The sequence below is a fragment of the Leptopilina boulardi genome, unplaced genomic scaffold (assembly GCF_019393585.1).
Source record: "Leptopilina boulardi isolate dan_hultmark-lab unplaced genomic scaffold, ZJU_Lbou_2.1 LbouV2_169, whole genome shotgun sequence".
Lineage (NCBI taxonomy): Eukaryota > Metazoa > Arthropoda > Insecta > Hymenoptera > Figitidae > Leptopilina > Leptopilina boulardi.
This window is the reverse complement of record NW_026137717.1, coordinates 1,573,544-2,056,374: the sequence shown is the minus strand read 5'-3', so window position 1 is coordinate 2,056,374 and position 482,831 is coordinate 1,573,544. Positions and strand designations below refer to the sequence as shown.

The window sequence follows — 482,831 nt, the reverse complement described above, 5'->3', positions numbered from 1 at the left end:
AAAACCCTCAAAGTTTTCGTTTTCCTTCTTCAGAACTGTTGGAAAATTATTATCACCGAAACTTTCGGTTGTTAGGCCTAATTTTTCACGGAATGATTTTGAATTACATAAAATAATTGGAGAAGTAGAATTACTAGTAATTGGTGAAAGGGAATTACTAATAAATGGAGAATTACTAGAAATTGGAGAATTTTCCTGAATTACTGTCAATTTGTTCTCCACCCTCAGGATAGCGTAATAAACTGATGATTCATTGCCGCTAAAGTAGAATTTCAACAAATCGTGAGATAGTTTCACCAACTGGGTTTCGTAGACAGTTAAACCATCATAAGAATATTTAATAAATCCCCTTGAAATTGTTACCTTTTCCCCGTCTATGGATTTAATAAACTCGGATCCAAAAGCTTTCCTAATTGATTCCTTTTCATAGACAAAGTATTTATTCGAAATGTTGTTAACCTGTTCCTGATAAACACGATTCAAGTTCTCTAATCTCACACTATTACATTCATAATTGTGGTTATTTTTGTATTTCAGAATCTCTTCCTCCAAATCCACTTTCTTGTCAAAGGAACACCTACCAATGTTCTCCCTAGCCAGAGTTGTTCGATTTTTGAAATTCGACATTGCTGAATGAAACTGATACCCACTGCTTTTTTGAATCTCCTCTATTTTTTTGAATGTATCATTTAGGTGAGAAAACAAAATCTTTAGTGCTCTAGTCCCATGGGTGGAATTTTTGATTATATTCCCCGTAGTCACATTTTGGAGATTTTGTTTCTCTTTGTAAACATAATAAAAAAGTGCCGGTAGTGCAAAAATTCGCAATGAGATTTGGTTAATTTTTTCAGCAGACGCTAACTGTTGTACTGCATGACCAATTGCAATAAACTGATTAAATTTCTTATCAATTTCATCTTTATGTTCATATTCCGTTGGTTTTATCAGTGAAGGATTACGACTCGAGAGATCAAATATTGCACCAGCTTGCGCGTAAATATAATCAATTGACACTAAACTTACATCTCTTTTTGGTTTTGGGAATAGGGGAACAATAAAATCTTGAAGAATTTTAAAAATTGCCAATTTCTCTAACTTTGATAACATTCCATTTTCACTTAGAAATGTTTCTTCCGCAAGTGCAGAAAAAATTTGCTCCATTAGTGGATTTATTTTAACATCTTTTGAATTACGAACAATTTCTACAAGAAATCCGTTAATATTTGTAAATTTTTCAAAAACAAGTGTAGTGATTATATGTTTGTATAAGGCATCAACAAATGTATCGTCAAGATTTTCATTTTCTTTTCCTCCATACAAATCAGTGTCTTGGATTAATTTTCTTGCTAAATATTTTTTTTTCACATCAATTATTTCGTTTTGTTTTATATCAGAATTTTCAAAGTAAAAATAATTGTACAAAGCATTAACAATTGGAATTGGTTGATATTGTCTTGTTTCGTTTAAATAATTTTTAGCAAATAGAAAATCACTGAGAATATTTAGATAACTAAACATTGAAATTATTTGCACTGCTTGCATTGGGCTCGTAAAATTTGTTACTTCCATTTTTGTAATCTGGTTTACGGATGTTGGATCCAAATATAGAAAACGGTTTCTTAATTAATTTCTTAATTTTTTCAGTAAAAACCGGATTTTTTAAAAAAAGAAATAGGTTACCTTATAGCAATAAGTAAACTTGGTTTCTACTTTTCAATTTCTGATTTTTATATTGTTATCCAAAAGTTATAATTGTAAATTTTAATAACGAATTAATGTATACAAAATTAGGTATTTTTTTCATGAAATGTTACTATTCTATGTTGATTTATGATTTTTATTATTTTAAATTAAAATTGATTTTGCTACTTTAAATGAAGTGCAATGGAATCATTCATAATTTAATTTGAACAGTCTGTAGAATAAAATTATTTAATTACAAACTCATTTACAAAGACGCATTTAAATTCGTTCTTTTCTTCAAATTATCTAATTTTTTTGTAATTTAATTTATTCAGTAACATGTGTTTCTTTTGGCTCTCATATACATAATATTACATAAAAGATTAAAAAATTACGAAATCGTATTTAACAATAATGAAATGAAATCTGAATAATAATAATAACTTAAATTATTTTATAAAAATATTTTATTAAATTTAACAAAATTATATTTAATTTTCGTACATCGAAATTCGCAGATTTCCTTAAAACGGATCAATTTCATAACTACCAGGATTATTTTTTCGCAATTTTTCCAATTCGTCCATAATTTTTTGATACCACAAATATTTTGGAATTTCATCATGTACAAATGATAATTTAACTTCTAAAATATTTTCACCATAAATTATTGTTCTTTCCACACTATCAATGCGAAATTTACTTCCCGGTAAAAGAACACTTTCCTCTTCGACAATGCCACTAACGACATTTTCCAATTTTGCACGAAAATAAGGTTCTTGAAATTGTATATGATACAAAATTCTCACAGCATCATCATCAATTGGATATTGAAATTTAAATGCAATATTTCGATTTGCTGACGTTGATGTAAAACGATTCACCTCAATTTCACGTTTATTGGAGAAAAATAATTTTTCCACAATTTCTGGTGATCTTGTTTCACCACGATATAGAGTTTTTGTATATTCCTCAATTGGATCATCCGATTGTCTTATTGCCAAACGATAAAGTGCTTCACGCATACATTTTGCTTCAATTGTATCGCGCGCTATTCTTCTATAACCATTGCCCATATAATTTTTTATTGCAAAATAATCCTCAAATGTTACTGATTCAAATGCTTTGTCGGATTGATAAAATTTTGTCACAAATGGATCAATTAAAATTGATGTCGATGGTGCTTTTGGATAAACATTGTTCATACGATTTATTGCTTCACTTCGTGAAATTGACCATTTGTCCATTGCATCAGAATATCTTAATTTGTCAAATAGATCAGGATTCTTTATTTCATATTGTTTGGTCCAAATGGGTAAATTTGTCTTTCCGGATTTTATTAATTCCCTCCATTCGGTGACGAAATTTAGTTGTAATTCTCCATTGCCTGGAAAAACGAATCTTTTCAATTGATTACGTACAACGTCCTCTGATAGTTCCTCCGAGTGTTGAAGTGTAAAATCAATAGCTGCTTTTTCGATTATTTTTCTTCTGTCACGTAAAATGTTTCTTAGGCAGAGAAATTTTTTCAGTGATCGTTTATTTCGGGAATTTAGACAAGTTTGGGAATTATGGAAGCTTTTGATACGAAATTCTCCGGGTTTGGATTGGGGAAAATTGTCTTCAAGATGCACAGTTTTTGATTTCACTCTCCCAGTGTAGGTATTAAGAACCCTGTAAGTGATTTTATCTGTTTCTTGGTGAAGGATCACCGGTAAACTTTCACCGTATTCCTGAACTTTTCTAACTTGGACAATTTGATTTTCAAAGTGTAGGAATTTGTATCCATAACCCGATGATTTGGTCAATGAATTAACGTACACGTCCTTTTTGAAGAGTGTTTCTATTTTTCTCACCGAATTCAATAATTTAGTTTCGGTATCTAGGAGACGATTTACCACCGATTTGAAAGATTGGGAGTATTTTTCCAGGCCATTGATTACAGAAATAACGGATTTTAAACCCCCTTTGCCGATTGTGTAAATTAGTTCGAATCCAGGATCAAGATAGCGAAATACAGACAGACCGAGATTTTTGAATGTTTCCCTAGTGAATAAGGTTGAAAGTTCATTGGTTACCAAAACGCTGAATTTCTCCAATGTTTCCCGTATTGTCATTTTTAGGGTTAGGGAACCAAATGTCGTTCCTATAGAAGAGAGAACCGATCTAGTTACTGCTGTTGTCAATTTTTCGGCTAGTAATCCAATTTCCCCGACGAGAGGAAGGGAAAATAGGATATCAAGTGAACATGCTATTTCCGCTTCCTGATAGTGATGTGTTCGTATTCCATGAATACAGGTGTAAAATGGAAGGAGTGATAATCCAAAATCTTTCCACCATTCTTTTCTCGTTTGGTCGTATCCCTCGAGGGAGATGCTTTCTTTAAACTTTGTCGCTCTTTCCTCTGCTATTCGGTTTAGGAAAACGTCGAATTTTTCGTTTTTGTGTTTCTTAATGTAGTTGAATAAGTAGTTGCTAAACTTTTGGGATCTGGCTAATTCTAATTTTTCCCGAAAAGCTGCAGAGCTGCATTGGATTATGTTTCTTTTGGGGGTTTTAGAAAAACTACCAAAATCAGCAGAATTAGCAGATGATGGAGAACCAGTAAAAGCTGCAGATTTAGCAAATGATGCAAAATCTGTAGAAGCTGCAGAACCAGTAGATGATGCAAAATCCGTAGAAGCTGCAGAATTAGCAGTAGAGGAAACACCATTAGAAATTGTGGAACAATTAAAAACACTTCGATTCTCCTGAATTAGCGTAATTTCGTTGTTCTCCCTCAAAACAGCAAAATACAATGACGTTTCATTATCAATAAAATTAAATCTAAACAAATCGGCCGATGATTTGACCCACTGAAATTCACGTGCTGCTATAATGTTAACAATATACGAAAACAAACCCATGGATATTTCCACTTTTGTAGCATCTACGGATTTAATAAACTCCGAACCAAAAGCCTCCCTAATTGATTCCTTTTCATATCTAAAGTATTTATCCGTAATCTTGTCAACCTGTTCCTGATAAAGACGATTAACATCCTCCAAAGTTTTACCATTTCTACTATTACATTGATAATCATCGGGATTATTTTTGTATTTTGTGACCTCATCCTCCAAATTCTTTTCCTTGACCGAGGAACATTTACTCCTAATGATTTCCCTAGCCAGGGTTGTTCGATTTTTAAAATTTGACAAAGCTAAATGAAACTGATATCGATAATCATTTTTCTTTGCCTTCTCCACTTCTGCAAAGCTGGAATTTAGGTACATAAACAACATTTTGTAGGCTTCCATCACTAGGGTCGAATTATTAATTATATTTTTCGTACTTTGAAGTTTTAAATTCTGTTTTTCTTTGTAAACATAGTGAAAAAGTGCCGGAAGTGTAAAAATACTTAGCGCTGAATTATCAATTTTTTCTGCAACTACCAATTGTTCCACTGCCTGACCCAGAGCAATATACTGATTAAATTCCTCATTTGTTTTATTTTTAACTTCCATTGGTATCAAAATCGAAGAACTTTGAATGGAAAGATAAAATATTGCACCAGCTTGAGCGTAAACATAGTCAACCGACAATAAACTATGTCCCTTTGGTTCAGGAAACATAGGAATTATAAAATCCTGAAGAATATTTAAAATTACCATTGTTTCCAATTTCGTTTCTATTCCATTTTCACTTAAAAATGTTATTTTTGATAATTCCAAAAAAATTCGTTCCAATATTGTAGTTATTTTCAAATCATCAGAATTACGAATAATCTCAACAAGAAATCCATTAATATTTGTATACTTTTCAAAAACAAGAGTACTAATTAAATGTTTGTATAAGGCGTCAATGAATTTAGGATCAAGAATTTCATTTTCTTTCCCACCATACAGATCGGTGCCTTTTATTAATTTTCGTGCTAAATTTATTTTTCGATCCCAAATAATTTTGGTTCGATTTTCACAATAGTTGATGGTGGAATAATTGTACCATGTGTAATCATGTTTGGGAAAATTGTTTTTTAAAAATTCGAATCTTATCATTGAAATTCGATCCTCTTGATAGTCATCAATTATATAATTGTAGAGAGCATTAACAATTGGTATTGGTTGATATTGATTTGTTTCGTTTAAAAAATTCATAGCGAATAAAAAATCGCTGAGTGTATTTAAATAGGTAAATATTGAAATCGTTTGCACTGCCTGAAGAGGGCTGGTAAAATTTGATGAATCCATTATTTATTTGATTTTGTTTCTTTCATTTGAAAATCTACAGTAAATATTTAATTTTAATTATTCTATTTTCATTAATCACCAATTTTTAATTTTTATAATTTTTTTTTTACCAAAATATTTCTATAAGCAGTAATTCTAAAAATGTTTGAAATTTTTTTTAACTAAAATTTTAAATTAATTGCTTTACGTTATAATTTAATAGTTCATACCTTGTTTTGTTTTGTCATCAAAAATAATAGTAATTTGACAATTATTAATTATTGTTTTAGCCTTTTAATTTAATTAATTTTCACCATTTAATTAATTGCTTTCCGTCGCCTTATATAGCAATCAAATTTGTAGTATAATTAGAAATTCTTCAAAAGAAGCTTGAATAACAATAGTCTTTTGTATTCTTTAAAATTTACTTTTTAAAATCATTTTTGAAATGAGAAATTTAATTTATTCAAATGTATTATGAAAAGATATTTAATACACTATTTAATGAATTATAAAAAAAATTAGTTACGTACAATTTGTCAATGACAAATATTTTACGAATATGAATAAGAATTTTTTTTGTGTTATCCAAAAAAAAAATGTTAATATTGAAAAATTTAGTATTTTTCCAAAATGTTGATTAGAAATTATTACAGAATGAGTGTAAAACAGAAGGATCGTTAATTTTTTTCTTTTTATTTCCGAATTTTTACATTTTAATATTTACAAAAACGAAACGACGAAACTCTAAAAACTACCAGTTGTTAACAATTTATATCTAATTTTTTATATACTTATCAAGTAATTTACCCAAATCCCCTGTATCCGGTCAAGGATCAGTGTCATAATTACCAGGAACGTTTTTCTTCAATTTTTCCAATTCATTCATTATATTTTTATAACATAAATATTTTGGAAATTCCTCATGTCTAAATGACAATCTAACATGTAAAATATCTTCACCATAGCGTGAAACCGATTTTAATATATTGTCAATATTAAATTTACTTCCCGGCAATAAAACACTTTCACCTTCACTATAGGCGCCAATAATATTTTCCACTTTAGCACGAAAATAACGTTCAGAAAATTGCATATGATAAAAAATTTTTACACCATCGAAATTTTGACGATATTGAAATTTCATCGCTGTATTACGATTCGTTGACGTCGATGTGAATCTTTGAAATTCTATTTCTTTCTTGCCTGAGTAAAATAATTTTTCTACAATTTCTGATGATCTTGTTTCACCGCGGAATAGATTTTGAGAAAATTCTTCAATGGGATCATCCGATTGTCTTATTGCCAAACGATAGAGGGCTTCACGCATATTTTTTGCTTCAATTGTATTTCTATTGATTCTTGTGTAACCAGTTGTCATGTAATTGTAGAGTGCATAGTAATCAGGAAATGTTACCGATTCGTACGCTTTGTTCAATTTAAAAACCTCGGCGAAAAATGGAGCTTCATCCATTGGATTGAGTTCGCGAAGTGGATTATTTTTATTTTGGATTATTTTCAATCCATCCAATACATCGTGTAATGAAACTGATGATTTGTCCATAGCATCAGAGTATCTTAATTTGTCAAAAAGATCCGGATCCTTAATTTCGTATTGTTTTGTCCAAATGGGTAAATTTGTATTTCCGGATTTTATCAGAGCACGCCATTCGGTGACGAAATTTAATTGTAATTGTCCATTGCCTGGAAAAACGAATCTTCTCAATTGTTTACATACTGTTTCCTCTGTTAGTTCTCTCAAATGTTGACCTGTAAAATCAATAGCTGCTTTTTCGATTATTTTTCTACGTTCGCGGAGAGCATTTCTTAAACAGATGCTAAGGGATCTTTTTTTTCTCGATCCAGCACAAAGCTGGGAATTATGATAACTTTTTATGCGAAATTTAGGTGAGATAAGATGAAGACGTTCGTCTAAAAGATGCAAAACTTGGGGTTTTATTTCCTTAGAGTAAATATTTACTGCTTTGTAACTTGTCTTACTGATGCGTACGAGGGGAATTTCTCCTTCGTACTCCTCAACTTTTCTAATTTGCAAAATTTGATTATCGAGCTGTAGGAATCGATAACCATACCCAGTTTTGCTGGACAACGATCTTACGTAAATATTCTTCTCAAAGAGTGTTTGTACTTTTCTCAACGAATTCAGTAATTTAGTTTCGGTCTCCAGTAGAATATTTTCCAACCGCCTAAAAGAAAGGGAATATTTTTCCAAGGCACCGATGATTGTGATAACGGATCTTAATCCCCCTTTACCAATCGTGTAAATTAATTCAAAACCAGGATCGACGTAACGAAACAGCGATAGACCTAAATTTCTAAATATTTCGCTAGTAAAAAAGCTGGAAAATTCGGCTCCTTCGGTTATCAAAATACTTCCTAGGTTTGCTAAAGTTTCCCTTATTGTCGTCCTTAGGAATAGGGACTCAAGTGTTGTTCCTGCGGAAAATAGAATTGATCTTGTGACAGCTGTTGTCAATTTTGTGGCTAGATATCCGATTTCCCCGACTAGAGGAAGAGCAAGAAGGACGTCCAGTTGACATCCGAGTTGTGTTTGTTCAAGATTTTGGGTCTTAATTCCATGAATACAGGTGTAAAACGGTAGAAATGATAATCCAAAAACCTTCCACCATTCTTTTGTCGTTTGATCGTATCCCTGAAGTGAGAGATTTTCTTTGAATTTCGCCGCTCTTTCCTCTGCAATTCGGTTTAGAAACGTGTCGAATTTTTCATCTACACTTTTCTTAATAACTGGGAAATAGTTATTTCGAAATTTTTCTGTTCTGTCTAGATGTAATTTATCACGAAAAGCATCGGGGTTGCATTGGATTACAGTAGTTAATGCAAAATCCGTAGAAACTGCAGAATTAACAGATGATGGAGAAACAGTATAAGTTGTAGAATTATCAGATGCTGCAGTACCAGTAGAAATTCCAGAATTAGCAGATGATGCAAATCCATCAGAAGCTTCAGAATTAGTAGTAGAGGAAGCACCACGAAAAATTGTAGAACAATTGAAAACACTTCGATTTTCTTCAACAACAGTAATTTCGTTATCCTTCCTCAAGATAGCGTAATAAACTGAAGTTTCATTATCACTAAAATAGAATCTAAACAAATCGTTTGCCTCTTTTACCAGCTGAGTTTCATAAACACTAAAACCATCATAGGAATTATGTACCAAACCCCTGGATATTTCCACTTTTGCAGCATCAACGGATTTAATAAAATCCGAACCAAAAGCTTCACGTATTGATTCCTTTTCGTACCTAAAGTATTTATCCGCAATCTTGTCAACCTGTTCCTGATAAAGACGATTAACATCCTCCAAAGTTTTACCATTTCTACTATTACATTGATAATCATCGGGATTATTTTTGTATTTTGTGACCTCATCCTCCAAATTATTTTCCTTGACCGAGGAACATTTGCTCCTAATGATTTCCCTAGCCAGGGTTGTTCGATTTTTAAAATTTGACAAAGCTAAATGAAACTGATACCGATAATCATTTTTCTCCGCCTCTTCTGCTTCGGTAAATTTTTTATCGAGGTACGTAAACAACATTTTGTATGCTTCGATCCCTAGAGTCGAATTATTAATTATATTTTTTTGGTTTCGTAGCTTTTGTTTCTCTTTGTAAACATAATGAAGAAGTGCTGGAAGTGCAAAAATTCCCAAAGCGGATTTATCAATTTTACCACTAATTACCAAATTTTCAATTGCATGGGCGATTGTAACATAATCATCAAAACCATCTACTGTGGTGAAATCTGATCTTTTGGTCGAATGAAGAAATATTGATCCTGCCTGAGCGTAAACATAATCAACAGCTAGTAAATTCATTTCCCCTTTTGGATACGGTAACAAAGGGGTAATAAAATCTTGAATAATATGCGAAATTACCAGGGGCTCTAATTTTGTTTCCCTTCCATTTTCGGTGAGAAATATTTCCACGGATAATTGGAAATTAATTTTTTCATACATAGTATTTATTTTCACATCTACAGAACTGCGAATAATTTCTACAAGAAATCCGTAAATATTTGTGTACTTTTCAAAAACAAGAGTGTTAATTATATGTTTGTATATGGCGTCTCCGAATGTAGGATCGAGAATTTCGTTCTCTTTCCAACCATATAAATCGGTGCCTTCGATTAATTTTCCTGCTAAATCTATTTTTCGTTCATTGATAATTTTTGTTCGATTTTCATGATAGTCGATGGTAGAATAATTGTATTCTTTGTAGTCGTCAAAAATGTAATTATACAGAGCATTAACAATTGGTATTGGTTGATATTGATTTGTTTCGTTTAAAAAATTCCTAGCGAATAAAAAATCGCTGAGTGTATTTAAATAGGTAAATATTGAAATCGTTTGCACTGCCTGAAGAGGGCTGGTAAAATTTGCAGCATCCATTATTTAAGCTCGTTGTTACTACTTTTCTCAAAAAATGGTTAATTTTTTCTTTATTTAAAAATCTGTTTCAAAAAGAAAAAATTATTATTTTTTATAGGTATGTGATATTAAAATAATTTCTATTCCTACCTTTTTATGACTTTAAATCTGATATTACAATCTAAGTATTTTACTTCTACTATTAATCTATAATTAGTCTTCTTTTATATACTTTTTACATATTTTATCTTTATAGCTTAATAAACAAATTTACTTATCTGTTTAAGATTAAATAAAATTTATTGAGACATGTGGTATACAAAATAATTTATTGAATTATTATCAAAAATTAACCGTAAATCTAATTGACCGGAATATGATAATATCGGGTAATAAATCATTGAAAACAGAATAATTTATTATTGTATTTATTTGAAGTAACTATCTTATTATACTGAAACAACAATTTGAACCTTCGCTTTCTTAAGACATACAAAACTATTAATTATGTTTATTAAACTTAGACGATTGAATGTTGTCAAAAAACAAATTTGAATTTGCATTATAGTTAACTTTATCAATTTCATAAACACCAGGTCCATGTTTTTCCAATTTTTCCAATTCGTCCATTATATTTTTAAACCATTCGGATTTTGAATATTTATCATGCATAAAAGTCATTTTAACATTTAACATACGTTTTTCATAAAATGTAATAGGTGTCACACTGTCAATACGAAATGAACTACCTGGGAGAAGTACAATCTCCTTTTCTGAATTGCTAACAGCAATTCTCTGCAAATTTGCCCTTGGATATGATTCGGAAAATTTCATTTCATATACAATTAAAACATTATGTCTTGCACCATATTGAAATCTAAATGCAATATCTTTGACTAACGTTGTTGATGTAAAACGATTTAATTGTATTTCTCCACTACCGGAATAAAATAATTTTTCGACTACTTCAGCTGGTCTGGATTCACCACGAAAGAGAGTTGTTGCAAATTCTTCAATGGGATCTTCGGATTGACGGATTGCTAATCGGTAGAGTGCTTCCCTCATTCGTTGTGCTTCAAGTGTAGTTTCACCAATTTTTTTATAACCGTTACCCATGTATTGACGAATAGCGAGATAATCCTCCAAAGTCGTGTATTCAAACGCTTTGGCTTCTTCGAAATGTTTTAATAATACTCCCGCTAGTGAAGAAAATGGCGCACCAATTCCTTCCGGTGGATGTATTGCGTCAAGACGAATTACAGCCTCACTTTCTGCAATCACTTCCTTGTCTAGGTAATCTGCATATCTTAATCTATCGAAAAGACCAGGATCATAAATCTCGAATTTTTTACTCCAATCCGGTAATTTTGATTCTCCGTTTCGAATCAATTCCCTCCAATCCCTGACAAATTTCAGCTGCATTTCACCTTCACCGGGAAACACAAATCTTCTTAATTCCTTACGTACAATCTCTTCCGTTAGTTCACTGTTTTCGTAAACAAAATCCATTGCTGCTTTTTCCACCATGAGCTTTTTTTGCCGCAAAGTATTTCTTATACAAAGTGACGTTATTGGAGATCTTTTAATACGTAAATTTCCACAAATACGAGGGTCGTGGAAACTCTCTACACGAAAATCAACTGATTTTCGATTGGGTTGGTCCCTAAGTTCCAGTACTTTGTCTTTAACTTTCCCAGTGTAAATATTGATAGCTTTGCAATCAGATCCTTCAAACACTACGGGTATTTCTTCTTCGTATTGTCGAACTTTTCTGATTTGGACGATTCTATCGGGCAACTGAATGAACTTGTAACCGTAACCCGCGTCCTTTTTAGACAAAGAATTTATGTAGACAATATCGGTTACCTTCCTTATCGAATTTTCTATTTTCTCTTCGCTTTCCATTAGATTTTTTTCCAATGACTCTAGGGAAATAGGATACCTTCGAAGTGTGGTGATCAAATTTTTAATTGACTTTATTCCACCTTTGCCAATCGTGTAAATCAGTTCGAATCCAGGATCAAGGTAGCGAAATAACGTTACACCTAGATTTCCCTTAGCTAAAAGGTGCGAAAATTCGGTTCCTTGGGTTACCAACACCCCAGTAAGTTTTGTTAATGTTTTCTTCATTGTCATCCTTAGGGCTAAAGAACCAAGAGTTATTTCTGCACCCTTTAGTAGAGATTCAGAAACTGCTGTTGTCATTCTTCCGATTAGGTTTCCGATTTCCCCGACGAGAGGGAAAATAAATATAATATCTAACGGACATGCTATTTCAGTTTCCTCAAGATTTTTCGTCACTATTCCCTGATAACAGTTGTAAAACGGTAGAAAACTTAATCCAAAATCTGTCCACCATTCTTTTCTCGTCTGATCGTATCCTTGAATTGAGAGACTTTTGTTAAAATTCACCACCCTTTCCTCTGCAATTCTGTTTATAAAACCCTCAAAGTTTTCGTTTTCCTTCTTCAGAACTGTTGGAAAATTATTATCACCGAAACTTTCGGTTGTTAGGCCTAATTTTTCACGGAATGATTTTGAATTACATAAAATAATTGGAGAAGTAGAATTACTAGTAATTGGTGAAAGGGAATTACTAATAAATGGAGAATTACTAGAAATTGGAGAATTTTCCTGAATTACTGTCAATTTGTTCTCCACCCTCAGGATAGCGTAATAAACTGATGATTCATTGCCGCTAAAGTAGAATTTCAACAAATCGTGAGATAGTTTCACCAACTGGGTTTCGTAGACAGTTAAACCATCATAAGAATATTTAATAAATCCCCTTGAAATTGTTACCTTTTCCCCGTCTATGGATTTAATAAACTCGGATCCAAAAGCTTTCCTAATTGATTCCTTTTCATAGACAAAGTATTTATTCGAAATGTTGTTAACCTGTTCCTGATAAACACGATTCAAGTTCTCTAATCTCACACTATTACATTCATAATTGTGGTTATTTTTGTATTTCAGAATCTCTTCCTCCAAATCCACTTTCTTGTCAAAGGAACACCTACCAATGTTCTCCCTAGCCAGAGTTGTTCGATTTTTGAAATTCGACATTGCTGAATGAAACTGATACCCACTGCTTTTTTGAATCTCCTCTATTTTTTTGAATGTATCATTTAGGTGAGAAAACAAAATCTTTAGTGCTCTAGTCCCATGGGTGGAATTTTTGATTATATTCCCCGTAGTCACATTTTGGAGATTTTGTTTCTCTTTGTAAACATAATAAAAAAGTGCCGGTAGTGCAAAAATTCGCAATGAGATTTGGTTAATTTTTTCAGCAGACGCTAACTGTTGTACTGCATGACCAATTGCAATAAACTGATTAAATTTCTTATCAATTTCATCTTTATGTTCATATTCCGTTGGTTTTATCAGTGAAGGATTACGACTCGAGAGATCAAATATTGCACCAGCTTGCGCGTAAATATAATCAATTGACACTAAACTCACATCTCTTTTTGGTTTTGGGAATAGGGGAACAATAAAATCTTGAAGAATTTTAAAAATTGCCAATTTCTCTAACTTTGATAACATTCCATTTTCACTTAGAAATGTTTCTTCCGCAAGTGCAGAAATAATTTGCTCCATTAGTGGATTTATTTTAACATCTTTTGAATTACGAACAATTTCTACAAGAAATCCGTTAATATTTGTGAATTTTTCAAAAACAAGTGTAGTGATTATATGTTTGTATAAAGCATCAACAAATGCATCGTCAAGATTTTCATTTTCTTTTCCTCCATACAAATCGGTGTCTTGGATTAATTTTCTTGCTAAATATTTTTTTTTCACATCAATTATTTCGTTTTGTTTTATATCAGAATTTTCAGTAAAGAAGTAATTGTACAAGGCATTGACAATTGGAATTGGTTGATATTGATATGTTTTGTTTAAAAAATGTTGAGTTAACAGAAAATCGTTCAAAGTGTTAAGATAACTGAACATTGAAATCATTTGCACTGCTTGCATTGGACTGGTAAAATTACTCATTTCCATTTTGTAGAATATTTGGTTTCAAAATCTGTTTCTTTGTAATTTTTTAGTTTCGAAATCTGATTAAATAGTTTGTAATTACATTACAAATCAAACTATAGAAAGTAATTTCTTATTTATAAATACAAATTTGATGAACACTATTCGATTAACCGAAAAATTGCCAGTAATCTATCAATTTATACAAAAATAGCTAAAGGTTGAATGAACTTTTCGTGAAATTTTTATTTCAATAATTCAAGGGTCTCTTTCTTAATGTAAATCATCTTAAATCTCTAAAGTTCATTGTCATTAGATTTAAAATCTTAATATTTAAATTTTCTTTTTCAATACAATTTAGGGAAATTAATTTATTCAGAATATGTTAGAAATGATAATTTATTGAATTGTACTTAAAATTAAACTAATCTATTAACTGTTTTACAAATTTGAATAAAAAAAATTGTCTATTATTGACACAAGTTGTGTACCTATGCTAATGCCATCGAGAATTTTTTTTAGAATTTAAATATAGAAGATTAAACAAATTATTTCGAAATTACTTTAAAAAATTCCCCTAGTTATTAAAATCTATTTATTAACTCGGATCAGTGTCATAGGGAATATCTTCATTTGTCTTCAATTTCTCCAATTCATTCATAATCTTAATGTACCATTCGTGTTTTTTAAGTGTTTGATGCTTAAAAGTCATTTGCACTTCCAATCCCTCTTTTCCGTATACAGAAACTTTTTTCACATTATCAATGTGAAATTTACTACCCGGCAAAAGAACCGTCTCATCTTCGGCTTCACTTTGCATAACACGTGTCATTTTTGCTCGCATAAATGGCTCGGAAAATTTCATTTCATAAAGAATACTTATTTTTCCCCTACGTCTGGGAATTTGAAATTGATGTGCAATTTCACGTTTTGTCGTCGTTGAAGTAAATCGATTTAATTCTATTTCATCATTGCCGGAAAAAAACAATTTTTCCACAATTTCCGGTGATCTTGTTTCACCGCGATATAATGTCATTGCATATTCTTCGATAGGATCATCCGATTGTCTTATTGCCAAACGGTAAAAAGCTCCTCGCATTTGTTTTGCCGCTTGTGAATTTAATCCAATTTCATCGTAACCATAGCCCACGTAATCACGAAGTGCATTATAGTCTTCAACAGTCACCGATTCGTATGCTTTGGATTCTGTGTATAGTATTTTAAAAAAATCAGCATCTCTCGTGAAAGAATACGATCGTTCGGGATAAATTGCCGATAATCTTTCACCAATTTCAGTGGCTGTAATTTCTTTTTTATCCACAGTATCGGAATATCTTAATTTTTCCAAAAGAGTGGGATCGGCTAATTCGTATTTTTTGCTCCAAGAGGGTAATTCTGTATTTCTGCCGGATTTTATTAAATCACCCCAGTCTTTGACGAAATTAATATGCAATTCACCACTGTCCGGGAAAATGAATTTTCGTAATTTAGAACGAATTTCCTCGTTGGAAAGAGAGTATTTTTCTTCTTGGGCGAATTCTGTAGCAACTCTCTCAATAGTTTGACGTTTACTCCGAAGAATATTTCTTAGACATTGAAAATTAATGGGAGATCTTTTGAATCTTCTATTTGTACATATTTCAGTGTCATGAAAACTGTTAATTCTAATTTTGACAGAAGAAGCTGGTTTTAGAGAATTCTCGTCTTGAAGATGGAGAATTTTTGGTTTTACCCGTCCAGTATCGATGTTTACTGCCCGGTAGTTAATTTTGCCTGTTCCAGTTTGGCGAATAACAAGGGGAATATCTGCTTCATACTCCTGTACTTTTCTAATTTGAACAATATTCTCGTTTGGTAGTTGTAAAAACCGATAACCATAGCCTGATTTTTTCTCTAGGGATAAAGTATTAACGTAGACGTTCTTATTGTTGAGACTAGATATTTTTAGCAAGGAATCGGATACTTTTGCTTTGGTTTCCAGTAGTATTTTTTTTAGCGATTCAAAAGAATGGGAATATTTTTTCAAGGCATTGGTTATTTTGACAAGGGACTTTAATCCACCTTTGCCGATTGAGTAAATAAGTTCAAATCCAGGATCAATATAGCGGAATACTGCCAGACCGAGATTTTGGAATGTTTCCCTACTGAAGAAGGTAGACAATTCTGCTGCTTCGGTCACCAAAACACTTCCTAATTTCTCCAATGTTTCCCGAATTGTCATTCTTAGGGTTAAGGAACCAAATGTCGTTCCTACAGAAGACAGAATCGATCTACTGATTGTTGTTGTCAATTTTTCGGCTAGGTATCCGATTTCACCGATTAGAGGCAGGGCAAATAGAGCATCAACCGTGCAAGCAAATTCCGCTTCCTGCAAATGATTTGTTCGTATTCCTTGAATGCAGGTGTAAAACGGAATAAGTGATAATCCAAAATCTTTCCACCATTCACTGTTTGTTTGATCGTATCCCTCATGTGCGAGGTTTTCTTTGAAATCCGACGCTCTTTCCTCTGCTATTCGTTTTAGGAATACTTCAAATTTCTCATCTTTGTGTTTCTTAACATGCGGGAAATAATTATTTCGAAACTTTTGGTATTTGGACATTTCTAATTTTTCACGAAATGCATCGGGGTTGCAATAGATTACAGTGTTTGGTACAGAACCAGTAGAAGTAGAAAAATTAGCAGATGATGCAAAATCAGCAGAAGCAAAAGAATTAACAGATGATGCTAAATCCGTAGATGCTGCATAATTAGTAGCAAACGAAGCTCTACTAGAAATTGTAGAACAATTCGATATAGCATCATTTTGAAGCATTACCAAAATTTCGTTGTTGTCCCTTAAAACAGCAAAGTACAATGATGTTCCATTGTCGATAAACTCGAACCTAAACAAATCGGCTGAATCTTTTACCCACTGAAATTGTCGAGCGTCTCTGATATCGTAAATATAGGTAAACAAACCTTTAGATATTTTCACCTTGTTAGCATCTACGGATTTAATAAAATCCGCACCAATAGCTTCCCTAATTGATTCGGTTTCATAAACAATGTATTTATTTGTTAGACTATTAACCTGTTCCTGATAAAGAAGATTAATATCCTCCAATTTTTTCCCGTTTCCAGTATTACATTGATAATCATTAGGATTATTTTTGTATTTAAGTACCTCTTGCTCCAAATCCTCGTCCTTGACCGTGGAACATTTGCTCCTAATGTTCTCCCTGGCCAGTGTTGTACGATTTTTAAAATTTGACAAAGCAGCATAAAACTGATATCGGTAATCATTTTTCTGTGCTTGTTCCACATGGGCAAAGGTCTGATTAAGGTAGCTGAACAACATTCTGTAGGCTTCGATTCTTAAAGTGGAATTATTAATTATTTGTCCTGTACTTTGGGTTCGAAGCATTTCTTTCTCTTTGTAAACGTAATAAAGTAGTGCCGGTAGTCCAAAAATCCCCAAAGCGGATTTATCAATTCCACCACTAATTACCGATTGTTCAATAGCATGTGAAATTACTGCATAATTACTAAACTGATCAGTACTATTTCTTAAACCTAAATCCCTTGATGCTAAAAATATATTTCCTTTGGTTGTGTAAAGAAATACTGATCCAGCCGCTGCGTAAATATAATCCAAAGACGTTAAACTCATTTCTTTCCTCGATTTTGGAAGCAAAGGAACTATAAATTCTCCCACAATTTTTGAAACTGACAAATCTTCTAATTTTGTTTCCCTTCCATTTTCGGTGAGAAATATTTCCTCGGACAATTTGAAATTAATTTTCTCATACATAGTATTTATTTTTACATCTACAGAACTGCGAACAATCTCTACAAGAAATCCGTAAATATTTGTATACTTTTCAAAAACAAGAGAGCTAATTAAATGTCTGTATAAAGCATCAACGAATGTAGGATCAAGAATTTCGTTTTCTTTCCCACCATACAAATCGGTGCCTTCGATTAATATTCCTGCCAAATGTATTTTTCGTTCATTGATAATTTTGGTACGATTTTCATGATAGTCAATGGTGGAATAATTGTAATTTTTATAATTCCTTGGAATTACATTTCGTTGTTTTGTTATAAAATTAAGTTCAATAAATTCACTTCTATCCTCTTCGTAGTCGTCGAATAAATAATTAAAGAAAGCATTAACCACTGGTATTGGTTGATTTTGATCTGTTTCATTTAAAAAATTACTGATAAATAAAAAATCGCTGAGAGTATTTAGATAGCTAATTATTGAAATCGTTTGCACTGCCTCAAGAGGGCTGGTAAAATTTCCAGATCTCATTTTTAATCACTGTTCCTTTACCTGTTGAAAAAAAATTTTTACCTTTCTATTACTTTTCTACTTTTAATTTTTATCTTTCTTTTATTTTATTCTATTTCTATTTATATTATGAATTTATTATATGTCTATATTATTAATTAATAAAGAAAATAAATTTTTAATTATTTACGATATAAATCTTACCTTTTAATTGTTAAGTTATGTCATTTCATAATTTTTAAAATTAAAATCGTAGTTTACCAATGCTGATTCGCTTTAATTTTTTTTTAGGTTCTGCACGTGCTTTATATACAAAATTTTAATTAATGTTCTAATTTTTTTTTAACACAAAAAGTATCAAATATTTGTTCAAGTTGTCTTAAAAAGGTATCTAATTAAAAGTAATCACATTCACTAATAATGTTCCATAATTTCTTTATTAAATGACTTCTTTCCACATCATAAATCTTAATATACAATTTCTTTTTTCTACTAGATATAATTTTATTCAAAAACGTGTTCTATAAATTTTAATGATTATATAAAGTATTAAATATATGTAATCTCGAAACAAATATGAATAATAAATTGACTATTATAGATATCAATTTATAAATATGTAAAACGAGTATTATGAAATCTTTAGTTAAACTATCATAAAAAAATATTTTTCAATTAAAAATTTTACGAATTCCACAAATGAATTGGATCAGTTTCATAGGAAGTGACACCGTTTTTTTTCAATTTTTCCAATTCATTCATAATTTTAATATACCATTCGTGCTTTTCAAATGCATCATGTTGAAAAGACATTTTCACTTCAACTGATCCTCTTCCATCAAGGGAAACAATTTTTACATCGTCAATGTGAAATTTACTACCTGGAAGAAGAACCGTTTCTCCTTCACCTGCATTACGTACAACATTCATAATTTTTGCCCTTAAAAATGGTTGTGAAAATTTTATTTCATAAAAAACATTCATACCATCTTCATTATTACCGTGAAATTGAAACATATACGCAATATATTTATTATCCGAAGTTGAAGTAAAACGATTTAATTCTATTTCCTTTTTACCTGTGAAAAATAATTTTTCAATCATTTCAGGTGTTCTAGTTTCACCACGATATAAAATTTTATCAAATTCTTCTATAGGATCGTCGGATTGACGGATTGCTAAACGATAAAATGCTCCTTGCATTTGTCTAGCTGCAACTGTATTATAGCCAATATAACGATATCCAGAACCCATGTATTCACGAATTGCGTAGTAATCCTCAATTGACACTGATTCGTATGCTCTGTCGGCGTTGTATAATTTACTGATAAAATTCGCTTCCTTTGATATTGACTCAATTTCTTCGGGATAAAGTGATGATAATCTTTTTACTACTTCAATGGTTGTAATTTCTTTTTTATCCACAGTATCTGAGTATCTTAATTTTTCAAATAGAGCAGGATCTGCTAATTCATATTTTTTGCTCCAAAGGGGTAATTCTGTTCTTCCGGATTTTTGTAAATTACTCCAGTCTTTGACGAAGTTCATTTGGAATTCGCCATTTTCGGGAAAGGCAAATTTTCGTAATGTGGAATGAACTGTGTCTGATGATAGGAGTGTATTTTGTCGGGTATAATCAACAGCTATTCTTTCAGCAACTCGACGTGTGTCCCGAAGAATATTTCGTAGACAGAAAAATTTGAAGGGAGATCGTCGAAACCTTGAAATTAAACATTTCTCAACGTTGTGAAAACTTTTTATACTAACTTTGCCTGACGAAGCTGATTTTGGCAAATTTTGGTTTTGAAGATGTAGAAATTTTGGTTTTATTCGACCAGTATCCATGTTTATTGCCCTGTAGGTAATTTCGCCTGTTTTGGGTTCGTGAACAACTACAACTGGAATTTTGTCTCCGTATTCACGAATTTGTCTAATTTGTACTTGTTTGTTTGGTAACCGAAGGAATTGGTAACCGTAACCTGATTTTTTGGCTACGGATAGAGAATTTACGTAGACTTCCTTTTCGTTGAGATTAGATACTTTTAGCAAGGAATCCGATAATTTGATTTCGGTTTCCGCTAAGGTTTTTTCTAGCGAAACAAAAGTAGGAGAATATTTTTTGAGAGTACTGATTGTGGTGATAATGGATCTCCATCCTCCTTTGCCAATCGTGTAAATAAGTTCAAAACCCGGATCGACGTAACGGAGTACTGACAGACCGACATTTTGAAATGTTTCCCTACTGAAGAAGGTAGACAATTCTGCTGCTTGGATTAGCAAAACGCTACCCAATTTTTCCAATGTTTCTCGTATTGTCATTTTTAGGGTTAGGGTACCAAATGTCGTTCCTACAGAAGACAAAATCGATCTAGTGATTGTTGTTGTTAATTTTTCGGCTAGATAGCCAATTTCCTCAACTAGAGGCAGAGCAAATAGAGCATCGAGTGAACAGCCAATTACAGCTTCCTCGACATTTTTCGTTCGTATTCCATGAATACAGGTGTAGAACGGAAGCAGTGATAATCCAAAATCTTTCCACCATTCTTTTCTTGTTTGATCGTATCCCTCTTGTTGGAGACTTTTATTAAAATTCTTTGCTCTTTCTTCTGCGATTCGGTTTAGAAAGACTTCGAACTTTTCATCCTTGCGTTTCATAACATACGGAAAATTATTGCTTTGAAACACTTCGGATTTGGACATTTCTAATTTTTCACGAAAAGCATCAGGGTTGCAATGGATTACGGTATTTGGTACAGAACCAGTAGAGGCAGGGGAATTAGTAGATGATGCAAAATCTGCAGAAGTTGCAGAATTAGTAGATGATGCAAAATCAACAGCAGTTGCAGGACCAGAAAAATCTGCAGTATTAGCAGCTAATGCAGAACCAGCAGAATCTACAGAATTACTATCAGACGAAGCACCCCTAAAAATTTTAGAACAATTCGAAGTAGCATCATTTTGTTGCATTAACAAAATTTCGTTATCCTCCCTTAAAACAGCAAAATACATTTTTGTTCCACTATGCATAAATTTGAATTGGAACAAATCGGCCGAAGCTTTCACCCATTGAAATACGTGGTAATTTATAAAATTAGCAGTAGAGGTAATAAAACCCTTAGATATTTCTACTTTATTAGCATCTACGGATCTAATAAAATCTGTACCAAAAGCTTCCCTAATTGATTCCTTTTCATAAGTCAAATATTTTCCAGCAATATTGTTAACCTGTTCCTGATAAAGAAGATTAACATCCTCTAATTTTTTCCCGTTTTCATTATTACATTGATAATCATCAGGATTATTTTTGTATTTAAGAACCTCTTGCTCGAAATCCTCGTCCTTGACCGTGGAACATTTGCTCCTAATGTTCTCCCTGGCCAGTGTTGTACGATTTTTAAAATTTGACAAAGCAGCATAAAATTGATATCTATAATCATTATTCCGTGCTTGTTCCACTTGGGCAAAGGTCTTATTAAGATAGCTGAACAACATTCTGTAGGCTTCAATTCTTAAAGTGGAATTATTAATTATTTGTCCTGTACTTTGGGTTCGAAGCATTTCTTTCTCTTTGTAAACGTAATAAAGTAGTGCCGGTAGTCCAAAAATCCCCAAAGCTGATTTATCAATTTTACCACCAATTACAGATTGTTCAATAACATGTGCTGTTGTAACATAATTAATAAACTGATCATCAGTAGTAAAATCGATTTCTACCAAATCCACAGATGTTAGCAACACTTTTTCTTTATCAGAATTCAAAAACACTGATCCAGCAGCTGCGTAAATATAATCCACTGCCGTTAAATTCATTTCTTTCTTTGGTTTCGGAAGCAAAGGCACTATAAATTCTTCCACAATTTTTGAAACCGACAAATCTTCTAATTTTGTTTCTCTTCCATTTTCGGTGAGAAATATTTCCTCCGACAATTTGAAAATAATTTTCTCATACAAATTGTTTATTTTTATATCTTTAGAATTACGAACAATCTCTACAAGAAATCCGTAAATATTTGTATAACTCTTAAAAACAAGATTGGTAATTATGTGTTTGTATAAAGAATCAATGAATGCCTCATCAAGAATTTCATTTTCTTTCGCACCATACAAATCGGTGCCTTCGATTAATTTTCTTGCTAAATCTATTTTTCGTTCATTGATAATTTTGGTACGATTTTCATGATATTCGATGGTAGAATAATTGTATTTATTGTAATCTATTGGAATCATTTTTTGCGTTGTTAATAAATTTAGTTCAATGAATTTACTTCTATCTTCTTCGTAGTCGTCGAAAATGTAATTATATAGAGCATTAACAATTGGTATTGGTTGATTTTGATTTGATTCACTTAAAAAATTTCTAATGAATAAATAATCGCTGATTGTATTTAAATAACTAAATATTGAAATCGTTTGCACTGCCTGAAGAGGACTGGTGAAATTTGCAGCTTCCATTTTTTTTCCTTGTTTCTGTTAATACCTGCTGGAAAAATGCTTTCTTTAATTTTTATTTAAACATAACTGTATTGTTTTTATTATTTTTTATTTTATTATTATTAAAATTATTATTTTTGTTATTATATCCTACCTTTCGTGTTTCTAATTCAAAAATTTTGAAATTTCTTTTTTGGTTTTGTTTCGAAAATCAAAACTGTTAATACCGCTAATTAAATTTAATTCTCATCAATTTTTGTGATTCTGCATTCCTTTATATGCCAAATTACCGAATGTAACAGTTCAATATTATTTTTTGTTTTTACAAAAAGTGACGTATATTTGTTCAAGTATTTGCAATTCAAAAGTTTCTATAATTGACAAATTGTATAAAGAAAGAATTTTGCAAAAAACGATTGATTTTTTTTTTTTTTTTTTTTTTTTTTGAATGATAATAAGAAAAAAAACTGCCAATTTTTAATAAAGAGATGTCATGTTTATTTCTTTTTATATCAAACTGTAAAGATTTGTAAACAATGAATTAATAAAAAAAAGGCATATGTTATAAATGAGATATATTATAATTTATTCTGTTTGTATTATATTTAATTTTAACAGACAAAAATTGTATGTAACTAAAAATATAGAAAGAAGTTTTCAAAAAAGAAATTTGATTTTTATATTCCCGATTTTTTTTTAAAAAAATATTACTTTCAAGTTGTATGTGGAAAAAAATTATTCTAAATAATGAAAATTACTTTTTTTGAAGATATTTTTTCACTTATTTATTCACTTGTATTAACAATGATAATTTTCTATTATAATTAAAATTAAAATGAAACTTTTGTACAAAAGATTACTTATGCTAATTTTAAATAAAGTCATGTATTTTTTTTTTTTTTTTTTTTTTGAGTATTTTTTTCTAAATTTTTATTTCAATTTTCATTCTAATTTTCAAAAATTATGACGGATCACTATCATAGGGAATGTCATCATTTTTTTTCAATTTTTCCAATTCATTCATAATTCGAATATACCATTCGTGCTTTGTCAGTGCATTATGTTTAAAAGTCATTTTCACTTTAAATACCTCTTTTCCATTCATCAAAACTTTATTCACATCATCAATGTGAAATTTACTACCTGGAAGAAGAATTGTCTCTGCTTCACCAGTATTTAATACAACATTCATAACTTTTGCTCTAAAAAATGGTTCATTGAATTTAATTTCATAAAATATATTTACATGCTTTGAATTACCGAAAAATTGAAACATACGAGCAATTTCTTCATTAGTTGACGTTGATGTAAAACGATTTAATTCTATTTCATTTTTGCCAGTGAGAAATAATTTTTCCACAATTTCAGGTGATCGTGTTTCACCACGATATAAAATTTTCGAAAATTCTTCTAGAGGATCGTCCGATTGACGAATTGCTAAACGATAAAGTGCACCGCGCATTTTTTTCGCCGTTTTTGTATTATAACCAATTTGTTTATAACCCATACCCATGTATTCACGAATTGCAAAATAATCCTGTAATGTCACTGATTCATATGCTTTATCCTCGTTGAATAATTGTCGAATAAAATCAAAATCTTGATGTGTCATTATTGACGATGATCTTTCTTGAAGGCGAAAAATTTCCGCTAATCTTTCCGAAGCTTCGTGAATTTTAAATTCTTTTTTATCGACAGTATCTGAATATCTTAATTTTTCAAAGAGAGTTGGATCAGCTAATTCGTATTTTTTACTCCATGTGGGTAATTCTGATTTTCTACCGGATTTTATTAAATCACTCCAATCGGTGATAAATTTCATGTGTAATTCACCATTATCGGGAAATATGAATTCTCTTAATTTTGAACGAATTTCGTCGAATTTTACAGATATTGTTTGTTGATTAAGGAGATTCATAGCCGCTGTTTCGATTGCGTCACGTTTGTTCCGGAGAATATTTCGTAGACATAATAATTTAGTGGGAGATCTTTTGAATCTTGGATTTGTACATGTTTGTAGGTCGTGAAAACTGTTTATTTTAATTTTTACTAATAATGCTGATTTTGGCAAATTTTGGTTTTGAAGATGTAGAACTTTTGGTTTTATTCGACCAGTATCCATGTTTATTGCCCTGTAGGTAATTTCGCCTGTTTTGGGTTCGTGAACAACTACAACTGGAATTTTGTCTCCGTATTCACGAATTTGTCTAATTTGTACTTGTTTGTTTGGTAACCGAAGGAATTGGTAACCGTAACCTGATTTTTTGGCTACGGATAGAGAATTTACGTAGACTTCCTTTTCGTTGAGATTGGATACTTTTAGCAAGGAATCCGATAATTTGATTTCGGTTTCCGCTAAGGTTTTTTCTAGTGAAACAAAAGTAGGAGAATATTTTTTGAGAGTACTGATTGTGGTGATAATGGATCTCCATCCTCCTTTGCCAATCGTGTAAATAAGTTCAAAACCCGGATCGACGTAACGGAGTACTGACAGACCGAGATTTTGGAATGTTTCCCTACTGAAGAAGGTAGACAATTCTTCTGCTGAAATTACCAAAACGCTACCTAGTTTCTCCAGTGTTTCTCGAATTGTCATTTTTAGGGTTAGGGAACCAAATGTCGTTCCTGTAGAAGACATAATCGATCTAGTGATTGTTGTTGTTAATTTTTCGGCTAGATAGCCAATTTCCTCAACTAGAGGCAGAGCAAATAGAGCATCGAGTGAACAGCCAATTACAGCTTCCTCGACATTTTTCGTTCGTATTCCATGAATACAGGTGTAAAACGGAAGCAGTGATAATCCAAAATCTTTCCACCATTCTTTTCTTGTTGGATCGTATCCCTCTTGTTGGAGACTTTTATTAAAATTCTTTGCTCTTTCTTCTGCGATTCGGTTTAGAAAGACCTCGAACTTTTCATCCTTGCGTTTCATAACATACGGAAAATTATTGCTTCGAAACACTTCGGATTTGGACATTTCTAATTTTTTACGAAAAGCATTGGGGTTGCAATGGATTACGGTATTTGGTACAGAACCAGTAGAGGCAGGGGAATTAGTAGATGATGCAAAATCTGCAGAAGCTGCAGAATTAGTAGATGATGCAAAATCAGCAGCAGTTGCAGAACAAGAAAAATCTGCAGAATTAGTAGCTAATGCAGAACCAGCAAAATCTACAGAATTAGTATCAGACGAAGCACCCCTAGAAATTTTAGAACAATTCCAAGTAGCATCATTTTGTTGCATTAGAAAAATTTCGTTATCCTCCCTTAAAACAGCAAAATACATTTTTGTTCCACTATGCATAAATTTGAATTGGAACAAATCGGCCGAAGCTTTCACCCATTGAAATACGTGGTAATTTATAAAATTAGCAGTAGAGGTAATAAAACCCTTAGATATTTCTACTTTATTAGCATCTACGGATCTAATAAAATCTGTACCAAAAGCTTCCCTAATTGATTCCTTTTCATAAGTCAAATATTTTCCAGCAATATTGTTAACCTGTTCCTGATAAAGACGATTAACATCCTCTAATTTTTTCCCGTTTTCATTATTACATTGATAATCATCAGGATTATTTTTGTATTTAAGAACCTCTTGCTTCAAATCCTCGTCCTTGACCGTGGAACATTTACTACTAATGTTCTCCCTGGCCAGTGTTGTACGATTTTTAAAATTTGACAAAGCAGCATAAAATTGATATCTATAATCATTATTCCGTGCTTGTTCCACTTGGGCAAAGGTCTTATTAAGATAGCTGAACAACATTCTGTAGGCTTCAATTCTTAAAGTGGAATTATTAATTATTTGTCCTGTACTTTGGGTTCGAAGCATTTCTTTCTCTTTGTAAACGTAATAAAGTAGTGCCGGTAGTCCAAAAATCCCCAAAGCTGATTTATCAATTTTACCACCAATTACAGATTGTTCAATAACATGTGCTGTTGTAACATAATTAATAAACTGATCATTAGTAGTAAAATCATCGATTTCTTTGTAATCCACAGCTGCTAATATTTTTTCTTTGTCAGAATTCAAAAATCCCGATCCAGCTGCTGCGTAAATATAATCGACTGCCGTTAAATTCATTTCTTTCTTCAGTTTCGGAAGCAAAGGCACTATAAATTCTCCCACAATTTTTGTAACCGACAAATCTTCTAATTTTATTTCTCTTCCATTTTCGGTGAGAAATATTTCCTCGGACAATTTGGAATTAATTTTATCATACATAGTATTAATTTTCACATCTACAGAACTACGAACAATCTCAACAAGAAATCCGTAAATATTTGTAAATTTTTCAAAAACAAGAGTACTAATTATGTGTTTGTATAAGGCGTCAACGAATATTGAATCGAGAATTTCGTTTTCTTCAGCTCCATACAAATCGGTGCCTTCGATTAATTTTTGTGCCAAATATATTTTTCGATCATTAATGATTTTCGTTCGATTTTCATGATAGTTGATGGTGGAATAATTGTATTTGTTGTAATCAATTGGAATCATTTTTTCCTTTGTTAATAAATTTAGTTCAATTATATTACTTCTGTCTTCTTCGTAGTCGTCGAAAATGTAATTATACAAAGCATTAACAATTGGTATTGGTTGATATTGATTTGTTTCATTTAGAAAATTACTGGCAAATAAAAAATCGCTGAGTGTATTTAAATAATTAATTATTGAAATCGTTTGCACTGCCTGAAGAGGGCTGATAAAATTTGCAGCTTCCATTTTTTTTCCTGTTGTTTTAAAACCTAGGAAGCAAAAAATTTAAGATTATGTTTATAATTGTATTACCACAAAATTATACGTTTTTAAATAATAACAGAAATTAATTTATTAATAAAAAATAAAAATTTGTTTTAAATTAATTAATAAAAAAAATTGTTTTATTTATTGTAATTAATAGAAATAAAAATTTGTTTTAAATAAATATATAAAAAATGATAAATTATAAATCACACCTTTTTCGAGTTACTAATTTAAAACTCTAATATTCCTTTTAAAAAAATTGTTTTCTTTTTTTAAATTTCAATAAACTTTCGAATGTTAATAAATTCCGATCGTTATTCACTGTTCATAAATTTTAGTATTTTGCACATGCTTTATATGTTGAATTTCGGAATTTAATCACAGATCAATTTTTTATTTTTTTTTTTTTTTTTTTTTTTTTATGACAAAAAGGTGACGTTTATTTATTCAACTTGTGCAAATTGAAAAGTTTCTATAATAATTGAACAAAAAAAAAAAAATGAATTTTTTGCCAAAAAAAAAGAGGATTTGTTTTATTTTCCATAATTTTTGTTTTTGAATGAGAATAGCTTAAAAAAAATTTGATAAAAAGATTTTTTTTTTTTGAAGAAAAAGGATTGGAATCAATTTTTAAAAATCATAAATTAATTTATTCCGCGAACATATGCTTTTTGATAATTTCAATGGGTTTTTTTGTAAAAATTTAATCTGTTGCTTTTCTTTCGTTAATTGTAAGTTATCACGTTTTAATTGTTGCACTAGTGGATTAAAGATTTGGTAATTATTATTAAATTTAAAAAAAGAAGAAGAAGAAGTCACGTGTCATATGAGTGATATATTTATAATTTTAATGAATTCATATTAGGCTCTTTCTTACATAATAAAAATTGTACGTCACAAAAATATACTATTTTTTTTGCGCTGATAATTTTTTTTTTTTCGTAATTAAATATCTGTCTACATTGTATAATAAAAACTAGATTCTTTTTTTTTTAATACTTAGGGAGCATTTTCCGGCAATGTCCTTAGTCGAGATTTCTTCATTACTGATATTAAGAGAAGGTTTTAATTTTCAAGTCTGTAAAACAAAAAATTATTCCACAAAAAAGAGGTGAGAAAAATTGTATTTTTGAAGAAAAATAATTTCTTTAAAAAAAAAAAATGCAAAAATACATTTTTTACGAATGCATTAATAATAATATTTTTTTTATAAGCGTAGGTCAAATTTTTTTTTCTAATTTTCGCGACGAAAAAATCAGTTATAAAATGTTTAATTATTTATACGGAAATTTTTTTTATTTTTATTTTAAGAAATTATTTTTTGAAAATACTTTCAGCAAATACTGAGCGTAAAATAATATTTCCCTTTTTTTTTGAGAGAATAATTTTGTCATAAAGCTTGAAAAAAATAATTCTTCACTTAAAAAAAGTCAATAGTACAACATTTGCATAATAATTAATAGAAAAATAAAATAATTTTTGTGCATTTCGTTGTTTTGAGCACTTATAAAATATTTAAATATCTTCCACCAGGGAAGTTTCTCATTTGAAATCATAAATGTATAAAAAAAAAAAAAAATTCTACATATTAAATTATTTCTTTGGATTATAATAAAACTATATATATATATATATATATATATATATATAATTATGAAATAAAATTTATGCACAACCATACTGCAAATTGTCGATAAATAAAAAAAAAAATAATAATTTTTTTCAATTAACTATATAGAATTTATATTAATATTAATAAAATGATTTTTCTTCTATATCGTCATCAGTTGCATTTAAAATTCTTTCTTCGTCATTTGACACATTATTAGATCTATTCAGTCGACGTCTAATTTGAATAAGCAGCGTCGGTATTAATAAATTATTGTAGAAACACATTCCCAATACGAGAACAGTAAATCCAACCAGCTGTAAATAAATGTTTGATATAATTATCTTTTTTTTTCAATTTAATAATTTGAGATAAATAATTAACTTTATGAATTTCTAATTAATTTTTTTAATTTTGTAATTTAATAATTCATAATTATTAATTAACAAATTAAATTTTTTTTATTTTAATAATTAATTTAATAATTTTAATTATAATTCACTTAATAATTAATTTAGTTTTTAATAAAGAATTCTATTATTTTATTTATTTAATTTAAATATTTTTGGTAGATTTATTATTATTATTATCATTAAAATTATTATTAAATTGTTGCATTAATTAAAAAGAAAAAAAATTCGTTTTATTGTCGAAAGGTAAAAAATAATTTACCTGCAAATAGTGGAAAGCTTGCCATTGGAAAATTAATGAAAATGCCCAAATAACAATTGTGCAAATACTGCTTAAAATCATTCGTGTCGTTGCACTTATTTCTTTTGTAACACTTAAGCCAGAAAAATTGAATAGTCCTATAGTAAGCATTATTCCTGAAAAATTAAATTTTCTATTTAAATTAAATCAATATTAATTTCCCCTATTTTTTGTTCTTTTCTCTAATTTCTGTATTTAAATAAATTATTTCTATTTTTCGAATTTTCTGTATTTAGTTAAATTTTTTGTACTTTCTATTGTATTTTACTACTTTTTGAATTTTTTTTTTTTACTTTTTGCGAATTTTCTATATTTATTTTAATTTTTTTGTACTTTTTTATATTTATTTTGTATTTTTATTATTTTCTGTTTTTTTTTTACTACTTTTTGAATTTTTTTTTCTACTTTTTAAATTTTTCTAAATTTCTACTATTTTTTTAAAATCTTTTTTCTTCAATAATCAATTATTTTTTTCATTGTCTATTTTTTAAATTGAAAAAGGGGGAAAAAAATTTCATACCAATCATTGCAATTATAAGTTGACTAGAATTTCCAATTTGTACAAAAGCGTCAATAGTTGCCTCTAAAGTTCCACGCGAATTATCAGCAAACGGTGGAACTACTTTTATATAATTCAAAGGAATCATCACAAGAAGAAGTGCTAGTAATCCAAATACTCCTGTTAAAAAAAAAAAAAATTTTTTAGTATTTTTTAAAGAAAAAATTCTTATTTTCCTAGTTTAAAAAAAAAATAAAATAATTTTCCATTTAAAAATTCAATGTCTTTAATAAATAGAAATTTTTAATTTTCTAAATGGAATTTAAAACTAATTTTCAAATTTACAAAATCAATTTCAATTTAAAAAAACAATTGAAAATGAAAATTTTTAAATGGAAAAATTAAAAAAAAATTTCAATTTTGAAAAATCAATTTCTTTAATAATGTTCATTTTTAAATGGAAAAATTATTTAATTTTCAATTTAAAAAATAATTAAAAGAGTAAATATTTAAAATTACTGAAAAAAAAATTATTTCAAGTGCGAAAAAAAAATATAAAAATAAATAAATTACCTTCCCAACCAATTGCCTGAAGCGCTGGAATGTCATTACCACCAACGAATTTTTCTTCATATACCATTTGTATTGCAGTCATTACCTAAACAAAATCATTTAATTAGAATTATTCGAAAAAAAATAATTACTAAAAAAAAATTCTCTTAGTTATTGAAAAATTATTAATGAATTTTTTATTCTGATTATTTTATTCCCTTTACTTTTTTTCATTTTTTTTTTTTTTATATTCTTTTATTTTATATATTTATTTCACATTTTTAAAAATTATATTTATTCATTAATTTAATTAAATAATTTTAATTAATTTTAAATTAAATAATTTAAGAAATATTTTTTTTTTATTGTAACAGATTTTTTTTTCAATACCTAAGAGTAGTTTTTTTTATTATTTTTTTTTGCCAATTACCTGAGCGCAAAGAATAAGTAAATCGCCGGTAATAATTGAATTAGAACCCATACTACGATCCTCAGTGAGAACATCAGTGATACCAACAATTACAAGACCAACAATAACAAAAAATATTCCACTCCATTCGCGATAACCCAATTTTCTATCGAGAAATCCCATTGATAATATTCCAGTGAATACAATAACAGCGCCACGTAACATTTGAAAGCTACTTGCATATGTCATTGTTAATCCAATGTATCTTAATGATGTTGCGATAACATCACACAATGCTGGTATCATTAAAATTATTGGATTTACATCACGATTTCCTCTTGTCAATGGATTTGTATCAATCGATCCATCCTTGATTTGATTATTAATTAATTAAATAATAATTCATTTTTTATTATTCAAATTACTGAAATTATCTTTTTATTCAATTTCAAAAAAAAAAAAATTAATTATCATTTTCCAATTATTTAATTAATAGAAAATAGTTTTTTCTTTTTCAAATTAAATTAATTAATTTTTTTATAATATGAAAATAAAATTTTTTTATATAAAATAAATTATTAATAAAATTATATTATTTCTTTCAAATTAATAATAAATTAAATTAATACATAATAAATAGTAATTAATTAAATTATTATTTTTTTTCAAATAATAATTAAATTATGTTATTTTTTTTAAATAATAATAAAATTATTTTTATTTCTTTCGAATAAATATTTCCTTTTTTTTTGATTAAAATTCTGATAATTATTAAATTATTAAATAAATAATAATAGGATTTAAAAAATTTTTAACTTCGTAATAGAATTCTTTTTTAATGCATATAAATTAAAGTAAAAATTTTGCAAATTTCTCACCGATTTTCTGTTGAGGTACCAACAAATAATTTTGTAAACTATCAAACACAAACTTTCGCCGAGAAACATAAATGTTGCCTCAACAAAAGGATGATTAAATTTTCGAATTTGTCCATCTTCTCCAGTTGCGTCTAAACGATCAGCAAATCTGAGGAAGAATTTTTTTTTTTTTTCTAAATTATTTCAGTAAATTTTACTAATAAAATATTTATTTATTTAATTATTTTTAATTATTTAATCATTTGTAATAAATTTAATTATTTTTAATTATTTAATTATTTGTAATAAATTTAATTATTTTTTATAATTTATTTTTAATTATCAACTATTTACTATTATTATTATTATTATTATTATTATTATTATTATTATTATTATTATTATTATTATTATTATTATTATTATTATTATTATTATTATTATTATTATTATTATTATTATTATTATTATTATTATTATTATTATTATTATTATTATTATTATTATTATTATTATTATTACTATTTACTAAAATAATTAATAATTATAAACTATTAGCTTTGCGGAAGATATTTTAAATTTTTTGATTTCTGAATTAAAAAATTTTATTAATATATTAATTTTTATTTATTTATTTATTTAATCATTTTTAATAAATCTAATTATTTTCACTAATTATTAGTTAACTATTTTTTATAATTATTTTTAATAATTAAAATAATTAATAATAATAATTAATAATTATAAACTATCAGAAAATTTGCAGAATTATTTTTTAAAATCTTTTTATTTCGAATATTTAAATAAATATTTATTTAAAAATTTATTTAATTACTTTTTTATTATTAGGATTATTTTTTAATTTATTTAAATTATTTTAAATAATTAATATATCTAATTATAATAATTATTATTGAAAAAAAAATCTAGTTTATAATTTTTTTTTTTTTTTTTTTTACAAATATTTACGAAAATAAAAAAAATTTCTAAATTATATTTATAGAAAAATTTATTTTTCGTTACAAATTTTAAATTTTTCGAACTATTTTAATTATTTTGCTTTAAAAATTATTTCTTATATATCAAATAATTATGAAAATTTTTAAATATATAAAAATACTCACTTTACTGATAGTGTGTGAAATGCTCCAGTAAAAACAATAATTAAGACAAGAGTCTTTTGATAAAAGGTATAAGTCATATTTTAAAAGTGCACATACATCAAAAAAAAAAAAAATTCGCTTTCAAGCTGTTTATAATTTGCCTCTATTTTCTTTTTTTTTTTTTTTTTCATCAAAACATTGCGTCGTCATAAATGAAAAAAAATTTACAACTTGTCATTTTAAATGTCTATTTAAATCTAAAAACTAAAAAAGAAAATTGATTTTCAACATTTTATTTGAAAGAAAAAAAAACATGACTCATAAAAAAAGTAACTGATATTTTAATTTTTTTTTTTTTTTTTTGATAAATTTTTTTAAATAAAAATTCAATGTTTTGTCACTAAACTAAACAAGAGGAAAAAAAAATAATTTTTTTTTTAGAAATTAAGGAAAAAATCACGAAAAAATGTCATTAACAATATTGATTAAATAATTTAACGATAAACGTGACTTGAATTATTTATTTTTCAATTAGAAATTTTAAAGAGACAGCTAGCAGAAGACAAATAAAAATTATACAAGGTTATAATATATATATATATGTTTGGTCATTGAAAAAGTAGTTTCCTACCTAGATAGCCAACTTACTAGTGAAAAAGAAACATTCAATTATAACAATTACAAAGTATAAGAAAACCAATTTTTCGTATTTAGTTATTTATTTTTTTTATCGTTTTTTATTAGAATATTATTATATTTTATAGATTTTTTTCTTCTTTTTCGAAAAAATATCCATGTCACATTTCGAACGTTTCACCTCTAAAGTCGTGTAAAAAAAAAAAAAAAAAAAAAATGTTATCAAATTTATTTCCTTATCCTCTTTTAATATTAATATTTTTAGATTATATTTATTTACATTATATAGAAAAAATTTTACAAAAAAGATTTTTTTTGCAATACAAAAATACTTTTCCTTCCCACTAAAAAAGAAATTCAAATATTCAGGACAAAGTTAATAATTTCGGTACTCTACCTTCCCAACCCTGTCTGACGCCTCCCCACGTGTTTTCCTTGTCTGTGATTAACCGCCCGTTTTTTGATTCAATTTTTTTTTTTTTTTAAATAAAACAGACAATTCAATGATTATTTCATGTGAAAGTTTATTGTATAATAATTAATTTATTAAAATAGTTTAAATGTATTTTGAGTTTGATTTGTGAAAATCATGGATTAAATGTTTCTTTGTTTGTGTGAGCGAATAACGCCATACAGTTTTTTTTTTTTTTGTTCTGTCGGTGTGAAAGTGTTTTCGTTTTCAATTTAATCGTGCGTGTATAAAAAAAAAAAAATCATGTCTAATAATCAAGATATAACAGACTCTCAAAGAACAACTCAAAATACACAAACTACACAAGTTGCGGATATTTTTTCATCACAAGATTTTCCTGATTCTCCAATGTCTTTATTACCATGGGGAAGATTGTGTCCCAATAAACCAAAATTTATTCCAGTCGGTACGATTTTATATAAAATTTATTTATATAAATTCATTAATTTTTCATTATATCATGTTTTGTTTTATTTTTGTAAAATAATTTCTTATAATTTCTATCTTTTTTGGATTTTATATAAAATTTTATTTCATTTTTTTACGATCAAATTAATTAATTACAATAATAATAATAATAATAATAATTTTATATTTAATTCTTAATAGTGGAATTTTAATTAATTTTTTCTTTTTGAATTTTTAAAAATTTTGTTTCGTGACATTATTTGTGTTTAAAAATTAATATAAATAAAAAATTAGTTGTAAAAATTAATAATAAAAACAAATGTAGAGAATTTTTGGAAATTAAATTTTCAAAAATTAGATTTTTAAATTATTTTAATTAGCAAAATTTTTCTAATATATTGAATTAAAGGAAAATATAATAAAATCAAAACAAATACAAAGTATGTTGACATTGAGAAGAAAAAGTATGTTTACGAATTATTACTTGAAGTAATGTCAATGATTTATATTTTCAATTAATATTTTTGAGATTGCAGCGAAATATAAAAATTTTTTTTTCTCGATTTTTTAAATTAATTAATTATTTAATATGTTTATTTTTGGATTTTTATTAATAATTAATTATTTATACATTTATTTTTGTATTTTTTTATGAATAATTAATTATTTATACGTTTTTCTCTTTTGAATTTTATTAATAATTAATTATTTTTATTTTTATCTTTTAATTTTTATTGTTAATTAATTATTTATACGATTATTTTAATTTTTTTAAATTTTTGTTAATTTCAATTCATTTTCTATATTTTTTTTTGTTATCAAATTAATTTTTCCCCCTTTTATTATTTAAAAAAAAGTAATTAATTATTTACAGTAATTAATTAATAATTACTAATTAATTGCTTGTTTATTTGTTATTAATTCATTAATTATTAATTAATAATAATTAATTACCTATTAGTTTTTTTCAATATTATGAATTGTCTATTATTAATTAATTAATAATTATTTATTAAATTATTTATTTATTTATTTATTAATGAATTAAAAAAATTGTAAAAAAAAATTTTTTTTTCGTCTTTTCAGAATTAACTAAAGATTCTTATACACTGGGAAGATCGGTGACTTGTGAAATTAATGTAATGGAACTTGGATTAGATAAAAAAATTGCCGATTGCATCAGTAAACAACATTTTAAAATAACTAAAGAAAAAATAAAGAGTTCAAATAATTTGGAGGACATAACTGTTGTTTATATTGAAGATTTGTCGCAAAATGGAACTTATGTTAATAAAAGAAGAATTGGTAAAGGAAATAGAGTTATACTTGAAAATCACGATGTTATTTCACTTGCGCAGGCAAAGTTTGCAGGTAAAAACCAAAAAAAAAAGAGATTTTTTTTCTTATCAAAATAAAAAAAAAAAAATTATTTTTTTTAACAAAAAATACAGAAACTAATTTTTTTTTTTACAAAAATGCAGAAAAAATGTTTTTTTTTTCTTGCAAAATACAAAAACAAAATAATTTTTTTGTACAAAATAAAAAAAACGAAAATTTTGTTTCTTACAAATAAAAAAAAAAAAAATAGAACGAAATAAATAAATAGAAAAAAAATTAAATAAATAAATTAAATTATTCTATTAATAAATAGAAATTACAAAAAATAAAATATTTTTTTTTACAAAAAAAAATACAGAAGAAAAAAAAATATTTTTTCACTTACAAAATAGATAAAAAAGAAAAATTAATACACTTGATTTAAATTTAATTGTGAAAAAAAAATTGTTTATAAATCTTTTTTTTTATTTTCGATTTTTATTTAAAATTTAATTTAAAAAAAAAAATAATATTTTAATGTTAATATTTTTTTCTCCATTTGTTTGAATCTAGTTTATATATTTATGAATATTCAGGCCTATGAAGGCAATGATTTACCGGCTGAAATTAAATTTAAATATGCAATATCAAGAAAATTGGGATCAGGCGCCTGTGGCGAAGTGAAATTAGTATTTTCAAAAATGTCATGCAAAACATTTGCAATGAAAATACTTTCAAAAAAAGGACTAACATCTTTAAATGGTGAGGCGGATAGATTTATTGATGACAAAAAAATTTTGAATGAAGTGGAAATTTTGAAGAAATTACGACACGTGAGTTTCATTTCATTTATTTTTTTTTATATTTTTGAAAATTTACTATTTAATTTATTTTTATTATCATTATTATATATAAAATTTATTTTCTTTTTTGAAAAGAAGAGAAAAAAATTCGTTTTTATTATAATTTATTTTTTGCTTTTAAGTTTGTTTTTTTTTTGTCAATTTTCTAAAAATTATAGAGAATTATTAATTTTTTTATTTAATTTTTTTGTTTTCAGCCGTGTATAATAAAAACGGAAGAAGTTTTCAATACAATAAATTCAGTCTACATTGTTCTTGAATTAATGGAAGGTGGTGAACTTTTTGATAGAATTCGCCAAACACAAACGGGTTTAACCAACAGAAATGCAAAATTAATATTTTATCAAGTTGCATTGGCCGTACAATATTTACATTCCGAAGGAATAACGCATCGTGATTTAAAGGTGAATTACAATTTTTTTCGTTTTTAATTTTCGAAATTTTCTTTTTTATTCAAAAAAAAAAAAAGTAACGGAAATTAATTTTTATTTTCTAAAGGAAAAAAAAAAAAAAATATTGAACAAAGTAAAATAGAAAAAATAGAAAAAGGAAAATGATAAAATTTATTTCTATTTATATAATTTAATAAATAAATTAATTTTTTTAAAATAATATTCGAAATAAAAGAAAACTAAAATATAGAAAGAAAATTTATTTTTATTTTTGTAATTTAATAAATAAATTGTTTAAAATTAAAAATTCCAAAGTAATGGAAAAAAAATGAAGAGGAAAATTTCTTTTTTTTTCGTTGTTTTAAATTTGTTTTTTTTTTTTTTTCATAAGCCGGAAAATATTCTATTGGCGTGCGACAAAGAAGTGACATTGGTGAAAGTAAGTGATTTTGGTTTATCAAAATTTGTCGACGCTGAAACAATGATGAAAACATTTTGCGGCACAATGATGTATGTGGCGCCTGAAATTTTATTAACACACGGACGTGGCGCTTATACATGTAAAGTTGATGTTTGGAGTTTGGGTGTAATTCTTTACACATGCCTTAGCGCACTCACGCCATTTAACAATAATAATCCAAAAATTTGTCTCTACGAACAAATCACTCAAGGAGCATATAATTTTCCCCAATCACGATTCGAGAATGTTGATGAGAAAGCAAAAGATTTGGTAAGAATTTTTTCTCTCAAATATCTTTTTTTTTTTTATAAAATTTATTCTCTTAATTTTAATTAATTATTTTCTCTTGTGATGCGCAGATAAAATGTATGATGACATTAAATCCAAATCGACGATTATCAATAGATCAAGTATTAAAACATAAATGGCTCTGTGATCCAGCAATGAAATCAACAGTATTGGAATTATTTCGTGTTTCTGGTGATAATCAAAATTATGCACCATTCTTAGAGAATCAAATGAAAAATATGAAATTATCCGAGAGAAAAGCGCCATTTTCACATGTTGCAAAAAGACCAAGACTCGATTTTATGGACCCAAGGTTGTAAATATTCTAAATATTTGTATATATTTAAGATAATAGTTATAATAGTAATGTTTAATAATTTTCGACACAGAAGAAAAAAAAAATAATTCATAATAATGACGAAACTGATTTAAGAAAAAAAATGAAAAATAAATAAACCAGTCGAAAGAAAGATCGTGATAATGAAAAAAAAAAATAATAATTGTGAGATTAAAATATAAAGTATTAGTGAAAAGTATAACTTTCTAAAATAAGAATACAACAAATTAGTTTAATTGTGACATGTAAAAATGTTTTGTTTCTTCTTTAAATCGCGTTTTTTTTTTTTTATTTATTTCAAAGTATAGAGAATATATGCGTGTTTTTTTTCTGTTACTTTTAGTACAATTCTTTTGACACAAAGTCTATCTACAAAGAAAAAACATTTTGTAAGTAAATTTCAGAAAAAAATAAAATAAAATGTCTTTCGTAAATAAAAACAAAAAAGTCAGACAAGTGCAAGTTACACTCGCACTTGTTCGATTTTATTTTGTAAAAAATATTTTACTAAAAAAATATAAGAAACATAATTTTATTTCAATTCGCAATATTTTTATTGTATTTACAATTTTGCATTTTAATTGAATTTAAATCATTTAATTCACTTAAATGAGTTAAAATTTATTGCTTTATCCGCGAGGAACCCAAATTTTTATAAAATGAACATAAAGAGAACCCCCTATTTTTTTTTAGAGTTATAACGACTGAAAAAAAAAACTTAAGCAAAAAGTCCACTATATCCACTTCTTATCATGTTTATTAAATTATTTCTATAATCTACACATAAAAATAGTAAAATTGAAGCCCTTTAGATAAAATTTTTTCCATTATTGGGTGAAAATTCATGATTTTTTCTAAAATTATTAGTTTTTTATTTTTATTTATTTTTTTTATGTAAAAGTTCTTTTTATTGTTTCAAAAAAAGAGAAAAATTTATTTTTATAAACGAAACGAAGGATAAAAAAAAATTTTTTTTTTGTTTTCTTTGAAGAAAAAGAAGAAGACTTGTTTATTTAATTTATTAATCATTTTCAAAAAACAGTTTTATTTCTTTAATTAATTAAGTAATTAAATTTATTTATTTATTAATTGAAATTGGTACACAAGGATTTGGCAATGGACTCTCAAGTTTTGGTGATGGTTTCTTTTTTAATCCCGCTAAATACATTTTTATGTGTGCCACAGCTTTGCCCGGATTTAAACCCTGTAAAAAAAAAATTAATTTAATTTTCATAATGATTTTTTTTTAATACTATTATTAATATTATTTAATAATTTTTTTGTAATTAAAAAAATTATAATTTTATTTAATTAACCAACATTTAAAAAAAAATAATTTAATATTAATTATTATAATTATTTTTATTATTATTCAATATTTAAAATATTAAAATTCTTACTTTTGGACACGTTTTCGTGCAATTAAAAATTGTGTGACATCGAAAAACGGAAAAATAGTCGCGAAGATTTTTCAACCTTTCCTCGTGACACAAATCGCGAGAATCCATTATCCATCTGTAAGCCTGTAATTTTTTTTCAACAATTATTTTATTTACTTTTTTATTAATTTTTTTATATTAATATAATATTTCGTTAATTTTAATTTAATTAATAATTTTTTTTCGTTTTTCTATTATTTTTTAATTAATCCTTAATTTTAGAATTTGAATTTCCCGCGCGAATTTATATATTTAGTTTTTGCGCGTTGGTTATATTTGAAATTTGGCGGGAAAAATACGTTTTCTTTTTTTTTTCTTTGTTTATATATTTTTTTTTATTATTTCTTTATACCTGTAATAAAACAGCAGGTCCCAAATATTTATCCTCGTGCCACCAATATGGTGGACATGCAAAAGAACAACAACCACACAAAATACATTCATAAAGACCATCGAGTTTTTTTCTCTCCTCCTGCGTTTGTAAAATTTGCCTCTCGCCCAAATATGTTTCCTCACCGGGTCTTTTTAAATATGGCTCAATACTTTTGTATTGTTGTAAAAATCTCGTCATATCCGGAACCAAATCACGTATCACATATGTATGCGGCAAAGGATAAATAATTAATGGTTTTGTAAGGTCCTCATTAATTTTTCTATATTGTAAAAAGAAGTATAAGTTTAAATTTCCCGCCATTTGCATAGTTTCGTGAACATAACCTCTCTTTTTTAAAAATCATAAAGCAAAAAAAAGTGAATTTAGTGAATTGAACCTAATTAGATAATAAATTGAGGTTTTAATTAATCATTTTTTGTTATAGAAAAGGAAAATTTTTTTCTAATAAAATATTTTAGTTTCTATTTTAGTATTTTTGTATTATCAGATTGGCAACACTTGCTAAACGGGAAGTTAATATTTGAATTTTGTAAAAATGCTACTACTGTTAATAAAAATAAAAATTTATAATAATAATAATAAATTACAAAAAATGTAAAATACAAATAAATAATTTTTTCTTTTAAATTAGAAAAATTTCAAAATTCTTACGTGATACAAGCGAGTGTATTAACGCCGTTAATATTCATTGAACAACTTCCGCATATTCCCTCGCGACATGATCTTCTAAAAGCCAAACTTGAATCTTGTTCTTTTATTAATTGTAAAATATCAAGAACCATTGTTCCACATTTATTTAAATCAATTTTATATTCATGAATATATGGCTTTTTTGTTGGATTATCGGGATTCCATCGATAAATTTTAACGATTTTTAATTTCGTTTCCCGCGCTTTTTCCTATAACGGAAAGGTATAGAACAAAAAAAAAATATTTTTTCGCGGGAATTTTAAAAAGATAAATAAATTTTTTTTTTTACATTCTTTTCGCCTCTTTCTGGAAAATTGGATTTTTCTTGAATTTTCACTGCTTCCGATAATTTTCGTTGGGAACTTTGATGAATTCGATGATTTCCATTTTTGGAAAAAATAATTCGTGTACAAAAAAATCGATACATTTTTATTTAGGAAAAAAAATACAATTGTAATTTTTCACAAAATAACCAAATTTTTTTTTGAATTTCCTTTTTTTTTGAAATGAAATAAAAAATATATTTTCGGTAAATTAAAATTTTTTTCAATGTTTCGTTTAAATTTTTTTTCTTTTGGAATATTTAACAAAATACCGGGGGGTTTTTTTTTTATTTTGTCACAAATTTTTCAAATGTCATTTCTACTGGTATTTAAAAAAAAATTGACGATCGTTTTTTTTTTAAATTGATGAAAATAATATTAATAATGAAATAAAATTTATTTTTAAATATTTTACATTTATAATTTAAATTAACTTTTTAAATTAATTCTTTAATTAATAAAAATTTTTTATTATATAATTAATTATAATTTTTATTACTTATTCAATTAATTAAATTTTTTTTAAATTAATTACATAATTAGTGTAAATAAATAATTCTTATTTAAAAACAATTTAGATTAATTGTTTAATTTAATTAGTTACAAAAATTAAATTATTTAAATAATTTAATAAATTGAAATAATAAAAATTTTTCCGAAAATTTCCTTCTTTTTTTTTAAAATAATTATTTTCATTGACGAAAAAAATATTATTGTTTTCACGAGATTATTCACGATTTCTTGCATCGTCAATATTTTGATAACCTTTTAACATTTGTTACACAAAGTTTGATATAGCTATGAAAATTAATTTAATTTAAAATAAAAAGTAAAAAAATTTAAAAATAATAAAATTATTTTTTTTTATAAAATCTAACGTTGTATATATAAAAAATATTATTTAATTTGAAAATAAAATTATAACAAATATGTTTTTATCAAATTGTTTTTTTTTTGCGATAAACAGAATTACGAAATATTTTGTTTCATTTTTTTTTTAAGTTTAGATCCCCCGCGATGATTGAGAAAATATTGAATGATTGGTTTACACTGATCACGTGATATTTGATTTATAAAATTACTCGCATTTTGATTGGTGATTTTTTGGACATGCGTAAATTAGAACTTGACCAAATGTCTAGCAGAAAGTTTTCGTAGTCTATTTTTTTATTCTCTTACCACCTGTTGAGTGTATTTTTCTCTTCTATTTTTGTGTTTTTTAAATTTCCATTTAATTTTGTTTAGGAAAACAATTTGTCATCTATTTTCCTTTTTAGGTAAGTAATAAATTTTATTTCATTTATTACAATATTTGTGTCAAGAAATTAAAAGTTTTTTGGCTTTTTGTTTTTTTTTTATCGGCGCCGTTCTTTTCTCCGGCATGCTTCAAGGTCATACAGATTTAATTTTAATTGAGTATTTATGGGAATAATTTATTCACAAATTTTTTGGTTTTAATTAATTTTATTTTTATTTCTTATAATTTTTTCTATTTTTTCTTTAATTATTTTTAATTTATAATAATTTCTTTATTTTTGTAATTTTTCTGTTTTAACTAATTTTTATTTCTATTTCTTATAATTTTTTTCTATTTTTTCTTTAATTATTTATAATTTATAATAATTTCTTTATTTTTGTAATTTTTCTGTTTTAACTAATTTTATTTCTATTTCTTATAATTTTTCTATTTTTTCTTTAATTATTTTTATTTTTTTTTTTATATTTTCGATATATTGTTATTAATTTTTTTGTTTTTTTTCTATTTTTTCTATAATTATTTATAATTTATATAAATATTTTTTTATTATTTTCGTTATTATGTATTTTTAATTTTTTATATTTTTGATATATTGTTTTTGATTTTTTTGTATTTTTTGTATTTTTTCTATAATTATTTATAATTTTAATTTATAACTTATAATTATTTTTTTTTATTATTTTCGTTATTTTGTATTTTCAATTTTTCTTAAAATTTTTAATATTGTTTTTAGTTTTTTTTTAAATTATTTTATTAATTATTATTATTATTATTGATTTTTTAATTTTGGCAAAATTCGATTGTAATTAATTATTATCTGTTATAAATTTTAATTATTAATTTTTTTTTCTCCAACAAATGGAATTATTTTTGTTTTCGATAAGAATTTTTTTTTTCTTATACATTTCTTACTATTTTAAGAAACAAAATTTATCAGTTTATTTTTAGCAATGTCGCTAAAATCGATTTTGGTGATTGGAAGCGGCGGAAGGGAACACGCAATTTGTTGGAAACTTTCTCAATCAAAGGAGGTATTTTATTTTTTAAAATTAAAAAAAAAAAATTCAATTTTATTATTAATTGAATTAGTTTATTTTATTATTTATTTTGTATTTTATTTATTATTTTTTGTATTTTATTTATTATTGAAGTTTAATATTAGGAAAAAAAATTATATTCAAATAATTATTTTATTGTTAATTATTATTTATTACTTTTCTCCTTTTAATTATTATTAATTAATTAATTTATTTTGTTATTTATTTTGAATTCTATTTATTATTTATTTTCTAATTTTTTTTTTTTATTAAAATTCAAAGTTAGAAAAAAATAATTACTAATTTTATTATTAATCGCATTAATAAAAATGATTATTAATTATTTTATTTTTATATTTCTATAATAAATTGAAATTTAATGAAAATATTACAAATTTAAGGTAAAAAATGTATTTGTCGCTCCTGGAAATTCTGGAATGGCAGCGGAGCCAAAAGTTTCGCTTATTAAACTCGACATTAATGATAATAAGGTAATTACTTAATTTTTTTTTGTTTTATTTTGTATTCTATTTATTTTTCTAAAAAAAAAAAATAATAATTTACAGGCTGTTGCAAAATGGAGCAAGGAAAATGAAATTTCTCTCGTTGTCGTTGGTCCCGAGGCTTATTTAGCGAATGGATTAGCGGATGAATTGAAAAAAAATGAAATCCCCTGCTTTGGACCGGAAAAACTTGGGGCACAACTTGAAACTGATAAAAATTGGGCAAAGGCATTTATGGATAGACACAAAATTCCCACTGCTAATTGGAAAAGTTTTACTAATTGCGAGGAGGCGAAAAAATTCATTAAAACGTAATTTTTTTTTTTTTATTATTACGATCTTTATTTAATTATTTATTAATTTTTATTCATTATTTAATTATTTATTAATTCTTATTAATTATTTATTAATTTTTGTTAATTATTTAGTTAATTATTTTGTTAGAGAATGTCTCGGATTTTATTTATTTAAAACAGTAACTTTATTTTTGAATATAAAAATTAAAAATTTTTTTTGCTGTTTTTCAGAGCAAATTTTAAAGCATTGGTTGTAAAAGCTGCGGGTTTGGCAGCGGGAAAAGGTGTCGTTGTCGCGGAAAATATTAACGAAGCTTGTCAAGCGGTTGATGAAATTTTAAAAGAGAAAAAATTCGGTTCCGCAGGAGAAACAGTTGTAATTGAAGAACTTTTAGAGGGAGAAGAAGTTTCCATGTTAGCCTTTACTGATGGTAAATATTTATTTTTCTTAAAAATTAATAAATAATAATTTACCAAATTTTTTTTCAATTTTATTTTCATTGGTTTTTTTTTCTGTATTTTTTTTTTTTTTTTTGAAAGGATCTGCTGTTGTAATTAAATTAATTTATTAATTATTATCAATTTTCTATTCCTCAGGAAGGACGATTGTAAATAAATTAATAAATAAAATAATAAATTAACTACTAAATAGATTAATAAATTAATTTATTAATTATATCATCAATTTTTCGATTAATCAGGAAAGACGGTCGTCAATATGCTTCCCGCTCAGGATCATAAGAGAATTTTTGACAATGATCTTGGACCAAATACAGGTGGAATGGGAGCATATTGTCCTTGTCCTTTTTTAAATGAAAAACAACAGGAGGAAGTGAGAGAATCTGTTTTACAAAAAGCTGTTGACGGACTACGAATGGAAAATATTTCATTTGTTGGTGAGAAATTTTCTATTTTTTTTTTTGTACAAAATTTAATTTTTAAGAGAGAAGAATTAAAAAATTTTTTTTTCTTTTTCATTGGTCAGGTATTTTGTACGCTGGTCTCATGATCACAGAAAATGGGCCAAAAGTATTGGAATTTAATTGTCGATTCGGCGATCCTGAGACGCAAATTCTTCTACCGTTGTTGAATTCTGATCTTTTTACAATAATGATGGTATTTTTTTATTTTTATTATTATTATTATTATTAACTTTTATTAACTATTTCGTTCTTTTTTTGGCACATAAATAAGTAAATAATTAAATAAATAATCGAAATTAAATATTTCGATTAATATTATTTTAATTTTTTTAATTTTTAATTTCATTAAGTCATGTTGCAATGGAACTTTGAACAAAAATCTCGTTTCTTGGAGGAGGGATATTTTTGGAGTTGGCGTAATTTTAGCATCAAAAGGATATCCAGAATCCTCGTCGAAGGGAGAAATTATTTTAGGCGCTGAAAATTCAAATTCCCATCGTGATCGTTTAATATTTCACAGTGGAACGAGTTTATCATCAACTGGAGATTTATTAACAAATGGTTTGTAAAGAAAATTATTTCCAATTCTTTTTTTCTTTTTTATTTGTAATTAAAATGTAAATATTAAAAATTTTTGTATTTAGAATATTTTTTTTTTATTTTCTTATTTTCGCACATAAATAAATAATAAATTTAATAATTAAATAAATAAATTACCTTTGGCTCTTTTTATTTTATAAAAATTTACAAAAAAGATTTTCCTGAAAAAATCCGTATGAGTTTTGAAATAAATAAATGAAGACTCAATTTTTTTTTTTTCAGGTGGACGAGTATTAATTGCCGTTTCTTTATCATCGTCATTGGCTTCCGCTGCTGCAAAAGCAACTTCAATGGCTCGCAATATTTCCTTCGAGGGAAAACAATATCGAAAGGACATTGCACACAAAGGAATCGCAAGGTATTGAAAAAAAAAAAACAAAATTTATTTTTAATAATAAATATTAAAAAAATATTTTAACTATTTTTTTTTTATTTATCATTATTATCGCTAGGTATAAAAAAATTTATTTTTAATAATATTAAAAAATATTTTAACTACTTTTTTTTCTGTTTTCAATTTTTATCGAAAATTCAAAATTTTCAGATCAATTTTAGAGCATGGACAATTGACATACAAAAGTAGTGGTGTAAATATTGAGGCGGGCGATTCATTTGTGGAGAATATCAAAAAAATGGTGAATTCAACAAAAAGATCGGGAGTATTGGGTTCAATTGGTGGATTCGGTGGTTTATTTGACGCTAAAGCTGCTGGATATCAAGAACCGCTTTTTGTTTCAGGAACCGATGGCGTTGGAACGAAATTAAAAGTATTAACAAATTTTCTAATTCCTATATAATTTTCAATAATAATAATAATAATAATAATTTTTAATTTGATTAAATGTAAAAAAAATATTGAATTTTTTTTTTTGTTTTTTAAAGATTGCAATTGAGTGTAATAAACACAATTCAGTTGGAATTGATTTGGTTGCAATGTGTGTTAATGATGTTCTTGCACATGGTGCGGAGCCTCTATTTTTTCTTGATTATTTTGCATGCGGAAAATTGAATATAGAAAAAGCCACGGACGTTGTGAGCGGAATTGTCGAAGGCTGCAAACAAGCCGGATGCGCTTTGGTAAGAAAATTTAAAACTCTTTTTTTTTCTAAATAAATAATTGATTTTTTTTCTCTTTTTTTTTTTATAAACTATTCGATACAAGTTGAAAAAAAAATCAATAATAATTGCAAACAAAAAAAGGAAAAATTTGCCAAAAAAATAAATAAAAATTTACAAAAAAATAATATATAAAAATTTGTAGAAAAAAAATAAATATTTGTTTTTTTTTTACTATAAAATATAAATTTTGCTTTTTATCGCATTTTTTTTTTTTTAAAGGTGGGTGGCGAAACGGCAGAAATGCCGGAAATGTATCCAGAGGGTGAATACGATTTAGCTGGATTTGCTGTGGGTGCAGTGGAAAAAAATCATTTAATGCCAAGAATAAATGACATGAAAATTAATGATATTGTCATTGGTCTTCCATCGAGTGGAATTCACAGTAATGGTTTTAGTCTTGTTAGAAAAATTATGAAATTAGCTGATAAATCATATGCCGATCAAGCGCCATTTTCCAATAAAACATTTGGTAAATATATATATGTGAAATTAAAAAAAAAGAAAAATAATAATTTTTTTTTGGAATTTGAAATTAAAGAGATTTAATTTTATTTTTTATATAGGCGAGGAACTTCTTACGCCAACGAAAATTTATTCAAAAGGCGTTCTTCCCGCTTTAAGGACAAATTTAGTGAAAGGATTCGCTCACATAACTGGCGGTGGATTAACGGAAAATATACCTCGTATTTTATCGGAAAAATTTGCCGTTTCATTAAATGCCAATAAATGGACAATTCCATCTGTTTTTGGATGGCTCGCCACAACTGGTTCGTATTTTATTGGTAAAAAAAAAAATTAGGTAAAAAATTACAAAAAGAAAAAATTTATTTTACTTTTTTTTGTCAGGCGGAATCAATAAAGCGGAAATGTTGAGGACTTTTAATTGTGGAATTGGCGCTGTTTTAATTTGCTCGGCGGAAGATGAAAAAACGGTGCTTGAAAAATTAAAAGGCGAAAATCCAGTTGTAATTGGACATTTGACTCATTTTAATGGTAAATTTTTTTTTAAGTTTTTATAAATTAGTTTTGAGAACTATTAATTAATAAATAATTAACTAGAAATTAGTTAAAAACTATTAATTAATATAATTAATTAATGATATAAATTTAGAAAATATGCATTTATTTTTTCCTTTTTGTCTTTTTCATTTTAATAGAGAATGTAACGAGAGTGAATGTAAATAATTTTGAGAAGGCAATGGATTATGAGATGCGAAAACATATTGTGCCACTTGTGGAAAAATTGTCGAGGCCATTGAAAAAAGTTGGCGTTTTAATATCGGGAAGTGGAACAAATCTTCAGGCATTAATTGACGCAACATTGGATCCTTTGCAGCATATTGGCGCTGAAATTGTTCTTGTTATTTCCAATAAATCGGGCGTTGAGGGTTTAAAACGCGCTGAACGCGCTGGAATTCCCACTAAAGTTTGTCGCTAATTTTGCAAAGAATCAAATTTTTTTTTTTGTAATTTTTAATTACAAAAAATAACAGAAAGAAAATTTTGATTTTGTTTTTAATGAATTTTAAGAAAGTTTTAATTTTCCTAATTTTTTTAAAAAAAATATTTTGTATCCTTTTTTTTTATACTGCAGGTTATTAAACACACAAATTATTCGAGTCGTGAAGAATTTGACGATGCAATGGACGTGGAATTGCGAAATTGTCAAGTGGATATTGTTTGTCTCGCTGGATTTATGAGAATTCTTTCATCGAAATTTGTTCAAAAATGGAAAGGAAAAATGTTAAATGTTCATCCGTCGCTTTTACCATCGTTTAAAGGTGCGAATGCCCATAAAGATGTTCTCGCTGCCGGTGTTCGTATTTCCGGTTGTACCGTTCATTTTGTCGAGGTAAATTAATTTCTCTTTTATTTAAAAAACAAATTCAATTTTTTGTTTTTTCCTCTTTTATTTATTTTTTTGGTAAAATATTAATTGGGAAATTTAATTAATTTATTTACAGTAAAAAAAATTTATAATTTATTTATTTATTTTATAATTATAAAAAAATATTTTAATTGTTTTTCTATTTTTCTTTTCGCTTTAATAAATAAGGAAAAACAAAATTTTTTTTTTTTCATTTTTTCCAGGTTGACATTGATTCGGGTGCAATAATCGAACAGGAAACGGTTCGCGTTTTACCAAATGACACAGAGGAAACTCTTCAAGAACGTGTTAAATTAATGGAACATTTGGCATTTCCAAAAGCTCTTAAACATTTAGCAACGGAGAGAATTTCTCTCAAAAATGATGGAACCTTAGAGTGGAGATTTTAGAAAAAAAAAAGTGGGTAAAAAAGTAAAATTCTACCTCAAAATTTTTATAATTATTTGTTATTTTTATTATATTAAACATTGTATTAAATAAAAAAATAAAAAAATATCAAAAAAAAAAGTTTATAAATAAATTATTTGTTTTTCAATCAAATTTTTTGAATTTTTAAATTCTTTTAACAATTTTCACAATAAATAATAAAAATAATTGAAAATAATGATTAATTGTAATTATTACAATTACTTAATTATTTAAAAATTAATAATTGAATAATTAATTATTAAAATTTTGAACATTTAAATTATTTATAACCATTTTTTATAATAAATAATAGAAAATAATAATTACAGGATTTTAATTAATTTATTTCATTAATATACGTAGTCAATAATTAAAAATAATTATTAATTTATTGTAATTATTACAATAATTAAATTATTTATACATAAATAATTGAGTAATTAATTATTTATACATAAAAAATTGAATAATTAATTAATAATAAATGAATAATTAATTATTAACAAATAAATAATTGAATTTAAGTATCATTAGCACACATTTTTTTGAATTTGTAATTCAAATTTGGCGGGGTAAGGGGAATCCAAGATGGCGTCACTGGACAAATTCAATTGCGCATGCCGCCTTTAAATTATAAACTATACCTTTCTAACCCTGAGTAACTTCGCAAAAAAAAAAAAAATCGCATCCGTATGAATTCAGCCTAATGACGCTCATCAATGACACAACATAACCTCACTATTTTCCGCCTGCGCAATTTATTTGTGTTAGTCTCTCTGCCATGTTGGCTTTTTTTTCCATGGCGTGCGCGTCTTGCGGGTTAAATAAATTTAATTTTTATCGCAATATTTTTCAATAAAAAAATAAACAGTGAACTTTTAACAAATATACGTATTTGTTGTGTTTTTGTGAAATAACGTCCCCTTTTATTGAGGGGTGCGGGTGGATCGAGTGATCCACAAATATCTCTCTTTGTAATAAAAGAGAAAAAAAGCGGTTTCAAGTTTTTTTTTCTTTTTTTTTTATTTTCCTTGTTATAATATAGAAGCTCCTTTACAGTGTATAGTGTTGTTTCTTCATTATAATTTTGAAATTCAACATTTTTGAAAAAAATGATGTACACCGTAAGTTTTTCTGTTTATTTATTACATTTATCTCACTACTTTTTTTTTAGCATTTAGTTTTGTTGTACAAATTTTTCTATCATGATCGATTGATTTTGATACATATATATATATGTATATATATATAGATATAACATTTCGTTTCATTATACCTTTTATTTTGTCTCTTTTTTTCGAAGTGGAAAATTTATTTTTAGAATTATTATACGCGCACGATTTTGAAGTCTATCGATATTTTTACGAATTTTAATTTTTTTTGAAACAATGTTGTTTTTGTATTATTTATTATATGTAATTAATAATAATTATTAAAAAAAAATTATTTAGCATTATATTAGTAAATAATTAATAAAATAATAATTATTACCAAAATTATATTAATTATTTTTTTTCAAAAAATAAAATTTTTTTTTGTAATTAAATTTTAATTATTTACATTTAATTTATTTTATTTTTAAATACTGAGGGAAAATACGGAAATAAAAAAAATGATAAATTATTTTTCATAGATTAAAAAAATCGAAAATTGTAATTTGAAATTTTTTTTGAATAATTTAATTATTAGTTTTTGAGTTTTTTTTTAAAGGACCTTAATTATTAGTTAATTATTTAATGTTAAAAAAAAACAGGAAAGTTGAGTGTAAAAAAAATTTTCCCCCCTTTACTCCAAAAAAAAAGCGACTATTGCTGTAACTGTTTTAGGGAACAACGACAATGCAGGACACAAGATTCAGCGACAAGGAGAAGAAACTTTTGAAGCAAATGAAATTCGGAGATTCATTAGCACAAAAGGTTAATTATATATTTTTTTAATTTTTATTAATTTATTTTATTGTTTGCATTTTTAAAGAAAAAAAACCCTTTGGCAATTCTAACCATTTTATTTTTAAAAATATTCAATATATATTTCAATTTATTATATTTATTTTTTTATATTTATTTATAACATTAATAATTATTTTTTATTGTGTATAGGATTTCAATTTCATTTTATATAAATAAATAATAATAATAATATAATAATGAACATTGATTTTAAATAGAAATGATATAAATTGTAAACATTATTTTTCCAAATTAAAAAAAAGAGAATTCTTTTAAAAATGTTAATTAATTTATATTTATTTTATTTATTTTATTTCACTTATTATTTGAAAAAGAATTTTTTTTTATTATTTTTTGAAAATAAAATTAGGAAAATGCCCTGTTCTCTTTTTTATTTATTTATTATTATTATTTTTATTTAACAATATATTATTATTATTATATTCAAAATTGTTTTATTACTTTATTTATTATTTTATTCGTTTTTTTCTTTTTTTGTATATTTTTATTTATTTTTATTTATTACTTTTTTTTGTTATTTTTTTATATCATTAATTTTTGTTTCACTTCTTTTTTTTTTATTTATTTATTTTCATTTAAATTTATGTAATTAAATAAATTTATTCTTTTCAATTTTATATTCAAATTTGTTAAAAAAAAAAAAAAATGTTTTGTTTATAAAACCTTAATAAATTTTGAAACGAAAAAATCAAATTTTTATTTAACAAATTTGTTTTTTTTTTGTGAATTGAAAAAAAATTGATTGTAATTTAAAAAAAATCTAATTCTTTAGGTCGATATGAGTAAAGTAAAACTGGACGTGATAAAACCCTGGATAACAACAAAAATAACTCAACTTTTGGGAATGGAAGACGATGTTGTGGTAGAATTTGTTTATAATCAATTGGAGGAGAAGGTAAGAAAAAATAATTCAATTTTGTATTATTATTATTATTATTATTATTATTTCAAACAAAATTCTATTTTTTATTTAAAAAAAAAAAAAAAAATATTTTGCACTTTTATTATTTTCATTTCATTTCACATTTATATATTGTGTGTAAAACTTTAAATATGTTTATTTCAAAGAATTAATTTTCAAAAAAAAATTCTTATAGTTTTTGTTTTTTAAATTTATTAATTTTTTTATTTTAATAAACATCGATTTTTTTTTATTTTATTTTAATAAACATTTATTTATTTATTTATTTTTTTAGTAAACTTTTTATTTTATTTCAATAAATTCATAGTAAATATATTATTTATTTTTAATATAAATATCAATTGGTATTTTTTGAAAATTCTATTGTTATTTAATCATAAAAACAAAACAAAAAAAATCGCAGAATTATACGATTGATCAATGGCTTTTTCCCCTCATGTTAATAAAGCAAAAAAAAAAAAAAAAAATACATTACAATCATTTTCAGCGCAAAATAAAAATGGATTTTCAGTTTCAATAAAAAAAAATAAAATTTTTATTCTCTGCAATAATTTTTTTATTTTCATTTTATATTTTATTTATCTAAATAATTAAAAATTTATCTACAGTAATAAACGGGATTACATAAAATCGTATTTTTGTACATTATAAACGAGCGAAAATAAATTTTTTTCAAAATCAAAATTCACTAATTTGAAAAAAAAAAAAAAACTATTTTTGATTGTTTAAGTAAAAATAAATTTCAAAAAAATTAGTTTTTAAAAACCAATTTCTATATGAAATTAATTAATAATTTCCAGTAAAATCTGTAATTTTTTTGCTAATAAAAAAATTGATGGAATAAAAAAAAAATACTATGAAACTGAAATATCCAGAAAGAGGGAAAGAAAAATTAAATATAATTTTTTTTTCATTCCCTCTCTCATTTTTATTTTCTTCTTCTTCTTCTTCTACTTCTTTTTGTTTATGGAAAAAAAATGTAACAATTTTTTTCATCACATTTACAAAAAAAAAAAAAAAAAAAAATATTATCTCTCTCTCTCTTTGTCTTTGAATTCTCCGTTAGTATTAAAGTAGATGTGGCGCAACAATTTTGTCCAAATGGTGCCAAACGAAACACTTTCACACTCGGGTTCATCATCTGGTGTTCCGAGTTTCCCGCCACACTTTTCCAAAAATTCCAAGCGCCTCGCTATCTCTCTGTCACTCAATCACGCACAATCTCATGCGGATGATCGACAACATCCAGGGGATCCAGCTTTTTTCGAAGATCTTCATCATCATCATCATTTGGAAGAAATTGTCTTCTTGGCGACGAGGACTTGGGGGAGATTTTCCAGTGCAAATCTTTCCGATTTGCTAAGATTTTCCAGCGAACTTCCTTCATCCCTCGAAGTTCTAATCTTTGGGAATTCCGATACAAATCCTGGAAGATTTTCCTGGAATCCTGGCCTACGTGGACCTTCCTCGAAAAAAAAGGGGGGCCATTCCTGAACGAGGAGATCATCTTTGGAGCCTTTGCAAGCTTCCTGGAGGCGATCCAGGGCGTTCCGAATTCCTTGGGAGGCGTTCCGAATCATCATGGAGCTTCTGCGATCATCCTGGAGCCTTTGCGGACCTCCTGGAGCCTTTGTGGTGATCCTGAAGCCTCTGCAATCATCCTGGAGCCCATTGCGGACTTCCTGAAGCTTCTGCGGACCTCCTGGAGCCTCTGCGATCATCCTGGAGCCTTTGTGGTGATCCTGAAGCCTCTGCAATCATCCTGGAGCTTCTTCTGCCTTCCTGAATCTTCTGCAAATCATCGTGGAACTTCTCCGATCATCCTGGAGTTTTCGCAGTCCTCCCGAAGCTGGATTCAATTGGCTCCGAGTCCTGGATCAGACATCGCTGGCGGAATCTTCTCGGGAGACTGCCCGAATTGTCATCAGCATCTTTTTTTTCTTCTGGTTGACTTCGCGGATCATCATCGGCTGGAATAATTTCCCCCTGGACTTCAATTCGCTGGAGAGGTACCGTTCTCAATGCCTTGCTACTTGAAGCAACGGCGTCAGATTCTGATTCAATTCGATCTGGCAGGTTGGTGTGAATTGGTCCTAATTTTTTTTTTCTCTCTAACAATTATGTGTCTATTTCAACGAATTTTGATTCTTGTATTTTTCAGCAATTTTTTTTTTTTTTTCCTTTTTTTCAGCTCAATTTTAGATCCAAGGTATATCGGAATTATACAACATTTTTTTTTTTATCTTTTTTCTTTTATTTTTTAGAAAAATTGTTTAACATTCACTTATATATTATTAATTATATAATATAAATTATAATTATTAATTATTAATTAATATTACTACAATGTTGATTCGATATTAATAATTAAATATTAATAATTATTAATATAATAATAATACAGTACTAATAATTCAAAAATAATATATTTATAATTATTTAATATACAAATAAATAATTATTTCTTTTTTTTACAAATTCCAAAAATTTAGCTAAACCAAAGGCTGAAAATCGAAGAGATAAAAATAATTGGTAAGAGATTTAAAAAAAAAATGTAAGAAAAAAAAAAAAATATCTGCTTTTTCGAGGGGGAAAAGCAGCCATGGAAAAATTGTGATTTTATTATCGTTGTTATTTGTTGTTTTCAGGTTTTATTTTGTAAATTATTATTATTTTCTATTGTATGTTTGTTTGTTTTTTTTTTTAATATTTTTTTCTCTAATTGATCGAGATAAAAGTGATTTTTTTAATGGGTATTTTTACAGTTTCCCGATCCAAGAAAAATGCAAATTAATCTCACTGGTTTTTTGAATGGAAAAAATGCCCGTTCATTTATGGGTGAACTTTGGGATTTATTGGTATCGGCACAGGAAAGTGTCACCGGAATTCCTGATGCTTTTCTACAACAAAAGAAAGATCAAATAAAGAAGCGATTGGTAAATTTTATTTTTTAATTTTTAAAATAAATTTTTCCGCTTTAATTAGGGTTTTTTTTTTTTTTTTTTTTTTTTTTTTTTTTTTTTTTTGGGGAAATTTTTAAGTTTAATTAATTTTTTTAAAAATTGTTTTGACCTTTAATTAATATTTTTAAATTCTTTCTTAATTTTTAGCTTTAATTAGTGATTTTTGAGAATTTATTAAATTAAATCTTAGCTTCAATTAATATTGGTTATTAATTATTATTTTTTAACTTCTTTTGCATTTTTTTTTTTTTTTTTTTCGAACAGGAAGAACAGGAGAAATTGCAAGCGTCAATATCGGAAAAAGAAAAGGAAAAAGAGAGGGAAAAGGAGAAGGACGAAGCTGAGGCGAAAATCAAGAAAGAAGAGAAAGATTCCACGACCAAGGAACACAAAAGAGACAGAAGTCGTGATCGTGAGAGAGACAGGTGACTATTTTTTTTTTTTTTTTTAATTTTTAACTGTTCTCCAAAAATTATTTTTACTTAATTTAGATTCTATAATTTATTTGTTATTTATTTATTTTTAATTCTACAATTTTCCTCTTTATTTCACTTTTTTCTTAAATTGAATTTAATATTAAAAATTAATTAATTAATTATTTAATATAATTTTTTTTTCCTTTTTTTTCAATTAAAAAATAATAATTTTGCCTCAAATTTTTTTTTAGAAGCAAGAGAAGTAGATCGAGAGATCGTCACAGAGATCGCGACAGATCGGGACGTAAAAAACGTTCAACATCACGTTCGCCGAGTAAATCGGGATCAAAGGACAATGGAAAGGATTCAAGCGATATTAAAAATGAACGGGAAGATTCACCAGCGACTGATATTCGTGATAATCCAATTCCCATGTTGCCAATGAAACCAAAACCGTAAGTTTTCGATTTTTTTTTCTCAATTTCATTTTATTTTAACTTTAAAAAAAAAATTGTATTAATTTAAAAAAAATACAAGTTAAAAGTAAAAAATTAAAAGAATAATTCCTCTAAATTTTTTTTTTTTTCTAATTAATAGAGAAGCTGCTGTGGCAATTTCTCGTCTACAAGCAAAATTAATGAGCATTGCCGATGGTAAAAAAAAGAATCGTTCACCAACACCTGATAATAATCAAGAGAAAATTACACCACAACAACAGCAACAACAACAACAACAACAACAACGTAAATCACGTTCAAAATCACCTACGAATCGTACATTAAAAAAATCTAAATCCAAATCACCAACACAATTAAAAACATCATCATCATCAACATCTCAGCGTCGTTCACGTTCACCAATTTCCAAATCACGTAAATCACGTTCAAAATCACCACGTTCACGTCGTTCGCGTTCAAAATCGAAAACACGTCGTTCACGTTCAAAATCACGTCGCTCTAAATCCCGTTCAATTGAACAACGTTCACGCAATAGAAAATCAAAATCACCAAAATCAAAATCATCAACGGCAAATGATGATAAATCACGTTCACGTAATAGTCGTAAATCACGTTCAAAAAGTAATGAACGTGATAAATCACGTAAATCACGTTCACCATCGAGTGATTCAAGATCGTCGAGATCAAAATCACGTTCTAAATCAATGGATAAGAGAAAAGGGACAACAACAACAACAACGACGTCGACAACAAATGCAGATGGAAGAAAAAGAAATGCAAGCAGTAGTTCAAGTAGTGATAGTGATAATGATAATAATAAAGGAAAGGATAAAAATGATTTTGAAATAAGACGAAAGAAAGATGGTGTTCAAGCGAAAAGATCATATCGAAAGACAAATAAAGATGACAGTGGAAGTGACAGTGATTCGAGTCGTGATCGTAAAACAGGAAGTAAACGTCGTAGTCAAACGCCAAGAAAGGATCGTGATCGTTCAAAGGATCGTGATCGATCGAGGGATAGATCACGTGATAGAAATCGAAGGTATTTTATTTATATTACTTTTTTTCTTCCCTTTTTTTTTAAGAATTTTTATTTTTAAAATTTTGTCACCTATTTATTTTTTTTTTAATTTTTATTTTTTATTAGCAGAAAATTTGTTACCTTTTTTTTCCCATCTTTCCTACAAATTATTCAATAATAATTGGATTTTAATTTAATAATTTTAATAATAATAATAATAATAGTAATAATTTTAATTAAATTTTGAAAATAATTTTATTTCTCTTTTTTTTATTATTTGAATTACAAAAAAAATCGTATTATTAAATATCTTATTAATTTTGTTTTCAATTTTTTAGTAATTTTTTTTTTAATTTAATTATTTTTCTTATCAATTTATTTAAATAAAAAAATTAACATAAATTTTTTCAGTTGCCTCACCTATTATCCATTCGCTGTTCCATGTACTATAAATATTCTTCCGTAAGTCCATAAAATTTTCCTTTTCATACCTTCATTCCTATAGAATATTTTCCTTATTTTACAAAAAAAAAGAGAATTTATGTTTTCTTTTACACGTGAAATTTATAATAAAAGCAAAAAATCCAAATTATTGTTTATTTTTTTTTTATTTTAATTTATCTAAATAATTTAACAGAATTTTTGCAATTCACTGACTTTATTTAATTTTCTTCTTCACTGACTTTATGATTAATATTTTTGTTTATTTATATATTTATTTGTGTATTTAGTGTATTTATTTAAAAATATTCAATTTTTTTTTTAATTTTAAAGCTAAAAATCCCCTTTTTTCTATTAATATTGATAAATATTATTTTTTAATATTAATTTTTAGAAATTTCAATTTTTAACGTTAATTTAAAATGTAATATTTAATTATAAAATTGTTTAATAAAATTAACAAAAATTAATTTTCTTTTTTCATATTTAAACTTAAAAAAAAGACAATATTTTTAAATTAAATTTAAAAAAAAAGTAATATTTTATTTTGTTTTTAAATGAAATTTCTATTTGAGTTATAATTTTTTTATTCTCTTTTGTTTTGTTTTATTCGTTATTTTTAATAACATTTTTTAATTTATTTTTGAATTTTATTTTAGACGATCATCGTTAGACAGAGATCGCGACAGGGACAGGGACAGGAGGAGAGATCGAGATCGTGATCGTGATCGTGATCGTTTGGACAGATATAGCGGAAGTCGAGGAATGCGTCCACCTTCCGTTCGAAGGGCTCCAAGTAGAAGAAGGTGAGATTTTTCTTATTATTTATTTTTCAACTGAAATTTTTTTTTCCATTTAAAAATTTTTATTTGATTTAAAATATAGGGTAACTGCACCAGTGGTGGATCAGTTAAGCCCCTTAACTTTCTTATTTTGACTTTGAAGTTCTGTATAGGTTGTTTTTAGACAAATTCGAGGTTATTCTTTATAGTATTATGGATCAGATAGTTCCAATAGACATTTCCTTCAAGGTTAGACTTAATTTTGACACCTACGTTTACTTTAATGCTCCATCAAAGATAATTTGTCAATGATCCTATTCTGGATCACTGTTTGCACCAGTCATGGTTATAGATTGCTCCAGTGGTGGATCACTTAAAAAATCATACTAAAAAACATTGCATTTTAAAATTACGAGACTGAGACGTTTTGCAACTTTTATAAGGCTTTACGGACAGATTTTCAAATTCATTTTCCTATCCATATCCCCTCCTCTTTCATTTCTATAGGTATAATGTGACTAAACATTAATTAATCATCTTTTTATTAGAATTTTTGGTAATAAATAAATAGAAACTCTTAAAGCTTCAGTTTCAATGATAAATAACATTTATTAATTCTGGGTATTTTAATTCATCAAAAATTTAACAATTTGAAATCAGGGGGTCGATTACGTAACTTTCCACTTCCCACATCCCACATTTTACATCCCACTTCTCACTTCCCACATTTTACATCCCACTTCCCACTTCCCACATTTTACATCCCACATCTCACTTCCTACATTTTACATCCCACTTCTCAATTCCCACATCCGATTTCCCACATCTCACTTCCCACATTTTACATCCCATTTCTCAATTCCCACATCCCATTTCCCACATCTCACTTCCCACTTCTCACTTCCCACATTTTACATCTCACTTTCCACATCCCACATCTCACTTCCTACATTTTACATCCCACTTCTCAATTCCCACATCCCATTTCCCACATCTCACTTCCCACATTTTACATACCACTTTCCACATCCAACATCTTGTGGGAAATGGGAGAGATGTGAGAAGTGGGATATAAAAGGTGGAAGCGTGATAAGAAAAGTGTAATGTACAATGTGAGATGTGAAGTGTGAAAAGTGAAATGTGAGAAGTGGGATGTGAAATGTGGGAAGTGAGATGTGGAATGTGAAATATGGGAAGTGGGATGTGGGATGTGGTATGTGAAATATGGGAAGTGGGAAGTGGATATGAAATATGGGAAGTAAGAAGTGAGATGTGAAATATGGGAAGTGGGATATGAAATATGGGAAGTGAGATGTGAAATATGGGATGTGGGAAGTGGGATGTAAAATGTAGGAAGTGAGATGTGGGATTTGGGAAGTGGGATGTAAAATGTGGGAAGTGAGATGTGGGAAGTGGGAAAGTTACGTAATCGACCCCCAGGTGTTAACAAATTAATAAACATTTGAATTAGTGTTAACTAAAATTTAACTCATAAGATTTTCAATAAAACAATGCGTCAACAGGCGAAAAGTAGGACTGATCCACCACTAGATTTTGTTACTTTTTTGGTTCCAGTCGTGGATCACCCGAAAACAATGGACACGCGCTACTTACAGACGTAAATATTGTTCTCAGGGCTCTATGGGGATGAAACGAAATGCCTCCTATTGTGAAAAGAATTAAAAATTGTCCTTAAATGGCTCCAAAGCTTTCTATTCCAAAATATACTCTTAACTTACATGTTAAGGAAAACTCTTGTTTTCTGTCACCACTTTAGTAATTGTTGTCCTGCTTTCTTCGCGATGAATTTAAAAATTTTTTAAAATTGTAATATTGATCTGTATAACTTTCTTAACAATTACCGACACTTGCGGTTCATTTACTTACAAACGTGTAAACACAAATGACCATTTTTCTCGCAGTTGATCCACCACTGGTGCATGATCCACCACTGGTGCAGTTACCCTACTTTGCAAAATATCAAGGATTTGCTTTAAATTAATTTAAAAAAAAAAAAACAATTTTATTTCTTTTACAAAAAAAAAAAAAAAAATAGAAGTCCACCGCGAAGAAGTCCAGTGCGATATCGTCGACGATCACCAAGTCCTAATGATCGTCGACGTGGAGGTGGTGGTCGACGTTCATCGCCCGATCGTAGACGACGTTCATCAGAAAGACGCGACAGACGTCGTTCACCTGAACGTCGCGACAATAGCCGACGACGTTCATCAGATAATCGTGATCGTTCACATAGATACGATAGATCATTGTCACGTGATCGTTCAAGTAAACGCGATCGTTCAAGAGATCGTCGCGATCGTGATAAAGATCATCGACGTTCAAAATCGAAAGATCGTAAATCATCGCCTGAAAGAATAACAAAAGAATCAACAACAACAACGACGGCGGCAACATCATCTTCATCGGCTAAACGTACTTCATCATTGGAACGTGGTAATTTAAAAGATTCTTCTTCATCATCATCTTCGGCTGCTGCTAATGCTAATATTTCTAATTCCGCTAATTCAACGAATGCAACGTCAGTGAAGGATTCAAAGAGAAATAAATCGCGTGAACGAAAAAATTCGATTGATGAAAAGAATAGTAAAAAATCAACGGATTCAACGACACGTAAAGATTTGAGAAATGGACGTTCGAAATCGAGTAGCTCGCAAAGTAGTGAGAGTAGTTCGTCAAGTGATGAAGAGCAAACGAGGTGAGTTTTTCTTCTAATTTTTATTAATTGATAATTAATAATTTCCGAGAATTTTTTAAAAATATTTTTCAAAATAATAATTAATAGTTAAATAAAATAAATAGAAAATTTTCTTTCTTATTGCAGACGATCGGTTGAGAAAAAATTGTCGCGGAGTAAAAGAGAAAAGGAACGTTTAGAGGAAATGAAGAGAAAGGAGAAGGAAAAGGAGAAGGAAATTTTGGAAAAGGAAAAAGAGAGAGAAAGAGAGAGGGAAAAGGAGAAAATTGAAAAGGAAAAAGAAAAAGAGAAGGAAAAAGAAAAGGAAAAGGAGAAAATAATTGTTGAAAAAGAAATTCCAAAACGTATTGAGAAGGATGTGAAAAAAGTTGTTGAGACAATTGTTCAAAAAAAATTGGAAACAAATGTATCGCCAAAGAAAATACCAACGGCAAATTTACCAATTTCCAGACACAGAGTATGTATTCAATTTTTCTTTGTTTTTCTTTTCTTTTAAAAATTTTTGAAAATTAAATTTTTTTTTTCCAGTTTTCCAAGAGTTTGTCGAGAACGCCTTCGCCTTTTAAGAAGACAGAGGACATCATTGCAGCTAATAAAATCAAGCAAACAATAATGAAGTGAGAAATTTGATTTTCTTTTAATTCTTTTAATTTTTTTTAAAAAAAATTAAATTTTCTTTTATTTCATTTTTTAGGGACGATAAATTGGAATCGCCGACAGTTATTGCGGAAACAATTGTCGCGGCAACAGCTGAAACTTTCCCTCTGAAAAAAGACGATCGTTTGGATAAAGTCGAGAGAAATGTGAAATCAACGAAAATTGAAGAGAAAAAAATTCCAAAAATTGCCGATGTTACTTTAACGAAAAAAATTGTTGAAGCGCCAAAGAAATCAAAGAGAGACAGACGCGATGAATCTTCCGATTCTGATGATTCTGACGATGGTGAGTTCATTTATTTCCTCTTCTTTAAAAAAAAAAAAAAATACAATTAGTTTCTAGGGTATTTTTTTAAATTATAAAAAAAAATGAATTTTCCAGGCCGTAAGAAAGCAAAGAAAGTTGAGAGACCGAGAAAATCGAGAAAAGCCTCCACTGAAGATGAAAAATCAGACAAGAGTAAAATTGCATCGAGTTCCGATTCCGAGGAGGAGAAAAAACCGGAAAAAACGAAAAAGAATCGCGACACAAGTCGTACAGGTAATAAGTAACAAAAATTTATTATTATATCATAATTATCAAAAGAAAATCTAAAATATTTTTTCTCAAAAAAAAAAAATAATTCTGCTTCCATAGAATCAAACGATCGAATTAAAGAGAAAAAGGAATTAAAACGTCGTGAAATTGAATTGGAAAAAAAACGCTCGCGAAAAGAAAATGACGAGGAAACAACAACATCAAAAAAATACAAAAGATCGCGAAGAGATTCATCATCACCTGATGAGGAGCAACGTAAAAAAAATCGTTCATGTGATGATGAAAAACAATCGAAAACAAAATCAACAAAATCATCAACAAAAAGAGATTCAAGTTCTGATGATGAGCCAAAAAAATTACGTAAACGTCGTGCTGATAGTTCAACGGATGATGAAAAAATAAAAAGTCGTAAATCGAGAAAAAATTCAACGAGTGATGATGAAATTACAACAACAACAACAACAGCAACAACAACAACGTCGAGGTCAAAATCGTCGAAAAAAAATAAACGTGATTCAAGTTCTGACGATGATGATAATGAAAAGGAGACAAAGAAAAAACGTAATAAAAATGACGATAGCAGCGATGAGGAGAAGGTGAAAAAGAAGAGGAAAAAAAAGACAAAAACAAGTACCAGTGAATCTGACGTGAGTTTCAATTTTTAATCGAAAAAAAATCGTTTTTTATTTATTAAAATATTAAATTATTTATAATTATTTTAAAAAAAAAATTTGTTAAATATAAAAGAATTATTTCTTTTTTAGGAAAGCGAAATCGAGGAGAAGAAAAAGAAGAAAGACAAAAAACACAAAAAGCACAAGAAACACAAGAAGCATAGAAAGCATAAAAAGAAAAGAGTCGCCGAATCAGAAGAATCGGATGCAAGCGAAGGAAATACCGAGGAATTGGAAAAGAAATTACGCGAAAAAGCATTGAAATCAATGAAAAAAGGTCACAGCGTGGAACAAAGTGACTAAATTTTGGAGAGAAGAAAAAAGAAAAAGAAAAAGGTGAATAATTTGAAAATTACGAATTGGAATTACAGAAAGAAAAATTCTGTTTTTTTTTTTTTAAAAAAAAAGTAAATTTATATTTTCTTTTTTTATTTTCCCTCTGTTTTTTTTTTTTTTTAGAAAAAATGGAAAAATTTTTGATTCTCTTACCAAAAAGGGAAAATTTCCAAATCATTGATTTCTTTTGTTAAATTATTATTAATAGATAATTACAATTTTGTGAAGTGTTTGAATATAAAATTTAAATACTATTTAAATTAATACAAAACAATTTTGCACAGGTGAGAAAAAAAAGTTCCCTCTTCAAATTATTATTATTATATAGTTTTTACGAAAAAAAAAAACGAGAGTATTGTCATAAATAATTCATTATATACATATAAATATATATATATTATAAATATTATATGTATATTTAATGTAATACGTTTGTACGCATTATTAACGTATCAGGAAAAAAAATGCTATTGATTTACGTACGTGAAAAATAAAAAACAAAAACCAAATTTTTTTCACTTTAATTGTATTTTAAGTTTTGATTTTTTTTCTTTGATACCAAAAAAAAAAAAAACGAATTAATTTTTGGAAAAATTAGAAAATAGCAAATTTTTTTTTTTATAATAGAAATGATTTATTAAATTTACAGCTTAACGAGACTCTCCCAATCGGGAGTACAAATTAAATTAGTATGAACAGGTCCTAGATTAATGAGCTCTCCGTTTATATTTTCATTGTCCAATTTTGTGACAACAACATCCTTTAAAAGAAAAACATTTTTTATTTATATTATAGAAACGAATTTTTTTTTTTTTTTAATGAAAGGAGAAAAAATAACTCACCTCGCGAAAAAATACTTGTGGCGCAAGATCAATTGAGAGATTATGATTTCCAAGGCACAATCTTGCGGCTCCGGATTTTAAAATTTGTAATTTTCCTAAAAAGCCTTCCTTTAGATTATCGAAAACATTTTCTGTTTTTGATTTTGTATCCACATTTTTTCGTTGTCTACTGTCTTCTTCTTCGTTTTCAACTGGTTCTCCCGGTAAACAGTCTGTAAACTATTTTCGAAAAAAAGATATTAAATTTAATACCAAATAAAAAAAAAAAAAAAAAACAAATAATTAAATTCATCTAATTAAAAAAAAAAAAAAATTATTATTTTTCATTTATTTGAATTCGAAAATAAAATTTATTCGAATTTATTTTTCATTCATTTAAATAAATACGAAAATAAAATTTATTTCTACAAATAAACTTTTTCCCCTTTCTTTTTTGTTTCGGCAAATAAAACTAATAAAAAAAAAACAAATTGAATTTTAAATTCGAAATTGATTTTCTTTTTAAATTAATGACTAATTTACAATCAAAAATTCGAAAAAAAAGAAAAAGTATTTTTCTCCTACCCGAATAAGAAAATATCCATTTGTCTTGTTTTCCAAACATTGGGTAATATTTAATGGTACTTTTTTCTCATCTTTCACATCTTTGCGGAATTTTTCCTTTCCAAGGGGTTTTTCTATAAAACGTGATAAATAACATGAAATTGATAATAAAAATTAAAAAGTTTTTAAAAGAAACAGAAAATATTTTTTAAAAAAGGAATAAAATAAAATTTTACAATTTTTTTTAATATTAATAAACAAAAGAAAAGAATAACTTTTTTTAAATATTGAAATTTAAAAAAAAGAAATGAAAAAACGTACTTTTGTCAGTTTTAACAAAACCAGTCTTCTTTTTCTCATCTCCAACATTATTTTCAATTTGTTCATTGTCTGCCTCAACTTTTATCTCTTTTTTAAATAATTTACCCTCCGACGATATTATTGGCAATACAATGGGACAATTTTGATTTTCAAATTCCCCAACATCATCATCGTCATCATTGTCAATGAAATTATCGCGTAATAATAATTTTAATTTTTCCTCCTCCTCTTTTTTATCAACAATACGATTTGCATTTAATTTTGGTCGCTGTAATAATTCTTGCGTTGAACATCGATCATTTGAATCACGATAGCCTGAAAATCTTGCTCTCGATCGTGGACTATCAGCGAAACCTTCAGCAAAAACTCCCGCTGACTGAAAAAAAAAAAAATAATTAAAATAAATTTTCATTTTTATTCATTTTTTTTTTTTTGAAATAAATTTTATATCAAATTTTTCAATAGAAATAAAATAAATTTGGTATTTTTATTAATTTAATTTTAACTAATTTTTGTCTTTTATTTTTTTTTTTGGTTTCTTTTTCTGTAAAATTAAATATAAAATTAATTTTCGTCAAAAAAATTTATTTTTTTTTTACAAATTTTTAAATACCTGAATAACATTTGAATTTTTATTCTTTTTCCAATCATGATGTCCTTTTCCTCTACCTTTTCCTTTGTGATTTTTATTATTTGGATTTTTTGTATTTTTTTGCACAACATCGGATTCGCTATTAAATTATAAATATTATTATATTATTTACTAATTTAAAAATTATTTTCTATTAAATAATTATAATTAAACAATAATATTAATAATTAATAATAATAATTAAATATTAATATTAAAATTAAAAAATTTATTATTAATTATTAATTTAATTTCTTTTTTTAAATGCAAATTTTTGTTGGATTTGTAAAATTTAGGATTATTATTATTATTATTATTATTATTATTAAAACGACTTACTCATCTTTCTTTTTTCGTTGAGCATTTAAATTTGGTGTATAAACTTTTTTTGGTTTATCAAATTTAATTGAATTACCACCAAGTGTTAAATCACGTGGCGCAAGAAAAGACGTTAATCGTGTTGTTGTTGTTGTTGTCGATGAAAATTGCGATTTTGTTGGTAAATTATTTGTTATATCCGATTGATTGGAAGAATTTTCATTTGCATTTGTATGATTTGCATTTGATTTTTTCTCTGCCATTATATTATTATTTTTTTTTTCTCTCTAAATAACAATAAAGTAAATTATTTTAATTTCCTTTTTTTCTAATTATTTATTATAAATTATTATTTATTTATTATAAATGTAAATTATTGAATTAAATTACTTTTATAAATTAATTAAAAATCAATTAATTAAAATTTAATTACTATAAATATTAAATAAAGATTAATGAATAGAAATAAAAAATAGGAAAAAAAAAATAATAATTAAATAAATTTTTTTCTTAATTATATATCAATTAATTAAATTTCTTTTTCTAAATTATGTATTAATAAAAAATTTATTCTAAATTTTGTACCAATAAAACATTATTAAAATAAATAAATTTTTTTTACGTAAAATCTAACCTATAAAATTATTATTTCGATTTATAGTAAAAAAAAAATTTGCCCGTAAATATAATAAAATTTTTTTAATTAAATATATAAAAAATTCCTCTATAAATTCAAATTAAAACAAAAATAATTAAATTTCTTCTCGTTTACATTGGAAATAGGAGAAAAATTCACTATTATTATTTAATCAGGAGTGTGCACATAAGAAATAAAAACAAAAAGAAAACGAATTATTGTAAAAAGAAAGAAATACATTTGTAATAATTAACAATTTTCTCACCTTTTTTTTTAGAGGGCAAAAATAGAAAATAATAATTGATAACAATAATTGCAGAATTTATTATCAAACAATTTACACATCTTTGTAAATATAACCTTCTTATATTCTTTTTTTCTCTCTCTCTAAAAAAAAGAGAGATAATAATGAAGTTAGCAGAAGGCAAATATCGATAATTAACTCGAAACTCAGAGTTGTGTAGTTACGGGACAAGAAAATTTTAGTAACTTTCTAGTAAGTTTCTAGTAACTAAATGGAAACCAGCCTTGAACTGAGAAAAAGGCGGTAAGAAGTCGTTTCCGGAAGGCCATATCGTTCATTCCCGCCTTTGAAGCTGATTGTGCAACAACGTTAGTGTACTTTTTATTTTAGTGTTGCGTTTTTTCATTTATTTCAGTAAAGTAGTTTCGCGAAGTTTTTATTATTTTGACTTCTATAAAGTAATAAGTAAATATAATTTACAATAAATGAATAAAAAAAAGTGTTTAATATCTAATTGTAGGAAAGAAAGAAGCCAGGAGCAAGAGACGTTTTTCTCCAAAAGTAAGTGTTTTTACTTTACATATATATGTATATATATTTAAATTTTGTATTTTCTGTTTTGACTTTTGATAATTATATATTTGAATATCTAAAATACGATGCTTTCGGTAAATAATCGAAATATAGTTCGTGTCATTTTTGTCCATTTTGTTATATATATATATATATATAGCGATTAGTATATCTGTCCTTTTCTATCACATATTATTGCATTTCCGTTAATTCGTCAGTTTTTCTCGTGTCGCCGAGACATCGAGGCGTATTTTGAGGTTAGAAAATAAATATGTCCCAAAAATTATTGACAATTACATTTATATTAAACATTCTATATATATATTTTATCATTTTATCATATTATATAAATAGCCAAGTGCAAAAATAGAGATTTTAGGTTAATTTGTCCTGGCGTCTTAAATTAAATAATAATTATAATTTAACAATTAAAACAAATTAGAATATATTAATGCATATAAAAATAAAATTATTATTATTAATAATAATTAATATTAACATTATTAATATTTATTATTAATTAATTATTTTATAACTTTCAAATTTTTTGCCAATGAAAAAAAAAACAATTTTTTTTATAAATTAATATTTTAAAAAAACTAATTACATTTTAAGTTTTCAGAGGAAAAAAAGAAGTATTTCCTAAATATTTCGAAAACGATAAAAGATACAAAAAATATTTTTTTTAGGGGGGGGGGAGAAATATCAAATTTTATATATAAAAAAAATTACAAATATTAAGGCATTTCAAAACTTTTGACATAACCTCAAACTAAAAATTGGTTCTATCACAAAATAAAAATTGTAATTAAAATTAATTTTACTAAATTTGTAAAAATCCAGTTGTACAATTTTCAAAAAAAAAAAAAAAAAAATATTTTAAGCCAAAATTTGTTGTCGAATACCGAAAAAATAAAAAAAAATGATTGTTATTTAAAAATAAATATTGGCTTAAAATAAAAATAAAATGGTAAATAATTGTTATTTAAAAACAGATATAAAAATAATTTTTTTTAAAAAAAAATTGTACAAATGGATTTTTGTAAATTTATTAAAATTAACTTTTTATAATTTTATTTAGTGATTTATAAAACCAATCATTAGGTTTTGAGGTTATGTCAAAGGGGTTTTAAAAATTATTCTTAAAAAGTTGAATTTCAACTGGCGAAAGGGGGGAGAAGAGATTTTATTTTTCAGCAAATGACAAATAATCGTAACGCGTTTTGAGGTTAATATTAATTTTATTAATTTTTTTTACTCATTTTTTTACAATACTATTGTACTCCATATTACATTTATCCAACCCTGATATTAATTATTAGTTCTTGTTATACATTTACCCAACCCTGATGTTAATTGTTAGTCCTTATTGTTACATTTACCCAACCCTGATATTAATTATTAAGGTTAGTTTCCATTGTCCCCACTCGACATTTATCATAACTCTCGTCAACTACCGCACCCTGCTCTAGTAAAATTTTAGTAACTTTTAATTTTAACAATAAAGTCACTAAATTTTTACTAAAGCAGGGTGCATTAGTTGACGAGAATTATGACAAATGACGTGTGGGGACAATGGAAACGAATTAGTCCATATTGTTACATGTTACCCAACCCTGATGTGTTGTTTTAAAATATAATCTTACGTATATAGAGAAATAGCTGCTATTTCTGTATTTTCTAGGTTATGTAAGATTATATTTTACAAAAAACAAATCAGGGATAGGTAAACTTATGGTTTTCTACGTAAGACACATAAACGACGTAACATACTGTGGCCGTAACCTAGTAAGTTTTATGGACAACCTATACAAGTTCTAATATGACAATTATTAAAAATATCCAAAATTTCTTTATGCATTTTTTCATTTCTTGTATTATTCAAAGTATTATTTAAAAATATTATATAATTATTAAGAGCATTTCCATAACCATAAATTGATGGTATAAATTTTGGATAACTTTGTTCTAAAACAATACCATTATTAACTTTACGTTTTAAATATGGCGATTCATGTCTAAAATGTTCAACATTTCTTATTTCAATTTCACCATTTTTTTTAGTATATAAATTTAAACGAATATCATATCCCAAACTTCCTGCTAAACCCCTAAAACCAGGTTGTCCATTTTTACCATTTTTTCCATATTTTCCACGATGAAATTCCATTGGATATTCAGTTGTTAAATAACATGGTGTTTCGGTTAATGATATTAAAAATACACCACCTCCTTTTCCCCCATAACCACCAGCACCAGCATTTCCACCACGACCACCTAATGTTGGCCTATCACCAAGTATCAATTCGGAAATTCCCATTCCCAAATTTTGTTCATTAAATGGTGGTTCAATAATTTTTTTTAATATTGTCTCATAATCCTTTACAGTACCATCGGATGCAATAAGTTTTTTATCAAAATTAAATGTCGTACCATCCAATCCATTTAAACCATCGCCGCCATCTTGTCCCTTACCACCTTTACCTCCATTAACGTAAAATTTTATTACAAAATTTCTACTACTATTACACAAAGTATACAATAAATATTCATTTGTATCCATTGTACAAAGGGGAAATTTATTTAAATCCTCATTTATTATTGTACCATTATCATCAGATTGCCATAGAAAATATTTTGCTGAACCATAAAAATAACCACCATCTCCACCTTGAGCGCCTTCTTTACCATCAGCACCGTGCTTAGAATTTTTCTTTTGTCTCTTTTTACTATGTGGTTTTTTACCATTTTTGCCAGTTAATATAATTTTTCTTTCATTGCCATTTACAATCCATGTTGGCGCCGCTGCCACTAATGATACACTGACACCATGTGAATTATAATCTTGATCGAATATAATTTTTTCAGTTGCAAAAAGTTCAATAGCTGCAATTTCATTTTGACAATAATTTGCCTCAGGTATATCGCTAATACGTATTGTTGTTCCCTCAATTCTTAATCTACTTAGATAATATCCTCTTTTTATTGTTTCATCTCTTTCGAAAAATGAATCGAAAATTAGAGAACAATTTTTTTTAATCACACTATCATTGGATAAGGAAATTTGTCTTAACTGAAATTAAAGAAGAAATAATTTTTTTACTTATGTATCAATTTGGACAAATATATATATATATATATATATATATATATATATATATATATATTTATGTTCTATGGACTAGTTTAGAAAAAAGAAGTATGAACATGACTTTAGTTTTTACACCCCTCTCACTTTTTTGTCCTTTTCTATCTTACATGTTGTCATAGCAATACGTGCGTTAAAAAAAGGACAAAATTGTATAGGCATATCTAGTAATTAAAGCTTTGTTCACATTTTTATTCGCATTAAGCCATTTAGTTTAGTTGTTTTCTAGTACCTAAAGATTCGTTCATAGTTCTGTTTGCTAAATGCAAACATAACTATGAACAGACCTTTAGGTAATAGAAAGTAAAGGCCTAAGCACAATATAAACGTAATCGGAATCGCAAACGGAAGAATTAGTAATGGAGCATTTACACCTTTGGTAAAAAAAATTTTTTATTTTGATTTTCGGAAATGCAAAGATCTGATTGGTTGTCCATTATCAATCAGATTGTGAACAACCAATCAGGTTTGTGTATTTCGGAAAATTCAAAAATAAAAAATTTTTTTACCAAAGGTGTAAATGCTCCGTAAGAGAAAAACAACAATATATGACTATCCTTCTATAACTCAACTCGATCAGATGAACATTATTTCTGGACCGTGAAAATGCGTGAAAAGTCATTTTCACGGCGGGTATTTTTGAATTGTTTTATACAAAAAATGTTTTTTTAAGAAATATAATATTAAATAATTGTTTTAATATGTAAGAACACTTTAAAATAGTGATAGAGTGATGATTTCATTAAAAAATTTAGCAAATTTTGCTTTAAAACGTTTTCTGCTACAAGAAAGTGTAAAATGACGATGTTTGTGAAATGGTTTGTACAGTGCTTTTTCCTTGTTAGTGTCTCTCAGAGTTTTGTTTATGTTATGTCGGTTCTTTTTAACTTGTAATAAATAATGAGTGCTGAAAATAAATCGGTAAGTTGAAATGTTTATCAAATAAATTTAAATTCAACTAATTGTTTCGAATAACTGAAAGAAACATGTACACATGTACACTGTAGAAACCATTTCACAAACATCGTCATTTTACACTTTCTTGTAGCAGAAACGTTTTAAAGCAAAATTTGCTAAATTTTTCAATCATATCATCTTTTTATCACTATTTTAAAGTGTTCTTACATATTAAAACAATTATTTAATATTATATTTCTTAAAAAAAACATTTTTTGTTTAAAACAATTCAAAAATACCCGCCGTGAAAATGACTTTTCACGCATTTTCACGGTCCAGAAATAATGTTCATCTGATCGAAATTTGAGGTATATAAGCACCTTCAGGCCTTAACTGAAAGGATGCCATTGTCTCCACTCGCCTTTTGTCAAAATTCTCGTCAACTACCGCACCCTGCTCTAGTGAAAATTTATTGACTTTATTGTTAAAAGTAAAAGTTACTACAAAGTCACTAAATTTTTACAAGAGCAGGGTGCGGTAGCTGACGAGAATTTTGACAAATGGCGAGTGGGGACAATGGCTCCCTTTCAGTTACTTTCTAGTACCTAAAGGTCTGTTCATACTTATGTTTGCATTTAGCCGTGTTTAGTTTAGTTACTTTTTGGTACCTAAAGGTCCGTTCATAGTTATGTTTGCATTAGGCATTCAGTTTAGTCATTTTCTAGTTCTTAAAGCTCTGTTCATAGTTCTATTTGCATTTAGTCATTCAGTTTAGTTACTTTCGATTGGTTTCCACTGTCCCCACTCGCCATTTGTCATAATTATCGTCAACTACTGCACCCTACTCTAGTGAAAATTTAGTAACTTTATAGTAACTTTTAATTTGAACAATAAAGTCACTAAATTTTTATTAGAGCAGGCTGCGGTAGATGACGAGAATTATGACAAATGACGATTATGGTGAGTGGGGACAATGGAAACCAATCTTTCTATTGCTTAAAGGTCTGTTCATATGTCCTGCTTGCATTAGGAATTTAGTTTAGTTTAGGGGTTTAGTTACTTCCTAGTATCTAAAGGTTTGTTTATAGGTTATTATTATTATTATTATTATTATTATTATTATTAAGTTTATATTATTTTAGGGATTCAGTTTAATTACTTTCTAGTACCTAAAGGTTTGTTCATAGTTCTATTTGCGTTTAGCCAATCAGTTTCCTTATTTTTTAGTCCCTAAAAGTTTGTTCATAGGTCTCGCTTGTATTTGGAATTCAGATTAGTTACTTTCTAGTAAAAAAATTAAAAATAAATTTGAAAAAAACTAAACTTTAAGGTTAAATCACATGAAAAATAAAAAAAAAATGGTAACAAATAAAAAAAAAGTTCAAATTTGACTTACCGAACGTTTTAAGAATAATTCTCGTTCATACGAATTACACGATGAAAATATAAATAATATTAAGAGAATAAATTTAATATTTATCAAATTCATTATTCCTCTAAGCAATTTAGTTAATTATTTAATATAATTAATTCATTAATGAATTTATATTAATTAATATAATTAAAGGAATTGTAAATAAATTTTTTTTTTTAATTACACAAAAAAGTGTACCCCCTGAATTTTTTCAATATAATACAAAAAATAATTGACTATATAGCACTTTTTATTATATAAAATTGATTGCAATGCAAATTTTTTTTTTCCTTTATTTTGTAAATGTAATTTAATTAATAGTTCAAGTGTTTTTATTATTTATATTCATATTATAAAAATTAAAAACTCTGTCGAAACTTATATCAAGGTTAGTCACTGATAATTTTAATTTATTTATAATCCCACGTGCGTTTTTGAAAAAAAAACTTATTTTTATTAATTTATAAACTTATCGTTAAATAAATAATTGTAAATTATTCAATTTCATTTCTATAAATTTAGATCAATAATTATTTATCAAAAAAAGGAAGATAAGAGTAAAATATTTATTTTATAAATGTTAGAATAAATTTTACATTTATCAGAATATATTATTTGATATTATAATTCAATTAATTACTTAAATTACTGAATTAAATTAAATATAAAAATATATTAAATAATTTATAAAATAATATAAATTTAAAAATTTTTTTATATATTTTTACATTTTTTTTTTCTTTATTTGTACCAAAGAATTTTTTTTTTAAGTAGGTATCTATTTAAAATAATTTATTAAAGGTAAATATTTTAATTTGGTGTAAAAATTTTATTAGAAAAAAAAAATATTTATTTAATTCAAATAAAAATTATTATTGGTTCAAGTAAATAAATACTATAAATTAAAATCTTATAAAATATATTTTAATTAATTAAAAAAGGCGTTGACACGATCAAAATTCTCCGTCCGTGTAATAAATACAGACCCCGGTTTAATTGTTTTTGTTTTTTATTAGAATTTTTCACGTGTATTTAAAAAAAAATGTTAATGTTTGTTAATTTTCATATTTTGTTTCTTTAAGTCTGAAAAATGCGTAATACGCTTTCTCATTGGCTGATTATTTGTCTAAATTTATTTTATTGATTTCCAGAACTATAATTATTCAATACTAGTTTTTTATTTAACCTTATCTTAAAGGCTGTGTCCACAATAGACTTTTTATATTAACATAATATTTAATAATTAATAATTATTAATTAATAAATTGAATTATAATAAATTAATTGAAATACACTCAATGTAAGGTAAAATTTAAATTTATAAAAATTTCATAAATTAAAATTTTTAAGGCTGTGTAGGTACTTTTCAAATTGAATTTAAAAAAAAAAACTTAATGAATAAGTCATTTATTCTTCTTCAAATGTTTGCATTTAATTAAACGAATATATAAAATTTAATACTAATAATAATAATAATATTAATAAACTAATTCAATATTTGTTTAAGTATATTTAAAAAAAATTTAATAACTAAATGTGCATTTTGAAATATTAAATAAATAAATGATGTATAAATTTAAAAAAAAAAAATTGAGAAACATAAATTTAAACATTTGATAATTTAAACAATGATAAATTTATCTTTAATATAAAATATATGTATATTTATTCATTATTTTCATGATGATTATTAACTTTATCTATACCAGAATTTGTTAAAATTTTGGAAATAAAATAAAAAACTTTTCGTAATTTTATTTAGTGTAGGGAATCTGCATTAATTAGTATAGCAAATTTTTTTAACTATATTATAAGAATATAATAAGAAAAAGAAAGAACCAATAAAATTTCAAAATGAAAAATTTAAATATTTTCTTGTTAATTTTTACAATTTTAATGGTGAATTATTGTAAATCGACAAATTCATTTATACGTAGACAAATTTTGGTGAGTTACTATTAATTATTTTAGTATTTAATTGTTAATATTTTATAACTTTTAATTAATTAAAATTACAATTATAATAATTATTAAGTAATAATAAAGGAAAATTTTTTCTATTAGGCAAATTACAAAAATAATAATGAAATTTTAAATGATCCTGTGGAGATAAAATGTGAATATTTAAATAATATAAAAACAAATAATAGTATAATTGAAACAAAATATAAATTAAAAATTATTGGCAAAATTGTTTATTTAAAAAATGTACCATTTAAAAATCATTGTAATGGAAGTATTGTTATTGTGGAAATTTTTGCAACTGAAAAAATTATAATTGATAGAAATTTTAATGCAAAAGGTAAAAATATGGTATTTATACTTGCCGCGCCAATATGGTATGTAAAGGGGAGAAAAGTTATAAATTTAAATGGATATAATGGAAAAAAACGTAGAAAATCAATGGCAAATAATGGTAATTATTTAAAAAATATTAATGGAAAACATGGAAAAGAGGGATTTCCAGGTGGACCTGGTGGGCAATTTCATGGTATTGCTGGTTATATTATTAATCAAAATAATCTTATTATTAATTTTAATGGTGGTAATGGTAGTAATGGACAAATTGGTGGCAATGGTGGTAAAGGAAAAAATGGCACAGAATTTCATTTTAATGTGAAAAAAATTCATAACAATGGTTATGTACCAGGATTTAAAGTTGTTGTCGATAGTATTGAAAAAGTATTTGTCAATGGTGATTTATTTTATTATATCCTAGAGGATGTTATTGGTAAAGAAGCAAGTAATGGTGGTAATGGTGGTAATGGTGGACCTGGTGGTGAAGGTGGTTTACCAGGTAAAATTTACATGTTAGACTTTAAAGGCCTGAGCAGAATAGAAATGTAACCGCAAACGCAACCGGAATAATGAGTTAGAGAAGGACAAATAATATGTCTTTCCTTCTCTAACTCATTCTTCCGGTTGCGTTTGCTGTTACGTTGCTATTCTGCTCAAGCCTTAAAGAAAGTGATTCAAGAAGCAAAGAATTATAGGTTATGTTTATGATACTTTTAGGGTCAATTAGAATGTTCAAACGCAGCCTAAGCTTCGCTATTGTAAATTGGCCCTAAAACTATCATAAACATAACCTATAATTCCTTGCTTCTTAGATCACTTTCTTTAGTCTCATAAAAACAAAAAGAAATTTTAACTAAAATAGAAATTTTCAATTACAGGTCATTATTTTTTGTATAATTTAAATAATTCTACATGTAATAGTAGAGATGTATTAAGATTTATTGACACTGAAAATGGCAAAAATGGTGTAGATGGTGTTTATGGTTTTGGTGGTTATGGTGGTGAGAGTGGTAGACCTGGAAAAAATGTTTCTCTATTGTTACGTATTAATTATAAAAAAAAAATTGAAATTCTAAGAAACATAACATTTGAACATGATCAATTTTTAACTAAAGGTCACAATGGAATTAGTGGACAAAATATTAATAGAAAATTAAAACCAAAGAAACTTCATCCATTGCAAATATTTGATACTACGGAATATTTATATAAAAATTTTCTTAGATCACACATTGAAAAATTTAACGCTAACAGTAGAATTGATCCATGGACACGGCAATTGCAACAAATATTATTGAATTGTCCTTATTATCGACGAAAACAAAATTCAACTCAAATGTTCAATATAAATTAATTTTATATTATTTATTTAATTTATATTTTTTAGGGTCAAAAATAGAAAGAAACTACTACTATTTAAAGTTTAGTTAATTAATTATAATTTTTATGTCCTATTTGCAAAATGATTAGTTTTAATAATTTTTATTATCTCATTTTATAAATAAAGAGGGAATGATAATAATTTATTTAAATTTTTATTAATTAACAATGTGAATACATATGTAAATGGTTTTTTTTGGCTTCCAATCAGTAACACAAGTTTTCTGTCTCACTCACACTCGTACGTTGTCATGGTAACCTGCAGGTAGGCAGGCAGCCAAAAAGGTGTGAAAGTGCCTTTAGCTTTTACATGAGAGAGAAAAGGATAGAATTATCTTTTGTCCTTTCCTCTCTCATGTAAAAGCTTAAGATTTACGATTAGAGATTTCATTCTGCTTAGGCCTTTTAGGAATTCGTTTTTTATTGATTAATATTCTGTTAATAAGAAATTTACTGAATTTATTTTGACAATTATGAATAAAGATCGAAAATTTTTAGGTTAGGTTGTCATATTTTACACAATAATTTAGAAATTGTCCATAATTGAGCTACTTAAATAAATATGTGAATGTGGATTCACTTCAGCTTCTAACCGATTCAAAACAAATGTTTTTATTGATCGGGTACATAACTATAATAGTCAAATATTGTAATAATATCGGTATACATTCTTCCCTTCAGTGTTGATCTTTCAGCGTATTGCATACAAAATTTTTGATATTCTACAATTGCATCAGAAAATGAATAAAAGACGGGCATCGTTTTTAATTGTTGAATAGTTCGTGGTGTAAAATTATCATTTTGAATACTATTCATTGTAAATGGATTTTCATGGGGATAATATTCAATATTTCTTAATTCAATTGTTTTATTTTTTGTATAATAAATACTTAATTGAATATCTCTACCCCAATATTCAGCAAAACTTCCTAATCCTGGTCTACCATTTTTACCCATTTGTCCTTCATTTCCATAAATAATTCTTAGATTATTAGCTGGTCGTTCATTAAAATATACTGCCTCAAGAGCAAATACTTGTATAATGAGAACACCACCTGGTTTACCACCATAACCACCGGGACCAGCATAACCACCACGACCACCATCTTTTGGCATTGTACCAAGAATAACTTCAGACACTCCCTGACCTAAATGGCTTTCATCTTTCGGTGGTTCAACTTTTTGCTCTAACATTATATCAAAACCATGTACAAATCCATTGGGTTCTATTAATTGTTTATCTAAATTAAATGTTGTACCATCTTCTCCTCTATCACCATCACCACCATCTTGTCCATTACCACCATCACCTCCATTTACATAAACTGTTAGTACATAATTATGTTCAGGTGGATTAATTGTTGGATTAACTCCACCGGTTTTAAAAAGTTTTTCACGTTCTATACTATGTGGACAATGAAAATATTGAACAAAATCATTTCCTTTATAATAACAAAGTGGATTACTTTTATCTTCAGCATTCAGTGCTTCACCTTTTTCATTCTCCCAACTAATGATCACTAATGAACCATAGAGAAAACCACCATTTCTACCGGGTTCACCCTCTTTACCATCGGCTCCATTAATTGTGTTATTTGCTTTTTTTGGCCTTCCACGTCCATATCCTTTTCGACCATTCAGAATTATTTTTCGATTTTCACCAATTACAGTCCAAAACATTGCTCCAATTACAAGTGTTTGATCTCGACCATTAGAATTATAATCCATATCGAATATCATTTCTTCTTTTGCGAACATTTCTATAATCATTATTCGTCCTACACAATAATCACTCTTTGGTATATCACTTATACGTATATTATCACCTTTCATTGTTAATTTACTCAGGTAATATCCTCTTTTTATTGATAATCTTCTCTGTTCTTTAGTATCAAAAAGAATACTACATTCCAGTTCTACATTATTTGAATTTATTTCTCGCTTTTGTCTCATCTGAAAGTGAAGAAAAAAAAATTTTGTTTTGTACTTATTTTGTTTTATATAATTTTGCTCTAAGCATAATAGGTGGGGACAATGGAAACCAACCGAAAGTAACTAAATAAATAAACTGAATGCCTAATGCAAACAAACCTATGAACAGAACTTTAGGTACTAGAAAGTATCTGGAAAGATGCCATTGTCCCCACTCGACATTTGTCAAAATTCACGTCAACTACCGCACCCTGCTCTTGTAAAAATTTAGTGACTTTGTAGTAACTTTTACTTTTAACAATAAAGTCACTAAATTTTCACTAAAGCAGGGTGCGGTAGATGACACGAATTATGACAAATTTCAAGTGGGGACAATAGAAACCAACCTTTCTAGTGTCTAAAGGTCTATTCATAGGTCATGCTGCTTGCATTAGGAAATCAGTTTAGTTACTTTCTAGTATCTTAAGGTCTGTTCATAGGTTTGTTTTCATTAAGCATTTAGTTTAGTTACTTTCTAGTACCTAAAAGTCTGTTCATAGTTCTATTTGCATTTAGTCTTTTAGTTTAGTTTTTTTCTAATGCCTACAGGTCTGTTCATAGTTCTGTTCGATAAATTCAAATATAACTATGAACAGACCTTTAGGTACTAGAAAGTAACTGAAGGGATGCCATTTTCCCCACTCTCCAATTATCATATTTCTTATTAACTACCTCACCCTGCTCTAGTGAAAATTTATTGACTTGTTAGTTAAAATTAAAAGTTACTACAAAGTCACTAAATTTTTACTAGAGCAGGGTGCGGTAGTTGATGAGAATTATGATAAATGGCGAGCGTGAACAATGGTAACCTTCAAATTAGTTACTTTATAGTTAAAAATAAAAGTTACTATAACGTCACTAAATTTTCACTAAAGTAGGGCGCTGTAGCACATCGTTCCTATTATATAGTAACATACAAGAGTAAGAGAGACAGTATATTTGAATTCCTTAGGCTTTGTTCACAATGGAAAAATAGAATATGATATAATAAAAAAAATAATAAATAAATATAATAATAATAAAGTAGAATATAATAAAAAAAGGGAAATACTGATATTACTTACCCATTTTTTTGATAATAATTCTTCATTATTCGACACACAATAAGAAAATAATGATATCAATACTAAAAGTATAAAATGTATGCAAAAGAAATTCATCTTTCTTTCTTTTTTTTTAATTATAAAATTTTCAATTTACTTTAAATTTAAAGAAACTAAAAATTTCTTTGTTTTAATAAAACACAATTAGCCGCTATTTGAATGTTTAATAAAATTATTTTTTTTAAATAATGAAAATTAAATGCAAAAATATTTACACATTTGTTAAATGGGAACAATATGACTAGTGCATTGTAGAAATTTTTTTATTAAAAAAATGTTATATAATGCCTTATAAATTTTTTTCTCCTATTAATATATGCTGAGAAACTTAATTGTTTTTCTTATGTTTGAACATATGAAAAGTTTACACAAAGATAACTATTAGACATATGCTACTATACTTCATATAGGTATAAATATTTTAATTACATTTTTTTCTAATAAAGTAAAAATTATTTTACAACTGTTTAATATTTGAATTTTTTTTTTATCTCTCTGTGGCACACAAATTTTCATGAAAAATAAGGTCACCTTTAAATACCAAATATTTATTCAAGTGTTTTACTTAAAATTCTATATTTTATATAATATTTTTTGAAATATTTTTTTTCTAATGCAAAATTTTTTAAAATAATTTACATTTTTTTTGATTAATTTGTAAATAATTTTGGGTTAAACAAAAAATGACAACAATTTAAAAAAAATTTTACATGATTTTACAATTTTCGTCTAAGAAGCATTTTTTAAAAATTATTAACAATTATAATTAATTATTTCAATTAAATTAAATGTAAATTAACAGAAAATTATTTTCATTAATTTTGTCGATTTATTGTTTATTTTTGATATTTATTTTAATTAACCACTTTTTTAATTCGTTAGATTTATATTAAATAATAAAATGAAAATTAAAAATTATTTTATGTTTATAAAAAAATAATAAATTAATACCTATATTTAAATTTTTTTTTTAACTTTTGAAATTAATAAAGAGAAGAATTATTTATTTACTATTATACAAATATTTTTATAAATATAAAAAATAAAAATATGGTTTATTTTTTTTCAGGAAAAAGATTCGACTTCTGCTTTTATTGCGAGGTAAAGATGCTTCTACAACAACTTTTTTCCGTTCTAACCTCTAAAAAAAAATGCTACACTTGATTTCGGGACTGCTTGAATTTTCTTAAAACCGCGTTCGTTCGACATTAAAAAAAAAGTTATTTTTAACGTAATTTCGTTATTTAAAATAGTTTTTTCAGGAGTGTTCGAAATCCTTAAAACCGCGAGTGAGTATTTTTTTTTGGTGCCAATTTTGGAAAACACCGTTCGAGTGCAGCTCTGGGATGGAGATCGGGTATTGGCGAATGGAGTCCACGGTAAGATTTTTATTCAAGTTTCATAATATTGATAATAATTAAAAATTAATTAGATTTTAATTTTAATTACTTAAAAATTCATTCTAACAATTATAATTATTTTCAAAATTGAAATAAGCAAAAAAAAAAAATTATAAATAATTAATGGTTGTTGTACTTAAGGTGTTTATACAAAAAAAAATTGTAAAAGCACCATAATAAATTTCACGGTAAACGATAATTGGGTATTAACTCTAATTTTTAATTATTAGGCTGTGTTTACAATGGATCTTGTTTATTAATATAATACATGTTTTGTATTAATATATGTAGCAATACAATTTATCTAGGTAAATAATTTAACTACAATTTTTTTAAAAATTAAATGTAAAATGTATTTTACATCTGTTTTATATTTGAATTGTTTATCTTTACAAAATTTCCACTGAAATGTAAGTCACCTTCAAATAGCCAATATTTGTCCACGTGTTACCTAAAATTCTACTTTTTTAATTTATTTATAATGTTTTTTTACTTTAAAATATTTTTTTCTTAAGGGGAGGTTCCACTGGTTTTGATTTTTTTTTCAAAGATTTTTTTTCTACAGTAAAGAAAATATTTGTTATTTAAAATTTTTTTATCTCAAAATACATGTCTTATAAGATAATCGAAAATTATTATTTTTTTTTTCAAAATGGCGTCTTAGAAAATGGCTGCCAAAAGTGGTCCTCTCTAAAAGTGGTTCACACTTTTTCTCTGGAACGGATAATCTAAAATGAAAAAAGTAAATAGTTTCTTAATCTGTACCATTTTGGCTATCGTGTTGACTAGAATCAAAATTTTTTATTAAAAAATAATCGAATGACAGACTTTTGAATTTTTTTACCATAATTTTGCAACTTAAATTGTTTATAACTTTTTAAAAATAATAATGAATTTTCAAAATCCTAGTCCACACGAAAACTCCACATTCAAGGAACATGCTGTCCAAAAATCAAGTTAATTGGTTAAATATTGTTAAAATGAGAGTGTGAACCAGTTGAAAATATGTGGTTTCGAGAATAATGCGTTTAAAGTTTTTATATAATTTTGGATAATATTTTTCAAGTTGACAAAAACTCAATGAATTCACTTGAATTTTGTTACTCGGGGGTTTTCGGGGTCGCTGATAACGAATTTGATGTTACTTTTTAAAAATTCAAAATGTCGAATCCAATATGGCGGACGAGTTTTACAAAAATTTTTCATTCTTGAAAACTGACTTCAGATTCGTAATCAGCGACCCCAGAAACCCCTAGATACCATGATTCAGATTAATTCGACAATTTTTAAAAACATTTGTTTGCCATATTGGATCCGCCATTTTGAATTATTTAAATCGGTCTTCAGATTCGCAATCAGCAACCCCAAAAACCCCCGAGTAACAAGTTTCAAGCCAGTTTGCCCATTTTTTGAATTTTTTGAATTTATCCGCCATATTGGAACCCCCAAATAAAAATTTTCCATCGTAATTGGGCACTTTAAACTTTTTTTAAAAACATTTTAACGCCATATTGGATCCGCCATTTTGTAATTTCATAGACGCGGTAGCTTATTTTAAAAAGAAACTCTTCATGATAGTTTTGCAAAAAGATGCATTAAAATCTGTTAACATTTGCCGCTTCGATAGAATTTCAATTTTGAGGTTTAGAATTATTTTTTTTTGTAATAAATATATATATATAAGTTAAATTAAAAATTTTTTATTATCTACATACAAAGTAAAAAATTATTTTGGACATACAATTACAAATGCAAATTTATTTAACTAATTAAAAACTTAAACTAATAATAATGATGTATTATATTATTGACACGAATTTAAAATATGTGAGGCACTCTGAATAAAGAGATCTAAGAAGCAAAAAAAAGATATAGGTTATGTTTATGATAGTTTTAGGGCCAATTGCACAGTGCTCAAACGCAGCCTAAGCTTTACGAACATTGTTCGCAATTGTAAATTGACCCTAAAACTATCATAAACATAACCTATAATTTTTTGCTTCTTAGCTATCATGTATCAAATGGGCGTGTCAAATATTTTTAATATATTAAATAAAAAATTACTGAATCAGTGACAACATGCACGTAACGTTATTTACCACTCTATTAACTTTCGGTACAACATTTTTTGCAGTTTCCTTATCTAAAAATACATTTCCATTAACCTTCAAAAAATCATGATAACGAGCTAGTGAATGTAAGAAGCTTTGCCACTGTGGATGTTCCGGTTGTTTCCTTTCGTTTTCACTTGATTTACCATTTAATCCATTGTGTCCATTTAAAAGTTCCTCTTGTTCATGATTTTCGGTGTATTTAATTATTACTTCATCTTCATTACCAAAATAAAGATCTAAAATAATATCAGTTGCAGAATAACCAGCTAGACCACCCTTTCCACCTTGTCCATCGTGGCCATTTCTTCCCGAATGAACTTCTTTGAAAATAACATTTTTTTTACAATCTGAATTTTCCAAATTGAGAAAACCATAAATACCCGGTAGTCCACCTTGTCCTCCAATACCACCATTTCCACCATTACCGCCATTAGTACCTTTTTTTCCAAGTACAACTACTTGAATTCCTTTACCCAACTCCGGTTGATATAGCGGTGGATTTATTTCTCGTCTTAGAATTGTATCAAAACCATCGATATCGCCATTGCGTTTAATTTTTTCCTTTGATAAATCAAATGTCGTTCCAGTTACACCGTCAACTCCATTGCCGCCATTTTGTCCACGACCTCCATCTCCTCCTTGAAGTCGTATTTCAAGATTTTCAAAGTTCTCTGTTCGTAGAACAATTCCATGGAAATGTCCACCAGGAAAACCTGAAAATTATTTTTAAATTTTTCATTGACTTGACATTTGTCATAATTCTTGTCAACTACCGCACCCTGTTCTTGTAAAAATTGCTAATGGGGACAAAATAGAAACCAACCTAATTGTAAACACAGCCTTAATTTCTATCAATTAAAGGTTTGTTCACACTTTCATTCGCATTAAGTTATTTAGTTTAGTTACTTCCCTAGTTCCCAAAGGTTTGTTCATAGTTCTGTTCGCTAAATGCAAATATAACTATGTACAGACCTTTAGGTACTAGAAAGTAACTAACCTGAACGGCTAAATGTAAATAGAACTATGAACAGGCCTTTAGTTACTAAAAAGTAGCTAAACTGAGTGCTAAATGCAAGCGGGACTTATGAACAGACCTTTAGGCACTAGAAAGGTTGATTTCCATTGTCCCCACTCGCCATTTGTCATAATTCTCGTCATCTACCGCACCCTGCTCTATTGAAAATTTAGTAACTTTATTGTTAAAATTAAAAGTTACTATAAAATTACTAAATTTTCCACTAGATCAGAGTGCGGTAGTTGACGATAATTATGACAAATGGCGAGTGAGGACAATGAAAACCAACCTATTTTGAATAGTCGTGACGCTTCTATAATAATTTTATTAGTTTATGGTGTATATGGAATGTGGCCATTGTCCCTATTTGTCATAATTCTCTTCAACTATCGCACCCTGCGAAAATTTAGTAACTTTATATAATTAAAATTAAAAGTTACTATAAAGTCACAAAATTTTCGCAGGGTGCGGTAGTTGACGAGAATTATGACAAATGGGAACAATGGCAACATTCCGTATACACAATAAACTAATAAAATTACTATAGAAGCGTCATTTCGGAAGGGCATGCATTTTTAGAATGTATATGAATCGAGCTTTACCTGGATTTCCAGCTTTGCCATTTTCACCTTCAAGATTACCATCACGACGACCATTATTTGCAGTATGTCTCTCATGGGCATTAGCATCGCGTCCTCTTAAATTAATTAATCGTTTGCCACTAATTTCCCAATATGGTGCAGCAACAACAAATGTTATATCCTCACCCAATGCATCATAATCTTTATCAATGATAATTTTATCAGTTGCAAAAAGTTCAATGACAACAATGTCACCTGGACAATATGATGAATCAGGTATATCGCTAAAACGAACAACTGGACCAAAAATGTGTAATTTATATAAAAATGACTTTCTTTTTATACTCTCTTGAACAAGTAATTCATGATTTTCAACTAGTGTACATGTTATTGTACCATTTCTCGTTGTTATCATCTCTTCAATATTGTCCTGAAATTTGTTATTGAAATTTCGTTATGCTATTTAAGATTTGGGAACGTAAAGCGTGAGTTAGAAAAAGAACATAGATGTATATTTGTCCTTTTTTATCCCACACGACTTTCGCGAAACTATTGTGCATTGGCCATTATATACGCCATGAATTAATAAAATTATTATAGAAGTGTAACGACTTTTCAAAATGCCGTCAAAGTACATCTTGGGTATATTAGGTTGGTTTCCATTGTCCCCACTCGCACCCTACTCTAGTGAATATTTAGTAACTTTTAATTTTAACAATAAAGTTACTAAATCTTAAATAGAGCAGGGTGACGAGAATTATGAAAAATGTCGAGTGGGGACAATGGAAACCAACCATTATTAGATTTAGGAAGTTTCGTTGTTTTCAACTATAAAGGTGAATTCACACTAAAACGTCGAGTTTTATAACTAGACTAGTTACACTGTAACATGTGAATTCGCCTTTAGAATAATATTAAGCAAATTGTTTTATCAATTAAAATAAAATTTCTCATTAAATTAAAAAAAAAATACTTACAATACTAAGAGAAGCTGTTGTTTGACTAAAAATGCACGAAAAAATTGCAATCAAACAAAAATATAACTTTAAATTTCCCGCCATTGTAGTGGGAAGGTTTGAAAATATTTTAATTTTTAAATTTTATTTTTTGAGAATTTTAATTGTCAGCAGTGTTTATGCAATGTATAAAAAAAATGTTACTACAACTACTTATGAAGAGAAACAATTTTTTTTTCTATATTTATACAGCATTGAATAAATTATAATATTAATATTTAATAGGATATTTCAAAATTATAAATATTTAATTTTGTGAATAAACCCGAATACCACATTTTTTTTATTCCTATTGGATATTTGTTTTCCCTCACCCATTATATTATTCTAAATTATTGTAGAACTAATTTAAATACTAAGAAATTGTGTCACATCTGTTTAAATAATTTATGGTTATTAATATAGTTTAAATGTTTTTGCAGACGTTTCCAAAACTATTTAATATATTTTTTTAACCTACAATTAAAAATTTTATACATTATTTTTTTTTTAAATCTATAGTTTAGAAATTAATTTTTATTTAATTAAATTTTAAATTAAAAAAAAAAAAAAATTTAATTAAAATTTAAATTGATTCTTAAATGAAAATTATTATTTAATTTAAAATTAATTCTCATAACTAAAAATTAATGTTTAATTTAAAATTGATTATGAATTAAAAAATAATTTTTAATTTAAAATTATATTTATTTGTCCCCCTTTTGGAAAATAAATTTTTTTAAAAATATTTTAAAAAGTAAAAAATTGAATTAAATATAATTAAATAATTACTTTGTTTTAAAAAAAGACAATAATTTATTTTAAAGATATAATAAAAAAAAGTATATTTTTTTTATCATTATTATAAATTGGAATCTTTAAATTATTTTTTCAAGATAATAAAATATAAGAATTAAACTATTTGAAACCTTGAGAATTTATTGTCTGAATAAATAAAGCTGCTTTTGAATGTATGTATAAATATAAAAAAAAAATTTATAAATTGTCTCTCATTAAATAATTGAATTATCATTAAAGAAAAAAAAATTAGAATTTAAAATTTAGTTTAAAATAAATTTAAAAATAAAACTAAAAAATAACTATATATAATAAAAAATGAGATAAAAAAATAACTTTAAAAAAAATTTAATGAAAAACAGTAAAATTAAAATTAATTATATTCTAAAAATAATGCGTAGGATAAAATAGATGATTAAAATTTTTTTTTACTTTTCATTTATTGTAATAAATGATAATATAATTAAACTCTCAAAACGTTGAATACATATCAATTTTTATAATTTCTTTTTTTAAACGAATAAACTTTTTTTTTTAACAACAGTATGAAAATGAGAACATAAATACTGTTTCAGTGTTTTTTTTAAATATGAATAATGTTATAACAAATAGGTACAAAAAAAAACCATAACCTTTAAATATTAAATAAAGAACGTTTTCTATGATTATTTCAATTAATTTAGAAATTGATCATTGGTTCCTGTATATTGTAAAAATTCGTAAGAATCTGAAAATTAAAAATTTTTTATTTATTTTTTTTGTATTGAAAATTTTTTAATGAAATAAATTGTAAATTATTTAATATGTAAATTTCAATTAAATATTATAATTAATTTACATTTAAGGAAAATTTGAAAGAATTTACATTTATATACAAAAATTTATATAGGTAAAATTATCAACAAATGTAAATTATTAAAAATTTTCTATAATTTTTAATTATTTACATTATTTTTAATACATATAAATTATTCAAATTTTTGAAAAATATTGTATAGAAAAAACTTTTTTTTTTTTTTAACGAATATAAAAAAAAGTAATAAAATTATTTTTTTTTTTACCTGCCACTGATGATAATTCAGTGAAATAATATTCTGAATAGATTTTTTCTTTCCAGAATTTTTTACCTGTGAAAGTAATTCCTTTGAGGTAACAATTACTTGCAGTAATCCATTTTCTTCTGTAATTTAAAATTTACTTAATAGAAACCCAAATTTTTGAGGAACGATGAATTATTTTTATTTCACAAAATTTTGCATTTTTTTAGTTAAGAATTTTGTAAATTAGAATAATTAAATAAATAAAAAAAAAAATTTCAGCTAAAGAGAAATTTTGCAAAATGAAAATTCTGTTAAATAAAAATTTATTTAAATAAATTAATAAATTTATTTATTTAAATAAATTAATAAAGTAAAAATTTTTTTTCTTTTTTTTTTGCAAAATTAACTTACCGGTGAATAATTTAATGTAACCATCGCGTACAAGAAATGCGACATGTAAAATATTTTCAATTGTTTTACCAAAATCATTTGGATCAAGAATTAATTGAAAATAATCAAGTGGCATTTGATTAACATTGAAATATTGTGCTATTAATTTTCTTATTTTTTGCACAGTAACTGATGCTTCTTCAGCATCTGTTTCTTCGGCAATTTGATTTTTCTCAGGTTTTTTCACTTGCGACAATGGTAATTTTTTTTGTCGTGTAACTGTTTTTTTTAATTGAATTTGTTTTTTTGGCAATGGCTCTAGAGCGCCTGATAAATTTGAAAAAAATACTGTTTTCCTAAATAATGGAAGTATTTCAAATTCAATTGTTGCCCAACAAATATTTACATTTTCATTCATTGTTTCACCTATTTCTTGAGTGTATTCAATCTATATTGAAAATTTATTTTTTAATTAAAAAAATAATTTTTTTTATAATTAATATTAATTATTAATTATTAATTAATAATAATAATAATAATATTTATTTATTTTTTAAAATTCGTGTTTTTTTTTATTTATTAGAAAATTATTTTTATTTTTCTTCTTTTTTATTTTAAAGTAGTTTTATTTATTTATTATTTCGAAAAGAAAAATAAAAGTAGAAGAAAAATGTATTAAAAAAATAAAAACAAAAAAAAAGGAAAAAAATTTGTAAAAAAAAAGAAACAAATACTTACAAAAAAATCGGCATATTCATTAGGATTGTATGAATTAAAATCTTTTGTCAGGGAATTTGTACATTCACGAATTACGCTTGATGATAATTTCATCACTTCTGAATCTAATACAATTTCATCCTGATTTTCAACTGAAATAATATTTGGAATAAAAAAAAATTTGAAATAAAATAAAATTTAAAATAAAAAAAAAAATGTAATTTTTCGCAAAAAAAAAACCGAAAAAAAATTATTTTATTAAACAAGTAGTTTTAAATGCCAGAGAAAATTTAAAAAAAAAAAAAAAAAAATTTAACACAATTTTTTTCAAAATTATGTTAATTACATTAATTAATAATTAATAAATTAGTTGATTAAATTTTTTTCTCGATTATTGAAAGAGTGAAAAATTCCAGATTTCTTATTTTTTTAAATGAAACGGAAAATTAAATTTACCTTTTTCATCCAATGATAATTGTTCATTAACAATTTCCGTTGTATCCATAACATTATCCAATTGAATTGGTGTGTTATTATTAATATTTTCCTCTGAAAAAAAAATTACAAACAAAAAAAAGATATCAAATGAAATATGTATATATTTATACAATTAACGTTTCGCGAATTTTTGTTTATAAAAAAAAAAAAATTAAATTTATGAAAAAAAAAATACTTACGAAGTAATTGTGTTGAACTAAGGGCCTGATATAAAATATCTTTTCGAACTCCCTTACAATCACGAATCGATGTATTATTGAGATCAACTTCCATTTTTCTTGGAGGAAAAAAAAAAAAAAATTTTTTGTTCTTTCTTTATAGAAAATAAAAAGGACAAATTATATATTATAAATATACAGATTTATTGGAGAGAAAAATCAAAGAAAATAAGCCGGCCGGTTTTTATTCTCAATGATTTGATGTTGAATCATGAAAACAAAAGTAACAAGATGGTCGTCAATTTTGTTATTTTGACAATATTATAAAGTCGTATTAATAGCAACCCAGCCCTTTTGTCACAAAAACAAGGCCAGTTTTCATTCTTTTTATTTTTTCTGAAATTAGGGCCCATCCACAATATCCTATTGCGAATGCGATGAAAGAGATAGAAAAGGACACAAATACATTTCTTTCCTTTTCTAACTTATGCTTTACCTTCACAAAACAATTTTGTTAACAAAACTTAACAAAACGTTAAAAAAAACAATGAAAGAAATGTTAACTGTTAAATTAATGGTTTTTATTTTTAGTTATATTTTCTAATCATTAATTAATTTTATTATTATTATTATTATTATTATTATTATTATTATTATTATTATTATTATTATTATCATTTTTATTACTATATTTACATATTTAAAGACAAAAAACTTTCGAATTCTATATTTACATTGAAAAAAAAGGAATAAAAAAAAAATAAATTAGCAAAATTATTCCTATTAAATATTAACATTAAACTAATTTAATAAAATTAATTTAATGTTACTATTTAGTAGAAATAATAGTACTAACTTAATTTTTTTAAAATTTATTTTCTTTTTAATGTAAATATATAATTCGAAAGTTTTTTTTTTCTTTAAATATGTAAATAGTGATAATAAAAGTAATAATAATAATAATAATAATAATAATAATAATAATAATAATAATAATAGTGATAAAAAAAATTATAAAAGTAATAAAATAATAATAATAATAATAAATTTACCAGTTAAAATAATTTTTTTTATAATTTGTTTTCTTAACATTTTCTTATTTTTAATTTCAAATTTAGAACGCTTTTTCCTTCCAATGAGAAACCTACAGTGGCGCAAGCGCAGTTTAATGTAAATTTCTAGGGTTATTTTTAAAATCTAGTAACTTGCTGAATAACCATTCGACGGCGGGAAATTTAAAATTTCTTCATATAAAGATAAAACAAATTATTCTTAAAAAAAGGTTGTTTAATATTAATGATGAATAAAAAAATTAAAAAAGGTTGTTTAATATTAATGATGAATAACAAAGTTAAAAAAAGGTTGTTTAATATTAATGATGAATAAAAAAATTAAAAAAAGTTCTTTAATATTAATAATGAATAAAAAAATTCAAAAAGGTTGTTTAATATTAATGATGAATAACAAAGTTAAAAAAAAAGGTTGTTTAATATTAATGATGAATAACAAAATTAATGTTAAAAAAATTTTAATTTAAATCCGTTTATTATTAAAAAATGAATATATAATGAAAAAATATAACACGGGAAAAAGATTTACCTAAAACAGTGAAACATTTCACTATTGTATCAAAAAATTTTACTTATTTCAGGTAAATATTTCGTTATTCTAGTGAAACATTTCGCTGTTTAAGGTAAATCTTTTTTTCCGTGAATAAATAAAATATTTAAAATAATATATATTTAAATAACTAAGTATAAAAACTAAAATATATTTAAATAAATAAATATTTCAATTCTCAAAAAATACTTACTTTTTTAAAAAAAAAAAAATATATATATATCGTGTACGTAAGCTGCTTTAAAATTACTCTTCTTTGTTAATTTTATGAAACAATAATTTCACTCTCAAAAAAAAGAAGTAAAGAAACAAAATTTGAAAAAAAAATAATTTTTTTTTTAATAATAAAAATCCTAAGGAGAAGGAAATAAAAGAGACATGAAATCTATCGAATCCCCAAAAACAGATCTTTTATTGATCAAAAATAAGGGATGATATTAATAATTAGAAGTTTGATTCTTCACTTTTTTTTTCAATATCCAAACCATTCATAATAAGTAACTCTAGGACTGATTTCGTGGTTGCTCCAATACAAAGTGTGTATGGTACAAGAGCTCTCACATTTCATTTTTTTTTCTTTCTGTAATTTTACAGTAAATAGTGTGTCTGCAGTCTGTGTTGTGTTAGTAGGCAGATTTGGTTTTTTCATTAAAAATTACGCATATGCATAAAATCATGCATACAAATCTACCTAAGAATCTAGATTTACTTCAAAAATTCATTCACAAATTCTTTTTTCATTTTATTATTTCTCACACACTTTCATTTCCCCTTATCATTTTTTTTTTAGTATTTTAATTAAAAAACATAAATTTCTACCTACTACTATTGTTTTCTTTTCCTTTTTTTCTTAATAAACTTACTCAAAGACTAGTTTTTTTTTTTATTTTTTTTATTTTTTTTTCATTCTTTTTTCTTTAAATTGTTTTTACTTCAATGTAGAAAACCAATTTTTCTTTCGTCAAAACGATTAAAAAAATAAACTAAGGGCACTTTTTTTTAGTGGCTTATAACCAGATCTTAATTGAATTTTACATAAAAAAAAGCTAAAAAAAAATTCCGATTTTTTTGTTTTGTTTTTATTACAGCACCTATTTTTTTTTTATTTCTTAATCTTCTCTATATAAACAGTCAAAAATGACACAAAAATCGATTTGAAACTTAACTTATACAAACAAAACACCACAGCTCGTCATTATTCTTATATATAACATAGTATAGCTAAATTCTAAAAAACAAATATATCTTCTCACATTCTGGCCTCTTTTTTTTTTTATCTATTCGGCAAGAATTGAAAAATTAATTTGCTTTATTATTTTTTTTTTTTTCTTAAAAATTCACAAATTTTCATTAGTCATATTTATAAAAATTATTATTTATTTTTTTTTTTGTTCAAGTTGTTATTAAAATCGCTTCAATACTAGTCGCATCAATTTATCATTAAAAAAAAAAAAAAAAATTAGATGGTGAAGGAAGAACCCAAATTCGATATCACTAGAAATAATATGAATATATATATATATTTTTTTTCTCGAAAATATCACTGAAATCAATCAGAATCTGCATTTTTTTTTGTTTCATAATGTTTATTTTTACGTCCAGTGATATTGAATTTCCAATTAAAAAAAAAAGACTGACTATTATGATATTGCTTTGGAATTAAGTTTTCAAAATCATCAAAATTTATAAAAAAGAAACTCTGCTTTTTAATCATTTAAAAAATAAATCAGTAAATATATATATATATATATATATATTTTAACCGTTAGGAACAAGTTTTGTAACAAACAAATTTTTTTTAATCTAAATATGTGCCGAACAAGTTGGAAAATATGGTTCCAAACTAGTTTCGCATTAGTTGTAACAAGTTTTAACAAGTTTCAAACCATTTTCAACATGTTTTAAACTGGTTCAAATATATTTCTAACTGATTGAAACCTGTTTTGTACTAGTTATAACAAGTTTCAAATCATTTTCAACAGGTTTTAAACTAGTTCAAATATATTTCAAACTGGTTGGAACATGTTTTGTACTAGTTATAACAAGTTATAAACCATTTGTAACATGTTTTGTATTAGTTATACAAGGTTTTTTTTGCAATAAGTTTATTTCTAACTGGTTTGAATATGTTTCGTACACGTTATAATAAATTTCAGTTGGTTCCAAACCAGTTTTAATCTATTTAGAACCAGAATTTACGTTTTTTTTTATTAGTTATAAAAAGATTTCAAGAGTTTTAAAATTATTTACGAATCGGTTGGAACATGTTCGTACTAGTTATGACATGCTTTAAACAATTTGAAACGTGTTTTGAACTAATTAGAACAGGTTTGAAACTAGTTTAAATGTATTTTAAACCAATTTGTGACTTGTTTCGAACTAGTTGAAAACAAGTTTTAAACCAGTTGTAAAATGTTTCTAAAAATTGATTATAACTATTTCAAACCAATTATAACAGGTTTTTTAAAACTATTTGTAACTTATTTTAAATTAATTGTGACTTATTTTGAACTAGTTGAAACAAGTTTTAAACCAGTTGTGACATGTTTCGAAAAAAATCTGTTATAACTAGTTTCAAATGCATTTAAACCAGTTTTAACGTATTTTCAACTATTTTAAACCAATTAGAACATGTTTCGCACTAGTTTTAACGTATTTTGAACTAGTTTCAAATAAGTTTTGAAAGCTTTTTAAACTAATTTTATAAATGTGTTATAAAATAGTTTTAATTATTTTATATTTTTATAATTATTTTTTCGATTTGATTAAAAAGCAGAGTTCTCAAATGAAAAAACCTTTTCTTTTTTTTTTTTTTTTTTTTTTTTTTTTTTTTTTTTTTTTTTTTTTTTTTTTGCTTTCGTATGCCAAAATTGTGTATGTTTGTGTGTATGTATGCGTTTGTAAATTTTTTTCGCAGACTCGATTAATAACTAAAACAAAAAAAAAATAAATAAATAAATTAACGCAAAAAAAAGGAAATCCGAAAAGAAATTTTATAATTCTTTTCGGATTCTTTGGACTCTTTGGATTCTTGAAAAGAGAGAGGACCGCCAAAATGGGAATGTCACTCAATAGCAAAAAAAAAAAAAAAAAAGTAAAAAATGAAATTAAAATTAAAATTAAAATAAAAACTAAAATTATAAAAACAAAAAAAAAAAGTAAATTAAAACAAATGAAAAAAAAAATTAGAAGAGAGGGGGATTTAAAAATAGAAATTATAACCAAGAGGAATTCCTTATTACAGTAAAATCTTCTTTTAACAATGTAAATTGTAAAACAATGACTTAAATTTTCACCAACTAAAGACTGTACAATTCAAAGTACACAATGATGTTTTTTCGTCGCGAAACATCAAGTCAAACGCAGTCTCACTCAAAAAATTATTTTCACTCGCACAGTTTTTTTTTTTTTCCTTGTTTCCTTAATTACTATTATTATTATTAATATTATTATTATTATTATTTTTAATATTATTACTATTATTAATATTATAATTATTTTCATATTATTTAAGCACTCGTTCGCATCTTTTCTATTTTCTTTTCTTTCTTTCTTTCTTTTTTTTTTTATATCTTTCTATAAACTGCTCAAAAAAAAAAAAAAAAAAAAATCTTTCATACGCATTCAACAAATTGCAAATACACACACACACACACATAGACACTCACACGCTCTTAAGCCGATAAAATCGCCTAGCGGTTTTATTTAATTTTTTTTTTCATTTTTTTTTCTTAAAAACACCCTACAATTTTTGCTTTTTTTTCCTTTTTTTAATTACTAAAATTTCTATTACCTAATACCTATTGTGAAAACCTATTTTAGTCTATAATAAAAGCTACGCTAGAGTTTCTAGAAAGCTTTATGGAAAGCATTTTTTTTTTCATTTCATTATAATTTAATTTATTATTTTAAATTTTCTCAGAACTTGTGTATCAAGTACCGGAAAATATTTTTTTTTTTTATCGCGCAAAAATTAAAAAAAAAAAAAAAAAAAACCAACCAGCCCAAAACATTAGTCCCGTGGTGCGCAGCGCAAGCAGTCCTTACTATTATATTACAGTAGATATAATATATTTATATATATGTTGTAGAATAATAATATATTTATCATTAATATGAATAGCCAGTCAGTCTTGACGGGTTCAAAATGCAAAGGGCTGATCGGTATTCCTCTCAAGGTCAATGTATTTTTTTTTTTTTTTTTTTTAAGTGGCGTCAACTATTTTTCAAAAAAAAAAAAGAAAAAAAAAGTTTTCTTTTTATAAATTACTCTTATTTTCTACGATTTTTTTTTATTCAAAAGCCCCAAAATCCCCGTAGGAAGAGATGACAAAATCATTAATTACTCCACGTTTTTTCATTCGCGATATTATTATTAATCTCGATTTACAGTTTTTCATTTTTTTTTCTTATCTGCATTTCAAAGCACTTTTAAATCGAATTGTATCGATTTCAATCGAATTTTATCGATTTATATCGAATTATATCGATTTGAATCGATTTATATCGATTTGAATCGAATTGTATCGATTTATGTCGATTTGAATCGAATATATCGATTTGAATCGAATTGTATCGATTTGAATCGAATTGTATCGATTTATATCGAATTGTATCGATTTATATCGAATTGTATCGATTTATATCGAATTGTATCGATTTGTAAAGAATTATATCGATTGCGCAAACTGTATCATTCTCTATCGATTAATCGAATTGCAACGATATGTATCGATTAATCAAATTGTAGCTATTTACATCAATTACTCGAATTGTATAAATTAATTGAATTGTATTTATATTGATCACTCGAATTTTATCGATTAATCAAATAGTATCGATTACTCGAAATGTATCGATTAATCGAATCGTATATATCGACTAATCGAATTATTTATCTAATTAAAATCGATTATTCTCGATTGATGTTTCTCTATATATATATCGCAAAAAAAAAAAAAAAAAAAAAACGATATTATTTATATCCATACATCGAATAAAGTCAATGTATCTCGATTAATATATCGAATTATATTTGTAATACTTTGCGTTTTATGTATATATTGATTTACAATTAAAAAAAAAAAAAAAAACATTCTATTTGATAGGTCGAGATGTATCGTTTTTCTCATTCTCCCAACTATACAATCAAAAATATCGATTTTTCTTATTTGATACACATCGAAATATCTTGATTTTTTTTTAAACATCTTACATGAAAAATATATTATATATCAATTTAATCGATACATCGAAATACATTGACAATATATCGATATATTACACACATATACATATATATCTAAGTTTATCGATTTTTTCAAATATATCGATATTTTTTTTTCTTTCTTTTTGCTAATATATATGATGCAAAAAATATAAATTTTTTTTTTGTTTTTTCGATTATAATGTGAAATGTTTAATTGGCTCGCGCGATAATAATTATATAATAAATTGATGTATCGATAAAAAATAAATCGATTCTATCTATCTATATATATCGATACATCGAAATATAATGAATTTCTTATCTATAGAAACATTTCAGTTGAAAATATATCCAAATTATTTTTCTATCGATACATCAAATTTTTTTTTTTTGTCCTTATATCGCAATAAATATATTTATATACACATATCGATACATGAAAATATATCGTTTTTTTATCGATATATCGAATTCTATATTTATCGATATAATAAAACATAGATATATATGTATATTTTTTTTTTCTTTCGATACGTCAAAAGTACAACGTTTTTTCTAATATCAATCATATCGTTTACTATCGACTATATATCGATTCAAATCGATAATATATCGATTTATATCGATCATATCGTTTACTATCGACTATATATCGATTATATCGTTTACTATCGACTTTATATCAATTCAAATCGATAATATAGGGATTTATATCGATCATATCGTTTACTATCGACTATATATTGATTTAATTCGATAATATATCGATTTATATCGTTTACTATCGATTATATATCGATTTATATCGATATTTTGAATAAATATCGATTTTCATTAGTTCTCAATTACTTTTTATTGATTAATCGATATAGTTCGAATATCGATACTGTTTTTTTTCGATATATCGATTTTGGCGCCTATTTTTTGAAATCGTATTGCGACATTTCATGTAAAACTACAAATTAAGATTAATATTTTCTTTTGTTTTCTTCTTCAAAAAGTAGAAGAAAACAACGACTAAAATTAAAATGAAAAGAAGAGTTGGAAGATGAGAATTGTGGGGCGCAAAAAAAAAAAAAAAAAAAATGAGAGTAATTTTTCTTTTTAATAGAAAAAAAAATAAATAAAAGCGATGACGCCCGAACATTGAAAAAAAAAATTGCAAAGAGAGGCAGAGACGTAATTCTACCTATCAAACTATATATTGTACCTAATTTTAATTCTTAATCGTTTAATCATTAATTCAAAGTAGTTACTAGCCTATTCATAGTCAACACTAGCTACACAATTTCTTTTTCACTTTTCTTTTTTTTTTTTCACGCTCAATCGCTTTCCATCTTTTATTTTCTTTTTCCTTCTTTTTCATCATCATCATCATCATCTTCTTTTTCTTCTTCGTCATTTTTTCTTCTTATTAAAATCCTATACACTATTTATCATTTTATTAAATCTCGATTTTTTTCTTTTTCTCAGTTTTTCTCTCTTTTTTTATTTTTATTTTTTTTGTTAAATTAGAGACAAAAAAAAATAATTAAATCGAGCATTGGCTTATTCGGCCGAAGCTTTTTTTTTTCTTTTCTTTCTTCAGTGTGCAGCACTAGATGCTGTTGTTTTTTTTTGTTTTCGTGTTTGGTCGTCGTAATAATATTTATATTTAGTCTATTTAGTAAAATTTTCAAAATTCACTATTTAAAAAAAAATCACATGTGATTTTTTTTTGTTTTTTTTTGTTTTTTGTTTTTTTTTGTTTGTCAGTCAAAATCGTGACAATCGTTTGTGCAAAAAAAAAAAAAAAAAAAATTGAAAAAAAAATTATTACACATTCGCAAATTGGTTTTTTTTCTTGATCATTATTTTTCATTAATTATTTATGGGGGGGAATAATTCCCTCGCAAAATAAGTTATTAAAATTATTATTTCGGTAAATGAATTTTTTTTTTTTTTCAAAACCGAGATAATAATTTTAATTGCAATAATGATTCTTTCGTTTTTTTTTTTTCATTTATATCTCTCTTTCTCACTTTTAATTATCAACATCAAAATTATCTTCCTCATCTTTTCTCATTTTTTTTTTTTTTTTTATTATTTTTTTATTTAATATTCGCACGGACTCAAAATCGAGTAATAATCGGTTTCTTAAAAAATAGTTCATGACACTACATATTTTTTTTTTCTTTCTCTCTCATTCGGATCAAAAATGCATACTTTTCATTTATTCTCGCTTTCTTTCTGTTTCTCACATTTTTTTTTATCTCTCTCACTCACTCTCATCAAATTGTGATGTACCAAAATAAACTAAATATATTTTTTACTTCAAGTTTTAACAGTGTAAAAATCTTTCATACTTCAGATGACGTTTCCAATAATAATTATAATAATACAGTACATTATATTGTAATATTATAATAATAGCTACAATCATTTTCTCTCTCTCGTTTGCTCTCTTTCTTTCTCTCTCTAAACTGTTATCTATTCTTTCGCGTAATACTAGCCACTCAATTATCGTGTCACATTTAAAAATGAACACAAAAAAAAAAAAAACGTGACTCGCATTATTTGGTAGAAAGCTTTTGTGTTTTTTCTTTTCTTTTAATTTTTCTTTTTTTTTGTTGCTTTTCTTTTTTAAAATATTATTGAGAATTTATTTCCTCGTTTCAAAACTCGTTTCGACATTATATTTCAAAAAAAAGAATAAAATTAAAATAACACGCGGTTAAAAAAAAAAAAAAAACAAAAACTCTTCCATTTTCTACGCACGGCTTTAATTTAATTATTTTTTCCCCCATTGAATTTGACTGAAAAAATTGTACACACACGCTATTGCGAATTTTCTTTTAATTTAGAAAAAAAATTTAGTTCATTTTTTTAACATTAAAATTTATTTATAGTTCCTTGGCGATGAATTCATCCGCTTTTTTTTGCCTTGAAAAAGCAAAAATATCTTAAAAATTCAAATTTTATGTATAGAAAACGAATATTAGTCGATATATCGATTTTTATTTCGATATATTGATCTATGTTTCGATATATCGATTTATGTTTCGATATATCGATTTACACTTGGATATATCGATCTATGTTTCGATATATCGATTTACACTTGGATATATCGATCTATGTTTCGACATATCGAATTGTTTATCAATATATCGATTTATACTGCGATATATTGATTGATATTTCAATCTATGTTTCGATATATCGAATTATGAGTAAATGTATCGATTTGCATTTCGATCTATCAATTTATATTTCAATATATCGACTTATACTGCGATATATTGATTTATATTTCGATTTATTGATCTATGTTTCGATATCTCGAATTAGGTATCGATTTACATTTCGATCTATCGATTTATATTTCAATATATCGATATGTCGAATTATATTTCGATGTAGCGATTTAAATTTCGATATATCGAGTTATGAGACAATCAATATATCGATTTTTGTCGATAATTTTCGATATGCGCGTAAATGCGGATGAATTCAACCATCAGGATTGCAATTTCGTCCTTTTCAAGGAATTAGAAAATTTTTTTTACTTTTGTTTTTGTAAAATTGAAAGAATTTTTTGAGTTCTATTTATTTATTTATGTTTTTTTAATGTTTATTGATATTTAGAAAAATTTTACTCGGCACTCTGAATATTATTATTATTTTTTTGTTTTAAAAAGTAACTATAACAGTTTACAGTAAATAGTATAAATTTTCCTTTTCTAAAAATCACTTTTGTCTTTTTCACACACAACCGTTTGGAAAATATTATTATTATTATTATTATTAATATAATTACATATTATTATTACTATTATTTTAAATAAATTCCTGAAAAATATTGTTAAATATCAAGACAGAGTAACACAACAGTAACGAAAAACAAAATTGAAAAAATAATTTTAATTTGTACACAATTATATATATATCATTATTTAGATTACAAAAATTTTTATTACTTTATACAATTCTCAAAAAATTGAGAACAATCTAATTCTCTAAATTTTCATTATTATTATTATTATTATAATAATAATAATTATTATTTTTTTGTTAATAATTTCTAGCCTATATGCGATTTGTATATAATAATATTAAAAAAAATTATTTTTTCTTTTTCAAATTACTTTCTAATTATAGTAAAAAAGACGAGTTTCTAAAATGTTCGAATTCTTCTATTTTTCTTTTTTTTCTAATCGCTCTGGACTCGAAGCTTCTTTTTCATTGAACGCGAATTTTTCAGATATACAAATTGCGAAAAAAATACTAAAAAAATAATTGCGCTTCAGAGTGAAGAGAGACGATGTTTTGCACATATGAAAAAAAATTTTTTTTTTATTATAAAAAAATTAATTCTAAATTACTTCTAAAATATAGCAAAAAAAAGAGAAATTTTTTTTTTAAATATGATACAAAATTTTTTATTCTAAATTAAAGAATTTTTAATTTCAAAAAAAAAATGCTTCTTTCCAAAAACCAAAATTTTTTTTTTGTAGAATAAATTATTATTTTCTATTTTTCGAAATTGGACGAATTTACAAACCTGATTGTATGAAAATTATTTTTTCTTTTTTCCGAACTTGTCACAATCAATTTTTTTTTTCATTATTTTTAACCCAGAAAAAATTTTCTATTCCTTTCGTACAAAAAAAAAAAAAAAAAAAAAAAAATTAATTAACTAAAAGGAAAAAAAATCAATGAAAAATAAGAATTTTTTAGGGTAAAAAACACGAGTTTTTTTTAACTTTATTACATTTTGAAAATTAATAAATAAAAAATAAATTAATAAAAAAAAAAGCTAGAGTAGATTATTTTTTTCCACGTCTATGCCAAGTAAAAAAAAATTCATCCAAACTGTTGTGCACATTTTTTTTTCTAAAATCCAATTGAAAACTCTTCTTTTCTTTAAAAAAAAAAAAAAAAATTCCTTTTTTCCCTTAAAAGAGAAAAAATATAAAATTTGAAAAATCAGTTAAAAATTATTTAAATTACTATTTTAAAACAACGATTTATTTAATTTCTAAATGAAAAACTGTTATTTCTAAAAAGAAATATTTTTTTTCCTAAAAAAAATTAAATAAAAATAAACGAAAATTCATAAAATAATATAAATTATAAAAATAAATAAATAAATAAAATTAAAAGTTATAAAAATAAAAAAAAAAAATAGAAATGTGAAAAAATATTAATAAAATAGAAAAAAAAATCTAAAAAAATATTTTCTCTTGAAAAAAGATTTTTTTTTTAGTTTTCAATTGGATAATCTCGAAACTAATCACTTGCGTTTTTTAAAAAATTAATTTAATTATCATCTTTACTTTTGTTTCATTATAATTATTATTATTATTTTCTTTTCTATTTTTTTGCGAGCCGGCAATCCCATTCAGTGGCAACTACACAAATACAAAATCTATATATATATATATATATATATATATTTTTATATATATATATATATGAATGAAAAATTCATTTAAAAAACAAACAACTGGTCCTACAACACAGAAACAATTTCAGTACCATTATTATTATTTTTGTTTTTTTTTTGTTTTTTTTTTAATAGTGTTTTTATGCATTAACTTTTTTTTTTCTTTTTCTTAACTAGAAGATGAAAATTTGGCTCGAGTTTCGCTTTTACACACTGACGTTAAAAATATATAATAATTTTTTTTTTTCAGTACATATCCCTCTTTCTCTCTCTCTTTTTTTTCTTTTTCTCTCTCTCTCTCTCTTTGTCTCTGTCTCTGTCTCTCTAATGGATTGAGTCTGAAAAAGGCACAATTCTAAAAAAAATATCTTGTTATTCGCTGTACAATTAAAACTGATATCGATTCGTAGTTATAACTTTTTGCGGGTACTCAATAAATACACAACGCTTCTTTTTTTTCTCTCTAAAAAATTACTAGCTTCTTTCCCTCTTCGTTTTTTTTTTTTTTTTTTATTTTTTATTTATTTATTTTTTTAAATCGCACACTATTTGTCCAAATAAAGCTTTTTTTTAAATTCTTTGCGTCGTTTATTTTTTTTTCTCTTTCACTCACACACGCATACATCTAAGTGATGATAATCCATTTTTTTTTTTTGGAAAAATTCTGTTTTTTTGTATTTTCATTGTTTCAAGAAAAATACACATTTGTCGTCCGCGAGTATTTGGAATCGAACGAAATGTTTTCGTAAAAATACAATATCGGATTTTTTTGTATTTTTCTACTTTTTTTTTCTTTTTAATTTTTTGTATTTTTGAAATGTCTGTTTTGTCCCGGCTTGGAATGTTTTAAAAAAAGACAAAAAAAAAAAAAAAAAACGCAAGGAAAATTTACTTTTTTTTCCAATTTTTATGAGCAAAAGCCGAAAAAAAATTCTTTTCTTTTTTTTAAGGCAAATTAAAATATTTTTAATTTTATATTCGTTTCGCGATTGATCGTACGGATTTTGAAAAAATCGTTTCTTTCTCTCTCTCTCTCTTTCTCTCTAGCAAATGGAAGTGCTTCTTGTTTCTCTATTAATAAAATTCCTTATCGTTATTTTTTTTTATTTTAAATATTGTATAATCCATTGGGAAGAAATTTTTCTTTGTATCATTTTTTTTTTTGTTTGTTTTGTATATTGTTTATTTTGTGTTTTCTGAGCAGAGTTTCATGTATTTTTATTTATTTTTATTAATTTTTTTTTTGTTCTAGTTTACAAGTTTTTCTTTTTTAAAATAATTATTCACACACTCTCAAAATTTTTCATTCATTTCTATTTCCTCGTTTTTTTTTCCTTAGTAAAATTAATACCTAAAAGTTATTCATGGAAGCCTAGTAGCTTTGACGCTAAGCTGCCCGTTGCCTATTTTTTTTTTTTTTTTTATTTTAATTTTTTTTCTCCCATTCTTTCTTTCTTTCATTCTTTCTATTTTTCTCTCTTACACAAACATACACAATTCTTTTTCTCTCTCTCTCTCTCTCACTCGCTCTCAAACAATTCACATTCTAAACTAAAAAAAAAAAATTTTTTTTTACTGCTCTTAACATTTTACAGCTTTGCATTTTAACCGTCAAGAGTCAAATCGATAAAAATCATTTTTTTTTCAATTTTACTCGCTATTTTTTTTAAAACCTGTTTTTTTTCAAAAAAATTTTCACGCTTTTCCAAAAAAGAAATTTTTTTCACACTCATTTTTCACTCTTTCTGTCTCTCTTTACATAAAAGAGAGACAATCTCTCTCTCATTCTCTCGCTGTAAAATTTTTTTCTCTCTTTTCTATTTTATTTGAATTTTTCTTTTTTTTCACTCGGGTCCGCGTCTTTTTTTTTTATTTTTTATTATTTTTTTTTTTGTTCACATTCGTTCCCACTACTCGTTGCAAAATATTAACTACTTTTACCTATTTATCTTGATGGATAAAACGTATAAAAGATGGCTGGCAAGTCAATTTTTTTTTACGTGAGGAAGAGTTCATTTGTTTTGTTTTTTTTTCTTTCTTTATTTCTTTCTCTCCTTTCTTTCTAATCATTCTTTCCTTCTTTTTTTTATTATTATTTTTATTCTTCTTAAATCTTGACTTTTTATTTTTCATTTTTAACGACTAAGTTTCGTCTAATCTTCGTTATTCATTTTTGTTTGTTTGTTTGTTTGTTTGTTTCTTTTTTTTCATATATTTATATTCAACTTGAATGGGCGTACCTCTTCTAACTTATGTAACCCTCGGTATAGTCGAACCTGAAATAATAAGAAAATTTAGAATAAAAAGGGAATAGAAATTGTAATGAAAATAAAATATCACACTGTTGACGAAATATAGTTAATATTTTTAAATTTGTTGTGTTCACTCGTCTCGTTGAAATTTTTCGCATTTATGCAAAATTATTCAAAATTCAAGTATTTAAAATATCGATATATCGAAGTATTGGCGTATCGATAAGTCGAATTATCGATATATCGAAGTTTTGGAGTATCGAAGTATCGATATATCGAACTATTCGCATATCGATAAGTCGAATTCTCGAACAATCGATAAATCGAATTATCGATATATCGAAATTTTGGCATATCGATTAGTCGAATTATCGATATATCGAAGTTTTGGCGTATCGATAAGTCGAATTCTCAAACTATCGATCTATTCGCGTATCGATAAGTCGAATTCTCGAACTATCGATATATCGAAACAGTGGTGTATCGAAGTATTGATGTATCGATAAGTCAATTTATCAAAGTATCGATACAAAAAAATAATTTTCTTTAAAAAATTTTTTTTTTTTTTTAATAGTTTTATTTATACTATGAAACTAGATTAATTAAAATAAGAGGAAAAAAAAATTCAATGAGACGAGAGGACAGGTGAGAAATTTTTTTTAAAAACATAATGTAAGGAAAAAAAACGTAAAATAAGAAAAGCAGTTAGCGTGTTGTGAATATTTTTTTTTATTAATTATTATTCATTCTTTTTTTTGTAAAAAAAAAAAAAAAATAAAAATATTTTTGTATGTGCTTTTTTTTGCATTTGCTGCGGAAGGAGCGGGGGGGGGGTTTAAAAAAAAAATGATACTTCGTCTAACCTATAAAGTGTGGCCTACTTGGGCTGCTGAGCCTGGTACTGTTGATAAGAATCGTCGGGTGATGCTGCATTGCTCGTTTGTTCGGAATCACCCAATGGCATAGTGTGAATGATGCTTGGTGGTGGATAAGTTGTATATGGATAGGGGTGCGGACTTGCTGCGATGTACTGCAAATTAAAAAATTACAATATTTATTATTATTATTATTCATATAAAAAATATATAAAACTAAAAATAATTACGATATAAATTGCAATTTATCGATAGTAAGTATGATATATCGATATAATTAACGATATATCGATATAAAGTTCGATTCATCGATATATGTCGATATAAAGTTCGATTCATCGATATATGTCGATATAAAGTTCGATTTATCGATATAAATAACGAGATATCGATATATATCGATATAATTAACGAGATGTCGATATATATCGATATAATTAACGAGATATCGATATCAAGTTCGATATAATTAACGAGATATCGATATAATTAACGATATATCGATACTGAATTCGATTTATCGATACATATATCGATTTAATCAACGATATATCGATGTTAAGTTTGATTTATCGATATAACGGTATTTCGATATAAGTTTGCGATTTATATCGATATAAATATTTGAAATTGCAGTCAGTAATGAAAAAAAATTGTTTTAATGAATAATTAAATTTATTAAAACTTTTTATTAAAGTAAAAATTGAGAAAGATTAAATAGTAATAAAATTAATTTTTAAAATATTTTCAATTTTAATGGTTTTTTTTTTTATTATTATTATTATCAGTTAAAAAAGATTGAAATTTACTTACCGAACCTGTGCCAAGATGTAAGGTTGACATTTGGGTTGTTAGTTGTGGAATCATGCTATATTGAGGATTGCTGGGATCAGCCGATGGCATCATCTGTAAAGAAAAAGAAAACAAACAAATGAGTTTTTTTTTTTTTTAATTTAATTATTATTTAATCAATAATTTAATGATAAATAATTTTCACTGTGCAGTGATTTAGTATTTAGTATTTTTTAACAAATCGCATGCAATTTCATAAAATTATAAAAAAAAACTAAAAAAATTTTATAAACCTTTATTTAATAGGCAAATAAATTTTACAATCAAACATGCGTTCAAAATACCATTAAAAAAAAATAATCTAATTTTCAAATAAAAAAAGCAGCAAATTAATGATAATGAAAAAAATAGAAATTCAAAACTATTTTTTATGTTTCCACACAATAAAAAATTAACGCCAGTGAAAAAATAATAATTTTTTTTTTTTGAAATTAAAGAAAAATCATTAAATTAATTTTTTTTCATTATAAGATTGTAATTACTTTTTTTTCAATTAAAAAAAAAAAAAGAGAGAGAAGGAGAGAGAAAAAGCGAACACAAAAACTCTAGATAAAAACTCACGTCGACCTGTTGCATGTGGGGAGGTCCAGTTTGCACGAGGTAAGGAGTGACCCATGGCGCTCCTGGTACATTATAACCAGGTACTGCTTGTCCATAATGACTTCTGTACTGTGCCAATGCTGTCGCAGGTACCATGTGCGCTGTGGCTACTCCATTTTGTCCAACTCCAGACGTATCATAATTTAGAGCCATATTCTGTGTAATAAAAAATTATTTTTTTCTTTAAAAAAAAGAATAAATAAAAAATCAAAATAAATAAATAAAAATTTAATATAAACAAATTTATTTTGAAAAATTATAATATTGATTAAATTCATTAAAATGTATAGAAAATTGAAATTTACCAAGTTACTCACATCTCCCGTCTCCCTCCATATCGCACTTTTGTACAAGGATTTTTTCTTGTTGCCACCATCCGCAAATTTCACTAATAACGGATCCTTTCCACCTTGCAATGCTTTTCCATTAAACATTTGAATAATTTGTTCACATTTTTCCTTCGATTCCATTCTGTAAGAAATTTTTTTTTTTTTTTTTAAATTGTTATATAAATTCAACGAAAAGTGAAATCGACAGTCAAATCGATAATTCAATAGTAGAAGCGATATATTGCAATTATAATCGATGTATCGATTTACAAATCGATAGGTCTGTAATAAAATTGATTGTGAAAATATCGATTATTATAAATTTATCGATTTTCGATATATTAAAACTTTAATCGATTATAAAATCGATATATCGATACAGAAATCGATTATAGTATCAATCAATCAAAAGTAAAATCGATACATCGATTATAGAATAAATAAATCGATATATATAGACCGTAAAATCGATATATCGATACAAATAACGATTACAGAATCAATAAATCGATACAACTAATCGATTATAGTATCAATAAATCGATAGTAAAATCGATATATCGATTACGGAATCGATATATCGATACAAAAATCGATTACAGTATCAATAAATCAAAAGTAAAATCGATACATCGATTATGGAATAAAGAAATCGATATATATAGACCGTAAAATCGATATATCGATACAAATAACGATTACAGAATCAATAAATCGATACAACTAATCGATTATAGTATCAATAAATCGATAGTAAAATCGATATATCGATTATGGTATCAATAAGTCGATATATCGATTATAGTATCAATAAATTGATAGTAAAATCGATATATCGATTACGGAATCGATAAATCGATACAAAAATCGATTTATACTATCAATAAATTAAAAAATTGACAGTAAAATCGATATATCTATAGTATATTTGATATTATAAAAAAAAATAATTTGCATAGATTACTGACCTCGCAAATCCTACACCTTTACTTTGTCCTGTCGTATCACGTAAAATCCTCGTGGAAATGACTTGGCCATATTGAGCAAGCAATCCTTCTACGTCGTTCTCTTTGAAATTGAGTGGCAGGTTGGCAATATACAAATTGGTTGGATCTTGCTCCTGTTGCTGAAGAATCAATGAAAAAAAAATCTATGCAACTCATTGAATTTCATCAACAATTTTTTTTTTTTTTTAAATTATTAATACAAAGACAACGCCCATTTTTGGTTTTTTTTTTTTCTATTTCATTTTTCTTAACTTATATTACAATTTTTTTCAACCTTTTGTAATAAACAAAATTAATATTAATATTATTTATTAACACAAAAATTATTAATAAAGGCTTTTAAATTGTTTAACAAAAAAAAAAAAAAATATATCAAATTTTGTTTAATACATTCAGAAAAGAATGTAGGAAAAATCTTTTTTTAAACAAAAAAAAAGTTTTTTTCTTTTTTTTTGACAGTGAAAAAACCATTTTGTGCCTTGTTTTTGCAATATTATTCTTAATACCAGAAAATACAACGAAAAAAAAATAGAAACAAAAAACATAACAATATAAATGCGCGTTAATCGCTCTGATGCTTCGACTCAACTCAAAAACAAAGAAAAATAATTTAAGAAAAGCATTAAAATAATAATAAAAAAAAATAAATTTTTTTTTGCGCAAATAATTATTCTATATTCATTTTTTATTCAAATATATAATTTAAATATCAAATATTAATTACTTTATTATATAATATATATTTATTTATATAATTTAAATCTCGAGAGAGAGATAGAGAGAGGACAAAAACTTTTAAAAAGGTATATATATATATATATATTTATATATATATTAATCTACAACAATTATAAAGCTACAAAAAAAAACCATAAAAGCTATATAATATTATATATATATATATAATTTTTAATTCTTACTAATCAAAATAAACAGAAAAACGACTCAATTATAATAATATATATATACATAATTATATTCATATACATATTAATATATATGTATATGGTTTTTTTTTATTTTTATTTTTTTGAAAAAACAAAAATGACGTCAAAAGTCAAAATTTCTCGACGTCAAAAAATTTATCTCATGCTTCATGGCATTACCACATTCTGGTGGCTCTCTAAATTTGCTTATTGCATTCAAAATATTTGTCAAATATATATAAATACAATATATATTTTTACAAAATTTTGAGAAAAAAACTTTTTCTTTTCACAAAAAAAAAAAAGAAATTTCAATTTTAATTAAAATAAAAAAAACTAAAATTTTATATTTCAATGGTCAAACGATATTAATTCGATATATCGATAATAAGTCGATATTAACTCGATATATCGATAATAAGTCGATATTAAGTCGACATATCGATAATAAATCGATATTCATTCGATATATCGATAATAAGTCTATACATCAATATTAACTCGATGTATCAAAAATAAATCGATATTATTTCGATACATCGATATTAATTCGATATATCGATAATAAATCGATTTATCGATAGTAAGTCGATACATCGATATTAACTCGATTTATTGATAGTAAGTCGATACATCGATATTAATTCGATAGTAAGTCGATACATCGATAGTAAGTCTATACATCGATATTAATTCGATAATAAGTCGATACATCGATATCAATTCGATATATCAATATCAATTTCATCTATCGTTTTTTTTCGATAAATCGAAATATTATTAAAAATGTGAGTTATCGATATATTTGGAGTAATAAAACAATTTTACAAAATAGCTACATTTCATGAAAAGTAAAAGCAAAAATAGATAAAAGCACAGAAAATAAAAATTAAAATTAAAAAAAATTTATTTATTTTTATTGAATGAAGTACGAAATAACAGAAAACAAGCAAGTAGAAAAAACTTTGTATAAACATGTAAAATTGAGAATAATGCAAAAATTAAATGCAAAATAATGCAATTTTTTGGTATAATTATATGAAAATAAAATTGAATTATTTCTTCCCCTTAAAGTTTTTTGTGTGCCTCAAAGCATATTTTGAGATCCACCATTTCTCTCAAGACTCAAATCTACGATTACTTGAATATACTTATACTTTACGACAATTTACTTCAATCTTGCGAATGCATAAAAAAAAGAAGAATAAATAATGAAAATATCGTGGTGTAAGCCAAAGCTCATGGCATTTTTTTTTTTTTTTTTTTTAAATATATATATAATAATTAATATATAATATAATATATATGTATATTTATAATATATTTATATATTTGGTAATAATATATGTATAAAAGTATATATATCTAACAACAATGATAAATAATTAAATATATTTCATTATTTTTCGATTAAAATCTTCCTTTTGTATATATGTCATTAATTTATTATTTTTTTGTCTCAGTCAACAACATTCCAAAAGATTTCATCAATAATTTACATGTATTTTTTTTTTTTTTTTTTTTGAAAAATATTTATTTCCATTTTTCTGATTAATTATTTATTTATTTAACATTGAAAAAGAGAAAAAAAATTTTGAATTTCGCGCCATTTAGTTACAAGTGCGCAGTAACTTTTGGTTAACTTTTAGGATGCGCAGTAAGTTTCTACAAACAAAAATAGCTGCGCAGTAACTTTTGGTTAACTTTTAGGCTGCGCAGTAAGTTTCTACAAACAAAAATAGCTGCGCAGTAACTTTTGGTTAACTTTTAGGCTGCGCAGTAAGTTTCTACAAACAAATTTAGCTGCGCAGTAACTTTTGGTTGACGTTTAGACTGCGCAGTACATTTCTACAAAAAAATTTAGCTGCGCAGTAACTTTTGGATAATTTTTCGGCTGCGCAGTAAGTTTCTATGAACTTTACAGCTGCGCAGTAACTTTTGGTTGATTTAAGCTGCGTAGAAATATTTTTTTGTTTAAATTTTGAACAATATTATATTTTTTGTCTCAATTTCAATAATAAACTCCAAAAAAAACAATCCGTGAGATAAAATCTTGTGGAATGCTGACGCTGAAATGAATTTTATTTTTTTTTTTTAATTATAAAAGGGTTAAGTTCATAAAGCCAAGTGTATATCAGAGCCAACCAACACCCCCAAGGGTAAGACAGCGCCTGATTTGTAAAAATTTGCCCAATGAGCAGAAAAAGTAGCAGCATTTCCCTGGTTTAAATGGAAAATAAAAAAATTAAAAAAAAAAATAATAATACGAACATGAGTTAATGACTCGTCATATTTAGTTAATTTTAATATTAATAATTTCGCTGCATATCACATGCGATTGAGATTGTCACATTCGCAAGTGGCTTCATCGTGCTATTTTTTTTTTTATTATTATTATTAATATTATTATTATACTATTTTGCCACACACTGGTTAGATGAACCATTCCGAGTTAGTTTTATTTTTTCTTCGGGCGTTGGATGATTCTATAATTTATCTCCCTTTTTTTAAAAGTTATTTAAATTTCAAAAATTAAATTAAATTTTTTCTGAAGTGTTGAAATTTGCCGAAAATCGGGAGATTGAAAATTTTGAAAAGTCATTTAAAAAAAAAAACCATTAAAGGTTAGAAATTATTTTTTTTTTTGAAATTTAAAAAATTTTGAAAATTGTCAAGTATTTTTTTTTTTTTTTTAAATATACTTTTTTGCTGGAGGGCCTATTAGTGCTGAAACGAATGCAAATTTTTCAGACATGACTTTTTTTTGAGATGTGTTGAACATAGCAGTATCAGCGATTCGTGGCCGAGATAATAATAGCAGCAAGCATTGACAGATTTTTGGTAAATTAATTTAAAAAAAAAAAAAAATTCAAAACAAAAAAAAAATAGGTACAGTATATAAAAAAGACAGAGTAAGTAAATAAGAGAGATAGAGCTTTGATGAATCTCCAAGAATATTACGGACAGGGTTTTTTCGCTTTTTTTGTAATTCATGGTTTTTCACCTTTTATAAAGCCACATATACAGAAAAACACATCAAAAATCAAGTAAATAGAGTTCACTAATAGTTTTTTTAAGAAACAAAATTAATAATAATAATTCACAAAATACAAAAATAAAATTGTAATAATAATAATAATAATTTTAATGATACAAAATAAAAGAAGAAAAAAAAACTAAAAAATAATAAAATCAACATTAATGGAAAATTAAATTATATATTTTTTTTTCAAAAATAATAAACAGCAAAGTTTGTTTACCGATTTATCAATAATAATAATAATAAAAAATAAAAATTTCTAAGGAATGGGGAAGTTTCAAGCCAATCACAAATTTTCCTTTAATTTTGAAAGAGTCGAATATCAGTTTTGAAATTTTGTTATTAATTTTTTAATTTCTTTTTCGTTTTTTTTTTCATTATTTTCTAAATTTTTTAAAACTATTTTTCCTTTTTTTTTAAAAAAAATAATTTATATTATTAAATCTTACGTGATTTACTGCTCTCTTTGGAGAAGAATGGAATATTATTGATTAGCTTTGATGATTGGAAATTGAGAGAGAGAGAGAGTGGGAGGGGACAGGGATGGTAAGGGAGGAGAGAGAAAAAGAGAGAAAGAAAAAAAAAGAATAGAAAATAGAGAGAGAGAGAGAGAGAGAGAGAGAGAGAGAGAGACAGAAAGTTATAGAAAAATAGAGAAAGAGAAAGAAAGTAAGGGGGGTTAGGTGTTGGAGGGAGATGGCAAAAAGGAGGACGGAGGGAGAAAATGAGAAGAACAAGAAAAAGAACGAGATAGTGAGAAAGAGAGAGGTTTACTGTTACTCTGGTATTACTGTACTTGCATGCACAACCAACGTACACTGGCCAGTCTACGGAGCAACCAGATACCCACTTTCGCCATCTGCGCTTGGATGCCCTTGGACACCAGTGCTTTCACAGCACCCTCTGCCGCCGACGGTGTCTCAAAGTCTACAAAGCCATAACCTGCAAAAAAAAGGAAAAAACCAAAAATAATTTTTGACAAAAAAAAACCATGTAAAAATATATACATAAAATACGAAAAAAAAAATTTCCAAATGTTCCAAAAAAATTTTCTAACAATACGTAAATTACCAGAGTTTACGTAATTTACCTAATTATACGTAATTTACAGTAACATAACGTTATTTACCGTTAGAAACGCAATTTACGTCGAAATACGTAATTTATCACGAAATACATACGTAAACTGTCGTAAAATACACAACTTACCGATATATACGCATTTTACCGTAAAAGACGTTATTTATTACGAAATGTTTACGTATTTCGTCCTACGATACGTAATTTACCGAGATATACACGATTTACGTTATAATACGTAATTTATCACGAAATTCATACGTAAGCTGTCGTAAGATACACAACTTACCGAGATATACGCATTTTACAGTAAAAGACGTAATTTATTACGAAATGTTTACGTATTGCGTCCTAAGATACGTAATTTACCGAGATATACACGATTTACGTCATAATACGTAATTTATCACGAAATTCATACTATTTTGGCGTATCTTACGTAATTTACGGAGATATACGCATTGTTGCGCAAACACACGTAAATTATTAAATACGATTTTTAACAAAAGATACGCCGTAGGCAAAAAATATGCCTTTTACCTCAAAGAACGTAAATTGTCATTTATTACCTCTTTTACCGGAAAATAAGTAAATTATCATGAATTACGTTTTCTTACCAAAGGATACGTGATCTACGACGAAGTACGCATTTTACATTAAAATACTTCAAATATCATATATTGCGTATTTTACCGTAAAATACGTATATTATTAATAACTTTTTTTCACCGAAGGTTAGGTTACTTACCATGAAATACGTAATTTATCATGAAATACGGTCTTTACCAGTAGATACGTAATATACTATGAAACACTCATTTAACATCATAATACGTAAATTATGATGTATTACGTTTTTGTACCAGAAGATACGTACGATACGGCATATGGCATATGCAAATTACCCCAAATTATTGTGAAATACGTATGTTACCAAAAGATAAGTATTACGTATTTTACCAAAAGATACGTATTTTATCCTTAGATACGTAACTTCGCATGAAATTTCTACCGCTAAATACGGAACTCATCGATGAAATACGTATTTTAGTGATTTTTGTATACATTTGCAAGAAAAAAATTTGGAACAATTTTGGAAAATTTTTTAATGTATTTTTCATGCTCCGGAAAATTGCCCTTCCCTTAAATAATTTTTTTTTGTAAATAAGTATTTATCTTTATAACTACCTTTACATTTATTGGTATTTTTGTCCAGAATCGCCTTTGTAGAGGTTATAGTTCCATACCTGAAAAAATGAAACATAAACAAAATGTAATTGAACTTGGAAGAAAATAAAAGTATTATTTTTTTTCCGTCTGTTTATGGGAAGAAAAATACCAAAATAGATATCTAATTTACCGACTGATGGTAAAACAGGTAAAATGAAAATATTAAAAATTACCGATATAGAAATGTACCTTACCGACTGATGGTAAAACAGTTTTTTTTTTGGAAAGATAAAAATATAAAAAAATTACCGATATAGAAATCTAACTTGCCATCAGTCGGTAATGTATTCTATACGTGGGTTTTTACTGTAATTTTTTTTTAAAAACGTTTACTTACTGAGAACACATATTGACGAGGTCTTTGTCTGTTGTATTTTGGTTGAGGCCACGAATATACAAATTTGTTTTCGACAATTGCTCCACCTGCTGTCCCTGCATTGCATTATTGCTAAGGTTAGTACTCATTGTACCACTTTGACTACCTGTGGCGCTACTGGAACTACTATTTGTATTTGCCGGTGACGAGGCTGTTGGTACTCGTTGTCCACCGTACTGTATTAAAATTATAATCAAGTAAGAACAGAAAAAAAAAATTCGGACTAGCGGACATTTTTTTTACAAAAAAGAGGTTATTTTACAAATGATGCTAGTCCGAATCAGTGGATTTTTTTTTTTTGAAAAAATTTCATACTTGATTATTTACGGTTGCATGTTGGGCATATGAAGTGGCGCTATATGGATTTGGAGCTGGTGGTATCTGTTGTGCGCCAACTGGCATTTGCGCTGCTGCTGCAGCGGCCGCGGCATTTGGATACCGAGTATATGGCGGATAACCTGCGGCGGCTGCTGCCACCGCTGCTGCTGCGTGTGATGGCGCTGCTCCCCATGCGGCACCACTTGCACGATATTGCACTGGATTACCACCCCTTGGCCCACCACCAGCTCCACCTTTTAGTCCATGGCCAACGCCACCGCTTCCTGCATTTGGACCAACTCCCACGTTACTGGCGCCACCTGTTCCACTTGCGCCACCACCAGCGCCACCGCTACCCACATTACCATTATTCGCCCCAGCGTAAGTTGGCCTTGGACCATTTGTGCCCTGAAAATGAAAAAAAAAAATTTTTTTAGGTTAAGTGACTAAAAAAAACCTCCACCTGGAAAATTTAAATGTCTGCGAAATATCGAGAAGTGGACGAAATTCGATTTTGTTTACGGAAATTGTTTCCTGACGAGTGAACTTTTCTGGTATATATGTTTAAGTAATGAAAATGTTTTGTTTTTACATAACCTAAGCGATTTGAGCAAAAACGCCTCCACCTGGAATATTCAAATGTGTACGAAATATCGAGGAATGGACGAAACTCTATTCTGTTTACCCAAATTGCTTCCGGACGAGTGAACAATTCTGTTAAGGTGGCTAATTTTCGAAAAATATTTTGATTAACATAACCTAATCGACTTGTACAAAAAATTTCTCCACCTGAAAAGTTCAAATGGCCGTAAAATATTGAAATAACGATAAAATTGAATGTTTTTTTTTTTTATAAATCGCTTCTTATTGAGTAAACCATTTTACCAAAATGTTGTAATTACGAAAAAATCCTAACCTAAATGACACATATGTAAAAATGTCTCCACCTGGAAAGTTCAAATATCGAAATACCGATAAAATTGAATCGTTTTTTATAAATCGCTTCTAAGCGAGTAAACAATTTTGCCAAAATATCTAATTAATAGAAATCCTAACCTAAACCAAAAAAAAATTACCACCTGAAAAGTTCAAATGGTCGTAAAATATCGAAATACCGATAAAATTGAATCGTATTTTTATAAATCGCTTTTTGACGAGTGAATAATTTGGCCAAAATGTCTAATTTGGAGAAATCCTAACCTAAATGCCAAAATCGTCTCCACCTGGAAAGTTCAAATCGCCATAAAATATCGAAATATCGACAAAAGTGAATTGTTTTTTTATAAATCGTTTTTTAGCGAGTGAACATTTGCATAAAGTATTTTACATTTTCGAGTTAAAAAAAAGAAAAAAAAATGGAACATGGATTATCGTCGTAGGGGATGACGAAGGGTACATCATGGCAAGCCATGTGAGAAGTATGAATGCAAGGGTAAGATTTACGCACATGCGTGTAAATCGACGAACGATAAGAGAGAAAGAGGGGGAGGAAGACAGAAAGAGACAGGGAGAACAGATCATTGACCCGCAACGTGGCTTGCGGCCATATTGCGGGTTTTGAAAACGAACGCGTCCGGGACGACCCGAACTCTGTCTACTTCGCCGGTCTGCCCTTCAATGCGGTTCTACTACTGAGAACACTTCTCTTTTCCTTGATTAAACATTTCATTTTTTTTTTTTCTCTCTTTTTCTCAATTATCATTGTTAAAAAAAAAGTAATTATTTTTTTTAATTAAATAATTCTTTTATAATTTTTCTTTCAAACATTATTTTAAAAAAATGGAGAAATTATTTGCAGTTTAAAAAATTGGTCTACATTTTTTTTTTTTTTATAATAGAAAAAAATGCTATGCTATAAATTAAATGAAAATTAAATTTGCGTGACGCTAAACGGTCTCTTTTCTCTTTTTTTTTTGCAGTCTCGACCACGTGCTCTCGACCTAGAAGAATAATGCACGTCGGGAGACTGTACGCTACATTGAAACTTGGCCGACGATCAATAAACCGCCTCGAAAGAGCCGATTCTCTTTGCACTGGCACTGCTATGACCTCGTATACTTGACAGTACGTCGCGCACGCACCTCCCTTGATTCTCTCTTTCTCTCTCACTCTCAAGGCGATGAATTTTTTTAATAAATTTTTCCCTTTTTAAAAATCAATTATTTCTAAGAAAAAATTTATTTAAATAACATTTTTTAATTTTCTAATTATTATTATAATTATTATTTTGTAATGTTGGTAAAAGAAAATCGAAACTATTCAATATTTTGATAATTTTTTTTTTTCCCCCTTTAAGGGTAAAAAAAATTCCCAACTCTTTGGAAAAAATGGCGTTAACCTCCACCTCGCGATTTAATTTCCCTCTAGATTTTAATGGAATCAATTTTTTGTACTTTTCTCTTTAAAAATAAAATCCTTTCGATGGCAAGAAACTAGTTTCTTTGGAAAATGTGAGAAAGAAAAAAAAATTGACTAAAATCCGCAAAAGAGGTTATGTTTCCATGTCGAATTTTCAATGACTGAGAAAATTAATAAATTGCAGGGGTTCTCATTTCTTGAAAAAATGAAACAAAAGTAAAAAATTAGAATTTTTTTTTTGAAATTGATTTTTGATTATTATGTTATTAGAACATACACGTTTGATTTAATACAAAAAAAAAAAAGAATACAGACACGATGTGTGTAAAACGGGTATATATCGTGTTTGATACCGACCGGATGCTACTTCCTGCTTACTACGTCTCTATATACACCATCGTGACTGTCCATACACTATATCCCTATATATATATAAGTATATCTCTTTTTTTTATCTCTATATCGTTTTGTACAAATCCGTAAATTATTTCCACCTACGTGTATTTATCAGTTGTCTGGGAAAGAAAAAAAAAATTTTTTTTTATTCAATATAATTGCTTTGAACGAAAAAAAAGAGTCAAGGACACTATTCTCTTGTCAAAAAAAAAATGTATCTCGTCACTCAAAACTTGTGCGAGAAACAATTATTTTGAAAAAATAATATTTTTATTTGGAAAATGATTTTTTTCTCCTTCTTATTTGTGCTGAAAACCCTTAATTTTAATTTGTAAAAAATAATTATTAGTTGTAAAAAAATAACTAAAAAATAATTAAAAAAATATCTAAAAAAAAACTAGTAAAATTTAACTAAGTAACTTAGTTAATAAATATTTGTTTATATATTTATATAACCTAAAAATGAATTTAATTCGGTTATTTTTAACTGTATTGAAATACTTGAATTAGTGTTGCTGACATTTCTTTTTCCTTTCTTTCTTTTTTGCTATCAAATTAGTCGTTTTTAACATACCTAACCTCAAAATATCCCACCTCGAAATTTTAATTTCTTTTAATTCCTGCGAAATTGAATCAAAAAATTCCATTTATTAAAAATTCTACTCTTCTCAATAGCAGAAATCGACTATATATAATTATTTTCTCTAACATAACCTAAAAAGTAGAAAAAAAATCAAATTTACATTCCTGGAGATGGCGCATAATAAATAAAAATTTTTTTTTTGGATAAAATATTTAACCGAATTTTTCGTTTATAGAAAGAAATATTAAATATTCTATAAAAAAAAAAAAAAAATTTTTTTTTCTAACAAAAAAGAAAAATTTCTATAAATTAGTAAAAGTGTGATCCTAATGTCAGGAGAAAAAAAAATTATCTCTAAATCTGAATCTTGTGGCCTGAAAGTCATCAGAATTCTCGTTGCTTGAGATTTCTATATGTTAATTCATCTATATACCAACTTGGATCGAAATGCTCCACATTTAAAATTTCTTCCGGATATCCTTGATGCAAATTTAATATAATAAAAATCGATTTTTATTTTTTTTTCTTTTATTCATTTTTATCGAATTTTATAAATTTTTTCAAATAAAATATTCTCTTTTTAAATTAATTATTATTACATTAAAATGAAAAAAAATATGAAAATTTTCCCTTTAAATTATTATTTTCATTAAAAAAAGAAAAAACATTTAGAAGTAACTAAGAATTTATTTTTTTTCCAATAATATGTAACAATTTTTTTTATTAAGAAAAAGGAGGATATTTTTTCTCAAATTCTTACGAGCAAACTCTTTGCAATTATATTCATGTCCTTTTGTTGCATTCCAGGACTTGAAACATTTGCCTCCTATCAAATAGCGGACGTTCCGCTCTATTAGAAAGGATTCAGTAGATATATGTAAATAATATAAAATTCCGTGTCATTCCGTGAGTGAAATTTTTATAAAGGAGTATTTTTTTTATTATTTAAAACTTATAAAAATTATTTAAAAAATTTTAATAAATATAACTGAAAAATATCGATATCGATTTTTTTTATCGATATATTAAATTTTCTATCAAAATATTAATCGATATTCAAAGTATCGATATATCGAATTATTTATCGATACTTAAGAATCGATAGTTCAGTTATTGATATATCGATTTTTATCTATATATCAAAATAATTAATCGATAGTTCAAATAGCGATATATCGAATTTGTCATCGATAGTTCAGTTATCGATATATCGATTTTTATCGGTATATAAAAATAATTAATCGTCAGTTCAAAATAGCGATATATCGAATTTGTCATCGATAGTTCAGTTATCGATATATCGATTTTTATCTATATGTAAAAATAATTAATCGATAGTTCCAATAGCGATATATCGAATTTGTCATCGGTAGTTCAAGTATCGATATATCGAATAATTAATCAATTGTCCCAATAACGATACATCGAATTTGTTATCTATAGTTCAAGTATCGATATATCGAATTATTAATCGATAGTCAAAGTATCGATATATCGAACTTGTTATCGATAGTTCAAGTATCGATATATCGAATTTTTAATTGAAAGTTTAAGTTTCGATATATCGAATTTAAATTCGATAGTTTAAATATCGATATTTTGAGAATCGATAATTCAAGTATCGATATATGGATAAATATCGAGATATATCGACATTTCGAGTTTCGATTGTATTTTTTTTTAAATTTTACACGCGTCTCGTTGAAAGATCGTTGAATCTATTACTTAATTTTTTTTTTACTTCCCTCGCCTGACTAGCTTCAATTTATAAAATGAAAAACAATCAAATAATCAGGTTTCTTGGATCGATTTCGCTATAACATGGACGTTGAAATGGGATAGCAACGTAACTCGATAAAACTTGTTGAAATTTGATTCCGGTATTCAGATTCCCTTATTTCAGGTATCGATATATATATATATATATTTATATATGTTACATTCGCTAATAAATAATATATATAAATATAACAATACTTCTTCCTCTTCTCGATTTAAGACGGAAAAATAAATTTTTCTCTCCCATTGCTTAATAGGAATAAAAAAAAAAAAAATACACCTCCACCGAGAATTGAACCCTAATCGTTCGGTTACAACAGTCGGATACCTAAACCACGGAGCTAATATTCAATTTCAAAATTTTAATTTCTATAAAGAAAATGAAAATTTAGTTTTATTGAGTAATTTTTTTCTATTTATTGATAATTAACAAAAAAAAAAAAAAAAAAAGTTTTAAATAGAAAGCTACAAAAAAAAAAAGAAACAAAAACAAATAAATGATAAAAATTTACAAAAATGGAGAAAATTAATATAATTTGTGCGTATTTTCGAGCCGTCAATTACAAGAACGGTTGGGATGGAAGAGGTCAGGATGCACACACGCAGCTTAGAACCAGTTGTCCACCTCGCTCATCTTAACGCGTCTTTCAAGTTCCCCAAGCAACGTGCATACCGAACATTCCGCCCCTTTACCTTGAGTAAAGGCGCGCATACGATTATATATATTTTCTGCCGAGTCGAATAGGAAAGAAAGTTCTTTACCTTTTTCATACGCATATATATAACGGTTTTTTTTTTTTTAAATATCATTGCCAACAAATTTATTTAATAAAAAAATTAATAATATCAATAAAAATAATAATCAAAAATTATAACAAAAATAACAATAATAATAATAATAATAATAATAAATTATAACAAAAATAACAACAATAATAATAATAATAATAAAAATAATATCAAAAATAATAATAATGAAAATAAATTTATTTATATTTTAAGAAAAGCAATGTTAGAAAATTATTTCCACTATCAAATGGAATGTATTAATATAAATTAATATAAATAAATATAATTTTCAATGTATAAGTTGCCATTGAAATAAATAATTGAGATTAAAAATTATTAAAAAAAATAAAAGATGTCGCTGTATCAACTTTCTCTCAACAACATGCGACCAGAAATGGTACATTATAATTGCTATGAAATAATAACTATATATATATATGTACTAATTTTTAACACTACATATATATATATATGTATGTATACTTTCACCCATCAAACTTTTACTACTTTTTCCATTCAATTATTAATAATAAAAAAAAATGATATTTGCACAATAAGTCAATGATTATCACTATTAAATTTTATGTAATAATTAATTTTTAAATTTTATTACATAATTAACCTAATAATTTAATTAATTTATTATTCTATTATTATTAATATATATTACACCCAGAGAAATGTTTTATTTGAATCAAATATATATATATAATATATTTGAGTTAAATAAACGTATATTTGTCTCACAGCCTACTATAGACTATTTATTTGGCGTAAATAAAATTTTTTGACTTGATTCAAATAAATTTTTATTTGATTTAAATAAATATTTTTTTGAATCAAATAAATATTTATTTGAATCAAACAAATATTTATTTGAATCAAATAAATATTTATTAGGCTGTGAGACAAATATATCATTTCCCTGGGTGTAGTGCCAATTTTTTTTTTGTTTTATTATTATTATTATTATTGTTTTTATTTTTATTATTATTTCTATTTTTCTCTTCGATTATTTATTTTACTAACCATAATTTTTGTTAATTATTATTTTAATTAACTATTTTCTTTGAAAAAAGTGTCTTAATTTTTTTTTTTTTTTAAATATTTAGTTACACAAAAATTAATGTAAGTTGAAAAATTAATTTAAAATTTTCAAAAAGCCCGCAGTTAAAATTACATATATGAGTAACAGAGAGGGCGTTATATATGCTTTCTCGCAAGCGGTAATATTTTTCCATCTTAAAATACGAGTATTTTTTGTTTCAAAAAGAAATCTATAATTAAATACATATATATTGTTAATTAATAACAAAAAAAAAAAAAATTCAATTTTTTTCCATTAAAAGAAAATTAACAAAAAACAGTTAACTCTGTTGTGTTACGTAAGCAAAAAAAGTGTATGTTTTTAAAATAAATTTTAATGCGAATGAATCGACAATTTAAAAACCAAATTCGTCTCTCTTTACTTATATATATATATATAGTTAACTTAACATGTGACTTCTGACAAAACAAGGACATATATAATTACGTAAATTGAAAAATGTTTTACAAAAAGAACAGAAAGAAAAAATTAAATACATTTTTTTCGTTTTAAATACAAAAAATTAATAATAATAACAATAGTAAAATATAAGGACTAATAATAATAATAATAATAATAATAATAATAATAATATTAATAATAATAATAATAATAATAATAATAATAATAATAATAACAATAATAATGAAGATTTATTATTAAAACAAATTTTTTTTTTTAAATTGGTATTAGAAAGAATTGTTATTTTTCTTTGTTTAGAAAATGAAAAATGTGAAAATGGAAAAAATGGTAAATTGTATAATTTGAGAAGAGGAAAAAAAATAAGAAATATATATATGTACATAAAGAGACTGGCCAACTGCCTAGTCTCGTTGTCTGACACCCTTTTCCCCAAGCCTAGGCAAAGCAACGAAGTTGTATTATTAGCAGACTTGCCGCGTGCTTTTCTCCCTACACCCCACGAAAATAATGGACCAGCATACTTCGAGTCCAATTCTACCTTTTTTTTTCCTTTCCCCGAGTTAAATAAATGAACTTCAACCTCTCTTTGTGCCATTTCGAATTTCCGTTAAAAAATGATCCCATATTTTCTTCCTTATTTATTTTAATTTACTGATATTTATTATTATAAACATTGTAATTATTATTATTATTATTATTATTATTATTATTATTATTATTAAAAATTTATTCAGTTTTACATAATTGAAAATTAATTACATCAAAATATAAGTGAAAAAAATTGTCTTTATCTGGGATCGAACCCTTTCTATAGATTTTGTGTAGGGCTGATGCTTTAAGCTTCTCGGCTATTAGTGTATATTACATAGAATGTCAACTTATTTAAAATTCAATTTTTTCCAATTTTTTCCAATTTTTTTTTTCTTTTTCCCTATAAATTTAGTTATATTTTTATAAAAATAAACAAAAAGAAAAAATTATTGTTAAATTTTTTTTATTTAAATATTTACTTAAATATGAAATGTTTTATGTTTCTTAAAAAAAAAGTATTTTTCTCATTTTATTAACGAAACATCATTGATTTTTCGTTTGCTGAAAAAAACAAATACGCGATTATTGTCTGATAAGAAATTCTTGTCAAAGATAATGTGTTTTTGTAAACACAAGAATCTTTAATTTATTATTGAACTCGCGTCAAAAAAAAAAAAAAAAAAAATTTATTATCGACGATTAGAAAGAAAAATTATATTCACAATTTATGTATTTTAAAACAATATTATTATTATTTTAGAAATATTCGCAATTTACGAATTTTAAATTAATTAAATAGAAAAAATAATTTAATTGGTAATTATTTTTAAATTCGATATTTTGGAAAAAATAAATATTATAAATGTCTTATTAAAGTTGGTTAAAAATCGATAGAATACGAAAAAAAAGAAAACCTAACCTCAAAATACCCCACCTCGAAATTTTAATTCTTTTTAATTCGTACAAAATTGAATCAAAATAATCCGTTTATTGAAAATTCTACTCTTCTCAATGGCAGAAATCGAGTACATATAAATATTTTCTCTAACATAACCTAAAAAGTGGAAAAAAGCGAAAAATCTCCAATCCTCTTCCACCTCGTGACATTTTTCAATGATAAAACATCCAAAAATGAAAATTGATGATTAATTCTTTGAAATTTACATTCATGGCGATGGCAAAAAATAAATCGTAGAAAAATTAAAAAAAAATTTTTTTAAAAAAATAATTAGGTACATATTTCGAAAAAATAACCTCAATTTAAAAGAAAGCGCCTAACAAAAAGAATACAAATAGTAAATGTGAATAAAGAAATAAAAATTGAAAAAAAACTTTTTAAGCTGAAAAAAAATTTTTTTTTGCAATTAAAAAAGCGAGGCTGCAGTATATGTTTAAAGAAACGTATAGAGAAATAAATATGTACAAGAATTTATGTTGAAATTAGTCTCGAGATTGAATCGACACGTGGTCGAGAGAGTTGTATCAGATCGTATACACAAAGAGCACGACATAGTTACTGACTGAACTTGACTTTACCTAGCGTAACCTTTAGTTGGTGCATTCACATAAGAGCACGAACGCGCGCGGATATCGTTTTGTCGTCGGTGCGTGGGCGTGTTTTGTCGAACGGTTATTCACATATTTATACATATATAAACGAAATAGAAGAGTCGAGTACAAAAAAAAAATATAATCTTGAAAAACAATAAAATACAAAAGACTGAAACGTGAGACAAAAAAAAAACGAGAAAATCGTGTTAAAATAGCAAACAATCTTTAAAATTCGCTTAGAATTGTCATAACCTCAAAATTTTTTACCAAATAAGAATTTTATTTTAATTTTAATTTTCCTAATGGTACAAATAGAAACTCATTTTTTTTCAATTTTCTAACCTAAAAATTAAACGATTTCTGGAAAATTTCCCTCTGCGATAGTACAAGAAGTATTTGTAAAGTAAGAAAAATTTTTATTCGAGAAAAAATAGCAATTTTTTTTGGTTATGATAATTTTCTAACCTAAAAATCTCCACTTCGAGACTTTTTTTTAAAATTGAGAGAAATGAAAATTAACGAACGTTTTTAGGAAATTTGTCCTCCTTGCGATGATACAAAAAGAATTTATAAAGACAGGAGAAGAAATAATTTTTTGAGAATTTTCTAGTTTCTAGTCCACTTCGCGACTTTTTTTCGGGATAAAATTGAAAGAAATAAAAATTAACGATCTCTTTATGGAAATATCTCTTCCATGCAATGGCACAAATAAAAATTCCTAAAGAAAAAAAAAAATTTATCCCTACAATAACGCAATATTTCGCGTTATGTTAATTTTTCTAACCTCTTAAAAATCGTCCACTTCGCGACTTTTTTCGTTGATAAAATTTAGAAAACTAAAAATTAACCAATAATTTTTGGAAAATTATCTTCCTTACGATGGCAAAAAAAGAAGTAATAAAAAAAATTTTATTAAAATAAAAATGGAAAAAATTTTAGGAGTTTTTTTTTTTTTTGGTAAACGATGAGAGAGACGACCTTGAGGCTAAATAGTCGACACTCGACACCGTTTGGAGGTGAAACATCATCGTGAATGGTATGGGCCGTGTGTATGTTTACTGCCTGTGAGAGGGTCTCTGCAAGAATATACAGCAGACACAGCGTAAATAGCGAAGTGTACATACCATAACGAGCAAGAGCCTTTTAAATAACGGTAATTTACCAATGAGGGACTTGGTCATTTAAAATTTTTGTCACTTGTACCACAGTAATTTACGCTCCATTTACAATATTTTTTTTTGCAATTCTATACAATAATATAAAAAAGGGAGTAAAAAAATAAAAATTAGGAAAATGCAAAAAAAAAAGTTTTAAAAAAACAGGGTGACAAATTAGAATGAGACGCTCCTTTTAGTCAGGGATGTGTAATTTCAAAAAAATCCCCCTTATAATATGGCGAATGATTTGATGGGCAAATTTATGTTTTCAAATTGAAAAAAGAGAGTTTATTAAGAAAGAAGACGAAACAAGGAACACGGAATTAAGGAATGCGAGCGATTGGTGCGTTTGCAAGTGCGAGGCAAAAGCAAAGTTCGTCGAGCTGATTCATTCAGGCTCTTGGTATGCCTCAAGGTCGACGAATGCCGTTGCCTCTCTTTTATTATTATCTATCTGTGTATAGTGTGTGATGTGTGCTCGTCATTCATTAGCTTTTATTCCTTCCGTTTTTGTTGCGATTTTCGAAACAGAAATCTTTACTACTAATTTTTAATTTCATATAAGGCTTTGTCCACAATGGACGCCATATGTTAACACAATAATAGAATTTTTAAATCCTTAAATAAACCGTACTTTTTTTTTCTATCCAAATAACCCTAAAAACGGTGTTTACGGTTTTTACAGCATTTTGAACACTTCTATAATAATTTTATGGTTACATTATATCTAATAAAAATTATTAGTTTTTAGATATAATGTAACCATAAAATTATTATAGAACTGTTTAAAATGCCGTCAAAAAGACGATATTTATGGGAAGAAATTAGGTTTATTTAAGGATTCGCCCTATTTTTCGTGTTACAGATTACAAATAAAGTTTTGAAATACTAAAGTACTTGGTTCTTATAGTATACTTTTTTTTTTATAAATTACTATATAGTTTGGTAGATTTGTAAATTATGGATTTTCTTTATAAATAAAATTTATTAATTTCCCCTATCCCTCTCTCTCTCTCTCTTGCTCTCTCGCCCACGCGACTGGAATGAGATGAATAAGTCTATATTGGTGGAGGTAGGCGGCATGCCGCAACCACGAATAATCGATATTCTTGAAACGCTTTACTATATACCCAGTACGTGTGCACGCCAGTCGTCCGAACCTAACCCAACTTTACTAGGCATGGGTCCTTGCCTTCCCTGACTCAACGCGCAGCCACCTTGCGAATCTCTGGTTTTATTTGTGTGATGATGAACAAACTTTTCCAAAGGGGGAATGAAATGAAATTGAAAACCAATTTTTTCGTAACCAAACTCCTTTTAATTTTATATAAATGACGACCTACGTATAAATAGAATAATCTTAATTATTTGGATCATTTTTTTTTTGATTCCGTTATTACTAATTGTTTCATTTAGCCTTTATCAGTTTCTAATTTCGCCTTTACTAGTTGTATCATTTCCTGATTCAGTCTTTACCAGTTGGATCAGTTTCTAATTTCGCAATGGATTTTTGGTTTTGCCTCTACTGGTAGAATCAGTTTCTGATTTTACCTTTCCTATATTGGATCATCTTTGGATTTTGCGACTTTACTGACTGAATCATTTTTTGATTTCGCCAGTACCTAGTGAACACTCCAAAACTGTTAGGATTAGTACAAATTAGTCATGAAACAGTTTTGGAGTGTTCAGAAAATGGTTCAGTCAGTAAAGGCGCAAAATCCGAAACTGATCCAACTGGTAAAGGCTGATTTTGGAGATGATACAACTAGTAAAAAGGCGAAATTAGGAAAGGACCCAACTATTAATAAACGAAATTAGGAACTGATCCAATTGTTAAAGGCCGAATCTGGAGATGGTATACAACTAGGAATCGCAAAATTAGGAAAGGACCTAACTAGTAAAGGCGAAATTAGAAAAGGACCCAACTAGTAATGGCGAAATCAGAAACAGATCCAATTAGTAACGGCGAAATCAAAAGATAATCGAACTAGAAAAGGCAGAATCATTTTCTAATTTCGCCATTATTAGTTGGATTATTTTCTTATTTCGCCTAATACTATAGATGGATCTTTTTCCAATTTCGCATTTACTAACTAATCTTTCACCACCCCCTAAAAACTATACTTTTAACACTACAATTTTCATTCATCCAAAACATTTAGGCCCAGTTTCAGCAACTCCTGTTAAAAGTTAATCAGCGATTAAAACCAATGATTGGTCGGTTAGGGATTTAATCGCTGATTTAACATTTAACTGGACTTGGTTAAAACTTAAACTCGGTTTTCAAAACTAAATTCCAATGATAAAAGTATCTGGAGAAATGTGAGTAATGAAGATAAAAGTATTTGGAGAAGAGTGAGTATAATGAAGATAAAAGTATCTAGAAAAAAGTGAGTAGATTCTTTTGACAATAATGACAATGCGGAATAGGAATATTCACCCTTGTTATCGAATCGGGTTCCAAGATTTTACGTTACGCCACTGCGTAAATGAAGCAAGAAAAGAGAAAGAGAGAGGTGGGAGGAAGGCAAAATCGAATGATGGTGGAGGGGGGGAATTGAAAATATAGGGTTTTATAGAGAGGGGTGTGGGGTAAAACCGGCAAAAGAGGAGAAGGAAGAGTTGGAGACTGGGTGGGGCAGACGCCCCGCGGCAAACTGTCAAACTACGCCGGTTCCGCGATGCCCATGGCCATCGGCCGTATGTCTCGCCGCCCCCATATCAACCAGCATGGCCTTCCGTTGGAATCTAAACCCAATCTCGCAATTCCCACTCTCTCTCTCTCCTCGATTTTATAGATATATATATAATACAATCAGCCGGCAATTGTATGTATAGTATATCCGCATGGCCGCGTGAAATCTTTCTTTTTTTCACAAAAAAAAAAAAAATCTTGCCAATAAACTTAAAATTCAGCAATAACTTAAAATTTGGCTTATCTTTAAGTTGTTCTTCTTCGTCAAAGAATAAGAATTGTAACAAAACACAAAGAGGCTGCTTTTATGTCAAATTGTACAGTTAATTCGGTATTGAAAATTGAAATAGAGAGAAATTTTTTATTAAAATTAATTATTACTTGTCATTGTGGGGTCTAATAGACCCAAAGGACTATTTTACTTTTCATTTTGGGGTCTAATAGACCCAAAGGACTATTTTACTTTTCATTATGGGGTCTAATAGACTCAAAGGTCTATTTTTCTTGCCATATAGTAATTTAGAAGACTACCTATTTTAGATTATATATTTCAAAATAGTATTCTAAATATTTAATACTTAAATTCAGTATCTAATGTTCTTAAAATTGGAATATATTCTTAGTATACTTAGTACATATTCTAAATACTAAGAATATATTCCAATTTTAAGAACATTAGATACTGAATTTAAGTATAAAATATTTAGAATACTATTTTAAAATATATAATCTAAAATAGATAGTATTCTAAATTACTATGGCAAGAAAAATAGACCTTTGGGTCTATTAGACCCCAAAATGAAAAGTAAACTGAAATTAAAAATATATACTTGGGATCTACTTTAGAATATTTTATACTTAAATTCAGTATAGTTTTATTAAGTATATATATACTTAAATTAAGTATATATATATATATATATTCCTAATTTAATAATATTACATACTGAATTTAAGTATAAAATATTCTAAAGTAGATCCCAAGTATATATATTCTTTAGAATATTTTTTAATTATAAAATTATTATTATTATTATAAACGTTTATTATCACAAAAAGAAAAAAATGTAATCACAGTAATTTGTCATATCAAAATTTAATCCTTCCCTTACCAACCACTTTTTCTAAAGTCTAAAAATAGAGTCTATTTTTCACACCTCGATGAAATAAAAAAAAAATTATCTCTCTTTATGTCAAAAAAAAAAAAAAAAAAAAAAAATTGCAAAAAAATTTGTTTGAAGAAAATAATATATATATGTACTCTGAGAAGAGGGGGGTGGGGGGGGGTTTAGAGGAAAATTTTTAGTGGGGGGTGGAAGGGGAATATTTCGAATAACAAAGCTACATATACTGAGGAATTCAATTAACAAGGCATTAAAACGACATTTGTCTCGAATGTCGATTTATGCCGTTGAGGAGTTTAACCTAACCTAACCTAACCTAACGCATGACTTGTCTGGGCAGGCCATTGCTGTTTTATATCTTTGTCAAACTGGTCTACTTGCGATATGAAATTTTTTTTCTTTTTTGCCAAGTTCAGTAAATATTTGAGGTTATAGTTTTAAATTTAGTGACTGGTTTTTTTTTTTTTTTTTTTTTTTTTGTTAATTAACAATAATGAATTAGAGAAAATAATTTTTTTGTTTCACTATTAGTGCAATTATTGATATTACTTTTTTTTAATTAGTTACAGGAAAAAAAAATTTTTTTTATCTAGAACAGCGATATGTTTTTCTAGAACAGCGAAAACTTTTGCTATTTTAGTAAAACATATCGCTGTTCCAGTGAAACTTATCGTTGTTTTAGGTGAACTTTTTTTTTCTGTGTAAAAATTTAACTAATGAACTTTCATACAACCATTAACTTTCTATAAATAGCAAAAGTCAGTCATTAATTTAAAATTATGTTAAAATTTTTTCTAAAAATTCGAAAGTTAAAATAAAAATTTTTACAGTTAAATTAAATTTTGAATAAAGAACTTTAAATATTTATATGGTTTTCTTTACTAAATTTATCAAAATATGATTTATAGAATTCAAAAGTTTAGTATAATTAAAACAGAAATTTAAAAATGCTAACATAACCTCAAAATTTATTTTATTTTAACAAAAAAATATCTATAATTATTGTAAATATAAGATTAAAATTAATATTTTTTTCTTAAAAAGAAAACTAAGAAAATTAGTATTTTATTTCTGGCAAAAAGAAAAAGTCAACATAACCTTTAAATTTTATTTCTTCCTAAAAAAAATACGAAAAAACTACAAAAATATAGTGAAAAATTAAATTTATTTGTTTCAAATAATCGGTTACTTGACTATATTTACAAATAAATATTTATTTGAATCAAATAATTTTTTTTTTATTTTGAATTAAATAAACTGTATTTGAATTAAGAATTTCTGTATTTAAAATAAATATCATTTAATTGACTCAAATAATAATATTATTCCATACAAATAAATATTAAATTAATACAAATGTTTTAATTGATGCAAAAAAATATTTATTTGATACAAATCAACATTTATTTGCTACAAATAAATATCAAATATAAAATTTTTTTTTCAAACTATAAAAAAAGATATTCCTATGTAAATTCTATAAATCTGTTTCTTTTTCTTCTTTTTATTTAAAATAAATTTTTTTTTATTTAATCAATTGTAAAATTAACCATAACCTTAAATTTCAATTATATATTATGATTCAAAAATCCAGAGTTTGAAAAAAAAAATTTTTTTAACCTTAAAAATCTTATTTTTAGTTAGAAAATTATTTTTTCATTTTTTCATTTCTTTATATTTATTCTTGTTTTATTACTATTTTTACATTTTCATCATAAATAAGAAAGTAATCAATTTGTCCGATTTTTTTTTAATATACGCTTATAAATATTCAAGGAGACATTTAATCAATCGATTTGTTCTTGCTGTTTTTCATTTTTTTTTTTTTTTTTTTTTTTTTTTTTTTTATTTTTTTTACAGATGAATGTCGATTTTTCTACTATAAAAACAATGCAATAAATAATAATAATAATAATAACAACAATAATTATTTTTAATAAAAACAATAATAATTATTATTTTCAATAATAGCAATAATAATTATTATTTTTAACAATAATAATAATTATTTTTAATGGTAACAATAATAATTTTTTTTTCTATTAATAACAATAATTATGACTATTATAATTATTACAATTTTAATAATAATAATAATTAATTATATTTATTATTATATTTGTGACTAGTAGGAATATGATTTAGGCTAAAAAAAAATTATTTCCATTATACTTTGGATTTGAATCGTGATATAATTGAAATTTGAGGTTATGGTTAATTAAATTATTAATAATAATAATAATAATTATTATTATTACTATTATAATTATTTTTATTAATAATAAAAATAAAAATAATAATATTAATATTATTAATTTTTAATAATATTATTAATAAAAATAATTATAATAATAATAGCAATAATGATAAGAATAATAATAATAATAATAATAATAAAATATTATCCGATTATAAATTTTTGCACATGAGAAAAAAATATTCAATGATTGGCTAACGAATATCGTCGCAATATCGAAACACCAGCCAATTAGAAGTCACATTTTGCCGGGGGATTTTTCGTCTCCTCAATAAAGAGAGAGAGAGAGAGAGAGAAAGAAAGAAAAAAAAAGAAAGAGAGCGAGAGAGAGAGCAAGAGAGAACTTTTTTTTTTCCTTTTTTTCTGCTCTGCTCACACACCAATGGCCGCGTACACACAATCCACATGTTTCATATTATTTATCCATTATAATATAGTTTATAAGCAGAGAAAAATTAATTCTAATAATATTCTTTTCTCTCATTTTAAATAATGATAAACGATTTTTCTATTTTATTTTTTATTTACTTTTTAAACAAAACTCACCATCATTTTGTAGTTGATCTTCCTTGCCGCGGCAACATTCTCCATTCTCACCGCCATGTTTCCCTCTTTTCACACGTCGTCTTCGTCGTCTTCTTCTTCTTCTTCTTCTTTTCCACACAGGATTTTTTCACCAAAAAAAAAAATAAAATATCGAAAAAAAAGGAAAAAAATTTTTTTTTTTCCTAAATCCCCCTTTTTTTTGAGCCGGCACTGTGCCTTTTTTTTCCTAATGGCTTGTCTCACTCTCTTGATAATAGCGATTTAATTTTTTTTTTTTTTAATCCTCTCGCACTTTTGAATTACACACACACACAGAGGGGGTGGTGGTGGGGAGAGCCGGGTTATGTTTTGCCCACCGAATTCAAGGATGAGGGGGGGTGGAAGTAAAAAAGAGGTAGTTTTGGAGAAAAAAAATAATTTTATGATTGAAGCACCTTTTGAGTATATATATATATATTTTGTATATATATATATATATGTGTGTGTATGAAAACTGCAACAACTTGCACTCGGATTTCAACGACGACGAGGAGCGAGCGAGCGAACGATAAACGGGGTGTGGAGGAACGGCCTCTCTCGATTCACGGCGGGTGGAGAGGGCGCGGAGGAGTGAAGGGGAGAGAAGAGGGATTTCTCGTTGTTGGAAAGAAGAGAAGGAGAGGGGAGGGCAAGAGGGAGAGAGGAATAGGGCGCAACGATAGGAGTATGAGAGAGAGAAAAAAAAAGAGAGACTGAGACAAGGTTTTGATTTAGAAAAATATTTTCAAAAATTAAAAACAAAAGGGTTATGTCAAGTAATTACTTTGGGAAGATAGTTTATAATTGAGAGGAAAAAAAGGAAAACGAGAGACAATTATTGGTAGTGAAAGAGAGATGATTTGAGGGGCACGAAGGGGTAAAGAAGAGATGGTCGTGTCGAGACGGATGTCGAGTGTCAAGAGGGTGTGTCGGACTCACTATTTTGCCACTAAAAAAAAAAAAATTTAATTTGCTAAAACACTTTTTATATTTCAACACTTGTCACTATAGCAAAATTTTCCTTTACAAATTCTTTTTTTTTTTTTTATCTCGAAATTTTACTATACACACCAAAAAAACACTCACGATTCTTTTTTTTTTACACAAATCACGGCGCGGATTTAGTACAGCATTTTTTTTTTTTTTTTTTGTTACAAAAATAGAGATTGAATTTTTTTTAAATAAATAATGTACAATTATATTTTTGTCGTTTAGGAAACATTTATTATAAGGTGTATGTGTGTTATCTTGTAGGTAGAGTCTAAGCTACTGCCCGGCGAGGTTCGCCCATTTTGTCGGAAACTGACGAGAGTAGTCGCTAGGAGGCACCAGCGATGAAGAGGAGAGAGAGAGGTGAATATGCGAGAAAGAGAGAAAGAGAGAGAGATAGAGAAAAGGGGGCTTCGAGTCGCGAACGACGCGACTTGTCTGCGAAAGCGGCGGTTTTAATACACATATACAAATGCAAAAATAAGAGAGAGGGAACTAGTCACATTGATGGTGCAGAGAAAGATAGAGAGAGAGAGAGAGAGAAAAAAACACATTGTGACGTGAAAGGGGCGGATATTGTGGCAACAGTGCCGTTTAGAGTTTTCAATTGTTATACGTTGGTAGCACTGACTTTTTTCATCAGTAGCGTCGCTAGTATTAACCGTTGCCCTTGCCTTTCTTTTTTCTGCTATTTTGAACAATTTTTCGTATTTTATGATTAAAATCGCAGTTTTGTGAATTGAAGTTTCATTTTTAAAATATTAATAATACCGTACAAAACTGAAAGACCGTAATTTGTTTTTTTTTTAGGTTAAATTGCTCATTGGGCCCAAAACAGAATGAAATCTCTAATTGTAAATCTTAATTTTTTACATGAGAGAGAAAAGGAAAGAAATATCTTTTGTTCTTTTCTCTCTCATGTAAAAGATTTACGATTAGAGATTTCATTCTGCTTAGAGGCATATTAAGTTTCTTACACAAAAAATACAGAAACTAAAATTATGAAAAAGTTTTCAATTCCATAAAAAATTTTTGGCATAATTTTAGTTTCTGTATTTTTTGTGTAAGAAACATAATGGGCAACTTAACCTAAAAAAAAGTTACGATCTTTCAGTTTTGAACGACAGAATAAATTATAATAATAATAATAATAATAATAAGAGTCTCGGAATCGATAAAAATTTGAGGTTAAGTATATTTCGTTCAAAGCAAATAGAGCGTAAGTAGAAAAATAAGAGTGCAAGTGAGATAGACGCATATATTGCTGTCCTTTTTACTCTCATTATTTTCCCCCGCAGTATATCTAAAATTTCAGTAAATATATTGCCAACATAACCTCAATATTGCCACTATTTTTGTAATAATATTGCGAATATTTCGGCGGTCCTGCAAAATAAGTTTCGTTTCGACATTGAAAATTTCGTTTTGTTTTCTAATCGCGACATAACCTCAAAAAAATTTCTTTTCTCGTTAAAACTAAAACTTAAAATAAAATCACAGAAATCTTTTTTTAATTATATATTAAATTATGCGGAAAAACCTAGTTAACCTTAAATAATACAGAAAAAAATTTTAGAAAATATTTTATTGTTGGCCTAAAAATTACAGTAATTGATTTTTAATCATTGTCTCTCTCTCGCTCTCTAATTGCCAATAATGACTTTTTGTTTTATGTCGCCGAGAATAATTTGCTCGCGAAATGGATAATTGATTAATTTATAATTTATGAAAAAAAAGATTATTTATGATAAAAATCAAAAAAAATTTTTTTTAGTTTATTTTTTCCCTTTTTGTTGCAAATTGAATGCTGATTGGTCATTCGCGCGAACGACACTCTGACGTAATCATATATAGCAGTAGAAGTTTTTAACAAGAAGTGCGGAGGGATTTTCTTTGAGAATGGTAAAATATAATAATTTGCGGAAACTATATATATATATATATATGTATTTATATTTATGTGTTTGTGTATACGTAAAAGTAATTTGCTTTTGTTTTGACCGATGTCTTTTCTCGCGTGTCCCTTCTATTAAGCTATATGGACGAGGTCAAGGCCGTTAGCCTCCTTAACCTCCCCCACCTCACCCCCAACCCCTTTCACACGATAACCCGCCAACGCTATACCTTTTCCCTTTTCTTTCTTGCTCTCTCTCTCTCTCTCCATACCTTTTGCACTAAATTGTTCAATTAATTATTCATAATTGGAAAATTATAATTGACAAGAAATTTTTTTTTTCAGATGGGTTTCAATGGAAAAAAAGTATTTTTCGATGGTAATGAAATAAATCAACAAAACAAAATTCGTTTTCGATGAAAAAAAGTATTTTTCGATGGTATAATTAATGACATAACCAAAAAAATTGCTTTTCGATAAAAAAAACAGTATTTTTCGATGGTAATAAAATAATCAACAAAGTTTATTATCGATGAAAAATAGTATTTTTCGATGGTAATTATTGACGCATAACCAAAAAAGTTGGTTTTCAATAAAAGAAAGTATTTTTCGATGGTATTTAATGACATAACCAACAAAATTTTGGTTTTTGATGAAATAACGTATTTTTCGATGATAATGTAATGGTCGGTTTTCAATAAAAAAAAAAAAAATGTAGTTTTCGATGGTATTGTAGTAGTCAGTATAGTTGCCTTTTTTTACTTCTTTTTTTTAAAAAAAATTCTTTTCTGACAAAATTAAAGTTTTCAACAATCCATTGGATGGGTCAATGGGAAGTCAAGGCCGCGCGGTCATTTCCCTCACAATCCTGCGTATAAATAGATTCACGCGACTATATCTACATATATACCTATATAAATGCGCGTATCATAAAATTGTGGTCACAGTTATTCACCATGGGCAATTCTTTATATTTCCAGTTAATGAATTTTTTCAATTTATTCTATTTTTCATATTTTTATCTCAGAATCATATTTGTTTTTTAATAATAAAGCTATAATAATAGTAATTTTTAATAACTGCCTTTTTGTAAATTACTTTTATTATTGTTATTTTTTTTAAAACTTATTAATATAACAATTGTTATATTAGTAATTTTTTTTGTAGTGTTATTTCTCCTTTTATTGAGATAAATGAAAACGGTTATCGTTACAAATGTACTATTTTTTTTTTTTTTTTAATTTTTTGTGTCTCGAATATGAGAGAAAGGATATTTTGTCCATTTAGTCTTGTTAGTTTCATTCTTTTAGAAAGTGTAGACCACTTCCTGCATATATGACAATATTATTCTCGAAAAAAAAAAAAAAAAAAAAAAAATTTGCCTATAAGTCCAGTGCACTCACACGTGTCCCACAATTTCTATATACCTCTCGGACAATGTATATATGTATATATATTAATTTTAACACTTTCCCCGCCAAGTGCAAATTGGCTTAATTCCACAACTCAACCCTGACCGGCTTTATAGATTTGCTAATTATAACATTCGCAGAATAAATTTCAAAAAATTATTGCTGTAAATCACTTAGTATTTTATTTATTAATTATTCTGTATTTATTATAATTATTATTAATTAACTAAAATTATAAAACAATTAAAATTTTAAAGAAATTTTTTTTTTTTAATTTACAGAAGAACAGGTTTTTTTTTCTCGAAGTCATAATCAATAATGATTCGATTTACATGGTTCCTGAAAGTGATTTGACGGTATACAATGGAGATTTTTTTTTTCCAAACACGTGCCATGTTCGCATTGTTACACGATCCCGGGAAAAAAAATCCATAAAAAGTATTATTATATATTTGTATATGGAAACAAGTGTTTAAATTTACGACATATGAAATTTCAATTGTTGAGGTGTGAAAAAATTGCTTTATAATAGAAACGATTGTTCACACATTTAATTTAGAATTTTTCAGAAAAGAATTTTTTTGGCATCAATAAAATTTCAAACAAATAATTATTTGAGAGAGAAATAAATTTTTTTACATGTGACGCAATTACAAAAAAAAAAAAAAATTTCTATATTATTTTCCAGATTCAGAGTCTTGATATTTTAATTATATATGTGCCACACGCCGTGCATTACGATGGTAATATAATAAGGAATATGAATGTATATAAAACGTGTGTCGCGGAAACGCTTTCTCGATTTCTATTAAACAAGAATTAAGAGTATCGATTCGATGGATTCCCCTGGACCAACCATGCAGAACGAAGAAAATATAGTTTTATACTATATAAATACAAAAAAGGTGGATTTAATTTTCTTTTTTCAGGAATCTGATTTTTTTTTTTTTGAAATTTTTCCAATTATAAAGAATTTAATAAATTTTTTCTTTTTTCAGATATGGGAGATATAAAAAACACACATATATATGTGAAGGCATCAGTAATTTCGATGGGGTTGCGTGAACGCAAAAGCGTCGACCTGGGAATTCTGGAGTATCCATAGAGGTCATCGTCCGAACGATCTTTGGAGTTCTACCACCCCTGCGCAGGGATGGACTACCTTTGAGAAGAACGCGGACCATCGACCCTATAATTTCGTCTCTCACGAATCTCTCATCTGTTGGATCAGACTTTAAGAGAGGTGGAATAAAAAAAAGAATCCACACCCGCGTGTGCGGGTTCATGACTCCCAATCGAATTTGTTACTTTTTAAGTAATCGAAAGGGGTCAAATGTTTTTTATGAAAACTAAATCGTAAAAATTTTTTAAATTCAGAAATCATTCTGAATAATTCATATTTTTAAATATGAAATGAACATCCCTATATATAGAAGATAATTAAAAACTTAACATAACCAATAGTAGTAAATTTAAGAATTTTTATCTAAAAGTAAATTTCTTGGTATTACTTTTTTTAAAATATTTTTTAAAGTATTTCTGATCTTTTGAAATATATTGATTTTTAAAGTTTTTATCAAAACTTAAATTTTTTTTTTTTTTTTTTTTTGAGGACAAAAACAGAAGGGGTGTGAAAATGGTTCTTTTCGTCGCGAAGTAAAATCTTGAATTGGGAAATAAGAGAGTGACGGGTGGAACGGCCGGTGGGCTTTTTCGGAACAAAAACGACCCTTTGCTGCAGCCGAAGTAGCTTCCTCCCTTTGGACGAAAGAGAGAAGGGGAGACGAGGACGAGAACCTACGCGTTATTGAGCGGGCATTTCCCACAAAGCGCAGACGAGGGCAACCACCCCGTAGCCAAGCGCCGCAACGCGAGAGAACACTCCCTCTTTCTCTCTCTCTCTTCAATATATGTATATATATACCCTTTCTCACTCCCTCTGTCTGCAGTAAACTCGACCCCTGCCTATATACTACCATATATCTTCTTATTCCTATGCCGAATTCAATACGCTGATAATGTCGACCGGCCAGAGATTTTCATATACATATATATATAAAAGAGCCAATAGATTCAAATAATTTTCTTAAATGCAAAAATCTTTATAAACAATTTTTGTGTCTATTTTTCTTATTGGGAAAACATTCTTGTATTTTTTATCAATTTCACAATTTCGTAATCTAATTTATACATAAGTATACTTAATTTACTTCCTGTTTTTTTTAAGGGTAAAAAAGTAGTTTTTAATAGTAGTTAGTTTTTAATTTCTAAGGATGATGCTGCATCCTATTTGAAGATCAAGACTCGTTTTCCGTATCGCTCGGGAGAAATGTGTAGAAAGAATAACGTTAAGAATGTTTTTGAATATCAAAATAAGGGGAAAAGAAAAGAATATACATTTTTTTTAGCCTTGAGAGTGATGGAAAAAGGAGGGGGTAATTCTTTAATACGAGTTTTCTCTCCCCCCCTTTTTTTCACCCCCGCGAATAAATTCTACTTACGGTCCTGATAAAGGAAAAGAATTCAAATAGGAAAAATGAAAGTCAAAAAAGGAGATAAAAGAAAATTATTATTACTAACTCTTCTGAGGACATTAGTTTAATATTTATTTAAAGAATAAAAATTATTTTTCATTGCAAAAAAGATTTACCTAAAGCAGCAAAATGTTTCATTAAAATAACGAAAGATTTACGCCTGAAACGAGTAAAACTTTTGATACTATTGTGAAACGTTTCGCCGTTTTAGGTAAATATTTTTTCCGTGGGTTGGCTTTCAAAAAAAAATATTTTTCGATTTTTTAATAATTAAATTCAATTTCAATTATTTTTTTTCAAATTTCTAATCTCTCATCTTATTTTTAGTCTTATTGTAAATTAATCTCATTATTGCAAGGAATGTCTTCTAAATAACAGAAAAAGCACTCGTAAAAAATGTATATTCAAAACTGAATACACATTTTTTCCCTCGTGCTTTAAATAAAATACAAAATATCGATATATTTCTTTTTCTAATATATATATATATACATCAATGGATAGTTAAATCCTTTAGAAAAGAATAAAATAAATACAAATCTTATATACGAATAAATAATCATTTTATGATATAGAAAAAAAAGGCGGGGGAAAAAAATTAGAAAAATCTTTAATCAACATGTTCATGTTGTGCATTACTTTCCCGCCATGTATTTTGTACAAGTTCAACAAATTGCCTCCACCAATGACTTTTCGATGTGAAATAAAGTGCACAAGCTGCAATAAATATCCAAGATAAAACGAGACAATAATCAGTCTCATTTGATGGTGTACTGGAAACAGGACCACTAAAATCGGCCGATGTCACATAAATTGAACCATTTGGCTGTTGATTTGTCAATTGAGTTATAAATCTTGAGAATGTGTCCAATGAATAGACAGTGTAATTGAATTTTGCCACTGGTTTGCCATTGTGAAAAATTACCAATGATGGAACGCCAACGATTCCATATTGGGTGTTAAAACTAAAATATTTAAAAAGAAAAATTTTTTTTTTTCTATTTACTCCTTTGTTTCTTAGTTTTACTATATTGGTTTTCAAACATACACTGAGAAAAATGCGGCAAAACGAATAAAGTAACTTTTACTACTTTAAAAGTAAAATCGGAACTGTCCACAGTTTCTGCGCATTTCTGCGGTAATTTTTATTTCAGAAATAGTAAAATTTACTATGTCCGGAATAATTTTTTACTATTTCAGAAGTAAATTTTACTATTTCTTGAAGTAAAAATTGCCAAAAATTGTGCAGTAACTGCGGACAGTTTCGGTTTTACTTTTCAAAATAGTAAAAGTTACTTTATTCGTTTTTCCATTTTTCTCCGTGTAATTATAATTATATTCGATGGTAATGAAATAATTCAAAAAAAAGTTGAATTTCGGTAAAAAAAAAAATATTTTTCGATGGTAATGTAATGGTCAGCATAGTTGGCATTCAAGCCTAATTATTTTCAATAGTAATTTTCTCTCCCAAAAAGGAAAAATTTTAAAAATTACTATTTTATTTGCATTGTACCTTTGATGTTTCATTGCGTCAATTGCAATAGCCTTGATGTGTGGATAAAATCGAGGCAATGCATTAAAATGCGGTGCAGCTTGACTACTAAAAACACACCAACGTGCATAGAATAAAACCACGACACAAGGTCCTGGTAATAATCTTATTTCCGTACTATTTTTCGTCCTATTCGCTGTACCTGGTTCCAACATTAATAATTCGACCAATCTCGTTGCATTTACAATCTAAAATTTAAAAAAAATCAATTTAATTTATTAAAATACGATTTAATTTTTTAGGTTATGTTCTACTTTGAAAAAAAATATCGCCTATTAGGAATTAATTTTTTAGTTCTAGCTATTCCGTTTACAAAAAAAAAATAGATTTTTGGAAATTAAAAATTTTGCCTATAAATTTATTTTCTTTTTTCTATACCTCGACGGGTCCGTAGACTTGGTCATTTATGCAATTGGCTTTGGTAATATTTTTCTTTGGTTCCGTTAATGTAACATTTGATTTTACTTTTAAAAAAAAAAATTTTTCATTTGTTGCATTTTCCTTATCCAATTGAGGAAAATCCTCTTCTCCAAGGACAAACGAAATGCTAACTGTATAAAAAAAAAATTACATTTTTATTATTAAATTATTATTATTATCTATTATTTTTATTTATAAATTTTAATAAAAAATTTTCTCAAATATTTAAGATTTTTAAAAGCAAAACATTTAAAATCGTTACATTTTTACAGTGAGGAAAAAAAATAATTATTTCTAATTCTCTGAAAAAAATTTATTAGTGGAAAACTTACCGAGAAATAGAAGAATTCTTAGAATATTATTATTTTTAAGATACATTTTACAAACATAACCTAGAAACAAAACGAAACAATTATTATATATTAAATTTAATGCACAAATTTTTTGTAATCACTTGAAAATTTTTTTGATTAATATTCTTTCTCCATTTGCGTGTATTTGTAATTTATAATTTTATAAATTAAATTACAAATTGCATTATCGAAGAAAAGAGAAACTCAAAATAAACATTCTGACGTTTCATTATCGAATCCCCAACCTTCTTAACATATAAGAAACCAACCTAACCTTCGGTGAAACATTATCCCGCCATTTTTAAATGACAACTTGCCTTCTGCTAATAACAAATATCGTTTTTTTTTCTTGGAATAAAATAATAAAAGGAAATTAATTAATAAAATAAATTAATTAAAGGAATTTAAATTTAATATTTATTATATATTATTTATAAGATATAAAATATTAATCCTAGAATATTATTATACAAAAAACTTCATAGTATAAATTTTTAGATATATTTACAAAAACTAAATTTTAAAAAAATATAATTTTTTTCTAAGTATTAGAACAAAAATTATAAAATTAATCGATTTGGCATTTCTTCTGGTTTTCCTCTCAGTGCAGCAAGAATATTATTCGCTGTCATTGTTGCCATATTATTCCTTGTTTCAAATGTGGCACTTCCCAAATGAGGAATAACAACTAAAATTTAAATTAAATTATAATTAATAGCCAAATTTTTTTTCTAAAATTAATTATATATTAATTAATATAATTAATTTTAGAAAAAAAATTGGCTACTAATTATAAATTAGTAATTGAAAATTATTTTCCTGTAAAATTTTTTTAGTTATGTAAATAAATAATTTACCACAATTGTCCAATTTAAGTAATTCATGATCAGAGCCAATTGGCTCAGGAGTTGTTACATCCAAACCAGCGCCCCAAATTTGTTTATTTTTCAATGCCTCTATTAATGAGGGTTGATGTACAACTTGTCCTCGACTAACATTTATAAAAACTGCCGTTTTTTTCATTTTATCAAAAGCCTCTTTATTAAACATTTCCTTGGTATCTGGTGTTAGTGCAATAGTGACTATGACAAAATCACTTTCCTTTAAAAGTGTATCAAAATTCACTAATTTCCCATCAAATTTAGCAGCTTCTGGTTTTTCCCTACGACTTGTGTACAATATTTTCGATACCTTGAAACCCTTGAGAATTTCTGCAATTTCGGCTCCTATTCTTCCTAAACCCACAATTCCCACTGTTGAATTTAATAAACCCGGTCCTAACATCCAAGTTGGACCCCAGGCCTTCCATTCATTTCTGTGTAGTAAAAAATATTTTTTTTTTGTATTAAAATTGAAATTTTCGAAATAATTTTTTTAATTTTTTTTTTTTTTTCTAGGACTCACTGGAAAATTGCCCTGTGACCATGGATTAAATTTCGTGATGTTGTGAGCAGTAATGCAACAGTTAATTCAGCAGTTGCTGGTGTTAATATTCCTGGAGTATATCCAACTAAAATATTTCTCTCCTTCATGGCTTTTAAATCTAAATGATCAACGCCAACGGACATGGTTGCAACGACTTTTAAATTTGGACCCGCTGCTTTTAGGACTTGTTCATCAATTTTATCCGACAACAAACAATAAAGTCCATCGACATCGCGAATTTTTGACAACAATTCAGATTGTGAAATTTCATTAGCATGGTCAGCCACGATCAAGTCACATCTGAAAAAAAAATTTTTTTTTCAATTTCACAAGACGAGAAGAAGAAAATTTTCCGAGAAAAAATTCCGTCCACACATTGAAAAATTTATATCTGTGGACGGAGAAAAAAAAAGGTTACTTTAGAAAACCAAATCGTAAAAAAATTTACTTTCTCCAAGAGAGAGAACAAAAAATCATCATCATGAAAATTGGAAAAAATAAGGAATTTAATTTCTTATAATTAAAATTATATACTTTGAATTTTTACAATTCCTGGGGAAATTAGTTAATTAGCAATTATTTTTTGGGGGGGGGGAATTTTTTATACACCCCTTCGGGAACTTAACTTTAATAACATTTAGTTTCGAATCGATTAAATTAAATTAAAAATTGTATATTTACTCTTTTCCAAGTAATTCGAATCCAATTGCAGGAATATCGGGTCGAGTGACAAGTATTTTTGGCCGTGACATAATTCTCTGAGTAGTTGAAAGTTTTGTTGTAATTACCCTCGATAAATGAAAATTCGATCTAATAACTAGAAATTCACTTAGCTTTCTTATAAACATTTATTAAAAAAAAAGAAAAAAAATAGTACTTTACTCACTTGCTGATTTTATTTTTCTAAAAAGTAATTTTTTAAAAAAATTTAAGTAATTCAAATTTAAAATATGAAGACAAATTCTTGAACTCAAAAATTGTGTTATTTTTTTTATATCTTTGACAGAGATTATTTTCTTTATATTTTACGAGATAACCTTACAAACGCGTTTGGACGATAACCTCAAAACGCGAAACTAGAAATTCGCACGCGCACGTGACTTATTAAAAAAAAATTGTGAAGGGAAAGAATGTTTTTTTTTGGAAAATAAATCAAAAATCGGTTTTTCTAGTCAACATTTTTTTTTTTTTTTTTTTTTTATTAAAACTTTCAATAGAATATTTTTTTTGTAGCATTTTACATTCTCTAAACTACAAGTTAATTATTTTGCATAGAAAAAAAATACTGTATTTCTCATGAACATGAGAAGCAAAATATTTATGAAAAAAAAATACTTTTAAGTCTTAAAAATCTCTTTTTATAAATTATTCCGAAAATTAGAAAAATAATAATAATAATAATAATGGAAATGAGAAAAAATACTAATTTTTGAATTCTTCGCGATTAGAAAAAATATTAGCTTATTTGATTTTTTTCTGCTGCTTTAAGAGTGTTTTTCATTAGCATGACAACTGTCATTGGTCCAACACCACCGGGCACTGGTGTAATGTGACCAGCGATTTTTTTCACATTTTCAAAATCAACATCGCCCAATAATTTTTGTCCCTTTTCGGTATTGACTCTCGTTATTCCAACATCAATAACACAAGCTCCCGGTTTTATCATATCTTGTGTAACAAGACCGGGAACACCAGCCGCTGAAACTATCACATCAGCCAATTTTACATGTCTCTTTAATTCCTCGGGTGGTGTGTAACGATGACAAATTGTCGTTGTCATATCCAAAGCGCCCGTCTCACCTGAGAGAATAAATTAAAAATTTTCTTTTATTTAAATTAAAATTATTTTTTTTTCAATTTAAATTAGTCACAATTTTTTGCTTTTTTTTTTTGAAAAATTTTGGTAATTTTTTGTAATTTCATTTTTTACCTTTGCCATCGGAATGAAGAAGCATGGCAATTGGAAGACCAACGTGTTTTGATCGACCAATAACAACGGCATTTTTTCCAAAAGTATCAAATCTTGATCTAACAATTAATTCCTTAACGCCAAGTGCAGTGGCTGGTACAATACTATCGCTGTCGACACAAAGTTTACCCATATTTTCCGAATGAAAACCATCGACATCTTTTGATGGCATTACGGCTTCGCAAATTTTTCTCTCATCCATTGACGGTGGTACTGGTAATTGTACCAAAATTCCATCCACATTGGTATCATTATTTAAATTATAAATTGCATTTAATAGCAATTTTTGTGAAATATTTTTGTCAAAAGTTAGAGTTTCTGCTTCAATTCCTTGTGAATTAGAAGTAAAAAAAATATGTATTAGATAAAATTAAAACATTATTCTAAATATTTTTCTTATTATTACTATTATTATTATTTTTAGGAATTAGAAAAAAATTAGGAATTAAGTACAATAAGGAATTAGAAATTAGATACAATTAGGAATTAGGTAAAATTAGGAATTAGGTACAATAAGGAATTAGAAATTAGATACAATTAGGAAATAGGTAAAATTAGAAATTAGGTACAATAAGGAATTAGATCAATTAGAAATTAGGTACAATAAGGAATTAGGTACAATAAGGAATTAGGTAAATTAGGAATTAGATACAATTAGGAATTACTATTTTTTGAAGAATTAGGCAAATTAGAATAAATTTTTCATGAAAAAAAGAGGAATTAGAATTTGGTTTTTAAAATTGAATTTTAACGCTTACCAACAGCTTTTGCCACTTTAATTTTTCTCGATACATAAACTTTACTGGCAGGATCATCGCCAACAATTATTGCCACTAATTTTGGTCGTCTTTTTCCACTTTTCACCCATGACTCAACTGATGTGCTAATTTCTTTTTCTATTTGCTTTGCAATACTGTTTCCATCAATTATCGCCGCTTCTAATCTATATGCAAACAATAATTTTCATTACTATTATTATTATTATAATTAATCGAATTAATAAATTATTAAGCCTCAAAAACAAAAATAGTATTCCTTAAATCAATTTTTTTACTACGTGTATTTTTTTGGAATAATAATAATTTTTACAATTTAATAAAAAATAGTTTTATTTTAAATTTAAACCAGAAAAAGAATTCGTTTTTTTAATTTTTCGGATTAAAAAAAAAAAAAAAACTCACAACACTTTTGTGGAATGTAATCCCCTTTCAATAACGGGTAATAATTTTTTTAAAAACATTTTTAATGAATTTAAATATTGTACATATTTAAAAAAAACATATACACAAACACAGTTTTAATAATTCTGAGTTTTATTTTATTTTATTTTTTTTTCATTTATTTTTAAATTTCACCGGTAATTATAACAACCTGACGAGTTGATAACTCGCGAATATCTAATCAAATATAGATTCACGTTGTCAACTTACTTAGTAACTCCCATTGCAAAAGTAGATTGAGATCAAACCAGAGAAAGGTGCGCAATATAATTTTTTTTTTTCTCACAAAGTTGTAACAGAAAAAAAACCAAAATAAAAAAAAGAAAGAAAAAGAAAGAAAATAAAATCAACAAGTATAAAATTCTAGTTTTCTATGTTGAGTGAACGGTTGAACCAGTTTTCTCTATGTAAACGAGAAATTAGATTCCCGCGTTTTATATATATACTCTTGTTTTTGTAATAAAAAAAAAAAAAATTCTAATGTGGCAATAATCGCTTTCACAATAATAATTTTCTATAACATATTTTGTGATATACGTTAAAAAATTTTTTTTATCGACCCCCTGCGAAGATGATAAATATTTTGCATAAAAGATAGATAAATTTATATTCTTCATTCTCATTGAGATTTATCCCACGCGAAAAAATATTATATACGCAAATAAAAGATTGACAAATATATTATGGGTATATAGATAATAAAGAATATTAATCAAAAAAAGCGAAAATATTTTTTTTTTAATATTTTAAAAATCTGCTATAATGATAAAATTAAATTTTTTCCAAAATTTTCCATTAGAAATAATAATAATAAAAAAAAAATATTCAATACTTTTATTATTAAACTTATAATTATTTACTATGACAATTTTAATTAAATATTTTTTTTTATATATAATTAATATATTTTTTTAATTAAAAACTTTAATTTAATTTTTTAAAAAATATATTTAATTAAAATTGTTATAGTTAATAATAATAATAATAAAATATTAAAATTTTAAAATAAAATTAAAACATTAAAAACCGTTTTTCTATTAAAATATTTCAAAACTAATTTTTAGGTGTCAAAAACTCCATTATAATTTATATTTATTTTGTTTAAAGAAAAAAAAGAAGTCGAATTATTATAAAACTTTAAAAAACATTTTGTTTTTTTAGGCAATAGAATAAATTTATGAATTATATTTAGAAAAATTTATTTTGCAATTTTGAAAATCATCCCCCGGTATTTTATAGGTTATGTTATAATATATATATTTTTGGTTAGGTAGAAAATAATTTATAAATATATATATATATATATATATATATATATATTACAACATAAAATAATATAATATAATATAATATAATATAATATAATATAATATTTGCTTCCTTGAAACTTGTAAATAAATTAAATATTTTAGTCGCACTCACAAGTTTATTTAAAAAAAAAAAAAAAAACATTGTTAAAGGAGCATTTTTCATTTATTATTCTCTGTTCTTTTTTGTCAATAAACTTTTGCTAACGGGAAAATTACTGTGATAATATTCAAATATCATTTGTGATTTTTTAAAGACAAATGATAATTAAATGTTTATCTTAATTGTTCCTTGATAAATTATAAATATAAATATAGATATCAATATATAATACCCGTTTATCAACTGCCAATTCTTTCTTAGAATTCTATTAATAGTTTAAATTCTTCTTACCAGAGGCAGCACATCCCAGAGAAAAACTTACGCGGGAATATTAAAACATAAAATTCATTTTAATTAAATTTTTAAATAAAAAATTAATTAAAAATAAATAATAAATTATTTATAATATAATTATATTAATAATATTATAATATATGTAATTATTATAACAATAAATAATATTTTTATTATTATTTATCTATTTATTTACTATAATATTAAAAATAAATAAAAAAAATAGGAAAATAATTTAAAAAAACAATTTATTTACATATATATTGTTTATTAAAAAGTTTTTTTGTTTTTCGATATTGTACAACTAGAAAAAATTCCAAATTAATTATTTATATATTTAAAAATCACTTTTATTTTTTTTTTTTATAATAAAATAAAACACCCTATATTATTTATTATATAGAATAATTTATAAAAAATTTGTAAGCTCAAGTTTTTTTCTTTTACCCGGTGGTTTGGCGTGTGCCCTTATTGATAATGCGGGTAGTGAAAAATTTTTTGTTTCCGGAATAATGAGACCCTTTTGATTCAGTCGTTTAATATAAGTCGTATTTGGAACAACCGATACTGGACCAATGTAACAATGTTCCTTTAATGGATTTATCGTTAATGACAATGATGTTGATGATGATGAATTATTATTATTATTATTTTCATGTCCGTGTGCATTTTCTTTTGTATCCATGTTTATTAATTTATTATTCATTGGTATTTTTGGTTCTTTAATGAGATTCATTTGCCATCTGAAAAGATGAGAAAAATTCAAAAAACATAGCAACCTTTTTCTTTGATAACTGCTACCATCGTAACCTGTTACCATTGCAACCGTTTTCATAGTAAACCATTGCTAAGGTAACGGTTACATAGCAAAGGTTTCTAAGGTAAAGGTAACGGTAACGGTAACGGTTACCATAGTAAACGTCGCAATAGTAACAGTTGCCATATGGTAACTGATACCCTAGAAACCGTTGCTATGGAACCGTTACCATGGAAACGGTTACTAGGGTGACAGTTACCATAGTAACCGTTACTATATGGCAATCAATGCTGTATAGTAACCGTTGCCTTGGTAACTGTCAAAAGTCAAATTGAAATTAATAATTTTCCAAACCTTCCAGTGCCACTGCGACAATTTCGTGGTGGTTCCTCAATAGATAAAACACTTAATCTTCGTGCCTCTTCGCGTTTCATTAAAAGATGATTCATTGCCGTTTCCTTGGCAACGTTATTTTGCAATTCAATGAGAAATTTATCACTAAATCCATCATGCTGAAATAGTGAATGTTGCAATAAATTTGAACAATTTGGTCGTGCATCAGGATCCATACGAAGACATTGTGTGATAAAATCAACAGCAATTAAATTCCAATTTGGAAATAAATTACGAAGTGAACGTGAACCATAATTACTAAATGGCGATTCATCAACACTAGCTCGTCTCAATAGACGTGTACTTGCATTTTTTCCCATTATATTCTGATGCTTCCCACATAGTCCACCTTAAAGAATTTTTATTTCCTCAATAATTATTATATTAATTTTTTTTTGCGAATCTGATAAGGATTTACTAATTTTAAAATAATTATTTTGGATTCCTATAGGATCCAAAATGAAATTATTTGTTGTATTCTAAAAATGATTGATATTGGCGTACCAAGAATTCTTGTTATTCGATGTAATTGATCAATTTCACTTTCGCCTGGAAACATTGGATCACCAGTTACCATTTCAGCGTAAAGACATCCGGTAGCCCAAACGTCAACTGGTTTTCCATAGCGATTATCGCCAACAAGTAATTCCGGTGCTCTGTACCATCTTGTGGCAACATAATCCGTACACGATTCATTAGACTGACTTACAAAGCGGGCAAATCCAAAATCACAAAGTTTCACAACACCATTTGGCGATACCAATACATTTTCTGGTTTTATGTCACGGTGTATTATCTGCGTAAAAATTATTTCCGGTAATCAGTCGCTCATATGGCAGAAAAATGGATTTCAAAATCATTATTAGAGTGTTCAAAATCAACAAAAAGTGGATTTCAGAATCAATTAAAGGAATTCAAAATCATCAAAAGGGTTTCAAAATCAATTGAAGGAGTTTAAAATTATAAAAAGGATGTTCAAAATCAATTTTTGGGGGATTTTGGATAGTAAAAATACAAAAAAAAAAAAATTGGGTTATTTAGGGATGATTTTGGAACTTACGTTGTTTGAGTGACAAAAATTGAGTCCACGAACAACTTGAAAGATGTGTCTCTTTGAAATGTCTGGTCCTAATCCACCACCGGCTGTTTCCAATTCGTCAAGAACGGTATGATCCAAATATTCAAAGACAAGATAGAAACGTTTACGACGTCGAAAAACTTCCAACAAATTCACTAGATTCTCATGCCGTAGCCTCTGCGAAAAAAAAATTGAGGAATTATTACATAAAGAATAAGAAATTCCAAATATTATTTTCTATTTAGATTTTTTTTGGATTGAATTTGGAAAACCCTTCTTTTAATAATATAATATGGTACATTCAAAATCCGAAGTTATTCCTTCAAAATTCCGTTGGCATAATGCTTTAATGGGGTTTTTATTTAATTCATTAATTTACGATTTTGATTTATTAAATTTTCTTTGAGGAATTTTAAAAGCATATCCAAATGATTAAAGAGTCAACGGACTGTATAAAATTTTTAACGGGTTTTAAGAATTCTTAATAGATTTTAAAAATTGTTAAATGTTTCTGAGAGTTCTTAACAACATTTTTAGCAGATTTTGAAAGTATCAAAATGATTCTATGAGTTCTGTATACAGAAGTACAGAATAATACACTATAAATTCTCAACGAATTTTAGAACCTAAAACGGATTTTGAACATATTCTTAAAAAAATTTTTTTCAATGTACCATATTTAAATGCTTTCTACCAAAAATTTATCATTACCCTCAACATTCTAATTTCTCGAAATGCCAATTTTCGCACATGTATGTCCTCCTCAGTCTCAAGGAATTTTTTAATAGCAACAATTTGTCCCGTTTCCTTATGTCGACACTTCATCACAACACCATAACTTCCCTCTCCAACAACTTCCAAATTCTCGTACTTATCCATATTATTATTTTAAATTTAAACCACAACTTCCGGTTTCTGATGAAAGTGCTGTCTCATTGTCATTTGAATTATTCTTTTTATTAAAATTTGGTTCATTATTTTCTTTTCTTTTTTGAAAATCTATATTTATGCAAAAATTCTAACCGTTAGAAAAAGCGGGAAAATTAAATTTTGAAAAAACAAAATCAACGGAATTATTGTATTTACAAAAAAAAGGAGGGAAATTTTTTTTTTTTCTTTTTCGAAGACAAATCGTGACTGATTGCTGAAGGTTCAGCGAACAACTGAAGGTTTCGACCGATTATATACACCCCCTGTTTCCCAACCCCCCATTTTACCTTCCTGTGTAACCAGATCGTAGTTTGAAGAGGCAATTCTTCCAAGTCACGCGCACGTCACCAAAAATACATTTATTGATTGAAAATAATGTTATATAGAGGGAGGACCATCTCTCTTTCTCTCTCATTTGAATGCGTACAAAATAAATTATTATTATTATAGATGGATATCGATCATCAAACCCTTCATAATAATAATTATAGTTTTTGTGATGTTTGTTTTTCTTTGTAGAAAAAAAAGTGTATTAGAAATTTATGAAATGTTTTCTTGTCAAATCGAAGGGCCAAGGGTTAAAAATCTTCTTTTTACCCTTTTCAACCCGTTACCCTTTTACCCCTTTAAACACTAACCAACTCATAACCATAGAGAATAAGTCACGACCTGTGACAACAATCGACAAGAATGGCCTGGTACAAGTCTCGTATTGAAAAATAAGGAAATAGTTGGTAGTTATTACTATATTTTAATTTTTTTAGTGGATTTATGATTTGCGGATAAATAGATAAAATAATACTAATAATTATAATTATTATTATTATCGTAATTCGGAATCAAACCTAAGTAAGTTAATAATAATAGCGGTAGCGGTAACAGTAACAGTAACAGTAACAGTAACAGTAACAGTAACAGTAACAGTAACAGTAACAGTAACAGTAACAGTAACAGTAACAGTAACAGTAACAGTAACATCAGTAACGATAACGGCAACAGTAACAGTAACAACTGTACCGGTAACAACTGTACCGGTAACAATAACGGTAACAGAGAAGTATCAGTTACGGTATCGGTAACGGTAATAAAAAGAAAAAAATGTGTTCCCAAAAAGAAAATTTGAATTCAATTGCGATTTACTATTACTTTTATGTAAAAAATTAAAGAAATAAAATTTCACTAATATTTTTTTATAAATAACTTTTCAAATAATAAATCTTACAATACATATTTAAATTTTTTTTGATTTAATTAAATACATGTTAATATATCTCTGTTTGAGCAATGATTTTAGTATCGTGACGACCTTGTGTGCGGAAGTCAAATGTAATTACTTCCGTCGCAATCTATTTAGGGATAATACAGGTGTATTCTTCTCACGATATTTCTAAATTATAATTTTTATTATTGACATAAAATCAATTATTTGTTTTGTGTAATATATATATATATATATATATATATAGAAAAAAATAAAAAAATTTTTATTACTTTATAATGTATATAAAATTTCTAACTTCATTTTGAAAACTATAATATAATTAAATATAAACAAAAGACAAAAATGATAAAATTTGATTATAGGAATTTTTGTCTCTTTTATAACTTTTTGCGAGGAGAAAATGAATTTATGCGGATCACAAAAGGAGTATATATATATAATGGAATCTGAAACGAAAAGTTTTGTAAAGAATAAATCGTGGGCATTTATAATGATCGCATTCTGAACTTTGCGTGCATATCCTTGACGCGCGCACATACAACCGAAGTTCAAAGGTCGAATTTTCAAGTAGTTTATAAAGTACACAAAGTTTATTTCGCTAACAGACCAATTAGTTCGTGAGCAGTTTGGCAAAATGTGAATAATGCTTTTATAAATTCCAAGGGTTCATACTTTTTTTATTCGCGCAGAAAAGAGTAGGCAAAAATTTTAGGAATTTTAAATTTTCAAAACAATCCTTTAGGATCACCACCAAAGTCTTAACACGGAAGTTGTCTTCTAAAAATGTATAGCTTCTCAAAAACATTTAGGAAAAATTTTCGAAAAATTAAATTCGCGAGATAATACTTCGGGAATACCGCCAAATTCTTTAGCAAAAAGTAGCGAACAAAAAATGTATGGCGCACTTTTTATTTGGTCCAGCGGATGCTGAGCTATATAAGAAATCAAATTCGGAAAAATTTTCGAAAAATTAAATTCACGAGATAATCCTTCGGGAATACCGCCAAATTCTTTAGCAAAAAGTAGCGAACAAAAAATGTATGGCGCACTTTCTGATTGGTCCAGCGGATGCTGAGCAATACTAGAAAACAAATTCGGAAAAATTTTCGAAAAATTAAATTGGCGAGATAATCCTTCGGGAATACCGCCATAGTGATTAGAAGAAAGTTCTGAACAAAAAATGTATGGCGCACTTTCTGATTGGTCCAGCGGATGCTGAGCTACACTAGAAAACAAATTTGGAAAAATTGTCAAAAAATTAAATTCGCGAGATAATCTTTCGGGAATACCGCCAAATTCTTTAGCAAAAAGTAGCGAACAAAAAATGTATGGCGCACTTTCTGATTGGTCCAGCGGATGCTGAGCAATACTAGAAAACAAATTCGGAAAAATTTTCGAAAAATTAAATTGGCGAGATAATCCTTCGGGAATACCGCCATAGTGATTAGAAGAAAGTTCTGAACAAAAAATGTATGGCGCACTTTCTGATTGGTCCAGCGGATGCTGAGCTATACTAGAAAACAAATTCGGAAAAATTTTCGAAAAATTAAATTCGCGAGATAATCTTTCGGGAATACCGCCAAATTCTTTAGCAAAAAGTAGCGAACAAAAAATGTATGGCGCACTTTCTGATTGGTCCAGCGGATGCTGAGCAATACTAGAAAACAAATTCGGAAAAATTTTCGAAAAATTAAATTGGCGAGATAATCCTTCGGGAATACCGCCATAGTGATTAGAAGAAAGTTCTGAACAAAAAATGTATGGCGCACTTTCTGATTGGTCCAGCGGATGCTGAGCTATACTAGAAAACAAATTCGGAAAATTTTCGAAAAATTAAATTCGCGAGATAATCGTTCAGGAATACCGCCATAGTGATTAGAAGAAAGTTCTGAACAAAAAATGTATGGCGCACTTTTTGATTGGTCCAGCGGATGCTGAGCAATACTAGAAAACAAATTCGGAAAAATTTTCGACAAAATTAAATTGGCGAGATAATCCTTCGGGAATACCGCCATAGTGATTAGAAGAAAGTTCTGAACAAAAAATGTATGGCGCACTTTCTGATTGGTCCAGCGGATGCTGAGCTATACTAGAAAACAAATTCGGAAAAATTTTCGAAAAATTAAATTCTCGAGATAATCATTCGGGAATACCGCCATAGTGATTAGAAGAAAGTTCTGAACAAAAAATGTATGGCGCACTTTTTGATTGGTCCAGCGGATGCTGAGCTACACTAGAAAACAAATTTGGAAAAATTGTCAAAAAATTAAATTCGCGAGATAATCCTTCGGGAATACCGCCAAATTCTTTAGCAAAAAGTAGCGAACAAAAAATGTACGGCGCACTTTCTGATTGGTCCAGCGGATGCTGAGCAATACTAGAAAACAAATTCGGAAAAATTTTCGAAAAATTAAATTGGCGAGATAATCCTTCGGGAATACCGCCAAATTCTTTAGCAAAAAGTAGCGAACAAAAAATGTATGGCGCACTTTCTGATTGGTTCAGCGGATGCTGAGCTATACAAGAAAACAAATTCGGAAAAATTTTCGAAAAATTAAATTCGCGAGATAATCTTTCGGGAATACCGCCATAGTGATTAGAAGAAAGTTCTGAACAAAAAATGTATAGCGCACTTTTTGATTGGTCCAGCGGATGCTGAGCTACACTAGAAAACAAATTTGGAAAAATTGTCAAAAAATTAAATTCGCGAGATAATCTTTCGGGAATACCGCCAAATTCTTTAGCAAAAAGTAGCGAACAAAAAATGTATGGCGCACTTTCTGATTGGTCCAGCGGATGCTGAGCAATACTAGAAAACAAATTCGGAAAAATTTTCGAAAAATTAAATTGGCGAGATAATCCTTCGGGAATACCGCCATAGTGATTAGAAGAAAGTTCTGAACAAAAAATGTATGGCGCACTTTCTGATTGGTCCAGCGGATGCTGAGCTATACTAGAAAACAAATTCGGAAAATTTTCGAAAAATTAAATTCGCGAGATAATCGTTCGGGAATACCGCCATAGTGATTAGAAGAAAGTTCTGAACAAAAAATGTATGGCGCACTTTTTGATTGGTCCAGCGGATGCTGAGCAATACTAGAAAACAAATTCGGAAAAATTTTCGAAAAATTAAATTGGCGAGATAATCCTTCGGGAATACCGCCATAGTGATTAGAAGAAAGTTCTGAACAAAAAATGTATGGCGCACTTTCTGATTGGTCCAGCGGATGCTGAGCTATACTAGAAAACAAATTCGGAAAAATTTTCGAAAAATTAAATTCGCGAGATAATCCTTCGGGAATACCGCCAAATTCTTTAGCAAAAAGTAGCGAACAAAAAATGTATGGCGCACTTTCTGATTGGTCCAGCGGATGCTGAGCTATACTAGAAAACAAATTCGGAAAAATTTTCGAAAAATTAAATTTGCGGGATAATCGCTCGGGAATACCACCAAAAAAATAGTCAAAAAGTTCTGAACAGAAAATGTATGGCGCACTTTTTGATTGGTCTAGCGGATGCTGAGCTAGATCATATCAAATTTTAGATTTTTCAAAAAATTTCGATAAAATGGTATAGAAGTTGATAAAATTGTATAAAACCAGATAGTAACGAATAGAACTAGATAAAATTCTATGAATACCTGATAAAAACGGATATAATCTTATAGAACTAGATAAAATCAAATAGAACTGTAGGTACAATCTTATAGAAGTAGATAAAATCGAATAGAATCGTATAAAAGTGGATAAAATCGTATGAAACTCGACAAAATCGCATGGAATCATTAAATTAACAAATAAATAAATTTTTTTTATATAAATTCTATAAAATCGATTAAAATCATAAAGTACGTATTAAAATCAGATTAAAACATATCTAAAATCATTTTTAAAAGATTCCTGTGAAATACTAATTATTCTTAAATATTAAGAAACAAAATATTGTACTGGGGATGAGAATTTATTTTTTTTTCCCTATCCATTTGCAAGAGGATGTTTTGAAAACGAAAACGTGTACCAAATATCTGTATGTATGTGTCTGTGTGTGTTAAGACGAATGTATATATATATATATATATATATATATATATACATATATATACACACGATATGTGAGGCACGCCTGCCTAAGAAGCATATAGGCAGAAATATAAATAACACATGGCGGGGGTCTTTGCCATTGCAGGCGCATATATGCCTTAAGAACACACTGTCTGCCGGGCTAAACAGACGTGCTTCCATCTACCAAAGATTTTTCTCCTTAATTTTTTTTTATTTGCGTTTTGATTTATAATATCTCAATAATAATAAAAAAAAATATTATTTTCTTCTTTTTAATTTCAAAATTCTTTTTTTTTTAACTGTGAATTCCGTTTTTGGTTCTTCGCTAATATACGACCCTTATATCATTGCGGCGCCAAAATATTTTTTGACTTAAAAATGAATTTTACAATCTTGGAATAATTTTAATTGACGATTTTACAGTTTTTTTAGTGTTGTGTTTTATTTTTACTTGACAATTTTTGTATAGAGTGATAAGAAGAAAATGTGAGTGAAAATTGTGTTTTACAAAATATTTTTTTGCGTGAGATAAAATTTTTATTATTTATATAAGGACCTTGGATTTTGCAAAATTAGAAATATCTAATTTTATCGTAGTCAAATTTAAAAAAAAAATTTTGAAAATATTTAATTTTTTGCGTCTTTTTTTTTAAATAATTATAATATATTTTAGAGAGAGAGAGAAAAAAAAATATTAATTTGCTTCAGCGAAATGATCGGTAGGCGAAACAAAGAGGCGATAAATTGGATTCATGGAAAGTAAAATGAGACGGATGATGATACTATCGTAGAGTGAGAGAGAGAGAGAGAGAAAAAAAATAGAGACCGAAGAAAATATGTAGCAGACATACTTAAAACTTGGAGAAAAAAAATGTGGTAGACACGTGTATACATTTGAAGAATTTTAACTTCAACAATAGAGGGATAAAGTAAAAAAAGAAAAAAAATGGAAGATGAGAAAAAAACCTAAAAGTGGGGAAAAAAGGAATTTTAAATTTGAAAAATACAATGATTTCCCGCTATTGACCTTGAATTTTTGTAATTCAAAAATGGCGGCTTGTCATCCTCGACAACCACTTCAACATCTGCAGCATCATCATCATCATCATAGTCATCATCATCATCATCATCAGTTGCAGCAAGAATCAAATACAACTATTGGCCTTGGTGGTATCACATTGAATGGTATCACTCCTCAAACACAACAAATTCATCAACAGACCCACTATGCTCATCCACATCGTTTGAATTGGGTCTATTTGACTATTGCTGATCAAACAACATCCACGGATCAGGTGAGATAACACTGAATTTTTTTTTTCACTACATTTTATTTACAAGATTAAATGCAAAAAAAAAATTAAGAAATATTTTTAAAAAAAACTGTTAGAAATAAAACGTGGAAGTCTATGTTAATTGGTTGATATGATTCTATGTGGTTTTATAAGATTCTACAAGATTTTGGACTATTTTATAAGAATGTATTCGATTTTAGTAAAAATACATACGATTTTATAAGATTTTATAAGATTGTATACGATTTTGTTCGATTTTATAGAATTCTATTAGATTTTATGAAACTGGATACAATTTTTTAAGGTTCTATGAGATTTTTAAAGAATTCTATAGAATTTTATAAGATTTTATACGATTTTTTTATACAATTTCAGAAGAGTCTAGTAGATTTTTTTCGATTTTATAAGATTCTATGCGATTATAAGAAAATTCAATACGATTTTGTAAAATACTATACGATTTGATGCGATTTTTTAAAGATTCTTTTAAATTTTATAAAATTGTATACGATTTTAAACAATAGTACTCGATTTTTGACGATTTTATATGAATATATACGATTTTCTAAGATACTTTATACGATTCGGTATGATTTTATATGATTTTATGAGTTTCATAAAATATTATACGCACGATTTTATACAATACTATACGATTTTAAATAGTTTCTATACGATTTTGTATACGATTTCATAATAGTCACAACGATTTTTTTTAATTTTATAAAATTCTATACGATTTTATATACTCTTATTAGATTTTGTAAAATTGCATACGAACATATAATTCTATGCGATTTTATAAGATTCTATACGATTTTTATTCGATTGTCTAAGATTCTATGCGATTTCATAAAATTGTATACGATTTTAAACGATAATACTCGATTTTAGACGATTTTATAAGATTCTATACGATTTTATGAGATACTGTATTCGATTTGGAGCAATTTTATGATTCAATGCGTTTTAAAAAATATTATACATGATTTTATAACAGTCTATAAGATTTTTTTTCGATTTTATAAAATTCTATACGATTTTGTACTATCTTATTAGATTTTATAAAATTGCATACAATTATATAAGGTTCTATGCGATTTTATAAGATTCTATATACGATTTTGTTCGATTGTATAAGATTCTATGCGATTTTATAAAATTGTATACGATTTTACAAGATACTACACAATTGTGTACACGATTCTTACAGAATTCTATAGAAGTGTATAGAAATCTATGGGTTTTTATAGAATCCTATAGACATATATATATATATATATATATATATATGTCTATAGGATTCTGTAAATCCTGTAAATATTAATCTGTAAAGTATTTTAGAATCCTATAGAAACATATAAAATATTATAGAAAAATGTAGAATCTTATAGAAATGTATATAAATTTATTTGTTCTTTTAGAATCCTATAAAAAATATATAATCCGATAGGAATGTATAGAATCCTATAGAAAAATATGGAATCCTATGGAAATTTATAGGTTTTTTTTCTAAAATTGTATAGAAATGTATAGCATTATATAGAATAAAATAGAATCCTATAAAAACATATAAAATCTTATAGAAAAATATAGAATCCTATAGAAATGTATAAAAATCTATTTGTTCTTTTAGAATCCTATAAAAAAATATATAATCCCATAGGAATGTATAGAATCCTATAGAAAAATATGGAATCCTATAGAAATTTAGTGGTTTTTTTCTAAAATTGTATAGAAATGTATAGCATTCTCTAGAATAAAATATAATCCTATAGAAATGTATAGCATTCTATAGAATAAAATAGAATCCTATAGAAACATATAGAATCTTATAGAAAAATATAGAATCCTATAGGAATGTATAAAAATCTATTTGTTCTTTTAGAATCCTATAAAAAAATATATAATCCCATAGGAATGTATAGAATCCTATAGAAAAATATGGAATCCTAGAGAAATTTATAGGTTTTTTAAATTGTATAGAAATGTATAGCATTCTATAGAATAAAATAGAATCCTATAGAAATGTATAGCATTCTATAGAATAATATAGAATCCTATAGAAATTTATAAAATTCTATATAGGTAAGGTATGCTTAAAATTGATTATTTCTAAATTAAAAATAATTTTTCCCTTTTTTTTTTGTTTTGTTTTTCAAAAGAGCAAATTACTGTCTTCAACGTGGGGAAGTTTTCCGACAGCAACGCCACAAACTTATCTTCATCAAAGTCTTTTAAATGCATCGGGAACAATTGGCTGCAATTTAGGTGACAGTATCGGCGATTTGTCCGAACATTTCACTGAACTTGGAATCGCCGATAGAAAACCAACGAAACGACCTCCCACAACTTATATGTGTCATCTTTGCTTTAAAAAAGGACACTATATTAAAGATTGCCCTCAGGTATTATTATTATTATTATTATTATTATTATTGGTATTTTTAAGTATTTTTAAATACTTAATTCAAAATGGCGGATCCAATATGGCGGATCGCAAAAATTAATATAAATCATATATACGAAAATTTTTTTTAGGAAAATCATGAATAAAATTAATTTTAATAATTAATTATTATTAATTTTTATTAATTATAATTATTAACATAATTTATTTATTCATTTATAAAAAAAAAATACTGGTTTTTGAAGATATTTATTAAAAAGATATCAATTAGAGCGAATCGCGTAATTTATTATTAGTATTATGTATACTTGTATATATATGTAACAATGACTAAATTATGACGTCACTTATATATGGGAGCGAGACCCACTTGGAATTATGTTTGTTTTCTCAATTAGCCCTCAATTGAGTAAAGTAATATATATATATATATATATATATATATATATATATATATATATATATATATATATATATTCTTATATACATTTTTTAAAATTGAAAAAAAATATAAATAAAATTATTATTATTTTAAACAAAAAAAAAGTCTTTTTAATTATAAATAATTTCATTAATAATAATAATAATTATTATTATTATTATTTTAGGCTCGACCAAAGGGCGAAGGTCTTACTCCATATCAAGGGAAAAAACGATGTTTCGGCGAATATAAATGTGCCAAATGTAAGAGAAAATGGATGTCGGGCAATAGTTGGGCAAACATGGGCCAAGAATGTATCAAGTGCCATATAAATGTCTATCCACACAAGCAGGTATAATTAAACAAAAAAATTTTGTTTCACTAAACTTATATACCAAACGTTTGGCTCAATTGGCGAAATAATTATTCAATTTTTTTGTTTTATTATTATTTACAATATTATTATTAGACTACATTTAATTATTTTGCTAATTTAGCCAAATTTTAAATTTATCAAAAAAAAAAAAAATTTGGCTAATTTGGACAAATTGTTTAAATTTAATATAAAATATTACCTATACTATAAAAAAATATAAATAAAAATTTTTCTACTTTGTTTGATATTATTGAATTAAATTTTTATTATTTCGCTGATTCAGTCAAAAATATTAAATTGGCCAAAAATATTTGGCTAAATTGGTCGAAATTATTGAAATTTAATTAAAAATTTTTTCTAAAAAAATATAAACAAAAAATTTTGCTAATTTCTTTTTTTATTATTAAATTTATTATTTCGCTGATTTACACAAAAATATTTGACTAAATTGGCCAAATTATTGAAATTTAATTATAATTTTTGCTAGAAAAATATAAAACAAAAAAAATTTCGCTAATTTCTTTTTTATTATTAAATTTATTATTTCCCTAATTTAGACAAAAATATTAAATTGACCAACAAAAATTTGGCTAAATTGACCAAATTATTGAACTTTAATATATTATATTACTATATAAAAATTGAAATAAAAATTTCGCTTTTTTATTTAATTAGGTTGTATTAAATTAATTATTTCGTTGTTTTAGCCAAATATTAATAAATAAAATAATTTAACCAAATATTATTATTTGACTAAATTGGCCAAAATTATTGAAATGTATTATAATATTATAGATTTTTCTAGAAAAATTGAAATAAAAATTTCGCTAATTTCTTTTATTATATTAAATTAAATTTATTATTTTGCTGTTTTGACCAAACAGAAAATTGGTTAAAAAATGTTTGATTAAATTGGTTAAATTATTAAAATATAATATATAGATATTACTAGAAAATAATAATAAATAATTTAATAATTTTTTTTTTGTATTTTGATTATATTAATTTTTATTATTTTGTTGGTTTAGCCAAATATAATAAAAAAAAAAATTTTTTTTATTTTAAGAATTTGATTTTTTAGAAAATTAAATTATTTATAACCAATTGTATTATTATTATTATTATTATTATTATTATTATTATTATTATTATTATTATTATAGTCGCGAAAGATATTATCGTAAAAACACAGACACGACATTATATAAGGTACGAAATATTTCGTGAACTCGTATAAGTCTGATCTAATTATAGGAAAATCGTTCTTGTTCCACGAGAGTGTAATGTTAATACATTTCTATTCACGGATTTCATTTTTAATATAAAATTAAGAGAAAAAAAAAAATTAAATTCGACGATAATTTGAAGGCAGAGTAAAAATAATTGTTAATTATACCTAATTTTTTAAAAACTAAAATTAAAAATAGTATTTATGTATTATTATTAATTAATTATTAAAATGAATATATAAATAATAAATAAATAAATAAATAATAATAATAATAATAATAATAATAAATAATAATAAATATAAATAATAATTAATTAATAACAATTAATATTAATTAATACCTAATATTAATTAATTATTATTATTGTATTGAAATTAATTAAAATTAATATTAATATTTCATTTAAATAGTAAAAAAAAAATTGTAAAAAAAAATAATTTCAATTTTAGAGACCACTGGAAAAACCGGATGGATTAGATGTTTCCGATCAAAGTAAAGTGCATCCACAACATTTATGTGAAAAATGCAAAACTCTTGGTTATTATTGTCGACGAGTTCAGTAATTAAAAAAAAAAAAAAGAGAGAATTTATTCTTTTATATATATTAAAAACAGGTATGATTTTTTTTTTTAATAATTCAAAATATTAATATAAGGTCAGAAATTAATTTTTTAAATAAAATTTTTTACATGTTAAAAAAATTAATTTTTTAATAGTTAAATAAAATAAAAAGAAGAAAATTTTTTTTTAAAGAATTCGAAATAGAAATTTTATTTTCTTTTGGCTCCAAAGAAGTGAATTTTATAATAATCTTTGAAGTTGGGAACTTTCTGTTTATGTATATATATATATAGCTAGAATATATATATATATATATATATATATATATATATATATATATATATATATATATATATATATATATATATATATATATACTTTATACATATAACAAATCAAGGGTTGTATTAACTTTGTACTAGTTTCGGTTCACTTTACTGTTTGCTTTATTTATAGTTTATCTACATTTCGAGGAACATGAATACTTTTCGATCACGAAAAAAAAAAAAATGAGGAAAAAAAAAAAATTTACAATATTTTTGGAGAAAAAAAAAATTTTTATTTTCATCTAAAATTAGAATTTTTAATTTTTAATTCAATTATTTTTTTTAAACACTTTTTTAGTATTATTTTTTTTTATTTTTTTTTTTAGTGGAAAAATTAATTAAAATAAAATTAGAATTTTTTTTTTCTTTGTAAATTGCATTTTTTTTTAACAAATTTTCGTTAAAAAAATTTTTTTTTGATGAAGAAAAGTCTTTAAGAAGCAAAAAATTAGAGGTTATGTTTATGATTGTTTAACTATAGTTAAAAAGTTAAAAAGTTAATTTTAATTATACAAAAAAATTTATTTTGGATTTAATAAAGACTAAAATATCAATATTGCATTTAGATTTTATTCTCTTTGTGTATTTTTACTCCAAATTATCATAAACATAACCTATAATTTTTTTAATTAAGCCTATAAACTGTCATAAACATAACCTACAAGTTTTCAATCGAAGTAAAACAATCATAAACATAGCCTATAATTTTTTAATTAACCTAAAAACATAACATAACATAACCTACAAGTTTTTTTGGATCATAAATGATCATAAACATAACCTACAAGTTTTCAATTGAAGTAAAACAATCATAAACATAACCTATAATTTTTTTAATTAACCTAAAACGATCAATAAACCTAACCTATAATTTTTTAATTAACCTAAAACGATCATAAACATAACCTATAATTTTTAATTAACCTAAAACAATCATAAACATTTTGTAATTTTTTTTTATCAAACTAAAACTATCACAAACATAACCTATAATTTTTTTGCTTCTTAATTCTCTTTTTTTCATAAAACAAAAAAAATTACGAAACATTTCTTTAATTTTTGACAAAAAAAAATTTGCTAAATCAATAAAAATTTTTATTATATTTTCTATATATATATATAACGAGAGTTGCCCTTGAATTTTTTTTTTTTTGTATAAAATATGCTATATTTCTTTATATTGTGCAGGCATTGTAATTTGTATAAAATCTTGATTTTTCCATTTTTTGTGTGTATATATAAGGTTATATGATATACATTATAATTGTGTTAATGAAGCGACAATTTTTTTTTTATTTTGCATTTATGTGCCTTAATTATATCACGCTCTATGTGCCTTAAAAAAAATAATTAAAAAAAACAATGTTTTTTTAAATCGTTGTAATATACTAAATATATGTATATATTAATGTGCCAAATACATGAGCCAAAGAAGCTTTAAAAAATTGTTTTTTATTTCCAAAAAAAAAGTAGTATTTTTTTAAATTTAACGTTTTTCTTGTTTTTACACATTTCAAATTTTCCCGCCGTTCGTTTATTAAATAAACGAAAAATATAACACGTAACATTTGAGACGTTCCTTTAGAAAAAAGAAAAAATTTCTACTTCCCATCTTTGAAATCGCACATTTGTGAATAAACCCTTAGGGATTTTTTTTTTTTACAAAAATTTTGCTAACCTTTATATTATCCAGTTTATGGTCTATCACTTTTTTTCTCCGCGACCACTTGACAGTTTTCCGAGAATTATAAGAAAACTATTTTTCAATTTACTCTCTAAACGAGGTAAGTTTTTATTTTATAGAAAAAATTATTATTAACATTCTTCTTGTTTACAAAAAAAATGTCTCTCGTAAAAAAAACAAAGTATAATGTATATATTTCTTTTTTGTTTTTTTCCGGAATTGTAACATAACCTCAAAAACGCCCAAACGGGGCGAAAAAAAAAATTTCTTTATGTTTTCTCCGCTTTTAAATTTATTTACACGTTTAAATTTTAATAATAATTCATTGTTAAAAATTAAAAGAATACAATTATCTCGATTAACGTCAAATTATTCCAATGATAATGATAATAATATTATTTCAAGAAGGAATCAAAATGTGTCAGGTGATTTTTTTGTTATGTGTGATTCATATAGTCATGCAATTTTTTTTTTTCTTTATCACAATTTTATCGACTGATTTATTTTTTAATTTGTATTTTTAAATTACGAGTGTATTATATTATCAATTTCTGTGTAAAAAATTAATTTTTTTTTCTCTCTTTAATTGGAATTTTTATTAAAATTATTTAATATTAAATAATAATAATTGTGGAAAATTTTTTAAGAATTTAAGAGAAATATATTTTTTTTTCATATTTTATTCGCGTAGAATATTTTTTTTGCCTTGAATATTTTTTATTATAATTATTTTTTTAAATATAAAACATTTACTTTTTTTTTTAAATATAAAAAATTTATTTTTTTTCAATATAAAATATTTATTTTTTTAAATATAAAAAATTTTATTTATTTTTTTATAATAGTTTATAGATTTACTGAAAAATCGAAAATGGTGAATCCAGTAGAATTTGTGAAAAATGCAATTGAAGAAAATGAGGTGATGATTTTTTCAAAAAATGGTTGTCCATTCTGCACAAAAGCAAAAATGGTAAATTAAAAAAAAAAAATTGTTCTACAATAATTTATAGTGATAATAATAATAATCGATAAATAATTAAAAATAATAATTATAATAATAATATAACAATAAAAATAATAAAAATAAATAATAATAATAATAATAATAATAAATAATAACAATAATAATAAAAGTAAATAATAATAATAATAAAAAAAATTATAATAAATAATAAAAATAATAATTATAATTATTATTATTTATTATAATTATTTTTATTATTATTATTATTATTATTATTATTATTATTATTATTACTATTATTTATTAATTAATTAATTTATTTATTTACTTTATTTATTAAAATTTTTAAATAAATTAATTTTGTATTTTAGAAATATTCAAAAAATTTTATTTCTAAAATACAAAATTAATTAATTAAAAAAATTTTAATAAAATAATAACAAAAAAATATATTTTTTTATTTAAAAGAAAATTAATTAAATTAATAAATTTTGTAACAAAAAAAGATTTTTTTTTCATTATTATTATTATCACTATTAATAATTATTTAGAAAAAGTATAACAAATAATTGAAAAAAAATTTAATTTTTTCTTTCAGTGTTTCGATAAATTAAATAAACCATATAAAGCCGTTGATATTGACGAAATGGAGGAATGCGATGAGATTCAAGATGTTTTAGGATCATTAACACCGGCACGCACTGTACCAAGAGTATTTGTTAATGGCAAATTTATTGGCGGTGGCAGCGATGTTGAAAAGAAATTCAAAAGCGGAGAACTCAAAAAAATATTGGGACTTTAAAAAAAAAAAAAAAATTTTTTTTGTTAATTTATTTTTTTTCTTATGTTTTCCCACAATTTTATAATTTCAAAAAAAAAAAAAATTGTATTTTAAATATTAACGAAAAAAAAAATGTTCAGTAAAAATATATATATTATGATTATAATTTAAAAAATTAATGTTTCAAAAAATAAATATATATATCAAATTTAACAAATAGTTTATTATTTTCGAATTTAAAAAAAAAAATGTTTTTTTTTATAAACCCCGTTTACAGGTAAATCAATTTTTTTTTATTCAAAATTTTTCTTAAAAGTCAGGGTTAAATACCAATGTTTCTGTTAATTTAATTAATTTTTTGGTAAGATAACTTTTGATAATTTATATTTTATTTACTTGTTTTAATATTTTGTTATTTATTATTTTATTTGTATTTGTATTTTTTTTTTTTTTGATAGACTCCCTGAAGAGAAAATCAATTAGATTTCGAAATGTTGGAGTAAATATATTTTTTTATTCTTTGTCTGTATGTTTTCGTTTTTATTCACCTAATTTTATTATATAATAAAAAAATAGTTACCAAAAAAAATTCTTGTATTAAAAAATTAATGGATAATTTTTCTAAAAAGAAACTTGTGATTTATTGATTTTTAAATTTAATAATTTTTTTTATTACATTGATTAAAATTGAAAAATTTTTTGTATTGAATATTTGCAGAATTTTTTTTTTTAATTAATTACAAAAAATTTAAATTACTAATTATTTAAATTTTTTAAAAATTTTTTACTTGTTAATTCTTTTATTTTTTTATTCAGTAACGTATATAATAAATTAATAATTATTATATATATATATATATATATATTATAGTTATAATTAAAATCATTAAAATATATTTTAATTTTTTTTTAATTATAATAAACAGAGAAGTTAATTTCTGCTTTTAAAAATATCTGGAAAAATTAATTCCTAGTTTTCAAATTTTCCCACGCAACCACGTGACGTCTAGTAACATCCGCAATAAAATTGCTCCATCAAAAAAAAAAAACGAATTAAGCACGTCAAATTATTATTATCTTCCTAATAAAATCACTTTTCCAACATTTAATTAATAAAATAATAATAAAATATTTTCATTACGAATTAATTAAAAAATTAATTTAATTAATTAGTCAGAAACAAACCGGATGCATTTGATTATTATCCCCAGGAATACCAACACGAAAAATTGTAATTTATTTGTTGTTTTTCAAAATTATCCAAATAAATTATATATACATTTAATTAATTATTTAAAATAAAAATAAAAAACAATTATTGTTTATTATTATTAATTTTTTTTATCTAATTATTTTATTATCTAATTTAATTTGAAATATTATTTATGGGGGAATATTTTTTTTTTCTTACGATATTGGCAGCAGTGTGAATGAGACGCTGTTCCCGGCGGCTCTCTCATTCTCAACGTCGCCATTTTTTCTCCTCGTGCAGCGTGTCAAAGTGTCGTCGCATCTCTCGTGTCGTGCGTGATTTAATTTTACAAAAATACTGACTTGGTGAGTTTTTATTTTTAATAAAAATCAATTACCTTCATTTATTTCATTGTTGTGCATGTAAATTTTTAATTTTTTTTCCATCTAACATTGTGTAATTACGTAAATATTGTGAAAAAAATCAATTTTGTCTCCTTGTGTGTTAGTGCCTGATAAAATACACGCCACTTATTTCCTCTCAATTTTTTTTCGTTTTTTAATTTTAATTTCTCGTTTTTAAAAATATTTTTTTTTCGAGCTTTTTGTTTGAAACAAATTGCTTATAAGAAAAATTCAATGGAATAAGCAAAATTTCATAATTTTTCGTCTTTCTCCCCTCCCTATCACTCTCTATTTCTCTCTCTCTCTCTCTCTCTTGTGACAATATTTTCCCTTATGTATTATTCGCCGCTTGTTTCGGATCGATAAAACGACATACGGGAAATGATTTCGAGGAACATTACATTTCATTCGTCGATGTATTTATATAATTGAAAATTTAATTTCAGAAAAAAATATTTGTGAAAATTATTGATTTATTTATTTTTTTGCGATAAAAATCGAGTTTTTGTCAAAATTTTTTCTTTCTGTCACGTTGGCAAAAAAAAAAAAAAAAAAAAAGAATAGATGGGGCGCGTATTTCAGGGGCGGAGACATTTTTTTCGCCCAAGGCAACAATTTATTTTTTTTTTCTTTTTAATTTCTTTTCTCTCAATTACAATTTGGAAATTTATTTCCATTTAGGTTATGTTTCCTTACGGATTTTTCTTTATAAATTTTTCTATTTACCATTTTATTTCTAATTTTCTTTTTCCCAGAAAAAAAATAGATAAATTTTTATTACATTTACGGAAAAAAGATAATAATCTTTATCTGGAACAGCGATATGTTTCTCTAGAATAGCAAAAACTTTCCCTGTTTTAATGAAATATATCGCTGTTACAGGTAAATTTTTTTTGAAATTTTATTTTTTTGAATTTAAATAAAAAAAATTTCAAAAAATAAAATCTTTACCTGGAACAGCGATATGTTTCTCTAGAATAGCGAAAACTTTCCCTTTCCCTGCTTAAAAAGAAATTTATATTTCTAAAACTAATAAAAAAAAAAATTTACAAAATTTACCTGGAACAGCGATATGTTTCTCTAGAATAGCGAAAACTTTCCCTGTTTCAGTGAAATATATCGCTGTTCCAGGTAAATTTTGTAAATTTTTTTTGAAATTTTTTTTTTGTATTTAAATAATAAATTTTCCAAAAAAAATTTTAATTAAAATAATTCAAATTTGAAAAAAGGGGTAATTTGTAAATTCTAAAAGGGTTCCAAAATTTTTTTTTAAATCTTCGTTACTGGGAGGTTAAAAAGCGCCGTCGCGTCATATCCCTCCCCTCCCCCCCTTTCATTTTTAGAGCGGATGAACTTGATTAAATTTGTATGTTCGATATGTGAATATATTTATTTCGTCATTACAAAATTATTATTTTTTTTTATTTCATTTTTAAAAAATAGAAAAAAATATTAATTATCGTGAGATTGAGAGAAGGTGAAAAATAAAGAATTGTGTAAAGAATTTATATATACATATATATATATATATACATAAAAAAATGTGTGTTAGTAATATTCGTCCTTGAACGCGAAACCGCCATTACGACATCCTTAAATATATATATATATATATATATATATATATATATATATATAATCAGCAGCGCGCGCGCCTCGTGTTTCATTCGTTTTGTCCCTTGCCATTGTTAATTTCGCCGGGTCTCCAATATTCACAGCCAACTTACATATATTGCAAAAAAAAAAAAAAGCACTACACTTTTATCACGGTAAATTTTTTTTTTTCCTTTGTATTTTGAAGAAAAAAGAAAAATTTTTTCATTGTTTTAATTAAATTTTAGAGTAAAAAAATTATTTTCATATATAAATTTTGATTTTAACTGAAAAAATATTATTCAATAAAATTATTTTAATTAAATTAAATTTTAAATATGAAATAAATTTTTTCAAATTTATTTACTTTTCATAGTTTACTCATTTTTATTTCAAAGGTTTTTTTTTTTTTTTTTTATTTTCTTAACGATTGTAATTTTTTTTTTTTTTTTTATTCACTCAAACGTTCGTAGTTTATAAATTGATATTGATTTCATTAGCTATCGATTACGTTTTATGTTTATAATGCATTTTTCTTTTTTACTTTCATATATGTATAGCCTAGAAACGTATAAAATTACTCTGCAAAAAAATTATCGTTTTTCTTTTTTATTGCCGCATATAATCTAACTTTTCACCTTGAAAGTTTCTTTTTTTGCGCATTAACTTCTTTTTTTTTTTTTTTTTTTAATTTTACTTTTTCTACTTTAAATTCAATTCCGATTCAAAATTCTCGTCATTAGTTTGAAAAAAATTGTCGATATAAAAATATTTGTAACTAAAAAAACTTCACGTTAAAAACTTTTGTTTTGATCGTCTATCTTTAATTAAAAAAAAAAATTAAAAAGCTAAAATTGAAATTAGTTTAGAAAATTAGAATATAAATTTTTTTTTAGGTTCTAGAGCGAGCCAAAATGCCGGGTTTTAGCAGTGTGGGTACATTCAAAATTTTCATTGGCAATTTAGCCGATAAAACAACCAACGCCGATATTAAACCTCTTTTTGAAAAATACGGCAAAGTCGTCGAATGTGACGTGGTGAAAAATTATGGATTTGTGGTAAGTTTCGTAAAGTAGAAAAAAATATTGTTTTTTTTTTCATTTTCTTTTTTAATAGTGTAAAAAATTAATAAGGGTCAGTTGGGGTAAATAAAAACAAGGGGTAAATCGAAACAGTAGTTATTTCAGTTAAAAAAATTTTTTTTAAATAAATACGCCTTCAAACTTTGAACCTTAAATCACACGCAACAAGATTTGAGGCCGTATTTATTTAAAAATATTTTTTTATTTAACTGAAATAACTACTGTTTCGATTTACTCCTTGTTTCTATTTACCCCAACTGACTCTAATATAATCCAAATTTTTTTTATTTTTATTATGTTATTACTCTCTTAATTTGAATCAGTGAAATTTCACTGGTGAAATAGCTAGAAGTCGGTTACTGAATCATTTAGTGAAATTTTCACTGAAAATCAGTCATATATCACTGATTTCCAGTGAAAATTTCACTAAATGAATCAGTCAATCTGTATTATCGGTAGTGGGTAAAACAGATTGACTGATTTATTTAGGAACCGACTTCTAGCTATTTCACCAGTGAAATTTAACTGATTCAAATTAAGAGAGTAAGTAAAAAAAAAGGTTTTAAAATGAAAAGGCCTGGAACTGTGTTTATTATTACTAAATTTGATTAAAATAATAGTAGGGAATATGTTATGAGTGAATATAATAACGTGGATAGTTAAAGGAATAGAAATGAGATGGAAGAGAGTTGTATTATGAAAATTATAGTGGGCGTTAATGGAGACGAAGTCAGAAATGGGTTATAAAGGAACTGGAAACGGAAGTTCTGGCACTGGCTAATTTGTAGGTTAAGTTAACTTAACCTACGACTACAAATCCGCCAATGCCAGGGCAATTAGTCTAAGATATGTAATTATGTTAAGAATTGTGATGTATGTATTGGAAGTCTCGAATTCTTCTAGCAGAAAGAGTAAAAATAAAGATAATAAGCAGACAATTTGATTTTAAGTCCTATTTTCTAGGTACATAAGTAAATATTAAAATAAGGGTTACAGTATCAAAAACAGGCCTTTTTTGAAGTACTAAAAACAAAACGAAGGCATAAAAAGCTATATTATAGGATTTAAAAGAAGGTGAATTATTTAAATTTAAGAAACCCAAAACTGATAAGTCATGTGACAATTGCTGGAAACCTGTATTTAACCCTAATTCCCAAGGGGATAATTTCAAAAAAAAATTAAAACTACAAACTTTAAAACTTACACTTTAATATTTCACAAATAATCCTTTGCATTTTACTAGTAAATAATTGATAAATACTAGAAAGTTAACAAAGTAAAGAAAAAAGGGAGATATATAGAGATTCATGGAATTTAACTGGAAGTTAACAGAGATAAATTTGGAACTTAACTTACTGGAAAAGAAGGTGGTATATGGGTTAAGTAAAGGAGAAATACTCACCAAAATTCCGGATGATGCTAGCACGTGGCTGATTTAAAAGATTAAGCTTCTTTTAAGCCCTATAAAAGCTTTTTATCCCTTCCTTTTTTTTTACAGTACTTCAATAATTGCCAAAAATGCCATTTTTTCACACTTTAACCCCCATTAAACTACTTTTTTTTCGTATTTTCTTGTTCATTGAAATAAACACATCCATTTGTTACCCAGTGTAGAAATGAATCAAGTTATGGCCTTTTCATTTTATAAACTATATAAAGTTCATTTACATCTATATAAAAAAAATGTTTCCTTATTCTCAATAACATAAACTTTAATCCTTTCAGTCCCATAATTAGGACACTTGATAAATATCTACAAGAGGTATACAGTACCTATAGTCCAGTCAAATTAGTCGAAAAACAAAGTATATCATGTTTTACCTCAACACCTCAATTTATTTTGCTTAAATCCTTTATTTTGGGGTAAAATTAAAGTACCTAAATTTTGTACTTTGAACTTTGGAATCTAAATTTTTTTTTAAAAACTAGGTGCAAAAAAATCAATTTTTTTTCAAATTGCCGCCTTCTAGGACATTTTAGTTTAAAAAAGAAAGTGTATAAAATTCTGAGTAATTTGATAAAAAGGAATCTCGAAAAAAATGTTTTTTTTTTGCGGAAGCTAAATCTGGGTCAATTTTTGAGCTACAGGGTTCATTTTTTTACCAAATTACTCAGAATTTTATACACCTTCTTTTTTATGTTATTTTTATGCTAAAATGGCATGGAAGGAGGCAATTTGAAAAAAAACTGATTTTTTGCACCTATTTCTTTAGAAAATTTTAGGTTCGGATAGGAATTTGAAGAACCCAATTTAGGTTCTTAAAAAGGGGGGTCGATACATCGACTACTGGGACTGAAAGGATTAAATATAACTTATCTATGACGCTCGGCGACAAAAGGTGCGCCTAAGCTCCGAAAAAATTTTAGATTAAACTAATCTAAATTAAGGAGGGTGGCGGGTTAACATAACCCTCAAAAACTTGTCAAAATTAAAAAATTGTTTTTAACGCAAACAAAAATATTAATTTTAAAAACAATTTTAGAAGATCTAGATTTAATCGTTTCGAAATTTGTTGGGAATTTTATAAGCTTTCAAATGAATATTATAACTTTTGCCATTAAAATAATATATATCGTCGGTTGGATGCAGAAACGTGCCACTTTAGAGCAGTCTTGAAAAATGAGTCATTTCATAAAACATTTGAGAAACCTGCCATTCCAGCTGAGATTTGGAAAACATGACAATTCAGAATTGATATTCGCTTTTTTTTCTTTAGGTTGACACTACTGAAAGGTTATAAACTTGTACGAAAATGACTTTTCATGTTGTATTTTACATGTTTGTTATTATTGTTTGAAGAAAGAGTATTTTAATGAATTTATTAAATAAATTTGTTAATTATTCATTATTTGATTAACAATTTCTAAAATCACAAAAATATACAAAGAAATTTATCTCAAGAATAATTAATTTATTAAATGCGATTAAAACTAATAAAAAATATATCTTAGTATTAATTATTATTTTACATTTATTATTCATAATAAGTGTATATTATTCAAATTAACTTTTAAAGGTTTAGTGGCATGGCATATTTATTAAACAAATTTAAAAGTATAACCAACAATCTCAATAAAATTAAAAAATGTCCTAAAAAGTGTTTACAAAATATTAAAGAATCTAATTAAATAATCCGTAATTCAAAATGTTAAAAAAAAATATTATATTTTCAAAAAAAAAGTAATAACTAATAAAATTAATAAAGAATAATTATAATAGAAAAAAAGTTAATTATAATACAATTAAAATAAATAAAACAAAGAAAACTAAATAAAATAATTATTAAAAATAGTAATGAAAAAATCTTTTGTAAAAATTTATAACCATTCAATACTGCCAACCTAAAGAAGAAAAACGATATAGTGATTAGGCTTAAAAACTACCAGAAAACGCTGTTTTTTGCTGTTTTTATTAATTATACAATTGATATTACTTCTTTTTTTTACATCTTAACTGCATTAATGTTGCTTAAGGTACACATACGTTAATTTCCAACAGAAATTTTAACTGTGGGGCGCTTTTGAATTTAGCTATAACAAATAACCTACAAAAAAATTACGAAAAATTGAGTTTTCTTTTTATTCCTTCCATAAAAGATTTTCATTTTTCTGCTGAAATTATTCAGTTTTGATACAAAGCTGAAGTACGCAACGTTTATATAAACGATTTTTAAAAAAATAATTTTTTAAAATGAAAAATTCTATAATTTTTTGCCTAAAAAATATTTTTTTATAATTTCTTGATTAATGAAAACTACAAGAAATATTTTTTAGGCAAAAAATTATAGAATTTTTCATTTTAAAAAATTATTTCTTTAAAAATCGTTTATATAAACGTTACGTACTTCAGCTTCGTGTTTAATTTACTTTTATTTTATTTCTTGACTTTTTATTGTTTTCTTTTCTGGTGTGCTGTTGATTCCGCCTGACACTGATTGTAGTTTTATTTTAAAATTAATAACGCAGGATGTCCGCAGGAATGGACGAAGTCGCTTTTGCGACAGAGTTGGAGCGCCACCCTCGAAGGCAAAAGTCTTCACGACAGTACCGAGGATGGATAAAAGGGCTCCCAAGAAGGGTTGACGGGTTTTTAGTGGGTCGGGACTGGTAGCAGTTCGCCAGCTTATTTTGTTTAGTGTTCTCTTTTTTTTTACCAACCCCACATAACCTTGGCATGCGGAAGCCAAGGTATCTGTATACAGATTTCCCAATAGTCCCTAAGCAAAAAAAAAAAAAAGCACCGTGCTAGATCTTCTAAAATTGTTTTTAAAATTAATATTTTTGTTTTCGTTAAAAACAATTTTTTTAATTTTAACAGGTTTTTGAGGTTATGTTGACCCGCCGCACACTCTTTAATTTAAATTAGTTTAATCTAAAAATTTTTTCGGAGCTTAGGCGCAACTTTTGTCGCGGAGCGTCACATAATTATTTGAAATATTTCTAAATAAATATATATATAAATAAACAGCACATGGAAAATGAAGAAAGCGGAAGAAATGCAATTCAACATGTTAATAGCTATATGATGCATGGACAGCCAATAAAATGTGAAGCGGCAAAAAGTCGTAAAGGTCCAAATACACCGACAACAAAAATATTTGTTGGCAATTTAACTGATAATACAAAAGCGCCACAGGTGCGTGAATTATTTGCAAAATTTGGTACAGTAGTTGAATGCGATATTGTACGTAATTATGGATTTGTACATCTTGAAGCGACTGGTGATGTTAATGATGCAATTAAAGAATTAAATGGACATATTGTCGATGGACAACCAATGAAAGTACAAATATCAACAAGTCGCGTACGTCAAAGGCCTGGTATGGGTGATCCTGAACAATGTTATCGTTGTGGACGCGGTGGACATTGGTCTAAAGAATGTCCAAAGGGTGGAATGGGAGGTGGACCCGATAGAAATGGATTCCGCGATCGTATGTTTGGACGTGATCCCTATCCACCACCACCACCCCCGCCATTCCTCAGGGAGCGGCTTATGGGTGGAGGACGCTTTGGTGTAAGTTTTTAAAATTTACTAAATTTTGAAACGAGGCGCAATTTGAATTAGTCAAAAAGTTATTGAAATTTTAGAGGGCTTTTTTTGGGAGTAGCGTAATAAAATAAAATTGAATTCTGCAGGATTACGACAGTTACTATGATAGACGTGGATTTGATGATACCAGAGATTTATATGAGAGGCGATTCCCAAGTATGACGGGTATGTCTGGCCGCGATATGGGAAGTTCGATGCGCGATTCTTATTTGCCACCAGTTGCACCAAGACGAGATCCAATTCCACCTATGCCACCACTAGGTATGGGATCAATGCGCGACAGTGGCTTTTCACGCAGCAATGATTATGGAATGTTTAGCAGACGATCACCACCTCCAAGTGGCAATAATGGCCGATTCAGGTGATTATTTTTGTTCATTTTTCTTTTTTTTTTACAATTCCGATCTTTTAACTTCTCTCTGTGGACAAAGTCAAAAAATTTTCCATTTATCGATTCGATTCAATATTAATCGATCGATTAAAGTCGATATTTGTTGATTAATCGATTTCATAGTTTTCGATTAATATCGAATTTTATCGATTAATCGAGAGATATCGACTTTGATCGATCGATTAATATCGAATTCAATAGATTAGTTTAGAGTTGTAGACTTTGATTAATCGATTAATATCGAATCCAATCGATTAGTTTAGAGATATCGACTTTAAATCAGTCGATTAATATCGAATTAAGCCGATAAATCGATAATTATCGACTTTTATCGATCGATTAATATCGTATTTAATCGTTTCCTCGATAAATATCGAATGCTATAGATTAATATCGAATACAATCGATTAGTTTAGAGATATCGACTTGGATCAATCGATTAAATTCAATGGTAATCATTTGATCAAAGTCGATATTTCTAAACTAATCGTTTGTATTCTATATTAATCTATATAATTCGATATTTATCGATGAAACCATTAAATACGATATCAATCGATCGATGAAAGTCAATAATTATCAATCAATCGATAAAATACGATATTAATCGATCGATAAAAGTCGATAATTATCGATTAATCGATCAATGTCGATTTTTATCGATCAATCGACTTGATTCGATATTAATCGAACTAAATCGATAATTATCAATTTTTATCGAATTTAATCGATATTAATCAAATGAAATCGATAATTATCAATATTAATCGAATGAAATCGATAATTATCAATATTAATCGAATTAAATCGATAATTATCGATAAGTCGAAATTCCTTTATTATTTTGTAAGAAAAATTCTGTGGAAAATTTTTAACAAGTGTCCAAAGAGAATTAAAAAAAATTGCTAATAAATAATTAAATTAATAATGAATTATTATTATGATTTTTATGTTCCAGTAGAGGCATGTATGAGGACTTTAGTCGAGATTCGTTTGAGGATACCCGTAGGTAAGTAAAAGTGTCATTGACTTTCAAAAAAAAATTTAATATTTTTTCTTTGTTTTAGTAATGTTTTTTTTTTTTAAATTATTTAATTGTGTTTTGTTTCTTTTAAAATAACAAGTTAATTAGTATTTTAATTTTCTCTTCTTTTCGCTCAATTTTATTGTCCTGTGAGAAGGAAAAAAAATTTTTTAAAAACATAATAATAATTAGTAATTAGAATATTAACTGTCTGTGATATTTCTGTGATATTTTTTGTGATAATTGAAAAAAAATGAAAAATAACGTTTTTTACCTTATATTAAGGAATAAAATAAAATTTTTATTATATATTACAACTAAATATAAAATTTTGGAGAAATTCAATTTCAAATTCTGACTTTTCATTATATTTGTCATTTTTTTGAATTTTTTTTTCTTTTATTTAAAATTTTAAAAATTATCTAATACTTTAATTTTTGTATTAACAATAATTACTATTTTTGTATTTTTAATTTTTTTCACTACTGTTTTTTATTTATTTATTTTTTTTTTTGTTTTTAATGTAGTTTTTAAATTCAGTTTTAATTTTCAATATTTTATCGTTTTTATCACTATTTTACTATTTTTTCACGTTTTTTATTTTAAAATTACGGTTATGTTACTTTAAACCTCTTTTATGTTTGTTTTTCAATATTTTTTTTTGCGCGTAATTTAAAAAATATTTCTATATAAGCTATTTCTAAACTTTTTATTTAGAAAATAATTTGAAATTTGTAATATTAATGAAAAGTCAAAATTTAGTTTTTTTTTTTTTTTTTGAAAGAGAAAGATGCTTAAAGAAGAGAAGAAAGTTTTTTTGATAAATTTTTTAAAGTCTTTTCCATTTGAGGTGTAGGCAACATCCCCTTCGAAAAAAATTTCTATTTTAATTTTTTTTTCATTTTTATTTTACACAAATTGTTGTTTATAAAATTTGAATTTTTTTTTTTTTAAAAAAGCGCCAAATTTTCTCGATTTCGTACCAAAATTGCAAATGACCGAAACATAACCTATAAAAACAAATGAAAAATTTTGTTACGATTTTCAAAAAATTCAACCAATCAAATTAAAATTTTGAAAAGTCATGAAAAAAATCTAGTTTTTAGGTTATGTTTCGGCCATTTGCAATTTTAGTTCGAAATCGAGAAAATTTGACGCTTTAGAAAAAAAAAAAAAAAAATTCGATTATATAAACAACAATTTGTGTAAAATAAAAATTGGAACAAATTGTCGACATTTTTTTAAAAGAGAATTTCTGTTAAATTTAACATTCGTTAATGATTTTTACAATTATTTTTTGAAATATTTTAAGTTGAGCCCTATTTTTATGATAAATTTAATCTTCCGAGAACTTAAACGCAGTAGATATATTCTGCGTCTGCGCAGAATGTTGATAGCTCCTGCGCAAACGCAGAATACATCTACTGCCTTTAATTTCTCGGAACATTAAATTTATCCACACGGTAAAAACGGGCTCATAAATAAAAATTTAATCCAAGGTCTGGAATCAAAAAACCATTAAAATGAAATTATTAATAACAAAATATGGAAATTTTTTTTTCGGGATATTCTCAATGCCTCGTCCCTAAGACAAAATGGAAAAGCAAAATATATTTTTAATATCGTATAATAAGAACTAACTCAAACGGCGTGCATCAGCAAAAAAAAAAAAAAAAAAAAAAAAAATTAAAAGCAGAAAAAAAATAATAATTGACTGCTGCCGTCTTGTCGTTTTGTTCCTCTTTTTATCATCAATCATCTTCGTCGGTGTAACTGACGTCAACAAAAACAATTTTGATTACCAGACCGGGAATACGAGGGCCATCGCCGTCGCGCCGGTTCGCACCATACTAAAACGTCGTCGCGTCCGGATATCGGATCGGTGTGTCGGTCTGTTCGTCGGTCATGTTGATTGTCGTCTTGTTGTCAAGTCTTGTCTATCCGCATGTGTGAGCAGGAAGCCTCGGGACCCGAGAAACTCTTGGCCGTCCGTCGATCTGCACGCACGCGCAAAGATCTGCCGCCGCCCGCTCGATGTGACAAAAAAAAGAAATGAAAAAAAAAATTACTGTTCACAGTATTTTTTTTTTCCAAAAAACCATTCACAAAGAAACTAAAAAGGTTTGCAAAAAAAAAAAAAAAAAACACACATTTTCTTCATTGACTCAATAGAAGACACACAAAAACACTATTCACCAATTCCCTCCTTTTGCTTATTATTATTATTATTATGATTATTATTATTATTATTATTATTATTATTAATATTATTATTATTATTATTCCCTCTTGTATACACTGGGACCCGGTTTTTTTCAAAAAAAAGAAACAATTTTTTTTTGAAAAAAATACTTAGAATCAACCTTTAAATATGTCTTCGTTTTATAATTGCGTTGCACTGAGAACAAAGAAGAAAACTTATTTAATTGGTTTCATTATTTGTGTAAAAAAAAAAAAAAGTCGAATTCCAAATGTTCTTGGGAAAATATGAAATTTGTGCATGTGAACAGGGCTTAAAGTACGAAATTTTTACATGTGAACAGAGCTTAAAGTACGAAATTTTTACATGTGAACAGGGCTTAAAGTACGAAATTTTATTGTTTCAATTTAAAAAAAAAGAAATCGGCTTTTTTTAACCGAAAAATTTTGCAGAGAAAGAAAAATGCAACTTAAGCTCCGTTCACAAGTTTATATTAAAATTTTCCCAAGAACCAAAAAAAATCCGAATACAAACCGTTTTAAAAAGAGTGAGAATATTTTTTCTCAGTGCCCTACGAAATGTATATTTATCTATATAAACAAAATATATAAATAAATATATATAACTATAATTAAATCAAGACATTCTCTTCAGAAAGCAAAAAAAAAAAAATAGTCAACGAGAGCGCATTAACATTTTACCAATATAGAACATTTTTGTGAAGAATTTGTCTTCGATACGAAAACAAATTAATAGCGGAATTTTTTGAATCAAAAAAAAAAAGCTGAATGTAAATTTTTACCAAAAGATTCCGCTTTTAATTCCGTATATCTCGTTTTTTTTTTACCAAGCGCTCAAATCACAAGGAAATCTGTTTTTTCCAAAAGAGAAATTTTTTTGTAAATTTTTATAGTTTTTTTTTGTTTTTTAAATTTTGTAAAGAGAAATTTTCATTACGTGTAATTATTTTCTTGGGATTGAAAAAAAAAAAAGAAAAGAGAATCGAAGATCTCCATTGTGATTGGAGCGCTCTTTGACTAATAATTAATTCCTTCTCTTTCACTTTTTCTCTTCTCTCTCTCGTATTAGCAATTTAGATAAATCAATTACGCTCTTTATGACTGCTGAGAAGCGTATTAGACATTATAGCAAAAAAAAAAAATAAATAATAATAAACGACATTTTATGGAGGAAACAAAAGAAAAAAAGGTAAAAAAGAAACTAGGATTAATGAATGAGTTTTCAGTAAGTAATTTTTTCGACCTAGTTTGTAATCTTTTTACACATTGATGTGTATTGAATTTTTTTTTTTTTTTAAACTAAGATTCGTGTTTTTCGATATAATTATAATAATAGCGTAATGATGATGCTGAAAATGTAACACACACATTGTAATATTTGTGGTATTCACAAAAAAAAAAAAAAAAAAAAAAAAAAAATGAAAAAAAAAATAGTATTTTTTTTGTTAATGCAACTTCGACGTTCCATTGTACAGTCCCTAATCCTTAATTCTTTCTCTTTGTCTTATCTTTATTATTATAATGCTGTCTTGATTTTTTTTAGTGGCAAAAAAAAGTCTCGGCCGCGCCTCTTCGCTGGCTTCCTGCGTCGCTCGTGGTCCGCGCTCGATCGCGATTCGCGAAAGCGCGTCCTTCTGCTTTTTTGACCTTTTTTTGTCTCCACCCCCTTCCCCTTTTTTTGTCCTCTTGTTCAATCCAATTTTTTTTGCTCCTAATCCTTTTTTTCTGCTGAGTTCCAAATTCAAAATACATTGGTCGAGTCAACTTTGCAGAAAGCGGCGCAGAAAGCAGCAAATCTTCCAATTAAATTTTTTTTTTTAGACTTGAGTTATAATTGCTTTCGTGCAAAGATCGCTCAATCATTGTCAAAAATGTAATTTTTTACGTCCTTGATACTATTTGCTATATATATATATATCGTACACTTTATTCCAGTGTCTTTAATGTGTTGTCTTATATCGATAAATAAAGGAGCTTTTAAACTTGAAAATGTAATTTCCTTCAATTCCTCTCAATTTAGATTAAGTTTACGATTAAGAAAAGAAATAAATTTCTTCAGTTGAGTTAAAGAGATTTCAAAAAGAATTTGCGTAAAAGATTCATTTTTCTCGATTTTATCGATGTGACAAGTTGCGAGGTGATGGACGATCGCCATTTTGTCTCACCTTAAAAATTGTTTATACGATAAAAACAAGAAAAGTGGATTTTTTTACGAAATTCTTTTTCTAATCTTCTATTCTCGATGGCAAGAATCATTAAAACTGATTTTTTTAGGTTATGTTTTTTTTTTATTTATAGAAATTTTTTCTCTGAAATGGTTCAGTTGAGAAAGGAGAATTTTCAAGAAGAATTAGCAAAAAAGATAAATTTTTGCCAATTTTATCCGTGTTACAAATCGTGAGATGATAGTAGCCATTTTGTTTTCTCACCTCGAGTTTTGTTTCACCTATAAAATCGACAGAAATTGATATTTTTTTCCAATTCTTTTTTTATCTTCTCTTCTCAATGGCAAGACCATTTACCATTGAAAGGGGAGAAAAAAAATTAAATTTCGACAATTTTTGTAAAGAACGACAATTGTATATATTTTTTTTTACACTTGTAAATTTAATGGACGAGCGACACAAATTTTTCTTTGATATCGATCAATTTTCACCTTATGACGAAATGGAGCGAGACCACGTTCTGTTATTTCTGTACAATTATTGACATATAATTTTTTTAATTTTGTTAAAAATTTTAATGTTAAAATTCCATTATCAGTTAATTGTTTACAATGTCGTACATCGAGTGTTTCTAGCGCTGGACAATTTTTAACAAGATTTGTCATTATTTCATCTGTTATTTTACAATGTTTCAATTTAATTGAAATAAAATTTTTACATATTGAGTCTAAAAAAAATTTCAATTCCAACTCACAGCATCCATTTATATTTAAATATTTTAATTGTTTATTTTTTTTTAGAATATATACGATGTGTGAATCACGCAGCCAACGACAATTGGAGAAATTTATCGACTTTAAATTGTGACAATTTTCTAATACAATCTACAATTGAAAACAGAAAAAACAATTTTTAAATATGTTTTTTTTTATAATTTCAGGGTAATAATTGAATGGTGAAAGAAAAATTTTTTTTTTTTCTTACTGAAAAAGTTGAAGGATGCAAGGTGGAAAAATCGAAATACTTCAATATTTCTAGGTAAGAATTGACGAGTTGTTGAAATTTTTTTGAAACCTCATGAAGATTCATTAAATCCTTAAAATTTAGAAGATTGAAAATTTCCTTGAAAATCACATCATCCCATGGCAAATCTTCGAGATTCATTATTTTGTATCCTTTTTCTAAAAGAAAATTTATGCATGAATTTTAAATTGGAATTTTTTTTTTAAAAAATTTATATTTTATTTAATTTTTAAATTAAATTTGAATATATTTGTATTATATTCGATATCTAAATTATTTGAAAAGATTAGATTGAAAGAATTTGTCATAACCAGTGGAAGTCAAAGATGTGTTAAAAAAAAACAAAATTCTACACTGAGAGAATTCTGTGGTGATTATTATACGAAACATAACCTAGATTAATCATATGGAAGAGTCGTAGCAACTTTTGCTTGAATTCAAATAAAATTTGCGAGATGAGAAGAATAAAATCTGAAAGATGCGATTTTGTCAATTTTTTTTGAATGAGATAAAATTATTAATTCTTTAACGTCCAAGTAGAATATATTTGTAATGGGTTTCTTAACAAAAACGATAACATTCGGACAAATGGATTTTAATAAAAAAAAAAAAAAAAAAAAATTAGTAAAAAAACATTAATAAATTTAGAGGTTAAAATGGCGGACCGTTTTTTTTTTTTTTTGATAAACGATTTCCGTTGGATCAAATCTAACAGAAATTTATCCACACCAATCGAAATAAACTTTAATGGCGGGAATTTTTAAATTAACTTTTTCGTTGTGTAATCAAAAACTTATTTATTTTTTAAAAAAAAAATTTTAATTCTCAAAAAATTACGTTTATTTATTTAGATTTTTTTGTCCAAAAAAGATATTTAAATTATAAAAATATTAAAAATTCCGCTTTTCGGAGGAATTTTTTTCAATTGTTACGGCACTGTAATACAATTTTTTTTTTGGAGGTTATATTCGATAAAATAATTATTATCCTTTTTTTTCAAGAAAAAAATTTTCAAATGTAGAACAATTATTATAATTTTCAAGTATAAATATTCACGAAAATTTCAAAAAAAAAAAAAAAAAATGTACAAAATTATAGAAAACACTTGTTTTAGAATAAAAATTCACTAAATTTTGTTTTGCTCACAAAGTTTTCTTTATCTACATTAATCAGCTAGGCCAGTGACGCTATTGGCTGAAAATTTCCTCGTTTGCGCATGTATCTTTATAATAATCTGTGCCTCTTCATTTTCTTCATGTTTGTTATAAATTTGTATCTTAACAGTAGTCATCTTATTATTAATTTCCTGATATATCTTTCGAGTTTTTCTTTATTTTTCTCAATTTATAAAAATCGTTTTAAAATTGTCGATAATGGGTGAAAATTTAAGGTACTTACAATTTCAATTTATTTATTTTTTTTTTAAACCCACTTGTTGATTTTTATATTTATTTAAAAAGAAAATATTTTCTCAATGTATTTTGATTATAAATTCAAAAATTTTCCATTCACTTGTCCTTCAATTATTTTCTATAAATATAAATCTATTTCCTCAAAAAAAAAAAAAAGTGTGTATAGATTTTTAGGTTATGTTGACTCATTTATTTTCTATCCATTATCATTTGTTTTTATATTAATTTCCGGCTTATTTTTTTTATAGAATGTTCTTTTAATAATTTTAAAAAATTTATGCGTCTTGAAAAAAATTTTTAATTTAAGAGTAAAAATTTAATTTTTCGGTTTTTATAAAAAAAAGACTTAAGTAAATATGTACCACGTGTGGTGATAAGAATTTAAGATAAAATTTTAAAGAAAAACAAAGTAATTAAAAAAATTATGCAACTATAAAGTTCTTTGAAATATTGTATTTTAAAAATAATAATTTTGAATTAAAAATGAAATTTTTTTTTGTGTAATAAAATCGAAATTTTAATATTTTATTATATAATATTTTAAAATATAGTCTCATCGCTAGACTAAATTGTTTCTACGGTATTAAAAGACCCTTCTCATTATACATATTCTGTCTCATGACAAAATAAATATTTAAAAATATATATATTTAGAATTCAAAAAAAATTTTTTTTTTAATTTTTTTTTTTTTTAATTCTGAACTGGATGAAATTTTTTGTACTTTTTAATAAATTTTTAAATACTTTTTACATTATTATTTTTTTTTTATTTTAATAAATTATTAAACAATTTTTTTTTAGAGAAAATCTCATTTTGGGAATAGGAAATCCACTACTCGATATATCAGCAACAGTTGATGAGGATTTTTTAAAAAAATACAAATTAAAAGCAAACGATGCAATATTGGCTGATGATTTTCATAAGCCACTTTACGATGAATTGGTTGAACAATATAAAGCAGATTTTATAGCCGGTGGTGCCGTACAAAATACAATGCGAGTTGCGCAGGTAATTTTTTTTTTTTTTTTTAATGCAAACATTTTTTCTCTTTGATATTTTTGCAATTAAAATTGAATTGAAAAAGTTACAGAGCTTCAAATATATCAAAAAAGCATAAAAAAAAATTCGAAATTTTGGTTAAAAATCAAATTATATTGAAAGAAAATAAATTTAATTGCCTCTATTTTTTTTTATTATTAAAATACTTGAAACATTTTTTTTATTTTTCCATATTTTCAAATTAGTTTTATGAAATTTTATTTAAAAAAAAAAGGATAATTTCTTCAAAGTACATTGGTCTAATTTCATCAGAAAGCTATTTACAGAAGATAAATCTTGCCGGGTCATAAATAGATAAAGAAAGTCTGAGAATATTACTTTTCCGATAATAAAAATAGTTTATTATCAATATTTAAAAAGAAAATTTTTTTTGTTTATTTAAAAAAGAATTCTAATTAGACGAATTTTAATTTATCAAAATTCTCATTCAGAAAATTTTCAAGTATTTTCGTAATTTCAGAATTTAGAAAAAAAAAATGCATGGCATTTTTAATTTGACCGAAATTACAAATTGTCCGAAATATATAAACTAAAAAAAAAAAAAATTGGCGCGATTTTCAAATATTTTTTTGTAATTAATATTTATTATTAACATTTTTATACTATTATTATTACAGGCCTCGGATTATACGACTTTTTCGACTATTTTCGACTTTATTCCAAAAATACGACTTTTTTCGACTTATTTTAATAAAATGCGACTATTCCGACTTTTTTTTTTTTACATTTTTTAAACAAATTTTTAACTAAAATTCTTCACTAAATTAATTATTTTCAAATAATTTTAATGAAATTCATCACAAATTCAATTATTTCAAATTATTTTTCAATTAAAATTTTTATGAAATTTAACAATTGTTTATACTTTTTAAAAAATATCAAATAAAATTATCAAAAAATTTTAATTCAAAATCATAAATCAATTCAAAATCAAATAAAATTCAATTATTTTCAAAATTTTCAATTCAAAATCTTTTAAAATTCAATTATTTCCTAAATTTTCAATTTAAAATCTTTTAAAATTCAATTATTTTCTAAATTTTTAATTTAATATCAAATAAAATTCAATTATTACCCAAAATTTCAATTCAAAATCAATTAAAATTCAATAATTATCCAAAATTTAAATTAAAAATTAATTATTATCAAAATTTTTAATTAAAAATCAACTTAAATTAAATTATTATCCAAAATTTCAATTTAAAATCAAAGGAAATTCTATTATTTTCAAAATTTTCAATTCAAAATCAAATAAAATTTAATTATTTTCAAAATTTTCAATTCAAAATCAACTAAAATTCAATTATTTTCCAAATTTTCAATTTCAAATCAAAGAAAATTGAATTTTTTTTCAAATTTTCAATTCAAAATCAACTAAAATTCAATTTTTCTCAAAAATTTTAATGCAAAATTAATTATTATCAAAATTTTCAATCAAAAATCAACTAAAATTGAATTATTATTCAAAATTTCAATTATAATTCAATTATTTTCAAAAATTTGAATTTAAAAACTTCTAAAATTTAATTATTTCTAAAATTTTTTAAAATTTATCAATTTCAATTATAACTCTAAGGAAATTCAATTTTTTTAAACTATTTTTATAATATTCTTTGAAAATTCAACTATCTGAAACCATTATTTCAATTAAAAATGGTTTTTAAATTATTGTATTTTTCCCCCTCAATTTCTAATAAATTTGTTAATGAAATCATCAAAAAAATTGTTAATTAAAAATCACTTGAACTTCAATTAATTTTAAAAATCTCAATTATAAATCTTTGAAAATTCAATTACATTTAAAAAAATGTTATCTGAAATTATTTGATAAATTATTTTTAGTTTTATAAAATTTAATTATTGTTTGAAAATTAACAAAATCTTTTAAAATTCAATTATTTCTAAAAATTTCAACTTTAAACCCTTCCAAAAAGTATTATTATTTAAAAAAAAATTTTATTTAAAAATCTGTAAAATATTTTTGTTTAAATAAAAAAAAAATCGACTTTTTCGACTTTTTTTGGAATATGACTAAAACGACTTTTTTTGTGCCTTCAAGTCGATCCAAGGTCTGTTATTATTTTTTTTTTATTTATTTTTTATTTAATTATTATTATTATTATTATTATTATTATTATTATTATTATTATAGATATAAAAAATAAAAAATAAATTTTTTTTGCAGTGGTTTTTAGAAAAACCGCGCGTTTGCATTTACATGGGCTGTGTTGGTAAGGATAAATATTCAAAAATTTTACAAGAACGCGCACAAGAAGATGGCTTAAATGTTCGCTATCAATATACGGATAAGGAACAAACAGGAACATGTGCCGTTTTAATAACAGGCAAAGAGCGTTCATTGTGCGCTAATTTAGCGGCAGCAAATTTATTTTCACCAACTCATATTGCCGAGCCGGAAAATAAAATACTCATTGAGAAAGCACAATTTTACTATGTTTCTGTAAGTAAAATTTTTCTCATTTCTCAATAGTTCTCTACTTTATTCATTAATTAAAAATTATTATTTTTTTTTTTTTTAATACAGAAAATATTTTTGTTAATTTTAATATTTCTGAAGTAATTAAAAAAAAAATTAAAAATTATTTTTTTCATTTTTAGGGATTTTTCTTGACAGTAAGTCCCGAATCAATTCAATCAGTTGCAAAACATGCGTGCGATGAAAATAAAATATTTACAATGAATTTAAGTGCACCATTTTTGTGTAAACTTTTTAAAAAACCAATGCGCGATGCATTGCCATATGTTGATATTTTATTTGGCAATGAATCAGAATGTGAGGCATTTTCAGAGGCAAATAATTTAAATACAAGTGATTTAATTGAAATTGGATTGAAAATATCACAAATGGAGAAAAAAAATACAAAAAGAAAACGTATTGTTATTATAACACAGGGAGCGGGTGCTGTTATTTTAATAAAAGACAATAAAATTACTGAATTTAATGTGCCAAAAATATCTGAAGAAAAAGTTGTCGATACAAATGGCGCTGGCGATGCATTCGTTGGTGGTAATAATTTTCTTTACATTCACAAAATTTAAAATTACGTTTTTTAATTTTAAAAAAAAAAAATATTATTAATTAAAAAAAAAATTTTTTTTTAGGTTTCTTGGCGCAATACGTTCAGAATGAAAATTTGGAAACATGTATAAAATGTGGCATATGGGCAGCTTCGGAAATTATACAACGTTCCGGTTGTACTTATGAGGGGAGACCAAATTTTTCCGTTAATACAAAATAATTGCAAAATGTAATTTCCAAAAAATGTGGAAATTTAGAAATTATTTTAAGATATTTTTTTTATCTATTCGTAGAAAAAAAAAAAAAAACGTCTTCTAACGCTTCAATGACGAAAAAGAAAATCACAAGAAGTGAAAAGAAAATAAAGTTACCATTATTAAAAATACTAGAATGAAGGAAAAGAAATCTTTTTTTTCGAATTTAAAATCTAAAAATGAATTTTTTTAAAATTATTTAATTTCTAAAAAATTTATTTGGAAAAAAAATTTAATTTTCAGAATTATATGGAGCGGCGCAAAATTTAGAAGAGAGAAATAATAATTGATCCAGTGACACGGCAGTTGCATTCTGACTTGAGTATATTTATTTATTTTTTTTTTTCATTCTTCTGAAAATCAATAAACTCCAGTGGCAAAAGCGCATATTGATAGCGCGTCACGACTTTATAAAACAGGAGCGGCGTTTTAATTAGCGTTACCCTTTAAAATTTTTTGCTTTTTTATTGAAATTCTATTTGGTGCAATACGACCTCAAAATTTAATTTTTTTTTGCAGAAACTTAAAAGATTTAAAAATCATTCGTTTTCATTCCAAATTAACTTGATTTTTCTCCTTTTTTCTAGATTAATTTTGCTGTTATTTATTTTCTAAAAAAATTGGATGTTTTTGTATTTTTTAGGTTCTTTGCTTCGAGGTGTTCTGAACAATTTCACGAGCGAAAAAAGGTAAAATATGCAACAAGAATTTCAATTAATATTATTTTTATGTTTATTAACTTGAATAATAAATAAATTTAAAAAGATATTACATAAATAAATAATAGTATAATAATAATAATAATAATAAATATAGTAAAATTTGATTTAATGGCTTTTTATAGGACAAGTAAAAGATATTAAGAAACATCTTTAACGTTTCGGAATCGGTACCGATTCCCTCAGCAGAATTTATTTCATCTAAAAGAGTAATGTTACAATTAGAACTAATAATAATAATAGTAAAGCAAAAATCATAAATTTATATTAATATTATAAAATATAGATATTGGACTTAACGGAGATAATTTTTAGAGAAAATTCTTGGAAATTAACAATTATTTAAAATTTTATGAACTCCTCCTCTGCACTTTTTTGGGAAATTTAATTCCGCGATAATTTTCTGGAAGTTAACAGGAAGTTACCAAGGGAAACTACCGAATCTAAGACATTATTATATAGGTTAAGGGAAGTTTCCAGAAAGTTACTTTAAGATACTGTATTACAATACGTTTTTAAAGCGTATAATATTGCATAATTTATATGTCATTGCATAATTTTATTATTTTTGCATAATGACCGCATAATTTGCTCAAAAATTGCCAAAATAATGCTTTTTTTTTTTTAACTAAACTGAGAAAAAAATTTTTTTGTTTGTTAGTCTCTTTATTAAATTAAAAAATTTTTTTCGATAAATTAATCATAAATGAATATTTTATTTCTTATTATTAAAATACAGCTATTTTTTTTAAACAAATAGCTGTATTTGCCAAATGGCTTGCTTGTTTAAAATTTTCCCACGTTGAAATTGTAGAGAATCATATTTTTCGAAGAAAATAAGCCATATTTCATTGAAATCAAATCATTTTTAAAAAAAATTCTGCAGAATCAATAAAATAAAATAAAATTAAATGTTAATTAATTATTTTTTTCTAGAAGTCTGCATTTCCGTAAATGAACGTGTCCTCAATTCATTAGTTCAAGTTACTAGTTTTTTTGCATGTTAACATGATTTTTAAAATTCGATATAAAAAAAAAAAATAGCGATTAAAAATACATTATTCAAAATTAATTTTTTTTAAACGCTGCATAATTTTGCAAAATTAAACATTTTATTTAATTGCATAATTTTGCATAATTAGGCTAATTTTACTATATAATGCCGCATAATCGTGCATATTTTAATCGCATAATCCTACATAATCGTGCATAATTAGAGGATCTCTCTAAATGCATAATCTACCTTTCTCTATTTTGTACACTTTCTTTTTTATACTAAAATGTCATGGAAGGCGGGCAATTTGAAAAAAATGATTTTTTGTACCTATTTCTTAAAAAAAAAAAATTTAGGTTACAGAAGGAGTTCAAAGTACCAAATTTAGGTATAAATAAAACGCAAAAACATTCGGACAAAGAACAAAAATATATTGTATAGGTATCAGGGTGTCTATAACAAGGATTGAGAAAAAAATTCCCTGACTCCTCTCTGACATTTTTTTATTTTTCCCTGACTTTTTAATAACTTTATTTCTGCTTTCTTTGGACAAAAATATGGTTATTGACATATTTAACAATAAATTAATTTCTAATGGTAGTAACAAATGGTATTTCTAATGGTAATAAAAACCATTCAAATTTTTTTTTAGATTAAAAAATTTTGAATTTTTGTAGAAATTTACAGAAATTTCCTTGACTTTGAATGAAATTTTTCTGAAATTCCCTGATTTCCCTGACCGTTAGACACCCTGTATATTTGAAGGGTAGAATGACAAAAGGGGTCAAGCGTCAATTTATCGAAAATGAAGTTTTTGCATAAAAAAAAAATCAAGAAAATTCATTTACACATTTCTGTAGAAGGATTTCCTTTTTTTATTGCGTATTTAAATCAGTTTTTAATAAAAATTAAATTAATAAAATAGCCTCAAAATTTACTTTATTGCAACCTGATTGAAAAACAAAAGAAAATGATGAGTCAATAATATTATGCATAATTTAACAAATTTAAAAACATTGCTTTTTACAAATTGAAAATGCCTCGCAGATGCGGAAAAAAATCTATTAATAAAAACGATATTGTTAAAAAGAAATGATATGAAGGTGAAATGTTTTTATGAATTTCATTCTTCACATTTTTATCCATCTGTTCAATTTTGATCAAAAAATATTATTTTTTTAGGTTTTATTTTAATTTTATTTTAATAATATTTTTAATTAATAAAATTAATAATAATAATAATAATAATAATATATTTTCAATTTTAAAATCATTTTGTTATTAATTTTTAAATATTTTTATAATTATACTAAGTATGAACAATTGAATTTAAAGATGATAAAGTATTGCTCAATTCCAAAGCAAGCAATTAATTCGTAATTTTCTTGAAAACAATTTTTTTTTCTATTCATTTCGTCGATTCCATAGAATGAAACTAATTTTACAGTTTTTCTTTAAACTGTATATTTTTTTTTTATAATTAATATGCTTAAAGAAAATGTGCACAGTTGATATAACCTCAAAAGGCACCACGCAGTTTTTTTTTCAATTTTATCGTTAATATCTAGGTTTATTTCAACAAATTGTTGTTTATTTATTAAAACATACTAATATATCGAAACGGTTTTCTCAGTTTTTTTTTTTTAATAACCTGCAAAATTTTTAAAAATTTTTTTTACTGCCTGTAAAAACAGTGAATTGGCGCTAGATCCCTTTTGTCATTCTACCCTTTATTTACTACAACATTTCGAAATTGAATTTAGGTACTTTATTTTTATCCGAAAAATGAAAGGTTTGAGCAAAAAAAAAAAAAAAATTGAGATCCTGAGTTAAAACATGATATGCCTTGTTTTTCGACTAATTTGACTGGACTATTTAAGTATATACACTTAACAATATTGCCAACATTGCCTAAATATTTTCATAATTCGCAAATAATCAACCAATGCGTAAGTGTGTGTGAGCGGTTAAAAAAAGTGAGGTTATGTTCGAGTCCACAATAGTCAATTTTTTCTTAAATCGATGTTTTTTGCTAAAGCAAGGCAAAAACGCATAATATATATATTTAAGAAAAATTTGTCCATTATCAGACCTAACCTAAAAATTATTTCTAAATATATTAGAGATTAGGACACATCGCGCACTAAAGTAGTGAAAAATTCTCGTATTTCTCGAGAAACTGATAGTTTCCTTCTCTCTCTCTCTCTCTCTCTATCTTTGTTCCCCCGTCACCTTTTTCCTCCTCCAATATTGAGTGGAACGATCGGGTGGTACGTCCGGCTTGTTTCCTATGTAGTTTCTATTTAATCCTGAGAGCCGATCGAGTATAGTATGTTTAATACATATATATATATATATATATATATATATGTATACTAAATATACTATATATTAGTAAATATACAGTGTATGTAATACATGTACTATATAGTAGTTATTTGTGTGTATATATTTTAAAAAAGTTTTGAGTACAATATTCTCTCAAGTTGAATCGAGTCCTGACAAGTCGCACACGCACACATAAATGCACCTGGGTACTTTCTATCTCTCTCTTTCTCACTAATACAAGATTTTTTTTTTTTTTTCCCCAAAACGAAAGAGAGAGAGAGAGAAAGAGCGCCCTCGGGTGTTTTAGTTTGCGACGACGGTCGGCGCACAACTCTCCCCACTTTGTTGCGCAGTAGCAAACTAGTCGGCCATCTTTGTCAAGTGGGTAACCTTTGTTGATTTGTGAAATGTGACGCCGTTCCGCGAAGATAATCGGGGGTATTTGTGATAAAAGTGAACCTCCCCCCCCCAAAAAATCCCCCCTTGTTGTGTGTTAAAATCATTTTTTTTTGTGATTTGTGCCATTCAAATTAAGGATTAAACAAATGGAATTATTGCTAACAGGTAAAATATATATTAACTATTTTTTTAATATGAGAAAAAAAAAAAAAAAAATTTAACGTATTGGGAGGGAAAAAAATAAAATTTCCGATTGTCGCATTTTTCCCCTGTATATGTGTGTGTGTGTATCTCGACGACGCACAATACGGACGAGAGAGAGAGATAGAGATATATAGGAGAGTGGCGCTCTCAACGTTTGTGTTTCGTTCGTCACTTGTTCTCAATTTTTTTTTTTAATTCCAAAAAAAAAAACTTTATTTCAAAAAACAAAAAAAGGAGGAAAAAATTACCACTTTTGTTTTTTTTTTTGTGCTAAATTGAAAATGAAAAATTTTGGCGGGAAAAATTTTTTTTTTTTTTTCCACCTATAATTTTGAGTGATTTTTGTTAATTTAATTTGGGGAAAAAGAATAATAATATGGAAATATAAATTTTTGTGTGTGGTATTATTGAGAGAGTGAGAGAGAGAGAGAAGAGGGAGGGGAGGGAGAGAAATTTTGCAACCAGACTGAAACTGGGATTGCCGCATATACAGCGGACCTACAAAATGGCTGCCCGTCGGGCTTCGAGAATGTTGGATGAGAAGAGTTTCGTGTGTAAACTGTTAAACAACCATATCGAAAAGTGTAATTATTATTATTATTATTATTATTATTACTTCAAGAACAGTAGTTTTTAGAAAAATTCTTCCGATCCCCCCCCCTCGGGGTAAAATGATACATACATAAATATTATAGTTTTTTTTTTTTTGCATTTTTGTAAATTTCGTAAAATTAATACCAGGTGAAATTTTTCCGACGGCCACATTTCACCGTCGGTTCCTCTCTCTCTCTCTTTACTTAACTTTTTTTTTCGTTTTGTATCTTTTTTTTTTATTTTGCTCGCACTATTCCGGAATTGAAAGTTGTTGATTCGTATCAGTGGAAAATTCCTCAATTTTTTTTTTCTTTCTTTCCTTAAAACCCAATGTATTTTTCCATATGAGTTTTTTTTTTTTTTTTGGCGGGAAATTGTGAAAGTGTTGAAGTTTTAAAAAGTGTTTTGTGTGTAAAAAATTGTTTGAAGAAATGGAAAAAAAATAGTAAAAAAATAAAGGAAAATTAGAAATTATTTAACATAATATAAAAAAAAGGTGTAAAAATTGGCACACTTGATTTATTAAGAGAGTAATATAGAGTAAAAAACGGAAACTGAATATTTATCCCAAAGGGGTCATTGCACCTATGATATATACTATAGAGAGAAAAGTTTCATTGATTAAATCAAATATATATATATATATATTTTTTTTTTTGTTTGTTTGTTTTAGCCAAATATTTGATTAAATTAGCTAAATATTTTATTAAATCAGCGAAACATCTGGGTTTATAGATTCAATTCTAACATATTTATTGAATTAAGGAAAAAGTTTCTTTAATTCTAAATTGTTTTTTTTTTTTAGTATTGAACAAAATTTTTTTTGCTTCTTTCAATTATATTTTAGAATTGAATTTCTATATAATAACCCAAATGTTCGGCTAATTTAATCAAATATTTAGATAATTTAAAGTAATTTTGAAACTTAAATTTATCTCTAAATTTGAATTAGCTAAAAGTGAGCTACTAATTCACATTAGTAAGAATTTTTACTAAATTTTAGTAAAATATTACTATATGATTTAGTCGTTTAAAATTTTTTTACTAAAATTTTAAAAAGTGACTAAAGATTAGTTAAAATTTTTACTAATTTAATTTAGTAGCTCACTTTTCACTAATTTAGATTTAGAGAAAATAATCAAAATGTTTGGCTAATTAAATCAAATACTTAGTTAATTTAAAGTAATTTTGTAACTAAATTTATAATTAACCGAAATTTTTTGACTGATTTAATATAATATTTAGTAAATTTAACCTTATTTTAAAATTTAAATCTGTTTGGTTAATTTAATTATATATTTAGTCAATTTAGTGAAAAGTTTAGTCAAAAGTTTAGTTAATTCAATTATTAGATTCAGTAAATTTAGCCAATGACTTAAAAAAAAAATTATAGGTTATGTTTATTTATACTTTGTTTTTATCATTAACCTATTAAAAAGAAATATAGGTTATGTTTACGATTAAAAATCAATGAAAAAAATTTTAATTTTACATTATAAAAAATTATAATTACAAGGTATAAAACTATAAACATAACCTATTTTTTTTTTTGCTGCTTTTTTGAATTTGTTTATTCCTATTTTTCTTTTAAAAAGGAGGGGAAGGGGGGGATTTGATCGTGACGGTTTGGCGGGCGTAGGAAACTAAAGTCGCAGCTGCAGTTTTGCCTTTTTATTTGACATACAACGAGGGGCAAACACCCGGCCGCATGTTTTACCGGACAACCGGTATTTTATTTCACCTAATATGATACGGGCACATGCACCGACTTAATTACCTGCAAGGCCTCTCGAAAGTACTTGTATATACTTAAAACAAATATATATATCAAATTTAAATGAAAAAATTAATTTACTTTATTAAGTTTAAAAAAATATTTTAAATTACATTCGCAAAAGAAAAGGGGCATAAAAAGCGAAAATTTGAGGTTATGTTTATGATTTTTTCCAAAAAGGGCCCAAAAAAACAAAAAAAACCGTAAGAATCGTTTTCGCTGCATCGAAAAAAAACATTCTTACACGGAATAAAATCTTTACCTGGAACAGCGATAAGTTTCACTAAAACAGGGAAAGTTTTCCCTAATCTAGAGAAACGCTGTTCCAGATAAAGATTTTCAGAATATATACTTGGCATCTATTTTAGAATATTTCATACTTAAATTCAATATTTAATATTCCTAAATTTTAGAATATAATATATGTACTGAATTTAAGTATAAAATATTCTAAAATAGATGCCAAGTATATATTCTGAAAATCTTTATCTGAAACAGCGATATATTTCTCTAGGTTAGCGAAAACTTTCCCTGTTTTAATGAAATATATATCCCTATTCAAGTGAAATAGATGCCAAGTGTCTATAAGAATTTCTTTTTTTCAATCTAACAAAACTGCCATAACCTATAATTTTTCGCTTTTACATTAAGAAAAAAAAAAAATTAATATATATTTTCTATTTTTTTCATTTTGGAACATTCCAAATGAAACAAAGGTCAAAAATGATTCGTCTGTCTCTATTTTTGACTACATATATATATATACATATTACCGTAACCTTGAAAATGTGTGTGAGAGATATACTTATCAATTCCGAGAATATATGTGAGCAAATCATTGCTCATCGGAAGTCTTTTGCCTCAATTTAAATACGTAAGAAAGAAATAATTTCCATATAATCGAAAATGGTTTTAAAACTTCTAGAGTCTCAAAAATAGTAAAATTTCCTTCTTTTGATTTAAAAAAACGAAAATTACTTTAAAATACGATTTAAGAGAAAATATTGTTTTCTTATTTTTAAATAGAGGCAAAAGTACCATAGAAAATTAGATTTTTGGCGGGAATGTGAGCACGTGGCCTTTACAGCACATGCGCACTAATTCCTCGACGGGTTTTAGAGAAGTGTGCGGGGAAGGGGGATTTAAATAGCCAGAAATTAGGAGTGGAATTTATACTACATTAGGGTTCGAATTTAGGAGGCGTGGCATAAAAGTATTCCTAAAATAAAATTTCTTGTACAAAAACTTCCCTTTTTTAAAGTAGAAAGTAAAATTCCCTTTTTTTTTGGGAAAAATTTGGCTAAACTTCCGCCTTTTGGAATAGTTCCGTCAGCAGCTTCCTTTTTTCTTTTTTTAATCTTAAATGTGAAACGAGTGAGAGAGAGAAAGAGCCAGGGAATATTTATTACCGACATAGGATATTTATTACCCCAAAAACCTAGGTCAACAATTTAAGCCTGAACTCGAAGTTATTTACACGCGTTTAACATTCCTTTTTTACTCCCTTCACTTTTTTTTTGTAACGATTTCCAAAATTAGAAATTTAAATTTAAAACTACAAATTTTTATCAATCGTAAATTTTTCCTCTTTTTTGAGGGTTTACTAAGCACGATTGATTTTTTTTATTTTCCAAAGAGATCAAATTAGTAAAAGATAATCTTTTAGTGATAATCGGCGTGTTAAGTATTGGCGAACCGAGACGAATGATTAATAGACGTTTCGATAGCACGATTTGTCTGCTGCTTATAGGAACACGATTTAAAACTAATTCCCGGTAATATAATGACCCCTTGCGGGGTAGAAGGAATGGGGAAGGCAGCTTTATGGGGATCGTTCCTTAACCACTATGGGGGGTCCTGGAAGGTCAGGAAGCAGGAATTCAAACCCCTCGCCTGTACGAAATAGTCACGTTCCTTTTTTTTAACACAGGAAGTAACAACCTAAAGACACGTTTAACATTCTGAAAAAAATGTTTTTAGATTTTAAACTAAAAAAAAAATTTTCTATTTCAGGTTTCAGCCAGAATGTGAATGTCTAGGTCCTCACTCACTTGGATGGTGGGGGAGGTGATAAATATGAGTTAAATCCCCATCATCATCATCATAATCATCATCATCATCATCAAGAAATGGATGAACAAGAATCCGGTGATGACACATGGTCGTCATGGTTTTTGGATGCGATTCGTAAAATTCGTAGTCAAAAACAAAGGCCAAGTGTTGAAAGAATATGTCATGCAATTCGGCAACATCATAATTTTCATGAGGAAGAAATTGCTGAACATTTGGAAGTTGCAGTGAAACGTGGTGATGTTTTGAAAATATTTAATAAAGGTCAATCGTCATATAAAGATCCAGGTGGTTTGCAGGCACGACCACTTAAAGTTCAAAGTAATACTGATTTGTCAAAAATAATTGGTAAAGCAGTGCGTGAACTTGGCGAACGTGATGGTTCAACGTTAAAAAGTATTGAAAAATATTTACGACAAAGTCATACGGTTGAAGAGGAAATTGATGGTGATTTAAGAACGGCATTGAGATTATCGGCTAAAAGATCTGTTGATCGTGGTATTGTTAATCAAGATGGTAGACTTTTTAGGCAACCCGATCGACAGGCGTGTACGACAAAGAAGAATAATGAGGCTGCTTCGGTTGAGGGTTCAATTAAGGTGAGTAGTAAAAAATTTTGTTTTTTTTTTAATTGTATAGATTTAAGGGAATTTTGGATGATTTTCCTTATTTCTTCAGTGTTGAAAAAATAGATTCTTAAGGATTTGTTTGCTTCGAAAGGGTTTTCTAGGTAACGGATTCCTATAAGGAATAGATTTCTAGGAATTCCTAGGAAACTATTCCTTAGGAATAGCAAACCTAAGGGTTTCCCTATCCTAACCCTAGGGATTCCTAGGTAACGGATTTCAAGGAATTTCTAGGAAACCTAGGGTTTCCTATCCTAATCCTAGGGATTTCAAGGAATTTCTAGGAAACCTAGGGTTTCCTATTCCTAAGAATTAGTTCCTAGGAATTCCTAGAAATCTATTCCTTAGGAATCCGTTACCTAGGAAAACGTTTTAAAGCAAACCAATCCTTAGGATTCTATTTTCAACAGTGAAGAATAAAGGAGAAATCATCCAAATTGTGTAAAAAAAAATTTCTGCACCATTACAACCAAAAAAATAGCCTATAATTTTTTAAACCGAAATTCAAAACAGTCCATCTGCAAATTCCGATCCGTTTATTAATTCTCACATATACAAATGAGGTCACATTTCACAATGTTGCGCAACTCTAAATTACTTATTTTCCGAAAATGATTACTATTTTCTTTCTCTCCGTTAAAATTGGGGGGGGGGGGTTTCGCAAAAATTCTATTTCCACAATTTAAGGTAAATACTAAATTTTGTTTAGTTTCGAAAATTTCCTAATCTTTAAAGAAAGGATTTATTCTCCCCTTGTCTGTACAATAGTATTAGTAGTAAATTCGTTAAACAAGTCTCTGGGAAACCGCAATCATCCATCAAAAATGTAGCAGTTTGTTAATCGATTTAAATGTCACTAAAGTATTAGTGTCTACCGCATCACATATGAGTTGGCACATAACCTCTATTTTCCAGACAGCAATAAAATTAGCAAAAATAAAAATCGTTATTATTATTTTTAAGCAACTTCACATAACCTTGGAATGCAAAGTCCAAGGTATCTGTATGCAGATTTCCCAAAAATCCTTACGCAAAAAAAAAAAAAATGATAATAATAATAGTAAGTCTCAACGCTAGACTAAATTGTTTCTACGGTGTTAAAAGACCCTTCTCATTATATACTCTCTTGCTCATGTGACAAAATAAATAATAATAATAATAATAATAATAATAATAATAATACTGCCGTCCAAAATAAAAAAGCCATAAACAATGTTCTTATTGTTAATTATGTACTTTTTTACTTTGTACAGCAGAATAATAATAATAATAATTATTATTATAATACTGGTAATCATCATATTATTATGTATGTTATTTTGTTATTATTATTATTATTTGACTGTAGGAATAATATCTACCCGGCAGTAGGCAAATAAGAATAATAAACCTTAACCTAACCTAAAATTTAAAGTTCCTTACGCCGCGCAGTAATTCAATTGGTCTCGCATTAATATCAGTAAAATCGTACTAAAATGCTGATATTATTGCGAAACTGAATGAATTACTGCACGCCGTAAGGAACTTTAAATTTGAGGTTAGGTTAAGTTTTATATATTTTTTTTTCTTCCTTGAGAAGTCACGCTGTATGCCCACGCCTTTTGGATATAGAATCTCGTGTCAATATATATATATATATATATATAAATACATACATACACATAATATGTTATATATATATATATATATATATAGCATATTATAGGTGTATGTATGTATGTATATATTATCGCGATCAGGATTGGTGGACGACGCCACTATCTCTCGCTCAACTTCCGCCGACTCGGAACTCGTTTGTATATCGCTCTTTTATTGATCCCCTTGACTCATTTTGCCTCCTCTTGTTATATGCGTGTCGGACCGCAGAGAGAGCGCGAAAAGACCTGGGACACGACGATGATGACGACAACGAGGACGATTTTGCGCCGACGCGTTGACAACGGTCAGGTGGTTTACACAATTCATCTCTTGTATATATATATATATATATAAGAGAGAATGAACCAATCGCTGCGTTTCTGCTACACATTCTATTACATTTTAACACACCTGTAAAGCAAGTGTATGTGTGTGTGTATCTGATGCCCACCATGCTGCTGTTGCTTTCGCATCATCTTCTTCCTCCATTATTTATCCCCCCCCACCTACTCTTTTTATAACCAATTTTTTTTTTTCACGGTATTTTGTGAGCATCGCGCCTGTTAAATGCATTCTTTATTCGTTTTTGTATGTTAATAATTTATATTTAATGAAATTTAAATTAAATTATATTTTAAAAATAAAAAGTATATATATATATATATATATATATATATATATATATATATATATATATATATATATATATATATATATATATATATATATATATATATATATATATATATTGATTATATATTTCTAAATGACCTGTAGGGATGTTGACTTACAGGATATATTTTAAAGAAACCATTTTCTTTTAACTGTGTAGGATATATGTAACGTGAGAAAAGGACAGAAAAAATTTTTTTTAGGTTATGTTTATGATTTTTAATGTGAAAATATACACGAAATAGAATCAACTGTTTGATACAAAATATTTTCTGAGTCAAATGAAAGGGACCTTACTAATAGGGTCTTGTTCACAAAATACGTAACGCTTTTTTTTTGAAATTTCCATCTCCTCCCTCTTCACACGTAACGCTCAGTTATATACATTAGCGTTATTTTTCGGCTGTCCGTAACAAATAGCTTGACCCCCTCCTTCCTCCCGAAAACGTTACGTATTTTGTGAACAACCTCTAAATTTTAGGTTTGGCTAACTAAATTTTAGGTTTAGGTAGTTTAAGTAACTAAATATTAGGCTTAGGTAATTGAATTTTAGGTTTAGGTAACTAAATTTTAGATTAAGGTAGTTTAAGTAACTAAATTTTAGGTTCAGGTAACTCAATTTTATCGTTTAGGTAACTAAATTTTTGGTTTAGGTAACTAAATTATAGATTTAGGTAGTTCAGATAACTAAATTTAAGGTTTAGGTAGTTTAAGTAACTAAAGTTTAGGTTCAGGTAACTCAATTTTACGTTTAGGTAACTAAATTTTAGGTTTAGGTAGTTTAAGTAACTAAATTTTAGGTTCAGGTAACTCAATTTTACGTTTAGGTAACTAAATTTTAGGTTTAGGTAACTAAATTATAGATTTACGTAGTTTAAGTAACTAAATTTTAGGTTTAGGTAGTTCAGATAACTAAATTTAAAGTTTAAGTAGTTTAAGTAACTAAAGTTTAGGTTCAGGTTACTCAATTTTATCGTTTAGGTAACTAAATTTTAGGTTCAGGTAACTAAATTTTAGGTTTAGGTAACTAAATTTTAGGTTTAGGTAGTTTAAGTAACTAAATTTTAGGTTCAGGTAACTCAATTTTACGTTTAGGTAACTAAATTTTAGGTTTAGGTAACTAAATTATAGATTTACGTAGTTTAAGTAACTAAATTTTAGGTTTATGTAGTTCAGATAACTAAATTTAAAGTTTAAGTAGTTTAAGTAACTAAAGTTTAGGTTCAGGTAACTCAATTTTATCGTTTAGGTAACTAAATTTTAGGTTCAGGTAACTAAATTTTAGGTTTAGGTAACTAAATTTTAGGTTTAGGTAGTTTAAGTAACTAAATTTTAGGTTCAGGTAACTCAATTTTACGTTTAGGTAACTAAATTTTAGGTTTAGGTAGTTTAAGTAACTAAATTTTAGGTTCAGGTAACTCAATTTTACGTTTAGGTAACTAAATTTTAGGTTTAGGTAACTAAATTATAGATTTAGGTAGTTCAGATAACTAAATTTAAGGTTTCGGTAGTTTAAGTAACTAAATTTTAGGTTCAGGTAACTCAACTTTACGTTTAGGTAACTTAATTTTAGGTTCAGGTAAAACCTTCTGGGCCGAAAGGCTGAAGCTTAATTAATAAATAATATAACCTACAAATTTTTTTCTAATATCTATTATTATTATTATTATTATTATTATTATTATTATTATTATTATTATTACTATTATATTATAATAATAGTAATAATGATAATAGGAATAATAATAGTAATAATAAAAGTTATTAGAAAAACATTTTTTAGGTTATGTTAAAAAAATTTGAATTCATAATTTTATTCGAGGTTAGAATACAGGTTTTTCGTTTTAAAAATCGTGAAAGATATTTGTAGGCTCTTTAATAAAGTCCAAAGAAGAGATGATAGTTGATGTTTATGGTTAGAAAGGGTGTGAGAGAGAGAGGGAGGGGGGAGGGTGTTTGAACGCTTGTGTCACGGGAAAGAACGCTATATTCAACCACACGTCGCAACCAATCAGAATGTCCATTGTGTTTGTTCGATGATTGGTTGCAAAGCAACAGGTTGTATGTTGGTCCACGCAGATGAGAGCCGTTTCGCAATAAAACGCAAAAGGCCACGTGTCATTGTGCAAAAACTATTTATCATTCTTTATTTTGTCGATAATCTCAGAAAAAGAAGTATATATATATATATATATATATATATAAATTTAATCCCACTCCACCTATTTTTAGTCATTAAAGTACAATCAAAGTAAAGAAATTAAAAAAATTGTAAATTTTGAGGTTATGTTTTATGGAAAAAGAAATTAAAAATTTTCTAATACGTTTTTTTTGCGTAATTGTAATTTTTGAGGTTATGTTTTATGGAAACGCCAACAAATTAAGATATTGCTAATCTGTTTTTTTTTGCGTATAATTGTAATTTTGGAGGTTATGTTTTATGGAAAAGAAAACAAATTAGAAATTTTGAGTCATTTTTTCGCGTAACTATAATTTTTGAGGTTATGTTTAATAAAAAATACTAAAAACAAAAATGTGGGAGAAAAATTTGAGGTTAGGTTATTAAAATTTCCCCCTTCTTTATATATGAATTATTTTACTACCTCGCTGTATTCAAATGAGGTTAAAAATAATTTTTTTCCTTTGTCGTGGTGAAATTTTAAAGATGAGTGAAAATTATATATATATATATATATTAAAGGACAAAATAGGAGGATTGTTGAATTAATAAGATGCACCCCTTATGATGTGGAAGATAGCAGCACGGGTTTCGTAACCACCGGAATGAATAATTACGTTTTACTGCGTGCACACTCGTTCAACTTTTACGCATAGTAAAACTCAAACGCGAGAAAGAGTGTGTACCCTCTTTTTCTTTCTTTAATATTATTCACCAACCATGAAGGTCGCCTTATGATTGGCACTCCCCATTTCAAGAAATAAAAAAATATATATATAATTCATAAATGTCCTAGGAACTTCCTGCTTTTTTAACTAATTTGTAATTTTCCACATTAGAATTTTTTAAAAATAATAATAACAACAACAATTATTATTATTATTATTATTTGTCATCCTAACCTAAAATTTCCTTAAGCACATATAAAGCGCGGGAAATTTAAATATCGTTTTTTAATAATATTTGCATTTGTTTATCTCTGAACTAGAAAATGTAGATAATAATAACAATAATAATAATAATAATAATAATAATAATTGTTATTATTATCATTATTATTATTATCTGCATTTTCTAGTTCAGAGATTGAAAAAAATGCAAATATTATAAAAAAACGATATTTAAATTTCCCGCGCTTTATATGTGCTTAAGGAAATTTTAGGTTAGAATTAACGAGCTTAGTAATTAATTATGGCAAAATTAATTTAATTAAGTCGATTTTTAAGCTCCTTATGTAATATAACTAAAAAAAAATAATAATAATAATAAGAATAATAATAATTATTATTATTATTATAAAAATTATAATATAATAATAGTACAAACGTAAAAAAGATGAAAATTTCATAATAAAGTCGGTAAAGTAGATTTTCAAAAATTTAACAAAAAAAAAAATATTTTTGCAATTTTTTAAAACGAAAATTAAATAATTTATTTATTTAAACAAAATAATATTTGAACTTTTTTTTTTAATTATTATAAATAATTATAAATTTATTTCGAACAAACATCAAATAATAATAATAATAAGCAGATTTCCACGTTTTACCTTGCGTAAAAAAAATAATAATAATATTAATAATAATTACAATAATAATAATAATAATAATTAATATAGAGTCAATTAATTTCAATGATTTTTTATTTTTTATGCAAAAAAATTTTTTTTAGATTTTTATAAAGAAAAAAATTATAATTTTTTTTTATAATTATTATTTTTTTTTAATTTTAAATGAATAATAATAAATATTATACTCAATTTTAATTTATAGAATTCGTTTATTTTTAATACAAAATAATAATAATAATAATTATTATTATTATTATTATATTATATTATTATTTTTACTATTTTTATATTAATTAAATAAATAAATTACTATTTTATTTATCTATGAAAAGTATACGGGTAGTAGAACTATTATTATTATTATTATTATTATTATATTGTATATTACATTTTTTATACTTATTCATAAATTTTGTTGACAAAATATATTTTGACCAGTATTTTTCTTTTTCAAAACAAATTTAATTTCATATATTTAAATTTTCCCGCCTTTGTTCTTTCTTTCTGCTAAATGATTATGAAACAATTTTGTAGATTGCAAAAAACAAAAAATATTAATAGAAATAATTTTTGTAAATTAATTTTTATATTTTATTAAAAAATTATATTAAATTTCCCCCTATGTAAATGTAAGAAAGAATAAATAAAAAAAGAGAGAAAGAGAAAATAAAAAAAAAAGGATGTATATAGATTTTAAATTTTACCGCGCTATCGAAACTAGGCTAAAGTTGGTAGCAGTGTGTCATTATAACCTTAAATGCGTCGTTCACACACACACATATATATATATATAACAGCTGATCAGAAAATTTTGTTAGGGGGACATCAAGACACGTTGAATGGTGTTCGGAAAAGAACGTTACGATTGTATAAGTTTTAATATAATAAATATATATATAATATAATAATTGGCGTCATGGTGCAGAAAAAATTAACAAGTTTTGTGATTTACTCACCAAAAAGTGCAGTAGGTGTTTTTTTATTTTCTTTTTAGTTGATAATTTCGAGTTGAAAATGAAAAAAAAATATTGAAATTTAATTCTAGAGGAGAAAAAGAATTCAAAACTTTTTTTCTCTCTCTCTCACTTAATCAATAATGTATATACCAAACAATTTTTACATCGAAAAGATTAGATTTTCGATTTCGAAAATAAATGTTTCGTATGTAATTGATTTAATATTTGAATATTAATATCCAATGAAATATAAATATTTCAGTATTTTAATAACTTTACGATGTAAAAATAATTTTCTAACTAAATAATTTTATTTTTTTTTTCTCTCTTTTTATTATTATTATTGGCGACATCAAAGTTACCAGCACCGTTGCCAATATGTAAGGAGTGTTTAGCGGCAACAGCCGGAAATAATAATAATGGAAAACGCGGTGCTAATTCAACAACAACGAATTCGTCATCATCAGCAGCAGCATCGGAAAAACTTAGCCGTTGTAATATTTGCGGTGCGGCATTACATCATTCTTGTGCACCGGCTGAACTTGCATTACTTGTCGATAGAGGTGCAACATGGTCATGCGACGATTGTTCACCACGTTGTTCCGGTTGCCAAACTGATCGTGAATCACAAAATTATCTTGTGAAATGTGCCGCGTGCATTAAATGCTATCATCCATCGTGTTTAGATCCTGGTATTGATAAAAAAAGTAAAGCACCATGGCGATGTCGACATTGTCAAACAACTCATACACCTAAAAATGATACAACGACAACGACGACGACGTCGTCGGCAAGAAAACACAAGGGACAAGATAATCATCATCAACAATCTGATATTACAACAACGCCAACGAGCGCGAGGAAAAAAATTAATAAAATACGAGAAAATCGAAAGTGAGTAATTATTATAATAATAATAATATTATTATTTTTTAATTTTTTTGTCTCGGAATTTAAAAAATTCAATAAATATTTATTAATACTAATAATAATAATAATAATTCTTATTATTAGTATTAATAAATATTTATTGAATTTTTTAAATTCCGGGACAAAAAAAAGATTTGAAAAAAATTGAAAATTTCTAAAATTATAATTTCTAAAAATACAAAAAATTGTGTGCTATTTTGAGACAAAAATTTCAGATTTTGAAAAACTCAAAATTCCGGGCAAAAAAAAAAAAATTTCCAAAATTAGAATATTGAAAAAAAAAAATTTTGTGCTAAATTGCGCTCTAATTTTGGTATTTTGTGCCAAATTTTCGTTTTTTGAAAAACTCAAAAATTCCGGGCAACAAAAAAAAAAAATTTTTTTTAAAATCAAAATTGAAATTTTCAAAAGAAAAAACAAATTTTGTGCTGCACTTTTGCTGTTTTGTGCCAAATTTTCGTTTTTTGAAAAACTCAAAACTCCGGGCAAAAAAAAAAAATTCCAAAATTAGAACTTTGAAAAAAAAAATTTTTTTTGCTAAATTGCGCTCTAATTTTGGTTTTTTGTGACAAAAATTCGTTTTTCGAAAAACTCAAAAATTCCGGGCAAAAAAAAAACAAAAAAAAAATTTTTTTAAAATCAAAAATTGAAATTTTCAAAAGAAAAAACAAATTTTGTGCTGAACTTTTGCTGTTTTGTGCCAAATTTTCGTTTTTTGAAAAACTCAAAACTCCGGGCAAAAAAAAAAATCCAAAATTAGAATTTTGAAAAAAAAAAAATTTCTGCTAAATTGTGCTCTAATTTTGGTTTTTTGTGACAAAAATTCGTTTTTTGAAAAACTCAAAAATTCCGGACAAAAAAAAAAAACAAAAAAAATTTTTTAAAAATCAAAAATAGAAATTTTCAAAAGAAAAAACAAATTATATGCTGCACTTTTGCTGTTTTGTGCCAAAAATTCGTTTTTTGAAAAATTTAAAATTCCGGGCAAAAAAAAACAAAAAATTTTTTAAAAATCATAAATTGAAATTTTCAAAAGAAAAAACAAATTTTGTGCTGCACTTTTGCTGTTTTGTGCCAAATTTTCGTTTTTTGAAAAATTCAAAATTCCGGGCAAAAAAAAAAAATTAAAAACATTTTTAAAACGTCAAAAATTAAAATTTTGAAAATATCAAAACTTTTCTGATAAATTACGCTCAACTTTTGCTGTTTTGTGCAAAAATTCATTTTTTAAAAAACCTCAAATCTCCGGGCAGAAAAAAAAACAAAAAACATTTTTCGAAATTCCAAAATTATAAATTTTCGAAAAATAAATATTGCCTTGATGAAATATTAATGAATAATAATAAAAAAAAATAATATCATAAATATTAATTTATTATTATTATTAATTTTGTGCAAAAATCTATTTTAAAAAAAAAAATTTTAAAATCCTTGACAAAAAAAAATTAAAACCTATTTTTATAACATCCAAAATTGAAATTTAAAAAAAAAACTAATTCTTTTGCTAAATTGCACACCACTTTTGCTGTTTTGTGCAAAAATTTGTTTTTTTTTTTAAAACTGAAAATTCCGGGCAAAAAAACCATAAAACATTCAAAACCTTTTTCAAAACTTAAATTTTTGATTAAAAAAAAAGCAAAAAATATTTAAAAAATTTTTTAAAAATAAACTTGTCCTATTTTGTATCAAAATCTATTTTTTAAAATACTCAAATTCTGGGCAAAAAATTTTTTAAAAAAACATTAATTAAACGTCTAAAATTAAAAAAAAAAAAACAATTTTTTTTGCTCTTGTGAACAAATGCGTTTTTTAAAATTCAAAATTCCGGGCAAAAAAAATTTAAAAAAAAAAAAAAACATTTTTAATTATAAAATAGTAAAAATTTTAAAAACTTAAATTTTTGGAGTAAAAAAAGCAAAAAATATTATTTAAACTAAAATTTTGAAAAAGAATAACAAATAAATATACTATAATGCACTATTTTACGGAATAGTTTTTACTATATTTCAAAAGTAAATTTTACTATTTTCTGAATAAAAATTATCAGAAGCTGAGGACATTTTAGATTTTACTTTTAAAATTAGTAAAATTTATTTTATTCCTTTTTTTATTTTTCTCCATTCAAAAATAATATTCTATAGATAAAAAATTATTTACTTCCAATAAATATTTATTCGATGATAGTCAAGTAATCGAGTATTTGAATCAAATAAATTTTTTTTGTTTTTAATTCTGCACGTAAAAAAAATCTTCACCTGGAACAGCGATATATTTTTCGATATATATATTTTTTTTTCTCTAGAATAGCGAAAACTTTCGCTGTTTTAGTGAAATATATCGCTGATCTAGGTAAAGATTTTTTTTACGTGTGTAATTTGAGTGAATGTTTTTTTTGCTAACGTGTATTTAAATTATGTCAACAGATCCAATGTATCGAGAAAGAGTTTGGCATCATCAACAACAACAACAACAACAATGACGACGACGACGACGACATCGTCGACGACAACAACTCCAGGAAAAAAGAGCAGTCCTCAGGTGGCTCAGGTGGACACGTGCTCGGACGGTAATGCGGGTGTTGTCTCCCCTCGTCAACCAATTTCTAATTCCTCTCCCTTAATCCAAAATCCAAATCCCATCACTACCATCAACACCACTACCACCGCAACATCAACAGCTGCAGCAATTAATAGCGCCAACGTTGGTGGTGGTGGTGGTGGTGTTAGTGGCGGTGGTTCCAATCAGGGTCGACTTTTAGAAGAGAAAAATGACAAAATCTCAAAGGAGAAACAAAAATTTTTCAGGTTATCCGCATTTAATGCCGATCACAATAAATTAAAACGTGGTACAATTCAAACAAATGAAAAACAAAAAATATTAATCAAAAATACAAGAAAAGAATCGTCAATGTGTAATAAAAAAATTAATTTACCAACAAGAAGAATTCAATTGTCAAGCAGTAGTAGCAGTAGCAGTAGTAGCAGCAGTGATAATTCAAGTTCAAGCGACAGTAGCGAAAAGGAAAATGATGGAACAAGTGATGAATCATCATCATCATCTGAAGAAGAAGAAGACGAAGAAGAAGAAGAGGAAGAAGAAGGAGAAGAGGAACAAGAACAAAAACAAGAAAAGGGTAAAATTCGTCAAAAATCAAAACAACCATTCAGTTGTGATTTAAATGAAGATAAACCCTGGGGATTTGCAGCAGCAGCAGCAAAATTAACAGTTGAATCACCATTTTTTAGTAATATTACAAGTACATTTGGTGCAACATTACCAAAACTTGATTTAAACGATAAACCAACATTTGGCCTTCACATACAACCGGCAGCAAGTCCTCCAAATTCATCAAAATTAACGCAAAAAGGAAAAAATAATAAAAAATCCCCCGAGACGGAAATTACAAAAGTAAAACCCGGCTCGGGACAATTAAAAGGTCTTTTTGATGGTCTCAGTCATTTTTTTTCAACGCCAAGTAATAGTCGAACTAAGCCAGGTGCAACGCCACCTAATTATGCTCCGGATCGAAGAAAACGTTGCCAAGACGATAATTCATCTGGCTTCAAAGAAAAAATTGCAAATGATGACAAAATTTTCAAAAATAATGGAAAAACAACAAGGGAAAAACGAGAAAAAGAAGAAAAAAATAAGGGAAAAATTTTAATGAAAGATAGAAGGAAAAACGATCGCTGGAAACGAGATGAAGACGAAGAAGATGACGAAGAGGAAGATAATGACGAAGAAGAAGAAGAAGAAGACGAGGAAGAAGATAAAGAAACGAAGAAAAAAGAAAATAAAGCGAATAATAAAGAAACAGAAGCAAAACATAAAGAAAAAGAAGCTAAAAATAAAGAAAAAGAAGCTAAACATAGAGAAAAAGCAGCTAAAAATAAAGTAGATGAAGAAGATGACGAAGATAACAATGGAGAAGAAAAAGAAGAAGAAGAAGAAGAAAACGATGAAGAAGAAGAAGAAGAAAGCAACGAAGAAGAAGATAAAGACGAAGAAAAAGGAAAAAGAAAGGAGAAAACTAGGGGAAAATTCTTCAAGGAAGCTAGAGAAAAAGTCCTAAAAGAAACTAGGGAAAAAATTACCAAGGAAACTAGGGAAAAAGTCCCAAAAGAAACTAGGGAAAAAGCTCCAAAAGAAACAAGGGAAAAAGTTCCAAAAGAAACTAAGGAAAAATTTCCAAAAGAAACTAAGGAAAAATTTTCAAAAGAAATTAAGGAAAAAATCCCTAAGGAAACAAGGGAAAAATATCAAAAAGAAATAAGGGAAAAAATTTCAATGGAAAAAAATTCCAAAGAATGTAGGGAAAAAATACCTATGGAAAAAATATCTAATAGAGAAAAAATCCCTAAAGAAACGAGGGAAAAAATTCCTATGGAAAAAATATCTAATAGAGAAAAAATACCTAAAGAAACTAGGGAAAAAATTCTTAAGGAAAGTATTGAAAAAATCCCCAAGGAAATTAGGGAAAAAGCTATCAATGAAATTAGGGAAAAAATAACTAAAGATAGTAAATTCCCTAGGGAGAAGCAGAAGAATGATGAGAAAAATGAGATTCAAAGGGAAAAATCACTAAAGGAAATACAAAAAGAATTATTGAGGGAAAAATCCCTAAGGGAAGGGGAAAAAAATCAAAAGGAAAAATTATTAATACAAAAAGAAGTTGAACGAAATTATCAAGGTAGGGAAAAATCGCTTAAGGAATTGCAAAAAGAATTATTGCGTGAAAAAGCGATAAAGGAATTGGAAGCGGAAAAAAAGAGAATCGAAAGGGAAAAGGAAAAAGAAGAAAAGGAGAAGGAAAAAGAAAAAAGGGAAAAGGAAAAGGAAAAAGAAGAAAATGAGAAAAAAGAAAAGAGGAATAAGGAGAAAATTCGGGAACATGAGAAGCCAATTAGGAACGTTAAGGAAAAGCCAATAAAGGACAAACCGCCAAAGAATAACGAACCTGGAATTTCTTCTTCTTCTTCTAATTTTTCTGCTATTTCTTCTTCCTCTTCTTCTTTTTCTTCTATTTCCCCCTCTACTTCTTTTTCATCATCGCGAAAAAAACCCACCGATGAAATAAAAGAGCCACGAGTTCCAAAACCGGGAATATTTACACCATCGGATGAGAGTTTATTTGTCATTGATAAACCCGTGGCAAAAATGACGCCATCGAGTCTAGTGAAAACTGCAGTCAACAGTAAACGACATGAGCATGAACGAAGAAAAATGTTAAAAGGCGCCGATGGATTATCAATGATTAAATGCGAACAAAATGAGCTACAATCATCGACATCTTTTCCTTTAAGAAGAAAAAATTCAATGGAAAATAATAATAGTAATATTAATCAAAATCGTCATCCTGATCCTACATTGAAATCTCCACAATTTTCCATAACCAATAAATCCAAATCCAATCCACGTAATAGCGCTACTACTACTACCACCACCACCACCACTACCACCAACACCACCACGACACCCCGCGCGACACCCTGCTCCACCAGGAAGGGTAAGAGTCTTCCCCCCCCTCATATATTCAAGGAAAAAAAAACATTCCTTTTCATTCATTTCCTTTCTTTAAGAAAAAAAAAAAATAATAATTGGAGAAAAAAACAATGCACCCATTTTTGCTAAAAAAAAAAAAAAAGATAATCCTTTCTAATCTTCAAAAATATCCTCACTCACCACGTGGATGTGTTGGCGGTGTGGTGTTGTATGGTTTTGTTGTTGATATGTGTGTGTGTGTGTGTTTGCTTGTACATTAGAGATGGACATTTTTTTTCATTTATTAATATTACTAAAACTAAAAACAAAAAAAAAATTGATTTTTTCATGAAAAATTTAGTTTTTGTAGAAAAAAAAAATTATTTTTTTAAATACTCTCTAAATCTGAATTAGTAAAAATTGTTTACTAATTTAAATTAGTGACTCACTTTTTGCTTTAGAATTAGTTAAATTTTACTAATTGTTAGTAAAAGTTACTAATAATTAGTCAAATTTTACTAATTTTTAGTAAAAGTTACTAATAATTAGTCAAATTTTACTAATTGTTAGTAAAAGTTACTAATAATTAGTTAAATTTTACTAATTGTTAGTAAAAGTTACTAATAATTAGTTAAATTTTACTAATTGTTAGTAAAAGTTACTAATAATTAGTCAAATTTTACTAATTTTTAGTAAAAGTTACTAATAATTAGTCAAATTTTACTAATTGTTAGTAAAAGTTACTAATAATTAGTTAAATTTTACTAATTGTTAGTAAAAGTTACTAATAATTAGTTAAATTTTACTAATTGTTAGTAAAAGTTACTAATAATTAGTCAAATTTTACTAATTTTTAGTAAAAGTTACTAATAATTAGTCAAATTTTACTAATTGTTAGTAAAAGTTACTAATAATTAGTCAAATTTCACTAAATGTTAGTAAAAGTTACTAATAATTAGTCAAATTTTAGAATTTCAGAAGCAAAAAGTGAGTCACTAATTCAAATTAGTAAACATTTTTACTAATTCAGATTTAGAGAGTAAGAAATTATTTTTTTGGATAAAAAAATCATTTTTTTTTCAGAGGAATAATTTCTTAGTCTAAAAAAATGATTTTTTTTTGTCTAAAAATAATTTTTCTGTCTAAGAAATTAATTTTTTTTTTTGCCTAACAAATCACTTTTTTAATCAAAAGAAAATAATTCATTTTTCTTTTTCTAAGAAATCATTTTTTAACCTAACAAAATCATTTTTTGCCTGAATAATCATTTTTTTCACAAAAAAAAAAAAAAATTTCTCTCGTAAATTTCTTTTTGTCAAAAAAAAATAATTTTTTTGCTATAAAATAATTTTTTTTTTTTTTTTTGGCTAAATAGAAAATAATTCATTTCATAGAAAAAATTATTTCCTAGCCTAATGAAATCATTTTTTGATTAGGAAAATAATTTCTTTGTAAAAAGAAAAAAAAAAAAAAAAGAGAAAATCATTTTATTTGTCTAAAAATATTTTTTCTAAGAAATCATTTTTTTTTTTTTTTTTGTCTAAAAATTATTTTTTAAGCCTAAATTAAAATTTTTCGCCTAAGAAATTTCATTTCTTTGTTGAAAAAATAATTCTCTCTTTAATTAATGATAATTTTTTTGACAAAAAAAATCCATTTTCCAACTAACAAATTATTTTCTAAATGAAAAATTATTTTATGACTGAAAAAATAATTTTCTGACTAAAATTTGTTTTTTGGCTAAAAAAAAATAATTTTCTAACTAAAAATTTGTTTTTTAACTAAAAAAAATAATTTTCTTACTAAAAAATTGTTTTTTGTCTAAAAAAAATAAAAATAATTTTCTGACTAAAAAAAATAATATTTTGATCTAAGAAATAATTTTTTATTCTAAAAAAATCATTTTTTGCCTAAGAAATCATTTCTTTGTAGAAAAAATTATTTTGTTTTATTTTTTTTTGTGCTACAAAATTCATTTTTTGACTAAAAAAAATTCTTTTTTGATTAAAAAATTATTTTCTGGCTAAAAAATTATTTTCTGACTAAAAAATTATTTTCTGACTAAAAAAAATAATATTTTTGTTTAAGAAATCATTTTCTAGTAGAACAAAATTATTTTTTTGGTTTAACAAAAAAAAAATCCTTTTTTGTTAGCTGAAAATAATTTTTTTTTGACTAAAAAATGATTTTTTTTTTTGTTGAAAAATCATTTTTTCATCCAAAAAAAATAAATCATTTACTTGTTTAAGAAAATCATTTTTACCTAAAAAAAATCATTTTTTTTTGTTTATCAAATAATTACTAAAATTATTATGAGTCATTGACGGGAACCCCAGAATATTTTGATTAATATTCCAATGATGTAATTTTCATAAAAACTCTCTGAAGAATGTTTTTTGTTTGTTGGCCACAAAACCTGGTGCACAAAAAATATTTTTCATGGATTTCCATCTCTATAATCGATCTGTGTAAAGTAGAATCGCTTTACGCAGTGGTTTTTTTTTTATTATTATTGTTTTATTCATGCTGCATAACTAAAAAAAAAATAATTTTAACATTGGCTCTGGTATATTTTCTCTTTTTTTTTTTTATTTCCATCTGCAAATATGTAACTAACACTGAATGTTTCTCGAAGAGTATTATTATTATTATTATTATTTTTATTATTATTATTGTTACTATTATTATTATTAATATAATATAATATTAATAATAAATAATGGTGATAAATAATGATTTTTTTATAATTTTTTTTTTAATGTTAGTTACCAGTGTTGTGGATGGAAATGTTCTGTTTCAGGACTGAAAAGAAAGTTATATATAATTGCACATTTTTACAATTTTTCCAGAGCCTTACCTGCTGGTTACTGACATTAAGCAGGCGTATTTTTTATTTTTTTTTTTTTATTTTTTTAGATATTTAAAATAACATCAAGCTTGCCGCTCTCATTAATTTTTTGTACCGACTGAAAACCCATCCTGACACTGCCAACACGTCCAACAAATTCCCATCATTGAATTTTTTCGCTTTCATTTATTTTTTTTATCATTAACATTCATTCATTTATTATTTACAACACAATTTGCGTTTCTCTTTATTATTATTTTTTTTCTACTCATACACTAAAAAAAAAATTTTTTTTTTCTATTTCGAAAAAAAATACAGGGTATTTATTTTCAATAAAAATCCTGAAAATACTTTTTTTTGTTTGTTTCATTTCTTTTGTAACTTTTTTGTTTTTTGTTTTTTTTAAAATTATTTTCTTCCTCTTACGAGGAGAATATTTTTGTGTATATATATATATATATATAACTATAAACACAATCCACAATAATACTTTGACAAAATAATTCAGAAAAATAAATTGAAAAAGGCATTGCTTTCTATAAATTAAAAAAAAAAAAAAAAAAAAAAAGGGAGGGGAAAAAATTTCATAAACGATCAACTTTGAAAATAATTTTTATTAAATTTTTTTTTATATTTATAAATTTTTATAATAAATTATCATAAATTTATAAATTATAAATTTATAAACTTTTATAAATTTTTTAAAAATATTTAACATACTCAAAAGTAAAAAAAGAAATATTAAACAATTGTTACAGTATAAAAAAGGGAAATTTTTGTTTATTAATGGAATAAATATATTCAAAAAAAAAAAAAAAAAATTAGAAATACCAATTTTGAATTTTTTCGTTTATTTTTAGATGAATTGGTATTACCACAAACATTACCATCGGGTGTCACGCAAAAAGATGTTGATCTTTTTAAAGAGGCACGTGATCGTGCTAATCATTTGACAACAACCACTGAAGATGTGGAAATGACAAAAACGACAATGTCGTCAGCAACGACGACAACAACAACAGCAACAACAACAGGAACAACAACAACATCGGCGACAGCAAATTCCGTAAGTCCCGGTGGTACGGGTCCCGGTATAGGAAGTCGTAATCCAGCCGCAATTGTATTTGGACGCTATGAAGTTGAAACATGGTATTCGAGTCCATTTCCTCAGGAGTACGCGAGACTACCAAAGCTCTTCTTTTGCGAATTTTGCCTCAAATATACAAAAAGTCGAGCCGTACTCGATAGGCACATGGACAAATGCCAATGGAGGCATCCGCCCGCAACCGAAATTTATCGATGCAATGGATTATCAGTATTCGAGGTGAGTTCAGTTGCATTTCAAAAAAAAAAAAAAAAAAAAAAAAATTAGTGTTGAGACCGTTGAGACTATTGAGACTATTGAGACTTAAAACTGTAAGACTTCAGACAGTTTTGACTTAAAATTTTCGAGACCGTTGAGAGTTAAGAGCATTGAGACTTGAGACTGTTGAGAGTTGAGACTACTGAGACTTTATACTGTCGTGACGTAAAATTTTTGAGACCGCTGAGAGTTGAGAGCATTGAGACTTAAAACTATTGAGAGTTGAGACTAATGAGAATTGAGATTATTGAAACAATTAAGACAAAACTTTAAGACTTTAGATTGGTGTAACTTACATTTTTTGAGACTGATGAGAATTGAGACTTTTGTGACTTAAGATGATTGAGACTTAAGATTATTGTGACTTTAAATTGTAGAGAGTTAAAATCATTGAAAATTGAGTCTTTTGTGAATTACAATTTTTAAATCATTGAGACTTGAGACTGTTGAGAGTTGAGACTATTGAGATTTGAGATTGTTGAGAGTTCAGATTATTGAGACTTAAGATTGTTAAGACTATTTTGATACTAAAAACTTTGAGACTTTAGATTGTTGTTGATTAAAATTTTTAAAATTATTGTTACCGTTGAAAGTTGAGACTCTTGAGACTTGAGAATGTTGAGAGTTGAGACTTTTGTGACTTAAGATTATTGAGACTTTAAATTGTAGAGAGTTAAAACCATTGAAAATTAAGTCTTTTGTGAATTACAATTTTTAAATCATTGAGACTTGAGACTGTTGAGAGTTGAGACTATTGAGATTTGAGATTGTTGAGATTTGAGATTGTTGAGAGTTCAGATTATTGAGACTTAAGATTGTTAAGACTATTTTGATACTAAAAACTTTGAGACTTTAGATTGTTGTTAATTAAAATTTTTAAAATTATTGTTACCGTTGAAAGTTGAGACTCTTGAGACTTGAGAATGTTGATGAGTTGAGACTTTTGTGACTTAAGATTATTGAGACTTAAGATTTTTGTGACTTAAGATTGTAGAGAGTTGAAAACCATTGAAAGTTTAGACTTTTGTGAATTACAATTTTTAGATCATTGAGACTTGAGACTGTTGAGAGTTGAAGACTATTGAGACTTAAAATTTTTGAGACTATTTAAACTTAAAACGTTAGAATATTGAGACTTGAGACTGCTTAACAAAATTGACCCGTTAGAATATTTAGACTGTTGAAATTATAAAAAAAATGTGAAACTATTGAGAATTGAGCCCATTAAAATATTAAAACTATTGAGAATTGAGACTATTGAGACTTGATACTTAAAAATCGTTTAACCAAGAAGTCCAAGTTTCGCTAATTGATTTTTTAATAATAATAATAATTTTCAAATAAATTCTTTATCAAAAAATAAAATCCTATTTGTTTATTTTTTTTGTTGCAGATTGACGGTAATGTGAACAAGATTTATTGTCAAAATCTTTGTCTATTGGCAAAATTATTTTTGGATCATAAAACATTATACTATGATGTTGAGCCATTTTTATTTTATGCAGTGACAAAAAATGATAAACACGGTTGTCATTTGGTTGGTTATTTTAGTAAAGAAAAACATTGTCCCGCTCAACGTTATAATGTCTCATGTATAATGACATTACCACAATATCAACGGCAGGGTTTTGGTAGGTTTCTCATTGAATTTAGTTATTTATTATCAAAAGTTGAAGGTATACCGGGAACACCTGAGAAACCATTATCAGATCTTGGCCGCGTATCATATCATTCATTTTGGAAAAGTGTTGTACTTGAATATTTAGATTCTCATCGTGATTCAAAGGACATTAAATTAAATGATATTACAAGTGAAACTGGTGTTTCGGGACATGATATTGCAACAGCATTTCAATTATTGGGTTTTTTGAGATCAGTCGTCACTGAGACGACGACGACGACGACGACAACAATGACAACGGCGACACAGGATAATAATAGACAAGTAAAAATTGTTATTGATTGGAATAAAGTTGATATACATATGGCAAAAGTGAAAAAAACATTGAGAATAAAATTAGAGCCCGATTGTTTAAGATGGATTCCATTATTGACACAAATTCCAAATCCATATACAAGTTTGGATGATGGTGAAACAACAAGTGATGGTTCACCACTTATTGAATTGAAACCAGTGCCAACGATTGTGGAAAAAATACAACGTGTTAAAATAAAGAAAAAACCACGTGGTCGTAAAAATTTACAAAGAAGATCATTGAAATCAAAAACGCCGCAAAAAAATACTCTGTTAAAATCATTGAAAGAAGTAAAGGAAGTGAAAGAAGTGAAAGAAGTGAAAGAAGTGCCAAAAGAATGTGATGAATTGAAGAGTACAAGAAATTCACGGAAACAAATAACGCCTAAATTGCCAAAGACACCGACAACGCCGCCATTATTTTCCGCCTCTGGTCGAAGAATGAGAAGATCAAAAGCACCGCTGGAGACAACGACACCAATTTTGGCAACAACGCCAACAAGTTCGTTAACACCGTTGAGAAAACGGAAACATTCGGAAAAAACTGATTTAGAAGAGGAGGAATTAACGAGTCGAAAACGTACCCGCGAATCATTGAGGGATGAGAAAATAAGGGAGAAAGAGGAGAAGATTAAGGAAAAGGAGGAGAAACTGAAAGAGAAGGAGAGGGAGAAGGAGAAATTGAAGGAGAAGGCCCTGAAGGAGAAAGAGGAGAAGGCCAAGGAACGTGAGGAGAAACTAAGAGAAAAAGAGAAGGAAAAGGAGAAGGAGGAAAAATTGAAGGAGAAGAAAAAAGAGGAGAAGAAAGAGAAATTAAAAATTAAGGAACAAAATCGAAAAAACGAGGAAAAGGAACCTAAGGAAAAGGAAAATGAAATTGAATCTATTCCAAAATCCATCAAAAAACAAAGTAAACTCGATGATATACTTCGTAAAGTCACGAGTCGTCAGACAAAATATCTACAGGCAAAACTCGCTAAAGAAAAGAAGGAGAATCAATTGGATAATTGTAATGGTAGTGAAAAACCCAAAGAGTCAACAACACCGAAACGTGTACGTAAAATTGAAATATCCAAAACTCCAGAACCTGTTTCTCCAATTCCCACTATTGAATCCCTTCCCGAGGAGACAACAATAGACGCAAATCCAGAATCAGTGCCAATTCCCGTTGAAACGGAGATTTCAGCAAGTCCAGGTGAATACGAAGGTGGCGATGAGGACGAGGGCGAGGAGGATGATACAATTCCAAAACCACGTGAAGAATCACCAGAGAAAAAAATCATCGAAGAAGAATTAGAAGAAGAAGAAGAGAAGGGTGAAGAACCAATGCAACTTGAACCCGAGTATGAAAAACCCGAGCCAATGGAGGAAGAGGAGGATGTCGAAGAGGAAAAAATAGAGGAAAAAATTCCTGAAGTGACCTTAAATACGGAGAAAATGATTTTGGAAACAGTTGAAGAAAAAGAATCAGAAACAACACCGCTTGTTGATAATCCAAGTTCTGTGAAACGTACCCCACCATCGCAGCCCGATCTTCCTTCAATGGGTGTTTATACACCTGATTCGACGACAAATTCAGTTCATTCGTTACACTACGGACAATGTGATTTGGATGTTAGTCAATTGGGTTTAGAATCACCTACATCAATAGCAAGTGATCTTGCTTCGCAAAATAGTGTTGAACGTCCACCAAGTGCATTGCCGGCAATGCAGAGTGTTCCCATGCAAATTTCTGTACCTGTTATATTACCGAATCAGTATGATTGTTCGGTTCAACAGCAGCAGCAGCAGCAATCATCTTCGGCTTCTTCACATGTGACAATTCATTCGATGCATCAAAATCTACAGCAACCGCATACGCCGCAAACGATACAGCAGCCAAGAACACCGCAATCGCACACTCCGCAGAGTATTTCGACTCAGAGTCCGCAGCCATTGCCTCAGAGTCATACGCCTCAACCGCAAATTCCTGCGGCTCAACCGATGCAGAGTCACACGCCTCAGCCAATGCAAAGTCACACGCCTCAGCCAATGCAGTGTCATACGCCGCAGCCAACAATTCCGCAGAGTCATACGCCTCAGCCGACGATTCCGCAGTGTCACACTCCGCAACCGACGATTACGCAGAGTCATACGCCTCAACCAACAATTCCGCAGAGTCACACTCCGCAACCGACAATTACGCAGAGTCATACGCCGCAACCGTCAATTCCACAGAGTCGTACGCCGCAGCCAACAATTCCGCAAAGTCATACACCGCAACCGACAATTCCACAGAGTCACACTCCGCAGCCAGCGATTCCGCAGAGTCATACGCCACAACCAATGCAGCAGCATTCGCAAAATATTCCAATACACAGTCCACAACCGCAAATGACGACGCAGAATCATGCAACGCAACCAATGCAATTGTCATTGCAGCAGAATCAAAGTATTTCGAGTCATAGTCAACAGCAGCAGCAGCAGCAGCAGCAGCAGCAACAACAACAACAGCAACAGCAACAACAGCAGCAGCAGCAAAGTCAACATCAACAACAGCAATCACATTCGCATAGCAGTAAACGTGCCAGTGGATCGCAAACAACTCATAGGTAATGTAGAATTTTTGTCATATTATTAGTTTGACATAGTATTTTTAATTTATTAACTTGTTTTTTCGAGAAATATTTAAAAACTGCAACTTTATAGTTGAGGAACTTATCAGAATATTCAGTAATTTTTAAAACATAATTTTTCTTTTCTACGTATTCAAAACTGATTCTTATTTGGCCAAAAACTAATTCTTATTGTACGGAAAACTAATTTTTATTGGTGCTAAAATGATCGAAACTAATATTTATTTGAAAACTAATTCTTATTTTATCGAAACCTAATATTTTTGGACGGAAAACGTTTTTTTTTTTTTTGGACTTTAACTGAATCTTATTTGACGGAAACGTGATTTTTATTTTGCCGAAATCTGATACTTATTGGACAGAAAACGGAATCTTTAACCAAAACTGATTCTTATTTGGCCGAAAACTAATTCTTATTGTACAGAAAACTAATTTTTATTAATGCTAAAATGATCGAAACTAATTTTTATTTGAAAACTGATTCTTATTTTGGCTACACTAATTCTTATTTGGCCGAAAATTTCTGCTTACTGGACGAAAAACAGATATTTATTTGTGCTAAACTGTTTTTTTTACCGAAACCTAATAGTTTTTGTGACGGAAATTTTTTTTTGGGGGGGGAGGGGCTGAACTGAATTTTGTTTGATAGAAACTGATTCTTATTTTGCCGAAATCTGATACTTATTGGACACAAAACGGAATCTTTAACCAAAACTGATTCTTATTTGGCCGAAAACTAATTGTTATGGGACGGAAAACTAATTTTTATTGATGCTAAAATGATCGAAACTAATTTTTATTTAAAAACTGATTCTTATTTTGACTACATTGATTCTTATTTGGCCGAAAATTTCTGCTTATTGGACGAAAAACATATTTATTTGTGCTAAATATTTTTTTTACCGTAACTGATACTTATTTGGCCGAAAACTGATACTTGTACAGAAAACTTAATTTTTACCGAAACTGTTAATTATTTGTCCGAAACCTAATAGTTTTTGTAACGAAAAAAAAAATTTTTTTTGGGAGGAGGTGCTGAACTGAATTTTGTTTGACAGAAACTGATTGTTATTTTGCCGAAATCTGATATTTATTGGACGGAAAACGGAATCTTTAACCAAAACTGATTCTTATTTGGCCGAAAATTTCTGATTATTGGACGAAAAACTGATATTTATTTGTGCTAAACTGTTTTTTTTACCGAAACTGATACTTATTTGGCCAAAAACTGATACCTCTTGGTACTTTTTTTTAATACTGATACTTATTTCGGCTAATGTGAATCTAATTTGACTGTAACTAATTCTTATTTAGCCGAAACCTGATTCTTATTCGATCTAAACTATTTCCTATACTTTTTTCTTAAATTTTACTGTTAGAAATTTTTATTTAGCCTAATTTTTACTTAAACTAATTTACATTTAGCTAAATTACTCATTTGTCCTAATCTATATCAAGCTTAATTTTTATTTTGACCTAATTCTTATCCACCTTAATACCTATTTGACATAATATTTTCATTAGCCTAATTCTTACATGGCTTAATTTTATAGTTTACCTAATTTTGATTCTCCTTAATTCATATTAAGCTGAATTTGTATTTAACCTAATTCTTATTTGACCTAATAGTTACTTAATCTTATTCTTACTTGGTATAATTTTTTTATTTAGCTCTTAATTATTATATGGCTTTTTTTTATTTAGCCCAATTTTTAAAAGTGGTTCTTTTAAAGCCTAGAATTTATTAAAAATCTTAATTTTTCTTATAAAAAATAAAAAAAATTAGATTTAACTAATCATTAGGCTGTATAAAAATTAAGCTAAATAAAAATTAGTTGAATTATTAATTTTGACTAAATAAAAGATAAGACCAAAATAAAAATTTAACAAAAATAAAAATTAGGCCGTATATAAGAATTAAAATAAATATTAAATAGGCCATAAAAAATTAGCCTAAGAAAAAAATTGATTGATATAAATTAGGTTAAATAAATATTAGGCCAAATTGAAATCAAATTCAATACAAATTAAGCTCAATATAAAATTAGTTAAAATAAAAATTCAGTTAAATTCAAATTAGGTTAGAATATAAATTAGAAAATTCAAAAATTAGGTTAAATATAAAATAAGGAAATGCAAAAATTAAGCTTAATAAAAATTAGCTTATGAAAGAATCAGGCTTAATATAAATTAGGACATATAATAAATAGACTAAATAAAATTTTTCTGCGATTTTCTAAAAAAAAAATTTGGTTTTAATAAATATTAGGGCAAATAAGAATTGGGTTAAATAAAAATTAAAACCTAATGAAAATTAAGCGAAATATATAATTAGGGCATATAAGAATTATGCTAAATAAAAAAATAGGCCAAATGTTAATAATTAGGCTAAATATAAATTATGCCATATAAAAATTGGGCCAAATGATAATTAGTCTAAATATTAATTGTGCCATATAAAAATCAGACTAAATAAGAATTAGATAAAATAAAAATTAAGCCAAATGAGAATTAGATAAAATAAAAATTAAGCCAACTGAGAATTAGATAAAATAAAAATTAAGCCAAATGAGAATTAGAAAATATGACGATATTTTTCTTTTATTAAGATTTTAGTTTAATTTTTGTAACTATTTTGAAATTTTACTGAATGCGAAGTGTAATATTTAAAATAACAAAGTAGAAGATTTCTTTTTTACTGGGACATGTCTTTTTTTGATTAATAATATAATTTTTACAATTTAATAGATAATGACGGTGATAATGTTGATGATAATGATAATTATGATGATGATTATGATAAAAATTATGATAATGATGCTTGTGTGAATATTTTTTTGTTAATGAGTGACATATAAAAAATTTTTTTTTTCCTAATTACATGACGACGTATGTTTTCATATATTAAAAATTTCTGTAATATGTTTATTTTTTTATTTTTTATTTATGACTATATTGTATAAATGAGGAGAGAGCACTTAGAAAATTAGTGCCACAAAAAACGTCGTATTTTATGTTTTTTATGTTAATTTTTTTTTAATGTAAGAAATAAATTTATTTTATATTTTTTTTTGTAAAATAATAATTTGTGTTTATTTATTTTTTTTCCATATGAACTTTCATTTTTTTCATCTGTAAGTTTTTGTATCTCTATTTTTATTGAACGAGCCGAGAATTGAGTTCATAGAAACAACTGTAACTTGCCTTTTTTTAGGTTATGTTGTCCATAACGTTCAAAAATTTTTCTCTCATTTTTTTTTTTAAATTGAGATTAAAATTATGGAATTTTTTATAGAAACAAATCAAATTTTCCATAATTTTTTTTTATGATTATGATCAACATAACCTTAAAAAAAAAACGGTATTTCGGCAGTTTTAGCTGAAAAAGTGAGAAAATTTTTGTTTTTTCGATAATAAAAATGAAAACTTGATTCTTTCAGATCGAGATCAAATCAACAGAGCAGATCACATCGTGCAACGCCACCAACGCCACATACTCAAAGCTCGCAACATTCATCGTCAACTATTGTCCCACCGCCTCCTTCTCACAATAGTCATTTACCACCACAATATCAACAGTCATCATCAATGACAGTCCCCACAGTACCACATCCACACAGTCACAGTCATGCTGCACATTCACACAATATGGCAGTAATAAGCCAAGGTAATTACATGACTGTTGCCTCACAACCATTTCCCACTCAAAACACTTATGTTATACAACATCGTGGCGGTAGATCAGTACCAACACCATGTACAACAGCGACAAATTTTTACATTCAAACAAGTTCAATGCCCCATTCACATACACCATCGCCTTCATCATTGACCGGAAGTGGTGGTGGTGGCGGCGGTGGTGGTACTTCCGGTGGTTCAAGTATAACAGGAACAGCCGGTGGTGGTAGTTCCGGTGTTCATCAAACAACGAATTCTTGTAGTCTCGCAAAACTACAACAATTAACAAATGGCCTCGATATGATTCCACCAACGGCGCCACCGCCCGGTATGAATCTATCGCCACCACCTTCATTGGCACACACAATGACACCACCACAATCATCAAGACAACTATCAACACCACCACAAGTTCCATTAAGCTATGCTAAAAATTATTATAATGTGAATACAGTATCGCCGGGTGCACCATCAGTTGTTGGTCCAACGAGTAGTCGTTCAACAAGTAGTCGTTCATCGGTGAATAGTAATACAATGTCATCATTGGGACAATCATATGCAAGTGAAAGTCTCTATAGACAAACACTTGATCCATCTGGTAGTTGTCCACAAATGCAAAGTGCCGCAAGTCGTGTTAGTTCTAATGTTGCATTAAATACAAATCTCATGGCAGCAGCTCAATATGGTTATCGTGTTGCACAACCAACAACTGGTTATATGAATCAAGCGGCACAATTGGGTGGTTTTATGAATCAGGCAAGTCAATTGCCTGTTGGAGTTGTTAATGTACCAGCGCCCTATTCACAGGATCCACATCAACAAAATCCAGCCGCTGTCTATACGACTTATCATAGTTATATTAATGGCAGTTTAATGCAACCATTGAATAGCACCATGAGACCGCGTTAAATTTTTTTTCCCAAGGCATAAAATTTCTTTTTTTTTTTCTTTTTTGGTATTATTCCTCAGCCAAGGGGCCAAAAATAAATCGTAAATTAGGTTTTTTTCGGGAGCGCACCAACCTGACCTTTGCCGATTTTAATAAAAGTTGGTATTTTCATTTGTAGTGGTACCACTGACACGTGGGTGGAATATAAACATCCACTTTTCAGAGGTTTTGAAAAAAAATGCGATTTAAAATTTTTAGCAGTTAATAAAGGCCGCGAAATATTTAAAATCGCATTTTGGACGATTTTAACGGTAATTTTTTTTTTTTATAGTGGTACCACTGACACGTCGGTGGAATTTAAACACCTAATTTTCAGCCGTAATGAAAAAAATGCGATTACAAATTTTTTGTCGACCGAAAAAATTCGAAATTACCGTTAACGGCGGTAAAAAATGTAAAATTGGATTTTTTTCAAAACGGCTTGAAAGTGGGTGTTTATATACCATACCCGTGTCAGTGGTACCATCATAAATTAAAATACAATGTTTCGTTAAAATCGGCAAAGGTCAGGTTGGTGCGCTCTTGTAAATTTTGTTCTTTTTAAAATTAAATCTTATGCCAAAAAAACAATTCAAATTCAATTTTTGCTCTCTCTCTCTTTTCTCAAGGAGGGATTTTATTATTTTTTATTTTTTAATGGAACGACTCCGCAAAGTCGGCACTTGTGATAGAAGGATCAGTACACATAACCTATAAGATGACTCCTCGATTTATATATATATATATATATATATATATATTTTTTTTTTTAGAATATAGACGAAGTAGATTTTAGACGTTTTTTGCCCACAGTATTTCGTCCCCTATACACACACACACACACACTCTCTCTCTCTCTCTCTCCCCTCTTCTCCATTAGTTGAGAAAAATTGAGATTTTTTTTCCCCCTTTCTTTTGTTTTAATTGTCAATTGTCAGGTTTTACTGTTTAAAAAAATTTTAATTTGTTTTTTTTTTCAATTTAGCAATTTCGATCGGTAAAGTAGATTTGCAATTTTAACCTCAAAAATGACTATTTTGCTCAATTTTTTTTTTCTGCAAAATAAATTTGAAAAGTCGATTTATTAACTTCAAAATAAAAATGATTTTATTTCTATTAAGAAGAATATAACCTCAAAAAAAAAAAATATATATATATATATATATTTTGCGTAATATTTTTCATGGGAAATAAATTTGAAAAGACGGTAAAGTAGATTTATTAACCTTTAAAATAAAAACGATTTTATTTCTATTAAGAAGAATATAACCTCAAAAAAAAAAAAAATATTTTGCGCTATATTTTTCATGGGAAATAAATTTGAAAAGACGGTAAAGTAGATTTATTAACCTCAAAATAAGAAAAAAAAATTTCTTTCTATTAAGAATAATATAACTTTAAAAATAATTTTTTTTTCGTAAACAAAAAAAAATGAATAATCGAAAAATTACACTCATCAAATTTGATTATAAATTTAATTAAATTTTTTATTAAAAAAAAAATTGTACAAAAATTATAAAAATATATATAGAAAATATATTAATAAAAACCAATTTTTTTTTACGAAATTTGGAAAAAAAAATTTCTTTTATTTATTTAAAATTTTTTTTTAATATTCTTAAATTTTTTTAAATTATTTTGATTGAAAAAAAAAATTCAATAATATTTATAAAATGACGAGAGACAATTTTGAATTTAAAAACAATTTGAATTTATAAGAATTAATGCATTTAGTAGTATTTTCCTTTTTTTTAACAATATTATCCCTCGAATTAACATTTTTAGGGCATTCTCTCTCTCTTTTTACCTCCCTCCCTCCCCCCTTCCCCTCACCCCGACAGTGTTACGTTTTGTGTATGATAATATTTATAAAAAAAAAAAATAAAAAAAAAAATATGCTTACAATATTAAAAAAAAAGCGGACTAGCGTAATGTGAAAAAATATATTAATAATAATAATAATAATAATAATAATAATAATAATAATAATAAATAATAAATAATAATTCACATCACGAGAGTCCGACTTATTCTCTGTTTTTTGATATTATCAATTGTTAAAAACATTGTTGTTTACGTTTTCGGGGCACTTTGTACTTTACTGTATTATACAAGAAGAAAACAAAAAAAATAATAATAATAATAAATAAATAAATATAAAATAAAAAATAATATTATTATAATAATTATAATATAATTGCTCCTGTAACGATAACGATTATATTTAATTATCGTCAGAAGTTAAGAAAAAAAAAAAAAAAAAAAAAAAAAAAAAAAAAAAAATTACACTTTATATTTTACCCCTCTGTACAAGAAAAAAAACACATACACTATTCTGTCGCTTACTTTTTATTATTTTTAATCTAATGCGAAAAAAAATTGTTTTAAAAAAATTTTCAAGGGCACATTTTTTTTTCTCTGTGTTTTTTAATTAAAAAAAAAAGTGTATAGAAATTAAAAAAAAGAAAAAAAAAAAAAGCCAAGAAATGTTCTGCAAATTGTCACTCTCCACCTTTCGCAAAGCGTTGAAAATTATTTTTTTGTACATTGACACGAGAGAATGGGAGACTGAGAGAAAAAAAAAATTTTTTTTTTGAAAAAAAAGAAAAGTAAAAAAAAAAATTGAATATGTGAATTTTGTGCGTTTTTTGTGTGTGTTAGAAAGAGAAAAAAAGAGAAAGAGAGAGAGAGAAATTGCCTAATATAACTTATATCTTCGAATTTTTGAGAGAGAGTGAGAAAAAAAAAAAAAATTGTATGGTGCTTCTTCCATAAGTACTTGAATCGATTTTATAGATTGATTTCATTTTTGGTGACATTTTGCGGAATACGGCTACGAGATAAGTAATATAATAAAATATTAATATTTGTATTATAAAATATATTTATAATATAATAATAATTTTATATTATAATAATTATTTATAATTTTATATCAAAATTATATAATATTATAATAATTATATAAAATTATAATAATTATTTTATAACATATATTATAAATATATTTATAATACACTCGTTGGAGTTAATTTTTTTTGTTTCATTTTTTTTTTTTTTTTTTTTTTTTTTTTTTTCCAAAACGAAAAACACGACGTGACGGCGAGTCGTTTTTTTTTTTAGCATAATTTCTAAATTGTAAGTAACTTCTTCTAAGATATAGTGTAAAAATACATCAATATTTATTGTACATAGTTATAAAAAAAAAAAAAAAATACTAACAAATAAAAAGGAAATCATAAATATCACACGACTTCTTGTTTCTTACATCATCATCTTCATTTTTTCTTATACATTGTTTTTTTCTTTGATCTCAGCATTCTATATTAAAAAAAAATTTGTTGAACAAAAATAATAAATAATAATAAAAATAAAATAATAATAAGAATATTATTCTATTTTTTTAAATTAATTTAATTAATTATTTAATTTATTAATTAATTCTCAATTAATTTTTCTAAATTTAACTAGTTTATTTAATTAATTAACTATTAAAATAATTAATTAATTAATTAGTAAGAAGCAAAAAAATTACAGGTTATGTTTATGATAGTATATGTAAAAAAAAACTTTTATAAACATAACCTACAATTTTTTTTAAATATGGAGGCAAAAAATTATAGGTTATGTTTACGATAGTTTTATAATTATTATCATAAACATAACCTATAAATTTTTGCTTCTCATGATTTATATTTATAAAATAAAAATAATAATAAAAATATATTAATAAAATTAAAATAATAATAATAATAAAAAAATTATTATTATTATTTTTTTGAAAAATTTCTTACTTTGAATTAATAACTTGATGTAAACGTTTCTTTTTAATTTTTTGCCGCCTTTTTTTCTCATCATTTGCTAAATCAATATATTTTTGCCGTTGATTTGCATTCATTTGTGACCAACGTTTACCGGCAATACGTGCAATTGTTGTCACTGGTATATGTGATTTTTTACTACGTAATCGAAGAAAAAATATAATAAATGGATTTGTTGCTCCACAATAATTTTCATATTTTTTATTATTATTACTACTAATGCTAGTTGATGGACGTGATTTTGTTTGTTGTTGTTGTTGTTGTTGTTGTACAACTGCAACTGTTGATTTTATTTTTCGATTTGTCACCAAATTTCCATCTGTGCTGTGCAGATTAAACACAAATAACTGCAATATTTTTATAATAATGGAAAACAAATTTTTTCTTTTCTATAATTTTTTTCTTTATATAATATAATTATATTATTATTATTTTTTTAAATATTTTTTATTATTATTATTAATTATTAATAATTAATTAATAATAATAATAATAATAATAATAATATTATTATTGTTATTTTATTAAATAAATTTTTTTCTCGAATAGTGAATTTTTAAAATATTTAAATATTTTCCTTCGTTAAAAAATTTTTTTATAACCAAAATATAAAAATAATAATATAATTGTAAATTGATAAAAAATTTTAGGTTTCAGTGAATTTTACCTCTCTTGTTTTCTCTGACAATTTGAAGAGGAAAATTTAATTCCCATTTTGGAAAAAATAAGAATTTTTGCAAATATTGACTACTTTTTTTTTACTATATATATAACTATAATAACTATATAACTTGATAATTTTATTTGATTTTCGGAGAAATTTTTTTTTAATGTTATGACAGTTTTATGAAAATGACAGTTTTTTAAAACTTTTTTTTGTTTTTTTTTCATTATATATATAACTAAATTTTCAAAAAAAATAGTTATTTTTGAATAAATTTTTTCGTACTTTTTTTTAGTGAAACGAATATTTAATTTTTATTATTATTATTATATTATTACTGTTATTATTTTTATTTTATTATTATTATTATAAAATTAAAATTATCAAAATTAATTATTATTAAAAATTTTTAATTAAAAAAAAAAATTAGTTCGTACGCCCCTGAAGAATAATTGGAAATAATCGATTGGGCCAGTGGAATTCCCAAAAAACTCCTCGAAAACAATATCTTACTGGAAATTTTAATTTAATAAATTTTAATATATATATATATAATGAATAATTTACGAAGTGAGAAGTTTGTAAAAACCCTGTAATGGTTATACAAAGAAATAAATTTATTTATTTAAATATATAATTAATAATTAAAAAAAAAAATAGTTCGCACGCCCCTGAAGAATAAATTGGAAATAATCGGTTGGGCCTATAGTGGAATTCCGAGAAGAATTTACAATCGCGCGGAAATATTTCCCCACCAATCAACGATTAGAAGTTTCGACATTCCCATCCCTGTTTCGATGTTTCTATAGCAGACGACAAAGTAAATTACAAAAAAAAATTATATTATAAATTTCCAAAACTTTTTTAATTTTATTTCAATAATAATAATAAATATTGTAATTAATTGTTCGAAAAATTTATAAAAAATGATATTTTACATTGAAAAAACATTGTGTCGTAATGTTTCTCGTGTTTTACGTTATTTTTCCACAAATCTTCAAACAACGTGCAATGATATTGAAAATAATAATGCTGTTAAAAAATCATTAAAAATTGCAATAATTGGTTTACCAAATGCTGGCAAAAGTACATTAATTAATCAACTAGTAAATCGAACGGTTCGTTGTTCTATTTTTTCTTTAATTTTTCGGTTTTGTTGTTTTTAGGTTATGTTTACATCGTGAAAAATTTTTTTCTGTTTCGAAAATATTGAAATTTAAAAATAATGGAAAATTTTGATTTTTTTTTGGGGGGGGGAGGGGGGTGGAAAAAAAGTGGACAAGGTGAAAAATGGATGAATGATTTAAAAAATTTTATTTTATTCGCAAATGATGGCGAAGAAAATGAAACACTTGACATGAAATACGTAAATGAAACATATCAGTACATCATTAGCAATGCTCTATTTTCTCACTATAATGGCAATATTAAAGGTCGAAAAAAAAATTTTATTTTTTATTTTTTAAATTACAATCCACTTAATGGCCTTTAATATCTAATAAATTTAGAAGTGGTACAAAATTTAATTTTCGTAGTAAATTTAAAAATTGCTTATAATTAAATAAATAAATAATATATAAAAATAATAATTTTTGATTTATATTAATTTTTATTACATTTTTTTAAAAATTTATTTGTAAATAATTAAAACAAATCTAATAACTATTAAGTTAATTATTTTTTATTTTTTTTAAAAATGTTTTTTCATAATATAAAAGTTAATAATAAAATTTAAATTTATTTTAATTAAAATTACAAAATTTTTTTTTTATTGAAATACAATTAAAAATTAAAATAAATTTTTGTTTAAAATTAAAAAAATATTTATTAGTATTTAAAAAGCAAATTTATTTTTTATTATATTTTATTTCTATTGCATTTAAATAATTGTTCATTTATTAATTTTAATACTATTTATTATTAAAATATTTATAAATAAATTATAAATTCAAAAATTATAATTATTATATATTATTAATATTATAATATTTAGAAAAAATTTAAAAGTATTTAACATAAAAATATCCGTAATTTATTTATTTTATTTAATATATTTAATGTATTCTATTGTAATAGGTCTTACAAAAAATATTTATCAAAAAAAATTTTTTCTTTTTTTTTTAGGTTTGTCCAACCTCTGGAAAAGTTCACACGACACGTGAAAAATCGGAATCAATTTTTGTCACTGAGAATACACAATTAATAATTATTGACACACCTGGTTTGGTATCGAATCGTGATTTTAAAGCCTACGATATGGAGGCAACATTCAAAAAAGATGTCAATAAATCGTTACATAAAGCTGATATTATTGGTGTTGTACAAGACATGGAAAATCCACGTTCACGTGAAAATATCAGTAAACGAATATTACCATTGCTCGCCGATTATGGCAAACAACGACCGAGTATTTTAATTTTAAATAAAGTCGATCGTATAAAAAAGAAAAATGTTCTTTTAGATATTATCAAAATTTTAACAAATGAACAAAATTGGCCTTATTTCAATGATATTTTCATGATATCAGCTTTAAAAAATGATGGCGTCGATGATCTTAGAGTAAAAATTAATTTTTTAAATTTAATTAAAAGAAAAAATTAGTTTTTTAATTCAAAGAAAAAATTAGTTTTTTAATTAAAAAAAATTAGTTTTTAATTTAAAAAAAAAAACAATTTCATTTCCCTTTCTATTTTGCAGAATTATTTTTTGGACATGGCAAAGGAAAATGAATGGGACTATAATTCGGAAATGTATACAGATCAAAAACCCGAATTAATAATAGAACGTACGGTAAAAGCAAATTTAATGGATGAATTACCACAGGAAATGCCGTATAAATTAAAAATTGAATTAGAACATTTTCTCGTTTCAAACGAAGGGACAATAAATTCAACAGTGAAAATAATTTGTCCAACGGAAAGAATTTCAAAAGTTGTCATGAGAAGAGTGAAATTAGTTGCACAATTAAGCGAGAAAAATCTTTCAAATGCATTTCGTACAATTTTTAAACTTAAACTATCAATAATTGTTAAGGCGAAGAAAAAAACTTAATTTTTTTTCTAAAATAAATTCGTTAGAAAAATAAAATTTTATAAATTTACATAAAAAAAAAAAAATAGGTAATTTTTCTACCTGTAAAAAAAATAATTTACTTTAAAAAAAAAAAATGTCGATGACACGAAAAATTAAAGAATAATTTAAATAAGAATGCGCAATTAACATATTTTGTATTTTTATAGATTGTGGAAAAAAATAATTTAATTTATTCATTATTTGAAAATTCATATTTCAAGTTTGATAAAATTTATTTCTTTTTTTAAAAAATTTGAAAATAATATTTATTATATATACATATTTTAGGTGTCAATAAATCATAATAAACAACTGAATATACAAAAAAAAAATAATAATAATAATAAAATACCTAGAATGTTTTTTTAAGAAAAATTAAAAAAAAATCAATTCACTTTTCTATTGATAACAGATTAATAATAAGTCAAATAAAAAAGAGAAGAATTTTTTTTTGGTGTAAAGTTAACATACGTGGTAAAAATTTAAATTAAATATTTAAAATTGTTTTTTGAAAAAAATATTTTCGCTTTATTTACTTTTATATATATTTATTTATTTACTTTTTGGAAAATTAAAAAACGAAAAATTTAGTTTCAGTTTTCAACGAGGAAGAAAAAAACTGGAACATAAATTAAAGGATGAATAGCAATACATCAGTTTTTATTCAACAGTCATCAAATTTTCAATTTCTTTCCGTTTGTCACTATATTAATATTTTTGGTCTCTATTTTTATAACAAAAATTTAATTACATTTGAAAAGCAAAGTGATACGATTTTTATTTTAAATACTTTGTTCGAGTATTTAAATAAATCGAAAAATGAATCCAAGGCGAAACTTCAATTACTTAGGAAAGTATTAAAAGGAAGTGATCTTTATGGTGGTGGAGAAAATGAAACACTTGACATGAAATACGTTGATGAAACATATCAGTACATCATTAGTAAGGCTCTATTTTCTCACTATGGAAATATTAATGGTTATTTGGCAAAAATAATTAACGTTGCTGATAATTTGAATTATTTAGCTCTTAGGGAAAAAGTGTTTCGACATTTTTTGAAAAATTACGAAAGTAGAGAATTTTGTTTCAATAATTATTCGACGAAAACTTATAATAATTCTTTAGGAATTGATTTCAATAATATTTCTCCGAAAAATTATAGTTCAAAATTCAGTATTTTAACAATTAAACAAATTTTTTACAATTACATTTGGTCAATATTTCCCGAACCCGAACAAGATACAAATATAATGGAAGTGAATTATATATACGCAATGGTTGGTTTAAAAATTGTTAGATCTCTATCCGACGTATCGAATCTCACATTTCAAGAATATATTTTAATAGCCCGCGAAATTGATTTACACGATTATCATAATGAAACTTATGAAATGATATTAAAATTATTCTCAACGTCGGCATTATTTTTTTACGCTCACAATAAGAAGGAAAAATTTCAAAAAATAGATTCTAATCTAACTAATGAATTTTGGATTGAAGCTTATGAAAATTTATTCACTCATATTACATTCACAATGCGTCGTATTGTACGCGAGGAATTAAAAACAAGTCTACATTATCAATTGGAGAAAAAAATTAATTTACTAAAAAGTCGTACATTCATTGCCTCTGAGATATTACATTTATATTGTAATTATGAGAATTATATGAAAGTACCGCATATTTATGTGGCTATTTATAAAACTTTATATCTTTGGATAACAAAACTTTTATTACCCAATGATTGTCATTCTGATCTTCCCGATTTGGAGAAAATTTATTACGATCAATTTTTAAATGTTGAGGAAATATATAATAAAATTGAAAGAAATGCAATTGAAAAAGTTTTAATTGACAGTAAAATAATAGAAAATTACACGGAGGTTAGTATAATGTTAGCACGTGTTCCTGATTATCGTATGCATTGCATGTATTGTGCTCCTATACCTCGGATGATAAATACAAATATTTATCTTTTATTTGCTGTGAAAAAAAATGAGGAAATTAATTTTTATGCTTTTAAACAAGAAAATAATACTCTATCTTTGTTAAGAAACAGAGGAAATGAACAGGAGTTTGCCAAAGCTGTTGCTAATGATTCATCGTTAAAAATGGAAATTGCAGTGTTTGCTAAAAATTTGAAATACTACAATGAGGATAGAGAGGTGTTTATCAAAAGGGTCGCTGACATAAAAACGGCATTATTTTTAAATAAATTAAAAATGTACTATTATGACGAAACATTAGGGGAGAAATTTTTAAATTTTGTCAAATCACTTATTCCATTTTACAGTTGTATTGAAAATATAAAAGGGGACAATTTAATAGCGGCTGGATTTAGTTGCACTATGGATATATTTACACTGATTCCAATAATTGCATTTGCTGCCAAATACACAACTACAGTTAGTAATTTAATAGTGGAAATTGGAGAAAAGTATCTAATCACTAATTCACTTCTCAGAGCGGTTAATATAAAGCTACCTTTAGTTACTACGTTTAGACAAATTTCCCAAATGATCGTTCAAAGTGTAGCTAAAGAGATTTTGACCAAACAAATGTTAAAAGATTTAACGATAGCTTCTCTTCGAACTATAGATCCGGGTTTTGAATTATCATATCAGATAACTAGATTTGGATTTCATGTATTTCGTAAAGTATTCCGAAATATGATAACAAATTTTCGTAATATTCCCTTTTTGCAAAATACCCTTGTTTTTGTGAAATCGTTAATGAGAAATTTAAAATTAAAAATGAGGCTTATTTCCGATGATAGTGGATTGGTACCAGTGATTCTAGCCAAAAGTAACGATTACGAAATTGTTAGATACCTCTATCCAGGTGGATCGCATTTTTTTGGACCCACTTGCCTAAAATCTTTAGGAAATACTGCAGAATTAAGAAGCATTGAGGGATATTCATTTACCCTACCAGTTGTGAGGGAAAAATCAGGTTTCTACAAACAATATAATCCAAAAACTGGTGGTACAATTGATAATTTAAAAATGAATTCTAATGATGTTCTCCAAAGAGTTGGGAATTTAATAAACGAAATGATTATCAATGGACGTGATGTAAATATAATTCATAATTATCATGTTTATCATAATAGAATAAATTGGAATCCACCTGCTGAGGTAAATCCAAATCGGGAAACAATTCAAAATTCCGTTAATGAATTTCAAGAAGAGGGAACATCAAATAATGAAGGTGACAATTTCGATCAATCGGAAACGTCAAAAGAAACAAAATCCAATTTTGATTTGTATTCAATGACACTGAAGGATCTTCTAAATACCGGTGAAAAGCCACCACCATCTGTTAAAACGCTCTCTGATTTTGCCGAATCACCACCGCCGGTGAATTGGAAAATTAAAAATTCAAATTCTGATGTGAAAAATAATTTGAAAACTTCGGCAAATAAACGAAAATTAGAAGAACCAACCAGTGGAGAAGGGAAAAAATTTCTCATTACCGAAGTAAAAATAATTTCTCAACCATCGACGTTTGTAACGATACTAAATCCAAAATTTTATCAAACTCTCCTAAAGGAACCAATATATTTAAAATACGTCGAAATTCTTTTTGATTGGCAAAAAAATGGATTATCCACATTAAAAATAGAGGGAAAAATAAATTTTTTACGCACTGCTATTAATAAATTAACTCTTCTTCATTTGGAACAATCATTTCCAATGGAAATACCAAAAAAATTATGGTACACCCAAACAATAAAAGGAAGGAATAATATTGATTTTATGAAAAATTTAAAAGGTAAATCATTTTTTTTCAACGATATCACATTATTGAAAAATAAACCACCGGGTCCATTGGAATTTAATAATTGGCATCAATTTCATAGTGAATTTGAAGTACGTTATCATATTAAAATTTTATCATCAAATGGATTTTTAGATTTAAGCAATTTTCATGATGAATTCAAAAATAATTATATTACATTCAATGATGTGCTATTTACTGTAAAGGATACATTTTTCACTGCTAATAATAAGGTACTAAATATTGAATTAGTAAATCAGGAAATTTCCATCGATTTATGGAAAAGACATAGAAAATTAGATATGAAGAATTTATTAATTGGAGATATTACCAAAACTGAACGAATGAAGGCAATTGACAATGCCGCTGATTTAATAACAGAAAATACGCCACTTTGTACATTTACAAGTGTAAAAAAATTTCTCTCCAATTATATTTTAGCAATAAAATTAAATAATGATAATTTTGTTCCAACTTATAAAATGTTTGCCGAGGATGTAAATTCAATGATGTATCATTATTCTTATACTAATTGGAAAATTGAAAATAATCCCCATATTCAAGATGTGTTAATAAATTATAATTTAGATGAAACCATTGAATTAAAGGAAGCAAAACGAAGAATTGATGATGTTTATGATGAAATTTATTTTGAAAATATTGAAATTACTTTTGAAAATTATCAAAAAATACCAAATGTCAATAGATATTTTCGATTTGAAGATTATTATGTTTTACATTCATTGATTAATAATAAATTTGTTATGAATAAAAATGGAATAAGACGTTTTGAAGTTGCCATAAATCGACTTGGTATTAGACAATGTGATGAGGAATTAATTAAAAAACCAATAACACTCTATCGTGGTGAATTAATAACAAAAGAAATGTCTGAAAAACTTATTGAATCATTGCGTAAAGATAATATTGTTGCATTTGATAAATTTAAAAAATTTTCACCACATCGCGATATTGTATTAGTAAATTGTTTAAATCAAATTGATTCCCCTTCGTTTGTTTCGTTAATTATTGAAGTTACATTAAATAATCGTGCTGGCGTTACGGATGTTAGTCAATTTTTAAAAGACAATCATTTAGTACATATTGTTACATCGGATTTTGAATTTGTATTTGACGATTGGAGTCATAGTAAAATTCTCAATGAGGATATTTTAATTATGCGAATGCATGATAATACGAAAATTTCAACTGAAAAACGTATGATTCAAATGTCAAAGAAATTACATGAATTATTTTCCACTGATACGAAATTTTATTCCGATGTCATTGAAATTTCAGATTAATATATATATTTTTTTTTCATTTTTGTTTCATTTATTTTGTAATTAATTTTATTTCATTAATTTGTAATTAATTTCTAATTATTTCATTTGTAATTATTTTCTAATTAATTAATTTTATTTCATTAGTTTGTAATTATAATTAAATCAGGGAAATTATAATAAAAATCTAATTTTATAAATACAGTTATAGAGTATTATTATAATTAATTATAAATTCACGCAGTTTATATGCAAAATTTATTAAAATGTCACGACATACACGAAAAAAAATTTTCCAGACTAATAAACTAATGTGACAATGTAATAAAAATAATTATACATTAAAAATGCAGAAAAAAAAATTTGACATATTTTATTTATTTTCGCTTCCTTAAAATGTTTATTTAACAATTTTCTTCATTTCATTTCATTTTAAAACGCATTAATTTTTAAGATACTAATAATTTGACTATTGTACTTTAAGATTTATTAGAATTTAATTTTAATAATATAATAGTATTAAATACACGTGTACTGATTAAAATATTTTAGGTGTCAATAAACGTTAAAATAAATATATATCAATGTACAACTGAATATACAAAAAAAAAAAAAAACAGTAAATATGGTATTTTTTATAAAATAAAAACTAAATCTTTTTTTTTTAAAACACAACAGATCAAAAATCAATTGACAATCAATAAAATCAAAAGGCAAGGGATAATTTTTGTCAAAGTAAATTTTTAATTTGAAATATTATATTTGCTGCCGAAAGGAGAAATTTATACATGGTAAAGAAAATTTTTTGCTTCTCGCAATCATTAAATTAATTAAATTAAATAATTACATATTAGCATAAATTTCTTGCAATTAATTATTTAACTAAATTATTGTAAATTAGATAATTACATATTAAATTAAACAAATTAATTAAATGATTAATTTCAGAATTAATGGGAATTAATTAATTAAATTAATTAAATGATTGCGAGGAGTTTTAATTAATATGTAATTATTTGGTTTATTTAATTTAATTAACCTAATTATATAGGTATTAATTTAAACTACTCTCAATTACTTAATAAATTTAATTAATTAAATTTATTAAACCATTGTGGGTAGTTTATGTTAATATGTAATTATCTAGTTTAATTAATTTAATTAACTTAAGTATATATTATTTTCAATTATTAAATGAATTTAATTAATTAAATTAATTTAATGATTGCGAGTAGTTGGGGTTAATATGCAATTATGTAATTTAATTAATTAAACTAATTAATTTAATTAAATGATAGCGAAAATTTTAAGTTAATGTGTAATTAAATAAAATAATTACGTGTTAACATATGTTTCTAACAATTAATTATTTAATTAAAATTAATTAAATTGAATAATTACATATAAAATTAAACTACCAGTAATTGTTAAATTAATTAAATTAGATAATATCCCATTAAAATAAACTACTAAAAATTATTTAATTTATTAAATTAAATAAACAATTGAAATTAACTTATGTTAATATATATATTTAAATTAATTAATTGAATTAAATTAGATAATTACGTATTATAACTACTCGCAATCATTAAATTATTAAAATTCAACAAATTAATATAAATAATTAATTTCAGAGTTAAACGGCGGAAAGAATATAAATGCAGCATTAGAAAATTACGATTTGACAACAAATTAATATGGATAACACATCATCAATTTTCATTCAACAATCACCAAATTTCCAGTTTCTTTCTGTTTGTCACTACATTACTATTTTTGGACTATATTTTTACAATGAGGATTTAATTACACTTGATAAACGAAATCAATCTGTACCCGTTTTAAATACTTTGTTTGAATATCTCAATAAATCGACAAATGAATCCGAGGCTAAATTTTATCTTCTAAAAAAAGTATTAAAAGGAAGTGATCTCTACGGTGGTGGAGAAAATGAAACACTTGACATGAAATATGTTGATGAAACATATCAGTACATCATTAGTAAGGCTCTATTTTCTCACTATGGTAACATTAATGGATATTTGGCTAAAATCATCAACGTGGTGGATGATATAAATTACTCGGTTTTTAAGGGGAAGGTGTTTCAGCATCTTTCGGAAAATTATACAAGTAGGGAATATTGTTTCAATGGTATTCCGTTAGGGAATTATGGTACCAATGAAATTCGATTAGGAAATTATAGTTCTATTAATATTCCGTTGGGAAATTATAGTTCCATTAATATTCCGTTAGGTAATTACAGTTCCTTTAATACTCCTTTAGGGAATTATAGTTCAATTAATATTTTGTCAAGAAATTATAGTTCCAATAACATTCCACCAGCAAATTACAATTCCAAACTTAATGGATTGACAATACAAAAAGTTTTCGATAATCACATTTGGCCAATTTTTCCCCAACCTGAACAAGACATGAGCATAATGGATCTAAATTATATATACGCAATGGTTGGTTTAAAAATTATCAAATCTGTATCATCAACATCTCCGAATCTTACCTTCCAGGAATATATTTTAATATCCCGCGAGATTGATTTACAAGATTTCAGCAACGAAACCTACGAAATGGTACTAAACTTATTCTCAACTCCAGCATTATTTTTCTACGCCTACAATCAGAAGGCTAAATTCCAAAAAATAGATGTTTTTAACCTAACTGATAAATTTTGGATCGAAGCTTATGAAAATTTATTCACCCACATTAGTTTCACTATGAAACAAATTGTAACAAAGAAAATAGAAAATAGTCTTCACTACAAACTTGAAAATGAAATGAATACTCTAAAAAGTCGAACAATTATTGCTGCAAATATACTTAGATTATATTGTGATTATGAAAATATTGGACAAGTATCTCCAGTTTATTTGGAAATTTATAAAACCTGCTATCATTGGATGACAAAATCTATCCTTCCCGAACAGTGTTATACAAATTTACTTCCCGATTTAGAAAAGGAATACGAAGATCAATTTAGTGAGATTGAGGAGATTTACAACGAAATTGAAAGAAATGGAATTGAAAAAGTATTAGTTGATAGTAAATTAGTGGAGGAAATTACATTAAATTCCACTGTTATGTTTGCACGAATTCCCGATTATCAGCAGGGTTGCAATTTATGTTCACCAATTCCACGAAAGGCAAACAATGATATATATCTTATGTTCGCTGTAGAAAAAGAAAAATCCGAATTTTACGCTTTGAGACAGGAGAATAATACTCTTTCTTTATTAACAAACAGAGGAAACGAACAAAATTTTGCTAAAGCAGTTGCTAATGATTCTTCTCTAAAGATGGAAATTGCAGTATTTTCCCGAACTCTCAAATACCGTAATGAAGATTACAGAGAATTTATTGCAAGAGTTGCGGAAATAAAAACAAAACAATTTTTAGATAATCTGAAAAAGTACTATTATGACGAAACAATTGGGGAGAAATTTCTAAATTTTGTAAAATCTCTAATTCCATTTTACAGTTGCATTGAAAGTGGAAAAGCTGGCAAAATGGCCGAATCCGCATTTAGTTGTACAATGGATGTTCTTAGTCTAATTCCATTTGCTGGTTTTGCTGCAAAATATACAGCTAGGCTCACCAATAGTTTCGCAGTGGAAATTGGTAACAAATATCTAATCACTAATACTTTGGCAAGAACAGGAATTACCAAATTACCAATAATTACAGTTTTGAATCAAATTTCCCAAACTGCTGGTAAAACAATTGCAAAGGAAATTCTAACTCGAAGTCTTTTGAAAGATTTAACTGTAGCGTTCCTTCGAACAATTGATCCTGGATTTGAATTTATTTACCATTTTAGCAGATTTGGATTTCAAACATTTCGTCAACTATTTCAAAATATAATTACAAGTTTCGAAAACATTCACTTCGTTCAAAATACCCTGGTTTTTATCAAATCATTAGTGAAAAATTTAGAAAGAAACATAAATCTGATCACCGATTCAATGGGATTGGTACCAGTGGTTCTAGCCAAACGTAACAGTTACGAAATTGTTAGATACCATTATCCAGGTGGATCGCATTTTTTTGGACCTACCTGCCTAAAATCATTTGGAAACACTGCGGAATTAAGAACCATCGAGGGATATTCATTTCCCCTACCAGTTGTGAGGGAAAAATCCGGTTTCTATCAACAATACAATCCGAAAACTGGTGATAAAATTGGTAAATTAAAAATGAATTCGGATATTCTCCAAAGGGTTGGGAATTTAATAAACGAAATGGTTATCAATGGAAGGGATGTAAATATAATTCGTAATTATCATGTTTATCATAATACGATAAAGTGGAATAAACCAAAGGAAGTAAATCAGATCGAAGGATCAAATTTAGAATCACTTCAAAATCCTCTAAATACAGATGAAAATCCAGTTCAGAATCAAATTTCCGAGATTCAAATTACTTTACGTGGTAATATTGAAGGAATTCCCTTGAATTTTCCTCAAATTGGAAACGTTGAATTTACCGGTACTTTGAGGGGAAATATAGTTGATCACAATTTACTTGTTTCACAATCCGAACTTCCGGGAACATCAAGAGGTGTTGAAACAGAATCCGTTTTACAAACATTTGATCCTCCTTTAGTTAAGGGAGAATTTAACAAGAATTTAAAAAGTCACACATCGTCTCAGTCTCAACCTGAAAATCCACTAAATCCAAAACAACAAAAATCCTTTATGCCAAATGAAATATTGGATTTAACTGTTCCGCATAGGAAACGGAAATTAGAAACAGAAGAAACTTTTTCGTATTATCATAAAAAATTCAATGCAATGAATTTCAAAAGAAATGAAAAAGTTAAAAATCAAGAAACATATTTACAAAATTCAAAAATTGATTTAAAAAAAACAAATGAAGATTTTCAGGAGAAAATACAAAATTTTGATAATATTCCTGGAATTACGGAAAAATTTAAAAATGTCAATCCTGATTTTTATAAAACTGTCATTAGGGAACCAACCTATACAATATATACAGATATTCTGATAGAATTAAAAAAAAATGGTTTATTAAATATCAAAAAGGAAAAGGAGAAATTAAATTTATTACAAACTGTTGTAAATAAATTGGCAATATTTCAATTGGATACAGGAATTCCTCTAAAGAAACAAATTAAACTTTGGTATACTTCAACAGTAATTGGACAAAGTATAATTAATTCCATAAGAAATTTAAAAGGGAGAACATTTTTTTTCAACGATATTACTTTATTGAGAAATAAACCACCAGGTCCTTTGACAACAAGAAGTATAGTGCATCATCATTTAGAAATAGAAGTACGTTATCATTTAACAACAGATTCGTCCTATGGATTTGTGGATTTAACAAATTTTCATAAATCATTAAAACATAATTATATAACATTTAGTGATACATTTTTTATCGTAACTGATACATTTTTCACTGCTAATAATAAAGTTCTTAATGTTCAATTAAAAAATTGTGATATGACAAAAAATACCTGGCGACAATTAAGAGAGAGGGATATTTATTATTTATTAAAAAGTCAAGAAATTATTGGAACAATGAGAATGAATAAAATTACAAAAGCTGCTAATTTTATCACTGAAAATGTACTATTACATACTATTAGAACATCAAAGGAATTTCTTTCGAGTTACATTTTGAATATAAATCAGCATTCGATTTCGAAATTAGTTCCCACTTACGATATGCTTGCTGAGGATTTAAAAAAATTGTCATTTCTTGGAAAGTATTCTAATTGGAAAATTGATAATCATCGTTATATACAAGATGTATTGTTTAGACAAAATTTAGATGAAATTATCGATTTATCGGAAGCACGACAAAAAATTCATGTTATTTATGATAATATTCATATTCAAAATATTGAAGAGGCATTTGAAAATTATCGTAAAATTGAAAATGTTGAATCGTATTTACGATTTGAAGATTATTATGTTTTATATTCACACATTAAAAATAGATTATTATTGAATAATGATGGAATGAGACGTTTGGAGGCTGCAATTACACGACTTGGTCTAAGACAATGTGATGATGAGAAATTTATTATGAAAACAATTAAACTCTATCGTTTTGAATTTATTACTAAGGAAACGTCGGTAAAATTTTTCGAAGTATTGAAAAAAAATGATAATATTATATTTGATAAATTTAGAAAATTTTCATTACATCGTGATATTGTTGAAGTTAATTGTTTAAATGAAGCTAGCAAATCGTTAAGTATTCCCATATTAATGGAAATTACAATTGAAAATCAAGCGGGCGTTGTTGATGTTAGTCGTATTATTAATGAAAATTCTTTTTATGCAGTTACATCAAATTTTGAATATATATTGGATGATGTTAGATATAAAAAAATTCACAATCAAAATATATTAGTTATAAAAATGCACGATAATGGAAGTCCAAAAGAAAAACGAATGGTTGATATGACAAAGAGGCTTAATGAATTATTTGCGACTGAAACTAAATTTTATTCCGATATTATTCGAATTTTGGATTAATATTTCAATTAATTAAATAGAAAAAATTAAATAATTACAAACAATTATAATTTTATTATAATGAATAGATAAAATATTTTTTTTTTAACATTTAAATCTAATTAACGACCATCTGAAAATTAATTTAAATATTGAATGTTAATTATATAATTGTAGTTATTAGAATTAAAAAAGGAGTATTATTAAAATTGTTAAAAAAAAATTTCGTCATCAAATTTTATAATTTTTAATATAATAACTAATAAATTTAATAAAATATCCATAATAAATTTTCTTTATTTTAACCTATATTTAGTTCTCAGTTCAGTGATTTTATTTCAGTTATTTAATTTCTGATTTAATAAATCAATTATTTAAAAATTATATCATGTGGAAAATGTAATGGATAATTTATTTCCATCAAACTTTCGTAACTTATTTAATCGTTTAATTAAAATAATATATCTGTACTGAATATAGAATTAGTTTAGAAATAAATCTCGATTAATTAATAAACAACTGAGTATACAGAAATTAAACGATAAATCATTATAGCGAAATTTTTAATACAGTCGAATATAAATTAAATTTTTTTTCCCTGTATTAACAAATCAATAACGGTAGTAATAAGTAGATGGCATAATATAATTTTTGTCAAATTCATTTTTTTTACTTATATGGTATTTGTTGGTAAGCGAGAAATATTTATTGTAAAATAAAAAAAAAATTTCTGGTTTTATTAATTTATGAGTTAATTATTGATATAATTAAATTAATTTAATTGATTTATTAATGTAATTAATTTAATTAATTTACAAAATTCAATTACTTTAGTTGATTAAATTAATTACATTAATTAAATTAGATAATTACACGCTTTGACATAAACTACTCGCAATCATTAAATTAATTTAATTAATTAAATTCATAACATAATTGCGAGTAGCTTATGTTAATATGTAATTATGTAATTGAATTAATTATTTAATTTAATTAAATAATTATATATTAACACAACTTCTTGCAATCATTTGATTAATTAAATTGATTTAATTAGATAAGTACATATTACTACTCACAATCGTTAAATTAATTTAGTTAGTTAATTAATTACACAAAAGGATTAAATTTATTAAATTAATTAAATGATTGCGATTAGATTAAGTAATTAAATTAATTAATTTAGTTAAATTAGTTAATGACATATTAATATAAAAAAGTACTCTTAATTAATTAATTGTTTAAATTAATTATATTAAATAATTGTACATTAATTTCAACTACTCGTTATCATTAAATTAATTTAATTACATTAACCAAATGATTGCAAGGAGTTTTAATTAACACGTAATTAAATTAATTAAATTGGATAATCACTTATTAAATTTAACTACTTGCAATTATTTCATATATTAGAATTATTGAATTAATTAAATTAATTAAATGATTGAGAGAAGTTTAAGTTATTATGTAATTATCTCGTTTAATTAATTTAATTAATCTAATTATATATTAATTTAAACTACTCTCAAGTATTTAATGAATTAAATTAATTAAATTAATTAAATCGTTTTGGATAGTTTATGATAATATGTAATTATCAAGTTGAATTAATTGAATTAACTATAGTATATATTAATGTAAATTATTTTCTATCATTAAATGAATTTAATTAATCAAATTGATTTAATGATTGTGATTAGTTGGGGTTAACATGCAAATTATGTAATTTAATTAGTTCAATTAATAAATTTCATTAAATGATTATGATAATTTTAAGTCCTTATGTAATTAAATTAATAAAATTAAATAATTACGTATTAACATAAGTTCCTCGAAATCAATTATTTTATTAAATTAATTGAATGACTGCGAGGGGTTTAAGTAAATATGCAATTAAATTAATTAAATTGGATAATTACGTATTAAAATAAATTACTAGCACTTAATTATTTAATTAAATTAATTAAATTGGATAATTACATATTAAATTAAACTACCAGTAATCGTTAAATTAATTAAATTAAATAATATCCCATTAAAAAAAAATTATTAAAAATGATTTAATTTATTGCATTAAATAAATAATTGCAATTAACTTAAGTTAATATGTATTTAAATTAATTAATTGAATTCAATTAGATAATTACGTATTAGCTCAAACTACTCGCAATTATTTGAATTAATGAATTATTTAATTAAATTAATACAAAGTTTTAATTTCAGAATTAAAGGGCGGAAAGAATATAAATGCAGCATCAGAAAATTACGATTTGACAATAAATTAATATGGATAACACATCATCAATTTTCATTCAACAATCACCAAATTTTCAGTTTCTTTCTGTTTGTCACTACATTACTATTTTTGGACTATATTTTTACAATGAGGATTTAATAACACTTGATGAACGAAATCAATCTGTACCTGTTTTAAATACTTTGTTTGAATATCTCAATAAATCGACAAATGAATCCGAGACAAAATTACAACTTTTGAGGAAAGTACTAAAGGGAAGTGATCTCTATGGTGGTGGAGAAAATGAAACACTTGACATGAAATACGTTGATGAAACATATCAGTACATCATTAGCGAGGCTTTATTTTCTCACTATGGAAACATTAATGGATATTTGGCTAAAATCATCAACACGGCGGATGATATAAATTATTTAGCAATTAAGGAGAAGGTGTTTCAGCATCTTTCGGAAAATTACACCAGTAGGGAATATTGTTCTAATAATATTCCGTTAGGAAATTACGGTTCCAATTATATTCCGTCAGAAAATTATGGTTCCAATGATATTCCATTAGGAAATAATACTTCCATTAATATTCCATCGGGAAATTACAGTTCCTTTATCATTCCTTCAGGGAATTATAGTTCCATTAATATTTCGTCAGAAAATTATAATTCTATTAATATTTCGTTGGGAAATTATAGTTTCCTTAATATTCCTTCAGGGAATAATAGTTCCATTAACATTCCGTCAGAAAATTACAGTTACAATAATATTCCATCAGGAAATTACAGTTTCAAGCTTAACCGATTGACAATTGAAAAAGTTTTCGATAATCACATTTGGGCAATTTTCCCCGAACCCGAACAAGACATGAGCATAATGGAAGTGAATTATATATACGCAATGGTTGGTTTAAAAATCGTCAGATCTATATCATCAACGTCTCCAAATCTTACCTTCCAGGAATATATTTTAATCTCTCGCGAAATTGATTTACAGGATTTTAGCAACGCAACCTACGAAATGGTATTAAAATTATTTTCAACACCAGCATTATTATTCTACGCTCACAATCAGAAGTCACAATTTCAAGAAATTGTTTCAATACCCCCTGATGAATTTTGGACCCGAGTTTATGAAAATTTATTTTCCTACATCAATTCTAAAATGACACAAATTGTACACGAGGACCTTGAAAATAGTTTATACAAAAAATTGGAAGTGGAAATCACTAATTTAAAAAGTCGTACATTTCTTGCCATTAAGATACTTGGGGATTATTGTAATTATGAAAGTTATGCTAATGTTTCTCCAGTTTATGTGGCGATTTATAAAACCTTCTATCTTTGGATAACAAAACTTTTATTACCCAATAATTGTCTAATTGATGATCTTCCCGATTTGGAAAAAATTTACAATGATCAATTTTTAATGGTAGAGGAAATATACAATAAAATTGAGATGAATGCAATTGAAAAAGTATTAATTGATGGTAATTTATTGAAAGAAATGACAATAAATTCAACTGTTATGTTAGCAGAAGTTCCTCACTATCCACAACGTTGTACTTATTGTTCACCAAAGCCGCGAAAGAAAAATAAGGAAATTTATCTTTTAATTGCTATTAAAAATGAAAATAAATCTAATTTTTATGCACTGAGACAAGAGAATAATACACTGTCTTTATTAACAAACAGAGGAAATGAATCAAAATTTGCTAAAGCAGTTGCTAATGATTCATCTCTAAGAATGGTAATTGCAATATTTTCCAAAACTCTTAAATACAGTGATGAAGATTACAGAGGATTTATTCGTAGAGTTGGGGAAATAAAAACAAAACAATTTGTTGATGGTTTGAAAATTTACAATTACGAAGAAACGGAAGGTGAGAAATTATTGAATTTTCTTAAATCTCTTATTCCATTTTACAGTTGTATTGAAAGTTTCAAAAATAACGAAGGTTCGACATTTAGTTGTAGTGTGGATATTTTGAGTTTAATTCCCCTTGGTGGTTTTGCGGTAAAATACACAACAAAACTCAGTGGTAGTTTATCACTGGAAATTGGTAAAAAGTACTTAATTACTAATTCCCTAGCAAGAGCGGGATTAGTTACCAAATTACCAATTGCTACGTTATTGAATCAAATTTCCCGAATTGCTATTCAAACCCTAGCAAGGGAAATTCTAAGCCGAAGATTATTGAAAGATTTAACGATAGCTTCACTTCGTGTAATAGATCCGGGATTTGAATTATTTTATCAAGTATCCACTGTTGGTTTCCGTGTATTTTTTAAATTGTTCCAAAAAATGATTACCAATTTAAAAAATATTTCTCCAATTAAAAATACTGTATTTAAATTGTTAGTGAAGAATTTAGAAAGAAACATAAATCTGATCTCCGATTCAATGGGATTAGTACCATCGGTTCTAGCCAAAGGTAATTACGAAATTGTTAGATACAATTATCCCGGTGGATCAAACTTTTTTGGATCTACTTGCTTAAAATCATTTGGAAACACTGCGGAATTAAGAACCATCGAGGGATATTCATTTCCCTTACCAGTTGTAAGGGAAAAATCCGGTTTCTATCATCAATACAATTCAGAAACTGGTGAAACAATTAAAGGGAAATTAAAAATGAATTCTGATGATGTTCTCCAAAGAGTTGGGAATTTAATAAACGAAATGGTTATCAATGGAAGGGATATAAATATAATTCGTAATTATCATGTTTATCATAATAGAATAAAGTGGAATAAACCAAAGGAGGAGGGGGAAGATTTGAATAATCAGAAATTAGATGATGACAATTTGTATCGTGAACGATTATTTGCAATGTCGTTAAAAGATCTTTTGAACGCTGGTGAAAAACCACCACCTGTTAAATTGCCACTAAATTCAAATCAATTGTTAATGGGAGATTTCCAAATTTCTAAAAATAAAAAATTACTTCCAGGAGATGATGAAAATTCAAATATTCCGCAAAAAATTCGAAAACTTGATGAATCAATGGAAACATATCGTCATAAGAAATTCGATATCAAAAATAGAGAAACTTTTATAAAACAAGATCATTCAATTAAATTAGATCACGAATTTTATAAAATGATGATTAAGGAGCCAACCTATACGAGATATGTTGATATTCTAACAATATGGAAAAATGAAGGTTTATCAGCAATAAAAACAGATGGTGTGAAAATTAATTTCCTTCGCACTGCTGTTAATGAAATAGCACTATTACAATTAAATTCCAATCTTCAATTAAAAAAACCCCAAGAATTGTGGTATACACAAATTTTAAAGGGTCAAAAAATTATTAATTATCTCCGCAGTTTACAGGGGAGAAAATTTTTTTTCAATGACATTACAATGTTAACGACCACATCACCGACTATTATGAAAAAATTAAATCCATTTCTATTGGAAACAGAAATACGTTATCATTTGAAAATTGATTCAATCGTTGGATTTGTCGATTTAACTAATTTTCATTCGGAATTTAAAAATATTTATCTTACATTTGATGATATATTTTTTACAATAACGGATACATTTTTTACGGCTGATAATAAAATTTTAAATATTGAACTACGAACAAATGTTGTAACAAGAGATTTTTATTTTTATTTACGAAAACGTGAAATACTATTACAAAAGGTAGAGACTGTCGAATCATCAAGAATGAAATTAATTACAAATGCTGCTAATTTTATAATGGAAAATGCACCATTGCATAATTTTAAAACAACGAGGGATTTTCTTTCGAATTACATTCTAAATACAAATCCAAATTCAAATCAAGTTCCAAGTTACGATATGTTTGCAATGGATTATTCTATTATGGAATATCATCACTCTTATAATGATTGGAAAATAGAAAATAATCCCTACATTCAAGATGTATTGTTTAATTATAATTTAGATGAAATTATAGATTTGCCCGAGGCAAGACGAAGAATTCATGAATTATACAATAATATTCATTTTCAAAATATTGAACAAGCATTTGAAAATTATGTTAAAATACGAAATGTCGAACATTTACTTCGATTTGAAGATTTTTATGTATTGCATTCATATTTAAAAAATCGTTTAATACAAAATAGCGATGGATTAAGACGTCTTGAAGTTGCCATCAATCGTCTTGGTATTAGACAATGTGAAGAGGAATCAATGTTAAAACCAATAATTAAAATTTATCGCAGTGAAATAATAACTAATGATATGTCGGTAAAATTTTTTGAATCATTTCAAAAAAAAGATATTATTGCATTTGATAAAATTAAAAAATTTGTTCAAACACGAGATGAAGAAATTGTAAAATTATTAAATACAGCGACTAAAACATCGGGTGTTCCATTTCTTCTTGAAATTACAATTGTAAATCATGCCGGTGTTGTGGAAATTGGTCGTACATTAAATGAAGAACATTATTTTCATATGGTTACATCAAATTTTGAATTTGTATTCGATGAATTGAAATTTATTGAAATTAATCAACAAAAAATATTATTTATGAGAATGCATGATAATAAAACACCAAAGGAAAAACGAATTATTCAAATGGCAAAAAAACTTCATGAGCTATTGACAAGCGATACTAAATTTTATTCCGATGTTAAAAATTGAGAAATAAAATTTTAAAAAAAATTTTTTCTAATCACAACTTTTACTATACACCTTACTTTAAGAATTAAAAAAAGAAACTTTTTTTTTATTTGCCTTCTAAATGTTTGTTTTTATTTCCCATTCCTTCTTTATGTACATTACAATAAGTAGAAGAAATTTTATTTAAAATTAATAGATATTAAAATTTTATATTACCATCGATCATTTGATAAATAGAAAAATCAATAAATTTATTTAACACATGTGTTGTGAACAAAAACCTTGACTTCAAAGTGAATAAAAAAAATAAATGTTCAACAGTTGATTATATGAAAAAAGATAACATTACAAAAGAATTTGAAAATTTTTTAATAAAACTTAGTTTTTCAATTAAGAATAAATAAATAACAAGTTAAAAAAGAAAAGGATGAAAATAATATTTTTGTCAAAGTTTATTATTTTTTGACATACAAATTTGTTATACCAAAAGAGGAAGAAAATTATTCAAGGTAATTAATCAAATAGTTGAATAAAATTCATTTCGAATAATTGAAGATCGATTTAACAGAATTATTAAATTGGGTAATTAAATAAATTAGATTAACCAAATTAATTTGTTAATTACAACTAAATTAATTAGTTAATTACATTAATGAAATTTAATAAAATAATTAGGTAATTTAAATAATTATCTTATTGAATTACTCAAATTAATTACGTAACTAAAGAAATTAAAGTAATTAGACATTTGAATTAATAACATTAATTAGTCAAGTAAATTAATTAAATTTATTAAATTAGAAAAGTAATTGAATTAATTACACTTATTAAATTATATATGTAATTAAACGAATCAAATTAAGTAGGTAACTGAATTAATTAAATTCATATAACGTATAAATACATATTATTCAAATTGATTATGTAATTAAATAAATAAAATTAATTAACTATTTGAATGAATTAAATTAATAAGGTAACTGAAATAATTAAATTAATCAGATAATTAAAATTATTGAATTAAACAGATAATTGAGTTAGTTAAATTAATATTAGGTAATTAAATCATTCAAATTCATTTCGTAATTAAATAAATAAAATTAATTAGGTAATTGAATTAATTAAATTAATTAGGTAACTAAATTAATTGAATTAAATAAGTAATTGAATTAATTAAATTAATCAGGTAATTAAATTCATTCAATTAAATAGATAATTGAGTCAATTGAATTAGTATAAGGTAATTACATTATTAAAATTTATAATGTAATTTAATAAATGAAATTAATTAGGTAATTGAATTAATTAAATTAATAAGATAATTAAATGCATTGCATTAAATAAGTAATTAAAATAATTAGATAATAACGTTGATTAAATTAATATAGGATAATTATATTATGCAAATTAATTATATAATTAAATAAATTGTGCAATCAAAGTAATTAATTTAATAACGTAACTGAATTAATTAAATTAACTACGTAATTGAATTAATTAGATTAATTCGGTAACTGAATTAATTAAATTAAACAGGTAACTAAATTAATTAAAATAATTGTGTTATTGAATTAATTAAATTAAGTAGATAATGAAATTAATTGACTTAAATAGGTAATTGAATTAATTATATTAATTAGATAATCACAAGTAATTAAATTAGTAACGTAATTGAATCAATAAAATTAATTAGGTAATCAATGTATTTAAATTAATAACGTAATTGAATTAATTATATTAATTATGTAATCAAAGTAATTAAATTAATTCATTTAATTAGATAATTGCATTATTTAAATTAATTATATTAATTAGTCAACCAAAGTAATTAAATTATTTAGATAATTGATGTAATTAAATTAAATTAATTAATTAGGTGATTAAATTAATTAAACTTAGAAATAACATTATTTTTTTAGTTAAAGACAAAAGTTACTTAATTTTAGAAACGATCATCAGTTTCAGAATCAACAGACCATCACAGTATGAACAGCAACACATCATCAATCTTCATTCAACAATCATCGGAATTTCAATTTCTTTCCGTTTGTCACTACATTACAATTTTTGGTTTGTATTTCTACAATAAGAAATTAATTACACTTGATGAGCGAAGTCATTCTGTTCCTGTTTTAAATACTTACTTTAAGTATCTAAATAAAGCGACAAATGAATCGGAGGCAAAAATTCATCTTATAAAAATAGCACTAAAAGGAAGTGATCTCTATGGTGGTGAAGAAAATGAAATACTTGACATGAAATACGTTGATGGAACCTATCAGTACATCATTAGTGAGGCTCTATTTTCTCACTATGGAAACATTAATGGATATTTAGCTAAAATCATCAACATGGCTGATAATATAAATTACTCGGTTCTTAAGAAAACGGTGTTTCAACATCTTTCGAAAAATTACACCAGTAGGGAATATTGTTCCAATAATATTCCGTTCAGGAATATCGATTCTAATAATATTCCGTTAAGGAATCATGGTTCTAAAAATAATCCGTTACGGAATCATGGTTCTAAAAATAATCCGTTACGGAATCATGGTTTTAAAAATAATTCGTTACGGAATCATGGTTTTAAAAATAATTCGTTAGGGAATTATGGTTCCAAAAATAATCCATTAGGGAATTATGGTTCAAAAAATATTCCATTAGGAAATTACAGTTTCAAACTCAACGGATTGACAATTCAAAAAGTTTTTCACAATCATATTTGGCCAATTTTCCCTCAACCCGAACAAGACATGAGAATAATTGAAGTGAATTATATATACGCAATGGTAGGTTTAAAAATCGTCAGATCTGTATCGTCAACGACTCCGAATATTACGTTCAAAGAATATATTCTAATCTCCCGTGAAATTGATTTACAACATTACAGTAATGAAAACTATGAAATGGTACTAAAATTATTTTCAACACCAGCATTATTTTTTTACGCCTACAATCAGAGGGCTAAATTTCAAAAAATTGATTTTACCCTATCTGATGAATTTTGGATTGAAGCTTATGAAAATTTATTTTCACACATTAATTTCACTGTGCAAAAAATTGTACAAGAAGATATTGACACTAATTTACATTTTAAACTTGAGAGGGAAATTAATACTCTAAGAAGTCGTACAAATTATGCTTATGAAATATTGAGATTATATTGTAATTATGAGAATATTGCAGAAATATCGCCAATTTATGTGGAAATTTTTAAAACTTTCTATTTTTGGTTAACAATGTTATTACTTCCTAAACGATGCCAAATAAATAAATTTCCCGATTTGGAAACTGCGTATGAGGGACAATTTCTAGATATCAAGAGAATTTACAATACAATTGAAAGGCATGCAATTGAAAATGTATTAATTGATAGTAAATTAGGTGAAGTAATTAATGAAAAAACTAGTGTTATGCTAGCACGAATTCCCGATTATCCACAGCGTTGTATGTATTGTTCACCAACTCCACGACATGCAAATAATAATACTTATCTTCTATTTGCAGTTGTGGAAAAAAATAAGAAAAATGATTTTTATGCATTTAAACAGGAGAAAAATGTTTTAGCTTTATTAAATTGTACGGGAAATGAACGTGAATTTGCTAAAGCAATTGCTAATGATTCTTCCCTAATGATGGAAATTGCAATATTTTCCCAAACTCTCAAATACCATAATGAAGATTACAGAGGATTTATTGCAAGAGTTGCGGAAATAAAAACAAAACAATTTTTAGATAATCTGAAAAAGTACTATTATGACGAAACAATTGGGGAGAAATTTCTAAATTTTGTAAAATCTCTAATTCCATTTTACAGTTGCATTGAAAGTGCAAAAGCAGGAAGAATGGCAGAATCTGCTTTTGGTTGTACAATGGATGTTCTTAGTTTAATTCCATTTGTTGGTTTTGTTGCAAAATATACAGCTAGACTCACCAATAGTTTGGCAATGGAAATTGGTAACAAATATCTAATTACTAATACTCTGGCAAGAGCAGGAATTATCTCCGAATTACCAATAATTACAGTATTAAATCAAATTTTCCAAACTGCTGTTAGAACAATTGCAAAAGAAATTCTAAATCGAAGTCTTTTGAAAGATTTAACTGTAGCTTCACTTCGAACACTGGATCCGGGATTTGAATTCTTTTATCATGTTAGCAGTTTTGGTTATCATGCATTTCGTAAATTATTTCGAAATTTTATTTCATGGTTCAAGAATATTCCCACTGCTCACAATACAGTTGAGTTGATAAAATCATTATTGAAGAATATCAAACAAAATATGGATTTGCAAAATGATCAAATGGGTTTGGTACCATTTGTTTTAGCTAGACGTAATGGTTACGAAATTGTTAGACACTTTTATCCAGGTGGATCAAACTTTTTTGGACCTACTTGCCTGACTTCATTTGGAAACACTGCGGAATTAAGAACCATTGAAGGGTATTCATTTCCTCTACCAGTTTTGAAAAAATCCGGTTTCTACGAACAATACAATCCCAAAACTGGTGATAAAATTGGTAAATTAAAAATGAATTCGGATATTCTCCAAAGGATTGGGAATTTAATAAACGAAATGATTATCAATGGACGTGATATAAATATAATTCGTAATTATCATGTTTATCATAATACAATGAATTGGAATAAACCAAATGAAGAACCAACGGAAAATTTGAATGCAGCACAAAATGAGGAATTACAACAAAATCCTGTGACTACAAGAGAAAGCACAGTGGAACATAATTTTCAACAGTTAACTAATCCCGAATTTTTGAATTTATTTAGAGGAAATCCATTAATATACAATTCTCCTCAATTACATAATTCTGAAATTCAAGTTACTCTAAGGGGAAATTTGGGATTTTTAGGAATTCCTCCAATGACAAATATTGAATTATCCGGAACATTTAGAGCAAATTTATTGGGTCAAAATATTCCCCCTACTAATTTCGAACAACCGGGAACTTCAAATTCATTTGCGACAAATAATAACTTATTAAAACAAAATCAAAACAATATTCCAGAAAAGAGAAAAAGAATCGAAGAAATGGAGCAAAATCCGAATAATGTAAAAAATTTAATTTCACAAAGATTAAGAAATCGGCATCAACCAAAATTGGAACCAAAATTTTATCAAAATATCCTTAAGGCAACATATTCGGATTATGTAAATATTCTAATGTTGTGGAAACAAAATGGTTTGCCCTCCCTAAGATTAGATGGGGAGAAAATAAATTTTCTACGCATTGCTGTTAATAATTTAGCAACTCTTCAGTTGACACAGGGACTTCCTTTATTAATACCGAGAAAATTGTGGTACACTCAAAAAATACAAGGACAACATAATATTGAGAAAATGCGAAATTTAAAAGGAAAAACATTTTTCTTCAATGATATTATAATTTTGAATAATAATCCACCGGGTACAATTGATTGGAGAAAAATAGATCCATTTGCAGAGGAAATTGAAATACGTTATCATTTGACAATTAATTCACCGTATGGTTTTGTGGATATAACAAAATTTCACGAGGAATTCAAAAATAATTACATTACATTCAATGATGTATTATTTACGATAAAGGATATTTTTACATCATCAAATAATTTTGTTCTAAATATTCAAATGGAAAATCAGGGAATGTCAAAAGATCTATGGCAATTGTTTAGAGAAACCGAAAGCGGGAATTTGTTACAAAAAATTGAACGAACCGAACGAATGAAATCAATTTTTAATGCCGCTAATTTAATAGCTGAAAATGCGCCACTTTGTACTTTTCAATCAGCGGAGGATTTATTTTCAATTCACATTCTAAATATAAAATCAAATATCGAAGTTCCAAGTTATGAAACATTTGCAAGGGAATTTAATAGCATGAAATATCATTATAATTATAATGATTTTAAAATCAAAAAACATCCTTATATTCAAGATGTGCTACTTAATCGAAATTTAGATAAAATTATCAATTTATCTGAAGCGAGACATAAAATTCACGATGTTTATAATTATTTACATGGGGAAAATATTGAAATAGTATTTAATAATTATCAAATGTTTCCAAATATCGAACAAAATATTCGTTTTGAGGATTATTATGTACTATTTTCAGAGTCAATGAATAAATTAGTTGCTAATAATGATGTAATTAGACGATTTGAAGCTGCAATTAATCGACTTGCTCTAAGGCAATGTGATGAGAAAATAACAATTACAAATCCAATGAAAATTTATCGTGGTGAATTAATGCATAAGGATTTGTATCAAACATTTGTTGAAGCATTTGAAAAGAAAGATAATATTGTATTTGCTAAATTTAAAAAATTTTCCTCACACGCACGTTTAGAAGCAAGAAGATTTTTGCCTTCTAATATTCCATTAAATCAAATTCCATTGTTAATGAAAATTACCATTAAAAATCGTGCGGGAATTGCTGACGTTAGTCGTATTTTTAATGATGAAAATTTAATTTATGTTGTTACAGCGGATTTTGAATTTGTAATTGATAATTTGAGTTTTCAGGAGATTAATAATGAAAAAGTATTGGTTATGGAAATGCATGATTATGAAATGCCAACGGAAAAACGAATGGTACAAATGGCAAAGAAACTCGATGAATTATTTTCCACTGAAACTAAATTTTATTCAACTTTTTGAGAATCCTAAATAGTTTTTTTTTTTTTTTTATTAATATTATGTAATATTATTAATAGAATAAAAAACGAAAACTTTATAAAACTTTTTGTAATGTGATATTTTTTGCAGTAAAATTGTAATTGGTTTCTAATTTTGTCATAAATAAATATATATAATTTTTTTAAATACTGCCATGTGGCAAATTGTTATGGAATATCGATTTTCTAATTAAAAAAAAAATTAACGAAATAAATTTTGTAATATACACGTGTCGTTAAAATTATTCATGATGTAAATATTTAAATGTCAAAAATACTAAAAAAACAGCTGAAATTACAAAATGAAACAAGATAACAGTATATATTTATATTATTCCAATATTTATTAATTAAAAATAAAAATTCCTTTTTCTATTAACGAATCAAATAATATTTGTGTGAAAAAAAAGAAATGAAAGGCGTTTTTTTGTAAAAGTGAATTAAAATTTTATTTTAATTGCTGTTGAGCAACGAAACAAAACTACATGGTAAATTTTATTTATTAAAATTATTTCAATCCTTTCTTTTTTAATTATTTTTTAAACATAATTTTTTTTTCTAATTGATAAAATGTTTTTCTTTATAAATAAAAATTGTTTAATATTTTTATAAAGATATCTAAACGTAACTGAATTAATTAAATTAATACTGTTACTGAATTAATTAATCTAATTAGATAATCAAACTAATTATTAAATAACGTAACTGTAATAATTAAATTAACTAGGTAATCAAATTAATAACGTTTCTGAATCATCTAAATTAATTGGACAATTAATGTAATTAATTTAGTAACATTATTGAATTAATTAAATTAATTAGGTAATAAATATAATTAAATTAATAACGTCACTGAATTAATTATGTAATAAACATAATTAAATTAATTACGTAACTAAATTAATTAAATTAATCAGATAATCAAAGTAATTAAATTAATAACGTAACTTAATTAATTAATTAAATTACATAATTGAATTAATTAAATTGATTAAATAATTGAAGTAATTAAATAACTGAAATTAATTAGGTAACTAAATTAATTAAATTAATTAAATTAATTAGATAATTCAAGTAATTAAATTATTAAAATTTATTAGGTAACTGAATTAATTAAATTAATTAGGTGATTAATGTAATTAAATTAATAACGTCACTGTATTAATTATGTAATAAATATAATTAAATTAATTACGTAACTAAATTAATTAAATTAATCAGATAATTGAAGTAATTAAATTAATAAATTTGATTAAATAACTGCATTAATTAAATTAATTAGGTAATCAAAGTAAATAAATAAATAACGTAACATAATTAATTAATTAAATTAGATAATTGAATTAATTAAATGGATTAAACAATTGAAGAAATTAGATTAATCAGATAATTGAAGTAATTAAATTACTGAAATTGATTAGGTAACTGAATTAATTAAATTAATAACGTAACTTTATTTATTAAATTAATTGGGTAATTAATGTAATTAACTTAATAACGTAACTGAATTAATTAGGTAATCAATGCAATTAAAAAAATAACTAAACTGAATCAATTAAATTAATTAGATAATCAAATAAATAATAAATAATAATAAAAAATTAATGAAATTAAATAGGTAACTGAATTAATAAAATTAATTAAATAATTAAATTAATTAAATTAATTGAGTAATTAAATCAATTAGCTAATTAAATTAATTAAACTTAGATATTAATTTATGTTTTAAGCTGAAGGAAAAAGATAATCAATTTCAGAATCGATAATCATTTTCAGAATTAACAGACCGTCTCAGAATGAATAGCAACACATCATCAATCTTGATGCAACAATCTTTAGATTTTCAATTTCTTTCTGTTTGTCACTATATTACTATTTTTGGTATTTATTTTTACAACAATGATTTAATTACACTTGATGAGCGAAGTCAGTCTGTTCCTGTTTTAAATACTTTGTTTGAGTATTTAAATAAATCAAAAAATGAATCCGAGGCGAAACTTCAACTTCTAAAAAAAGTACTAAAGGGAAGTGATCTCTACGGTGGCGGAGAAAATGAAACACTTGATATGAAATACGTTGATGAAACATATCAGTATATCATTAGCGAGGCTCTATTTTCTCACTATGGAAACATTAATGGATATTTGGCTAAAATCATCAACGTAGCGGATGATATAAATTATTCGGTTCTTAAGGAGAAGGTGTTTCAACATCTTTCGGAAAATTACACCAGTAGGGAATATTGTTCCAATAATATTCCATTAGGGAATTACGGTTCCAAGAATATTCCGTTTGGAAATTCTAGTTCCAAACTTAACGGATTGACAATTCAAAAAGTTTTTAACGATTACATTTGGCAAATATTTCCCCAACCCGAACAAGACATGAGCATAATGGAAGTGAATTATATGTACGCAATGGTAGGTTTAAAAATCATCAGATCTGTATCATCCACGACTCCAAATCTTACCTTCCAGGAATATATTCTAATCTCCCGCGAGCTTGATTTGCAGGATTTCAACAACGAAACCTATGAAATGGTACTAAAATTATTCTCAACACCAGCATTATTTTTCTACGCCTACAATCAAAAGGCAAAATTTCAAAAAATTGATTTTCCCCTAACTGATGAATTTTGGATCGAAGCTTATGAAAATTTATTCTCTCACATTAGTTTCACTATGAAACAAATTGTAACAAAGAAAATAGAAAATAGTCTTCACTACAAACTTGAAAATGAAATGAATACTCTAAAAAGTCGAACATTTATTGCTGCAAATATACTTAGATTATATTGTGATTATGAAAATATTGTACAAGTCCCTGAAACTGATGTCTATGTTTATAAAACCCTTTACACTTGGATGACAAAATTAATTCTATCAAAACGTTGCCGATTTGATGAACTACCGTATTTGGAAACAATTTATGAGAATCAATTTAAAGATGTTGAGAGATTATACAATGCAATTGAGAAAAATGCAATTGAAAAAGTTCTTCTGGATGGTAATTTAATTGAAAAATTAAATTTCAATGCAACTGTTCAATTTGCACGAGTTCCTGATTATCCAATGTATATATCAATAATTCCACCTGTACCAAGAAGTGTAAACAAAGATATTTATCTATTGTTTGTAATCAAACAAAACAAAAATCAAGAATTTTATGCAATTAGACAGGAAAAGAATTCTTTGAAATTGCTTATAAATAGAGGAAATGAACAAGAATTTGCTAAAGCAGTTGCTAATGATCCTACATTAAATATGGAAATAGAAATATTGGCAAATTTCCTCAAAAGAAAGAATGAAAATTACAAAATGTTTATACAAAGAATTGCTGATATAAAGACAAAACAATTTATAGCAGAGCTAATGAATCACTATAGAGAACCAACAATTGGTGAGAAAATACTCGATTTTATAAAATCACTTATTCCATTTTACAGTTGTATTGAGAGTATAAGTGAAAATAATAAAATTAACGCTGCATTTAGTTGCACTATGGATATTTTGTCTCTTATTCCATTTTTTGGTTTTGCTACAGAATTTACAACTAAACTAACCAGTGTTTTGACAATTGAAATTGGTGAAAGGTATCTACTTACAAATAGTCTTGTAGGAATTTTGGAAAAATTGACAATTACCAAAATTTTGAAACAAATATCCCAAACAGCTGTTAGGACAATTGCGGGAGAAATTCTTAGTAGACGATTTTTGAAAGATTTAGTTGTATCTATGCTTCGAACACTGGATCCTGGATTTGAATTAATTTATCAAGGTACAAGAATCTCTTGGCATGGATTACGTCATCTATTTAATAAAATTATTACCAAATTTCAAAATATTCCGTCAGCTAATAGAATTATATTGTTTTTAAAATCGATACTGAAAAATAGAAATTTAGTTTCCGATAAAATTGGATTGGTTCTAGCCAAACGTAACGGTTACGAAATTGTTAGATACTATTATCAAGGTGGATCACACTTTTTTGGACCAACTTGTTTAATTTCTTTAGGAAAAACTGCAGAATTAAGAACCATCATTGGAAATTCTTTTCCAATTCCAGTTGTGGCGGAAAATTCACCCAATGGAATTATTTACAAACAATTTATTCCAAAAACTGGTGATACAATTCCAACTAAATTAAAAATGGATAAAAATGATGTTTTACATCGTATTGGATTTTTATTGGACGTTCTTGTTTTACAAGGAGAGAAACTAAATCCCCTGCATAATTATCATGTGTATCATAATACTATAAATTGGAATAAAAAACCAGAGGAATCAGCAAAAAATCAAAATCAAGAATCAAGGGAGAATTTTTCTAATTCTCAAGAATCTATTCAGGCACTGATACCAAATGCTGAATTTCAAGTTACATTACGTGGTAATTTAGGTTCTAATTATCCCCAGGCAAATATTGAATTAACCGGAACTTTGAGGGGAAATATTGTTCCTCAAGTTCCAATATTCGATCAACCGGGAACGTCAAAGGAAATTGAACCCAGTAGTTCAAAATATATTAATTCATTGTATACCACAAGTTTAAAGGATTTATTGAATGCTAAAAGTGAAATGCCTGGAATTATTAAATTTGAACAAAAGGAATCTAAAATCATTGATGATGAAATCAAATTAAAGGAGAATTTAGAATTATCAAAAGTGGGAGATTTTTTGGAAAACAAAAGAAGAATGACGGAATTAGATTACGAATATCGTCATAAAAAATTTCGTTCTAATTCTAATAGTAAAAAAGTGGATGTAATTTTAAAACATCAGCAAAGTGGGGATAAAAATGAAAATCCAATTTTGGAAACTAAAGGAATAGATGAAATAGCAGAAAGTGAGGAACATGAGGGAATTTCTAATATTCGGGAAATAGATAGAAGAAAGGATTTAATTTCCCAAATTCCAGAAATATATTTACAAAATCAATATCAAATACAAAAATCCAATGCACCGTTAACAAAAGATTTACAAGAATATTATAATTACAGAATACAAAATCATGATTCTATTCCCGGTACATCGAAACAATTTTTAACAAATTTATCACCAATATTCTATAGAACTATTCTACCATATGAAACATATACACGATATCTTGATATTCTAATGATGTTAAAAATTAAGGGTTTATCATTGATGAAGCTCGAAAGTGATAAAATAAATTTTCTACGAACAGCTGTTAATAAATTAGCTCTTCTACAATTAGATACAGAATTACCACTTAATATTCCAAAAAAATTATGGTACACCCAAACAGTAATGGGACAATATAATTATGCAGTATTACAAAATTTAAAAGGAAATACATTTTACTTTAATGACATTACTGTATTGAATAATGAAGAACCAATGTTAAGGAAAATTGGTAAAAATAAAAAATTTCCCTCTGAAATACAAATACATTATGAATTGGAAATTAATTCACCCTATGGATTTATTGATTTAACTAATTTTCATCATTTATTAAAAAATGATTATATTACATTTAATAATGTTTATTTTAAAGTAATTGATGTTAATTTTAATTCTCATGCAAGTATTTGTTATATTAAATTAGAAAATAATTTTATAGAAAAAAAAATTTGGCGTAAATTAAGAGAAGATGATATTGAAAATTTATTGAAGAATGATGAAATAAATTCACAACGATTGAAAATTATAAAAAATGCTGCTAATTATATGTCAGACAATGCATTGTTATTTAAATTTAAAGAATCAATGGATTTTCTATCAAATTATATTTTAGATATAAAATCAATAAATTCGATTATAACACCAAGTTATAGTAAATTGGCACAGGATATTATTTATCTAAATTTTCCCTCTGCTTTTGATAAATGGAAAATAAATCATCATCCTTATATTAAAGATATAATAATAAATAATCAATTAGATGAAATTATTGATCTATCTGAAGCAAAACGTAGAATTCATGAAATTTACAATGATATTCATTTGCAAAATATTGATGAGGTTTTTGAAAATTATCAAAAAATTCCAAATGTTGAACATTATTTACGATTTGAGGATTATTATGTTATTTATTCGTTGATTAAAAATAAATTATTAACAAATGTCGATGGAATAAGACGTTTTGAAGCGGCAATTAATCGAGTGGCATTAAGACAATCTGATAATGAATGGATTAGAAAACCAATTGTACTTTATCGTGGTGATATGATTAGTTCGGAATTATGTAATAATTTAATTCATTCACTTGAAAATAATTGTGTTGTTGAATTTGATATGTTTTTAAAATTATCGTCAAATCGTGATAATGAAGTTGTTAAAGTATTAAATCAAGATCAATCATCGTTATTAATTCCATCATTAATGGAAATTACATTTGCAAATCAAGCTGGTATTATTGATATTGGTCGTTTTATAAATGCTGACAATTCATTTTTTACATTTACATCGAATTTTGAATTTGCCATAAAGGATGTTGCATTTAAATTATTAAATGGTCATGATGTATTTTGTATTAAATTACAACATTTTGGAAATTCAAAAGAAGAAACGATGGTTCAAATAGCAAATAGACTTTTTGAATTATTTTCCACTGACACTAAATTCTATGCAGATAAAATTTCAGAATTAAATTAAATATTATTGTTATTTCCCTAGCGCAGACTCGTTGCACATTAATATTATTTCGTCTCATTATAAATGTGCAACAAATTCGTCGCACATTCATTTGTTTTCAATTTGCCAGGGTTATTTTTATTTATTGTTTCTTTTTCAATTTACTCTTTTTTTTATGTTGATTTTAGTTTTTCTTTTTTCTAGATATAAAATAAAATTGTAATAATCAAAAAAAAAAAAAAAAATTGTTGTCATTAAATAAAAATTTCTGTACTTATAAAATTAATATTGTAATTTATTTCAATAAAGATTAAAATAAATTCATATTAATAAATTGTAAATTTAATTAAATTAATGTTTAGTATAATTACTATAGTAAAGTGATTAAATAATTTAGGTAATTTAATTAATTAATTAATTAATTAACATATGGTACAAATAAAATTAATTTCTTTAATTATTATTATCTTAAATATTTCATTTTCAATTTCGTTTTTTATATTTAATATAAATATTCATTATTAGTACCATCAAAGTTTGATGTCTGTCAAGATTAATAAAAAAAACTAATAATATTCAAAAACACGTGTACTTGAAAATATCCTTGAATTGATGTTTGAATATCAATATAGTTAAACAAAAAATATCAATAGAACAACTGAATATACACAAAAAAGACAAGAAATAGCAAATAGTATTGTTGACAAAATAAAGGTAAACAATTTAATCTTCTATTAACAATAGATGAATAATAATAATTATTAAAGTAATAGACAAATTTAAGCATTTTTGAAAAAATTCAACTTTTTTCTAATATAAGTAATAATTTTTGACAAGCGAATTAATGAAATTAATTAGATAATCGAAGAAGTTAAATTAATAACGTCAGTGAATTTATTAGATAATCAATGTAATTAAATTAATAATTTCACTAAATCAATTAAATTAATCAGATAATTAATGTAGATAAATTAATAATGTAACTGAATTAATTAATTTAATTAGGTAATTAAAGTAATTAAATTCATTAGATAACTGTATTAATTAAGTAATTAAATTTAATTAAATCAATGTAATTAAATTAATAACGTCACTAAATTGAAGTAATTAAATTAATGAAATTAATTAGATAATCAAAAAAGTTAAATTAATAATTTCACTAAATCAATTAAATTAATCAGATAATTAATGTAGATAAATTAATTAGGTAATCGAAGAAATTATATAAATAACTTAAATGAATTAATTCAATTAATTAGATAATCAAAGTAATTAAATGAAATAAATTAAATAATTAAATTAAATAAATCAATTAGCTAATTACATTAATTAAACTTAGATATTTACTATAGTAAAGTGATTAAATAGTTTAGGTAATTTAATTAATTAATTAATTAATTAATTAACATATGGTACAAATAAAATTAATTCCTTTAATTATTATTATTTTAAATATTTCATTTTCAATTTCGTTTTTTATATTTAATATAAATACTCATTATTAGTACCATCAAAGTTTCATATCTGTCAAGATAATAAAAAAAACTAATAATATTCAAAAACACGTGTACTTGAAAATATCCTTGAATTGATGTTTGAATATCAATATAGTTAAACAAAAAATATCAATAGAACAACTGAATATACACCAAAAAGACAAGAAATAACACATAAAAAAGATGAAGGTAAAAAATTTAATCTTCTATTGACAATAGATGAATAAAAATAATTATTAAAGTAACAGACAAATTTTAGAATGTTTGAAAAAATTCAACTTTTTTCTAATATAAGTAATAATTTTTGACAAGCGAGGAACAAAATTAAATATACATTTGGTAAGTTCCATTAAATTAATTAAATTAATTAATTAGGTAATTAAAGTACTAAAATTTAATTATATAACTGAATTAACTAAGTAATTTAATTTAAATGAATCAATGTAATTAAATTAATAACGTCACTGAATTGATAATGTAACTTTATTAATAAAATTAATTAGATAATCAATGAAGTTAAATTAATAACATCAGTGAATTAATTAAATTAATTTGTGTAATCAATACAATTAATTAATAACGTAATTATCTTAATTAAATTAATTACATAATCAAAGTAATTAAATTAAATAAATTAATTATGTAACTGAATTAATGAAATAAATTAAATAATTAAATTAAATGAATCAATTACCTAATTACATTAATTAAACTTGGATATTACTTTATGTTTTAGAAAATTAAAGTAATTAAATTAATGAAATTAATTAGATAATCAAAGAAGTTAAATTAATAACGTCAGTGAATTTATTAGATAATCAATGTAATGAAATTAATAATTTCACTAAGTCAATTAAATTAATTAGATAATTAATGTAGATAAATTAATAACGTAACTGAATTAATTAATTTGATTAGGTAATTAATGTAATTAAATTAATTAGATAACTGAATTAACTAAACAATTAAATTTAATTAAATCATTTTAATTAAATTAATAACGTCACTGAATTGATAACGTAACTTAATTAATTATATTAATTAGATAATTGAAGTAATTAAAGTAATGAAATTAATTAGATAATCAAAGAAGTTAAATTAATAACATCACTGAATTAATTAAATTAATTTGTGTAATCAATAGAATTAATTAATAACGTAATTATATTAATTAAATTAATTACATAATCAAAGTAATTAAATTAAATAAATTAATTATGTAACTGAATTAATGAAATAAATTAAATAATTAAATTAAATAAATCAATTACCTAATTACATTAATTAAACTTGGATATTAATTTATGTTTTAAACTGAAGGAAAAAGATAATCAATTTCAGAATCGATAATCATTTTCAGAATTAACAGACCATCTCAGAATGAATAGCAACACATCATCAATCTTCATGCAACAATCATTAGATTTTCAATTTCTATCTGTTTGTCACTACATTACTATTTTTGGTATTTATTTTTACAACAATGATTTAATTACACTTGATGAGAAAAGTCAGTCTGTTCCTGTTTTAAATACTCTGTTTGAGTATTTAAATAAATCGAAAAATGAATCCGAGGCAAAATTTCAACTTCTAAAAAAAGTACTAAAGGGAAGTGATCTCTATGGTGGTGGAGAAAATGAAACACTTGACATGAAATACGTTGATGAAACATATCAGTATATCATTAGCGAGGCTCTATTTTCTCATTATGGAAACATTAATGGATATTTGGCTAAAATCATTAACATGGCTAATAATGTAAATTATTCGGTTCTTAAGGAGAAAGTGTTTCAGCATCTTTCGGAAAATTACACCAGTAGGGAATATTGTTCCAATGATATTCCGTTAGGGAATAACGGTTCCAATAGTATTCCTTTAGGGAATTATGGTTCCAATAATAATTCATCAGGAAATTATAGTTCCATTAATATTTTGTCTGGAAATTATAGTTCCATTAATATTCCATCAGGAAATTATACTTCCAAAAGCATTTCGTCAGGGAATTATAGTTTCCGTCTCAACGGTTTGACAATTCAAAAAGTTTTTGATAATCACATTTGGCCAATTTTCCCTCAACCCGAACAAGACATGAGCATAATGGAAGTGAATTATATATACGCAATGGTAGGTTTAAAAATCATTAGATCTGTATCGGCTATATCTCCGAATCTTACGTTTCATGAATATATTTTGATTTCACGCGAGATTGATTTCATTTATTTTAATAGCACAGCCTATGAGATGGCATTAAATTTATTTTCAACACCAGCATTATTTTTCTACGCCTTTAATCAAAAGGAGAAATTCAAAGAAAGCAATACACTAAATAATGAATTTTGGATTAGTGCCTATAGAAATTTATTTAAATATATTCGTTACAAAATGTCAACTATTGTAAAAGATGACATTAATAGCAATTTACATTATCAATTGGAAAAACGAATGAATTCATTAAAAAGTCGTTCGTACATTGCCGCTGAAGTAATTCGACTATTTTGTGACTATAAAACTATTGCACAAGTATCTTTAGTTCATGTGGAATTATATAAAACTTTACCATTGGCAATATTTAGAACTACACTTCCTAAAGAATGCAATATTGAAGAAGATGATTATTTTCCCGATTTAAATGAAGTTTACGATCAATATTTCATTGACATTGAAATTCTATATAATACAATTGAGAGAAATGCAATAGAAAAAATATTAATCGACAGTAAATTAGCAGAGAAAATGAATTCAAATGTTACCGTTGAACTTGGAATTGTTCCTAATTATGATATGTTTATGGCAAATATTCCACCAACCCTACGAAAGGCGAATAATGATATTTATCTTTTATTTGCCTTAATAGAAAAAAATAAGGAACCAAATTTTTACGCTTTTAAACAAGATAATAATATTCTTTCTCTACTCACGTGTAAGGGAAATGAACAACAATTTGCCAAAGCTGTTGCTAATGATCCAACAATAAAAATGGAAGTTGCAATATTTTTCCGTACTCTCAAACTATCTAATGAAGATTATAGGGTATTTATTAAAAGAATTGCTGATATAAAGACAAAACAATTTATACAAAGTTTGAAGAAAAATTATTACAATGAGACGATTGGTGAGAAAATTATAAATTTGCTAAAATCTCTTGTTCCATTTTATAATTGTATTGAAAGTGTATGGGCAAATGATCATATTAACGCTGTATTTAGTTGTACACTAGATGCATTGACTTTAATTCCAGTTGGTGGTTTAGCTGTTAAATATATAAGTAAATTAACCGAAAGTTTAGCAATGCAAATTGGTAAAAAGTATTTAATTTCAAATATTATTGCAAGGACAAATATTATCGCGAAATTACCAATCGTTGAAGTAATGAAGGAATTTTCCATAATGACATATCGAACAATTGCTAGCGAAATTCTTACTAAACAATTTTTAACCGATTTCACGGTGACATCGCTTCGAACATTAGATCCGGGATTTGAATTATCATATCAAATTGGTCGATTTAGTTATCGGACTTTATGTAGAATGTTCAAAAATTTAGTTTCTAATTTTAAAAAAATTCCAGAGTTTAAAAATATCGTGTTATTTGGAAAATCTTTATTGAAGAAGAATTTCGTCTTCGAAGAATTGGTTTTAGCCAAAAGTAACGATTACGAAATTGTTAGATACTATTATCCAGGTGGATTCAACTTATTTGGACCTAAATGTTTAATTGCCGCTGGAAAAACAATGGAATTAAGAAGTATCGAGGGTTATTCATTTCCCTTACCAGTAGTGAGGGAGGGAAATTACTATAAAGAATACATTCCTGAAATTGGTGAAAGTAAAGGTAAATTAAAAATGGACAATTGGGACACTCTCCGACGGGTTAATTCTATAATTAATGAATTAATTTTCCAAGGTGGAGATATTGGGAAAATTCATAATTATCATGTCTATTATAATAGGGTAAATTGGCAGAAAATATCAACTAAAGGAAGAGTAACGGAAAATGTAAATCAGCCAGCAGAGGGAAATTATGCACCACGATCACCGGAATTACCGGAAAGTTCAGCGAATACAAGACAACAGAATTTGGAATCTAATCAATTATCAAATTCTGATTTACCTAGCACTTCAAGAAATCAAAATTCAAATCTTCCTAAAGTAACAAGTGTTGAATATTTAGAAACATTGACAGGAAGTCTAGCAGGACACAATTTTCCTACTCCAAAATTAGAACACAATTATCCCCAAGCACTCGATGCATTGCGTACAATGACTGCAAAATATTTTTCCACCGATGGAATTGTTGGAATTAAAGTCGGTTGGAATGTTCCCGAATTAAAACGAAAATTAACACCAATTGATTATTCTGAATATCGTCATAAAAAATTTCGTCCCAATAATTTAGAAATGATTACAAGTCCTCGTGATTCGGTGAAATCATCACTAAAACAGGAAATTGATTTAAGTCCATTAATTGAAACAATTAATGAAAATGTTCCAGAATCATTTTTAAATCAGATAAAGGAAACAAAATTGGATACAAATCCAGAAACATTTTTATATCATCAACAGCAAATAGAAGAACTTGACAATATTCCCGGAACATCGAAACAATTAATTAACAATGTACCAAATGATTTGCTAAATATAATAGGAACTTCAACATTTATAAAATATCGTGATATTTTAATGACATTTAAAAATTATGGTATGCCATTAATCAAAAGAAATAAAATGAAAATAAATTTACTACGTACAACGTGTAATGAATTGGCACTTTTGCAATTGAATCAAAAATTTCCACTAAAAGTACCGTCTAAATTATGGTACACTCAAATAATTCGTGGTGAATATAATATTAATTTTGTTAAAACATTAAAGGGAAAAACATTTTTTTTCAATGATATCACAATGTTGAGTGCTGAACCACCAAAAGCAATGGTGGGTAGAAAATTAAAAGAATTTCCCATTGAAATTGAAGTACGTTATCATTTGACAATTGATTCTTCCTATGGATTTGTTGATATAACACAATTTCATGAGGAATTTAAAAATAATTACATTATATTCAATGATGTTTTATTTACAGTAACTGAAATTTTCTACACACCAAGGGATAAAATTTTAATAGTACATCTTAGAAATCATGGAATTGATGAGAATTTATGGAGGGAATTAAGAAATAAAAATAATATTTTAGGAATTGAAAATCAAATCACCGAATCAACACGTATGGAGACAATTGGTAAGGCAGCGAATTTTTTGTGTGAAAACACACTTATGTGTCGATATACAACATCAAAGGATATATTCTCAACATATATACTAAATACAAATCCAAGTAGCACTAGTCTTGTGCCAACTTACAATAAATTTGCCCACGATTTAATGTATATGCAATTTCAATATCCCTACGATGATTGGCGAATTGAGAATCATCATTACATTCAAGATGTTCTTCTAAATCAAAATTTAGATCAAATCACCGAATTATCTACCGCAAAACGAAAAATTCAATTCATATACAGTTCCGTCTATTTACAAAATATTGAAGAAGCATTTCTAAATTATAAATTATTAATCAATGCCGAACAACAATTACGATTTGAAGATTACTATGTATTGTATTCACATCTTAAACATCGTTTAGTCGAAAATAAAGATGGAATAAGACGTTTAGAGGCAGCAATTAATCGTATTGGTTTAAGACAATGTAATGATGATTTTATTTATAAATCAATTAAATTATATCGTGGTGAAATAATTAATAGTGAACTGTCACCAAATATTGTTAAATCATTTATGGATAATAAAATTGTTGTATTTGATAAAATTTTAATGTTTACACGTACGCGTGATATTGAGGAATTAAATTGTTTAAAACAAACTGGAAAATCATCGGAATTCCCAGTGCTAATGGAAATAACATTAACAAATCAAGCTGGTGTTGTTGATTTAAATCGTGTTATTAAACAAAATAATAATTACAATAATTTTATACATATATTTAATTCAAAATTTCAATTTATAATTGAAGGTATGCGTTATGCTAATATACGTGGTAGAAAAGTATTGGTTATTGAAATGCGTGATTATGAAAGTCCAACGGAAACAAGAATGGTACGAATGGCAAATAAATTACATGATTTATTTTCAACAAATACTAAATTTTATTCAGATTTAAAGTAAAAAATTAAATATTCAATTGAAATTTAGAATTAATATAGAAAATTGTATGTAATACTAACATTTAGAATTAATATAGAAAATAGTATGTAATTAATTTAAGATATAATTATTTATAAAATAAATTAAATTGTATTAAAGTATTATAATCTTATTATGTATTTATAAAAAGACAATGACAATTTATAAATATTTAAATAAACAAGTTGTAAATTCAGATGTTCATTACATGATCTTCAAAACAAAAAAGGGATCCACACACACACACATACATACATCCGGACAATTGATCAGGATCTCATATAAAAGAATAAAAGTTCTTTATTTATTTGTTTAATAAAATCCATATGAATATGAAAATTTTAATTTGTTTCTATAAAGAAAAAAATTTGTTTCCGCCACTTTGAAAAGTTTTATAAACGAAAGGACTACAAAGCTTCCTCCACGAGGAAGCAAAAAATTCAATTTTTCTTAGGCAGACGAATTTATTGCATATTCTTGCACAGAATACACCGAAAAGTGTAGAAAAAAATTGACCCCCCGATCCGAGTAGAGGAAGACCTTCTTTATGACCAAAAACGCATCCAAAAGCATAAAAAACCTTTCAAGAAAATTCAATTTTACTTAGGCAGACGATTTTATTGCATATTCTTGCACAGAATACACCGAAAAGTGTAGAAAAAAATTGACTCCCAGATCCGAGTAGAGGAAGACCTTTTTTATGACCAAAAACGCATCCAAAAGCATAAAAAACCTTTCAAAAAAATTCAATTTTACTTAGGCAGACGATTTTATTGCATATTCTTGCACAGAATACACCGAAAAGTGTAGAAAAAAATTGACTCCCAGATCCGAGTAGAGGAAGACCTTTTTTATGACCAAAAACGCATCCAAAAGCATAAAAAACCTTTCAAAAAAATTCAATTTTACTTAGGCAGACGATTTTATTGCATATTCTTGCACAGAATACACCGAAAAGTGTAGAAAAAAATTGACTCCCAGATCCGAGTAGAGGAAGACCTTTTTTATGACCAAAAATGCATTCAAAAGCATAAAAAACCTTTCAAAAAAATTCAATTTTACTTAGGCAGACGATTTTATTGCATATTCTTGCACAGAATACACCGAAAAGTGTAGAAAAAAATTGACTCCCAGATCCGAGTAGAGGAAGACCTTTTTTATGACCAAAAATGCATCCATAAGCATAAAAAACCTTTCAAGAAAATTCAATTTTTCTTAGGCAGACGATTTTATTGCATATTCTTGCACAGAATACACCGAAAAGTGTAGAAAAAAATTGACTCCCAGATCCGAGTAAAGGAAGACCTTTTTTATGACCAAAAACGCATCCAAAAGCATAAAAAACCTTTCAAAAAAATTCAATTTTACTTAGGCAGACGATTTTATTGCATATTCTTGCACAGAATACACCGAAAAGTGTAGAAAAAAATTGACTCCCAGATCCGAGTAGAGGAAGACCTTTTTTATGACCAAAAATGCATTCAAAAGCATAAAAAACCTTTCAAAAAAATTCAATTTTACTTAGGCAGACGATTTTATTGCATATTCTTGCACAGAATACACCGAAAAGTGTAGAAAAAAATTGACTCCCAGATCCGAGTAGAGGAAGACCTTTTTTATGACCAAAAACGCATCCAAAAGCAAAAAAAACCTTTCAAAAAAATTCAATTTTACTTAGGCAGACGATTTTATTTTATATTCTTGCACAGAATACACCGAAAAGTGTAGAAAAAAATTGACTCCCAGATCCGAGTAGAGGAAGACCTTTTTTATGACCAAAAACGCATCCAAAAGCATAAAAAACCTTTCAAGAAAATTCAATTTTACTTAGGCAGACGATTTTAAAGCATATTCTTGCACAGAATACACCGAAAAGTGTAGAAAAAAATTGACTCCCAGATCCGAGTAGAGGAAGACCTTTTTTATGACCAAAAATGCATCCAAAAGCATAAAAAACCTTTCAAGAAAATTCAATTTTTCTTAGGCAGACGATTTTATTGCATATTCTTGCACAGAATACACCGAAAAGTGTAGAAAAAAATTGACTCCCAGATCCGAGTAGAGGAAGACCTTTTTTATGACCAAAAATGCATCCAAAAGCATAAAAAACCTTTCAAGAAAATTTAATTTTTCTTAGGCAGACGATTTTATTGCATATTCTTGCACAGAATACACCGAAAAGTGTAGAAAAAAATTGACCCCCAGATCCGAGTAGAGGAAGACCTTCTTTATGACCAAAAACGCATCCAAAAGCATAAAAAACCTTTCAAGAAAATTCAATTTTACTTAGGCAGACGATTTTATTGCATATTCTTGCACAGAATACACCGAAAAGTGTAGAAAAAAATTGACTCCCAGATCCGAGTAGAGGAGACCTTTTTTATGACCAAAAACGCATCCAAAAGCATAAAAAACCTTTCAAAAAAATTCAATTTTACTTAGGCAGACGATTTTATTGCATATTCTTGCACAGAATACACCGAAAAGTGTAGAAAAAAATTGACTCCCAGATCCGAGTAGAGGAAGACCTTTTTTATGACCAAAAATGCATCCAAAAGCATAAAAAACCTTTCAAGAAAATTTAATTTTTCTTAGGCAGACGATTTTATTGCATATTCTTGCACAGAATACACCGAAAAGTGTAGAAAAAAATTGACTCCCAGATCCGAGTAGAGGAAGACCTTTTTTATGACTAAAAACGCATCCAAAAGCATAAAAAACCTTTCAAAAAAATTCAATTTTACTTAGGCAGACGATTTTATTGCACATTCTTGCACAGAATACACCGAAAAGTGTAGAAAAAAATTGACTCCCAGATCCGAGTAGAGGAAGACCTTTTTTATGACCAAAAATGCATTCAAAAGCATAAAAAACCTTTCAAAAAAATTCAATTTTACTTAGGCAGACGATTTTATTGCATATTCTTGCACAGAATACACCGAAAAGTGTAGAAAAAAATTGACTCCCAGATCCGAGTAGAGGAAGACCTTTTTTATGACCAAAAACGCATCCAAAAGCAAAAAAAACCTTTCAAAAAAATTCAATTTTACTTAGGCAGACGATTTTATTGCATATTCTTGCACAGAATACACCGAAAAGTGTAGAAAAAAATTGACTCCCAGATCCGAGTAGAGGAAGACCTTTTTTATGACCAAAAACGCATCCAAAAGCATAAAAAACCTTTCAAAAAAATTCAATTTTACTTAGGCAGACGATTTTATTGCATATTCTTGCACAGCATACACCGAAAAGTGTAGAAAAAAATTGACTCCCAGATCCGAGTAGAGGAAGACCTTTTTTATGACCAAAAATGCATTCAAAAGCATAAAAAACCTTTCAAAAAAATTCAATTTTACTTAGGCAGACGATTTTATTGCATATTCTTGCACAGAATACACCGAAAAGTGTAGAAAAAAATTGACTCCCAGATCCGAGTAGAGGAAGACCTTTTTTATGACCAAAAATGCATCCAAAAGCATAAAAAACCTTTCAAGAAAATTCAATTTTTCTTAGGCAGACGATTTTATTGCATATTCTTGCACAGAATACACCGAAAAGTGTAGAAAAAAATTGACTCCCAGATCCGAGTAAAGGAAGACCTTTTTTATGACCAAAAACGCATCCAAAAGCATAAAAAACCTTTCAAAAAAATTCAATTTTACTTAGGCAGACGATTTTATTGCATATTCTTGCACAGAATACACCGAAAAGTGTAGAAAAAAATTGACTCCCAGATCCGAGTAGAGGAAGACCTTTTTTATGACCAAAAATGCATTCAAAAGCATAAAAAACCTTTCAAAAAAATTCAATTTTACTTAGGCAGACGATTTTATTGCATATTCTTGCACAGAATACACCGAAAAGTGTAGAAAAAAATTGACTCCCAGATCCGAGTAGAGGAAGACCTTTTTTATGACCAAAAACGCATCCAAAAGCAAAAAAAACCTTTCAAAAAAATTCAATTTTACTTAGGCAGACGATTTTATTTTATATTCTTGCACAGAATACACCGAAAAGTGTAGAAAAAAATTGACTCCCAGATCCGAGTAGAGGAAGACCTTTTTTATGACCAAAAACGCATCCAAAAGCATAAAAAACCTTTCAAGAAAATTCAATTTTACTTAGGCAGACGATTTTAAAGCATATTCTTGCACAGAATACACCGAAAAGTGTAGAAAAAAATTGACTCCCAGATCCGAGTAGAGGAAGACCTTTTTTATGACCAAAAATGCATCCAAAAGCATAAAAAACCTTTCAAGAAAATTCAATTTTTCTTAGGCAGACGATTTTATTGCATATTCTTGCACAGAATACACCGAAAAGTGTAGAAAAAAATTGACTCCCAGATCCGAGTAGAGGAAGACCTTTTTTATGACCAAAAATGCATTCAAAAGCATAAAAAACCTTTCAAGAAAATTTAATTTTTCTTAGGCAGACGATTTTATTGCATATTCTTGCACAGAATACACCGAAAAGTGTAGAAAAAAATTGACTCCCAGATCCGAGTAGAGGAAGACCTTTTTTATGACCAAAAATGCATCCAAAAGCATAAAAAACCTTTCAAGAAAATTTAATTTTTCTTAGGCAGACGATTTTATTGCATATTCTTGCACAGAATACACCGAAAAGTGTAGAAAAAAATTGACTCCCAGATCCGAGTAGAGGAAGACCTTTTTTATGACTAAAAACGCATCCAAAAGCATAAAAAACCTTTCAAAAAAATTCAATTTTACTTAGGCAGACGATTTTATTGCACATTCTTGCACAGAATACACCGAAAAGTGTAGAAAAAAATTGACTCCCAGATCCGAGTAGAGGAAGACCTTTTTTATGACCAAAAATGCATTCAAAAGCATAAAAAACCTTTCAAAAAAATTCAATTTTACTTAGGCAGACGATTTTATTGCATATTCTTGCACAGAATACACCGAAAAGTGTAGAAAAAAATTGACTCCCAGATCCGAGTAGAGGAAGACCTTTTTTATGACCAAAAACGCATCCAAAAGCATAAAAAACCTTTCAAGAAAATTCAATTTTACTTAGGCAGACGATTTTAAAGCATATTCTTGCACAGAATACACCGAAAAGTGTAGAAAAAAATTGACTCCCAGATCCGAGTAGAGGAAGACCTTTTTTATGACCAAAAACGCATCCAAAAGCATAAAAATCCTTTCATAAAAATTCAATTTTACTTAGGCAGACGATTTTATTGCATATTCTTGCACAGAATACACCGAAAAGTGTAGAAAAAAATTGACTCCCAGATCCGAGTAGAGGAAGACCTTTTTTATGACCAAAAACGCATCCAAAAGCAAAAAAAACCTTTCAAAAAAATTTAATTTTACTTAGGCAGACGATTTTATTGCATATTCTTGCACAGAATACACCAAAAAGTGTAGAAAAAAATTGACTCCCAGATCCGAGTAGAGGAAGACCTTTTTTATGACCAAAAACGCATCCAAAAGCAAAAAAAACCTTTCAAAAAAATTCAATCTTACTTAGGCAGACGATTTTATCGCATATTCTTGCACAGAATACACCGAAAAGTGTAGAAAAAAATTGACTCCCAGATCCGAGTAGAGGAAGACCTTTTTTATGACTAAAAACGCATTCAAAAGCATAAAAAACCTTTCAAAAAAATTCAATTTTACTTAGGCAGACGATTTTATTGCATATTCTTGCACAGAATACACCGAAAAGTGTAGAAAAAAATTGACTCCCAGATCCGAGTAGAGGAAGACCTTTTTTATGACCAAAAACGCATCCAAAAGCAAAAAAAACCTTTCAAAAAAATTCAATTTTACTTAGGCAGACGATTTTATTGCATATTCTTGCACAGAATACACCGAAAAGTGTAGAAAAAAATTGACTCCCAGATCCGAGTAGAGGAAGACCTTTTTTATGACCAAAAACGCATCCAAAAGCATAAAAAACCTTTCAAAAAAATTCAATTTTACTTAGGCAGACGATTTTATTGCATATTCTTGCACAGAATACACCGAAAAGTGTAGAAAAAAATTGACTCCCAGATCCGAGTAGAGGAAGACCTTTTTTATGACCAAAAATGCATTCAAAAGCATAAAAAACCTTTCAAAAAAATTCAATTTTACTTAGGCAGACGATTTTATTGCATATTCTTGCACAGAATACACCGAAAAGTGTAGAAAAAAATTGACTCCCAGATCCGAGTAGAGGAAGACCTTTTTTATGACCAAAAATGCATCCAAAAGCATAAAAAACCTTTCAAGAAAATTCAATTTTTCTTAGGCAGACGATTTTATTGCATATTCTTGCACAGAATACACCGAAAAGTGTAGAAAAAAATTGACTCCCAGATCCGAGTAAAGGAAGACCTTTTTTATGACCAAAAACGCATCCAAAAGCATAAAAAACCTTTCAAAAAACTTCAATTTTACTTAGGCAGACGATTTTATTGCATATTCTTGCACAGAATACACCGAAAAGTGTAGAAAAAAATTGACTCCCAGATCCGAGTAGAGGAAGACCTTTTTTATGACCAAAAATGCATTCAAAAGCATAAAAAACCTTTCAAAAAAATTCAATTTTACTTAGGCAGACGATTTTATTGCATATTCTTGCACAGAATACACCGAAAAGTGTAGAAAAAAATTGACTCCCAGATCAGAGTAGAGGAAGACCTTTTTTATGACCAAAAACGCATCCAAAAGCAAAAAAAACCTTTCAAAAAAATTCAATTTTACTTAGGCAGACGATTTTATTTTATATTCTTGCACAGAATACACCGAAAAGTGTAGAAAAAAATTGACTCCCAGATCCGAGTAGAGGAAGACCTTTTTTATGACCAAAAACGCATCCAAAAGCATAAAAAACCTTTCAAGAAAATTCAATTTTACTTAGGCAGACGATTTTAAAGCATATTCTTGCACAGAATACACCGAAAAGTGTAGAAAAAAATTGACTCCCAGATCCGAGTAGAGGAAGACCTTTTTTATGACCAAAAATGCATCCAAAAGCATAAAAAACCTTTCAAGAAAATTCAATTTTTCTTAGGCAGACGATTTTATTGCATATTCTTGCACAGAATACACCGAAAAGTGTAGAAAAAAATTGACTCCCAGATCCGAGTAGAGGAAGACCTTTTTTATGACCAAAAATGCATCCAAAAGCATAAAAAACCTTTCAAGAAAATTTAATTTTTCTTAGGCAGACGATTTTATTGCATATTCTTGCACAGAATACACCGAAAAGTGTAGAAAAAAATTGACCCCCAGATCCGAGTAGAGGAAGACCTTCTTTATGACCAAAAACGCATCCAAAAGCATAAAAAACCTTTCAAGAAAATTCAATTTTACTTAGGCAGACGATTTTATTGCATATTCTTGCACAGAATACACCGAAAAGTGTAGAAAAAAATTGACTCCCAGATCCGAGTAGAGGAGACCTTTTTTATGACCAAAAACGCATCCAAAAGCATAAAAAACCTTTCAAAAAAATTCAATTTTACTTAGGCAGACGATTTTATTGCATATTCTTGCACAGAATACACCGAAAAGTGTAGAAAAAAATTGACTCCCAGATCCGAGTAGAGGAAGACCTTTTTTATGACCAAAAATGCATCCAAAAGCATAAAAAACCTTTCAAGAAAATTTAATTTTTCTTAGGCAGACGATTTTATTGCATATTCTTGCACAGAATACACCGAAAAGTGTAGAAAAAAATTGACTCCCAGATCCGAGTAGAGGAAGACCTTTTTTATGACTAAAAACGCATCCAAAAGCATAAAAAACCTTTCAAAAAAATTCAATTTTACTTAGGCAGACGATTTTATTGCACATTCTTGCACAGAATACACCGAAAAGTGTAGAAAAAAATTGACTCCCAGATCCGAGTAGAGGAAGACCTTTTTTATGACCAAAAATGCATTCAAAAGCATAAAAAACCTTTCAAAAAAATTCAATTTTACTTAGGCAGACGATTTTATTGCATATTCTTGCACAGAATACACCGAAAAGTGTAGAAAAAAATTGACTCCCAGATCCGAGTAGAGGAAGACCTTTTTTATGACCAAAAATGCATTCAAAAGCATAAAAAACCTTTCAAAAAAATTCAATTTTACTTAGGCAGACGATTTTATTGCATATTCTTGCACAGAATACACCGAAAAGTGTAGAAAAAAATTGACTCCCAGATCCGAGTAGAGGAAGACCTTTTTTATGACCAAAAATGCATCCATAAGCATAAAAAACCTTTCAAGAAAATTCAATTTTTCTTAGGCAGACGATTTTATTGCATATTCTTGCACAGAATACACCGAAAAGTGTAGAAAAAAATTGACTCCCAGATCCGAGTAAAGGAAGACCTTTTTTATGACCAAAAACGCATCCAAAAGCATAAAAAACCTTTCAAAAAAATTCAATTTTACTTAGGCAGACGATTTTATTGCATATTCTTGCACAGAATACACCGAAAAGTGTAGAAAAAAATTGACTCCCAGATCCGAGTAGAGGAAGACCTTTTTTATGACCAAAAATGCATTCAAAAGCATAAAAAACCTTTCAAAAAAATTCAATTTTACTTAGGCAGACGATTTTATTGCATATTCTTGCACAGAATACACCGAAAAGTGTAGAAAAAAATTGACTCCCAGATCCGAGTAGAGGAAGACCTTTTTTATGACCAAAAACGCATCCAAAAGCAAAAAAAACCTTTCAAAAAAATTCAATTTTACTTAGGCAGACGATTTTATTTTATATTCTTGCACAGAATACACCGAAAAGTGTAGAAAAAAATTGACTCCCAGATCCGAGTAGAGGAAGACCTTTTTTATGACCAAAAACGCATCCAAAAGCATAAAAAACCTTTCAAGAAAATTCAATTTTACTTAGGCAGACGATTTTAAAGCATATTCTTGCACAGAATACACCGAAAAGTGTAGAAAAAAATTGACTCCCAGATCCGAGTAGAGGAAGACCTTTTTTATGACCAAAAATGCATCCAAAAGCATAAAAAACCTTTCAAGAAAATTCAATTTTTCTTAGGCAGACGATTTTATTGCATATTCTTGCACAGAATACACCGAAAAGTGTAGAAAAAAATTGACTCCCAGATCCGAGTAGAGGAAGACCTTTTTTATGACCAAAAATGCATCCAAAAGCATAAAAAACCTTTCAAGAAAATTTAATTTTTCTTAGGCAGACGATTTTATTGCATATTCTTGCACAGAATACACCGAAAAGTGTAGAAAAAAATTGACCCCCAGATCCGAGTAGAGGAGACCTTTTTTATGACCAAAAACGCATCCAAAAGCATAAAAAACCTTTCAAAAAAATTCAATTTTACTTAGGCAGACGATTTTATTGCATATTCTTGCACAGAATACACCGAAAAGTGTAGAAAAAAATTGACTCCCAGATCCGAGTAGAGGAAGACCTTTTTTATGACCAAAAATGCATCCAAAAGCATAAAAAACCTTTCAAGAAAATTTAATTTTTCTTAGGCAGACGATTTTATTGCATATTCTTGCACAGAATACACCGAAAAGTGTAGAAAAAAATTGACTCCCAGATCCGAGTAGAGGAAGACCTTTTTTATGACTAAAAACGCATCCAAAAGCATAAAAAACCTTTCAAAAAAATTCAATTTTACTTAGGCAGACGATTTTATTGCACATTCTTGCACAGAATACACCGAAAAGTGTAGAAAAAAATTGACTCCCAGATCCGAGTAGAGGAAGACCTTTTTTATGACCAAAAATGCATTCAAAAGCATAAAAAACCTTTCAAAAAAATTCAATTTTACTTAGGCAGACGATTTTATTGCATATTCTTGCACAGAATACACCGAAAAGTGTAGAAAAAAATTGACTCCCAGATCCGAGTAGAGGAAGACCTTTTTTATGACCAAAAACGCATCCAAAAGCAAAAAAAACCTTTCAAAAAAATTCAATTTTACTTAGGCAGACGATTTTATTGCATATTCTTGCACAGAATACACCGAAAAGTGTAGAAAAAAATTGACTCCCAGATCCGAGTAGAGGAAGACCTTTTTTATGACCAAAAACGCATCCAAAAGCATAAAAAACCTTTCAAAAAAATTCAATTTTACTTAGGCAGACGATTTTATTGCATATTCTTGCACAGCATACACCGAAAAGTGTAGAAAAAAATTGACTCCCAGATCCGAGTAGAGGAAGACCTTTTTTATGACCAAAAACGCATCCAAAAGCAAAAAAAACCTTTCAAAAAAATTCAATTTTACTTAGGCAGACGATTTTATTTTATATTCTTGCACAGAATACACCGAAAAGTGTAGAAAAAAATTGACTCCCAGATCCGAGTAGAGGAAGACCTTTTTTATGACCAAAAACGCATCCAAAAGCATAAAAAACCTTTCAAGAAAATTCAATTTTACTTAGGCAGACGATTTTAAAGCATATTCTTGCACAGAATACACCGAAAAGTGTAGAAAAAAATTGACTCCCAGATCCGAGTAGAGGAAGACCTTTTTTATGACCAAAAATGCATCCAAAAGCATAAAAAACCTTTCAAGAAAATTCAATTTTTCTTAGGCAGACGATTTTATTGCATATTCTTGCACAGAATACACCGAAAAGTGTAGAAAAAAATTGACTCCCAGATCCGAGTAGAGGAAGACCTTTTTTATGACCAAAAATGCATCCAAAAGCATAAAAAACCTTTCAAGAAAATTTAATTTTTCTTAGGCAGACGATTTTATTGCATATTCTTGCACAGAATACACCGAAAAGTGTAGAAAAAAATTGACTCCCAGATCCGAGTAGAGGAAGACCTTTTTTATGACCAAAAATGCATCCAAAAGCATAAAAAACCTTTCAAGAAAATTTAATTTTTCTTAGGCAGACGATTTTATTGCATATTCTTGCACAGAATACACCGAAAAGTGTAGAAAAAAATTGACTCCCAGATCCGAGTAGAGGAAGACCTTTTTTATGACCAAAAATGCATCCAAAAGCATAAAAAACCTTTCAAGAAAATTTAATTTTTCTTAGGCAGACGATTTTATTGCATATTCTTGCACAGAATACACCGAAAAGTGTAGAAAAAAATTGACTCCCAGATCCGAGTAGAGGAAGACCTTTTTTATGACCAAAAATGCATCCAAAAGCATAAAAAACCTTTCAAGAAAATTTAATTTTTCTTAGGCAGACGATTTTATTGCATATTCTTGCACAGAATACACCGAAAAGTGTAGAAAAAAATTGACTCCCAGATCCGAGTAGAGGAAGACCTTTTTTATGACTAAAAACGCATCCAAAAGCATAAAAAACCTTTCAAAAAAATTCAATTTTACTTAGGCAGACGATTTTATTGCACATTCTTGCACAGAATACACCGAAAAGTGTAGAAAAAAATTGACTCCCAGATCCGAGTAGAGGAAGACCTTTTTTATGACCAAAAATGCATTCAAAAGCATAAAAAACCTTTCAAAAAAATTCAATTTTACTTAGGCAGACGATTTTATTGCATATTCTTGCACAGAATACACCGAAAAGTGTAGAAAAAAATTGACTCCCAGATCCGAGTAGAGGAAGACCTTTTTTATGACCAAAAACGCATCCAAAAGCATAAAAAACCTTTCAAGAAAATTCAATTTTACTTAGGCAGACGATTTTAAAGCATATTCTTGCACAGAATACACCGAAAAGTGTAGAAAAAAATTGACTCCCAGATCCGAGTAGAGGAAGACCTTTTTTATGACCAAAAACGCATCCAAAAGCATAAAAATCCTTTCATAAAAATTCAATTTTACTTAGGCAGACGATTTTATTGCATATTCTTGCACAGAATACACCGAAAAGTGTAGAAAAAAATTGACTCCCAGATCCGAGTAGAGGAAGACCTTTTTTATGACCAAAAACGCATCCAAAAGCAAAAAAAACCTTTCAAAAAAATTTAATTTTACTTAGGCAGACGATTTTATTGCATATTCTTGCACAGAATACACCAAAAAGTGTAGAAAAAAATTGACTCCCAGATCCGAGTAGAGGAAGACCTTTTTTATGACCAAAAACGCATCCAAAAGCAAAAAAAACCTTTCAAAAAAATTCAATCTTACTTAGGCAGACGATTTTATCGCATATTCTTGCACAGAATACACCGAAAAGTGTAGAAAAAAATTGACTCCCAGATCCGAGTAGAGGAAGACCTTTTTTATGACTAAAAACGCATTCAAAAGCATAAAAAACCTTTCAAAAAAATTCAATTTTACTTAGGCAGACGATTTTATTGCATATTCTTGCACAGAATACACCGAAAAGTGTAGAAAAAAATTGACTCCCAGATCCGAGTAGAGGAAGACCTTTTTTATGACCAAAAACGCATCCAAAAGCAAAAAAAACCTTTCAAAAAAATTCAATTTTACTTAGGCAGACGATTTTATTGCATATTCTTGCACAGAATACACCGAAAAGTGTAGAAAAAAATTGACTCCCAGATCCGAGTAGAGGAAGACCTTTTTTATGACCAAAAACGCATCCAAAAGCATAAAAAACCTTTCAAAAAAATTCAATTTTACTTAGGCAGACGATTTTATTGCATATTCTTGCACAGAATACACCGAAAAGTGTAGAAAAAAATTGACTCCCAGATCCGAGTAGAGGAAGACCTTTTTTATGACCAAAAATGCATTCAAAAGCATAAAAAACCTTTCAAAAAAATTCAATTTTACTTAGGCAGACGATTTTATTGCATATTCTTGCACAGAATACACCGAAAAGTGTAGAAAAAAATTGACTCCCAGATCCGAGTAGAGGAAGACCTTTTTTATGACCAAAAATGCATCCAAAAGCATAAAAAACCTTTCAAGAAAATTCAATTTTTCTTAGGCAGACGATTTTATTGCATATTCTTGCACAGAATACACCGAAAAGTGTAGAAAAAAATTGACTCCCAGATCCGAGTAAAGGAAGACCTTTTTTATGACCAAAAACGCATCCAAAAGCATAAAAAACCTTTCAAAAAACTTCAATTTTACTTAGGCAGACGATTTTATTGCATATTCTTGCACAGAATACACCGAAAAGTGTAGAAAAAAATTGACTCCCAGATCCGAGTAGAGGAAGACCTTTTTTATGACCAAAAATGCATTCAAAAGCATAAAAAACCTTTCAAAAAAATTCAATTTTACTTAGGCAGACGATTTTATTGCATATTCTTGCACAGAATACACCGAAAAGTGTAGAAAAAAATTGACTCCCAGATCAGAGTAGAGGAAGACCTTTTTTATGACCAAAAACGCATCCAAAAGCAAAAAAAACCTTTCAAAAAAATTCAATTTTACTTAGGCAGACGATTTTATTTTATATTCTTGCACAGAATACACCGAAAAGTGTAGAAAAAAATTGACTCCCAGATCCGAGTAGAGGAAGACCTTTTTTATGACCAAAAACGCATCCAAAAGCATAAAAAACCTTTCAAGAAAATTCAATTTTACTTAGGCAGACGATTTTAAAGCATATTCTTGCACAGAATACACCGAAAAGTGTAGAAAAAAATTGACTCCCAGATCCGAGTAGAGGAAGACCTTTTTTATGACCAAAAATGCATCCAAAAGCATAAAAAACCTTTCAAGAAAATTCAATTTTTCTTAGGCAGACGATTTTATTGCATATTCTTGCACAGAATACACCGAAAAGTGTAGAAAAAAATTGACTCCCAGATCCGAGTAGAGGAAGACCTTTTTTATGACCAAAAATGCATCCAAAAGCATAAAAAACCTTTCAAGAAAATTTAATTTTTCTTAGGCAGACGATTTTATTGCATATTCTTGCACAGAATACACCGAAAAGTGTAGAAAAAAATTGACCCCCAGATCCGAGTAGAGGAAGACCTTCTTTATGACCAAAAACGCATCCAAAAGCATAAAAAACCTTTCAAGAAAATTCAATTTTACTTAGGCAGACGATTTTATTGCATATTCTTGCACAGAATACACCGAAAAGTGTAGAAAAAAATTGACTCCCAGATCCGAGTAGAGGAGACCTTTTTTATGACCAAAAACGCATCCAAAAGCATAAAAAACCTTTCAAAAAAATTCAATTTTACTTAGGCAGACGATTTTATTGCATATTCTTGCACAGAATACACCGAAAAGTGTAGAAAAAAATTGACTCCCAGATCCGAGTAGAGGAAGACCTTTTTTATGACCAAAAATGCATCCAAAAGCATAAAAAACCTTTCAAGAAAATTTAATTTTTCTTAGGCAGACGATTTTATTGCATATTCTTGCACAGAATACACCGAAAAGTGTAGAAAAAAATTGACTCCCAGATCCGAGTAGAGGAAGACCTTTTTTATGACTAAAAACGCATCCAAAAGCATAAAAAACCTTTCAAAAAAATTCAATTTTACTTAGGCAGACGATTTTATTGCACATTCTTGCACAGAATACACCGAAAAGTGTAGAAAAAAATTGACTCCCAGATCCGAGTAGAGGAAGACCTTTTTTATGACCAAAAATGCATTCAAAAGCATAAAAAACCTTTCAAAAAAATTCAATTTTACTTAGGCAGACGATTTTATTGCATATTCTTGCACAGAATACACCGAAAAGTGTAGAAAAAAATTGACTCCCAGATCCGAGTAGAGGAAGACCTTTTTTATGACCAAAAACGCATCCAAAAGCATAAAAAACCTTTCAAGAAAATTCAATTTTACTTAGGCAGACGATTTTAAAGCATATTCTTGCACAGAATACACCGAAAAGTGTAGAAAAAAATTGACTCCCAGATCCGAGTAGAGGAAGACCTTTTTTATGACCAAAAACGCATCCAAAAGCATAAAAATCCTTTCATAAAAATTCAATTTTACTTAGGCAGACGATTTTATTGCATATTCTTGCACAGAATACACCGAAAAGTGTAGAAAAAAATTGACTCCCAGATCCGAGTAGAGGAAGACCTTTTTTATGACCAAAAACGCATCCAAAAGCAAAAAAAACCTTTCAAAAAAATTTAATTTTACTTAGGCAGACGATTTTATTGCATATTCTTGCACAGAATACACCAAAAAGTGTAGAAAAAAATTGACTCCCAGATCCGAGTAGAGGAAGACCTTTTTTATGACCAAAAACGCATCCAAAAGCAAAAAAAACCTTTCAAAAAAATTCAATTTTACTTAGGCAGACGATTTTATCGCATATTCTTGCACAGAATACACCGAAAAGTGTAGAAAAAAATTGACTCCCAGATCCGAGTAGAGGAAGACCTTTTTTATGACTAAAAACGCATCCAAAAGCATAAAAAACCTTTCAAAAAAAATCAATTTTACTTAGGCAGACGATTTTATTGCATATTCTTGCACAGAATACACCGAAAAGTGTAGAAAAAAATTGACTCCCAGATCCGAGTAGAGGAAGACCTTTTTTATGACCAAAAATGCATTCAAAAGCATAAAAAACCTTTCAAAAAAATTCAATTTTACTTAGGCAGACGATTTTATTGCATATTCTTGCACAGAATACACCGAAAAGTGTAGAAAAAAATTGACTCCCAGATCCGAGTAGAGGAAGACCTTTTTTATGACCAAAAACGCATCCAAAAGCAAAAAAAACCTTTCAAAAAAATTCAATTTTACTTAGGCAGACGATTTTATTGCATATTCTTGCACAGAATACACCGAAAAGTGTAGAAAAAAATTGACTCCCAGATCCGAGTAGAGGAAGACCTTTTTTATGACCAAAAACGCATCCAAAAGCATAAAAAACCTTTCAAAAAAATTCAATTTTACTTAGGCAGACGATTTTATTGCATATTCTTGCACAGAATACACCGAAAAGTGTAGAAAAAAATTGACTCCCAGATCCGAGTAGAGGAAGACCTTTTTTATGACCAAAAATGCATTCAAAAGCATAAAAAACCTTTCAAAAAAATTCAATTTTACTTAGGCAGACGATTTTATTGCATATTCTTGCACAGAATACACCGAAAAGTGTAGAAAAAAATTGACTCCCAGATCCGAGTAGAGGAAGACCTTTTTTATGACCAAAAATGCATCCAAAAGCATAAAAAACCTTTCAAGAAAATTCAATTTTTCTTAGGCAGACGATTTTATTGCATATTCTTGCACAGAATACACCGAAAAGTGTAGAAAAAAATTGACTCCCAGATCCGAGTAAAGGAAGACCTTTTTTATGACCAAAAACGCATCCAAAAGCATAAAAAACCTTTCAAAAAAATTCAATTTTACTTAGGCAGACGATTTTATTGCATATTCTTGCACAGAATACACCGAAAAGTGTAGAAAAAAATTGACTCCCAGATCCGAGTAGAGGAAGACCTTTTTTATGACCAAAAATGCATTCAAAAGCATAAAAAACCTTTCAAAAAAATTCAATTTTACTTAGGCAGACGATTTTATTGCATATTCTTGCACAGAATACACCGAAAAGTGTAGAAAAAAATTGACTCCCAGATCCGAGTAGAGGAAGACCTTTTTTATGACCAAAAACGCATCCAAAAGCAAAAAAAACCTTTCAAAAAAATTCAATTTTACTTAGGCAGACGATTTTATTTTATATTCTTGCACAGAATACACCGAAAAGTGTAGAAAAAAATTGACTCCCAGATCCGAGTAGAGGAAGACCTTTTTTATGACCAAAAACGCATCCAAAAGCATAAAAAACCTTTCAAGAAAATTCAATTTTACTTAGGCAGACGATTTTAAAGCATATTCTTGCACAGAATACACCGAAAAGTGTAGAAAAAAATTGACTCCCAGATCCGAGTAGAGGAAGACCTTTTTTATGACCAAAAATGCATCCAAAAGCATAAAAAACCTTTCAAAAAAATTCAATTTTTCTTAGGCAGACGATTTTATTGCATATTCTTGCACAGAATACACCGAAAAGTGTAGAAAAAAATTGACTCCCAGATCCGAGTAGAGGAAGACCTTTTTTATGACTAAAAACGCATCCAAAAGCATAAAAAACCTTTCAAAAAAATTCAATTTTACTTAGGCAGACGATTTTATTGCATATTCTTGCACAGAATACACCGAAAAGTGTAGAAAAAAATTGACTCCCAGATCCGAGTAGAGGAAGACCTTTTTTATGACCAAAAACGCATCCAAAAGCATAAAAAACCTTTCAAAAAAATTCAATTTTACTTAGGCAGACGATTTTATTGCATATTCTTGCACAGAATACACCGAAAAGTGTAGAAAAAAATTGACTCCCAGATCCGAGTAGAGGAAGACCTTTTTTATGACCAAAAATGCATTCAAAAGCATAAAAAACCTTTCAAAAAAATTCAATTTTACTTAGGCAGACGATTTTATTGCATATTCTTGCACAGAATACACCGAAAAGTGTAGAAAAAAATTGACTCCCAGATCCGAGTAGAGGAAGACCTTTTTTATGACTAAAAACGCATCCAAAAGCATAAAAAACCTTTCAAAAAAATTCAATTTTACTTAGGCAGACGATTTTATTGCATATTCTTGCACAGAATACACCGAAAAGTGTAGAAAAAAATTGACTCCCAGATCCGAGTAGAGGAAGACCTTTTTTATGACCAAAAATGCATTCAAAAGCATAAAAAACCTTTCAAAAAAATTCAATTTTACTTAGGCAGACGATTTTATTGCATATTCTTGCACAGAATACACCGAAAAGTGTAGAAAAAAATTGACTCCCAGATCCGAGTAGAGGAAGACCTTTTTTATGACCAAAAACGCATCCAAAAGCATAAAAATCCTTTCATAAAAATTCAATTTTACTTAGGCAGACGATTTTATTGCATATTCTTGCACAGAATACACCGAAAAGTGTAGAAAAAAATTGACTCCCAGATCCGAGTATAGGAAGACCTTTTTTATGACCAAAAACGCATCCAAAAGCATAAAAAACCTTTCAAGAAAATTCAATTTTACTTAGGCAGACGATTTTATTGCATATTCTTGCACAGAATACACCGAAAAGTGTAGAAAAAAATTGACTCCCGGATCCGAGTAGAGGAAGACCTTTTTTATGACTAAAAACGCATCCAAAAGCATAAAAAACCTTTCAAAAAAATTCAATTTTACTTAGGCAGACGATTTTATTGCATATTCTTGCACAGAATACACCGAAAAGTGTAGAAAAAAATTGACTCCCAGATCCGAGTAGAGGAAGACCTTTTTTATGACCAAAAATGCATTCAAAAGCATAAAAAACCTTTCAAAAAAATTCAATTTTACTTAGGCAGACGATTTTATTGCATATTCTTGCACAGAATACACCGAAAAGTGTAGAAAAAAATTGACTCCCAGATCCGAGTAGAGGAAGACCTTTTTTATGACCAAAAACGCATCCAAAAGCATAAAAATCCTTTCATAAAAATTCAATTTTACTTAGGCAGACGATTTTATTGCATATTCTTGCACAGAATACACCGAAAAGTGTAGAAAAAAATTGACTCCCAGATCCGAGTATAGGAAGACCTTTTTTATGACCAAAAACGCATCCAAAAGCATAAAAAACCTTTCAAGAAAATTCAATTTTACTTAGGCAGACGATTTTATTGCATATTCTTGCACAGAATACACCGAAAGGTGTAGAAAAAAATTGACTCCCAGATCCGAGTAAAGGAAGACCTTTTTTATGACCAAAAACGCATCCAAAAGCATAAAAAACCTTTCAAAAAAATTTAATTTTACTTAGGCAGAGGATTTTATTGCATATTCTTGCACAGAATACACCGAAAAGTGTAGAAAAAAATTGACTCCCAGATCTGAGTAGAGGAAGACCTTTTTTATGACCAAAAACGCATCCAAAAACAAAAAACCCCTTTCAAAAAAATTCAATTTTACTTAGGCAGACGATTTTATTGCATATTCTTGCACAGAATACACCGAAAAGTGTAGAAAAAAATTGACTCCCAGATCCGAGTAGAGGAAGACCTTTTTTATGACCAAAAACGCATCCAAAAGCATAAAAAACCTTTCAAAAAAATTCAATTTTACTTAGGCTGACGATTTTATTGCATATTCTTGCACAGAATACACCGAAAAGTGTAGAAAAAAATTGACTCCCAAGTCCGAGTAGAGGAAGACCTTTTTTATGACCAAAAACACACCCAAAAGCATAAAAAACCTTCCAAAAAAATTCAATTTTTCTTAGGCAGACGATTTTATTGCATATTCTTGCACAGAATACACCGAAAAGTGTAGAAAAAAATTGACTCCCAGATCCGAGTAGAGGAAGACCTTTTTTATGACCAAAAACGCATCCAAAAGCATAAAAAACCTTTCAAAAAAATTCAATTTTACTTAGGCAGGCGATTTTATTGCACATTCTTGCACAGAATACACCGAAAAGTGTAGAAAAAAATTGACTCCCAGATCCGAGTAGAGGAAGACCTTTTTTATGACCAAAAACGCATCCAAAAGCATAAAAAACCTTTCAAAAAAATTTAATTTTACTTAGGCAGAGTATTTTATTGCATATTCTTGCACAGAATACACCGAAAAGTGTAGAAAAAAATTGACTCCCAGATCCGAGTAGAGGAAGACCTTTTTTATGACCAAAAACGCATCCAAAAGCATAAAAAACCTTTCAAAAAAATTCAATTTTACTTAGGCAGACGATTTTATTGCATATTCTTGCACAGAATACACCAAAAAGTGTAGAAAAAAATTGACTCCCAGATCTGAGTAGAGGAAGACCTTTTTTATGACCAAAAACGCATCCAAAAGCAAAAAAAACCTTTCAAAAAAATTTAATTTTACTTAGGCAGACGATTTTATTGCATATTCTTGCACAGAATACACCGAAAAGTGTAGAAAAAAATTGACTCCCAGATCCGAGTAGAGGAAGACCTTTTTTATGACCAAAAACATACCCAAAAGCATAAAAAACCTTTCAAAAAAATTCAATTTTTCTTAGGCAGACGATTTTATTGCATATTCTTGCACAGAATACACCGAAAAGTGTAGAAAAAATTGACTCCCAGATCCGAGTAGAGGAAGACCTTTTTTATGACCAAAAACGCATCCAAAAGCATAAAAAACCTTTCAAAAAAATTCAATTTTACTTAGGCAGAGGATTTTATTGCATATTCTTGCACAGAATACACCGAAAAGTGTAGAAAAAAATTGACTCCCAGATCCGAGTAGAGGAAGACCTTTTTTATGACCAAAAACGCATTCAATAGCATAAAAAACCTTTCAAAAAAATTTAATTTTACTTAGGCAGAGGATTTTATTGCATATTCTTGCACAGAATACACCGAAAAGTGTAGAAAAAAATTGACTCCCAGATCTGAGTAGAGGAAGACCTTTTTTATGACCAAAAACGCATCCAAAAGCAAAAAAAACCTTTCAAAAAAATTTAATTTTACTTAGGCAGACGATTTTATTGCATATTCTTGCACAGAATACACCGAAAAGTGTAGAAAAAAATTGACTCCCAGATCCGAGTAGAGGAAGACCTTTTTTATGACCAAAAACGCATCCAAAAGCAAAAAAAACCTTTCAAAAAAATTCAATTTTACTTAGGCAGACGATTTTATTGCATATTCTTGCACAGAATACACCGAAAAGTGTAGAAAAAAATTGACTCCCAGATCCGAGTAGAGGAAGACCTTTTTTATGACCAAAAACGCATCCAAAAGCATAAAAAACCTTTCAAAAAAATTCAATTTTACTTAGGCTGACGATTTTATTGCATATTCTTGCACAGAATACACCGAAAAGTGTAGAAAAAAATTGACTCCCAAGTCCGAGTAGAGGAAGACCTTTTTTATGACCAAAAACACACCCAAAAGCATAAAAAACCTTCCAAAAAAATTCAATTTTTCTTAGGCAGACGATTTTATTGCATATTCTTGCACAGAATACACCGAAAAGTGTAGAAAAAAATTGACTCCCAGATCCGAGTAGAGGAAGACCTTTTTTATGACCAAAAACGCATCCAAAAGCATAAAAAACCTTTCAAAAAAATTCAATTTTACTTAGGCAGACGATTTTATTGCACATTCTTGCACAGAATACACCGAAAAGTGTAGAAAGAAATTGACTACCAGATCCGAGTAGAGGAAGACCTTTTTTATGACCAAAAACACACCCAAAAGCATAAAAAACCTTTCAAAAAAATTCAATTTTTCTTAGGCAGACGATTTTATTGCATATTCTTGCACAGAATACACCGAAAAGTGTAGAAAAAAATTGACTCCCTGATCCGAGTAGAGGAAGACCTTTTTTATGACCAAAAACGCATCCAAAAGCATAAAAAACTTTTCAAAAAAATTCAATTTTACTTAGGCAGACGATTTTATTGCATATTCTTGCACAGAATACACCGAAAAGTGTAGAAAAAAATTGACTCCCAGATCCGAGTAGAGGAAGACCTTTTTTATGACCAAAAACGCATCCAAAAGCATAAAAAACCTTTCAAAAAAATTCAATTTTACTTAGGCAGACGATTTTATTGCATATTCTTGCACAGAATACACCGAAAAGTGTAGAAAAAAATTGATTCCCAGATCCGAGTAGAGGAAGACCTTTTTTATGACCAAAAACGCATCTAAAAGCAAAAAAAACCTTTCAAAAAAATTCAATTTTACTTAGGCAGACGATTTTATTGCATATTCTTGCACAGAATACACCGAAAAGTGTAGAAAAAAATTGACTCCCAGATCCGAGTAGAGGAAGACCTTTTTTATGACCAAAAACGCATCCAAAAGCATAAAAAACCTTTCAAAAAAATTCAATTTTACTTAGGCAGACGATTTTATTGCACATTCTTGCACAGAATACACCGAAAAGTGTAGAAAAAAATTGACTCCCAGATCCGAGTAGAGGAAGACCTTTTTTATGACCAAAAACGCATCCAAAAGCATAAAAAACCTTTCAAAAAAATTCAATTTTACTTAGGCAGACGATTTTATTGCACATTCTTGCACAGAATACACCGAAAAGTGTAGAAAAAAATTGACTCCCAGATCCGAGTAGAGGAAGACCTTTTTTATGACCAAAAACACACCCAAAAGCATAAAAAACCTTTCAAAAAAATTCAATTTTTCTTAGGCAGACGATTTTATTGCATATTCTTGCACAGAATACACCGAAAAGTGTAGAAAAAAATTGACTCCCAGATCCGAGTAGAGGAAGACCTTTTTTATGACCAAAAACGCATCCAAAAGCATAAAAAACCTTTCAAAAAAATTCAATTTTACTTAGGCAGACGATTATATTGCATATTCTTGCACAGAATACACCGAAAAGTGTAGAAAAAAATTGATTCCCAGATCCGAGTAGAGGAAGACCTTTTTTATGACCAAAAACGCATCTAAAAGCAAAAAAAACCTTTCAAAAAAATTCAATTTTACTTAGGCAGACGATTTTATTGCATATTCTTGCACAGAATACACCGAAAAGTGTAGAAAAAAATTGACTCCCAGATCCGAGTAGAGGAAGACCTTTTTTATGACCAAAAACGCATCCAAAAGCATAAAAAACCTTTCAAAAAAATTCAATTTTACTTAGGCAGACGATTTTATTGCACATTCTTGCACAGAATACACCGAAAAGTGTAGAAAAAAATTGACTCCCAGATCCGAGTAGAGGAAGACCTTTTTTATGACCAAAAACACACCCAAAAGCATAAAAAACCTTTCAAAAAAATTCAATTTTTCTTAGGCAGACGATTTTATTGCATATTCTTGCACAGAATACACCGAAAAGTGTAGAAAAAAATTGACTCCCAGATCCGAGTAGAGGAAGACCCTTTTTATGACCAAAAACGCATTTAAAAGCATAAAAATCTTACCATAAAGTTGTAAATTCAGATGTTTATTACATGAACATTTTGCTTTCTCTTTACGATCAGCAAAAAATTTTGCTTCCTTGTGGAGAAAGCAAAATTTTATTGCCAACATGTGAATTTTTGATTTTTTTAACTTTCATTAATTCTTTAAATTTACCTCAAATGAATACTTTATATATATTGATCGATTCGTCTTGACGTAAAGAATACGATTTTTTTATATATAACCTTAAATTTTTCTATTTAAAAATTTTTTCGAATAAAAAAAAATTTTTGGAAAAAAGACCATAAAATTTTTTTTTGGAGTATTTTTCAAAATCCTTTGGTCAGATTTGAGATATTAATATGATAAATGAGCCTACTAAATTTTATCTAAATCTATTAAAACCTGTTAAAGTTATCTTCTAAACAAAAAAGAGATCCACACACACACACACACATACATCCGGACAATTGATCAGGATTTCATATAACATGTTTCTATAAAGAAAAAAAATTGTTTCCGCCTCTTTGAAAAGTTTTATAAACGAAAGGACTACAAAGCTTCCTCCACGAGAAAGCAAAAAAAAGATAATATATAAATTTATTCTACTATTTTTATTTTGTTTCATCATTATAGCATTGTGTGTTTTTCGAAAAGGTAGGAATCTGTTTTACCGACTGGAGGTACTTTGCCAACAGTCGGTAAGGTAGGAATATGGCAGATATCTTAACGCAGCCAATAAGGTAGGAATCTGTTTTACCTACTGATGGTACTAAGTCGAGATCAAAAAAGTAATTAAATACCTAAAAGAAATAATTTTCCTTGAAATTTTAAAAATATTACAAATAATAAAACTTGTAACATTTAACAATGCACAGTTTTATAAAAATCTTCTTTGTCTTTTGCTTTTATTAAATATTCATTTATTTTGGTTTTTTTTATTTAAAGTCATAATTATTGTTATTTGAAAAAATATTCATATATGTTATCGATGAGTGAACAACCGTCAAGGTTACAATTATTTTACATTTTTTTTTTTCTAAAACACATGTGCCATAAATGTCCATGTAATGATATTTAAATGTTGAGACATGTTAAATACAACTGATTAAACAGAAAAAAAACTTATTTACAAAAAAAAAAAGATAAAATTTATTCTATTTCGAATAGATTAAAAACAAAAACCGGTAATTTAAAGTAACAGAAATGTAGCAAATTTTTTGTGAAAATAATTTTTGTTTCTTATTTTGATATTTGCTGTTCAGAGAGGATTAAAAATACATGGTAACATTTTTAATTAGTTCATTCAAAAATTATTCTAACTTTTTATTGTAAGGTTAGGGAAAAACGATATTAGGAGGATTATTTTTATGTTATTAAATTAATAATGTAACTGAATTAATTAAATTAATTCGTTAATCGAAGAAGTTGAATTAATAACGTCACTGAATTAATTAGATAATAATCAAAGTAATTAAATTAAATAGGTAATATCAAAGGAATTTAATTAATAACGTAACTGAATTAATTACATTAATTAGGTATTCAATATAATTAAATTAGTTATATTAATTAGATATTTAAAATAATTAAATTAATAACGTAACGTGATCAATTAAATTAATTAGATAATTAAAGAAATTTAATTAATAACGTAATTGAATGAATTAAATTAATTAGGTAATCAAAATAATTAAATCAATAACGTAATTGAATTAATTAAATAAAATCGGTAATTCAAGTAATTAAATTAATTATCTTAATTCGATAATCAAACTAATTAAATTAATAACGTAACGTAATCAATTATATTAATTGTAGAATTAAAGTAATTAAATTATTAACGTAGCGGAATCAATTAATTTAATAACGTAACTGAATAAATTAAATTAATTAGATAACTGAAATAATTAAATTAATTAAATTGATTCGATAACTGAATTAATTAAAGTAATTAGATAATTAAAGTAAGTGAATTAAATAAATTAATTATGTTACTGAATTACAGAAATAAATTAGATAATTAAAGTAAATAAATTAATTAAGTAATTTCATGAATTTGCTAATTAAATTAATTAAACTTATATATAAATTTACTATTTAAGCTGAAGGAAAAAGATAATCAATTTCAGAATCGATAATCATTTTCAGAATTAACAGACCATCTCAGAATGAATAGCAACACATCATCAATCTTCATGCAACAATCATTAGATTTTCAATTTCTATCTGTTTGTCACTACATTACTATTTTTGGTATTTATTTTTACAACAATGATTTAATTACACTTGATGAGAAAAGTCAGTCTGTTCCTGTTTTAAATACTTTGTTTGAGTATTTAAATAAATCGAAAAATGAATCCGAGGCAAAATTTCAACTTCTAAAAAAAGTACTAAAGGGAAGTGATCTCTATGGTGGTGGAGAAAATGAATCACTTGGTATGAAATACGTTGATGAAACATATCAGTACATCATTAACAAGGCTCTATTTTCTCACTATGGAAACATTAATGGATATTTGGCTAAAATCATCAATACGGTGGATGATGTAAATTATTTGGTTTTTAAGGAGAAGGTGTTTCAGCATCTTTCGGAAAATTACACAAGTAGGGAATATTGTTCCAATGATATTCCGTTAGGGAATTACGATTCCAAAAAAAAGTTAGGGAATTACGATTCCAAAAATAAGTTAGGGAATTATGATTCAAAAAATAATCCATTAGATAATTATGATTCAAATAATATTCCGTTAGGAAAAAACAGTTGCAAACTTAACGGATTGACAATTCAAAAAGTTTTTCATGATCACATTTGGCCCATTTTTCCTCAACCCGAAAAAGATATGAGCATAATTGACGTGGATTATATATACGCAATGGTAGGTTTAAAAATCATGAGATCTGTATCATCCACGACTCCAAATCTTACCTTTCAGGAATATATTTTAATCTCCCGTGAGATTTATTTGCAGGACTTTAATAACGAAACCTATGAAATGGTAATAAATTTATTTTCAACACCAGCATTATTTTTCTACGCCTACAATCAAAAGGCAAAATTTCAAGAAATTGATTTTATCCCAAATGATAAATTTTGGATTGAAGCTTATGAAAATTTATTCACCCACATCAATTTAATGATGAACAAAATTGTACAGGACGAAATTGAAAATAGTTTGCATTATAAACTTAACAAGAAAATAAGTGTTATAAAAAGTCGTACGACCATTGCTGTTGAAATACTAAAACAATATTGTGATTATAAACATATAGCAAAAATACTTGCTGTGGAATTTTATAAAACCTTTTATCTTTGGATAACAAAATTAATTCTTCATAAACAATGCAAAATTCATTATCTTTCTAATTTGGAAAAAGAATACAAGGCTCAATTCATCGAAATAGAAAAAATATACAATAAAATTGTTAGCAATGCAATTGAAAAAGTATTAATTGATAATAAATTAGTGGAAATTGATTCAAATGCAACTATTATATCTGCACAAGTTTCTAATTATGCGAATGAATATATAATTATTCCACGAAAGCAAAATGATGATATATTCTTTTTGTTTGCAGTAGAAAATGAAAATTTGAATTATAATTTTTATGCATTTAGACAAGTGAATAATGTTTTGTCTCTATTGTCAAGTAGAGAAAACGAACAAGAATTTGCTAAAGCAATTGCTAATGATTCGTCAATAAAAATGGAAATACCAAGATTTTATCAAACTCTTAAATACAGTAATGAAGATCACAAGGGATTTGTCCAAAGAGTTGCCGATATAAAGGCAAAAGAATTTGTAAATAATCTGATGATGTACAATTATGATGAAACATTTGGAGAGAAAGTTTTAAATTTTGCATCATCTCTTATACCATTTTATAGTTGTATTGAAAATGCCAATGAAGGTAAAGTTGCAGATGCTACATTAAGTTGTTCCCTGGACATTGTTAGTCTTATTCCACTAGTAGGTTTTGCTGCAAAATATTCAGCTAAACTAAGCAGTAGTTTGATAATCGAAATTAGCAAAAGTCACCTAATCAGTAAAACACTATCGGGAGTTATAACCAAAGTACCAATAACGTTAGTTTTAAATCATATTTCCAAAATAGCTGTCCGTACAATAGCTAGAGAAATTCTAACTAAAGGAGTTTTAAAAGATTTAACTGTAGCCTCCCTTCGAACACTGGATCCTGGATTTGAATTATTTCACCAATTAAATCGAAATGGTTTTAAAGTATTACGTAAATTGTTTCGAAAAATAAATTTGAAAAATACTCCTAAAGAATTTTTATTAATTATAAAATTGTTACGAAAGAAGGTAAAACGTACCATGTCTTTACTTACTGATCAGACAGGATTGGTACCTTTGATTCTAGCCAGACATAACGATTACAATATTGTTAGATACTTTTATCCAGGTGGATCAAATTTTTTTGGACCTACTTGCCTAAAATCATTTGATAACACTGCGGAATTAAGAAGCATCGAGGGTTATTCATTTCCAGTACCAGTAGTGAGGGAATCCAATGGAATTTACAAACAATATATTCCAGAAACTGGTAAAACATTTGATGGTAAGTTAAAAATTCATGACAATGATATTCTTCATCGAATTGGATTTTTGTTGGAAGAACAATTGGCACAAGTTGGTAGAAATAAAATTAATTATATCTATTATAATACAGTTGAATTTGGAAAGGAATTAGTTTTAAATTCCAATGTACAGAATACAGTTTCAGAATTAGTCAATCAAAATTTGGGAGTTACAGAACATGTTGAGGATAATTTTGAACAATATGCTAATTCACTATTGTTACCGGAGATTATTGATGAGAATACAGCGAATGTTTATCCGGAATTTCACATTAATGTTAGGGGTAACGTTGAAGGGACAATTCCTCATGTGACAAATTTAGAATTTACCGGTACTCTGCGAGGTAATATAGTGGATGATAATTTTCAAGTAGAAAAATTTGAATTTCCAAGTACATCAAAGGGAATAGCAGGAGATTTTAATTTAAAAGTTCCGGAGAATAAAAAAAGAATAGGAGTGGATTTGGAATATCGTCATAAAAAATTTCGCCACAATTCAGATGATATTAGATTAGAAATTATGGAATCAAATTTACAAAATCGAAAAATTCAAGATGGAAATAATTTTGATACTAGGGAATTTAATGAAATGGCAAAAGTTCCAAAATTAATTTTTCAGAATCAACCAAAAGATGCTATTTTAGAAAAGATATCAAATAGTGAAAGAAGAATAGATACAAAAAATTCATTACAACATCAAATTGATAATATTCCTGGTACATCGCGACAATTTGTAAATGTAAATCCAATATTCTATGAAAATATTATAAAAGATACGTATAAAAAATATGTGGATATTTTAATAGAATTTAAAAATATTGGCTTATTTACCCTAAGCAAGAAGAGGGAAAAAATTAATTTTCTACGTAATGCTGCAAATAAATTAGCACTTTTACAAATTGAAATTGGCCTACCAATGCAAAAACCAACAAAATTTTGGTACACTCAAATAATTCGTGGATTATTTAATATTAATTATATAAGAAAATTAAAAGGAAAAACATTTTATTTCAGTGATATTACTTTATTGAGTAATCAACCTTTAGGTAAACAACCATCAAATAAATTAAAAGATTTTCCATTTGAATTGGAAGTTCGTTATCATTTGACAATTGATTTTTCATATGGTTTTGTGGATTTAACTAATTTTCATTCAGAATTGAAAAATAATTATCTTACATTCAATGATGTATTATTTACAGTAACTGATACATTTTACACACCAAATGGTAAAATTTTAAATGTTCAAATGAAAAATAATATTATGACAAAAGAAAATTGGTATAATTTAAGACAACAAGATATTAAAAATTTACAGCAACAGGAAAAAATAATTGAATCACCACGTATGAAAATAATTACAGATGCCGCTTATTTTGTCAGTCAAAATACAATTATGAATAAATTTCAAAAAATAAGGGATTATATATCAAATTTCATTTTAACAATAAATACCGCTACATTAAATATTGTACCAAATTATAATGAATTTGCTCAAGATTTAATAAAAATGAAATTTGAAAGTCCTTATCGAAATTATATTATTAAAAATTATCGTTATATTAATGATGTTCTTTACCATCAAAATTTAGATGAAATTATTGAATTAAATGAAGCAAAACGACGAATTAATGATGTATATAATTTTATGAATTTTCAAAATATTGATGAAACATTTCTAAATTATAAAAAAATACAAAATATCGAACAACAATTACGTTTTGAAGATTATTTTGTTTTATATTCACAATTAAATAATAAATTATTGGAAAATAAAGATGGAATAAGACGTTTTGAAGTTGCAATTAATCGTCTTGGCTTAAGACAAAGTGGAGAGGAATTTTTAAAACAACCAATAAAACTTTATCGTAGTGAAATGATGGCCAAGGAAGTATCATCAAAATTTTATAAATCATTACGTGAAAAAAATATTATTGTATTTGATAAAATTTTAAAATTTTCCCCCAATCGAAATCAAGAGGAATTAAAATATTTAAATAAAGTAAGTACATCAACGAGAATTCCATTATTAATGGAAATAACATTGAAAAATCAAGTGGGTGTTGTTGATGTTAATCGAATAATTAATAGTGATAATTCATTTCACGTTGTAACGTCAAATTTTCAATTTCAAATTTATGAAATTATATTAAAGGAAAATCTTAATGGTAAAATGATGTTAATAAAAATGCATGATTTTGAAAGTACAACTGAAACACGAATGATTAGAATGGCAGATAGACTTTATGAATTATTTTCAACGGAGACAAAATTTTATTCCGATATTGTTGAAAATTTTGATTAATAAATTGTGTTAAGGGAAAAATTAATTTTTTTTATTAAATAAAAGTTAATTTTAATAAAAAATTTAGTTTTTATATAAAAATTATTTTTAATAACCGAAGTAATTTCGTTATTCTAATAAATAGAATAATTTTAATGTTAATTTCAAATATATTTACTTAATTATTATTAACTCAATGTTATAGGAGAAATTTGTTAAAAATTTTAAAATGTTATTTAAATATTAAAAAATGTTAATATTAGGTCAATAGCATTTTATTTATTAAACTTTAGATAAGATTTTGAAAAAGAAAAAAAATTGTAAATTATGTAAATAAAAAAATTAATTTGAATACAAAAATTTAATATGACCGATATGGGATATTTTTAATTTATTTACTAAACAATTTTAAAAAACGGAGAAACTATTTTAAGAAATATTTAAAGAAATATTTTAAGAAATAATTTTAAGAAACTATTTTTAATTAATTTAATAACAATTTTTTTTTTTTTTGAAACATTTAAAATTAATACAAAATAGTTAAATTTCAATTGAAAAAATTTTCTAATTAATTTAATTAGCTTTCGTCGGGAGAATATTTTTTTTGATGCACGTGTTTTGGTACATATTATTGACATGATGTCAAAATGTCATTAAACTCTAAACAAATATAACAATGAACAACTGAATATACAATTAAAGAAGATAACAGTGTGTATAATTATTTATAAATTAAATAAATCAGTTTTTTCTTTCTATTTATTACAAATTACATACCAAATTTTCAAACAGTCAAAGATATCAATTTTTGAGAAATTCAATTATCTCTTTTGATGCAGTACCATCTGATGAGGGAGAATTAATTCTGTATTAGGTAAAAAATAAATAATTTATTTCAATAAAAATAAGGATAATAAAATTAAATTGATATGAGTTATACAAAATTATAATTATAATTAGTTAAATATAAATCAATTATTGTAAATAATAATCAACTTTCAATAATTAAATTAAAACAATTTTTTAAATACATTCAACAAACATTAATTGTAAAATTCATTTAAATTAATCACTTAATTAATTATTTTTCATTAATAATTAATGATAAGTTAATAATAATTATTAGATAATTATAATTGATGTATATAATTAATTATAACTAATGACTTTAATTATTTATAATTATTTATATTAAATTAATTATAAATAACTTTATAGAATAAATTATAAATTATTATAAACAATTAATTGTAATTGCATTTTATTGCAATTTTTCATCTTAATTAATAAAAACTAAATGTATTTAACGTAGAGAAATAATTCCAAATAATTCAAAATTAAATCATTAATTGCAATTAAATTGACTGGTAATCTAAATTAATAATTCTAAATAATATTGGTTCTTCAATAATTAAATTAAAAAATTTGTTAAATACATTCAATTTTCATGAATTTATTGTGAAAAATTACGAAAATTCATTGAAATTATTAGAATAATTAATTATTTTTAATTAATAATTAATTATAAGTTAATAATAATTATTAGATAATTATAACTAATGAATTTAATTAATTGTAAATAATTAAATATAATTAATTATAAATAACTATATAGAATTAATTATAAATAACTATATAGAATTAATTATAAATAACTACAAGAATTAATTATAAGTAACTATATAAAATTAATTACAAATAACTGTATAGAATTAATTATAAATTATTATATACAATTAATTAAAATTACATTTCATTGCAATTTTTTATCTTAATTGATAACAGTTGAATGTATTTAACAGATTGCAATTAAATTAATTAGTGATCTAAATTTATAATTCTAAATAATAAAGGACCTTCAATAATTAAATTAAAATTATTTTTTAAATACCTTCAGCTTCCATTAATTAATATGAAAAATATTAAAATACATTCAAATTAATAGCATAATTAATTATGTCGAATTAATGAATAATTATAAGTTAACAATTTGTAACTTAATAACAATTAGAAGTTAATTACAAATTGATGAAAATAATTAATTGTTAACAATTGTTAAATACTTATATATATATATATATATTGAATTATAAATAACAACATAGAATTAATTTTGAATTATTGTAGGCAATTAATTATAATTGCATTTCTTAAATTTTTTTAACTTAATTAATAAAAGCTAATTTATATTAAATAATTATATATAATTTATTATATATAATATTATAAATTATAATTATCTTAATAATTATACGTTAATACTTCATTGTAGTTTTCTTAACATCTTTAGTCACTTTAATAAAATATGCACAATCTGTTAATGCTAAAATCGACATTGAATTATTAACTAAAGAATAATAATCATTTTCAGGATCAAGAGGAAATTGGAACTAATTAACAAAATTACAATTATGAACACATCAGTTTTCATTCAACAGTCATCAGAATTTCAATTTCTTTCTGTTTGTCACTATATTACAATTTTTGGAGTTTATTTTTACAACAATGATTTAATTACACTTGATGAGCGAAGTCAGTCTGTTCCTATTTTGAATACATTATTTGAGTATCTCAATAACTCTCAAGATGAATCCGAGGCGAAGCTTCAACTTTTAAAAAAAGTATTAAAGGGAAGTGATTTCTATGGTGGTGAAGAATATGAAACACTTGACATGAAATACGTTGATGCAACATATCAATACATCATTAGTAAAGCTCTATTTTCTCATTATGGAAACATTAATGGATATTTGGCTAAAATTATTAACTCTGCGGATGATGTAAATTACTCGGCTCTTAAGGAGAAGGTGTTTCAACATCTTTCGGAAAATTACACAACTAGGGAATATTGTTTCAATAATATTCCGTTAAGGAATTACGATTCCGATAACAATCCGTTAGGGAATTATAATTCCGATAATAATCCGTTTGGGAATTACGATTCCGATAATAATCCGATAGGGAATAATGATTTAAAAAATATTCCGATTGGAAATTATAGTTCCAATAATAATACGTTAGGGAATTATAGTTCCAATAGTACTCCTTTAGAGAATTTTGATTCCAATAGTACTTCTTTAAGAAATTACGGTTCCAATAATAATTCATCAGGAAATAATACTTCTAATAATATTCCTTCAGGAAATAGTTCCAAACTTAACGGATTAACAATTAAAAAAGTTTTCAATGATCACATTTGGCCAATTTTCCCCCAACCCGAACAGGACATGAGCATAATGGAAGTGAATTATATTTACGCAATGGTTGGTTTAAAAATCATTAAATCTGTATCAGCTACGTCTCCGAATCTTACTTTTCATGAATATATTTTAATCTCCCGTGAGATTGATTTACAGAATTTCAGCAACGAAACTTATGAAATGGTATTAAATTTATTTTCAACTCCAGCATTATTTTTCTACGCCTACAATCAAAAGGCTAAATTTCAAAAAATTGACAATTTTACCCTAACTGATGAATTATTAATTGAAGCTTACAAAAATTTATTTTCCCACATTAAATTCACAATGGAGAAATTTGTAAAAAATGATATTGAAAATAGTTTACATTACAAACTTAAAAATGAAATAAATACACTAAAAAGTCGTACTTTTTATGCCTATGAAATATTACGATTGTATTGTAATTACAAAAATGTTGCACAAATATCTCCAGTTTATGTGAATATTTATAAAACCCTCTATCTTTGGATGACAAAATCAATTCTACCCACACGTTGTCAAAAAGAAGATTTTCCTGATTTAAAAGAAATATATGAAAAGCAATTCAAGAATGTCGAGGAATTATACAATAAAATAGAAAGAATTGCAATTGAAAAAGTATTAGTCGATAGTAATTTAACGGAAAAAATGAATTCAAATTCAGTTATATTAGCACGAGTTCCCGACTATCCGCAGCGGTGTACTTATTGTTCACCAACTCCAAGAAAGACAAACAACGATATTTATCTTTTGTTTGCAATAAAAAAATTGGATTTTTACGCCTTAAGGCAAGAAGATAATGTTTTATCCCTATTAACAAATAAAGGAAATGAACAAAAGTTTGCTAAAGCAGTTGCTAATGATTCATCTCTAAGAATGGAAATTGCAGTATTTTCCCAAACTCTCAAATACAGTAATGAAGATTACAGAGGATTTATTGCAAGAGTTGCGGAAATAAAAACAAAACAATTTGTTGATAATCTGATAAGTTACTATTATGACGAAACAATTGGGGAAAAATATTTAAATTTTCTAAAATCATTGATTCCATTTTACAGTTGTATCGAAAGTGCAAAAGCAGGAAGAATGGCAGAATCTGCTTTTAGTTGTTCAATGGATGTTCTCAGTCTAATTCCATTTGCTGGTTTTTTGGCAAAATATACAGCTAGGCTCACCAATAGTTTCGCAGTGGAAATTGGTAATAAATATCTAATCACTAATACTTTGGCAAGAACAGAAATTACCAAATTACCAATAATTACAGTTTTGAATCAAATTTCCCAAACTGCTGTTAAAACAATTGCAAAGGAAATTCTAACTCGAAGTCTTTTGAAAGATTTAACTGTTGCCTCCCTTCGAACCGTTGATCCTGGATTTGAATTCGTTTATCAAGTTAGTCGTTTTGGTTTTAAAGTATTTCGCGATTTGTTTCGAAGTATCGTGGAAAATTTCAAAAACATTAGGTCTGTTAAAATCAGAGTGGGATTAATAAAATCGTTATTAACAAATGCCAATCGGATGATGCATTTAGTTTCCGATCAAACTGGATTGGTACCATTGATTCTAGCCAGACACAATCGTTACAATATTGTTAGATACTTTTATCCCGGTGGATCAAATTTTTTTGGACCTACTTGCCTAACATCATTTGGTAACACTGCGGAATTAAGAATCATCGAGGGTTATTCATTTCCACTACCAGTAGTGAGGGAAGGAAATTACTACAAAGAATACATGCCCGAAACTGGTAAAATAGGAAAAGCTAAACTAAAAATGGATAATAATAATGATATTCTTCGTAAAATTGGTTATTTGCTGGAGGAACTTGTAGCAGAGGGACAGGATTTAAATGGAATTCATAATTATCACGTGTATCATAATACAATAAACTGGAAGAAAATAGTTAAAGATGAACAAAAATCGGTGAGTTTAAATCAACCATTAACAGACATACCTCAACATCAGTTTAATACCGAAGTTGGTTTTAGAGATTTACAAAATTCACAATCTTTAAATCCCCATTCGGAGATTCCGTTAGGAAACACAATAATGTACAGTAATCCTCAATTTTCGAATTTGGAAATGCAGTATAATTTAGGTGGGAATGTTGAGGTGTCAAATTTGGCTCAAGTGACAAATATGGAATACTTTGGTAATTTTATGGAAGATCCAAAATCCGAACTCCCGGGAACTTCAAATCAAATTGTTGAAACATTTTCTCATTCTAAAACATCGGCAAAACCACTTACTGTATACGATGTGGCTTTTCATATTCCAAAGAAGAGAAGAAAATTGAATGAAAATATTCCGCCAACGATTAGAAAAGTTGATGTATTGTCAAATGAGAAAAAAACCTCTTTGTATTATCAGAGTAGTATTGTGGATCCTGATGATATTCCCGGTACTTCAAAACAATTTTCGACTAGTCTAGAATCTCTTAATAATCAGAAAATTGGGAATCCAAATGGTAATTTAAATTCTAATTTGAGAATATCGGAACAATTATCAACAAGTCCGGAGTTGTCTATTGAAAATCGAAAAATTATGAATCCGATTGCTAATTCCAGAACTTGGGAACAATTTGGCAAAGTTTCGGAAAATTTGGCTAACAATCAACAGGAATTAGTGAATCCTGATGCTATTCCCGGAACATGGGAACAATTTGGCAAAGTTTCAGAGACTTTGGCTAACAATCAACAGGAAATAGTGAATCCCAATGAAATTTTTAGAACATCGGAACAATTTGGCAAAGTTTCGGAGACTTTGGCTAATAATCAACAGGAAATAGTGAATCCCAATGAAATTTTCGGAACATCGGAACAATTTGGCAAAGTTTCGGAGACTTTGGCTAATAATCAACAGGAAATAGTGAATCCCAATGAAATTTTCGGAACATCGGAACAATTTGGCAAAGTTTCGGAGACTTTGGCTAACAATCAGCAGGAATTAGTGAATCCTGATGCTATTACCGGAACATGGGAACAATTTGGCAAAGTTTCGGAGACTTTGGCTAACAATCAACAGGAATTAGTGAATCCTGATGCTATTCCCGGAACATCGGAACAATTTGGCAAAGTTTCGGAGACTTTGGCTAACAATCAACAGGAAATAGTGAATCCCAATGAAATTTTCAGAACATCGGAACAATTTGGCAAAGTTTCAGAAACATTTGTTAATAATCATCTAGAATTAGTGAATCCTGATGATATTCCCGGAACATCAAGACAATTTGAAAAAATATTAGAAACTTTGAAACAAAATAAAGAAATCGTGAATTCCAATTCCATTCCTAAAACACCAAAACATTTATTGAGTCATTTATATCCAAATGACTATATAAAAATTCTAACAAAATCAAAATACGATGAATATACAAATATTCTCCTCTTCTGGAAGAAAAATGGTTTACCAATTGTAAAATTAGAAAGAGAAAAACTAAATACCCTTCGCAATTGTGTAAATAAATTGGCCCTCCTTCAATTGGATCACGAATTACCATTTAATTATCCGAGAAGACTTTGGTATACACAAATAATAACGGGAAAAAATAATATTAATTTTTTAAAACGTTTAAAGGGTAAATATTTTTTCTTCAATGATATAACACTATTAAAAACTGAACCACCAGGTATTATGAAAAAAATGAAAAACTATAATCTAGAAGTTGAAGTACGTTATCATTTAACAATTGATTCATCATATGGATTTGTTGATTTAACACATTTTCATTCTGATTTTAAATATAATTACATGACATTTAACGATGTTATATTTAAAGTAACTGATACATTTCTCACACCAAATGAATTTGTATTAAATATACAATTAAAATATGAAGGTTTATCAAATGAATATTGGCGTAATTTAAGAATGGAAAATCTAAATGATTTAAAGAAAGAGGAAATAATTATTGAAACAACAAGAATGAAAATGATTAATAAGGCGGCAAATTTTCTTGCTGAATATTCACCACTTTGTACATATAAATTATCAAGAAATCATCTTTTAAATTTTATTTTAAGTACAAAATCAATTGGAATGGGTTTTACACCAACTTATAGTGCATTGGCTGATGATATTAAAAATATGAGAAGTCAACGACGTTATGAACATTGGAGAATTGAAAGTAATCGTTATATTCAAGATATATTGTCAAATTTAAATTTAGATAAAATTATACAATTGTCAGAGGCAAATCGTCGAATTGCTGTGATTTATAATTCAATTCATTTTCAAAATGTTAGAGAGGTATTTGAAAATTTTCGTAAAATACCAAATATTGAACAGAAAATTCGTTTTGAAGATTATTATGCATTATATTCACTTGTTAAAGAAGAAAGTTTATTAACAAATAGTGATGGAATAAGACGTTTTGAAGCAGCAATTAATCGATTGGGTTTACGGCAATCTGATGAGGAATTTGTTAAGGAACCAATAACACTCTATCGTTGTGAAATGATTAATAAAGATTTATCATCAAAACTTCGTATGGCATTAAAGAAAAAAGATATTATTGAATTTGGTAAATATATGAAATTTTCATCAAATCGTCAATTGGAAGAGAAAAATTGGATAAAATCATCAACACAAATTCCATTATTGATGGAACTTAAATTATTAAATCAAGTTGGTGTTGTTGATTTTAGTCGGGTATTAACAAATCAAAGACCATTTCATATGGCAATTTCAAAATTTGAATTTCTATTGGACGAAATACGTACTCGTTTTATTAATCATCGAAAAGTATTGGTTATGAAATTAAGTGATTCTGAAAGAACAACGGAAATAAGAATGATACAAATGGCAAATAAACTTAATGAATTATTTTCCACGGAGACAAAATTTTATTCCGATGATTTGTAAAGGGGAATAATTATTTTTTAATATTTAAAAATATTAAATTAATTTAAAAATTAATTTGAATTAATTAAACAAATTTTAAATTAATTTAATAATTTATGAATACTAAATTCTATATTTAATTATTTTTTAAATCATTTTTTCTGTTTATATATATATTGCCAATTTATTAATAATGGAAAAATTATTGAATCGACGAATAATTATTTATATCAACTGTAATAAATTTTATTTAAAGAATAAAAATTTAAAAATTTTAATACATTTTCTAATTTAATTATATGTTTAACAATTGTTTATCGTCATTTAATACAGTGGTATATGTACTTTACCACTGTTAAGAATACAATAATGTGGCAAATTTTTACTATCTAAAATAAATATATGCTAAAAGATAATAATTTTAAAATGTAGAGAATATTTAAAACACGTGTACAGAGAATATAATTAATAATTCCTTATATGTAAATAAAAGCTATATAAATATATTTATATATATATATATATGTATCAATTGACAACTAAACCTACAAAAAATAAAATGCGTATTATATTTTGTAGATAGTGAAAAATTAATTGTTTTTTTATTCATGAGAAACTTGTTATAATTAATTAGATTAGATAAAATGACAATTTATCTATTGTAGTATTTGCTGTAAAGTGGGAAAAAAAATTACACACAAAAAATCTTGCAAGGTAAATAAAATAATTTAGTTTTTTTTTTTAATTACATTCAACTTTTATTAATTAATATGAAAAATTGATTCAAATTAATGTAATTAATGATTTTTCATTAATAATTAATTGTAAGTTAATAATAATTATTAGTTAATTGTAACTAATGAATATAATTAATTATAAAATAAATATTTATATATAACTACATAGAATTAATTATAAATAATTATATATAATTAATTATAAATAACTATATATAAAATTAATCATAAATTATTGTATAAAATTAATTGTGATTCCATTTTATTGCAATTTTTCATCTCAATTTATAAAAGATAAATGTATTTAACAAATTGTAATTAAATTAATTAGTTATCTAAATTAATAATTGTAAATAACCATGGTTCTTCAATAATTAAATAAAAAAAAATTACAATTAATTATATTCAACAAATATAATTAATTCTAATTTATGAATTATAATAATCACTTATATATATATATATATATAATTAATTATATATAATTATATATTAATTGTTAAATGTTATTTTCTTAACATCTTTGGTCAATTCATAAAATATCAACAATCTGTTAATATGAAAAACAACATTGAATTATAAACTGATAATAACTTTCAGGATCAAGAGGAAATTGGAATTAATTAAAAAAATTACAATGATGAACACATCAGTCTTCATTCAACAGTCATCAGAATTTCAATTTCTTTCTGTTTGTCACTACATTACAATTTTTGGTATTTATTTTTACAACAAAAATTTAATTACCCTTGAAAAACGAAGTGATTCTGTAGAGATTTTAAATACTTTGTTTGATTATCTCAATAAATCAGTAAATGAAAATGAGGCGAAACTACAACTTTTAAAAAAAGCACTAAAAGAAAGTGATCTCTACGGTGGTGGAAAAAATGAAACACTTGACATGAAATACGTTAATGAAACATATCAGTACATCATTAGTAAAGCTCTATTTTCTCATTATGGAAACATTAATGGATATTTGGCTAAAATTATTAACTCTGCGGATGATGTAAATTACTCGGTTCTTAAGGAAACGGTGTTTCAACATCTTTCGGAAAATTACACCAGTAAGGAATATTGTTCCAATGATATTCCGTTAGGGAATTACGATTACGATAACAATCCGTTAGGGAATTATAATTCCGATAATAATCCGTTTGGGAATTACGATTCCGATAATAATCCGATAGGGAATAATGATTTAAAAAATATTCCGATTGGAAATTATAGTTCCAATAATAATACGTTAGGGAATTATAGTTCCAATAATAATCCGTTGGGAAATTACAATTCCAACAATATTTCTTCAGGAAATTATAGTTCCGACAATATTTCATCAGAAAATTATAGTTCCAACAATATTTCGTCAGGAAATTACAGTTCAAAACTTAACGGATTAACAATTCAAAAAATTTTTGATGATCACATTTGGAGAATTTTTCCCCAACCCGAACATGACATGAGCATAATGGAAGTGAATTATATTTACGCAATGGTTGGTTTAAAAATCATTAAATCTGTATCAGCTACGTCTTCGAATTTTACGTTCAAAGAATATATTCTAATCTCCCGCGAGCTTGATTTCCAGAAATTAAATAATGAAACTTATGAAATGGTAAAAGATTTATTCTCAACTCCAGCATTATTTTTCTACGCCTACAATGAGAAAACTAAATTCCAAAAAATAGATGATTTTACAAATGTTGAATTTTGGAATAAAGCTTATGAGAATTTATTTTCATATATTAATTCAACTATGAGAAAAATTGTACAAGAAAATATTGAAAATAGTTTACATAATAAAATTCAAATGAAAATGAATAAATTAAAAACACGAACTCTTATTGCAAACGAATTACTTGCATTAATATGTAATTATAAAAATATTGCACAAGTCTCGCCAATTCAAGTGGTATATTATAAAACCTTTTATCTTTGGATTACAAAATTATTACTACCCAAACATTGTGATAAAGAGAATCTTAACGATTTGCAAATATATTATCAATATCAATTCAAAGAGGTCGAGGAATTATACAATAAAATAGAAAGAATTGCAATTGAAAAAGTATTAGTCGATAGTGAATTAGTTGAAAAAATTAATTTAAATTCTACTGTTATGTTTGCGCGAGTTCCTGATTATCAGCAAGGTTGCAATTTATGTTCACCAATTCCACGAAAGGAAAATGACGATATTTTTCTTTTATTCGCTGTTAAAGAGGAAAAAACTGTATTTTACGCTTTGCGGCAAGAGAATAATACATTGTCTTTATTAATAAACAATGGAAACGAACAAGAGTTTGCTAAAGCAATTGCTAATGATTCTTCTCTAAAAATGGAAATTGCAATATTTTCCAAAACTCTTAAATTTAGGAATGAAGATTACAGAAGTTTTATTGCCAGAGTTGCGGATATAAAAACAAAATTGTTTGTAGATAATTTGAAAATGCACTATTATGAAGAAACGGTTGGGGAGAAATTGTTAAATTTTGCAAAAACACTGATTCCATTTTACAGTTGTATCGAAAGTGCAAAAGCAGGAAGAATGGCAGAATCTGCTTTTAGTTGTTCAATGGATGTACTCAGTCTTATTCCATTTGCTGGATGGGCGACAGAATATACAATTAAAATAACCAATAGTTTGACAGTAGAAATTGGTAATAAATATCTAATCACCAATACAATTGCAAGATCAGGAATTATCAGCACATTACCAATAAGTGCGGTATTAAATGAAATTTCCACAATTGCTGTTCGAACCATAGCACAAGAAATTCTCACCAAAAGTTTTTTGACAGATTTAACTGTAGCTTCTCTTCGAACAATTGATCCTGGTTTTGAATCCGTATACCAAATACTTCGTTTTGGTTTAAAAGGATTAAGGAAATTATTCCAGAGTATAGTTTCTAATTTTAAGAAAATTCCCTCATTTCGAAATATGGTTGTGTCAATAAATTCCTTATTGAAGAATATAAATAAAAATTTACTAATCGATCATACAGTACCATTGGTTTTGTCAAATCAAAACGATTTTAACATTGTTCGATACTTTTATCCAGGTGGATCGCACTTTTTTGGACCTACTTGCCTAACATCATTTGGAAACACTGCGGAATTAAGAAGCATCGAGGGGTATTCATTTCCAATTCCCGTTGTACCGGAAAAATCACCTCAAGGAATTTTTTACAAACAATACCTACCGGAAACGAATAAATTATCTGATATTACCTTTAAAAAAGATTCGAATGATATTCTTCGTCGTGTTAGTTATTTAATAGATACTATGATTTCCGAAGGAAAAGATATAAATGTAATTCGTAATTATCATGTTTATCATAATACAATAAATTGGAATCAAGTTAAAAAAGAACCATCGGATTTAAATGAAATTGTTGATCCCCCAGAATCTGCCACAAATACAAGAGAAACTATATTGCAACAGAATTTACAATTATTACCAACTTCTGAATTTCAAGTCACTTTACGAGGAACTGTAACAGGTCCTAATCTTCCTGAAATTACAAATATCGAATTAATAGGAACTTTACGAGGTACCATTGATGGTATCACATTTCCCATTGTTCCTCATTCCGAAGTACCGAATATAATTCCAAAAACAGAAGTTGATTCCTCGGAATTTTTAAATTCTAAAACATTGAAAGATCTTTTAAACGAAGGAGAGAAGGCACCTCCTCCTCCTCCTCCTGCATCTGTTAAATTAGAACCACTTTCTGATTTTGAATTTGATGAATCTTTAGATAAAATTGTAATACCTGATAGTGATACTAATTCATTGGTAAATACAGAAATTTCCGAAGCTGTATTAAATAATAATTTTTTCTCCCCAAAGAGACCAACATCTGAATTAAATACTGTAACAAAAAAAAGAAAAACAGAAAAATCAAAAAAAAAACCGACAACAATTGAAGAACTTGATAATATTCCCAGTACATCGAGACAAGAGAAATTAAATTCAAAATTATATACAAAAATTATACCACTACCAACGTATGATAAATATGTTGAAGTTTTAACAGCATGGAAACGATATGGTTTATCATATGTAAATCATGGTAGAAGTGAATTATATTATTTACGTACTATTGTAAATAAATTGGCCCTTTTACATTTAGATCAAGGCTTTCCATTAAATATTCCAAATAAACTTTGGTACAATCAAATTGTAAAAGGTGAAAAAAATATTGAATTTTTAAAAAATTTACAAGGAAAATCATTTTTTTTCAATGACATTACTTTATTGAGAACTCATCGAAGAAGTTCAATACTTAAAAGAATGAAACCAAATGATGCTGAAATAGAAGTAAAATATTATATAACAATTGATTCACCATATGGATTTGTTAATTTAAAAGATTTTCATTATTCACTACAAAATAATATTGTTACATTTAATGATGTGATATTTAGAGTTATAAAAATTATTTCAACAAAATATGATAAAATTTTACATATTTATTTAGAAAATCAAGGTATGACGAAAGAATATTGGCGACAATTAAGAGTTAATAATCTTAATAATTTACATAAGGAGGAAAAACTTTTAGAACATCCTAGAATGTCAAGTATTATTTATGCTGCAAATTATATATCTGAAGAAGCGCCACTTTGTACATTTGAAACATCAAAAAATTATCTTACAAATTATATATTAAGTACCGATCCAGTTAGAACACATCTTGTTCCAACATACGAAATATTTGCCGACGATATTGTGAATTTAGATTTTCATCATTCATATGATAATTGGAAAATTGCCGACAATTGTTATATTAAAGATGTATTATTTAATTATAATTTAGATGAAATTAATACATTGCTCGAGGCAAGACGAAGAATTAATATGTTATATGATTTTACTTATTATCAAAATATTGAAGAGGTATATCATAGTTATACTTTATTAATAAATGCTAAACAAAAAATTCGATTTGAAGATTATTATACAATGTATTCATATGCAAAACATAATTTGGCAATGACAAAAATTGGAATAAGACGAATGGAAGTTGCAATTTATCGTCTTGCACTTAGACAATGTGGTGCAATTATGAAATTATTTAAACTTCATCGTGTTGAAATAATTACTAAGGAAATGTCAACAATTATTAGTGAAATATTTAATAATAATAAATTATTTGCATTTGATAATTGTAGAAAATTTTCCCTTCATCGTGGTGTTGAGGCAGTTAAAATTTTAAATACACCAATGAAATCGACAGAAATTCCTTTATTAATGGAAGTAACATTGAGAAATCAAGTTGGTCTCGCCGACATTAATGATATATTAACTAATGAATATTTATCATATGTAATTACTGCAAATTTGGAATTTGTTATTGATGATTTAAAAATTGAAACACTTTATGGTAATAAAGTGATGATTATGAAAATGCATGATTATGAAAGTCCAACAGAAAAAAGAATGATTCAAATGGCAAATAGACTTAATGAATTATTATCAACGGAAACAAATTTTTTTTGGGATTTAAAAGAAATATAAGGGAAAATAATATTTATTTGTTATTTGTTATAAGGAAAATATTCAATAGTAAAATATGTAATCAAAATTTAATAAAAAAAACTTTCTTTTAATCTTAATTCATAATTCATTCAATGGTAATTAATTAATTATTATATAACAAGTAACTCTTTGTTAATTCTGTGGTTATTAATTCAATGGTAATTATAGTTCTTTGAAAATACATGCAATTATAATTATTTTAATTCTATGATAATTCATTCCTTAAAAATTTATACGGTGACATTTAATTCCATGATAATTAATTCCATTATCATTAATTCTATGATAATTCACTCCTTAAAAATTTATACAGTGACATTTAATTCCATGATAATTAATTCCATCATCATTAATTCCATGATAATTAATTCCGTGATCATTAATTCTATGATAATTAATTCCGTAATATTTAATTGTATGATAATTATTTCAATGATAATTTATTCCTTAACATGACAATTAATTTCATTATAATTAATTTCATAACATTCAGTTACATTATAGTTAATTCAATGATAATTTCATCATAACTAATTCCATCATAATTTATTCGATGATAATTAATTCCTTAATAATTAATTCAGTGATATTTAATTCCATGATAATTAATTCCTTAATAATTAATTTCATCATAATTAATTTCATCATAATTAATAGCATTAAAATTAGTTCCATCATAATTTATTCGATGATAATTAATTCAATTATAATTAATTCCATGAAAAATTAATTCCCTGATAATTAATTCCATCATGATTAATTACATATGGAAATTAATTCTCAGATAATTAGTTCTTCAATAATTCATTCAATTATAATTTATTCTAAGATAATTAACTCCTTGATAATTCATTCGATAATAATTAATTCTATGATATTTAATTTCATCATAATTAATTCCTAAATAATTAATTGCATCATAATTAATTCCATCATAATTAATTCTATCATAATTAATTCTCGAATAATTAATTCTCGAATAATTAATTCTTGAATAATTAATTCTATCATAATTAATACTTGAATAATTAATTCTATCATAATTAATTCTATCATAATTAATTCTCGAATAATTAATTCTATCATAATTAATTCTCGAATAATTAATTCTATCATAATTAATTCTATGCTAATTCGTTTCATAATAATTAATTCTATAATAATTCATTCCATGATAATTAATTCTATGACAATTAATTTTATTACAATTGATTCCATGATATTTAATTTTATGCTAATTATAAACAATTAATTGAATTTCATTTAGAATTGTATTTAAATGATGATGTAAATAATTGTTTAGCAGATATATAAGTTAACAACTGAAACGACAATACGAAAAAGATAAAAATAATTTGAAAAAAAATTATATAAACTAAAATATTAATTTCATTTTTTATTAACAACAGATAAGAAAATAGAGTGAAAAAGAATAGATTGTAAAAATTTTTTGCAACACTCACCTCTAAAGTTAAGTACCTATTATGAAGAATTGCAACTCGCTATTAGAATAATTTCGATTGTATCCCGTGTGGAAAAGTGATGTGGGCCCCCAGCGGGGGCCCTTATGGATCGCCCTCATGCCATGAGGGCCGCATATGGATGATCCATAGGGGCCCCTCATGGAAACGACATGCTCATCGATGAGGGCGCCCGCATGGGCGATCCATGAGGGTGCCCCTACGGGCGCCCTTATGGGCCCTCACGTTTGCCCTCATCTTGCCCTCAAGTTTGCCATAATGTTTTTTAATCAATAATATTAATAATAAAAGTTAATTAATAATAAATAAGCTTAAGTTATGAATAAATAACATATTTATTTAATAATTATTCAATTTTAAATTAAATTCTTACTCAAATTCAATTTATTAATTAACGTTCTAATTAATTAACTGTCGGATATAATTAAAAGTAATAATAAATTAATTAATTAAAAAATAAAAAATATGTAATTTATGCATACTATTAACGGATATTTTCATTTTTCAATTAATTCATACATAGAATTAATGATTAAACGCAAACCTGAGAAATAAATAAATCTAACGCATGGGGGGAATCGAACCTACGACCTACGGACTATGAGTCTAACGCTTTACCAACTACGCTACGTACGCTACTTCAAAACGAATGCTAACTTCTTGATGCTATTTAAACTTCAAAAATACCTAACAAAGAAAAGTGCTTAACATCATTTAGTTAAAGTTAAGATATTAAATTATATTTTCCAATCAAATGCAATTTATAAAATATAATTAATTATATGCTTTATGATTATTATCATGAATCATCTCAGGCGAATTTTCAAAAAAGTGTAAATATATTTTTATTAAAAACGCGTTTTTCGTTGTTTTAAATCATTGGAAACATTCATTTTTTGTTGATAAAAAAATATTTGATTTTTGGACTTAGAAAATTTTGCTAATCGATCATGAGGGCGATCCATGCGGGCCCCTACGGTGGCCCTCATCTATTTTGCCATAAGTGTGAGTGTTATTTTCAAAAAAGTGTAAATATATTTTTATTAAAAACGCGTTTTTCGTGGTTCTGAATCATTATAAACATTAATTTTTTGGTGATAAAAAAATATTTGATTTTTGGACTTAGAAAATTTTGCTAATCGATCATGAGGGCGATCCATGCGGGGCCCCTACGGTGCCCCTCATGGATTCGCCATATGGATCAGCCCTCATGGGCCCCCGCCGGGGGCCCCGAACTCTTGAGGGCAAGATCGTGGCTTTTTCCACACGGGATAGAATTAAATTAAACTTTAGAGGTTAGTGTTGCAAAAAATTTATTTTAATAAGATCTTCTACATTTATTTTTTTTTCGATATTTTATGAAATATGTAATTGCAAAAAAACAATGAATTTATATTTTTTATATTGATTTATGGAAAATTTTTTACTATAAATTTTTTGCATTCAGCTGAAGTTGCAATTGGAGATATGCATTTTTTTTGGTTGTATATCCAAAATAGTTAGTAGTAATATTATATTAATTTTAATATTAAGATATGATAAAAATTACGAAAGGTAAGTGACTGTTTTATGACTTTTTTTTTGGAAATTTATTAAGCATTCAACGACATTTGCTTTAAAGTACCAGATAAATTTTATATTACAGATGAAAAAAAATTTAATTCAACTAAACAATCACGAAACATCATGAAATTTATGTTGAGATTTAAATTTAATTTAAACAATTTTAATTTTATAATTATAATTATAATTCTATTTTAATTAATTGTCAATTAATTCACTAATTATCAATTAATTTATTTAAATTTAGAAAATATTTTTTTTTCATTTCCACTTTTTAAATAATTCTTTTTATAATAAAATTGAATAATTTAATATATTCATTATTACGAAATTCTGTCTTTTGTGTTATCTATAGAAAAATACAATTTAACAATGTTCATAAATTTTTTAAATACTATTTAAAACACGTGTACTAAAAATTTCCTTGAAGTGATGTTAAGATGTCATTAAATATTTATTGCATATATATATATATATATATATATATATATATATATATATATATATTATTCAACAACTGAATATACAAAAAAAGTAACGGTAAATAATTATTTTTAATAAACGAAGGGTTAATACAATGTACTATTGACAACGAATATACGACGACAGTAGTTAAAACTAACAAGACAAAGTAGATATTTTTGTAGAAATTAAATTATATTTTCTGATGCAACATCTTTAATCAAGTGAGCAACACAAAAATAAGGTAAATTTTCATATAGAAATAATAATTAAAAAAAAAAAAAATTTAATATTTTTAAAGAATTTTAAAGAAAAATATAATATTTTAAAAATCGAATTTATTTTTATACAATTAAAAATGTTGAAAACAGAATTAATTTAATAAATCATAATTAATTTAGTAACCAATTTAATAATTCATAATTAATTTAGTAATCAATTTAAAAAGTCATAATCAATTAATTTAGAAATCAATTTAATAATCGATTTAATAATTCATAATTAATTAATTAATCGATTTAGTAAATCATAATTAATTTAATAATTCATAATTAATTTAATAATCAATTTAAGGAATCACAATTAATTTAATAATTCATAAATAATTTAGTAATCAGTTTAATAATTCATAATTAGTTTAATAATAAATTATTAAATTCGTTCCGGGACATTTCCTCAAATCAATTTTTAACGAACATAAATTGCACCGAATTTTATAATAATAATTAATTGAATAATTAATTTCAGAATTGGCAGAACAAAAAAAAGAAGATAAATAAAATACGAGACAATTTTGGCTACTTAAAATGAACAGCACATCAGTGTTTATACAACAGTCATCAAATTTTCAATTTCTTTCTGTTTGTCACTATATTAGTATTTTTGGAGTGTATTTTTACAACAAAGATTTAATTACACTTGAGCAACGATGTGATTCAATTTTTATTTTAAATACATTATTTGAGTATTTAAATAAATCTCCAGATGAATTGGAGGCAAAATTTCAACTTTTGAAGAAAGTACTAAAAGGAAGTGATCTTTACGGTGGTGAAAAAAATGAAACACTTGACATGAAATACGTTAATGAAACATATCATTACATCATTAGCGAGGCTCTATTTTCTCATTATGGAAACATTAATGGATATTTGGCTAAAATCATCAACAATGCTGATAATGTAAATTACTCTGTTCTTAAGGAGAAGGTGTTACAGCATCTTTCGGAAAATTACACAAGTAGGGAATATTGTTTTAATAATATTCCGCAAAGAAATAATAGTTTCAAAAATAATCCGTTAGGAAATTATTGTTCAAAAAATAATCCACAAGGAAATAATAGTTCCAAACTTAACGGATTGACAATTAAAAAAGTTTTTAACAATTATATTTGGCAAATATTTCCCCAACCCGAACATGAAATGAGCATAATGGAAGTGAATTATATTTACGCAATGGCAGGTTTAAAAATCATCAAATCCGTATCATCTACAACTCCAAATCTTACATTTCAGGAATATATTTTAATCTCCCGTGAGATTGATTTACAGAATTTCTCCAACGAAATCTATGAATTGGTACTAAATTTATTCTCAACACCAGCATTATTTTTCTACGCCTACAAACAGAAGGCAAAATTTCAAAAAATTGATTTTACCCTAACTAATGAATTTTGGATTGAAGCTTATCAAAATTTATTTACCCACATTAGTTCAACTATGCAACAAATTGTAAGAAAAAGAATTGAAAATAATCTTTATTACAAATTTGAAAAGGAAATGAATACTCTTAAAAGTCGAACAGTAATTGCCACAAATATACTTAGATTACATTGTGATTATGAAAATAATCCACTAGTCTCCGAAACTGATGTCTATGTTTATAAAACCTTTTACTCTTGGATGACAAAATTAATTCTACCCAAACATTGCCAAATTGACAGTCTACCCGATTTGGAAACAGTATTTCAAAATCAATTTAAAGTTGTTGAAAATATATACAATGCAATTGAGAAACATGCAATTGAAAAAGTTTTAATTGACAGTAATTTAATTGAAAAATTAAATTCAAATTCAATTGTTCTATTTGCACGAATCCCACCAGAACAAATGTATGAGCCAATGATTGCACCAGTGACAAAAAATTTAAACAAAGACATTTACCTAACTTTTGTAATCATAAAAAATGGAGAAAGTGAATATTACGCAATTAGACAGGAAAAAAATAATCTCAACTTGCTTATAAATCGAGGAAACGAAAAAAGATTTTCCTTTGCAGTTGCTAAGGATGCGTCAGTAAAATTGGAAATTGATATAGTTGGCGGTTATCTTAAAGAAGAGAATGAAGATTACAAGATGTTTATACAAAGAATTGCTGATATAAAGACAGAAAAATTTCTAACAGAACTAAAGAATCACTATAGAGAACCAACATCAGGGGAGAAAATTTTAGATTTTCTAAAATCATTTATTCCATTTTACAGTTGTATTGAAAGTATAATAGCAAAGGATGTAAATAACGCAATATCTAGTTGCTTCTTTGATGCTTTAACTCTTATTCCATTTGCAGGTTTAGCTGCAAAATATACAACTAAAATAACCAGTGCCTTGGCAATTGAAATTAGTGAACAATTACTAATGAAAAATAGTCTTGTAAGTTTAGGAATTTTACAAAAATTAACAATTACCACAGCTTTTCGACAAATTGGCCTTAGGGCTGTTCAAACAATTGCAAATCAAATTTTAACCCGAAATCTTTTAAAAGATTTTGGTATTGCAACTTTACGAACATTTGATCCTGGATTTGAATTCCTTTACCAATTAGGCAATTCTGGTTATCGAACATTTAAAAAACTATTTCAAAATTTAATCACAAATTTTAAAAATATTCCCACAGCTAATGAATTTTTATTGATAATTAAATCCTTCTTAGTGAATGTAAAACGAAATATAAATTTACAAACTGATAATACTGGATTGGTACCATTTGTTTTAGCAAAAAAAAATAATTTAAACATTGTTCGATACATATATCCAGGTGGATCACACTTTTTTGGACCTAAATGTTTAATTGCCGCTGGAAAAACTATGGAATTAAGAAGCATCGAATGGTATTCATTTCCAAATCCAGTTGTGGCGGAAAAATCCTCCAATGGAATTTTTTACAAACAATACAATCCAAAAACTGGTGGTACAATTGACGGGAAATTAAAAATGAACTCTGATGATATTCTCCATAGGGTTGGAAATTTAATAAATGAAATGGTTATCAATGGACGTGATTTTAATATAATTCGTAATTATCATGTTTATCATAATACAATTACATGGAACAATTATAAAGCAAAACAACATTATTCTTTAAATGAAGAAAGTCTAAATAGACCCATTGAAGGTCTTAATGAACCCATAGAAGATTTTAATGAAGCACAATATCCTACAAATGCAAGGGAAAATATAGTGCAACAAAATTTTCAACAAATTACAAATTTTCAATCTCAAGAGTCTTTAAACTTGAATTTTGATGTTCCTCATGTTATAGATGTGAAAATTATAAAACCCTTAAGTGGCAATGTAGGTGGTTTCAATTTTCCTCTAATACCACAATCAGAAGCACCAGGAACATCAAACACCAATTCTCCAAAATCATTTCTTTCAAAGACATTAATTGATATTTTAAATGAAGGAGAAAAGCCACCTCCGCCTCCAATTGTTAAATTAAAACATGATATAAATTCTGATTTTCATCTTGATAAAAGTTTAGAAGAAATTGTAACGGGTGGTCAAAATGATGGGCATCAGTTATTAAATTCAGAAATTTCCGATTCTCTATTGGATAATAATTTTTTTTCACAAAACAGAATGGAAACATCAGAAATTCTAAATACAAAATTAAATTCACCAAAATTGAATTCACCAAAATCATTTTATTCAAAAACATTGGTGGATATTTTAAATGAAGGAGAAAAAGTCCCATTGACACCACCAATTCCATTAAATCACAAAAATTATGTTGACAATAAATTTCCTAAGCCTCTTCATTTTAAATTTGATAGGAATTTGGAAAAAATTTTAACCACCGGTTATGATGCTCATCAATTGGTTAATATGGAAATTTCCGAATCGATATTGAATAATAATTTTTTTACAAACAAAATAATTGAAACACCAGAAATAGATACAAATTTATATTCTCCAATATTGGATTCACCAAAATTTTTTCATTCAAAATTTGATATTTTAAATAATGAAGAAAAAGCCCTTCCATCGATTAAAATAGATCACAATAAAATTGCTGATTATAAATTTCCAAAGCCTGTTGATTTTAAAAATTTAGAAGAAATTTTACCAAATGCCAATGATGGTGATCAATTGATAAATTCAGAAATTTCCGAAACATTATTGAATAATAATTTTTTTTCTCATCACGAAATAAAAACACCAATAATTTTAGAGAAAAAATCAAATTCTCCAAAATCTTTTCTTACAAAAACATTGATTGATATTTTAAATGAAGGAGAAAAGGCACCTCCACATTACAAATTCAATAAGAATTTAAAAGACCACGATAAATCTGCTCCAATTAATAATGAATTAGAAAATTCCAAATTTTCTTTAAAGAGAAAAGCAACTGATGATAATTTTGATGCAAATATTCCGGAAAAGAAGAAAAAACTAGCAGAGGGAAAGGAAAATCAGCTTATAGTTGAAAAAAATTCAATTATAGATTTAAATCCAAAATTATATAAAAAAATTATGAAACAATCAATTTATTCAAGTTATGTAGAAATTTTAATGTTATGGAAAAGGCACGATATGCCATTTATAAAACTTGATAGGGAAAAATATCTCACCTTACGTAATACTGTTAATAATTTGGCATTATTTCAATTGGATCAAGGATTTCCTCTAAATATACCAAAACGTCTTTGGTATAATCAAATTATTAAAGGAAGTAAAAATATTAATTTTATGGAAAATTTAAAGGGTAGTAAATTTTTTTTCAATGACATCACATTATTGGTGACAAATCAACCAAATACATTATTAAGCGAGGGAATGAGACCATTTGATTCTGAAATTGAAGTTAGATATCATTTGACAATTAATTCACCATTTGGATTTGTTGATTTAACAAATTTTCATTATTCATTGCGTAATAATTATGTAACATTCAGTGATGTTTTATTTACAGTAACAAATACATTTTATTCAAATAAAAAAGAGGTATTAAATATTTTTCTAACAAATCATGATATTGGGGAAAATATTTGGCGAAAAACAAGAGAGGAGGATATAAAAAATTTATTAACAGAGGATAAAATTATTAAACATCCAAGAATGAAGAGCATTTTAACAGCTGCTAATTTTATATCCGAAGAAGCACCATTTTGTACATTTGTATCATCAAAAAATTTACTTTCAACTTATATTTTAAAAATGGATTCCACCATTAAAAATCATGTTCCAACTTATGATAAATTTGCCACTGATATTATAAATATAAATTCAATAAATTCCTACAATGAATGGAAAATACCAAAAAATCGTTATATAGAAGATGTATTATTAAATCATAATTTAGATGAAATTATTCATCTATCAGAAGCAACAAGAAGAATTATTGCAATTTATGATTTTGTTTATATACAAAATATTGAACAGGCATTTCATAAATATCGAATGTTATTTAATATTGAACAACATATTCGTTTTGAGGATTATTATGTACTTTATTCTTATATTAATGATAATTTAGAATTAAATATAAATGGAATAAGACGATTGGAAGTTGCTATTAATCGATTGGCAATACGTCAAAGTAGTGGTAATAGAAAATTATTTAAACTTCATCGTGCTGAATTAATAGAAACTAATGTAGCAGAAAATATTAAACAATTATTTAATGAAAAACAAATATTTACATTTAATGAATTAAAAAGATTTTCCCTACATCGTGATATTGAGGAAATACAATTTATTGATTATGAAAATAATTTATCAGAAATTCCATTATTAATGGAAGTTACATTAAATAATCAAGTTGGTCTATCGGATGTTAATGGTGTTATTGTTAATGATAATTTATCATATGTTATTACTGCAAATTTTGAATTTATATTGGATGATATAAAATTTGAAACAATTTTTGGACAAAAAGTAATGGTTATTAAAATGCATGATTATGAAAGTCCAACGGAAAAAAGAATAATTCAAATGGCAAATCGACTTCATGAATTATTATCCACGGAAACTAAATTTTATTCAAATCTAGATGAAATGGAATAAATACTATATTTTTTTTTTAATATTTGTTATATGTAAATAGATATGTAAAAAAGATTTTTAATAAATACTTTTTAATTTTGTAGTAAATGTTTTTTGTTTCAATTTATTAATTCGTTAATAATAAACGAAATATATTTTATTACTTCCCTTTCATATATAACTAATTTGTCATTAAATCGAAAATAATTCCTCAAATAATAATGAACAATAATAATTTTTTATTATTTCAAATAAATATAAAGAAATAATTTATTATTAAGTTTTTACTAATTAGTAAAAATTCTACATGTCAATAATTATCAAATACAAATTTCGATTGAATCTTAATAATTTAAAAACAAATATTTAATACACGTGTATAAACATGTATTCTTGATATGATGTTTAGATGTCAATAACCGCTTGATAAATATATCAGTGAACATCTGAAACTACAAAAAAAAAAAATTGATAAAGTATAGAAAATTGTTTTTATAATCTTGAAAATCAATTCATCTTTTTTTTTTATTAACAACAGATCATTAACCGTTATAATAAGTAAACGGTATGTTTTAATTTTAATCCAGAGTCAAATCTTCTCGAAATGTTAGAGAATTAATTAGAAAATTCTATAACAATATTATTTTACATTGTAAAATTATAGCAAACAGGTAATTAAAATTATTTTATTATGTAGTTTTTCTTAATTTTTTAAAGGAAGATTTTTAAAATTATTTTAAATATTGTATATTGAATTAAATCAATAATTAATTTCGTTCTCCGAGAATTCCCAGAATCAATTTTACCAAACAGTAATTGCGCACGGAATGTAAAATTGTTAACTTTTGGTAAAATTGATTCGGGATAATGACCGAGAATTAATAAAATAAGTAATAATAATTAATTACGTTTTCGGAAATTTTCCCAAAGTAATTTATTTACCAAACTGTAATTACACCGAATGTGAAATTATTAAAATTCTGTAAAATTTATTTGGAAAAATGACCAAGAATCAATGAATTTAATAATTAATTTAATAATTCCTAACTAATTTAGTAATCAATTTAATAATTCATAATTAATTTAATAACCAATTTAATAATACATAATTAATTTAGTAATCAATTTAAGAATTCAAAATTAATTTAGAAATAAATTTAATAATTTGTAATTAATTTCATAATCAATTTAAGAAGTCATTATTAATTTAGAAATTAATTAAATAATTTAATACTCAATTTAAAGAATCATAAATAATTTAATAATCAATTTAAGAATTAATAATTAATTTAGTAATTAATTTAATAATTCATAATTAATTTAATAATCAATTTAATAATCAATTTAATCATTCATGGTTAATTAGATAATAAAATTTAACAGTTCATAATGAATTTAGAAATCAATTTAATAATTTATAATTAATTTAATTATTAATTTAGGGAATCATTATTAATTTAATAATCAATTCAAGAATTGATAATTAATTTAATGATCAGTTTAATAATTCATAAATAATTATAATAATCAATTTAATATTTCATAATTAATTTAATAATGAATTATTAAATTCGTTTCCGGACATTTCCCGAATATTAAATAATAATTAATTTCAGAATTGGCAGAACAAAAAAAAACATCAACTGAATAGGAGACAATTTTGGCTACTTAGAATGAACAACACATCAGTCTTTATACAAGTGTCATCAAATTTTCAATTTCTTTCTGTTTGTCACTACATTAATGTTTTTGGTTTGTATTTCTACAACAAAGATTTAGTTACAATTGAAAAACGAAGTGATTCTGTTTTTGTTTTAAATACTTTGTTTGAGTATCTCAATAAATCTCCAGATGAATCCGAGGCTAAACTTCAACTTCTGAAAATAGTACTAAAGGGAAGTGATCTCTACGGTGGTGGAGAAAATGAAACACTTGACATGAAATACGTCGATGAAACATATCAGTACATCATTAGCGAGGCTCTATTTTCTCACTATGGAAACATTAATGGATATTTGGCTAAAATCATCAACACGGCGGATAATGTAAATTATTCGGTACTTAAGGAGAAAGTGTTTCAACATCTTTCGGAAAATTACACCAGTAGGGAATATTGTTCCAATGATATTCCGTTAGGAAATTACGATTCTGATAATAATCCGTTAAAGAATTATGGTTCCAAAAATAATCCATTGGGAAATTATGGATCAAAAAATAATTCTTTAGGGAATTACAGTTCCAAACTTAACGGATTGACAATTATAAAAGTTTTTGATGATTACATTTGGACAATTTTCCCCCAACCTGAACAAGACATGAGCATAATGGACGTGAATTATATTTACGCAATGGTAGGTTTGAAAATCATCAAATCTGTATCATCAACATCTCCGAATCTTACCTTCCAGGAATATATTTTAATCTCCCGTGAGATTGATTTACAGGATTTCAGCAACGAAACCTACGAAATGGTACTAAAATTATTCTTAACTCCAGCATTATTTTTCTACTCCTACAATCAGAAGGCTAAATTCCAAAAAATAGATGTTTTTATCCTAACTGATGAATTTTGGATCGAAGCTTATGAAAATTTATTCACCCACATAAATTTAATTATGCACCGAATTGTACAGGGAGAAATTAAAAATAATTTACACTACAAATTGGAAAAGAAAATTAATAATCTAAAAACTCGTACTCTTATTGCTGCGGAAATTCTACGATTATATTGTGATTATAAGAATATTGCACAAATATCACCAGTTTTTGTGGAAATTTATAAAACCTGCTATCATTGGATGACAAAATCAATGCTTCCCGAACAATGTTATACAAATTATCTTCCCGATTTAGAAAAGAAATACGAGGATCAATTTAGTGAGATTGAGGAGATTTACAACGAAATTGAAAGAAATGGAATTGAAAAAATATTAGTTGATAGTAAATTAGTGGAGGAAATTACATTAAATTCCACTGTTATGTTTGCACGAATTCCTGATTATCAGCAGGGTTGTAATTTATGTTCACCAATTCCACGAAAGGCAAACAATGATATATATCTTATGTTCGCTGTAAAAAAAGAAAAATCCGAATTTTACGCCCTGAGACAGGAGAATAATACTCTTTCTTTATTAACAAACAGAGGAAACGAACAAAATTTTGCTAAAGCAGTTGCTAATGATTCTTCTCTAAAGATGGAAATTGCAGTATTTTCCCGAACTCTCAAATACCGTAATGAAGATTACAGAGGATTTATTGCAAGAGTTGCGGAAATAAAAACAAAACAATTTTTAGATAATCTGAAAAAGTACTATTATGACGAAACAATTGGGGAGAAATTTCTAAATTTTGTAAAATCTCTAATTCCATTTTACAGTTGCATTGAAAGTGGAAAAGCTGGCAAAATGGTAGAATCCGCATTTAGTTGTACAATGGATGTTCTTAGTCTAATTCCATTTGCTGGTTTTGCTGCAAAATATACAACTAGGCTCACCAATAGTTTGGCAGTGGAAATTGGTAACAAATATCTCATCACTAATACTTTGGCAAGAACAGGAATTACCAAATTACCAATAATTACAGTTTTGAATCAAATTTCCCAAACTGCTGTTAAAACAATTGCAAAAGAAATTCTAACTCGAAGTCTTTTGAAAGATTTAACTGTAGCCTCCCTTCGAACATTTGATCCTGGATTTGAATTCTTTTACCAATTAAGCAGTGTTGGTTCTAAATTATTCATAAACCTGTTTCGTAATATAATATCCAATTTTAGAAATTTTCGGATTATTCAAAGTACTCTAAAATTAATAAAAACGATCCTACGGAATTTGAGAAGAAATATAAATTTACTAACCGATCATACTGGATTGGTACCATTTGTTTTAGCAAATCAAAACGAATTTAACATTGTTCGATACTTTTATCCCGGTGGATCAAACTTGTTTGGACCTACCTGCCTAAAATCATTTGGAAACACTGCGGAATTAAGAAGCATCGAGGGGTATTCATTTCTACTGCCAGTTGTGGCGGAAAAATCTGGTTTCTACAAACAATACAATCCAGAAACTGGTGGTACAATTGACGGGAAGTTAAAAATGAATTCTGATGATATTCTCCATAGGGTTGGAAATTTAATAAATGAAATGGTTATCAATGGACGTGATTTTAATATAATTCGTAATTATCATGTTTATCATAATACAATAGAATTGAAGAAAACTGAAAAAGAAAAAGTAAAGGATACTTCTGAAAATCAATTACCGATTGAAAATACCAATTTCCAAAAGACAAATGAAGATTCTCAATTTTCTAATCCTGAATTTAAGATCACATTGAAAAACAATATAAAAGGTCATAATTTTCCTGAAGTGACAACGAATATTCAATTTTTGGGAACTTTGACTAAATCTAATAAAGGTAATATTCCTGATATGACAATTTCTAATAATCGTCCGGGAACATTAAAGGAAATTGATCAAATGCAAGATAATTCTCCACCAGCTATCGATTCATTGTTTACAATGTCTTCGAAATATTTGTCAAATTATAAAATTTATGAATCACCTTTAAGTGAATTCACTGATAGTTATTCTTTTCAGCCTGTAAAATCTGATAAAACTCCTCCTCCATTGTTTAAAGTAACAGAAATTAGTAATTCAGAGGTTGGGAATTTGGATTTACCAAAAGTTCAAGTTGATTTAAATGTTCCGGGAAAGGAAAGGGTAGATTTAACAAATGTAGCGGAAGTACCAAAAATACCGGAAGTAGAATACCATCATAAAAAATTTCGTTCCAATCTCCAGAAGAGAATTAGAAAACCAGAAATCACTCAATTAAATGAAATCCAAATTATCGAAGATGGAAATATTCCAGAGAAGCGAAGCAAACTAGATACTGTATCAAAAGATTCGGAAAGTTCCAATTCATTTTTAATGAATCAAAATAAAATCCAAAATTTTGATGATATTCCAGGAACATCAAAACAATTTCTAACAGATGTCAATCCAACGTTTTACAAAAATCTAATAAAAGATTCAACATACACAAATTATGCCCTTATTTTATCAGAATTCAAAATTAATGGTTTATTAAAATTAATGAAAAAGAAAAAAATAAATGATCTCCGAATTGCTGTTAATAAATTAGCTCTTCTTCAATTGGATACAAAAATTCCTATTGAATTATCAAAAAAATTATGGTACACCCAAAAATTAAGAGGACAATATAATATTAATTGTTTAAAAAATTTATTAGGAAAAACATTTTTCTTTAATGACATTACCTTGTTGAAAAATACACCACCAATTGAAATTAAAAATGAAAAATTACAATCACAATCTTTAGAAACAGAAGTATGGTATCATTTGGAAATTGATTCTCCTTATGGATTTGTTGATTTAACTAAATTTCATTCTGAATTTCAAAATAATTACATTACATTCAATGATATATTATTTACAGTAATCAATACTTATTACAGTAAAAGTGGAAAAATTTTTAATATTCAATTAAAACAGCAAATAATAACGAGAGATTTATGGAAAAATTTACTAATGGAAAATATTAATAATATATTGAAACATGAAATTAAAACAAAAAGAATGATTTCAATTACAGATGCAGCATATTTTATGTCGGAAAATATAATTTTACATACAATTGAAAGATCAAAAAATTTATTATCAAATTTAATATTAAATTCAGATATAACACGTGGTAGTAGTACTGTGCCAACGTATAAATATTATGTTTGCAATTATTTATTTGGAAATTCATTAAAATCTTATGATAGTTGGAAAATTAAAAATCATCCTTATATTAATGATGTATTATTAAATTATAATTTAGATAAAATTATTAATTTAGCGCAGGCAGAAAAAAGAATACAACAAATTTATGATTTTCTCTATCAACAAAATATTAAAGAAGCATTTGAAAATTTTCGTCTAATTAAAAATGTTGAACATTATTTTCGATTTGAGGATTATTACGTATTTTATTCATTATTAAATGATAAATTGATATTAAATAAAAATGGAATTAGACGATTTGAAGCGGCAATAACACGAGTTGGTTTAAGACAATCTGATAATTTAAAATTAAAACAAGAATCAATTAAACTTTATCGTGGTGAAATGATTAGTGAAGAATTATCATTGAAATTAATTAATGGTTTTCGTAAAAATGATATTTTTTCATTTGATAATTTTAAAAAATTTTCATCACTACGCGGTGTTGAACAATTAAATTGTTTAAGTCAAGCTGGTTTTTCATCACAAATTCCATTATTTATTGAAATTACAATAAAAAATCAAGCTGGCATTGTTGATGTTAGTAATTTATTAAATGATAATTCATTTTATGTTACATCAAATTTTCAATTTGTTTTAGATGATATACGTTTTAAACATAATATGGGTCAAAGAATGATGAGTATGAAAATGCATGATAATAAAATTCCAACTGAAAAAAGAATTATTCAAATGGCAAATCGACTTTCTGAATTATTTTCCACGGAAACTAAATTTTATTCCAATGATGTTGAAATTTTAGAATAATAATTTTTTTAGTCTACAAATTTATTTTTCTTATAGAAAAAATTGTATTGTACATATATATATATATATATATAGAAATTGTAAATTTTTGTTGACTATAAATTATTTTAATTATTGTGTTATATTTTTTTTTTCTTTTTTGATAAGAAATTCTGTTAAACAAATAAAATATATTTACGTTTAAAAAATAATAAATTTATTTTAAAAATAATAAATTTATTTTAAAAAATAATAAATAAATTAATAGTACAAGTGGAAAATTTTTTTTTTATTTGTTTAAAAATTTGCACAACAATGTGTCATTTAATTTATATTTATTTATCTTATTTAAAATTCAATTTACTTTTGCAAAAGATAAGAAATTTAAAAATAGTTAAAAGTAAAAGACGAATTATATTCGGAAATGTCAATTTTTCTATCTTTTATTTGTTAATTTGTAAGCGAGAATGAAAAATTATATATAAGGTAAAATTTATAAGAAAATAGGTAAGTCTTAATGTATTTTAATTTTTCTTTTTTATTTATTAATTTTAAGAGAAAAATTTTTTAAATGTTTTTGTTGGATTTACATTCGAAAAAACGGAGATAAAGTTAATTTTTTGTTTTAGAAATTAGGATTTGAAAGAGGGGAATTAAAATTTTTTTTTTAAAAGTAATTGAATTTCAAAATATTATAAATTTTTTAAATATTAATTAAATATTTAATTGAAATATATTTTCAGATAATTGAATTTTTTAAAGAATTTTTATTAAAATTATTGAAAATAATTAATTTCGTTAAGAATTTTATTAAAAATTATTAAAAATAATTAATTTTTTAAACAATTTTACTAAAATTATTGAAAATAATTATTTTAGCAAAAGAATTTTATTAAAATTATTGAAAATAATTAATTTCGCATAGAATTTTATTAAAATTATTGAAAATAATAATTTTGCAAAGAATTCTTACAAAATAATTGAAAATAATTATTTTAAAAAAGAATTTTTATAAAATTATTGTAAATAAATAATTTCGCAAAGAATTTTGCTAAAATTATTGTAAATAAATAATTTCGCAATGAATATAACTAAAATTATTAAAAATTATAATTTATTATTATTATTATTATTATTAATCAAACTAGTGATGGACGTACAAGTCAAGATCGGGATTTAGTTCAGCATCTGGATTTAATTCATAACCAGGATTTAGTTCAGCATCAGGATTTAGTTCACCATCAGGAAATACTACAGAATCAAGATTTAATTCCGAATCAGGAATTATCTCACCAACGGGAATTACTAGAGGATCAGGATTTAGTATCGAATCAGGAATTACCTTAGCATCAGGAATTACTAGAGGATCAGAAATTAATTCAGAACCATTATTTACTTCAGAACCAGTATTTAGTTCCGCATCAGGATTTAATTCAGAATCAGGAATTACCTCAGCATCAGGAATTACTAGAGGATCAGGAATTAATTCAGAACCATCATTTACTTCAGAACCAGTATTTAGTTCAGCATCAGGATTTAATTCAGAATCAGGAATTACCTCAGCATCAGGAATTAATTCAGAGCCAGCATTTACTTCAGAATCAGTATTTAGTTCCGCATCAGGATTTAATTCAGCATCAGGAATTACCTCAGTATCGGGATTTAATTCAAAACCAGAATTTAATTCAATATCAGGAATTAATTCGGGATCAGAATTTAGTTCACAATGAGGAATTACCTCAGCATCGTGAATTAATTCAGAATCAGAATTTTGTTCAAAATCAGGAATTACTTATCAATCAAAATTTTATTCAGCATCAGGAATTACCTCAGAATCATGTTGAACAAAATAATAATCCCCAATTTCCTGGCACTGAAATTGAAATTAATTTAAGAGGAAATCTCCAAGGTTTAAATTTGCCACATATGACAAATTTAGAATTCACTGGAACTTTAAGGGGAAATCTAGCAGGTTACAATATCCCTCAGGTTCCAAATGACGAATTACCTTCAACATCAAAAGGAATTGGTAAATTAAAATCCAATGTTTTAGAAGATTTTCATTCAAAAACATTGGATGGTATTTCAAATACCGGTGAGCAAGTACCATTGATTCATAATAACTATTATAAATACAATTCTTTACCCACGGAAATTACAGATGAGAATCTTTTTTTCCAAAAAGCACCAGAACTAGATCCAAAATTCTATCAAAATATCATAAAAGAAACAACTTATTCAAAATATGTAGATATTCTAAAAATATGGAAAAATTATGGTTTAGCAAATTTGAAAAGATATAGGGAAAAAATAAATTTTCTACGTTTTGCTGTTAATAAATTAGCTATTTTACAATTAGAAACAGTAATTCCTCTACAAATACCAAAGAAACTTTATTATACACAAATTTTATCTGATCCAGTAATTATTAATTATTTAAGAAATATGAAAGGTAAATTATTTTTCTTTAATGACATTACTCTATTGCAAAATAATCCACCTGGCCAATTAACAATAAGAAAATTAAAATATTCACCATTAGAAACAGAGGTACGTTATCATTTAAAAATTGATTACACTTATGGATTTAATGATTTAACAAAATTTCACAATGAATTTGAAAATAATTATCTTACATTCAACGATATTTTCTTTACAATGACAAATTCCTATTTTACCAATCATAATAGAATATTAAATATTGAATTCAAATATCATCATATGACAAAAAATGTATGGCAATATTTAAGAGAAAAAAATATTGAAATTTTTTGGGAAAATAAAAATATTATTGAATCATCAAGAATGTTGAGTATTTCTAATGCTGCTAATTTTTTATCTGATAATGTTCCACATTGTACAAGTGAATCATCGAAAGATTTTCTTTCAAATTATATATTACGAAAAAATACAAATTCTAATAGTTTTGTACCAAATTATGATAAATTTGCAATTGATATAAAAAATGAGAAATATCTATTTCATTATGATTTTTGGAAAATTGAAAATAATCATTACATTAAAGATGTATTGTTAAATTATAATTTGGATTATAAAATTAATTTAAATCAAGCACAAAAAAAAATTTATGAACTTTATCAATATTTACATTTGGAAAATATTGAAAAAACATTTGAAAATTATATAACAATTTTTAATGTTGAACGTCATATTCGTTTTGAAGATTATTATGCACTTTATTCTATTATTGAAAATAAAATATTGAGAAATAATGTTGGAATTAGAAGATTTGAAGTTGCTATTAATCGACTTGGATTAAGACAATGTGATAATGAAGAATTAATCATGACACCAATAACATTACATCGTGGTGAAATAATAACAAGAAAATTGTCGAAAAAATTTTTCAAATTATTTAAAAACAAAAATATTTTTATATTTGATAATTTTAAAAATTTCTCATCAAATCGTGGTATTGAATTAATTAATTGTTTAAATCATGGTATATCAGTACAACAAATTCCATTGTTAATGGAGATAACATTAGAAAATCAAGCTGGCGTTGTTGATGTTAATCGTATTTTAAATTTTGATAATATATTTCATGTTGTTGTTGCTGGTTTGGAATTTTTAATAGATGATGTGAAATTTGAAAAAATTCTTCATCAGGAAATAATGATTATAAAAATGCATGACTATACAACGACGGAAAGAAGAATGATTCAAATGTCAAGGAAATTGGAAAAATTATTTTCAACAAATACTAAATTTTTTTCAGATACAGTTTGACAAAAAAAAAAAATTCAACCAAAAATTTGTAACACTAAATTTATGTTAAAAATTTTTAAATAAATAAAATATTGATAAAAATATAAAAAATTTTGAAATAATTTTTGGGGTTTTTTATATGGGGTTAATTAAATATTAGTTAAATAATTATTAATTAACTATCAAAATAATTCCCTTACTTAATAATTAATTAGGTTATTAACTATTAATTAATAATTAGCTATTAATTAATAATTAACCAGTAATTAATTAGTTTATTTATTATTAACTATTAATTAATTAGTTGTTAATTAAAATTGACTTATAGCGAAAGTTCATTAATTTTTAAGGCAATGTTTAAGACACGTGTAAAGTAACAATATCCTTGAAATGATATTTAGTATTCATAAAAAACAAATTAATTTCACAAATAAATATATATTTATTCAGCTGAACATACAAAAAAAGGGTAAATAATTTTTTTTCATATAACAAAGTTTGGTATTTATTTTTTTTTTTTTATTGACAAAAAACTAACAACAAAAGCATATATTAACTCACAAATAGTGTAATTTCTAAAAGTCAAGACTTAAAAGGCAAAATTTTCTGTCTAATATAACATCTATTATGTCAAAGTGAGAAAAAAAAATTTATGGTAATTTGAAAAAAAATTTCAATAAAATCAATGAAAATTTAATTTTAATTCTAATTTTTTTTCATAAAAATATAATTTTTTTTTGATGAAAATAATTATTTTGTATTTCTATTTTTATTATTATTATTATTATTATTATTATTATTATTATTATTGATTGCATTCTATTATTATTTATAAATAAATCTTTTTATTCATACATTTATAATGCTGTTCTCCAGTATAATTGATAATTCGATTTATTTTCATTCTCCTTTTTTATTTGTAATATTATTAATTTTTAAACTTTTTAAATTATTTACATTTATTGTTTTCTTTAATTTATAAAAAATTGAATTTCCCTCACTATATTAAAATAAACGCACGATTTTTTATAATAACACTAAGAATCAAATTTTCGCGCATTAAATTTTTTTTAACAACTGTCGGTAACGAAGAAAGTGACTTACCGTCCGAAAGAGAAAAAACAGTTATCCATTGTACGTTCATTTTTATACTGTCAAATATTAACCAAAAAAAAAAAAAAAAAAAAAATTTAGAAATTTAATTGATTAAATAAAAAATGAATTTCAGAATCGTCAGAACAAAAGAAGATAAATATTGAACTGCAGGCAAACATTTTGTAAAAATTTAGAAGATATTTGGTAACAACTTAGCAGACGATGTTTGGTAACAATTTAGCTGACGAAATTTAATGAACAACTTAAAATGAACACGACTTCAATTTTTATACAACAGTCATTAAACTTTCAGTTTTTATCTGTTTGTCACTATATTACTATATTTGGAGTGTATTTTTACAACAAAGATTTAATTACACTTGAGGAGCGAAATAAGTCTATTTCTGTTTTAAATACTTTATTTGATTACCTCAATAAATCTCAAAATGAATCCGAGGCGAAGCTACAACTTTTAAAAAAAGTACTAAAGGGAAGTGATCTCTACGGTGGTGGAGAAAATGAAACACTTGACATGAAATACGTTGATGAAACATATCAGTACATCATTAGCAAGGCTCTATTTTCTCACTATGGAAACATTAATGGATATTTAGCTAAAATCATTAACATGGCTGATGATATAAATTACTCGGTACTTAAGGAAAAGGTGTTTCAACATCTTTCGGAAAATTACACCAGTAGGGAATATTGTTCTAATGATATTCCGTTAGGTAATTACGATTCCAAAAATAATCCGTTAAGGAATTATGGTTCTAAAAATAATCCGTTAGGAAATTATGGTTCCATAAATAATTTATTAGGGAATTATGGTTTTATAAATAATTCCTCATGGAATTCTGGTTTCAATAATATTCCTTTAGAAACTTATAGTTCCAATAATATTCTTTCAGAAAAATATAGTTCCAAACTTAACGGATTGACAATTCAAAAAGTTTTTGATGATCACATTTGGCAAATTTTCCCCCGACCCGAACAAGAAATGAGTATAATGGAAGTAAATTATATTTACGCAATGACAGGTTTAAAAATCATCAAATCCGTATCATCAACAACTCCGAATCTTACCTTCCAAGAATATATTCTAATCTCCCGCGAGCTTGATTTACAGGATTTAAATAACGAAACTTATGAAATGATAAAAAATTTATTCTCAACACCAGCATTATTTTTCTATGCCTATAATCAAAAGGCTAAATTCCAAAAAATAGATGATTTTACAAATAGTGAATTTTGGGCCAAAGTTTATAAAAATTTCTTCTCATATATTAATTCAGCTATGGAAAAAATTGTACAAGAAAATATTGAAAATAGTTTACACAATAAAATTCAGTTAAAAATGAATAAATTAAAAACAAGAACGCTTATTGCTTATGAATTACTTTTTCTAATATGTGATTATGAAAATATTGATCAAGTCTCTCGACTTAATGTGGAATTTTATAAAACCTTTTATCTTTGGATTACACAATTTTTCCTTCCCAAACATTGTGAAAAAGAGAAACTTCCCGATTTGCAAACAAATTATGAATATCAATTCAAGGAAATTGAGGAATTATACAATAAAATAGAAAGAATTGCAATTGAAAAAATATTAGTCGATAGTAAATTAATAGAAAAAATTAATTTAAATTCTACTGTTATGTTTGCGCGAGTTCCTGATTATCAGCAAGGTTGCAGTTTATGTCCACCAATTCCACGAAAGAAAAATTACGACATTTTTCTTTTATTCGCTGTTAAAGAGGAAAAAACTGAATTTTACGCTTTGCGACAAGAGAATAATACACTGTCTTTATTAATAAACAAAGGAAACGAACGAGAGTTTGCTAAAGCAATTGCTAATGATTCTTCTCTAAAAATGGAAATTGCAATATTTTCCAAAACTCTTAAATTTAGGAATGAAGATTACAGAAGTTTTATTGCCAGAGTTGCGGATATAAAAACAAAATTGTTTGTAGATAATTTGAAAATGCACTATTATGAAGAAACGGTTGGGGAGAAATTGTTAAATTTTGCAAAAACACTGATTCCATTTTACAGTTGTATCGAAAGTGCAAAAGCAGGAAGAATGGCAGAATCTGCTTTTAGTTGTTCAATGGATGTTCTCAATCTTATTCCATTTGCTGGATGGGCGACAGAATATACAGTTAAAATAGCCAATAGTTTGGCAGTAGAAATTGGTAATAAATATCTAATCACCAATACAATTGCAAGATCAGGAATTATCAGCACATTACCAATACGTGCAGTATTAAACGAAATTTCCACAATTGCTGTTCGAACCATAGCACAAGAAATTCTCACCAAAAGTTTTTTGACAGATTTAACTGTAGCTTCTCTTCGAACAATTGATCCTGGTTTTGAATCCGTATACCAAATACTTCGTTTTGGTTTAAAAGGATTAAGGAAATTATTCCAGAGTATAGTTTCTAATTTTAAGAAAATTCCCTCATTTCGAAATATGGTTGTGTCAATAAATTCCTTATTGAAGAATATAAATAAAAATTTACTAATCGATCATACGGTGCCATTGGTTTTGGCAAATAAAAACGGTTTTAGCATTGTTCGATACTTTTATCCAGGTGGAAGACACTTTTTTGGACCTACTTGCCTAACATCATTTGGATACACTGCGGAATTAAGAAGCATCGAGGGATATTCATTGCCAATTCCAGTTGTGCAGGTAAAATCCCCTGATGGAATTTTGTACAATCAATACATTCCAGAAACTGGTAGTATAATTAACACTAAATTTAAAATGGATAACAATGATATTCTCTCACGGGTTGGGTATTTAATAGATGAAATGGTTATTGGAGGATACGATATTAATGTAATTCGTAATTATCACGTTTATCATAATACAATAGAATTGAACAAAAAGCCTCTTGAGGAGAATCCTTCTGTTAATTTAGATCAAGCTAGTGATGAACGTGGAAGTCAAGATTGGAATTTAGTTCAGCATCAGGATTTAATTCAGCATCAGGATTTTATTCACAATCAAGATTTAATTCAGAATCAGCATTTAGTTCAGAATCAGGAATTATTTCAGCATCATGAATTACATCAGAATCAAGAAATACCTCAGCATCAGGAATTAATTCAGCATCAGGATTTTATTCAGAATCAAGATTTAATTCAAAATCAGCATTTAGTTCAGAATCAGGAATTATTTCAGCATCATCAATTACATCAGAATCAAGAAATACCTCAGCATCAGGAATTAATTCAAAACCAGAATTTAATTCATCATCAGGAATTACCTCATTATCAGGAATTACATCAGCATCAGGAATTAAGTATGAACCATGATTTAGTTCGGAATCAGGATTTAATTCAAATTCAGAATTTAGTTCATCATCAGGAATTATATCAAAATCCTGTTGAAGAAAACATTGCACAACAATTTACACTCAACAATTATCCCCAATATCCTATCACTGAATTTCAAATTAATTTACAAGGAACTGTTGAAGGTTTAAATTTGCCTCCAATGACAAATTTAGAATTCACCGGAACTTTAAGGAACAATTTCCCTCAGATTTCAAATGACGTATTACCTTCAACATCAAAAAGAATTGGTGAATTAAAATCTGATGTTTTAGAAGATTTTAATTCAAAAACATTAAATGGTATTTTAAATACCGGTGAGCAAGTACCATTGGTTCATGATAACTTTTATAAATACAATACTTATCCTTCGAAAATTATTTCCCAAAAAGTACAAGAACTAATTGTTCCTTCTCATAGTTCAAGTACATCTATGCTACTGAATCCTAATTTCTATCTTAATATCATAAAAGAACCAAATTATTCAAAATATGTAGATATTCTAAAAATGTGGAAAAATTATGGTTTAGCAACTTTGAAAAGAGATAAGGAGAAATTAAATTTTCTATATTTTACTGTTAATAAATTAGCTCTTTTACAATTAGACGCACGACTACCTCTAAAAGTACCAAATGAACTTTGGTATACAAAAATTTTAAAAGATCAAGAAGTTATTAATTATTTAAAAATGATTAAGGGAAAAGTATTTTTCTTTAATGATATTACTCTATTGCAAAATAAAGCACCTGGCAAATTACAATCAAGAAAATTAAAAAACGCACCATTAGAAACAGAAGTACGTTATCATTTAAAAATTGATCACTCTTATGGATTTGTCGATTTAACAAAATTTCACAATGATTTTGAAAATAATTATCTTACATTCAACGATATTTATTTTACAATGACAAATTTCTATTTTACCGATAATAATAGAATATTAAATATTCAACTCAATTATCAGCATGTTGAAAAAAATGAATGGAAAAATTTAAGAGAAAAAAATTTGGCAATTTTATTGGAAAATGAAAATATTATCGAAACATCACGTATGATGAGTATTTCTAATGCTGCTAATTTTATAACTGAAACTCTTCCACTTTCTAAAATGGAAACATTAAAAAATTCACTTTCAAATTATATTTTACGAAAAACTACAAAGTATATAAGTTCGGCACCAACTTATGAAACGTTTGCAATAAATTTAGGAAATCCAAAATTTCGTTATGCTTATGATTTTTGGAAAATTGAAAATAATCCTTACATTAAAGATGTGTTGTTTAATTATAATTTAGATTATAAAATTAATTTACATCAAGCACAAAAAAAAATTTATGAACTTTATCAATTTGTACATTTGGAAAATATTGAAAAAACATTTGAAAAATATAAAACAATTTTCAATGTTGAACGTCATATTCGTTTTGAGGATTATTATGCACTTTATTCTGTTATTGAAAATACATTCTTGAGAAATAATGATGGAATTAGAAGATTTGAAGTTGCAGTTAATCGTCTTGGATTAAGACAATGTGATAATGAAGAATTTATTATGACACCAATAACATTACATCGTGGTGAATTAATAACAAGAGAAATATCGGAAAAAATTTTCAAATTATTTAAAAACAAAAATATTTTTATATTTGATAATTTTAAAAATTTCTCACCAAATCGTGATATTGAATTTATTCATTGTTTACATAATGGTGATTTAGAACAACAAATTCCATTGTTAATGGAGATAAAATTAAAAAATCAAGCTGGTGTTGTTGATGTTAGTCGTATTTTAAATTTTAGTAATACATTTCATGTTGTTGTTGCTGGTTTAGAATTTTTAATAGATGATGTGAAATTTGAAACAATTTTTCATCAGAAAATAATGATTATGAAAATGCATGACTATACATCGACGGAAAGAAGAATGATTCAAATGTCAAGGAAATTGGAAAAATTATTTTCAACAAATACTAAATTTTTTTCAGATGCAGTTTGAAAAAAAAAAATTCACCCAAAAAATTTGTAACACTAAATTTATGTTAAAAATTTTTAAATAAATAAAATATTGATAAAAATATAAAAAATTTTGAAATAATTTTTGGGGTTTTTTATATGGGGTTAATTAAATATTAGTTAAATAATTATTAATTAACTATCAAAATAATTCCCTTACTTAATAATTAATTAGTTAATTAACTATTAATTAATAATTAGCTATTAATTAATAATTAACCAGTAATTAATTAGTTTATTTATTATTAACTACTAATTAATTAGTTACTTAGTTTGTAATTAGTTAGTTAATTAACTAATAATTTATAATTGACTATTGATTAATAATTAACTTAGAAAATAATTAATTAATTTAATTATTAATCAATTTTATTGTTTATCATTAAATGAAAAATGGTCATTATTTAAAAAATTCTAATTATTAAATTATTATTGTTATTTAAAATTGATTTATAGTGAAATTTAATAATTTTTATGGTAATATGTAAGACACGTGTAAATTAACAATACCCTTGAAATGATATTTAGATTTCATAAAAAATATTAATTTAACAAATACATTAATATTCAGCTGAGCATACAAAAAAAAGGGTAAATAATTTTTATTCATATAAAAAAGGTTACGTTTTCTTCTTTTTCTTATTGACAAAAAACTAACAACGAATGCTTAAATTAACTGACAAATAATGTAATTTTATTAAAAGTCAAAATTTTCCTTCAAATGTAACATCTATACTGTGAATGTGAGAAAAAAATATATGGTAAATAAATAATTATTTTTTTAAATAAAAATACAATTTTTTTTTTGGAATTAATATATAATATATATTTTTATTGAATAATATAATTTTTTGAGTAAAAAATAATTTTTTTAATATAAATAATAATTTACTGAAGAAAAAAATAATTTTCTTAATTAATTATTTTTATTATTATTATTATTATTATTATTATTATTATTATTAATTGCCTTATATTATTATTTATAAATAAATATTTTTCCTACATTTAAAATGCTTTTCTCTATTATTATAATAGATAATTGGATTTATTTTCATTTTCCATATTTATCTATAATATTATTAATTTTTTAACGTTTTAAATTATTTACGTTTACTGTTTTTTTTTTTAATTTATAAAAATTCAATTTCGCTAGTTATATTAAAACAAACGCACTCTTTTAAATACTGACACCATGTATATAAATCAAATTTTCCCGCGTTAAATTTTATAATCATTGTCGGTAAAGAAAAACGCGTCTTACCATACGAAAGAGAAAAAAAAACGGTTATCCATTATTGTACCTATAGAGTTCCTATCTAATTGTACACATTTCTTTATGTAATTAGTTTTATTAAAATAAATCAAATATTACGTTTTTATTTTTTTTTATCTTTTTACTAAAGATTTGAATGATTAAATAAATAATGAATTTCAGAATTGTCGGAACAAAGGAAGATAAATATTGAACAACAGAGGCGATATTTTGTAACAACTTAGGGAGAGACGATATTTTATTGACAACTTATAAGATGAACACGACATCAATTTTTATACAACAGTCATCAAACTTTCAGTTTTTATCTGTTTGTCACTATATTACTATATTTGGATTATATTTTTACAACAAAGATTTAATTACACTTGAGGAGCGAAATAAATCTATTTCTGTTTTAAATACTTTATTTGATTACCTCAATAAATCTCAAAATGAATCCGAGGCGAAGCTACAACTTTTAAAAAAAGTACTAAAGGGAAGTGATCTCTACGGTGGTGGAGAAAATGAATCACTTGACATAAAATACGTTGATGAAACATATCAGTACATTATTAGCGAGGCTCTATTTTCTCACTATGGAAACATTAATGGATATTTGGCTAAAATCATTAACATGGCTGATGATATAAATTACTCGGTACTTAAGGAAAAGGTGTTTCAACATCTTTCGGAAAATTACACAAATAGGGAATATTGTTCCAATGATATACCGTTAGATAATTACGATTCCGATAATAATCCGTTAGGGAATTTTGGTTCCAAAAATAATCCTCTAGGGAATTATGGTTCCAATAATATTTCGTCAGGAAATTATGGTTTCAATAATATTTCGTCAGGAAATTATAGTTCCAAACTTAACGAATTAACAATTCAAAAAGTTTTTGATGATCACATTTGGAGAATTTTTCCTCAACCCGAACAGGACATGAGCATAATGGAAGTGAATTACATATATGCAATGGTTGGTTTAAAAATCATTAGATCTGTATCATCTACGTCTCCGAATCTTACTTTCCACGAATATATTCTAATCTCCCGCGAGCTTGATTTACAGGATTTAAATAACGAAACTTATGAAATGATAAAAATTTTATTCTCAACACCAGCATTATTTTTCTATGCCTATAATCAAAAGGCTAAATTCCAAAAAATAGATGATTTTACAAATGGTGAATTTTGGGCTAAAGTTTATAAAAATTTCTTCTCATATATTAATTCAGCTATGGAAAAAATTGTACAAGAAAATATTGAAAATAGTTTACACAATAAAATTCAGTTAAAAATGAATAAATTAAAAACAAGAACGTTTATTGCTTATGAATTACTTTTTCTAATATGTGATTATGAAAATATTGCACAAGTCTCGCCAATTCATGTGGAATTTTATAAAACCTTTTATCTTTGGATTACAAAATTTTTCCTTCCCAAACGTTGTGATAAAGTGAATCTTCCCGATTTGCAAAAACGTTATGAATATCAATTCAAGGAAATTGAGGAATTATACAATAAAATAGAAAGAATTGCAATTGAAAAAGTATTAGTCGATAGTGAATTAATAGAAAAAATTAATTTAAATTCTACTGTTATGTTTGCGCGAGTTCCTGATTATCAGCAAGGTTGCAATTTATGTTCACCAATTCCACGAAAGGAAAATGACGACATTTTTCTTTTATTCGCTGTTAAAGAGGAAAAAACTGAATTTTATGCTTTGCGGCAAGAGAATAATACATTGTCTTTATTAATAAACAAAGGAAACGAACGAGAGTTTGCTAAAGCAATTGCTAATGATTCTTCTCTAAAAATGGAAATTGCAGTATTTTCCAAAACTCTTAAATCTAGGAATGAAGATTACAGAAGTTTTATTGCCAGAGTTGCGGATATAAAAACAAAATTGTTTGTAGATAATTTGAAAATGCACTATTATGAAGAAACGGAAGGGGAGAAATTATTAAATTTTGCAAAAGCACTGATTCCATTTTACAGTTGTATCGAAAGTGCAAAAGCAGGAAGAATGGCAGAATCTGCTTTTAGTTGTTCAATGGATGTTCTCAGTCTTATTCCATTTGCTGGATGGGCGACAGAATATACAGTTAAAATAACCAATAGTTTGGCAGTAGAAATTGGTAATAAATATCTAATCACCAATACAATTGCAAGATCAGGAATTATCAGCACATTACCAATAAGTGCAGTATTAAATGAAATTTCCACAATTGCTGTTCGAACCATAGCACAAGAAATTCTCACCAAAAGTTTTTTGACAGATTTAACTGTAGCTTCTCTTCGAACAATTGATCCTGGTTTTGAATCCGTATACCAAATACTTCGTTTTGGTTTAAAAGGATTAAGGAAATTATTCCAGAGTATAGTTTCTAATTTTAAGAAAATTCCCTCATTTCGAAATATGGTTGTGTCAATAAATTCCTTACTGGAGAATATAAATATAAATTTACTAATCGATCATACAGTACCATTGGTTTTGTCAAATCAAAACGATTTTAACATTGTTCGATACTTTTATCCAGGTGGTAGACACTTTTTTGGACCTACTTGCTTAACATCATTTGGAAACACTGCGGAATTAAGAAGCATCGAGGGGTATTCATTTCCAATTCCAGTTGTGCAGGAAAAATCCCCTGATGGAATTTTGTACAAACAATATATTCCGGAAACGGATAAATTTTCTGATTTTACTTTTAAAAAGGGTGCAGACGATATTCTCCGTCGTGTTGGATATTTAATAGACACTATGGTTTTAGAGGGACGTGATATAAATATAATTCGTGACTATCATGTTTATCATAATACAATACAGTTGAGCAAGACTGCTCAAAAAACAGAAGGTCTAGTTCAAAATCCCGTAACTGCTAGGGAAAGTATAGTTGAAAATAATTTAGAATTTTCAAATCCAAATAATTTTCAAGAAAACACTATTAATCCACAATTGAATACTGCAGTTAATAATCCATTTCTGAATTCTGAATTTCAAATTAATTTACGTGGAAACGTTGAAGGACACAATTTCCCTCAGGTGACAAATATTGAATTTATCGGAACGTTGAGGGGACACATAGCGGGATATAATTTCCCTCAAATTCCAAAATCCGAATTACCTAGTACTTCAAAAGGAATTATAAAAACGGAATTTGGATCTGATTTTTCAAATGTCGTTCAAGAGGCACCAAAATTTAAATTGCTTCCCGATGACATGAATTTAAAAAAAAGTACAGCAATGGATTACAGTTATCAAATAGTTAATCCAGATGCTGTAAATACAGTAAAAAATGACAATTTTGTTTCATATACTCATAAAAAATTCGATGGAATTATTTCAGGAAGAAAGAGAAAACTAAATGAAATTTCCGAAACTCCGGAAATATTACTAAAAAATCAAAAAATAGATGAAAATACTCAAAATGAAAAGATAAGAGATGAGATTAATAATAAAATTGATGTTTCTACAGAATTTAAAAAATTACCAACTGAAATAAATCCAATGTATTATAAATTTAATATTCGTGAACCAACATATTCACGATATGTTGATATTCTTTGGATGTTAAAAAATGATGGTTTATCATCAATTAAGTTGAATAAAGAAAAATTTAATTTCCTACGCATTGCTGTTAATCAATTAGCTTTATTTCAATTAAACAATGGAATAAAATTACAAAAACGAATTAAATTATGGTTAACAAAAATTGTCGTTGGCCAACAAAATATTGACTATTTAAAAAATTTAAATGGAAGAAAATTTTTCTTCAACGATATTACATTATTCAGTAATAAAGCACCAGGTCCTGTTAGAAAAAATTTAAAATTCTATTCCCTAGAAACAGAAGTAAGATATCATTTAACAGTTGAATCTTCATATGGATTTGTTGATTTAACAAAATTTCATGATAAATTCCAAAATAATTATCTAACATTTAATGATCTTTTTTTTACAGTAAGTGATACATTTTTTACAGCTAATAATAGAATTTTAAATATTGAACTAAAATGCGATGGTGTATTAAAAAATACATGGCGTTTATTGAGAGAGCAGGAGATTAGAAATATAATTAATGAACCAAATATTTTAGAATCATCACGTATGAAATCAATTTCAATTGCTGCTAATTTTATGACTGACAATGCACCATTATGTACATTTAAAGCGTCAAGAAAATTTCTCGCTAATTATATTTTAGATACAAAATCAATTGGTAATCGTGTTCCATCTTATGATAAATTAGCTGAGGATATAAAAAATATGGAATTAAGATATTTTTACAATAATTGGCGAATCAAAGAAAATCGTTACATTCAAGATGTATTATTTAATTATAATTTAGATAATATCATTGAATTATCAGAAGCAAAACGTAGAATTCATGATTTATATGATTTAGTTTATTATCAAAATATTCAAGAGGCATTTGAAAATTATCAAAAAATACCAAATTATGAACAAAAATTTCGTTTTGAAGATTATTATGTACTTTATTCACATTTTAATAATAAATTAATAACAAATAAAGATGGAATAAGAAGATTGGAAGTTGCAATTAATCGTCTTGCATTAAGACAAAGTGCTGATGAATCAATTATTATGAAAACAATAACACTCTATCATGGTGAAATGATTAATAAAGAAATGGCTGCTAAACATTTTCAAACATTTAAAAAAAATGAAAATATTGAATTTGATAAAATGAAAAAATTTTCATTACCACGTGATGTTGAATTGGTAAAATTATTAAATAAAGCACGTACATCAACGGAAATTCCTTTATTAATGGAAATTACATTAACAAATCAATTGGGTGTTGTTGATATTGGTCGTGCTATTAATGAGGATAAATCATTTTATGTTGTTAGACGACAATTTCAATTTGTATTGGATTATATACATAAGGAAAAAATTCATGGTCAAAATGTATTACTTATTAAAATGCATGATGAAACTGATCCAACGGAAACAAGAATGGTACAAATGGCAAATAGACTTCATGAACTATATTCAATGGATACTAAATTTTTCTCGGATGTTAATTAATAATTATTATTTCATTAGCAAATTACTGGAGGCTGTTGTATTAAATTAAATAATTAAATAATTAAATAATTAAATAATTAAATAATTAAATAAATAAATTATAAATAGATAAATATTTCCAAATTAATTTAGTATTACAATATTTAATTACCCCTTAATTTCCTCTAATTCGGCTATCGTCGATATTTATCCTTGAATTATATATGCGGTATTCGAACGAATTTTTTGAAATTAGAATATAAAATTAAAAAAACAAATTTTCCTAACACTCCTGGCACTACGCGATATATTGTAAACAAAATTTAAATTTAATAAAAAATTAAATTCGTATTCCCTACGTCAAGACAAATCGATCAGTATATATATATATATATATATATATATATATATATATATATATAAAGTATAGTTTTAATTTTAATTTAAAGAATTAATGAAAGTTAAAAAATCAAAAATTCACATTTTGGCTATAAAATTTTGTGATTATTTAAATTCAAGTTTAAATATAAAATAATTGTGTTCCTTGCATTGAAACGAATCAAAATAATTAAAAATAATTATTAATTATATATTATTATTATTTTTCATTAATATTTAGAAATTTCAGTTAAAATGTGTATTCTTGATTTTTTAACTTTCATTAACTCTTTAAATTTAACTCAAATGTTTATATTATTATACTATTTTTGTATATGTTTAATTCAATGTTAATTATGCTTTCTCCACGAGGAAGCAAATTTTTTTTTTGCTGATCGTAAAGAGGAAGCAAAATGTTCATATAATGAACATCTGAATTTAATAGGGGTCTCCCTCAACTTGTATTTTTTTTCTACACTTTTAGGTGTATTTTGTGCAAGAATTTGCAATAAAATCGTCTACCTAAGAAAAATTGCATTTTTTTTGGGAATTTTTTTATGATTTATTCATTTATTAAAACTAATTATTTAATTTATTTAAAATAAAATAATTCATTCATATTAATTAATTCATTCATTTAAATTAAATAATTAGTTCATTGAAATTATTTAATTTATTCATTGAAATTAATTTATTTCAAGTCAATTAATTTATTAAATTATTCAATAAATCATTTGTTTCTAATTAGTAGATTGTAATTTATTTCTTTTTATTATTAAATATCAATTTTAAAAGTAATTTTTCTTTTTTTTTTGTTTTTGTCAATTCTCTATTGTAAAATTTTTTTTTTAAAAAAAAAGGTAACTTAACAGTTTTATTCTGAAAAATTTTAAATTGTAATTTTTTTTTTAAATTTTGTAGAAAAAAAAGTAATAATAGCACTATTATAATATTGATTTTAATTATTTATTGAGAAAAAAAAAATTGCTTGCGCATTTTTTCTACATAGATAAATATCAATTTATATGCGAATATATTGAATATATAAAATTATTATTTAATACATGCTAAAATAAAATATATATATATAAAAAAAAATTTATTATATGACGCAAATAAATGTAAATAAATATTATATACCTAATTACATAATAATCAGCAACTGAATATACAAAAATGAAAAAAATATACATAAAATTTTTCTATTTAAAAGGCGAACTTTTACATTTCGTCTATGTTATAAAATTAAGGAATAGTCATATATAAGTAAATGTCTTATTCGGCAATTTTTTTCTTTCATTCTATTATTGTGTGTAAATTGAATTAATTATTTAAGGTTATTAGAGAAGGTAAAAATTATTGTTATTAATTTATTATTATTTAATAACAGTTTATTAATAATTTTCGAGAAAAAAACATTATACTTTATATATATATATATATATATATATTTATATATTTTATAATAAAAGATCCAATTGACAGTATTTTTTAATATAATAAAAGAATATTTAATTATTTAAATTTGAATTACCCGTGTGGAAAAAGCCACGATCTTGCCCTCAAGAGTTCGGGGCCCCCGGCGGGGGCCCATGAGGGCTGATCCATATGGCGAATCCATGAGGGGCACCGCAGGGGCCCCGCATGGATCGCCCTCATGATCGATTAGCAAAATTTTCTAAGTCCAAAAATCAAATATTTTTTTATCACCAAAAAATGAATGTTTCCAATGATTCAAAACAACGAAAAACGCGTTTTTAATAAAAATATATTTACACTTTTTTGAAAATAACACTCACACTTATGGCAAAATAGATGAGGGCCACCGTAGGGGCCCGCATGGATCGCCCTCATGATCGATTAGCAAAATTTTCTAAGTCCAAAATTCAAATATTTTTTCGTCAACAAAAAATGAATGTTTCCAATGATTCAGAACAACGAAAAACGCGTTTTTAATAAAAATATATTTACACTTTTTTTGAAAATTCACCTGAGATGATTCATGATAATAATCATAAAGCATATAATTAATTATATTTTATAAATTGCATTTGATTGGAAAATATAATTTAATATCTTAACTTTAACTAAATGATGTTAAGCACTTTTCTTTGTTAGGTATTTTCAAGTTTAAATAGCATCAAGAAGTTAGCATTCGTTTTGAAGTAGCGTGCGTAGCGTAGTTGGTAAAGCGTTAGGTTCATAGTCCGTAGGTCGTAGGTTCGATTCCCCACATGCGTTAGATTTATTTATTTCTCAGGTTTGCGTTTAATCATTAATTCTATGTATGAATTAATTGAAAAATGAAAATATCCGTTAATAGTATGCATAAATTAAATATTTTTTAATTTTTTAATTAATTAATTTATTATTACTTTTAATTATATCCGACAGTTAATTAATTAGAACGTTAATTAATAAATTCAATTTGAGTAAGAATTTAATTTAAAATTGAATAATTATTAAATAAATATGTTATTTATTCATAACTTAAGCTTATTTATTATTAATTAACTTTTATTATTAATATTATTGATTAAAAAACATTATGGCAAACTTGAGGGCAAGATGAGGGCAAACGTGAGGGCCCATAAGGGCGCCCGTAGGGGCACCCTCATGGATCGCCCATGCGGGCGCCCTCATCGATGAGCATGTCGTTTCCATGAGGGGCCCCTATGGATCATCCATATGCGGCCCTCATGGCATGAGGGCGATCCATAAGGGCCCCCGCTGGGGGCCCACATCACTTTTCCACACGGGATATATTTATATTTTTAAATTTTGTATTAAAAAAACTAAATTAATAATTACACAGGAGAAAAGGAAAGAATTGTTTAACAATTATTTACAAATTTTTCCACTATATTGGAGCAATCATTATAAATTTTGCAAATTTGACGTCGAATTCGTAATCAGATTCATTTATTCTATTTTTTTCAAATGCAAAAATATTTTTAAATTTACTTATATATATATATATATATATTTATATTGTAATTTACATACCTATATTATTCGATTAACGTCATTTATATATTATTATTTATATATTTAAATTTATATTTATATATCAAATTCTTAAACAAATAATAAAAATCATTTTTAGGTTAAATAAACCAAGAAGATTATACCACAATTGAAAATCAGTGATATTGTCATTAAAATTAAAATGATCAACATTCAACAGACAACAAATTTTCAATTTCTTTCTGTTTGTCACTATATTACTATTTTTGGTTTATATTTCTACAACAAAAATTTAATTACCCTTGATGAGCGAAATCATTCTGTTCCTGTTTTAAATACTTTATTTGATTATTTCAATAAATCTACAAATGAATTTGAAGCGAAACTTCAACTTTTGAAAATAGTACTAAAGGGAAGTGATTTCTACGGTGGTGGAGAAAATGAAACACTTGACATGAAATACGTTGATGAAACATATCGGTACATTATTAACGAGGCTCTATTTTCTCATTATGGAAACATTAATGGATATTTGGCTAAAATTATTAACTCGGCGGATGATGTAAATTACTCGGTACTTAAGGAGAAGGTGTTTCAGCATCTTTCGGAAAATTACACCAGTAAGGAATATTGTTCCAATGATATTCCGTTAGGAAATTACGATTCCGATAATAATCCATTAAAGAATTATGGTTCGAAAAATAATTCATTAGGGAATTATGGTTCCAAACTTAATGGATTGACAATTAAAAAAGTTTTTAACGATTATATTTGGCAAATTTTTCCCCAACCCGAATATGACATGAGCATAATGGAAGTGAATTATATTTACGCAATGGCAGGTTTAAAAATCATTAAATCCGTATCATCAACAACTCCAAATCTTACCTTCCAAGAATATATTCTAATCTCCCGTGAAATTGATTTACAGGATTTCAACAACGAAACCTACGAAATGACACTAAATTTATTCTCAACACCAGCATTATTTTTCTACTCCTACAAACAGAAGGAAAAATTTCAAAAAATTGATTTTACCCTATTTAATGAATTTTGGATTGAAGCTTATCAAAATTTATTTACCCACATTAGTTCAACTATGCAACAAATTGTAAGAAAAAGAATTGAAAATAATCTTTATTACAAATTTGAAAATGAAATGAATACTCTTAAAAGTCGAACAGTAATTGCCACAAATATACTTAGATTACATTGTGATTATGAAAATAATGCACTAGTCTCCGAAACTGATGTCTATGTTTATAAAACCTTTTACTCTTGGATGACAAAATTAATTCTACCCAAACATTGCCAAATTGACAGTCTACCCGATTTGGAAACAGTATTTCAAAATCAATTTAAAGTTGTTGAAAATATATACAATGCAATTGAGAAACATGCAATTGAAAAAGTTTTAATTGACAGTAATTTAATTGAAAAATTAAATTCAAATTCAATTGTTCTATTTGCACGAATCCCACCAGAACAAATGTATGAGCCAATGATTGCACCAGTGACAAAAAATTTAAACAAAGACATTTACCTAACTTTTGTAATCATAAAAAATGGAGAAAGTGAATATTACGCAATTAGACAGGAAAAAAATAATCTCAACTTGCTTATAAATCGAGGAAACGAAAAAAGATTTTCCTTTGCAGTTGCTAAGGATGCGTCAGTAAAATTGGAAATTGATATAGTTGGCGGTTATCTTAAAGAAGAGAATGAAGATTACAAGATGTTTATACAAAGAATTGCTGATATAAAGACAGAAAAATTTCTAACAGAACTAAAGAATCACTATAGAGAACCAACATCAGGAGAGAAAATTTTAGATTTTCTAAAATCATTTATTCCATTTTACAGTTGTATTGAAAGTATAATAGCAAAGGATGTAAATAACGCAATATCTAGTTGCTTCTTTGATGCTTTAACTCTTATTCCATTTGCAGGTTTAGCTGCAAAATATACAACTAAAATAACCAGTGCCTTGGCAATTGAAATTAGTGAACAATTACTAATGAAAAATAGTCTTGTAAGTTTAGGAATTTTACAAAAATTAACAATTACCACAGCTTTTCGACAAATTGGCCTTAGGGCTGTTCAAACAATTGCAAATCAAATTTTAACCCGAAATCTTTTAAAAGATTTTGGTATTGCAACTTTACGAACATTAGATCCTGGATTTGAATTCCTTTATCAAATTGGCAATTCTGGTTACAGAACATTTGAAAAATTATTTCAAAATTTAATCACAAATTTTAAAAATATTCCCACTGCTAATGAATTATTGGGAATAATTAAATCCCTCTTAGTGAATGTAAAACGAAATATAAATTTACCAACCGATCATACTGGATTGGTACCATTTGTTTTTGAAAAAGAAAATAATTTAAACATTGTTCGATACATATATCCAGGTGGATCACACTTTTTTGGACCTAAATGTCTAATTATCGGAGCAGGAAAAACTGCGGAATTTAGAACTATCGAAGGATCTTCATTTCCCTTACCAGTTGTGAAAAAATCCGATTTCTACGAGCAATACAATCCAAAAACTGGTGGTACAATTGACGGGAAATTAAAAATGGATTCTAATGATATTCTCCATCGAATTGCAAATTTTATAAACGAAATGGTTATCAATGGACGTGATATAAATATAATTCGTAATTATCACGTTTATCATTATACAGAAGAATGGATGACAAAATTATCTAAAACAAATCCATCTGTAAATTTGGAACACACACCTGATGGTGCAACTTTACCTCGACAAAATTCACAACAATTAATTGTTCCTTCTTTACGTGAGGGAATGGTATTACAGAAGGGAATACAAATAATTGACAATGGAAATAATCCTCAATTATTAAATTCTGATATTCGAAATTCAAGAGAAACGAATTTTCCATTAGTAACAAATGTAGAATATTTACAACAAATTAATGAAAATTTAGCTGATCGGAATTTTCTCCAATTAACAAATTATGATCTTCCAAGTACATCAAGGGGAATAATAAATGAATCTCCCGATGAAATTACAAAAAATCGGTATCCTATTTTAAGAAATAGATTACAAGGACATATTACACAAAAGAAACAAAAAATAACAAATAAAGATATTTATCATTATCGTCATAAAAAATTCGACAATATTCTAAATAGAAGAAAATTAACTAAAATTTCAGAAACTGTGTCAAATTTAAAAATATCAGAAAGAATAAAAAATGTAAATATCGTTACAGCAGGAATAGATGAAAAACAAAATTTTCTCCCCAAATCAAAAATAAAATTATTAAACTTCAATATTCAACATTCAATATTTTATAAAAATATTCTTAATGATTTAATTTATTCAAAATATGTGAATATTTTAACAATTTTCAAAAATAATGGTTTATCATTAATGAGACGAAATAAATTAGATATTAATTTTTTACAAATTGCTTGTAATAAATTAGCGCTCATTCAATTGGATAATGTTTATTCACAACAAAAATCATTAAAATTATGGTATACAAATACTGTTAATGGATTGGCAAATATTTATAATTTAAAAAATTTGAAAGAAAAATTATTTTATTTCAATGACATTACATTATTAAATAATAAACCACCGGGTGTTATTGATAAATTTAAATTATCTTATCCAACAAAAATAGAAGTACGTTATCATTTAAAAATTGATTCATCATATGGATTTGTTGATTTAACGAATTTTCATTCTCAATTTAAAAATAATTATATAACATTCAATGATGTCTATTTTACAGTTATTGATACATTTTTTTCACCAAATAAAAAAATTTTAAATATACAATTAAAAAATCAACAAATTACAAAAGAAACATGGCGTAATTTAAGAGTGATGAATATTAATAATTTATTGAATAATAATGAAATTATTGATACAACAAGAATGAAAATAATTAAAAATGCTGCAAATTTTATGAGTGATAATATACCACTTTGTACATATGAATCGTCAAAAGAATTTCTATCAACTTTTATATTAAATGCAAAATTAAATAAAGATTTATTTGTACCAAATTATCAATTATTTGCTGAGGATTTAAATCGTATGAATTATCGTCATATTTATTCTAAATGGAAAATAAATAGCAATCGTTATATACAAGATGTGTTATTAAATTATAATTTAGATAAAAATATTGAATTAGCTGAGGCAAAACAAAGAATTAATGAAATTTATAATTTTATTAATTTACAAAATGTTGAAGAGGTTTTTTTAAATTATAAAAAAATATCAAATTATGAAAAACATATTCGATTTGAGGATTATTATGCGATATTTTCTTATTTAAAAAATAAATTATTAATGAATAAAGATGGATTAAGAAGATTTGAAGTTGCATCATATCGACTTGGATTGAGACAATGTAGTTATGAAAAATTAATTATAGAACCAATAACACTCTATTGTTATGAAAAAATTAATAGTGATACATTGAGAAATCTTCAATTATATCCAAAAGATATAATATTTCAATTTGATAGATTTAAATTATTTTCACGAATACATAATTTAAATTATTTTAATTCTATAATTGAAGAAACTGCATATGATATTCCATTATTAATTGAAATTGATGTAAAAAATCAAGCAGGTATTGTTGATATTAGCAGTGGATTTAATGATAAAAATTTATATCATATAATTAATAGTAATTTTCAATTGAAAATAATAAATATAAAAAATAAAATAGTTTTAGGTAAAAATGTATGGGTTATGAAAATGCATGATTATCGTTTAAAAAATCCAACAGAAACAAGAATGGTGAAAATGGCAAAAAAATTAAACGATTTATTATCGACTGAAACTAAATTTTACTCTGATATGTAATTAAAAAATATTTTCTTAATATTAAATTCATAATTATTATTAATCAGCAAATTAATAATAAATATTTTTAATTTTATTTGATTTATATAATTTATTTCATTACAATCAAAAACCTTCGATTTGTCTTTTAATTTATTTATTTCATTATTCATTTAATACATTCATTGAATATAAATAACATTATTTAAAGTGTAATTTACATTGTCATTTTAATGTAATAAATTTATATTGAATAATTTTTAAAATGATTATTTATTTAATAAACATTATATTTATTAAAATTAATTAATTCATTAAAATTCATTAATTTAATTACTGAAATTAATTAATTAATTAATTGAAATTCATCAATTAATGAAATCAATTAATTTATTCATCGAAATTAATTAAATCATTTATTGAGATTAATAATTTAATTTATTGAAATGATTTAATTCATTCATTGAAAATAATTCATTAATTCATTGTTACTAATTCATTCATTAGTTGAAACTAATTAATTTATTTTATGAAATTAATTAATTTGATTACTGAAATTAATGCTTTATTGAAATTGATTAATTAATTTATTGAAATTAATTAATCCATTAAAATTAATAATTAATTTAATCACTGCAATTAATTAATTAATTGAAATTCATCAATTAATGAAATCAATTAATTTATTCATCGAAATTAATTAAATCATTTATTGAGATTAATAATTTAATTTATTCAAATTATTTAATTCATTCATTAAAAATAATTCATTGATTCATTGTGACTAATTCATTCATTAGTTGAAACTAATTAATTTATTTTATGAAATTAATTAATTTGATTACTGAAATTAATGCTTTATTGAAATTGATTAATTAATTTATTGAAATTAATTAATTCGTTTAAATTAATTAATTCATTTATTGAATTAGGTAAAAATTATTGAATCAACAAAACTAAACCTCAATTGCAATGTGTCAATAAGTTTTTAGTTTTTAATTAATTAATTAATTAATTATTAATTAATCTAATTTATGAAATTAATTCTTAAAAATATTAAACTTATTCAGCTGGCTTAAAATTATTATTTCGAAATTTAAATTTATTAAAGAAATAATTATTTATTTAACAGAAAAAATTAATTTTAATATATAGAAATGAATAATTATAAAAAGGCAAATGTTGACGTTACATTTATTACTTTTCTAAATGTTTAGATATGTCGATAAAGTTTTGAAGAATTTGAACAATGAACAACTGAGCAAACAAAAAAAAAAAGGGAAACCGCAGATATCATTGTTTACAATACGATAGCGCAATTAATTTTTTTTTTTATTAAAAATCAATTTAATGACAATATTTTAAAGTAAAAGACGTGTTGTTACTTTTGTAAAAATCACTTTCTTTCTGATGTACTATTTGCTACCAAAGAAGAAACAAAAATATAAATGGTAAAATTATTATTATTATTATTATTATTATTATTATTATTATTATTATTATTATTATTATTATTATTATATTTCTTATTAATATATATATATAAAAATTTGTTTGTTAATTATATTTGCTTTTCATTAGTTATTTTATAATAGAAATATTTATATAAAAAAGCACCATTTATGAACAATAATTGCTGGAATAATTACTGTAAATTCAGTATAGTTAGTTCAGTAATTATTCCAATAGATAAAAAAATAAATATACCGTTAATTATTTCCAGTAATTATTTTTCATATATAGGACTATAATAATTAATGAAATTAATAAAAATATAATTAGTTTTAGGATTACCAAACATAAAGAATAAATAACTAACAGATAAAAAAAATTAAATAGTGGACAATTAAAATTAGACAACGGATTATATAATGAATTCATCAATCTTTATTCAACAGTCCACGAATTTTCAGTTTCTATCTGTTTGTCACTATGTTACAATTTTTGGTGTTTATTTTTACAATAAGGATTTAATTACACTTGAGGAGCAAAAACAATCTGTTACTGTTTTAAATACTTTGTTTGAGTATCTCAATAAATCTCCAGATGAATCTGAGGCAAAACTTCGGATGCTGAAGATAGTACTAAAGGGAAGTGATCTCTACGGTGGTGAAGAAAATGAAATAATTGACATGAAATACGTTAATGAAACATATCAGTATATCATTAGCGAGGCTCTATTTTCACACTATGGAAACATTAATGGATATTTGGCTAAAATCATCAACATGGCTGATGATATAAATTACTCGGTACTTAAGGAAAAGGTGTTTCAACATCTTTCGGAAAATTACACAAGTAGGGAATATTGTTTCAATGATATTCCATTGGGGAATTACGATTCCAATAATAATTCCAATTACAAATCAAAAAATATTCCTTCAGAATATAATAGTTACAAACTTAACGGATTGACAATTCAAAAAGTTTTTGATAATCACATTTGGCCAATTTTCCCCCAACCCGAAAAAGACATGAGCATAATTGACGTGGATTATATATACGCAATGGTTGGTTTAAAAATCATCAGATCTGTATCATCTGATGCTCCGAATCTTACTTTCGAAGAATATATTATAATCTCCCGTGAGATTTATTTGCAGAACTTCAGCAACGAAACCTATGAAATGGTAATAAATTTATTTTCAACACCAGCTTTATTTTTCTACGCCTACAATCAAAAGGCAAAATTTCAAGAAATTGATTTTACCCTAAATGATGAATTTTGGATCAAAGCTTATGAAAATTTATTTACTCACATGAATTTAATTATGAACAAAGTTGTACAGGAAAAAATTAAAAATAGTCTAAATTATAAATTTAACAAGAAAATTAATACTCTAAAAAGTCGTACGAACATTGCTCTAGAAATATTAAAACAATATTGTGATTATGAGCATATAGTAAAAGTACCTTCTCCCAATGTGGAGTTTTATAAAACGTTCTATCTTTGGTTAACAAAACTAATTCTTCCAAAAGAATGTGAAATTTCGAATCTTCCTAATTTGGAAGTAGAATATGAGGCTCAATTCACTGAAATAGAAAAGATCTACAATACAATTGTAAGAGATGCAATTGAAAAAGTATTAACTGATAGTAAATTAGTAAAAATGCATTCAAATGCTACTATTATATCTGCACAAGTTTCTAATTATGCGAATGAGTATATAATTATTCCACGAAAGCAAAATGAGGATATATTCCTTCTGTTTGCATTAGAAAATCAAAATATGAATCATGATTTTTATGCATTTAGACAAGTGAATAATGTTTTATCCATATTGTCAAGTAGAGAAAACAAACAAGAGTTTGCTAAAGCAGTTGCTAATGATTCGTCAGTAAAAATGGAAATTCCCAGATTTTACCAGATTTTTAAATACAGTAATGAAAATAACTGGGAATTTATCAAAAGAGTTGCCGATATAAAGGCAAAAGAATTTGTAAATAATCTGATGATGCACAATTATGATGAAACATTTGGAGAGAAAGTTTTAAATTTTGCATCATCTCTTATACCATTTTACAGTTGTATTGAAAATGCCAATGAAGGTAAAGTTGCAGATGCCACATTAAGTTGTGCCCTAGATATTGTTAGTCTTATTCCACTAGCAGGTTTTGCAGCAAAATATTCTGCTAAACTAGGCAGTAGTTTGACAATTGAAATCAGCAAAAATCACCTAATTACTAAAACACTAAGAACAGGAGTTCTTACAAAAGTGCCAATAACTTCAGTGGTAAATCACATTTCCCAAATAGTTGTCCGAACCATAGCTAGAGAAATTCTAACAAAAAAAATTTTAAAAGATTTATCTGTAGCCACCCTTCGAACAGTGGATCCTGGATTTGAATTTTCCTACCAAGTAAGCCGATTTGGTTTTCGAATATTCCGACAGTTATTTCGAAAAATTATTTCCAATTTTCCCCGAATTCCTCAAGCTAAAAAAAGTCTGTCATTATTGAAGTCTTTACTTAATTCTTTAAAACCATATAAGAATTTAATATCCGATCATACAGGCTTAGTACCATTGATTCTAGCTAAACATAATGATTACAACATTGTTCGATACTTTTATCCAAGTGGATCCCAATTATTTGGACCAAAATGTATAACGTCATTTGGAAAAACTGCGGAATTAAGAAGCATCGAAGGGTATTCATTTCCAATTCCAGTTGTACGTGAAAAATCCCCCGATGGAATTTACTACAAACAATATATTCCACAAGCTGATAAATTTTTAGATTTTAAATTTAAAAAGAATTCTAACGATATTCTTACTCGTGTTGGATATTTATTAGACAAAATGGTTTCCGAAGGACGTGACATTAATATAATTCGTAACTATCACGTTTATCATAATACAATAAACCCCAGCAAAATACCAGTTAAGGACGAATCGGCAGATTTGAATCAAGGAGAACCACAATCCGCAAATGCCAGAGAAAGCATAGTGGAACAGAATTTAGACCAAATCACAAATCGTGAATTACAAGACTCTTTCGATCGAAATACAGTTTTTTCTCAAAATCCAAATTCTGAAATTCAAGTCACCTTGAGGGGAAATTTATTAGGTGACAATATTCCTCTAGTTACAAATGTCGAATTCGTAGGAACATTGAGAGGTAACATAGGGGGTCTTAATTTTCCTCTAGTTCCTAAATTTGAACAACCGGGAACATCAAAAGAAATTCTAAAAACAGATAACGATGCTCAAAATTCATTTTCTTCTATTGCTTTAAAAGATGATTTGAAACCAAAAAAAAAAATACAATTGGTATCAAATACCAATGACAGAGCAAATGAAAATCAGTTAATAAATTCACAAATTCCACTAACTGTAATAGAGGGTGATTTTATTAAAACCAAAACTGATAGAAAATTACTTTCAAAAATTCCACAAAAAATTCGTAAACTAATAGTAATGGATTATTTAGAAAATCAGCGTACTCAAGAACTTGATAATATTCCCAGTACATCAGGCCAATTTAAAAAGAATTATCCACTTTCAAAAATACATGAAACAATACTTAATCTTAAACCTCCTCGTACAGCAGAACAATATGAAATGTACAGAGATCATTTATCAAAATTTTTGAAACCAAAAACATATTCAAGATATGCAAATATTCTAATTATGTGGAAAAATTATGGTTTATCATATATAAAACATGATAGAGATGATTTATTTTTATTACGTAACACATTAAATAGATTAGCACTTATTGAATTAGATGAAAAATTACCGCTATCTCATCCCAATGAATTGTGGTACAATCAAATTGTAACTGGACAAAATAATATTGACTTTTTAGAAAATTTAGGGGGAAAATATTTTTTTTTCAATGATCTAACAATATTGAAAACAAGTCCACCAAGCGTATCAATAATAAATAAAAAATTCCGTTTCAGTAATGTAAATCGAAATGATAAAACAATAGAGGTACGATATAGTTTGAAAATTAATTCACCATATGGAATTGTAGATATTGGTAATATTCATTATCGATTAAGAAATAGTTTCGTTACATTTAGTGATGTTTTATTTAAAGTAACGAATACATTTTTTTCTGGTAATAAACAATTTTTATATATTGAATTAAGATATGATGGTATGACAGAGGATTGTTGGCGATATTTACGAGAGCGTGATATTCAAAATTTGTATAAAGAGGGATGGAATTTAGAACATCCAAGAATGAAAAGTATTGTAAATGCTGCAAATCGTATAACAGAAAATGCACCACTTTGTACATTTGAAATATCGAGAAATTTTCTTTCAAATTACATATTAAGTACAGAATCAACAAATCATGTTCCAAGTTATGATGATTTTGCTAAGGATATTATAAATATTGAATTTACTAATTCTTATGATGAATGGAAAATACCAAGCCATCATTATATTCAAGATGTATTAGTAAAGCATAATTTGGATGAATTTATTTTATTTCCTATTGCTGAAAAAAGAATTCAGGAGATATATGATTTTGTCTATTTTCAAAATATTAAAGAGGTTTTTCAAAATTATAGAATGTTATTTAATATCGAACAACATATTCGATTTGAAGATTTTTATGTACTATATTCTTATATAAAGAATAATTTACCAATGAATATAAATGATGTAAGACGATTTGAAGCTACCATAAATCGACTTGCTCTTCGTCAATCAACAGATAATATTAAAAAATTTAGAATTTATCGCGCTGAAATAATAACAAAAGAAATTTCAATAAAATTAATGGAAATATATCGTAAGAATGAAATTTTGATATTTGATGAGATTAAACAATGTTTTCCATTTCGTAGTGTTGAGGAAATTAATTTTATGAAACATAATTTTAAGCCGACAGAAATTTCTTTATTATTGGATATTACATTAAATAATCATATTGGACTGGCACAGGTTAATGGTATTTTTAATAATGATAAAATGCCTTATGTACTTACTGCAAATTTTGAATTGATAATTGATAGTATAGAATTTGAAAGAATTTACGATCAGCAAGTGATGGTTATAAAAGTGCACGATTATGAGAGTCCAAAGGAAAAGAGAATTGTTCGAATGGCAAATAGGCTTCATGAATTATTTTCCACTGAAACTAAATTTTACTCCGACATAATGAGAAATTAATCTATATTTGTAATTTTATTGTAAATTTATTTGTTTTGATAATTAAAGTAATTTATATAATTAAATGGAAAAATTGATTATGGATTTTTATTAATTAAATGCGGCATTTATTATTCAAGATTAATTATATAATTAATATAATTTATATATAATGTTATAGCAAATTATATATATACAGTAAGAAAAGCTCCATGGTAGTCACAGCCCATGAGTGCGAGTGAGACAAACTTATGCGTAACGCATGCTTTCCTATGACTGCCATGGAGCTTTTCTTACTGTATATATATATATATATATATATATATATATATATATAAATAAATAAATTAGTAAATCAAAATTAATTAATCAGAATTCATTTCTTCATCAGAATTAATTAATCAAGATTAATTACTTATTTAAAAATAATTATTGAAACAAAATTAATTATTTCATTTTCTTCACCATTTAATTCATTAAAATTAATCAATTAATTCATTCATCTCTTAAAATTAATTAATTATTTAATTTAATTAAATAATTCATTTAAATTAATTAAATTATTTATTCAAATTAATTTATTCATTCATTTTTTTTGAAATTTATTAATTTATTCTGTTAGATAATCGAGATAATCTAGAATGATATGAAAGCGAAAGCGTATAGGTTTTTGGAGCGAAATATGCGAAACGGGAGTACGAAGCGTGCGATGGTACGATACGGGCGTATGATTTTGGAAGTGCGATCTATAACGAAATCTTTATAATAATTATCTGTATTGAGTTTATTTTTTTTTTATTATTAAATATATAATCGTATTTGTTAAATGTTAATTTGTGTCTTTAATTATTTTGTGTTCCTGAATAAATTTATCCTTTGCTAAAAATGTTCTAATAATTCAATGAAATTAATTAATTAATTCATTGAAATTACTCAATTAATATGCAGAAATCAATGAATTTTTTTTATTAAAATTAAGTAATTAATTTGTTTAGATTAATCAATTGATTTATTGAAATTAATTAATTTTTTGAAATGAATTCGTTTATTTATTGTAACTTATTCATTTACTCATTCATTTATTGAAATTAATTAATTAATTCATTAAAATTAATTTACTATTTCATCAAAATACATATTCTTTTTAATTATAGTTAAAGATTAATTTAATTAATTATTAATTTATCTGATTAATTAATTTAGTTAAATTAGATAATAATAATTATATAATTATAATTCATTAAATTAAATGGGTTCTAACTGTAATTTTAAGAAAATTGATAACGTGTTCGCTTTTTTTTAAATTTCCATTTTGTATATTTCATTTATTTAACACAAAAAAATTAATTTGAATATATATAAAAATGAAAATATTCATAAAAAAGGAAATTTTGGCGTTTCATTTGTTAATCTTTCAAATGTTTGGATATATGCCGATAAGTTTTTTTAAGAATTCAAACAATAAACAACTGAACAAACAATGAAAAAAAAATTTGCAGATAACAGTGTTTACAATAGGATGTCAAAATTAATTTTGTTATTAACAATCGATTTAATGACAATATTTCAAAGTCAAAGAAGTGTTGCAACTTTAGTAAAAATAACTTTTTTTCTCATTATACAGTAAATACAGTATAGTTATTCCAGTGTAATTATCCCAATAGTTAACAAAATAAATATGCCAGTAATTATTTCCAGTAATTATTATAGAAATTATTTTTCATATAGGAATATAATTAACGAAATTAAAAAAATATAATCAGTTTCAGTATCACGAGGCATGGAAGATTAATTAACAACAGATAAAAAAAATTAAATAGTGGACAATTAAAATTAGACAACGGATTATATAATGAATTCATCAATCTTTATTCAACAGTCCACGAATTTTCAGTTTCTATCTGTTTGTCACTATGTTACAATTTTTGGTGTTTATTTTTACAATAAGGATTTAATTACACTTGAGGAGCAAAAACAATCTGTTACTGTTTTAAATACTTTGTTTGAGTATCTCAATAAATCTCCAGATGAATCTGAGGCAAAACTTCGGATGCTGAAGATAGTACTAAAGGGAAGTGATCTCTACGGTGGTGAAGAAAATGAAATAATTGACATGAAATACGTTAATGAAACATATCAGTATATCATTAGCGAGGCTCTATTTTCACACTATGGAAACATTAATGGATATTTGGCTAAAATCATCAACATGGCTGATGATATAAATTACTCGGTACTTAAGGAGAAGGTGTATCAGCATCTTTTGGAAAATTACACAAGTAGGGAATATTGTTTCGATGATATTCCATTGGGGAATTATGTTTCTAAAAATATTACGTTAGAAAATTATGGATCCAAAAATAATCCGTTAGGAAATTATAGTTCCAAACTTAACAGATTGACAATTCAAAAAGTTTTTGATAATCACATTTGGCCAATTTTCCCCCAACCCGAAAAAGACATGAGCATAATTGACGTGGATTATATATACGCAATGGTTGGTTTAAAAATCATCAGATCTGTATCATCTGATGCTCCGAATCTTACTTTCGAAGAATATATTTTAATCTCCCGTGAGATTTATTTGCAGGACTTCAGCAACGAAACCTATGAAATGGTACTAAATTTATTCTCAACACCAGCTTTATTTTTCTATGCCTACAATCAGAGGGCTAAATTTAAAGAAATTAATTTAACCCTCAATAATGAATTTTGGATCGAAGCTTATGAAAATTTATTTACCTACATGAATTTAATTATGAACAGAATTGTACGTGGAGAAATTGAGAATAGTCTGCATTACAAACTTAACAAGAAAATTACTGCTGTAAAAAGTCGTACGAACATTGCTCTAGAAATATTAAAACAATATTGTGATTATGAGCATATAGTAAAAGTACGTTCTTCCGATGTGGAATTTTATAAAACGTTCTATCTTTGGATAACAAAATTAATTCTTCCAAAAGAATGTCAAATTTCTAATCTTCCTAATTTGGAAGTAGAATATAAGGCTCAATTCACTGAAATAGAAAAGATCTACAATACAATTGTAAGAGTTGCAATTGAAAAAGTATTAACTGATAGTAAATTAGTGAAAATTGATTCAAATGCTACTATTATTTCTGCACAAGTTCCTAACTATCAAAATGAGATGATAAATAATCCACGAAAGCAAAATGAGGATATATTTTTACTGTTTACAATAGATAAGGAAAAAATGAATCGTGATTTTTATGCATTTAGACAAGTGAATAATGTTTTATCCATATTGTCAAGTAGAGAAAACAAACAAGAGTTTGCTAAAGCAGTTGCTAATGATTCGTCAGTAAAAATGGAAATTCCCAGATTTTACCAGATTCTTAAATACAGTAATGAAGATAACAGGGGATTTATCAAAAGAGTTGCCGATATAAAGGCAAAAGAATTTGTAAATAATCTGATGATGTACAATTATGATGAAACATTTGGAGAGAAAGTGTTAAATTTTGTATCATCTCTTATTCCATTTTACAGTTGTATTGAAAATGCCAATGAAGGTAAAGTTGCAGATGCCACATTAAGTTGTGCCCTAGATATTGTTAGTCTTATTCCACTAGCAGGTTTTGCGGCAAAATATTCTGCTAAACTAGGCAGTAGTTTGACAATTGAAATCAGCAAAAATCACCTAATTACTAAAACACTAAGAACAGGAGTTCTTACAAAAGTGCCAATAACCTCAGTGGTAAATCACATTTCCCAAATAGTTGTCCGAACCATAGCTAGAGAAATTCTAACAAAAAAAATTTTAAAAGATTTATCTGTAGCCACCCTTCGAACAGTGGATCCTGGATTTGAATTTTCTTATCAAGTAAGTCGATTTGGTTTTCGAATATTCCGACAGTTATTTCAAAATATTATTTCTAATTTTCCCCGAATTTCTCATGCTGATAAAAGTCTGTCATTATTGAAGTCTTTACTGAATTCTTTAAAACAATATAAGAATTCAGTATCCGATCACACAGGTTTAGTACCATTGATTCTAGCTAAACATAATGATTACAACATTGTTCGATACTTTTATCCAAGTGGATCCCAATTATTTGGACCAAAATGTATAACGTCATTTGGAAAAACTGCGGAATTAAGAAGCATCGAAGGGTATTCATTTCCAATTCCAGTTGTACGTGAAAAATCCCCCGATGGAATTTACTACAAACAATATATTCCACAAGCTGATAAATTTTTAGATTTTAAATTTAAAAAGAATTCTAACGATATTCTCACTCGTGTTGGATATTTATTAGACAAAATGGTTTCCGAAGGACGTGACATTAATATAATTCGTAACTATCACGTTTATCATAATACAATAAACCCCAGCAAAATACCAGTTAAGGACGAATCGGCCGATTTGAATCAAGGAGAACCACAATCCGCAAATGCCAGAGAAAGCATAGTGGAACAGAATTTAGACCAAATCACAAATCGTGAATTACAAGACTCTTTCGATCGAAATACAGTTTTTTCTCAAAATCCAAATTCTGAAATTCAAGTCACCTTGAGGGGAAATTTATTAGGTGACAATATTCCTCTAGTTACAAATGTCGAATTCGTAGGAACATTGAGAGGTAACATAGGGGATCTTAATTTTCCTCTAGTTCCTAAATTTGAACAACCGGGAACATCAAAAGAAATTCTAAAAACAGATAACGATGCTCAAAATTCATTTTCTTCTAATGCCTTAAAAGATGATTTGAAACCAAAAATAGAAATACAATTGGTATCAAATACCAATGACATAGTAAATGAAAATCAGTTATTAAATTCACAAATTCCAGCCACTCTAAAGAAGAGTGATTTTAATAATCTAAAGAGGCGTGATAATAATAAAGAATCAAGAATTCCTGAAAAAATTCAAAAACTAATAAAAATTGATTCTTTAGAAATTTCGGGTACTATAGATCATCGTACTATTCCCATTACATCAAGACAATTTCAAAATCATCATCCACTATCAAAATTACATAAAACAATACTTGATCTTCAACCTGCCCATAAACCAGAACAATATAAAATATATATAGATTTAGTAAAAAAATTTTTAAAACCAAGAACATATTCAAGATATGCGGATATTTTAATAATGTGGAAAAGTTTTGGTTTATCAGTTATAAAGGAGGAAACAGATGAGTTTTATTTTTTACGTAATACATTAAATAAATTAGCACTTATTGAATTAGATGAAGGATTACCGTTATCTCATCCCAATGAATTGTGGTACAATCAAATTGTAACTGGACAAAATAATATTGACTTTTTAGAAAATTTAGTGGGAAAATATTTTTATTTCAATGATCTAACATTATTGAGAAAAAAACGACCACGTTCGGCAATCAATAATAATAATTTCAATTTAAATAATATAAATTCACATGATAGAACAGTAGAGGTAAGATATCATTTGAAAATAAATTCATTATATGGAATGTTGGATATTAGTTATATTCATTATCATTTAAGAAATAATTTTGTTACATTTAGCGATGTTTTATTTAAAGTAACGAATACATATTTTTCAACTAATCAACAATTTTTATACATTGATTTAATATATGATGGTATGTCAAAAGAATATTGGCGTCATTTACGACAATGTGATATTCAAAATTTGTATAAAGAAGAAAGGGATTTACAACATCCAAGAATGAAAAGTATTGTAAATGCTGCAAATCATATAACCGAATATGCACCACTTTGTACATTTGAAATATCGAGAAATTTTCTTTTAAATTACATATTAAGTATAGAATCATTTATAACAAATAATGTTCCAACTTATGATGATTTTGCTAAGGATATTATAAATATTGAATTTACTCATTCTTATGATGAATGGAAAATACCAAATAATCGTTATATTCAAGATGTATTGGTAAATCATAAATTAGATGAAGTTATTTTTTTCTCTATTGCTGAAAAAAGAATTAATAATATTTATAATTTTGTCCATTTTCAAAATATTAAAGAAGCATTTCGAAATTATAGAAAGTTATTTAATGTCGAGCAACATATTCGATTTGAGGATTATTATGTAATATATTCTTATATGAAGAATAATTTAGCAATGAATATAAATAATGTAAGACGATTTGAAGTTGCCATAAATCGAATTGCTCTTCGTCAATCAACGGATATTTTAAAAAAATTTAAAATTCATCGCGCTGAAATAATTACAAAAGAAATGTCAATAAAATTAATGGAAATATATCGTAAGAATGAAATTTTGGTATTTGATGAGTTAAAAAAATGTTTTCCATTTCGAAGTATTGAGGAAATTAATTTTATAAATCATAATTTTAAGCCGACAGAAATTTCTTTATTATTGGATATTACATTAAATAATCATATTGGCCTAGCACAGATTGATACTATTTTTCATAATGATAAAATGCCTTATGTACTTACTGCAAATTTTGAATTGATAATTGATAGTATAGAATTTGAAAGAATTTACGATCAGCAAGTGATGGTTATGAAAGTGCACGATTATGAGAGTCCAAAGGAAAAGAGAATTGTTCGAATGGCAAACAGGCTTCATGAATTATTTTCCACTGAAACTAAATTTTACTCCGACAGAACGAGAAAATAATTTAAATTTGTATTTTTATTGTAAATATATTTGCTTGGAAAATTAAAGTAATGTATATAATTAAATGGAAAAATGGATTTTTATTAATTAAATCCGGCATTTTTTTATAAAAGATGAATTGTATGATTAATATAATTTGTATATAATTTTACATAAAATTTTATATAAATTACTAATTCAAAACTAATTAATCAGAAATTATTTCTTTATCAGAATTAATTAACAATAATTAATTTCTTCATCAGGATTAATTACTCATTCATAATTAATTATTTAATCAGAATTTATTAATCAAAAATAATATCTTTATCAGCATTAATTAATTAGAATTAATTATTTTATCAGAATTAATTAATCAGCAATAATATCTTTATCAAAATTAATTACTAATTCAGAATTAATTAATCAGAAATAATATATTTATCATAATTAATTACTAAATCAAAGTTAATTCATCAATATTAATTTCTAATACAAAATTAATTTCTTTATCAGAAATAATTACTGTATCAGAATTAATCAATCAAAATTAATTACTGAGTCAGAATTAATTAATCGGAATTAATTAGGTACTGAATCCGAATTAATTAATAAGAAAGAATTTCTGTCTCAGTATTAATTACTGAATGATAATGAATTAATCAGAAATCATTTCCTTATTGGAATTAATTAATCAAGATTAATTGCTATATCAAAATTCATTAAAAAATCAGTATTAATTAATCAGAAGTAATTTCTTTATCAGAAGTAATTACTAAATCTTATTTAATTCATCTGAAATAATTTCTTTATCAGAAATAATTACTGTATCATAATTAATTAATCAGAAATAATTTCTTTACCATAATTAATTACTAAATCAAAATTAATTATTCACAATTAATTTCATTATTAGAATTAATTACTGAACCAAAATTAATTATTCAAAAATAATTTCTTTATCAGAAGTAATTACTAAATCTTATTTAATTAATCTGAAATAATTTCTTTATCAGAAATAATTACTGTATCAGAATTAATTAATAAAAATTACTTACTGAATTAGAATGAATTATTTAATCAAAATTAATTATTGATTTAGAATTAATTATTAAATCCAAACTAATTAATCAGAAATAATTTCTTATACCATATTAATTATATAATTGATATAATTTTTATATAATTAATTTTCATTTAATGTGACAATTTTTATACGATATATATATATATATATATATATATATATATATATATATATATATATATATATATATATATATATATATATATATATATATATATATATATATATATATATATATATATATGTATATATATATATATATATATATATATATATGTATATATATATATATATATATAATTATTCTAGTTTCTATATAATTTGATATTAATTTCATTTAATTATTTAATATTAATTACAATATCTAATTACATAATTAATTACATACAATAAAATTTTTTTAATCCAGTACGGCAAATTTTTATATAAAATTAATTTACTTCATTTTCATATTTCAAGATAATAATTATTACACGTGTTGTAAAAATGTCTTTCAAGTGTTATTTAGATAATAAATAAAAATTTGAAATAAATATATAATTGAACAACTGATTATACATGAAGTTAATATATATAAAATTTTTTTTTAATGAAGTATTTATACATTTTCTATTGACAATAGATTAATACAATAAACATAGTTAGAATTAACAAACAATGTTTGTATCCATTTTTTTTATTGTTATTTTAAGAATAATTAAGAGGAAATCGATTTTATTTCGAATGATCGATATCATTTTAATTATATATTTAAATAACAATAAACAACAATAAATTATAATCATAATTATTAAATATCCGCCAAGTGTTAATTTAAAAATATATTTAAATATACATGAATGTAAATCTTGAAACATAGAAAAAAAAATGGTGAAATAAAATTTTAAACAAACAATAATTAGAATTATTTTCCAATCAATTGATAATTTGAATATAATAAATTTTGCGATCTATTCATCATTTTTTTATTAGTACAAGTGAAATTTGTAAATTTCTTTGCCACACGAGTTTATCGACCCATGATTTTAGTTATTTATTTATAAAACTTGATTTTCATTTTAGTTTGTCAGTCAATGTCAAACAATGACCATATATTTATTTTCACAAATTTTGTTTGGCATTTGTTTTTTTTTTTTTTTGCTAATTTGATATTTTGTAAAAATTCTAATTAAACTGATTTCATATAATTTTGGAAAAATTATTAGTTTCAGTATTATCAGTCAGAAGAGGATAATTAAATATCATATAAAAAGAATTAATTAATTGATTCAACAAATTCAACAATTAAAAAATTAGACAACGGATTATAATGAATTCATCAATTTTTATTCAACAGTCATTAAATTTTCAATTTCTTTCTGTTTGTCACTATATTACAATTTTTGGTGTTTATTTTTACAATAAGGATTTAATTACAATTGAGGAGCAAAAACAATCGGTGACTATTTTAAATACTTTGTTTGAGTATTTAAACAAATATCAAGATGAATCGGAGGCGAAACTTCGGATGCTGAAGATAGCACTAAAGGGAAGTGATCTCTACGGTGGTGGAGAAAATGAAACACTTGATATGAAATACGTTGATGAAACATATCAGTACATCATTAGCGAGGCTCTATTTTCTCATTATGGAAACATTAATGGATATTTGGCTAAAATTATTAACTCGGCGGATGATGTAAATTACTCGGTACTTAAGGAGAAGGTGTTTCAGCATATTTTGGAAAATTACACAAGTAGGGAATATTGTTTCAATGATATTCCATTGGGGAATTATGTTTCTAAAAATATTACGTTAGAAAATTATGAATCCAAAAATAATCCGCAAGGAAATTATGATTCAAAAAATAATCCGTTAGGAAATTATAGTTGCAGACTAAATGGATTAACAATTCAAAAAGTTTTTGATAATCACATTTGGAAAATTTTCCCCCAACCTGATCAAGACATAAGCATAATGGATGTGAATTATATTTACGCAATGGTAGGTTTAAAAATCATCAGATCTCTATCGTCAACGTCTTTGAATCTTACCTTCCAAGAATATATTCTAATTTCCCGTGAGATTGATTTACAGGATTTCAGCAACGAAACCTACGAAATGGTACTAAAATTATTCTCAACACCAGCATTATTTTTCTATGCCTACAATCAGAAAGCTAAATTTCAAGATATTAATTTTACCCTAACTGATGAATTTTGGATTGAAGCTTATGAATATTTATTTACCCACATAAATTTAACAATGAATCGAATTGTACGGGGAGAAATTGAAAATAGTTTACACTACAAATTGGAAAAGAAAATTAATAATCTTAAAACTCGTACCATCATTGCCGGGGAAATTCTACGATTATATTGTGATTATGAAAATATTGCTGAAATATCTCCAGTTTATGTAGAAATTTATAAAACCTTCTATCATTGGATGACAAAATCAATGCTTCCCAAACAGTGTTATACAAATGAACTTCCTTATTTGGAAAAGGAATACGAGGATCAATTTAGTGAGATTGAGGAGATTTACAACGAAATTGAAAGAAATGGAATTGAAAAAATATTAGTTGATAGTAAATTAGTGGAGGAAATTACATTAAATTCCACTGTTATGTTTGCACGAATTCCTGATTATCAGCAGGGTTGCAATTTATGTTCACCAATTCCACGAAAGGCAAACAATGATATATATCTTATGTTCGCTGTAGAAAAAGAAAAATCCGAATTTTACGCCCTGAGACAGGAGAATAATACTCTTTCTTTATTAACAAATAGAGGAAACGAACAAAATTTTGCTAAAGCAGTTGCTAATGATTCTTCCCTAAAGATGGAAATTGCAGTATTTTCCCGAACTCTCAAATACCGTGATGAAGATTACAGAGAATTTATTGCAAGAGTTGCGGAAATAAAAACAAAACAATTTTTAAATAATCTAAAAAAGTACTATTATGACGAAACAATTGGGGAGAAATTTCTAAATTTTGTAAAATCTCTAATTCCATTTTACAGTTGCATTGAAAGTGGAAAAGCTGGCAAAATGGTAGAATCCGCATTTAGTTGTACAATGGATGTTCTTAGTCTAATTCCATTTGCTGGTTTTGCTGCAAAATATACAACTAGGCTCACCAATAGTTTCGCAGTGGAAATTGGTAATAAATATCTAATCACTAATACTTTGGCAAGAACAGGAATTACCAAATTACCAATAATTACAGTTTTGAATCAAATTTTCCAAACTGCTGTTAAAACAATTGCAAAGGAAATTCTAACTCGAAGTCTTTTAAAAGATTTAACTATAGCCTCCCTTCGAACATTTGATCCTGGATTTGAATTCTTTTACCAAGTTGGTCGTTTTGGTTTTCAAGCATTTAAAAATCTATTTCAAAATATAATTTCCAATTTTAGAAGCATTTCGTCATTTAAAAATATCATGGTATTAATAAATTCTCTATTGGAGAAAATAAGAAGAAATATAAATTTACTAACCGATCATACTGGTTTAGTACCATTGGTTTTAGTAAATCAAAAAGATTTTAACATCGTTCGATACTTTTATCCTGGTGGATCCCACTTTTTTGGACCTAAATGTCTAACTTCTTCTGAAAAAACTGCGGAATTAAGAAGCATCGAGGGTTATACATTTCCAATTCCAGTTGTTGAGGAAAAATCCCTTTACAAACAATTTATTCCAGGTGATAAAATTTTTGATTTTAAATTTAAAAAAGATTCCAACGATATTCTCCATCGTGTTGGTTATTTAATAGATCAAATGATTTTGGATAATCGTCATGTAAATATAATTCGTAATTATCAGGTTTATTATAATACAGAAAATTTGCCGAAAACATCCATTAATGAAAATCCTGAACTACATCAGGAATTACCTTATAATTCTAGAGAAGAAAATTTAGTGCAACAATTTTCTAATTCTGAATTTCGTGTCACTTTAAGAGGAAATTTAGAGGGGTCGAATTTTCCCCTAGGGACAAATATTGAATTTGTCGGCACATTGAGAGGAAACATTGGAGGTCATAATTCTCCTCAAGGACCAAATTCCGAATTGCCGGGAACATCAAGAGGAATTATAAAAACAGAATCAAAATCCAAGGAAGAATATTCGATATTGAAGAATTTGCTAAACGCTGGGAAAAAGTCATCTAATGAAGATTTAAAACAAAATTCCGTTTTTAATTCTCCGTTTGTGAATCAGAAAGAAGATTCCAAGGAAGAATATTCGATATTGAAGAATTTACTAAACGCCCAAAAAAAATCACCTAATAAAGATTTAAAACGAAATTCAATTTCCAATTCCGATGTGAATCAAAAAGTTTCGGAGACATTAGAAAATACAATTTCCCAATCACAGGAATATCGTCATAAAAAATTTGATACTTTATCAGAAAAACGTAGAAAAATTGATCCAGAAATCTCTCTTCAACAACAAATTTCAAATCCTGATGATATTCCCACTACGTCGGGAAATTTAGTAACGACAAAATTTTACAATCGGATCATAAATAATCAAATGTATTCACATATAGATATTTTAAAATTATGGAAAAAAGATGGTTTAATTATTTTAAAGAGAAATGAGGGAAAAATTAATTACCTACGAAATGTCGTGAATAATTTAGCAATTCTTCAAATGGAAAAACAAATTTCCCTACCAAATATTCTCTGGTATACTGAAATAATAAAAGAATACAATATTGTTGATTTTCTCAGTAAATTGAAAGGTAAAACATTTTTCTTCAATGACATTACTTTATTAACAACGAAAAGACCAACGTTAATAATTAATAATAAATATTCAACAAATATACAAATACGTTATCAATTAGAAATTGATTCTTCATATGGATTTGTGGATTTAACTAATTTTGATAAGGAATTAAATAATAATTACATTACATTCAATGATATTTTATTTACAGTAACGGATACAGTTTTTTCAAACAATAATAGAATTTTAAATATTTATATGAAAAATCAAAAATTAATGAAAAATTTATATCTTTACCATCGTCAACAAAATATTGGGAATTTGATAAAAAATACAGGAATTTTAACAACAAGAATGAAAATTATTAATAAGGCTGCTAATTTTATGATTGAAAATATACCACTTTGTACTATTGATATATCAAAACATTTTCTATTAAATTTTATTTTAAGTACAACTATTGCTAATCATGTTCCAACATATGAAATGTTAGTGAATGATTTAAAAAATATGGACTATCACTATAATTACAAACATTATCAAATTGATAGCAATAAATATATTCAAGATGTATTGGCAAATTATAATTTAGATAAAATTATTCAATTAAGTGAAGCAAAACGTCGAATTCGTGAATTATATGATTATACATATTTTCAAAATATTGACGAGGCTTATGAAAATTATCGTAAAATTAAAAATGTTGAACAACGTTTTCGATTTGAAGATTATTATATACTGTATTCATATGTAAATAATAAATTAGTGACGAATAATGATGGAATACGAAGACTTGAAGTTGCTATTAATCGACTTGGTCTAAGACAATGTAATGATGAGGAATTAATTATGAAACCAATTAAACTTTATCGTGGTGAAATGATAACAAAAGAAGTGGCAGAAAAAATTACGAAATCAATTGATAAAGATGAAATTCTTATTTTTAATAAAATGAAATTTTTTTCAACAAGCAAAAATAAGGAAATTGTTAATTGTTTGAATCATGTTGGTTCGAAAACAGAAATTCCACTATTACTTGAAGTTGATTTAAAAAATCAGGCAGGTGTTGTTGATATTGGTCAAGCTCTAAATGAAAAAAATTCATATCATGTAGCAATGAGAAGTTTCCAATTTTTAATGGATAAAAAGTATTATGAAAAAGTTCTCGATCGTGATATATTGGTTGTGAAGGTGCAAGATTATGAAAGTCCAACTGAAAAAAGAATGGTTCAAATGGCAAAGAGGCTTCATCAACTACTGTCAACAGAAACTAAATTCTATTCGGATGTAGAAATTTCGGAATAATTTATTTGTTATTGTTATTTTATTTGCAATTTTAAATATTAGGAAACATAATTTATTTGAATTAATTGATATTATTTAGAATTAATTTCTTTATCAGAATTAATTATTTATTAAAAATTAATTAATCAGAAATCATTTCTTCATCAAAATTAATTAATAAATAAGAATTAATTAATTAATCAAGATTACTTACTAAATCAGAAATAATAATTAATCAGAAATAATTACTGAATCAGAATTAATTAATAGGAAATAATTTCTTCATCAGAATTAATTATACTGATTTAGAATTCATTTATCAGAATTAATTACTGAATCAGTATTAATTAATAAATATTAATTATTAAATCAAAATGAATTACTAAATCAGAATTAATTAATTGAGATTAATTACTAATTCAAAATTATTTACTGAATGAGAATTTATTACTTAAAATTCATTTCTTTATCAAAATTAATTAATCATAATTAATTACTGAATCAGAATTAATTATTCATAATTAATTACTGAATCAGAATTAATTATACAGAAATAATTTCTTTATCAGAATTAATTTATCGGAAATAATTTCTTTATCAGAATTAATTTATCGGAAATCATTTCTTTACCAGAATTAATTACTGATAAGAATTAATTTATCAGAAATCAATTTTTCATCATAATTAATTACTAAATCAAAATGAATTACTAAATCAAAATTAATTACTAAATCAGAATTAATTAATCAAGATTAATTACTGAATTAGAATTAATTAATCAGAATTAATTAAATGAATCTGAATTAAGTAATCAGAAATAATTTGATTATCAGAATTAATTATTGAACCAAAATTAATTATTCAAAAATAATTTCTTTATCATAATTAATTACTGAAACGAAATTAGTTAATTGGAAATAATTTCTTTATCAGAATTAATTAATCGGAAATAATTTTTTTTATCAAAATTAATTATTGAATTAATTTACTTAATATTGTAATAAATACTTTTATATTTGTATATGATAAAAAATGTTAAATAGTGGTAAAAATAAAAATTTTTCTTTGCCTCAATTTTATTAGACATCAATATTTCCAATCAATTCCTTTGTTTCTGTCTTTCGATCCTAAATATTTTTATTTGTTTAATAAAAAATAAAGTTTCCCTCTTCTATATTATCGTCTGCAGTTATCTAAATCGTAAGTTATAATTTAATTTTCCCTTCAATTCTAATTTGCATTTTATTAATTTTCTTTAATAATTTAAATTAAATTAAATTTAATTCTTTTTTATATTTATTAATTTAATATAATTCACATTCATCACGTGACAATAATTATTTGAAAATTCCATTATATTTTAAGAAAATATTTATAACACGTGTATTGTAAATGCCCTTCAATTGATATTTATAGATGTCAATAAAATATATTAAATAAATATATATATATAATAATTTAACAACTGATTATACATGTACAAGTAAATAGAATTTTTTTTTATATTATATAGCGTTATAGTCATTCAATATTTTATTGACAATTAAGCAATATTATTTATAGTAGTTGAAAATTTAATATTAAGTGTTTTTTCAAATGTTGTATAATTGCCTGCCAAGAGAGTAATTATATGGTAAAATTAAAAACAAAAAGTTATTGTTTTCGTTATATTAATTTAAAATTAATTAATTAAAGTAATTTACATAATAATTAATTTAAAATGAATTAATTAATTAAATTAATTTACAAATAATTAATATAAAACGAATTAATTAATTAAATTAATGTACAAAGTAATTAATTTAAAACGAAATAATTAATTAATTTAAAACTAATTGATTAAATTAATATTAATTTTAAAAAAATTATTAATTATTTAAATTCAAAGTTAGTAGATATATTGTTTTGAATTATATAATCATAATCAGTTTCAGAATCAATTGGCATAAAAGTGATAAATTAAATAGTGGACAATTGGACAATTAAAAAATTAGACAACAGATTATAATGAATTCATCAATTTTCATACAACAGTCATTAAATTTTCAATTTCTTTCTGTATGTCACTATATTACAATTTTTGGTGTTTATTTTTACAATAAGAATTTAATTACAATTGAGGAGCAAAAACAATCGGTGACTATTTTAAATACTTTGTTTGAGTATTTAAATAAATCTCAAGATGAATCCGAGGCAAAGTTTCAACTTTTAAAAAAAGTACTAAAGGGAAGTGATCTCTATGGTGGTGAAGAAAATGAAACACTTGACATGAAATACATTAATGAAACATATCATTACATCATTAGTAAGGCTCTATTCTATCACTATGGAAACATTAATGGATATTTGGCTAAAATTATTAACTCGGCGGATGATATAAATTACTCGGTACTTAAGGAGAAGGTGTTTCAACATCTTTTGAAAAATTACACAACTAGGGAATATTGTTTCGATGATGTTACGTTAGGGAATTATGGTTCTAATAATATTACGTTGGGAAATTATAGTTCCAATGATATTTCATCAAGAAATTACAGTTCTAAACTTAATGGATTGACAGTACAAAAAGTTTTCAATGATTATATTTGGCCAATTTTCCCCCAACCGAAAAAAGACATGAGCATAATCGACGTTGATTATATATACGCAATGGTAGGTTTAAAAATTATCAAATCTGTATCGTCAACGTCTCCGAATTTTACATTTCAAGATTATATTCTAATTTCCCGTGAGATTGATTTACAGGACTTTAATAACGAAACCTATCAAATGGTACTAAATCTATATTCAACACCAGCATTATTTTTCTATGCCTACATTCAAAAGGCAAAATTTCAACAAATTAATTGTACCCTAACTGATGAATTTTGGATTGAAGCTTATGAAAATTTATTTATCCACATAAATTTAACAATGAATCAAATTGTACAGGGGGAAATTGAAAATAGTTTGCTTTACAAATTTAATAGGGAAATTAGTAACTTAAAAAGTCGTACTACAATTGCTGTAGAAATACTAAAAAAATATTGTGATTATGAGCATATTGTAAAAGTACCATCACCCAATGTGGATGTTTATAAAACCTTCTATCTTTGGATAACAAAATTAATTCTTCCAAAAGAATGTAAAAAATTTAATCTTCCCGATTTGGAAAAAGAATACAAGGCACAATTCGTTGAAATAGAAAAGATTTACATTAATATTGTTAAGGATGCAATTCAAAAAGTACTAATTAATAGTAATTTGAGGGAAATATTGAATTCAAATGCAACTGTTAAATCTGCACAAGTTCCTAATTATGCGAATGAATATATAATTATTCCACGAAAAAAAAATGATGATATATTCTTTTTGTTTGCAATAGAAGAGAAAAATAGAAATTTTTATGCATTTAAACAAGTGAATAATGTTTTATCCATATTGTCAAGTAGAGAAAACGAACAAGAATTTGCCAAAGCAATTGCTAATGATTCATCAATAAAAATGGAAATACCAAGATTTTATCAAATTTTTAAATACAATAATGAAGATCAAAGGGAATTTATCCAAAGAGTTGCCGTTATAAAGGCAAAAGAATTTGTAAATAATCTAATGATGCACAATTATGATGAAACATTTGGAGAGAAAGTTTTAAATTTTGCATCATCTCTTATACCATTTTACAGTTGTATTGAAAATGCCAATGAAGGTAAAGTTGCAGATGCCACATTAAGTTGTGCCCTAGATATTGTTAGTCTTATTCCACTAGCAGGTTTTGCTGCAAAATATTCTGCTAAACTTGGCAATAGTTTGACAATTGAAATCAGTAAAAATCATCAAATTACTAAAACACTTTCAAAAACAGTTGTTACCAAAGTGCCAGTAACATCTGTAATAAATCAATTATCCCAAATAGCTGTACGTACCATAGCTAGAGAAATTTTAACAAAAAAAGTTTTGAAAGATTTAACAATCGCCTCTCTTCAAACATTAGATCCTGGATTTGAATTTATTTATCGAATTGGTTTACAATCATTTGCCCGATTATTTCAAAGTATTATTACCAATTTCTCAAATAGACGTGTATTATTATTGGTGAAATCTTTAATGAAGTCTTTGAAACAAAATAAGAAATTAAACTTGGATCATACAGGTTTGGTACTATCAATTTTGTCAAATCATAACGATTACAATATTATAAGATACTTTTATCCCGGTGGATCCCATTTTTTTGGACCTAAATGTCTAACTGCCGGAGGAAAAACAATGGAATTAAGAAGCATTGATGGGTATTCATTTCCAATTCCAGTTATTGAGGTAAAATCCGGTATCTATAAACAATTCATTCCCGAAAGTGATAGGATATTTAATAATAAATTAAAATTAGGTGACAATGATATTCTCCAACGTGTTGGTTATCTTTTGGATCAAATGATAATTGCTGGACGTGATATTAATATAATTCGTAATTATCACGTTTATCATAATACGGAAAACCAAATGAAATCATCAGCTAAAACATCGGAATCAACATTAGTTAATTCAAATTTGCCTCATGGAATTTCAGAAAGAAATTCACAAATCGAAAATTCTGGAATTAGTGGGGAAAATACAGTTGAGAATAATTATCAACGTTTCACTAATACTGAATTTCAAGTTCATTTACGTGGTAATTTAGATCGTTCCAATCATCCTCAAATTACAAACATTGAATTTATCGGAACTTTAAGGGGAAATATTGGATCAGAAAATTTTGCTCAATTACCCGAAAGAGAGGGAGTAATTATCAAAACAGAATCCAATTCACCGGAAATTAATTCACTGTATTCAATGTCATTACGAGATCTTTTAAATAACGGTGATAAACCACCGGAAAGAGGGATTTTAAATCAAAATTCACCTGAAATTTTTCAATTTGGAAATATTCAACAAATATCAAATATTGAAACACCAAAAAATGATGGTATTCCATTGAAAAAACAAAAAATTGAAACAGAAAAAAATGATGTAATTCCATATCGTCATAAAAAATTTGACAATAAAAATAGAAAAACCAAAACAGAAATAGAGGAAGAAATAAATGATAATATTCCCAGTACTTCGAGACAATCTACATTTAATGTATTACCAATGATTTATCGTTCAATTTTACGTGAACCAACATATACAAAATACATTGATATTCTAATGTTATGGAAAAATAATGGTTTATCATTTATAAAATTGGATACGACAAAAATTAATTTTCTTCGCACTGCTGTTAATAAATTAGCAATTTTACAATATGAACAAGGTTTAGGTATGCAAAAACAAATGAAATTTTGGTATAGTCATATGGTAATTGGACAAAATAATATTGATCTTTTGGCAAATTTAAAGGGAAATACATTTTTTTTCAACGATTTAACATTATTAACAAATAAACCATTAGGTCCATTAAAAAGAAGTCATAAATTTAAATTTCATTCTGAAATAGAAGTACGTTATCATATACAAATTGATGATTCAACATATGGTTTTGTTGATTTAACAAAATTTCATCAAAAATTTGAAAATAATTATTTAACATTCAATGATGTTTTATTTAAAGTAACTGATACATTTTTTACACCAGATAATAAAATTTTAAATATTAAATTAAAACCACAATATCTGGAAAAAGAATTATGGCTAAAAAATAGAGAAACAGAAATTTTGAATTTAAATTTAAATAAAAATGAAATAACAAAAAATTTACGTATGAAATTAATTACAAATGCCGCTCATATTATGTCTGAAAATGCATTACTTTGTACATTTGAATTATCACGTGATTTTTTGGCAAATATAATTTTATCTAAAACAATTAATAATAATAATCAAATACCAACATACAATATGTTAGCAGAAGATTTTAAAACATTAAATTTTCGTTATAATTATCGAAATTGGCAAATTCAAAATAATCCCTATATCAAAGATATTTTATTATCTGAAAATTTAGATAAAATCATTCAATTATCCGAAGCAAAACGTAGAATACATGAATTATATGATTTAGTATATTTTCAAAATATTGACGAGGCATTTGAAAATTATCATAAAATTCCAAATATTGAAGAAAATTTACGTTTTGAAGATTATTATGTTCTTTATTCACATGTTAAAAATAAATTAATAACAAATAAAGATGGTATAAGACGTTTTGAAGCGGCAATTAATCGTCTTGGTTTAAGACAATGTGATAATAATGATTATTCATTAATAATGAGATCAATAAAACTTTATCGTGGTGAAATGATAACCATGGAATTAGCGGAGAAATTAATGAAAACATTGAAAAAAACAGAAATTATAAAATTTGATAAATTTAAAAATTTTTCACCAAGCGAAAGTGTTGTTGTTGTTAATTGTTTAAATAATGTAGGTGAATCAACGCAAATACCATTAATAATGGAAGTTGATTTAACAAATCAAGCTGGTATTGTTAATGTTGGTCAAGCATTAAATGAAGAAATTCCATTATTTATTGCAACGGCAAATTTTCAATATGTATTGAATGATATTGGTATGAAGAAAATTTTTGATCAAGATGTATTGGTGATGAAAATGCAAGATTACGATAGTCCAATTGAAACAAGAATGGTTCAAATGGCAACGAGACTTAATGAATTATTTTCAACGGAAACGAAATTTTATTCGGAATCTTAATATGTAATAAGTGTTAAATCTCAACAGTGTCAAGGATAACAAGTCTCAACAGTCTCAATTCTCAATATTATCAAGTATAAAAAGTATCAATAGTCTCAAGTCTCAATAGTCTCAATAGTCTCAATAGTCTCAATAGTCTCAATAGTCTCAATAGTCTCAATAGTCTCAATAGTCTCAAGTCTCAATAGTCTCAATAGTCTCAATTCTCAATATTATCAAGTATAAAAAGTATCAATAGTCTCAAGTCTCAATAGTCTCAAGTCTCAATAGTCTCAAGTCTCAATAGTCTCAAGTCTCAATAGTCTCAAGTCTCAATAGTCTCAAGTCTCAATAGTCTCAAGTCTCAATAGTCTCAAGTCTCAATAGTCTCAAGTCTCAATAGTCTCAAGTCTCAATAGTCTCAAGTCTCAATAGTCTCAAGTCTCAATAGTCTCAAGTCTCAATAGTCTCAAGTCTCAATAGTCTCAAGTCTCAATAGTCTCAAGTCTCAATAGTCTCAAGTCTCAATAGTCTCAAGTCTCAATACCCTCAAGTTTCAATGGGCTCAAGTCTTAATACCCTCAAGTTTCAATAGGCTCAAGTCTCAATACCATCAAGTCTCAATAATCTCAAATATCAATAATCTAAAGTCTCAATGGGAATGGAAATGGGAATCTTAATATAATAAGTGTCAAATCTCATCAGTGTCAATGGTAACAAGTCTCAATAGGTTCAAGTCTCAATACTCTCAATAGTCTCAGCCGTGTCAATAGTGTCAAGTCTCAATTCTCAATAGTCTCAAGTGTCAGTATCCTCAAGTATCAATAGTCTCAATACTCTCAATAGTTTAAAGTTTAAGTAATCTCAAGTCTCAATAGTCTTGAGTCTCAATAGGCTCAAATCTCAAGTCTTAATAGTATCAATAGTCTCAACTCTTAATAGTCTCAAGTCTCAATAGGCTCAAGTCTCAATAGTCACATATCTCAATATTTTAAAGTCTAAACGGTCTCAACAGTCTCAATTGTCTAAAGTCTCAACGGTCTCAATAGTCTCAACTATGATCCAATTTTTTTACTGTTAAAAATAAAAAAAAATATATTTTTTTACCACACGTGTAGAAATGAAAACAATTTTGCGTAATGTTTGTATGTAATAATTATTCAACTGTGTAAATATTATATTAAATATATAAAGTATTTATTTAAATAATAATATAGCGTGTCTCTGTTTGTTCTTCAAGTTATATATTAAATATACAATGTAATTTTGCATAAAATTTTTATTGAAACAAATGTTAAAAAAAATTTTTTTTATAAAATTTCAGAAATTTTTTTAAATTTTTAGTTATGATGTAGAATATATTAATTAATAATTTTTTCTAATAAATTAATTCAGTAAATTATTCATTTTTTTTTTTTTTGGTAAAAAAAATACAAAAATTTTTTTCAACAATAAATTTTTATTTTCATATATTTATAACAAATTTTAATAATAATTTTTTAAATAAAATAAATAAATTTAGTAGTAACAAAAATATAATTTTTTTTTTTGTACAAAATTTTGAGTTTTTCTTTTTAGTAATTTTTTTTATTTTACTAATTTATTTTGTAATTTAATAAATATAATCTTTTTTTCACTAATTTTTCTTTATTTCTTTTTTGTTGTCATCCTAGTCGAGGCTGAAAAAAGAGCAAAAACGAAAAATTACAAATTAATAAAAAATTAAATTTGTAAAACATTATTTTGTTTTTTTTTTTTTAAATATATTTTTATAAGAGAAAAATATTTTTTTCTTTTCCAAAACGTAAATTATAATTAGAAATTTTAATACGCATCATTTATAAATGGATAATTTTTCAAATATTTTTAAAATAAGATTATAAGAAAAAAAGAATGTTCGATTTAACAAAATAAATTTTTTTTTCCTTTTTTTTTTGTTTTATTATTGATTTCAATGTTCTTTATATTTAAAAAAAAGAAAAATGTTTTTTGAAATTGAAAATATTTTTTTAATTAGTAAAATAATTTTTTTATTGAGAAAATTTTTTCTTTTTTAAAGAAAATTTAAAAATTTTTAGTGAAATAAATTTTTGCTTAATTTTTTATTTTAAATTTATTTAAAAAAAATTTTTTTTAAAATTATTTTTTAAAAAATGTTTCTTTTTTATATTTATTTTTCATTTTTATTTCAAAAAAAAAAAAAAAAAATTTATCAAAAATTAATTTACTCGAAACTTACTTTATAATGCACAGGTATTTTCGTTGAGTTTTCAATATCAATTTCTTGTGTTGTGATCTATAATAGAAAAAATGTGTTAAATTTTATTTTTATAAAAAATTGTAGATTATTATTCTACCTCATTTTTTTTTATAGAACGCGTCAGAATATAAAAAAAAATTATTAAAAACTTACTTCATAATTATTAGTTAATCTGTTGATTATAATTTTCATTACTTCATCAGAATTTACCTATAAAAAAAAATAACGTTAAATGACATTTTTGTATTAAAAAAAAAAATAATAATAATAATTCAAAATTTTTGCAAAAAGAAAAATACAAATTACCATTGAATTTAATTCTGGTGAAAAATTTTTCATTAATAATTTTGATAAAATATCCAATTGTTCATTGTTGGGCGATTCAGTAGAAAAATATTCCACATATGGCAATGCAATAACACAATAGATGGACATAATAAAAATTAACATAATTTTTAGATTATTGGAATTCATTTTTTTTTCTTCTTCTTCTTCTTTATAAAATTTAATTTTTAGGACTGAAAAAAAATTGAAATAACTCTTCTATCTATTTATACAACTGTTTCACTGTTTAATTATATATAAAAAAAAAATTGCGCCAATGACTGATAATAAAAAAAGTTGTTTTTTTATATATTGAATATATAAAATTAATTATAAATTTAACATTTCCTATTAAATATTATAATAATAATTCAAAAAAAATTTTTTTTTTCTTTTGTCAACTTTCTTCAATACAAATATTGTAAAGAAAAAAGAATGAAAATTTTTATACTAATTAATTCAGGGTGAAAAAAAATTTATGTATTTTTGAAGAAAATTTTTTTTATTATATTTAAAAAAAATTTTTTTTATTAAATTAAAAAAAAAATGTTTGTAAGGTGAAAAATGAAAATTCATATTTTCATAAAACAAATCGATCAATTATTATTATCATCATCATCATCATCATATTGACAGTATAAAAAAAACAAATGTACAAACGTAACAATAAAATGGCAATTACAATCTATATATATATATATCTCAGTAACGTACAATATGGCTTCACGCAATCAATTTGCGCAGGAATACTTATTGCAAAAAATTTATGCAATGGCAACCCTCGAAATTGTTTCAATTTCTTTTATTTTTTTTTTGTTTTTTCTTTACAAAAAGTACATTTAAAAGTTTACAATTTTTTTTTTCACGTCATTTTCTCGATGCAGTTACAGTTTTTTTTTCTTGATATGAAAATTTCAGGCGTCAATTTAATTACTATATTTTATTTAAAATTTACGTTTTTTTAATTTCATTAAAAAAAAACAGTTGATAATAATCAAATTAAAGATTAAAAAAAAATTAAAAATTTTTAAAAATTAAAATTTGTAAAAAAAATTTACTTTTGTATATATAAAGAAAAATTAAATTAAAAAAAAAATGTTCACCTTACCAATGTCGAATAAATTATTATTTGTAAATTAAAATAGATATTTTTAATTGTTATTATTATTATTATTATTATCAAAATAGAGTAAATAATTTTTTTGAAAAAAATTTTGTAAAAATATTTTTTTCTTTTTGAAAAAAAAATTTGTTAAAATAAAAATATCAAATTCTTAAAGTTTAAAAAAAAAGAAATTTTTTTTACTACCAAATTTTTTTTTCTGTCCTGCGACGATAAAATTAACGTTGCAGATATTTTTACAAACATCAGAAATATTCACTTTTCACAATCATTCTAAAAATAGTATTGTCAAAATATATATACACACTTACGCAGTCATCAATTTTTTTTTTTTTTTATATATATAGAAATAATGTACAATGGGTTATTTATTATTATTTTTTTTTTTGCATTTTCTCACAAAATTTCCTGGACGATTCCACAAGTTAACGCATGACTTTTTTCTCTAAATAATTTAATTAAAAAATTTTTTTTTTTTTTCGTTTTAAAAAGTAAAAATGTTTTTGTTTTTGTAAAAATAATGAAAAAGAAAAAAAAATTAAAATTAACAAAAAAAAAATAAATAAATTTTATAAAATATAACTATAATTATAATTTATAAATATATTATAATTTTATAAATATTACAATTATAATTATAATTATATTTTATAAAAATTATTATTATTATTTTCTTATTAATATTTTTACATTATAATATATTATATTATTGTTTTAATATTATTTTTATTATTATTTATACCACTAAAAATTTATAAATAAAAATAATAATAAATAAAAAAAATTAATATAAAAGAAAACGAAATAAAAAAAGAAAAATTTCGCATTTAAGTACATTAATATTAGTTTTCAAAATATAACTAAAAAAAAAAAATTTTCTATTCATTCGCCGTTTTTTTTTTCTTTCATTTTTCCATTTTTTTCTTGTTATATAAATTTTTTTTTAAATCTCTTAAAAATTTTTTTCTCCAACTTTAAATAGAAAAATTTTTGTCACGCGTTATTTTGCAGAAAAATGGCACCAGAGGACGGGAAAAACTCCAAATTAAAATAAATTTACAAATATTATTTTCGTCGAATTTTTCTTTTTTTTTTTTATTAAATTGCCCGGAAAACTCGTCGTTGGGGTGATGATAAAAAAGACGAGATAAATAGGGGGCGGGGGTGAGGGGGGGGAAGTTTGATTTGTGGCATGGGACAAAAGGTGATTTCCATAGGCAACAACATTTAGTAATTAATGTTATATTAAATAACATTAGATTGTAAATTGTTATTTTTTTTAACAATTATAAAATAGCTGCCTCTTAAGCTGCCATAATCTGGAATCTTAGCTGACTAGTGTGAATTGGGCTGGCTCGATTTTTTTACGAGTTAGGCCAATTTTTTTTATTTTTGGTCCACTGTGTGTAGATCCAAAAAAAAAAAACATTTCCATTCTTCCATTGGAAGAAATATACACACAAAAGTGTTTTTTTTTTTTTTTTTTTGAAAACACAGTGGTCACTGATTTTTTTTTAAATACGTTCAAATGTACAATATTTTCAATATTGTTAGTTTTTTTTTTTTTTTTAAATATTTAACACGATAATAATTATATAAATTGCTAATTTTTTTTTTTAATTACAAGTCTTTGATGAGAACACGTGGCACTTGATGTGAAACTGTTTCCAAGAGTTTTCAAAAAATTGACATTTGCTATGTCATCACAGTGTCGGTGAGATCGTCCTTTAGCCATTGCGGCGTTTTTTGACCCAAACGTTTCAACAGTTTCACCAAAGCCGTGTTGTGCGACAGATAATATCTCTGAAAAATTCAATTTAATATCAGTTTATGAAAAAAGAATTAGAAATTACAATAGTAAAAATTTTGGAATTAATAGGAATTATAAATTAGAAAGTAAAAATACTTAGAAAAAAAAGAAATATAAAAAAGAATAAGAAATTGTAAAGTATAAGTACAAATTAGTACGAATTATTAGGAATTAGTCAGAGTTAGTAGGAATTGGTAGGAATTAATACGAATTAGTATAAACTAGTAGGAATTGGTAAAAATTTGAAAAAATGGTACGAATTGGCAAGAATCAGTAGGAATTGATTGGAATTCATAGGAAATAGTATGAATTAGTAGGGATTTTGAAGAATTAAAAGCAATTGGTTGGTTTTACTATCAATTTAAGGAATTGGTAGGAATTTAAAGGAATTAGGAAGAATAAGTAGAAGTTAGAAGGAATTAGTAAGAATTGGATAGAATTAGTACGAATTGGTAAGAATTAGTAAAAATTATTACGAATTTGTAAGAATTAGAAGGAATTAATTAGTAAATGTAGTAAGAATTGGTTAAAATCGGTAGGAATTACAAGGAATTGGTAGAAATTAGGAGAAGTTAGAAGGAATTAATAAGAATTGGTTAGAATTACTACGAATTGGTAGGAATTAGTACGAATTGGTATAAATTATTGGGAATTTTTTTAAAGAATTAGAAGGAATTTGAAAAAATTAGTACGAATTAGATTAGTTAATGTTGTAAGAATTGGTTAGAATCGGTAGGAATTAGTAAAAATTAGAAGGAATTATAAGGAATTGGTAGGAATTAGTAGGAATTGATTGGAATTCATAGGAAATAGTATGAATTAGTAGGGATTTTGAAGAATTAAAAGCAATTGGTTGGTTTTACTATCAATTTAAGGAATTGGTAGGAATTTAAAGGAATTAGGAAGAATAAGTAGAAGTTAGAAGGAATTAGTAAGAATTGGATAGAATTAGTACGAATTGGTAAGAATTAGTAAAAATTATTACGAATTTGTAAGAATTAGAAGGAATTAATTAGTAAATGTAGTAAGAATTGGTTAAAATCGGTAGGAATTACAAGGAATTGGTAGAAATTAGGAGAAGTTAGAAGGAATTAATAAGAATTGGTTAGAATTACTACGAATTGGTAGGAATTAGTACGAATTGGTATAAATTATTGGGAATTTTTTTAAAGAATTAGAAGGAATTTGAAAAAATTAGTACGAATTAGATTAGTTAATGTTGTAAGAATTGGTTAGAATCGGTAGGAATTAGTAAAAATTAGAAGGAATTATAAGGAATTGGTAGGAATTAGTAGGAATGTAAAGGAATTGGTAGGAAATAGTAGGAATTAGGAGGAGTTAGAAGGAATTATTAATAAATGGATAGTATTGGTACGAATTAGTATAAATTATTAGAAATTTGTCAGAATTAGAAGCAATTGGTAAAAATAAGTACGAACCAGATTACTAAATGTGGTAAGAATTGGTTAGAATCGGTAGGAATTAGTAAGAATTTCAAAGAAGTGAAAGGAATTGGTAGAAATTGGTATGAATTAGGAAGAGTTAGAAGGAATTAGTAAGAATTAGTTAAAATTTGTTCGAATTGGTAGGAATTAATACGAATTAGTATAAATTATTAAGAATTAAAAAGAATTGGTAGAAATTAGTACATATTAGATTAGTTAATTTGATAAAAAATGGTTAGAATCGGTAGGAATTAGTAAAAATTTAAAGGAATTAAATGGAATTGGTAGGAATTAGCAGCAATTAAGAGAAATTGGTAAGAAATAGTAATAATTAGGAGGAATTAGAAGGAGTTCAAAGGAATTAGTAAGAATTGTATGTAATTAGTATGAATTGATAGGAATTAGTACGAATTAGTATGAATTGTTAGGAATTAGTACGAATTAGTATTAATTGTTAAAAATTATTACGAATTAGTATGAATTGGTAGGAATTTGTAAAAATTAGAAGGAATTGGTTGGAATTAGTAAGGTAAGAATTGGTTAGAATCGTTAGGAATTAGTAAGAATTTGACAAAATTAGTAAGAATTAGTAGGTATTAAAAGAAATTGGTAGGAATTAGTATGAATTTTAGTTTATGTGGTAAGAATTGGGAGGAATTAGAAAGAATTAAAAACAATTGGAAGGAATTAGTTGGAATTTGTAGAAATTGATACGATGTAAAATATATTTGTAGGAATTAAATGGATTTAGTACGAATTGGTAGGAATTAGAACTTATTAGATTAATGAGAAGTACATAGTAAGAATTGTCAGGAATTCGTAGAAATTAAAAAATTAGAATTAGAAATTAGAAAAATAAATTACAAATTAAAAAATTGATTATCGAAAGTAGAGATATTATTTTTGTTAACCTGCAACATTTTGTACGATCTATCCTCCATTGGAGGATACTGTCGGCCTTTACTTTTGCCGAGGCACTTGGTGCGATCCTCATTTGTCACTTGACAAAAGAATCCTTTTTTTGGATCGTATCGCAGATGCGTCGAATAATTAAAGGCCGGCGTTATTTTCAAAAATTTTTGCAATTCATGCAATGTATCAACTGGATTTTGTCGCAATTGTTCACCATCAATTATATGCAATTGTTGCGGTGAATAAAACGATAGCCATCTTTCCAAATGTTGCGCATATTTACCCGGATTCAAACACCTTAAAAGAAAAAAAAAAGAATCATTATAGTCATTTGGACCCAGTTTGCGGAAGTTTGGTACAAAAAAATATTTTTCCCTTCTAGTAAATCGCGGTCATTTGAACCTAGTGTACGGTAGTTTGGTACAAAAAATTATTTTTCCCTCCAACTAAATCGCGGTCATTTGGACCCAGTTTGCGGTAGTTTGGTAGAAAAATTAATTTTTTTTTTTACAAATTTTTTTTTTTTTAAAACGTACCTATTGCGAAGATCACGTAATGGTTTTGGTGCCGTATCACTAGCCATTATAACGGAGTGAAATGAATAATTTTTAGCAACAGCATCGCCATGAACTTTTGTATGTTGATACCATGAATAGGCACGTCTCGCTGGCGATAATAAAATTGTTATTAATTTTGCTTTTGGCAATAGTGCATGTGCACGTCTTGGTACAAGATCACCATCAAAATATGTCGCTGATTTTTCAAATAAATAACGTGAACTTTCATTTTTCATCGCTGGAAAAAAGCTCATATACCAATCAAGGCCTTTATAATAATTTTTTCCATTAAAAAATTGTATCTCCTCAAATGTATCGGGACTTGGTAAATTACTGCTTATTGCCGGATGAATTGAGAGGAATGTATAGAGTGCAGTTGTACCAGTTTTTTGTGGACCAATCACCAAAAATCTTGGCAATTGATCGCATGTCTTATTTCTTGACCATATTTTTTGATGTCTCAAATCATCACATGGATTCTGTAAAAAAATAAAATGAGAATTTAAAAAACAATTTTTTGAAAAATTTAAGGAAATTTTTTTTTTCATTTTAATTTAAAAAATAAAAATGGGAAAATAAATTTTTCGATATCTTATTATTCATGAAAGACTTACTCCCCAGACGGGATCCGCTTCCTCTGGATATAATTGGAAATATCTCTCGCCAAGCAAAAGAGGCGGCGCACTCGATAGTCGAAGATTCGTCCAGCATTGAATAAATTTGATGACAGATTCAAAAGTATAAAGGGCGAGTCTGTCGTTTCCATAATTCGACATGTGTGTCATGAAAATATTTATCTGTAAATGGAAAAAAAAAATTTTTTTAACAAAAATTCCAAAATTAGTCTCAATTGTCTCAACAGTCTCAAGTCTCATGACTTTTAACATTGTCAAATCTCAACTGTCTCAACTCTCAATAGTTTTAAGTCTCAACGGTCTCAAGCCTCAATAGGCTCAAGTATCAAGTCTCAATAGTCTCAAGAATCAAGTCCCAATAGTCTCAACGGTCCCAACTTTCAATAGTTTAAAGTCTCAACAGTCTTAAGTCTCAATAGACTCAAGAATCAAGTCTCAATAGCCTCAACGGTCCCAACTTTCAATAGTTTAAAGTCTCAACAGTCTTAAGTCTCAATAGGCTCAAGTATGAAACCTTAATAGTCTCAACGGTCCCAACTTTCAATAGTTTTAAGTCTCAACTCTCAATAGTTGTGTCTTAATGGTCTCAAGTCTCAATAGGCTCAAGTATCAAGCCTCAATAGTCTCAAGTCTCAATAGTCTCAATTCTCAATAGTCTCAATTCTCAATAGTCTCAAGTCTCAATAGTCTCAATTATCAATAGTCTCAATTCTTATTAAATAATTTACAAAAGAAGAACAAAATTTTTCCGATAAAAAAAAGAGTATAAAATTTCAATTAAATACTCACCGGATTATAAACAATTGTTTGAAAAAGTTCACCGCCCTGTATTGATTCATCCAATTTGTCCCTACCACCTGGATATCTTTCAATGAAAATTGTGTGCGTAAATAAACCACAAGTTTGTCGCGGTAACACCTGTAAAAAATAAAATTAAAACAAAAAATTCAAATAAATTTAAACCTGACTTTACCACTTTTTTTTTTTTAAAAAAAAGAAGGGAGAATGAGAAAAAAAAATAAATTTTTTTTTTCTAAATCCCTTGCTTTTTTTTACGATTTCCTTCTTCTTTTCTATGCGCATACCATAATGTTGCGGTGAATAAAACCACGTCTGAGACGTGCCGGCCTCAGGTGTGGATATTCCTCTGTACTGGTGGCTTTTATGTTCCAGACTTTTTTCCACGCCTCATAGAGACCCTCATGAACGGGATAGACACCCGAATGATGTGGACTAACACTGTATCCACTTCCAGTTGGTATACCGTGATCCTTTGCAAATTGTTTATTTAATGCCATATCCAATTGTAGATGTGTCACATTTTCATAGAGATGTGGCTGTTGATGATTCCACATGTGGGAAAACCATGTAAATCTATTGAAAAAAGTAAAAAAAAAAATTTTAATTTAAGATTTATTTACAAAAAAATTGGTACCAATTGTCAGGAATTCGTACGAATTAGTAATAATTGTTCGGAATTTGTGAGAATTAGAAGGAATTGGTAGAAATTAGTACGAATTAGATTAATAAATGAGGTAAGACTTGGTTAAAATCGGTAGGAATAAGAAGGAATTAAAAGGAATTTGAAGGAATTGATAGGAATTAGCAGGTATTACAAGGAATTGGTAGGAATTAGTACGAATTAGATTAATAAATGAGGTAAGAATTGGTTAAAATCAGTAGGAATAAGAAGGAATCAAAAGGAATTTGAAAGAATTGATAGGAATTAGCAGGTATTAAAAGGAATTGGTAGGAATTAGTACGAATTAGATTAATAAATGAGGTAAGAATTGGTTAAAATCGGTAGGAATAAGAAGGAATTAAAAGGAATTTAAAGGAATTGATATGAATTAGCAGGTATTAAAAGGAATTGGTAGGTATTATTAAGGATTTGAAGGAATTGATAGGAATTAGCAGGTATTAAAATGAACTAGTAGGAATTGAAAGAAAATTAGTAGAAATTTGAAGGAGTTAGAAGGAATTAGTAAAAAGTAGTAAGAACTGTTGGGAATTGGTAAGAATTAAAAGTAATTTCAAGGAATTAGTAAGAATTAGTAGGAATTAAAAGAAATTGGTAGGAATTAGTACGAATTGGTAGGAATTAATAAGAATTTAAAGAAATTTGTAAAAATTAATGTTTTTTGCCATACCTGTCGACATTCTCGAGTAGCATGTCGTCTCCCAAATTCTCCTCGGATGTACCGTGATGAAAATATTTTCCTGAAAACCCCAAATTAAATTTAAATCCCGGCACAAGTGCCTGTACACGTTGTTGTGTCGCCAATAATGCAAGGACATCATCTTTTTTCAGTCTTGTACCCTTTTCACCGACAAAAATATCATCCACATCAACGAGGATCATACGATTTAAACTCAAACTCAACTGTCCGTGTGATAAATACGATAACGAGTCAAGAAGCAAAAGTTTGTGCAACCAAAAACGCAAGCTGCCACCAAATAATACTCGTTGAATCCCATCGTGTCTTCCATGATCCTGAAAGAAGAATAAATTATTAGTAATTTATTTATTTAGTTTTTTTTTTTTTTTTTTGACAAAAACTATACAGAAAATATAGCAAATAAAAAAAAACGTTAGGATGTTCAAAAATTTACACAAAAAAAAAAAAATTCGAAAATATTTTTAATATGTTTTTGGAATTGATAATTTATGAATTTAACATCAGATTCGTAATCAGTGACCCCGAAAATCACCAAGTAACAAGTTTCAAGCGAATTTAATCAATTTTTTAATTTTTGATCCGCCAACTTGTATCCGGCATTTTGAATTTTGAAAATCTGACACCGTATTCGTAATCAGCGACCCCAAAAACCCCCGAGTAACAAGATTCAAGAGAATTCAATCAATTTTTAATTTTTTTCTTCCGCCATATTGAATTTTGAAAATCCGATCTCATATTCGTAATCGGATTTTCAAAATTCAAAATGGCGCCTCCAATAAGGCGGAAAATTTTTTTTTTAAATAAACATGGCAGAAAAGTTTATCAAAATTGGTCAAATTCGTCTAAAAGTTATTAATTTGTAGTTTTCAGGGTCGCTGATTACGAATTTGGCGTCAGATTTTCAAAATTCAAAATGGCGGCTCAAATATGGCGGAAGAAAAAATTTAAAATTGATTGAATTCGCTTGAAACTTGTTACTTGGGGGTTTTCGGGGTCGCTGATTACGAATCCGGGGTCAGATTTTCAAAATTCAAAATGGCGGCTCCAATATGGCGGAAGAAAAAATTTAAAATTGATTGAATTCGCTTGAAACTTGTTACTTGGGGGTTTTCGGGGTCGCTGATTACGAATCCGGGGTCAGATTTTCAAAATTCAAAATGGCGGCTCAAATATAGCGGAAGAAAAAAATTAAAAATTGATCGAATTCGCTAAGAATATTTGCTACTGGGGGTTTTTGTGGTCGCTGATTATGAATCCGGTATCAGATTTTCAAAAATCAAAATGGCGGCTCCAATATGGCGGAAAATTTTTTCAAAATTGATCGAATTCACTTAAAACTTGTTACTCGGGGGGGTTTTCGGAGTCGCTGATTACGAATTTGGCATGGAATTTAAATTTTGCCTCTCAAATAGTTTTAAGCAATTCCCAGTGAAAAATTCAATAAAAAAAAATTGGCTAAAACACATTTTAATTTGAAAATTTTAGAAAAAAAAATAAACCCTAAGACCATTATTCTACTTTTTTTTTCTCCTTTATTTAGGGTGAAACTTTTTAGCGTCATCACGAAATCGACCTCACTGTAGCAAAATAATACCAACAAGCACTTATTCTCTTTCTCTTCTTTTGTGTGCAGTTTGTTAGCTAGCCATTTTTCTTCAAAGTGGTACGTGGCGCCTTCGCTATTTTTATTTTTTTGTAAAAATGCGGAGGGCAAGAAGAAGAAGAAGAAGAAGAAGCTTTGTTGAAAAACGAGAGTCAGAGTTTGTGAGACAAGAGACAGAGAGAGAGAGAGAGAGAGAGAGAGAGAGAGAGAGAGAGAGAGAGAGAGAGAGAGAGAGAGAGAATGGCTATTTTTGGGGTGATACACACACCAATATTGTACTTGCTGTATATGTGGTTGAAATAAAACAAATGAAGAAAATTTCCGCGAGTGCAAGTGCTACATTTCTGTTGAAAAGTAGGTATAGGACGAAACACAACGATAATGGAATCGGGAATAGGAAGAGGGATGTGCGACAAAACGGGAGCAAAACAATTCCTCGTCGTAACCTTCTTCCTCACACTCTACACACATATATTTACATTTACTCTGGAATTTTGTGATTGCAAGATTCCGTGAAAGCATATATATATATATATAGTTTCTTTGGGATACAGAAAGCGTCGATCCATGGAATGTAAGGTACACCCGAGGGACTCGAAAGTACATTTTGTAGGTTACTCAAAAAAGAAGGAAGTCAGAAATGAAAATTTTTCCTTCTCAACTTTAAGGTAACAATGTTATTATTATTTTAAATATTATATTTTATTATTATTATTATTAAATTATTTGTTTTTAAATGAAAAAAACACTATAATATGCAATATTTTTAATATAAAACGGGGAAAAAAAATTCTCTCACAAGTGGTGATTATAGACAATAAAATTAATGATAAATTCCAAATTTGAATAGTGGAAAAATTCACCTTAACGATGTTAGAAAATATGTTTATAACAAATTCAAAAAATACATAAGAAATAAAAAATTATGTAATATTTTTAATATAAAACGGGAAAAAAAAACATTCTCTCACAAGTGATGATTATAGACGATAAAATTAATGATAATTTTCAAATTTGAATAGTGGAAAAATTGACCTTAATTATGTTAAGAACTATTTTTATAACAAATTGAAAAAATACAAAAATAATAAAAAATTATGCTCTACTTTTAATAAAAACGGTAAAAAAAAATTCTCTCACAAGTGGTGAATATATCTAATAAAATTGACGGTAAATTCTAAATTCGAATAGTAGAAAAATTGACCTTAAGAATGTTAATAAATATTTTTATAACAAATTCAAAAAAAATACAGAAAAGATAAAAAAATTATTTAATATTTAACGCAAAATTTATAATCAATTTATCAAACGGAAATAATGAAGTTTTGAAAGTGCGAAAAAAAAACAAATAAAATGAACACACACAAACACATACAGTGAGAATAATGGGATTTTTTTTCGTTGGGGACAATCCCATCAATTAACAGTGTAACTCTTAATTGGCTTTTATCAAACACCGTCGCGTGTGCAAAGAGGCCAAAAAAAAAAAACGTAATCGAATATCGACTCCTCCAATTACTATATATATGTGTTATTTTTTCGTTTCTGCCTTTATCTTTTTCTTTCTTTTCTCCTTTTTTTTCTTTGATGGAATCACTAGCGGAAATAAAAATTTGCCCCCGAAAAAAATTTTTTTTTTTTTTTTCTCAAAATGGAAAATGAAAACAAAACTCTGAACATTGTGCTTATATGTCGTTTCAAAGGGATTATACATCAATCAACGTAATTAATAGCTTATAATTAAATTTGGAAATTTAATTAACAGTCATTAAAATTTCCCCCGTTTGGAAGAGAAATCCGCGTTTAATTGAAAGAACCAAATGTATAATTAAAATTGTCAGTTATAAAAAAAAAATGAGAGAAAGAAAGAGAAGAAATGATCGATGAGGATTGAAAGATTTTTTTTTCAATATTTTAATTTTTATTTAATTTAGAAGGGAAATTTTTTTTTGAATTTTGAATTTTTTTTTTAAATATATATTTTTCTTTGAATTTTTTTTTTAATATATATTTATTTATTTTTTATTTATTTACTTTTTTATAAAAAATATTTTGAATTTTTTTTTTTCGAAAAATATTACCTGAATAACAGTCGCGAGGGGACTTTTATCGTTTGGATCATTGAGACTGTCACGATGTGCCCAGGCCAAAGGCTCGTACGTGCTGTGATTCGGTTGGAAAATTGTCCAGTCACCGCCAGGAAGTGGTCCCCAAGCGGTTTCGCCAGCTCTCGTCAATCTAAGAATAGGCGATGCAGCATTCAACTGGGCATCCTAAAAAAAAAATTCTTTTTTTAGAAAAACTAAAAAAAAAAAATTTTTTTCTACAACTCATTTTGTCACGGAATATCCCGGTGAAAATCCTCAAAAAAAAAATTCGTGGAATATCTTTCAGATATTCCATGTAATATCTTCGGGATATTCCTAAAAAATATTCTCAAGCTATTCCATAGAATATCTACGGGATATTCTTAATAATATTCTCAAGATATTCCATGGAATATCTTCGGGATACTTAATGGAATCACTCTTGAGAATCCTTATAATATCACTGAAAAATTCTACTAGGATATTTCGTGGAATATCCCTAGAAAATTCTTAGGATATCTCGAGGGATATTTCTGGGATATTATATTAGATATTTTTTAAATAATATTTCTGGAATATTTTTTTTTTAATATTTCAAAAGGATATTCCTAAAAATATCCTCGAGATATTCCATGGAATATCCTCGTAACTTTTCGTGGAATATCCTTGGAAAATTCTTTAAAAAAATCTCATGAAATATCCCTAAGCTATTCCGTGGAATATCTAAGGAGTATCCTTGTATCTCATGGAATATCCCTGGAATATTTTATTAAATACTTTAAGGGATATTCCCTGAAAAAATATCCTCAAGAAAAGTAATGGAAATTTTTTTTGGAATATTCATGAAAAATCCTTAAGATATCTTTTGGAGTAACCTTAGAATATCCTTGGAATATTTCGTGGAATGTCCTTGGAATATCTCATGGAATATCCTCGGGATATCTCATGGAATATCTCTAGGATATCACATTAAATTCTACAAATAATAATATTCGTGAAATATTTTATTGAAATATTTATTGTAATATCTTGTGGAATATCTTTTGGAAAATTGTCAGAATAAAAATGTATTTTTTTTTCAAAAATAACAAAAAAAAAACAAACCTTCAGTCTTAAATTTGTGTGTATAAAGAGTGGAAAGCCCTTGAGTTGTGCGCCAACAAGACTCTCTTCACCTGGTGGGGCAAATCCAACGATACCAACTGAATATTCACGGCAATATTTATCAAGTAGCTCACGATTCCATTTGTCCATTTGAAGATATTTGTTCAAATTTTCAAAAACCAACACCCCATATCGTCCCTTGTCAAGATTCGTCAGAACTGGTAACGACTTTCCAGCCACTTCAACTTTGTACCTGTAATAATAAAAAAAAAAATTTATTTATTTTTTTTAATATCGAATCATTATTAAAATTTAATTTTTATTTAATTAGGAAAAAAAAATGATAGTTCTTGGGACTCTAAGTGGATTTTTAGTGGACTAATAACTGAGGAAATTCCTAGGACTCTCAGCGGACTCTTTAGCGGACTCTAAGCAAATTTTCAGCGGACTGTTATCTGCAAAAAAAAAAAAAAAAATTCCGTGGACTCTTAGCGGACTCTAGGTAGATTTTTTGGAGGACATTCTTCGAACTCTCAGCGGACTCAACGCAAATTTTAATTGGACAATTAGCGGACTTTCAGTAGATTTTTATGGGATTTTCAGCGGACTCTAAGTGGACTTTAAATGGATTTTAATCGGACTTTTGGCGGAATCTAATCGGATTTTGTGTAGGACTTTTAGCGGACTGTAAGCGGAATTTTATTGCATTTTAATCGAACTTACCAGTGGACTCTAAGCGGATTATAATTAAACTTTCAGCGAATTTTTAAAGGATTTTTAGCGGACTGTAACTGGACTCTAATTGTATTTTAATCAAACTTTTAGCGGACATTTAATGGACTCTAAGTGAATTTTAATTGGACTTTCATTGAACTCTAAGCGGATTTTAATTGGAGTCTAAGCGGACTCTAAACGGATTTCAATTAGACTTTTAGAGGACTCTAATAGGATTTTAATGGGACTTTACCGGACTCTAACCGAATTTTAATCAGACTTTCGTCGGACTCTAATCTATTTTAGTGGACTTTTAGCGGATTCTGAGCGAATTTTAATCGGACTTACCAGCGGACTCTAAGCGGATTATAATCAAACTTTCAGCGAATTTTTAGTGAACTTTCATCGGACTCTAATTAGATTTTAATCGGACTCTAAGCTGTGTTTAAGCGGAATTTCATCTTACTTTCAGAAGCCCCTTAAGCGGACTTTAACCGGATTTTAATCGGAGTTTTGGCGGACTCTAATCTATTTTAGTGGAGTTTTATCGGATTCTGAGCGAATTTTAATCGGACTTTCAGCGGACTCTAACCGGATTTTAATCGGTCTTTTGGCGGACTCTAATAGGATTTTAATGGGACTTTTAGCGGACTCTAACCAAATTTTAATCAGACTTTCGTCGGACTCTAATCTATTTTAGTGGACTTTTAGCGGACTCTAAGCGGAGTTTAAACAATTTTTAATCGTACTTTCAAAGGACTCTAACCTGATGTTAATCGGATTCTAAGCGGACATTATTTAGCTTTGAATTGGACTTTTAGGGGACTCAAATTACATTTTAATCAAACTTTCAGCGGAATTTTAGTGAATTTTAATAGGATTATCAGCGGACTTTTAGGAGACTTTCAGTGGACTCTAAGCGGACTCTAATCGGATTTTTATTGTACTTTTGGCGGACTCTAAGGGGATTTTAATAGGGCTTTTGGCGGACTCTAAGCGAAATCCAAGTGAATTTTAATCGGAATTTTAGCTGGCTGTACGCGCGGACTCTTATCACATTTTTATCGAACTTTCAGCGGACTCTAAGGCGAACTCTAAGCAGATTTTAATCGAACTTTCTGCAAATTTTTTGAATCATTCTCTTTAAAATCCGTATAATGTTTATAGATTTTGTTTTTAGATAATTTTATTACTTAAGTATAATTTACCGTAAGAGTCCCTGGGAAGTAAAAAAAGTTTTTTTCCATAAAAGAATATTTTCCTTTTTTTTTGAAAATGGATTCTAGAAGGTTGGAAAGAGGGTAATCAATCTTGGTTTGTTTCATTCTCAAGTCGGGTTGGGTCTCTTTGCACTTTGGTCACAAATAACGAAAAGAACGCTTTTCCCTATGGTGAAAAGTGCGCTAGGCATCAGAGAGAGAGAGAGAGAGAAAGGGGTTTGGCAAAAAAAAACAAAGTGCAAAGAAAACCAAACTGTTGAAAGCACTGCTTTTCGAGAATGAAGATTGAAATAACCGCGCGCGTTTTTTTTTTTTTTTTTTTTTGTTTTTCCTTCCAAGGACTGTACAAACACAATTTTCCTGGTCACTCTCGTGTCCCAAGGAAGTCACATTCGAAAAATGTTTGGTTAGAAAAAAAAAACAATTTCAATAAAAATTAAATGTTTACAAAATTAAAATTTTTTTTCTCTTTTTCTCTTTTAGAAAACAATTTTTTTAAATAATTTTTTCAATTACTCTCAAAAAACAAAAAATTTTTTTTTACAAATGGAAAGGAAAAAATAATTCTTTGGCAAAAATTTTTTATCTATATAGAGAGATCCAACGTCACTCACTTGTATATAATTTTTCTGTACGAGTCAAACAAAGGATCTCGTCTTTTTTTTCTCCCTTAACGCCAGAGGGCAAAACTCTTAATACAGAAAAAAAAAAATTCGTAGAGATTCTCTCTCTCTCTTTCTCTCTCTTTCAAAAGATAATCAATTCTCCAACGAATCCGCTTTTTATTAAAAGTTTTTATCCTTTTCTTTTCCATTAAATATAAATTAAAAAGTTTCAACAAAGACCCCCCCCACCATGGTTGTATTATATATTCTATATAAAATACAACAAGACCCAACTTAAGTGCATTATTAACCTATCAAGAACAATTTAATCTTCTTCTAAATATCCTTTTTCTCTCTCTCTCTCTTTTTTTTAACTTCCTCTCATTATTTCTCTATTTGTTCCAGAAAAATTTTTTTTTTTTTCAATTTACAAATACATGGAAATTTTTTATTAATTTTCTTGTATTTTAAATAATGAAATTCTTTCTATAATTAAAAAAATTCTTTTTTTTAACATTTAAAAACTGTTTTATTAAAAATTTTTTTTTAATATTTAAAAATTTTTTTTCAATATTAAAATTTTTTTTTTTTGATATTTAAAAAAAATTTTTTTTTTAATAAAAAAAATATTGTCAATTTTGAAATTTTCCAGAAGTACCGCTTACGAGCATGGAAAACGGCCCAACTTTTATAGAGAAAGAGAGAGAGAGAGACTGGAGAATGCGGTCTTGTCGGAAAGAGGATTACAATTCTTTTTTTCCGCCTCCCAATAAATCCGGAAACTCGGGCTGGTTGCCTTTACGGTCGTCGCTGTTCAAAACCTACACCCCATTTTCTCATCCCGGTCACCCTTTGCGGTCCTCCCGACTCACTGAGTCCTGAAAATACATTAGTATTCTAAACCCCCCGATTCAAGAGACTTTATTCCAACAATAAAAACCTTTAACTGGAAAAAAGGGGGAAGACCATATATATATATATACAATGATTGATGAAAACCCTCATTTCCGGTAAATACAATTTTAAGAGATTAGACGATTAATTTAAATAGATAGTTTTCTAAAGAAAATTCTCTCACAAGTGGTGGAAACAAAAAAAAAATTCGTTGAAATTATTAAGAAATTTTTTTCTATAGTGGGGCAGAAAAATTGACCCACAAAAAACTCTCTCACAAGTGATCGAAATAAGTATTGAAATTGTCGATAAGTCTCTCTAAGAACTGATGCAAAAATTGACCCACAAAAAATTCTCTCACAAGTGATCGAAAAAGATCTTGAAATTGTCAATAAATCTCTCTGGTAAGTGATTCAAAAATTGACCCACAAAAAACTCTCTCGGAAGTGGTAGAAAAAATCTAGGAAAATATCGAGAAATTTCTTTTCTAAACTGTTGCGAAAATTGACTGACAAAAAAAATCTCTCTCACAAGCGGTCGAAAAAAAGTTTTGGAATTATTAACAATTTTCTATAAGAAGCGAAGCAAAAATTGACCTACGAAAAATTCTCCCACAAGTGATAAAAAATAGGTCTAGAAATTTTCAACAAGCCTCCATAAGAAGGAATGAAAAAATTAATATACAAAAAAACTCTCCCACAAGCGCTCGATAAAAAATATCAACAATTTTGTCTAACAAGTAGCACAAAAATTGACCTACAAAAAACTCTCTCACAAGCGGTCGAAAAAGATTTTCGAATTATCAATCAGTATCTATAAGAAGCGGTGCAAAAAATGACTCACAAAAATCTCTCTCACAAGCGATCGATATAAAATATTAAAACTTTCATTTTTAGTTCAAAAATTAATTTGACAAAAAATACTCTCTCACAAGCGATTGTAAAAAATTTGAAAATTGTTAACAAATCTTTTTCTAAAGTAAGAGAATAATTGACCTGCAATCAGAAATAGTGTTTCTTTCAGAAAAGTAGTAAAAATTATTATAATTATAATTATAATTATTATTATCATTATTCTGAAAATTGTCATAGCGAGAAATATTGAAGTAGAGAAATTCTCTCGCGACAATTAGAGTTGTCGAAATTCCCAGTAATTTGTCGATATTCGACATTGGTATATCTTGTTGGAAAATTAGAGACACTAATTAGCTGATGGCAGTATTGAAGCCGGCGAGTCAGTTATCCAAAGAGATTCACTGTATAATTAACGCAATTTCCGGACGTTCATTATCAACAAAATATTAAGCTCACTGATGAGAAATATAGTACTGATATAAACATATTTTTTTCTAATTTAATCGAATTCGAAAGAATTACTTTAAATTCACTAAGAGTTTTTTTTAATCAATTTTTCTTTTTTAATTTAATTTTAAAAACTGCTTTTTTTTGTTAAAATTTATTATTTATGAGAATTTTTTCTGCTTGGAAAAATTAATAAATAAACTTTTATTTAAAATGCATTCGAAAAAAAAAATAAAACATCCAATTATATAAGGTCAGCGACACGACCCGCAATGAATCGAAGTCGACTTTATGAACTTTTTTAGAGCTTCTCTCTGGACGTGCAACTTCAATTTCTAAAACTGGCGACCCTCGCAAATGAGATTTATATTTTATCCCCTTAACATAACAGGTCTCTTGTGGTGTAGTTTATTTATTTATTTATTGAAAAAAAAATTTTAACACATTTTTTTTATTATTATTTTTTTTTAATATAATTAAAAATTATTTTTTTGTTAATAAAGAAAAATAAATTTTTTAATTTTTTTTTAATAAACAAAAAAAATAAATTTTTTTAAGTATTGTTTGTTTACACAAAGTGCCTAATTAAGCTTCTCTCAAAAGCTGTTTAATTTGTATAGAAATGTCGGAAGATCTAGTCTCAGCAGGTGTGTCTGAAGACACTGTGCGGCTATAAAGACAATGTGGTTACTGGAAACCGAATTAATTTCACCTCGTTAGACACGTGAGCAAATTCCTTATCTTCATATTTCAAACGCTAACCTCATTATCCAGAGGATAATGCAAAAGATTTTTCCCCTAATTTTCACGTCTCACTCTCTCTCTCTCTCGCTCTCTCTCACTTACACTCGACAATTGTTTAATTAGAAAACGCTAACGAGAAAAACGATCAGAAATGGTGATGAAAAAAAAAGAATTTTATTCCATTATTTTACTCGAAGTGGAAAAAAAAGACGTTGTATTTGAAAAGAATTTTTTCTCACAAGTAGTGGATAAAATGATCTACGATGAGGAAAAAAAAAGTTCTCTCGCAAGTGGTAAAAAGAAGAACCTTAAACTCTTTGTACATCATTTGTACAAGTGCTTGAAAAATTGACCTAGAGGTAATAAAGTAATTCTATGACAAACTGTAAAAAAATTAAGGACGTTTGACAAAAATAGAGAAAAAATTTCTCTCGCAAGCGGTAGATAAAGCACCTGAAACTATTTATAAATCACAGTAACAAAAGGTGGAAAAATTGACCTACAATTAGCAAAGTATTTCTATGACAAATTTTAAAAACATTAGCGAAATTTTAGAAAAATAGAGAAAAAAAACTCTCTCGCAAGCGGTAAAAAAGAACTTGAAACTATTTAGAAATCACAGTAACAAGTGGTGGAAAAATTGACCTAGAGGTAGTAAAGTATTTCTATGACAAGCTGTTAAAAAAATTAACGACTTTTAACAAAATTAATGAAAAATTTCTCTCGCAAGCGATAAAAATGTTTATTGACTTTATCATTTAAATTACTCTTACAAGTGGTGAAAAAATTGACCCAAAGTTAGCAAAATATTTCTCTGACAAATAGGGTAAAAATTTACGATTAAAAAAAAAATTGAGAAAAATCTCTCTCACAAGCGGTAGAAATGTTTATTAATTTTATCAATAAATCACTTTCATTAATTAATGGAAAAATTGACCTAATGTTAGTAAAATACTTGTATGAAAAATAAATTTTATTTAATCAAAATTTATAATAAAAATTACAAATTTAATCTAATTTAGAAAACTAATATATATATTTTTTTTCCAAATCATTGTTCCCTTTTGTGAATAGAAGACCAGTCGTTGTCAATGGTCCTTATTCTGTCTACTTTTGAGTTTCCTTTTTAATTTTCTAATGCTTGGCAATCTCTTACTCTACCAATGACAAAGAAGAATCTCTGGCTCTCTTTCTTTGCGGTAGACGAAGGATGTCAGGAAGAGGATGAGGAAGGGGGGAGGGGGAAATAACTGCAAGATGGAATCGAGGTTGGAGGTTGAGGAAAGGGGTCAGAGAGAGGGAGAGGGGGGGGGGTGGCAGCACAACGAAATCCAGTAGAACCGACAAGGCCGAGGAATTTAAGAAAATAGGATTGAACTAAAGCGGCGCGTTATGGCGGTTGGCACGAAGAAAGAAACGGCTTTTCTTTTTTTTTTTTTTTTTTTTTGTCAAGACTATACGCCGAGCATCTCTTTATATCGCGCAATGGAATCTAATTTGAAAGGATCTGGCCGCCGTTGAGCTACCATAGTTTTATTGTACCTCCTCAAAAACCCCACCCTCCCCCCCCCCCTCTCTCCAAGCAGTGGTGACGCTACGGATTCAAATTTGCATTATTGTCGTAAAATTTGTGATAATTCAACGAATAAAATGACGTTTTCGAAGAATCATTCTCTTATGGAGAGAGAGAGAGGGGGGAGAGAAAGGGATTTATTTATTTTTTATTCTTAATTTATTTAAAAAACTTTTTTTTTTATTTTGAACTAATTTTTTTTTTTGCTAAAATGTAGTGCTACATATAAGTCAAATTCGTAATCAGAGACACAAAAAAACCCACGAGTAACAAGTTTCAAGTGAATTTAACGAAAAATTTTGAAATTGAAAATGTTTGAAAATTTGCAACTTAAGGGGTTTTTGGAGTTGTTGATTACGAATAAGATTTTCAAAATTATAAATAGTGGAAAAATTGACCTTAAGTTGGAAAAATATTTCCCTCACAAATTGGAAAAAAAATTAGCGATTTTTAACTGAAATTGAGAAAAAATTCTCTCACAAGCGGTAAAAAGGGTTAATGAAATTAATAAGAAATCACAATTAGAAGTGGTGGAAAAATTGACCTGAAGTTAGCAAAATATTTCTATGACAAATAGTAAAAAAAATTAGCTACTTTTAACACAAATTAAAGAAAAATTTCTCTCGCAAGCGGTAAAAAAAGACCTAAAACTATTAAAAAAATCACTATAACAAGTGATGGAAAAATTGACCTTCAGTTAACAAAATACTTTTATGACAAATTACGAAAAAATTAGCTACTTTAAACAAAAAAAAAAAAAAATTAAAGAAAAATTTCTCTCGCAAGCGGTAGAAAGTTTTATTAATTTTCTCAATAAATTACTCTCATAAGTGGTGGAAAAATTGACCTTAAGTAGGAAAAATATTTCTCTGACAAGTTGTAAAAAAGTTAGTGATTTAAAGTTTGTAATTCGGGAGTTACGAATTTGAAGATAAATTTCCAAAATTCAAAATGGCGCCTCCAATATGGCGGACAAAAAAAAGTTAAAAATTTATTTAAATTGTTTGAAACTTGTTGCTAGAAGGATTTTTTTGGGGTCGCTGATTACGAATCCGTGGTCAGATTTTCAAAATTCAAAATGGCGGAAATATTTTTTAAATTTGATTGATTGCGTTTGAAAATTTGCAAATTATAGGGTTTTCGAAGTCGTTGATTACGAATCAGATTTTCAAAATTCGAAATGAAAATTCCAAAATTATTCGATAGAAATGAAAAATTATATCAAATAAACTAAAAATTGTAAAACAAATATTTATCTATACAATAATTTATTGACGTGAATTTATGAAGAAAAAAAAAACGAAAAAAAAGTTGTGTGAGTTGGATTGCCTATTTACAGGCGACATTGACGTCACCCCCTTGCAAACATGAATAAAGTCTGTTTTCCTACCCCCTCCCCCCCATCCCGCTACGAAAAAACGACTCGCTTCATTCGCAGTAAATCGTTCAACCCCCTCACAACCAAACTGAATGCATCCAGCCTAATTTACATTTCTACGAGTTTCTCCCGCGAGTTCTATTACGATTTATCCCTCAAAAAAAAAAATAAAATAAAAATTGAGAGAGAGAAGGAGAGCTCGTAAAAAGTTTATCCAGTGGCTTGCTTTTTTTTATTTTTCAGCTTTTCGCTAAGTCAGGAACAAGAATTCTGAGGATACACGTCAAACGTAAAATCAGAGCAAAGACACACACATATATATATATAGATTGAGAATTGGTCAAGTAAAGATGAAGCAAAGTTGGAAGGGGCCGTGTAGTATGGAGTAGACATCTTATCTTACGAAAACGATCTCGATTCCTCGGAATCTTACCAATCTAAGAGAAAAGACTTGTTTTTTTTTTTTGGATATCAAAGTAAATTTCAGATCATTCTTTTTTTCATCCGTGGCTTGAACGAAACAAAAATTCGGTCAAGAGTACGATACTTGTTTTCCTAAGGAATTTGATTGTCACTTTTTGGAAGAAAAAAATATAGAAAGAAATATTTCTCTCACAAGCGGTAAAAAAAAGGACCGGAAACTATTGGGGAATTTCCTTGATAATTGGTGGAAAAATTGACCTATAGTTGGTAAAATAATTATCTGACAAGAGGTGAAAAAATAATAGCTTCTTTTAAACAAAAATTGAGATAAATCTCTCTTGCAAGCTGTAGAAAAGTTTATGAATTTAAAAAGATATTACTATTACAAACGGTGGAAAAATTGACCTAAAGTTAGCAAAATACTTCTATGAAAAAATTTGAAAATATTAGTGACGTTTTACAAAAATAGTGAAAAAAACTCTCTCACAAGTGGTAGAAAAAATTTTTCAATTTAATAATAAATCAGTTTTACAAGTGGTGGAAAAATTGAATTAGAGGTAGTAAAGTATTTCTATGACTAACTGTAAAAAAATTAAGGACGTTTGTCAAAAATAGAGAAAAAATTTCTCTCGCAAGCGGTAGATAAAGAACCTGAAACTATTTATAAATCACAGTAACAAAAGGTGGAAAAATTGACCTACAATTAGCTAAGTATTTCTATGACAAATTTTAAAAACATTAGCGAAGTTTTAGAAAAATAGAGAAAAAAACTCTCGCAAGCGGTAAAAAAGAACTTGAAACTATTTAGAAATCACAGTAAGAAGTAGTGGAAAAATTGACCTAGAGGTAGTAAAGTATTTCTATGACAAACTGTACAAAAATTAGCGATTTTTAACAAAAATGAAGAAAAAAACTCTCTCGCAAGCGGTAAAAAAATTGGAGAATTTAATGAAAAATCTCTCTCGCAAGTGGTGGAAAAATTGACCTTCAATGCAATTATTTAAGTACTTCAGTAAAAAAAAACATTTACGAGTCGCTATTTTCTCGTGAAAATAAAAAGAAAGTAATATTTTGCATAAAAATGCTTGTTTTTCTTAAATTCCTTTTTTCTCAAAGAATCATAAACAAAATAATTTATTCTACATTTCATTTTCCGACGATTCTTTCATTTTCTTTGTGAATGTTTGTTGCGATTTCATGAGAATGACAAGCTGTCGCGATTCACATGGGTGTCTGTCTCTCATACGTAATAACGTACGCGCCTGTCGTCACAAATTCTTTTTCATATCTTGACATATGAATGTGTTTACATTTTGATTTACTCTCAAATTTTTTTTTTTTTTTGAGAAATAAAAACAAAAAGCCTTTTATGAGAAAGAAAAATTTTTATTGAAAAAAAAAAAAATTTTCAAATTTTTATTTCTATTTCTGAATTTAATTTTCAATTTATCATTTTTTCTGAAAGAATAGCAAAAAATTGAATTCAGAAATAGAAAAAAGTTAAAAAAAGAAATATGAATTGAGGTAAAATAAGTGGATTTTGAAATAGATGGAAAAAAATTTGCAAATATTGCATTGTGACTAATTGGGCTGAAAGAGGAGATAATAGTGATTGACAGTCATTGACAGTAAAAGACTATAGAGAGAATACAGGACGTACCAAATTAATGGAGAATGTTGAGAATAATTAGTCGATACCGCAAAGGGTTTTTTTTTCTTTTTTTTTTATTTCTATATATATCGAATCGTTAATCCGTGAATAGGTTTGGGGAAAATATCAACGAGCCAAAGAGAGAGAGAAAGAGAGAGAGAGAGAGTCAATTCATCGACCACAAACTGCAACTCTCGTTCGAGTTGGCTGATTATCATAATGAATAAACCTTTTAGAAAATTAGCTTTGTTCACTTTTAAAAATCAACGATTCCATATAGTCTTTTCTGTTTATTTAAAAAAAAAAATTTAACTAAGGCAGCTTTTTTTTCATTGCAAATAAATTTTTATTTAATTTCCACTTTTTTTTATAAACTAACTGATGGTCGAGAATTTTTCTAATTAAATTATATTCCACTTTTTATTTTCCATTGATAAGTAAAAGAACAGGCACAATTTTTTTTTAATTATCTTCTATAAATAGTGGAAAAATTGACCTTAACTTGGAAAAATATTTCCCTGAAAAATTGGAAAAAAATTAGCGATTTTTAACTGAAATTGAGAAAAAATTCTCTCACAAGCGGTAGAAATAGTTCGTGAAATTAATAAGAAATTACAATTACAAGTGGTGGAAAAATTGACCTGAAGTTAGCAAACTACTTCTATGACAAACTTTGAAAAAATTAGCGATTTTTAACTGAAATTGAGAAAAAAATTCTCTCACAAGCGGTAGAAATGGTTCGTGAAATTAATAAGAATATTACAATTACAAGTGCTGGAAAAATTGCCCTGAAGTTAGCAAAATATTTCTATGACAAATAGTAAAAAAATTAGCTACTTTTAACACAAATTAAAGAAAAATTTCTCTCGCAAGCGGTAAAAAAAGACCTAAAACTGTTAAAAAAATCACTATAACAAGTGACGGAAAAATTGACCTACAGTTAACAAAATACTTTTATGACAAATTACGAAAAAATTAGCTACTTTAAACAAAAAAAAAAAAATTAAAGAAAAATTTCTCTCGCAAGCGGTAGAAATTTTTATTAATTTTCTCAATAAATTACTCTCCCAAGTGGTGGAAAAATTGACCTTAAGTAGGAAAAATATTTCTCTGACTAGTTGTAAATAAATTAGTGATTTTTAACCAAAAAAAAAAAAAAATAAAATTGAAAAAAATCTCTCTCACATACGGTAAAAAAATTTTGTGAAATTAATAATAAATCACTTTTTCAAGTGGTGGAAAAATTGACCTTAAGTTAAAAAAATATTTCTATGACAAATTGTGGAAAAATTCGTGAATTTTAACAAAAATAGACAAAAATCTATCTCACAAGCGGTAAAAAAATTGATAAATTTAAAAAAAATCTCTCTCACAAGTGGTGGAAAAATTGATCTAAAGTTAACAAAATATTTCTATGACAAATTGGACAAATATTCGCTTTTTTTAAGAAAAGTAGAATAAAATCTCTCTCACAAGCGGTTGAAAAAAATTACCAAATTGTTGACAAATCTTTATCTAAAATAATGGATTAATTGACCTACAGGCAGAAATAGTGTTTTTTCCAAAAAAAAACAGTAATTATTATTATTTTTTTATTATTATTATTTTTTTATTATTATTATTTTTATTATTGTAATTTAATTATTTTAATTAATAAAAAATAATTTGTTGCAAAAATTTTTGTTTATAAAATAGAAAATTCTCATTTATTGCATGTATTTTGTGATATTATTAGTTTTACTCTAATTAGATACATGTCTAGTCGTTGAACATTAACTTGATCATCGATACTACACAGTCATAAAGCGACTAATGACCGGATATGTGCATTAGACTACAGACATGACACTACTGCTTCTCATTGATCATATATAACTAGAGACGTGTGGCGTACGTTAAACTGATACTCGTATTTATTACTTGTCATACATCAGCAACAGTACCAAATTACCCCACCACCCATTTCCCTTTGTACATCTTGCAAAATCACATTAAGCTGAAATTTACTAATTTTCATTATTATTATTTGTCAAATTAAATTTTCCACATGAAAATAATTAATAAATATTTATTTTCTGTTTATTTTAACGAAAGAAAGGTAAATTTAGGAGAAAAAAATGGTTTTAGGTGGTTTAGAGAAAAAAAAGTTAATTTTAGCTTAGTGGATAAGTGACTCGACTGCTAATTTCGTAACTGGGGTTCGATTCCCCAAGGTGGAGAATTTTTTTTTCTTTAGTAGTTTTTAATTATTTAGGAATTTGAAAAAAAAAAGTAAAGGGAATATTCTAACAAAATTAGAATATTTAATTTTTTTACTAATTAATTAATTAGATTAAGTAATTTATTAGATTAATTAATTTAATTAGAAATTAATTTCTGTTAAAGAATTGTAAATACGATCGTTTACTGTTCAAAAAAGAGGTTGAAAATTTAATTTAAGCCCAAAATTGAAATTTTTGTACTTTCTTGTAAATTTTATACTTTAGCTCAGTGCATAAGTGTTCTAAGTGGTAATTTTATGTTAATGGTTCAAATCCCAGTGATGAAATTTTTTTTTAAAATTATTTACACTACTTTGGGGATTTTTGAACTCTGTATTAAAATTTTTATATTTTGGCTGAGTGGATAAGTCTCCTAACTGCTAATTTTGTTGTAAAAGGTTCGAATCCTAGTGGGGGCAAATTTTTTTTTTTTTTTAATTCTCTTCTCTCTTTGGGTACTTTTCAATTTTATTAAATTTTTACATTTTGGCTTAGTGGATAAGTCTCCTAACTGCTAATTTTGTTGTAAAAGGTTCGAATCCCAGTGGGGGCAAATTTTTTTTTTTTTTTAATTCTTTACACTAAATTTTTGGCGTGAATGGTATTTAAAAATTTTTTGCAATTATTTAACAGTAGATGCGTAATTATCGATTAATAAATTTTCTTTGAAATGAAAATAAAGGGGCGTTACTGATTTACTAAAGCCATTATTGAACCTACTCTCTGTTATATTACATTTGTGCGAAAGCTCTACTTGTATACGTGTGTTGGATGGCTTTTCGATTATCCCCCCTTTCAACGCACAAACACATACACACATGTACATATGAAACACATACAATTACTTCCCCTTAATGTCAATCTTGAATAGAGAGAGAGAGAGAAACGTAGCTTTGAAAATAAATTATTATTTAATTAACATATTTATTTATTAATTTACATTTAAGTGTTATTTATTTTTTAAATTTTAATCTATATTTATTTATGTGTTAACATTATAAAGAAAAAAATTTTTTTAACCTTTTTTCAAATTTGACTTTTTATATTAATTATTAATTGGAAAAAAACTAAATAAATAATTGCAAAATAAGTATTTAAAATTTTTTTTTTAATAGTAATAAATAAATAAAAATATTTTTTCGAAAATAAATAATATTTAAAATATAATTTTTTTTTTAAAATAACAGGAAGTAAATAAAAAAAAATTTTTACTGGAGAGAGAGAGAGAGAGAGAGAGAGAGAGAGAGAGAGAGAGAGAGAGAGAGAGAGAGAGAGAGAGAGAGGAAAATATGATGCATTCAGAAGAAAAGCCAGTTCCAGTTTTTAAAGCTGGACACTTGCCAATGAATTTTCAGCTCGTAGATTCGTATAGTGAAAAAGTCTCCTATTTTGATAGAATGCAAGAGTTGCCTAATGTGAATAGAATTTTAGATGTACTCGTTATTCACTGGAATTTAAAGAAAAAAAAAGGAAAAAAAAATTCACAATCTCCATTCACATATATTTTATCCAGTGCAAAAGAAAAAAGAATAGAAAATTATTTTCTAAAAATATGAAAAATTATATCTTAACATTTTTTTTTCACAAAAAGAAATTTATAATTTAAAAAAAAAAATTAACAATTAGCAATTTTTTTCTTATACAAATAAAGAAGAAATTATTTTTTGACAAAAAAAAAAAAAAAAATTAAATTTTAAGCAAAAAAAAAAAAAATAAAAAAAAATTGCAAAACAAAACGATAAAATCAGGATTTTTATTTTTACTTGTTATAAAATTTATTTCAAAAAAAAAAAGAAAAAAACTGATTTAAACTTCAAGAAAGGAGTTTTTAATTTTATTAGAGTCTTCGATATATAACGTGAGGCATTTTATATTTTTCACGTGTATTGGTGTTGTTTATGTGACGTTGTAAAATACCAAACACCATCTGGCGCAAATCGTATTTTTGTATCACCAGGAAAACTCTATAAGTATATATATATATATATATATATATATATATAATGTCTCTTCGAAAAAATTTTTTATGGCACAAGCGGTTTTAGATTTATAATCCATTTTTTTTATTCATAAAATTTAAATAAATTTTTGTAATTTTTTTTCCTTTTTGCTATTAATACAAAATATTAATTGTTATTATTATTATTATTATTATTATTATTATTATTAGATAATTGCATTGAAGGTCAAATTTTCAACAACTTGTGAGAGTGATTTATTGTTAAATTTATAAACTTTTTATACCGCTTGTGAGAGAGATTTTTGCCTATTTTTGTTAAAAGTCGATAATTTTTGTTAAAGTTTCTCATAGAAGTATTTTAATAAGATTAGGTCAATTTTTCCACCACTTGTAATAGTGATATCTTTTTAAATTCATAAACCTTTTTCTACAGCTTGCAAGAGAGATTTATCTCAATTTTTGTTTAAAAGGAGCTTATTTTTTCACATCTTGTCAGATAATTATTTTACCAACTATAGGTCAATTTTTCCATCACTTGTGAGAGTTATTTATTAATAAAATTAATTAACATTCTTACCGCTTGTGAGAGAGTTTTTTCTCCTTTGTTTAAGTTGGTTTAACAAAAAAAAAAAAAAAAAAATGTTAATCTTATCCTTTCAGGTCTGTGAAATAATCAATAATATAGTAAAATTATGAAATAAAAATTTAATAATTATTTTTTATTTATATTTAAATATTTTTTTTCTTATTTACGCAAAAATGTACCAAAAAGTATTTTAAAAAAATATTGTACATTTTTTTTTGAAATATTTCAATTTTTATTAAAATATTTTCTTTATCCTTGTAAAGCAATACCTACTAAAATGAAGAAATATAGAAAATTTAAATAAACATTTGTTTACTATTTTTATTGAACGCATCCCTGATTTTTTTAAAGAAGAAAAAAAAGAATTTGCCCACTAGATGCGAGGTCTCGGGGAAAAATAAATTTTTTTTTCTGTTTTTTTTTTTGTTATCATCTGTATAGAACGGGTTTGCAGTCTCGTTTGAGTACACAGCTTGATATGTTTACGTGTCATACAAAAAGCCCTTGCTCAGGGGCTATGCACTCAAAATGCAACCCGCACTACACGACTGTAAACAAAAAAGCTCTCTAAACAGGATCCAAGATTATCTGATAGATGGGGTGGGGGGGAGGACCCGAAAAAATACACAGCGATCATTTATTTATACTGTTTTTTTTTGTAAAAAAAGAGACAAATTTTTTTTCAAAAAAAAAATATTTTTCCAATTAAAAAATAATTTTTTTTTTCAAAAAAATATTTTTACAATTGAAAAATAAATTTTTTTTTCAAAAATATATTTATAAATTAATAAAAACAAATTTTTTCCAAAAATATATTTACAATTATAAAAATTATTTTTATTCCAAAAACAAATAATTTCAAAAATATTTTTTTCAAAAAAAAAAAATTATTTTTTATCAAAATAAAGAAAATAAAATACTCACTTTATCCGATTATACACTAAAAGCTCGGAGATTTCACGTCCCAATCTCGAGTAGAGTGTCTCAACAAAGACCAACACCTTGGGATCTATTCTGAGACGAGCCTCGCTTCGATGATCGGGTGCTGTTGGTAGTCTTGTCGCTCCTCGAAGGGTGGAACATCTTATTGCTGGCTCTGGTCTTGTGTTTAAATGAATCAAGCTGCAACAAAAGTTGATCCTTCACTCAGTAATTAATTCTCAGTCACGAGCCACCCTCTTCAAAAATTTCCATTTCTCTCCCCATCCCTCCCATTTGAAGCATTATGAAATATAACGTTCAATAGCTTAACCTAATAAAGCAAAAAAAAAAAATTCCCAAAAAACTTTCTCATTTTCTCAAAAAAAAAATAGTTTGCCAAAAAGAATTAGAAAAAAGGGGTATCGGAATGTCGGAGGGATTAGTAAAAAATTGCGAGAAAAATGTGGGAAAAATAAAAAATTCCATAAAAGTAGGCTGGGTCAAAAATAGGTGTGGCCAAAAAGTAGGCGTAGCCAGAAAAGTGGGAGGAGCCATAAAAAGTCGTGGCCAAAAGTAGGCGGAGCCAGAAATATTCGTGGCAAAAGTAGGCGGATCCAACAAAATGGGAGGGGCCAAAAGTAAGCGGAGACATAAACAGCCGTGGTCAATAGTAGGCGGATGCAGAAAAGTGGGAGGAGCCATAAATAGTCGTGGTCAAAAGTAGTTGGAGCCAGAAAAGTAGGCGGAGCCAGAAATATTCGTGACCAACAGTAGGCGGATCCAGAAAGGTGGGAGGGGCCATAAAGGTAGGAGGAGTAAGCAAAACATTTTTAGGTATAGCCAAAAGTAGACGGAGACATAAATAGGCGTGGTCAATAGTAGGCGAAACCGAAAATAGGCGTGGCTCATAAGTAGGCGGAGGCAAAAAGAAGCCGGAGCCAAAAATAGGTATGACCAAAAGTAGGAGGAGTTAAATTACTATGGGTGGAGAGTGGGTGGAGCCTATTTATTGAATAGGCGGAGCTTAATGAAAGTGGAAGGAGACAAAATACTATAAACCAAGCGTGGGTTAAGTCTATTTAAAAAAAAGTAGACGGAATATAAAAAATGTAAGTGGTGCCTAAATAGATTATTGTAATTCTAAAGTAGTAAATTACTTAAAACATTTTTAAAAAAAATTTTATCATAAATATTTATAAAAATTAATAAATTTTTTCTTTATCTAAAATTAATTTTATAAAAAAAAAATATTAAAAACCCACGATTTATAATTAATGACAGAGTGGATTTTAATGTGAAAATTTTGTTCTTGTTATTGAAATGATACTTAACATTATTTAATTGGGTATTACATACGAGATTAGCGTAATATTGTTTGAATATTTAAATATGTATATGTCTATATACTACATATGGAATAGAAAATCAAATTTCGAGTTCTGTTTGTGAAATAAACCAACTCGTTAGCCAGTAAATCAAAAGCAAAACTTTGTAGATGCTATACGGAAAATTGTAGACGTTGATGACCTGCATTAGTAAATAGTGTTTGTGTGTGTGTGTATTTATTTGTTAATTTGTGTGTGAGTATTATATATGTCACCATAAAGCGCTTGATTTCATATCCCCTTTGACTTTCCTCCCTTTGTCGGACTTCCATCATTAAAATCCTCTATCGCCACGCAAAATATTATATGTATAGAGAAATTTCCCTAACAGCGCATCACTTGCTCTTAAGAATTTATGCACAAGGTCCGGGAATTTTCAGCTTAGAGGCATAAATATCAAAAGGCCGGGTCTTATTATTATTATTATTATTATCACACACACATACTCTTGTTATTTAGGAACACTGTTCTAAATACCAAAACTTTTTCTCTTTCCTTGTGTGATAATTTCAAAAGAAAATATTATTATGAAAATTAGAAAAAAAATATTACAAAAATTACTATTTTACAAATTATTAAATAAACTTATTTGATATAAAAAGAATTACAAAAATAATTAAAATAAAACGAAAAAAACATTATTTTACAAATAAATAGTAGGCGGAGCAAGAAAAGTGGAAGGAGCCATAAAGTTAGGCTGAGTAAGCAATACATTTTAGGCGTGGCCAAAAAGTAGGCGTTACCAAAAAGTAGTCGGAGCCAGAAAATAGGCGTGGTCAAAAGTAGGCGGATCCAGAAAAGTGGAAGGAGCCATAAATAGGCCAAAAAGTAGGTGGAGCCAGAAATAGATGTGTCCAAAAGTAGGTAGACCCAGAAAAGTAGGCGGGTTAAAAGTAGGCGTGATCAAAAGAAAGAAGATCCAGAAAAGTGGGAGGAGCCATAAAGGTAGAAGGAGTAAGCAAAACAATTTTTAGGCGGCTAAAAATAGGCTTTTCGAAAAAGTAGGCGGAACAAAAACAGCATCCGGAGCCAAAAATAGGCGTGACCAAAAGTAGGAGGAGTTAGAAAAGTAGGCCAGCCAAAAATAGGCGCAGACAAAAAGTAGGCGGAATAATACTATTCTAAATTCCATAAATTTTCTCTATCTTTGTGTGCTATATTACAAAAAAATATTATTAAAATTATAAAAATTGTTTACAAAAATTACTATTTTACAAATTATTTTTAAAAAACATATTTCTTATAAAAAGAATTACAAAAATAATAATTTTCAATATAATAAAAAATAAGAAAATAAGACATTATTTTCCAAATAGTTCACATTTTTTAAACGTGTATTAAAATTTTTTGAAATAAATATTAATATTTAGTGTTTTTTTTTATAAAATGAAAATTCGAGGTGGAGGGAATTTCTATAAAAATGTCAATATTAAAAAAAAGAGCAATTTAAATCCAGCTTTTTTTCCTTGTCTGTAGCATATGTAAATAAATACGTCAGAATTCCAGAACCCAATGGGGCAGGAGAGAGGGGGGAGGAACGTCGTGTGTATAGGACGATAATCTTCGCGTTAACTGCTTCAAGACACGCAAAGAACCGCAGCGCAACGATGGCTGTATGCGATAAATTACACGTGAAGCGGCAATGCTCGACGATTTTGAGCCAATAGTGAAAGACATGTCTCTCTCTCTCTCTCTCTCTCTCTCTCTCTCAATGTATATATATATATGTATAGAGAGAGAGAGCAAGCTTTTACATAGCACAACAAATTTCACCCAAAATTGCGCCAGCGCAAACCATTTTTCTCCAAGTCGAATCCGATTATAATGAAAATTATCAGATGCGAGGATAATGGGATATAAAATAGCAAGAGAGAGAGAGAGAGAGAGAGAATTATATGAGTAGTAGTTATTTGTAAAACGAAATGAGATTTCAAGTTTAATGGCAAAAAAGAAAATTAGTTTCCATATACATAACCTCAAAAATTAAGTTTATGTCATATAATCAAGGATTATATTTTTTTGTGTTATTGTTTTTCCTCTGAAATGAAAAAAATCCTACAAAAACGAGAAAATAAATTCGTTAAGAAGTTTACAATTTATGACGAATTTAAATTAAAATAAATATTCGATCGCCGAATTTGGAAAAAAAAACTTTAAATTAACATATCAACCAAGCTATTCATTCAAAATTTATTATTTTCCAATACTTTTTTTCTACTTTTCACCCACAAATTTCAAAAAAAAATTTCAATACTAAATTTTCAAAAAATAATTAATTTTTACGACTTGTAGAAATAAGAGCCAAAAATAGGCAAGACCAAAAGTAGGCGGAGGCAGAAATAGGCGTGGTCAAAAGTAATTGGAGCCAGAAATAGGCGTGACCAAAAGTAGATGGAGCCAGAAAAGTAGGCCGGGCCGGAAATGGACGTGGCCAAAAGTAGGTGGACTCAGAAGAGTAGGCGTGACCAAAAGTAGGCGGAGCCAGAAAAGTCGGAAGAGTCATAAAGGTAGGAGTAAGCAAAACATTTTTAGGTAGGGCTAAAAAGTAGGCGGAGCCAGAAATAGGCGTGACCAAAAGTAGGCGGAGCCAGAAATAGGCGTGGTCAATAGTAAGTGGAGCGATAAAAGTAGGCGTGGCTAAAAGTAGGAGGAATAATTCTAATTACTTCACTGTACTCTCACATATCGTTTGGGTATAAAAGACCGACACTAGGGTTTACATCCAGAAAACCAAATATTAGGAGAATATATTATTAGTAATATATTTAAATTATTATTTTATTATTATTCTTTTTATTATTATTATTATTATTATTATTACTAGTGACAATAAAGTTATAAAGCCAGTCAAAATGGAACTAAAATTAATAGCCTCTCACATTGTGGTATATCAGTCTTCCAATTAAGGATGGCAGTCACGAAAGACTGATTTGAACTATTTCGCCTACTGCTTCTCTAAGCAGAGAGTGAGTGAGTGAGTGAACGAGAGACAGAGAGAGAAAGATATATAGATAGACAAGGTGAGCACGTACTTAGCCACGTAAGCTCCAACGGCGAACACGTATGTACGCGTAATCTAACTGAAATACGATGTCTCATAACGTACATCATAGAGCAGCAGTAGCAGCAGTACGAGACTACAACTTCACCCCCCTCCCCTAAGTGTCTAAGGGGCTATTATACCATCCCATTGGCTTATTAGTATAGTAACACACATGGTTCAATCTGACCCCAAAATTTAAGCCACGTGATTGGTCCGTTCCCCTCATCCCTTTCGAGAGAGAGAGAGAGAGAGAGAGAGACACACCGCAACCAAAATCTAGTAACACGTAAGCCTTAAATGCGAATTTACTGTTACGACTTTAGCCGTGTGACCGAATAATTTTGTGTCTTCGATTACACACTAACCTCGGAAATGTTCGCTTCGGATAAAATCAGCTTTCAGTGAAATGTACTCAAAGTAATCTTACAATCCAAATTAACTACATCAATGAATTTACGAGAGATTTGCGACGAAAACACAACATAACCTCAAAATGGCTTTTGCCTTTGAATAAAGTCACAAGAGTGAGAGAGAACGAGAGAGAGATAGATAGAACAGAAATTCAGCAAAAAATACTAATTCGATGATAGGTTAAGTTTTAAAATTATAGTTAAATGAAAAATAAGGTTCATTTATTTTTATTGCCTGCGAAAGATGTTTAAGTTTGCGGTACTTATTTAATGTTAAGTTAAAAAAATTTTTTTTATTACTTTTATTTTCCACGCCTCTTTCTGATGCTCCGCTTTCTTTTAGGAAAAGAGCGTGGTTTTATAAGCTCCGCCCAGTCTTTATACACGCTCTTTTCTAAAATACCGCCCATTTTTAGGTGAAAGGCGTGGTTTTTATAAGTTCCACGCAGTCTTTATACACTCCCCTTTCTAAAACACCGCCTATTTAAGAAAGGGCGTGGTTCGATAAGCTCCGCCCAGTTTTTATACACGCCCCTTTTTGAAGCCTCGCCTATTTTTTTTTAGATATAAGGCGTGTTTTTTATAAGCTCCGCCTTGTCTTTAACTACTCCCCTTTCTCTAACACTGCCCATTTTTAGGTGAAAGGGGTGGTTTTTATTTTTTCAAGGAAAAGGCGTGTTCGTGTGTAAAATAGTTAGCTGATACATTTCGCCCACTTTTTTTAATTGTTAACACCCCTTTTCAAAGCTCAGCCCATTTTTTAAAAAAAAGATAAGTATCAAATTACAGCTATAATTTCCATTAATTTTTATTGAACACGTCCTTTTTTCCAAAGATCCACCAATTTTTTTTTACAAAAAAGGCGTGTCATGCATAAAGTAGACAGCTGATTAGCTCCGCCTACTTGTAAAAAGTAGGCGCCACCATTATCAAAAAGAGGGGAAAAGAGGCGTGATTAACGTGATTCTTAATAAAAGAAGAAGGGCGAAGAGTAGAATAACATTTAAAGGAAGGGGAAAGGGGCGTGGTGACTTTGTAAAAGGAAGGAGGGAAACGTAAAGTTATTAATGGGAGGGAAAAGGAGGGCGTGGTCAATGAATAAAAAGTGGCACATGGGAGGGGCAAAGAGTACAATAATACTTGAAGGAGGAGAAAAGGGGCGTGGTTAGCGTGGTTCACATTAAATGGGAGGAGCCAAGAGTACAAAAGCAGTTGTGGGGAAAGGGGGCGTTGTTATCGTTATACACATTAAAGGGGAGTGGCCAAGGGTATAAAAACAGTTGAAGGAGGGGAAAGGGGCGTGGTTAACGTGATACTTAAAAGGGGGAGGGGCTAATAGTACAAAAACTGTTGATGGAGGGGAAAGGGGGTGTGGCTAGTATATAAAAATGAGAAATGTGAGGGGCATATAAATACCACAATTTCTGAGAGAAGGGGAAAAGGGGCGTGGTTATTTAGAAAAAAAATTAAAAGAAAAATACTAAGAAAATTTTTTTTACAGTAAATATTTTGAAAAAAATAACAATTTTATATAACTGCGTATTTTCTTTTATTTACACAAAACTGTAATTATAGATAATTTCCAATGGGCGTAAGTAGGAGGAGATTGGTAATTTGAAAAAAGTCGTGATCTTGTAAACTATTGGCCAATAAAACGGGGGGAGGGGGTGGTTAGTAATGAAAAAGAAGTGCAGATAATCAGAGTGCTTTGAGGGTAACTCGATTATCTACCAGGAGGCAGTACTAAGAGGTGCGCAACGTGGTAATTCGATCTCAAGACTCCTATCTAGTCTTGCCTTCTATTTCCTATTTCACCCTTCGCTATACCTCCCCCCCTCTCTCTTTCTCTCTCTCGACCAGAAGCAATTTTTACTGCACTTTAATCGCGCTTCGATAGGCGACAATGCCGAGTGCAATCTAAAATAGTTGTCGTTGAAACCAACGTCGAATTTTTATTTTTTTTTATTTTCAACGACATTATTAGCCACCTGGTCTCGAGATGAGAATTTTTCTTTTTTTTTTTTTCACCGTAAAATTTCTCTCGGAAAGTTTTGCACTGCAAAGAAGTTTTCAATTGTGATTAATGTTCTTTCAAAAAGATTATTAAATCTTTTTTTTCCATTTTTTTTAAAAATTGTAATTTTTTTACAAACATTTTTTTTTTAAATAGAAAAAAAAATTCTCTATATTGTAAAAAAATGTTCTCTTATCTTTTTTTTCAAAAAAGATGTTTGTGTAAGTAATAAAAATGTCATTTTAGAAAAAATAAATAAACAAAGTTTCAAAAAAAAAAAAAAAAATATCGTTGCAAGTTAGAGAGAATATATTGCGACGCAAAAGGGGATAAAAAAAATTGCTTGGAAAAAGATATTAATTCTTCTCTAGCGACTGGGATTTTTCTTGTTTTTTTTTTTTTGTTTTTTTCATCGTGTCTCTACTATCCCCAACTATCATCCCTCTTAAAGAAAAGTTTCGCGTTCAAAAACTTTCAGGGGCCATGAAATTTTCATGAAATTCTTGAAGCGCGTCGCACGATGAGGTACATCGTAATTCTGACTATATCCCACAAGGACGATAATGAGCCCGGTTGGCTCGAGTCGATCTCTCTCTCTCTCTCTCTCGAAATATCCCAACGCCACTTAATCTAATAATTTTTAACGAAGGCAATGAATCTTGATTCTTTGAATAGAAAAAAAAAACTTTTTCCAAACCGTTTTTAAGGGAAATTTAATAAAATTCCTCTGAATTGTACAATTTTTATTCTAAAGAATTTTTTAACTATTTATGTTTTTCGAATATTAATAATAAATTTTTGTTTTTTAATTTTGAAAAATACATTTCAAAATTTTAGTCATTCTTTTCTATTTTACTGTAAAATTTTTGTAAAAACAAGTAAAAAATTCCTTTGAAATAATTCAATTGGTCAAATAATTTTTAAGTTACAGTGATTTTAACTTTAGACCAAAATTCGGTGGCCGAATTTTAAAAAAAATTTAAAATCAACATATCTCGAAGATTTATCATTTAAATGAAAAATTTTCAAGTACTTTTCTTTCTATTTTTTTTTTTTTGCAATAAATTCGATAATCTAATAATAGAAATAAAAAAATGAAAAAAAATTCCTAATCTAAATTTTTGTGATGTAAATCATACAGTAGAGGAATAATTTGTTAAAGTGTTGTTTATATACGATTATGACGACTGTGTGGTTGTAAGTCAATTGTTCGTGGCAAACAATGTCACGTCACCTCGCACTTGAGACAGTTAACAGTTTACGCACTTCACCCACAAACTCACAGTCTTAACTCAATTCGAGGCTCGCCTGCAATAAACAGAGAAGACGATATGCTTTAACCAATTGACGTTTCCCGGTGGTGGGAGAATTTCTCTTCAAACTTTCATTGCAAATTGAAAATAGATTTAAAAAAAAAAATTGAATATTTATAACATTAATAATAAAAAAAGATAATAATAATAATAATAATAATAACAATAACAATAATAATAATAATAATAATAATAGTAATAATAATAGTAAAAATAATAACAATAATAGTAGTAATAATAATAATAATTCTTTAAATCAAAGATATCTTTTCTCTGGATGTATATTAATTACATAATATTTTAAATTATATGCAAATATATATATAAAAAAAAAAATTTTGGTTTCAGATGACTGCGGGCGCGAAAGAAAATATAAAACAAAGTGAAGCGGTTTCCAGAAAAAAAGGTTGTTTAATATTAATGATAAATAATAAAAAAAAAATTAAATGCAATAAAATAAATTGTAAAAAAAACAATTTAACATGATTTTTTTTTTTTGGAAATTCATTTTTTTTTTAAATATATACCCCTACTGTATATATATATATATAAATATATGTAGAAAGAGACATTGTATTGAAAAATAATTGAAAATGTCCAAAAGCGTCTCTCTCGAATGAATCAACAAAAGAACGACTCGATTGGTTATTTGCGCACCTACGTATCAATGAATTTCCCTTTTTTTTATTATTTTTTTTTTTTTTTTTTTTTTGCATCCTTGTTTATTGGAGATCGTTGTGTTGTAGAATAACTGTTCCAACGCCCACACATTGCCTTCGAGCTTGTACACAGCCGATCAACTATATATATATATATATATATATATATATATATATATATACCCAGTGAAAATCGCGTTGAATATGTTTCTCTAACACGCGAGAGGTGGGGAGAGAGTAATAAAAAAAAACAACAAAAAAAAAACAAGCACTCATGCAGTATTGTGTGTGTGTGTAAGAGAGAAAAAGACCCTAAAGCCTCATGCACGACAAGCGAGCCAATGCGCGTACAACGATTCAACACGACGCCTGTTCACACGAACGATAGATATATACATATACATACACCAAACCCATTCCAGGAAATGATATGGATCGTCAATTATGAAATTATAGAGTAAAAAATTTTTTTTATTTTACCATTTTTTTTTTCAAATAATTATTGCGATAGGTGAATAAAAATTATGAAAACTTGTTCATTGCGAAAAAATGAGGAAAAAAAGTCGCTTGGAGAAATTAAAAATTAGAAAAAAATATTCCGAGTTATTTGTGATTTATTAACGAACGCTCAGTTTGGCCGATGTTTTTTTGGCCTTGGAAGTAAAAGCATGGCAAAATTTAAAAGAGAAAATAAATCACGGAAATTTGTTTGTTTTTTTTAAATGGGCGGGGCTTAGTAATTATAGGCGGGGCTATTAGGGGTGTGGCTTACTTACTCCGCCTTTTAAGGAATAAAGGCGGAGTTTATTAGTGACAGATTTGCTTCTAAAGGCGGGGTATTAGGGAAAAAATACTTAAGGGCGGGATTAATAATTATTGGGCGGGGCTATTAAGAGGCGTGTTTTATTAGCTTCGCCTTTAATATGATAATCAGAGTTTCTTAGTAACAAATTTGACAAAAAAGGCGTGGCTTTATATGGGCGGGACTATTAGGGGCGTGGCTTATTAGTCAAAAGATGGTTCTCGGGAGGGAATTTGGGCGGTAAATAAGGGAGAGGCTTAGTAATTATAGGCGTGGCCTATTAGCTCCACCTCTAATCTTAAAATTTCAAAATTTTCCTCATATTGTCACTTCTAGAACAAAAATACATGTTTAGAAAAAAAATTATAAAAATTAATTATTTTTTTAAAAAAATAAACTATACAATTTCTGTATCATGCACTAGGTTGTCGTTGTCGTTTTATCGATGTCAACTGTTTTTTTTTCACCCAACACCCTTTATTTTTGCTTGTACACTTGTATATTGTGCATATATTTAAATGTAACACACATAGAGAACAGAAGAGAAGTACTTTGACTTCAACTACACGAAACCCTGCGTGATTAAGTTCCCATGTCCTTTTGTATTTTCATCGCGGTTGAATTAACTTGTAAACTGACTCCCGTGACAAAAAAAAGGAAGTAAGAAAAAATAAAGTTTTCTTGCTGGAAGTATAAAAAAAATTTTTTTTTTTCCCTATAATTATAAAATTATTTTTTCTATGTTTTTTTTTAAAATTAATTCGTAAAGCAGTTAGTTGATATACTCCGCCCACTTTTATTTATTATTTACGCCCTTTTCCGAAGCTCCATCCATTTTCAATGAAAAAGGCGTGTCCTTTGTAAAACAGTTTATATTATCCGCCTACTTTTCTTCACGCCCCCTTTTAAAGTTCCACCCACTTTTCAAGAAAAAGGCGTGTTCTTCGTAAAATAGTTGATATTCCCCGCCCACTTTTTATAATTCACGCCCCTTTTCGAAGTTCCACCCATTTTTTTTTGAAAAAAATTTTTTTAACGTTTTGGAAATTTTTTAAATTCTTTCCCCCACTCTTTCTTCGTATTTCTTGACAGATTTTACCATGAGCGCCATAAAAAAAAGACTGTTAAATTGATGCTGGCATTTTTTTTTTGTTCCTCTCGCACTTTTTAGATACCTCAAACTAACTTGAAGTCCTCCTTCTCTTACCCATCTAACCACCCCCCTCTCCACCCTCTTCCTCAGCCCTCTCAGTGCTTTTTACGAAGAGTCACTGCACGCTACTAAAGTAGAATGGGGGCAAAATCGAGTACGAGAGCGGTGTGTAAAAACTTTTAGGAGAAATAGCTTCTCGTTGTACGAGAACGCCGCGTCTCTCCTGAGAGAGAAAAGATGGGGGAGTAGGGGAGGGGAGTGGTTTGAAAATGGAGAATAGGAGTGTGGGGGTGGATGACGTGATGGTATATGGTATATATATATATATAGATATATAGTTTCCAAGAAAATTGAGGATGAGTTTCCAACCAGCAATTTACGGGGGTACGTCCAGTGAAACTGATTTTCCGCGGCGACAAGATTACTTTTTGTCCGAAACGCGATTTCAAAAAGTTTCGAGATTTCATTGAGATGTGTATGTATGTGTTTGTGTACGACAAGAAAAGATCGTCTCATGGGTGCTTTCACTAAAAAAAAAAAAAAAAAAAAATTGTCTGGTTTCGAATTTTGTCACGCCCCATCAAGTCTTGAAAAATATTTACTGAAATGAATGAAAAATGTTTTAATCATCAACAACGAAAAAAAATTACAAAAGAAAAAATCCTTCACTCATCATCACCTTTTTGTAGAAATTACTTTCTTCATTTAAAAAAAAGAAAAAAAAAGTCAAAGAGCAAAATTCTCATCATCACAAGAATTTTTTTTCCTCACACTAATATCACACGCATCTTTACATTTTCATTTGTAAGAAAAAATTTTTTTTTTCTCCTAAACAATAATAATAATAATAATTTAAACAAAAATGTTAATAACAATAATAATAACAACAATAATAAAATAACAAAAATAATAATAATAATAATAAAAATTATTATAATAACAATAATAAAAATTATTATAATAACAATAATAAAAATAAAAATTTTAAACCAAAGCGTAAATCGACATCGTGGTTGTATTAAAAAATTTTCGTTCAATACTTTAATTAAAAGGGAATGCCTTTTTAATTTATATCACCCAATAGATATTTGTCAGTTACGTATTCATGTGAAGCGTGAACGCATCATTGTGAATGAGTGAACTGATTGACGTATAATTGCCCAGAGAACTGTAGTTCAAATTGCTTTGGAAATTTTTTGTATTTTAATACTTTTGCCCCCCCCGCCCTCTCATTTCTCCCCTCACAACCCTCTTTCAACTCTCATCAATACAATAAACAAATGAAAGTGAGAAAAAAAAAATTTTATACATTATGGTATGAAAAATAATTGACAAAAAAAAATTAATTTCTTCATTCACCAAAGCTTAAAGCGGGCGGGAACTTATTTTACAATGGCGGGGCTAGTGCAAATCTAAATTATTTTTGAGGCGGAGCTAATCAAAAAAGGGATTGTGGCTTATTAGTCAACGTCTTTGAGGTAATAGAGGCGGAGTTTCTTAATAACAAAATTTATTCAAAAGTCAAAGATGTTTAAGGGCGGAGCTTAATAAATATAGGCGGGGCTACTAGGAGGCGTGACTTATAAGTTCCGCCTTTGAGGAAATAAAGGCGGAGGTTTTTTTAGTAACAGATTTGCCTCTAAAGGCGAACATATCTAAGGGCGGGGCTTAATAATTATAGGCGGGGCTACCAGGGGCGTGGCTTAGCTCCGCCTTTTAGGAAATAAAGGCAGTGCTTGTTAGTAACATATTTGCTTTTAAAAGAGGGATTTAATAATTATAGGGGGGATACTAGAGCAAAGATATTTAAAGGAGGGTCTTAATAATTATAGGCTTAGCTACTGGGAGGCGTGGTGTATTAGCTCCACCTTTGATCTAATAATGGCGGAGTTTTTAGTAACATAATTCCTTAAAAATAATACAAATATGTAAAGGCGGGGCTACTAGGGGCGTGGTTTATTAGATCCGCCTTAGTGTTAATAAAGGCGGAGCTTAGTAATTATAGGCGGGGCTACTAGAAGGCGTGGTTTATTATCTCCGCTTTAGTGGAAATAAAGGCAGGGCTTATAACTATAGGCGTGGCTACTAGGGGCGTAGCTTATTAGCTCCACCTTTTTAATAATAAATGCAGAGTTTCTTGGTAACAGATTTTCTTCCAAAGGCGGGGATATCTAGGGGCGGTACGTACCTAAGGGCGGGGCTGAATAATTACAGGCGGGGCTTTTGAGGGTCGTTTCTGAATTCCACAGTAAAAAAATTGTAGTTGTTAAACATAAATCTTAATAAAGGCGGACAGTTGGTTGATGGTGGGATTTTTAAGATGTTAATAATTTTAAAAAAGCAAGAACTGAAAGATACTAAAAGGAAGAAATTAAAAACAAACTAAATAAGAAAAACAACTGAAAATAAACAAAATGTAAAAATTTATATGCATAAAAATAACAATTGCAGAAAGGGCGGGGCTTATATACTATTTTAAGTGATTAATAAGAATGTGGAAAGCTATCTTCACAAAACCAGTTTCACTAAGAGAAAATTCTTCAGCATAACGCTAAAGCCAGAGTTCCCTAAGGTATTCGAGACCCTTGAGATTCTCTCTCAGATATATATATACACACACACCTACATACATAAAGAAGTGACATGCACCCTGAGAGAATTTCAAAGGAATCCCCGTCATATTAAAGTTAATGCGTCATTATCCTTGCACACAAGCAAGGAAAACTGGTGAGTGCGCGCGTTTTGATTTTCTGATTCAAGGATTCAACCTGAAAATATCCTCAAACTAGTGCTTCTTGGCAAAACAATTAAAATGGAAGAATTTTGTGCTTGGAATTTTTTATTCATATAGAATAAATTGTGATTTAATATTTATATACATATTTTTTTTTTATCAATTTTCTTTTTTTTTTTTAATTCATTCACGTAGAACAATTTACATCTTTATAATTCATTACTTTCTGTCTATATATATATATATAATTTTCTGAAACTACGATAATTAGAAACGCTTATAATATAGCGTTGTACAAGTTGTATATATTATTGATTGAGAAATTTCACATCTCTCCCTCTGATGATTATAAAGTTTTTAATGAAATTGAAAATTAAATTTTAATTACCTCATGTTTGCGTCTACTGATGTGAACAACAATGTAATTTAAAAAAAATTTCTTTTAATGAACTTTCAAATTCATGAGAAAAAAAACTGTGTAACACAAAAAATGGATAACAATTAAATCAATTAATTAATTAATTAATTAATAATAATAATAATAATGAGATTTCTAATCAATGAAACGAGATCAATCAACTGCGAGTGGTTCCCTGTAGGTGAATAGAGGAATTTCAGAGGGAAAATAGTGAGGAGAGAGAGAGAGAGAGAGAGAGAGAGAGAGAGAGAGAGTTACTCCCGCAGGAGATTCTCTGTAGGTACAGCTAGGTACACACAGACAGACACCCAACCAACCAACCGCCCCCTTCCCTCCAACCACACCTCTTCTACCCTACATCCACATGGGGTAGTTCACTTCAGTACAAAGAATTATTGGCTCCCATTCTCTAAACGGGAGAGAGTTACCAATAGCGCCTGTCCAGCTGAACTACTGCGATCAACCTCGTCCCTCACTCCTTTTCTATTTCCACCATCCAATATTGGCATTCCCCTTTGGTCGACAAAATACGTAGCAGAAAATCTCAAATTGCGATATTTTCCTATAGGCAATTCCCTTTTCCTCTTATGGTTACGTAAAATTATTTTTTCATTTTCTTATTTTCCTCACTGAGAACCACCAAAAACTAACTTTTTTATCAATTTTTTTTTTCATCAGTATTGAATTCTTTATTTTTTTTGAATTATGAAAAAAAATTTATCCCACCCATATTCAAGTCCTCCCGTAATTGCTCCTCCTTATTTTAGCCAGTCTATTTTGCTCCTCCTACTTTTACACCGTTCATATTGTCCCATATTTGCTCCACCTACTATTGCCTTTCCCATTTTTCTCCTCCTACTTCTACTCTTTCTACTTTACTCCTCCTACTTTTACCCCGCCCATTTTTCTCCTCCCCTTTTTATGCTCTTCCTACTTTTACTCCTCCCCTTTTTATGTTCCTCCTAATTTTACGCCGCCTATTTTCCTCCTCCTACTTCTATCCCGCCTATTTTTGCTCCTCCCCTAATTACTCCTCGTACTATTACCCCGCCTACTTTGATCATCCTACTTTTACCCTGCTCATTTTGCTCCTCCCTTTATTATGCTTCTCCTACTATTACTCCGCCTACTTTAATACTCCTACTTTTACCCCGCCCATTTTGCTCCTCCTCTTTTTATGCCCCTCCTACTTTTACTCCGCCCATTTTCCTCCTCTTTTTATGCTCCTCCTACTTTTACCCCGCTCATTTTGATCCTCCTTTTTTTTTTAAAAAAAATAAATTCCTGAAAAATTTTCCTTGGTAATTTTTGACACAATGGACCAATGTGTAGATTCTTGTCAAATCTCAGTGTATATGCCTTACCTGATGGTGGCCTTTACATGTCCCAAGTCACGAATACTCTCTCTGTCTCTATTCAATCAGTCGAGTGTGTTCCACAAATGCAAACACAGCTTTAATCTAAACACAAGTGTTTGAAAGCCACGATCACACTACTATAGTCCATACGAGAACTAGGCGCTCGCTTTCTGTTTATCGATTTTACTCACAAGCTCCCGGAGAGAGAAAGAGAGAGAGAGTGTGTTACTGAAATAGCAAAGTGCCTCCTTTTACCAGTTTAAACTTTACCCGAGATGATGATGATGATGATCTTAAGAAAATTATTCGACTCTATTAGAAAAAACATATTTTTTTTACATTCTTTATTAAATTTATTAAAATAAATGATTTTTAAAAATTTTTAATTCTTATTAACTGAGACATGAGCAGTGGTTGATCTATACACCCTCCTTTATGTGTCCTATTTATTCAGGTGATTAGTGTTCTCTTCCGCTCCATATCGCGGTATCTCTATGTACATTCCAGCCAAGTGCGTAATGTCCCGTGTACACGCGACTTGAAACCGCAAAGAGAAAGAGAGAGAGTACCCTTTCGTGATATATAGAAAAGGTGCGGTCCTAACGAAATGGCGTCTGCAATCGTAAATCACACTTAAGGAAAATTAAAATACAATCTAGATTTCACCCCAAACACACACATATACGTATGATACATGAGTAATAATAAAAAAAAGGTCAACTCAAATATCTCTTTAAAGTAAAAGACATATTATTGTTTTTTATATTTATTCTCACATTATTTGTTTTTATACGCAGTAAATTAAAATTTATAATGGTAGTAAAATATATTTTTAATAATCGCTTTCAGTTCATGTACTTCATGTTCTTTTATCTGTGAGTAATTCACTTTTACTCTTTTAAATCCGTCTTTAATATTTTCTAAATTTTCTACCTTCACTCCACCCCCTTTTGCTCCTCCCACTTTACTTTATATTAGATCACTCCCACTTTTGCTCCTCCTAATTTAATCACGCCCCTTTTACTTCTCCTTATTTTGCTCCTCCTACTTTAAACCCTTCTCTTTTTACTCCTCCTACTTTTTTGCACCTCCTACTTCTGATCCACCCCTTTTGCTCCTCCTTCTTTTGTGCCGCCTATTTAAACCCCCTTTCTTTTCCTCATCCTTCTATTACTCCTCCCCCTTTTGTCCTTTTTATACAGCTTAATTTTTACTCCTACTTACACCACGCCCCTTTTAATCGCTCATTTTATTTCCTCCTGCTACTTTTTTATTTTAATCCTACTATTTTTGCACCGCCCTTTTTATACAACTTACTTTTTGTTCCACCTACTTACATCACACCCTCTTTTAATCCCTCCTTTTTGTTGGCTCCTGCCACTTTCACTTTTCCTGTATTAACCCTACTATTTTGGCTCCTTCCTTTTTGGTAAACTTAATAATTATATGCAGGGAGGCGTGGTTTAATAACTCCGCCTTTGATGAAATAAAGGCGGTACTTATTAGTAATGGATTTGCTTCCAAAGGTGGGTATGTCTAAGGGCGGTACATAAGGGCGGGGTTTATTAATCAAGGCGTGGCTTATTAGCTCCGTGTTTCATCTAATAAAGGCGGAGTTTCATAGTGACAGATTTTCTTTCAAAGGCGGGGATATCTATGGGCGGTACGTAAGGGCAGGGCTAAATAATTATAGGCGGAGCTTCTTCTACTTTTATCACGCCCCCTTTTTAATCCCTCCTTATTTTTGTTTGCTCCTCCTACTTTTTCTCCACTTGTATTAATCCTACTATTTTGGTTCCTACTTTTTGCGATTTACTTTTGGCTCCTCCTACTTTTACTCCGCCCTTTTTTTTAATCCCGCCTTTTTTGCTTTCTCCTCCTACTTTTTGCACTTTGTGTATTGTTCCTACTATTTTTTCACATAAAATAAATGTAAGAGAAAAATTTTTTTTTTTGCTATGGATAATTGGAATAATAATAATAATAATAATAATAAAATGAATTTAATTAAAAATATAGATAATTCCTTTTTGCAAGCGATCAATTTCGAGACATGTGTCCCATTAACATCTGAGATTGCATACATAGTCACATAGAGTCACTCAAAGAAGGGAAGGTGCTGGTGGTGAAATCGATATTTCGACGGATAGGCATTTACGGTATCTTTGAAGACCGATGGGTTTCGAATTCCCCGGATCGTTTGGACGGACGACGAATAGTTTGTGGATATTAGCAAATAGCCAAGGTGCCTTAAGGGGTTGAATTTTGAGAATAACTGGAAATGGGGTTTGCATGTTGGACTTGGATCTCCTCGTATATATATATATATATATATATATATATATATAAGGATAAGGAGTATAAGAGACAGGGAAAGGGTGAGAAGGAGAAGGAAGGAATGGGCATTTCCTTATATGAGACAGTGTGGTGTTCGCGACCCAATTTAAATCAAAATGTATGACGGGACATATATTTCCTTAATGTATATCCCGTCCAATTTCAATTCTCAAACGATCTCGGAGGTTTGCACAATTGTTCTTGAATGAGTGTATACACACACACATATATATATATATATATGTTTGCATTGGCCTCGTATGTTCAAAGCCAAAAGGGGATAGTCGTGACAGAGAGAGGGAGAGAGAGAGTAAAAGGGGTCGAAGAGGACAAGAGCGAATCCGTAGTTAATTAGAGAAGATGTATAACCTCCAACTGCCATGGCACTTCATCTCCTACCGATATGAACCAATCTCAGTCGCCAGATAATCAGCCAGCGTTCCGATGTTTCCTATAATCAATCCCTCGCCCCCTCTTTCTCTCTCTCTCTCCCTCGTTCTCTCCTAAAACTTCAATACCGCAATGTAAATCTCGAATGGACCAACATCGAGATATACTCTTCATCCCACAAATTTATCATCAAATACAAACGACAAATCTCGTATTTCCAATTTCTGTTTGGAAAAAAAAATTTTTTTCTAAAAAAATACCAATCTTCAAGTTTTAATCAAAATTGAAATATTAAATTTAACTTGTATATTAATAATAATAATAATAATAATAATAAGCAAAAGTTTCATAAGAAGAAGAAGAAGAAGAAGCGTTCCAGAAACTCGAACTTGTGACAGGAAATCAAGTTATTTCCGTGGGGAAATTATTATTATTTTAGATCTCCCACTCTAAGATTCATGTGTTTCCTGTTAATTAGAAGTTTAGAAATTAAGCTCCTCATGTTAGCTAATACAACGTAAGTGAAAGTTATGAGACAAGAGAGCTTAATCCTGGTTAACCACTGATTTTGTTTGTGTATATGTGTGTGTGTGTGTATTTGTAAGAGAGTGTGACAAATTTTGTATACCCACACATATGTGAATAACGTTTAAATCTTTAGAATTCGGTGTTTATTATTTTTACCAATATCCATTTTATTGTAGAATAATTTTTATTATTTTTTTTTCATTAATTGGCGAGTGGCAAAAGAAAAATAAACAGTGAGTGGAGCAAAAGAAAAATATAGGAGTGACAAAAAGAAGAGGCGGAGCAAAGGGCGGGACAATAGTAGAAATAGAGGCGGAGCAATAATCAAAAAGTGGAAATCTTGAACTAAAGTGGGAGGAGAAAAAGAAAAAATGTGGGTGTGGCAAAAAAAAGAGGCGGGAATCTGAGAGTGAAAGTGGGCGGAGCAAAATGAGAAATGTGGGCGTGGTAGCAGAAGAGGCGGGACAAAGTGCGGAGCAATTGAGGTAATAGGGGTGGAGCAAACTAAAAGGTTGGAATCGGAAAGTAAACGTGGGCGGAGCAAAATGAAAAAATGTGGGAGTGGTAATATAAAAGAAGTAGGGCAATAGGAGAAATAGGGGTGGAGCAAAGACCAAATGGTGGAAAACTAGGGAGTGGCAGTGGGCGGAGCAAAAAGATAAATATGGGAGTGGCAAAGTTAAAAAAGGGGGCGTGGCGAAGACAATAATTTAGAAAGAACAGTAGGCGGAGCAACATGGGAGTGGTAAATCAATAAGGGACGGGGAAAAGGCGGAAAGTTGGTGATAGGGGAGTGTCAGTGGGCGGAGCAATAAGGAAAATAGGGGAGTGGTCAGAAGAATGGGCGGAGTAAAGTAAAGTAAAGTAAAAAAAGGCTGTAAAAACGTAGTATAATGAAAAATAAAGACTGAGAATAATTTTCAATTAAAAAAAAATTTACTCACCTTGAGAATGGACTGCTTATGATGTAGTGAGTATAGTAAAAGATGCTGGCAACAGATATTAGTAAAAGTGCAGCGACACAACGTTTGACTGTCGTTTGTTTGACGATAAATCGTGGCCCAACAACGCCAAACAGTGGAATACCAATTTCTCCTGCCGGGATCTTCATCACTAACACCTTCGAAATCTTAGTTGACACGACCCTTTTTTTTTGTTTTGTTTTTTCTTCTTCTTTCACCCTACAATTATTACAAAATCAATAAATATTTGAATTTCTTTCTTTCTATTAATCTCTTTAAAAATTCTTTTTTTTTTTTTTGAAGAATCTTTCTCCTCTGATCACTTAATTCTTTTTTCTTCCTTTAATCAGGGCGTGTCCTTTTTCAAAAAGAGAGAAATGAGACGTTTTTTTATAACCCTAGAAGAGAAACTTGAATCGCTTTTCTCGTTTTATGGCACACTTAAGAGATCGCAGCCTTAAAGTCCTCATTGCCACTTGTTGCTGGTAGAGGACGCGACTGCCATTTTGCCTTAGACATTGAATGGCGTCGTCCATGGTGCCCCCTGTCAAATGTTTAACCCATTTGTAATTTGAGGGTTGAAGAAGTGGGGTGGTGGTTTATTTGACTATTTTTTTGTGTCCATACGTTTATTTTTTGTTTGTTATTTAATCATCGCTTGTGAGAGAATAATACATTGCATCCCTCTAGCGGTAAAATTCCAGATGGCGGGAAAATTCAAAAAAAGAATTTTTTTTTTTTGCCTCTGAAAGTTCACTTAACGAGACTAATTCTTTTTCTTTCTTTCCTTTCTCTGTTTTAGGTGTGGTGCCTCGTAAATTTTCCCGCAAGCCTCTTTATTCCTTTCTCTTCCTGTCAATTAGTAGCGGTGAAAAGCAGCCCCAAGCGGAAGTTACCTATATCCACCACCACCACCACTGAGATCCACAAAAGTCTCGTTATCGATCACAAATTTCTTCTCTCAGTGTGTGTGTGGGTGTATTAGTGTGTGAAAAATTTCCCATTTGGATTCTTTTTCTGTAACAAAAAAAGGAGAAAATTTTTTTTTAGTTGATTAGATTTCGTGACTCTTTTTCTTTTTTAATCAATTTATAAAATTGAAAAAATCTAAGAAATATTTTTTTATAAGAAAATCGTCTTTTTTTTGCTCGAATATGTTACTAAGCTTCTGTAAATAGCAATATCATTCCAGACGAAGACGCATTTAGAATGAATGAATCTGCCCTCATCCCACCTTCTTCTTTGACGCCACCCCCCCCCCCCCCCCACCAACCTAACTTCAGTACATTTGCTAGATTAAAAATCTATTCAGGTACCTATATCAAAAATACGTGTAAATATATTTGCAGTTATATGTATATATATATATATATATATATATATATATATATTTGGACGTTAATGGTAAAGGAGTATATCAGAGATTTTTTTCTTTTCAAATTGAACTTTATCGAATGTCAATAATAATTTATATATGTGTAATTCATTTCTATGTACGTTTCTCGCGAATAAAGAGTTGGTACAGGAGAGAGGGAACCTGATACATTTCTAGATTACTTTTGGTTTTTATATTAAAAAAAATTTTTGAAAAAAAGTAACGGTAGCAGTAACGTAATAGAAACGGTAAAATAACGGTAACGTAACAATAAAGGTAATAGTAAGGTAACGTAATAGTAAACGTAACAGTAACGGAGCAGTAACGTAACACTATAGTAACGGTAAAATAACAATAACGTCACAAGGGTAACGTTAACGTATCGACATTGTAAGGGTAACAGTAACGTAACGTAATAGTAAGCGTAACAGTAACAGTATAGTAACGGTAACGTAACACTATAGTAACAGTAAAGTAACAGTAATGTAACAGTAACGGAACAGTAAAGGTAACAGAAACGGTAACTGTAATGGTAACTGTAATGGTAACAGTAACGGTAACAGTAACGGTAACAGTAACGGTAACAGTAACGGTAACAGTAACGGTAACAGTAACGGTAACAGTAACGGTAACAGTAACGGTAACGGTAACAGTAACGGTAACAGTAACGGTAACAGTAACGGTAACAGTAACGGTAACAGTAACGGTAACAGTAACGGTAACAGTAACGGTAACAGTAACGGTAACAGTAACGGTAACAGTAACGGTAACAGTAACGGTAACAGTAACGGTAACAGTAACGGTAACAGTAACGGTAACAGTAACGGTAACAGTAACGGTAACAGTAACGGTAACAGTAACGGTAACAGTAACGGTAACAGTAACGGTAACAGTAACGGTAACAGTAACGGTAACAGTAACGGTAACAGTAACGGTAACAGTAACGGTAACAGTAACGGTAACAGTAACGGTAACAGTAACGGTAACATTAACAGTAACAGTAACGGTAACAGTAACGGTAACAGTAACGGTAACAGTAACGGTAACAGTAACGGTAACAGTAATGGTAACAGTAACGGTAACAGTAACGGTAACAGTAACGTAACAAGGGTAACAGTAACGGTAACACAATTTTTTTTATTTTTCTATTATAACTAATTAAAATAATTTTTATTAATTCAAAAAATTACTATATAGAAAAAAAAATTTTTTGTAAATTTTTAACATCAAATTAAAATATTTTCATAGGTAGTCGAGAATTCTTTTTTCTCTCTTTTTTTCTGACAAAAATTGATAATGTACAATTTTCCATATAATTTATGGAAGGTGCCAGTGAATCCCTGCGGTATAAATTATTGACATTATTCCGACATATTTTTCAGACACTATCTCATAGGGAGTTTCTTGAACATATATAAAATTCTTTGTCACTATGTGTGAAAGCTATTAAATTCCACAAATGACAATGTGTATGTGTGTGTGTGTGTGTGTGTGTGTGCATAACTATTTGAAAATTATTATTTGCAAAATATATCATGAAAAAATTGGAAATAAATGTTTTTTAGCAAAAAAAAAACTTATTAATTTTAAAATTTAAAAAAAAAACTCAGATTTATTTTATATTTATCCTATATAATGAAAAAATCCAGGAAAATTAAAAAAGTTTTTAATCATTTTATCATAATTTTAAATCAGAGAAAGAGAATTAAAATTGAAATAATAAAAAAAAAAATGTTTAAAAAAACAAAAGTTGAAATGAAAGAACAAAAATGTTATCATTGTCAGTTATATATAAAACTGTATTCTCGAAAGACGACAAAGACGACAAGAGAGAGAAAGAGAGAGAGAGAGAGAGTGAGAGGAAATTGTTTGAATATAATTAAATTCCATGAATGACTTTGGATCCTCGACCTGTGTGGTGAAAAAAAAAGTTAGTCTCGTTATGTTTTGAAAAATAATTTTACTAAAATGACTTAAAAGATAAAACTAAAAAAAAAAAAAAATTAAAATAAATAAATTTTTTCTATTAATTGAAAATAAAATGAATATTTTTAAATTAATTAATATTAAAAAAACAAAATAAATTAATTAAAATGAATTAAAAAGAAAGTTCCAAAAACTTGAATAAATAAATAAAACTAAAAATAATTAAAATTTTTCATATTTTATTCTTTTTTTTTAATTATTTAAATTTATTTTTTACATACTATACAAGCTTTGGAATATTTCAATATTTCCAACGTGAAAAATGTTAGGTCACTTCCCATGAGAATGAAAAAGATTTCATATATATATTATATATATATATACAGTCAGTAGAGAAGCAGCAAAAGTTATTTTCCTACTTTTCTTTCTCCCCACTAACCTCCCATCATTTTTTTTGTCCAAATAAATTATAGAGTTTTGCATTTTTTTTTTTTTTTTTTACAATTAAGTAATGAAAATTTATTGAAAAAACATTTTTCAAAAAAATAAATATAAAACAAAAATTTAAATAAAAATAAAAAAGTATAAATAATAAATAAATTAAAAAAAACCAATTAAATAATATTAATAATAATAATAATAATAATAATAACAAAATGAATAATAAAATTCACAAAACATGTGAAAAAAAAATTGTAATCATAAAAAAATTTATATATATTCAAAAAATTATTGAAAAAGTTGAAAACAAAAAAAATTTAAGAAAATATTGAAACTTGTGACCATATATACATATATATGTAAATAACAGGTGGATATTCGTTTTCGTTACTATTTGGTGAGCGCAGTTATTTACGAGTTGTTTTTCTTTCTCAAGAGCACTTTGTAGGACGAATATTGCAGTCGGATTTTCATATTATTACTTTCCCCACGAGTCGAGTCCCCCGAATCCCTTTCCCCCCCCCCTACTTCCACCTACCCCCTCTAAAACAGTCGTGCAGTTTATGCTGCATAAGTGTATTTATACTTCATCCCCCTTTTTCTTCCCCCTTCATACTCACTATATATATATATATATATATATATGTACTCTTTAGTTTCTCTGTTTGCTGCTATTTTACTCTGGAAAAACCCCACCGAACAGTATTCGTCCCCCTCCCCCCATCATCCCTCTTCTCTCACCCAATCCACCATTCCATCGCTTAAACTTTCATTTTTCTATACTCACTTTTCTATTTGTTTTTTTATTTTTGGATATTTTTTCAAAAAATTTATCGAATGTCATAGAAATTAGTGGATTTATGTAACGGTAACGGTAACGGTAACGGTAACGGTAACGGTAACGGTAACAGTAACAGTAATGTAACGATAACATTAACGTTACTTAATGGTAACGAAACGGTGAAGTAACGGTAACAGTACCGTAACAATAGTAGTAACGTAACGATAATAGTTACTTAGTGGTAACGAAACGGTTAAGTAACGATAACGTAAGTCAATGGTATAATGTAACTGTAACGGTAAATTAACGGTAAAGTGACTATAACGTAATGCAATGGTAATGTAACAGTAACGTAACTTAATGCAATGGAAAAATTACGGTAATAATATGTTATCGGTAACAAAACGTTAAAATAACTAAATGGTAATGTAACAGTAACGTAACGCTAACATAACTTAATAGTAATGTAACGGTTGCATAACGGTAACACTATATTACAGTAGATTTATCCCTAGATAGTGTTCTACAAAAAAAAAGTATAAAGTACTTTTTTTCAATAAGAGGTTAATTTTACTATTCAATATCGATAAAGTAGATTGCTAACATTAATAAAAAATACGCGGGATTTTTTGAATTTCAAAAACAAAAAAAAAACAAAAAAATGTGTAATAAATTGTAAAATAATAATAAAAAATAAATTTTAAACTCACAGATAATATTTAACTCTGTTAGCTGTGAATATTAATTATTTTATGATAATGCCACAGTTTAGTCGTTTATCGTATTTTGGAAAACAAGAGAGGAAGAGAGTGTATTATCACTATAACATTGCACCATATAATAATAACTATTATAATCTGTTCTGCTTTTGAAATTGTCAACGTCGACTATTATTTTTTATTAATTATGATCAAAAAAAAAAAAAATTACTTTCAAATAAGTAAATTAAAAATTTTGTTAATATTTATTATAATAATAATTTTTTTTTAACAATTATTAACAAAAAAATTTTAAGCAATTTTTTGTATTAAATGAATTTTTTTTTAACAATTATTAAAAAAAAATTTTGAAGCAAATCTTTTATTTGTTTGTATTGAATGATGTGTAATTATTGTCAAGGTTTGATGTGGGCAAACGTTATAATATTGCGAGAGGTATAAGCGTGGGGAAGAGAAGGAGGGACAGGGTAAGTAGAGAAGACAGCCTTCGAAGTTGCAGCGTGCGAGTGAAAAGAAAACAAGCCATTGCACCAAGGCACGTGTTACGTGTGGTATATCCTGAAAGCCATTGAAGCTTCCAGGTTGAAGGCACGATTCTCAGATGATACGATACCACCTTGTTTACCTTCTTCCTAGACCAGTTTATCGTCTCAGTCTTTCCACCCGGCCCCCTCCCATCTCCCACAATTTCCCCTTCCCCCACTCACAGTCATTCTCTCTCTCTCTTTCCCTCTTTCCTCCCACTCCGTTCCTTTCTTCCACTGTTCAATCTTTCTGACTTCTTGTATCTGCCACTTTCCGGTATATATATATATACACTTCCAAATAACCTATCTAGTTTCAACAATTATTATTTTTTTTTGTTTCAGGTGACTGTGGATGCGAAAGAGGATACAAAAGTAAAGTGAAGCGGTTTTTGAAAAAAGGTTTGTTTTATATTAATGATGAATAATATGAATAATAATTTTGTTTTCACCAAAATTATAAAAATAGAAAATTTTAGGCTATGTCCACAATAGGACATAATTAATAATAATAATAATAATAATACAGTGAAATCCACGTATAAGGAATTTCCAAGGAATTGGAATAAATTCCGATGTAAGCGGGAATCAAAATTATGCAGATCCGATATACGTGGGTTTCGCTGTAATAACAATAATAATAATAACGATAAATAATTTATTATTATATAATATTAATATATTTTTATATAAAATTTTTTTTTATTTCCTTAATGATTCTAAAATTTTTTAAAAAAAGCCCCACGTATTTATTTGAATGCAGAAGGAAACAAAAATTTTTTTTTTTTTTAAAGCTATAAATAGCATATAATATGAGGAAAAAAAAATTCGTGACAGTAATAGAACGTGACATTTTTATTTAAAATTTATTTATAAAAAAAAGGAAAAAATTTTTCTACTTTAAGCCAACAAAAATAAATATAATTGTCAAAATAATATTCTATTGTATTAAAAAAAAAAAAAAAAATTTCTTGTAAATTCATTTTTTCCTTTTTTTTTTTAATTAATTCTACTTAATGTTTGAACGATTTTTTTATTAAAAAAGACGATTTTCAGAAGGAAACACGTACTGTTTTTTTTTTAATTTTATGATTGTCGCGATAATAAAATAAGTGGACAAATTATCTTATTAAGATTTTTTTGCCTTTTTTTTCTCATCATCAATTTTTGTTAAAATTTTAAAGAAGCGGACGAAAGAAATTATTGTTAATTTGATACGAAGGCTTTTTTAAAACTATTTTTACCTTGAGGCTGAATATATATTTATTATTAATTAATATATGTATATATATAAATAATATATAATATAACTATATTAATTTTTTTTTTATTTTCACTATTACTATTATTATTATTATTATTATTATTATTGTGAAAAGTTAAGGTTTGAAACATCCGCATATAACTAACAGCCCCTTGACTCGACTTTAGAAGAGAATGCGTGCGTCTGGTTATGCCATATACTCTGAACAATCATCCCAGAACAATCTCCAAAAGCCCCAGGAGTCGTTGACTATGAACAGCTGAGAAATTTAGAATACGCTCGGGGCAATATAAACCTCTTTATTCTTCCGTCTGATTTGGTTCCCGCGGGCTACCGAAATGTTCATAGTTTCATATATATATATATATATATATATAACCCGAATCTCAACATCAATCAATTTTATCTTTTTAACCGCACCAATTTTAAAAAAGTGATTTTGTATAACAAAATACAAAAAGAAAATTTTTCTCTGTTTTTCTTTTAAAGAAAACATTTTTTTGTAAATCATTAGATATTAAAAATTCAAAATGGCGGATTAAATATGGCTGACAAAATTTTAAAAATTCATTAAATTTGCTTGAAAATTATTACTCGGGGGTTTTAGGAGTCGCTGATTACGAAACTAATGTCAGATTTTCAAAATTCAAAATGGCGGATCCAAAATGGAGGACAAAAAAAAATTAAAAATTGATCGAATCCGCTTGAAATTTGTTACTCGGGGGTTTTTAGGATCGCTGATTACGAATCCGGGGTCAGATTTTTAAAATTCAAAATGGCGGATCCAAAATGGAGGACAAAAAAAATTAAAAATTGATCGAATCCGCTTGAAACTTGTTACTCGGGGGTTTTTGGGATCCCTGATTACGAAACCGGGGTCAGATTTTCAAAATTCAAAATGGCGGTTCCAAAATGGCGGACGAAAAAATTAAAAATTCATAAAATTTGATGGAAACTTGTTACTTGGGGGTTTTTGGGGTCGCTGATTACGAATCCGGGGTTAGATTTTCAAAATTAAAAATGGCGGACGAAAAAATTGAAAATTCACAAAATTTAATGGAAACTTGTTACTTGGGTGTTTTTGGGGTCGCTGATCATGAATATGACATTAAATTTTAAAACTACAACGTATTTATATTTGTTTTGTAACTTTTTTTCAATATTTTGCAATTTTTTGTCATTTTTAGTAAAAAAAAATTTCCACAATTCTTCAACACCTTTTTCCTTTTACAAATTTCAATAAATTTTAAATATCAAAAATATATTGTATTTAAAGACAAAAGATTAAAAAAAAAAATGTGAATTTTATATAGAACCCTCATTCTGATAATATCAAGATCTTTACCGAAGATTGTTGAATAAGTATAATATACATATATATTCTAAAACTAAAATTTTAGTTAAAAAGCAACAGCAGGTAGCGACTATTCTATTTAAATTTTGTTGAATTAATTGGAGGGATTTTAATCATTAAAAAGATATTGATGTCAGATAACAATGTGACAACTCTATATATATAATTTATGTATATAAGAAAATCTAAAGTTTGATATTTAAATATATATATATATATATATATATATATATATATATATATATATTAAAAGAACACTATATCTGAATCTTCCTTTAGTTTATTTATATTGAATTTTATTTATAAATTCAATGATATGAAATATGGCAATTATTAATAGTATTCTCAATTTAGAAATGAATGATAAACATTTAATGAAATTGTAATAAAAAAACAAAGAAAAATACTGTATAATTGTCATTTTGTCAATATTATGTTTTTATTTTATATCATGTCAATATTATGTTTTTATTTTATATCAAAATATACACTAATAGATATTTTGAATCTTTATTTAAAATGCATTAACGACATTTTGACAAATATTTTTAGTTCCTCCATTTTCTGGTATAAATATATTTTAACAAAACATATATATATATATATTTCAAGCAGAAGAGGAAGAATATTTATTTAGAATTTACTAACTGGTTTTGTTGTTCTTGAAAACAACTGACGAGAGACTCAAGTTTGATTAAGATATTTGTGTTCCGAGCTTTCACATCCTTTATATAAATTTAATATTCTACTACATATATTTATACATAGCTATATAAAGGACAAGTGCTTTTATTGTTCATTTTCCATTTTTGTTAATTATGAATATTAATGAAAACTATGATTTGTTTTTTTATTTAAAAGAAAAAAACATTTGCCAGAAATATAATATATTTTTCATATTTAAACATTTTTGTACCAAATAAAAGTACAAAAATATAAAAAAAATTTATTCAAAGTAATAAAAAATTAGAAAAATGTTAAAAAACTGAAATATATCATTTAAATTTTTAAAATCTAATATCAAATTAGTGATCAGCGACCCCAAAAACTCCCTTGGAACAAGTTTCCAGCGATTTTAGATGATTTTTTCAAAATATATCCTCCATCTTGGATCGGCCATTTTGAAATTTGCAATTTCAATGTCAAATTCGTAATCAGCGATCCCAAAAACCCCCGAGTAACAAGTTTTAAGTGAATACTATAAAAAATCTGCTACCGATAATTTAGAATTCTACTTTATCAGCAGTCGATAATTCAGATTTTCGCTTTACCATAGGTCGATTATGTAGAATTATACGTTATCAGCAGTCGATAATTCAGATTTCTACTTTACCAGCTGTCGATAATGTAGAGTTCTACTTTGCCAGCCGTCGATAATTCAGATTTCTACTTTGTCAGCTATCGATAATGTAGAATTCTACTTTGCCTGCTGTCGATTTTTACTTTGTTAACTGTCGATAATGTAGAATTCTACTTTGCCAGCGGTCGATAATGTAGCATTCTACTTTGCCAGCAGTCGGTAATGTAGAACTCTAAATTAACAACTCTTTTGTATTAAAAGTGTAAAAAATATATATTCGAATATTGAGAAAAGTACCAAAGTATTCAAACAATAAAAAATATTTCAAAATATATATTTAAATATTTATATGTTTTTGAATATTAAAGTATTAAGTATTTAAATATTTAGAAGTATTTAAGCATTCAAAAGTATTTATATACTTAAATGTATTTGAAAATTCAAAAGTATTTAAATTTTCATAATATTCAAAATATTAAAAACTTTTTTTCAACAGAAACGCATTTTTTTTTTTTTGAAACAACAATTAATTTTATTTTTTCTAAAAAAAAAAATATTATTTCGCATCATGAGAAGTGACAATATGGAGAGAGAGAAAGAGAGACAATTAAATCAGAAAATATTGTTGTTGATTCTTCGTTATTGACTTGGTCAGTGAAAAATAAATGAAAAATCAAAACTCAATATTCTCATCTCTCCCCCCTCCCTCCTATTGACATTGATTTGGATTGCAATTGATGACAAAGGAGACCACATTCGGTGTGACACATTGCCATAATGCAAAATATAGTCGAACGATATAACTGTATATGATTAAGTGACACGGATCGATAAAAAAAAAAAAAAAATGAAAAAAAATAAAAAGAATAAAAAAACTCAAAAATTTATTTTAAAATTATTTAATTTTTTTAAATTATAAAATTTTTTTATTGAAAAAAAAATTGAAATTTTAAATTACTGTAACTATTTAAAAAATTAAAGAAAAAATTTATATATATTATATAATATTTTTTTTAAAAAGTATTTTTAAAAAATTAAATTTTTTAATTAATAATATTTTTTGAAAAATATTTATAAAATTATAAAATTGGTTTTACTTTTAAATGATGAAAAATGTTAAAAGAGAAATTACGAAATATATATATATAAAAGACATCGAACCCGCAGGCATTTAATCACGCCCTTTGAATGTAACCCAACTTTGTTTGGTTATATAGAAAGACGAAAGGGGAAAACTTTCTATCCCACTGGCCCTTTGAAATAAACTTACTTTTCTCAAAGATTAAATGTTAGTTTCTTGATGTGTCTTAAGTAAATTTCAAAAAAAAAAAACTTTTATACTTGTAAACTTTGGCATTTTTAAAATAAATTTATATTTACTTTAGTCTTTTCTTTCAATCCACTTAACTCTTGGTAATTGGATTTTACCCCAAGTTTTACAAACAAAAATATATATTTTTCATTATTGAAAATACCATTTCAAATTTTTTTTTTTTCATTTCAAATTATATAATTTAATTTAATAATTTATTTTATTTGTTAAAACAATAACAATAGTTTCTCTTATCTCGATATTCTCGATAATTAGATATCGATTGTTTAATATCGATACTTTCGATACTATCGATAGTCTAAAATCGATATTATCGACTATCGATAATCTAAAATCGATACTATCGATACTATCGGTAGTCTAAAATCACTACTATCGACTATCGTTAGTGTAAAATCGATAATATCGATAGTCTAAAATCGATACTATCGACACTATCGATAGTCGAATATCGATACTATCGATAGTCTTAAATCGGTATTATCGACTGTTTCATATCGATACTATCGATAGTCTTAAATCGGTAATATCGACTGTTTCATATCGATACTATCGATAGTCGAATATCGATACAATCGAATATCTATGCTATCGATAGTATTATATCAATAATTATTGTTAGTCTAATATCGATACTATCGCTAGTCTTATATCGATACTATCAATAATCGATAGTTAAACATCGATTATCGAATATCGAAACTATCGATAAAAATAAAAACTTATCTTTCCTCTAATATTGAATTTATCGTTTATTTAATATCGATAAAATTAATTATATCCAATATCGATATTATCGATAATAATTAGGAAAAAAATTTCTTTTTATATTGATAAAAATTAATATTAAAAAAAAAAATAATAATTTTTCTTTATTACATTATAACACTTTATGAATAGAATATGTCTGTCTGCATCTATTACATTAATTTTTCACCGATCATTGACTTCAATCATTGCGGAAGCAACCAAGCAGGTTTCAAGTTTCATTCGCCCACGTCTTAAGCACCATAATGCATATAACCGGATTGCTACACTACTGTTAAATTATTTTTTTTTTTATAAATATAATATAAATATATATGTATGCGATTAATTTTTCTTTTTTTTTCATTTATCCCACAACTTTCTAATTTGCTTGAATATATTAAGAGAATGAAATATTAAAATGAATTTCAATTTCATAAACATAAAGAAGTAAAAATATTTATCATGTTCGATATATCGAAATATAAACATCGATAGAGAAATATCGATTTTAAATATATCGATACACTAATTTATGAATATCGATAATTTGATATTTCGATTGTACATTGATCAATAATTATATGTAGAGATATCGATTTAAAAAATTTCGATACTTTTCGATATCTCGATATTATTTAAAATCAATATCTCGTTATTTAAAATTTTCGATACATTTCGATAGTTCGATAAGTTTCAATATATCGATATCATTTAATATCGATATTTTCTTATTTAAAATTTTCAATACGTTTCAATTATTCGATAAATTTCGATATTCTTTTAAAATCGATATCTCGTTATATAAAAAATTTCCGTACTTTTCTGCGTATAATTGTGAGTTTTCAGTACAAATCTATATAGGCCACGTGACATTTTGGAATCGAGAATTGGGAATTTGACTAAATAAACAAACACACACACATCTAATTGACCCAGTTTGTCTCACCCTAATTAAGCAAATAAACAATAATGACATTGACATATTAGTTGAACGCGATAAAAATTTCAAGATAAGCCTTTATGTATTTTACAAAAATTTTTCCTATTTTCTAATATGATAATGGAAATTTATTTATTTTTTTTTTTCGTCAACTCGATATGAGATACACACCAAATGGGGACAATTTTAGTGAAGGTGAGAGAGACGGGTTTAGAGAGGGGATGGTTGTGTTCATTGATTGGTGGCGGAAGTACTCCATACGTCATTGGGTCACTGTATATATATATATATTCGATATAGCAATAAATGGTGAGCTCTTTTCCCAATACTCGCACATCAACTATTGCCTGGCAAGTGTCCAGAGCGATTAACGCCCTAAGTCACGAATCTCTCGTGTATAATAGTCTTTCAATCTAACGATAACTAAAAAGCAAGCTAATATGTGCTGTACAAAATTTCAAATTATTGGTTTGGCTTCACTTTTTCTTTTTTGTTTTTTTTTTGTTTTTTTTTTTTTAATATTGATAATATTGTCATCAAATTCGTGTTCAGCGACCTCAAAAACCCCCCGAGTAACAAATTTCAAACGATTATAGACAATTTTTTCAAAAACTATCCGCCATTTTGAATTTCTGAAAACTAATGTCAAATTTGTGTTAAGCAACCCCAAAATCCTCCGATTAACAAGTTTCCAGAAATTTTGGACATTTTTTTCAAAAAATATCCGCCATATTAGATCTGACATTTTGAATTTTGCAATTTTGATATCAAATTCGTGTTCAGCGACCTCAAAAACCCCCGAGGAACAAATTTCAAACGATTTTAGACAATTTTTCAAAAACTATCCGCCATATTGGATCCGCCATTTTGAATTTCTGAAAACTAATGTCAAATTCGTGTTAAGCAACCCCAAAATCCTCCGATTAACAAGTTTCGAGCAATTTTGGACATTTTTTTCAAAAAATATCCGCCATATTAGATGTGCCATTTTGAATTTTGCAATTTTAATATCAAATTCGTGTTCAGCGACCTCAAAAACCCCCGAGTAACAAGTTTCGAGCGAATTCGATCAATTTTAAAAAAAAAAATTCCGCCATATTGGAGCCTCCATTTTGAATTTTAAAAATCAGACACCGGATTTATAATCAGCGACCCCAAAAACCCCCAAGTAACAATTTTCAAGAGAATTAGATCAAATTTTTAACTTTTGATCCACCATATTGGATACGCCATTTTGAATTTTGAATATTAATTAATGGCAAATTCGAAAAACTATTTTTTACGTTTCTTTTTGTAAACCCTTCTATTCAAAATTGGTATTAAATTTTTACAAATTTTTAAATATATATATATTTTTTTGAATTGATACAAATCCTTTGCAGTTTGTCACTCAGGAGATTTCGGTGTTACTGATTACGAATTTGACATCAGATTTTCAAAATTTAAAATGGCGGATCTAATATGGCAAATAGTTTTTGAAAAAAAACTGGACACTCAATCACTTGAAACTTATTACTCGGGGGTTTTCGGGGTTGCTGAATATGAATTTGATAACGGATTTTCAAAATTCAAAATGGCAGATCCAATATGGCGGAAGAAATTTTAAAAATTTATCAAATTCGCTTGAAACTTGTTACTCGGGGGTTTTCAGGGTCGGTGAATACGAATTTGACAACGGATTTTCAAAATTCAAAATGGCGAATCCAATATGGCGGACGAAATTTTAAAAATTTATAGGAATGGCTTGAAACTTGTTACTCGGGGGTTTTCAGGGTCGCTGAATACGAATTTGACAACGGATTTTCAAAATTCAAAATGGCGGATCCAAAATGGCGGAGGAAATTTTTAAAAATTGTTCGAATTAGCCTGAAACTTCAAACTCGGGGGGGTTTTTGTGGTCGCTGATTACGAATTTGACATCAAAAATTCCAAAATTTAAAATCGCTATTGCTTTTAGGGGAAAAAAATTTTTTTTTCGACACTTATTCTTTTGTAACATTTTTTTTCCTTTTGTTAATTTTTTCTTTAAAAAAAGTGAATTACTCAACTGACAATTCGTCTAATTCACTAAATTTCACTCTTTGGTGAGAGTTAAATTTTCGGGTCAACACGCAAATAGATCCTTCCCCCTTTTGCGCGTCATTCGAGGACATATATATATATATATATATATATATATATATATATATAGCGAAAGGCAAATAAATTCGCGCCTTTTCAGCCTTTATTTTACGTGCGCTTGAGTGCAAATGGAAAACTCCAACCTGCACCTTATTGCCTCTACAATATTCTACCTTATTATTATTATTGTTATTATTATTATTATTATAACCCATCGAGAATGAAGTTTTCAGAGAACAGAGTTCTCTCAAGTTGGGGAAAACGATTTTCGTAAATTGTATGCTGCTAATTTTGAACGTCAACGGCACACACACAAATATAGTAAACTATATATATATATATAGTTTCTATGAAATTTACTTTTTTTTCAAAATTTAACAACTCGTTTGAAAATTATTTAACTAGAATGAATTAAATTTCCAATAACAAATTACTAACTTATTTTTTTTTTTTTTAATTAAAACAAAAATTTTTTTAAATTACAGAAAAATTTCATGTGGTTCAAAATAATAATAATAATTATTATTATTATTAGAAATAATAAATTTAATAAATAATAAAAAAATTTATAATAATAATAAAAATTTTGTTTTAATTGTTGCATAAAAAAGTAAATAAAATTCTACGGGTATTTACAGTGGGGAATTTTTGTTTTCTTATGTAAAGAAAAAATTATCGCTTTATGATGTCAGAGTGCAGAGCATTAAATTCTAAACGAGAGGCTTTAAAAATGTAACATATATATATATAAAATAAGAGAATTGAGAAGAAACATAAATGTATAGTTATATATCCTATATAATAAATCTCTAATCGATAAACTCTCGAAGTTTTGTCACAGTAACCTGTATCCCATTGGTCGAAGTGTTATTCGTCATCTTCGTCTTTCTCCGTCTTACAAGCACGATTATCAGACACGTTTAGCCCGTATATACGAATATACACTCACATATGAATAAAAGCATTGTATGCGTTAGTTTCTTTCTTCATGCAAGCATGTTATGTATATATAATACATTCAGTCCGAATAAGGTTCTACTGATGCACAAATATATTAGAAAATTTGTACAGCATCATAATCTTATAATTGTTTTTAAATAAGTTCTACTAAGAATAATGATTAATTAATTTTTATTAATAATGAAAATGTATTTTTTCAATTATTTCAAGTTTTAATTATATACTTACAAGTAAAATAAACGTTATAAAAATGATTCATAGTACCCAATAGTAAGAACCCTACGACCGTCTTTCGATTACTTTCAACTTACTATCATTTTTATTGAATGATAATTTAAGGTTATATTATTTATTATAAATAGTAGAAAATTTGGACCAGTATCATTTTAACACGAAACTTACAATTAAGATTTTTATATTGTGCTACCAGGAATATTGTTATTTTGTGCATGTGCTGAAATCAAATAGTTAGTCTAATAATTAATAAATTACTTTAGTGAGGTTCACAACGATTTCTAATCAACGATTTAGAAGAACAAATATTTTTCTATTTAAATGTTTACATATTCTTGCATAAAAACTATTTTACTTAATTTTTCGATCAATAATTTGTAAAAGAGAAAATTATAAACAAAATATTTTATTGTTTTTGTCAAGAAAATATTTAAAATCTCACCTCAATGTTTTTTTGATATATACTCTTTTTTATTTATAAAATTATGACTGTCATATATATTTATTAAGGAACAAGAATAACATTATAAGGGTAGGCCTTAAAAAAAAGCAGCAAATAGAATAATATGATTAATTAAAATCAATTTTTGTCGCGAAAGCATCTTCTGTTTTTTTTGTGATTTCACATATAAATATATTCTGCGCAGATTTTGACAACTCAAAAATAGTAAAAGGTTTTGTTATAATGTGCCAGAGTATATTAATAATTTTTTAAAAAAATTGTATTTTTGGGATTAAAATATTTTAAATAGTTAATATATGGTAATATATTAAGGTTTAATAAAATAATTTTTGTATTACAAAAACATCATACAAAATAATTTCTCAAAGTTCAAGGAGATTTTACCATTAAATAAGACATTTTTATTTTTTAATATCTTCGAATTGATTGCTACATATGAGGCAAAATTCCTGAAATGTCCAAACAAAAAATTAAAAGTTCTCGAATTTAATCCATACTTTTCTTAAATGTTTTTATTGTTGGTGAAAATCTAAAAATCAATTATTATTGAATTTAATAAAATAGTTTTTGAATTACAACGTTTTTAATTTTTGACTTTTGAAAAAAAAATTTTTTTTTTCAATGTACAATATTTATAAGTAGAATGCATAAAAGTTAACATATATATAATGATTTTTAAAGCTTTTTTGACGGGCTACACGCTGTTAATAAAATTTTTTGTTTTAAATAACATTTGACCTTTAAATTCAAGGTCAAAATGTTAATGTACGTTTATCTCAAAATCGGATTTTTAAAAATTTTTTTTAACTATCTCAATGGAAAGCTTGACTAATTTCCTACAAAACATGTAATTTTCAGAGTGGGATCTTTTAAAGTTTTTGAGATATTAATTAATTAATTAATTAATGTTTATAACAAATAAAATATTTTACAAACGAATAAAGTTACCGTAATTCTGAAGTTAGCAATTAAAACTTAACGTAACTCCGCATCCAACGAGCCCTGTATGAAGTATTTTGGATAAGTAGATTGTTAATAAACAATTAGTTAACATTGCAATTGTTTATTAACAATCTACTTATCCAAAATACTTCATATAGGGCTCGTTGGATGCGGAATTACCTTAACTTTCAATTGGTAAGTTCAGAATTACCATAACTTTATTTGTTTGTAAAATATTTTATTTTTTACTAACAACAAGCATCCAAAAGCCCCATATGAAGTATTTTTGTTCAATTTTAGTTAAATAACAATAAAAAATGAAATATCTTACAAACAAATAAAGTTATCGTAAATCTAAATTAACCAATTGAAACTTAACGTAATTCCGCATCCAACGAGCCCTATATGAAGTATTTTGGATAAGTAGACTGGTAATAAACAATTGCAATGTTAACTAATTGTTTATTAACAATCTACTTATCCAAAATACTTCATACAGGGCTCGTTGGATGCGGAATTACGTTAAGTTTCAATTTCTAACTTCAGAATTACGGTAACTGTATTCGTTTGTAAAATATTTCATTTGTTATAAACATTAATTAATTAATTAATTAATATCTCAAAAACTTTAAAAGATCCCACTCAGAAAATTACATGTTTTGTAGGAAATTAGTCAAGCTTTCCATTGAGATAGTTAAAAATAATTTTAAAAAATCGGATTTTGAGATAAACGTAAATTAACATTTTGACCTTGAATTTCAAGGTCAAATGTTATTTAAAAAAAAAAATTTTTATTAACAGCGTGTAGCCCGTCAAAAAAGCTTTAAAAATCATTATATATATGTTAACTTTTATGCATTCTACTTATAAATATTGTACATTGAAAAAATTTTTTTTTTCAAAAGTCAAACGTTAAAAACGTTGTAATTCAAAAAATATTTTATTAAATTCAATAATATTTTAGAAAAGTATGGATTAAATTCGAGAACTTTTAATTTTTTGTTTGGACATTTCAGGAATTTTGCCTCATATTTACAATTATTTTCACATTCTTAATAATTTAAATTCATTATATTTTCTAATGAATTATATAAACTACAAATTTTCTTTTTACAGTTTAATTATATTTTTTATAAAGAATAATATAGTAATATAACCTGAAATTATAATTAATCAAAAATTGAAAGTTAAATAAAAGTTAAATTGAAAGTTCTCAAAGGGCAATCGTAGGGTTCTTGTTATTCTTCTCACTATTAACCATTAAAACTAATTTTTGAGAAAAACAAGCGTCACCAAAAACATCAGGACCTTACCAGAATTCTGCATTTTTCCATATCAGAAACTTACCAAATTTTAGTTTTCGATAAGGAAACTTAGGGAAACTTCTCCACGGGCTCTTTTTTAAATTTTCTATGATTGTCAAGAAATGGTTAGACTGACAATTATGTGTACTTAGTGTAATAAAAGTGCAGTTACAAAGTATTTTGCTGATATTAACAAAAATTTAAATTAATTATGCAACAACTTTATATATTTTTAGAAAAATTTAATAACTCGCTTTCTTTTTGACTAAGTACTAAACAACAACGAAAAAGGCGCGCGCTTTGCGCGCGCAGTCTTTGTCTAGTATATATATACAAGTGTCATCGGTCGACGTCGCATTATGTGACAAAGTAAACTAGCTTGTTAGATTACAGTGTACATATCGTCATCCAAACACAACGACCCGCAATTACTAACCTCCCCCACCCCCCCTCCTCTCCAACACCATCAACATCTTTGCTTTAGACTCACACCACTCCCCTTTTACACAACGACTCAATCATTCATCCCTTATTTCTTGCCATCATGTTTCACTTATCATTTTCTTTCACTATATATATTTAAATCAAAAAAAAAAAAAAAAAAATTTTTTTAAATATTACTACAAGAAAAAATTTATTAATCTTAAATTCGTTAGAAAAATTTGATATAATTTTTGAGTGCTGATTAACGATATCTGTTTAGAGTTGGTTAAAAATTAGATTTTGCGTCAAAATCGTGATTAACCCCTACAAAATTAATTAAATTGCGATTTTCTCCAAAATTTTGATTCCTATGAAAAAATTTTGAATACAAAAAATATGTATTTCGATAAGATCTACAAATTTTGTTCAGTAAATTACAAATTTTTTAAATTTGTAGTGAAAAACACATAAAAACTGTTTTTTTCTGGGTTTTGTTGGAATATCACCGAAAAAAATCAAGTTTTTCTGGATTTTCAGTAGTAAAATTTATTTAGTTTTTTGCCCTGATTAACGTAGTGTACTTAAAATTTTGTTAAAAATTAAATTTTGCGTCAAAATCGTGATTAACCCCTACAAAATTAATTAAATTGCGATTTTCTCCAAAATTTTGGTTCCTATGAAAAAATTTTGAATACAAAAAATATGTATTTCGATGAGATCTACAAATTTTGTTCAGTAAATTTTTGCAAATTTTTCAAATTTGTAGTGAAAAAATACATAAAAACTGTTTTTTTCGGGGTTTTGTTGGAATATCACCGTAAAAAATCAAGTTTTTCTGGACTTTCAGCATGAAAATTCACGTGGTTTTTTGCGCTGATTAACCTAGTATATTGAGAAATATTTTATAAATTAGTAATTCCCTTTAAAATCGTAATTAACCCTACAAAATTAATTAAATTGCGATTTTCTCAAAAATTTTGGTTCCTATGAAAAAATTTTGAATACAAAAAATGTGTGTTTCGATTAGATGTACAAATTTTGTCACAGTACATTTTTGGAAATTTTTAATATCTCTAGTAAAAAAAATGCTTAAAAACTGTTTCTATGGGGGTTTTGTTGGAATATCACCGATAAAAATCAAATTTTCCTGCACTTTTAGTAGCAAAATTAATTTGTTTTTTGTCCTGATTAACGTAGTGTATTAAACATTTTTTTAAGCATTAAATTTTACCTCAAAATCATGATTAACACCCATAAAATTACTTCAATCACGATTTTCTCGTAAATTTTTGCATCATACGTAAAAAATCTTAATACAAAAAATATGTATTTTAATGAAATCTACAATTTTTCTACGATACATTTTTGCCAATTTTCAGTAATTTTGTTAATAATACCAAAAATTCTAATTTTAATTGGGGTTTTTTTTCTTTATTTTTTATTTTGATTAACGTGGGCCTTTAAAGAAATTTTTTAAATCAATTTTTAGTTCAAAAATTCTAAAAAAAACTTCCTATACATTTTTTTTTTTGTATTAACCAGAGAATTGTATACAAAGTATTAAAATACGTCTCTTTAAATTTCTCTCTCATATTTTCTTCTTTCATAAACCATGACTAGAAACTGGGGTTGCCTCAAGTTACGAATGAAACCCCGAAAGACAGCTTAGGAAACAGGTAACTTATCCTCAAATAGCCACGAAGCTCATTAGCATCGAGAAAATAGAGAAAGAGGTCGAGAAAGGAAATATAAGTTTGTAGGGTGAGAGGGTGGAGAGAATAAGCTGGCATATGGGGGAGGGAGGGAGGGGATTGTGGGTGGGGGGGAGGTGTGAGAGGAGCGTAAATGAATATTTCAGTAGAAGTCCCGTGGTCGACAATTCACCTCCAAAGTATATAGTATATATACGCTATCCTACGGGTATTTTGTTAACCTAACGAAGAGGGTCGTTTCAAGAGAGCTGCGCAAGATCTATTAAAACAAAAGAAAATGAGATAAAAGTTGAAAAGTAATAAAAAAAATTTTTTTTTTTTTCCCCTACCCACTAGATTGCCCTTTATTGTGTGGTATGAGAAAATTAAATTTTGTTGGCAAGTTCTTTTAATGTGCAAATATTTCATAATCTTTTAAAATGTCATATTTTTTTGAAAAATGGAAATTTTTTTCTTTTCTTTTTATTCGTTATTTTAAATAACATTTGTTTAATTTTCTTGCTAAAATAATGAGAATAGAATAAGAATATTTGTGAAATTGTTATTAAATATTCTTATTGTTATTAGTATTTAATTAATTTAGTAATTAATTATTATGCCGAAAACCATCAAAAACCCCAGAAGAATTCGGTTTTTTTGTCATTATTATCAAAATTAGTAGAAATTGGCAAAAAAAATGTATCATAAAAAAGTTGTAGATCTTATTAAAATACACATTTTTTGTATACAAAATTCTTACGTAGGATGCAAAATTTACGAGAAAATTGCGATTTAATCAATTTTATTGGAGTTAATCACGATTTTGACGCAAAATATAATTTTTTTAAAAAATGTTAAATAAACTACGTTAATAAGGGCAAAAAACCACGTAAATTTTCATACTGAAAGTCCAGGAAAACTTGATTTTTTACGGTGATATTCCAACAAAACCCCAATAATAACCGTTTTTTGTGTTTTTTTACTAGAGAAATTAAAAATTTTGAAAAATGTACTGAACAAAAGTTGTAGATCTCATCGAAATACACATTTTTTGTATATAACATTTTTACGTAAGATGCGAAATTTTTTGAGAAAATCACGATTTAAGCAATTTTATGGGGTTAATCACGATTTTAAAGGGAATTACCAATTTATAAAATATTTCTCAATATACTAGATTAATCAGCGCAAAAAACCACGTGAATTTTCATGCTGAAAGTCCAGGAAAACTTGATTTTTTACGGTGATATTCCAATAAAACCCCAATAATAACCGTTTTTTGCGTTTTTTTTACTAAAGATATTAAAAATTTGCAAAAATGTTCTATACAAAAGTTGTAGATCTCATCGAAATACACATTTTTTGTATATAACATTTTTACATAAGATGCGAAATTTTTTGAGAAAATCACGATTTAAGCAATTTTATGGGGTTAATTGCGATTTTAAGAAAAAAATCTAATTTTTTACAATTCTGCAAATATACTACATTAATTATCTCACAAAATTACACAAAGTTACATTTAAATATTTCAAAAAAAAAATCATTTTCTTCGATTTTCACCATTAAATATCTAGAAAAACCCTGTAAAATTAAATTTTAACCCTTTTTTTCAAATAAATTATTTTTTCTTCTTAAAATTTCTTAATTAGCGTGTGAATTTAATTACTATTTTAAATTAAAACACTCGACTATAGAGATTATTATAACGTACATTTAGATATATATAAAATTTTTTTTTTTTTTTTTATTCATAAAACGTGAGGATATTATTGATATAACTAATTTGCAATGCATACGCGAAGGTTCTCGAGTTTCTCACGATTCAGTGAATCGAATAAAACGCACGTGTTGTTAATTACAATCAGAACTATTGATGATTCGATTTGAGTATATAGTCGTGGACGATCTCTCACTTGAAACGCAGAATTTATTAGCATATACGACCAATTGTAATGCACGAGCTTCACTTGATAAAGATTTCCCCCTTTGCCAAGCACGTCGACGTCGTCGTCGTCGTTTTCATTCGATCGATAAATTAAATCACATCTGATTCCCTATATTTTTTAACGAAAAAAAAAAAAAATTGCGAAAAAAAAAATTTATCCAAAATCACATTAAAGAGCACACATTGTATTGGTGAAAATCTGGCTCTTCCGTTTACCGTTCCCAGAGTGAGAATTTTTTCATTTTCCCCCCTGGAAATGTGACTGTCAATCAGAGTGAATTTTTTTTTTTTAATTTCCTTTTTCCTCATCGCACGACGAAAAAACGATTAATTTGTTTGCCTATTGAAGAGAAGTAAATTTGACGTTCGTTATAATCACCACTTCATTTGATCAATCATTTTCAATGTGTGTGTGATTTTTTTATATTATTATCGAAAAAGTGAATATTACATTAATAAATTTTTCTTCACTATTTTTTTTTGTAAAATATTTTATAATTTTTTTTCCCTATCGAAATAATAACCAATCAATTTTTGAAAAAAAACAAACGAAAAAGAGATGTAAAAAATTTATTAAAGGAAAAATAATAGAAAAATAATTTTTGTTTTTCAAATCGAGAATGTGAGAAGGTTTTTTTTTTTTCTTTATAAATTGACGAACAAAGGGCAATCTTTATAAAAAGAGAACTGCTTTAGTCACAGAAAGCTACCTGAGGGTCTTCAAAAATTCAGGGTTCGACCCACACATACACAAATAGGAATTTAACTGTGTGTGTTTTTTTTGGGACAAATTCCGTTTCTCAGATTCTTAAAACGAATCTGTTTTCTTTAAAATGTTTAGTTTTTTTTTATTAATTTTACAAAATGTTAATATTAACCCTCATATAATTGATTAAAATGCGATTTTCTCCGAAATTTTTCTTCCTATGTAAAAATTTTTCATACAAAAAAAGGTGTGCTTCGATGAGATCTACAAATTTTTTTAAGTACATTTTTGCAAATTTTTGATATCTTTAGTAAAAAAAACACAAAAAACGGTTATTATTGGAGTTTTGTTGGAATATCACTAAGAAAATTCAAGTTTTCATGGACTTTCAGTAAGAAAATTTACATGATTTTTTGCCCTAATGAACGTAGTTTATTTAAAAATATTTTTCAAATTAGATTTTTCTTCTAAAATTCTGATTAACCCCATAAAATTGCTTAAATCGTGATTTTCTCAAAAAATTTCGCATCTTACGTAAAAATGTTATATACAAAAAATGTGTATTTCGATGAGATCTACAACTTTTGTATAATACATTTTTGCAAATTTTTAATATCTTTAGTAAAAAAAAACGCAAAAAACGGTTATTATTGGGGTTTTGTTGGAATATCACCGTAAAAAATCAAGTTTTCCTGGACTTTAGGCATGAAAATTCACGTGGTTTTTTGCGCTAATTAACCTAGTATATTGAGAAATATTTTATAAATTAGTAATTCCCTTTAAAATCGTGATTAACCCCATAAAATTGTTTAAATCGTGATTTTCTCAAAAAATTTCGCATCTTACGTAAAAATTTCGATAACAAAAAATGTATATTTCGATGAAATCTACAACTTTTGTATAGTACATTTTTCAAAATTTTTAATTTCTCTAGTAAAAAAACACAAAAAACGGTTATTATTGGGGTTTTGTTGGAATATCACCGTAAAAAATCAAGTTTTCCTGGACTTTAGGCATGAAAATTCACGTGGTTTTTTGCGCTAATTAACCTAGTATATTGAGAAATATTTTATAAATTAGTAATTCCCTTTAAAATCGTGATTAACCCCATAAAATTGTTTAAATCGTGATTTTCTCAAAAAATTTCGCATCTTACGTAAAAATTTCGATAACAAAAAATGTATATTTCGATGAGATCTACAACTTTTGTATAGTACATTTTTCAAAATTTTTAATTTCTCTAGTAAAAAAACACAAAAAACGGTTATTATTGGGGTTTTGTTGGAATATCACCGTAAAAAATCAAGTTTTCCTGGACTTTTAGTATGAAAATTTACGTGGTTTTTTGCCCTTAATAACGTAGTGTATTTCAAAATATTTTTTAAATTTTATTTTCCCTCAAAATTGTGAACTTATAAAATTGCGTGATTTTCTCAAAAATAATTATTTATTCTCAGTTTAGAATATTTTTTCTTAAGAATTTTTATTTTTTTATGTTTTTTTTTAATATTTATCTTTTATTTTTCATTGTTAAAAATTTTTTTTTTTCTCTAACTCTGTTATATTTTTTTTAACTTTATTTTTGCATCGCAAATTAAAATTGCAAAATATTTATAAAATTTCCCCGGATACATTTTCGAACGTTTCATTTCCGTTACGGTTCATTTTCCATCTCTCTATTCTCTATTTCTGAGTCTTTTATTCTTCCGGCGGCTCCAGATGTGGAATTTTTACAGTGTCCCTGACGAGATTTCTCTCTCTCTCTCTCTCTCTCTCTCTCTTTGACGATGGTTTCGTACAAGGTTCCACGCGCATTAAAGGTGAAAGGTCCCTCTTTTCGTCTCAACTTGAAAAGCGAAAATCTTCAGCCAAATAAAAATTGTCGACAAAAAAAAATTCATAGTTATGTACAGATCACTTGAAAAAAACTATGTTAATAATTTTTTTTGTTCTGAAATTTCCCTAATAGAATATAAAAATTCTCAACAAAAAAAAAAATATATTTTATACGATTAATTTATTAATTTTTTTATATATAATATAATTAATAATAATTATAATACATCAATTTAATTTTTTATTAAAATATTATTTTTAGTTTCAATTTAAAAAATTTATAAACTATTTTTTTATTAATTTAAAAGTTTTAAAAGTTTATATAAATTTTTTTTTTTTTATTATTTTAATCTAGTTTTGATATTGAAAATTCGTCGAATTTATTATTGAGATAAAAAAAAAAAGTTTTGACAAAAAAATATTTTTGCAATTTAAAATTTAGAGGGAAAAAAAAAGAAAAAAAAATTAATTGACTTCACTTTTATTAAACTATATATATATATACTGATTCTGAAATGTCGACGGAATCCCATTGAAATAAACTTTGCAATAAGGTTTATCGTTTTACGCCTACAATTACTCAAGAGATCTAGAATTGCTAAGTTTAGATAAAGCAAATTGGATACGGTCGCGATAAACTTAGTAGCTCAGCGAGAGATAAATTATATATAGGTATATATTTTACTTTTAAAGTAAATTTTTCATCTCTACTAATTCCTCTCTTCTAATATCATCAAATTCTACATTATTTATTATATTTTATTGTTATCAAAATATAATAATATTAATAATAATAATAATAATAATAATAATAATAATAATAAAACGAGAAAATACCAAGTTTGGTTTTCCCCTGTTTATCTTTACATCAAATAAATCGATTATATTTACGTAATAAATAAAAAAATTTTAAGTAAAATGCAGAATTTTCGAAGAAAATCAAAATTTAAGTAATTTAATTGGGGTTAATCACGATTTTAATAGAAAATTAATTTTTTTTAGAAAATATTAAATAGACCACGTTAATCAGCTCAAAAATTTACGTTAATTTATGTATTAAAACTCTAGGAAAATTTTAATTTTATCGGTGATATTCCAACAAAACTCCCATAGTAGCCGTTTTTTGTATTTTCTAACTACAAATATTAAAAATTTGCAAAAATGTACTCAACAAAATTTGTCCAAATCATCGAAATAAACATTTTTTGTATTAATAATTTTTACATAGAAAGTAAAATTTCTGAGAAAATCACAATTTAAGCAATTTTATGAGGGTTAATCGTGATTTTGAGGGAAAATCTAATTTGGAAAATATTCTTAAATAAACTACGTTAATAAGGGCAAAAAACCACGTGAATTTTCATATTGAAAGTCCAGGGAAACTTAATTTTTATCAGTGATATTCCAATAAAACCCCCATAAAAAGTGTATTTTTGTGTTATTTTTATTTCAGATTTGAAAAATTTTTCAAAAATGCACTGAACTTTGTCAATCTCATCGAAACACACATTTTTTGTATTGAAAATTTTTACATAGGAATCAAAATTTTTGAGAAAATTGCAATTTAAGCTATTTTAAGAGGGTTAATCACGATTTTCATAGAAAATTGAATTTTTTAAAAAATATTAAATACACTACGTTAATTGGGGCAAAAAACCATGTGAATTTTCATACTGAAAGTCCAGGGAAACTTAATTTTTATCAGTGATATTCCAATAAAACCCCCATAAAAAGTGTATTTTGGTGTTATTTTTATTTCAGATTTGAAAAATTTGCAAAAATGCACTGAACATTGTAAATCTCATCGAAACACACATTTTTTGTATTGAAAATTTTTACATAGGAATCAATATTTTTGAGAAAATTGCAATTTAAGCTATTTTAAGAGGGTTAATCACGATTTTCATAGAAAATTGAATTTTTTTTAAAAATATTAAATACACTACGTTAATTGGGGCAAAAAATCACGTAAATTTTCATACTCGAACGTTCAAAAAAAAATTGAGTTTTATCAATAAAAATTAAAAAAAAAAAAAAAATGATGATGGAATGTAATTGTGATAATTTCTGAAATATTCCCCTATCTTTGAGACAATAAAAAATTTCCTGAATTCATTAATTGAAAAATAAAAATATCGTCTTTCTGATAATTCACAAAAACAGACCTCGTGTTTGTTAGTGTAGCCACGTGCTCTTGAAGCGATTGAAATGACGTCACAAACTTTGATAAACATTGCTCAATATTATCAATGAAAAGAGGAAAAATATTATATAGCAAAGATTAAAGACAGAAGAAAAAAAAATTATATCTATGAAGTTTTCTCAAACGGGAAATAATAGAATATAATATACTATAATTTAATAATAATAATAATAATAATAATAATAATAATTATTATTATTATTATTATTATTATTATATTATAATTTTGTTAGAATTTTCTTATTTATATTCATTATTATTATTATTTTTTAATTATTAATATTGTTATTATTAATAACGTTTATGAAAATTATTTTGGAATGAGGATTTGAAAAATTCCCCTCTTTGGAATCTTCACCGTTATTGTGCGGTGTACGAAGAAAGGTCAGGTTTATTTTGGAATCCCATGCCGGGTTCGACGATCCACCACCACTATGAGATGAGCAAAAAGGAAAAAAAAAATAAGAAGAATAAAATCCTCAGCGCTTTACCTCTTAAACACAGAAGAGCTGCAGCAAAAATTCCTCCTTACTTTTTCTTCTTTTTTTTTCTTGTATGCGTGTGTGTGTGTTTTAAAAAGTCCTTGATGAAGTATTTAATAAATTGCACCAAATAATCCTTGTTTTTTTTTTCTTTTTTTAACACCACTTTTCTTTTTGAAAAAAAATTATTGTTTTCAAACACAAAAAATAAAAACACACACACAAAATGCAAATGTCCTTTATTCTTTTACTTTTACCCTGAAAGATAATAAACAAATATGTAAATAAAAACAAAAAAACAATATTATTGATATCAAAAAAATGAATCACACATATACACTCGCGAATGGGAAACACACGCGATTACTATTATTATGAATACTGAAGAAATCAATATATATATATATATATTTGTGTGTGTGTGTGAAAAATATGAGACACGATTTTTTTTTTATTCGTCAATTTTCATAGTTGGGAATATTTGTTATGCTGAGAAAAAAAGAAAAATTTTAAGCCCCTCGTAAAGGGGTTAAAAAAATACCCTGAATTGAAAAAAAACCCTTTTTTGGAGGGTTAAAAAATCCCTCTCCTGGAGGAGTAGAAAATAAAGAGGATTCGCTACTCACTGACATTTTTTTTTCAAATTTAACCCTCTCGTAGGGGGTTAAAAAAAACCCTCGGTTAAAGAAACCTTGGATTAAAAGAAAACCCTAGGTTAAAAAACCATTTTTTTAAGGTTAATAAAATGAAAAGGGGATACATACTTTTTTTCAAAAAAAAAATTTAACCCCCTTGTTGAGGGTTAAATATTCCCTGGGTTAAAAAAACACTGGGTTTAAAAAAAACCCTTTTTTAGAGGGTTAAAAAACTAAAGAATGAATCACTCACACTTTTTTTTAAACAAAAATTTAACCCTCTCGTAGAAAGTTTTAAAAAAACCCTAGGTTAAAAAACACCTGGATTAAAGGAAAAACCCTGAATTAAAAAAAAATCCTTTTTGGAGGGTTAAAAATTTAAGAGAGAGAAATCACTTACACTTTTTGTTCAAAAAAACAATTTAACCCTCTCGTAGAGAATTAGAAAAAACACTGGATTAAAAAAACCCTAGGTCAGAAAAACCCTAGGTTAAAAAAAAACTTTTTGGAGGGTTAAAAAAATAAAGAGAGAATTCACTTTCTTTTGTTTTAATTTAACATTGTCGTGGAGGGTTAAAAAAAACCCTAGGTTAAAAAAACCTTGGATTCAAAGAAAACCCTAGGTTAAAAAACCATTTTTTTAGGGTTAATAAAATAAAAAGGGGATACATGCGTTTTTCAAAAAAAAAAATTTAACCCCCTTGTAGAGGGTTAAATATTCCCTGGGTTAAAAAAACACTGGGTTAAAAAACCCTTTTTTAGAGGGTTAAAAAACCCTAGGTTAAAAAAACCCTAGGTAAAAAAAAACTTTTTGGAGGGTTAAAAAAATAAATAAAAAATAAATAAATAAAGTAAATAAAATAAATATTTATAAAATAAATAATTCACTTGCTTTTGTTTTAATTTAACATTGTCGTGGAGGGTTAAAAAAAACTCCTAGGTTAAAAAATCCCTGGTTTAAAATAACCCTGTGTTAAGAAACACTTTTTTTGGAGGATTAAAAAAATAAAAAAATGGATTCACTACTAATTCAAACACTTTTTTTTTTAATTTAACCCCAACGTAGAGGGTTAAAAAAAAACTCTAGGTTTAAATGCCTTCGAGGTTTAAAAAAAACATTTGGGTTAAAAAAAACCCCTTTTTTGGTGAGTTAAAAAAATAAAAACAGGATTCACTACTGACTCACATTTTTTTTTTAAACAAAAATTTAACCTTTTTGGTAGAGGGTTAAAAAACACCTGGATTTAAAAAATCCTGTGTTAAGAAAAACATTTTTTGGAGGATTTAAAAATGAAAAAAAATCCACTAGTAATTCACAGTTTTTTTTTTTATAAATTTGCACCTTCACGTATGGGGTTAAAAAAAACCCTAGGTTAAAAAGCCACCGGGGTTAAAAAAAACCCTTTGGTTTAAAAAACACCAGGGTTTAAAAAAAAAACCTTTTTTAGATTCACTTCTCACTTACACAATGTTTTTCAAATTTAACCCTGATTATTGAGGATTAAAGAAAACCCCTATGTTTTTTTAAAAAAAAAAAAAACCCTTTTTTGCAGTATTAAAAACAAACACTATTCAAAAATGAAAAAAAAAATTGTAAAATTACCCAAGTCACGTGGTCAGAATTTTTGTGTAATAAAATGGAGAATAGTATATAGAAATGACAAAGAATAAATAGAATTTTTTGAGAAAATAAAAATTTTTCCCCAAGAAAAAAATTCCCTATGGGAGTTAAAATTATTATTTTTTTTTTTGCTCTCGAAATAGGATGTATTTTTTTTTTTCGTGAACACGCCTCACTCTCTCACTCACTCCTTTTCCCTTTGTCTTTGAGGTTAGGTTTCGCGCATCTGGCGTTTCACTGCTTTACCACCGCGAAAGAGAGTGAGAGAGGAGAGAGAGAGAAAGAGAGACAGACACACGCACTCAAATATATATATATATATTTCTGTTGTGTGTGGATATAATATCTTATAAAATTCATTTAATAATCAATCTCCTCACAATTCCAATATTATTATTTTGTTGGTTGGTAATATTTGATGAATAAATTGTTGTTGTTATGTTAATGTAACGATGAATGATGATAAATTGTCAAAATTCAAGAACAACGACAAAAACGACGACGACGACGGCGACGACGACATTGTCGGAAGCTGCGTCCTCATTGACGTTGGGCTTCCGAATCCAATGAGAGAACTATTCTATATACTAGGTTGAAAAAAAATTTGATAACCCAGCCATGCTGGCTGCGCGACCGGCGTCGAACTGTCGTGCAAAAGGAGCCCAGAGAGTGACCGAGAGAGACAGGGAGAGAAAGAGAGAGTCACCGAGTGAGAAGAAGAAGAAACGGGAATGAGAGAGCGAGCAACAATGCCAGAGAGAGAGAGAGAGAGAAATAGTGAAGAGGGAGAGCGCCCGAGAGAGAGGGAGAGAGCAGGGGGAATAGTCTAGAGCGAGCGAGGGAGAAAAGAGTCAGTGAGAGCGAGCGAGAGAGGAAACAAACTGTGAGAGAGACAGAGAGGGAGCGAGAGAAGTAGCAGGAGTGACAGAGAGAGAGAGAGAGAGAGACAGAAAAAGAGTGGGAGCGAGGGCAAGAAGTGGGAGGAATGAGAGAGAAAAAGATAGAGATAGAAAACGATAGAGAGGGAAAAGGATAAAAAGCGAAAAAGACAGAGAGAGGTGTAAAGGACAGAGAGAAAGAGAGAGAGAGGGTAAAGGAAAGAGAGCGAAAGAGACAGAGAGAGGGTAAAGGAAAGAGAGAGGGTAAAGGACAGAGAGCGAAAGAGACAGAGAGAGGGTAAAGGATAGAGAACGAAAGAGAGAGAGAGAGAGACTTTATAGAGAGGGGATGCCGGTTGGTTGGCATCGCCCAGCAGACACTCAATCCCTACCAAGCGTCAGATACCCCCACTCAATAAGAGTGGGTGGCGGGGGAGGGGAGCCGCTCCTCATAAGCGCACCCTTGCGTCGACGCGTACTCCCCTCTCACTATCTCTCTCTCTCTTCCTCATTCTCTCCTTTCCTCCCACCCACACACACACACGAAAGAGCGCTGATCCCGCTTGTATTATACAGTATAGGGGAGACGCACGAGCATTAAGACCTTGCAGGATCGTAGTGAGAGTGACTTGCTCCCTATTCGTTTTACTCACAGGTCTCTTCATGTTTTTTGGCAGGTGACTCGACTATATTCCAGGGATTTTTTTTCTTTTTTTTGCCAATGTGGAATATTTAATCCGTTTTATTTTCTAATTCTAAAATCTTTTTTTTTTTCTTCTGATTAGACAACTTTTTTAATTTTCTAATTCCATAATTTTTTTTTAATCTACTAATTCGTTATTTTTCAATTCCATACATTTTTTTTTTAATCTTCTAATTCGACAATTTTTTTTTATTTTCTAATTCCATCATTTTTTTTTTTTTTTGCTATCTAATTCGACTTTTTTCATCTTGTCATTCTAATTGTTTTTTTATTCTACAATTTTTTAAACTTCTAATTCGATAATTTTTGTTATTTTCTAATTCTATAATTTTGTTATGTTTTGCAAATTCGATTTTCTTTAATTTTCTAATTCCACAATTATTTTTTTTTTTATTTTCTAATTCTACAATTTTCTTTTGTCAATTTTAGCATATATATATATATATATAGATGTTATCATTTTGAATAATATATATTATATACATATATATCCCCTCTCTTTGATGATTAATAGAGATCTCCACACTGCCCCGAAAACCCTTTCCCTTTTGTTTTAGCTGCCCTTTTGATATTACAGTCCAAGCCTATCGTTCCTTCGTTATCCCATTGATCGTTTAAATTGAGATGCATCAAAGTGAAATTGAATGGGCATTGTTTGATAGCCTCATGGATATTAATAGGAATATCATGATCAATGCTTTTATAGAAAAAATATATCACTAATCTATTTTCAACAATCAACATTAGAAAATTCAATTATCGCCAATTATTATTATTATTATTATTATTATTATTATTATTATTATAATTATAATTTTTAAAAATGGTGAAAAATTAAAAGTTTCGAAAAAATAATTTAAAAAAAGTTATTTTTTTCTTATTTAAGTATTATTATTTATTTATTTATTATTATTTTTATCAATATTATTATTATTATTATTATCACAATATTAAAATTTTATTGAAAATTAATTTCTATAATAAATAAAATGAAAATAAAAAAAAAATTAACAAAGAACAAATTAAATGTAATCAGTAATTAATTAGAATTTTCTTTTAGTCTCTTTAGGTTGGTGGGTAGAGAGAAGGGGGGGAGGGGTTAAGGTAGAAGTTGAAAAATGGAAATGAAGAGAGAAGAACAAAGGAGCTTTTGGTTCATTTAGGAGCCCCAGTATACTTTCTACGAACTAATTTTTGTGTACACAGTAGCCCGCTTTTTCATTCTCGCCTACAAATGAGTCTTGCAAATGGACTCGCAACATCACATATATACAGGACCATGAACTAGTTTTTTCTTTTTTTTCATGCGCTTTCAGAAATAACTTCAAAATATCATACACCGTCAAAGTTTCCAACTTTTTTTTTTTTAGGGACAAAACACCAACAACAAAAAAAAAGAGTAAGCAAATATACATTTGTCACAAAAAAAACAAATTTTTTTATAATTCTTCATTGGATAATGAACTACACGTATGTCAATATTGAGAAAATTAATATTTTTAAATTATACATTTCAAATAACAAAAAACGGCGTTGTTTACAAGAATTTTTATTATCAAACATTTAGAAAGAAAAGCGTATTTAATATTTAGACACGCCCACAAAAAAGGGCGTAACTTATTTTAAGACCGCTCTTATTTAAGGGGTGGCTTCACCAAAATCCCATAAAAGGCGTGGTTTATTGTAACTCCACCCACTTTAAGTTTGTCTCCAAGAAAATCCCGCCCAGATTTAGGCGTGAAAAAATAGACACACCCACAAAAAGGGCGTGGCTTAGTTTGACTCCGCCCCAATTTTAGGTAGGGCTTTATTAAACTCCTATAAAGGGCGTGATTTACTCCAACTCCACCAACTTGGCGGGATTTAGATACAATACCCGCCCAATTTTAGGCGTGCCTTATATAAACACGCCTAAAATGTTACAAAATTTATTTTTACTCCGCCCCTATTTTAGGCGTGGCTTAATAAAACTTCAATAAGGGATGTTATTGTAACTCCAGCCACTTTGGGTTTGGTTGCAAAAAAATTCCACCCATATTTAGGCGTGACAAAAAATAGACACGTACACAAAAGGGCGTGACTTATTTTTAGTCCGCCCCTATTTAAGGTATGGCTTTATCAAATTTTAATAAGAGGCGTGGTTTAGTATAATTGCATCCACTTGGGAGCAGTTTTGATACAATATCCGCCTAATTTACAAATTAACATAAAAAGGCACGCCCAAAGAGTAACACGATGTATTGTGGCTCGACCTACTTGTCGCCCCCAATAGGGTCGTCGTTTTGTTATAATTCCGCCCTCTTTGGAATTTTAATACAAGTAAGGTCTGCCTATTTTGTGGTGTAACTTAATTAAACACGCCTACAGGGGGCGTGGTTTATCGTTGACTCCACCTACTTAAAGGTGCAAAAATTGTTAACCACGCAGAGGCGTGGTTTTTTAGCTCCGCCTACTTTTGGGCGTGACAAAAATTTGTTTACTTGTTAGGTCACAAAAGGGCGGGGTTTATCGCTGAACCACCTACTTGTAGGCGTGTCAAAGAAAATAGGCACACAAAGGGGTGTGGTTTAATGTGGCTCTCCGCCTACTTTTATCCATGGAAAAAAGTAGTTAAATACGCAAAGAGGCGTGGTTTTTTTTAGCTCCGCCTACTTTTGGGAGTAGAAATTTTTTTGTATTGTTAGCCACACAAAGGAGCGGGGTTTATCGCGGAACCACATACTTCTAGGCGTGTCAAAATAAATAGGACACAAACGGGTGTGGTTTAATATGGCTCTCCGCCTACTTTTAGCCATTGAAAAAAATAGTTAAATACGCAAAGAGGCGTGGTTTCTTTTAGCTCCGCCTACTTTTGGGCGTAGAAAATTTTTTGTATTGTTAGCCATACAAAGGGGCGGGGTTTATCGCGGAACCACATACTTCTAGGCGTGTCAAAAAAAATTGTTAGCCACACAAAGGCGTGTTGTTGAATGTGGCATCGCCTTCTTCTAGACGTGGCAACAAAAAAAATTTTATCTAGATGCAGTTTTATGACTTTATTTCCATTGATTTCGTTTCTTTCTTTGTTTTCGAAGGATACTGGAGGATTGAAACTATATAAGGTTTTCTTTCTTTCTTTCTTTCTTTTTGTTCATCCACCCTAATGTTTGTCAAGTCAGCAGGCACAATTTTATGGAAAGATTTTTCAAACAGGGTCGAACGCCATACTTACTATATATATATATATATATATATATGAGACGAGTATTTACACAAAGAATTCCCCCGATTCTTTGGGGTATTTTTCCATCTCCCTCTCTTGTATGTATGAAGAGCATTTCGAGGAAAGCTGTCAATTTTCTTAAGGAAAAGTTTGTCTTTTTTCAAAGTCGAGAAGCACACAAGTGTTATTGGGATGAAAATGGAGTGTGTATGTGAAGGATAATATAAACTTGGAATATTTTTTTTTGGGATGAGAGGGGGAAGAATTTTTTTTTTTATATAGGATGAAGAAAATTCTTATTTGAAAAAAAATTCTTATCATTCATAAATTCTAATGATATTTTTTAATTTAATTTGATTTAATCTTTTAATAAAAATAAATTTTTCATTTGTCATTGATCTCTCTTTCTCTCTCTCTTCATTTATCCGACTCTCAGGAGGCATATTCTAATTAAATCAGGTCTTAACGAACATAATCTATCTCTGCTCCTTCTATAAATGTGTTTCTAATCTTGACATAGAGAAGCTAATCTAGAGTTGCCACTCTAAGACGATTAACTAATGTTGCAACATGTACCAATCTGTTTGCTTATGCGCGTTTACTGTTTACATTGTTTCACTTCCACATTTCTCTTTAATTTTTTTTAAAAATAGCATAATTTTAAGATTTTTATTTATTTATTTTTTTTATAAATATTTTTTGTTAAATATAAAAAAAATTCTTGAAAAAAAAGTTTTAGGAATTTTTTTTCCATCTCTTTTGTAACTCTCGTCTATTTATGATTAGCAGAGTTGGTTATAATCTTAAAAATAAATCGAATCTATGTAAACATTGATATTGCATTCATTCTATTTTTCAAAAAGAAAAAAACTGATTTACATTTATGTGTTTAATCTTGAAAAATGTGTTTTCCTATAACTATACAAAAAAAAACGGAAATATCAAACTAAATTTTACGTGTGATATGACACCGCGTTACTATTTTGTTCCTCTTTTTTATTTCTTCGTTATATTTTCTATTCATATCTTTTTAGTTTACATTTTTTTTTCAATAAAAATAACGTGAATTGTTCGTTCATTTCATTGTCCATCTTTTTCTTTTTTTTTGCACATCAAAAAAAGCAAAACAAAATTATTTTATACCGTTAAATTTATCTAGATAAATAGATAATTTTATCTATATCCAAATTGATTATCCTATATATATATATATAGATTCTTTTATTTAGATAATCATTTTCAGATAAATGGATAACTTTATCTAGAAATCTAGATAATAATTTTCGTCAAATCTAGCTATATTATCTTATCTAGATAATAAGTATCTCCAGATAAATATATTATCTTATCTAGATAATAAGTATCTCCAGATAAATATATTATCTTATCTAGATAACCGGATTATCTTGTATAACATTATTTAATTTGTGTAGATAATATTATCTACTTTATTTGAAGAACAATATTTTATATTGATAACATTGTAAAGTAGATAATTGGATAAATAGATAATTTGATTGAGATAAGTAAATTCATATTTTATATTCGTATTACTCTCTCTCCTTCTCCTCTCTTTCACTCCATGTTTTAATGGGAAGACTCCTCTGAGATTCCTCTGTTCATTCCGGTCAGCTCAATTGGTTCAATAGATTATTTCCGTCATCGACGAGTGCCTACTTCAATCTTACGTTCTCTGATATCTCTCATTGGAGGCGTCCCTACGGTAAATCAAAAGCAACGGGCGCGTCTGCAAGGAGTCCAAACAAAATCCATAAATTTCCGCTATGCCGCGCCCGGTGGTTTCCGTCAGAAGTTTTCCAAGTTCCGAAAGTAGTATTTCTGTTCTCTCTCTCTCACTCACTCACTTTCTTTCTCTCTATTTCTATCTCAGTCTCTCTCTCTCTCTCTCTCTCTTATTCTCGCGCGCGCACCCACCAGGTTTCACCCTGTGTGTAGCGCATAAATAATGCAGAGACGCCTCAGCCTTGTGTCTAAGGATCGTTGCCTCCCTCAAAAGGAGTATAAGGTCCGTAAGGGTTCAAGCAAAGTCATATACACTAGTGAGACTTTCTGTGATGGAATATGAAACAAAAAAAAAGAAACAGCAAAAAAAACTTACAATTTTTTTCTGTAGCAGAAAAAGAATTTTTTTTACTTCTCTTCAAGTATATTACTTATCTATATAATATAGTTCCTAAACATATTTTTTTAAAATTATATAACCGCCCATTTATAGGCGTGGTTTGTAATTGCTCCACCTGATTGCAAAATTTTGTAACCGCCCCCTATAGAGACGTGACTTATTCTTGTTCCGCCCATATATAAAAAATATTTTCTATATCCGCCTTCTTAGAAGAGTGGTTTTGCATTGCTCCTCCCAATTGGAGGCGTGATTTTTGATTACCCGCCCACATTTAAAAGTTACTTAGTGTATGCGCCCATTTTTGAGTCGTGGCCTACTATTGCTCCACCCACTTGGAGGCGGGGTTTTTAATTGCCCCCTCCACATTTAAAAATTATCTCTTTATACGCCCATTCGGAGGCGTGGCTTACTATTGTTCTGCCCACTTCGAGGCGTAGCTTTTAATTGCTCCACACAAATTGTTTAAAAGTATTTTTTGTATATGCCCATTTGGAGGCGTGACTTGATTGCTCTACTTACTTCGGGGCGTGTCTTACAGCTCCTCCCACTTACTAGGCGTGACTAAATTTGATTTAACTACTTAAAGGCGAATATTTTAACTGTGATCCGCCCATTTTGTGGGCGTTACTTAATTATACTGCTTCTGCTAAGTGAGCGTAAATAATTTTGCTCCACCTACTTTGGGGCGTGACTTCAATATATTCATCCTACTAAGTGGGAGTGATTTATTTTGCTCCACCCACTTAGGGGCGTGACTTAATTATGCTCCACCTACAAAGTAAGTTAACTTTTGTTCCGCCCACTTTGAGGCGTAGTTTTTAATTGCTTCGCCCACTCATTTTTTATGCATTTTAGAACGTGATTTATCGCAATTCTATAAACTTAAAAATAAATAATTGTTATTATTATTATTATTATTATATTATAATAATTGGTACAATTTGTTATAATAACACATATTCAAAAAAAGCTATTAGTATCAGAAATTTTTTTTTTCTTTTTCCTTTGCAAATTAACGAAAATAAATCTATAGCGAATATAGATAAGTGTGGATTAAGAGAATTAAATAGAGTTGTTTTAGAAAGAAATTTACAAATTTTTTTTTCTGTTTTCAGCAAAAGAAAAGAACACAGTCTATAACGAGAATTTCGGAAGCTTTCGAGTTAGTTAATGACTTTGAACATCGTAAAAGTGAATTGCGTGATACTACCCCACCAGCAAAAGCAGCAGCAGCAACGACGACAACAACAAAGTCGTCTACTCTCTCTCTCTCTTTCTCTTTGTGACCTTTCTGTTTGCAGGCACCTAATCCCATGTGCTACTTTGTAATCTAACTTCGAATTAGTGATGCCTAATTTTCGTTCAATTCCCCCTGTGGCGTTGAACCACTGAAAACATTGCCATTTCCGAAATGAGTTTCGATAAACTTTACGCGCAAGCTTCATCTAGTGCAATGCAATATGGTCGAGTAACAACATACAGTGTATTCACACATTTAGATAAGTTAATTGCCAAGGGGGGTTTATTTTCGACAAAAACTCCTTTTACCAATGTTCCTTTTTGCCGAATGTACGCAACATTTATGTTCAAAAACATTAACTTATTATTTGAAAAAAAAATTTATTTATACAAGAATTTTTTTAAATTTATAGGTTTGTACAATTTAATCCCACCCCTAGAAGAATTGATTCATCAATACCCCGCCCATTTAAAGGCGTGTCCAATGTAACTCCACCCCGAAGAGGCGGTCCTTACAAAAGTTCCGCCCATTTAAAGTACTGTCCAACGTAATTCCTCACATAAAGGCGAGGCTTATAGAAGCTCCGCCCAATTATAGGCCTAGCTAATATAACTCCTTCCAAAAGAGGCGTAGTTTATAAACAACCCACCCACTTAAATGCGTGTTCAATTTAACTCCTCCCTAAGAGGCAGGGCTTATAGTAGTTCTAGACAATTATAGGCGTGTTTAATGTAACTCCTCCCATAAGAGGCGGGTCTTATAGAAGTTACGCCTAATTATAGGCGTGTCCAATGTAATTCCTTCTATAAAAGGCGGGGTTTATAGAGGCCCTGCCCACTTAAAGGCGTGTCCAATATAACTCCTCCTTTAAGAGGGGTGGTTTATCCGCCCAATTTATAGTGATACTATTTTACATATTTGAAAAAGTAGAGATAAAAAATTGTTCAGTTAAACACAGAGAGAATACATTAGGTAAAGTTCGAAAAGCCACGCACACACAAACACTGTACAAATGTAAATATGAATATATATATATATATATATATATATATTGAAATTCAACTGATATGAAATGATCAGAATGATGTCATTTAACATTTCTAATGAGCGAGAAATCGATATTGTAATTTGTGCATGCCGATCAAGAAGGGATGATAGGGGTGGGAGGAGAAACGTTGGTTGGCATTATAAATATGAAATCAACATTTGAGCGTGGACAGGCATGAATGCAAATATTTCAGTTCATTAAATTAATCTCACACTGGAATATTGGAAGAGTAGTATATATATGTATATATATATATATTTGTTTGTGTAGGTATGAGTGTCAAGAGATGGACGTGGGATTTCACTATTTGCGCTGTGTGTGCGCAACGTGTGTCGCACTTCTATGATTCACAATTTTGTCAAAATCCGCTTCAAATATTTCGATGCCCCAATAACATGATGCGTGCTATGAATTCAGTCATTTGAAAAAAAAGAAATATATTTATAACCAAAAATTGTTTTGGGAAAAAATGTACTGCTCTATTCAATATTATCGTTATATATATATCAAAAGAACGTTTACGTACAAAAAAATTCAAATAGCAAAAAAAAATTAAAGTTTATGTTAAATTTTTTTGGAAAAATTCTCAAAAAAAAAAAAAAAAAATTGTGTATATTATATCGTTCTTGACTTTCAATCATTAGATTCAAGTTCTAACTCCTCAATATAGCGAAATCTCGTTTCGGAAGCCACTTGAATCTTCAGCACTGTCAATAGCAGATTCAATTGCATCGAACGGTTTTCCGTGTCAAGTGTAAATGGCGTTCGAATATCTGAGTTGGACTTGAAATGACCCTAGTTTCGTTGAGAACAGGGAAATTGTGTGTGCGTTAGTATATGTTGAAAGTTTGTTTTGTCTATTTAGTAAGTCAATCTAAATCAAAATTATTATTGTTTCTGTTGTATAAGAAAAAAGATTCAAAAAAAATTTAACTAGAGGAAAGTGTGAGAAAATTATTTTTTTTACTAGAAACGTAGGAAATTATTCTCTAAGAGAAAAAACTATAGAGAGAAATTGAAACAGGGCGTGGTATAATTCAAAACACTTGCTACTGTAAAAGGGGCGTGGCCAATTTTATTTTAAGGGGAGGAGCATTAAAAAAATAGAGAAAGTGGGCGTCGCCTAATTCAAGGAACCTCCCACTTTAAAAAGGATCGTGATTATTTTTCCTTTAAAGTAGGAGCATTTGAGTAAAGGTGCAATAGTGGGCGTCGCCTAGTTAGAAGCACCTCCCATTTTAAAATAGGTGTGGTTAATTTATCTCCAAGAGGAGGGAGCATTGTAGTACATAGAGAGAGGGAGTGGGCGTTCCCTAATGTAAGGTACATCCCTTTCTACAAGGGGGCGTGGTTTTTTTGGGCGTGTTCAACTTTCTTCTAAAAAGAGGAGCATTCCAGTAAAGAGGGAAGGGAGTGGGCGTCGCTTAATTTAAAGCCCATTATTTAAAAATAAATTATTTTAATTTAATTTTATAATTTTTAAATTTGGTACATTTTTTTATTTAAATAGAAGGTGAAAAAATTTTTGTTCTCGTGAAAATTAAAAGTAAATCTGTTAAGATTATATTTCTCACTGAATGACATTGTCTATGATCCTTAATACCATAGATTGACATTGAGGGTTGACGTTATGTCAGTATACTTTGAGGATGGTACGTGGTCGACCACTGTGTGTTTGTGTGTATGTACACACATACATACATTTTAGATAAATACATCACCAATACGTGCTTAGTTCATCCGCAACGTTAAGAAGCATGATTCCTTCACCCCCTATATATTTTACCCTTTACTTGAAAAGAGTATTGGAGGGATAAGAGGTGAAATTGAGGGGGAGGGAAGTAGGGGGGGACAAACCTGTTCAAGCTTCTTCTCCAAAGAGTGGCACTTTCTCGATATCAAAGTATCTGAAGCGTCTAGAGAGCGAACGAGTTACATCCCCTGAGGAACCTCTCGAGAATGTACTCTCTCTCTCTCTCTCTCTCTTTTCCCTACGTGAATGAACATCAACGAATCATCGTTCTTGTTCTAGGACTTTTCAAAATGTTTGTATGTTTGTGTGTGATGATCATTTTTCTCTTACTTTTCATGCTCATTGGCCTTTTGACCCCCCCCCCCCGAATGGATTATCTCACACGTTGTCTTGAAAATGCCGATCAACGATATCGAGACATGACAATGTATCTATACAAAATATACAAAAGCACCATCTGTCCGCCTGCTAGAAACGCCAGCAAGAGATAAGGAGAAAATCCTCTTCCTCTCCATTCAAACCCCCCCCCTCCCCAATCCCCGATACTCACTCCCTTGAAACGCTTTTCCTCCCATGAAAGCGATGAATAATGTTTCTTCCACCATCGTGCACCGCCTTTACAACATGTAGCACTGGAATTTACTGAGGTGCTGAAAGAGGCTAATGAAAATTTATCCACGATCATATATATACGAGCTTTAAAGGAAAATTGATATTTAAAGATACTGGGACTTATCAAATTTCGCTCACATTAAGAGAGATAAACTTTACAAGTTTTTTTATTATTATTAAGAAGCAGTTTAGTTTTTAATTTATCAACCTCAATATACAAGTGTGATATTAATCATTTTTAACTATGATCCACCTACTTTGGGGCGTGTCTTAAATCTCCTCCCAATTAGTAGGCGTGACTTAATTCCATCCTCCTACTTTTGGGGCATAACTTAAATATGCTTATACCAATAAGTAGGCGTGATTAATTTTGCTCCTCCTACTTTGGGGCGTCTCTCAAAGCTCTTTCTTCTTATTAGGCATAACTCATTTTGATACTCCTACTCTTGGGGCGTGACTTAAATATGCTCATTCTACTAAGTGTGAGTGATTCTTTTTTCACCTTCTCCTTTTCACATCTTTTGCTCCGCCTACTTTGGGGCGTGACTTAAAGGTCCTACAGTCATGAAAGGGGGCGTTACTCTATTTGCTCCGCCTACTTTAGGAGCGTGCCTTAAAGCTCCTTCCACATAGTAGGCGTGACTAAATTCGAATTTAGAGGCGTATCTTTTAACTTTGATCCTCCTACATTTGGGATGTAACTTAATAATGCTCCTCCTACTAAGTGGACATAATTAATTTTGCTGCGCCTACTTAGAGATGTATTTTTAACTACAGTGCACCCACTTTTTGGGCGTGTTTTAAATAGACTCCTCCTACTAAGTGGGCGTGATTCATTTTGCTCCGCCTTCTTTGGGGGCGTGGCTTAAAACTCCTTTTTCTACTTAGTAGGTGTAACACTTAATTGCTCTGCCCAATCAAGGGAGGTGACTTAAAAGTTCTTTAGTTATTTTTTTATTTTTATAAATTCTCCGCCTTTTTTGAGGGCGTGGCATATAGACATTAGCAGTATTTACCCTATAGGGACATAATATTACACAATTTGCTAAAGACTATTTTTTAATAGAAATTATTTTTGAAAGGACTTACCTTAATTGTAGGCAAACTTTAAGTGTTTTTTGTTAACATTTGAAAGTGGCTTGTTTTGAAAAGCAGCTGTTTGTGAAAACAATGTTTTTAGTGAGTTGATAAAATATATACTGTAACAATGGAACAATATATATATATATATATATATATATATATATATACACCAATTAAATTACATTTTGGTGCGGGTTTCAACTTTTTGTTCTAGGCTTTCCCTTTATATTTCACTTGTCCCCGAGTGGTCTTTGGTGTATAAAGAGGCGAGTGCAATATTATGGGACAATATAATTCAAAATGTATCCTCGCCAAGTAAGCAAAGCGTTTAATCGTTGAGATAAAACACATTTGGTCAGTCATATATTTATATATATGCGGGTTGCTGTCGTCATTTCACGTTAATTTACGCACGACATAAAATATTTTTTGTTTTTAATTTACTCATTTATTTTAGTATTTTATTTTTTTTATTCACGTTCTAAAATTTTTATATTTTTATTTTTCTTCTGTTTTTTGTAAATTCTTTTTATTTTATTATGAAAATAAATAAAATATGCCACCAATTACTTTGGTTAAGTTTGGAATTTTTATTGAAAAAAAAGAATATACAATTTTTCAATGAATGATAACAATAATAATGTAAAAATTACATTGTTTGGACGATATTGTATTTTTCTTTTGTGAAAAATCATAAGAAATACTTGAATTTTCTAAAGGGACACGAGGAGGGGGGGGAGGGAGGTTAGGATCGAAAGTAGACTGCGAGGTTAAAAAAAAATAGAAGAAGAAGAAGAAGAGGAAAATTCTCTCAAGATCCCCGCCCTTATCAGGTTATATATCCCGGTCTTCTATTTGTGATCACTTGAAGGAAAATACGAAGCCTTCCCCATTGTCTACCGAAACTCGAGATTCATAATGACTTCTTTATCGACGACAGCTTCTAAAGACAGCCAACCTGTAATTTACGATCTTCTCACTGAAAATTACTCCTATTCTCAATTGGTTCTGTGTTCAATTTGTTCTTTTCTTTTTTTTCATTTTTTTTTTTTTTTTTTTGACAAACAAGTTAATATTTTTTATTGTTTAATAAAAAAAAAATTTCCTTTCTTATTTCTTGATATATATATATACATGTATAAACTATAAGTTGGAAAACGAATGAAACCATATCAACTTTCTCAGTCCCCGAACCTGAAAGGGAGAGAAAAACTTTTGTGGCGTATCGCGAATAAACCGATAAAAAAAGAAGAAGTAGTAGATGCCACTGCAACTGTACGGGTTGCTCCTATACCGGTTAGAAGTCGGATCGGAAACTCTATTTTATGGTAAATAGAAGTTGTGCCATTCTTTCTCGAGCTAGACTTTTTTCCGCAAGTTAGAGTTAGAGAGAGAGAGAGAGAGAGAGCAGAATGTGAGTGAGTGAATGACTGAAACACAATAGACAGTAGAAAAGATATCATAGATTTACGAATATCAGTTTTTTTTATGATTGGATTTACATCTTATACTCTGACTTTATAAATAATGCTCTCTGACAATACAATTTTCTTTTTAAATAACCAAATTTTTCCCCAATAAAATTTTTTTATAACGTTCTATTTATTTTAGATACTATTTTATCCATAAAGAGGCGTATTTTCCAAATTCCCGCCTACCTAGAGGCGTGATACACAATTAATCCGCCTACTTATGCGCGTGGCTTATAACTAATCCGTCTACCAATGGGCGTTGCTTACAATTTCCTCCGCCTACTGTAGGCATTATGTATATTTGCTTCACCTATTAAGTGGGTGTGACTAAATTCTCTCCACCTACTTAGAGGTATATCTTTTAACTATGCTCCGCCTACTAAGTGGGAGTGACTAAATTCTCTATGCCTACTTAGAGCTGTAACTCAATTATAATCCGCCTTTTGAGGTGTGACTCTATTTTCTCCTCCTACTAAGTAGGCGTGACTCGATTTTCTCCGCCTACTTAGAGGCGTGTTAAAGGGACGTCACTCAATTTTATCCGCCTACTAAAGAGGCGTGGCTTAAATTATTCTACGCCTAGTAAAGGGGCGTTACTGAATTTTATCAGCCTACTAAAGGGGCGTGACTTAAATTTTTCTACGTCTTATAAAGAGGCGTTACTCTTTTTGCTCCGCCTATTTTAGGGTCGTGATTTGAAGGTCCTACAATTACTAAAGCGGTGTGTCTCTTTTTGCTCCGCCTACTAAAGGGGTGGAACTTAAAATTTTTACGCCTAATAATGGAGGCGTTACTTAAAGTTTCTATGCTTATGAAAGGGGGAAGTTACTCTTTTTTGCTCCGTCTATTTTAGGGGCGTGACTTGAAGATCTTACACTTGTTAAAGGGGCGTAACTCTATTTACTCCGCCTACTAAATGGGCGTTACTCTATTTACTCCGCCTACTAAAGGGGCGTTACTGATTTTTATCAGCCTACTAAAGGGGCGTGATTTAAAGTTTCTACACCTATTTGCTCCTCCTACTTTAGGGGGCGTGACTTAATTTGTTCCGCCTAATTTTGAAGTCGTAGAATACAATTTTTCAAAATATTAAAAAGCATATTTAAATTAACAATTTTTGCAATATTTCTACGATAACTATAATAATGAATGAAATATTTAGAAAATGTATAAGTGTCTTAAAAAACCAGTTTCTATGGGATTTCGTGAAAATCGATTTTCAAACGTGTAATGTACTTTTTTGTTGAGCGCGCGTATCTCTAAAAGAGGGATGATGGTGATGGTGATGGTGGTTACTATTAGAGTGAAGCGGGTGTTCGGTCGAAGTGCAATCGTTCTAACGAAGTGACGACATTCAATCACGGCCCTTGTACAACACTCACTCTCTTTGGTTGTCAGACACGTGCAACATGCTTGGGCGAATGTTGAACGTAGAAAAGGAGACGGAATTCCCCTCCCCCCTCTCATCCCTCACACCATCCACGCTAATTCTCACACACAGACACCCCCTTAACAGTCAAAATTCTATGTTGGAAAATGTTTGAATCCTTTTTGCTATATATATAGCACAAAGTAAAATTGATCATTTGTGTGTGCTCAATTTTCTTAATTAGTTTTCTCCCTTTAAACCCATGTTCACTGCGTGATTTGAGTGATTCGTTTAAATGTCTTTAAAATTTATTTAATAAAATGATTGTGATCTTTAAGTTTTAAGAAATAGTAATAATAAATAAATAATTAAAATTATTATTGTTGTATATTTTTTAATTTTTTTTTCTTGATTATTTTTTAAATACTAAATTATGGTTTTAGTAATTGATTTTTTTTTTTAATTAAATTATTTAATAAAGTGAAATTTATTTTTCTAAATAATGGTTTTTACTATACAATATTCTGTTGAGAATATCAAGTAGAATTTTTTTTTATTTTTCCTTTTTTTTGAGGGGTGAACGTTAATCCTTTTAGCATACTTGTTACTCCTTTTAGGTGTTTTATCTCTAATGAACGAAAGGTCATTCAGTAAACTTCGCATTTAAATTTAGCCAAGACGGTAAATTTACGTTTTATACTCAACGCTCTCTCTCTCTCTCTCTCTCTCTCTCTCTGCCTTTTATCGGATTTTCTTTCTTTCTTTCATTTTTTTTTTTTTTTTTTTTTTGATAAATCCTGTGAATTTTTTTTTAATATTTATGTTCTTTTATTCAATTATAATAATTATAATAATTACGTTAATTAGTAAATTTTCTTACATTTAATAAATTATTTTTAAAAAATTTTTTCTTTTTATTTTTTTTTTTTTAATTTATTTTACTTTAACTTTATAAAAACACAGTAATTCATATATAATATGTCTTTTGTCAAGAAATTTTTTTAACTCTATTTAAAACTCACGAGATAAAGTAAAACAGCGAGAAGAGAAAAATTCTATTAACAAAAATACGTTACAATGTGACCGCCACGACATTAAATTTAAAATAGTAAAATTGTACTAAAAAAAAAAAAAGAAAATAGCATTTATCCCCGTCACCGGGGGTAAAAAAAAATTTCTCGCTAATGGTTAAAAGGTCGCACATGCTCGTAATTGTCCTCAATGAAAATGTTACAAGAAAAATGAAAAAAAAAAATTTGTGGAATATAAGAGAATCTGACAGAAAGATCGAAAAATTCTAATAGAATTGTTAAAGTAAGCGCAAAGAAAGAAGGAGGGGTGGGGGAGAAAAATCACTTTAGAAATTTAATTTCAACATTAGAGAAGCTAAGTTGCTTATGTGATTTATTGAATATTTTTCTTTTCATTTTCTTTCAAGAAAAAAAAACAATTCCACTTTATTTTTCAACTATTTTAGACTTAACGCTACACTAAACTCTCACCGGCCAGCTTGACTTGTTATTCGGCCAAATTATACTAATGTTTATTGCAATGAGACGTTATAAAAGCACCCGGTAGGCACATAACTCGGAAAATTACGCGAGGTCCTGATTCAAGATTTTCAGAAAGTGTGTGTGAGAGAGAGAGAGAGAGTTTTGCTAATGCGAATTTTCTAGAGTCCTGTGAGAGATTATACTTTCAACGGATGTAAATACTTTTGAATATTAAGATAAAATACAGCTAACGTAATTTAAAAACAAAAAATTTTTGTCCGTTAAATTAAATTTTGTTTACATTTTCATAATCACCGAATTAGTTGACAAAAAGAATCGAAATTCAATATTAAAACCTTTTTTTTAATATAAAAAATATAATCCATTTATTGTTTTTTTTTTAATAAAAACAAATTTTTTTAAAATAATTTTTAAACACCGCCCACTTTTAACGCGGAGCTTAGTAATAGCAAGTACCGCCCCTTTTTAGGCGGAGTCAGAAAAGAATACGCCCACTTTCAAAGAGAAGCGTAGTTACAAACGTCACACCCACTTTAGGGTGTTTATAAATACGTCTTTAAATTATGGGCGTGGTTTTAATTAAGGCCCTCTTTTTTTACAATAGTT

At 26.9% G+C, this 482,831-nt stretch overlaps 45 protein-coding genes and 2 long non-coding RNA genes across 86 annotated transcripts; 27 read left to right on the top strand and 20 right to left on the bottom strand.

Moving 5' to 3' along the window:
• Positions 1 to 2,132: 2,132 nt before the first annotated feature.
• On the bottom strand, positions 2,133 to 6,192 carry LOC127277485 (uncharacterized). The gene is made up of 2 exons (XM_051298645.1): positions 6,119 to 6,192; positions 2,133 to 5,943 (listed from the first exon to the last, which is right to left on the bottom strand). The coding sequence occupies exon 2, from the start codon at positions 5,907 to 5,909 to the stop codon at positions 2,208 to 2,210; it is 3,702 nt and encodes a 1,233-aa protein (XP_051154602.1). The 5' UTR covers positions 5,910 to 5,943; positions 6,119 to 6,192; the 3' UTR covers positions 2,133 to 2,207.
• Positions 6,193 to 6,565: 373 nt separating this feature from the next.
• On the bottom strand, positions 6,566 to 10,494 carry LOC127277484 (uncharacterized). The gene is made up of 2 exons (XM_051298644.1): positions 10,453 to 10,494; positions 6,566 to 10,385 (listed from the first exon to the last, which is right to left on the bottom strand). Exon 2 carries the CDS (start codon positions 10,321 to 10,323, stop codon positions 6,718 to 6,720), a length of 3,606 nt encoding a protein of 1,201 aa, XP_051154601.1. The 5' UTR covers positions 10,324 to 10,385; positions 10,453 to 10,494; the 3' UTR covers positions 6,566 to 6,717.
• Positions 10,495 to 14,667: 4,173 nt separating this feature from the next.
• On the bottom strand, positions 14,668 to 18,891 carry LOC127277482 (uncharacterized). Its single transcript, XM_051298643.1, has 2 exons — positions 18,767 to 18,891; positions 14,668 to 18,604 (listed from the first exon to the last, which is right to left on the bottom strand). The coding sequence occupies exon 2, from the start codon at positions 18,581 to 18,583 to the stop codon at positions 14,885 to 14,887; it is 3,699 nt and encodes a 1,232-aa protein (XP_051154600.1). The 5' UTR covers positions 18,584 to 18,604; positions 18,767 to 18,891; the 3' UTR covers positions 14,668 to 14,884.
• An 89-nt stretch (positions 18,892 to 18,980) lies between these two features.
• Positions 18,981 to 23,234, bottom strand: LOC127277481 (uncharacterized). Of its 2 annotated transcripts, none has more exons than XM_051298642.1 (2): positions 23,148 to 23,234; positions 18,981 to 23,039 (listed from the first exon to the last, which is right to left on the bottom strand). In XM_051298642.1, the coding sequence occupies exon 2, from the start codon at positions 23,012 to 23,014 to the stop codon at positions 19,247 to 19,249; it is 3,768 nt and encodes a 1,255-aa protein (XP_051154599.1). In that variant the 5' UTR covers positions 23,015 to 23,039; positions 23,148 to 23,234; the 3' UTR covers positions 18,981 to 19,246. The 2 variants fall into 2 exon arrangements, with proteins under 2 accessions (XP_051154599.1, XP_051154598.1); XM_051298641.1 differs by having other exon boundaries at positions 18,981 to 23,042; positions 23,148 to 23,232.
• Positions 23,235 to 23,787: 553 nt separating this feature from the next.
• On the bottom strand, positions 23,788 to 28,060 carry LOC127277480 (uncharacterized). The gene is made up of 2 exons (XM_051298640.1): positions 27,956 to 28,060; positions 23,788 to 27,745 (listed from the first exon to the last, which is right to left on the bottom strand). The coding sequence occupies exon 2, from the start codon at positions 27,720 to 27,722 to the stop codon at positions 23,955 to 23,957; it is 3,768 nt and encodes a 1,255-aa protein (XP_051154597.1). The 5' UTR covers positions 27,723 to 27,745; positions 27,956 to 28,060; the 3' UTR covers positions 23,788 to 23,954.
• A 498-nt stretch (positions 28,061 to 28,558) lies between these two features.
• LOC127277479 (solute carrier family 35 member F6-like) lies at positions 28,559 to 34,027 on the bottom strand. The gene is made up of 7 exons (XM_051298639.1): positions 33,505 to 34,027; positions 32,402 to 32,549; positions 31,545 to 31,892; positions 31,136 to 31,220; positions 30,584 to 30,742; positions 30,025 to 30,179; positions 28,559 to 29,669 (listed from the first exon to the last, which is right to left on the bottom strand). The coding sequence occupies exons 1-7, from the start codon at positions 33,579 to 33,581 to the stop codon at positions 29,496 to 29,498; spliced, it is 1,146 nt and encodes a 381-aa protein (XP_051154596.1). The 5' UTR covers positions 33,582 to 34,027; the 3' UTR covers positions 28,559 to 29,495.
• A 492-nt stretch (positions 34,028 to 34,519) lies between these two features.
• On the top strand, positions 34,520 to 39,197 carry LOC127277477 (ovarian-specific serine/threonine-protein kinase Lok-like). Its single transcript, XM_051298637.1, has 6 exons — positions 34,520 to 34,997; positions 36,086 to 36,370; positions 36,890 to 37,149; positions 37,377 to 37,583; positions 37,963 to 38,301; positions 38,391 to 39,197. The coding sequence occupies exons 1-6, from the start codon at positions 34,835 to 34,837 to the stop codon at positions 38,637 to 38,639; spliced, it is 1,503 nt and encodes a 500-aa protein (XP_051154594.1). The 5' UTR covers positions 34,520 to 34,834; the 3' UTR covers positions 38,640 to 39,197.
• A 463-nt stretch (positions 39,198 to 39,660) lies between these two features.
• Positions 39,661 to 41,830, bottom strand: LOC127277478 (uncharacterized). The gene is made up of 5 exons (XM_051298638.1): positions 41,469 to 41,830; positions 41,141 to 41,388; positions 40,448 to 40,748; positions 40,057 to 40,179; positions 39,661 to 39,860 (listed from the first exon to the last, which is right to left on the bottom strand). The coding sequence occupies exons 1-5, from the start codon at positions 41,604 to 41,606 to the stop codon at positions 39,735 to 39,737; spliced, it is 936 nt and encodes a 311-aa protein (XP_051154595.1). The 5' UTR covers positions 41,607 to 41,830; the 3' UTR covers positions 39,661 to 39,734.
• A 791-nt stretch (positions 41,831 to 42,621) lies between these two features.
• LOC127277476 (trifunctional purine biosynthetic protein adenosine-3) lies at positions 42,622 to 49,646 on the top strand. Of its 2 annotated transcripts, none has more exons than XM_051298635.1 (17): positions 42,622 to 42,779; positions 43,709 to 43,791; positions 44,199 to 44,288; positions 44,364 to 44,611; positions 44,828 to 45,027; positions 45,298 to 45,492; positions 45,582 to 45,712; positions 45,870 to 46,080; positions 46,342 to 46,477; positions 46,664 to 46,886; positions 47,002 to 47,196; positions 47,458 to 47,707; positions 47,802 to 48,005; positions 48,085 to 48,231; positions 48,396 to 48,664; positions 48,833 to 49,090; positions 49,330 to 49,646. In XM_051298635.1, the coding sequence occupies exons 2-17, from the start codon at positions 43,711 to 43,713 to the stop codon at positions 49,513 to 49,515; spliced, it is 3,024 nt and encodes a 1,007-aa protein (XP_051154592.1). In that variant the 5' UTR covers positions 42,622 to 42,779; positions 43,709 to 43,710; the 3' UTR covers positions 49,516 to 49,646. The 2 variants fall into 2 exon arrangements, with proteins under 2 accessions (XP_051154592.1, XP_051154591.1); XM_051298634.1 differs by having other exon boundaries at positions 42,623 to 42,779; positions 43,698 to 43,791.
• Positions 49,647 to 50,281: 635 nt separating this feature from the next.
• LOC127277473 (serine/arginine repetitive matrix protein 1-like) lies at positions 50,282 to 63,427 on the top strand. 4 transcript variants are annotated; one of them, XM_051298630.1, is made up of 15 exons: positions 50,282 to 50,658; positions 51,361 to 51,450; positions 52,277 to 52,399; positions 55,192 to 55,362; positions 55,654 to 55,814; positions 56,060 to 56,260; positions 56,403 to 57,305; positions 58,385 to 58,531; positions 60,564 to 61,223; positions 61,350 to 61,680; positions 61,752 to 61,840; positions 61,918 to 62,165; positions 62,262 to 62,420; positions 62,517 to 63,064; positions 63,182 to 63,427. In XM_051298630.1, exons 1-15 carry the CDS (start codon positions 50,647 to 50,649, stop codon positions 63,392 to 63,394), a joined length of 4,056 nt encoding a protein of 1,351 aa, XP_051154587.1. In that variant the 5' UTR covers positions 50,282 to 50,646; the 3' UTR covers positions 63,395 to 63,427. The 4 variants fall into 4 exon arrangements, with proteins under 4 accessions (XP_051154587.1, XP_051154588.1, XP_051154586.1 ...); XM_051298631.1 differs by having other exon boundaries at positions 50,283 to 50,658; positions 51,379 to 51,450; positions 56,057 to 56,260; XM_051298629.1 differs by having other exon boundaries at positions 50,283 to 50,658; positions 56,057 to 56,260.
• A 592-nt stretch (positions 63,428 to 64,019) lies between these two features.
• Positions 64,020 to 67,118, bottom strand: LOC127277475 (DNA-directed RNA polymerase III subunit RPC4). Its single transcript, XM_051298633.1, has 7 exons — positions 66,985 to 67,118; positions 66,104 to 66,369; positions 65,747 to 65,864; positions 65,134 to 65,509; positions 64,834 to 64,946; positions 64,270 to 64,488; positions 64,020 to 64,187 (listed from the first exon to the last, which is right to left on the bottom strand). The coding sequence occupies exons 2-7, from the start codon at positions 66,343 to 66,345 to the stop codon at positions 64,071 to 64,073; spliced, it is 1,185 nt and encodes a 394-aa protein (XP_051154590.1). The 5' UTR covers positions 66,346 to 66,369; positions 66,985 to 67,118; the 3' UTR covers positions 64,020 to 64,070.
• A 1,639-nt stretch (positions 67,119 to 68,757) lies between these two features.
• Positions 68,758 to 73,259, bottom strand: LOC127277439 (uncharacterized). The gene is made up of 2 exons (XM_051298551.1): positions 72,978 to 73,259; positions 68,758 to 70,609 (listed from the first exon to the last, which is right to left on the bottom strand). Exons 1-2 carry the CDS (start codon positions 73,068 to 73,070, stop codon positions 69,332 to 69,334), a joined length of 1,371 nt encoding a protein of 456 aa, XP_051154508.1. The 5' UTR covers positions 73,071 to 73,259; the 3' UTR covers positions 68,758 to 69,331.
• A 1,522-nt stretch (positions 73,260 to 74,781) lies between these two features.
• Positions 74,782 to 76,819, top strand: LOC127277433 (uncharacterized). The gene is made up of 3 exons (XM_051298539.1): positions 74,782 to 74,942; positions 75,060 to 75,792; positions 76,172 to 76,819. Exons 1-3 carry the CDS (start codon positions 74,850 to 74,852, stop codon positions 76,645 to 76,647), a joined length of 1,302 nt encoding a protein of 433 aa, XP_051154496.1. The 5' UTR covers positions 74,782 to 74,849; the 3' UTR covers positions 76,648 to 76,819.
• Positions 76,810 to 80,028, bottom strand: LOC127277432 (uncharacterized). Its single transcript, XM_051298538.1, has 2 exons — positions 79,709 to 80,028; positions 76,810 to 78,626 (listed from the first exon to the last, which is right to left on the bottom strand). Exons 1-2 carry the CDS (start codon positions 79,802 to 79,804, stop codon positions 77,286 to 77,288), a joined length of 1,437 nt encoding a protein of 478 aa, XP_051154495.1. The 5' UTR covers positions 79,805 to 80,028; the 3' UTR covers positions 76,810 to 77,285.
• Positions 80,029 to 82,831: 2,803 nt separating this feature from the next.
• Positions 82,832 to 86,040, bottom strand: LOC127277565 (uncharacterized). The gene is made up of 3 exons (XM_051298788.1): positions 85,835 to 86,040; positions 84,879 to 85,287; positions 82,832 to 83,974 (listed from the first exon to the last, which is right to left on the bottom strand). Exons 1-3 carry the CDS (start codon positions 85,916 to 85,918, stop codon positions 83,208 to 83,210), a joined length of 1,260 nt encoding a protein of 419 aa, XP_051154745.1. The 5' UTR covers positions 85,919 to 86,040; the 3' UTR covers positions 82,832 to 83,207.
• Positions 86,041 to 87,077: 1,037 nt separating this feature from the next.
• Positions 87,078 to 89,742, bottom strand: LOC127277595 (non-structural maintenance of chromosomes element 4 homolog A). The gene is made up of 6 exons (XM_051298851.1): positions 89,475 to 89,742; positions 89,254 to 89,346; positions 88,819 to 88,949; positions 88,102 to 88,528; positions 87,712 to 87,830; positions 87,078 to 87,377 (listed from the first exon to the last, which is right to left on the bottom strand). The coding sequence occupies exons 1-6, from the start codon at positions 89,566 to 89,568 to the stop codon at positions 87,330 to 87,332; spliced, it is 912 nt and encodes a 303-aa protein (XP_051154808.1). The 5' UTR covers positions 89,569 to 89,742; the 3' UTR covers positions 87,078 to 87,329.
• A 4,127-nt stretch (positions 89,743 to 93,869) lies between these two features.
• On the bottom strand, positions 93,870 to 133,198 carry LOC127277583 (protein alan shepard). Of its 9 annotated transcripts, none has more exons than XM_051298831.1 (12): positions 132,961 to 133,197; positions 131,872 to 132,838; positions 114,593 to 115,003; positions 114,239 to 114,453; positions 113,860 to 113,918; positions 112,388 to 112,533; positions 107,587 to 107,744; positions 106,595 to 106,760; positions 106,251 to 106,445; positions 105,651 to 105,743; positions 104,844 to 104,992; positions 93,870 to 103,986 (listed from the first exon to the last, which is right to left on the bottom strand). In XM_051298831.1, the coding sequence occupies exons 2-12, from the start codon at positions 131,926 to 131,928 to the stop codon at positions 103,956 to 103,958; spliced, it is 1,680 nt and encodes a 559-aa protein (XP_051154788.1). In that variant the 5' UTR covers positions 131,929 to 132,838; positions 132,961 to 133,197; the 3' UTR covers positions 93,870 to 103,955. The 9 variants fall into 9 exon arrangements, with proteins under 9 accessions (XP_051154788.1, XP_051154789.1, XP_051154790.1 ...); XM_051298832.1 differs by having other exon boundaries at positions 132,976 to 133,197; XM_051298833.1 differs by having other exon boundaries at positions 106,257 to 106,445; positions 131,872 to 133,198.
• Positions 133,199 to 134,679: 1,481 nt separating this feature from the next.
• LOC127277584 (uncharacterized) lies at positions 134,680 to 137,632 on the top strand. The gene is made up of 4 exons (XR_007842381.1): positions 134,680 to 134,781; positions 135,119 to 135,274; positions 136,874 to 137,090; positions 137,184 to 137,632. It is a non-coding gene; the product is annotated as an uncharacterized LOC127277584 (long non-coding RNA).
• Positions 137,633 to 139,166: 1,534 nt separating this feature from the next.
• LOC127277452 (thioredoxin domain-containing protein 15) lies at positions 139,167 to 141,301 on the bottom strand. Of its 2 annotated transcripts, none has more exons than XM_051298573.1 (5): positions 141,146 to 141,301; positions 141,024 to 141,083; positions 140,650 to 140,822; positions 140,233 to 140,459; positions 139,167 to 139,684 (listed from the first exon to the last, which is right to left on the bottom strand). In XM_051298573.1, the coding sequence occupies exons 2-5, from the start codon at positions 141,067 to 141,069 to the stop codon at positions 139,330 to 139,332; spliced, it is 801 nt and encodes a 266-aa protein (XP_051154530.1). In that variant the 5' UTR covers positions 141,070 to 141,083; positions 141,146 to 141,301; the 3' UTR covers positions 139,167 to 139,329. The 2 variants fall into 2 exon arrangements, with proteins under 2 accessions (XP_051154530.1, XP_051154532.1); XM_051298575.1 differs by having other exon boundaries at positions 141,221 to 141,269.
• Positions 141,302 to 141,438: 137 nt separating this feature from the next.
• On the bottom strand, positions 141,439 to 143,554 carry LOC127277450 (glyoxylate reductase/hydroxypyruvate reductase). Of its 5 annotated transcripts, none has more exons than XM_051298567.1 (5): positions 143,356 to 143,554; positions 143,151 to 143,279; positions 142,449 to 142,769; positions 141,902 to 142,359; positions 141,439 to 141,732 (listed from the first exon to the last, which is right to left on the bottom strand). In XM_051298567.1, exons 2-5 carry the CDS (start codon positions 143,219 to 143,221, stop codon positions 141,605 to 141,607), a joined length of 978 nt encoding a protein of 325 aa, XP_051154524.1. In that variant the 5' UTR covers positions 143,222 to 143,279; positions 143,356 to 143,554; the 3' UTR covers positions 141,439 to 141,604. The 5 variants fall into 5 exon arrangements, with proteins under 5 accessions (XP_051154524.1, XP_051154525.1, XP_051154526.1 ...); XM_051298568.1 differs by having other exon boundaries at positions 143,151 to 143,258; XM_051298569.1 differs by having other exon boundaries at positions 143,151 to 143,227.
• Positions 143,555 to 143,811: 257 nt separating this feature from the next.
• Positions 143,812 to 147,266, bottom strand: LOC127277451 (bifunctional methylenetetrahydrofolate dehydrogenase/cyclohydrolase, mitochondrial). Of its 3 annotated transcripts, XM_051298570.1 has the most exons (5): positions 147,081 to 147,266; positions 145,620 to 145,835; positions 145,197 to 145,381; positions 144,400 to 144,768; positions 143,812 to 144,269 (listed from the first exon to the last, which is right to left on the bottom strand). In XM_051298570.1, the coding sequence occupies exons 2-5, from the start codon at positions 145,676 to 145,678 to the stop codon at positions 143,926 to 143,928; spliced, it is 957 nt and encodes a 318-aa protein (XP_051154527.1). In that variant the 5' UTR covers positions 145,679 to 145,835; positions 147,081 to 147,266; the 3' UTR covers positions 143,812 to 143,925. The 3 variants fall into 3 exon arrangements, with proteins under 3 accessions (XP_051154527.1, XP_051154529.1, XP_051154528.1); XM_051298572.1 differs by lacking the exons at positions 145,620 to 145,835; positions 147,081 to 147,266 and adding an exon at positions 145,869 to 146,106; XM_051298571.1 differs by lacking the exon at positions 147,081 to 147,266 and having other exon boundaries at positions 145,620 to 145,853.
• Positions 147,267 to 147,647: 381 nt separating this feature from the next.
• LOC127277558 (cyclin-dependent kinase-like 4) lies at positions 147,648 to 167,737 on the bottom strand. 3 transcript variants are annotated; one of them, XM_051298777.1, is made up of 6 exons: positions 167,443 to 167,734; positions 150,302 to 150,589; positions 149,573 to 149,767; positions 149,017 to 149,308; positions 148,474 to 148,861; positions 147,650 to 148,105 (listed from the first exon to the last, which is right to left on the bottom strand). In XM_051298777.1, exons 2-6 carry the CDS (start codon positions 150,467 to 150,469, stop codon positions 147,772 to 147,774), a joined length of 1,377 nt encoding a protein of 458 aa, XP_051154734.1. In that variant the 5' UTR covers positions 150,470 to 150,589; positions 167,443 to 167,734; the 3' UTR covers positions 147,650 to 147,771. The 3 variants fall into 3 exon arrangements, with proteins under 3 accessions (XP_051154735.1, XP_051154734.1, XP_051154733.1); XM_051298778.1 differs by lacking the exon at positions 150,302 to 150,589 and having other exon boundaries at positions 147,648 to 148,105; positions 167,443 to 167,737; XM_051298776.1 differs by lacking the exon at positions 167,443 to 167,734 and having other exon boundaries at positions 150,302 to 150,781.
• Positions 155,927 to 162,339, top strand: LOC127277562 (zinc finger CCHC domain-containing protein 24-like). 2 transcript variants are annotated; one of them, XM_051298784.1, is made up of 5 exons: positions 155,927 to 156,289; positions 156,512 to 157,098; positions 159,264 to 159,506; positions 160,117 to 160,281; positions 161,987 to 162,339. In XM_051298784.1, the coding sequence occupies exons 2-5, from the start codon at positions 156,757 to 156,759 to the stop codon at positions 162,098 to 162,100; spliced, it is 864 nt and encodes a 287-aa protein (XP_051154741.1). In that variant the 5' UTR covers positions 155,927 to 156,289; positions 156,512 to 156,756; the 3' UTR covers positions 162,101 to 162,339. The 2 variants fall into 2 exon arrangements, with proteins under 2 accessions (XP_051154741.1, XP_051154743.1); XM_051298786.1 differs by having other exon boundaries at positions 156,477 to 157,098.
• LOC127277563 (uncharacterized) lies at positions 164,047 to 166,070 on the top strand. Its single transcript, XM_051298787.1, has 3 exons — positions 164,047 to 164,208; positions 164,954 to 165,078; positions 165,671 to 166,070. The coding sequence occupies exons 1-3, from the start codon at positions 164,121 to 164,123 to the stop codon at positions 165,872 to 165,874; spliced, it is 417 nt and encodes a 138-aa protein (XP_051154744.1). The 5' UTR covers positions 164,047 to 164,120; the 3' UTR covers positions 165,875 to 166,070.
• LOC127277559 (RNA-binding protein lark) lies at positions 167,271 to 180,146 on the top strand. Of its 3 annotated transcripts, none has more exons than XM_051298781.1 (6): positions 167,271 to 167,410; positions 169,939 to 170,100; positions 174,593 to 175,138; positions 175,261 to 175,535; positions 176,527 to 176,574; positions 178,395 to 179,589. In XM_051298781.1, exons 2-6 carry the CDS (start codon positions 169,957 to 169,959, stop codon positions 178,441 to 178,443), a joined length of 1,062 nt encoding a protein of 353 aa, XP_051154738.1. In that variant the 5' UTR covers positions 167,271 to 167,410; positions 169,939 to 169,956; the 3' UTR covers positions 178,444 to 179,589. The 3 variants fall into 3 exon arrangements, with proteins under 3 accessions (XP_051154738.1, XP_051154736.1, XP_051154737.1); XM_051298779.1 differs by having other exon boundaries at positions 176,524 to 176,574; XM_051298780.1 differs by lacking the exon at positions 167,271 to 167,410 and adding an exon at positions 169,197 to 169,218 and having other exon boundaries at positions 176,524 to 176,574; positions 178,395 to 180,146.
• On the bottom strand, positions 179,025 to 183,973 carry LOC127277564 (uncharacterized). 3 transcript variants are annotated; one of them, XR_007842379.1, is made up of 3 exons: positions 183,396 to 183,973; positions 181,959 to 182,155; positions 179,025 to 181,858 (listed from the first exon to the last, which is right to left on the bottom strand). It is a non-coding gene; the product is annotated as an uncharacterized LOC127277564 (long non-coding RNA). The 3 variants fall into 3 exon arrangements; XR_007842380.1 differs by lacking the exon at positions 183,396 to 183,973 and adding an exon at positions 183,144 to 183,264; XR_007842378.1 differs by lacking the exon at positions 183,396 to 183,973 and adding an exon at positions 182,835 to 183,122.
• On the top strand, positions 183,239 to 188,781 carry LOC127277561 (uncharacterized). 4 transcript variants are annotated; one of them, XR_007842376.1, is made up of 8 exons: positions 183,239 to 183,387; positions 184,211 to 184,418; positions 186,655 to 186,930; positions 187,089 to 187,497; positions 187,593 to 187,738; positions 188,007 to 188,085; positions 188,407 to 188,452; positions 188,608 to 188,781. XR_007842376.1 is itself a non-coding variant. In XM_051298783.1 (6 exons), the coding sequence occupies exons 1-5, from the start codon at positions 183,371 to 183,373 to the stop codon at positions 187,727 to 187,729; spliced, it is 1,047 nt and encodes a 348-aa protein (XP_051154740.1). In that variant the 5' UTR covers positions 183,239 to 183,370; the 3' UTR covers positions 187,730 to 187,738; positions 188,007 to 188,181. The 4 variants fall into 4 exon arrangements, 2 of the variants coding, with proteins under 2 accessions (XP_051154740.1, XP_051154739.1); XR_007842377.1 differs by lacking the exon at positions 188,007 to 188,085; XM_051298783.1 differs by lacking the exons at positions 188,407 to 188,452; positions 188,608 to 188,781 and having other exon boundaries at positions 188,007 to 188,181.
• Positions 188,782 to 191,982: 3,201 nt separating this feature from the next.
• LOC127277556 (histone acetyltransferase KAT6B-like) lies at positions 191,983 to 227,552 on the top strand. Of its 3 annotated transcripts, none has more exons than XM_051298771.1 (7): positions 191,983 to 192,368; positions 196,789 to 197,444; positions 204,845 to 205,380; positions 207,840 to 210,922; positions 214,606 to 215,069; positions 216,502 to 219,674; positions 223,139 to 227,552. In XM_051298771.1, exons 2-7 carry the CDS (start codon positions 196,905 to 196,907, stop codon positions 224,283 to 224,285), a joined length of 8,943 nt encoding a protein of 2,980 aa, XP_051154728.1. In that variant the 5' UTR covers positions 191,983 to 192,368; positions 196,789 to 196,904; the 3' UTR covers positions 224,286 to 227,552. The 3 variants fall into 3 exon arrangements, with proteins under 3 accessions (XP_051154728.1, XP_051154729.1, XP_051154731.1); XM_051298772.1 differs by lacking the exon at positions 191,983 to 192,368 and adding an exon at positions 192,555 to 192,991; XM_051298774.1 differs by lacking the exons at positions 191,983 to 192,368; positions 196,789 to 197,444 and adding an exon at positions 204,331 to 204,497.
• On the bottom strand, positions 226,546 to 228,969 carry LOC127277557 (high mobility group protein 20A-like). The gene is made up of 3 exons (XM_051298775.1): positions 228,793 to 228,969; positions 228,099 to 228,449; positions 226,546 to 227,625 (listed from the first exon to the last, which is right to left on the bottom strand). The coding sequence occupies exons 1-3, from the start codon at positions 228,837 to 228,839 to the stop codon at positions 227,583 to 227,585; spliced, it is 441 nt and encodes a 146-aa protein (XP_051154732.1). The 5' UTR covers positions 228,840 to 228,969; the 3' UTR covers positions 226,546 to 227,582.
• Positions 228,970 to 229,585: 616 nt separating this feature from the next.
• On the top strand, positions 229,586 to 231,997 carry LOC127277456 (GTPase Era, mitochondrial). Its single transcript, XM_051298579.1, has 3 exons — positions 229,586 to 229,907; positions 230,914 to 231,348; positions 231,487 to 231,997. The coding sequence occupies exons 1-3, from the start codon at positions 229,716 to 229,718 to the stop codon at positions 231,838 to 231,840; spliced, it is 981 nt and encodes a 326-aa protein (XP_051154536.1). The 5' UTR covers positions 229,586 to 229,715; the 3' UTR covers positions 231,841 to 231,997.
• A 281-nt stretch (positions 231,998 to 232,278) lies between these two features.
• On the top strand, positions 232,279 to 237,128 carry LOC127277455 (uncharacterized). Its single transcript, XM_051298578.1, has 2 exons — positions 232,279 to 232,335; positions 232,453 to 237,128. Exon 2 carries the CDS (start codon positions 232,500 to 232,502, stop codon positions 236,943 to 236,945), a length of 4,446 nt encoding a protein of 1,481 aa, XP_051154535.1. The 5' UTR covers positions 232,279 to 232,335; positions 232,453 to 232,499; the 3' UTR covers positions 236,946 to 237,128.
• Positions 237,129 to 237,604: 476 nt separating this feature from the next.
• LOC127277436 (uncharacterized) lies at positions 237,605 to 243,606 on the top strand. The gene is made up of 2 exons (XM_051298544.1): positions 237,605 to 237,715; positions 238,562 to 243,606. The coding sequence occupies exon 2, from the start codon at positions 238,625 to 238,627 to the stop codon at positions 243,449 to 243,451; it is 4,827 nt and encodes a 1,608-aa protein (XP_051154501.1). The 5' UTR covers positions 237,605 to 237,715; positions 238,562 to 238,624; the 3' UTR covers positions 243,452 to 243,606.
• Positions 243,607 to 244,052: 446 nt separating this feature from the next.
• Positions 244,053 to 250,406, top strand: LOC127277435 (uncharacterized). The gene is made up of 2 exons (XM_051298543.1): positions 244,053 to 244,120; positions 245,657 to 250,406. Exon 2 carries the CDS (start codon positions 245,720 to 245,722, stop codon positions 250,304 to 250,306), a length of 4,587 nt encoding a protein of 1,528 aa, XP_051154500.1. The 5' UTR covers positions 244,053 to 244,120; positions 245,657 to 245,719; the 3' UTR covers positions 250,307 to 250,406.
• A 189-nt stretch (positions 250,407 to 250,595) lies between these two features.
• On the top strand, positions 250,596 to 256,947 carry LOC127277591 (uncharacterized). The gene is made up of 2 exons (XM_051298845.1): positions 250,596 to 250,794; positions 252,245 to 256,947. The coding sequence occupies exon 2, from the start codon at positions 252,271 to 252,273 to the stop codon at positions 256,945 to 256,947; it is 4,677 nt and encodes a 1,558-aa protein (XP_051154802.1). The 5' UTR covers positions 250,596 to 250,794; positions 252,245 to 252,270.
• A 410-nt stretch (positions 256,948 to 257,357) lies between these two features.
• LOC127277441 (uncharacterized) lies at positions 257,358 to 263,881 on the top strand. Its single transcript, XM_051298554.1, has 2 exons — positions 257,358 to 257,452; positions 258,741 to 263,881. The coding sequence occupies exon 2, from the start codon at positions 258,761 to 258,763 to the stop codon at positions 263,576 to 263,578; it is 4,818 nt and encodes a 1,605-aa protein (XP_051154511.1). The 5' UTR covers positions 257,358 to 257,452; positions 258,741 to 258,760; the 3' UTR covers positions 263,579 to 263,881.
• Positions 263,882 to 265,280: 1,399 nt separating this feature from the next.
• LOC127277502 (uncharacterized) lies at positions 265,281 to 271,261 on the top strand. The gene is made up of 2 exons (XM_051298668.1): positions 265,281 to 265,392; positions 266,414 to 271,261. Exon 2 carries the CDS (start codon positions 266,434 to 266,436, stop codon positions 271,231 to 271,233), a length of 4,800 nt encoding a protein of 1,599 aa, XP_051154625.1. The 5' UTR covers positions 265,281 to 265,392; positions 266,414 to 266,433; the 3' UTR covers positions 271,234 to 271,261.
• Positions 271,262 to 295,154: 23,893 nt separating this feature from the next.
• On the top strand, positions 295,155 to 301,066 carry LOC127277503 (uncharacterized). The gene is made up of 2 exons (XM_051298669.1): positions 295,155 to 295,279; positions 296,147 to 301,066. Exon 2 carries the CDS (start codon positions 296,167 to 296,169, stop codon positions 300,898 to 300,900), a length of 4,734 nt encoding a protein of 1,577 aa, XP_051154626.1. The 5' UTR covers positions 295,155 to 295,279; positions 296,147 to 296,166; the 3' UTR covers positions 300,901 to 301,066.
• Positions 301,067 to 301,679: 613 nt separating this feature from the next.
• Positions 301,680 to 308,964, top strand: LOC127277438 (uncharacterized). Its single transcript, XM_051298550.1, has 2 exons — positions 301,680 to 301,753; positions 303,251 to 308,964. The coding sequence occupies exon 2, from the start codon at positions 303,291 to 303,293 to the stop codon at positions 308,961 to 308,963; it is 5,673 nt and encodes a 1,890-aa protein (XP_051154507.1). The 5' UTR covers positions 301,680 to 301,753; positions 303,251 to 303,290; the 3' UTR covers position 308,964.
• Positions 308,965 to 309,504: 540 nt separating this feature from the next.
• Positions 309,505 to 315,292, top strand: LOC127277431 (uncharacterized). The gene is made up of 2 exons (XM_051298537.1): positions 309,505 to 309,656; positions 310,280 to 315,292. The coding sequence occupies exon 2, from the start codon at positions 310,317 to 310,319 to the stop codon at positions 315,198 to 315,200; it is 4,884 nt and encodes a 1,627-aa protein (XP_051154494.1). The 5' UTR covers positions 309,505 to 309,656; positions 310,280 to 310,316; the 3' UTR covers positions 315,201 to 315,292.
• Positions 315,293 to 318,857: 3,565 nt separating this feature from the next.
• On the top strand, positions 318,858 to 325,098 carry LOC127277443 (uncharacterized). The gene is made up of 2 exons (XM_051298556.1): positions 318,858 to 318,971; positions 319,475 to 325,098. Exon 2 carries the CDS (start codon positions 319,534 to 319,536, stop codon positions 325,009 to 325,011), a length of 5,478 nt encoding a protein of 1,825 aa, XP_051154513.1. The 5' UTR covers positions 318,858 to 318,971; positions 319,475 to 319,533; the 3' UTR covers positions 325,012 to 325,098.
• A 10,713-nt stretch (positions 325,099 to 335,811) lies between these two features.
• LOC127277437 (uncharacterized) lies at positions 335,812 to 341,710 on the top strand. 4 transcript variants are annotated; one of them, XM_051298548.1, is made up of 3 exons: positions 335,812 to 335,910; positions 336,484 to 337,081; positions 337,262 to 341,710. In XM_051298548.1, the coding sequence occupies exons 2-3, from the start codon at positions 336,619 to 336,621 to the stop codon at positions 341,692 to 341,694; spliced, it is 4,896 nt and encodes a 1,631-aa protein (XP_051154505.1). In that variant the 5' UTR covers positions 335,812 to 335,910; positions 336,484 to 336,618; the 3' UTR covers positions 341,695 to 341,710. The 4 variants fall into 4 exon arrangements, with proteins under 4 accessions (XP_051154505.1, XP_051154502.1, XP_051154503.1 ...); XM_051298545.1 differs by having other exon boundaries at positions 336,484 to 341,710; XM_051298546.1 differs by having other exon boundaries at positions 335,846 to 335,890; positions 336,484 to 341,710.
• A 659-nt stretch (positions 341,711 to 342,369) lies between these two features.
• LOC127277576 (uncharacterized) lies at positions 342,370 to 348,158 on the top strand. The gene is made up of 2 exons (XM_051298825.1): positions 342,370 to 342,472; positions 343,150 to 348,158. Exon 2 carries the CDS (start codon positions 343,244 to 343,246, stop codon positions 348,029 to 348,031), a length of 4,788 nt encoding a protein of 1,595 aa, XP_051154782.1. The 5' UTR covers positions 342,370 to 342,472; positions 343,150 to 343,243; the 3' UTR covers positions 348,032 to 348,158.
• A 9,399-nt stretch (positions 348,159 to 357,557) lies between these two features.
• Positions 357,558 to 363,027, top strand: LOC127277442 (uncharacterized). Its single transcript, XM_051298555.1, has 2 exons — positions 357,558 to 357,649; positions 357,981 to 363,027. The coding sequence occupies exon 2, from the start codon at positions 358,070 to 358,072 to the stop codon at positions 362,828 to 362,830; it is 4,761 nt and encodes a 1,586-aa protein (XP_051154512.1). The 5' UTR covers positions 357,558 to 357,649; positions 357,981 to 358,069; the 3' UTR covers positions 362,831 to 363,027.
• A 1,334-nt stretch (positions 363,028 to 364,361) lies between these two features.
• On the top strand, positions 364,362 to 369,520 carry LOC127277440 (uncharacterized). 2 transcript variants are annotated; one of them, XM_051298552.1, is made up of 2 exons: positions 364,362 to 364,493; positions 364,573 to 369,520. In XM_051298552.1, the coding sequence occupies exon 2, from the start codon at positions 364,662 to 364,664 to the stop codon at positions 369,435 to 369,437; it is 4,776 nt and encodes a 1,591-aa protein (XP_051154509.1). In that variant the 5' UTR covers positions 364,362 to 364,493; positions 364,573 to 364,661; the 3' UTR covers positions 369,438 to 369,520. The 2 variants fall into 2 exon arrangements, with proteins under 2 accessions (XP_051154509.1, XP_051154510.1); XM_051298553.1 differs by having other exon boundaries at positions 364,390 to 364,506.
• An 8,109-nt stretch (positions 369,521 to 377,629) lies between these two features.
• LOC127277504 (uncharacterized) lies at positions 377,630 to 384,367 on the top strand. Of its 3 annotated transcripts, none has more exons than XM_051298671.1 (2): positions 377,630 to 377,707; positions 378,436 to 384,367. In XM_051298671.1, the coding sequence occupies exon 2, from the start codon at positions 378,515 to 378,517 to the stop codon at positions 383,174 to 383,176; it is 4,662 nt and encodes a 1,553-aa protein (XP_051154628.1). In that variant the 5' UTR covers positions 377,630 to 377,707; positions 378,436 to 378,514; the 3' UTR covers positions 383,177 to 384,367. The 3 variants fall into 3 exon arrangements, with proteins under 3 accessions (XP_051154628.1, XP_051154627.1, XP_051154629.1); XM_051298670.1 differs by lacking the exon at positions 377,630 to 377,707 and adding an exon at positions 378,045 to 378,140; XM_051298672.1 differs by lacking the exon at positions 377,630 to 377,707 and adding an exon at positions 378,051 to 378,140 and having other exon boundaries at positions 378,442 to 384,367.
• A 1,949-nt stretch (positions 384,368 to 386,316) lies between these two features.
• Positions 386,317 to 465,873, bottom strand: LOC127277434 (bifunctional heparan sulfate N-deacetylase/N-sulfotransferase). Of its 2 annotated transcripts, XM_051298542.1 has the most exons (14): positions 465,589 to 465,873; positions 462,962 to 463,210; positions 435,829 to 435,949; positions 434,915 to 435,764; positions 415,430 to 415,627; positions 399,196 to 399,448; positions 398,086 to 398,277; positions 394,372 to 394,715; positions 393,307 to 393,595; positions 393,011 to 393,139; positions 392,201 to 392,383; positions 391,566 to 392,065; positions 391,029 to 391,326; positions 386,317 to 388,665 (listed from the first exon to the last, which is right to left on the bottom strand). In XM_051298542.1, the coding sequence occupies exons 4-14, from the start codon at positions 435,079 to 435,081 to the stop codon at positions 388,558 to 388,560; spliced, it is 2,661 nt and encodes an 886-aa protein (XP_051154499.1). In that variant the 5' UTR covers positions 435,082 to 435,764; positions 435,829 to 435,949; positions 462,962 to 463,210; positions 465,589 to 465,873; the 3' UTR covers positions 386,317 to 388,557. The 2 variants fall into 2 exon arrangements, with proteins under 2 accessions (XP_051154499.1, XP_051154497.1); XM_051298540.1 differs by having other exon boundaries at positions 434,915 to 435,949.
• LOC127277590 (uncharacterized) lies at positions 436,837 to 437,412 on the top strand. The gene has a single exon (XM_051298844.1). The coding sequence runs from the start codon at positions 436,837 to 436,839 to the stop codon at positions 437,410 to 437,412; it is 576 nt and encodes a 191-aa protein (XP_051154801.1).
• Positions 465,874 to 482,831: the final 16,958 nt, after the last annotated feature.

Coding starts and splice junctions, on each gene's coding strand:
- LOC127277476 (XM_051298635.1), top strand. CDS start 43,711: ATGTCGCTAAAATCGATTTTGGTGATTGGAAGCGGCGGAAGGGAACAC. Junction 44,612..44,827: donor GCGAAAAAATTCATTAAAAC/GTAATTTTTTTT, acceptor GCTGTTTTTCAG/AGCAAATTTTAAAGCATTGG. Junction 46,887..47,001: donor GCGTTGGAACGAAATTAAAA/GTATTAACAAAT, acceptor TGTTTTTTAAAG/ATTGCAATTGAGTGTAATAA.
- LOC127277452 (XM_051298573.1), bottom strand. CDS start 141,069: ATGTATCTTAAAAATAATAATATTCTAAGAATTCTTCTATTTCTCG. Junction 140,460..140,649: donor AAGTCTACGGACCCGTCGAG/GTATAGAAAAAA, acceptor TTTAAATTTTAG/ATTGTAAATGCAACGAGATT. Junction 139,685..140,232: donor GACGCAATGAAACATCAAAG/GTACAATGCAAA, acceptor TAAATATTTTAG/TTTTAACACCCAATATGGAA.
- LOC127277576 (XM_051298825.1), top strand. CDS start 343,244: ATGAACACGACATCAATTTTTATACAACAGTCATCAAACTTTCAGTTT.
- LOC127277503 (XM_051298669.1), top strand. CDS start 296,167: ATGAATAGCAACACATCATCAATCTTCATGCAACAATCATTAGATTTT.
- LOC127277591 (XM_051298845.1), top strand. CDS start 252,271: ATGAACAGCAACACATCATCAATCTTCATTCAACAATCATCGGAATTT.
- LOC127277502 (XM_051298668.1), top strand. CDS start 266,434: ATGAATAGCAACACATCATCAATCTTCATGCAACAATCATTAGATTTT.
- LOC127277478 (XM_051298638.1), bottom strand. CDS start 41,606: ATGTATCGATTTTTTTGTACACGAATTATTTTTTCCAAAAATGGAAAT. Junction 40,180..40,447: donor GACCTGCTGTTTTATTACAG/GTATAAAGAAAT, acceptor AAAAAATTACAG/GCTTACAGATGGATAATGGA. Junction 39,861..40,056: donor GCACGAAAACGTGTCCAAAA/GTAAGAATTTTA, acceptor TTTTTTTTACAG/GGTTTAAATCCGGGCAAAGC.
- LOC127277559 (XM_051298780.1), top strand. CDS start 169,957: ATGCCGGGTTTTAGCAGTGTGGGTACATTCAAAATTTTCATTGGCAAT. Junction 170,101..174,592: donor TGAAAAATTATGGATTTGTG/GTAAGTTTCGTA, acceptor ATAAATAAACAG/CACATGGAAAATGAAGAAAG. Junction 176,575..178,394: donor TCGTTTGAGGATACCCGTAG/GTAAGTAAAAGT, acceptor TTTGATTACCAG/ACCGGGAATACGAGGGCCAT.
- LOC127277563 (XM_051298787.1), top strand. CDS start 164,121: ATGGTCTATCACTTTTTTTCTCCGCGACCACTTGACAGTTTTCCGAGA. Junction 164,209..164,953: donor CAATTTACTCTCTAAACGAG/GTAAGTTTTTAT, acceptor TTTTTATAATAG/TTTATAGATTTACTGAAAAA. Junction 165,079..165,670: donor TCTGCACAAAAGCAAAAATG/GTAAATTAAAAA, acceptor TTTTTCTTTCAG/TGTTTCGATAAATTAAATAA.
- LOC127277504 (XM_051298671.1), top strand. CDS start 378,515: ATGAATTCATCAATTTTCATACAACAGTCATTAAATTTTCAATTTCTT.
- LOC127277455 (XM_051298578.1), top strand. CDS start 232,500: ATGAATAGCAATACATCAGTTTTTATTCAACAGTCATCAAATTTTCAA.
- LOC127277450 (XM_051298565.1), bottom strand. CDS start 143,317: ATGTTTATAAGAAAGCTAAGTGAATTTCTAGTTATTAGATCGAATTTT. Junction 142,770..143,150: donor TTCGAATTACTTGGAAAAGA/GTAAATATACAA, acceptor TTTTTTTTTCAG/ATGTGACTTGATCGTGGCTG. Junction 141,733..141,901: donor ACTTAAATTGGACAATTGTG/GTAAATTATTTA, acceptor TTTAAATTTTAG/TTGTTATTCCTCATTTGGGA.
- LOC127277475 (XM_051298633.1), bottom strand. CDS start 66,345: ATGGCAGAGAAAAAATCAAATGCAAATCATACAAATGCAAATGAAAAT. Junction 65,865..66,103: donor CAACGAAAAAAGAAAGATGA/GTAAGTCGTTTT, acceptor ATAATTTAATAG/CGAATCCGATGTTGTGCAAA. Junction 64,947..65,133: donor TTTTGTTAAAACTGACAAAA/GTACGTTTTTTC, acceptor CACGTTTTATAG/AAAAACCCCTTGGAAAGGAA.
- LOC127277556 (XM_051298771.1), top strand. CDS start 196,905: ATGGATGAACAAGAATCCGGTGATGACACATGGTCGTCATGGTTTTTG. Junction 205,381..207,839: donor AAAATACGAGAAAATCGAAA/GTGAGTAATTAT, acceptor TTATGTCAACAG/ATCCAATGTATCGAGAAAGA. Junction 215,070..216,501: donor ATGGATTATCAGTATTCGAG/GTGAGTTCAGTT, acceptor TTTTTGTTGCAG/ATTGACGGTAATGTGAACAA.
- LOC127277485 (XM_051298645.1), bottom strand. CDS start 5,909: ATGGATTCATCAAATTTTACCAGCCCTCTTCAGGCAGTGCAAACGATT.
- LOC127277436 (XM_051298544.1), top strand. CDS start 238,625: ATGGATAACACATCATCAATTTTCATTCAACAATCACCAAATTTCCAG.
- LOC127277590 (XM_051298844.1), top strand. CDS start 436,837: ATGGTAACTGTAATGGTAACAGTAACGGTAACAGTAACGGTAACAGTA.
- LOC127277438 (XM_051298550.1), top strand. CDS start 303,291: ATGAACACATCAGTTTTCATTCAACAGTCATCAGAATTTCAATTTCTT.
- LOC127277561 (XM_051298783.1), top strand. Junction 184,419..186,654: donor ATACAATGCGAGTTGCGCAG/GTAATTTTTTTT, acceptor TTTTTTTTGCAG/TGGTTTTTAGAAAAACCGCG. Junction 186,931..187,088: donor CACAATTTTACTATGTTTCT/GTAAGTAAAATT, acceptor TTTCATTTTTAG/GGATTTTTCTTGACAGTAAG.
- LOC127277595 (XM_051298851.1), bottom strand. CDS start 89,568: ATGGAAGTTGATCTCAATAATACATCGATTCGTGATTGTAAGGGAGTT. Junction 88,950..89,253: donor ATTATCATTGGATGAAAAAG/GTAAATTTAATT, acceptor ATATTATTTCAG/TTGAAAATCAGGATGAAATT. Junction 87,378..87,711: donor TGAATTATCATCAGTGGCAG/GTAAAAAAAAAA, acceptor TTTAATTTTCAG/ATTCTTACGAATTTTTACAA.
- LOC127277433 (XM_051298539.1), top strand. CDS start 74,850: ATGAAAAATTTAAATATTTTCTTGTTAATTTTTACAATTTTAATGGTG. Junction 74,943..75,059: donor TTATACGTAGACAAATTTTG/GTGAGTTACTAT, acceptor TTTTTCTATTAG/GCAAATTACAAAAATAATAA. Junction 75,793..76,171: donor TGGTGAAGGTGGTTTACCAG/GTAAAATTTACA, acceptor TTTCAATTACAG/GTCATTATTTTTTGTATAAT.
- LOC127277437 (XM_051298545.1), top strand. CDS start 336,619: ATGAACACGACTTCAATTTTTATACAACAGTCATTAAACTTTCAGTTT.
- LOC127277432 (XM_051298538.1), bottom strand. CDS start 79,804: ATGAATTTCTTTTGCATACATTTTATACTTTTAGTATTGATATCATTA. Junction 78,627..79,708: donor AATTATTATCAAAAAAATGG/GTAAGTAATATC, acceptor CTTCACTTTCAG/ATGAGACAAAAGCGAGAAAT.
- LOC127277435 (XM_051298543.1), top strand. CDS start 245,720: ATGGATAACACATCATCAATTTTCATTCAACAATCACCAAATTTTCAG.
- LOC127277456 (XM_051298579.1), top strand. CDS start 229,716: ATGATATTTTACATTGAAAAAACATTGTGTCGTAATGTTTCTCGTGTT. Junction 229,908..230,913: donor ATCAACTAGTAAATCGAACG/GTTCGTTGTTCT, acceptor TTTTTTTTTTAG/GTTTGTCCAACCTCTGGAAA. Junction 231,349..231,486: donor ATGGCGTCGATGATCTTAGA/GTAAAAATTAAT, acceptor TCTATTTTGCAG/AATTATTTTTTGGACATGGC.
- LOC127277441 (XM_051298554.1), top strand. CDS start 258,761: ATGAATAGCAACACATCATCAATCTTGATGCAACAATCTTTAGATTTT.
- LOC127277583 (XM_051298831.1), bottom strand. CDS start 131,928: ATGGCGGTGAGAATGGAGAATGTTGCCGCGGCAAGGAAGATCAACTAC. Junction 113,919..114,238: donor CTCGTCAATATGTGTTCTCA/GTAAGTAAACGT, acceptor TCATTTTTTCAG/GTATGGAACTATAACCTCTA. Junction 105,744..106,250: donor CCCACATGCAACAGGTCGAC/GTGAGTTTTTAT, acceptor TTTTCTTTACAG/ATGATGCCATCGGCTGATCC.
- LOC127277482 (XM_051298643.1), bottom strand. CDS start 18,583: ATGAGATCTGGAAATTTTACCAGCCCTCTTGAGGCAGTGCAAACGATT.
- LOC127277440 (XM_051298552.1), top strand. CDS start 364,662: ATGAATTCATCAATCTTTATTCAACAGTCCACGAATTTTCAGTTTCTA.
- LOC127277431 (XM_051298537.1), top strand. CDS start 310,317: ATGATGAACACATCAGTCTTCATTCAACAGTCATCAGAATTTCAATTT.
- LOC127277434 (XM_051298540.1), bottom strand. CDS start 435,081: ATGAAGATCCCGGCAGGAGAAATTGGTATTCCACTGTTTGGCGTTGTT. Junction 394,716..398,085: donor CCCTCGCGACTGTTATTCAG/GTAATATTTTTC, acceptor TTCTTCTTTCAG/GATCATGGAAGACACGATGG. Junction 391,327..391,565: donor TTACGTGATCTTCGCAATAG/GTACGTTTTAAA, acceptor TTTTCTTTTAAG/GTGTTTGAATCCGGGTAAAT.
- LOC127277481 (XM_051298642.1), bottom strand. CDS start 23,014: ATGGAAGCTGCAAATTTCACCAGTCCTCTTCAGGCAGTGCAAACGATT.
- LOC127277484 (XM_051298644.1), bottom strand. CDS start 10,323: ATGGATGCTGCAAATTTTACCAGCCCTCTTCAGGCAGTGCAAACGATT.
- LOC127277479 (XM_051298639.1), bottom strand. CDS start 33,581: ATGACTTATACCTTTTATCAAAAGACTCTTGTCTTAATTATTGTTTTT. Junction 31,221..31,544: donor TACTTATTCTTTGCGCTCAG/GTAATTGGCAAA, acceptor GATTTTGTTTAG/GTAATGACTGCAATACAAAT. Junction 29,670..30,024: donor AAGCTTTCCACTATTTGCAG/GTAAATTATTTT, acceptor ATTTATTTACAG/CTGGTTGGATTTACTGTTCT.
- LOC127277443 (XM_051298556.1), top strand. CDS start 319,534: ATGAACAGCACATCAGTGTTTATACAACAGTCATCAAATTTTCAATTT.
- LOC127277562 (XM_051298784.1), top strand. CDS start 156,757: ATGAGAAAAAAACCTAAAAGTGGGGAAAAAAGGAATTTTAAATTTGAA. Junction 159,507..160,116: donor ATATTAAAGATTGCCCTCAG/GTATTATTATTA, acceptor TTATTATTTTAG/GCTCGACCAAAGGGCGAAGG. Junction 160,282..161,986: donor ATGTCTATCCACACAAGCAG/GTATAATTAAAC, acceptor TTTCAATTTTAG/AGACCACTGGAAAAACCGGA.
- LOC127277565 (XM_051298788.1), bottom strand. CDS start 85,918: ATGGCGGGAAATTTAAAGTTATATTTTTGTTTGATTGCAATTTTTTCG. Junction 85,288..85,834: donor CAACAGCTTCTCTTAGTATT/GTAAGTATTTTT, acceptor AACAAATTTCAG/GACAATATTGAAGAGATGAT. Junction 83,975..84,878: donor TGGCAAAGCTGGAAATCCAG/GTAAAGCTCGAT, acceptor AATAATTTTCAG/GTTTTCCTGGTGGACATTTC.
- LOC127277477 (XM_051298637.1), top strand. CDS start 34,835: ATGTCTAATAATCAAGATATAACAGACTCTCAAAGAACAACTCAAAAT. Junction 36,371..36,889: donor TGCGCAGGCAAAGTTTGCAG/GTAAAAACCAAA, acceptor GTTTGAATCTAG/TTTATATATTTATGAATATT. Junction 37,150..37,376: donor TTTTGAAGAAATTACGACAC/GTGAGTTTCATT, acceptor TTTTGTTTTCAG/CCGTGTATAATAAAAACGGA.
- LOC127277473 (XM_051298629.1), top strand. Junction 51,451..52,276: donor GAGATTCATTAGCACAAAAG/GTTAATTATATA, acceptor CTAATTCTTTAG/GTCGATATGAGTAAAGTAAA. Junction 56,261..56,402: donor TTGCCAATGAAACCAAAACC/GTAAGTTTTCGA, acceptor TCTAATTAATAG/AGAAGCTGCTGTGGCAATTT.
- LOC127277480 (XM_051298640.1), bottom strand. CDS start 27,722: ATGGAAGCTGCAAATTTTATCAGCCCTCTTCAGGCAGTGCAAACGATT.
- LOC127277442 (XM_051298555.1), top strand. CDS start 358,070: ATGAATTCATCAATCTTTATTCAACAGTCCACGAATTTTCAGTTTCTA.
- LOC127277439 (XM_051298551.1), bottom strand. CDS start 73,070: ATGAATTTGATAAATATTAAATTTATTCTCTTAATATTATTTATATTT. Junction 70,610..72,977: donor AATTATTCTTAAAACGTTCG/GTAAGTCAAATT, acceptor CTTTAATTTCAG/TTAAGACAAATTTCCTTATC.
- LOC127277557 (XM_051298775.1), bottom strand. CDS start 228,839: ATGGGAATTAAATTTTCCTCTTCAAATTGTCAGAGAAAACAAGAGAG. Junction 228,450..228,792: donor TGTCAGAGAAAACAAGAGAG/GTAAAATTCACT, acceptor TAATCTGCACAG/CACAGATGGAAATTTGGTGA. Junction 227,626..228,098: donor CATCAAGTTATTAATTCAAA/GTAAGAAATTTT, acceptor TTTTTAATATAG/AATGCTGAGATCAAAGAAAA.
- LOC127277558 (XM_051298777.1), bottom strand. CDS start 150,469: ATGGATAAGTACGAGAATTTGGAAGTTGTTGGAGAGGGAAGTTATGGT. Junction 149,768..150,301: donor GAGAAATTAGAATGTTGAGG/GTAATGATAAAT, acceptor TTTTTTTCGCAG/AGGCTACGGCATGAGAATCT. Junction 148,106..148,473: donor TGTCGCAGTGGCACTGGAAG/GTTTGGAAAATT, acceptor TCATCTTTTCAG/ATGGCAAATGAATCTCATTA.
- LOC127277451 (XM_051298570.1), bottom strand. CDS start 145,678: ATGTTTTTAAAAAAATTATTACCCGTTATTGAAAGGGGATTACATTCC. Junction 145,382..145,619: donor TTACATTCCACAAAAGTGTT/GTGAGTTTTTTT, acceptor GTTTGCATATAG/ATTAGAAGCGGCGATAATTG. Junction 144,270..144,399: donor TCTTCATTCCGATGGCAAAG/GTAAAAAATGAA, acceptor TTATTCTCTCAG/GTGAGACGGGCGCTTTGGAT.